At 28.4% G+C, this 576716-nt stretch overlaps 10 protein-coding genes and 1 long non-coding RNA gene across 26 annotated transcripts; 3 read left to right on the top strand and 8 right to left on the bottom strand.

Annotated features, from left to right (window-relative positions):
• The first annotated feature begins 31591 nt into the window (after positions 1-31591).
• Positions 31592-93751, top strand: LOC107454814 (uncharacterized). The gene is made up of 7 exons (XM_043042538.3): positions 31592-31971; positions 70832-71075; positions 80598-80668; positions 84030-84223; positions 88733-88837; positions 91376-91535; positions 92625-93751. The coding sequence occupies exons 1-7, from the start codon at positions 31686-31688 to the stop codon at positions 92825-92827; spliced, it is 1263 nt and encodes a 420-aa protein (XP_042898472.2). The 5' UTR covers positions 31592-31685; the 3' UTR covers positions 92828-93751.
• LOC107454816 (polyadenylate-binding protein 1A) lies at positions 45255-46390 on the top strand. Its single transcript, XM_043042539.3, has one exon. The coding sequence runs from the start codon at positions 45393-45395 to the stop codon at positions 46218-46220; it is 828 nt and encodes a 275-aa protein (XP_042898473.1). The 5' UTR covers positions 45255-45392; the 3' UTR covers positions 46221-46390.
• On the top strand, positions 57622-59687 carry LOC147815803 (THAP domain-containing protein 1 A-like). Its single transcript, XM_087157417.1, has 2 exons — positions 57622-57935; positions 58990-59687. The coding sequence occupies exons 1-2, from the start codon at positions 57865-57867 to the stop codon at positions 59183-59185; spliced, it is 267 nt and encodes an 88-aa protein (XP_087013543.1). The 5' UTR covers positions 57622-57864; the 3' UTR covers positions 59186-59687.
• A 1436-nt stretch (positions 93752-95187) lies between the features above and the next one.
• Positions 95188-203987, bottom strand: LOC107454807 (ATP-dependent translocase ABCB1). Of its 11 annotated transcripts, XM_071177585.2 has the most exons (29): positions 203836-203987; positions 195664-195815; positions 131726-131918; positions 130317-130508; positions 127642-127699; positions 126148-126323; positions 125378-125605; positions 123651-123822; positions 122497-122621; positions 122108-122297; positions 121052-121165; positions 120028-120138; positions 119816-119941; positions 117559-117762; positions 117183-117353; positions 115764-115925; positions 114494-114790; positions 113238-113396; positions 112029-112130; positions 111743-111820; positions 110413-110496; positions 109435-109638; positions 107450-107550; positions 106611-106751; positions 105734-105890; positions 102929-103126; positions 100627-100833; positions 98355-98501; positions 95188-97388 (listed from the first exon to the last, which is right to left on the bottom strand). In XM_071177585.2, the coding sequence occupies exons 2-29, from the start codon at positions 195686-195688 to the stop codon at positions 97188-97190; spliced, it is 4323 nt and encodes a 1440-aa protein (XP_071033686.2). In that variant the 5' UTR covers positions 195689-195815; positions 203836-203987; the 3' UTR covers positions 95188-97187. The 11 variants fall into 11 exon arrangements, with proteins under 11 accessions (XP_071033686.2, XP_071033687.2, XP_042898481.2 ...); XM_071177586.2 differs by lacking the exon at positions 195664-195815 and having other exon boundaries at positions 203836-203985; XM_043042547.3 differs by lacking the exons at positions 195664-195815; positions 203836-203987 and adding an exon at positions 153392-153584 and having other exon boundaries at positions 114494-114685.
• Positions 171945-175019, bottom strand: LOC122272023 (uncharacterized). The gene is made up of 2 exons (XR_006226736.3): positions 174762-175019; positions 171945-172580 (listed from the first exon to the last, which is right to left on the bottom strand). It is a non-coding gene; the product is annotated as an uncharacterized LOC122272023 (long non-coding RNA).
• A 44143-nt stretch (positions 203988-248130) lies between the features above and the next one.
• Positions 248131-304966, bottom strand: LOC107442799 (ATP-dependent translocase ABCB1). Its single transcript, XM_087157411.1, has 26 exons — positions 304664-304966; positions 300227-300278; positions 297218-297381; positions 295759-295983; positions 287987-288158; positions 286260-286384; positions 284476-284665; positions 283871-283984; positions 281861-281971; positions 281650-281775; positions 280415-280618; positions 280160-280330; positions 278049-278210; positions 277751-277963; positions 276226-276390; positions 273472-273573; positions 268192-268269; positions 267994-268077; positions 266455-266658; positions 263233-263333; positions 259743-259883; positions 257252-257408; positions 256044-256241; positions 253096-253302; positions 252262-252408; positions 248131-249883 (listed from the first exon to the last, which is right to left on the bottom strand). The coding sequence occupies exons 1-26, from the start codon at positions 304798-304800 to the stop codon at positions 249683-249685; spliced, it is 3951 nt and encodes a 1316-aa protein (XP_087013537.1). The 5' UTR covers positions 304801-304966; the 3' UTR covers positions 248131-249682.
• A 4098-nt stretch (positions 304967-309064) lies between these two features.
• Positions 309065-319862, bottom strand: LOC107448251 (ATP-dependent translocase ABCB1-like). The gene is given in 6 exon segments (XM_087157413.1): positions 309065-309374; positions 311190-311336; positions 311997-312203; positions 315522-315719; positions 317695-317851; positions 319680-319862. Coding segments are annotated over 6 exon segments (1038 nt in total). The 5' UTR covers positions 319808-319862; the 3' UTR covers positions 309065-309173.
• Positions 319863-327268: 7406 nt separating this feature from the next.
• LOC139425003 (ATP-dependent translocase ABCB1) lies at positions 327269-431198 on the bottom strand. Its single transcript, XM_087157414.1, has 40 exons — positions 430696-431198; positions 428434-428497; positions 424948-425111; positions 422083-422307; positions 418367-418538; positions 416432-416556; positions 413846-414035; positions 413617-413730; positions 411428-411538; positions 411221-411346; positions 410616-410819; positions 410351-410521; positions 407798-407959; positions 407475-407717; positions 405994-406161; positions 404562-404663; positions 402800-402877; positions 402639-402722; positions 401983-402186; positions 398786-398886; positions 396938-397078; positions 394937-395071; positions 355366-355456; positions 355155-355280; positions 353899-354102; positions 353582-353752; positions 352712-352873; positions 352414-352626; positions 350874-351038; positions 348241-348342; positions 346256-346333; positions 346096-346179; positions 344902-345105; positions 341996-342096; positions 340343-340483; positions 338086-338242; positions 336978-337175; positions 331830-332036; positions 331079-331225; positions 327269-327585 (listed from the first exon to the last, which is right to left on the bottom strand). Exons 1-40 carry the CDS (start codon positions 430827-430829, stop codon positions 327385-327387), a joined length of 5970 nt encoding a protein of 1989 aa, XP_087013540.1. The 5' UTR covers positions 430830-431198; the 3' UTR covers positions 327269-327384.
• LOC147815802 (ATP-dependent translocase ABCB1-like) lies at positions 357863-382049 on the bottom strand. Its single transcript, XM_087157412.1, has 7 exons — positions 381781-382049; positions 376307-376358; positions 373773-373936; positions 371345-371569; positions 364381-364552; positions 361160-361284; positions 357863-358187 (listed from the first exon to the last, which is right to left on the bottom strand). Exons 1-7 carry the CDS (start codon positions 381915-381917, stop codon positions 357983-357985), a joined length of 1080 nt encoding a protein of 359 aa, XP_087013538.1. The 5' UTR covers positions 381918-382049; the 3' UTR covers positions 357863-357982.
• Positions 431199-437976: 6778 nt separating the features above from the next.
• On the bottom strand, positions 437977-488697 carry LOC107453349 (ATP-dependent translocase ABCB1). Of its 2 annotated transcripts, none has more exons than XM_087157409.1 (26): positions 488114-488697; positions 484035-484098; positions 479881-480044; positions 478025-478249; positions 476714-476885; positions 475810-475934; positions 473481-473670; positions 473241-473354; positions 471666-471776; positions 471451-471576; positions 468148-468351; positions 467894-468064; positions 465083-465244; positions 464804-464998; positions 463808-463972; positions 461555-461656; positions 460769-460846; positions 460604-460687; positions 459548-459751; positions 455307-455407; positions 453998-454138; positions 452494-452650; positions 449922-450119; positions 443002-443208; positions 441923-442069; positions 437977-440626 (listed from the first exon to the last, which is right to left on the bottom strand). In XM_087157409.1, exons 1-26 carry the CDS (start codon positions 488248-488250, stop codon positions 440426-440428), a joined length of 3945 nt encoding a protein of 1314 aa, XP_087013535.1. In that variant the 5' UTR covers positions 488251-488697; the 3' UTR covers positions 437977-440425. The 2 variants fall into 2 exon arrangements, with proteins under 2 accessions (XP_087013535.1, XP_087013536.1); XM_087157410.1 differs by lacking the exon at positions 488114-488697 and adding an exon at positions 484649-484726.
• A 5666-nt stretch (positions 488698-494363) lies between these two features.
• Positions 494364-566091, bottom strand: LOC107453350 (ATP-dependent translocase ABCB1). 5 transcript variants are annotated; one of them, XM_071177577.2, is made up of 26 exons: positions 565778-566091; positions 534921-534984; positions 530765-530928; positions 528332-528556; positions 526763-526934; positions 525741-525865; positions 525057-525246; positions 524826-524939; positions 523215-523325; positions 523000-523125; positions 519634-519837; positions 519380-519550; positions 514788-514949; positions 514468-514704; positions 513030-513194; positions 511570-511671; positions 510806-510883; positions 510641-510724; positions 509902-510105; positions 508075-508175; positions 505505-505645; positions 504779-504935; positions 502270-502467; positions 499232-499438; positions 498156-498302; positions 494364-496936 (listed from the first exon to the last, which is right to left on the bottom strand). In XM_071177577.2, exons 1-26 carry the CDS (start codon positions 565933-565935, stop codon positions 496736-496738), a joined length of 4008 nt encoding a protein of 1335 aa, XP_071033678.2. In that variant the 5' UTR covers positions 565936-566091; the 3' UTR covers positions 494364-496735. The 5 variants fall into 5 exon arrangements, 4 of the variants coding, with proteins under 4 accessions (XP_071033678.2, XP_071033680.2, XP_071033681.2 ...); XM_071177579.2 differs by lacking the exon at positions 565778-566091 and adding an exon at positions 553166-553522; XM_071177580.2 differs by lacking the exon at positions 565778-566091 and adding an exon at positions 544568-544680.
• Positions 566092-576716: the final 10625 nt, after the last annotated feature.

Genomic DNA, 576716 nt, shown 5'->3' with positions numbered 1-576716 from the left:
TTAATATAAAGACTAAGTTTTTAACATTTTATTCTTTGAACAATAATTTATTTATTTTACAAATTCAGATGAAATATTACGAAAGAAGAATTTGTTTGTTGACAAAATATCAAGTTAATATACAATATTTATCTCCCCATTATAAATCTCCACACAAATTCACAATTGATGCATTTACTTACTTAAAATGAAATTTTCAATATAATGACGCCAACAGAATTACTTTCCTGATGCAGAAACTGGAATTCTAAGTTACGAACAATTAATTCGGAGCACCCTGCTGCCCCCGCATCTTCTCTTACGCATATAAAATTCTGAAAGAATTTTCATTTTGCGCCGTGAAAAGCTTCAAGAGCCTGCGCGCAATCTTCTTTTAGGGAGCTTTTCAGAAATGCAAATGAGCCATGATGGAATTAAATGTTCCAAAGCTTTTGACTACAGAACGTTAATGTCCATGTACATTTTATGATGAAGAATATTTTCATTGAGTTTAAAGAGTGAGCTATAAATGCATTTGTTACTAGTTCAGAAAGAAAAGTTTCACGGAAAAATATCAGGCTTTAAATTAAAACGATTGTTGATAATTATTTGTTATGTTAAAAATATTATTGCAGACTTAATTTTTGATTTCAAAGTAAATGATTGAGGCAATTTTTTTGTTTCTTTGCAATTGGTTCTCTAACAAATAAACAAACAAAACGAATTTTAAATTTCTTTTCATTCTTCAAGAATTATAAATTGATGAAGCAATAATTAATCTTTAACATACTCCCCATAAAATTGATTTATATATATATATATATATGTAATACAGAAATTAAATACTTTTGTATAATAAAGGAATTAGAACTCTTTCGTTTTCATAAAATGTCTTTGTTAAAGAATAAGCGTAGAGAGATTCTATTTTGGGAATTCAAGGCTGAAAACACACCATTGAAATATAAATAGATTTATATTTCAAAGGAAGAGTTATTTTTAGAATCGTTCCCTTTTTCAATTCCATATAAGGAAGCAGAAATGATTTTCCTTAACGCGTAAGGTTACAAGGAATGTACGAAATGTGCCTTTTTACCTCAAATCTATGTTGGTATAAAACGTAAGAACGCATAGTTTTGCGTGTCCTTTTCTTCATGATTTGATCCTGATAAGCTGTTCCGGAATTGTCAGAAGTCTTGTCCATTCCCCTCCCGTAGGGAGTGTGGACGTGAACTGTCAGCAATACCAGCCTACCTTTAAATAAACCTGTTTAGAACGTATGATGGCTTAAGACTGCAATTATTTCAAGCTAAATACAACACTGATAACAGGGTTGTAGCCCTGTTATTATATATATATATATATATATATATATATATATATATATATATATATATATATATATATATATATATATATATATATATATATATATATATATATATATATATATATATATATATATATATATATATATCATTTACTTTATCGCTTTTTTAAAATTATTTATTTTTTATTCATCACTTTACAAAAGATAATTCGTTTAACCATATGCTGTAAAAGATTCCTTCTCAGGGGGAAGCAATATGCATAGCATAGATCGATAGCAATATGCATAGCATATGCGAGAACTAAACTAAAACATATAAAATAAAACATTTACTAATCACGTGACTTTGTGCGGCCATCTATGTTTATTTCGAGAACTATTTCAGACAGAAACTTATACCATGCAATTTTTTTTTAAAATCCACTGCCCTTTGTAAAGTTTAATTGAAAAAACAAGATTCCCTTTTTTTTTTAAATTGAATGTTCAGGAAATATAATTCTCTAAATGTTCAAAAATAATACTCAGAAATTATTTATTCCATTTCATTTAAATTTTGATTTTTAAAAATTACCTATTTGTAAGGAAGAACCGCGCCGAAGCCTATCAATTAAAACGTATTAGCGTTTTATATAATATAGATTAGTCATATGATGCTCACTACATGTTCTTGCGCGCCGAAACCTATCAATTAAAAATGAAAACTGTTGCCAACGCGAGAAAAGAAATATCATCGGTTTTATTGATACATACATATTAGCGTTTTATATAATAAAGATAGATAATAAAAATGAGAAATTGTTTCTGAAACTTTTTACTACTGAAATTTCTTAAATTATTATCTGCAAAATAAGTATTAATATTGCTCACAAAATTGTTTTGATTCTCGTACATACTTTCAGAGACACTGTGTTATGTGTATAAAGAAAGTTCATTAAAGTCCTTTCACAGTACTGACCATACACCATAAAATCTGGAAAAATATGGTTCTAGTCGAATTTTCCAGATTTCAAAATCTGTTCCTAAAGTCAAGTTAACGTTGAGATAAAGATATTAAAACAGTCGACGCTCTATATAATAACCTTCGTCGTCTGGGAGAAACGGGCGTTATAAGAGATCGCTATATGGTGAGTGAAAAAAGAAGAAAAAAAATAGCGCAAATATAAACTCATAACTAAAATAATACTTCACCAAATTTAACAAATCAACGCTTTACACTGATAAGAATTTGTTAACTAATAGAAAAATTGGTAATAATGTAACTACTTTTTACACCAGAATCAACTTTCATGAACAAAAGCCGTTCTACCCCCTTGATAATTTTTTTCTTTAGTTTTTTTTTTCTTCTTTGAAATCGATAAAAAAATCTTTTTTTGCAATCAAACATCGAATAATTATATTTTTTTGAAAGCACATTTTATTAACATGTCTACCGTAACGAAATGAAAGGATAACTGGATTTGGAAAATAATGAACTGTGCTTGAAAATTAAATTTAAACTTAGGAACACAGTATGTGTGATACAATAAGAAGTGATAAACAGTTTTTTATCTATCTTCAGTTTATCTTTTAGTTATTCTTTTTTTTTCTTCAAAATTTCCATATAAATGTTAGAGCCGTGATGGCTCAGGTGACAGAGCATTTACTTTCCAATGAGGTAAACGGGTTCAAATCCTTACGTTGACTGGACGATACAAATTCCGCATTCGGCTTGCACCGATCACAGTGCTGACGTAAAATATCTTCAGTGGTAGACCGATCATGGGTTAAGTCCCCTTGCCGTCAGGCTAACCGCGGGAGATTTCGCTGTTTCCTCTCCATGTAACCGAAATGCGGATTAGTTCCATCAAAAAAGTCCTCCACGAAGGCATATTTCTCCCAATACTCCAAGGTATGTGAAAGAATTAATTTCTTCAAAATTAATTTTTATTTTATTATTAGATTTTGCATTTATTCTCATGGTTTTTGTTTTATTCTAATTAATTTGCAGACCGATTTGATTTCCATATTAATTAAATTTTTTAGTTTTTTTTCTCCAAGATGCGAAACATACCATGTGCTTTTACTCCAACATAATCAATCTCTTAGAACACTTCCCAAAAATAGTGAATAATTTTTTAACAGGAAAACTATTGTTGATGAATTTATTTAACCCTTTGAAAAGAAATATTTAAAAAGGTTGTGATTGTACAGGAAAAACTCCAATTTCTAAATGAAGGTTCAATATACACTTCAAAATAATGGTAAATAATAGAAATTTTTTTTGATTATAGATTACGCCTCATAAGTAAAGTGATTCTTTCACTATTTCTTCATGCCGAGGATATCCAAGATATTTAATGCTTATTTAGCGTCAATATCAAAAGAAGTGGCGATTTAAATAATTTACTCGAGATTTTGTAACCGATTAACTCGTTGTCAATGGAAAAATGTCAGTTTTCAAAGCGCAAAAATGTCTATACTCTGTTGCAAGACAATCTCTATGGAGAGAGCCTGTTTGCATCTATAAGTGCATCTATAAGTATCTTTTATAAGTGCACGGTAAATGGATGGATGCCAACCTCCAAGCGTGTTCGATATCGCCATTTTGGATGCTATCTTATTACGAACAATAATCAATTAACAAGTATTTTCTTACAGGCGATTTTCTTCTACAGCGAAGCAAAAGCAAAATTGTTTAGTTTATCTCGCATTTGATTTGTTAAGAGAATACCAGAAGCGCCATTTTCAGTGGTCCAATCAAATACAATGCCCTTGCAACGTCATATTGTCGTTTCTTTTTTAAAAACGAATATTCTCCTTGTTTTCTTATAAATTGAAATATGTCGAAAAATCTATGATTCCAGTAAGACTTCAAAATTATAATCTTTTTTTTAAGTAATTCTGTGATCTATATCGTAAAACATAGCACGAATTAAATTTCTGTTAGACTTGTTTAACTTTTAAGAGCTTTTTTATTGTTTTGAAAGCATATTTGTATAAATTGATAACGAAATAAAACAGAACTATAATTTAACTACATACGGTAGCGGATGATCATTTAAATTAAATCCTGTACCGCAATGGTCTTTTCATGACATTCGACGGATTATAACACCTATTTTCGGAGTGATTTTCTGGAATTAAATATTTGAAACAAAATTTCTGGAGCTCTATGAACAAATATCTGATTGTGATGAGGACAAAATTTGGGTTGCTATGGAATGAACGGTCCAGTTCGGACGTTCTAACTGGCACTAAAGTAATATAGCGTTTATTGAGCAACAAACGAGTCTTCATGCAGCTGTCGTTATAAATGGAAGGAAAGGTTGTACAAAAAACGCTGACTGTATTTATAAGTTTTTATATAGAATAAAAATATCTACTACTTTTTCACTGAAATTCTAGTCTTTCTACATTTTCCATGGACTTAAAAATCGCACGCATCGGGTCTTAAGAACGGGTGATTTGACTTTTTCGATAAAAAAAAGGTGTGCATCTATCAGTTTTCAAATGCAAAACTAAAGAATGAAAATTTTGATTTAATTTTACTGTTTCTAGCTCAGACATCTTAACTCCCCTGTCTAATTCCACTTTTCCCTAATATTATTAAACAAAAAACTATTTTCATATAATTTTATATTTCTTAACAATCCATATTTTGTTAGCTATAATGATGACAATAATAATACTAAAGCAGTAAACGAGAAAAGTAGAAGCGTATACGTAAATTAAAATTGTCTGGGCGTGGTTTTCTGAATTAAACGGATGCGTAATAAATAAATAAAAATAAATCGAACGAAATGTTTAGTGACCCAAGCAAAAGCCAAGGTCAAACAAATCCTAGTTTATATTATTCCGAAATTCTCTTTCACTTAGCATTCACTTTATTTTACTGATTGGAAATGTTTTTATTTGTTCGTCTTTTTCACTGAATAAAAGAGTTCTCTGCCACTGACCCTCTTATTTGAAACATTGCCAAACGATTTCTCCGTTTTTAGGAACAGCTTTAAACTAATCGGAACCAACGGTTTTGTCGGTTTATTCTCTCCTTAGAGTGTTTATCATTTTAAAGGTTTTCCTATATTTACAGAACATACTGAGTTTATATTGCATTTAGTTAAAATTATACAACTCTGGCATTTATGAAAATTTATTTACGGTGAAACCGTGATAGTATCTGCAATAACGCTTTAACCGCAATCGTAAAGGAACTAAGTTTGCAATAAATAAAATCTTGGTGTATCAATTCAGTGGGTTTTGATGTTCAGAGCATACACTTCGTTTAAATACTTTTTGGAGGATGGAAAATATATAAAATAAGGAAAAACATTGGTACGATATTTGTTTATTGCGATTTAAGTCCAAGATTCAGTTTTATGTAAATCTTCAAAGGAATACGGAATTAGACGGGAATGTAAAAACTTATCACTTCCTGCAAAATATTCACTTATTTTCTTAAATGATAAAGATAATTAAATTTTTTTTAAAAATTAAAAAATTGATTTTTAATAAAACAAGTATTTTTCCTAAAACATTTCGAGAAAGCAAAGTATTTAAATAATGAAAAAAAAATTCTAATAAAACTAATCCAAATAATCCAGCATCTTCGGAGTTCTTAGGCCTAATGCTGTTGTCTCTTTCCACTCTCTCTGCAAGCCATTGAGTTATTTTAAAATAAATAATTATAAATTCACGTCGACTTCTTTCTCTTGAACTGATTTTCACAAAACAACACCTTTTATTCAGAAATGAAAACTTTGAAAATATGTTAATTATGATGGTAGGAAAGAAATTTGATCCAAATGAAAGAAAAAAGAATTACCAAATTCTCATTCGGTGAATAGAGAGTAAGAACCTACTTATGTCACTTAATGACGAAACATTTCAACTACGAAACTGATCGTTAACACCTGCTGTTCTTGACATTCTAACTGAAAATAACTTCGTTTAACAGAAGAAATAAAAGTGATTTATTATGGATTTGTAGTTTCTTTATTGGCTTTCACATTTCTTTATTGCGTTATTTGAATAAATATAACTTCATAATTTTCACAGACAGCCGAAAAAGGCTTTACATTTAAAGATTTTTTTCAGGAAGAAATTCATTATACAGTCTACAATGTAAGAAATTTTGAAGCTTATAATATCCTCCATATCTGAAGTTACATTCCTGCAGCCTGTAGAATGGTTGGTATGGTGCTTTTTTCCTGCAAGTTTAACAGTTAATAATTCACCAACAAATTATTGAACATTATATTTATACCATTGTTCTCCTTGTACATTTTTCTACACACCTTTGTATTTTTAAGTAGAAAAGTTTTTGAGCAACCAAACAAATGAAACGCTAAGTTGAACATACGAAACAGCGTCAGCGGTCCTTACGATTTTTCAATATAGAGAAAAAGTTTTTACATTCCACCTTCTCCATTTATCTTTTTTTTAATAGAATGTATAAAATGGAAACGGGATTTTAAATAGCTTATTGCTAACCAACTTTTAAATCACAATTTAATTAACCCTTTCATGCCGACTGTCACAAATACGTGCCAGCATAAAACCGTATCAATCAGGGTAAAAAGATAAAACTGGTAACCAGAGTAGTTCTTTAGCAGTTTATTTGTGGGCGGGGTTATAATTGTTTGATTTATTTAATTCACCATTACTTTAGTTCAAAATAAAATTATTTAGTTATACTTTGAACTAACATTGATTATATGTACTTGTATGATTAATCTAATAATAATTAAAGCAAAAGCAAAGTAAGTCTGTCAAATTAGCAACGCCTACATTTAAGCTACCGTTTTTTTATTTATTTACATCCTGATTCTGATTTTGTAAGAATGCTTTTACGAATCATCCGTCCCCAAGGGTTTAATAAGTAGGTAACGCAATTTTTTTTCTAAAAAAAAAAAGATTTTTTTTAGAAAATCGACAAATTTTCCTTTATATCCTACATTTTTTTTATAACCGTCGTTGAACAACCGACCCAGTTTCTTGGGTTTACGACTACTAATTTTTAACTCCACAGTCTTGAAATTTTGAACCCAATCCAGAAAGCAAAGGAATTCCTGGATCAAGTATCAGGAGAAATTTGTCTTCATGGAGGACTTTTTGAGGAAACTAACCCGCATTTGCGTTACATGGAGAGGAAAACCACTAAATCTCCCACGGTTAGCCTGACGGTAAGGGGACTTAACCCATCATGATCGGTATACTACTGATGATATTTTAACCCAGCACTGTGATCGGTGCAAGCCGGATGAGGAATTCGTATTGACCAGCCGTAGCTGGGATCCGAACCCAGTTCACCTCATTGGAAGGCGAACGCTCTATCCCCTGAGCCATTACATCCTACCCTGCTTTTTTTTCCTGTCGCTGTTGTGACCCCAACTTATACAAAAAGTAGGACTTTTTTCAGAAAAGGAGATATTTTTTCAGGAATCCCTCTATTTTCTTTACATCCTAGTCCGGCTCTTTTCTCAGTGGCCCTGCCCTTCTAGCATGTACAAAAGTAACACTTAATTAAAAAAGGGATATTTCCTTTTTTCAGAAAATCGAGACATTTTCTTTACATCCAATCTGGTTCTGTTCTCGACTGAGCATCTAACACATGCAGAAAAAGCCGAAAATTAATAAGTACAGTGTAGTCAGTAAGTATATTTCGCGAAATATTTTCTTAGTTTTTACAAAAATATTTTTACTGTTAAACAATTTCATTTTGAAATGGTTTTAGTGATAGAATTTAAACCACTAGTTTTATCCGTGAATTCGATCAGTGTTTTCTCAACTTTTTCCTGCTGTGCCAAACCTACGTCGTTTTAATAATCTGATCCACGAAGCCGTAACTTATACTTAATTATACTTTACAGATAAAAGCTGAAATGAAAGTTTAATTATTCTCTAAATGGAGCCAAAATGATAACTTGTTCACAGCACAAAACAAGCTAACTTTGACATATTTAACAGTCAAATTACCCTTTTGCGGTGTATGAGACTGACGTTAGTAAATACTTGTCAAGACAGTTAAGAGATATATTTATTTACAACTAAGTATAATAAATGCAGTAGTGATAAAATAACTAAAATCAATTTTAACACAGCATGATATACTTTCCATTCGCTTTAAAGACTTTTAGATCCAGCGAAATTAGTGAAAAGTGAAATTAATTTTACTGGGCTCCTGACTAAGCTTTTATTTGAACCATATTTTAACACATAATGATATACTTTCCATTCGCTTAAAAGTTTTTTAGATGAAGCTAAATTAGTGAAATTAAATTTACTGGGCTCCTGACTAAGCTTTTATTTTAACCATATTTTAACACATAATGATATACTTTCCATTCGCTTAAAAGTTTTTTAGATGAAGCTAAATTAGTGAAATTAAATTTACTGGGCTCCTGACTAAGCTTTTATTTGAACCATATTTTAACACAAAATGATATACTTTCCATTCTCTTAAAAGTTTTTTAGATGAAGCTAAATTAGTGAAATTAAATTTACTGGGCTCCTGACTAAGCTTTTATTTGAACCATATTTTAACACATAATGATATACTTTCCATTCGCTTAAAAGTTTCTTAGATGAAGCTAAATTAGTGAAATTAAATTTACTGGGCTCCTGACTAAGCTTTTATTTTAACCATATTTTAACACATAATGATATACTTTCCATTCGCTTAAAAGTTTTTTAGATGAAGCTAAATTAGTGAAATTAAATTTACTGGGCTCCTGACTAAGCTATTATTTTAACCATATTTTAACACATAATGATATACTTTCCATTCGCTTAAAAGTGTTTTAGATAAAGCGAAATTAGTGAAATTAAATTTACTGGGCTCCTGACTAAGCTTTTATTTTAACCATATTTTAACACATAATGATATACTTTCCATTCGCTTAAAAGTTTCTTAGATAAAGCGAAATTAGTGAAATTAAATTTACTGGGCTCCTGACTAAGCTTTTATTTTAACCATATTTTAACACATAATGATATACTTTCCATTCGCTTAAAAGTTTTTTAGATAAAGTGAAATTAGTGAAAAGTGAAATTAAATTTACTGGGCTCCTGACTAAGCTTTTATTTTGACCATATTTTCCAAATTTCGATCTTTTCTGCTAATGAAATTGAAAATTAGTATGCCTTGATGTGTCGTTGCGGCGGCCTCAATACAAAACTTCTTATTATCCCTGAATTGGGGTGCACTACAACTATGGTGGCTAGAGCATCCGAATTACGAACCCGGAGGTCCTTGGTCCGAATCATGGCAGTAGCCAATAAACATCTCTCTCATACATTTCTCCCTCCACATGCATGTTTCTCAAAATGGGTAATGGGTAAATGTTTTATTTTTGAATGCATGGGGTTTTAAAAAATTCGACAAATTATTTCTTTCGAAACTGTTTTAACTGAGACATTTTTAACATTTTTGAGAAACTTTTTTTACAGTGCAGTGTTATACCCATTACTTTTAAGTGGTTAGTTTTATCATTGATACATTTTATTAAAATCACTACTAATCTATAACGTAATAGATACAATTTCTAAAAATATATCCGTACGTCAAAATATCTCAAGTAAGTTACGGGGCATATATTTATTATCTAATTTATTGAAATGAGAATAATCTCATTTCCAATTCATGAAGAAGTCTGAAAAACAGACAAATGATGTTGTAACTGACAGTTTCGTGACAAAAATAATTTGTAGAATGTATATAGGAAGCTCATTCTTTTCCCTTTTATCATCAACCTTGAAAGTTTCTGTCTTAAGACACCCTGCCAAGATATAACTCCATTAGAAACTTTTAGACTAATAGAATATGTAGGGAAATTTCTTAGTTTTGGCGAAAACTCGCCAATAGTTTTCGTTGAAAAAATAACAATAAATTTCTGGAAAGTTTACTGCAGAAAAAGAGATAAACTATAACAAATATTTATTATTACGTTTAAGGGGGAAACCACCATGAGATAGTAAAATATTAACGTTTTTCTTGAATTTTTTTTAAGTAATAGAGACAATGCAGAGACTCCTTGTTTTTTTATGTTATTTAGCTACAATTTAAGTCTATTTTAAAAAAAATTTCTTTTACAAATTAATAAAAAATAAGTTGGTGGAAGCTCCGTGTGTGGCTGGTCATCAGAAAGTAGCACCTCACTGGCCTCATGGATTTAGAAGTCTTGAAACATAGGAAAACGATTTTGTTTAGATTTTCTGAAACATAAAGACATTATCTAAAAAGTAGCATAACGATTTTTTGATATTCGCAAAATTACCAAAATGGCGACAACTAAAAAAAATAGTTAAGTTTTTCATTAAAAAAATATTCATTAAAATACTAATATGAAATCGAAGTATAAAAATATCAAAAAAATCCTAAGCTACTTTCTAAAGAATATATTTCTACGTAATTTAAAATAAAGAACAGCTTATTTCATTGTATGGATCATGAGAAAAACGTTAGGCCAGGTCAAAAAACAGCGTTTTGAGAAAAACGCGTTTAAAGTTTTGACTTATGTTCAGTCTAGTAAATTATTAAATTAGTAATGACTAACCTTTATTATGCAATTCCAGGTCCATATATCTTCTCCGTCAACAGAATGGTTGAGCCACAAAAAGAATGTCGCCCCTCCTAATCCGGCCGAAGGGGCCTTTCTACCTGCTTAGCGACGACTCTCTATTTTCCGATATTACTTCCAAACGAAGTTAGGTACCGAGAAATCGTTTTAGACAGACATTAGAAAGGGTACAAAAATTCGAAAAAAGCATAATTTTTTTTTCGAATTTTTGAAATATTCAGGGTGTGGTCCCCCCTTAAAAAGGATTGCATGGTTCCCTGGAACCCAATACTACTCGAATCATAAATATTCTATTTTATTTTATTTCTTTTTTTTTTTTTAAATAGCTTTCTTCCCCTAAAAATAAAATTGAAAACAAAATATTCATTTAAATTTAGAAAACAAAATGCATAAAGCTATTAATGGCTATAATTACTATTTATAATTTATTAGGAAAATTAATAGCAATTAGAATTCATATTGCAAAATTATAGAAGAACTATTTAGTGATTGTACATTTAAGAGTTGGTAAAAGATAGCGTTTGCAATATGGTGATGTGCAACAGACGCATTAAATCGATTTGTCCTTGAAAATATTGGTGTTGATGTGAATAAGATTAAATTAATTAAAAGTAAATTAATGTTTTAATATTTCATTACTTTGTCTCCAAGAGGTAATTAATAATTGTGGTAATAAATACTAATTGAAACAAAAAAAGTTATACGAAAAAGCAAAGTTAACGGAGACATGGTACTAATTTGTTTGTAGAAACGTAAAAAATCGTCATAGTATAATTGACGCCAAAGATACTTAAGTATTTTTGGCAACAGTCAGCACTGGTATAGTAATTGGTCCAACTTTAATAGACTATTGTACGTACAAAGTATTACATTACTATATTTGGTACCTACTAAAAATGCACTAATATTGTGCCGTTTTAATATAAATACTATGTAAAGAGGTTTCTTACAATCCCTCCGAGATGGAAAAGAACAGAAGAAAATAGTTTGTTTGGGTAAATTTTGACTATCATAAGTTGGCCTTGGCAAGAGCATCATGTCAAATGATACTGAATACAGTTAATCTTTATTTTGATGATATACACTTCTATAAAAGTGTTTTCTTAGTCTAATAACGTAAAGTCCCAAGGAAGGTCAACTAATAATAAATAAATAAATAAAACTTAATTATAAGCTCTATTTATTGCACGGCATACATCTTTCAGTTCTTAGCATCATTTTGTATTGTTGTTCAGCAATGATTTATTGATTATTTACTTTTTGATTTAACCCCTTATTATGAACAGGTATTCAGCTAGTGAATAAATAAATAAAAACGATAACAAATCTGCTACTCATTATGCACTTGTATAGTATGTTTGATTCATTATTTTCTCCTAATTATAGAGACTTTTAGAACAACTAGCTTTTGGTTAGTTTTAGAACTTTCAACAAATGTTGAGCTCTCTAATTTAATCAATCAAATCAATTCCTAACAGTCGCATTCGACATGACTATCGAATAGTCTTCAGTGAAATCTGAAACAAGCTATTGCAATGCAAACAGATTTATTTACGAGTCTTATATTTTTGTGTACTCATAGCGTTCAATTTTATAAATTAAATATAAAAATTTTGTTTATATATTAATTGTAACGAAATAAACGGTTTCCTGATTTGGAAAATAATTAACTGCACTTAAAAGAAACATAGGGAATACAAATTTTGCGAGCCAGAACGAAGAAATAAATGAAATGTAATTTTACCCGTTTGCGAAACTTACATTATTATGATTCTTAAAATAAAAAACGGATATATACAATGTATATTAAATTTCAATATAACTATTAAGAATTATATCTTGCAACAACTAATTTCTCTCTCCCTCACTTATTTTGTTAACTTTGGCAACAACTTAAGCGCGAATTTATAAAATTAAAGCTGGGAAATAAATTAGTAAATTTTCCAATAACAATGGATAGATCGACATCATTTAAAGCAACAAAAAAAAGCATTTAATAATGAATTAACTTTCGAACTAATTGGAATTTTTAAAATGCTTGTTTTAAGTTCAGAAACAAAAATGGCGCTTTCAATGCGTCAAATTTCAACTCTGTACAGTTGCATTTCACTGGGCTGTAGAGTTGCCTGCATGGTATTTTTCACAACAACAGAAACAGTAAATAATTATCGAATATTAAATTTTTATTATTTCTTCTTACTCGCTGTACATTTTTCTGTGATTTCTCACATTCCTATTTTAAAGTTTCCAAGTCTTATAATTTTTGTATTAAGTCAAAAACTAACATTAACACGTTAAGCTGAACACCTAGAGCAGTGCAGTGGCTCTTACAGTTTTTATTATAGAGAGAAAATGAGATTTAGTATATGAAAAATATTTAATAATTCATAGAAGATAATTAAGATACAAATCATACATTTTTCTCAATAGGTTAATTGACAACAGTTCAACATATTTCCACGTGTCAGCAAAAATTTGAATTGAGCAATTTTTAATAAATTGTGATTTAAATTAATTTTTTTGTTTAAAAAGTGAAAAAAATTGTATTGCTATAAAATAATAAAATTTGTCAATTATAAGGAAAGAAACTTCTTCTGTTTTAATGACAGTTATAAAAATGAAAAAGATATTAGTGATATTGGAGAAAATATATTTTGTGACATCTTACAAAAATACTTTTATCTTGGTTTCCTATTTTCTTTCGTTTTTTTTACAAAAAAAAATGTATGAAAAGTGTTTTACTCATCAATGCAAATGTAGAACAACTTCATTTTCTTGAAAGCATTTCTTTAAAGTATGTCTTCAACGTCTATTTTTTCTTGTAACTTATTCTACTTTTAGTTGATTCTATTATTCTTGAAAGAATAAATAAAAAAAAAAAAAGATGAATGACGTTAAATAAAGAAAAGAAATTTTCTTAATATTTTATGAAATAAATAATTGTTGACTTAATGTTACAGTAGTTTGCTATCAGCTAACCTAAGCTACTGGCCATCACTAAAGTGCTGTTTTTTAGCATTATTATCCAGTTTTCCGATTTTGAAAAGTATAATTTAGTACAAAAGTGCAATCGTTATTACATTATGTTCAAAATGGTAAAATACGGAAAATATGATTAATACGATAAAAAGTGGATATTACGAGCTCACTTAATCTTATACTATTAATAATGCAAAACTATGCAATTGAAAATATGACACAGCTCAAATATCTTTCAACTATCATCACTACCAACAATCATTTGACATTAGAAATAAATATTACTAGAATCTCTATGACAAACAATGGAGTAGCCTGAAAATCAGCTTAGTTTTTTGGCTTAAGCACACATATTTTCAAAACCATTTTGCTATATTGCTGTGTTTACCAGGATATTGCCAAATCATATGACCAAAGCCTATTACCAATGACCAGTCCAAGTAAATAGTAGTTAAAGATAAATGTTTAACTTTTAATTGTGAAGATACAGACTACTGAATACCATGATGGATATAAAATGTTATCTTTCACAATATTAAGCTATTATGGTTTGGTAATTTGAATTGACAACACAAACCTTGTAAAAAATATCACATTTATTAATACTATATAGGAGTTAGAAAACATGGAAGACTGCAAAGTAGGTGGCTCGTTTCTGGTGAATAATACTTAAAACTTATCTACAAGGGAAACTTCAGGAACCTTGTTGTGAATGAAAACAGATGGCAGTAACTATAGTCTGTCTATGGAAAGAGCTCACCTCGCCATTCATCTGTAGCAGTATCTGGGAATATGGTTACTAGGTTTTACTATTTCGTGCAGGGTCGTTAGGTCAATATTTAAGACAAATTTTGACTCGAGACGTCGAGAAAAAGAAAACCAGAGGAGAGAGAAGCTCCCCTTTTTGAAATGCGTTACTTTTTGTTTCCATAGCAGCAGACGGCCTTAGAGTTTTTTTATTTTTTATTTTATAACCGTCGTTGAACAGCCGACCCAATTTTTGGGTTTACGCCTACTAATGTTCAATTCCGTAGCCTTGTAATTTTGAACCCAATCCAGAAGGCAAGGGAACTCCTGGATCAAGTATTAGGAGAAATTTGCCTTCGTAGAGGACTTTTTTGATGGAACTAACCCGCATTTGCGTTACATGCAGAGGAAGACCACGGGAACCTCCCACAGTTAGTCTGACGGTAAGGGGACTCCAATGATCCGTCAACCACTGAGGATATTTCACGTCAGCACTGTGGTCGGTGCAAGCCGGATGCGGAATTCGTATCGACCAGCCATCGCCAGAATCGAACCCTGGTTCACCTCATTGGAAAACGAACGCTCTATGCCCTGAGCAATAGCGGCCTTAGAGTTTGTAGCACGGGAGTTTTTTCTGTAGACCAACTATGCTTGGAAGAAGGTCATCTCAAGTAGTTTCCTTAATCTTTTTACTTTGTCTTGCTTTATAGGCTGTAGTGCCTTTAAAGGGGAAGGAGATAAAAAAGAATAATAATTTAATGAATTTATTTAAAACTCACTATAGAACCCACAAGAGAATTAAACTATTTGGTTAAAATGCAATAATTTTTGGAAAAAAATTATCATTTTGATGTTGCTGTGGCACACACTTAGACTTATTAGTTTCTGAAAAATTTAAATTTTTAAGGAAAGGGTTTGAAAAAAATTCTAAAATTGGTGAACAAAACAAGAGAATTGAAGTTGATATTTAAAAAATAATTGTGTAGTTAACCTCATAGCATAAGTTATATACGATTAAGTTATTTCTTTTAATAAAATAATTATGTTTTTAATATTAAAAAATAAAACTACTAATAATTAAATAATTACTTACAGTATTATAGTAGTGTGATATTAGACTTTCTGATTTTATATTACTTTTCAGGAAATTCAGTTTTCAATTCTTTAAATCTTTGCATATTTTATAATATGATATAAAAGATAATATTCATATTATAAAAGAAAAGATAATATCATACGTATACTTTCACTAGGCTATTATGCTTAAATATAAAGGATATAAATACGTCCTTGTACGGTAACCCTTTTAATGATAGACATTTCTATTGTCAGCTGTTCGCAAACAGATAATGGAAGAGAATATTTTATTACTATTATATTCTACCTTTTACCGATCATCCCTTACATCCTTTTTCTGCAAACTATAATGGATATAGCATGATGGGTAATTTTTCCAAACTATTTAAATTTTTTTTATTTCAGTTGTGTATAGAATTTTTCATACATACCAAATACAAAATTCACAATGCTCTGTGAATAAATTTATGCAATATTAATCACAAAAGTATTTGTAATCTATTTCAAATAACATTTTATTCGAATTTGAAACTATCCCTTTTTATCTATTTGATAAATCTTTTTTTCGATTATAGAGAGAAATTTTTGTTAAAGAGTTATATGTGTATCAAATTTTTTGAAACATAATAAATGAGATCATGAAAAAAGAAGAAAATGAACAGCTATTAAGGGAATGAAAAAGTTTTTTTTAATGTCCTGTAATATATGATATAATGCATAATATTCAACCACTATATACTTGAATATTTACTGAGAATTTATGTCAAAATATAAAGGGATATATAAACGGATAATAATGATAATGATAGACATTATCATTAGACCTCCTATGATAGACCTATCAATGATAGACATTTTTATTGGCAGCTGTTCGCAGATAGATACTGGAAGAGAAAAAATCGAAGAAAGAATATGTCGTCACTATTATATTCCATCTTTTACCAATCATCACACCAATCATCATCCTTTTTAGCGAACATTAATAAATTTAGCATTGCGGGAAACTTAACTTTTTTGCTCAATCTGCAGAATTTCGTATATATGGCGAGTACAAAATTCACTACGTTCTATGAATAAATTAAAAATTTTCTAAAGTATTGAAAATTTATTTTAAATACCGTTTTATACAATATTGAAACTATGCTACTTCATTTTTATTTTTATTTTAATCGTAAGGGCTGTGCCGACTCCCACGCCACTGTTTCGGGTGTTCAACTTAACGTTGCCTTTCTTTTTTTTGCTGAGCAACAAATTTAAGACTTAAAAACTTGTAGCCACTAAGGCATATAGAAAAGTGTTCAGGGATTAAGATGAAATAAAAAATAAACATTCGATAATTAGTTCGAGAATTATTAACTCTTAAACTTTTTGGAAAAAATACAATTTGGCTGTTCTACAGGCAGCAGCGATGCAAGTATAAAGTAAAATTTTTGCAAGCGGAAGGAGCCATTTTGGTTTATGAATTAAAGCAAAATTTTTTCGAAATTCGAATTTGATCGAAAATTCCTTCAATTTTAAGTGCTCTTTTGCGATTTTTTATCAATTAATTTTGCTCTACGATGGTTTGTAGAAATATTTACAAGGATTTCGATGGTATAAAAGACGTACGATTTGGTCATTAGTTCAAGAATGACCAAATCGTATTTTTAATTCTGTTCAACTTCTATTTTTAAAAAAAACATGTGAGTCGATATACTTTCTGCTGAGATTAAACTACTGAGTTGAAATTTAACACACTGATAGTTATTAGTTATTGAAATAGATATTAGTTATTAGAGTAGATATTGTTGCTTAAAGCCAAAAATGAATTTAAAAAATTTTAATAATCAATGCGTTCAATTTAAGGTGTTGTATGAATAGATGCCAAAAGCTTAAATAATACAATCAATATTATCTCTCTTTATATGCGAACAAGCTATAAGTAAGAAATTGCATTTTTATAATAGTTGCTTAGCAAAACAAGACATAATTTTTGGATCCCAGACAATTTATAAACATGTTTTCACATAATTTATAATAAACATTGTATAGCGTTTGATTTTTTAAAGTTAGAAACATTTCAAATAGTTTGTTACAGTTGTTTTCAATTTCACAGAAGTTAAACATTTATATATTTTATTTTCAGACCCAGAAATGCTTGGATTAAATAAAAAATAAATACAGAGCTCTTTTCTTGTTTGTTTCTAAATGCTCTTACTCTACAATACTTTAACGCTTTTTTTTCATTAAATGTTGATTTCTAGAACAACAAAAAGATGAACTGGAGATAGACTTTCTTTGTAATCTTTGATTAAATGACCTTATTGCAAAAGGAACAAAATTTAATTCTGGAATCCTTTTTATAGCAGACACAGCTATTAGATAAATCGAAACAAAGTTATTTCCTTTCTTTTAGCATTGAAGATGGAGAACGTCTATTTTCTATTAGCCTGTGCCTCAAAGTAAATAAAATGTTTCAAGAATAAAATGGTTGAAAAAAGTTTTGATAACTTAATAAGTTTTAATTGAAATTTTGTAACTAGAAAATTTTGTTCAATTGTATAAATATAAAATCTATTCAAAAAATACTTTTGAACCTTTATGTGGTAGTAAAAACTGAAAATTTTTATTCAAATATTCGTGAAATTTTGATATTGCGCACATTATTTAAACCGCAATGAAAGTGCTCATATTACTTTAGTGCCTGGTATTAGAAAAACTGCAACAAAATAGCGGGAGCTGTAGCATCCAAATATTATTTTTCATTTAAATTTCCTTTCTATTTTTAACAAATGGAATTACTGACAAGCAAATGGAGGAAAGTTACTGAGACGCCATTTTAAAACACCTCTAAACTTGTTTCTAATAAAAATTAAAAAGCTGAATTTAGAAAACATATCAAAGAACAAAAAGTAAGGAATTTTTTTTCCTGTTATTTGATTAAGGACTTATCTGTAGGGGGATTTATTTATTTATTTTTAGTATCATTGAATGAAATAAAAATAAAAAAAATGTAAATAAAGTTTCTTTAGTGCCTTATATTTGCAAATTTTGCGACATGTGTGATAGATTAAGCTGAATTTTTATAATAATAATTTTTTACTGCATCGTAGACAAATGAAACCCACGAACAAATATAACTCCCCAAATCGTGAGCATTAAAGCGTTCACAATTACAAAAAAAGTAATAAAATAAAATGAAATAAATAAATAAAAAAGATAATAAAATAAATTTCTTTCTGCAAAACAATTAAAATTATTTCGCTAATCACTTTAAGATTCCTTTTCTAAAAATTGTAAATGCGTTATACTTAGTATATAAAATTTTTAAAAACTGGAAAGAATAGTACTTTTTTTGCTTGTTTTCAAATGAAGATCTCTTTAAAATTGTATGCCAAATTAAATAAAATAGCAGGACTGTTTAAAAATTTTATTTTTTGAAATCATTCTTGAAAGTTCAGTTAGTTATATTAAATTATTTAAATTAATAATCAATTGATATAATTAAGTATTTAATTACATTGACTTCGTTACATAAATAAATATTTCTAAAGCAAATACTGGAATAAATATCTTTTTATTTTGTTGTATAATAAGCTAATCTAAATCTCCTACATAAATGATCTTCAATTGGATAGATGTATTAATTAAATCATACTCAACTTGCGAATACAACAATCTCTTTGAGTGCAGGAAACATCTAATCCTGGTCATTGGTAATACGTTTGATTAAATAGAAATATATTAAATTAAAATTAAATATTTCCAGAGTGAATGCTCGCTTAAATATCGTTCGCTTCTGATATCCAATAGCCTAATATAAATCTTTTACGGAAATGATCATCGATTGAGCTATCACGGGGTAGTTATATTAATTAAATCATACTCAACTTGCAAATACAACAATCGTTTTGGAAAACAAGAAACGTCTAATCTTTGTCATCGGTAATACCTTCAATTAAATCGAAAGCTCCGTCAGACTTATTGAAGCTTGACGCCTATCGCCGAAATTGAAACAGTCCGCTTGTTCTTTCTAAGCTTGCGCCATTTTAGTTTTTGTTGCTTTCTCTCATTAATAACATATACGGCGCTTTGATAAATATATTATTCATTCTGATCGAAATTCGGTCCCTTACGGCTACCACACCTGCGACAATTTAGTGATTTATAGGTACTCGATTGTGTTTTGGATTAGTAACTTCTAAAAGGCTTGAATCACGAATCTATTTTTAGAAAGTCCACCTTTTTCCAAGAAAACATATTTAAGGATACGTTTCATTGGTTCGCAGACATATAACTTTGGCCATTTATTTTTCTTAGGTAACAATTTGGGACTTTTTTTAATCTTTATTTTTCAAAAATTTTCTTTCAATTCTGGTTGATTGGGAAAAATAGTAACGCCCTACATTTTCCAGATATTTCATTAAATGGAATATTTTAAGCTTTGCAATCGACTAATTGTTTGATTTAATGATGTCTGTACCTCTAAAATAGAATGCGTTAAAAACAATATCTGTTTTATGAAGATCTCTCATTTTTTTTTTATTTCTCTAAGAAATAATAATTTCTCTACGAAATAATAAGAGTTTAGCTTGACGTAAGCATATAATCAAATCCAAATTTATTTTCTGGAAGTTTAAAAATAATCAAATTGGACCTTGGTCATTTTTTTATGCCATAATGATCGACATAATAGAATCTTAATGCTTTATGAGTTGGCTGTCAGCAGGTCTTTTAAGATGGTGCATGTAAATTTGTTAAAATTGAAAGAAGTATAAGATAATTCAAATATATAATTTAATAAAAATTACTTATAAAAAATTATTGATATACAAGCAAGAAATTATTGTAGTTAATGGCATTTCTTAGCTTTACATTTTGCATTTACAAGTGATAAAAAGAAAAAAAAATTTTTATTACAAATATTTTTTTATAAAATATTTATTTTTAACCTAAACTGAAATAAGTAAAATTTACTATTTAAAACAAGCTAGTTAAATAGATATCTTTGGTCACAAACCAATAGCTGCATAAAAAAATATATGTAACAAACAAATGGGATACAAAATTATTTTTATTTTTGTAGTTCCGTTGTCATCAAAAACTACAAATGGTAATTATATTTAAAAGGTAAGAGTTACCCACGGATAAAATACTAATTCTGATAATTCAAGTATCTCTATAATAATTTCAGAGTTTTAAGCTGAGATGGGGAAAAAGAAGTTGGCTAGTCACTTCGCCACAAAATATAATTAAATTTTAATGATAATAATAAGAAACATTTTTACAGTTTGTGAATAATTAAAAACAGTTGCAGTTTGGGATTGTTTAACATGAATTGTTTCATAATTCTATTCGTAAAAATATTTATTTTAAATTAATTACCAAAAATGAAAGAAATCTCGTCTATTTATATAAATAAAAATTAATGTCTGTGTGTGTGTCCTTTATTTACTCCTAAACCATCCAACCGAAATCGATGAAACTTGGCATACAGATAGTTTGAAGCACGTGGAAGGTCATTGTCGATATTAGAACATTCTACGACGAACCGTTCGAACGGGATGATCAAAAAACATTATGGAATTTTCTGATTGATTAAACGTTAACCATTGTTTTAAATTTAACTATAGACGATTCAATTTCTCACATATTTTAAGAATAACACCTGTGATAATTTCTAGCTTATAGCTCTAAAAAAATAGTTTATTGTACGCATTTGAATATGGAATTATTTCATATTCGCTATGTCAGAAAAATTCAATGAACAACATTACGTGGTAGCAAGCGTGGTCTACGTCTACCTCACCAAATTTATAGTTTGAAAATTGTTTGATAGCAAGCACTTTTTTTATTTATATTTCTTTAAAAACGCTTTCTGAAAAAACTAGTTATTTAAAATCAAATGCAATTGAATAGAAAAAATATTTATGCATTTAAAGGCAAAATTAATGAGAATGTTGTATTTACTTGTTTAAGTGAAACGTAAAAGATCGCCATATTACTATTGACGCCAGTGATACTTAGTTAATTTAGATAATGTATGCATATTAAAATAAGAGAAATAAGCTGTGAACTAGAAAGAAAAAGTAATGGACTTAAGATATTTACTCGTCTTATCGTCATACTATCAATGACGACAATGATGCTTTATTTATGTTGGTAGTATGTTAATTGATAAAAAAAAACTAATGTACTGAAAAGCAAAAATAATGGAGAAAAGATACTTATTCATTTTGGGGAGCCGTAAAAAATTGTTACTGATACTATTGCTTTATTAACATTGATAATATGTATTAATTGAAATAAAATTAAATAAGCTATGTGCTTAAAAAGCAAAGTTATAGGAGAAAACGTTAATAAAAAAATTCTTTTAGGTAAATCGTAGGAAATCGCCATTTACAGATGACGCTTAATTATTGTGTACTACTGGTAATATGGTAATTGGTGCAGTTTTGATAAGAATTCTACAACGGGTTTTCCGTAGTTTCCGAAAATAATTTTTCCAGTGGTAGCAATGATAGTTTATCAATATTTTAATGATTAAGAATTAAAAAAACTTTGTTCCTCCACTTATAAATATTTTAACAGCAAATTAAGGGTTGAATAGAGAAATGATTATGCTCCAAAATCCTTATCAAGTTCTAATAAGAATTATTTTTTTTTAAAAATTTCTTCCTTAGTTGGCTGTCACTAACAAATACATTTTCCCCAACACTTAAATGTTGAAGGGTTATGTAATAAGTACCAAATATACTAATATATGTTATAAAATATTATAATGATATATTTGGTGATAATTAAAACGGAACAAATAGTAAGCATTTTAATTCCGATACTTTAGAAAGACGTGTTTTACGGCTCGTCAAAAGGGATATGTACCGGAGAAATTATTTGATAGTGGTAAACTTAGACTATTACGGATTGGCCGCGAGTAATAGCATCATGCCAAGTGATGCTAAATAATTTTATTTTATTCTAATGGGATGAACTACACAAAATAAGTTTTACTTACTTCAATAACGTAAAGTCACCTAAAAGGACAAAAAATAATATTAAACAAAAAAAAATTAAATTATTTTAGCTGTATTAATTGAAAGCTTAGTGGAAGAAGCAGGTAAGTGACATTTTCAGAATGAAACAAAAAGCTGTATCGGAACTATTTTATTATCAATTTATTGGAAGGTTGGACTAATAATTCTTTTCTTTATTTTTCCTAATTTTTAAATAAAACCTAATTACCTGAAAAATAAAACCTTATTGCTTAATTTGAAATAAAAAATCATGCTAGCGTAGTGTTTCTCAGTATTCGTAGTGTTTCTCAGTACTGATTTATTGATTCTTTACTTATTTTTCATTCACCTTTTTCAAAGAACAGGTATTAAGCTAATTGGAAATAAAACTGAGAATTAAATATGCAAAAATGAATTAATGTTTAGTTTCGTATTATTTTTTGTGACCCTTGCAATGATAAAATATTTTAAATGATATGCGTCCATATTAATGCGCAGCTTAATAATCTTAGTAATAGAACTAACAATTTTCAACAAACAGATTATTACTCAAATTTAAAAAAAAGTTTAATATCTGTAGCGACGATTGACTTTCTAAAATAAATAGGAATAAGAAGGTCACTTCTGATTTACTTTTATAAAGTTTGAGTGGCGTGAATGGATTTAAGTTGAGTAAAGGCGTGAATGGATTTAAAGATTTTTCAATAAGAGAGATTATTATCTTAAATTTTATTCAAAACATTTGACGGCATCGTGTATATTTCCATTTTTTCAATCATATTAAATCGAGATACCTAGGTCAAGCCTAATCTTTAAGCATTGCATATTATATGATATGGAATGTTCTGCATCTTTTTAGCATAAATATTGTTTATAAGATTGATGAGAGAGCATACAAAAAACAAATCCTGATTCTATCGACAAGTTTTTTTTTTATTTTTTTTTTTTATTTTTATAATCAGTATTGAACAGCCGACCCATTTTTTCATTTTAAGATCATCAGTGTTCAACTCTTTAGTTTTGTAATTTTGACCCGACTTAGAGTTCAAGGTAGCTGTGGGGTCAAGCATTGGGACAAACTAATTTTTGTGAAGGACTTTTTAAATGGAGTGATCCCGCATTTGTCTTACATGGAGAGGAAAATCACGAAAACCTTCCACGGTAGTCCTAGGGTAAGGAGACTCTAACCCATGGGTCGCCAAACTTTTTTGATCATCGACCCCTATATAATTTTTCGAAATCTCCATCGACCCCATAAAAGTAATTTTAATAATAACTCTATTTTATGATTTTAAACATTTATTAAAGTAATAGTTCATAGTGTAACAATAGTTTTATGAATAATATATTAATGTTGAAATTTAAATACCTTAATATTTATTAAATAATAAGTAATTATAAATAAGTAGTAACTACAAATTTATTGCTTCTTAATCAATGAGATGGGTGTGCCTGGTGTTCTTTTCAAAGTTCGTTATATTGGGTTCAAAATTGATCAATTTTAATTTTAAATCCCCTCGAAACTCCGCATTTAATTTATTTCTGTACTTAGTTAAGATTGAATTTACGAGACTGAATCCGGTTTCAACCACATAGGAACTTGGAAATGATAGCATAAATGGCTGAGCTATTTCATAAAGTTTTACATATTTTTGCATTATATTTGTGTTTGTCCAAAATTTGCTTATTGTTAAATTTTTAAAAAGCGTCTTTGCTTCATGATCCGATAATAATTCAGCAAGCTCATCTTGCAGTTGTGTCGCGGGCTATTCTAATCCATATTAATAATGCTTACTTTCTTTTTTTACATGTATTGATAATTAAAATTGATATCTAAACTAAACGAATGGTTTTATCGAAACAATAACTAATTATCCAAAACTATAAAAGTTTTAATAATGACACTGCAAGTATTCAACACTGTTCACAGTTTGCAAAGATAGCTGAAACTGCGTATGACATTTGCGTTTGTGACGTCAATGCTCGTCACACGTGACGTTTGGACAATTGCACATACGTATATGACTTATAAACCAGAAGTGCGGAGTTCGTGCCACTGCGCGCTGGTACGTAACTTGTATCACCTGAATAAGTATATGTTTATTAATTTATGTTCTATAAAGAAACTGATATCAATTATAAAATTGAAGTTCATTATAAAAAAATTCATGAATTTTACATACTTAATTAGGCATGTGTGATTTCGGTATTAAGAACTGCTTTTTCTTCGACTCCCAATCGACACTTCCGATTCAGATCGACCCCCATTCGACCCCCTGGCTCAGATCGACCCCCGCTTTTGTTAAATAGACCCCTGGGTGTCTATATAGACCACTTTGGCGACCTCTGCTCTAACCCATGATCCATTTACCACTGTAGATTCTTTTATGTCAGCACTGTGATCGGTGCGAGCTGGGAGAAGAATTCCTATGAACCAGCCATTGCTGTGATTCGAACAGGCCACCTCAATAGGAAGCAAGCGTTCGATTGATAAGAATTGTAGTAGTTTTGAAAACTAAGGATAAAAAAAACAAGCAAATCGTTTAGCTTTTCCTTTATGAGAAATAATACTTTAAAAATGTGCTCTTTTGTAAAGAAAAAGAAAAACCAGCTTGACTCACTAACGCCTTCTGTGCGTTCCATACATTTTTTGCGTCTTTTATTTATCCAGTTCACATTTCTTTCTCTTTTATCTATCTGAAACACATTAAAAATATTTAATATGCATTTAATATACATTTAAAAACAACATTAAATTTCATCACAGTTTAATATTTCTTTCTCATAACTAATCGATGGTTAATTTTATGAATTTAACTATAAAATTTTATATATTAGAATATAAAAATTTGAACTTTTTCAATTACAATTGGCTCGTAGCGGACGATAAATTATTGTTTTATGCATTGCATATGTTGTTGTTTTAGAGTGATTGAATATAAGTTACTAAGGGAAATTTTATTATTCATTCTTTTAAAAGTTCACCATTTGCTATTTTTGGCCTATTTCAGTTTTAGTAATTTTCACATATAAGAACTACCCAATCATATACTCGTTTCAAAAATGGATGAATTCTTATACTCTTTTTTTAATAATGGATAATAATCATTCAGTTAGTACTTTTAAGCTACTAAGTACTACTTGTAAGCCTTAGCTACTTGTAAATATACTCCTCAGCTATCTGAAAAACACATCAAAAATGCTGGGTGAAACCTCTCAGGAGCGACCGCTCTCTGTTGCACAGTAAGGTGGTCGTTAATGGAGGTTGGTCGTTGTTAAAGGTTACCATCACTGATTTCAAAATGTTATCGAAATTGAATGATTTTTTGGGAACGATTTTAATTTTAGTCAATTTAATTATTATTTTTTTTGGCGTGGAAATTCTATTTGGCGTCAGAAAAAGCGCATCAATAAAAATGATCGCTACCGATATAATTAAGTACAAAAACAAATTTACCAATCATGAATTAAGTTTGCATTTAATTTTATAACATAAAACTTAGCTTAAACATTGAGAAAAGGTTTGCTTGTTTCAGATGTTTATTTTTTTCTAAAATATTATTTTTTTCTAAAATAACTTTTTTTTTCTAATTTAACTTTCAACTCTAAAAATAAATCATTGATAGCATCGTCTATAATGCACTCTGTCTGCAACATGAAGTTGTGGATCTCTTTAAGAGATCGTCAAGAAGAGCGCTCTAAATAAGAACCTCACAAAAATATTTTGAACTCATTTTAATGTACATATTTGTTTTGCTAATATTTTTGTTCTGATATTCTTTTGTGTTTTCTTATTTGAAATTCTTCCCATATGGTGCAAGGGTTTCCCGGTTACTGGGAGAGGTTGTGTTGGTTTCTCCTAAAGATTTTCTTCAACAATTCCGCGCCTCCAAAAACTGGTCGTATAAAGAGGAGGTCGCTATATAGAGGTGGCCTTTCTGGAGGTCTGGAGAATCGAAACAAATGCAAGTGCTGAATATTTTTAGTGGTGATTTCTATAGTAATTGTGTTATATTTCAATTACTTAATATATACTGCATACGATATAGTTAATTTTTTTTTTTAAACAGCCGACCCAATTTTTGAGTTTATGACTATAAATGTCCGACTTCGTAAACCATGTAATTTTGAACCCAACCCAGAAGGCAAACTCCTGGAATTAAGTATTAGGTGAAATTAATCTTCGTGGAGCAACTAACTCGAATTTGAGTTACATGAAAGGAAAACCACGAAAACCTCCCACGGTTATTCTATAAGGGGACTTTAACCCATGATCTGCCTACCACTGAGGATATTTTACGTAAGCACTGAGGTCGGTGCGAGCAGGGTGCGGAACTCGTATTGACCAGCCATCGCTCTGACTCGAACCCGAGTCGCCTCATTGGGAGGCGAGTGCTCCATCCCCTGAGCCACCACGACTCAATATATATAATTAAAAAATTCGTCAAATTCCGTGTTTTTTTTTGTTGAAAGCGTTTTTTGGTGTAACCAAATAACGCTTTGTAAGTTTGTAATAACTTAGAGTTACGCTTAAACTCTGTCATGACTTCGGTAATGCTTAAAGCTCAGCTTAGCTGCAGATATAAATTAATTGAAACAAATACAATTTAATGTTAGGAAAACCATCCAATCTGCTTAAGAGTTTATATAATATTCATGATATTACTATATAATATTCATAATATTACTATATGATATTATTTTAGACATAGAATTTTATCTTAGATGACGGATTGGAACTGCATTACTTATGTTCGGTTTGGCGTGAAATATTCTTGTAATCAAGTCATTTATAATTTTCTATCGTAGAGATAAACTTATTATGTGTGAGAGATATTTTCACTTGTTTCAAGATTATTAAAGTGAGTTTTCTAAATGCTTATTTTTGAATGAATAGACTGGCAAAGTGAAATAAAAGATTTTTTCCCTTGGTTAATTAAATAAAAAAATTTAAAAGAATTTTCCGTTCTGATTAAAATTTCAACTTTATTTAAATTCCAACTCTATCTAAATTTTAAAACTAATAATTTTACTCGGCTACATTTGCAACTTCATAAACAATTTTTTTTTTAAAAATTCATATTTAATTTTTGATGACTATAGGAACCCTTGAAGTAAAAACGTGATTTTTTTAAACATACGTTGAAGTGATTTTTTACGCTAAAGTGAGTTTTCAACAATAGTACGAAAAGTAACTTTGAATAATTCTTCTAAATTCAAACTAGATGTTTTGTGTTCATTATTTTAATTGAAAAAGTTTGCTCAAACACAGTTTTATGTGAAGGTTATTACAAAAGTAAATCTAATTTATTAAAAGTAAATGTATCATTTATCCTTTAATAACTATAAGAATATAATTAAATTTTTATCATAAAATGTGGTATAAAAGTATAAAAGTACCCGTGTAATATTAAAAAGAGATGATCAATAAATCTTATTGGTAAATACCGTTAAATTGGGGTAAACTAACTAATAACAGTTAAGTAATGTTATGTAGTTTATTGATTTCAGGCTGTACATTCAAAGTTGTTAGAATCTTTGTTACCTTGTGATTTTTGTCTTGTTTTTCTCTAAACAGTAGGACAGCAATTTTTTTTAGACATACACTCTATAACAAAAAATTCGACGCACCAAGAACGCACTAAGACGCGCAAAATCGACGCTCGATCAGGCTGGAATGATGCCGACTGGGGACGTATAGTCTTTAGCAACGAATCCCGCTTCAAACTGTGTCCTGCGATCATCGAAGACGTGTTTGGAGACGCACAGGGCAGAGGGGGGATCCAGCCTTCACTATTGCACGCCACACCGGCCCTCAACAAGGCATTATGGTCTGGGGTGCCATTTCCTTTGACAGCCGGACCCCTTTGGTCGTCATTAGAGGTACACTTAACTGCACAGCGGTACTTCGACGACATCATATGACCTGTTTTGCTACCGTTCTTTTTGCAGCTCCCTGGGCTGGTTTTTCAGAAGGACAATGCCGAACCACATACGGCACGTGTTGCTATGAACTGTCTGAAAGCTTGTCAAATTCTTCCTTGGCCTGCCAGATCACTAGATCTCTCTCCCATCGAGCATATCTGGGATATGATGGGAAGCATCTGGCACGGAATGTTGATGACCTTGTTCGATAATTGGATCGAATTTGGCAGGAAATACCGTAAGAGATCACCCGGGAGCCTTATCGGCCTATGCCACGCCGTGTGGCAGCTTGTATCCAGGCTAGAGGCGGGTCAACACCTTATTGAACTTGTTACTGTAACTCTGCAATAAGTTATTCAATTGTTCTGAAATTTTAATAATTTACTATTCTGTACATTGTGTTCCTATCCACCAATTTTCGTTTCAATCGGACAACTCCTTCTTGGTGCGTCGATTTTTTTGTTATAGAGTGTATTTAAAAGCATTTTAAAAGAAATCGACTCAATTATTTAGTGTGCAACAGACAAGGTATTAATGGTAAAGATGTATAGATGTTATCTTGCCAGTCCGTTTGAAAAAAAAACACTGTGTTCAAAAAAAAAAATTTTTTTTTTATCTGGTTATCATATAATTTCAAAGTACGATAAATGTAATTATTGGTATAAAAAATTTTTTATTGCGCATATATGTATGAGAGAAATGTATTGAAAAGAATGATATAAAATTTCGTACAAACATTATTAATTATTATTTTTTTTTTTAAATGTCTGCAGGTGTAAGAGGAGTTAGTCCTTTTGTTTTCTTTTTCGCTTCTCCAAAATCAAAAAAACTCATAAATTTTTAAAAAAGTTATTGTAACTCTCAAATAACAAATATAGATTTCACAATTTTTCTTTTAAAACAGTTTAAAATTGTTGATACGTATGTAAATGAAAAAATGAGTTTATATCTTTCGTGTCAACAATTAACAAAAAACTAGCCTTAAAATTATCTGTTGACCTTTCCAGGTCAACAGATAATTTTAAGTAGGTAATCATTACTAATTCATCGGAAAGTGAAATCGAATATTATTTTTGAGTAGATACAGTGTTCCAAAAAAAAAAAAAAAGAAAAAAAAAATTGCGCTACCCTGAATAACTTTTAATCTAATGATCAGATCTTCATATTTCAGGACTCATTCTTAATGGTTCAAGAAAGTAATCTCAAGTATGCTAATTTTAGTATATAGTCCCCATAGTTTGGTCAGGAGTGCGATCCAAAATTCTGACCCCTTAATATCCATTTTACTTTTGGTGCATTTCGCCATATCTCGATAACTTTTTAAGCAAATTGAAAAGTTTTGGACACAATTAAAAAATTCGTTTATCTAAAGATAATTCTATTCAGAAAATAAGTTTCAGTAAAATTTTTTTTAAAATTATTTTATTTAATAATAACCGAAAAAATTTTGAATTGTAAGGTATACAATATTTTACTTCATTTTAAAGTATGTAATTTCATGAGGCAAAATGCGAAATGTGAGCGAAGTCAGTTGAATAGTTCCTGAGAAATCTAATTTTAAATAAGTTGTATATTTAAAATTCTATTCCTCAGGAACTATTCAACCGATTTCGCTCAAATTTTGCATTTTGCCAGGTAAAATTACATAGTTTAAAATGATGCAAAAAATTTCTTACCTTACAAATCAAAATTTTTTCGACTATTATTAAATAAAATAATCAATATTTACAATTTTTTTTTTTTTTTTGCATGGAATTATCTTTGGATTAACGGATTTTATGATTGTGCACAATTGTTTTTAAAATTTGGTTAAAAAGTTCCCGAGATAGGGTGAAATACGCAAAAAATAAAGTTATGGGTCCAAACTTTGGATCGTTCTCCTGACCAAACTATGGAGACTATATTTCCCGAATTGCGGATACCCCTTATAATTTGGGGTACAGAAACCCGAATCCATTGAAAAAAATGTATGTTTATTCAGAGAAAGTAGTTTTTGTGTCTAATTTTGAGACTTAAAATATCGTCTCTATAATTAATTTGCATATTTTAGGTCATCCCCTCGAACCTTTAGAAATGAGTCCTAAAACGGAAAGATCCGATCATTAAATCAAAAGTTATGAAGAGAGGTCCGTTTTTTTCTTCTTCTTTTTTGGTCCACTGTATCCATTAAAAATTAATATCTGATTTCATTTTCGGATGCGTTAGCAATGATTACTTACTTAAAATGATCTGTTTATATGAAAAGTTATTTAAGCTAGTTTTTAGTTAATTGTTGACTCGAAAGATCTGAACGCATTTTTTTCATTTAAATAAGTGTCAACAATTTTAAACTATTTTGAAAACAAAATTGTGAAAGCTATATTTGTTCGTTGAGAGATACAACTTTTTTGAAAATTAATGAGCTTTTTAATTTTAGAGAAGTGAGAAATAAAACTATAGGACTAACTTCCCTAACATCAGCAGACATAAGAAAAACATTTTAATGAATTATGTTTGCACAAAATTTTATTTGATTTATACAAATTATTAGAAAGTTAATTAGTTATTTAAGTTAATTAAGTACAGTTATTTAATTATTATAAAAGCAATAACTTTGTTTTTGACAATAATTCTGCGTCAAAGGGTTAAACTTTAAGAAATAAATAGCCGAAATATGTTCTCCTATTAGTTTTGTGTTGCACTTTATTTTAAACTTATTTTATTAATGATTTTAAAATCTTAACAGGTGCTATTTGTTAAAAATTTCTTTGCAAAATTTAATATCCTAATCTTTTTTTTATTTCAAAATTTTTCAACATTTACTCACTTAGCTTATTTATGAAGAACATAAATTCAGACAACATTCAGCTATAGCGTCTTTTTGTAACAGTGTTCCACCAATGTTAAAAATATTTCACTTTTATTCATGAAACAACAAAAACCATGCCCGTTACCGCCCTCAAACACAACAAAGCAGTCACGTGTGGGAAAATACTCCCGGTGCTGCCAAACGGAGCGAGACAAAAATTTCCCTCGCTCTTTCACTTTCGAAACAGATTTTCCCCGGTGCGGACGTTTTAAAAAAAATAGTCCCATTAATTTCCTCTCTACTCCACTAAGACCATGAATTCCTTTATAATTGTTCTAAACATATTTGCATTAGTATTCCTAAAAAATTCTCTGGCTTTTATTAATGGTTTTCCCAAAGAACGATGTGACGACATGGATCCTACTAAAATAAAACTCGATCAAAATAAAGCAGCAGGTGCAGACGATAATTCGGAAAATTCCACTGACTATGTTTCTGAAGATAAACCACCCCCCACATCTATCCGAGCATCTGAAAGCCTAAACTTGTATAGAATTGTGACATCTGATCCAAAATATAGACGTGGACGTGATTTAAATAGTGAGTATAAAAGCATTAATAATTGAATTTTAATTAAGTTAGCTATTTATATTTCAGATTTTAATTTAGTCCTTGAGAGCTTTTGAAAGTTTATAGCGAACAAAGAAATTAAATGCATAAAGCAACATTCAAAACTACTAAATTTTTATGAAAAATGATTTTAACTTAATTTTGGGTTGATAATAATGGATATTTCATTTCTTATTTGTTTATTTTTTAAGTTCGTTCAAATATTTTATTTTAAGTTCTTTTTGACAAAATATTTGAAAAAAAAAGTATTTTCTTTTTTTATGAATTATGAAATGAACTGTCATCTTTACATAGTTTTGACGTAATATTTCATTTTATTACCGTCGTTGAACAGTTGACGCAATTTTTTAGGTTTACGATTGCGAATATTGAAGTCCGTAGCCTTGTAATTTTGAACCCAATCCAGAAGACAACGCAACTTCTGGATCAAGTATTGGGAGAAATTTGCCTTAGTGGAGGATCCGCATTTCGCAACATAGTGAGGAAAACCGCGAGAACCTCCCACGCTTAGCCAAACGGACTCTAACTCACAATACGTCTACCACTGGGGATATTTTACGTCAGCACTGTGGTCGGTGCTAGCCGGTGCGAAATTCGTATCGATCAGCCATCGCTGGGATTTGAACTCGGGTCACCTCATTGGAAGGCAAACGCTTTATCCCCTGAGCCACCACGGCTATATTGACGTATTATTTATTTGGGTGGTATCTCCTAGGGTTCATGGGTTTAAAGGCCCAGCCATTGTGAAAGACAGGGTTCTATCCTGAGGGATGATTTGAAGCCTACCCAGATTCAGACTGTAGGGTACTACCAGTTTATCTGGGAAGTAAAGGCGGCTTGTGTGCAATGTTGACCACCTTACCACAATTATGCCGTTTTTCACGAAGCAGTGGGTCCTTATTCTCCATGATATAGCCGTTTCAGGAATGCTTTACTTTTTCTTATTATTTTCATTGAAATAGAACTTTTTTTTAAAAAAAAGGCTTAAAACTTGGAAGTTTTAAGCTTTTAACCTTGCTTTTAAACCTTGAGCTTTTAAACCTTGATTCCAAAGCTAAAATTAATCGTTTTCAGTCTTAAATTTTTATCATTAGCTGTGTTATGGTTTACTTCTAATAAAAGTTCGTTAATTAGTTTCACCCATGAAGGGTTTAGAAATATAAACTTTTTTTCCCTTTAAATTTGCTTGCCAATAGAGTTGTGCTAAAAAATTAAGCATTATGGAAGTGGATGTCTAATCTGTGAAAATTCACTTCATAAATGAACTGCTTTTTTCAGTGATAAAAAAGGGGAAAAATCTTTGATTATAAAATAATCAGTTGACATGTCAATAATTATAAATAATTATTGATTAGATTATTTAACTAAAATTTAATTTAAATTTTTAAACGTGGTAGTAATAAAAGCTCTCCTTTAATATAAATAGGTTACTGGAGGATTGGAATTTTTACCAAGATATTATTTCAGTTTGTGTCATCATTCAAAAAGTGGTGATTTAAAGAAACGAAACAAACTGTCGGGAAATTGTTTTGGTCTCACTGCTCTCAATCCCCTGAGCCATTACGACTCACCAGATAATGTTGGGATACTGGAGATTATCTCTGCTCTTTAAGACATTTAAAGCTTACCTGGCACCTCCGATCTCAATCGGAAATAATTTTCTTATCGTTGTAGACTATGAAATGACATCAGCAGGTGTCACTCTAAACACGTTACTTTAGTTGTCACTTTAAACACGTTACGTTAGGTGTCACTTTAGACACGTTTACGTTATAATTAATCAAATATATATATTCTTTATAATAAGCAACTTTGCAGTATCTTTTTTAGCTGTTTTTCAGTGTGACGGTGATTTTTTTCTTCTTGAGCTGTACTTGGTTCCTATACAAGGTTTTGTTTCTTTTAAAATTTGTTGCCTGAGCTCAAAAAATGTCAAGAATCAAGTTTTTATTTTATTTAATAAAAAATTATTAACAGAGGAGCGGATCGTTATACGCCGTTAGATTGGAGAATCGAATACCGTCATGGATTTTTTTTTGCGATTTTAACTATCTCAACGTGGTTTTTTAACTCTTTAATCAATGGTAATTTTCCATCCTCTTAGTGCCTTTTTATTCCTCTTAGTGCATTTCTCTGAGTTTGTCAGTCGAATTTTTAAATACCTTGCTCACAGAATTTCAACTAAATGCATTAAGCATATTTGTTTAGTTTAAAACAAACGAATAAATGAGGAATCGCATACTTTTTTCGTTTATTTCTTTAATTATTTTACTACTTTCTCACCCGTGAAAGAGCTTTCCTTTTCATGTACATTTACTCCAATATTATTACGGTAAATTTAATGAAATTAAACAGTAGTTTTTGTTATTTATGTTCTAAAGAATAAAAAATCAAGGACCGTTTCATCTGTAATCCTAAAAACATATTTTCTGTTAAGTGGCATATTTTGTCTGCACTTGTTAACCGATTTACATCAATGAGCTAGAACGAAACAAGAAATATTTCAGTTGCTCCTGTAGGTACAACATAAAAAGGATTAGTAAAATTTTAAATGTTAAAAAAATGTTCAAAAGCATGTATTCGGGATAAAAATGATTATTAATGTCACTTCTAAATGGCATTACAATTTCTGAGAGTTCGCGTCATTAGACCTCTTTATGGAAGAAAATTAAGGTTCTGATTTTTGGGTTAAATCTAAGGAAGTAATATTATCATTTTATTAGCAGTCTATGAGTAAGTCAATTTCAGCTTGACGAAAAAAATGTGACATTGTTAATAATAATGTCACCTAAAAGTGATTTACACAAGGAGTAAAACAATTAGGTAAAATAACCGTCGTATAATATGGTGATGACATTTCTGAGGAAAAACAAACCATTATTCTCGTAATAAAACTATAATATACGATATTTAAATGATTAATTTGGTAATTTTTTTTCTTTCATACAGTAACGGTTTACCCGAATCCTGGATTTAATCAAATAATTAATAGTTATCCTCTTCTCTAAAGTATGACAAAATTACTAAATTTGCCACTCTTATCAAATTTCGTGACAAAAAGCCCATAATTCTGTTATGAAAAACCTAAATATTCGGTATTTAAACAGTTCATTTGGTAAATTTTCCATCAAATTTCGTGACAAAAAGCCCCATAATTCTGTTATAAAAAACCTAAATATACGGTATTTAAACAGTTCATTTGGTAATTTTTCCATTCATATGATAACAGTATGCAAAAAATTCTGGTTTTCAAAATTATAGTTCTTATTACCACACATTTAAAAAAAATTCAAAACAGAAAAGTGAATTTAATCGAATAAATTTTTTTTGTACCATGCTCTAAAGCAGGGGTTTGCAACTTACATAAGGCCGGGGGTCGAAATTAAAAACACCAGTCAAATGGCGGGCCGCAGCTGTATCAAAATTTCATACTCTTTTATGTTTGAAGGAACATTAAATATTACTGTGAGACTCTTATCAAGTTGTACAAAACAAAAGTATTGAATTACAAATTAAAATTAGAAGTAGATTTTTACCTGAGAAATTATTTTTTGTACCGTTGGTAAGTAAAATTTCACAAAAACAAAGAAATTAGTTTTTTTTTTTTTTTCTTTTTACGAATGAAAAGTATTTTAAACCCATATAGAGTTTTTACGAAAATTGTCTGCAGAAAATTGCAACTAATATATTTTAGTTCGCGGGCCCCAAAAAAAGGCTTCGCGAGCCACCAGTTGGTAACCACTGCTCTGAAGTATCAAGATATAATAACCAAATTTAGCATATATATCAAATTTTATCACACATTATAAAAATATTTTTTACTGTTAATTTTAACAAAATCCTTACCAAAGTCTTTCGGTATAAATTACCGAGCTTTTTGGTGTTTCCTTAGAATCGGGAGTACGGTAAATTTTATCACATTCTAGTAGTTTTGACCACACTATTTCTCAGTGCAGTTTACATGGAATGAATGGAAATACCTCCCAAATTTTAAAAATGGATTTAATGTCGTTTGTTTGAAGCGATTAATTGACGAACGCAAAATAAATTAATAAACCTTTTACATACGCGTCTCATTATCAAGTTAAGAGGCATATTATAATCCCATCAATTCCCCTTATATATTTTTCATATTATTTTAAGTCTTAATATTTCAAAACAGTATCTGAGTACATTATATTGTTAATAGAATGTCTTGTTCGTTTATAGTTATTGCAGAGATTACTATCATCAAAGCTGAATGAATCATTGCTAATCATAGTTGAGATTAAGTGCCTAAAGAGGCCGGTAAAATATAATGAACGGCCATTGAACGATAACTATTTTTCACCACTGAGATATAGTTAAAGATGGATTATAGCCAGAATTATTCCTTTGATTATTTGAGAAACAAAAGTATTATCATGGATCCCAATGTTGTGAAAAGATGTTTAACTTAGAAACTATTTATTTGAATAATTGTTGTTTGATTAAGGATTAATATTTATTTAAGAAATACGATAGGCGCATTTATTTTTCGTTTCAGAGATGATGTATTTCAATACTTTCTATTAGCATATTTCTACGTGAAAATGCGTATATTGTAAATAGCTTGATTTTATTTGATTGTAAATATATTTATAAAAGGTTTACTGCAATAATAAAAGGATAATTCAGTTTTAGAAATTCTGCGCCTATTTATTGAGGATTATTATAGCTAGCCAATACGCGATTTGGCTGATTGTAAAGTCTAAAATAATCAGGCAGAACTGATTAAAAGTGTTTCATTTTATGTGCTATTTTTGCTTAACTGTTAAAAAATTATCTTGGTTATAATGTTATTGCTTACATGTAGATGTTAGTAAAACTACATAATTACATGTGGTTGTGTTACGTTATGGCTGCGGCAATAGTATCAATAATTGCCGCGAGTTAAGCAATAAAACCTGAAAAACAAGAAATGTAGGATATATACTTCATTCAAGAAGATTTGTCTGAAAATTTCATTTCTCTCACATGTAATATGTTTTTAATCAAACAATTAGTTACAAATGTATTTTTACAATTAAATTAAAATATGTATTTTTATTTGCTTTTCATCCAAGCTTTAAAACTAAAGTAATTACGGAGAAAAAACTATTTATTTTTAAATTATGTTTTATGATTTATTTTTCTTTTTAATTAAAACAAAGAAAACATTTTTTTCCCTTTGGTTCAACTTACAGAACCAAAGTGAATAGCTAGATAAATTGCTTTTATTACTTTTTGAGAAATTTTGTAGTGTTCAGTTTGATAGCTCAGCTTTAAATGACATATTTAATTATTGGAGGAAGCACCTTGCCATGAGCTATTAGTGTAACTCTTTTTCTAACGGGAAAGACTGAATAAAAATAACTCATAATTCTTTAAACTTTACTTTCTTCTTTTTAAAGTTTACATTCATAAAAAAATACAAGCTTTTGACTGCACTTCTAATTATGAGATTAAATAAATGTAGTCAAACTACATAGACATTTTTCTTCATATTTATTACAATTATCTTCTTTGATATTATAAAAAAACAAAAAGTATATCCGTTTATCTCGTAGAAAAGATTTGACTTATTTAAATATTAAAATTTCATAACGGTTTTCCTTTCACTATTTTTTAAGTTTTTAATGTTTTTATGCAGTTTCTATTTTTAAGACGTTACTTGCGCATTTTTAATGTATAAATTACACTGCATCGCATATATTATTAATATGGCGTGTTTATCTAGTAGAAAAAAAAATTTAACTTATAAAAATAAAGAAATTTTATAACGATTTTCTTTTTGGCAATTTCTTGAAATTATAATGAAATTTGTATATTTAAGACGTTATTTATGTTTTTACTTGCATTTAATCACATCGAATGAATGAAATCTATTGAATATTATTGGTAAAGTTATAAAAAACAAAATTATTTTTTTCCTTTGAAGTATTGTTATTTCCAATTGCCACCATCTAGATTATTTAAAGAAAATAAACATATACTTATACGGTAACATCACACTGTAATTCTTAGACTCAAGGAAAATTTCTTGTTTAAATTTTAGCTCAATCCATTTTTTAAAAATTAATGAAAAAAGCTCATCTACATATAAAAGTTTTATTTAGACAAAATCTTACTCAAACAATACACATTTTTACATTATTCTCAGAATTTATGAACGGATATTTTTCTAACCTTGTTTTAGAATGACATTAAATTAACTGACTTATTTTAGCCTGATTTGAAATCTTTCATTTTTCTACTTAAGTATTATGGGATTTTTAAAGACGATTTTTTAAAAAGCTAAACACGATATTTTTAAAACCCTTTCGCCATAATTCAAAATATCTATCTATCTATCTATCTATCTATCTATCTATCTATCTATATATATATATATATATATATATATATATATATATATATATATATATATATTAATTATTCAACTTTTTCATGTAAAATGCGCAAAATAAAAAATACCCAAATAACTTTCAACATAATAAATGTTTTTTTATACAGTGAAATGCTATATTGTTAGTTTTCGTTGAGTACCTTGGATATGATAATTTATTGGTAAAGACGATAATTTAAGTTACGAAAAAAATCATAGGTCTTTTACAAATTGAATTGATTAAATATTTTTGAATGCTTTAATAAATTGCATTATAATATAGATAATAAGATTATAATGTCATTGGGTGCTTCTATAGTCGTTAAGAAAAACCAATCATAAAAAGAATTCTTATAAATAAAAAAACAAAAACATATTTTATTCCTACAATAACGACCATATCCTTTCACTTTTTTCTTTAAAAAATAAAAGTTTTTGTTTTCTTTAATGGAAACTTACATATTCAAATAGATACGTTTTATTCCAGACACGTGTTATACTTCTTCAACATATTTTTGGGAATACATTTTTTCGCAATAGAGGAATGCGCTTTCAACCTGATGCATTTACTATTTTTTTCAACGATGTAGATTTTTTATGTATAGTGCGCAGAAAAAAAAGAAGGAAAAAAAAGGTATATACTGAATAACTTTGAATTTAATGATCGGATTTGGACTCATACTTCATGGCTCACGGGGATGACCTTGAATATGCTATTTAATTAGTGCAGACGACATTTTAAGTTATGAAATTAGATACAAAAACGTACTTTTTCTGAATAAACATGCCTGCATACATTTTACTGATTTGAATTTCTCACCATCAAAATATTGAGGGCAACCTCAATCTGGATATATAGTTATGATAGTTTGGCCAAGAGAACGGTCGAAGGCTTGGGCCTCTTAACATTAATTTTACTTTTTTCGCATTTCACTGTATCTCCGAGAACTTTTTAAGCAAATTGAAAATTTCTTGTGCGCAATTATAAAGTAGTTATAATAATTATTTATTACAAATTTTTTAAATAACTATTTATTATTTTTCATTATTTTACTTTAATTGTCTAAAAAAATTTGAGTGCTAAGATATACGAATTTTCACATTATTGTAAAGAATGTAATTTTTATTACGAAATACAAAAAAAGAAATAGATCGAATACTTCACCAGAAATCGAATTTTTAAAAAGTCGTATACTTAAATAGAATACTTAAAAATACTTTTTAAGTTTATGCTTAGCTCTATGGCTAATTAAGTAAAAAAAAAAGAAAAAATAGCAATCATGTAAGATTTAATTAGTGATTTGGTTAAAAAAGATTTACAACTTATATTTGTGCTTTTTATGGAAGCCAGTAAAAAGTTTGCTTTATATTTTATTCTATTTATAGATAACCAAATAGTAATTTTTAATATATATAAAAATATAATCAGGAATTCATTTTTTCCGGATCCTTTTAAAGTCACTTCTCCACGATTCTAAAAGGAACAGATAATCATTAAAGTCAGTGTAAACTATAACCATAATTTCTGTTTCTAATCACGTACATCTAGCTTATGTACTTTTTTGAAAGCTTTATACAAGCAATTCGAGAATATATGGATAAAAAGTTTTATCTTTACCCCTTAGGAACCATAAATGAACTATAAAATGTTTTCTCCCAACGATAAAAACGAATATATAAAAAAGTCAAGTTAAGTCTTTACTTAATGCTTTAGGCAAGTAAATAATCTATGTGAAAAACATTTTTTGTTTGGAAAATAAAATACTTTTATTAATAGTCAGTAAAACCATAATTTTCCAGCGCAGGATATAATGTCTTACTATTCCCACCGAAAAACATTATTTAACATATTTAAGTTTAAATCATAACTAATTGTATAGACACTGTTTCTTTTATGATCTTTGGGGTTTTGATATGCGAATATATATAAAAAATATGAAATTGGGCGTATGTTTTAAACATAAATAAATATATTTATTTTTAAAACAATCTGAATTCTATACAATTGTGCTACGATACAAGTATAGCTTTCATAGGCTTATTGATTGATTCACTTTTTGCAACCATTCGCCATTATTATAGAATATCAGTATATCAGGAAAAGTCTCCGGTATTTTTTAATCAACCTGACACTTTTAAAGTTTTTTGAAGTGAGTCCAACTACCTTTATAGAAAATGAAAGCCTGATTTATTTAAACAGTTTCTAATAAGCCTAGACTAGTGAATGCTTGTTGTATATACTCTTATTCAAGTTTCATAGCAAACGGCTTAAGGAAATTTAGTCTTGTTAAGTAGTTTTATGCATGCTTTCTATTTACCATATTGTCTGATTTTAATAAACCTAACAATACGCAACAATTTAAATAGCAAAAAAGACTTATCCGATTAATCTGTTGAGATACAAGTATAGATATACGATACAAGTATAGATATACGATACAAGTATAGCTTTCGTAGGCTTATTGATTGATTCACTTTTTGCAGCCATTCGCCATTATTACAGAATTCAGGATAACAGGAAAAGTCTAAGGTATTTTTTAATCAACCTGACACTTTTGAAGGGAGTTAAACAACCTTTATACAAATTAATAGCCTGATTTATTTAAGCAGTTTCCAATAAGCCTAGACTAGTGAGTGCTTATTGCATTAAAGTTTCATTGCTATAAGCTTAAGGAAATTTAGTCTTGTTAAGTAGTCTTATGCGTGCTTCCTAATTAGCATATTGACTGATTGTAATAAGCCTAAGGATATGCGACAATTTAAATAACTCCAAAGACTTATCCAATTAATCTGTCGAGATTTGCAAAGAGTTGGATGTTCCAATTATCCTACGATATGCATAAGTCTTCGATCCGAAAGTAGAGGTAGCTCTTTTATCAACACTAAATTCTTGTATGGCTAATTAATATGATTGTAAGAAAAAAAATTCTAAATTTTAATTACTTTTTATTCATTTGTTTAGATATTTAGTAACTCTTAATTTTACAGAGTAAAATCTATAAAATATTTATATTTTTTAAAATTCAACGAATGAAACAGTTTTACTACGTGTCTCTACGCAAATTTTTATTCATAATATAACAACGATAAAACGTCTATGATATTATAAAATGATATAAAACTGTCTTAAATGTCACCTGACCCCGTTTTTCTTCTTTTTGAGATTTCCTCACACTAAATTTCGTTGATTGATTGCAAGGCGCAGATAACTCTTTTGGGAAAAAATGTGTCGCAGGGAGATGATAAAATCAGAGATTTGATCAAATTTCTTACGTAGATGCTTAAATCACGAAAGATGTTAAAATAACAACTCTGTGGGTGTTTTATCAGTTGTTTGTTTACCTTGGGTGCAAGCTACCGCACTTTGCATGCGTTGTTCAATTGTTGTGCGAATACTTTGCGTTGGAAGGTTTTTATTCCTTTTACGCTATTAATTTTTTTAAAGTTCTTAACCATACCAAGAAGTAGACACACCAGCATTGGGTTTTAAGCGAATGCGTACCAAGAAGTAGCATTTAACGTTAAAAAACATCATTGTAGGGTAAATCGAGAAATTGTGTTTCGGGGACTGGAATTTTAACTTAGAAACATCAGTTTAGGGTTAACCGGACAATGGCAATCACTTCCTTTGATTAAAACTAACAAACAACGATTGTTATGCATAGCCGCTTTCCATACACTCATATTTTCATTAATCCTTCGATAGATTTTATTCACTTTAACCAACTTGATTGGTTGTCATTAATAATAACCGGTGATTAATATAAACCAATTCATTGCATTGACCATAACACCTAAACAATATTATTTAATCTTTTCAACGAAACAGTTAAAAATTTTGAAAAAATCCATTACTTACTTCAGGGAAATCTCCCCACAGAGATGTCATTTTATTATCTTCGGTGAAAATTCATCTTCTAGTTTAAAGATAAAATAAAACTCCATTTTCATTATTTACCTTGAAACAGATACAAACTGAATTGAAAACCAAAGTTCCGGTAAATCGTTACCATATGAACAGAAAAATTACTGACTGAATGGAATTAAATATCCTTAAATACTCCTGGTTTTATTAACCTGAATTATGCTTTTTTTTTTAAATCAGAAATGTCATTAAAATATTGTACTTCAATTTTACCAGATTTTTTTTTCTCCGTGTGCTATAATATTACATTATGGTACACTGCTAAAAATTTCGCAGTAACGACATTCAATTCCCAAAACACATTTAATGTAACCACATTCAATTCCACAACCGCATTTAATGTGACCACGTTCAATCGTAAAATTCAAAATCACCGTAAAAATGATGGTATTCATATCTTGATTATGAGAAAACTTCTTTATTGACTGTTTTCACCTAATACGATTAAGCAACCAGATTTTTTAATATGAAGTTTTTAATCAAGCATATTCTCTAGTAGTAGCTAGTGAAAACACCAAAATATGGTAAAATTAAGCTCCATTTTATGTAGCTAGCCAATGAATACCAATTTTCGGTGCAACGTTAATCGGAATTTTTAACACTTTAGTTTGAAGATGAATGATGCATATTTGTTTAAATTTCTAATTAGTTTTGAAGTAATTCAATTTTTTTTTCTAATGGCGGACAATGAACTTTTACGTTCTTCGCCTAGAAAGATGCCAGAAGTATTACTCCTTAAACGCTACCCAGTGGGCACTTGCGAACTTAAGTCACGGAGGCGAGCAACGCCACACTGCCACAGATACCCATCGCACAATAGAGACTAACACACACAGAGAAACATCCATGACATGAGCGGGATTCGAATCCGCAACCATTGGCTTCGTAGTCAGGCACGCTAACTGCTCGACCATGTGGGTGGCGAATAATACAATTGTGAACTTGTATGTTTTTAAGGATAAATTTTTTTCGACTCTAATACGCTGATTTTTTGCCATGTGAGAAAGGTGCTCAATTGTAGGATCAAACTAGTGAAGTAAGCGAAAGATTCAATCGAAAAGACACGAGGATTGTCGAACGAAAGCGAGGAGGGGCTAAAAGCCACCTAGTAAATAAATAAAAAAATTAGAATTTTCTGTAAAATTTTTTAAAGCTATGCAATATGAAATAAATTAAATGTGTGCTCTGAAATAAGAGTGTGATAAACACGTCATGTGATTTAACACCATTTTTCAAAAAAGATCTGATAACGTCAATGATTAACATCAATATATTCATTTATTCTCTAGACTGCGGAGTCTAAACTGTTAAAATAAATCGCTTACTCTAGAAAAATTTAACATGAAACTTTTGACAACTTCATTTGATTATCATATTCATTTTTCCTTTCTTGGTATTAAACATGGTGAACATGTTTGCTAGAACTCTTTCTCGCTCTCGTAAGCATTCTTTTCGCTCTCGTAATCATATTCAATATTCATTTGAATAAAAAATATTGATTATAGACAAGATTGCGTGAATTTACGTTAATGTTTTAAAAAATTTTCATATTGTGCATTCATGTAGAAAAAGGAAATTTTTTAAGTAATTCCAAAACTTTTATCTTAAATTTTCGTTAAATTATTCGTGAAAAATATAATTTTTTTCTTTACGCCTGTTTACTTCATTATGTCATTTGATAATCCCTACTATAAACATAGAAAAGAAAAATTTACATCAATAAAACTTTTTCACAATTTTCTAATGAGTTTGAAATGATTAATTGTGCATATCATCCGTATAAATATTTATTTTGTTTGCATTTTATTAATCATTGAATTTAATTAAACAAGAAAAATGATGAAAAATATTTAAATTCAGTTGTAGTTTTTTAAATGTACTTTTATCTTTATTAGCACACGATATTGTTAAAGAATTAACATTTAAGCATTTCATAGAACTAAAACTAAGGAAATAACCAAATGATTCATAAATTCAGCAATAAATAATGAAATAAAGCAATTAACTCATAAAAAACAATTAACTAGTAGTTAGGTTTTTTTTTTTATTTCGCATCAATCCGATGGAATCTTTTTGGGAGTGTTGAAATAAAAACGTGATTCTTCTTTATCTGCTCCAACATAAGAATGGAAACCACAGAGGAATATATAGTTTTTACTCTAATGTGCCGCAAAATGGTAACACAATCCCAAACGGTTTTAGCGCCACTCAATGGTAAAATGTTGAACTAATAATCATATTGATGAGTTAATCGTTAGATTAATGAGTTACTGATTTTCCTTTAATTGAATTTGTAATATTAGTAATCGTTTGGTAATTTGTTTTGTCTTAGTTCTATTGAATGGTTAGAATTAATTCTTTAAGGATAATTCTTAAGGATTAATTCTTTTTCTCTAAGTATTAACCCCTTAACTTGTGCGCTCGAGTTAATTCGTGCGCACTAAACAGGCCAAACTGGTGCACACTAGAGATAATTCGAGCGGCATTGTATTTTATGATGCTATAATTTTTCACACTCGAATATAATCGAGAGTTAAAAATAACAATGTGAAAGCTAAGAAAAAAAAATCTTTTATTGATATTTATCATTTACATAGGATAGTAAGCTATAACACTTATTTATTCGAGAATAAAATATAGCCTTTTTCCATGGAACAAAAGCGCAGTATATCAAAATTGTCCACCGAAGGAAAAGTTGAACCAGGAGTTTTTTAGGTTTTTTTACATTAAAAAAAAATTTTTTTTTCTGTTTTTTTCTCCAAAAAATCTGTGTGTTAAGGGGTTAATGGTTCAGAGTTGAGTTCGTTTACTTCAAAAAGTCTTTGCTGTGTCAGTTTAATTTGCGTTACATTCGTTACAAGTGGCAGTTAACTAATTTTGGTTACATTTGTGAATAAATAAATTGTGTAAATTAATTCGGAACATATTTATATTAACTTCAACCGAGTATCTCTCATGAGCATCTCGTGAAACTTTCAAATATTTTGCAATGTTTATTATTGAAATTTGCGATTAAAACGAGTTCAAACTCTTTATTTCTGCTGAAAACTTCATAAAAATCTTTATATTGGAGAAAGAAGAATGTCGTTATTTGTTAGTAACCTTCATCCTGACTGCACAGAATCTACATTATATAAAAAATTTCGATCAGCTGGCAAAATACTTAACATTCACATTGCCAGAAATAAAGAATCAAAACGGTCCTTGGGCTTTGGCTACATAAATTTTGCTGATAAAAATGATGCTGAATATGTCCTGAATTCCATGAATTATGAACCTGTTGGAGGGCAACCTATACGTATTATGTGGGTAAGACCCGATATTAAAACATTCAATCCGTCTGCCAACATATTTGTAAGAAATCTTCATTCATCTATAGATGAACCAGCTTTACGTGACATATTTTCCTCGTACGGCACTATCTTATCTCTGAAAGTAGACTGCTGCAAAAACGGAATGTCTAAAGGCCTGGGTTATGTGCAGTTTGAAAATGAAGATTCAGCTGATGCTGCCATAGAAGGAGTGAACAACCATCTAATAAAAGGACTGAAAGTGGGTGTTTGCAAGTTTGAATCGATTCACAAAAGACATGACTCGTTTACAAATATTTATCTGAAACCTCTACAACCTGAAATTGACGACATACATCTCATCGAGCTGTGCAGCAAGTATGGAAACATTTTAAGCGCCAGAGTTATGAAAAATGACGACGGGAAATCTAAAGGTTTTGGATTTGTTAGTTTTGAGAAAACGGAAGAAGCTAAAACAGCAGTGGAACAACTTAATGGTACTCAACTTTATGGTAAAGTGTTGTACGTTGGTAGGGCGATGAAAAAGAGTGAAAGACAAGCTTTTATGTGGAACAAATTCAAGGAAAAATTAAAAAATAGTGAAATTGTAAATTTCTAAATTGCAAAGAATATTATGAAAACTATTAGTATCTAAGAAAAATTATTGAAAGTATTGTATAATTATGTTATTGTATAGTAGAATTGTAATTAGATGTAGAAATTTTAACCTGATTTTAAGTAACCAGAAATATTATAAAAAGATTATTATAATCCTTGTACTTGGTACGAGATCTTGGCTCATCTAATTGTGAAAAAGTCACTAACACCACAATGGCGCATTATCATTATATAATAACTTCAAAATTAAAAGTTTTTATTTTTCTTCATAGAAAATAAGGTTTAATTAAGAAACTATTATGCTCTCATAATCACATTAAAGACATATTGGATTATTGGAACCAATGTATTTCGCAAAATACCGTGTATGCCTTTATACCAGATTTACATCAAAATGTTAAAAATACCAAATTGGCTAGCGGAGGGCTGAGGTACTTTATTTATAACATAAAAGTTATAAGTTATAAAATCAAACTGTAATTTTGAATGGCAACAAAATATCTTTTTTTATTAGTTTAGACATTTCTAAGCTTTGAAATTGCATTAATTTAAAATGATATATCTTCGAAATATTTTTGGATTGCATGATATAATAGTATAATAGCATGATATATAAGTTTCGCCAAATTCTAAATCGAATGAATTTTGATACATTGGTAATACGAAATTAGAAGTGTCAACTTGATCATATCTTAGAAAATAATTTTAAGGTAAATAAAATTAAAGTTTTTTTAAGCGATTTTAAACGAAGAATGAACCAGCACTTAAACTACCATTAGAAAAATGTTTTAGGAGACTCCATGTTTGACTGTGCTTTATGAAGTTAAAGATGGTTGTAGTAATTCATTACAAACGAAATTGCTGATATATATTTGATATAGTATACCAATGAAGATTTGTAAAAATTTCAAAGAATACCTCAAAACTTTTTTTTGCAAAAGCAAATGAAATAACGAAAATAAAGTTGGATTAAAATACTAACTAAGATTCTACGCTTTGCAAAACTGAATGTTACGTTAAAGTAACTGCAATGTTATTTTAAAATGTTTGTGACAATATTTTCTGTATAACATTTCTAAATTCGGTCAATGTAATTATTTCAATTATCATGCACTGTCGAGAAGGAAACTTAATCCACACAAAACATCTATAACTACAAGTGCATGATCTGCTAAAAGGTGATTTTAACTAAACGGATTTGATAACCAAAGTGGTTTGCATCAGATGACTAAATTTTGATTATTTTGTTTTGTGCCAAATTTTTTTCTGTTTTAGTTATGTTTTGTGTCATTTATACTACTTTACGTTATATCTATGATTTTATTGCTAAAATCACTTTATAATTCTAAAGCAAGCGAAAAAATTAAATCGTTTATAAACGTGATATTCAATGGTTAAATTTTTTTTGCGTAAAATTCGCTGCCTTGTCGTATTACCTTGGCGAATAACCACGATATAAAATTACCGCCAAACAAAGTTTATCGATGAAGCTCCATGAACTTATCGTCCCGCAGTGGACTGATCGTTAAGACACGGTTCCCAGCAGATCACCGAAGTCAAGCATCACTGACTGCGGCCTGTGTGCGGGTGGGTGACCACTTGGATTAGTCTGCGTAGGGACCGAGGGTGTGCGGTATTGGTCCTCGTTAAACTATTCTACCGTGAAGTGCTCGACTTCGCGTATATGTTGTCGGGCTTCCGAAGCAGGGGTGCCATCCCCTCTGCAGAGGATCAAAATTGTGATGGCATGTCTTCGGATCATCCTCAGGGATGTTTCCCAGACTGTCGCCAATAGCCCATTGTGCAGCTCTAGTGCGACGTAAATTAACTACAACAACTACAACCATGAACTTATCATGTTTCCATTTTTCTAGGTTTGACTCTTGTATAGGGATAAATGTACGGTGTTATCGTTGAGTATTTATTATGAATTTTCTAACTACTCTGATAATGGAGCAAAAATGGAATTATTACGACAGCGATGGATTCGGACTTCTAAAACATAAGTTCTTTTTTTTTGTCAAAATACGAAAAACAAATTAATTACATAACTCTTGTAATGATTCCAAAAATTGTTTGTCTGATATCAGTAAAGTTATTTTTCGTACTTCAGTTATTTTGCATGAAATTTAAAATGCTATCGCTGCCAAAAAAGGTACAAAATTACTCTCAGGGACGCTCCTTAAGTAAGTTGCTGGAAGGCTCTGGGGGCCCGTAGGGACCGAAAAAATTACAAGAAAAGCTTTGTAATGACATCAGGTTGGATCGTCTTTAAGTATTTTCGCTCATGATTAAATGGAAATTCTTATTTCCTAGCAATTAAAATTGCAAAACTCTCCTCTTTCACTTGCTATCGATTACAAATAATAAATTGTCTCTTTAAAAGCAATATTTTAAAAAATAAGTTTTCTTAAAACGTGTTTACAAAGTTGAAAATTTCATTTAAAGTTAAAATATTTTATAATCATTATATGAAATCAAATGCTAATTCTTTCCCTTTAGCAGTTTCATATGCTTAACTCTCACCTTTTAATTACTTATCGATTCAAAGTAAATGTTGTGCTCTCATCCTGCTAGAAATGTGATTTTACTTACGTTTTTCGATTGCATCGCCAGGGAGTGAATTCAATTTATCTTCTTTGCTATTCAGATTACAGATTCCTGTTCGCAATTTGTTTCGAAGCAGCGACTAATTTGTTACGGAAGGCAACTTATTCTCCATGGTCTTTTTTATACAGATGCTCGTCACGTTTTTCTAAAATTATATTTCGAACAATCAATGGCAAATCGCCCTGTTAAATTCGTACTGGAGTAAATTGGCCAGTTAATGATTAGTTTCATTTTAAATAATTATATGAAAAACGAATGAATATATATGAATGAATTATATGAATTTTAGTTATATATTTGATACACAAAATTATTATATGAATTTTAGTTTTAAAATTTGATACACAAAATCTGTAATTTGCTATCTAAAAGCTGTGCAATAAAGTTTTTTTGCTGCCCTTCTAAAATATTTTAAGCTACTCCAGGTTAGTAAAACATATGTTAACAAAATTTGAATAAGTCTTTCTGACTTATTATTTCAAATTTGAGTTTATTACTTCATTTCAATAAAAATTATTGAAATAAGATTGATTTATTTGGATTTAAGTTAGTGCTTTGAAACTTTTTCACACTGTGCCTTTACGTAAAAACATAAATTTGTAATTTTAGATTTTAGTTTTATTCTAAGCGAAGAGTGTTTCGTTCATATTTTTATTTGCTTCAGTCTATTTCTCTTCTGTCATATAAAAAATTCTACTATAAACAGAGAAAGAAAAAAAATACATTAGCAACGTTTCTCCGTATTTATTCTTTCATTACTTTAAAAGAATTAATGGTGCACTTTATGTTAATACGCATTAAATACAACATTGAAATAAATTTAAGAAGAAGAAAATGATGATAAATTAAAATATTTAAAATAAATCGTAATTCACAAAATGTATTTTTGTCTTCAACAACGCAAAACATTTCTAAAAAATACGTTTCTATGTATTTCATGTAACTGAAATAATTTAAATAATCAAACGATTACAATGAAAAAATATAAAAAAAAGAAAATGATTATCTCGTCTAATTTGTAGTTAAGCCTTTTGTCGAGCTTGGCATAAAAAACATTATGGACAGAGCGTTGCCATTTCGGCGTGCATTATGCTACAATAAAGAAAGGGAAAAAAGAAGAAAAAGCGTCGCTTTTTTATGCGCTCTAACATTCGACTAGGAAATCGTTATATACTTCTCTGTGCATTTGATCTCACTTAATGATTATAAAACTTTTTAACTTTAAATATAGTTTGCAATTTTGTAAATATCGTTTGCTTCAGTGTTTTAAGAAAACTTGTTTTTTGAATAGTTTCTTTTAGATAGTCAAATCGTTAGTACTTAATCGAATTCACAAAGTTATTCTCAAATAAAATACTTTATTTGTCGGCCAAACGATTGGAGTATCATGGTAGGAGATGCTCGTTTAACTTCAAACGACATTGGGAACAGCTGTTTTTCTAAAGAATTCCTATTGATTTTTTGGCCCGTCATCCGAAATTATGATTAAATTTGAGTTCTAAATCGTAATCGTTTTCAATAACAAAGAGCACCGTCGTATCGGCAAACTTTAGTCATAAATGTGTCCTGCGTGAAACAATAAAACGTAGGAATTTATTAACTTTAGTGAACTTTTCTTTTCTCAGAAGTGAAGACTTTCTAGAACTTTACGAGATTTTAAGTTTAAAAAGAAATTATGTGTCGTTTATTAGTTTCATTCTCGTGCAGAGAGGTAAGGAACGTTTAAAATCTATTGCTCTTATTTTTATTTATTATTTTTATTATAAAATGATACTTTTTAGCCTATAACTATTAGACTGAAGAAAAATATTATATGAAGAATAAGCTATGATTTCCAAACAAGTTTAATGAAAATTAATGTAATTAAAATTATAAGTCAAGAGTTATTAAGCATTTAAGAAAAAAAAATACACTTATTCGCTGTTTTAAAACATTTTTGAAAATTATTTAGCAAAAATTAAAATTAATGCTCATTGGGGTTGGAAACTAATATTTAACCTAGGAAAAAACAAAAATGCTGTCGAAATTTGATCAATTACGGTAGAGAATAACAGATGAAAAAAATCCACCAAAATAGGTTTAATTGGAGGTTTAAACTTGAAGGTGTTTCGAATAATAATCTTTTTTTAACTCCTCGCTATTTCCTCTCGCAATCGAACCTGTCTTGTTACCCCTGCCCTTGTGAACCGTAATTTGTCAGATTTGAAAAACATTATTGTTTTTTTTTTCGGAGGCCTCCAATTTGCATATTTTTCTGCTTTCATTTTTGATAAGGATTCTAAAGATGCATATTTAGGGTAGTCTTTATATTACACTCTGTATATTGTCTGTTTCTTATATTATTTTCAAAGTTATAAAACTAGAAAAAGTTATAAAACTAGAAAAAGTTATACAACTTAAAAAAGAATTATGATATTTATTTCATAGCACTAAAAACTTTTAAACAGAATGCGGTTTATTGTAATTAATCAGCATTATATCTTCTAATTAATGTGGAATGTAAACGTATTTGTAGGGCATTTGCTTACAATTTCATGAACATGATGAATTTGTCAACTAGGTTTTTCTTGATGTAACCAGGCAAATTAATGCGTATTATTATAAAATTTCTTTGATAATACGCCCTTCTATTTGAAGAAAGATACAATGTATTTTGTACAAAAGCTAATTAGATTTTCAACCATTATTTGTCCGTTGCATTCTTGGGATTCAAAGGAAGTGCCCTATCTTTCTACCCAAGAAACGAAAATTACTATAACTCGATATTAGTCGGCAGCTTCTACTTTACCGACTGGTGTTAAGTAAGAAAAAATATATTTTATTTCTTGCTATTAGTAAGTAATAACACCTACCACCCTTTCGTGTCCTGGTTTTCACAAATGAGCTTTGCTATTCGTAAATGCGTAACCACCTTCCATTTGTGGAAATGGATCCGAGACTTTTTTCCTGTTTGATACTGATGGTTGGTTATCGCTATGGAGATCCATGAATGCTTTATACGATCGTAGGGGGTCCGGTTCAACAAGCACTGGTCACTATGGACGTTATGCTTGTGTTCTTGATCACCAGTGTAGTTCCGCCTTTCGCATTTCCTCTGCTTATTAGCTTAATTGAACGTCCGATTTTGAAAGCAAGAAAAAAAACGACAGACGATTAATGTTGGCTTAATAGAAACTAAACCTTATGTGTGTGTTTTATCAACAAAATGGCCCAAGATGCTTTTACCTTTCACCATTACTTAAAAAAGAAAAGTTTGGGAAATTACTTTTTCTAGGAAATAGGTTGTCAACACAATTTATTATAGTTAGATACATAAGTAACAGTACAGAAGAAAGCTAGCAGTATCAAACACTTAGAAAAAATGTAGTTGTCGGTTTTTTTTTATTTTGAAAATGGTTCTTTGTTTCTTTGGTTAATTTATTTTGGCACGTATTAAAATTAAATTTAATTACCCTAAATATGCAGAAAACTTATGATTAACATTATACATTATAAATAGTTATTTAAAATTATTTAATTAAATTTAAGATTTACAGCATAAAATAACAGTTTTTTAAAAATAAAAATGAGGAATGAAGAAAAAGAGAGGATGATAATTTGTCTGAAAACCAGTTTTTACGGAATAATAATAAAAAGTACAATTAAGACACTGAAAAAAACATTTCTTTTAAAATTTAAAAAATATCATTTGTGTTCATCTCTGATTCTATCTGTTTATACCGTACCCTCATTCTTAAAAACTTTAATTGAAACTTAAAACTAATCAAATGCGAAAATTCCTTCAAACTGTAATAAATCAAATTCAAGTTCTTGTAACAAATAAAAGAATTTTTGAATTAATTTATTTTCAAAAGTTTCTATTTTAAATTTTTTAGTAAAAATACCTTGTTTTAGTGATAGTATTCAGTTAATTAGAAGAAATAAAAATACTAGTGTTACAACGTCCGTTTAGTTTAGTTAATATATTTTCAAGACTGTTCAGATAGCCGTAATAAAATACTAGAATTTCAATAAAAAGCAAATAAGGTCATTGAAGCTTCAGATTAAAAGCAGATAACGTTTATTTCATGGAAAGTATTGTTGCGTGTAAATCTAATTTTTAAGTATTAGTTAGTACTTGTTTAAAAATTACTTCTGTTTATATTTCATATTAGAAAAAGTTTTCTCAATAAGATATGCTGTCCATAAAAATGATAATATAAATAAATTTAAAAAATAAATTTGAAGAATACTGTGTTTTCAATTAATAACACATGTTTTTTAATACTTTTTTTAAGTGCTTTTTAAAAATATTCACACTAGACTTAAGCGTAGCAATATATATATATATATTATCAATGATCCTAACAACAATACTTCATTTTCGTATAATGCAATTTTGACCAAATAGATGCAGGTTTTAGAAAGAGTCTATCCTGATTCAATTAGATCAACAATTTTAGTTCCTATCTACTTGCTAAAATAGTAACAAAACTCGACGGTTTGCAAAAAATAGAAAATACCATAGTTGTTGAGAAATGAAGTAATCAAGCATTTTTTCTCTCCAAACAACTGCACCGTAATTTGATCTAATAATTGCCATGCAATATTTATGAGTTTTCCTGTTTCTTGTAATTTTCTATCATGAATTATTGATTTTACGCCAATGTCTGACCTCAAAACATCTTTATAAAATTCTTATCCTGTTTCAGGGCGAATCTCTAAGATTGTTTATGTCATAATTATATTGTTCTTTCGTATTATTGATAGTGGTTAATTTATCGTTTATATACATACAATATTCCTCTTAGCATTTATATTAAAATTTCAAAACTTAACTCAAGAGAAAACCCGTTTCTAATTTAAACTGTTATAATGATGTAAGTTTATGGTCATGTATTTTTTACGAGTAAATTTCTCATTTATTCCTTCGTATTGCGTCATACATTCTGTACTTTAAAGTTGAATTTGTTTTCGAATGCAATTGAATATTTTCAAATACAGGTAATTGTCCATTTCGTTTCTATGAACTAGAGTTAACATAATGAGCATGCTAACACGAGATCATTAAACTGTAATAATTATATATTTTATTAACAAATTATCTCTTTTTTGAAGAAAGGGGAGAGAATATCGATATTTAAGTAGCTACAATGATGAATGAGAAGCAATCACGGGAGTGCAGTGATCAGAGAGTGAAGCGTTCTATTTAGATACAAATGTTCTACGTTTTTAGTCGAATCAAATTAATTCTGACAGCATTTAAAAATCGACTCTTAATTTTGGCAAGATTTACAAGCAGTTTTAAATTGAAGTGATGGGAATATTGTCTGGAACATTTTCTTATTAAAAAAAAAAAAAGAAGAATGAAATCTAAGTGACGGCGTCGCCACTGTGTTGAGTGTCCTGCTTAACGTTGTATTTCGTTTGCAGAGCTGATATTACAAAGGACAGATAATGTATAGAGAATACAATGTAGTAAAAAAGTTAGAATCATTGTAAAAAGAAGCACGTGGGCTGTTTTATAGCTCGCTCTAAGAAAACTGAGTTCAAATTAGATGTGCTGAAATGACCATTTTTATTTGTAACCTTGACGTAAGGTTTTTTCGAAATTTTAATATATTCAAAATTTTTGCAACTTTAATTGCTATTTTTGAGGTTTTTTTTCCTTTTTCAATGTTTTAAATAATGATAATTTATTCATTTTTTGGAGAAATCTTCTCGAAAACTTAACTACGCTTTCATTTGATTTGATGTGAAAAACAACATAAAAAGCAGCCAAGAACAGAGAGCAATTAGGTTTTGTTCGATACGAATCTTAACATAGAAACTGAAAATATTATACTATATATAAACTTTATTTAAAAGAGACAAAAACTGTATCCCTGTTAAACTATTATAATGATCGCTAACGAGTGAAATTGCTTCACATTTATTTTTCTTATTTTATCGAACAATCTGTGTTTTTTTTCCAACTCAGCCATAATCATACGTTTCGTTACAATTATTATCTTAACAAATTATTGACAAAAAATCCATAAAATTATGATAATTATATAGTTTTTTTTTAACAAAATCGTATTTGTGTTTTTTTGCAAAATATCAACTGTTTTTTTTTTTTTTTTTTTTTTTTTTTTTTTTTTTTAAAAAAAAGAACAAACTACGATGAAGGAAAAGCAATCAAGAGGTGGCTGCTCACAGCTTTATTATTAAAACTAAGCTTGAATGAAATGATGAAGAGCAACGTAAAGAAATAAAATCATTATTATCCGGAGGTTTATTGCTAAAATTCTTTACCAAAGATATATTGGCAGTTATTTGTTTTGAGTTGTTAAAAATTAATTATTATTTTTTTGTTTGTAAATATTAAGACATTTTAAAGTCACTATATAAAAAATATAGTCAAATTATGTTTTAATATTTGAACTGTTTTCGATTTTTGATTCATTGTTTTATGTTTTATTCTCTTCAAATTTAAGATTTTTAAGTTACAATATAGCAGAGTTTCAAATATTATTTGTGTTTTAAAAATAATTGTATGTCTTATTAAAAATAGAATAAGCTGTTCCTTTTAAGGAAAGGTGAAAATTTAGTTTTGTTATGTTTTCACTGACCCCTGAAATTAGTTTCTGAATTATTACAATTGATGATTTAGTTTTTAAAACATTTTACGACGTTCCAAAAAGCTAATTTTACTCAACTTTTTTGAACTTTTATTTCTCAAACCGAAGTTTATATAATGTCAAAAATAAGAAGAATTTGTTGTAATTTTTTGTTTAAAAATGCATCACTTTTTATCAGCCTAAACCGTTTAAAAAGTCAATGAATTTTTAAAAAAAATTTTATCTGAAAATTTTTAAATATTTTTAAAAATCCAAATTTTTTATTTTTTTTTTAAATTTCTGAAAATATTCCGTATACACCGAATTGCATACGGTGGAAATATATCGAGGTATACTTGGATTTGCATAATTTATCATGAGTATGCGAAAGTAATAATTACACAGTTTTAAAAATGATTTTTAATAGCTATTTCGAGCCATTAATTAATAATTAATTATATTGGATTACTTAATTTCATTATATAGAGCTATGGTGGCTCAAGAAATAGAGCACTCACCTCCCAATGAGTTGACCCGGACTCGAATCCCGGCGATACGAATACTGCACCCGGTTTGAACAGACCACAGTGCTAACAAAAAATATCCTCATTGGTAGACGGATCATGTGTTAAGAGTCCCCTTGGCGTCTGGCTAACCGTAGGATGTTTTCGTGGTTTTCCTTCCCATGTAACGCAAACGTGAGTTTGTTTCATCAATAGGTCCTCCACGAAGGCAAAATTCTCCAATTACTTGATCCAGGAGTTCAATTGTCTTCTGGATTGAGTTTAAAATTACGAGGCTACTGAGTTGAACATTGGTAGTCGTGAACTCAAAAAATTGGGTCGACTTTTCACTGACTGTGATAAAATGAAATTTAATTGTATAATTTTTTCTTTATTTGTTGATTTAAAGCCTTATATCATGAAATTTTATTTTAGAGTTAATAATTGCAATGCTTATATAAAGTAATTTTTTAGCTAAAAAGAATTTAAAAAAAAAAGTGGATAGAAAAAACGTCATCATTTTACCGACATCATTTTTACCAACATTTACCATCACAGCAGTGACCGGCCACGTACCTTCCCTGAAACCTCGTCGGTTCTTTTTTTTGGGGGGGGGGGAGGTTAGACTGATGCCCGTGAAAAACTAAGCATCTCGCATGCTCTCATAAAATTGCCCTGCTTATTTTATGAGAATCAAAGAATATTTAAATAAACAAAATCTTTTATTTTCATGATATGAATGTATCGACCGATTGCCTATTAATAGGATAGTGGCCGATTAATGGGTAATCGGACGGTCAAGATTTAATTTTAAAATCCATGTAAAAGAAAAATCTACATTAGATGAATCGAAAAGGCATCAGATACGACGCGTGTCCTAACAGAAACTGTAGGAACTTGGGCGCTAAAAGTAAAATACGTTCATATTAAACTGACCTTATGAAGCCTGATTTTCTGCTCGAAAAAATAACTTAAATAACTAATTTTTGACTTAATTACAGATAATAAAGTCCAAAATTTGGACGAAATCGATCGAATAATTTTTTAGTAATTAAAACTTGGAAAAATTTATTCTATTTCCATTTTTTAATCCTTACGAACTCATCAGTTAATTTTATGAAAATTGCGGATTTTGTCATATAAATTTATGTATGAATATTGAAACATCTAACATTTCAAAAATTGTAAATGATAATAATAACAAAATAATAATAATAAAAAAATAATAATAAATACTAATAAGAAGAAAATATTAATAAGAAGAAAATAATTATAAGGAGAAATAAAGAATATAAAACTTTTTGTCTTACTAGGTAATGTATTTAGATTAACGAGTTTGAATCTTGTTTGCAATTTTTATTATTTAATTTTATTAGATTGGTTGTTTTTGGTTAAATATTTTTAATAAGAAATTTATATAGAGAAATCTATTTGCTCTGAGAATGAATTCCTATTTTAATGCTGGTCTTGTTCGGTTGTTATCAGTTGTATGCGTTTTTGATAGATTTGGTCCAGATAGCCGAAATGTACTCACACATTCTTCCTCAATTACTTTTCTAACTGCAACAGACGAAATTGATTTCGGGCGTTAAACTCATAAGAAGTCCAGATTCACTTCGAAACCATATTTTATATTCATTTTACAAGAATAATCTTTCAAATTGCTTGAAATAAAATAATAGAATTTAGAAGTATTCACGTAAAGAAATAGATCTAAAGGAAACATAGAGTAAAGAGTATAGGTAGAGTTGACATGAGAAAGTAACAGTGAAGCCATCACTGTAACCGGTCGGCCATATTGGTTTATGCAAAACATTCGAATGCTGCTGTCTTCAGCACATTGAACTTGCTGATATCAATGTTATTTTTATCGTTTTTTTTTTATTTCTCTTTAACGATTTTCTTTATTTTACCTTTTAAACATTGAATTATTTATATTTTGCTTGTAAAAATGGCAAGCTGTGTTGCATACTGTTGTACGAATCGATGGACAAAGAAAATGCCTGGAATTACATTTCAGAGGTAAGTGTAAATTCATTTCTCTTAATCATATTCTAATTTAGTATTTTTAAATTCTGTTTTTACAATAATGTCAGAAGACTAAAGATTTTTTTTCTTCTTAACTATTAGCTATTCATTTCAAACCCAACCTTGATTCTTATCAATTTTTATTGGAATGAATCAAAATAGAATTTCTAAGTGGCTTATAGAATATCAAAACTGTAAAACTAATTATAGATGAAATGTGGTTTCGTTTACTTTTATACTGCTTAATTGACAATTAATATGGCATAATTATAGTATCATTAAGCAGAATGTGTTATTCGAATTAGTGGGAATGGTTAAAAGTATTTATTTTATTTGCTACAATATTTTTTGCTTTTATGAAATTTAATCTATCATGAAGAGTTTCAAAAATCATTTTGTGTGTTTTTCTGTTATTTACTGTTATTGATCATTATTTCGTAATCTAAACATTAAAAATCAGCACTGTTGCTTTTTCAATTGTAATTCGTAATGTCTAGTTTGTCAACAATTTGATTTTTATTCAACTGCTATTTTATTTATGATCACTCTTGCCCTGATGAACGACATGAAATTTTTTGAGAGCTTTTAACACACAAACATAATTTAAAAAATCAGCCCAAATTGTTACTTTTTTTCACTTTTAAAACCGTGGTGGAAACCTTTCCATAAATTTTATAATAGAAAATCCAGTGAACTATAGAAACTGGCAAAAATCCGCCATACTCTCATTTTGCGAACTACTTCAGTTCGTACATTTTATTGATAATTAATATGCATTTAGGTTAATGAAATAAATTAAAAGTTTCAGTTGTGGGTAATCTATATTGGAGTTGTGGGTTTTAGTGGAGCATAATAGACTGAAAACAGACTATTTGTGCTACTGCATTTATATATTTGAAATTATCGACTGGATTAACTGTAGTTATCAAAATTTTGATAAAGTTGTTTCTTATTGCTAATTATAAATCTTTTGAGTCGGTTCTTTAAAAGACTTAAATAATTAACGAGTTTTTATGTTCATGCTTTTAAGTTGGAATTTTATTTGCAGTTTTCCTAAAGATGAAAAACGTAAACAGTTATGGATCAAAGCTGTGAGACGAGTTAATTGGAAACCTTCTTCGTGTAGTAAATTGTGTAATGAGCATTTCTCAGAAGATATGATTGATAGAACAATAAATCTGCTTGATGGTCTTACAGATTCATTGTTTAAAAAAAATTTAGTGAACAAAAACTCTTATTGTTAAATAATTTAAATATTAATTTACTCTAATAATTATTAAACTATTTATCATTTTCAATATTATTGCAAAAACCATTTACAAGATGGTGAGTATTAATTCAAATTTTTTAACAAATGTATGAAATGGCTTTTATAACTCTTATTAAAATTCAATTTTTTTCAAAAAATAACAATGCTTCATTTGAGGGATATAATTTATGAAGGGAAAGTTTTTCTTCTAAAATTAATAAATGAATGAAAAAATTGTTAACAATAAAGTTACGTTTTTTTAAATTTTTGTTTTTTGTGTACTTTAAAATGTGTGTATAAATAAGTGTATATTTTTAAATTCTTATCATTTGTAATACATTTGATGCAATATTTTACTGTCGAATAACCAACATATATTATTCATATTTTTGAGTGAAGAATTCTTGACTAATAAACTCTGATAGTACTTACTTTAAAAAAATATGGAAATTGATGGTATATAATGTAAAAATAAATAAAATGATTTATTTTTCTTTTATGTCTGTGTATTTTTTAAGAATAAAATAAGAAATTCATTTTCATGAACTGAGAAAAAAGAATTTAAAGTTCAGTGCTATTCGATTGAATGAAAGAAATATATAAAATAAATATAATAATATATAAAGCTTTTAATTCAAATTTTTTAATAAATATCAAATGTTTTTTTACAACTTTTATTAAAGTATTAAAATTCTATTATTTTCTATGATGATTCAATCAACAAGAAATGACTGCTTTAATTGAGGGATATAATTTATGAAAGGAAAAGTTTGTCTTCTAAAATTAATAAATGCATGAAAAAATAACTAACAAAAAACTTAAGATTTTTTTAATTTCTCTTTTTTAAGCATTAAATAAAAAAATAATAGTTTAAAATAAAAAGCCTTTTAATTTAAACTATTTTTTTTTCATTTATGTGTCAAAAATATAAATCTACATACATAAAATATTAGATTATTTGGCATAAAAATGATTAAATTTAATCTTTAGTTATGTTATTTTTATAAATATTAAATTGTAATAAATGAGACGCTTTTTTTTTTCGTGTAACTAAACGCAATAAAAAAATTAAGCTTTGTTTGACACTTAAAAACTACCATTTATTAGCCATGCAACCATAGGTTACAATGAAGGCTTTGCATAATCCAAGATGGCCGACAGTTACTTCAGTTTCTACTCATAGGAGGGTGGGAAATGCCATCTCTACTTATACTCTTAACTCTATGAAAGGAAACAATATCGTACGTCAGGAAATTTCAGGACCAGGAAATATTTTATGAACTCATTATAAAAAATAGTAATCATTAAACAGTAATTAATGGTGGAATTAATGCTTCTGCACTGTTAGAATTTTCATTCTGAAATTACTGTAAAGTAACCGGCATTCGATTAACCATAAAGTTTATGGTTAGGAACATTTCTTTATCTTTACGGTTTTCAACAGATACGGTAAAAATTTTTTTATAACCATTTGCAACTAGTTTTGTTTTTAAACCCTAAAAATAAAACTTAAGCGGGCATTGAACCTCTGTGGGTTCTGCACCATTATGCGGGAATGATAGAATCATTCTGGCAATATATTCAAGACTATTACTGGAATATTCAAGACAATAGAAACTCCTCATATATTGATGGAATGGAAGAAATAGTGTGGTATCAATGCTGGGACTCGAAACCTGTACATACAGATGGTCATGAGATTGGTAAATTAGCCCTCTCAGCTACAGTATGTACGCAGCTACATGGAACAAAATGGCCTCATAAGCTGGGCCTAGATGGAACAGATAGAATTTTGGTTGTTGAATCCGAATAGGTAAAAACAATCAATAAATGTTTTTCTCATACTTAACAGTTTGAAAATCTTTTTTATTATTATTTAACTGTTAACTAAGGAAAAAAAACAATTAAATGAATTACTTTTTAGCCATTTTAACCTCGAAACTTCTAACAATGTGTTTTTATAAACCATTATTCTTGTAAGTAATTATTTGAATTTTAATGGTTTCGAAAAACTGCACTTCATTAGTATAAAAATTAATTATTTTTCTTAGCTTATAAACTGTCTTGAAAATGTAGCTTTTCCGCTTGTACAGCATTTATTTAGAGGTAATTGAGTCTTAATTATCATCTTGGATATAATCCAAACATAATGTCTAAATCTTTTTAATCAATGAAAGAACTTTTTGCTTGGCAAACTATGAAAGTAAGTTAAGAGAACTAATTATAATTATTGTAATAACTAACGTTAAAAGAAACAATTCAACAGCTCTCTTTATAAGTTAGTTTGTTTTTTATTCCCCTGCTTTTATAGTTTTAGGACTTCGAAATATATCAAGATGTCTCTTCCTGGTAAAATTACCGTATTCTATGGTAATGATATTTCTGGTAAAAACAACAACAAAATTCTGGTAATAAAAACCGAAATAGATGTTATTTAAACCATTTATTTGGTAGTTTTTCCGTTCATAGGGTAACGATTTTCCGGATTTCAGAATTATGGTTCTTATTACCACTCAATTGGTAATAAATGCAAAACTTGAAAGTAATTTTAACCGAATAAATGGTTTTTGTTCTATGCTCTAAAGTATCATGATATAATTGCCAAAATTTACTAAATTTTATGACATATTAAAAAAGCATATTTTATTAAAAGGAAATAAACAACTCGAGCAGTATAAAAACTGCAATTTATTGACAAGTGATTATCGTCCAATATTCTAAAACGTAGAAGTAGCATCAAAGGTTTTAAAAAAACATCCATACATTGCTGATCAGTTTTTGGAAAATAACAGATTTAAGAATTAATTCGCAAGTTCGTGTTCATGAAGTTTACAATAAACGAAAATAATACTTAAATGTATCCTCAATTGTTTTATAACTTGAATAAAATGAAAGCTACTTTATTCAAATGCAGAAATGTTTTGTGTTCTTTTGAGCCATTCTTTAAAAAAAATTTTAGTATAATGACAATTTTTTTAAAATAGTATATATATTTATTGGGTATTTGCAACAAAATGGAATTTTAAAGTCAAGCTACGTCTTTCTACATAAGTTCAAATGTTAATTAGCATGAAGTTAATTAAATACAACGGCATATCGCACATTGAATTTCTTAAAATGTTATTATTTCTCATACACGTATTTTACTTAACTTAGATTTATTATTCTATTATGTATTTTACTGTAACTGTAATATATTTTGTTTTGGTGTACCTGGCAACTTCGATGCGTAATTAGTTTGTTTATGTTCTACATTGCTTCATATTTGTATTTGTGTTAAATAAAAAATATTTTGTGAAAAAAAATGAAAACTTTGTGCAACAATATAGAATGCTTCACTTAAGAGAACTGATTCTTGGCCGGCTTGGCTTACTCAAAATGGAATGGAAGAAACAGTTGATAACGTAAACTAATGCCACGTTTCATTGACTAATCAGGATCGAGTTTACCCACGCTGCGTCACTTTCAGGGATCCTATTTTTTAATTAATTTACCTAGAAGTTAAAGCAAAAATGTGAAATGAAATTTGCGCAAATAATACTTAAAATTTATAGTTGCTGCCACCCAATTTTAAGCATTTCACAAGATTACTTTAAATTCCATGCAATAATTATTTGAGATAGACATTTTTTGTCCTAAAGATCAAGTTTCCAAAATATATTTTGTTTAAAAAATATTAAACAATATTTTAATAAACAATTTTAGATTTAGTATGAAATGTTAGTTTCAATTACTAATTCATACTTTTTTTCTTTAAAAAAAATGCAGCTCAGATTGAATCAAAATAACATTGATTCTTCTTCAATTTTTCAACTCTTTTTGTTGCTTAAAAGATAGAGAGATAAAAAGAAAAAAAGCTTAATAGTTAAAGTAATTATGGTTAAATTTTACTGATTATTCATCCTTATCTTGTTGATGATTCTCATATTTAATGTTAGTTTTACTTTTGTCAATACCAAAATGCTAATAGCTGTTTCTAGCACAAATAATTTGAATAACTTTATATGGTGGCACGTAAATAAATCGAATATAAAATCAATAAATATCGTCTTAACTATATGTCTAAATACGAAATGATCAATAACTAATTTAAGTATGTGGATAATCAATCATTTATTCTGTAATGAGAAGAAAAAAAGCAATAAAAACTATGCATAAATTTCTGAATCATAGATAGAAATGGCTTGCAAATAGGTAACTACAGGCGTTGGACAAAATAATGAAAACACTTCTGTAACATATTTTTTGAAATTTCTCAAAAAATATTTAGACAATTATTTTATAACTTTAGATATGTTTAGTTCTCGCGATTTCTCATACATAATATATATCTCATTTAAATCTTTCAAAGGTTTGAGGGCCCGGCAAAAATTACGATCGAAAAATAGTCTTTTTGAACACCCTATGCCAAAAAGTATAGCCATAAGCGTGCAACTTGCATAAATTACTTTGGTTATCTATATACATAATAATAAACGCGGTTGTGTGTGTGTCTGTAATCACAATATATCGCCCCAGAAGCCTCGCCCAGGCACGAAACTCGGCACATAATTGTGTTTTGACATAATGAAGAAGGATTTTTTTTCTTTTTCAAAAATTTGGATTAGTTTTTTAGCTATCAGTCATTTTGTAAGAAAATCTATGCTTTTTCGTCTTCAAAGAGCCATATTCAAAAAACTATTAAAAAATGCATATAATTTTCTCCACTCTTATAAACGTATGCTAATGCGAACCTTCAATTGAAATATTAATTTTCGACAACTTAAACCAATAATATACGAAGGAATTAATAATTTAATTGTAAGGTTCGCATTAGTTTACATTTATCAAAGTGGAGAAAAGTTTAACTTTGGTATTAAGAATGTGGCAACATATTCGATACGTAAATAGAAGGCTTCGCTTTGATATATTTATCGCTGTTCATAATTGTTATAATAAGTTTTTCTTCTTCTTTCCACGCTCCATTTTTTTCTCTTCAGCGAAGACGATAATTTTTGTAGCGATATAGAAATAGAAGTTGATACCATAAAAAATTATATAGAAATAGAAATTGATATCATAAAAAGTTAATTCGTTTTCGTGTTCTTTTCATGTATTTAGCATTTTAGTTTTTTTTTCTTAAGCGTTGTAGCTATATAATATATAAAATAGGAATTTAATTGTTTTTTAAGGAACGATCACACTTACCTTGGATCTCTTTGGTTTTTCTATTCTTTACTTTAACAGTTTTTATTAAATGTAATTAGTTATTCTCAGAAAGTTTCAGTTTGCAGGTAAGCACTTAGATTTTAATATTGAAGTTTCATGATTTGCTTTCATAGTAATTGTTGTTCTAAAGTATTTGTTGACTTCTTAAAAACCCGATTACTGACATGGCAGAACCGCCTTCCAAAAAACTTTGTATTTTGTCAAAGAAAAAGATATTAAGAGATTCTCAAAGAAGAAGAAGGGCCCAAGAAACGTCTGTGGAACGTCAAAGAAGGATGGAACATGACCGAATTTCGACAAGCAATTCTAGAGCCCAAGAAGTATCAGAGAAACGTCAAAGAAGATTAGAAGAGGATCGTGTCTCAACTGGCAGTGCTAGAGCCCGAGAAACACCTGAGGAACGTCAAAGAAGATTGGAAGAGGATCGTGTCGCAACTAGCAGTGCTAGTTCCTGAGAAACACCTGAGGAACGTCAAAGAAGATTGGAAGAGGATCGTGTCTCAACTAGCAGTGTTAGGGCCCGAGAAACACCTGAGGAACGTCAAAGAAGATTAGAAGAGGTTCGTGTCTCAATTAGCAGTGCTAGGGTCCAAGAAACACCTGAGAAACGTCAAAAAAGATTGACAGAGGATCGTGTCTCTACTATTAGTGCGAGGGCCTAAGAAACATAGCGTATCGGACAGCTGGCCGCTTTAGGCGGCTAGTTACGCAATTAAGGCATTAAATTTTGTAAGCCTAGCTTAAATATTCATAGAAATATGGGCAGTTTTATAAGAAACTGATTTTTTTTTTTGCCTTAAGTTTTCTTACTATAACTTCGAAAATATTTAATAAAATTAAGCAAAAGAGTAATTTTTAATTAATAACAAATATATCATTTGAAAATTTGAGAAAAGATATAGTTAAAAATTTCGCAAGAAATGAACATTTTAAGTATTTTTCTTATACTGCGCATGAGTGGAAAAAAATTCTTTTTCTCAATAATTTTGTTCTGAATATTATTTGAAACAAAAATACGATTTGAATATCTTGAAAATGCAAAAAACGTTCTAGCTATTTCCTAAGTAGCTTTTGTACTTAAGTTAAGAAAGCTCTAAATGATGAGGGATTTCTGCCAACTTCATATCGTACTTTTAGATAAGTTTTATTAAAAATGACATCAACATTATATACAAGCACCTTCTATTAAATTATGTTTCATTTGACATGTTTCTTTCCTAATGCCATCCCATATGGTTGTCGGGACTATCTTTTTAGGGCATTATAATTTGTTATTAAATTTTGTTATATCATACAAAACATAATTTATGGAAAATCCTTATCATTTAGAGCTTTCAATAAAGAAGTAATAAAGCTGCTAAGAAAATTTCTCGAAACATTTTACATTTAAGAGATATTTAAATCGGACTTTTTCCGTCTATGTACCAAATGTTTTGAATCATATTTGCACCAAATATGATTCAAAACAAAATTAAGAAAAAAAATTAAAATATTTTTCACGCATTCGCAGAATGGCAGAATTGTTTTATATGCTCAATTTTAAATGATTTTTTCTTAAATTTTAAAATTATATTTTTGTTATCAATCAAAAAATACTCAAAAAATTTGTTTAATTTTATTGAATATTTCTGAAGTATTAGTGAAAAACGTAAGGCAAAAAAATTTAGTTTTTTTTTATAAAAAAAAATGTCTATTACTCCATGAATATTTAAGTTAGGCTTACGAAATTTTATGCACTAATTGCATATAACTAAAGCAATCGATGCAAGTTACAAGCTTATTTCGATATTTTTTGGAATAGGGTGTTCAAAAGTAGGTAATTTATTACTGGTCCCTCAAACCTTTGAAAGCTTTAATTTAAACTTTATTGACATGTATGAAAAATCGCATGAACTAAACATATCTATAATTAAAAAATAATTGTCTAAGTAATTTTGGAGAAAGATAAAAAAAAAAATGAGCTGTTATAGAAGTGTTTACATTATTTTGTCCAACCCCAGTATTTGTTTATTTTAAATATACAGCTTATAGGATAACTTCTTTTTATTTTCTTAATGACAAATTCAAATGAAGGGGTGTTATTTTTTTTTCTTTTGTTATTCACTCCATTTTTTTAAACTATTAACTTAACTTGGTACTAATTTTAATATTTTTTTTTATCTAAAATTATACAGTTTTTGTCGATTATTAATAATTTATAAAAAAAACGGTACACAAATTCATTTATAACATATAAGCAAATTTTTATTATAAACAAACCATTTTTTTCGAAATTTTCTTAACTTGATACAAATTTAAATTTTTTGTCTAAAATTATAATTATTTTTTTTATCTGTAATTAATAATTCATATTGCAAAAAAATGCACAAGTTCATTAATTAAAATTAAAAATATTTTTACTCTTTTTTTTAATTTAAGTAATTAAAAATAATGAATAATTGTTAAAAATAATTTTTGTGTTGAATTTCTGTGTGCACGAGTTTTATAAATAGGTGAAGATATTATAAGTTTTATTTCAGTGACGTGGTGAATTCGAAATGTAATAATTATATTAATTTTTGTAGCTAAGCGATAAATCGCTTAACTCATTTCGGGCACTTCGGGATTGTTTCCCGCCATTTCATGTTATTCAGCGGAAACTAAGATTGACAAGTAAAGTAAATCTCCCGTCATTGTTAAGAGTTCAGGAACTTATCAGGGACATTGTTAAGAGTTCAGGGACTTACCAGGGACATTGTTAAGAGTTTAGGGACATTGTTAAGAGTACAGGGATACTTCCGACCAATTTTTACTATTGGAACTTTATATTTTCCAGATTATATCTTGAACTTGGAGTCTCCGCTTATTATAAGTTAAATATTTTAACTAAAACAAAATAAAACTGTTAGCTGAACTATTCGGAGGCACCAATAATTGTCAGTCAAACCCATTTGTTCCAGACATAAGCCGAACAAAACTTCTATTGGCGCCAATGCATATACTTTTAACTTCAAACATTACCCATTTTTTTTTCTTCAACATTGCTTAATCAATACTTTTAACATAAATGCCATTAGAACCATCATAAGGAACAACTCATAATTAAAATTTCAAGGATCATAATTTATAGGGTTCAGTAACCATAATCTGCCTGGGGATGCCAGAAAGCCCCTTTACGGTAATCTTCTTTACTCCCCGACCGTTGTAAGCTGCATTAATCAAGGATTAAAATAGCTCCACCAAAAGCAATTAACCACAATAAAGCTGAACCGATATAAGAAGTCAATTCTAATGATACTAGAATGAAGAGAACAGCAAATCGATGAATCTGCCTAACCCAAAATTAAAAAAAAGTTCTTTATGGAAAAGTGATACATGTCCATCTCAGCTTTTCTACGGATTAATAAATAATCCTACTTTAGGGTCCCTGTAGACTGGTTATAAATAAGAAACTAATTTTTCAATTGTTTCTGTTTGCGGAGTCCATTCGTATGCTAATTATCCTCTTTCTGTCTAAAATTACGTGTCTGGAAATGGTAAAACTTTCGCTGTGCATGAATAAATGTTTATTACCCTAGAGACAACAAGATTAGAAGTGTCTGGAGCGAGCTGTCATTCTTAAAAATTAAAAGTGATTTTCCGCTTGTTGCTATGGTTATTTATTCTTCTGATTCCGCATTTTGGAAAAGAAGAATATTAAATTATATTCTATCTAGGGTAAACTAACCAGTGAGGGAACACTTAAGCTTCGCTTGCCTTTTAAAAAATCATATTAATATCAAAATTCGTAATTTTAGTTAAATGACAATGTCAATATATTTGTTAATAATTGCAAATTATGTAAAAAAATTGTAGAGATCTTACATAATATTGTTTTAAAGTTTTGGAGGTTCAAATAACAAGTAGTAAGAAGACTAAGTGAAGGAACAGCTCTTACCAGTGAATGAACAACCAGTAAAGGAACACTTAATTTTGGTTATTTTTTAATGCTCTTTATAAATTTATAAGCCATACAAATATTTAAAAACAAGCCTATTCTTGAAATTATAACATATAAATAATTGGAAAATGTTAACTTTTTTTTGTAATCATGAATTGAAAATTAAAGTGTCAACATATTAACACATACTGTTCATTCACTGGGAAATCTATGCCCAGTAAAGGAACATGCCTGTTCCCTCACTGGTTAGAAGTTGTTTTTCGTATTTTCAACATACTTTTGATGCGGATCATCACTAAAGGTACAAAAAAAAAATTAAAGTTTATCTTTTATTTTCATTAACTTAGTATCCTTCACTGGTTTTTCATCGTTTGGTGGTCCAATGAATAAACACCCCTTTATCTCAGTACTTTATTATGTTATGATGCTTAAGAAAAATAAAACGTAACTTCAATAACAATATTTTGAATTCTCTTTTTCACAGTGAGAAAAATAAAACTATTACATACAATTAATTCCACTTCAAACATATAAATACAAACACTCACCTTATAATTTTTTCAAAGAAACAAGGTGTTGCAGAGATAATAAACAAATTCAAAAAATTTTCCAGAGAAGTATATTTGACCAGGTAGTCCAAAACATTGCTAGATGACTTCCTATTGTTTGGCAGTAAGCTATTGTTACCAATCAATCTAAAGAAAAAATTTCAAATTCTTATTTTTAATCAATATATATCAAATGTTCCTTCACTGGTTGGTTTACCCTACCCATATTGAAAATTTAGGCTTTATATTTTTAAATTTAATTTTAAAAAATCCTTATAGTTTAATACAGATTAAAATTAGTTTTATATTTTTAATGACTTATTAGTTTAAAAGATTTCATCAACTTTTACCTAACCTCTTCAATCTCGCTCCCGTCAAAATCACGTGGTGAGCTTTCGTCTCCCATTTTACGTGTCCGTGTTATTTCCGAGCTAGAGCGTTAAGAAATATAATGCATCTATTAGGTTTATCTATCTCTTGTGCCCTGATTTTTTTTACTTCTTATTTTACACACTAGATTGCTATACCAGACAATTTTTAATGTAACTAGAGATTATTTTAAACTAGAAGTGAGCACTACCCAAACATATGCATTTGCGATATGTATTTCGGACTTTAAGCTAAGCAACTTACGTTCTTTGTATGTAAAATATTTTTTGATATTGCGTACATTATGGAATCAGAGTTACATGGACATATTAGGGTACAAATGGAGTTTCAAATTTCAGGCTAAAAAAAAACTTCCAAAAATCAAAAATGAATACATATTTTGTACACACACATTTTTTTTTATATAATTTTCTTGAAGAAAAAAAAGTAGGCACTTTTATGACCGTTTTCTTGTAAATAATAAGATCGTTAAGGGGTTAAGCTTTTAGTACACTGCGAAAAAATCCGGATCACTTAATTAAGTAATACCGCCACCTTGGGTGAAAATCCATCATACGGAACAAAAACTCTGTATCGTAATTTCGACAGTAATAATAACCGTAAAATCACTGTAATCAAACAAACATCACTGTGAAATTGACGGTATAATATTTAACGGTAAAAAGGGATTTTATGGTAAAATAGATTTTATGGATCATACAACCAATGTGCAAGTGCCTAATAACTTTAACAATTTGATCTGGCATTTTTTACAGTGTATCATATATTAGTATTATATAGTTCTAAAATAAAATAAATCGTGTTTGGAAAATGGGATTTTTTAAAATGAGGTATTTTAATATTTTTTTAAAAATAAAGCTATTAAGTCACTATGAAAATTATATAAAAAAATGGTGATAAATAGTGGGCGCATCCAGTTACTAATGATAATGCTCTAAAATTTGAAAAACGTTTAACAAGTAGATCTAATTAGATTTCTTTTAATTAGCTTGGATGGTTAATATTTGTTTTAGGATATTGGAAAATTTGTAAAATTAAATTAGCAGAGATTAACAATACTTCTTCTTCTTCTTTGTCAGCGCAACAGCCCCTTGCAGGCCTTGACTCCCTCAACAGCAGACAAACGCCAGCGCCTCCTATCCATGGCAACTCCCTTTCAATTTCTTATCTTTAGGGTTTTTAGCAATACTTACAGAGATTAAAAACTTAGATGCAAATAAGAAAAATGAAATCGTTAAATTTAATCTACATGCAATAACCAAAATTAGCACTCTAAATAAGTAAAATTTAAATAAAACACAACAGTTATAGCTTCGTTTGCAATTAAATAAGTCAATAAATGTATGACATAGAGTATTGAGAAAATTCCTTTATTTTACTAAATACAACCAAAAAAGAAAAACTGCTTTTTTTTGCAAAATTGAAAATATAGAACTAAAAACTTTATTTTTCTTTTTTAAACGGACTTTTTCATATTTGAAAATAATTTTTTTTTTCCAGTGTAAATTTTCATTAAAATTCAGTTACTAAAAATTAACTTTCAGTTTTTTTTTAACAAATCATTTCTTTATTCCAGTAACGATTCGGGGAGAATTCAGTGCTTTTATGCTCCAAGTTCGAAAGATTGGCGCTGATGAGCGAAGAGGAGTTGACAAACCAGCACGAGTAGGAGAATTCGTCAGCTATCCTCCATATATTCAACCTGTTATGTGTGATAAAGATGAGAAAACAGCCATAACAAATAAGAATTTTTCGCCAAAATCCCATGTCAGCGTCACATGGAGAGCTCCTAAGGAGGATGTTGGAGATATACATATCGTGTAAGTATCATATTGCAATTTTTATAAGTAATTGCCTTTGGCGACCAGCTTGGTTACTTTTTAAAATACGAAACTGTATTTAAATATTTTATTTCTTCAATATCTCCTCAAATCCTAACACCATAATTACTTTTAAACAATATACACCGAATAGCTATTACATTATGACCACCCTGCTAATAACATGTAGGACCACCCTTAGCCTTCAAAACTTCAAACACCCGCAGTGGCATTGATTCCACAAGGTGCTGATAGGTAGTCTGAGGTATCTGGTACCAAGTGCTCACCAATTGGTCCTGCAATTCCCTCACATTGCGAGGGGGTAGCGTGGCAGCACGAATTTGGTTTTCCAAGTAGAACTACGAATGCTCTATTGGATTAAGGTCAGGTGAATTTGGGGGCCAAGACATGACTTGAAAGTCACTGGAATGTTCCTCGAACCAATCCATGACGATTCGACACTTATGACATGGTGCATTATCCTGTTGGTAAATACCATCCCCCGCAGGAAAAACTGTTGCCATGAATGGCTGAACCTGGTCTGCAACTATGTTCAAGTAGCTTACAGACTTCAGGGATTGTTCTATGAGGATTATGGGTCCTAATGTGCCCCATGAATACATTGTTCCTCGGCGAGAAACCATGAAAACCTGGGCGAGCCCATTGTTATAGATGGAGGGTGGTCATAATGTAATGGCTCTTCGGTGTATTATCCAATTTTTTTCACAGTCCAGCTGTTGTTAGAGCAGAAGTACTTTGATTTTAATTTTCACTTTGTTTTTAATTTTCAGTATAATTTAAGTTCTTTACGTATTGAAATTTAGTAATAATTTAAAATCTCTTCAGCCATAAATCACATAAACCACCGTAAGTACGAGTTCAGGATGTTTCAATATATTCAATAATTGGTATGACAGTATGCGGCACTATAGCGCCGTTTATTTCTGCAGCCATTTTAGAAAAGGGTTAAAAAATAAATCTAAATAATTGCTTCGAAACTAAGTTTTTATTTCTGTAAAAATACAAAATTATTCAAAATAAATACTTTACCTACAATTAACTATCCTATGCTGCTTAGATTATTACTTACTATAACCTAACAAAAGGAATAATAACTAATAGTGCCGCCAATATTTAGAGAAATACTCGTTTATTGTGCCAATATATAGAGAAACAGTGAGAAACAGCCAATATATAGAAAAACAGGTTGTGAGTTCGATCCCAGCCGGCCGAAGACTTCCCGTGTAGTAAATGGTGACTAATGCTCTTTAAATCTATTGGGTCACAAAGTCCTCCATGTTGACATAACCTCTTGGTGTATATAATTATAGATTGTTCGTTCTTTGGTCCAGGTCAAAAATACGATCTGCGGATGAATGAATGAATGGATGTACGAATGAATCCGCCCTATAAACGAGCTGTGTGTGTGTGGCTGAAGTCGTATTCTTGACCAATTAGACGGCGCCTGAAAAACAAGAAACGCACCTTCTGCCTTAATTTTGCTTGGCTTTCACCAAGCAGGCTTGCTGGCATTGGCAAGGGGCATTAGAAACAACAACAATAAACAACTAAAATTTTATCCGTGTCAATCAGAGCCTTTTCATGAAATCACTTAGTCCTTGCAGCTGGGTACACAATATAGCTGAAAGGGATAATCTCTTAATCTTATGACCGACTGAACGGGGTTTGATAACCTATGTTGACACCATAATATTTCTTCCATTCCTTCAGCACACAAATAGTTTCCAGTGTCCTGAAATCTCCAATTGATGATCCTGGACTATTAGAATATGATACTGATAAATTTCTGCAGCTTATTTAAGCGCAATTTTATAATAAAAATTCCAACAGTGCAGTGGCTTTTTCTCCTTTATTATGTTTTACATTTATAAATAATTTTTTTAATAGTTGCTGTTAAAAGGTTTGAGTAATTAAAGACCTTAGTCAAAACTATTTTTGCACGTCGATCTATTCTTTTCAAATATTCTTGACACATTTTGTAACAATTTTATAAGAAACTGAAATAAAAAGAAAGTAAGAAAAAATTTAGTAAACTATATAAATTGCTTATGAAAATGTATTGTGTTGGTAGAAACTTCATGAAATTTATGACACGTCTGTTAAAAAATGATTGACTGATAACTTTGAATTTATAACTTTATATTTGGTGTAATATTGCTCTTGCAAGTCTATGGAAATATGAGAATTTTTTTTTCTAAAAAATAATATCAGTTAAATTTTTTCGACTAATAAATTCATAACATAAAATAATAAACGACTTTATAGAATAGTTTAATTTTCATGAATAAACGATCGATGACTTTACACATTTTTTTAAAAATATATTTAATGATAGTTGCATTTATAGCTTGAAATCTATAAACAATATTATAAATTTATCAACAAACACTGAATAGTCATAGTCATGTATTCTTATAAGTGGTGTCATGAGTTTGACAAAGAACTGACTTTTTAAATAATTTGAAACATCCATTGTTTTAATTACGAATTATAAAAGTTCTATTAACAATATTGTAATAAACTTATCAACAAACACTGAATAGTCATAGTCATGTATTCTTATAAGTGGTGTCATGAGTTTGACAAAGAACTGACTTTTTAAATAATTTGAAACATCCATTGTTTTAATTACGAATTATAAAAGTTCTATTAACAATATTGTAATAAACTTATCAACAAACACTGAATAGTCATAGTCATGTATTCTTATAAGTGGTGTCATGAGTTTGACAAAGGACTGACTTTTTAAATAATTTGAAACATCCATTGTTTTAATTACGAATTATAAAAGTTTTTGAAATTTCGATTTTGTTGTTTGGTTGAATAACACAGAGGCCAATGCCGGCAAATAAAGTATTTATTAAAACATAATATGCGGAAGCAATATTTTGCACACACAGTGCTATACATCTGAATCAACCAACAACCAGTCAGCTTCTTCAACAAATATATATATTGATATCCCCTATCGGGAAGTCGTATTACATTACGCAACTCGCGCAACTTAACTGAGAGGGAGAGGAAAAATGAGATTTTATTTGCATACTAACAACAACAGATTTGTTTCGGAAGATTATATTAGAAATGTATATACTTTGACAAAATGGCAGTTATTTGATGAAAAAATAAAAAATAAGTTTCATTTTATAGTATAAAATTTCTACTTTTAATAGCATTAGATTTAAAATTAATAATTAAAAAGGTTTCAAAAATCATCTAAAAGTATAAGTTTAACTTATACTTTTAAAGTGATTGCTTTATTAGCATTTACGATATGCATCGGGAAAAAAAGAAATAGTATCAAGAAGCATTCAAGCTTTGAAACTTGGATAACTTAACAAGTCTGAGCGACTAAATGCTATTTTTGCGAAAAAAGATAAAATAAGGAAGATTAGACATTCTCAAGAAATGAACATTCAATTTTAACTGTAAGTAAAATGCTTTCCCCTCATATTTTAAATTATTTTTTAAATACGTTAAAATAAAATTAATGAAATAAAATGTAAGTTCCACAAATGTGATTTTAAGTAAATAACGTGTTTTTAACTCTATGATGATTACTTTTTATTGAGAGGGCACTGCTAAATATCATCAAGACAAACTATTTATGATTGATTTTTCTGTAATAGTTCTACTTACATTAAGCCTACTTAAATTCCATTATTTATTGATGTACCCTTTTAATGTATAGCATCTGATGACAAATGATCAAAAACCATTAGATTCTTGAATTTCTAAGCAAGTTTTAATGACAAAATGTCGAGTGAATCCATCGAAAGTGATATAAGAGAGCTACAAATGTCTAAAAAATGGAAGTATGATTTAGAAACCAGAACCATATTGGAAAAATCAAGTAATAGTCAAGTACAGTATTTTAATACAAAATAGAGCGCATATTGGTTTTAGTTTTTCAAAAAATTCAAAACACCCACAATGTTAAAAATTGTTAATCAAAATTGAGCAAAAATGTATCAAAACTGTTCTGAAACAAATAATAGTTGAATTTGAATAGTTGTATTCGAAATTGAAGAAGCATATATTCATTTTGCTTATATATTGAAGCATCTTGTATTCAACTCAATGCATAGTCACAAAAATATGCGGAGAAATGTTGGTTGCAAGCAAGAATCGAAAAAGGATCTCCGGGTTCGTAGTAGGATGCTTCTTACCACCATAGTTGTATAGCAGTTAAAACTGTTCCGAAACAAATAATAGTTGAATTTGAATAGTTGTATTCGAAATTGAAGAAGCATATATTCATTTTGCTTATATATTGAAGCATCTTGTATTCAACTCAATGCATAGTCACAAAAATATGCGGAGAAATGTTGGTTGCAAGCAAGAATCGAAAAAGGATCTCCGGGTTCGTAGTAGGATGCTTCTTACCACCATAGTTGTATAGCAGTTAAAACTGTTCCGAAACAAATAATAGTTGAATTTGAATAGTTGTATTCGAAATTGAAGAAGCATATATTCATTTTGCTTATATATTGAAGCATCTTGTATTCAACTCAATGCATAGTCATAAAAATATGCGGAGAAATGTTGGTTGCAAGCAAGAATCGAAAAAGGATCTCCGGTTTCATAGTAGGATGCTTCTTACCACCATAGTTGTATAGCAGTTAAAACTGTTCTGAAACAAATAATAGTTGAATTTGAATAGTTGTATTCGAAATTGAAGAAGCATATATTCATTTTGCTTATATATTGAAGCATCTTGTATTCAACTCAATGCATAGTCACAAAAATATGCGGAGAAATGTTGGTTGCAAGCAAGAATCGAAAAAGGATCTCCGGGTTCGTAGTAGGATGCTTCTTACCACCATAGTTGTATAGCAGTTAAAACTGTTCCGAAACAAATAATAGTTGAATTTGAATAGTTGTATTCGAAATTGAAGAAGCATATATTCATTTTGCTTATATATTGAAGCATCTTGTATTCAACTCAATGCATAGTCACAAAAATATGCGGAGAAATGTTGGTTGCAAGCAAGAATCGAAAAAGGATCTCCGGTTTCATAGTAGGATGCTTCTTACCACCATAGTTGTATAGCAGTTAAAACTGTTCTGAAACAAATAATAGTTGAATTTGAATAGTTGTATTCGAAATTGAAGAAGCATATATTCATTTTGCTTATATATTGAAGCATCTTGTATTCAACTCAATGCATAGTCACAAAAATATGCGGAGAAATGTTGGTTGCAAGCAAGAATCGAAAAAGGATCTCCGGGTTCGTAGTAGGATGCTTCTTACCACCATAGTTGTATAGCAGTTAAAACTGTTCCGAAACAAATAATAGTTGAATTTGAATAGTTGTATTCGAAATTGAAGAAGCATATATTCATTTTGCTTATATATTGAAGCATCTTGTATTCAACTCAATGCATAGTCACAAAAATATGCGGAGAAATGTTGGTTGCAAGCAAGAATCGAAAAAGGATCTCCGGGTTCGTAGTAGGATGCTTCTTACCACCATAGTTGTATAGCAGTTAAAACTGTTCCGAAACAAATAATAGTTGAATTTGAATAGTTGTATTCGAAATTGAAGAAGCATATATTCATTTTGCTTATATATTGAAGCATCTTGTATTCAACTCAATGCATAGTCATAAAAATATGCGGAGAAATGTTGGTTGCAAGCAAGAATCGAAAAAGGATCTCCGGGTTCATAGTAGGATGCTTCTTACCACCATAGTTGTATAGCAGTTAAAACTGTTCTGAAACAAATAATAGTTGAATTTGAATAGTTGTATTCGAAATTGAAGAAGCATATATTCATTTTGCTTATATATTGAAGCATCTTGTATTCAACTCAATGCATAGTCACAAAAATATGCGGAGAAATGTTGGTTGCAAGCAAGAATCGAAAAAGGATCTCCGGGTTCGTAGTAGGATGCTTCTTACCACCATAGTTGTATAGCAGTTAAAACTGTTCCGAAACAAATAATAGTTGAATTTGAATAGTTGTATTCGAAATTGAAGAAGCATATATTCATTTTGCTTATATATTGAAGCATCTTGTATTCAACTCAATGCATAGTCATAAAAATATGCGGAGAAATGTTGGTTGCAAGCAAGAATCGAAAAAGGATCTCCGGGTTCATAGTAGGATGCTTCTTACCACCATAGTTGTATAGCAGTTAAAACTGTTCTGAAACAAATAATAGTTGAATTTGAATAGTTGTATTCGAAATTGAAGAAGCATATATTCATTTTGCTTATATATTGAAGCATCTTGTATTCAACTCAATGCATAGTCACAAAAATATGCGGAGAAATGTTGGTTGCAAGCAAGAATCGAAAAAGGATCTCCGGGTTCGTAGTAGGATGCTTCTTACCACCATAGTTGTATAGCAGTTAAAACTGTTCCGAAACAAATAATAGTTGAATTTGAAAACCGCATATATTTGAAATTGAAGAAGCATATATTCATTTTGCTTATATATTCAAGCATCTTATATTCAACTCAATGCATAGTCACAAAAATATGTGGAGAGATGTTGGTTGTAAGCAGGAATCGAAAAAGGATCTCCGGGTTCGTAGTATGATGCTTCTTACCACCATAGCTGTGTAGCAGTTAAGACTGTTCTAAAACAAATAATAGTTAAATTTGAAAACCGTATATATTCGAAATTGAAGAAGCATATATTCATTTTGCTTATATATTGAAGCATCTTATATTCAACTCAATGCATAGTCACAAAAATATGTGGAGACATGTTGGTTGTAAGCAGGAATCGAAAAAGGATCTTCGGGTTCGTAGAAGGATGCTTCTTACCACCATAGTTGTATAGCAGTTAAAACTGTTCTAAAATAAATAATAGTTGAATTTGAAAACCCCATGTATTCGAAATTGAAGAAGCATATTCATTTTGCTTATACATTGAAGCATCGTATATTCAACTCAATGTATAGTCACAAAAATATGTGGAGAGATGTTGGTTGTAAGCAGGAATCGAAAAAGGATCTCCGGGTTCGTAGTATGATGCTTCTTACCACCATAGTTGTGTAGCAGTTAAGACTGTTCTAAAACAAATAATAGTTGAATTTGAAAACCGCATATATTCGAAATTGAAGAAGCATATATTCATTTTGAAGCTTCTTATATTCAACTCAATGCATAGTCACAAAAATATGTGGAGAGGTGTTGGTTGTAAGCAGGAATCGAAAAAGAATCTTCGGGTTCGTAATAGGATGCTTCTTACCACCATAGTTGTATAGCAGTTAAAACTGTTCTAAAACAAATAATAGTTGAATTTGAAAACCCCATGTATTCGAAATTGAAGAGGCATATTCATTTTGCTTATACATTGAAGCATCGTATATTCAACTCAATGCATAGTCACAAAAATATGTGGAGAGATGTTGGTTGTAAGCAGGAATCGAAAAAGGATCTTCGGGTTCGTAGTAGGATGCTTCTTACCACCATAGTTGTATAGCTCAATCCAGGGACGGTTAGGAAGCTTTATATAGTGACCGTCTCTATGACACATCATGGTACACTAATTTCAAATTGCAACAGTAGAAAAGGTTTCAATTTGAAAAATATGGTCCCAGTAGATTAGTAGTTTTCATTTCACTTTTTGCTTATTTCGATGCATCTTACAATTCTTTAAGGGAATGGAATGGAAGTGGGTGTAGAGTGCGTAAAACAAAAAATGGACCACCCTGAAAAATGTTTGATCTAATGATCGGATCTTCACGTTTTAGGACTCGATCTTAATGGTTTGAAGAGGTGACCTCAAATATGCTAATTAAGGGCAGGCTACATTTTAAGTTATGAAATCAGACACAAAAACGTACTTTCCCTGAATAAACATTATTTTTTGTCTACGTATTCGGATTTCTGAACTCCAAAATATAAGAGGTAGCCGCAATCTGAGAAATATAGTCCCCATAGTTTGGTCAGGAGAGCGATCCAAAGTTTGGACCCCTTATAATATTAATTTATTTTTTGCGTATTTTGCCATATCCAGAGAACTTCTTAAGCGAATCGAAAAACCTTTGAAGACAATTATAAAATTCGTTTATCGAAAGATAATTCCACACACAAAAAAAATTTTTTTAGTGAATATTTATTATTTTTAGAATAAGTCCTAGAAAATGAAGATCCGATCATTGGATCAAAATTATTCAGGATGGTCCGTTCCTAGTTGTGCAGCATCCTAAAGTTATTCAGTATCCTACTACGAATCTGGAAGTCCTCGGTTCGAAATCTACCGGCAGCCAATAAACATGTCTCTCACTCATTTATCCCTACACATCACTTTTGAGATTTGCTCTATGATTCTTCTTTAAAATTACATTTTTTAAAAAAATTTATAGCTGAAATTCCTTCTATATATCTCACTTTTTCCACCATGAAGACCAATAGCTAAACCCATAAAAACTTTGCTAACTAGAGCTTCATCAATATATTCAGAATCTAAATATTGGCAATCGTTTATAAGTTGACGCCTTTAATCTAAATTTTCCAGCTGTGTAGATTTTGACAAATTTTCATTATTTCTTTCTCAAAAATGTCCAGCAATGTCCATTACCTAACGAAAAGCCTAACATAACTCCAATTTTCAGTTAAATTTCATTTTTAAGTTTTAAACCATGCTAGTTGTAAATGGTTATAAAACCTTATAGTTTGGTAATCACGATTTCTTAACCATACCAGTTATAAATGGTTTCAAACCCGTAAAGATAAAGGAATGTTCTTAACACGTAAACTTTAAGGTTAATTGGATGAACAGACTGTTGCAGGTTATTTTACCGTAATTTTAGAATGAAACTTCTAACAGTGAATTCATATAATTAATTGAGGACTTCGTTGGTTCTCCATTCGTATGGAGTATTAAATTATTGATTTCACTTGTCTTGACGTTTTTACTTGCTATGGTGTTTTAAAAGATAATTTTGGTATTTATTATTAGATGTTTGAGCATTTTCTTTCTGAAATTTCTGCGCTGACCATTCTGATATTTAAAAGTTAAGCAATAGTAAAAATTAGTTACGTCTTTTTAAACAGTTAACATTTTTATCAAGATTTTTTTTTTAAATTGTCCCTAATTCTGTGGATTTTCAAAAAATGTTGAACTGTTACAAAATATTATCATAATAAAAAAAAAAAAAAAGCAATGATCGTAGTTAGAATTTTTTTTAAAAATTTTCGTGGAATAATAACAAAATATTAGTTAAATTTTGCAATCTGTTTAAAAGAATAACATAAGTATAAGCATCCTTTATTGATATAAATATAAAATATTTCTTCTTCTCTAAACAAAGTTGTATTTAGTTTCGTTGATGCATCAAAAGATTTCTCTTAAAACGCTTTGCCATTTTTTTTTTAAAGTTTTGTCAGTCAAAATTCCTGCGTCTTGCAGTTCTGACAAGAAATACATTTCCTTATCGACGTCATTTTTAAGACTTATTTATCCGAAATAAATTTAATGTCTTGTGAATTCACTTCACATTATTTTTTTTAACTCTAACATTATTATATTTGTTTTCAGAGCTCGGTTTATTTCTGAAGAAGAATATTGGCAAATAACAGAAAGTCGAGAAATTCCGATGAATGAATTCCGTAAGTGAAATTGTTCTCTGATTATAAAATTCTTTCAAGTTAATTGAATTTTAATGGAATATTTGAGTGAAATATTTTTAAAGATTATTCTTCTACGTATTTTAACTTTATGCACTTTCAAAAGCGTTTGACTAGAATTAATTTATGATTTGCATATGAATAGAATAGCGATTTAAAGTTTAAGTGGAGTTTTTTGATAACCGGCACAACATTGCAGGCTAGATAATTACTTAATTTTTCAAACAAATGGATAGAACGATTTATGATTTTATTATGTACATATATGTTTATTATTTAAATATTATAAGTCTACTAAGTTTTTATTTAATAAAATGCTTGCCGTACTTTTAAAATTTAAAGTTCCATTCAAAAATTACTTCGATCACGAATTAGTGTAAAATTATATTTTTAAAAAAAATGTTAGAAAAGTCTTTTATTGAAGTAATCTTAAATGAGTCGCAAATCTTTTTTTAATTTTTAATTTTATTTTCTACATTTGATACACAGAGAAAAAAAGTATGATCAACACTACCAGAATATGGTTCTATGGAAACACCAAAGAGCTCGGTATACTTTACAGAAACACTTTGGTAACGAGTTTTGTAAAATTAACAATAAAATATGGTTTTATAACGTATGATGAAATTCGGTAAATGTGGTAAAATTTGTTAATTTTGCAATGATACCTTAGAGCATGGCATAAAAACCATTAAGTTAAATTTACATTTCAGTTTTGTATTTTTTTCTAAATGTGTGGTACTAAGAACTATAGTTTTGAAAACCAGAATTTTCAGTAAACTGTTATCATATGAATGGAAAAAATACCAAATGAATTGTTTAAATACCGTATATTTAGGTTTTTCTACACCGTGGAATTTAATAATAAATTGAAATATTGTTATTAGTGTCTTTAAATAAATTAAAATATATTATTTCAGATTTGGAAAAAAACTTTGATCGAAAATATAAGTTTTCAAACTGATTAACAATTTAACATAATTTCTCAATTTTTTAGTTTCACATTTCAGTTTTATTCCGTCTTTAACGCGTTTTAAATCAATCTAAAACAGCCTTATTATCACCATAACGTGTTTTCCTAGAAAATATAATTAATGAAAATTTCGTTACAAGGTGTAACACACAAGGAAGTGTTGGAAATAAGTATTCAAATAAAATATTCTGCTGGTAAAGCTTTAACTTGCAGTATAATTTGTAACAATCTCACGAAATTTGTTTGAATTTCATATTTTTCTTTCACCCTCTTTTAACAACGTATCCATCATAATATGTAAAATATTAGATTAGCATATATTACGTTAGAATAATATAAACGTCTATTAATCAAAGTCTATTTAAAAATTCAGTTAGCAATTGTTATTCTTTATGCATTGCCTTACTCTTAATGCGATTTAAAATTTAGGGTGCTAGTGGTAATCACTTATTTAAATGCAATGTTAATTCTTTTGTCGGTTCGGGAATTCTTCCCATCGTTTCTATAAAAATATTGGAATAGTTAATTATTAGATATGAATTTAAAGAGTAACTGTTTTATTTATTTTTGTAAATATCTCGAAATCACACAACAATAAACAAACATAAAGTTATTAATAATGATTTATAAATAATTGAACCAATTGAACTATTATGTATTGCGTATGATTAAGATAAAAATCTGACAACAACTCTATGCTACACTGTGTAATATGTATGAACATTCAATAATAATTAAATTATGTCATATATTCGAAAACTGTATAAAATTTTCGAATTTTTTGAATCCTAGAAATTAATTATTGGTGAAAAAATGTAAACTATTGGATTGTGAATTACCCCCATGTATTTAATTCATAAGCTAATTCATAAGTACAATCGTTTCTACGTGAAATTAAAACGTGAGTACCTTGAATCATAAAATGGCGCAAGTTTGCAGAGTTTTTTTTTTGTTCGAAGTTAATCATAGTATCGTTTGTTATATGTGCTCCAAAATTTCGTACTATGCATTTAAATGCATGAAATTTTAATCATGCAAGAGGAATAACATTTGGTTAGAGAATTACAAAGTCTTATTACATAGTCTTAATAATCCTATCAGACCCGAGGAAATATTTCAATTTAAGGGGAGGAGGCTCTCTGTATTATCGATGCACACAGCCATAAATGTTATTAAAAAAAGTTAGTTTAAGTTAAAGTTAGAAAGAACAGATAAACCCGTGAACTAAAAATTAAAAAATGAGTTTGAAAAGTAAAGAAGAATGTGCGGAACATTTATTAAGTAACGATATTGGGGTAAAAAGTATTAAGTTAGAAAAAACAGGTAAACCTGTGAACTAAAAAATTAAAGAATCAGTTTGAAAAGTAAAGAAGAATGTGCAGAACATTTATTAAGTAACGATATTGGGGTAAAAAGTATAAAGTTAGAAAAAACAGATAAACCGGTGAACTAAAAAATTAAAGAAGGAGTTTGAAAAATAAAGAAGAATGTGCAGAACATTTATTAAGGTACGACGTTGGGGTAAAAAGTATTAAGTTAGAAAAAAAAAAGTAAATCTGTGAACTGAAAAAAAATTAAAGAATGAAAAAAATTAAAGAATGATTTTGAAAAGTAAAGAAGAATGTGCAGAACATTTATTAAGTAACGATATTGCGGTAAAAAGTATTAAGATTAATACTATATAGTAATTTATATAAAGTTTTAAAGCTTTTAATTAGCGGCATCACTTCACTTATAAATCAACTTGTAAAAGTATGTTCAGATTATCTTGGGATAAGGAAATGTTGGTAACAGATGGTTTCAATCAAAAGGATTATACACTGCTACAATAAAACTATTAATATAAATATGAAAAGCAATAAGCATTAATGCAAATATGAAACATACAAACTTCAGTTTAGTTGAAGAAGTAGAATATTATCAAATTAAATTTTGATTAAAATTCTTCTAGAAGGGAAAAGTTCGTCGTTTGGTGAGGTTTTGTCTTAAATGTTCCTGGTATCCCTTAGTTACGGACTTTAATTACATTCTTAGCTGTTTCGTAAAAAAAAAAAATAATAATAATAATAGTAATAATAAACAAATAAATATGAATAAAAAATAAAAGAAAAAGGGAAAATCCTCAATAAACCGTTAAAAAAATCTCTAAAAAGCTATATTATTAGCTCTGCATTAATTAACTCTACTTAAATTTTTAAATACTTTATGGATATAAAGTTTTTCGTTTAATTTGGTTAATTTTATTTTGGAGTAATTTTTTAATGTTTTTTTTTTTAAATTTTATTTCAGTACTAGTAATATTCTTTGTCATGTATTTTTAAGTGCACAAGAATTTATGAAATAAAAATGTGTTTCGTTTGTTTGAAATAGCTGTCAACCTAAAGAATTGTGGGAAAGCGAAATCTTGCATATTGTATTCTGAGAAAAGTGCTTCTTGCCATGAAGACAACTGCGATTACATTTTAACTTACAGCGTAATAAATAGCACCAGCGTTGAATTTGTTCTTGGTGGATCAGCCAAAGATCAAAACTACTTAGCTGTTGGGTTTTCTACAACTCCAGAAGTAAATATTCTTTTATTTATTTATCAATTTACACTAAATTTTAAGAAGCGAAAACAAATCTTTATCATTGGAATTTTAAATTTTTTTTCCTGGTTGATGATAAATAGTATATAGCGCACTATGAAAGTCTTCAAGGTAACCATTTTCTAGAAAAATTTCACTTCCTTACTATCAATAACTAAAATACTTGTAACAATGTAAAGATAAGCCACATTTTCAAATAACTAAGTAAAATAAATAAAACTTATGGAAATTTCAGTGAGAAATTTTTCAACAATTTCAGAGCGATGAAAAGATGCTTTTATTGCCATCTAGTGAAAATTACTAAGCTTTGTAAAACATTGATCTGTAAACAATACTAAGCAACAGTTTGGTTTAAAAAAATATCAAGACAAGAGCACGAGTACAACTTAGTATTCACAAGTAGGACGAGTCTCTGTGCAGAGGCTGCAACACAGTACTGGTTACTTTTCATTAGAAGCAACACTACTCTGCCCTATCCTTGACACTAAAAAATGTTTATCTGTAAACCACAAAAATGTGGGTGCAGATCAGGAATCATATATTTAAGTTAGAATATTTTTCAAACTCGAACCTAATCACTAATGTCGAGTTCAATAAAAGTGAAGGAAGTATTAAAATTATTTAAATCCAGTTTATTTGAGAATGGAAGTTGAAAGTGGTATCTATCAAGAGGTAAATGTGTTTCATCCTCACTGGACAAATGGACGGCCTGTTTATTATTTTTATCAGCTTTTTTCTCTTTCCTCAAAGCGAAAGCAACATTTAAGGTGTGGTATCAAGTCAAGTTGCCGACAACACTCCTATCGATCAGGCTACTTTTTTTTTATAGCCGTCGTTGAATGCCGACCCAATTTTTTAGGGCTTACGGCTACTAACTTTGAACTCCGTAGTCTTGTAATGTTGAACCCAATCCAGAAGACAATTGAACTCCTGGATCAAGTATTGGGAGAAATTTGCCTTCGTGGAGGACTTTTTGATGGAACTAACCAGCATTTTGCTTTACATGGAGAGCAGAACAACGGAAATCTCAAATGGTTAGTCTGACGTCAAGGGCCTCTAATACATGGTCTGTCTATCACTGAGGATATTTTACGTCGGCACTGTGGTCGGTGCAAGCCGGATACGGAATTCGTATTGACCAGCCATTGCTGGGATTCGAACCCAGTTGGCCTCATATGAATGCGAACTCTCTATCCCCTGTGCCATCATGGTTCCGGTCAGACTACCTTGGTCGAATTGGCTGAAGCAACAAACGTGGCTGGCAATTGGAGGTAGGAGCCGTGCCAACACGGTAGGCGTGGTTGGATCGGTATCGGGCCAAAATACGATCACGAATTTCTATCGAGCGATACTATTGTTCACATGCCTAAATAATATCGGTGTTTCCTAGTTTCACTGCCCATATACATTTCCCCCATAGCTACTCGTTACAAAAATGATGCCTGTTTATATTGCGCCTTTTATTGTCCCTATTATATAGTCTTTTTCCGTTTTACATACACCGCCTCGTTTCAAATATCATGCCTGTTCATATTGATCCAAAGATATATGTTTATGACCGACCGAACTGTTTAGTGGTCAGGGAATTGACATCGCATCAAAAAGGTCTTAGGTTCGAATCCCGGACAAGGCATAGATGCTCTTTTGCATTCTCTTTGTTATATATCCTTCCTTACCGTGGGAGCAACGTGTTGGTCCATAATATGTATATTTCAAAATAATCTTTTTTAAATTGTGTTAAAGCGTAATAGCGTTTTTCCTTTTCAAACAATAATTATAGTTTTCAATGCAATCCTAAAAAATTATGTTCGTTCTACACAAACTAATTCCGATCAGTATGACAACTGTAGCGTATCTACCACTACAAAATTACAACTACAATTCACTAGTATATAAGACATGTTAATTTGACTCTATGTTGGGGTACCTTTTCATAGATGACGGTTGACATGGTCTGTAACTACTCTCCCCACATTGGTGACCTTCGGACGTAATGTGAACACACCTACCTCGGCAGTAACGCCCACTTCGATATGAACACGCCTACCTAGACAATAACGCCTACTTCGATGGATGATCCACATTGAACAGTTGACTTGCTACTTGTTACTGCGCCATTATCCACCTCCTCGCACTGTTGATACTCAGTCTCGTCTCGATCACGCACAACGTCGGCCTGCATACTTATGATTACTCGACTGCTAACGGCAACAGAGGAGCGACTACGAGCGTGAAGTTAATACACCTCTCACATTCAGCACTCAAAAAATAGGGGGATCTTAATACAGCTCTCCCGGCTTCTCACAAAACAGCACTGACTCAACTAGTGGTATTCGTTCATCGAATTCTATCACAGATATAATTCTGGTGGGGGAGTACTGTAGCATATCTACCACTACAAAATTACAACCACAATTTACTACTATATAAGACATGTTAACTCGACTCTATGTTGGGGTACCTTTTCATAGATGACGGTTGACATCAGGGCTAAAGAGAATACAAGGGCTAGTTCACTCCGCTCTTAGAGCTGAAGCCACGATTTCCCTCCTCATGACGTCACTGTGTCTACAGATCTCGGAGATCGCAAGCAAAGATATGATAACTTTGCATCTTTCTCTTGTAAAAATAAGTTAGACTTTTTCTGGTTATTAGCCTTCAAACTTTACGTAATTAACACATTATTTCCGTTCATAAACATAGTTCAAAAAATCTTTCTTGGTTATTATATTAAAAAAATACCATTTTAAACTTATAAAAAATGTTTTGCTAGTTGGTGAAAATGACACGATAAATACTTTATTTTAAAAAGTTCAGTTTTAACTTTAACTATTAAGAAAAATGAAGGCATATATCGACACTTTTTTTATCTACATATTCTTTTATAAAGATAAGTTAAGTTAAATTTAGAATCCCTGATTTTAAAATATGTCGTTAATAGCAATTTGTTCATACTTAATCATTAGGAAACATCAACCTTAAACGCTAATTACTGAAACAAAATAATAATTTAGGTTCATAATGACATTAGAAATTTTACAATTGTTTTTAGACATTTAAATTTACGATGATATAATATATAGATATAATATAATATAAATTGAAGAGAATATAATTCTTAAAAAAAATCATAAATATTTAGAATAACTACATTAAAAAATATGTTATGAAATTAGGAGAATTTCAACTATATACTATATATTTTATTTATACTTTTTACATACATTTTAATTTTCTTTGACTTTATCTATTTTTTAATTCTTTTCACCTGCCTTTCTTTATGAAGTAGCGAGGCGGTTTCTATTTAGATAATGAATTTTTATAAAAGTTCTTTACGACAGAATAAACGTATTGCGGTTTTATATTAACTGTGTCATTTCGGAATCCATTCTTTACATAGTTGTTCATTTACTTTAGGGAACACGCGAAAAATTATACTTTTTCCTTTTGTTTTTATATCAGAATTTTTGCAAGTTGCAATCGCGCAAACTGGCATTTCGATAATAGTTTTAAATTCTTGTAAATTCACTGCGAAAACTGAGGAAAGTCATTATAGAAAATAACAAATGTCTTAGAATATCTCGCAAAAAGAAATGATCCAATATTAGTTAGAGCTAGTAAGGCCAAACGCTCCGTTCTTGAAGTAGAAGTGCGAGCTTTGCGCCAAAGTGACGTCACTAGTGTGACGTCGGAGGATCGGCGCGGCAAGAGATACTACAAAGGAGTGAACCAGCCCTTCTATTCTCTTTAGCCCTGGTTGACATGGTCTGTAACTACTCTCCCCACACAACTATGTATAAAATCAGTAATTCTCAAATCGTTATTACCTTTTTATAATGGGGAGCGAAGTTGGGTTCATATAATTTCGTACTCTTATCTACAATAATGATCAAATAACAATTATAACTAAAAATAGGTTTAAGAGATTTATGATTTTTTTTGTTACAAGTTCGAATTGAATCGATGAGTCCGAAAACCAGTCCTCTGCACTGCTTTTCAAAATTGAGATTCTTTCATTTTTAAGTTAAACTGACGCCGATACACATAGGTAGGATATAAAAAATTCATGTCCACCTACTTGGTATAGTATATTTTATGCAGTAAATTAAACTTTATAAATATCAAGATTAATTAGTAAAATTAGTTTTGTTTGACCGGTTTTCGAACTCATTGATTCAATTATAGATTTCATTACTATCCAACAAAATATGTTCGTTCAACAAAAATTAATTCCGATCAGTATGACAACTATGCATAACCTCAATACGATCACAAATTGTAAATAAGAGACCTATTCATCATCATAACTTGGAGTGAAGTTGGGTTGATTTAATTTTACACTTTTATTTCTAATAATGATCAAATAACAATTAGAACTAAAAATAGGTTTAAAAGATTTATGATTCCTTGCATTTTAAGTTTTTTTTTTGTTGTTTTTTTTGAAATTGAAAAGAAATTATTAATCCTAACCATTTTTTATTCCAGGGAGAAAATCTAAAAATGATATCTTGCATAAAAGCGAAAAGTTCGGCAGAAATCAAATACTTTGTACTAAATACGATCGAAGAAGGACCAACAGAAGCTCAAATGGTAATAAAAATTCTTATCGTGAAATATTTTATTTAATGTGTTCCTACTCCACGTTATTATCTAATTAGTTTGAATTTTTACTTTAGCGCACAAATGACTCGTATGCCATGAAAATTTATTTGGCTGCTTTCCAGATATCACCAATTTATTATTTTGACAGATGGAAATACTTTTAAAATGATAAATAGTCTTTCTAATTTGTTTGATTTGGAATTAAATGACAGTAAAAAACACGTTGACAGATATGCTAAACGTTTTTTCAGGATAATTAAGTTACGTAGTCTACGTATAGTTTATTGCTTCCGTATATTTAATCCTCTAATAAATAATAAAGTAAATTGACATGTAAACTTACCGGTTTTACTAGATAATTAAACTATATATTGCATTATGCTTTTTTACTTTGCTCTCTATGTTAAATAATAATAAAAACAGAAATTAAAATACATACGTAATGTTTTTACTAGATAATTATGATACATATTTTACAACAAGCACTTTGATTACAAGGTTATCGTAGCATTTTCAATCTATTAGTGCTGTCCAAATGAAAATAGATATTTTGTGATCACGTCAAAAATACAGGAGCAAAATTAGCGCCGTTATGCAAGGTTAGAAATAAAAGTAACAAAAAGTACATTGCAGACTGTGTATAACTATATAACTAGTTCGCAGAATAGATTTATTGTGAGTATTAAATTTAGCCAAAAATGATGCACCAAGAAAAGAACGCAAAATACAGTCAAACCCCGCTATAGTGAACCTTCAAGGGACCGAAATTTCTGTTCACTATAACCGGGAGTTCACTATATCCGTTCCGCAAACAATTTTTGGTTCCAAACTTCTTCCTTTATTATACATTATTTAAATAAATGACCAACAAAATGAAATACAAAAATGACTGAAAAATAATGCATAGTAACAAAAAATGTGTTAACTTGCTTTTATTTTTATTACTCTTCGTTTTGCGTACAAAAAAAGTTAGTGATATTTAGCTGATGCAGGTAAAAATTTGTCCATACATCTATCTGCCTGGGTTGGCCTTTGTTTAGGTATGGAAAAGTGAGATAAAAGAAGCAAACAAGAAAAAATGTGTATCGCTACATTCCACTCTTATGGATGGTCTTAAAAATCAGTATAAGTATTTATTTTGAAGAAGACATTTCAAAATTATTTTTAAAAAAATGAAGAAAAAATTCAGTCGAAGACAGAAAAAAGTTCATTATATCCAACTTTCTCAGTTCACTATATCCACAAAATAGCAAGGCACGGGACCGAACATTTCGTTCACTATATCCGGGAGTTCACTATAGTTTGACTGTAGTACGATTTTTAGGGGTGGAAAGTGACTGCACTATTCGTTTGCTCAAGTGCGACTAAATGTCGGAGACATGTGCACAGACGATTTCCTTTAACCGTTTCTTTAATGGCAACAATAGATTCCGAAGGAAAACAAAGCGTTAGCTTGACCTGGGTTTTGCTTTTGGCAGATCCAATAATACTGTCACTCTTTATGAAAACTTTAGCCCTATGTTCACAGCCGTTTTACCTAGACAGCATTTGCTGCTATAACAGTGAACGTTCGGCAAAAATGAGCAATAATCACATTATACATTTACCGTCAACAGCTAGAAATCATATTACAGCGCGTTGTTCTGTTCCGAACGTTTCCATCATAGCAGAACTTTACATTAACTTTAAATGCTCTCACGTGAACTGATTATTTATTATACTGGAACAATTATAAGTTATACGCACTCCTCTTGTGTTCATTTATAACAGTGAGGGATGACAGTGCTATCTCTAATGTATTTCTGACGTGTGTCATTCGGGCAACTCTAATAAAACTCTAACGTAATCTCTCTAATAAAATCTAACGTAAAATTGCCTTAATATTCGGCTGTCGCGTCTGGTAATCGGAAGCTAAATTAATAAAATTCGTAGTTTGGTAATGTAATAGTAGTTTTCAGTTGTAGTTATATTTCGTACTATTGGGTAAGTTAATTTGCAGTCGTGTAATGTAAGTAAATGTAAAATATAAGGATTCCAGAATTATGTATCTTATTTTGAGTTAGCTTACCAATTTTTTAATTTTTTTTATTATTATCTGTAAGAAACTTTCGTGATTATAAATATGTTAATCTATTTAGTAATCGTATTTCAAAAGCTTTTTAATTATTAGACTTATGAATGCTTAAGTTTCTAAATGAAATAAAAATAAATTTCAAAATGAATCTGCCTACTAAAAAATAACTTATTGAGCTTGTCACAGTTTGTTTTAATTTTTTGAACGTATAAAAGCTTTAATGGAACTTTTAGGTAAGATTATTTTCATAAAAAGCATTTGAAGACACTAACTGTTATGCTTACATTTATTAATTCAGAAGCACTCAGATTAGAAAGAAATATTTTTTGATCAAAAAATTTTTTAAAGAAATTTGCAGATGCATATAATTTATTAAATAAATTTAATACTTATTTTTTCAAACATCAAACTAATTTTATAAACATATATTTTCAAATTTATCCCGATTACAGCAATTGGAAAATAAGAAAATGGATTTAGATGGTGATGACAGAATGTGGTGCAGCTTTGTGGCTCCTATGGTGACGCATTCCGAAGAAGGAAACAGTTTGGATCTTAGTGTTCCTTTGTACCAAGTATACTTAAGAGGAAATACCAACTACACCAGAGGAGGTAATTTTTATAACAAAATAACTTAAAAATTAATTAATTAATAATATAAGAGACATTTTAAATTTTTTAAAAAGTATTTACGCTATTTTAACCCTTTTCTAGCCTATTGATTACTTCTGTAAAACAAAACTTTTATCAATCCTCCTAAATGTTTTCCATTTTTGGTTCTAACTACCCAACACTACTTTTTTGTTTAACCTTCGCCTAAAAAATCTTACAAATTGAAATCACATTTAAATGTAAAAATGTTTATGACTATATTTTCGGCCCAACCCTTAAAAAAAATATCTGCTCTGTAAAAAATTCCGGTTAAAACAGTAAAAAAATCGGCACTCAGGTTGCCGGTGCTTTTTACCGCAAAATCCATTTTTACCGGAACATGATACGAAACAGAAATTCTGATATACCGCGATTGCTACAGCAATAATCACTGTACAGGCTGCGTAGCCAGATTTTTCAACGCACCTTTTAAGCACTCCAAACATAATTTTAATCACTTTCCAAAAAAAAAAAAAAATCATTAATAGGATCTGTGCAGTAATAAAAACATTTTTTTCCCTATCGTTTAAAGTTCTTAATTTACAAACATAAATTAAATTCAAAAACATTTTCAAAGACATAATCTTTCATAATCTTCTTTAATAATTTCTTTACATAATTATGATAAAATAACTAGTTTCTCATAAATATTGCAGAGTAAATTGTGAAAATCATGCATTTCTTGTAATTTAAAACGACGATCGATACGGCAAAGATAAAATTTCTTTTTAAATTAAGCTCTTTTTACAAACCTCGAATATAAAAGCACCTTTAAGGGCTTTTAAAAAACGTAAATCAAAAATAAGTACTTTTTAAAAACGCTACCACCCTGCTGTAGAATAACTCTAATTAATAAATATTACTGTAAATATATTTTAAGGTAAAAACGGATTTTACGTAAGATGTACCGTAAGTACCATTTTAGAATATTTTTTCACAGTGTAGGCACGCTTATGGACTTTACTAATGCTAACTTACATTGTTGCTTATTTTTAGTAACAATTTATATTTAACTGTTACTACTTTAATATATAAATTTCTTTTTTTTAGCCCACTACCCTGTTTTACCAGCAAAACTTATAGCGTCCAAAAAGGAAGTACAAATAGAAAAAATTAAGCTTCAGTACCATACCATGGAGAAGCCAAAGAGTCAGAACTCAGCAGCAGACATTCCTCGCACTATGGCCCTCCTTATTGTTATTCCTCTAATCTTATTAGTTAATCACAAACAGCTAACAGCAAGGTTCTTGTAACATATCAACCATTGAAAAGTCTGTAATTTATTGGCTTACAGAGGCCACCCAACGACGCACTATATCATTGCATCTGTTGATTAGTATCAGAGTTAGGATGTTGATCTGATAAATTCGTATAAAATGTCCTTAAAATACGCTTATAGAAACCATAAAAAAATTAACTTAAAATAAAAAGTACCCTTAAAATTTTTTAAACAAGTTTGTTATTTTAACAAAAATATATAAATTGTAACCTGTATTCAGACATTAAATAAAATATAAGGTAATAAATGAAATAGATCAAACAACTTATGAATAAAATGTTAATAAATCCCTGATAATTTAGAATTCACTATTTACTATCTTGTAGAACATCAGAATTTTATAGGATTATTAAACGTTTTCTGATATTCTTGAAATTAAAAAATTGTCTTTATCCTAAAGCAAATTCTTATATCTTGAAAACTTTATTCAACATCAACACTCGTAATTACAGGATGTTTAAAATAACAAAATTCAATTAAAAATGTGCCTTAATTTATAGAGAAAAATTCTCTTAAAATGAAAAATAACATTCAAAATTCATAAAAAATTATTATAAAGAAAAAAAACCCGAATAGGTACCCTAAAAAAACCCATGAATAATGCTTTATAGAAGAAAAAATAACGAAACAAGCAATCATCATCAACATTTTAGCTCTGGTTATTACGTTTTGAATACCTTTTATTTGTTGAGATTTGAAAGGCACACATCTTTTGCTCTTTTATCTTGCACATTTATAGAACTGATGAGAATTAAAATTTGGATAGATTTTATGTAGTTTAATGGCAAGAACTGATGAATTTAAAATATGTGACCTATGTATTTATTTTTATTTTCCCCATTTTCTCACCTGTATAAATGACCCACTTAGATATGAAATAAATTATCAAAACCTTCTATTCATTATTTTTAATTTTTTAAAAGTCGTATACCATTGCGTGTACACTGTTGTGCTAATCACAGTATATGGATAAATTTAAAACAAATAACTGAAGTTGATACTAAAATGAATTTTCTTGTCCTACAGATAAGAACATTAAATCTTAGCCAATGCTAAAGCAAACTAAGTCTAATAAAGGCAATATAGGGCTCACGAAGTTGTAGGCAAAGACAAAAAAGGGTATCGAAAAAATTATAAGTTTGAAAAAATTGAAGTTTGACAAGTAATTATGTGAACCATAATGTTATGAAAGCTTTACAATTTATACCACGTGTTTGAGCTTATCGAATTTTGAAATTCATAGAGCTTTGTAACTTATAACACATAAAATAAATTAAATCTTATTCTACAAAAATATTTTTATATTTTGTTTCAAAGTTTAAAAATACTAAGTTTGAGTTATTTTTTATTAAAGTTTTTTTACTCTGGGCTGTTTCCATTTGTTTTTATATTTTCTTTTTTAAAATATAACACCCAATAATTATATTTGTGACAGCAGAGTAGAGTTTAAAATAAACAAGTAAAAAAATTGATTTATACGTTTTAAAAAGGTAACTCAACCTCAAAGGTTAAATAATAATAATAAAAAAATTGTGGTGCGGACATGGATGGTCCAATAGAAAGTGTACCAGTGTGGTACCTAAATTTTATATAAATGTTATAGGCTATTTTATTTACATAAATGTTTAAATTTCATTAATTTTTACAGACAGTCACATCTTGTAGACTGAAATTTCTCATAAATGCTTATACTTTTAAAAATACAGAAAAAAAAGCTAAAACATTTTATTTTGTGCAGCTGAAATTAACAAGCTTTTATAATGCATAATGATGATTATGGATTTCATTGTGATGAGTAGAAAAAAGAGAATTGTCCGATTATATTAGATTTTAATCTTGTAACGATAATTATCAAGAAAATTATAAGGTAACTTTAAACATAGACTGGATAGAAAAATTCTAAATCACATTTTTAAGAAAAATTGATATTTCCCAGAGAAAGATCTTATTTTAGTCTTATTAAAAGTGTTAGTAAATTTCAGAGATTTTAGTGGATTACAGTACTAAGTAGTAGCTTTTGAAGTGCAAGAAAGTGCTAAAAGCATTTGACAATAACATTCGGCAAGTAACCATAGAAGCCTCTTTTGGTAATGAATTGATGAACTAAAAATGAGTGATATAACATGAACAGTTTAAATGTTTCTTAACGATTTGTATATTTCTACCAATTTGAAGCTTGTGAAATAAAGGCATATTTCCAATTGTCAATATCTAATTTTTAAAGTTATTTTACTTAAATTAATGAAACTATTTTTGAAACAATTGTCGTCAGAATAAAAGTTAGTAAATATATTTTTGAAATTTGCCATTAAATCAAAGGACACATACAAAGAATAACTTGGTCATAATTTATTTATGAATGAAAAATGCAAATAAAAACACTATTAAGATCTATGAACAATAAGTGCAAAATTTAAAAATCACAGGACGGATAAACACACTCGAACAAGCGAACACGATTATCACAATCAGATCTTTTAAGGCAATGCATGGATTTTTACAGATTAATATTTTTACAGAAAAAGTTTAATTACAAATTAAAAAAAAATATTTAAAGTTACCAAGTGTATATGGCACAGACATTTTTTTTTTTTAAAACAAAGAAATTAAGTAAATATACTGTCAGAATAAATTTAATTTTACATCAAATTAACACATTGATATCTTTATAAAAGAATATCAACATAATATGTGAAAATATTTCAATGTAGCGGAGTTGTATTTTCTTTATAAATATATTTAAAAACACAGGGTAACTATACTGTAAATTTTACTGTTTATACTAATTGCTGAAAAAAGCTAAATTAGACTTTAATGACTAAATTTTAAATTCTAATCTATAAAAAAAGGTGATTGTTTTCATTAAAGTAAAAAAATAATTGAATTTTGATTTATTGCGCATAATTATTTATTTTAATCATTATTGCATAATTTTATTTAGAAAATATTTAAAATCTAATAGAATAAAAACAAATATGAAAGCATTTAAGATAAATAACACAAACAATGTATTAAAAAGGAAAGCGTCATTGACTAAAATCTAACAAGGCAATAAAGAAAATTGTTTATCCTATGAAAACAGTGCAACGACAAACATATGTTAGCTTAAAAAACAATTATTAATTTAAAAAAAAAAAAAAAAAATTGTGGAAATTGTAAGGAAAAACGCCATTTTAAAAAGCGTACAATTTCTCCCGAATCTGTAGCTAAATCTAAAATTTTTTATATTAAAAAAAGGACAAAATTAAGGAGATATAAAATACAAAAACTTTTATATACGGAAAAACTATTTATGTTGCTACTATATTAAACAGCGACACAACTTTGGAAACAGATTTTCCTACATAATTCAATGTACATTTTTCTAATGAAATATTTACATTATAGAATATGTTATGTATAAACCTTAAAAAATGCATATTTAGAGCTTAATATTAATTTCAGAAGCAATATTAAATATTGTGTGTAAAATTCTAAAAAGAGACATTTTGAGTTTTTACTACTTAAGTTAGATTTGGTTAGATTTACACAAATTTGGGACCACACACATAACTATGCTAGTTATAATATAGATGGCAGCTTCAAGGATCTATAAAAATAACAAAACTATTCAATACAATCTCCATAGTTATCAATTAGGCAGCAAGGTGATGAACACATGAAACTTTAGATTAATGATTAAAAGCGACGAAATATACATTAAGTATCACATTAATGATCAGTCCAAATTTATACACTTATTAAAATATATTATGATTCATAAATGATGCGAGTGCTTTCATTATTATAATGAATGCACAGTAATTTTAAATGATCATAATCACAAACACATATAGATATTAAGTACAATATAAGCATATCACACAGAATTGATAACAAGGAACATAGAAAAATATTTTTTTGTTTGTAACTATTCCATTGATTGGAATACTTTAAATGCAACACAATAACAACATATTCAATCATAATAACATTAACCATATTTAACAAATTTCAAAGCATCAATATGAAAATTGAAACTGTTACTTATAAATTAAAAAATATTAAAAATAGGACAAAATAAAAGCAATCGAGAGCACAGGTATGCTAATCAATCTAATCAAAATACGAACTTTGTATTCCTTTTGTAATGTTTGGTATACATTTTTTTTCCTATCAGCTGATCATCACAATTAGAAAGACCAGCTTTTACACACAATTATTTTAATAAGCTGCACTCTTGATTTGTCATTTGTTATAAATAATGTATTTACAATAAAACATGACAAGAAGGGGGGTGACTTCAAATTTGGTATGATAATTCTGTACAGTATGAAACAAGAATATGAATAATATTATCGTGTTCCCATCTGGGTAGTATACAGAGAATAATAACGACCCTTGCGATTTAAAAGTTCTTGATGGGTTCCTTTCTCTACAACTTGTCCTTTATGAATGACCATAATCACATCAGCATTTTGAATGGTTGTCAGTCGATGGGCAATTACCAAGCATGTACGACCACTACTTGCTTTATCTAAAGCTTCTTGAACAACCTTGAAGATAATAAATATTATTAAAATTTCAATTGCATGAAATTACAATTTGTTTCCAGAGAATTGTAGAAACATTAAAGATAAAAGGAAAATGAAATGGATGTAAATTAAAAATATGTTAGTTAACTCAAAAAATTAGCTTTAATATTACTTATTTAAAAAAAAGCATTGATAAAATAAGCAATAAAAGCATTGATAAAAAAAGGAGTTACTATTCAAAGTGCAATAAATTCATAACATACCTACAGTTATCATTCAAAGAATTAACTTTACAATTTTCCTTTGTCTATGCTGACTATTATTTGATTATACTTAATTATAAAATATATTAACACCTAAAAATTGCCTCATTGCAAAAATAAAATAATATGTAAGAGTAGAGTATCGTAATAATATAATATGTAAGAGTGGAGTATCGTGACTGTTTCTAAAGTTCTAAAAACTTAGCTCTTAACCTATAAATAACCACTTGCATTGAACTTAACAGTTTTGAAATTTAGCAAATTTATATATAAATATCTTTTGATCCATTACTTCCTTATTGTGTAATAAAGGAGAAAATGTTTTCTTTTTGGTTGGGTGAAAGATTGCTTTTAAGGTAATGATTGTGTTATTCCTTGTTGAATAAATTCACTACTGCAGTCCCATAAATGTTTTATGTTGGTATTAATTCCTTATGTAAATATTAATTCCTTAATTATTAATCCTGATTAAAATTTTTGGATCTACAGTAAAAACAAATGGAAAGTTCAAATGATAGAGAGTTAGCAAATGTTCAAGTAGTTTCGTCTTAGCAATATAATTATTAAAATTTAAAAAATGACATTAGTAAAATAATATAAGCAAGTATATGGCATGCAATAATTTTTTTAAAAGCAAGACAAACTTCAGTCAGTATTGAAAAAAAACCCTTTGTGAACTGAAAAATATTAAAATAGATATTGTACTTAAGAACAATTAGAATACCTTTTCACTTTCAGCATCCAGTGCGGAAGTAGCTTCATCCAACAGTAAAATCTTTGGATTTCTTAATAAAGCACGAGCTATGGCAATCCTTTGTTTTTGGCCCCCGCTCAATTGAGCTCCTTTGTCTCCAACAGGAGTGTCATAACCCTAAAATTGGTATATAGGATTATGTGATGAATCATTATATACTAAGATATATTTCATTGCCATATTTGTAATAATAACTATCATTAATAAAGTGAATTTTTATTCAGTATGGATGTAAAAAAGAAGAAATTTTTTTTTGTAACTTTTAATCTAAAAATCTGATTTTCATATGATAGGATTCAATCTTAATGGTTAGAAGGGGTGACCTCAAATATTCTAATTAGTGTAGGCGATATTTTAAGTTACGAAAACATAGTTTCCTGAATAAATATTTTTTTCATTGATTATGATTTCTAACTTTCAAAACATAGGGGGTAGCCACAATCTGAGAAATGTGATCCAATAGTTTGGTTAGGAGAGTGGTCGAAAGTTTTGACCTATTAATATTAATTTTGCTCATTGCGTACTAACTGTCATAACTTGTGAACTTTTTAAGTGAATTGAAATTTTTTTCACACAATTATAACATTTGTTTATCGTTATTATAAAATTTCTCGTAAGATAATGCCACGTAAAAAATAATTTTTAATAATCATTTATTTAATTTAATAATAGTGAAAAAAATTTCGAATTGTAAGGTATGCAATTTTTATTAATTTAAAAAAATTAATTTTCCATTGCATAATATGAAATTTGAACAAAATCTGTCAAATAGTTCTCAGAAATAGACTTTTAAGAAAATCAGATTTTCAAAATCAATTTCTTAGGAATATTTGACTGGTTTTGATATGTAAAATAAATTTTATTTTAAATGATGTAAATTTTTTTTATATTTTACATTGTAACTTTTTTTTTGATTATTATTAAATAAAATAATAAAACAAAATAAATATTTACTAAAAGTTATATTTTGCATGAAATTATCTTCGGATAAACAAACTTTTTAATTGTGAGCAAAAATTTTCAATTTGCTTAAAAGCTCTTAAGATATGGAGATATACACAAAAAATAAAATTAATATTAAGAGATCCAAGCTTTGGACAGCCCACCTGACAAAACTATTGGCACCATATTTCTCAAATTGCAGCTACTTCCTATAGTTTGGGGATCAGAAATCAAATCCATAAAAAATAAGCTATGTTTATTTAGAGAAAGTATGTTTTTATGTCTGATTCATAACTTAATATATTGTCTGCACATATTAATTAGTATATTTGATGTATTAGTATATTTGTATATTTGATGATTAGTATATCGATGAACCATTAAGTTTGAGTCTTAAAACGTGAGTTTGAATCATTATATAAGGGGAAAAAGTAATGTCCTTAAAAAGAAAAAAGAAAGCTTATTAACCTCTTCCCATGTGAGTAGAAAACTGTCTTTTTTTGAACACTCAGTTTCTTTGTGATTATTAAATATTAATTCTTTAAAAAATACTATTTTCCAAACTTTTATTTTCACAAACTAAAATGTCATCATTATAAATTTTTATCAATGAAAAAATATCGTAAAAAGATTTTAATGTATGCTTCAATCAACTGATCTATTCAGACTGAACTATTTCATAAAATAATATTCACATAAAAAAACTTTTTTTTACAGAAAATGAAAAGTAAAAATTGCAGAATTAAAATAAAAATATTACATAATAAATTATTCTTATAATTTTTGAAAACGTGATAAAGAAGTTTTTATATAAATAAGATTTTAATTTTTATTTAGGATTTAATTCTGTATTAATAACAGAGTAAGTAGTAAAAAAGAAAATGAGCTTTTTAATTAGAAGAAATGAAAAAAAAAAAAAAAAAACGTGTTGCACAATTTTTTCCCTTGTTATTTGGATTTCTTTTTTAAAAGGCAGCGGTTACATTTGTGCAAAAAATCAGAACAAATTCATAGCATAGCTTAATACATAATTTTTAATGAAAATTTTATATTAAAGGAAATAAGAAAACTTCTACTAATAAACAAAATAATTAAGGCAAATTCTAATAAAAAAACAAGACAAATTCTTTCAAAAATAATAAACCTAATAATATTTTTATTAAATATATCTAATAAATAGGAAATCTGATCAAACAATTTACTTAAATTGTATTCCCATATTAATTTATACTGGAAAAAAAATTGAATAAAAAGTTACGAGATAAACCAGGTAAAAGATTTCAAAAATTCAATTACTTACCAAAGGTAATGAAGCTATAAAACTGTGTATGTTGGCTTGTTTTGCAGCTTCAATAATTTCATCCATAGTAACAGTTCTAGAATTATCTCCATATGCAATATTTTCTGCCAGGCTGTAGCTAAATAACACCGGTTCTTGTGAAACAAGACCAATATGGGATCTTAGATTCGATACATTCATGTCCTTTACACAAGTATCATCTAACATCTGGAAATACAGTGGAATGTAAGAAATGCTTGTGTATGACACATTACTATTATTGAAATTGCAAACTATAAAAATAATGGGAAAATTAAATTTGGTAAAAAGTTTAAAGGCATTTTTAATTGCATTAAAATTAAAAAAGAAAAGACTACTAAGCATAGACTGGTTGCAATTGACTTATTTTTGTTGACATGATGGAGTCTAAATTCACAAAATAATATACTTATGTAACGTTTGAATGACTCCTTAAATTGAATTAAGAGTTTAGAGGCACCATTAAAGAGTAAATGTTGACAAGAAAACTCTCAGTATACTATTCAAAATTTAACTAATAAAAATTACTGCTTAAGGAAAAAAAATTAGATTACAGGTCTTTTAGGAAACTTAAAACAATCTAATACCTAATCTAAAAATTTATTGGAGATAATACAAAATTAATAAAATAAGGTATTTTAAAAATATTCTTTTAGAAAATAAGTTAAGCACTTTTTAGATCTGAAGCTATTTTTATACAAATTTCTTTTTAATTTTGTACCTTGTTTCAGTTTAGTTTCTTAAAGTGAATCTATAAGCATTAAAATTTATCTATATGAATTTTTTTTAAAGTCAAATGGCTTAATAATCATACCTAGATAAATTTAGATTTGACAGCACATTTTCTGAAGAAATTTCTTTCATATGTTTTTCATACTTCACACCATAAAATAGACGGATACTAAAATTTTTATTTTTAAATACCGGCAGATATTTTTAACTCTAAAAGTGTTTTTTTTTTCTCTGTAGAAAGGAAACAAGGCTTTAAAAGTAATTTATTAAAATTATTAACTTGAAATCGTTAAATACAAAAACATATTTAAAGTTAAGAATTTTAAAAAAAAGAGAAAAATTATCTGTTTAAAAATTGCACTCATAAACAATGTTTTTTTTTTATAAAAGCATGCCTGCATAACAATAAGTGATAAAAATAAAACTTAAAATAACCATAAAACAATGTAATTTTCTCTCACACAAGAAAGAAATTGCAGAAAATATTTCGTGTTCTTTTAAAAAAGTGAAGCTAAAGTATAGTTCAAGGAAGTAAAAATTAAAGGAAAAGTTATTTAAATAAAACAAAAACATATAATTTACAGTGGCAGTAATGTTTATTTCATTTTCAAATAATAATTGAATTGAATAATTGAAGTTGAAAAATCAAGTTGTAACAAGTATAAGGTGTTCTATAATAATAATTATATCATGGCCATTTAATAATTTAATTAAAATGCAGTAGAACATTTTCTAGCTTATTGTTTTACAATAAATTATAATTAATTATTTTACAATCAATATCAATTCTTGATAAATTATTTTACCCCCTTAATGATTGGTTAATTTTCAAGAAAACGGTCATAAAAGTGCCTATTTTTCTTACTACACGTATTTGATTAAACTGACATCTAGTTTAAAATAAACTATCTACAATTACCTTAAAAATATTCTGGTACTGCCATCTGGTGTGTAAAATGAGAAATAAAATGTTTTCCGAGCAAAAGAAATGAATTAGTTTTATTCGTATTGGTGCGTTACTACTGAACACTCACGGGAGCGAGATGAAGGGGTTAAGAATACTTTTCAGTTAAATGGTGCCTTCTATTTACAAAACAAAGTAAAAACTGTTATATTTTATTTTATAACTGGAGTTGAACAACTGACCAGATTCTGAGTTTACGACCATCAATGCTCAACTCCGCAGCCTTGTAATTTTGAACCAAATCAAGAAGACAAGGAAACTCCTAAATCAAGCATTGGAATAAACTAGCCTTCATGGAGGACTTTTTGATGGAATTATCTTGCATTTGTATTACATAGAGAGGAAAACCACAAAACCTTCCAGGATTAGCCTGATGGAAAGGAGATTCTAACCCGTAATTTGTCTACTACTAAGGATATTTTAGGTTAGTGCAAGTTGGGAGCAGATTTTTTATAGACTTGCCACCACTGGGATTTGAACCTGAGTCACCTCAATGGGAGGTGAATGCCTTATCCCTTGAGACACTGCGACTTGTGAAAACTGTTAAACAAAAAACTTAATACAAATAAAAATGTAAAAATGTCTTACCACATGGCCACGATGAGCATCATAAAATCGTTCAATCAGCTGAATACAAGTACTTTTACCACAACCACTACTTCCAACTAAAGCAACTGTCTGTCCAGGTTGTACTTCCAAATTGAGACCTCTTAAAATCTTTACTCTATGACGACTGGGATAGTTGAAACGTACATTTCTGAAGCGAATATATCCCTTGACATCCTCCTGTAATATACAACAAAAAATTAACATCCTTTTTCAATTATATACAGTGAAACCTCGATTTTACGTCCCCCGAATTTACGTTTTTCCCGCATTTTACGTTTTTTTCATCAGGGCCCAGTTTTTCCGTATACCTCCAATGTTAATTTTACCCGGATTGTAAGTTTTTAATTTACGGAATTTCCCGCATTTTACGTTTTTTGTAGAAATAAAAAAAATAAAAAAACGTTTTAATAAGCAATATTTAAGGTTTTTTACAGAAAGCAACTTGTCCGGAAAGCTGTAGCTGAACTAGAGAACGGAAACCTAAATGACGCCTGCAAACTAAAGTTAAGTGTTCTGGAGGCTATGCATTTTTATTTCTGCTGCTTGGAGAAGCGTTACACAAAAGTGCATTTCCCACTGTTTTGAAGAAAGCGGAATCGTAGCTTCTAATGAACCGTTAACAGATGCAGGATTAGATAGACTAGACCCGGAGAATGACAATGAAACAGTTAGCTATGACTTCGACGAGTACATCCGAGAAAACTTAGCAACATGCGAAGCTGAGAGAACCACTGCTCCATCCGTGAACGATGTTATGGACTTTTCATCCGCCGATGAAGATGAACAAGAAGGAACAGAAGCACAGCCCGTTCCTTCTTTCAACACAGCATTGAGAAGTTTGCTAATAGTGAAAGACTATTTTCTATCATACAAAGACCAGGAAAAAAATTTGCAAAAGATTTCAGTCCTGGAAGATGAGGCATTTACTTTGAACTCAATGTCTAAAAAACAATCTACTATTACGCACTATTTTGCACCTAAATTACATGATTCTTAACAAAAATTGTAAAAATGATCTTGAACTGGTATGTTTTTTTCTTTTAATACTAATACTCTTTTCGTAAAATATAGATTTTAATAGTACCTTTTGAAAGAGTCATCTTTACTACCTTTCGTTTGTTTTATTTTCCCATTATTATTATATGATTTTTTGCTATCTAAGTATTTCCCGTATTTTACGTTTTCCCGGATTTTACGTTTTTTTTACCCAGTCCCCTGAGAAACGTAAAATCGGGGTTTCACTGTAATTATAATTTAAAATCAGTAACACCTATTCAGAGCAGAATTGTTTAAGTTAACAAAATTCCAAAAAGCTGTTCACTTTTAAACAAGCCATAGTTATTTGAATTAGTTCTAAAATATTAAAAAAATCCTGCCATACAAATGTCTTTATTTTATTTTTTTTGGATGTTTTATCAACAGTCAAATAATCTGACTCATTCAAATCTACGTTTTAATTGATATGGTTAAAAGACAAGGAAATGAATGGGCCAATGAATCACAGACAAGGAAGTTCATAACTTTAATATCACCACAAAAAAAAATCTTTGAAACTTTTATGAAGTACCCAAAATTTATTAGTAAACTTGTTTGTAGTATCACATTAAAAATCAAATACAGTCAGACCTCAATATAAGGTTATCCGCATGTAAGGTCACCCCACATATAAGGTCACTTTTCCAAAGTCCCCGCTCACTGAATAGGAATTCTTTGCTACAGATTATCGGATATATGGTCAAGTTTTAAAAATCGCTATCGCTTATAAGGTCATTTTTATCCAAGGCGAGGGGAGCTCTTTTCCAACGAAAGTCTATTTAACTTCTTTACAAGGTAATTACCCCTCTCAAGTTCTATGAAAATGTTGCAACCAACGAACAAGCTGCAATTTCTGAAATTGTTTCACAGTGAGGAAATGACAGTGATCCTGAGACTGTAGCTGTAATCTAAGCGTAAGCCTTCAATGCAATAAATGTCATACGAAATTTTTTAACAAACCATGAGGGAGCTGAGAAACATTTTGAGAAGTTACAAAATATAGAAAACATTAGAAAAATGAAACCAAATACGAGACAGATCTGCATAAATGATTTATTTTTAATAAAATAAGATGTAATGTATGTATGTACACTTTGAGGAAATTTGTAAACAGCTTTATTTTAAATTAAAATTTTTTTAAAAATCTAACTTTCTTTAATTCTTTACTAATTCTGTTAAAATTTATTGACTTAAATATTTAATTTATGGCCGATCGTTTTTGTTTGCATTACCATTTTTAAAAAATCATAATGTGTACTATTTACGTGCTTAGTTACGAACTGCTAATGAATTGGTTAAAAGGTCACCCCGCTTATAAGGTTACTTTCGCAATGTCCCTTAGAGTGACCTTACATCGAGGTCTGACTGTGCATAATTTAATAACCTGACATTGAAAAAAATCTAAACAGAACAATACAAATCCCACACTAATATATAATGTAATTATTTATTAACTTCTTTACAGTTACTAAAATGGAAGAATCAAAACTAAAAAAGACATTAAAATAAAAGCTAATAATTCCTCTTAAAAAGATATTGATAAATAAATAAATAAATCTATAAAAATACGAACAGAAGATCATTTTAAAGTGTATCAAGACTACACTATGACAAATTTTTTATTACTTTTCATTCAGTCAACTATTATTCCTTTTTTCAAATATAAGTAAAAAAAAAAAAAAAGCAAACACTGGTTTTAATATTGGATTGCCGAACAAGGCGTGGCACCATAAAAAAAGAAATACAAACCAGGAAACGGCCAGCAGTAGAAAATACATCAACAGTTGGTTTCAGATCTAAAAGTTTGAAAATTCGAACTGCAGCAAGTTTTGCCTTCTGATAATCAGGAGCAAAAGCAACTGCCTGACCAACCATTGATGTTCCTAAAATAACAGCTTCAATAACCCTAGATAGAAAAAAAAAGAGAAACATTTCAATAATCACATTAGTGTTTTGAATTCATTAGAAGAGATTTTCAGTCAATTATTGAAAACATTGGTCATTAATTGCAACTAGTAGATTAGTCAACAAGAGTAGAAAAAATTGTTTTTTAAATTTTCCAATTTTTCAGAAGTCGTTTAAGTTAACAAGCTATATTTTGATGTGCATTCGAAGTTAATTATTTATGAATATTTAGTTACAAACATAAAATATGATGCTTTTAAATATGTCATAAAAATTTATTTAAAAACTAAAATATTTCTCATTCTTTCAGGCAATGAAAAAACACATGAAATAAAATATAAATATATTTTGAAACTACAAAATTTGAAATTTCATTTGTTCGTCTAAAACTGGTTTAGGGATGTCGTTATAAAAGCATAAAAATAAAACCAACTAATATGGGAAAAAATCAATATTATATGAGTTGAGTAATAAAAAAGTTAAAAAAGAATCCATAAAACTGTATAAATTAGTAAAATAGAAATAAACAGGAGACAAAATTCTACTAATTAAAGCAGCCTTGTTAAAACACTAAACAAAAGATTATTATATTCAGTTAAAAACAAAAATGAACAAAACAAAATGATTACGAATTTAATATACTATTTACAATATAAACATCAAATACTACAAAATATAATATAAAACTTTACTAGCTAAAAAATAAAGGAATAAAATTTACTTAAAAAGGTCTGGATATGTAAGGGTTCCTTCTGCTATTAGTATACTTCCATAATACATAGATGTTGCATATGCAAAAGAAGGTATACTTTGAGCAAACCCAAATGTCACACCTCTAACTTGAGAGTTCTTTCTTGATTTCCTAAAAAAGAAAATAGTGGCCATCAAGTACCTTTGACACAATTCATAGCATATAGAAAGATATCCTAGTGTGTTATATACAGCAAAACAAACTGTTCAAATTGCGAACATTTAAATCATTTTAAGGATGAAACAACTGCAGCCATGTTACTAAGTAGTGAATATATTGAAATAGAAAGAAATAATGAATAAATTTAAAAGCAGCATAAAACAATGTAGAAAATGCAAATATTTTTTAGCAATTAAATTAATATCATGCTAGAAAATTTCCATTTCTTTCCAAAACAATTTCAAAAACAAGATGCTCAATAATCCAGGTTATCGATGCCTATAGTAAATTTAATGCAATTCAGATAAATTGCAGTTCTATGACAAAATTAAATTTGAAATTATCGAATGGAACTTAATTATGATCAAAATTATTGAATGGAACTTAATTACCATCAAATAAATTAATTATATTTTTAAAGTCATTAAGACATAAAAACTCATTCAGTAATATTTAAGACTGATGTTTAAAGATTCTATTGAGCAATTGAACTTAAATATTATAAAATTAAAAGAAAAATAATAAATCTTTTAGAAAAATTGGTGCTTACAAAAAACAGTAATAAAAAAAAATACAGCATTTTTCATTATTATATATTATCAAATTTATGGTTTATGTCTGGAAATAAAATGTAATAGAAATGAACTTACTTGTGAGGCTCATATAATGCATTTCTAAATTTCATATAAAATGAGTCTTCTTGATGAAGTGAAGCAACAGTTCTAATACTTTCGATTGCTTCAATAGCAACCTATAAATGCAAGTGTCATCAGTTATTTGAAGGGGGAAAAAAACACACACACACACACACTTTTAAACTAAATCTGATTTAAACAATATCTAACTCATGACATGAAGTATTCATCTCATCTAACAGGGTGCATAGCCAGATCTTTCAACAAAAAATAAGCACCTTTTAAGCACTAAAAAATATTTTTAAGCACTATATACACTAACAAAATGCAAAATAATTTTCAAAGACTTTAGATGATCATGAGAAAATAACTAGTTTCTGACAAAGAACTCTTTTCTTGATCATACTAGCCATTATAAAATGATCGAGAGATTTTTCGTTTCTATATCAAAGGGTGGAAAATGAAGTCTGAAATTGAGAATATCTTGCAAAATGCTGGTAGACGCACATACGGACTCACAAGTATTTAATCAAATGTGAAAAATGATATGTGCTTTCATACGCTATGGACCGATGGTAAGCCGAAATGAATTGTGAAAACGTTGAATAGAATAATGTGAAAAGCACGCTTTTGCATAACATGTGGCAACACACGCTTTTGCATGTCTCATTTTTGAAAAGGGAACATTAAGCACTTTTTAAAAACACCCAATGAAAAAAGCACCTTTAAAGGCTTTTAAATAAAGAAAATCGAAAATAAGCACCTTTAAGCACTTTTTAAAAACGCTACGCACCATGTCTAAGGACATGCTGGTACCTGTCTTTTTTACATTTTAATTATATCCATTGCAATAAGTTAAAAAAAAAAATCAGCACAATGGTCTATTTTTAGTAATACTATTAAAAGCCAACACTTAAAGGCGATGATGGTATCACACAAATAAATTTCTCTGATTGCTGCTATTACCAATTTTGTAAAATAGAAATTTAGCACATCATTACATCAAATATTTATAGATATATACATATTTATATGAGCTTTTGCATGTACATAACCATATACAGTCAAACAACGCTATAGATAACCTTCAAGGGACCGAAATTTCGGTTCACTATAATCGGGAGTTCACCATATCCATTCCGCAAACAATTTTAACTAATGGTTCCGAACTCCTTTTTATTACACATTATTTAAATAAATGACAATAAAAAGAAATACAAAAATGACTGAAAAATAATACGTAGTAACAAAAAATGTGTTAACTTGCTTTTGTTATTCTTCGTCTTGTGTACAAAAAAAGAAGGAAAAAAAAATTAGTAATCTTTAGCTGATGCAAGGAAAATTTTGTCCATACATCTGCCTGGGTAGGCCTTTGGGTATGGAAAAGTGTGATAAAAGAACCAAACAAGAAAAAATGCTTATTGCTACTTTCCACTGTATTGATGGTTTTAAAAAAGTATTTATTTTGAAATAAGTATTTACTTTGTATAAGTATTTATTTTGGAGTAGATATTTCAAAATTATTTTTTAAAAAAATCCGTCGAAGACAGAAAAAAGTTCATAATATCCAACTTCCTCACTTTTTTAGTTCACTATATCCACAAAAAATTACATTATACGTGTATAGAAAGGCACGGGAGCGAACTTTTCGTTCACTATATCCGGGAGTTCACTATAGCGGGGTTTAACTGTATTAACCAAGAGAGCATCTTGCATTTCGTATTTTCAAAAGAATGATATGGATTCTCCAAAATAGGCCCCAAAATATTAGTTATGTGTAAATGTGTGTTAACAATATTTTTGTACATTCACAACATAGTGATTTCCCATTATAACAATAATTTTTGTTTAGATCTTACGAATCTTTAGATTGAGTATCAACTCAAGATATAGACTTTTCAAATTTTTTGATTGCAATTTATTATGGACGACTACTTTTTTATACCATTCTATCAAAAGATATTGTTTTCAAATCTAAAAAAAAATAAATAAAGCATTACCTTAGATGCAAACTCGGTTCCTGATTTTTCATTTAACATTTGTCCACTTATCACCCGACTTTCAAAGTATGTAGCAACCAACACTAATGGAATGAAGCATAGAACCACAATTCCAATTTTATAGTTATACCAAAGACCGATTACAATAGCTGCTATCAGAGTTGACAATGCTTGAAGAGCGGTAGAAATACGAGATCCTGTTGCCTATTTGAAATAAAAACAAAACTTAAATCTTTTAAAATTAACATAAATTCACCATTTTTTATAAAAAAAAAAAATCATTTATTTAAGTTATTAGAAAAGCTTTTATGTCTGAAAGACAATCACATATGAAAGGTTTGGCAATTTGAAGTTTAAAGGAAACTTTGGCGTTATTGATAATATTTTAAAAGATAAGAAAAAATAACTAAGCATTTAGTTTTTAACACACAAAACAGGGCTTCACTAGATAGAATTTTACACCTTTTGAAGAGAATGAAGTTAGTTAGGCTTATTAAAGCTTAGAGAAATCTAGACTGAATGAAAAAAAAAAAAAACAATAGCAGGAATAAAAAGATGGAGAAATAAAAACAAGTAATTATTTTAAAACTTTTATTTAATTAATAAGAGAAAAGTTTTTAGGGTATTTTTATTTTTAAACATAATTAACATAATTTCAAACATAGCATAAAAGTTGCATAATATAAAAAGATATTTAAATCAGATTAAGACTTCTGATATTTACAACCTTTTTTTACTAAAGTTGTAATAATTTTTAAATACATAAATATAAAACACTGTTTTTTCAATTGTAAGACATTTATTTACTTTATTAATTTTATATATTAAAACAGAGTAACTCTAAGACGTGCTCTCCTAATAACATGTAATGAATATCACCAGTAATTTGAAAAATTAGAGTTATTAACAAATTATAAAAAATAAAAAAAATATTTTCACATTGCACAGAATATTTAAATAAATGTAGTTAAAACTTACTCCCTGAACACTAGAAGCATCTGATGTTAGTCTTGTACAAAGTGATCCGACTGAGTTAGCAGGTTGATCAAACCAGGACATATCCTATATTAACAACAACAATAAAAGTTGAAATAACATAGATGCTGAGTACTTACAAAACTGTCAAAGTACTTGGGGTTTGCAAAGATTAATAATCAAAACTAGTAAGAATTGTCCAATTTATGCTGTCACATAATTAATGCCACAAATAATTAATTATATAAAATGGTATCATTGATATACTTCATACTTAACAACTGAATAGTGCAGAAAAAGTAAAAAAAAGTGCTTTACAACAAAGCATATGTAACAGCAGAACTATATTTACATACACATAAAAAATGACAACCATATAAATGGATTCATAATTATGTAAAGGATAAAGAACATTTTAAATAAAATTACTAAATGTTGCAAAAAATTATCCTATTTATTTATAAATGTATATTTTTCCATTTTTAATGAATTAAACAGACATCCTACTAGTACAGGGATGGCGAACCAATGGCACACGTGCCATTTATGGCACGTGACCCAATATTCTGGACATGCCAGCGATCACAAAGTTCACTATAAAGCATATTAACAATTAAATTGAAATTCACAAAAAACAAACAAAAAGAAAACAATTATTAGCAAAAAAATTTACAATTAATTCCAAAAAACAATTAATAACCATAAAAATCAAGCTAACAATAAATAACCAGCAAAAAAATTAACAATCCTGCTTAAACTAACAATCTAATATAAGTTATTTGTCATCTAATCTGCAACAACAGAAGTCACACTGATGTTACTCTAAGTTGAATTACACGTATAACTGAGACATTGCAAAATGTATTTTTTTTCATAGTAAATAAAGAGTTTTGAGTTGATAGTATTTAGTATTATTATTTTCCCAATAATTACGAAGTCAAAATTATTTGATGGCACGTCTATGACCTCATTAAACAATTTTTTTGAAAAAATGGCACGTTGGTGCATAAAGGTTCGCCACCCATGTACTAGTACCTCTAAATGTGGGCAGATTTGTGAAAAAGTTATGAAATATCGTACTGGTGCCTTTAAGAGTGGGAAGATAGGAGAGAAAGTTTCTTGTGATATTTTTATGATAAGGAATGATATAGAGTTTTCTTATCTAACTGCATAAGAAAAATTGATTTCTCTATGCAGAAAAGTAAACACATCTATAAGCAATTTTATACAGGACAGGTTGAGCAATTAAGTGTGGAAAAAATTTTATTATATTAAATAGTTATAATAAATTCATGTAAATATTAAAAAAATTAATGTGCAGAGATTAACGTACTTGGCTAATAATAGTTGTAAACACCATGACTCTTAATCTCCCAGTCAATTTTTCACCAGCAATTGAAAACATGAAAGTCTAGGAAAAATAAATGCAAAAAATTTAATACTTATAAACTAAATCTGAAGACTTAGTGAAGAATTCACACTAGTTCTTTTTAGAAGTTGAAAGATACAAGTTAAATATTATTAAGTTTCAGCAATAAACATATTTAAAATGCTTTCCTTTTTCCTTATACAATACTATTTAAGATTTATTAGATTTATTTATATTTTTCAATTCTCACCTGAAGAAAACTAGCAATGCCAGAACAAATGGCCATGGCAACAAACAGCAAAGAATAATACGAAATGTCGGTTAAGATTTGATCATTTTGCTCAGCTAAAACCTATGTAAAAAAAAACAACAAATTAACATCTTAAAAAATAATATCATCACTTGCAATCATCTTCAGATTTAGTTTTGTAACTATACAATTCTCCAAAGCAAATTAATTCTATTTATTAAGTAAATTTAAGTTAAATAAATACTTTTTTTAGATGAAGTAGAAAAAAAAATTGAAGTGCTGTTAATCAAAACAGAATTTGAATTATGGAGGCAAACATTAGCATAAAGTTGATAAAAATTATTTCCACACAAAACATTTCTGCATAAACTGATGTGTGAGTTTTCCAACTTAGCTATCAGTTAACAGAAGTAGGATAACATAGAAGTATAATAGAAATTAGAGTTATCACAATTTAAATTAGCATAATTTTAAGATGTATATATACAACTTAATTCTATATGGATATAAAATATTAACAAAATTATGCTTGGATTTCACTGTTAAATAAAAAATATTGGCACCAAATTATAAATTTTTGAAATTTATACTTTATTAATTTTTTATTTATACTTTTTGAAATTTATACTAGTTTTTGGTTAAATTTTCATTTTAAAAATAATCAAAACTTGGTGGAAGAGGGAAAGATAAAATAAAGTTCTTTTCTCTTGTAACTTTTTGTTTCTTGTTTCTATCAAATCATTTTTATTTTTTAATAATTGCTTTTAGAGTGATTAAGGGAGAAAAAATCATTGCATGAACCATTGAAAAATTTAAGAACTCTTAGTAGTTAAGGGGGAAAACGTATTTAAAACAGACTATAACGAAAAGTTTCAAAAACTTTACGATCATAGGGTTGAGTAATAAAAGTTAATCTTGACTAAGAAATCATAATATTTACAGATAAAGCATAATTGTTGGTACATTTGCAAAATAAATCATTATTAGAGTTCATTTTTAGAAAGAGAAAATTTATTTATTGTTATTTGATGATGATAACATTTAGAAAAGAAAAAGGAAAAATTTCATAAAAGAAAGAGTTTATCATATAGAGGTGGGAGAGGGCCTACAGTTGAACAAAAGGCAATGACGAAATACACAAATAGGCATAGTTTACAAGTACAATATGACATATTAAATTTATTCTTATTTTGCGACTTTAACACTTACTCCAAGAATATCTCCAAACAAAATGCCATAGATAGGAGTAAATAGACCCATAATTAGAGCAGCAATAGCACCAACTAGAATATATGGCCATTCAGGAGAGCACATTTTCAATAAACGAGTTTTAGAAGGCTCAAGTTCTTCATTTTCTTTATTCTCTGGCTAAAATTAAATGCACAAAAAATTATTTTTTCAAAACCTTTCAGTCTAGGGTAATTAAAAAAAAAACTTATCATTAATTATTAATATAGTAACACAGATTATGTTGAAGTTATTTGAAATTATTTCCAACAGAAATACACATAACAGCATATATATTTCAACTTTAATTTCTAAATATCTTACTCCATCTCAATTTTTTATTCTGCACAACCGAAAATCTGTATTTAAAGAAAAACTATGCAAAAGTATTAAGTAATTAAGCCAGAAATGGTGATCATGACAAATTTGAAACACTAAATAGTTTCCTAATAGCTAGAAAAAGATAGAATTATTAAAATTTGGGCAATGAGAGTGGGAAAAAAAATTTAATGTCTGAAAGAGCCTATCAATTCAAATCATGAAAAATTTATTAAAAAAAATGTGAAATTATTTAGTTCAGAAAAAAAAATTTATTTTCATACTTATTTAAAGGTTTTATTTTTAATACAAGGTATACATTGACTGTCCTGTATACTATCAAGCTTTATAAACAAACCATTATTAAAGAGAATATAATAACGATAAAGTAAAACAAAATATTGGACAAATATTAAGAAAAAACAGCCATATAATACAGCATCTTTTTTTTCTCTCTCAAAGTTTAGAACGTTTGAAATTCCACCAAAAGTTGAAAGGATCTCTTGCCTAATAAATTTTATAGAAAAAAAACTATGATGGCATTAAGATAACATTGTTTGGAAATCAATTTTTTGATATTAGCTCAGATGTAATTCTTAAAGAACATGTTTAATTCACAAACATGTTGAATTTACAAACATATATTTTTAAGAGGATGCAGTTGTTTATGCTTGCCTAGAAAGATGCATCTGAAGAGATCAAATCATAAAAATCAAATTAGTTCTTAAAGATTTTAAACAAATTCACTGCAGATTTCCAACTGGTAACATCGTGCTCTGGCATGAGATCGGCAGAGAATGTATTGCAATTATTTCCTTTCATAAACGTTTTGTGATTTAAAGACAGTAAAAACATGTGTTGAGACATCTGCAAGGGCAGATTTTATATAATGAATAATGATTAAATAGATAACTACATACTTTAAAAGCAAAGCTGCTCATTCGGCTGATTCGACTGGCAGCAGAAAAGGTACGTTTGATAGGGCTATGCATATCTTCAGATTCATAAGAACCAGAACTAAGAATACTGGCTTGACGTTCTAGTGATGGAGGCATTTCGTCTAGAAAATCATCATCTGATTCTTCATCATCATCCTCATCAGCTTCTTTAGTCTGCAAATTACTCATATTTACTGGAGAATTAAATAAGAAAAGGTTTAACAATCTTTCTCTAATATTATCAACTAGTGTAGTATAAATGTACTTACACATTGACAGCTGAAAAATGTAAACAATTACGAGTTCAGTATGGTTTGCATGACTTAAATTTAAAACAAAATTTATACAAAGTAGTTTAACACAATTTTTTCAGACATAGCATGTTTTAAAATGAATTTTAATTTAATATTAATCAAATGGAGGTTTTACGAATATGAGAATTATTACACTTATTAATCGTTCACTGTGCAAAACAGACTCATCATTTAAGTATTATTTCATGAAAATAATATTGCCAAGATTATGTTACATTCTACTGTTCAAAATTACACATAAACTAGAAAATATATAAGATGTTCATACAATCTAGTTGTTTTATAAATAACTCCTACAACTATCTACTTTATAGTTCAATATAGTTATAGTTAGAGAAGTGAACTAATACAAAAAGCTATTGTATACCTGTTTGATTTGACATTATTAGTGCTTTTTCACATTGTTCTTAAACTATGGATATACAGCTGAAAGTTAACCCAACCCACCTTGATTGAAGATATTTAAAATGGGTATAAAATGACAAGAAATTTTTTTTACTAAAATTAACCAGATGGGTATTTATATACTTAGTGACAAAGAAGAAAAATAAAATTAAAAAGCTAGTGGTCACATCTTTATTACTCCTATTGATATTTGATTATATTTATTTTACAATTTTAGTTTACTTTTGAATCTGATTATATTATTTTATAATGTATATTTTTTCCCTATTGATTACAGATTGTATTTAATTATATTTTCCTACTAACACAAACTTTTATTTTTCTTATTGATAGTGATATATTTTTACAAATTATTAGAAATTTTAGCACTGTATTTTTTATCTTAAAAAAAATTTAATGTCAGAAACAAATTGAGTCAAATTAAAAGCTAATTACTAAACTAAAAGTTGTACAACATGATAATAATAATACCCTTTATTGTATCATACACTTATTTTGATTTGCTGTATTAATATTTTGAAACAATTATTTACCTGGGCTGTTACTAATTGATAATATATTCCTTTCTTTGCCATTAATTCATCATGCGTTCCCATTTCATTAACTATTCCATTAGATAATGCAACTATCTTATCAGCAGTTCGAATAGTGGAAAGTCTGTGAGCAACAATTATAGTTGTCCGTCCTTGACTAGCCTGTTAAAATATCAAACATAAGCATATAGCATTAACATGAAAACATATAGACGAATGCAACAAATATTCGGACATAATAAAAGGAAGACCTCAAACGTAAAAGTAAGACAAACTAGTACGCTAATATTGGTTTTATTAAAACCCTTTAAATGCTACTAATACAAATATGTAAGCAAGAAATACAGAAGAACTGAATAAAAGAAAAATAACAATGACTAAATTATTTTAAAATCAGGAATTATAATTATTTACATTTAGTTATATGTTTCCAAAATCCAAAAACTAAATTTGGAAAACCTATTGCTTCTAAGTAACAAAATAAATGGAAAAATGAAATTTAAAACTTGGAGACCTTAAAGATTGATACATTAGAATTTTCATTCCTCCTTAAAAGGAAGCAACAATAAATATTAAAAAGAAACACTACAGATTTGTTGAAGGTTTACATTCTGGTTAAATAAAAATTTCAATCTAAGTAGATCTTTTAACTTAGAGATATATTTGGTAAACCTAAACATTAGAAAAAATACTCTTATGTTTGCTAAAATTGCAATACTACAAAGAAATTGTCAGAAATTAATTAAATTTATTCCACATATTGCTGATAATGGTAAAAATAAGCATGTGCTATAGTGGTACACACACTCGTAATTCTAATCATTTGCATGTTTGATCTAACTTTGCATTTCATGTAAGTTTGTTCAATTAGAATTTTTTCATGGTGCTGCAATTTAAGAAAAAAATATGACTAATTTTAAAATAATTAGTAAATTCAAGAACAGAGTGGATAAATTTTTAATGTTTTAAAGAATTTGAGTAATTTAGCTTTACAATTAAGATGCTGCTCGCTTTTGTTACTTCAAACAAACTCTGAAATCTAGTATATTTGAGAATGTATATTACTCAAAATTTTGAACAGTAAATGAATTTGACTATAACTCTTGTAACAAAGTAATATTTTAAAGATTCTTGTGTATTTGTATCTATTAATTGAGAATTTTTAATATTCTTAAATAGATTTTTTTCAATTAAATTTAAATAAAGACACATTCATTCAGGGTTATATTCTCAAAAAAAAAAAATAAATAAATAAATAAATTGGTTTTAACCAGCCAACCCTGAATATTACATAAGTAATTCCAAATTTAATAAAAGGTTAATATAAACACGTTGAATATATGATAAATCAAAACACAATAAATATACGATAAATTAAAACATGGTAATAAAAGGGTGAAAAACATGTGTAATAAATACTTTATCTAGAGCAGCTTGCACAACAGCTTCACTTTCAGTATCTAAAGCAGAAGTGGCTTCATCTAACAACAATATTCTAGGATTTTTTATGAGAGCTCTTGCAATAGCAATTCTCTGTTTTTGTCCACCACTCAACTGTGTTCCACGCTCACCAACAAGAGTTTCATATTTCTAAAATAAAATAGCAATATTATTTGACAGGATAGTAAAATATTACCAAATAATAAACTGGAGCCTTAATATAAAATAAACTGCTGAAAAAGGTTTAATAATAAAATAAAAACCAAGCAAAACATTATAGTTTATGAAAGTGCTAAACAAATTTTAAACAAAACTGCAGTCTTGGGACAAATAGAAACTTTTTTTGTTTACTCACTAAGGGCAAAGCATCTATGAAATTGTGGACATTAGCAAGCTTAGCTGCATTTTCAATTTCTTCTTGAGAAGCACCAGGTTTTCCAAGTCGTATATTCTCGGCAATGGAAGTTGAAAATAAAACAGGTTCTTGACCAACAAGACCAATATGATCTCTAAGCCAGCCAACATTCAGTTCTTGTACATCATTTTCATCAATAAATACCTAAAAAATATTCATATTTTATAATTAAAATTTGTTTTAGGTAAGTACAATTTTATAAGAAAAAAAATGATAAAAGATAAATAAAATAAAAAAACTTAGCAAATATATTTTCCTCCAAGAAAAGAAGGCTATACTTTTGGTATAAATATTTAAAAACCTTCATTGTTTCAATTTTTGCTCACTAGGTAAGATCAAGACACTGTCTATATTTTTATTGCATTTTATTTAAATTTGATTATATGAATAATATTGATGAATTTTATAAATTAATTTAGTGATCTTTCAGAAAATGTTTTCATCTTGCTTTTGATTTTTAAAAATGACTTCCTTGAAGAAGTAAACTACTTTTGCATAATTCATACACATAGATAAAATTGGGAATATTAACTGGGATATTACATATTTTTATCAAATATTACTGATATATATATTATAATGTTATTAGTGTATAATATTTTAGCACTGTATGTATTTAAAAGAAATTGGAATATTTTTAAAGCACTGCAGTGATTACAGTGAGTGAAGAAATAACAAATTTTCTGATAATATTTTTTTTGATAACTACTAGATTTTTTTTAAATATAATTACAAATACTAAAGTTTTGAATTATTTTACCCTTACTAAAACATTCTTTTCTTCAATTTTTAATCTTAAAATCTAATCCCCCCTCGCTTAATTACAAAAAATTTTAAAGACTGAGAAATTTGACACATTAAACACAAAGCTTCTTGGAAAAAACCTAATTTATCTTTTTCTTATTTGACAAGTATAATATAAATTTTTTGTATGTTAGGCAGAATACCTCAACAAATAGCGCTGCAAGCTAGGGTTGTATGATTTAAATTACTTGACTTTTTCAAAAAAAAAATCATTGCATTAAATTAAAATATTTTTCATTAAGAATAATTAACAAATACATTCTCTAAGTTGGGATTTCTCTTAAAGTCTGATCTCACAGATAGTGAAGGTTTTATCTAGAAAAATTAAAAGAAAGTAATGCATGTGAATTATGTTTAATGTTTAAAATAAACTAATAAAAAAATTAATAAAAATAACACTAAATTTGAATTTCAAGTGATGCGTATATAATAATAAGATTAATATATATAAAGAGATGAAACTATAATTTTCCATTAGCTGTACATAGAATAATTTGTTATTTAATAAACGCTTTTCAATAATACCAATTTAGTTTTATGTTTATTTAAATACAAATACTTTGATAACTTATTATTAAAGAGTTTGCTCAAACGAATAATGAAGACTTGTTCCTCCAAGAGTAATTTAGAATAATTTATTTTTATGACCTCTGATAAAATTTAATTTATTCTTTATTTAATATCTGAGTGATAAATTGGGTTTTTGTCTTTAATTTATGAAAGTTTTAAGCTTCAAAGAGCATCAATGTCGATTGTGATTACATTTTTTTTATGATAAGTTTGTAATAATTACTTTAATCATTGTAGTAAGAAATATTAAGTACTTTAATTATATTGTTTTAAAAGAATATTAAGCATTTATATACTTAATATTCCTTTCTATAATCAGAGCTGTAGTTGCTATTTGTCAAAAAAATAAAAATCTGATATTTAATTTTTTATTTGAATTATAATTTATGCACTCCCTGCTGCTGAAGCTCAAGATAAAATTGAACTAAAATGTCTTACTTAACACAACATAGAGAAAACAATGTTTTAGGAAGGAAAACCATTAGCTTAAAAATGTAGAAAGCAGGACTAAGGCTCAAATATACAATATATATTAAAAAAAAAAAAAAAAAACGCTTTTCCCTATTCTACCTTAAGTATTTATTTTGAGTACTCAAGATAAATTATTAACCTAAGTAATCATAAATTATTACACTATTATAGTAAGAAGTTGAATTATATACTATTAAGACATATTTTTATGTGAGGGACTTGATGGATAATGTTTGTATCATACATTACAGATTTAGGTGGTAGAAATTCATGGAAAACTTTAATATTTCTAACAAGTGAAATAATCAATAAAACTAGGAGAATGTAAATTTAAATAAAAAATATGCTTAACTGTTCCTCTATCAGCATCATAAAACCGCTGAACTAATTGCACGATGGTACTCTTTCCACATCCACTTGGTCCAACCAGAGCTACTGTTTCTCCAGATTTTATTTTCAGACTAAGACCTTTCAAAATCTAAAAAATCGAATACAAATTCTAATTCGATGTACGATTTAAAATACGTTGTGCATATTTTTAGAAGATATTTATAGCATTCTTACTGTGACATCTGGACGAGCAGGATAATTGAAATGAACATCTTTTAGAGTAATATTGCCTACAAGAGACTGAGGAAATTTTCCACTCTTCGAGCTGCTATCAATAGGTGGTTTCTATAAAAAATTAAAATTCAATATTGTTACAGTGAAATATGGCTCAGAAATTTTATTAGAAGATAGAAATACTACTAGTTCTAAAGTGAAAAAAAAATCTTTGCATAAGGAACTAAGGTCAAATTTTCCCACTCTAGTTCAAAGGCCCACCTCAACATGGTGAAAGGGTACTTCTAAGTGGAATAGGTGATGTAAGTCTGCAGATTCTTCTCCTGGTAAAGTCACCTAAGGTGGAAAGACTATTCTATTATGCCCAGCTAAGGTTCAAAGACAATAGGAACTGAGTCAGCCTTCTACTTCGTAGTGCTCTGGTCTTTGCTGATAACAGAAGCTGTACTTTCTTCTTCATCTATGATTTCATAATCTTTATAAGCCCACATTGATGGTTATTGACTTTCTAAGTATGTTCGACATTATGAACTTAGTCTAGCTCAGCTAAACATGGAGTTTAGCAACAATAGGCCAAGTTTTATTCATGTTTAAAATGCTCAGTTTATAAAAGTTTAGTTCTGTAGTTGCTTATATAAACATGACAAAAATTACTTCTGGAGATGTTTAAAATTAACAACATATTTATAAGTCTCTCTAGAAATTCCTGGCATAAGAGTATTTCTAATTTAAAATGCTTAAATTATTTTTATTTAGAAAGTTCAGAATAGCTTGAAGTTTTTTACTAAACACATTAAAGTAGATTTTCTGATTGACACTAAATTACGGTGTAATACATATTCAACAAATCTCTACAACTGCAGGATACATTTAACAAGGAATATCTTTGAGTAATAATTATAACAGAAAACAAAATTTAAACAGATCATAAAGATCTTTTGTACAGCTTTGAAAGTTACTCAAAGAATAAACATTTAAAATTAAACACTCAACGGATAAATCTTTAAAAACAAAATATACTAACTCTTTCAATGATAGAAAAGACCTTTCCTGCAGCACCCTTAGCAATGGCAAATGCTTCAAAATATGGTGCAGTTTGGCCAACTCCCATTGCTCCCAATATCACATTAAAGAAAACCTAAATGGATCAAAATATATAAGATCTAAACTTTGATACAAAAAAAAAATTAAATAAATAAAAAATCACTATTACACTTACAATAAAAATTTTAAAAGCATAAGCTTTCTGAGAAATATAATTTTCTTAAAGCATAAGCTGTCTATTTTACAATGAAGAACAGAACCAATGGAATAAAAGGTAATGATAAAAAAATTTAAAGAGCTAAAATTTATACACTAAGTTTTTGAATAATTTTCAAATGTTAGATACGATTTTAATAGAAACAGTTAAGATTCCTATGTAATTGATTAAAGCTATTAATGATTATAAAATACTCTTGTTAATCTATTTTACATATCATAAGAATATAAAATTTTTAATTCTAAATGCTGAACATAAAACTTATTTGTAAGGTAAAATTAGATAAATAAATTAGATAAATTAAAACATTTAACAGTAGTACACACAGACCGTTTCAATTTTGTATGTGTTATGTTGAATGTTAAGCTTTCCAAACTTCATAGACAAATAAAGAAAAAAAAAATCACTCATCCTTTTTCATAAATGTAAATATAACTAAGAACATAGGATTAAAAAATCAGACTAATCTGAAAGAAACTTGCTTGATTTGTGCTTAAGTTCTCAAACATAGAAAAGTACAAACTATTAGTTATAGTAAAATGTTACAGATATTAGTTTCTCAGTTATTAGTTCCACATTTCGCAAAATTTGTTAAGAATACAATATAATTTATTTTACATTAATTAAATCACAAAGCATACAGTTTTTTTCTTCAGAGAGCTAACAAGCTTAAAGTAAAATAATCTTATCTTCAAAAATTTAAGAATTTATTTAACAAGTTTCGAATAATTTAATAACATGATATAAAATAGGTTTTGCTAAAGTATTAAATGAAATTATGTTTTACTGTGAGCATAAGACTACAAAACAAATACTTACAATAATTAAAGTACTTGGTTTGTATTCAGGATTTGGTTGACCTCTGCCTTCAAAAATCAATTTTACACCATACCAAAATGCTAAAGCATATCCCAAATATATGCAAACCCAGATAAGAGAAGCACCAATACTAGTCAAAAGTCCTCTTTTGATGCCTTTTTGGTTGGCAGGTATTAGGCATTTGTTATACCTAATTAAAACACAAAAATATTCATTCAAAGAGTATGAATCTTAATAACATAAACAAATAGTTCAAAGAGTATGAATTTTAATAAAAGGTAAACCAATTCCTTAACATACTGTTTCAGAAAATGGGGAAAATCCCTGATATAGTGTATTCAATAATTACTTTGTATTACTATTATAGAATATTATTGGTGCTATCCTACCTATCTATTTCCTTCTTTTCACCACCAAATGACACCACAGTTCGAATGGATGACAATACTTCTTCTGCAACTGCTCCTGCTGCACCATATGCTTCTAGCTCTTCTCCCGAAACAGCAGCTTGGATCTGTTTAGAGGGAAAAAATTTTTAGAGTCATAGTTTTGTAGATTTTAAATATATTGTATTTAAATAAAAATTAAGAAAAAAAAATTAATTAAATAAACACTGCAGTCACTCCATAAAAATTCAAAGTTTATTTAGTATTATTTCAATGCTTAAATTAGTTCTTCATCAGAAGTAAAATTTCTTAGGAAGATCATTAAAAAATGATCATTGAAGTTTAGAGCTCCACAATTTGAGACCCATTGCATCACTAAATCAATGTACACAAGCTGGCTTTACTTACAGATAAACTGTCACCTATAAATCTGAAGCTGGGTGCGTTTCAAGCCACCACTCACAGAGAATTGCACGCCAGCGATTTACAACGATGGCCTAGTGTCATTAGCCATCACAACCCCTCCATTTTATTTAACTTAACAACCGGCATTAAACTGACCCAATTATGAGTAAAAAATTACCAATATTTAACTCAGTAGCCTTGTAATTTTGAACCCAAAAGACAAGGTAATTCCTTGATCAAGTATTGGGAGAAATTTGCCTTCTTGGTTGATTTTTTGATGGAACTAATCTGCATTTGCGTTACATTAAGATGAAAACTACAAAAACCAGGGCAAGGAGGTTCTAACCCATGATCGGCTTACCACTGAAGATATTTTACATCAATAAGGAGCAGAATTCATATCAACCAGCCACCGGTGGAAGTCGAACTTAGGTCGCCTCACTCAGAAGCGAGTGTGCAATCCCTTGAGCCACTGTGGCTCTACAACATCTCTATTAGAAATAATTATGGCAAAACAGGCATATATAGAACAAAGCCGCAGTATAGCAATAAAATCTAAGAAAAAACCACGGTGACAAAATATACATTTCAGATTATAATTTTCTTTTTCATTTGCTATGCAAAACATTGACAAACCACACTTAATTCTAGTAAGCTGTGACTGCTTGAAGTTTTTGTTAATCAAATATTTATATATAAATAAGTATAATGTTGAACTGTTAGTGTGCTTAATCACATTTAAAATAAATTACCTTCGATATAATACCCATTGCAATGGTTAAAATAGGCATGATACACAGGCACACTAGGGTTAATTTCCAGCCAAAGTATAAAGCAGTACAGATGCATAAAATACATGTAGATACAAAACTAATGCACATTCCAACTTTTTCCCCAATGCCATCTTGAATTCGATTTAGATCTCTATGGGGTGAAAAATAATTATATTTTAAAAGAAAAATTAAATAAACAAGGTAAAGAGTATATGCAAGAACTAAAATTTCATGACAAAAAATAAATAGTAAATAACATTGCTAATTTTCTTAAAGTTGTAAATCATATAAATCTTTTACAAGCTTAGTTTGCTCAGCATTAACTCAAGAATAAAAATATTTTAATAGTATTTAATTGATAAGATAAAAAGCCAAAATATTTTAATTTAACTAAAAGATTTCATAACACTCTAATATCAAAGCTAAAATTTTTGTTAATCATAAAATATAAAATTTTCTTTGGTGTATTGATAAAATTAAATTAACATATTTTTTAATTAAATAAATTTAATTTAATTTTAAAATGAGATAAAAATTAAACTATAAGTAAAAGAATTTCCTTATATGACAAGCTAAAATGATTTTGAATTAGATACTTTTAAGATGGCTAATGTATTTATACGAAATAAATATTGTATCAGTAAATACATCAAAATTCTAAGAAGGGAAGGTGGAATAAAAAACATCATAACCAGTTTGAACGCCTGATAAAACATGGATATGTTCCTAATAATCCCGATTCATCTCCTCCCTAGTTCTTTCAGCAATTAAACAGATTTTGATGTTTTCAGTTGTTAGAGTTTGATAAAATTAGTTTATTCTAGCTCAAATATTAACTTGCAACCTCTCAAGTACATACATCATTATTGACAAGGATTCTAAAAACATACATTAAAGACAGTCATCAAAGAACACAGTGTCAGTGGTGATTGTGACACAATGTGAAAAACCCTGAAAATTTTATGTGCAAAAAATCAAAATATCAATTAATATATCAAACATGTTTCACATTTAGCATAATTTTTTAAAAAAATAATAATAACAATTAAATTATTTACCAATGAAGAATATCACACCTTTACAGTAACAAATTTAAGAAAAATCTTACTTCTTACAAGAATCGCAATAAAGGATTTTAAAATCGTGTGAATATAAATCACGATATTGGATTTTTAAATCACTTGAATATGAATCACGATGTAAGATTTTTAAACCACGCAAATGCGAAAATCGATGTTTGATATTGAAACCGCGATATTAGTGGATTCCGGTGCAGATCCAAATATTCACATTGAGGAAAACTTCGTAAACGAAAAGAATCAAGTGGTGGAAGAATCACGTGTATGTAAGCGCCTCGTTAGCCAAGTGACGGTTTCAGAATTAGAATTTTAGATTGAGGAATTCCATGGAAATTTTGTAAGATAAGTTTTCGATCAGCGAAAGTCAGAGAAAAAATGGTCTAGAGCAACATGGAATTTTGCGATATTCACAGACAACCATATGCTTACTCTTTATTTTTAGACCCAGAAGAATAATACGAAAAACTTGGAATTCCAGGGCATCCACAGAATACAATTACCATTGCAGTGTATATTAAAAAATTAATAGCTATAAGTAAACAAATTCAAAACGATGTTTTTATAATGAAAGGTTTAAAATAAAATGTAACCCATTGATATAAATTCAAATTAAAAAAAATTTCTTACCCTGTAAGTCGACTAGCAAAATCACCAGTTTGATGAGTATCAAACCAACTAATATCTTGTCTAAGAACAGATCTCATAAACATACATCTGATTTTAAATGCCTGATTAGCAGCAGCCATACTGAAGAAGCTGACAAAAATATAATTGAAGCAAAATACTATTGCCCCAATAATACATATATACATGCACAGATCTGCAACATCGTGCAGAAATGTTTCTGTTGTAATACTGAAATAAAAAGAAACATTTTATGATACTTTGAAAGTATAAAATAGAAAATTTATTTTTAAATATTTTGAATTAATGTTTAGCTTTTATATATGAGCTAAAATAAGTTTCTTTGCTACTAGTTAGTAAAAGAGAACTAAAGCACAGACCAAATTAATAAAAACAGCAATAAAAATAAAATTTTCTGAAAAATTAAAAACGTTAACACTTTTTAGCACAACAATTATTAAAGTAGCTTTTGTTATCTATGTAGACTTGCATATTAAACACCAGACAATAAAAATATTTATCTTCATTAAATATATTAATTTTATTTCACTAAAATATGTATTTATCTTTAAGCATACTTTAAAAATAGAAATGAAATTTTTTTATTGAGTTGTTTTTCTATACATAAAAGCAAAGTTAATGAACTGACATTTTGTCATAAGATATCAACAGAGAAAATTTTACCTCAAATTATTGAGAAAAATATTTTCATAAGTTAAATGAAAGTTAAAAAGACAAGATTTAAAATAAAAGACAAAAAAAAAAAAACTTACTTTGTACCATTTCCAGATAAAGCTGTAAGATTGTTGTGGAGTCTATGATGATCAACGAAACTGTCAAGAATATTTCCAAAAAGAACCATGATTGTTGGCATAGCCGCACCAGTCACAACAGCAATAATTATTGCTGTAATCATTAATAACTTATCTAGGTTGCTAGAATACCTAAACTGAAAGAGGAAGAAACTTTTATCACTTTTAAAAATCCTATAAAAATATATGTGCATAAAAATTATATTCCAAATACGATGTGTAAAAAATCTGTGGAGGGTGTTTTTAAATATTAAAACAGCACTTAATGGAGGTTACAGTGTGCTTAATTTCACTTGACAATTAGGGAATAGTATCAATGCTAATAAAAAAACTAAATTTCTTTCTTCAGATAAAAATCCATTGTGAACTGTAAACTAAATTTTGCGGGAAATAGAACTTGCATTAAAAAACACAGAGGTGTTACAATTTACGTATTTTAGCAGACGACATACACAAACCATATGATACCAAAATATAATAATGAAAATCAGTTCATAAGTCTCTGGTTTTCATACAAATCCACAAATCATTACTGAAGCTTTAGATTTAGTACATATGTGTTCAAAAGCACAGTAGTTAGCATTTAGCTACTTTAAATCTATTGGTTACTTAGACTACTTACTCACATGCTACAACCCAAAGGGAATCTCATAGAAATATCATGAATCAGATAAATTTAAAGCGCTTTTGTTTCTTAGTTGCACGGTAGTAGAGAAGAATAGTACTTTCACAATCACCATAAGGCAAAAAATTAATATTCATAGTTCATTCAAATATATCATGTTATATTCAAATGATTTAAATTTATTATAATTCACACATGGAAAAAAAATCAGAATGCATCTAAGAACTTTAATTTATTCATCGTATGTATAAAAAATACCTATAGAGCAGTATTTATTAAAATTTATAAAATTGTTTTAATGCATTCTAATATGTGAGAAATTGTTCAGAGTGAATGAAAATTATATGACCGACATAACAATAACAGAATGAGAAGTATTTATTGGTATCTAACAATGACATGCTTTAAGGTTAAAAGTTTTCCAAATGATAAGGATGATTTGGTTAAAATTTGAATAGAATTGTAAATGCTAATTTAGAAATTCTTCTATAATTTTGTTGACCGAAAATTTCTTTTTATAACACTTTACAGCTGTTTTAAAGCTCATACAACTGGTTGATGAAAATGCTACATTAGAATATCAAAACAAAGATAGATCTAAATATCTTGAAGATTTAATGTAATTAAAGAACATAAAAATTATAGTAGTATAGATATATTGCTTATAAAATTTGATTTCTTTTACACTAATAAGTAAATCATTTATTTTTTTATGTAGATAAAACTCTAAAATGGAAATTAGCACATTTTAAAACTAAAAGAAGCAACAATAATAATTTTTTATCAAAAAAAAAAAAAGCGTTAGTCATAAATGAAACAAACATACTAACCAGAGAGAGAAAACTAACTGACGGTGTTTGTTCTTTGGAATCTTCTTCACTTTCTTTTCTATAAAAATAAATAAAATTCATGACTTAACTAGGAAGGTAACACTGCTAAATAATCATTGGAATTAGAAATTCTGTCATTCAGCATTTAAAAATTAAAATTCTAATAATTTCCTTGTAATTCTTACATTCAAATATGTTACACAATTATACTTAAAAACAAAAAGTTTGCGAATTAACAAATTAAAAACAATATTATAATAAAAATTCTTTGTAAATAAAAATAATGTGATAAAAGTTATTCAATTTTAACTATCAAACCTTAAGATGTACTACCTTAAATGCTTTTAAAAAATGACAATATTTTTAGAAAGTTGTAAACATGTTTACTTTTCACTTGACGTGTTATAACAAATCCAGCTACATTGAAGCAACAGTTTTTTTCTCTTATAAAAACGCATTTATTTGACACATCAACAAAGCAAAATTAAATGGAAATACCAATAACAGGATAGAAATAACCTTCCAAAATAAATGGAAAAACATGTAACGGGTTAGTATGAACCTTAAATTCAAAACAAAAACTATCAAAGGCAACATCTCTCTAATGTTTAATGATCTGATTTTAAATTTCACATACTTTTTTTTTTAATCCATGCTTTTGTCAGCCAATTTTTTTTTAGATATCTTTAGACTTTATAGTGTGCAGTTCAGGGTTGGCAAGTTTTTGACACATGACAGTTTTTACCGGTTTATACCATGGTTTTTGCCGTCATGTCAAAAACCCCTCTGTCAAAAACGTCGAAAACTGTCAAAAACCCATAGTTTTGCTAAAACTGTATTTTTGAGTTAACTGTTTATAATTTAAAATGAATTTATTTTTGGGCAATAAAATTAGAAAAAAAGTTGTTAAAAGATATTTAAGAACAGATTTTTGCATTTTCCCAACATGATTATATCAAAACATACTATTTGAAGTAAAATATTAGGATACTAAACAAAATTTTCAACATTTCCAAGCATCATTTTGTTTGGCATATTACATTACTGAAGAATGTCAAGTCATTCTTGACTTAGAGTTTGTTCGTGGTTGCAAGTTTTGAAAGTTTTGTTTAGCTTATTTCTAATATTTAAGAAATGCCAAATTTTAAATTCTTCTTTTTAGTTCTTGAATTTATTAATAGTTCCAAGCTTTTTTGTTTGTTTGTTTATTTCTAACAATTAAGAAGTGCAAAATTTTGAATCCTTTGCAAATCAAGCTATAATGATAAAGTAAGTGTCACTATTTTCAGAAAGTATATTACAATATTTCTGTATGAATGTATATCCTTCTATAAGAATACGTGTATATAGTTACAAAATCAATAGCAATCATTTACAACATTCATTTATAAAGGCAATTATGTGAAAATAATATTTGTTTGCTACATACTATAAATTAAAGAAAACAGTAGGTTTTTGACAGTTTTTACCGGTAAAAACATGGTTTTTACCACTGTCATGTCAAAAACCAGTTTTTGACGGCAAAAACCCAACCCTGGTGCAGTTCCAAAAGAGCATTTGAAAGTTTTGACTTGTTTCTTAATATTTATCAAATTTTCAACTTAGCTATTTTGTATTTTAAGTCCCATGTGAAGGTTCAAGAATTAAAAAATGTAAAAAATCTCTAAAATCCAAAAATTAAGAAAAAGGCATAACATAAAATTTTTTGATACAAACAATGGATAAAAAAACATCCAATAGAGAAAATATAAAATAATATCAAAAGCTGTAACATCAGTAGCTGCAGTGGTGTGAGATTATAGATAAAATCATAATTGAATTTTATTTTTAAGTCAATAAATATAAAAAGTTATATTGTACAGCAACAGAGACACATAATAATTTTTTAGAAAGGGAGCCACAAAAACTAATACCAGGTTGGCATCTAAGATTAACATAATTGTAAAATGCAAAAATTGTTAAAATATGCAAGCAAAACTGTAATTCTAAAAATACAAGTCACATTTAAATGAAGATTATAAATGACTTACATGTTTATAACTATTTTTTTATTATTTTCTTTTTATTCAAGAAAGAATATACAGAAAATAACGGTTAAAAAAATTTAACGTAAATAAATTTAAAACATAGTTAGATGATTAAAAAGTATATTATTAATATAAATTTACAGGGAAAAACTTAATTTACCCCAAGTTATCTTTTTCTATTAGTATTCAAAAAACAAAATTTTTTACTAATACGGTATCTGATTTTTGTATTGGTTATTGGCTATTATTTGAATTTTGAAATTATGCACTTTTTTCATTAACTTTTTAGATTTAAATGTGTTTTTTAGATTTACTTTTTATTCAAATTTATATGTAAAAAATTACATTTTTAAAAGCAAAGCTCGCAATACAAAACTGTTTAAATTCCATATTTTGAGAAAGGCTGAACTGGATCAGTAACACGTTATTACAGCTGAAAGAAAAGGCTTATTCTATTTCTCTTTGTAATTTATATTTTTACTAGCATTTAAAACAGTTTAGGAACCAAGTTTAAAGGCTTAGTGAGCTACTTTCGGTACACAGGATACATGATATAACTGATGAACTACATGTTTAAATACTGTAACTTTTAAACAAAGTTTCAATCGAAGACAAAATTTAGCATTTTTTGTATCTTAAAGCACTTACTTTTTCTCATGACCATCAGGAGGAGCTCCATCTGGAGGTTTGCTAGCACCATTTGCTAATTTCATAGAATTATGAAATTTGTTGTCATTAAAGTGAAAACCATTTTCTTTAACAGACATTTCGAAATACGGAGAGGTAGGTGGCTGTAGATAACTTTCTATATAATGTCCGTTTTCAGATTGGTCACTTACCCTATAAATGAAACATAACTGAGTAAAAATTTTTTATAATTTTAATGCACATAATAAACAATAAATTAAATAATCATATCGTATAAGTACAGTGCATAAGGGAAAAAAATATAATTATTGAATGACTAGTGCTCTTTAGATATATTTTTCAAACAGCTTCTCATTACTTAAAAAATATCTCTCAAGTTGAGAAATGCTAAAATGCAAAGTAAAAATTTTTTCTATAAAAATAATACAGCACAAGATACTAAATCTGGAATGTGTAGGTCCACCAAGATTCCGGATCTTGGGTGTGAACTTCAACCACTTAATTTTCAACAAACTAGGTGCCCTTTAATAAAAAAACTTAAATAAAGGTAAAATTTACAACTAAAACAAAATTTTTCACAAAAACAGATTATTTTGAAATTATCTGTCAGTTTTATTTGTAAAAAATGATTTTTTTTCCTTCTAAAAATTCCTGCAATTTACATTGAAGAGAAAAAGTCAGAAAAACATGCATAATAAAAAAAATATAATGACTTTTAAAAAACAAGATTATTTTGTGCGCAACAATTTTATTAGCTATTGGCATTTTGTTATACATGGAATAAATAATTATTAATATCTAATACTATATAATAATAACAATTCATAATGAGCTTCAAAAATTCTCAAATTATATTTGGATAATTGGTAACAAAGTTTTAATCAAATAAAATCATACTATTACATAAGAATATATAACTATTATAAATATTGAAGACTTACTAAAATAACTCATAGAAACCATAATTAATTGAAAAACTTGTAAATTCAAAAATTAATGAGAGAATAAATGTCTAATAATTTAAAAATTGCCAGCACCTGACCTCAATATTTATCTGTTTATCTATTGATATGAAGCTTTATTTGATAAGTTTTGTATAGTTAGAATTGTCAGAGGTTTTTTCAGACTTTTGTGAAAAGCCCTGTTTTGGTGACATTGAGATTAATTATAGTTTTGTAAAAATAAAAAAAAAAGTCTTTGTCAACAACTTCAAAAGTAAATTGCATGACTAACAATTAAATAAACTATCTTTAAAACTTAAAATTAAATGTTACACTACCTTGTAGATAAGGCTTAAACTACCAATTAATATTCTTGAATGCATTTAAATTGCTTTCAACTAAGTAATAATATGATATGAACATAAAATTATTTAAAAATAAAATGTAGCATCAAAGAAACATTCTTACTTGATATTTGGTACTGTTAAATTTTTGTAATTTGATGACCCATTTACTTTAGGAACTTCTGTGTCTTCAAATGCTTCGTTGACATGGTCTTTTTTGTAAGATTTTAATTGACCATTATTTTCATCTAAAGATTTGTAATGAAGTAGACTAGATACTGGACTAAGATGTACATTTTCATCAGCCATCTTTCGATCTAAAAAGAAAAATTTTGACTTAAAAATAATATACAAAACGTTCATAACATATAAAGTAGTCTAAATTTGGTTAATTGAAATTTCTATCCTTAATATAATTTTCAAATTTAATATTAATATAATATTTTCTTAGCTTAACAAAATCTAAAAAAAAAAAAAAAAAAAAAAAAAAAACTCAAATATTTTTTAAGGAATAAATAAAATAAATATACATTTATTGAATATTTGTATATTAAGCATTTCTCTTTTGAAATTTGTACTCGTGGGCTTGAAAGAAAAGTTTATTTTTACTTTTCCTACATATATTATTATGTATTACAGCATTCAAGTTTTAAATCTAAAAATTGATGATGTACATTTAATGAACCTACTTTTAGTAAACATTTTATTGCAAATATATATTTTTCATAAAATTACTATTTAAAATATAAAAAGACTTAAAAAAAATTAGAATTCTTTAGACAATATTTTTTAAACTTATTAACAAACAAGCAGTTTAAAAATAATCAAATATCCTATTTAGGTAATAATAGTTCTATGATTAAAACTCACAAGTTAAGTACTATGTTGCAGTTTGTAGCATAAAAAGCAATATCTATATTTATAAAAATAGTTATAATCCATTAGTAACAAAATACTGTGCAGCAATTTGTAGCAGAATAAGCAATATCTCTAATTATAACAATAACATTAGATATCATTTTACAAAGCGCCTTTAAAAAAAAAAAAAATTAATCACTGACTGTATGGAATATATGATTCCATACAGTTTGACAAATAACCTGTTCAGTCAACACGGAATACCACAATTCTGACGTATATAGACAGTTGAGTAATATTTTTTTAAAACCAACATTTAATATCAATCTGTTCAATATACACGCAAAGTAAGTGCAATTTCAATTTTAAGCTCAGTTAGAACGTATATACTCATAGGTACATAGGTCAAGGTTTCAGGAAATATTGGGGATATTTAAGCCACAACAAAGAACAAAAAATTATAAGCAACAAAATAAAACAAAATGTCAATACAAACAAAACTTTATTTTTGAGCGTCGCCATTTTGCAGTCAGTTCACAACTTAATTAAATTATAATAAAAATTATTGTTCAATTTAAAGCTTTAATTGCTAAAGGATAAGAAATTGGGAAATGAAATAATAATTGTGGTTTAAATTTCCCGGCCACGCTGTTACAAAGCGAAACAAGTGAGCAAGGGCAGACGGTAGATAGATAATAAGTAATTGACTGTTTATTTCTGTTCAGTAAAAAGACTAGTAACACAACCCAATAAAATTAAATCTCATTCAAGCGAAATAATATGCGCCCGAATTTTACATGAATGTGAAAAGAAGAGTTTTTTTTAAGATTTCAAAATGTGCTATTCATTTTTTGGGGTTAATTGGAGGGCACATGAGAAAGTTATCATTCCTCATTTCTTTTCAGTGTGAACATTTATTGAGAACGAAGTTCAATCGGTTATAATACGTGTGTAGTTCAGCTAGTACTTGAAGAGAATCGCAGTCCGAATCCGTTGAATTCGCCTTCTTTTGATGTTGAACGAGAAAGAAGCAATGTTTCCAATCAGTTTACATAGTATAACTTTTTAAAAATAAATAAATAAATCAAATATAATGCATTGTCTATTACAATACCCATCAATAGTCTATATGTTTTAGTACCTGGACTCGTACTATTGTCCTGGACATGTACTATCGACTCTACCATTTTAAGAATAATAGCAGACAAAACTATTTATAAAAACAATCTCAGTTTTTGAAACCCACCAGTTTCTAATAGTTAAGGTTGAAATTACTAAATAAGACATGATGGATTTTACTATGCAGAGCAAAATTTAATATTGAATAATTAATCAATAAAAATATATTAGAACACATTACAATCAAAATAAATCATATTCCCGATAGTGATTTATTGAGAGTACAAAAACATAATTTATTTTCAGTTGTTAGATTTTACTTTAAAGATTTACAGAAAATTAATTAATATTAGTTCTAACAACTTAGTGCATGAAAAAAATAGTGTTAAATTGTATTGGATTTTTTAAAAAAAAATTAAATTTATTTAAATTAAGGAAAATAAAAAAAGGCTTTTCTCAGATACTAAAGTTGAATTGTCAGAACGCAGTCTAAATTTGGTAGTTTAGTCTGCTTTTTTTTTCTTTCTATTTTAATTTGTTTATTTTTAAAAAAATACAGATAAACGGTTCTGAAATCACGTTTTTTGCAGTTCGATCACCTAAAGAAATATTTCAAAACCTTGGATAAATAAATCAAAAAAATCTATTAAGAGAACACACACTCATAAAGCTGTAAAAATCCTTTTTTTACGTTTAAATAACTCAAAAATTAACTCATTTAAGAATATTCTATTATATTTTTGATTTACACTTACACTTAACCAAAGCACATATGAATAAAATTACTCTTCAATTAACTAAAATTTTCGCCAGAAAGCACGTTTCTTATTCGTTGTCTCAATAAATTCTATAGCCAAACGGTCGAGTTAGAGTTCTCTTACCGTCAAGCTAACAATGAATGATTTCGTGGTTTCTTTCTCCATGCAATGCATTTGGATGCTTTCACTAATGATGTTCCCATTGCACTCAAATTACATTTAGAATTGTTTAATTGTTAAAAAATAAAACCTAACAGTTAGAACATTTTCCTTTCAATATATCGCCATTTTATTAAAAAAAATTCAAAATATCCAACCCTCAACACCAGCAATATTAATAAATATTAAAAATTTAAGAAAAATTATTGCAAAAGGAATTAATTATAAATCAACCAATATTTTTTATAGCTAAGTTTTACGTCAACCATGATATATCTGACTAGTTTAACAGAATTTCCTTCATAAAATTTTTTAAATACAGTTTAAAACACGAAGAAAAATTTGAAAATAATGTTTTTAATTATAGTTGCCCATAACAAATTTACTTAGAACTATATCTTGTGAGATATTTGTTTGATAGAAAATTGTATGATTTTGGTATTGTTTTACATAATTACTACAATACCTGGCCAGGTATTAAATCCATTGTTGCTGAGTATCCAAAGCAGGCCGAGTAAAAAATTTAGTTTTCGCTGAGTACCATGTACTTGGTCAAATTTGAGAATAAAAATTTAGGAACCGATACATCTGTAGCTTACGTACTTTCCTTCTTATGGGAGTACAAAAGTTTCCATACTTACTCTTTTAGTTTCTTCGTTTTGCGTAAGACATAGTTTAAAGTGCGTTTTAATTTTGTTACCGTTAGCTAAGAAGTATTTAGAGGAGTGTGATGCGACTACTTCTCTCAGAGGCATACATAAAAATAAAGATGTGTTTTTTTTAAACATGTAAAAATATCCTTTCACGTTTTTTTCCCTAAAATCCTTATACCCAAATCGAATTTAATAAAATTTTTTGGAGCTTTGTTTCGGCTACATCTTTTCTAATTTTTAGGTTTGTTATTAGGTTGTTATTAATGTTGTTGTTAGGTTTGCATTATTTATAATGTAACACTACAAAAAATGACGAAGAGAAATCCGATGTGTGCAGAAAAATGAATTGAACATGAAAAGTCAAAGTCCATGGAAAAAAATATATTTTCTATAATTTTGAAAGAATATATGGAATAGAATTTTTAGAATAATAATTAACACTACTATAATATTGTTATCACTTGAAAGACTTTCAACTGCAAAGCAAAAAATGAAAATAACCGAATTTCTCAAAGAAGCTTGTGAAAGCACACAAACTTATGCTTAGAATGGCTGATATCTTTCCTTTTTCTTACGGCATTGAATATTAATTGGAAATTCTTTTATATAAAGAGCGAAAGTTCCAAGAAAGAAGTTTTTGTCAAAATTCTCATAGCATGAAAAGGTCAAAACAAGAATAAAAAAGTACCGCATCATCTTAATTAGGGACTCAAATTGTTCAAAAACAATAGAAAAAGAACTAGAAAAGGATATGTTACGAAAAAAATAATGATTTACAAAATTTAATTATTCCTCTTCTCACTCTGATAAAAATTAATGCAAGAGAGGCAAATTCGGCTGAAAAGTTAAAAATAATTATAATGTTATCATTGAACATATTCATTGTCATCTTTTAAAAAACACAAAGGAATTATTCATGTGTGTGAAATTCTCTGAAGAAAAAACTGAAAAATAATTCTTTCAGAAGAAACAATCAAAGATAATTCTATAAATGAGTAACTAAAATTTCCGGATGTTAGAAATGAAATAAATGAATAAAATACACGACGATCACTGTAGTGTGACAACCATAAGTGATGCTACAACAAGGACAGTGACAGAACAGCCGTTGGAAGAGATCTCGAACAATTAACAGTTCAAACCGTTAGAGAAAAAAGAAAGAAAGAAAAACTCAAACAATTAACGAATTTTTCAAACGCTGTAATTTAGAAACTAAGCATGTAAAAAACTAATTTTAAAACGCACCATTAATTAGAATATTATTAAAACTTGAAAGAAGAATTTATGCAATAATGATATAATGTTACAGTATTTAGTGTATGCAATTGAATTTATAATACGATTTTTTTAGAATTAAAATATTTTAATTTCATAACAAATTAAAATAAAATTGGAAACTCAGCTTTATTTCGTCCTTTTTTACTCTTCATTTAAGTTATAATTTTTTTTTATGAAATTCAAGTTTAAGGTTACTTAATATTCAAATTGGTAATTTCGATTAGCATTAAAATGTTTGAATGCTTTGTATATTTTGTTGATAAGCTTTTAAAAGTATGGCAACATTTATTTACTATTGTAGGTGGCAACACAAGTGAAAACTTCTAAGTGTAAACATTTTCGGGATAAAGTCTTAACCTTTAGCGGTAGTATTGAGTTTGTACAATGTACATAGTACGCACAAACTGGTACGTACATACAGGTCGGAACAAACTTTTGTTGGACGAACATAACATGCAAGATAATGAAGAAAGAAAAAATTTTATCGAGGAAAAATAGTTATACATTTAAACACAGTTTGTAAAATATAGTTTTGAATTTTATGTATCTCCAATGTCCATTAACATAAGATCAATTAACAAGGTCTTCTCATACTTAAAATGTTTCGGGATCCAAATCTTGACTCAGATTAATTTTTTGTTTTATCAGTTTAAAATATCATAAGCAACAGTTCTGTGGCTTATGATATGTTCTTTTGATACACTGTCTCAAATTATTTTTATAAACTCATGATTATGAAACTAATGCAGTATGGAATTTTGGAAGTATTTTTGAAAAAGTAACTTCATCATTTTTTCCCTTTAAGAATATCATTACGATTTTTCATCATAAAATTCAGTTTATGAATTTTTTTAAAAAAAAATACCAAATCTGAATTGATCTTGGAGATAATTTTACTTACTTATTTACTTAGTAACAAAAAGAATTTTTTTTCGAAATGTATCATTTTAATGGAATTAATTAATTTTGTTAAATCGATGTCGAAAATATGACGAGCAACAATTACGTACAACGATTTTTAAATATATTTTATAAACATTTTTATAAGCTAATGTCTACAACAGCACGCAATAATGCAACATTTTAGGAACAGTAATTTTATTTTTAATTTAATAATTCCTTATAAAAAAATTCTTCTGATGAATTTTACAAAAAAATAATAAAAATCTTTTATCTTTAAGACATTTTTAGTTACAACTTACTTACAGAAAATGAATATAAAAAGTATTTTGCCAACAATTTCTTTGTTACCTATTCCTAATTGAAAATTCATGAATTATAGTTTTCATAAGGATTATAGAACATCAAATATAATTTGAAACTTACTAACTTCACTGTATACCATGCAATGTCTTTTGCGTTGCATATTTTACCTTTCGAAAGCAAAGGGAAATTTTACATTATAACAAATATATCCTTATGTGTTTTATAGCAATTTAGTTTTACAACTTAGTTACTATTATGCTAGCTGTCGAATCAGGTGTTGATCAAGCAAGAAAATAAATAAATAATAATAAAAAGACAAGGCACAATATTAAGTAATCTTTGTGAACAGTTCTCCAAAACAAATACTTGTGTCATAAGTATTTTATAATCATTTTTAGAGAATGAAGCGATGTGGAGTGACAGTTAACCAATGTTAGTCATTCGACAAATTATTTTTTATCTTCAGTCGTCATTTAGAAATAACGTCTCTTCTTCCTATCATTTATTCTTCCTTCTTTCTTTTATTGTTTTTTTTAATATTATTATGTGCAATTTTCGTAGCTTATACACATTAGTTAAGTTTTTAAAGGCATGGTTTAAATGGGAATCAACAGTAAAGGTTTGAACAACTGTTTTTTATCACTGACGCAAATTATCCTATTGAACTTATACTCAGCACGTAAATTCTTTTTTTTTTTTCATTGTTTTTACCTTTCCCCGTGACTTTACATTACTAGTTTAATGATTTTCCGAAGTTTTTTTTTTAGCCTTACTACAAATTATTCCCCTTAATTGACACTTAGTACGTACTTTCATTTTTTTTCTTAGAAAAAAAGGTTGTCTTTCCCGTTTCCTTCAGATTATTAAATTTTATAAGGACATAAGACTTTGACATTTCATAAGACTTTATTAGACATTTATCCATAATTGTCATTTTCTTTTACAAGATGTCGCCTCTCCTTATGAGTTTACATTATTAAATTTAGTCATTTCTTTTCAGCCCTGCTATTTAAATGACACTTAATACAAATTTTAACTTTTTTCTTTAACATATCACTTTTTTTTGCTCATTTAAAATCTATATGAATCACCAATTAGTAAGAAATTTTTATTATTTTTATTGTTTGCTTTCCTTCCAGGGGACTTTCCCGGAAAAGTTTTAAAGGGAAATTATCATGAAAAATATTTTTGAATTGTGGATCTGGATTGAGAAACAGACATACATACGGTTTTATATCAATATATTATTGGCAATTTATGAAATAACGACTTAGAATTAATTAACTTGGCAAAGTATGAAATATGAGAATTATTATATACTTTATCTTATGTCAAAAGCCCTTGAAGCAAAGTAGGATAGTACAATTTGTAAATATAAATCATGAAAAAAAGTACATTATATTTTTTATTCAATAAATCAATTTCTTCTTGAAACATAAATTTATTTTAAATGACTTGCTTGGTTATTGTTTAGTTATATCCCATTAGGGAAAACATTAATGCAGGGAATATCTAGCAATAACTCACACCTCCTTGCCGAATTATTTTCCCAGTTATTATTAATACTACATGACGATTACTAAAAATTTACGAACTTAACTTCTTATTTAAGAAAGCGAAACAAAATATGAGTTTACTTATTCCGGAAAATAGCTTTCAATTATAATAGATACTAATAAAATATAACTATAGCATGACACTATACTAACATAACTATACTAACTACAGCATAACTATAACTAACTAAAAGCATGAAATAATGATATTTCATACTTTGCTGATTTTTTATTTGGCATTGTACAGTGCGAAAAATAAAAAAACGGACAACACTGAATAACTTTTGATCTTAATGGGATCTTCAAGTTCTAGGACTCCATCTTTATGGTTTGATGGGGTAACCTCAAATATGCTAATTAATTGGTTCAGACGATATTTTAAGTTATTAAATCAAACACAAAAACGTACTTTCTCTTAATAAACATGCCTTTTTTTGTTGTTGACAGAATCGGATTTTTGACACTCAAAATATTGGGAGTAGCCGCAATCTGGGAAATAGAGTCCCCATAGTTAAGTCAGGAAATCCATCCAAAGTTTGGATTCTTTAATGTCACTTTTATTCTTACGTACTTCGCCAAATCTCGGAAACTTATTAAGGGAATTGAAAAATTTCTGCACACAATTATAAAATTCGTTTATCCAAAAAATAATTCCATGCAAAATAAAATTTTTAATAAATATTTATTATTATTATTATTTTTTTTAATGATAGTCGAAATTTTTATAAATTGTGAGATATTAAAGCATGTAACTTTACATGGCTAAACACAAAATTTGAGCAAAATCGGTTGAATAGTTTCTGAGAAATTGAATTTTAAATAAATGACTTTTTAAAATTCGACATTTATATTTCATAGGCAACGTGTGAAAGGTTATACTTTGCTGGTCAATTTTAAGCATTGTACACAAAGCCGGATTTTAAATTTTTCTGGTTATATACGCACATAAAGGATTATTTGTTTGAATAATAATTACATATTTAGATAAAGCTTACTATATTTGCCATATTATTACGAAAATAAAATTATTTAAACAGACTTGGAGTTAGAAAAAATATTTAGTTTCTAAAAATTCAAAATTTATGAAATACTAATTAATTCATAATTTTTTCGTCAGTCTGAAAATTTGCTGAATTAGTATTAACATTTAAGATTAACACGGCCTTGTGATGTAAAACACGAATTATTTTTATTTATAAACGTTTCATTTCTCATTCGTTCATATTGTGTTTTTCGGTTAAGAAATAATTCTTTTAAATTCGTCCATATCAAATACGCAATCTGAATAATTGCATATAAAAGTTTTTATTGGATGTTCTGTGCATAAACTTTAAACTCAATGTAACCTTCAAATAGATCATTTTAAACGGTTCGTTATTGCTTATTTTTGCATTAAGCGTGCGTCTAAGCAAATAATTTTAATACGTCACTAAAATAGCACTGCAAAATATTAGGGTTAGTTATCTATCGGAAGACATGACTTTTTTTTCAGGATAGTGAAAGGATTATTAAAAATCTACAAGAAAAGGGAGGGGAGAGGTTGATATATATTAAAAAAAACTGCTCAAAACCTTAATTGGTCAAAATAAATCAATGTTTATGAATATTATCTAAATGAAGTTTAAAAACAGGCTTTATTTATCTAAGTAATAATTGTTAAGTTCATTAACTTAATTAAAATTTTAAACAAAATATAAATTGCTAACATATTCATCTTGGTAAAAAGATGCAATTGAAATAAAATAATTATAGTCCGTTTTTTTTTTTTTATGAATTATTTTTCTTCCATGCTTTTTTTAATCATATTTTGTATTTTTCTAATCTAATCTAATATTTTTAAGAATTATTTCATTTATTTTCATGGAATTTTCAAATTTCATATTTGATATAAGAGGTATTGTTGAATCAGTATTTTTATTTTCATAGATTTTCAACAATGGGAAAACATAAAAATTTTTTTAAAAGAAAATTTAAAAGTATAATAAACCTTTAATAGACGCCCGGTGGCTGAGCGGTAGCGCTTCGCGCTGTCGTGCCACAGGTCCCTGGTTCGATCCTCGGGCCGGGCAAGGTTCACTCAGCCTTTCATCCCTTCAGTGGGTCGATAAATGAGTACCAAGCATGCTTGGGAACTAAACACTGGGGGTTCCGCGTTCGGCTGACTACCTGACCGGAACATCTGCTCCTGCACCCCAGAGCCCAAGGTCAAGAAAACTGAGATGGGCACAGTAGGCCTTGGCCCTCTATGGGCTGTCGCGCCACTGAGTTTAGTTTAAACCTTTAATAATGCGCAGGGATTAAAAATAACAAATTATTGGTCACCGTTTAATATAATTTTACTGAATAAATCTATTGGCTTATTTAGCATTTATTTTTGAAAATATTCACCTTTCCGAAATTTACTATGATAAATAGTTCCAAAATTAGAATCCAAAATTAGAAATCCAAAATTAGAATTATCTTTTGAAGTCCTATTTTTATCCTTTTATCCGCAGTTTGTCCTGATTAACTTTCAATCGACGACAACAGGCAGCCATATGCAACAGATCTGGTTAAACAACTGTAAAAAACATGAAAATGCGTTTCCGGTGTATTTGCCATTCAGATCTCCAGATATCACTCTTATAGCGCATGCCTGGGAAGATCTGAGAAGGGAAATTGAAATTCGTATTCTTTTCCCGACTACCAGCGGTGATGGATCAGGGGATAGAGCGCTCGCCTCCCAATGAGGCGACGCGAGTTCGAACCCCATCCATTCGGAGCTTTCGGCTACCATTGATAAAAATGCGAATGTAAAATATCCCCAATATTAATCAGTTCATGGATAGGAGTCCCCTTGTCGTCGGGCTAATAGTGGGAAGTTTTCTGATCTGAATTTTGCTTGATATCTATGATACTGAGACTTTGACCAACGGAAGCAACTTTGCAAGATCTTCGGTAATGTGTAAGTGTTTGTTTGTCTAATTTGTTTTTTTAGCCAAAGAATAATTTAAGTTTAATGATTATTGATGCAATGGTTCAGTGATTAAGCTACTGAATTATCATTGTGAAGTACTGGGATTCGATTTCCGGTGGGGGCTAGAAACCCAACCAAATGACGGGAAATGTTCAACTCAATGAGTATGTCTGGGAAGTAGAGTCGGTTGGGGTCACAGTGCTGACTATTGCCACCATCTGTTGCAAGGATGCTTAACTTCAATATTATTACTTTCTATTTGGTGGTTTTGGTGGTTTAGAGGCCTATTTATTGGTTTGTGTTCCGTTCCTCAACAGTTCGAAACGGGACAAATATATCGACGTGTTTATTGAGGATGAATAGAATCGGACTAAAAGCCATGAAGCTATAACTAAACAACAAGCAACTATAGGACCCAGTCCTAACTATTAAATATTTAATAATTGCTTGATGCTTAAAAGAAACCATGTCTGCAGTATATATTTATGATATGCTTAATAAATGGAAAAAGTAATCATGAAAGTATAAGGCAAAAACTTATAACAATCTAAAAAACGCTAAAATAAATCAGTAAATAAATAAATAAATAAATAAATAAATAAATAAATAAATAAATAAAAATAAAATAAAAATAGATGGATAAAATAAAAATATTAAGGATGAAAAAGAAAGAAAAAAAAACAAAGAAATATGTCACATACTAATAAGAAATGAATAATAAAAGCAAAATAAAGACTAGTGTACAAAAAAAAGTACAAAGCAAAGTGACAAAAAAAGAAAAAAAAACTATTCAAAAATGCAGCAAATAATTAAAGCAAGGACTACAAAAGTCAAATATAATTGTTTTTAGAAATAATTTCTTAACGTACTGACACAAATATAAGTATTAAAATAGAATTACACATCGTTCTTTAATTAAAATCCTAAACAAGCTGACAATAAATAAAAACCATCGAGAACAGATGAGAGCATAGAGTACAAACTAATGATAATCAATATTCCGCAGACAAATGTTTAAGAGACTTCAAAGAATACTTTCAGTTACAGGGAAACTATAACTAAAAATATTCCTAAGAAACAACTATAACTAGCAAGACGAACAATGACTAAAAAGAAACAACTACGTGGCTAGCTCGAACTAACAACTATTTAATAATTGATAACAGGCATAACTAGTAGCTATGATGCTTGATAAAAATTATGTCTACAGCGTATACTTATGAAGAGCTTAATAAATGGAAGAAAATAAACATGAAAACTTAAGTCAAAAACGCGTAACAATCTAAAGAAACTAAAAATAAAAAATAAAAAAAATAATGAAAATAATTAATAAAATAAAACAAAAACAAAAATAAATAAAATAAAAATATTAAAGGTGAAAAAAGATCAAAGTAAAGAAAGATGTCACAGAACACTACTAATTAAAAATAAAACTAAAATAACAAAACCAAAATAGAGACTGGAGTACAAAAAAAAAAAGAACAAAGCAAAGAGAAGTGACAAAATAAACAAGAAAAAGCATTAAAAAAATGCAGCAAAAATCAGCAATTAATTAAAGCAAGGACTACAAGAGTCAAATATAATTGTATTTAGAAATAATTTCATAACGAAATAATACAAACATAAGAATCATAATAACATCGTACCTTGTTCTGTAATTAAAATCTCAAGCCAACTGAGGATAAATAAAATCCACCGAGAAAAGATGAGACCATAGAGTACTAACTAAATGATAATCTATATTCCGCAGACAAATGACAAAGAGACTTCAGCAGAGAGTACTACCGGTTAGAGAAAGTGAACATCATACAGCTTGAAAGGTTACAAGATAATCTGTTCAACTTCAGTAAAACTGCGTTAACTGTTATGCCGTGGCGGGAAGACCCAACTCAATCAGGTAAAAATGATTCTGAGAAGTTGATCGGAAGGAAAGAACGTCTCTTGTGACGTATAAACTCGTCAAGGTCTTCTGACAAGGGTTGATGTTTCATAAAAGGGAAACATTGGATAAGGGAAATGTGTATGAATAAATAAATTGCGTATAATTAAATAAAGAAGCACGTGGTATTATTATTGCTATTTGAACTTTGTTTTTCTATAAGGAACATTCATTACCAATCTAAGTGTACTTTTTAAAGATTTTTTACTAAACTCATGCTTAAATATTAGAATAGCAGAGGAATGGAATATCATAATTTTGATGATATTTGATAAAGTTTGATGTCCATGTTAGTGCGCTTGATGAACCAAGGCCCACCCCAATGAATCCCGTAAAGAAAATCAATAATTAGAACGTTTTTTTCTTTTTCTTGCGAGGCTTAAAGCCACACTATTAGTTGAGAACTTGGGATATTTTTATTGAAATGAATTTCTATAAATGAAGTGTACATTCTTATTTTATTTCATTTCATTCCGCTGAAATTTGTGCAAGTGAATAAAATACGTTAGTATTTCTTGACTTGAAATGAAACTGCCAACAGCAAAACTAGAATTTTGTAAAAAACTGATGAATAATGTAAATCGATAAGAAGGACAAAAAGAGTAGCAAAAAACCTGAAAAAAAGATAGGGCCACAATTGCCACCTTCAAAGAAAAAAAATAAATAAAAAATAAGTAAATAAAAAAAATCAAATACATAAATAATAAATAAATAAACTTAAAACAATTACATTATTAAAAAATTTATTTGTTTTCCAAATTTAGTGCCATTTCAGAAATATCCTATATGCAACAAATCGAAATTTTAAAAATCGAAATTAATCAACACTGTTGGTACAATTTTACATAAATTTTGCAGAAATATAATATTTTCGTATTAAGTAAAGTGAAAGAAGTTGTTTTTGTTTGTACCACTAGTTTCGTGTACTAACTCTCAAGTATTTAAATGAAATGCATCGTACTGTGCATATAATTAATTAATTTCTTATCATTGGTTAATTTTTTTCTCTGTCAATAATATTCTTGTTGTGTCTGGTGTAAACTACTTCTTTAGTTCATCAATTGGTTGTACACTGCGCAAAAAAAGAAGGAAAAAAAAAAAGGATTACCCTGAATAACTTTTGATCTAATGATTGGATTTGCACATTCTTGGACTCAATCTTAATGGCTTAAAGAAATGACCTTAAATATGCTAATTAATAAGTGCAGCCGATATTTTAAGTCACGAGATCAGACTCAAAAACGTGCTTTCTTTGAATAAACATATCTTTTTTCCCGATGGATTCCGATTTATGACCCCCACTATGCATGGGGGGTTGTCGCAATCTGGGAAATTTGGTCCCAATAGTTTGGTCAGGTAAACGCTCCAAAATTTGGAGCCCTTAATGTTAACTTTAATTTTAACGGATTTCGCAACATCTCTAGAACTTTTTAAACGAATTGAAAATTTTTTACACTCAATTATAAAATTCGTTTATCCAAGGATAAATTCCATGCAAAAAGTAACTTTTAGTAAATATTTATTATTTTTTTTATCATTTTATTTAACAATAGTCGAAAAAATTTAAATTATAAGGTAAAAATTTTTTTGCATTATTTTAAAGAACATAATTTTACATGACATAATACAAAATGTGAGCAAAATCGGTTGAATAATTTCTGAGAAATTGAATTTCCAAAAAGTCAGGTATTTAAATTTTTATTTGAATTTAAGTTACATTAGTATATTTGAGGTCACCCCCTCGAGCAATTAAGATGGAGTCCTAGAACGTAAAGATCTGATCATTCGAACAAAATATCAAAAGTTATTCAGGGTTGTCCATTTTTTTTTGCGCTCTGTTTATTATACAACCAAACATGGTTAAATTCTTTATACTGCTACTGAAGATCGAATACAAGCCCATTTCAAAGACAACCCAATGGACCATTGGGGCACAAAGTAATAAATGTCTAGTGGACTGCAAAAATTTTCGAATTAAATTACGGTACCTGCAATTTGGGTGCATCATCCGTAAAAGACTTTTTTACAGTGAAATATCATACCGTAGTTTTTACAGTAATATTTATTTTGTAAGAGATATTCAACGATTTTAGGGTAATTATTACTGTAAAAATTACGATATGTCAGATTTTTTGTTCCGTAACATGTTCCGGTAAAATGGATTACTATGCGATAAAGGTCCTTAGTGTTTGTAGTTTAAACCGTAATTTGATACAGAATTTTTTACAGTGTAGTACATTTATGAAGTAAAATACTTACATAAAGATGATGCTATTTTTGAGTTTTACGACATCAAATTTTTATGGTCATTAATGCGCTAGTTAGAACTTCAAGTCAGCTATATTTATTTTCGTAATTGATACTTTTTCTAAAATAAAGTGATTGCACATATAGTGTGTTAAACTATGGAAGATCTTTTTATTTAATTAAACATTTCGCAAGCAACTCATTATATAAATAGTTTCCAAAAGATACATTTTAAAATCAATATTATAATATTATAATTATGTAAGTTACCTTAACTCAAGACAATTCGGAAACGATTTCGCTTACGTAATTTGTTTTTATATCGATTCCGCTCTTTCAGAAAATGCTTCAGAATTAAAGTTGTAAATAAATTTTACGCGCAACTTTCAGCTGTCTTCAGCCTCACTTAACATTATTGGTCAGAATAATAGAAGAAAAGCATTGCGGTTTTTTTTTTTACGCTTGATAGGCGGTTCGATCGAAGGTCAACCTGTTTCTTTATAGAACTCCGAAGAATGTTTTTATTTTCAAGGTTTTTCCTCCCCTTTGGGCTAATGATATTAATAACTCTTGTATATTGTTAATTGCTGAGGGTATTATATAAAGAGCGGCTGAGAGATAGTGAAAAAAAAAAAAAGAGTTCGATGTGCTTTATAAAAAGAGAATGTAGGCGAGAAAATTTTGAATTAGTTATATAAATATCCTATTTCTTAGAATTTAACTTGCACTTCTGGTTTTAAGAAGTTTTATTATGATTCATCAATATCGTAATGAACATAAGAAACAATTTTGTTATGATTCATCAATGATAAAATGAATAAACAAGTAGTTCAAAATTCGTTTTGTGACAATTGAAATAAAAAATGAAGTCGTTTTAAGGTTGTTAAAACATTAATCACCTCGTCTGCGACAAATACAACAAAAAGAAGTATTATTATGATTCATCAATATCGTAATGAACATATAAAATAATTTTGTTATGATTCATCATTGTTAAAATGAGTAAACAAGTAGTTTAAAATTCGCTTTGTGATAATTGGAATGAAAAATGAAGTGGTTTTGAAATGAATTTTCAATATCAAAAGGAGCACATAAAAGATTTCCAGTAATTTATTTATCTTGCAGGGAAAAATGAAATAGTTATAGCACGGGTAATTAACACTGAAATGAATTACGATATGATGATCTTAGTATTATTCATCAACATTAAAATAAGTAATAAAATAGTTCTATAGTAATTCATTGAAGTCAAAAGAATCAGTGAAGTAGCTTAACTGTGTTGTTATTAGGTTTTACTTATTACTTGTTTAAAATGAAATTAATATTTAGAAGCTGTGAATTGCAAGTTTCTGATTGATGACTGAAATTTCTTCAATACAAATTAATTCCTGAAGCGGAAGTTTCAGTTTTAACGATTCGACTATATCATACATAGACTTTATTTCTAAACAAAAATCTAACATAATTTCTTTCCATTTCTTACGAGGTGTAAAATTATACGAAAATTGCATTTTATGAAAAATACTGCAGTCATTAAACTTTTTTATTTTAAGGTATCCAACTGGGTTTGACACAATATTTTTTAAATATCCTTAATCAAAATTCTAATTTTATTTTTGGTAAGCAGAGGTCCTAAAGTTATAAATCGTAAGATAATTTTAAAAATTTATAAAGTAGTTTTTCACAATAAGGGCAAATTTGAGCATAAAACTACAAATTTATGTCTCGCTTACAGATCAACAACAAATGGTAAAGCATAGATATCAAAATATTTTTTTTCAAGTCAATAATATGATTATCTGTGTTTTGTACTAAATTGTTTAAAAAATTTCAAATATATAATGAAATAGATCGATAAATCCTTTAATATTGATGATCTAAATATTCTCACTTAAAGAATGGTAAAAACAACAAATTCTCCCTTCGACCATAGTTTTCACTTTAAAACATTGCTAACTTTATACAAAATCTGAACATAAAGTTTAACAGAATTCTATTTAAAAGTTTTTTATAACGTGTGTTAGCGTGAAGAGAGTTGCTCAAAATCAACGTTTATCTTAAATATGCAATTACAAAAAAAAAAAAAAAAAAAAAAAAGATCTTTCAGTATGCGAAAAAAACAAACAAACGATAACTTCATTTCTGAAAATTCTAACAGCAAACATTTAGAAAAAGCAAAAATTCAAATAATAATAATAATAATAATAAAAAATTCGTCAAAATCGCTTATTTTTTCCCAGATGGTAATCCTAAGTAAATAATTAAGATTACCAACTGAATCCATTATTACCCCGGTTAGATAATCTTAAACAAATAATTAAGATTTTCTTTATTTAACAAAAATTTCAATTATATATTATTTCTTTAAAGAGACACTCCTTTTTTGGAATAAAAAATATTTGTTTATAAATTTGACGTAATCTTATATTTTTAGAAACACACTTTTTGAATGATGAATATTTGGAGAAAAAATAAGTAAAAATGAAGTTTACAAATTTAATTTTCTTTATCTGCATTAATTGATGGAAATAAAAATAAATAAATGCATTTTATTGATGTGGACATACTTTGTCTTTCCCTGCGTTAAAGCTTATAGACATTTGGATTAGATTAACTTTTCAGTGTTATGGTTATTTTAAGTGTTTGCAAATCTAATAATCGTGTCTTCCCAACTCTATTTTTTACGGTTATTAGTTTTTTTAGCCATAAGCTCTTATTTTTTTCTCAGAAAATAGTTTTAGTTGGCCATTAATAGTAGTTATAACATATTTATTTACCAAATGTATTATGATCATTTTTAATCATTAAAATCTGATATCTAAGAGGGTATCAGTGTTAAAAATGTGGCACCTGGTATACTATTAAATTTTTAAAAAAAATCTTTTTTAGGTAAGTTAAACAGAGTAATTTTTTCAAAAATTTATTTTCTGATGCTATTTTAATAAAATGTTTCGTGGATAATTATGTATTTCAAATAATATCAACATTGGAGCGTTCTCACTAACCTTTATATAATGATAAATGTGTTAAAATTTGGTATTTTATCGTGATGCGTTAGAACATGACATTAAAACCCTTTATTCGGTTAAATTTACCTTTCTTGAATTGTATTTTTTACTAAATGTGCGATAATCAGAACAATATTTTGAAATTTAGAATTTCCGGTAAACCGTTATCATATGAACGAAAAAAATATCAAATGAATGTTTACAATACCGTATATTTTGGTTTTATTATCAAAATTAAGGGTCTTTTTTTTTTTACCAGATGTGTCTTTACCATGCTGTGCGGTAATTTTACCAGACTTTTTTTCACGCGCAATTAAAAATCAATTGTCTGAAACACTGTTTCCAGGACCGAGGCTTTCATCTCCCCCAGGAGGTAATAAGAATGACAATAAGAACTATGATTTGCGGATTAACTATTTACGATTAAAATTTATTATTATTATTATATACTTCTTTTAAGGGGGTAAAATAGTTTATTTATTATAAATTTTTCAATACCGTAAATAACTAAGTATCTAAAATATTATTAACAGTGATAGTGCGTTCTGAATAACTTTTAAATAATCACACAACTATGACGAGGGCGATAAGACCGCCCAATTAAAAATCAATGGTTTAAAACAGAGATGTTTCGGGTCCCAAAATTTTGCAGTGTTCCATATTGCCAAGACTTCCCGGAATTGAAATTCTGAATGAAGTAAGATATGTCGTGCCTAAAAAATTATTCCAGCTTGATTACACAGTAAAAAACTAGGGATCAAATTACGGTACAAAGACCCGGCACATTGAGTTCATCATCCGTAAAATCCCTTTTTACGTGGAAATATTATACCGAAAGTTTTGTTGAAAAATTTATTTAATTAAGATTGATTCAGTGATTATACAGTAATTATTAATGCAAAAATTAACAGGTTACGGTAAAAACGGATTTCACGATAAAAAATATCGACATCCTGACTGATGATACTTTTTACCGTAATTTGATCTGAAATTTTTTACTATGTACTAAGATATTGATAGAATACGGAGACTTGCAAAATTACATTATGAATAGTTTTAAATTTAATTCTGAAAATGGTTATGCCAGAAATAAATGAGTGTACGGCACTTGATAACCGGCACTGAAAACCGGGTACCCGGTCCGGGGAGTAAAATTCCTTTGCCGGGTCCGTGTAATAACCGAGTAATGTATATCTGACCGGATAGGTCAAGTTTAGGGTAATTACCAGGTACCTGGGATCATCTTTAGTTTAAAATACAGTTTTCGGGATTTTTGCTTTTGTTTTTTACCTGAAAAAACAAAAAAGGACAAGATTAACTATTTACGGTTTTAGACATAAAAATCACCAACGAAAGAAAATCAGAGGGCCTGTGAGGTCATGTAGCAGCAACAGTGATGAATTAACAGTTATTTTAATATTGAATTTCACAATTTAAAACATAAGTTTTTTTTAAACGCTTCACTTTAATTTTTGTTTATATCTTGTTCGTTTCCTTTAAATTTTTCGTCCTTCAGCTGATGCTTACTGAATAAGGAAGTTACATAGAAACGGCAAGCAAAAGTAAATTGTCTCTTAGAGTAGAGGTCAGTGAATATCATTTAATTAATCCTAGGAATTATGTATCATAGAATAATTATTATAAGAATATTTATAAAGGAAATTTTTTTATAAAAGCAATCACTTTATAAAGGTTATTGTATATTTGTTATAATAATTCAGTTGTCGAATGTTTGTTGTGTAAAAAAAGATATTCTATGAATAAATGTTTTGTTACGAATGAAGTGTTTCGTTGAGAGTGAATGTTGAACTTTATATGAAGTTTCAAATTTTATATTAAATATTGAATTTAGTGTCAATAGATTTTAGCTGCAAATTCTGTGTTCTTAATAATGATAACTTCTTTGACCACTTATATTGTTCAATAAAAATATTTTAAAATAATAATAGTTTTATTTAAATTTATATGAAAAGAAAGGACAAAGACTTATACTTATTGGTTAAAAATTATGTATTACTGTCTATATTACATATGTATTTCGAGTACTTCTTTTGATGGAGATTATTTGCTTTATGGTATAAATTGCTCCGTACTATACCGAAATTATAGTCTATTATTTATTTAAATTAAGAAAAAATTTATATTAATTCAGAAAATTAGTACATATGAACTTTAATTTACAAAAATAATCTATTTATTAACTTCATGAAATATTTTCAATAGTTAAAGATTAAACTATTGTAATTTTCATTTTTTTTTTCTTTTAGTATTCTAGTATCTTACTACCAAGGAATATATAATATATAATATACACATACACTCATTTTCTTTTGACAAAAACTAATATTTATTTCAAAATTGGATCGAGCACATCGATGTAAGTTTCCATACAAAACCAATTCATCTAACCTTACTCTGATGCTAAATTATACTATATATGGTATTGTAATTGTACTATATTATCGTATGTTGATGACTATCTGGAGAATAAAATAACAATTAGAAGAACTGTAAGTTTTCATACGTAATTCATAATCTTTTATAATTACTACTCATAACTTTAGACAGGCTTTTTACAACTTTCTCCAGAAATTACTTTAAGCTCTTTTCACTTAAGCAAAGTGTATCTTTCTTTTACTAAAAGATTGTTTGTAAACAAAAATAAAAATATGCACAAATAAATAAACCTTCTTTCATCCTCCTCATGGCAATGACCAAAACAACGAAAATGACACAACTTAAAGTAATTTTTGATTAATCAACCAATAATTACAGGAAATATATTGGTGGTGTTTACAAGTGTTTCATGCAGAATATTAGTTCTCCTTGAGAAGCAAATTCGTATGAAGACGTCAATAGCAGCCGGTGTTGAAACCAATCCAACCTTGCGTCTCAAGCGTTACGGATGTCAAGGTTTAATGAGGTGCAAGACGGACCATACTCTCTCATGGGTGGATAGATCCCCTATTATAATTGTATTTACAGAACTGGAACAACCTTTTAAGAAAGTGATAGGTATTTCGAGCGCCAAGTAACCCACTTCCAAATTCAATTTTGTTTTCATCTCTATTTTCTTTGCTTGTTATTTTTCTTTTTTTGTTTCGTTTCGATGTTGTTGATGCGAAATGAAGTTTTGACGGAACGATGACACATTGAAAAAGCAGCATAAAAGAAATGATAGAGAGAAAACAAACAAATGCTTTTAATATGGGTCCATTAAAACATAATGAGTCCTTATGAGTGTTTGTCCGTGAATTTAATGTCTTTGTTTTGAATATGTATGGATTGTGAAATTGCATGTATGTCTTGTTAAACACTTTTTTAAGGTCTTCAAATGCCATTTGAGAGAATAAAAATATTTATAATATATTCAAACGGATTAATAGTTATTAATATTTTTCCCATGGTAATTTATTTTTGCTCTTTTAAATTTAACATATATAATGCAATCAGAAAAAATAAGTAAGAGATTTTCTTAAAATAGTATAGTTATATTATAAAAATATAACTATACAATAAAATATTATTAAAATATTATTAGAGTATTAGTTAAGTATTAAATAAAGCATTACGTTTTTTTAAATATTTTTAGATATTTTTCTTAATCGAAAACTAATAAAGGTATAGTTCTGCCCTCCAACCTAAGAGTTTAGTATTTCCGATGCAATGGTAATTTTTGGAAAATTTGAAACTGTGCAGACATAAACTATTATGGCTACCCAGTGTAACTGCCCCATTATAGTAATAAAGCTAAAAAAGGTAATTTTTCTTTAAACTTCACCACATTACCATAAAATTTAATCTACTTTTCCGACTTGATCCTTTAAAAAAAACCTATTTTTAATTAAGGACTGGGTCGATTTTAATAAATTACTTGGATTCTATTATTTAAATGATCAAGACAATCAATAGTGATATCAATTTTGAATTTGCGTCATTTGAGAAGCAAAACTAATTCTTATTTTGAAATTATTCTAAAGCTTACATTCAATGAACACAGAGTATTAAAAAGAAAAGGTTATTAGCTTCAAAATCTATTTAAAAAGTACTTACCAAAAAGTCTGTAATAAAGTAGTTTCAGTTTACGCATAGTGGTTTAATTTTAAATTGTTAAAAACAGCAAAACCGTTGCAAAATACGAAGTACAGTTGTACGTTAGTAGAAATAAAGATAGACTGGTGATCCACTGAAAGAAATATAAAAACTGGATTTTGAAGACTACACAATATTGTTTGCTTGAAATTTTTTAAATTTAGTTTTTTGTAGTCAGGGACGCATTATATAAGCCAAATTCGTGTTTCTTTTCTAAACGAGACATCACCATTTGCGCAATCAGGTTTGACGACTAGCTAATTCTAATAGGAAAAAAAAAGGGCAAAGGCAACACCATTAATATATCTATAAAGAATGCCTTAAAATATATTTCAGCTGCCACTAAGGTAATAAAAATTAGTTGGTTTTTTTTTATAATTCACAGTTATATTGATAAGGATGAGCAATTCTTTAAATAGAATAAGAGGGTGTTATGTAACTTTTAAAGCTAGGCTCGTCTTAAAAGGTGGGAGCAATTACATTTACAGCAGAATTCTGTTGATATTTATGTTACTGATATGCATTCACAACTTAGGTAATATTTTATTTTATTTAAAAAAAATTAATACCATAATAACTTTTTTTTATTGAATTTTGACTTAAAAATTATAAATTTACAAAATTAATCCGGATTGAGTACGCTAAATATTTTGAATTGTTCCTTAGAAATCAAATTTTAAAAATACGACTTTTTTAAAATTTGATTTCTCAGGTACTATTTGACCGATTTTGCTCAGATTTTGTATTTTGCCATGTAAAATTACAGTCTTTAAAATGATATAAAAAATTGCACAATATAAAAAAATTGAATACCTTTCAGTTTAAAATTTTTTCTACTATTGTTAAATAAAATAATAAAAAAAAATATTAAATATTTACAAAAAGCTGTTTATAGCAAAGATTTATCTTCAGAAAAACTAATTTTATAGTTGTGTGAGTAAATTTTTAAAGCAGCTAAAAAGTTTCCTGACATGAAAAGAAAAATTAACATTTAAGGGTCCAAAGTTTGTATCGTGCTCCTGGCTAAATGGCGACCATATTTCCTATATTGCGACTACGCCCTATATTTTGGGGGACAGAAATCCAAATTCGTCAAAAAAAAGGTATGTTTATTTTGAAAAAGTACGTTTTTGTGTCTGATTTCATAACTTAAAATATCGTCTGTACTAATTAGTATAATTAACAAGCCTCAGGTCACCCTCTCATACCATTAAAATTGAGTCTTTTATTGTGAAGATCCGAACATTAGATCAAAAATTATTCAAAATAGTCCTTTTTTCGTGCAGAGTACCTTTATAAATTTTATAATTTGTATTTCACGTTTTTGGGTATGCATTAAAACTAAACTGCTTTTCCTAAAACACCTTCACACATTAATACTACTTATATAATTCTGCCATTATTTAAGGATATTGTCAAATAACCGTCCTTTCTAAACTTTATTTACAACTACTGTATATTCAAATGAAGATTTTACATTATCCAGAAAGATTAATTGACTGAAATATCATTAATATTCTTTCCTTGATCTTTCTTCTTTACGCATACTGAGCATTAATTATTCAAATAAATTATTAAACCTGCGTAATAAAAGCAGATGGAAATTGTAATGAAATTAAATTAAACTTCTAGAGATTCGCTTACACTGTAAGAAGTTCCGGATCAAATTATAGTATAAAATACCGGCATCATCTGTAAAATCCATTTTTACCGTAATAATTCTACCGTAAAATATTATACATAAATTTTTACAGTAATATTTATTTAATTGCAGTGATTTTACGGTAATTATTTAAGTAAAAAATACAGTACTTCAGGTTTTTTGTAACATGCTCCGGTAAAAAGGGATTTTACAATAAAAAGTAACCGGCAGCCTGAGTACCGGTACTTTTCACTATAGTTTCATCCTGAATTGTTTATACTGTAAACTTTACAGTGTATAATGCCACTGCTCAAGGTTACGGGAATTTCTTAGATACGCCATTGCAAAATACCAGTGATAAAATATTTTTATTAAATTATGGTTAACGATTACAAATAATGAAAAGAATTTTTTTTATTTAAAATTGGAAGGAAGTAGAGCTACAGTAAGGTCCACGCACTTAATTAAATTATTTTGAAATAAAATATTTGTTATCACCGAAATTAAAATATTAAAGAGTAAAAAGTAACATTAAAAATTTAATTGTAAATTAGATAGCAAGGAAGAAATTAGTTTCCTAGTACATTTGATGCATAATTATAATCAGAGTATTCAAGGTGTTTCAAATTTATGAATTTTGAGCAATACTAGGCAATATTGATCTAAATAAACTTTTCAGATGAGTATCGAAAGTAGATCAAAAGAGTACAACGTATAGGAAAGTACTGGTTTTCGTAGAGGTATCAAGATTAAATATTCAAAATAAAATTTGAAATTTATCTTTTAAAAATTTTTTCTAGTTCCCGCATTTTTTTCTACCTCAGTGTTCTAAGTTAACTGTGAATTTATAAATTTTAATTTTATTGATATAAAATTTTAATTTTTTTTAAAATTTAACATTGCCCCAAACAAACACAGAAAATTTATTAAAATTCAGTGAATAAGACTTTGCGTATCGAATATTAAATATTACAAAAACGAAAAAAAAAAGAAAAAGTATGAAAGAAGTAGCTGATTTTTTAAACAGTTTTTCTTAAAAAATTAATTTCAGAAGAAAAAAAAATCAGAAAAAATAGATGTTTTAAAAAGCTACAATATTGGTTTCGAGATAAAGCCTGCTAGTATTAAGCAACGCATGATTGATTAACAGTTACTGACCTTAAATAAAATGTCATAAAACAATGAGAGTTGAGGCTTTTCAGGGGAGTCTTATTGTTGTAATAACAATTTTGTTGGCTCCCTTGGTGAGAGAAGGAGAATGAACTCGGTTTATAAATTTTAAAGTGAGAAATGACCGCACTGTAGATTTTTTCCTTTGCTAATGTCAACTAAGGTAATTTTTTTTATAAATATATCAAAGATCTAAAAAATTTTGTTTTTTTTTTTTTAGATATGGGTGATTGAAGTTAAAATTATTGTTAAATATTATTTTGGCAAAGACATTTTTCTGGTATCCCCTGTTTTTAGCTATTTCGTCTTTTGCAAGAAGAATTTTTTCAGCATTTTTATCAAAGCATTTTGGTAATGTTTTTGACAATATTAACAATATAATATGGTTTTATAATGTGTGATAAAATTAGGTAAGTGTGGAAAAATTTGGTAATTTTATTACGACACCTTTGAACATGGTATGAAAACCATTTATTCGGTTAAATTTAATTTTCAATTTTGTATTTTTCACTAAATGCGTGGCAATAAGAAATACTAATGGTATAAATACATATTGTATAAAAAACACTAATGGTATGAAAACCATTTATTCTGTTAATATTAATTTTCAGTTCTGTATTTTTCCCTAAATGCTCGGCAATAATAATTTTGAAAACCCGAATTTCCGGTTAACCGTTACCATATGAACGGAAAATTTAACTAAATAAATAGTTCTGAAAACCATATATTTTGGTTTTAATAACCATAATTATCGACGCTTTCACCAGAAATTCCATTACCATACCGTACGGTAATATTACCAGAATTGTTTTCTCTGAGCAAATTTCGATTCTGATTAAGATTTATATAAATTTAACTTATACACGTAACATTTAAATAATTTTTTATTAAATAATGTTGGTTTCGCGCTATCCTCTTTAGTTATTTTTTTAAAAACTTAATATAATTGCCTTAAAATATTGCTATTAATTTTTTCTGTTAGATTAAACATTAATTATTGAACACTGATTACAAATTAAATGTTTCTTAAGAATTTAACGCAGTGACTTGATCATGAAGTATAACAAATTAATAAATATCATTTACAAATTTAGATTGTGATTAAGATTTATACGTATCCATCAACTATATTTAAACAATGTATCATTTGATAATATAAGTCATTTGATGACAAAAATGACAAAGTAACTTCCTTTTTTAGTAATGCATTTCATTTCCGTAAAAATTGTTTTTTTCAGATTATGATACATCACATTCTCTAACTCTCTTTCCGGTAATTATTATTAGGATTAATTAGAGAAGCAATGATGAGAAAATTAGAAAGAAAAGCATGTAAAGTGACGATTCTTCAGAGAAATAAAAATTCAGGTGAAATTATCGTAGTCTATGGTAATGACATTTTTGGTTAAGAAAAAAAAACATAGGTTGATAAAACCAAAATATACGGTACTTAAACCATTCATTTGTTAATTCTCCTGCTTCTAAAGGTTTACATGTAAAGGTTTACTTGAAACTCGAAATTATAATTCTCACGACCACTCATTTGGTACATACAAAACTGAAAAGTAACGGTTATTTATGTCTTGTTCTAAGGTATCATGTTGAAATTGCCAAATTTTACCACATTTATTAAATTATAATGCATTTCGCAAAAACATGTTTTATTATTAATTTTACCAAAGTCATTAAAGTACTTTGATAAAGATTTCCGAGCTTTTTGATACTCCCGTAGAGCCAGAATAAATAAAGATTTTTACCTTGTTCTTTTTAAAGCGTTTTACCTAAAGCTTTTAGCTTGTACTTAGGACAATACTATTTTTCTCTGTGTGATTTGTTCATAATTCAGCAATATAAGAAATTTATTCTTTTTTATTCCTTTAATTCTCTATATAATTCTCTATTTATTTAATTCCTTATGTATAATTCAATTTATTTTCCACTTTTTTCAAACAATATAAAAATTTTGGTACAAAACTGATAACTTAACTTAATGAAAATTGACGTTTAGTTAAGGAAAAAAGGGTTACTTCATAAAAGAAAAAAATTAATGTTAAAGAAATCGCTTTCAAAATATGACTAATTATTTTTACGCCTCTTCTACTTTACACCTTATTCTTAAACCACAAGTGTTATTCATAATCTATGTTTCGCAAGTGTTCAGCTCCTTTATTGAAAAAGTTTTGTGAATAAATAATTTATATGATGTTTTCACTACACTACTTTTAGATTTTTGAAATGTAAAATAAATGTTATATATCATGAGAAAGCCAGCCACACGATCCTCCTTTTTTGTGTAAAGAGCGACATCTGTTTTTGAAATATGCAACTACAGTTCATCCTGGAACATTAAATGTTCTTATACATTTTAGGATTCTAAGATATAAGGATATTTATAATTATTTTTTTAAAAGAAAAAAATAGCTAAATACAATACATCGAAGACAAATTAATTTTTTATTTAAATTTTTTTTAGCTGAAGAATTTGTTTGGTACTCAAATACAATTAATAAATAATAATCTTGTTTTAGATTGAAATTTTTTCCAGAAAATGTAAGATATTATGTTAAATATAAGGACTAAATTTTATATATTTTTAAATGATTAACATAAGTATTTTATGTTAAAGATTTAGAAATAGTATTTTTTAAAACAGAATTGTATGACAACAAAAACACTTTAATTTTCCTTCTTTTTAAGACATTGTTTAAATTTCCTGAAATTTTAATTATAAATTAAAATTTGCAATCTATAAATTTATTTAACGGCGATAATTTAAAGGTGGTAATCCTATAAATACATTTACAGGTCAACCTATAAATGTATTTACAGGTTGAATACATTAAATGTAATTATTAATCTTTTTTTTAATACTATGACAAGATTTTGGACGATAACGGTAATATTTTGTAACAAATGTTAATAAGAAATTTAATATTGAGCAGGACATTTTCAACAAGATAGTTAAAATGAAAAAACTTCGCACTTGATTGATAGGATAGAAAAAAATTGTAAAAAAAAGTCTTTCGATCATGTTAACATTTTGTCGAAAAAAAAGTATTGGAATTATTTGAAAAGCTTTGTTAGCTTATTCAGAGAGAGTTTATCTACATTCAAAAGCACATTTATGAAAAGTAAGAAAATGTTGCTCTTCCTATCATGCGACAATAAATATATAAATATCTTAGATATGAAAATCTAAACTAACTAGCAGTTGTCTGAAGTTATTGATTTTAAAATTCGTACTATTCTCTCATATTTAGTTAACACACACTGTGTAATAAAATAAAGTTAATTATCACATAAAATCTTCTGAGTAAATTTTTCATAGTTATGAAATTTCTTACATTCTTATATTTCAAATAAATTCAAAATTCGTATGTTTTAAATAAAATAAATTCATTATTATAAATCGTATATTTCGAAAAGGACAAAATTTTGGAGCTAAAAGTGTGCAGGTGGTTATTGTTTTCATCTATAAAATTTCTGATTTAACATTGATTGTTTGAGCACTTAGTTTGTCCGTTGCCCTCGTTTTGGTGAATGGGATATCAATCAAATCTTTTCTTTTTAATTTTGAAAGTCACAAGATTGATTAAAATTGGCCTGATTTCCCAATCTTTTAAAATTTATTTTGTGTATGACTATGAGTAAACAGTATGTGGTGTAGTAATTACCGAGCTACTTAACAAAATACATCTTAAACTGTTGAAAAACAATAGCTATATTTAACTTGTAGTAATGGATCAACACAGATTTTGACCGTAAATTGGAAAATTACAAAATGCAGCAGTTAAGAAAGCATACTAATGTCAACGACGGTAATATGTTTAACATACGTTATAAAAAAGTTTTATAATTTGATATCAAACATAAAATATTAGTTTATGATATACTAAACTAAATAAATATAATTGTGGATTATTTAAATACTATAGTACGAGTATACTGTGTGCATAATGATGTAATAAAATACTTTTATTTGTTCAGTTAGAAATTTATAATTCTACGATTCCACAGAAATTTTCCGAGCAAGAATTGTGCACATAGTTGTATGGTACAATCATGCAATTAAAAATGGACTTCGTAATTGATTTTTTCTCAAAGACTATACACCCTAAATATCTATCATTCTCCTGAAATTTTACCAAAAAAATTAGTTATATCTGGATTGATGAAAATGCAATAATCAGGTTTCAGAAAGCTAAACTGAATCTTTTCTGATACAGTCAATGGATGTAAGATGATACGTTAAACTATTAAACAAAACATTTTATTAAACGGCTGAATTTGAATGTATGTTTGATATACTTCAAAAAAAAAAAACTTTGGCTAAAAAAAGGAAAAAAAAAACTTAAGCAACTTAAATTAAAAAAACTAAACTTAAAAAAAAATGGACTTCGTTATTGATTTGTTTTCAATGACTATACACCTTAAATATCTATCATTCGCCTGAAATTTTACCAAAAACATTAGTTATATCTGGATTGATAAAAATGCAACAACCAGGTTTCGGAAACCTATACCGAATCTTTTCAGATACAGTCAATGGATGTAAGATGATACGTTAAACTATTAAATAAAACATTTTATTAAATGGCTGAATTTAAATGTATGTTTGATATACCCCAAAAAAAAACAAATTTAGGCTTAAAAAAAAACTTAAACAACTTAATTTAAAAAACTCAACTTAAAAAAAAAACAAAAAAAAAAAAACGTTAACCATAAATATGCTGAATAATTAGTACTACTAAGTTAGAGAAACATATACAAAATCGTATTTTCTATGAACATAAAAAATACTTTTTCAACAGATGTGTGTTTATTGATCATCAAAATAAGGGGAAGGGGTAACAGCAATCCAGAAAATATGGTTTTTAATAATTTTGGCTGGAGAGTTGTCGAAAGTTTAGGGTTAATTTCACGTTCTGCGTATATATCCATATCTCAAAAAGTGCTAGAGCGAATCGATAAAGCGATTATAATATTCGTTTATCCAACAATAATTCTTCATAAAAAATAATTTTTAATAATTATCTACTCCTGATTATATGGTTCAATGAGGGTAGGAAAAATATTGAATAGCTAAGGTGTACAAACATTTACATCATTTTAAAGTATGAAATTTTAAATATTGAAATACAAATTTAAGCGAAATAGATTTAATTGTTTCAAAATTATAATTTTTTTTCTCTTTAAAGAAAAGTATATTTTTTTAAATTACATTTCTCATGAACTACACGATCGATTTTTTTCAGCTTTTGTATTTTACCCTTTAAATTTTGTTACGAAGTTTTGTTTTGTTTTGTTTTGTTAAGTTACAAAGTTTTAAATTTTGTTAATCTTACAATTCAAATCTTTAGTGGCCCTAATTAAAAATGTTAAGGCAATAAACTAATAAAAAATAACGTTAATACCTTTGGATAAATTAACTTTATAACTATGTGCAAACTTTTTCGATTTGCTTAAAAAATTCCCTACATATTGTAAAATACGTAAAAAGCGAAATTAATTTGTGGAGCTCGAATTTTTGATAGCTTTCTTATTTAAACACTTGGAACCATTTTATTAAGAATGCGCTTACACCTGATGTTTTAATAGTCAAAATTCGAAGTCGAAATCAGTAAAAGAAAATATGTTTAAGAAAAAGAAAATATGTTTAAGAAGCAGCTAAAGCGTCAGAGGCTTTATAACTTTATGTATTTTTTTTTAATTTGCCAACTGTTTAATAATCTTGATATCTGATATTAATTTATAGAGAAGCTAGATGGGTCTTTTTATTTTTAAAAACTCATAGTTGTAAAATATTATGAAATCAAATCCTATTACCCCATTTTATTTGATAAAGTAAAATACAGTACTTTACGTTACCGAAATACAGTAAATTAACCTTAAGGTCTGATTAACTTAAACTTTAAGATAGAAACGTCTATTTTTTAATTTGCCTGCTGCTTAATAACTTGGATTGCTGGAATTATTTGACAGAGAAACTAGATTTTTTTATGTCATTAGTGTCAAATGTTATAAAATCAGTTCCTTACAAGTTTAATTTACTATGCCTATGTATAAATAATAAAAACAAAACACAGCATCCACAGTTTCCTTGAGAGTGACCTACGAACAATGGATAACCGAAGTCCCAGAGTTAAATTCATCATAATATTTGATTTTGTATTCATCTACATTCATGTAGCCTTTTAGCAAAAGGCAATTTCTTCCGGTATAAAACACCCCTAAACTTTAAAAAAATGGTTTGTTATTACCAGAAAGAGTAATGCGATATTTGTTCCTAGCAATATGACGCATTGTTTACTTTGTCATTTATTTCATGGCTACCATTACGTAAAGAAATGTCCCTTTTTTTATTGTAGGATGAGAATTCTTTTTATGAAACTCTGAATTACTTTGGTGGGAGAATATCTAAGCTTTTCTGTGGCATTATTTTAGAGCATATTTTGTTTTCATATCCACAACCTTTCAGTTCCATTGCCCCCAAAAAAGTAGATAACATTTTGTGTTTACAATACGATATCAAAATAAAATTGTTGATCTAGACCAGTGTTTCCCAAACTTATTACTTTTGTGTACCCTTTCTAAATTTTTTGTTACGCTCTGTACCACTAATACGAAAATTAATGTATTTTTTACTATGAAAAAATTGCACAAAAGTTAAAACTCACAACTGGCTGTTGACACCATTAATTATGAACTGTTAACTCTGCAAAAAATAGCCAGTAGAAAAATACGTAATCGTAAATTGTCATGGCTAGCTTTGTTTTTAAATAAAAGTTTTTGAAATTTTCGTATGTTGCGAGATATTTCGCATAAGAAAGCATACCCCAACTAAACTGTTCCCGTGCCACTGGTACCACACTTTGGGAAACACTGATCTAGACAGAAGCAAAATAGATTAACTTCCGGACTGAGCACCTGTCAAAAAATACACGAAATAAAAAAGATGACCTCAAATAAAGACTTCGAATCAAATAATCAAGAAACCTCTAATTTTATCAATATAAGATTCGGAATCATCTATTTCTTTATCAATTTCTTTTTCATCTCGAACTTCCGAAAACAATTCAGCTCTTACATTTTCTTCACATACAAGTAATTGCTTACCTTTTTCTGATATGATTCATAATTTCAACAATTTCTCTTCATCGTTCATATTAGTCTCAATTTTTGCAAAATCATTGCATGACTGAGTAAACAATCTACGATGCTGTGTTCTCACTTGCTTCATTACTTCCATTTTCACTCAGATTCAGTAATAGTCGCTTTCTAAAATTTCAACAGAAATTCAAAGTCCTGTCGCGGACGCCATATGTCAAAAAATACAAAATACTTACTGACCTCAAATAAAACTCAAAGGACTTCGAATCAAATAATTAAAACTCTACTATTACGTTTAATATAAAAGGAAGATTTATTAACTATGCAATAAAATTATAGCATCGCAGTTCCAAAAATTCAAAAGACAAATCTTAAACTCTCTCAAAAACTATTATTTACATTCTAAACTTACCATGGCAACCACCAAAACTCTTCTCGTTGCCATCTTTAAATAGGAACAAAAATAGGCTGCGCATAAGCACATAATATTTCACAGCTCCTGTTTCGTAATGCTTGTAATCATATTAAAATTTTTAGCATATCTTAACACCAAAAAGTTGGTAACTATTAAACACCAAAGTGATGTAGAACCACTGACACTGTACATTCGCGCACCTCGCTTACATTGTAAAAAACTCGGTAAATCTCTAACAAATATTTGGTGAGAAGTTTCTTATTGTATAAAAGTTTGTATCAGATACGTTGCACCAAAAATTGGTAGTAGGATCAAGCAATGCCTCCATGGTGCTACTGATTGCATCAAAATTTGGTGAAAAACACGAAATTCTGACGGTAAACGTTAAGTGAATGATATTTGCTTCCTGCGCCATGTTTTTTTCTTTACAGCTCGGTTTCGTTGTATCTAGATTTTAACACAAGTTGTTTAGAGTATCAACTTATTTAGATAGGTAAATATTTTATTTACATTACTTCATTTCTTCAATGAAGTAATGTAAATATTTTATTTACATTACTTAAAGTTCATTTCTTTTATGTCGCCTTTGAAAATTTGGTTGTTGGTATAATACGTTTGGCGGTATGTCAGGAAATAACCTACTTACAGTAAATATTTTTCTTATCTTTTGGTGATAATTAAATACCAATTTATGGTGCAACCTTACCTTGCATTTGGGTGCTTTAAAATATATCTAATAATGGTGCAAATTTCCTCTTTTAGGTGCCACATGATGTTTGGACCTAGCGAAAACACCAAATCATAGCAAAATTGAACTCCATTTTATGTAGCTAGCAAATGAAAACCAATTTTCAGTACTACGTAGCTCAGAATTCGTAACAGTGTAGTGAAATATATAGAATTTCCTTTACATTATTTATTATTATGTGGCATTATTTTGGAGTGAATTTAGTTTTCATTTACACAACGTTTAGTTTCATTTTCATCATTTCTGATTCATTTTTAATCATATCATAATTATTCGTTTTTCCTCCTATTTCACCGTCAGTTTCGTAGACATGAGTTTGCTTTGAAATTGCAGGTAATTTCAATTTTACTTCAACACTTCATAAAGGGAATCCGAATTAGTAAAAAATAATTACATTGTTAAGTGATTCTACTCATCTATTTAAGATGAGATAATAAGAATCGAGAAAACATTTAACTCATCATTATTACCATGTCAATTTATTAACCTATATTGAATTATTATTATTTAATTGAGTGTCATGCCATCTAAGAGAAATTATTTATTCTATAACTTGTCAATTTAAGCATTGTATAATATCCACAAATAAAACATGGAACGTTTTTTCAATGCAGCTTATAAAATAAAGAATTAAGTTTGATTTGTGCGTAATTGATGCATAATTGCAAATTCGAGTACACACCAGTTATTGTTTGACAGAAAAATATTCAATCAGGTAATATAATTTATAATAATATCGTACGTTAGGCCGGGATAGCCTGGTCAGTGGGGTGCCGGGCCCATGTCCAAGAGTTCGTGGGTTCGGTCCCCACCGGTCGAAGACTCCCCGTGTAGTAAATGGTGACTGATGCACGTTAAATCCGTTGAGTCTCAAAATCCTCCATGTTCCCATAACAAATCAATACCTCTGGGGGTACCGATCCAGGAGTTTCCTTGTCTTCTGGATTGGTTCAAAATTACAAGGCTACGGCGTTGAACATTAGTAGTCGTAAACCCAAAAAACTGGGTCGACTGTTCAACGGCGGTGATAAAATAAAATAAAATATCTTACGTTATAAATAATTTTTGAACTAATATTTATTTTTAAAATGTCAGAAGTTACATATGACGGTTCATTTTTGAAAACTTGTTTTTTCGACAACTCTAAAGAAAATAAAAGTATACTCTGAGAGAATCAGAGTGAACTGCATGAAATTGTTCAAACTTTTTTAATCTGTAATAAAAATCATGTTTAAAAAAAGAAAAAAGTTATTTAACAATAAGATTTGAAAGGTGCTTGAAAAGTATTGATTTCTGTAATGTTTACAGACAGTGTAATTCTTAGATATAAAGCATGTCAGTTTATGTAAGTTACTTATGACCAACAATGAGTCATAAATTTATAACACAAATCAATAGTGATTCACTACATATTTATAAGTTATAGATAAAGTTTTATTCTGGCTTTAAATTTTTGTTTGTGTTGCATTGAAGCGTGCCTTTAAATATGAGGCAGAGGTTTGATTTTAGAAAAACAATTTTTATGGTGTATCATTGTGTCTTGATTTGAATTGATTTACATGGTCAAATTCATGTTTTATTTGTAAACAGTTACAGTTAAAAATTAAAATAATTGTTTAAGCACACAATTGAAATGGCACAGTTAAAATAATTATTTAAAAGGCATTTATCACATAATATTCATAACAAATAAGTTACTAAAAAAAATTTTAATAAACATTTTATAAAAATATTGCTTATTTTTTAAAATTTTAACTAATATTTTTGATTTTTTAAAGATTTTAATTAATGTTTAAAGTTTTAATTTATGACGCATAATTTTGAAGACTTTGAAAAGTGTTTTTAGCTTATTGGGGATGTAGATTAAGGTCAATAAGCTTATAAAGCCTCTTCAAATCCTGCTTGGAATTACAAGAAACATCGAAAAAGTTTTATTTTCAACCAAACTAAATATTTTGACGTATGTGTTTACATAAAACTTTAGTAAGAAAGATAAATATATCAAGTGATTTCAAAAATATTAATGTAATAAAGCATAGTTGTACATGCTAAAAAATGCTATCAATTTAATTTATACGAAAAAGTGATGTGTTAAAAAATGTGAGAGTAAAATTTGCATTGTAGAAAAAACACCATAGAGTTGATATCACTGATAATATCAGAATATAAAACAGGCCATATTCAGCAAAATTAAAAGTATATATTATAAATATTCTGAGATTATTTATGCAAATGGAATTCCTTTGAAAAAATAAAGTGATCTAACGCAATGCGATTATAATCATAAATATTTGACCTTATTTTAAAAAAAATACAAGTATGTTAGTTTTAACGAAATTGAATGATTAGAAGAATAAACTTAGAAAATTAGAAATAGAAGAATATTATAAAATTAGAAGAATATTTTAAATGATTTGGTTTTGTGTCGTAAATTATTTGCAAACAAAATTAGTGTACGAAAAAAATTGTTCAAGAACGTATTAAAAACTGAATTAAAACAAAACAAAAAAGAGCGTAAATAAAATGCAATTATAAAATATGAATAAAATATTAAGTGAAATTAAAAGTACATATAAATTTGATGCGTGATATGCTTTGTAAAAAAAGGTTGTTAAATAAAAAGGAAACACAAATGTATTAAATACTCTGTGTAACATAATAAAAGGATTCAAAAGTTACTTTTAACATAGAAAAATATCTGAAGCATTTGAAACTGATAAAAATTATGCAAACTGATTTTTATGATTAATAAATTTAATGAGGCAACATAAATAAAATTTAAATGCAATTTCATTTAGTCAAGTCAAAAGAATATAATATAAATTTGATTCATGATTTGCTACGTTAAAAATAATTGCGTTGTTAGAATAAGACACAAGTTTAACATTCTTTGGAACATGATTCTATTTTAACACGGAAATAAATATTTATGGTTTTAAAGCTATTTCAAAGATATGTATTATAATTTTATGATTACTATATCAAATGCTGCAACAACAATAAAATTTGACCAAAGTTATATTCAAGTTCAAAGTGAATAATATAAATTTGATGCTAGATATTTCATATAAAATATTATTGCTATGCAAGACTGCGACATGCATTTAACAATCTCTAGAACATGATTCAAGTTACTTTGTACACGGAAATAAATATTTTTGTAAAATATTTTGTAAAAGCTAAGTTTTTGGTTTAATAATCAGTTTATTAAATGCAGCAATGAAAATAAAATTTGGACAAAATATTTGGCCAAGTTCCAAGTATATAAATTTGATGCATGATATCTTATGTTAAAAAAATATTTGCGATGAAAGACTATTACACACATTTAACATTCTCTTGAACCTTATTAAAATTACTACTTTTAACCCGTGACATTTGAAAATGTAGTAAAAGGTTGGTGTGTACAATTTTATGATTTATATATTAAATGCAGCTCGCGGCTGAGAAATAATTAAACAAGTTATTTAGGCAAATTCCAACTGATGTAACCTGAAAATATATCCTAAATTAATTAAACAGTTTAAAGCGACTTAATGAGGGCAGAACTTCAACAATACATCCAAAAAATTCTAAATTTATATTGAAATTCTTATAAAATTTATTTTATAATGCCCTATTTTCGAAACAAATGTTTCAGTTTAATATATTGCGAACAATTGCTACAGTTAAAATAAATTTACATTATTTCAAATCGATGTAGAAAAAGAACATCTTAATTTAAAGTGGTATGTGTCATGGCCACAGAAAAATACGAAAAACACCGCTCTCATTTCTTAAAAATGGTTAATTCTAAAATTATGCTTTAATAGAGGTAAAACAATTTTGTTCAGTAACAGGGTACTCACTTTCAAATTGATGAAAACCTTGTAATACATTAAAGTTTGTCCTCAGTGTTATAAAACTAAATGTGTACTGTTATTAAACAACGTTGATTTTTATTTTTATTTTCTATTAACCTTGACTTCATTTTTTTCAATTTTGCTTTTTTGACTTCCCGCTCTAAGTTGGCCTTATCCTCCATTTTAGATTTTTCCGCATTGTTTCCGTGGATCTAAAAGGCAACTCTTAAAAATCAACGGGTAATCAACGGACTTTATTCAATTTGCTTTTATTTTGCTTAGTGAATTCATTATTTCTTATTCTGGGAATATCTTCATGGATCTTATGTATGGATATACTTAAAGTGAAAGTTCGAAGCTGTTGATACAATGAGATCGAAAATATGGTGGGTGACTGAAACGTTGTTGAAATATCATTATTTCGTTTATATCAGGGAAAGTTGAGAATCAATATCAGTTGATTTTGACTGTTGAGACAAATTTCATTTTATTTTTTATTTTTTACTTAAACTGGTAAATGTTGACACGCTATATTAAGAAGTTCTTTTTACCATAAATATTATTTCTTACAAACATTATTACTTACTCACATTAGAAAATGAGGAAATTTTAGCATGCAAGAAATGATGATAACAAAACATTTTAGGTAACAGCCACAATCGCTGCATGCTTAATCTTAGCACTTTCCGATTTCACAACTACAAAACATTATTAAAAAAATAATTTTAGGGTGCATAAAAGCGACTATGCCGCATTCATTCGACAATGTCGACATTGATTATATTTTTAACTTTCGCGGTAACAAATATATCATTAGACTGCGATAATTTTTACCTAAAAGTAGGAGAAAGTTATTTTATTTTTCCCAGAACCAAATCAAAGTACTAATGATGAAAAATATTAAGTATAGAATGGAAATTCAGATGTTAAATAATAAAAAGAGTCGTATCTAAAGGAAATTTTATGCTTTAAGAAATCAATATAATGCTGTAGCTACTGCTTAGTAAACAGTACTGAATAATACAAGTCATTTTAATTTGTAAAATTTTAGCTTTGCAACCTGAATAACAAAATAAAAAATTAAGACAGAGTGGAAAAAGTATTAATAAATATATAATACTAAGATCATAATTATAATTTATTTTCTCATGATTTTATTATATAAGTCATAATAATTTTTTAAGACTGATAAATAATATTTAAAAAAAAATTATTTCTAAAATTCAAATGATTTTTATGACTGTATCACTTGTCAAAGTAAAATGGCACTAATATATAGAAGTAAAATTAAATTTACCAAAGATTCAGTTTGTATCGATTCATTTTTGCTGCAATTATAGCTAAGTTTTGCATTCATTTTATTAAAATAACCTCACCTGAGATGGTGCATTGTCCCAATGTATAAAGCATATTCATGTTCTTTTAAAACAATCTTCCTTTTAATGACAGTAAAAAATTTCAAATTAATACATTATTCATTCAGTAAAAACCCCCTTTTGTGACAAATGCTAATCTGAAAAGCGAATGGTTTTTCTTTTAATAGTCTGAATTCCATAAAAGCTGCGAAAAAAGGGCCTAAGTAGCGTCGGCTTATGGTATGTATGTAGGTCCATGCATTTTTTCAGAGTTGAAAATATACCAATATAAGAGTATCTAACAGAAAATCATATTGAATTATAAGCCTAATTACTATTTAAAAAACGTTGAGGACGCTATGACATCAGAAAAATATGTCTGATTATGTATTTAGATAGTCAAATGGAAATTTAAGTCAAGACAAAAAGTATAAGATTTTCATAGTTGTATCTCCTTCAACTAAATAAAAGTAAGTTTAATTAAAAATGAAATAAGTACGGTTTCAAAATAAATTTTAGAATTAATTTTATTAATATTAATTTTATTAATATTAATTTTATTAATATTAATTTTATTAATATTAATTTTATTAATATTAATTTTATCAATATTAATTAATTTTTAAAATTTCTTCTATTATTGTTTTTTACAAATAAAATGTGTTTTTTAAGCAACTCATTCATAATAACTTATAAATAAAATATTTAAGATATTACAAATAGTACTACAAGTTTTTTAATAAAATGATTCATGCAATATATTCTAAATAATGTATATTGTATATTTTGAAATTGTGCATACGTTAAATTAGATTAAAAAATTAATACATAAATGTGAATTTTGTTTAATTTAATATATATTTTTTGTTAAAAAAGTTAATTAATTTTTAATTATTTACGAAAAATTGGCAAATAATTATTAACACTAAGAATGTAAACAAAATTATATTAAATGAGTATTTTTGAAATCATTCTACAACAAATTTAATACTTTAATAATTTATATCAAATTTAAGGATACGAATCGGTTTACTGTAAAGGAATTTTAAAAAAAATATTCTGTAATATTTAAAGATGGCATTATATTTATTTTGTCTCAAAAAAGGGAACAACATAAATATTTTATACTGTTTGATTTGTAATCGTATAAAATAAAATTCTATCTATCTTCTGTCATGAATAAAACCCAATAGTTTTTAAAATAAAATTCAACGCTTTCTGACTTCGTTGTTATAAAGAACCATATGATATTAAATATAGAACGAAATAGTATTTAATAAAAATATAAATTAAGAAAATGCTTACTTTGTACTCAAACTAAGAGAGAATGGTGTACACGTACATCAAATCATTACATTTTTATTGAACTATTTGAAACGTTACTCATAAAACGACAATAAAGCTCTTCAGTTCGACATAAAAATCGACCATATCCATTTGATAAATGATATGAAACAAATGCCACGTGTAAATATAATAAAGTATCTTTTAAAATAAGAAAATGTTTAAGAAACTGTCTAACCTCGTCTTGTGGTCATATTAACAATCAACAATGCAAAGGTCATTCTTATAAAGAGCAGACGATGATTAAATCGATTTTAGCGTAATTAATCGAGCTCATTTAGAGGTTAACAACAACAGTCGGCTTACATTTTTAGTTACTGATATTATTTCCTTTTACTTTCAAATGTGCCCTTGATAGCTCAGAAAATATTCATGACAGTTGAAAAAAGGGGTACGAATTTACTAGACCTCTGTTCTATATATTGAAGGACAACTTTGTCGACACTTTGATTACATGGGTTAATATACATTCAGAGTCATGCATTGGTCTGTAATATTTCAGAATTTACATATTATTTGCTTGCATAAAAATGTATTTATGCTTACAAGCAAACAAGCTATTAACGCAACACAGGATAATGCAATCTCAATAATATTTTCTAATGACTAAATCGGCTTTTTAAGATGCTTATCACCTGCCGAAGATCACGATTATTCAAGCTGGAAAAAATATTTATTTCTAAAGGTATGAAAAACAAATCTAAATTAATATTTATCAGTGAAACCATAGACTTAGCGAAAGATAACGTTAATTCACTATTTAGGAAACTTTCTTTGACCATTTTATTTTTAAATTTAGCTATCAAATATTTGATGCTACAGCAACTGTTATGACCATGTTAAGTCACGTGAAATATTTAAGTTGTCTCTTAATAAATATTTAACCAATTTATTTATAATTTCTTTTTAATGGTGATTTTATTTTATTTTTCTTGTAGATACAGAGTAAGTCAAAGTAGCTGGACCAATTTCATGCGCAAAATGTCATAAATGCATTCATTAAAAATGTATATACATGCAAATGCAGGATCTAATATATACATAAGGAAGTTTTGAATGTACTCCTCACAAACGTTCAATAAGCGCTTCTTTTGTTATACTGGGTAAATGAAGTCTAAATTGCAATTAGAGCCAAACTTTGTGCAGCAAGTTTGTATCGATGGTGACGATAACATGTGCGTTAAGGGCTTTTACATCAGTAATGGTCATTGGACCAGGAGGCTTATACTGGCTAACTTTTATGAGCCCCAACATATAAAAATTGCAGGGATTGAGATCTGGAGATAAAGGTGGCAAAGGCAAGAATGCATTGTCAAGGGTGGATATGCGACCAATAAACTGTCGTGGGTTGGTGTCGACTGTCATTGGGGTGGCACTGCACTTCTGAACTTTTGTTTTCGCAGAAACGTCGATGATGATTTGACTTCTAGCTCCATCTTTTGGTGACTATATAAAGCTTGCTTATATTACCTCCACATGAATGTACATTTTTAATAAATCTATCTTTCACATGATGAATAACACCTAAGAAATTGAAACATTCATTTTGATTATCAAGAATGCCTGCAGAAGATGTTAATAACGTTTATCATGTTTATGCGCATCAATAGAACAATAGATCCTTGATCCATGTTTAAAACATGTTCATTTATTTAAGTTGTAGCTTGCATTTCTTTTAATTTTAAACAATTTTGGCTTAAATTTAAAAAATAAAACAGCATTTTACATCACTTATTTTGCTATTCATGATGTTCAAATGTGAATTCAAAGCAGAAATTTCCATTTAAAATAACTTAATCACAGCACAAAATCGGCAATAATTTGTCATAAAAACAAAAACTCATAGTAACTGAAAGATGCCAGAAGAAATAAAATATAAGCCATATCGATAGCTGAAACAAAAATAAAATAATTACATACAACTCGTCAAAGTTACGCTATTAATGTCGAGTACAATTGTAAAAAAAAATTTCATAATTCAAGGAGAATTTTGAATTTCTTTAAAAAGGCTTTGAAAACTTATAAAATAAAATCATCGATGAATAACAAAACTGAGTCATACGAAATACATAAGGCGGGAACTATTATCATATTTATTAACGAACGTGGTAAAATGGTAAAGTTAAATTTTTAGAGGATTTTTTTTTCACTTGTCATATTGGATATAATTCAGTTAGCTCACTCGAAGAATATCTATTAAAATAAAAACACTTGACATTTTCATGATATGACTTCAACATACCAATGGAAGTTGGCATAAAAACTTTACGATAAGCAGCTTTTACTGGTGGTTTTTTTCACTTGAGATAGAATTCAAATTATAAAACAGAAATTATAATATTTATACTTGAAATTCTTGAGATTGTAATTTTATTATTCTGTCCTACATTATTGTTAAATTAAAAGTAACAAGTAGTTGGTGGGGAACTTTATTTTCTATCTCTGCTTCAGGGACAAATCAAAATAAAAACTTGTTTTTCTGCATAAGACCTTTATAAATGTCTATTTTACTCTATATGTGACAAAAAAAGATTGTTTTCCCATTGTAGGCTCGAGATGGTTTTGACAGATGCGTCTATTTCAAAGTCACAGAAGACCGTGGGTGTTAAGTTCGTAATAATAATATTGATTCTAGATTTATTTTTAAATGACTAATAATTGCTGTAAACTTCTGCTTTAAAACAGCAATCCTTGAGCAGTATTTCGTTAATTTTGGGAATCATTTTGTCAAGATTTGTGACGAAAAGCAAACTCTATAATGTATATGACGAAAATATTTCCTCCATTCGAAACCTCATCATATTGAATGTGGGAAATTGTTAATCAAAATGACGAGACTAGAATAAAGACTAGACAATCAAAGATAAAGTGACGAAGCTGATCGGTCTCTACGGTGGTCAAGAAGTTGGCCGCGTACTAGGAAGATCCGTAGTTCGAATCCCGCTTGGTATGGGTGTAATTTATCTCTTTGTTCTATCTGCCCTTGTTTGTGCTGTGCTCACGATTAAAGTGATGATTAGAAAAGTTAGATACATTAGTAACATTATTATTATTTTTTTTAGAAAAAAATAGAATGACGAAATATTTCTTCAATTTGGATGAACTTTGTTTCCCCGAAGACGTGACGATAGTTATTTTGTCATTTTGACGAAATTTTTGATTGGAGCATATACTAGGAAACAATTTCGTCAAAAATGAAGAAAGTTTCTGATATTTGAGTATCCATTTTTTACAGTGTGAATGAAAGTGTATCTAACGAAGCAAGATTTACGAATTAAGTGCATGGAATAAAACAGATTTAATAGATGATTCGATAGTTAAAGGAAATCATTGATGCCAATTCGGAACCCCCAGTGTTTAGTTCCCAAGTACGCTTGGAGCTAATTTTATCGATCCACTGAAGGGATGAAAGACAAAGTCAACCTTACCCGGCATCAAGATCGAACCAAGGACCTGTGGCACGAAAGCGCGAACTTAATCTAAATAAATAAATAATAGTAAAGAGCAAAAAGAAACTTAATCTAAAAATATCACTGTATGATATGTAGAAAATAGTTTATAAAAGTAAACAAAAATCTGCAAAACATATGAAAAGTAAGCATTCTTCACTTTATCTTTAACCTGAAAATAGGTTATTAATTCTATAAGGATATTATAAAATTTTGTTGTGTTACAAGCAAAAGAGGCTTAAAAATACATACTTACTTACATTCTGTGTTCGAAAATTTTAGATTTGTTTGTGTAGAGTATATTTCAAAAGGAAACTAAATATTTTCAAATTTAAACAATTCATAAGAGTTGTATTGTAACATATAACAGCTGGTGAAGACAAATATTTACGAAACTATTACACCGCGTCTACAACGAAGCAGAAATATTTTAGCATTTATTAAAATTTGCGTAAAAGAAGATGATATTATTAATATATGCAAAATAAAATACTTTTAATGAAATAAAATATTAACAATAATAAAAAAATATCAAATAGATTAATGTGTTAAAATTTTCAAAATTGCTTTTTTTTAAAGAATGCTTAATAAATTATGAAATTCACTTAAATCCATAAAAGTTAATGACTTATGTACATAATGGTTAAGCGTATAGATATTGAAAAGCCTAAAAAGCTTTTCGAAAGAGTATTCATTATGAGCTTTTGAAGTTTAAAATACACTAAATGTTATTCAGATAGAAGTAATAAATAAAGATATTCAGTTATTAGTAACTCACGAATCAGCTCTTAAAAAAATATTAAAAAAACATGGCAAGGAATTTTATATTCCCTTAGTAAGATTACTTTTAAGAAATACAAAATAAAATAAAGGGTAATAAATGTACCTAATTTAAAAAATTTTCTGCATATCATGCTAATTAGGTAATTGGACTAAGTTAAAAAGAAGTATTATTTAAAATTTGAAATCATGAAAACTATTAAGCCGATTTCGTTCAAATTGAGTATTCGGTGATTTAAAAAAACATACTTTAAAACGATGTAGAAATTTATTTACTTTACAATTCGAATCAAAATTTTCGACAGCTATTAATTAAAATAATAGAAAATAATAAACAATTATTAAGTAATATTTCTTACACGAAACTGTCTTTCAATAAACAAATTTTATAAATCTGCGCAAAACATTTTCCATTCCCTTAAAAGTTCCCGAAATATGGTAAAATACGCATAAAGTGACTTTATTAATAAGGAATTCTAAATTTTGGCCAATCTCCTGCTCCTAAGCTATTAGAATAAATTTTTTTTTGCTCCCCATATTTTGAAAGCAATAAATTTAAATCCATGTAAAAAAAGGTATGCTTATTCATAGAAAGAACGTTCTTTTGTCTAATTCGTAACTTAAAACATAATTTGCACTAATTAATTGACATATTTATGTTCAGGCCCTTGAGCCCTTAAGGTTGAGCCCTAGTACGTAAAAATCCGATCATTAGAACAAAAGTTGCTCAGGATGTTTTCTATTTTGTTTTAAGAGCTATAAGTTGTATATCTCATAAGAAAATTAAGATTACATTAACATTGATGATTCGCTTCATCACATTGGATAAAACAGATTGTATTCAGGGGTACCTGAAAAAAGTACCCCAAGTACTATGCAAATTGAGATTAAGAATTAGCTTTGTTTATTTAGAAGCGCATTAATTATCACTGGGATAACGTATATTAATCTCCCAAGATCATAACAGCTACAGTTGGGGAAAAATTGCAATGATAATATAAATCAACTAAGGAACGTTCTTATTTGTTCAATCCAGGAAAAGTTTAGATGGAAAACAATGTCGAAGTTTTTCCAAACAGTGACAAGACTTTCTCATGTAAAATATTCTTCTACTATTGCTATGAGATATATTTATAATGCCGCTCATTAGATTTGCAAGTGTTATCAGATTTAATAACATTATTCTGAGGCCTAAGAGGAAGATGCAACACAATTGTACAGCGGATAGCATTCCCATGTCAGCTCGAAATTGTCGTAGTTTTTAGAAAAAATACTGTCTTTTCAATGCCAGTTTCTGATTATTATTAGTAAGAGCGCTAAATTGTTGAATGTTTGTAATATATCATTATTTTTAATTTTTACATGCAGTATATTTCAAATATAGTTATAATACATTTGATTTATTAAAAAAAAATCATTTCGCAAAATTCAAAACTGTTCACATGTCTAGTGATTTGGTGAAATTAAAAAGAAACCTTTTTCAATTTCTATTGTAAGATAGGTTAAGCTTGTGACTACAATAAATTATAAATAATTCAAGCTGCATGAAATTTAATTATCAACTGCTATCTTTTTTTTCTTCAAAAAATGATATTCCCCGATGACTTATAATAAGATAAACAAATCAAGTTAGTGGTACCTGGTATTTCAATGTCCTTAAATTTTTACTTATTAACATTAGTTGATTTAGGGTGTGGTATCATTTATCGATGATATTAAAAATGCTATAAAAGTCTTAATAGTTAAAACATAGGATCTTTCAAAATATTGTGATTTCGAAACAAGCCATGACGGTGACAGTGGTATGCAGATTACATGTTATGACGCAGTTTATAGTTGTAGCAAAATAGACGACAGTTTTTTTTTTAAATTTAAAATTAGATTTGTACATTGATTCAATGCTTTACAATTATGGATACAAATTTGTTGGATTTCAATGTCACTAAAATATTATTATCAACTGCAGAATTAAAAAAAAAGCAATCACTATTATGTAAATTTCCAAGCATTGCAATATTCTTTTATGCTTACGTTACAAACGCACCTACGTCATTACAAATCAATTTCCAATTATTTCCAAACTAGTTTCGTCAAATTCTTTGTAGGGAAAATTTCCCTTCGTAGTCATATCTTTAAAATATGCTAAATTTATTATTTATAAAAGTTTAAGTATCTATTAGTAAATAGTAATTGTAAATAGTATTACAAAACTAGTACAAATCAAGATTTAAGGCTTAAAAATATTGAAATGGTTTTAACACCTCAAAGCTATTAAACGAAAATTATATCTCACTATACCTCAATATTTTCAAGAATTTAAGTTCATGGGAATGACACACAAATACATGAAAAAGTAACAAGAAAGTATGAAAATGCATAATACAAAATGCATGCATTTCGCATAATACATTTATATATTAAGTAGAATACCTAAGGAAATATGTAGAATACCTAAGAAATGTATATACTGTCTGGCGTTTAAAGCTTCAATCTATTAATACCTGAACTAATACATAAATTTTGACAATATGAAAATTGTCTAGACAAATTTTCAAAGATTAATTATTGCTTACATTACCATACAATTTTATGCAGTCTATAAATCGACTAGGTAGTCTTTGGAATTATTTACATTTCGAGTAATAAAAGCAAGAATGCGATGAATTTACACAATAAAATCTTCAATGAATTATTATTACAAGAACTCCTTTTTACAGACACACTATAATACAGAAGTATAACTGTAAAGTTTAAGATGATTAACATTAAAATTCACCTTATGCTGACATATTTAACTAATAATTTATATTTTTTTCAATTAAATCTCACAATTTCCCTATACATTTATGAATAAAAGTTATATATTTAAAGCATTACAGTATATATTTTTTATAAATGAATTTATAATAAAACGTAAACTATTTAAATTGTGAAAATAGTGTATTTAGGGATAGAAAAAAAGTAAATTTTTAAGATGAATAAAACTTTGTAGTATTTCTGAAACAAGTGTCAACATTGTGATGGAATAGATTACATATCCTTTTGCTTCATAAAACAATATTTCTTTATATTTAAATTTTTTGCAAAAATGAAATAGAAACAAATTAATTTATTTGTTAATATATAAATAAATTAATTTTCCAGAATAGGGAAATTTCCTGTTCTAATTAAGGAAAAAAAGTTTGAGCGTAATTGCACTTATTCTTGATAAAATATTTTTATGACCTCTATTTACACATCAAATGATGAAACTCGAAGTGATAAAAACTTCAACTATTATCATTATCTTTATGCATGTGGATATAAGAACATTAATTGACAACTCATGTATGACAGATAATTTAGATTTTTTTCATACTAAAAGTAGCTTTTCATGAATCATTTTTAGAAGCAGTGTTTTTTTAAGGATGAATGAAATCAAATTGAATGTTAACACATTGAGCTTTTCGAAATCAACATAGGTAAACAAGTTTATTTGAGGTTGACGTTATGTATGTTATGTATACGTTATTCATGCAACGTTATGTAGGGGAGAGTGGGGTCAATTGTAAAATTTTTTACATAACTATTTTTAACTAACAAAAAATCCACTGAATTATTAGTATTAATTGACAGACCAGTAAAGTAGACTATCCTCTACTAGAAAAAAAAATAAATACCTTATTTTAAATGTTATTATATTAGTTATTAACAATTTTTGACAGTCGTGCACAATTGTAACACTTCATAAATTCAACTAAAACATAGTTAATTATACATATTATCATAGTTGTGATATATTTTTTTGTGGATCAAAATAGTAGTGATATTTTAGGAGTAAAAATAATAATGAGCAGAGACCTAAAGGGTTAAACTTTTAACTGTAAGGGTTTAAAAATTTTAATTTATGCTGTGAAAGGTGACAAATAAAATAATGCATATCCAATATAATAAAATTGATATAGGAAACTATTGGTGGTTCTTAAAGAGTTAAGTAATGGTTTGTAAGCATAAGATTATTTATTTTCAGCTGTTACAATCGTCCCTAAGACGCCATTTCAGCTTCATTTGTTAAAAACATTGCCAGTTAATTAACAAAACTAATTTTTTTTATTGAAATGTTAATTAAGGTGTCCACTTACATATTCGGTTAATAATTTTTATTTGCTTAAACAAAATTACTTTGTTACAATATAATATTCTAATACCAAAAAAGGAACTTACGTAGCGTGAAAATATCTTTTGTGATGTAACTCTTTCAAAAGTACATGAAAATGGTTGCTAGCAGGGGTGCACATGTAGATTTATTAAATACACCTTGTGCGCCACCTAGGAACCAAATCTAGAACCCGACACTCGAAATTTTTGCTCTGTTTACAATCGTACCCTGTTACAATTGACCCCACTCTCCCCTATAGACATAAAGTTCTCAGAACTTTTTATTTTCTCAAACAAGAAATATATTCAATCATGATATCCAACTTTTATTTAATTGAAAAATATTCATAACCGCAATTCAGCTTAAAGTATTTCTTATTAAATTAGCACTTCAATAGTTTTTTTTTATATTTTTGAAAAATAAATTGGCAGTTTCTTAATAAGCATACATAATTCCTAATACTACTTAAATAATGAGAATCCCTTCATTATTTTTATTATTTTCCATATTTTTACGAATATAGATAAAAAAATAAAAAATTAATAATCTGTACTCACGATTATCACTTGAAATATAATATTGATTAGTTCGTCCACTAAGCATCTTTAAGAAGAATACATAGATCTTTTTACTAAAGAAAAGGTTTCAGACGAAACTGATGTTACCGGAAAACATAAAGAAAACCAAAAAAATTAAAACCGGTCTATGCTGTTCTTACCGGAAAAACCTAATGCAATTGGTTTTAACTTTTACCACAAAACATTCTTGTGATTGCAAACCATTATAATGAAATCGGATTTTCTTACGAAATATTAACATAAGTAGAAGAAAACAAAATAAAATTATTATTCAACAGGTTACTACGTCGAAAATATAAGCACATAAAATTTGATTTCAATGATAAATATGATTTTTTTATCTCATGTTGGCATTTATACATTTTTGACCGAATAAATTTTTATTTGAGCTGGGAAACATATTTGAAGGATGAAACAGTACTTTTTTGTGAACCGGGTGCAGGAAAATTCAGCAACTTTTTATTTCTTTAATTTAATAAAATTTTTTTAAACGCGTCCATTTTGTTCAGTTTTTAAAAAATAAATAAGATGAAAAGTAATAACAATATTAAAAAAATAAAATAAAAAAACCTTGGAGGAGGTTTGCACTTTTTTGGTGAGTTCTCGCTTCCGCCGAGCTAAACGAAAAGTACCGCTGAAGCAATGAGCAAATCGTCGAGGATTATAAAGTATGAGATCCAAAAGAAAGGAGATCTTTTTTCTTTCAGATCGCGCATACTGTAAATCAGCATATATTAACCCTACTAATTAGGGGTAATATATTATCATATATTCTATCATGTATTCTTTATATTAACCCTACTTTTGATAAATCGTTGGTAGGACAAAATTTATCCGTTTTTTTAATTTTTATTTTCAATAAAAATTTACAAAAAACCTTTTATAATTAAGTTTAGTTTTTCCATTCTTTTTAAAATTATTTACTAAGAAGAATTTTCAAAACTTAAAAAAAAATAGAAATAAAAATGTCATGTTTAAAATATTGTTTTGTTCTCAATAGTTAAAATACTTATTTTTAAAATTTTAAGCCTTATACTTATGCTCTATTTTATCTATCTATTATAACTTATCTATATAGTATCTAGTATTTATATTTATGTACTTTATTTTTTAAATGATTTATTTTTTTAATATTATTTTTACCTTGTAACACCTTTTCGTGCAATAATTTTAGATTTTAGTTTTTATATTATCTTGTACTTTGAATTACAAGGTTCATTAAAATACATTAAAAAAGAGTGTTTCCAAAACGAAAAGTCCATTTACAACTCATTACGTGTAGAAAAAATTACTATAATAACAAAGCATTAAAATCAATTTCAGTTTTTAACATTGAATTTTAATCTCTTTTAGTATTTTAGGAATGGAAGCGCGTTAGTTCTTTTCCTATTAATTATACATTCAAATACTATTTTTATACAAAAAATAGGATCTCTGCATAAATGTTAACAGACTCTTATACTATTCATTTATTCATTACGAAAAAAAAATGCAATATTTAATTTTTCACTTCCAAAGCCCCTTCTCCGAAATCTATGTCTGCTGCTCTGTAATAAAGTCCAATACTAGGTCGCGGGAACAGACAAGAGAAGAACCTAATATAATTAACCTAGATTTTGCCTTCACTCACCCTTTACCGCCGCACCCCGTATTATCCCATTTTTACCCCTAAAATATATCAAAAAACACTTTTCTCAGAAGTTGCGTGTTTCAATGAATTTCCAGCAACTTTCTCCCTGACCCCCTGCAACCCAGTTTTTATCCCTCTCAAGGATAGACTTTCCCTTTTCGTTGGAAAAAATATCTGATAAATATCTCTGCATCAGGTAATAACTTCCGACAGCAAATCTTCCACATTCGAAATCGATAAACTAAATTACTCTGGCTATCTACCGAGAAGTTTGGAATTTCGAAGGGATATTTTCTTTCGAATGCCGACTTTGAAGGTTGTAGCATTGCACAATGGGGTGTGGACATGAACATTCGAATCACGTCCGCTGTATCGAGCGCTAGATCCTTGAGAAGTTCTTTTTTTTTTCTTAATCAGGTATATTCATTTGGTCAGAATTTTACGCCGCAGCGCATTGAATTGGTTTTATTATTATTGAATCATTTAATTTAATTTAGATTTAAATAATAATAAAAAAAGGATTATTTTTCTGACGTTAAAAAAACTAGTTGGTTTAGTTTCTGAGGAAACTATTTGTTTATAAACATTTTAATTAATTTTTTTTTTATCGAAGAGTGATTTTGGTTGAGGAAATTAAGTTGTAAGAAGGAAAAAAATCTGGTAAAATTACCGTGCTCTGGTAAATACAAAACTTGTACGGTATTTAATGCAGTCATTCCGTCATTTTTTTCCATTCAAGTGGTAACGGTATCAAGTGGTAATTAATTTTTTTTTTATTCAAGTGGTAATTATTCTTTTTTTTATCGAAGAGTGATTTTGGTTGAGGAAATTAAGTTGTAAGAAGGAAAAAAATCTGGTAAAATTACCGTGTTCTGGTAAATACAAAACTTGTACGGTATTTAATGCAGTCATTTCGTCATTTTTTTCCATTCAAGTGGTAACGGTTTAATGGAAATTCTGGTTTTCATAATTATAGTTCTTATTACTGTACGTTTAGTAAAAAATACAAAACTGAATAGCAGATTTAACCGAATAAATGATTTTTATGCCATGCTCTAAGATATCGAAGATAAAATAACCAAATTTTGTCACACATTATAAAATCATATTTCATTATTAATTTTACTAATATTATTACCAAAGCTCTGCGGTAAAAAATTCTGATCTATTTGGGGTTCCCGTAAAGCCAGACACTCGGTAAATTTTACGATGTTCAGGTAGCTTTGACCATACGTTTTTTCTCAGTGTACATGTTTGGTATGCATGTTTTCTGTATAATTTCAGTTCCTAAAAAATAATTCCGAATTCAAAGGAGATGAACACACATATTTTTTAAGTATTAATATTACATAAAATAGAATGGATGACAAATTCATTGAAAAAATTTTTTACTTACCTTACTTCAGAAATCTAGTTTAGTATGAGTGGGAACTTCACTTCAAACAATTTTGGATAAAAGAATGGTAAGAAATAAATAGAATTTTTGACTGTCAAATTATTTTCAAATGTTACAAAAGTTGTTTTGTTAAATGAAGTGCTTGGATTTGTGCTATTTAAAATTAAATAAATATATATATGGGTCATTCTCACAAAAACAGTCATTTTCATGTCCCCAGTATATTTTATGTTTGTTTTACAGCTTACGAAAAAAAAAAAAAAATTCAGGGGAAGTGTCCTTCAGAATGCAAGCTAACGAAAGAATACAAATAAAATTATCAATTTTTATTTTTTATTTATTTTAGGTAATTAAAATATACCAATATGTCATTCCCTCACTTGTCCCCACTGCTGATTTAAAAAAAGAAAAAAATTGTTTCTGAAATAAATTTTTTTTTTTACAAATTCGTGTTTTTTATTTCAGAATACTGAAATATAGAATTCAGAAAATCAATTTTAAATTTAATTTCTGATAGAAATATTAACTCAGCATTATTTTAAACTTTGTCCCCAGTGTTTCGCGTCATTCCCTCACAACAATGTTCTTATCACCTGCAATCTTCTTAGAATAAAAATATTTTAATAAAAACTTCAGAAGTTAACAACTGGCATCATAGAACAAAATTGCAGTATGTTTCCATCTTCAACTTAAAGAAGCTTTGCTGTGGAATAAATTTGAATGAATCAAACCAGGTAAAATTTTTTACATTTGTTATTCCCTCATGTCATTTTTTAGAGTAAAATAAAATACAACTTCATCGAGAAAGTGGATAATTATATGTTGCTTTCTTGTATGAATATAATTGTATGTGATTGACTTCAGAAATTAATAAGGCCTAACTGTTATTTTTAAATTTTATTGAATTCGTCATTCCCTCACTAGTGTATAAAGTGAGGGAATGACGCTGAAGTGAGGGAATGATTCAAGATATCAAATTTATATTATCAAATTTCTTTTTTGTTCAATCGTGCCAGCCAATTTTATTTCCCAAACCTGTAAAAACTATTAAATATATAAGACTAAATTATACTAAATATTGGATATACTTAATATGTTATCATTTTCAAACTTTAGGTAGATGTAACTTAGATAAAAACATGTACTAAAATAAAATATCATTCCCTCACTATTAGTGTCATTCCCTCACTTTTCAAATAGTGAAAATAATTAATTTACTTATTAATTAGTTTGAAAAATAAATTAAAAAATTTATAAATTAATTTATTAAATTAGTTAATTTATGTATTAAATTAATTAATTAATTATTAATTATTATAAATTAATTATTTAAAAAATTAATTAATTTAAATATTAAGTATAATTTATAGGATATATACTTCCTTTATAACGCCATTACATATTTCTATTAATATAAAAAGTTTCAGAGCTTTTTATTCACTTTACTTTTTTGGGATTTTATGAACTGAAAAATTACAGTTTTCGTGAGAATGACCCATATATAAATGCTAGAAAAATAGACAAGATCACGAATTTTAATATTAGAAGCATTTAAAAAACAAATCCTGTTGGATGAATGAATTTTAATTTTTTCACTATATTGACTGCTACAAAAGTTAGTTTTTTATTAAATATTCAATTATTAATGGTATGTAAAGATTTTATTTATTAAATTAAAGTTAAGAAAACTACTTTTCATATTATTTATCATGAATTTGTTACGAATTATTTGTCAGTCACGTGACATACACGTCACGCGAATTATGAGAATCCAACCAGCATTCATCCTATTTTAAAAATGACTGCTTGTACACCGAGAAAACATTTTTTATTCTTTTTAAAAATCAAATAGCAGCCAATAGAAGAAAATAATAAAAAAAACACTTTTTCAATAGAAGCTTTTTTGCGTCAGAGTATATAAAAAATTCAGGTGTAAATGGGCTTTAATACAAAGATTACTTTTAAATACTATAATCTAAATATACGTTTGAAATAATGAAATTTAAATTACATTTTCATGTAATAATATTAAAACATCAGTTACAGAAATCAGAATGTAAATGATTTTTTCTTCTTTTTGAGCTAATATAAAGCGTATTAGTTTCAAAGAAATGCCATGCTATGCATGTAGAATAATAATGATTTGTGAATAATACGTAAAAAAAGCTAAAAAAGAAAAAACTAAGCTATTTTATATTTTCTACACATTTAGAAAGCTCGAAAATTATTTATGTTTTGATCTTTATTAGATAAGTAAAGAAACGGCAATGAAGTGGAACATTTTTTATGACAGCTGAAAAGAAATGTAGTATTGCAATTCTTCAATTTCTTGCCTTATATCTAATTATTATTTGTTGTTTCGAAAATTTAGATGTATACATTACAGTTATAATTCTATTTATAAGATTTTTTTTTGACCGTGTTCTCTGAAAAAACCGACAATATAAGGTGAGGCAAAGTGTTTGTTGTTGGTAAATAAAATATTAATGTTTATAATAAATGATGAAAAAAATATTATTTTTATATTATTTTAAAAGAAATTTCTACTTCAAATTGAAAACTGTAGCTGTTAAAATACATTTAAAAGTGAAACTAGCTCCTAATTTAATGTTTTTAAGTCTGTTTAAAAAAAAAGATTCAAAAAGTTTAGGAACCGGTACGTTTTAATGATTTTTAAAAGGGCTGACGGTAATAAGAATACTAAAATATAAAAGATATTTATTTATTTAGGAGTTAAAGCAGTGAATTCTTTTAAATATTTATAAGATTTATGTTTTTGAAGCTTGAATTTCCACAATTAAATTTTTACTTGCATAATTTTCAATGCATTTTTAAATATTTCATTTTTTAGAGCCGGTACGTGCGTACTAATAATGTTCCGTCTGAATTCTATCATTCGTGCTTAAAAGCTAATGTTATATTTTTCAAGAATATACTTATGGTTATATTTTAATAACGATATACAGCTTTTTATTCTAGCACATACAGTTATATATAATAAAACGTTATTAAATTTTTCTTCTTATTTTCTGGTATTAGACTCCTTGTGTATTGAACTTTATGTTTATCCTGTCTTGAACACGATAGCTACGTCTTTTATCAAGAATTTGATAAATCAGCTATTACCGCTCATTGTTGGAACATTGGGCAGCTATTTAATTTTGTTAACGATGAAGTTTTGTTCACCCTAGCCACATCAGCTTATCTTAATGCTCTGGAGTCTTGTTTAATATAAATGTTGATTCCCTTGTTAATGATATGAGTTCCTCACTAACCCTTTATAGTGCTTGGAAATGCATTTTACCCTGATTAGTACCTCTTGGTTACCATAGTTTTTCTACTTTTGTTTTATTTTCCTCTTTATTTTCTTTTAAATTTTGCAATTGGCAACCTCGCGATTTCTTTTCTGTACTCTTTTCCTCTGGTGATTTTTAAGAATGGGTACCTATTTTTTAATTCTTGATAGATGTAGATGTGGAGAAAAAAAAGATTTTTTCTTTGTAAAGTATTTGTAAATACTGTTCATTTTAACCGTGAAAGATAGAAAAAGAAACTGTACGATCAGTACTTAGCACTCTAAGAAAAGTACATTAGTCGTCTACAGCATTGTTCAATGGCGTCAACTTCGTAAATTTCATAGAAAGGTGGGAGCCGTGTACTTAAAGAATACATAATTATAAAATACATAATTATAAAATATATAATACATAATTTTTTAATGTGTTATAATATTAAACTCCTTATTAAACTGCTACAGAAATTACAAATACAATATGACAACATTGTTAATTGCGTATTAAAAGAGTCAAAATTTTCGGAAGACTGTAAATTTGTTAAGAATAAAGTAATCTTTGTTCAGAAAATGTGTAAATTGTTCTGAAATATTATTTGTATATATATATATTTATACATATATATTTTACACGACAACGAAGAAAGTTTTCATTTATCTTTTGCTTTGGCAATGGAGAATTGAAATATCAAGGGTGTGACCTGTCATAAGTATAAGGTATCCGACTACCTTAAAAAAGAGGATTTTCACAAAAAATCACTTTTTTATTTTATTGCTTTATAATAATGCCCAATTTTTCTAGTTTTAAAAACTGTTTTGTTTTTGAATGCACGTCAAGCAGAACTTTAGTTATAGCTATTTTAGTAACAGATGACAGCTGTCCAACTTACCGGAAATTACAAAAATGAAGCCGGTAGTAGGTAATAGTTTCGGATCCATTTCTATTTGTGTCTTTGTTTTTCTTAGATATTTAATTTTTAAAAGCTCTTAAACTCACGGCTAATAATCTGAATTATATTTTAATTAGATTTTACGTTTCGTGGTTACTGTTTGTGGGTAATATGAAAAGTTAGCATATTTTCTAATAATTTGTTTACATTTGAAGCGTACTTTCTATATCTTGATTTTGATTTGTTTTGAAGAAATTTATTGATTTCTTTCAAAAAAATTTGTTATTTATTTTGATGAATTTATTGAAATGGGTAAAGGACGTACTTCTCGATCTAAGAAACGTAAATATTACGGTAAACAACATGACACCAAAAGCGATGATTTGAGTAAAGTTGATTATACCATTTATTCAAAATTGTGTAAAGCAGATGAATCTATTACTTCAAGCTCTTCAAAATCATCGATTTCTATGGATGTCAATAAAGAACTGATGCCTTTGGATAAAAACAATCTGTGTGGCAATCGAATAATTGATATTGAGATCCTAATGGTGATATTAGCTTCATTATGTTGTCCGGTTTGCTATGATAACAAATTGCATTTAGAAGAAAATTCTAGATTTGAGCTATTATAAATATTATAAAAAATATTTTTTACTTCTAATTATTAATAAAAACTATATTTAGACATATATATTAAAGTGTGAAAATACAGTAAGATGGTTGTTTAATAAAAAATTGTTCCTGTGTTAAATGCTTTATAAGTAGTAGACTTTTGATGTTATTCACTAAATACTTTAAAATATCGCTAAATAATACGTTAAAATATCGCTACGTTAAATAAAACTAAGAAAATGTGTGAAGGAATGTGCCCCCTATAAAATATAATAACTTCCTACTGACAAACATTCATAGTTTTTAGAAAAAATGTAATTATAAACTTTAATTGTGTTTTTCTCAAAATGACAATTTTGCTGTTTTTTGTCTACGGAAAACAAGATAACTCAACTAATTATAATAAATTTGTCTTCAAACTTTCAGAGATTGTTTCTTGTATTGTTGGTTATGAAACAGACCTCCAGAATTCAGATAACTGTATTATTTTTTGTTTTATGAGATATTTTGCAGTAGATAATGTGAAGAAAATGTGAAAAAAAATGGAAAAATATGCTTAACACTCCATAAATTTTTTTAATTTCATGCTATCATTTAAGTTGAGGTTCATAACACTTCAGAGGGTTATACGAAACGGCTCAAAAAGTTTGATAGCTGCATGTACAATAGTTTTTTGTGTAGAGTGTTTTCCGTTAATGAGTTATTTTCATTAAAATTATCTAAAAAATACTCTTTAAACAAAAAATTTCCTGTATATTAAAATTTTCTCTATTAAATATGTTTATTTAAATTAATATACAATATAAATTGCAATAATGTTGTGAAAAATATTTATTTTTCAAAAATTTTGTCCCGAAGGTAGTCGGATACCTTAAAGCGGAAATATACATATTTACGAATTTCTGAACGAAAATTCTTTTCTCGCGTGGAAAACGAAAAACTGAAACAAACTGAGCTATAAGTTGGAAAGGATATAAAGATTAAAACCGAATAGTTCATATCAAATTGTCCTATATTATGCTTTAATTATAATAATGCAAATTCAATAATATTGTTTTTATTCATTGTTATTGTTATTTATTGAAAAATAACTATTATGCTGTTTTATTTTTTTAAATGTATTAAAAAAACGTGTTCGTAGGGTAGCAGAAAGCCTTAATGAGAGTTCAGAAGACTTCGCATTGAAAAAATGCGTGAGAGATTTGCCGTCGTACATGTTGTTTTTCAAAAGTGTGATCATTGTTTTATATCTGAAATTTATTTTATCGCATGACATTTATTTCTATTTAAATTTCTTTATTTCAATGAATTATTATTGACCAGAAATTTTAAATTTTAAAGAAGAAATGGTTTTAAACATTTTAATAATTAATTGAAATTCTTAAGAACTGAGAACTGCGTAAAAGCAAGAACACATTTCAAATGAATGTAATTATGTTGCGAGTGAAGGGAGTATAGCAAAACATATGAAATTGCTTAGCAATCTTGGGGGGTTCAGGAGTGTCAGTGAGCAGGGGACGAAGACAATTAACAATTAAATGAAGAGTTTGTCTGATTGTCTTTCTTGAAACTCCAGAACCGTTTATGCAAGCTATCTGAAATTTAAACAATGCATGAAAGGGACAATTTTAACCCACGATCCAAAAAAATGTAAACTTTTTTTTAATTAGATCGCTTACGAGAGATGTTGTAAAAAGGGAATTTTCTCATTGTATAAAAAATGTAAATAAAACTGCAGACTAATTTAAAGGTGAGGTTTGTTAGCTTATTTTTATTTAATTATTTTTATTTATTTATTTTTATTTAATTATTTTTATTTAATTATTTTTATTTAATTATTTTTATTTAATTATTTTTATTTAATTATTTTTATTTAATTATTTTTATTTAATTACTTTTTATTCGTTATGCCGGAAAAACTTAACGATCAAGGTGAACATGTAAGCATAGGCGGACTACGCCTCTTCTTAAATTAACTGAAACCACGTGTTTATTTTGTTTATAGTTATGCCTCGAAAAAGTTTTTAACTAAAAATAAAACTTTAAAATCAACTGATTTGAATTGAAAAGAAAGTTATTTACTGAAAAGTAGAATTAATGAAGAAATAGAACTAATTCGTTAAGGAAAAACGTATAAAATCGCCACATTATTTTTAACGTCAATGATGCTCGATTAATTCAGGCACCAGGTACAAATAGAAATAAAACAAAATAAGCTCTGTACTAAAAAACAAAAAAATATAGAGAAATGGTACCAAGTCATTTAGGAGAGGCGTAAAAATTCGTCAAGCTATTATTGTCATCAATGATGCTTAATTTTTTAAAAGATTCTATTTGAAAAACAAACATGTACTAAAACTCAACCTTAATTTTGATAATGTACTTAACAAACTTAATTCTTTTAGGGGAACTATTAAAAGTCACTGTACTATTACTGACGCTAATGAAGGTTAATTAATTTCAGTAATAAATACCAATTTATGTAAAAAAATAAGCTATATAATAAAAAATATGCTACTAATTCGTTAAAGAGAAGCATAAACAATCGCCAAAGTATTTCTGAAGATTCTTAATTAATATTGGTAGTAGGTGCTAATTTAAACAAAAGCTATGTAAAGCAAAATAAATGAAGAAATGATGGAACCACTTTGTTTAGTAAAAACGCAAAATATCAGCATGATGCTTAATTTTGACGCCAATGATGCAAGTTTTGTTGATAAATTCCAAATGAAAAAAACAAACAAACTTTGTACTAAAAAGCAAACTTAATGAAGATAATGTCTTTATTCTTATAAGGGAACCGTAAAATGTCGCCAACTTTTATTGACGCCAATGATGGTGAATGAATTTTGGTAATAGATACTAATTGAAGTAAAAAAATTAGCTATGTACTAAAAGGTAAAGTAAGGAAGAAATGTTACTAATTAGTTAAAGAGGAGCGTAAAAAATTGCCAAACTATTAATGAAGCTAAAGATACTTAATTAAATTTGATAATAGGTGGTAATTTAAACAAAAATAAACTATACTAAAAAGCAAAATTAATGAAGAAATGGTACTAACTTTTTTAATAGAAACGTAAAATGTCAATATGCTGTTATTGAGGCCAATGTTGCTTAAATAATTTTGGTAATAGGCACTTTTGGTAATATGGTAATTGGGGCAGTCTTACTAGTTACAAAATATACTGACAAAGACGCAATCAGTATATTTGACACCTACTAAAACTTCATCAACACTGCGCAGTTTTAATATAAATACTGAGGAAAGAGATTTTTTTTATGGGTCCTCAAATGGAATAAGTACCAGAGATAATCACTTGATTATGCTAAATTTTGACTATCATGAGTTGGTATCAAGCAACAACATCATATTCTGATCACAGTTAATCTTTAATATGACGGGATGAACTTCTAAAAACGTATTTGGGTTAGTCTAATTACGTAAAGCCACGGGGAAGAGGACAAAAATAATAATAAAACAAATTAAGTATTTTAATTTTATTATTAGCGTCGGTATATGTCTTTCTTATTTGTGCTCGATTTCATAGTGTTGTTTAGCAATTATTTTTTGATTGTTAACTTTTTGCACAACGTGCGAACAACGGGTATTAAACTAGTTATTCATAAAATATAATAATTATGTCTTAATTAAATACTTAAAGTCATTCATTTAACTGAAAAATTACTATTTCTTTATTTTAATTTTCATTTGGCGCAAAAATCAGTTCTTAAAAATAATTTGTTCTTATTAATAATATGTAAATAATAAAGACTGGAAGCCTTTTAACATTACGAAGCTAAGAATCATATTTATTATAACACCACGTTTATTATTTCTAAATACGCAATTCAATGGTCATAAAAATATTTATTTTGTCTTAATTACATACTTATATTCAAAGGTGTTATCAAAAGAGTAATGTTTCTTTGTTCTTATTTTCATTTGGCTTAAAAACTCGTTCTTAAGAATAACAAAAAAAGAGAGTAAAAAGTACTCAGAACTTGTTAGGACCCACCCGAGGCGCCTTTGGTGACATACCCTGACCACTTGATGCTCTGAGAAAAAAGAGCTTCAACAAAAATGACCCATTTTTGTGAGAAAGATCCAGTTAACGTGATTGAAATATTAGCTGACTTCCACAAACGGTCGATAACTTCCTTCATTTGAAACATTTCTTGAAATGCGATACTTTTGTACAAATAAATTTTAATAATTTATGTAGCAATTATTTTTTAGCGCTTTCAACTTGAGGGCTTATTCATTGATAAAATAAGTTTATGAGACAGGCAAGAATTTATTGAAATTTGTAGTTTAGTTTCTTAACAATTATGTCGTATTCCTCGAATAGCGAAGCTTTGTTTACACATTTTTATTTGGACAGTTAATAAATATTAATTTTCTTTATATTTTAAACAATTATATTAATGAAGTGATTATAAATGCAAAACACAGTGTGATATAATGTAATGTTAAAATATTTCGGGGGAAATAAAAGTACAATAAATACGAATGTAGAGATTCATGTTTCTAAGATAATTATTTAGATTTTCGATTAAATTAATTTGATAATTATTCCGATTTTAAGGAGTTGGGCTTATGTGGATTAACCGACCAATTGTTCTGATGAAATTTAGTTTTGTTCTGATTTCTCTTCGAAAACGTTTGTCATTACAGAACTAAAAGTAGTAAAATTTAAGAAATAGTTGAAAGCTCAAAATAACTTTTCTTTCGAAATTTTTGCTTTTTTTTTATTGTGCAGAATATTTAGCGTGTATTATACAAACAGACTTATGATACTATTTTACATAAAATAAGAACATATAATAGATTTTATTCCTTTGGCAATAACATTGACATTTTAAAAATTAATTAATTAGAAATAAAAATAACAATTTTGCATTGAATACTCCATAAAATAGCGTTAGCGGTGTACAATTATATCCATATCATTAAATCCATATCAAATAATATTGACTTATTGATGATCCTGGCCGCGATAGCTCAGTGATTAAAGTCACTGAGTTGCAATTGTTAAAATCATATTTTATCAAACCATATGAACCTATTAAACCATATTTTGACATTATTTTAAGCCATGACATTACTTTAAACCATATATATCATATTACAACATTATTTTAAACCGTATATATTATATTACAACATTATTTTGAATCATATAAATTATATAACAACATAATTTTAAATCATATATATTATATTACAACATTATTTTAAACCATCCTTCGTTACAAATTAGAGAGATTTTTTGGTGTTTTCATAGAGTCAGAATTATGGTAAATTTTACCACAATCTGCTAGTTTTAACCATATATTTTTTCTCAGTAATGACTCTTAGACTTTTATTGGGGGAAAAATGAAGTTTATAAGAGAAAAATTTAAAAAAAAATCATATTTCGATTTTTAAAAAGAAAAAATATTTTTATAAGTTAACTTAATGTCTTATCTTTCTTTATGCATATAATTTGAAGCAAGTCTTATCTAAATATTCTCCCTCAAAGGAAATAAAAAATAAAATTGAACTAAAGATTTTATGAAATTTCGTGTAGAAATTTAAATAATGTGGTAAGAGGAGCTTGTTTAACTGTTTCACGTAAAAAAGTTATTTATAAAATAAATACTGAAAAAATCACTTATGATATCTAAAAAAAAAAATATTGACTTATAAGTAAGTTTCAAATCTTGCCTTTTTTTTGCGATACAATTTAAAACAAATCTAATTTAAACATTTTAATTCATACTCAGAAAGGCTGGAAAAATGAAGTTTATAAGAGAAAAATTTAAAAAAAATCATATTTCGATTTTCAGAAAGAAAAACTATTTTTAGAAGTTAACTTAATGTCTTATAATTTTTTATGCATATAATTTGAAGCAAGTCTTATCTAAATATTCTCCCTCAAAAGAAATAAAAAATTAAATTGAACTAAAGATTTTATGAAATTTCGCGTAGAAATTGTAATAATGTGGTAAGAGGAGCTTGTTTAACTGTTTCACGTAAAAAAGTTATTTATAAAATAAATACTGAAAAAATCACTTATGATATCTAAAAAAAAAAAATATTGACTTATAAGTAAGTTTCAAATCTTGCCTTTTTTTTGCGATACAATTTAAAACAAATCTAATTTAAACATTTTAATTCATACTCAGAAAGGCTGGAAAAAAACCTTGAACTTCACTATCGACAATTTTTTATCTGATGAGATGAAACAAAGACGTAAAAACGCAGAAGAGAGAAAGAAAATCGAGATCATAACGAAACTTGATGAGAAAGTAGACTAAGAAAAAAAGCCGGAAGACATCTTCCTTATGATTATTTTTTAATTTTGTTATTGAGCCCGATTCCATCTTTTCAGACATGTTTTTCTCTGACACATTTCAAGATTTAGATGCTTTATTAAAGTTACAATTGTTACTTAGGCGCAGTCACTTTCTTCAATTATTTTCGATAAGAGTGTTTTTTGTGTAAAAATTGAGAGAACATTGTTTTACGTTAATTATCCGCCATGTAGAAAACTATTATTTTATGTAAATTCTTTTCATTGAAACTTGTCATTTTCATTTTGTCAGTGAACTCGATTACATTTTTCTAGACATGTTTTTATCTGACACATTTCAAGATTTAAATGTTTTAAAGTTACGTTCGTTTTTAGGCGCTATTATTTTCTGTAATTGTGTAGGTTATTTTCGATTAAAATGTTTTTATCTAACAAAAAATGTAAGAAATTTTTTTACGTTAATTATTCGTTATACAGAAAACTCTTATTTTAAATAAATTATTGTTGTCATTAGTAATTTTGTTATTGATCCCGATTACACCTTTTTATTGATACTTTTCTCTGACACATTTTACTATTTAGATGCTTTAAAGTTGCAGTCGTTACTTAACGCAAAAAATTGCAACTGTTTATTTAAATTTTTAGATCACTTCATAAGAAAAAAACTGGTCAACTCCGACCACTTATTTTGAAATACATTTCGACTTTTTTTTTCTCAAAATTTTTATTCGAATCTAAATTTTGTAATTGCTTAAAAATGAAAAAGCATTAAGTTTTCTCTAGTGATTAATTGTGATCATAATATTAATTCAACCTAGTTCCAACATCAGTCATGAACGTTTTATAGAAAGCTATTAAATAAATATTATACGTAGTTTTGAATAAAAATTGGTAATACTTTACACATGCATATGATGACTTCATTATTGTTTAAACTGCGCAGAAAATTTACGTAGTTAAAATGATAAAAAAAAGTAAAAAAATATCAGTTTCTTTTCTCATTATGAAAAAAATTACAGTAAAAACATTTTTTGCATATAAAAACTGAAAAATTAACCCATAATATTTGAGATAAAAAATGCGTAGAAAATAATGCAAATCTATAACCCATTCGCATTTTTATTAATTTATTAAATTGACAAAAACATAATATTTTACTTTGTTGCACCACCAAAATTGAAATCTAATATGAACCTCACATAACTTTCGCCACATACAAAATTTTGTAACTTCTTAATTTAATATATTTCAAAAGTTTTTCATACTTTTGTGCAAATTTCCTGCTTTGCATTTTTAATATTTTGAATTTCTTTAAATGTATTCTTAAAATAAATGTATTCAATATTGTATTTTTAAATATTTTTATTGTTTTAGAATTTCTTGGATGCCCTTGAGAGGCGGGTTGAAATAAATCTTCATTAGTATACACCACTTTTAAGATATCAATGTGCTCCAAAACCAGACGAATTGTTAGGCTGCCATCACCAATATCAGCACCATCACCATAAAAAATTTCCATACACCATACAGCCTAAAGACTTACCTTTCACTTTATAGAAACCCTTCATTTTGTTTTGCAGATACTCTTGAAAGATTATTTGAGGATTTAATGGTTGAAATTGCTACTTTCAATTCTAAGTATACAAAGGTGGCTTGTATCTTTTTAAAACTCTTTCTTTTATAACATTATAAACTCTGAAAAAAAATTATGGTATTTAAAATATTCAATATTATTTAGGATTGATAAACCTCCACCATAAATAAAAACTTAAAATAATGCTGAAATAAATTGGAATAATATATCAACACTTTGAAATCGCCAGTTTTATCCTAACATATTAAATTAGCTGTTCTATGCTAACAAATATGGTTCATGAAGACACATATCATACCTATAATTTGTAAAAAAATGTATATTAGTAAAAATGTTTTTAAAATCATTTGTACGTGAGTGTGCATAAGGTCAACACAGTATGCATTCGAAAAATTCTGTGAATGGTTTCGTAATTGAATTATCTAGGTAGGATGCTCAACTCTATCAGAGGCAGTAAGATGTTGGGCACCTGGTGCCTATTTGAGTCCAAATCAAGAAAATTTAGCCCTTCAGTATCGTGATTACGTATATGTAATCATGTGATTCTCCCTTCATGGAACACAATTTCATATATGATACGAGTCTTTTCGCCGCTAGTGTTCCAAAACCACACGGAGGTCATTTCAATTCTGCACTCTCTTATTACATTCTGAATATGCATATAATCGATTTTAAATATAACAAACATATGTGATAAAACGCAAGCTTGCCAAAATTCCGCTTTGGAATTTTAATTGATAATTTCGAAAACTAAACCTATAACAGTTTTGCGGAATTTATTTTCCATAAATATAAAGAATTTCTATAATGAATGAATAAAAAGTTTGCATTCGACGGACTGTCCTAAATTGGATAATTTAAAACGTTCTTATTTCTCTCTAAATTATTCGTTTTTATTTCCTCAAACTAATGATGATCTGCGCGAAGTTCTTTGTCTTTGTTTATTATTATTTTTGGAAACATTCTAATGGTATTTATTTGTTCTTTTTTATTTAATGAAGCTTTCAATATTTCTTTTAAGCTAAGTTCTTATTTCGATATAGGGACATTCTACGTATTAATATAAATGCTATCGTATATATGTATGAAATGCGGAATAGTCATTAAATAATATGCCTAATATCGAATGACAAAGCGCGAAAAAATAAATATTCCCCACATTGTCTAAATATTCTATAGAGCAAATAAAGCAATCCGGCAAAGTATGAAACGATAAAATTAATATAATTTACTAAGCACTCTATAAAATAAACTATAAAAAACAAACAAATATACATACAATGAGTAAGCAAACTATATAACTTTCATATCGCATAGTTTGTCCAAAAAAAATTAGTCATTCTATAAAATACGTAAAAGCAAAGTGTGTAACAATTCACACATTTCCTATTTAACCTGATATTCCAGGTATTTAATACAATGACTAGATCAGCTTTTCATAGATTGACAACAACATGCATATTCGAAAATGCTTAAAATTTGAATTTTACTTTGTCAGATATTAATATTTTTCCTGCCTAAATAAGTATTCAAATAAACGAACAGGGTGTTTTGAAACTCATGGGCAGAAATATAAGGTAATAAAAAACAGCTAAATGAGCAACTTTCACCATACTAGGGTTGAGGTCAAAGGTTGAATCACTAAGAGGTATTCGTCACTATGACTTGAAGTAACCAAATACGAAACTGCTCAAGGTGTTCATGAAATGGTTTGCTGCTCATGGTGCCAATAAAATGAAATTAGCACTTGCTCTATCTATTTGGTGTTTCGAACTTTCAGGTGACAGTGACGAGTATCTCTTAGTGGTTATCACGGCTTGCTCTTCCCCCATGTCTTGTAAGGAATAAAGTGCTTGTTTAGATGCTTTCTATCAATTCTTAAATTTCTGCACATGAGTTTCAATACAGCTCTGTCTTTAATATCTATTAAATACTCTGACGTTAATATATATTAAACGTATTAAACAGTTTGGTGCAAAATGAAATATTTGCATGTAGTTGGTGCGAAATGAAATATTTGCATGTAGTTAACAAGTAAATGACAACAATTGATACAACTAAAATACTGAAATACACTTGATAAAATATTCCATAACATCTATTCAACACTTTATACGTTTATGCCTAATTTATCTCTCATCTCGTAACAGTTTAATTTAAGAAAAGAAAAAATTTTGATAAAAATATTTTAAGATGTTTTAAAATCAAAGATTTATGAATATATCTTGTTTCCTTCTATCTTAAATCATGTATTATAGAACTAATTCCTTAAAAACTTTCTGCAGACTTGAAATCGTTTGTTTAAATATAACACAATTTTGATTTTAAAACAGTTACAGAGCATCTTAGTAAAATAATTTTCAATTTAAAATACTGCAGTGTTTTTTAACGCAAAAAATATTCACATTTTGAGATTTTTTCACTTGCAGATAAATAAAGAAAAAATATAAAAAATAAAAAAAGCATTAAAAAACGTGAAAAAAACATAAAAAATAAAAAAGAACATTGATGGGGATTCTACAATTACATTTTATACATTAAAAAATACTAAAATTGCCAAAAAATACTAAATGAGAAATTTACGAAATATTGTTGTGCAAAAACTTGTTGCAAAAGTGAATAAAACATCACGAATTATTTCTCTCTAAAACGTAAGATTAAGTTCCAAAAAAGGCACAATTTTTAAAATCACTTGATTGAAATTTAGTTATCGTTTCGTTTGCGCTTCAAAATATTACATTTTACAATTTTTATTATTTTTGAGTAAAATTATTAAAATGCTTATCAGTGAAAATTGTTTACGGCTTCATTTAAATCTTTGCAAAATGTAAAATTTAAAATTGCAAAATTTTAGGATTAGCACAGGCACCCAAACCAAACTGACACGATTTAAAGACATTTCAATACATTTTATTCCAGCAGTAAATTAATCACATACATTTACAAATTTATTTGAATAATAAATAAATAATTCAAAAACTACAACTAAGAATATCTGGTCAGTATAGTTAAAGGTAAGTAAGTTTTTAGTTTTTTTAGTTTGATGCTTGGTTACAAAATTTTAATTCCTCATAAAAAATATTTTTCAACACATGGTTTTGAAAATTAAAGAAGCATTTATTAATATTGTTTAGGAAACTGATAATACTTTTACTTGTACTCATAGTTCGTATTCTTCAAACTCGCATATTTTTGTGTAATACTTAACTGTGCTTAAGCTTTACATTTAATGCATATACTCATATTTTAATACATTTCAAATTGTTATTTGAAACAATTTTATTCGAACTCTTTATAACTAGAACATGAAGAAGTAACGAGTTGAGCAGTCATCTAAATTTGCATGAATTAGTGCAAAAAAGAAGTTCGAATTTAGTATTTTAACATTATTCGAGATTCATCAAAGCTCACAGGTTAGTATTATTCATAAATTTGTCAATGATTTGTTAATTGTTTTTGCTAAATCATGAAGCAACAGTACTTATCAACCATATTTGTATTATTTGTTATTTTGATTTAAATTTGGCAATATAGTTCTAATTAACAAGTTACATTGTTTATAAGGCTGAGTCATTTTTAAAATTTGAAAACCTTTGGAAATGGTTTGTATTTTATTTATAGTTGTACAATTTTACAGAAACGCAGAAGGATGTTTTTTAACATGATAAAATAATTATGGCACCTTATTAAGCTAATTACATAACCGGTAATAGAAAGCTATCGGCATAAACACCAGCTATATATGGTTAAATTCTTAGAGAATTTTCAAAAAAAAAAATAGTGGTAATAAATTAGAACAAGAAAGTTTTTAAAATATAAATTCTCATACATTCGTTATACATTTTTCATAATAAGTAAAAGTAAACAATTTTTATTTAATATTATAAATAATAAAATTTTTCCTTAATCCATCTTAAATAACTTAGAACATTAGTAATTAACAATAATACAAGAACATTATTTAAATAGTAATACATTTTTAGCAAGAAGTGTAATTATATACAATATAATAAAATTTCGTTATCATAATTTAAATGCTTCAGAAGTATTTAAATGTTTGGAAAAAAACGTCACAAAGTCAGACTTTTCTTCAAGAAACAATAATTAAATGAAATCAGCGGCTTATTTTAAAGTTTTTTTTCTAGTTTCAAGTGACATTGACACTAGTTTTACGCAATTAAAATGCAAATCTCAAGTCAAGTAATTCATGACGGAATTTACAACATTACAGTTATAGACATAGTAAAAGAAACACTTAATAGCTGAGATTTAGTTTGATGAGTTAGACAAGCAGCCGTGCTTAAAAGAACATTGGCCTTGGCATATATCGCACGTATTTGGCGCTATTTAAAAGTGTGTTTTCTTGTCCACTAGTCACGCTTAATGATTTTAAATTATATTTAGTTAAGGGTAGTAAGTTCAGTTATTGGGTGAAATTAATTTCTTTTTAGGTGTTTTATATTGTTAGTTATTTATAGAAGAAAAATTCATATTATTTCTAATTCAATCACTTTAAGATATTTTTCATGTTTTCCTGTAATTATAGTAGTATTTCCTGCAATTATAGTTTATATTAAATAAAAATGTATTTCGATTAACTACTATGGTGTATGCATTTTTTTTATTCAAAATGGCGTATATGAACAGAACATATTAAACTAAAACAAAAAAAAGCATTTTTTACTATCTATTACTGTAACAATACTTAAAACTGAAATTAAAAATTAAGAAAAATATTTTTCAGTAAGCGATTTTTAAAATAACTCTCATTTGGATTCAATTTCTCAGTATCAATTTCATTTCAAGCGTAAGTTATGAAATGATTTTTCATATCAATTTCATTTCAAGCGTAAGTTATAAAATGATTTTTCACATCAATTTCATTTCAAGAGTAAGTTATGAAATGATTTTTCATATCAATTTCATTTTAAGCGTAAGTTATTAAATGATTTTTCATATCAATTTCATTTCAAGCGTAAGTTATTAAATGATTTTTCATATCAATTTCATTTCAAGCGTAAATTATTAAATGATTTTTCATATCAATTTCATTTCAAGCGTAAGTTATTAAATGATTTTTCATATCAATTTCATTTCAAGCGTAAGTTATTAAATGATTTTTCATATAAATTTCATTTCAAGCGTAAGTCATTAAATGATTTTTCATATCAATTTCATTTCAAGCGTAAGTCATTTAATGATTTTTCATATCAATTTCATTTCAACCGTAAGTCATTAAATGATTTTTCATATCAATTTCATTTCAAGAGTAAGTTATGAAATGATTTTTCATAACTTACGATAGTAAATATTAAAACCTTCATTAAAATGTGATATATACACAAAAATATAGCGCATCATAATTTTTTTTCCCATTAATTATTAAGATATGGAGAAATATTTTAAAACGTAAAAACCAATTCTCTTTTTTAAGATTTATAAATTTTTCAAACTAACAAGGCTGGAAAACGACATATCACTCAACAATAATGCTGATTTTTTTAAAATTTAGTTTAGAAAGTAACGTATAAAATTAATTTTGTTTATTTCAAAGTCATCATAATAAAATGCCTTGATAAGTCGCCAAGTTCTATTCGTCCCGAAGTTGACTCTTAAGGGTTGCTTTACTTTAAATCTTTTTCATCTTATCAGAATCTTAAATCTTTGCGTTAAAATATTGAAACTTATAGATTAAATTTAATAACAAGATTAATAAAAGTTCTATCTTTTGAGAAATGAACTTGAATAGCAATTGCAAAACTCTGGCTTTTGCAAGTAGTTTCAAGAGAGCATTTTAATAGTTGAATTAGTAGAAATCACTTGGAATTCATATTTGAACGTACATTTTATGATTGCATTTTTAAGTATCTAAAAGGAATTGTTTCAACTTTTATTCGTTATTGCTCATTAAGCAATTTTTTCTGCGATTCCTTTCAATTTGCTCCCAACCTTATATTTTCATAAATTTATAATTCCCCAACCAAAGTAAGATAGACAAAACATTTATATATATTATTTCTAACATTTATATATATTATATCGTAATTCGGGTACATTTCTTGAAAGTGATTGTTTGTTTCATATTTAAAAAAGGTAACTGACAAATTAGCATTTTAAAATTTAGGGTACAAGAAACATCAAAAAATTGCTATCATTGTTTATAGTATTTTTATAAATCATACAATTACATCATGTTTAAAGATTAAAATTTATTTCTTAAAATCTTATTGTTAGAAGAAAGAAATATTACTAACACTTCTGTTGAAGTGACTTTAATTCACTAGAATGATTTACTAAAAAATTTTATAAATAGATTCCCTAACACATTTTTTCTGTTGAAAATGATATATTATTGGGGGTTTACAAACACGACGTGTTAACATTTCTGATTTTTTTTTCTCATTTTAATAACTTTTAATGATGTGTGGAGGATATTGAAATTATTGAATTCTTATGACTATTTAATTTTAAATTATTATAATAATTATCATTATTTTTGCAATTAATATTTTTAAACTTTTTCCGCATCTTTTTACTTTTTTGGTCACCTCATGGTAACTTTTTTTAATAACTGTCGTTGAACAGCCGACCCAAGTTTTGGGTTTACAACTACTAATGCACAACTCCATAGCCTTGTAATTTTGAACCCAATACAGAAGACAAGGGAACTCCTGGATCAAGGATTCGGAGAAATTTGCCTTCGTGGAAGATGTTTTGATGGAACTAAACGAATTTGAGTTTCATGGAGAGGAAGACCACGAAAACCTCCCACGGTTAGTCTGACGGCAAGGGGACTCTAGCCCATGATCCGTCTACCATTGAGGATATTTCACGTCGAGCCAAATAAGGAATTAGTGTCGACCAGCCATCGCTGGGATTCGAATCCGGTTCAATATATTGGAAGGCGAACGCTCTATCCGTGAGCTATCACGGCTCCTCATAGTACATTTGTTAGCATTTTAATAATTTCTCATATTTTTCGAGAAAAATGTGGGAAGCCAAAATTTTGCTCTTGAACTGAATTTTCATTTTAATTTATTAATATATATATTTTCAAGAGCAATTACCGTTAATATTTAATAATGTTCTGATAGTTTTACTTATTTTAATTTTTTTATCATGTTGATGTTATTTAAATACCTTTATTTATGAAATATTTAGCCATTTAAAAGTTCTAGAGTTGTAAGATGTTTTAATAGAGCATTAATAAAATATGATTTTAAATTCATAAATTCTTTAAAATATATCAAAATTTTGAAATTATGAACTTAAATAAAGTTTAAATTATTCGTTTAGCAAAAATAAAAAACTTCTTAAGAGAATGTTGTTCTAGTAGTTTCATCCTATCTGATATACATTTAATTTTTGATTTACACAAATATATGAAAAAAATTATTAAAAAAAAACCAAATGCAAAGAATTTAATTTTATGCAAAGAATTTAAGAGTAAAAAATGAAAAAAAAATAATATTAAAAAAATTAAAGCAGGTAGTATTTATAAATAAGACAGTATATACCCTTAACATTTCTAATCATATTTCTTCATATTTCTAATAAAATAATAATATTTTTCATGAAACAAATTTTCAGCGTTTTTTACCCTTAAAACATTTATACTTTGTTCATTTTAGAACATTCTTTGCAAACTCATTCATAGTTCAAAATTAATTAAGAAAATCTTTGCTATGTTTCTAGCTTATATTGTATTTATAGCTGATTGCATATTTGTAAAACAAGGAGAAAAAAACTGTACCATGTAAAAATTCGCGAAAAAAAAATATTTTCTCCCAAACATATACATGTAATATTAAGAGAAACATACAAATCATACTAATTTGTTTTGGATCAAACATATTTTTCAAGCGCTTACATGAGATAAATAGATGATAAAATTAATGCAAGAAAAAAAGAAATGATAAAATTAAAGCAAGATAAAAAATGTACGATAAAATTAAAAAGTAATATGCAGAATGCATATTGAATAAAAGAAAATTCTACAAAAAAAAATTATTTTTTTAACAAAGAACAATATTTCTTAAGAATGTCGAAAGCCGGCATTTACTCAAAATATTTTCTTAAAAGATTTTATTTTTATTGCAAAGTAAAACAAACGATACTCACTATAATTGACGAATGAACCAGACTGTTTTTCTTTTAAATATAAATAAAATAATAATAAAAAGAATCACAGTTACTCCTGAAATTTTAAAATCACCCGCCGAATATCACCTTTCCCTTCTCACATATCAACCACGAGAAAACACAAGAGAAAATGATTCTTTTCCTTTTGGTTTTGCTTTCACAATCAACTAGTCTTTCTCTCAACACATCTCGGACAAGGTTATGTGTCCGCCATCTAGCGGCCTTACCTGAAGTATCCTGTTAGTCGCTTCCGCTCGAATAAGTCCTCTAGGTAAACAAATAATGTTTACATGCTAAAGGGAGGGTAAGTAAAATACAAGGAAGAACTGCATCGTTTAGTTTTGAGAAGATTAATTGATCGAGTCGATCAAAATGAAATGAATATGGAAAAAGATAAGTTGTTTATTATTCTTCGATACAATTCGAGAAGTTGATTACAAGTCAGGATTTAATTATTCTTTAAGTTATGATATTATCGGCGGGTTAAGTATCCTTGATATTTTTTTCTTTAGAAAATGATACAAAACACCTTGTTTTACTTCCGCTAATAGAAAATTGAAACTGCTTACACTTTTTTAATCGTAAAAAAATTAATTTATTAGTTTTTTACTTCGGGAAAAAACGAATCTAATTTTTATTGGAATTCAATACTTTAATACACTTTAGTGTACTAATACAATAAGTTAAGCCTCAATATTACACCATCCTTCACTTTTATTGTTTATACAGTATAGTTATATAAAATACTTGCTGAATACTCGTTCTAGGAACGACGTGAATAAAAAAAAATTTAATCGATACTGAACACCACGAAATCATGCAAAAAACTGAAAGGCATGAGTCGGCACAATTGAAGAGTTTTGTGGAAGAACTAGGTAAGTGACATTTTTAGGGGTATTTATGAATTAGTGAATATAACATAAAGTGGTTGCATCTATAGGGTATGTTTTATGTAGCAAAATTCTTTTTACTTTCATTTTAATCTTAACACAACTAACCACATTAGTTTTTAGTATGCTTGCATGATTTTCACTTTCAAATAAAATATGACAAGTAAAATATGACAAGTAAAATATGAAAAAAAATATAACAAATAATTATTAGGTAAATAAAATATGACAAGTAATTATTAAGAAAGTGAAATATGACACATAATTATTAGACCCGCCTTCTGATAAATTGGTAATAAAACAATACATTGACCACTTTCTTTCTTACCCTGATTATATCCTCTCTGAAAATGTCATTTACTTCGTTTTCCATTAAGCTCTTCAATTAATAAAGCTAAAATAAGTAAATTTTTTTACTTATTATTATGTGTTGTCTTTCCCTATGAATATGTTATTATATTCAGCAAAACATAGCGTTTGTAGTTCATCCCATCAGAATAGAAATAAACTGCAATTAGCATCACTTGGCTTGATGATATTGCTCGCGGCCAACTCATGATAGTCGAAATTTATCTCTAACAAGTAATTTATTCGGTACATATCCCTTTCAAAAGAAAAATAAGACACTTATTTTAACGGTACTGGTATTAATACCGTTTAATATTGCTGCAGTTTTAATAATTACCAAATATATTAATATAATACTTTATATCTATATTAGTATATTTGGGGCTACTTACATAAACCTGCAGCATTTGAGTTTTGTGAGAAGTACATTTATTAGTGGCAACAAGCTAAAACCGAAATTTTAAAAACAAATAGAATTCTTTGAAGACCTTGATAAGTTTTTTGGGCATGTCCATTTCCTAATCTTACCTATATTTACTATTTAAAATGCTTATAAGTAGGGGTGGAAAAGTTCTTTTAATTCTAATTCATCAAAATATCAATTCTACTATCTTTGCAACCACTGGAAAAATATTTTCTGAAAATACGGAAAACCCGTTATAGATTTTTTATTAAAACAGCACCAATTACCATATTACCAGTAGTACATATTACCAACGATTTTCTGCTGTTCCCCTAAACAATTTTACTATTAACCTTTTCCCTATTATAGCTGCTTTTTAGCGCGTACTTCATTTTTTAAAAATTTCAATTAATACATATTACCAATATTGATTAAGCATTGGTATCAATAATAATATGACAAATAATAATATCCCGAAAACGAATAAGTATCGTTTCACCCTTTTAAGTAGATAGTTTATTATATTTCTTTCAATCAATAAATATTATTAACATTAATCAAGAATCATTATTGTCAATAATAGAATGGTAATGCTTAAGGTTCATCTTAATTGAATAAGCCTCTTTAAATTGCATAATGGATTTTGCCTTTTAGTGCATACATTGTTTCTTTTATTTCAATTTATCACCTAAATTAATTAAGAATTTACCACTTTTCAATTTATTTTGCCTCTGAATACGTAACTAATTTTATTGTTACAATTACCGTTGATTTTAAATTTACTTTTTCAGAAGCACATTTTAAAAGAAATACTATAAACAAAATAAACTCATGGTAAAAATATTAAGTTGGGGACGTAATCCACGATTGTTACCACGTTAATACTGTTCATTGAATTTATCTAACATAGCTAATAAGAAATAATTAAACAGTAAAGTTCGTTCAATAAACTTTTTTTGATCAAATAGAGCTCTAAGCAAACAAATATCACTGATGATATCTTTAAAATATTTGAATAATTGAATGGGATAAGGCTGCTGTACTATGATTCAGGGGCTCTAGAACGGGATACTTGCAAATGACGTAGTGGGGGTATATCGATCGTGATTGGATGTAGAAACGTGGCATTTATGTTATTGTAACTGCTCTTTTCAATCTATTTCAAGTAAGCAAAGCCGGTCAATTATCGATTCTCCTAAGTGACACATTCTATATTCTTACACAAAGATTCTTTCATGAAGATTTTGATTCTTTCATTATATATATCCTACTTAACACAAAAACAGGCATGAAGCTATGTATTATGACATACTAATATATAATATTAGTATGTATAATAATGTATAATATCACTAATATATAATATATAATCTAAAATATAATTAATACATAATATATAACATTTATTATGAACAAACAAATTATGCATCGAATTTGCCAGTTGCACAAAACAAATATGTATCACAGTTTCAATAAAATACGTAAACAAATAATAAATCTAAGTTAAGTAAAAGACGTAAACGAGAAAGAATTATATTTCAACAAATTCGATGAGCGATGCTCGCTATATTTAATTCTAAATAGCATTCTGACTTATGTGGGGAAATAAGCGAATAAGCGAATAATAGGCAATCAGCTGGAAATGACGTCATAGGTCACATGTGTGGTATCGTGAACTTTTTCTTCTTAAATTGCAACTACCCAATAGTCTATAGTTAAATTCAAAACAACGGCGAACGCTTAACCAATCAGAAAATTCCAGTTCCGTTTTCATTTATCCCTCTCGAACGGTTTGTCGTAGAATATTCTAATGTAATTTTAAAATATTTAGTACAAAAATTAATCAATTTAAGATTGTGGAGAAATCATAAAAAATATCATTTATAAAAGCAACTTCGTCCCTGAACTTGAAAATCACTTGGATAAGGTTTACATTTATGGTGTGTTTTTTAAGTGAGATAATTTTGCAGGCCGATCAAAATGTTATGGGGGAGTGAAACTTTTCAGGAAATTAGTCACTAGTGATAGTCATTAGTGATATAGTAATTTGAAAAAATAAAGACATACTCATTAAAAACAGCATACTCATCATAAAGATGGTGACTAATAAGTAACACTTGATCATCCAGAATTTCGAAATAAATATGCTGGGTCCTGTTAGGAGTTACGAGCTCTAATCCTTAATGAGAAAAATATTCTCGGAACATCATAGGTCTATTTTCATTAAGTGATCAGAATTTGTCCAGGAGTGTACGGTAAGTTTATAAGGGAAACAATTATTGTAGTATTTAGAAATAGTAAGCATTTTCCTTTTAATCTCACAAAATGCGTTACTTGGTAATTTTTATGGAAGCGATTTAGTAATGAATTTGATAAAATTAACAATAACAACATGGTTTTATAATATGTCATAAAAGGTTGTAAGACGCCCGGTGCCTGAATGGTAGCGATTCGTACTTCCGTGCCACAGGGCCTGGGTTTGATCCTCGGGCCGGGCAAGGTTGACTCACCCTTTCATCCCTTCAGTGGGTCGATAAATGAGTACCAAGCATGCTTGGGAACTAAACACTGGGGGTTCCGCGTTCGGCTGACCACCTGACCGGAACATTTGCTCCTGCACCACAGAGCCCAAGGTCAGGAAACCTGAGATTGGCACAGTAGGCCTTGGCCCGCTATGGGCTGTCTCGCCACTAAATTTAGTTTAGTTTAAAATTTTGTAAATGTTGTAAAATTTGGTAATTTTACTATGCTTTCTTAACGCCTGGAACAAAAAGCATTTATTTTTTAAATTTAATTCTGTTTTATATTTTTCACTAATTGTGTGGTAATGAGGATTATAATCTTGAAAAACGGAATTTTGTCAGAAATCGTAACCGTAGGAACGGAAAAATTATTAACGGACTTCATAATGTATGGTCATATGCATGGTTTAAATACCGTTTATTTTGGATTCATTAGCCAGAATTATGGTTTTTATTTTACCAGAAATGTGATTACCTTACAGTACAGTAATTTTTCCAGGATTTTTTTTCTCCTTGTACTATTACATCAAATTTAAGAACATAAATACTATATTATAAAACTCAATAATATTATATAAAAAATATTATTTTAGCCAATCAAGATTAATTTTTAGGCTTTGATAAATTATGCAATTTACTCGGGGAAAAACTACAAGAAAATAAAACAAAATGAAAGTCTTTTAGACGTCACGACAATATAATTTTTTTTAATTTCTTAAATGAAGTTATGAGGAATATTTAAAAAAGAACTTGAACAAACTGTTTTGAAAATTAAGGGATGGAATAAAGAACAAAAGCTTTATTGAGATTTTAGAGAACTAATAAAAAACTAAGTATAGGGGAGTTTAAGGATGTTATACACATTGTTGGAAAATGAGATTATCACGTTTTCTTTGTTGGTATCATTGCACACGAATGTGCGGGTCATGAAAAGTGCTTTTTCAAATTATGTTACGTATATATGGTATCGTGAGATTTGGAGTTTCCTTTTCAAAATTTTGCTCATACAAATCAGGTCATCGTATGAGCAAGCCTTTTATAAACTTTAGTATTATTTGACTGAAAAATATTACGATTAAAAAATACTAAATTGTTTGAAATTTTGAACTGCTGCATCATACTGTGGCTGAAATCTGCTGCAAATTTAATCCTGCATTAAAACAATATTTTAATTAAAATAACTCCTTCTTAAAATCGATTACGTGATAGCATGATTTAACCTGACTGGTAAAGTTTATCACCTCACTGAAGTTGCATCAAGTTTGCGTGATTAAATCAAAGCATCATTATAATGGCTCTGCGTTCAATCTAAATTAAATGACACTGGGGAACAAATTTTTGGTTGCATTTATGCAAATATTTGATATTTCCTGATACGGAAATGGGGATTTCAAATCTAAAATTAGCTTTACTCAAAAAGCTACATTTTTTGCATTATTAACCTTTAGCTTACGACTGGTGCAACACGTGGACCACATGTGATGGTACAACATGGAACACCGTAAGCAAAGGGCTAATGTATTTTTTGTCGAAATGTGCAAGTTTAAAAAAACTATATATAAAGAGGGGTCGCGTAAATGTTGCGACATACTTCTAGGAGTGTTAGGGCACATTATCAGATTAAAAATATCATAGGAGCAAATGCCCGGAAATCTCGCTGTCCGGGGCTAGGGGTGTTTCCTTATTATGACCTATTCAAAAGCACACGAAGAAACAGTTGATAATAGGGATGGATTCCTAGCGGTGTCTTTCATCATATTTATGGGAGTTTGATGACAGTTTTAATCCTAAAGATGTGCCGTGAATTCTCTCGAAGTTTGTCGCATTATTTATGCGACTCTCTGTTATATATAACGCTTTTATGTTCCACATTTCGACCAAAAAATAGACTAAAATGTCGTTTAAAAAAGTTGAGCTTGGAGAGAGAAACTGGTTGCAGATTGAAATCAACTATACAAAAGCAGCTAAGATCTGTTAAAAATTTCATGCAGCAGAAAACACAAAATTGCCCCCTCCCCAATGTAATCACAAATACAAGTAAGCGTCAAAAAGATACCACATTATATGGGTACATTTTGTTTTGATATGCTTTCGGTTCACTTTAATATTGAAATATTGGAAACTTGCCTTTGATGCTTTTTCTGTTTTAAACTAAGTCATCTTTTAAAATAAATTATTTATTTTATACTTATTTTTTAAAAAAAGTTACTTGTTTTAAGGGAGATAATATTACCGCTTTTAAAATAAGTTATACACTAAAATGTACTGATATATCTTATTTTATTAAACAAAAAAGTTTAAAGTTAAATTATTAAAAGGATTATGAAATTTCGGAATATATAAGCTATTCATCTGTGATCTATTGACCAATCAACGTAGTCCATTAATTAATATTATTCTAAATCTTTCATTTCAGTTTCTTAAGCAATTAAAATACCTCGACATCGACAAATATCAAACATTTTTCATCTTGGCATTTATTTATTATAACTCTCTACTCAATAAAGAGAAAACTAATCAAGGACTTAAAAGGTAAACATTTGTAAACCTAAGTGTTTGTTTTTATACCTAATAACACACTGGATATTTCAGTTCCTTGTTATGACCATGATAAAAAATTTCGTAAAATTTTTAACCCACCTACATGCACATTATTATTTAATATAACAATAAGATAGATATGTAGGAAAATGCTTTTAATAAATACTGTTTAACGAGCAACAAAATGAAAAAAAAATTATTAACGAAATGGTTATTATAAATGTTAAGTTCTTATCAACAATTATCAACATTCGTTAAAGTAATTTTGTTAAAAAAATGATTCATAAATATGTAGTATTGCATATTTAGAGGATCCGTTATCCGGACGATCATATTTAAATTCCCATTCGATTGTAAACGTTATGCTATCATTTCTAGAAAAATGATTACAAATTTCATCAATGTGTTTTGCAATAACATATTTTATTGAGTTTCCTGCAAAAGAAGTAATACATTTCGATCAATGTCATTTTCATAAATAACTAACCAATAGAATATAATGAGTCGCACCTTTCATATGACAGAAAGCCATAGTTAACTAAGTGTCTATTCATTTTCAGAACAATTGTCACCGATTTGGCTATGACATTTATTTATCATTATTACTAAACTGTTTCGAATTTTTTTGCTCAATTAATTTCATGTTTAGTGTTTAATAATTCAACTTTTATTGTTGGTTAATTGAAGTTCATCAAACGCTTAGTTGAGAAAACTTATGAAAACTTTTTATCAATATACAAAATTGTAGCACATCGTTGATTAAAATGCCTGCAGAGAAGAGAAATACATAAATTTAAATATAATTTCTGCTTTTTTCTACATTGCAAACATTTATATTTATATTAAGCAAAATTATAAAAAAAGTGTTATTTTTTACATTAAGTTTCTATTTCTTAGAGCAACGTCAAATTATTGGAACATTTTAACAATATTAATGGCTTTTATATGATTAACACATTTTAAAAAATTTCTCATATTTTTAAATACTTACAAAAAATTTTTTTCAAGTGATAATTATCATACATAAACTAGTATAAAACACTGCAGTATATAAATTTTAAATGCTTAAGTTAAAGTATTTATGTATAAGTAATATAAGTGCTAAGCATAAGTAAAGTATAAGTATTTAAATTTTTTTTAAATTTAAATACCTGTACTGAGAAAAGAATTATCAAAACACCGTGTAAGATTTTCTATAAAAATTCTTCGCTTTAGATGCAATAAATTACTTCAAATAAAGTACATTGTATTTACAATTTGTGAACAGAAGCTTAATTATTTTTCGCCTGTAACGAAAATTTCGTGAACAAATGCTATTTAAAACGCATTATGAATGACAAAAATGAAAAAAATATTAAAATTATACAAATATAGTTCAGAATGAAAAAATATAAAATACCTCACGACGACTGAATAGATTATGGTTTTAAATTATCATTTCCTGTAATATGTTATCTGTGCCTAACCTGCATAAAAAATACACGTTTTCTGTGTTGCAGTAGCTTTGTCACGATTTCGATATTTAGTTCCTTTAGGGCTCCTGAATGTGGTTCAGTTTACTTCATTAAACATCAGTAATGACGTTTAAAATAACTGTATTTTAATTATATATGTAAACTCTGATATAATTAGTGATGAATATAAAAAACATCGACACTTGATTTTAAAGCAGATCGCAATCGAAAAGCAGAAAGTAAAATATATATCTCCATAAATCTACCCAATGTCATAAAAACATTTTTTTACTTCATACAAGGAGTATTATAAAGAAATAACCAGCTATTAAATCATGAAAATTATTGTTTAAATTTTGTTGGATCTTAATACAGTGACTCTCAAAAGTGTTAGTACACTTATGATTTTCAATGAAATATTACTCTTTTATTAAAATGAATATTTCAAAATGGATACAAACTTTTCCTTTGCTTTTTCAAAAGTCCATGTAGTTTTGCTAATAATCTATAAAGTTTTCCTTATGAAATAACAATTTTGAAATAATAATTTAAATTAAGGAATAGAGCCTCATTTCATTGAGAGTTATAAGTGTAAGGACACTTTTGGGAGCCACTGTATGTGTCTTACATTATTCACAAACTGACATTTTTCAAAACTGATAGTATTCAAAAATCTATATTTATACATTAATATATATTTATACATTGCTATATATTTAATATATATTAAATTAATATATATTTCCACTTTAAATTTTCCATTTGATCCAATTTCTACATGAAAAAAACCGTACTGTATGATAATGTAAAAAGCCATAATTCTGGTATTAAAATTGAAATTTGCGGTATTTAAACTAATCATTTGGTAATTTTTCGGTTCATATGGTGACAATTACTGGAAATTCTTGTTTTCAAAACTATAGTATATTCAAAATTATTATATCATAAAAAAATTAAAAACGGTTATAAGAAATAATGACCATGTTCACATTTTGAAATTATTTTTATTATCAAATTGTGCACGGAGAAAAGTAATTCTGGTAAAATTACAATACTTAATGATAAGGACATTTTTGGTTAAAATACAAACAAACTATAATTTTGGTAATGTAAACTAAAATATGCTGTATTTAAACCACACATTTGGTAATTTTTCCTTGACGATTTATTGGAAATTCTGGTTTTCAAAATTACAGTTCCTATTGCAACACATTTAGTAAAAAATACAAAATTCAAAAGTAAATTAACCATATAAATGGTTTTTTATGGCATGCTGTAAGGTATCATCAAAAAACTACCAAGTTTTCCCACATTCTCTAAATTTTAAAATTGTATTTTATGGTTATTTTTTCTAAAATCATTATCAAAGTGTATCGGTAAAAATTACGGAGCTTTTTGGTGTTTCCATAGAGATAGAAGCAGGGTAAAATTTTCCTTATTCTGGTAGTTTTTACTACATTTTTTTCTCCTTTTTATATAAATCAAATTTTAAACAAGTAAACATTCATTTTTTTTAAGTTTTCAAGAAGAAAACTTATAATTAGTGCTCCTAATAAATAGGAATTTATTTATTAAAAAAATTTAGAAAATGTTTAGATTATTTTATAAATTTTTTTTATTAAACCAAAACATTATTGGAAACAATCAAATTTCCGTTTATCTTTTATCTCAATTTTAAGCATTTTTTTATTTGCACTGTGTTATAAATTGTTTTTTGCGTTTCATAAAAAATAGAATCATTTATTAAGAATTATTTGATTTTTTTTTGTATGCCTACCATCTGTGTTGGGATTAATAAGTATTAGTTTATAACACAATCTCCTTATAGCTTTTATAAAATTTTAAATCCGTTCGTCTTCTATTGATCAAAATTCAACCAAATATCTAATACAAATATAAATTTTGTAGATATATTATCTTTAAATAAATATTTTTGCTACTAAGCTCAAAAGTGTAATACTTCTGATTGCGCTAATTTCAAGTTTTTTTTCTTTAAAATCTATTTATTTTACGTCCTAATTCTGATGAAAATCTTAAAATCAAGCTCATTAATGTATTTTTCATTTAAACTGTAATCAGTTGCAGTTAACGTTTTTTAATGTTTGTATTGCGAAATAAATGTATTTAAATCGCATCAAAGTGTTAAATCGTCTGTCAAAGTTCTTAATTCGAATCAGCGATGCGACGAAGCGTTTATGTTACATCCCATCTAGTAATAGACACAATAGAACAAATGGGTGAAAACATTCGATTTCTTCAGAAAAAGAAAAAAAAACTGGACATACATCACTGGTATTTCCAAGCATCTGTTTCGACTTATTTGGAAGGTTGAAGTAATGAAAAAATAAAAAAATGGTAAACTAGATTTTGGAGAGGTTTTTACTCGGAAGAAGTTGGGGTGGGGGGACAGTTAACTTCCAGAACAAGCAATTAGATTCGAATTTTTGGATTTAAGTCCGGATGTGGAAAATATTTTCAATGAAACCAGAGTGTAACACCCAAGATGTTAACCTTGAAAAAAATGATTAACAAAAAAAGAAGCAGGCTCAGTATTGATGTATATTAAGGGTGTTTCTACTAATGATAATTATTAAATTTTAGGTCTCTATATTTTAAATAAATCAGATTTTTATGCTTAAGCTTAGCTTGTGTATGAACAAATAAAATTGAATATCTGATTAAATGTACGTACTCTTTGAACTCGAACATGTACTGAGAAAAAAATAATCAAAACTACCAGAATATGGTTAAATTTACAGTGATTCTTGCTCTATGGAAGCAGAAAAAAACTGATAATTTTTACCGAAGCCCATTGTTAATGATTTTGACAACAATAAAATATGGCTTTATAATATGAGATGAAATTTGGTAATTTTATCACAGTAGCTTAGTGCATGGAATAAAAACTATTTATTCAGTTAAATTAACTTTTCAGTTTCGTATTTTTTCTAAATGTGTATTATAATAAGAGTTATAATTTTCAAAGCTAGAATTTTCAGGAAACCGTTACCACGTGCACTGTAAAATTTAAATGAATGGCTTAAATACCTCAGATTTTGGTTTTATTAAGCTTTTTTTACCAGAAATCTGATTGCCTTACAGTATGGTAATTTTAAGAAAATTTCTGCTGTCGTGGGTAAAATAATTTTGATTGGGTCTTCTTTCTGCAATTTTCATGGGATAGTTGTAGAGCTATTGCCGCCTTCTTGCGAGGCGTTGTTTGTATCCGATAATAAAACACAAAATTTCATTTTTACAACTCATGAAAAACTTATTGTTACAGTTAAAACTTACATAGCTTTTATAATATGATTTCAATTGACGTCATGTTTTTCCTACAAATTATTTATATTTTTTCCGACGGTTTTGCATTTTTCTCATCACTCTACGTTAAATTGTTGCCTACAATGATGAAACAACGTGTTATTTTATTATTTCAGGGTCCGCCTTTATAAAAATGGCATTATTACTGAATGCTTATCATTTTAGTTTCAAAATAAACAGAAAGAAACAAAATCACTTAAATCTTTACCAAGGTCTTATAATTTATTTTCACTTTTCTATGTATCTAATAAGCTATTACGGTCTTTTCGATTACAGTTCTTAATGGACAGTCGAATTGTTTGATATATAAATAAGAAATCCCGGAAAATTTTAATAATTAATTTACAAAATAATTTTACGATTTATTTCATGTTTTATCGATTAAGATATTTCGTATAAATCGATATTAATTTCAAAATTGATTACAAAATTGTTATTTAGGTAGATAAACTTATTCTTAGTAGTAGTCTAAATTAAGTAAGTAACTCATTAAGTAAATCAGTAATTAAGTACTCGAAACTAATCCATGCATAAAATAATATAAATAAGAAATCCCGGAAAATTTTAATAATTAATTTACAAAATAATTTGACGATTTATTTCATGTTTTATCGATTAAGATATGTCGTATAAATCGATATTAATTTCAAAATTGATTACAAAATTGTTATTTAGGTAGATAAACTTATTCTTAGTAGTAGTCTAAATTAAGTAAGTAACTCATTAAGTAAATCAGTAATTAAGTACTCGAAACTAATCCATGCATAAAATAATATAAATAAGAAATCCCGGAAAATTTTAATAATTAATTTACAAAATAATTTGACGATTTATTTCATGTTTTATCGATTAAGATATTTCGTATAAATCGATATTAATTTCAAAATTGATTACAAAATTGTTATTTAGGTAGATAAACTTATTCTTAGTAGTAGTCTAAATTAAGTAAGTAACTCATTAAGTAAATCAGTAATTAAGTACTCGAAACTAATCCATGCATAAAATAATATAAATAAGAAATCCCGGAAAATTTTAATAATTAATTTACAAAATAATTTGACGATTTATTTCATGTTTTATCGATTAAGATATGTCGTATAAATCGATATTAATTTCAAAATTGATTACAAAATTGTTATTTAGGTAGATAAACTTATTCTTAGTAGTAGTCTAAATTAAGTAAGTAACTCATTAAGTAAATCAGTAATTAAGTACTCGAAACTAATCCATGCATAAAATAATATAAATAAGAAATCCCGGAAAATTTTAATAATTAATTTACAAAATAATTTGACGATTTATTTCATGTTTTATCGATTAAGATATTTCGTATAAATCGATATTAATTTCAAAATTGATTACAAAATTGTTATTTAGGTAGATAAACTTATTCTTAGTAGTAGTCTAAATTAAGTAAGTAACTCATTAAGTAAATCAGTAATTAAGTACTCGAAACTAATCCATGCATAAAATAATATAAATAAGAAATCCCGGAAAATTTTAATAATTAATTTACAAAATAATTTGACGATTTATTTCATGTTTTATCGATTAAGATATTTCGTATAAATCGATATTAATTTCAAAATTGATTACAAAATTGTTATTTAGGTAGATAAACTTATTCTTAGTAGTAGTCTAAATTAAGTAAGTAACTCATTAAGTAAATCAGTAATTAAGTACTCGAAACTAATCCATGCATAAAATAATATAAATAAGAAATCCCGGAAAATTTTAATAATTAATTTACAAAATAATTTGACGATTTATTTCATGTTTTATCGATTAAGATATTTCGTATAAATCGATATTAATTTCAAAATTGATTACAAAATTGTTATTTAGGTAGATAAACTTATTCTTAGTAGTAGTCTAAATTAAGTAAGTAACTCATTAAGTAAATCAGTAATTAAGTACTCGAAACTAATCCATGCATAAAATAATATAAATAAGAAATCCCGGAAAATTTTAATAATTAATTTACAAAATAATTTGACGATTTATTTCATGTTTTATCGATTAAGATATTTCGTATAAATCGATATTAATTTCCAAATTGATTACAAAATTGATATTTAGGTAGATAAACTTATTCTTAGTAGTAGTCTAAATTAAATAAGTAACTCATTAAGTAAATCAGTAATTAAGTACTCGAAACTAATCCATGCATAAAATGCCAGCTTTGCAATTGTCATTATAATCTTTAGAACATCTAGTTTAAAAACTGATTTTTCTGTGATTAATCGAGAGAATAAGTAAATTCATTACTAAGTAAATAAGGAAACTTTGTTCTGCTTTTTTTTGGAGTTTTTACTGCAATCCGTGGTATTTTTTTAATATTTCAAAAGTTTATTTTTAAAGTAAAATTTAAATCTTGTTCTAAGCATGAAATTTGTATAATCATAATTTTTAAATTATTATATTAAATTGTGGTTTTGTTGAAATGGAAATAATGAAGGTTGTAAAAACTATGAATAATAAAGTAATGTTCGGTAAAAGTTTTTTAAAACAATTTAAGAACAAGGTATTTTTTAATACAATTCGTTATAAAAAGCATTTTTTATGTTTTGTTATACTCTAAAAAAGAGTGTTAATACTTTCGAAGTAAATAATTTTAGACTTTGAATAAAAAATATATTTTAGAAGTAAAATATTTGTCGATGGCGAAAAAGATATAAATTGACTCTATAGCTGATATCAAAAATTTACTCTACATAAATGTGAGAAATAAGGAAAAAAAATAGGATTAAAATAATTTGATATTTCAAAAATATACTTTGAATTTGCTGTAAAATAATTTTATTTACAATTTATTTTGCATTTCAATTACATAATTTTTCTAATAAAGTCAAAACAACTTTTTAAATACAAATGCAGGCTTTTTTAAGTAAAAAAAAAATATTTTTACAGTTAAACGCTCATAGAGATAGATTCATGATTTTTTATGTAAGAAAAAACAACTCTAACTGTTGCAGGAGTATTTGCATGACACTGTAAGATGTACTGACCAACAAACTAAGCAAAATAAGACATTTTTTAAACCAATTTCGACTTAAATATCCTTTTTCTAGTTTTTATATAAGATAAAGCTATGAACTTTTCTATTTCTAAAAAGTTTTGAATTTCGCTTCTATGTCAAATAGAACAGAAATTATGATAGTTAAAAAAACGAATTAATTATTGATAAATTTATAATTGTTAATGAATTAATAATTGTGTCTTTTTTATTCTTTTCCTTAAAACTAATTTCTATTTTTTGTGATTTCCTTTCATTCTAATTGCAGAAACTCCAAATATTTCAGCTTAAATTACTTGAAATTTTGAATGAACGTTTTCAATACATATGTTTAGGGAATGGATAACAGAGTTGTTGATTAAAACAAAAAAAAAGTATGGTCAAAACTACCGGAGTATAGTAAAAGTTAGCTCTATGGAAATACCAAAAAGCTCGCAAATTTGCTATTTTTTATAAATAAAACTCCTTTGGTAATGATTTGGCAAAATTAACAATAAACTACAGTCTTAGGATATGTGATAAAATTCGGTAATTTTTAATTTTCGTGTACCTTAATGCATAGCATAAAAACCACTGATTCGGTGAAATTCACTTTTAGGTTTTGTATTTGTGGTGGTAGAAAGAACTATATTATGTGGTAAATCAGTGATAATGTGTGGTAATAAGAACTATAGTTTTGCAAACCAAAAGTTTTAGTAAACCACCACCATGTGAATGAAAAAATTACTAAATGAATGGTTTAAATACCGTATATTTGACTTTTTTTCACCAAAATTATTGTTTTTTTTACCACGAATGTCATACGCATACAAAACAAAAATTATTTTGCTTGCAACGAATGTCATAAGCATACGAAACGAAAATTATTGTTTTTTTTAACACGAATGTCATAAACAGATAAAACAAAAATATTTTTTTTTACCACGAATGTCATAGGCATGCAAAACAAAAATTATTTTTTTTACAACGAATGTCATAAGCATACGAAACGAAAATTATTGTTTTTTTTAACACGAATGTCATAAGCAGATAAAACAAAAATATTTTTTTTTTACCACGAATGTCATAAGCATACAAAACGAAAATTATTGTTCTTTTTAACCAGAATGTCATAAGCATACAAAACGCTAATTTTATAAGAATTTGTTTCTCCGTGTAAGACTAATGCTTAACAAATGTATGTGATTTTGATAGAAGGTTGATTTTTGTTCAGTTTGCTTCCCTATGTTTTTTTTAAAAATTATCTTTTTTTTCATATTTCTATCCTGTTTTAGTGTACAATGCATGCATAAATCCAAGTAATATCTAAATTAATTTATTTCTGAAGTATCAACATTTTTTCTCCTGAGATATTCGTGTACCTCAGAAATTAATTAAACTAATTTCTAAATTATGCTAAAATTTATATCGAAATTATAATAAAATAGCTAAAAGTGCATCATTTCAAAATAAAATTCGGAATGCATTTTTAAGCTTGCGAATGTTTTTCGAATCTTAAAAAATATTTTGCCCCATAGTCATTGAGAAACGTCTGAACAAAGGAACACAAAAAAATACCCTTTACAAATTTAAGGGTTCACTGACTGCAAAACTTGTTTTGCTTGAAGAAAACAAGTATTTTAATAGCTGAAAAGCACTTATACATCTGTTACTTAGCAAATATAATAACAGCTTTTTAGCTCAGAAAATATTTTAGATAAAACTGTTTGAAATAACCTTGAAAAATATCTGGTAATGGTATTTTAACCGGTCATAAAAATAGTTATTTAATTTATTTTTTATACATGATCAAGTAGAAAATAAATTCAAATCTATTGTAAAAAACAACAAACATGTTCGTATTTTGAAAGCATTTTTAATTTTTGTCGCCAAGTTTCGCACAAAGAAAAAAGTTCTGATAAAATTAAGTTCAAAATATAGAGAAAACATGGAAAAAATTACTGAATAATCAAAAGAGAAGAAGAAAATTATTAAAATAAAATAAAACAAAAAAGCACAATAATAATAAAGAAAATTCAAAAAATCTCAATAAAAATTTGGATGAAAAATATAAGATCTTCATCAACTCACACGATTATATCCGCAAAAAAGAGTGCTTTCTAATACTGCATCAATATAGCCAAAGCAAAATATATCAATATTATAGTGTGAGGAGCACTCAAAGAAATGTTTTTGAAACAAAATGGAACAAATTAAGTAATAAATATCACGTAAAAAGTAGAAAAAATAATGTAAAGAAAAAATATAGCAAAACATAAAACGAAATCTATATAGCGAGTAGCGAATTCAAATGAAGTTACATGCACAGGTAAATTTTCAAGACTGATTTAAAATATTTTCGTAATAAGATTGACAGACAACAAAAGATGAAAAGAGAAGCGCAAATTGAGATAAAAGCGTAAATAGAGGGATTTTGTTTTATAGCATGTTCTTACAGCAGTACTGAAGCACGTTTGATTGGTTAGTTACCAAGGATTGGCCCGAAAATGGATGGGCGCAGGGTAATATTTTAGAAATTTTTTTTTGTTGAGTGCTCCTCACACTATTGTATTGATATATTTGGCTTTGACTATATTGATACAGTGTTAGAAAGCACTCCCTTTTGCGGATATAATCGTGCGAGATGAAGAAGAGATAATTTTTTTTTTCAGGATTATTATTGAGATTTTCTTAACTTTTATTTTATTTTATTATTATTGCGTTTTTTTGTTTTATTTTACTTTAATAATTTTCTTCTTCTCTTTTCATTATTCTGTAATTTTTTCCATATTTTGAACTTATTTTATGAGTTCAATATATTTGCAGCTTATACGCAGTAAATAAAACTTATTAATTATCTTAACTTTCTTCATTTTTCTATTTTTTTTTTTTTGTATATTTCTATATATATATTCTGGTAATATATATAATCCTGGTAATAAAAACCAAATATACGGTATTTAAGTGATTCATTTGGTCATTTTTCCGTTCATATGATAATGGTTTTCCAAACTATCTTTCTTATTAGCTCACATTCAATAAAAAATAAAAAAAACTGAAAAGTAAATTTTAAGGAATAAATCGCTTTATGCCATCATCGATCTAAAGAATCATAATAAAAATAACAAATTTCAACATATTTACAAAATTTTGTCGCAGAATATTAAACTATATTTTATTTTTAATAATCTTTGATAAATTTTAATTTAAAAATTATTTTTAATGAACTGTGATTAATTTAAATTTACCAGATCTTTACAAGATCTTTACCAAGCATTACGGTAATAAATAAACGATAAACTTAAACATTTTCTGGTAGTTTTGACCATATTTTTGCTCGGTTCGCTACTCTTTTTTTGATTGATTTGTTCATTTATCAAAAGAATACATGATGTATATTCCAGTTTAAAAATTAGTGACTTATGAATTTTGTAATATATAACAGTGTATACTGTTGATTAAATTACATTAATTTATATTGTAGCATCTAGGGGTTAAGACTGTAGACGGCACATATGATATTAGTAACTTTCATTATTTATCCTTTTTACAACATTTTTCAACGATTAAAAGTGTTTATTTAACATTCCAGAAATTATATTATCGAGTCCATAAAGCTATTTTTTTGCATCTCTTTCAAAACTTCTCTCTTTATTTCTAAATCTTCAAAAATGTATCTAAAGCAACTTAAATTTAATTTCAATAACTATTAAAGTGGTTCAAAATTCTGTTGCGTGTAAAAGAATGCAGTGCTTTCTAGTCATTAAATAGATAACTAATATAAGAAATAACCAAGATAAGAAAAAGGAAAGAAAAATTTGATGCCACTGAACAAATCCATTTTATAATTTGCTGATAGGGCTTGGTTTCAACTAGCATAAACTGTACTGACTTAATATTTATTAAAAAGCCACATTTCGTGGGTTATTGTGATGTTATTGCTATCAAAAACACATTTTAGATAGATTTTCATTTCACAAAACCACGGGAAAGGAGCGGTTATTTTGTGAATAAAAGCTTATTCAGAGAAATACGTGTTTTTCCACAGTATAATCTTTCTTCACTGTGCAATAACTCTCGAGTAGAACCAACAAAATATTTTTAAACATAGTAATCCTTAAAAATACAACAGATGTCAATCCTACAGTCATTTTGCTTTTGTGAAAAATGGACACAAACCGTTCTTCCCCTTGATTTTCAATTTATATTTGTATGAATCTTTGCAAACCACCGAATTAAATTAGTAATAATTCTAAAACAACAACGAAGAAAGAATTATCAATGAGAGAAAATTAAATCATATTTGTATTACTTCCGATCAATAATTAGAATAACAACGTGAACTGATTTTTTCAAACTCCAGTTAAGTTAAATAAGATTGCAACTAATATGAGATATGGCCTGCTTGGGTTACAAAGGCGAGGCAACATCTGCTCCTCAATGTGAAATCCTTGAATCAATTTTATTTTACTTACACACACACTTAAGTCTACTTAATTTTCTATTTATTTCAGCACATAACCGCTGATTCTAATGTTAAAATAAACGTTACTTTTTGATAGCGTAACTTTGCAGTGCTCAAAGAGGCGTGATATAAATCAGCATCCTCTATCTATTGCTGATTTAACACTGAGTATAGAATTTTACACATGTCATTAACTCCAATTACACGGCTACAAGTAAAGGCCATACGCAGCTTTAAAATACCGTCACACATAATTAGCAAAATGATTGCTTTTTCTTCTGATGCAATAGTATCCGATTGTGGCAGTAAACAAGCTCTTTATCGTCTTGAACTATCGCTTGACCGCATTGTTGAGGTGAAAAACTATATTCAGTTATAGAGCATTGCTTATGCTTCTAACTTCAATTAAATGTAATCGTAATTATCGGATTATTTTTATATATTTTTTTAATACTTTCAAGTAGATGTGTTTTGTCTTAAAAGTAAGCTAAATTAAGTGCGGAGTTTAAATTAGTTGTATGCCAAATACAAAAGGTTAATCACTTAAATAATCAATTTGATTAAAGGCATTATAAGTCTATTATGCTCGATATTTTTTGTAGATTAATTATTCATTGCTTATGGTTCTAATTTCATTAAATTTAATCGTAATTATCGGATTATTTTTATATATTTTATAATACTTTCAAGCAGATATGTTTTGTCTTAAAAGTAAGCTAAGTTAAGTGCGGAGTTTAAATTAGTTGTATGTGAAATACAAAAGGTTAATCATTTAAATAATGAATTTGATTAAAGGTATTATAAATCCATTATGCTTAATATTTTTTATAACTTAATTATTCAGGTAATGCTTTTTTAATTTGGAATTATTAAATGAATTCAAATGTTAGTTAGAGAAAATATTGAAAGTCTGTTAATTACTTAGAGACAGGTTTAGTATTTAAAAAGTTAGTAGTTTTAAGTATAGGCTTAGATTGACCTAGCCATTAATGACGTTGGCAAAAACAAAAGAAAAAAAATAAGTTCACAAAATAGGGTATAGTTAAAAAATATAGGTTGGGTTAGTCTTAAAATATATTAAGAGAAGAGTATGCCCTTAAAAGTTTTGACGCTGTTCAATGAGTTTTAATTTTCGTTTTGTATCACAAATTAAAACGATTTTCACATTATGTGGCTTTACATCTTGCTGCATATTTAATTTGAATTTATCCTATTCATTCAATTAATAAATTTTTTTCTATTGAAATTCAACAAAAAAATTTAGTTTAAATATGTATACGTATTTTGGCAAAAAATACAAACAAAAGTGTCAGTTAAGTACACTGTGAAGCATTCCAGATCAAATTACAGTAGAAAGAACAGGCAATCAGGGCGCCGGTACTTTTACCGTAAAAACCGTTTTTACCAGAACATGTTAAGGAATAAAATATCTGATATACCGTAATTTTTACAGTAATAATTACTGTAAAACCACTGAATCATTCTAATTATGTAAATATTACAGTAAAAATTACAATATAATATTTTAAGGGGAAAATGGATTTTATGGTATAATGGATTTTACTTATAAGTAATGTTGAACTCCGACCCACCCCAGGGGGGTATACGGAGATAAAAGTAAAATTATTACAATAAAATTTCTCTAAAAACTAAAGTTACAGTAAAATTTCGCCAAATGACAGTGGTGGTGATCAGTTAAAAGTGGATTAACAATAAAGTTTGACAATTAAAAACATGTGTTAAAGGCAATGAAACCCAATAGCGCCGGTGTAAATGTCGAGAATTAAATGATTATAATAATAAGGAAACAAGAGATAAAAAATCTCAAAACTAAAATCAATGAAAGCTAAAAGTCCAAATAGTAAATGTCTAAAAGTAAAAGTCTGACTAGAAGTCTATGAAGTCTAAAATCAAAAGTAGATAAAAATTCAAAATGTAAGGCTAAAAGTTGATTAGTAAAAATTAACGATGACATGCTCTATTGTTGGCTCATGACTGGGGCCAGTTGATCTGGGGCTAGAATGTCCTCGAGGGTTTGTTTAATTATTTGAGTCACAATTTTCCTGCAGGTCAATATAGCGAAGAATTGATGTTCCTCTTCGCAATTATTCATGTGGGTTCCACGAAGTGCCCGGAATCTTGGACAGTAGTAGTGGAAAATTGGGGCTCAAGTCGCAGTCATTGACCCCGAGTCGATGTGGCAGTATACTCATGGGGCTCATGTCGCAGTCATTGACCCCGAGTCGATGTGGCTGTATACTCATGGGGCTCCTGTCGCACTTGGACATTTTTCTGAAATAGAGTGAGATTACGAGATCCCCTCTTTAGATAAAGTTTTATCAAAAGGAAGATTTTTATTATCTCTTCTTTGGAAAGTGGAAGAATTATTTTTATTTTCGGGACTTAGAAATTTTTCGCAAACTAGTATATTTTATTTTGCTTTCAATATTTAAATTAATTTGTGAATTATTATTTTCTTAATTAAGCATTATAATTTCAATGATTTAATTTTAAAAATGAGCCTTCAAAGATTACATTTTTATTAATTTTATACAATATAACTAAAAATTCTAAACTAATTAAATAGTTTCATAATCAGAATGTTTATATTTAATTCGTTTTCTTCAGTGAGTTGATCGCTAATGTGATGAGGAGCGTTTTTTTTTTTTCTTTTCCAGGGACTTAGAAATTTTTCACAAGCTAGTATATTTTTCTTATGTTTCTATTATTTAAATTTATATGTGAATTATTATTTTCCCATTAAAGCATTATAAAAACATTAATTTAATTTCTAAATGAACCCTACTTTAGAGATTAAATTTTTACCAATCTTAAATGATATGTCCAATAATTCTAAACTGATGAAATAGTTTATTAGTCAGAATGTTTGTATTTAATTAGCTGAGATAGTATATATATAATAATCATTCTAAGAGATAACTATACATATTCAGTTGAATAAAAAGGTTTATGTTTTCATTACTTAAATTAATGTTCGAATTATTATTTTCCCCATAAAGCATTATAATAACATTGGTTTAATTTCTAAATGAACCCTTCGTTAGAGATTACATTTTTACCAATTTAAAATTATATGTCTAATAATTCTAAACTGATGAAATAGTTTATTAGTCGGAATGTTTGTATTTAATTAATCGAGATATAATAAATATGTAATAATCATTCTAGATAATATGTAATAGTAAATATGTAATAATCATCGAGATAACTATATATAATCAGTAGAAGAAAATGGTTTATGAGTTCGAAAAAACTTGATGAATTTGTCTACTCATTATCAGTTATATAGTGTAATTATTATTAATTAATATTTTAATGAAAACTCGTTAATTAAGTCACTAAAACTCGTAATTCATATTTTAATGAAAATCCGTTAAAACTCGTTTGATTAAGGCAGTTCTTGGAAATATCGATGAAATACTAGTTTCTTTATCATTAACCTAAGAAAGTTAAGTAAACTCATATCGTCACTCTGTAACTGAAGTTTCCGATAACTATGTCTCGTTTTTAATCATCTGCGTTCCAAAACACTTCAGATTGGTTGTTAATTTGAAGTTAAAAAAATATTCAAAATGTTTGTACTTTGAAAATTTTCAATGTTATTGGTACTTAGAAAATTTCTGAAGTTCATTGTACTTTGCATAACTTTCAAATTGTTTTGAGTTAGAAAAATTTACAATTTTTTATACTTAGAAATACCCCGAAGCTGTGTGAACATATAAAATTATTTTAGTTGATTAATACGGTACCCTGATAGTTATAAATTTTTTTTAAGCTTGATTGGAATTTGAAAAACTTTAAATTCGGATGTATTGTTGGTAGAAAATTTCCGAAGTTGGTTGAACTTTTAATTATTTTTAAATTGTTTCAGCTTTAAAATATTTTCGAAATTTTTGTCCTTAGAAATATTTTGAAATTTTATAAACATGTAAATTTTTGAAGTTGGCAAAAATGTATTTAAGAAGCAGCAGAAGTTTATATTTTAAGTAATTTTTCACTTGCTCCAGCTCAGAAAAATTTTACAATTATATGTAATTGGAAAAATCCTGAAGTTCTTTGAACATAGAAAAGTATTTTAGTAGAAAAGAAACGCGTTTATATAAAATCACAGAAATTTAGTCACGGAAAAAATTCGAAACTGTTTCGGATTTGTAAAATCTTCTAATAATCTGTAGTTTGAAAAACTCAGAATAGGTTTGTTTGTTTTCGAAAAATTCTGATAATGCTTAGAATTAGGAATATTCTGAAGTTGTTGGCCTTTTGAAAAAATCCGAAGTTCTTAAAAACGGGTGAATAAAGAATCGCAGAAGTTTGAAGTGAGAAAGATTTAAGAACTATTACGGTTTTGAAAAATTTTCAAATTATTTGTACTTTGAAAGAGTTCCGAATCAGTTTGTTTTCAAAAATTCTGAAAAAACATAAAATTAGGAAAATTCTGAAGTTTTTAAAAACGGGCACGTAAAGAATCGCAGAAGTTCGAAAAATTTTAAAACTGTTTGTACTTAGAAAATTTCTGATGTTATTGGTACTTAGAAAATTTCTTAATTTGTATGTACTTTGAGCAGCTTTCAAATCGTTCTGACTTTGAAAAATTTTCCAAATTTTTCTGTTTAGAAATATTTTAAAGTTTTGCAGTTGGGAAAAAATAAATCATTCGCAGTTGGGAAAAAATAAAATTATTTAAGAAAGTTGTAAAAGTTTGGTGTTAGAAAAATGTTAGATTTGTTTCGACTTAAAATATTTTTCAAATAATTTGCACTTCGAAAAAATTCCGAAGTTGTTTAAACATAGAAAATTATTTTAGTTGGAAAAAACAAGTATACAAGAGGTAACAGAATATGTTTTTTTTTTTTTTTTTTTTTTTTTTTTTTTTTTCAAATTGTTTTGACTTTGAAATTTTTTAAAATTATTTATACTTTGAAAAAATTTTGAATCTGTTTGTGTTAGAAATATTCTGGAGTTGCATGTACATAAAATTGTTTTTAGTTTGTAAAAAATGACTATATATCTAGCAGCAGGTGTTTGGTCGTGGAAAAGTTTTTGCAATTTGGAAAATTTTTAATTTCTTGGTTTTAAAAAAGTTCTGAAGTTGTTGGTATTTCTAAATTTCTGAAGTTTTTTAAAAACAGGTATATTAAGAATCGCAGATGTTGTAAGTAATACTGTTGTACTGTTTGTAAAAACTGTTTGTACTTTGAAGAATTCTGATGTTGTTGGAACTTAGAAAATTTCTCAAGTTGTTTGCTCTTTAAAAAATTTTAAAATTGTCTTGACTTTGAAAAATTTTAAAATTTTTCGTACTTTGAAAAATTTTTACATTTTCGTACTTTGATAAGTTTCGATGGAAAATTCTGATTTCTTGAAAATTCTGAATTCTTCTTGTTTTGCACTTAGAATTGTTTCTGAATTCTTTGAACATAGAAAACTATTTTAGTTGGGAAAAATGGGTCTATAAGAAGTTGCAGAAGTTTATTTCAAATTGTTTAGACTTCGACAAATTTTCAAATTATTTATACTCTGAAAAATTCTTAATCTGCTGGTTTTAGAAATATTCTGAAATTGTTTGAACCTAGAAAACATTCTTTAGTTTAAAAAAAAAAAAAAACGGATAAATAAAGAGTCGCAAAAGTTTGAAGTCTGAAAAATTTTCAACTTGCTTAGACTTTGAAAAAATATTCAAATAGTTTATACTAAGGAAGATTTCTAAAGCTGAGTGAAGTCTATAAAACGCTTCAAATTTTTGCACTTAAAAATATTCGTGAGTTGTTTAAATGTAGAGTTTTCTTTTCCTTTAAGTTGGAAAAAAACGGATTTATAAGGAGTAGCAGGTGTTTGGACGAGGAAAAATTTTTGAACTGTTTCGACTTTTGAAAGTTGTCAAATTTTTCGTGCTTTGAGAAATTCTGAAGCTTTTGATTTTAGAAAAACTCTGAAGATGTTTAGAATCAGGAAAATTCTGAAGTTCTGAAAAAACGAATAAATAAGGAGTCGCAGAAGTTTGAAGTTAGAAAAAGTTTCAAACTCTGACTACTTTGAAAATTCTGATGTTTTAGGTATTTAGAAAATTCTAAAGTTGTTTTAACCATGAAAAACTTTTTTTTTTTTTTTTTTTTTTTTTGTACTTAGAAATATTCTGAAGATATGTGAATTTGAAAATTTCTGAAGTTGGCAAAAAGAAAATATATATAAGGAGTTGCAGAATTTTAAAGTTAAAAACTTTTTTTAACGTGTATCAACTTTGATAAATTTTCTAATTCTTTGTAATTTGGACAATTCTTAAACTGTTGGTTTTAGAAAAGTTCTGATGTTGTTGGAATACAGAAAATTTTTTGAATGTGAAAAAAAACGGCTATATAACGTATAACAGAAGTTTGCTCTTTGAAAATTTTTCTAATGTTTTGTAATGAGAAGAACTCGGATATGCTCATTACTTAGAGAAATTCAGAAAATGTTTTACCTTTGAATAATTTTCAAATTCTTTCGGCTTTGAAAAATTTTCAAGTCGCTTGTACTTTGTTTAAACATAGAAATTTATCTATGTCGGAAAAAGCAGCTTTATTATGCCTAGCAGAAGTTTGGTCTCGGAAAAGTTTCAATATGTTTCAGCTTAGAATATTTTTCAAATTATTTACACTTGTTGGTACTAAAGCTGTCGGTACTTGAAAAATTTTTTTAAATTGTTTTAAGTTAAAACATTTAAAAAATTTCTTTACCTAAAATTATAATGAAGTTGTTTGCACTTTGAATAATTTCAAATTGCTTTGACTTCGAAAAACTTTAAAATATTTTTTTCTCAGAAATATTCCAAAAATGTTTGAATGTAACACAATTTTTGAAATTGGAAAAAATGGGTATATAACGTGTCATAGATGTTTAATCTAGGAAAATTTTTCAAATTGTTTCGATTTTTGAAATTTTTTTTGAATTGTATGTACTTTGAGAAATTATGAAACTGATGGTATTTTGAAAAAATCTAAAGTTATTTGTACCTAGAAATTTTTTTTATTTGTTTTGATTTAATTTTTTGTTGATACTTTTAATGTTTTTGGTACTCTTAAAAATTCTGAAGCAGTTTGTACTTTGCATAATTTTCAAATTGCTTTAAGATTTACAGAATTTTCAGACTGTCACTACTTAGAATCAAATCTTAAGTTGTGTGAACTTAGAAAAATATTTCGAACCATTTGGACTTCAAAATATTCTGACATTCTTTGAACGAAGAAAACATTTTAAGTTGGAAAAAATGGCTATATACTGAGAGTAATCAGTAATACCTAACCAGTGGGGTTGAATTCTGATCCCTACTAGGGAAGCGGATTGTAGCTTTTGAGTCATTTTCAAATTGTTTTGACTTTAAAAACGTTTTCGAACCATTTGTATTTAGAAATATTTTGCAAATCTTTATACACAGAAATTTATTGAAGTCGGAAAAAAACAGTTCTATAACGAGTAGCAGAAGTTTGGTCTTGAAATGACATTGAATAATTTTCAAATTAGTATATAAGAAGTCGCAGAAATATTTTCAAATTGTTTTGTCATCAAAAAAATTTTCAAAGTGTTTGTACTTGAAAAAAAAAATTTCTGATGTTATCGGAAATTAGAAAATTTCTATAGTTGTTTGTACTTTGAATAATTTCAAATTGTTTAGACTTTCATAAACTTTCAATACTTTTGTTCTTAGAAATAATCTGAAATTGTTTGACCATACACAATTTTTGAAGTTGGAAAAATTAGCAGATAACGACTCATACTTGTTTAGTCTAGGAAAATTTTTCAAATTGCTTCGATTTTTAAACAATTTTCGTAACTTATGTACTTTGAAAAAGTATGAAGCTGATGGTATTTTGAAAAATTTTGAAACTTTTTTGCAAACAGCTTCAGAATTTTTCAAAATACCATCAGCTTCATACTTTTTCAAAGTACATAAGTTACGAAAATTGTTTAAAAATCGAAGCAATTTGAAAAATTTTCCTAGACTAAACAAGTATGAGTCGTTATCTGCTAATTTTTCCAACTTCAAAAATTGTGTATGGTCAAACAATTTCAGATTATTTCTAAGAACAAAAGTATTGAAAGTTTATGAAAGTCTAAACAATTTGAAATTATTCAAAGTACAAACAACTATAGAAATTTTCTAAGTTCCGATAACATCAGAAAATTTTTTTTTCAAGTACAAACACTTTGAAAATTTTTTTGATGACAAAACAATTTGAAAATATTTCTGCGACTTCTTATATACTAATTTGAAAATTATTCAATGTCATTTCAAGACCAAACTTCTGCTACTCGTTATAGAACTGTTTTTTTCCGACTTCAATAAATTTCTGTGTATAAAGATTTGCAAAATATTTCTAAATACAAATGGTTCGAAAACGTTTTTAAAGTCAAAACAATTTGAAAATGACTCAAAAGCTACAATCCGCTTCCCTAGTAGGGATCAGAATTCAACCCCACTGGTTAGGTATTACTGATTACTCTCAGTATATAGCCATTTTTTCCAACTTAAAATGTTTTCTTCGTTCAAAGAATGTCAGAATATTTTGAAGTCCAAATGGTTCGAAATATTTTTCTAAGTTCACACAACTTAAGATTTGATTCTAAGTAGTGACAGTCTGAAAATTCTGTAAATCTTAAAGCAATTTGAAAATTATGCAAAGTACAAACTGCTTCAGAATTTTTAAGAGTACCAAAAACATTAAAAGTATCAACAAAAAATTAAATCAAAACAAATAAAAAAAATTTCTAGGTACAAATAACTTTAGATTTTTTCAAAATACCATCAGTTTCATAATTTCTCAAAGTACATACAATTCAAAAAAAATTTCAAAAATCGAAACAATTTGAAAAATTTTCCTAGATTAAACATCTATGACACGTTATATACCCATTTTTTCCAATTTCAAAAATTGTGTTACATTCAAACATTTTTGGAATATTTCTGAGAAAAAAATATTTTAAAGTTTTTCGAAGTCAAAGCAATTTGAAATTATTCAAAGTGCAAACAACTTCATTATAATTTTAGGTAAAGAAATTTTTTAAATGTTTTAACTTAAAACAATTTAAAAAAATTTTTCAAGTACCGACAGCTTTAGTACCAACAAGTGTAAATAATTTGAAAAATATTCTAAGCTGAAACATATTGAAACTTTTCCGAGGCCAAACTTCTGCTAGGCATAATAAAGCTGCTTTTTCCGACATAGATAAATTTCTATGTTTAAACAAAGTACAAGCGACTTGAAAATTTTTCAAAGCCGAAAGAATTTGAAAATTATTCAAAGGTAAAACATTTTCTGAATTTCTCTAAGTAATGAGCATATCCGAGTTCTTCTCATTACAAAACATTAGAAAAATTTTCAAAGAGCAAACTTCTGTTATACGTTATATAGCCGTTTTTTTTCACATTCAAAAAATTTTCTGTATTCCAACAACATCAGAACTTTTCTAAAACCAACAGTTTAAGAATTGTCCAAATTACAAAGAATTAGAAAATTTATCAAAGTTGATACACGTTAAAAAAAGTTTTTAACTTTAAAATTCTGCAACTCCTTATATATATTTTCTTTTTGCCAACTTCAGAAATTTTCAAATTCACATATCTTCAGAATATTTCTAAGTACAAAAAAAAAAAAAAAAAAAAAAAAGTTTTTCATGGTTAAAACAACTTTAGAATTTTCTAAATACCTAAAACATCAGAATTTTCAAAGTAGTAAGAGTTTGAAACTTTTTCTAACTTCAAACTTCTGCGACTCCTTATTTATTCGTTTTTTCAGAACTTCAGAATTTTCCTGATTCTAAACATCTTCAGAGTTTTTCTAAAATCAAAAGCTTCAGAATTTCTCAAAGCACGAAAAATTTGACAACTTTCAAAAGTCGAAACAGTTCAAAAATTTTTCCTCGTCCAAACACCTGCTACTCCTTATAAATCCGTTTTTTTCCAACTTAAAGGAAAAGAAAACTCTACATTTAAACAACTCACGAATATTTTTAAGTGCAAAAATTTGAAGCGTTTTATAGACTTCACTCAGCTTTAGAAATCTTCCTTAGTATAAACTATTTGAATATTTTTTCAAAGTCTAAGCAAGTTGAAAATTTTTCAGACTTCAAACTTTTGCGACTCTTTATTTATCCGTTTTTTTTTTTTTTTTTAAACTAAAGAATGTTTTCTAGGTTCAAACAATTTCAGAATATTTCTAAAACCAGCAGATTAAGAATTTTTCAGAGTATAAATAATTTGAAAATTTGTCGAAGTCTAAACAATTTGAAATAAACTTCTGCAACTTCTTATAGACCCATTTTTCCCAACTAAAATAGTTTTCTATGTTCAAAGAATTCAGAAACAATTCTAAGTGCAAAACAAGAAGAATTCAGAATTTTCAAGAAATCAGAATTTTCCATCGAAACTTATCAAAGTACGAAAATGTAAAAATTTTTCAAAGTACGAAAAATTTTAAAATTTTTCAAAGTCAAGACAATTTTAAAATTTTTTAAAGAGCAAACAACTTGAGAAATTTTCTAAGTTCCAACAACATCAGAATTCTTCAAAGTACAAACAGTTTTTACAAACAGTACAACAGTATTACTTACAACATCTGCGATTCTTAATATACCTGTTTTTAAAAAACTTCAGAAATTTAGAAATACCAACAACTTCAGAACTTTTTTAAAACCAAGAAATTAAAAATTTTCCAAATTACAAAAACTTTTCCACGACCAAACACCTGCTGCTAGATATATAGTCATTTTTTACAAACTAAAAACAATTTTATGTACATGCAACTCCAGAATATTTCTAACACAAACAGATTCAAAATTTTTTCAAAGTATAAATAATTTTAAAAAATTTCAAAGTCAAAACAATTTGAAAAAAAAAAAAAAAAAAAAAAAAAAAAAAAAAAAAAAAACATATTCTGTTACCTCTTGTATACTTGTTTTTTCCAACTAAAATAATTTTCTATGTTTAAACAACTTCGGAATTTTTTCGAAGTGCAAATTATTTGAAAAATATTTTAAGTCGAAACAAATCTAACATTTTTCTAACACCAAACTTTTACAACTTTCTTAAATAATTTTATTTTTTCCCAACTGCGAATGATTTATTTTTTCCCAACTGCAAAACTTTAAAATATTTCTAAACAGAAAAATTTGGAAAATTTTTCAAAGTCAGAACGATTTGAAAGCTGCTCAAAGTACATACAAATTAAGAAATTTTCTAAGTACCAATAACATCAGAAATTTTCTAAGTACAAACAGTTTTAAAATTTTTCGAACTTCTGCGATTCTTTACGTGCCCGTTTTTAAAAACTTCAGAATTTTCCTAATTTTATGTTTTTTCAGAATTTTTGAAAACAAACTGATTCGGAACTCTTTCAAAGTACAAATAATTTGAAAATTTTTCAAAACCGTAATAGTTCTTAAATCTTTCTCACTTCAAACTTCTGCGATTCTTTATTCACCCGTTTTTAAGAACTTCGGATTTTTTCAAAAGGCCAACAACTTCAGAATATTCCTAATTCTAAGCATTATCAGAATTTTTCGAAAACAAACAAACCTATTCTGAGTTTTTCAAACTACAGATTATTAGAAGATTTTACAAATCCGAAACAGTTTCGAATTTTTTCCGTGACTAAATTTCTGTGATTTTATATAAACGCGTTTCTTTTCTACTAAAATACTTTTCTATGTTCAAAGAACTTCAGGATTTTTCCAATTACATATAATTGTAAAATTTTTCTGAGCTGGAGCAAGTGAAAAATTACTTAAAATATAAACTTCTGCTGCTTCTTAAATACATTTTTGCCAACTTCAAAAATTTACATGTTTATAAAATTTCAAAATATTTCTAAGGACAAAAATTTCGAAAATATTTTAAAGCTGAAACAATTTAAAAATAATTAAAAGTTCAACCAACTTCGGAAATTTTCTACCAACAATACATCCGAATTTAAAGTTTTTCAAATTCCAATCAAGCTTAAAAAAAATTTATAACTATCAGGGTACCGTATTAATCAACTAAAATAATTTTATATGTTCACACAGCTTCGGGGTATTTCTAAGTATAAAAAATTGTAAATTTTTCTAACTCAAAACAATTTGAAAGTTATGCAAAGTACAATGAACTTCAGAAATTTTCTAAGTACCAATAACATTGAAAATTTTCAAAGTACAAACATTTTGAATATTTTTTTAACTTCAAATTAACAACCAATCTGAAGTGTTTTGGAACGCAGATGATTAAAAACGAGACATAGTTATCGGAAACTTCAGTTACAGAGTGACGATATGAGTTTACTTAACTTTCTTAGGTTAATGATAAAGAAACTAGTATTTCATCGATATTTCCAAGAACTGCCTTAATCAAACGAGTTTTAACGGATTTTCATTAAAATATGAATTACGAGTTTTAGTGACTTAATTAACGAGTTTTCATTAAAATATTAATTAATAATAATTACACTATATAACTGATAATGAGTAGACAAATTCATCAAGTTTTTTCGAACTCATAAACCATTTTCTTCTACTGATTATATATAGTTATCTCGATGATTATTACATATTTACTATTACATATTATCTAGAATGATTATTACATATTTATTATATCTCGATTAATTAAATACAAACATTCCGACTAATAAACTATTTCATCAGTTTAGAATTATTAGACATATAATTTTAAATTGGTAAAAATGTAATCTCTAACGAAGGGTTCATTTAGAAATTAAACCAATGTTATTATAATGCTTTATGGGGAAAATAATAATTCGAACATTAATTTAAGTAATGAAAACATAAACCTTTTTATTCAACTGAATATGTATAGTTATCTCTTAGAATGATTATTATATATATACTATCTCAGCTAATTAAATACAAACATTCTGACTAATAAACTATTTCATCAGTTTAGAATTATTGGACATATCATTTAAGATTGGTAAAAATTTAATCTCTAAAGTAGGGTTCATTTAGAAATTAAATTAATGTTTTTATAATGCTTTAATGGGAAAATAATAATTCACATATAAATTTAAATAATAGAAACATAAGAAAAATATACTAGCTTGTGAAAAATTTCTAAGTCCCTGGAAAAGAAAAAAAAAAAACGCTCCTCATCACATTAGCGATCAACTCACTGAAGAAAACGAATTAAATATAAACATTCTGATTATGAAACTATTTAATTAGTTTAGAATTTTTAGTTATATTGTATAAAATTAATAAAAATGTAATCTTTGAAGGCTCATTTTTAAAATTAAATCATTGAAATTATAATGCTTAATTAAGAAAATAATAATTCACAAATTAATTTAAATATTGAAAGCAAAATAAAATATACTAGTTTGCGAAAAATTTCTAAGTCCCGAAAATAAAAATAATTCTTCCACTTTCCAAAGAAGAGATAATAAAAATCTTCCTTTTGATAAAACTTTATCTAAAGAGGGGATCTCGTAATCTCACTCTATTTCAGAAAAATGTCCAAGTGCGACAGGAGCCCCATGAGTATACAGCCACATCGACTCGGGGTCAATGACTGCGACATGAGCCCCATGAGTATACTGCCACATCGACTCGGGGTCAATGACTGCGACTTGAGCCCCAATTTTCCACTACTGACAGTGCTTAAGTAGATGATCGATGTCCTGTCTCACTCCACAGTAAATGCATGAAGCTGATTACTGAATTACTGGCTGAATTACTGAATTACTAGCTGATTACTGAAGCTGATTTTACTTATAATGCACGGTAAGTGTCGATGCATTATACCCTAATTTTCTCCGAAATTTTTTAGTGTACAAAGTAAAACAATAAAATAATGGAATTCGTAATTCAGATATATTAAAATTTATATCTAGCGAAAGATGATGTTCCTTAAGGAGTGGCCAACAAATATGCCCTCATACGCCTGAATTGACGAAATGCCAACCATAAGGTCGCTTGAAAATTTTTTTCTTCATTGAAATAATGATTTTTTTCTTCCAAAAAATAAATTAGTGGTAATTTTTTTAAATTTACACTTTATAATTCATAATTAACCTATTTTATTTGGTTAAAAAATAAAAGCTTTAAAAATTTTAAGTTTCAGTGTAAAATTCTTACCTTATTCTAAGTGGAATAAATGAAGGATATTTATATTAAAAAATGTTTCATCAATAGAAATCGGCAAGATGTTGAGAAAATGTAATCAAGTGTTTTGAAAATAGAAAAGTTAACTTAGTTAACTTAGTCAGATATTGAAGCACTAACGCATGTTTCGTAGTTGAATAATGGTAAAAACACAAACTAAAGGCAAGCATTTTAAATAAGTTGTATATTAATTAACTTATTTAATTAGTCAGATATTAAAATACTAACATATGTTTTCGTAGTTGAATAATGGTAAAAACGCAAACTAAAAGTAAATTTTTAAATAAGTTGTATATTAGTTAACTTAGTCAGATATTGAAGCATTAACAAACGTTTCGTAGTTGAATAATGGTAAAAACGCAAACTAAAAGTAAATTTTTAAATAAGTTGTATATTAGTTAACTTAGTCAGATATTGAAGCATTAACAAACGTTTCGTAGTTGAATAATGGTAAAAACGCAAACTAAAAGTAAATTTTTAAATAAGTTGTATATTAGTTAACTTAGTCAGATATTGAAGCATTAACAAACGTTTCGTAGTTGAATAATGGTAAAAACGCAAACTAAAAGCAAACATTTTAAATTTGTATATTAGTTAACTTATTTTATTAGTCAGATATTGAAATACTAGAACATGTTTTCGTAGTTAAACGTAAAAACACAACTAAAAGTAAACTTTTTAAATAAATGGTGTATTAGTTAACTTATTTAATTAGTCAGATATTAAAACAGTAGCATATGTTTTCGCAGTTGAATAATGGTAAAAATACAAATGAACAGAATTCCTTTAATATGAATTCCTTTATAATACGACACTTTTTCCACATTTAAGCATAAGTAATTACTAAAATAAAAATTCTATTAAATGAATAAAGAATGAGTCATAAAAATATAATAAAATATAATAAAATATAATACATTTGTCTCATAAAAATACAATGCCTTTCGAAGCAATTCATTTCGTGAGATCGTGACATACAAAACATGAAAAAACAGTTGATTAATATCGTTAAGTTAAAAGTAATGAACTGGTGCATGTTAAATAAATTAATTTTCTTATTGAAATTAGATCATACGATTTTTTTTAATAACGTGAAAACTAAAATTTAAAGACTTTATCAGACAACCATAAATTAAGATACAAATTTACAAACTGCAACTTCGCAGAAAATTAAAAACTTAACTTTTTTGTCGTTTTATTTAGTTTTCGACTGAAGTCATCAGCATTTTAAAATTTGATTGAATTGATTTTTTTAAGTTAATTGAAAAATGCATGTAATTGCAAATTTCATTCATCAAAGATAATTCCAAGCAAAAAAAATAATTTTCAATAATTTATTGTTTTTTATTATTTTATTAACTAATAGTCGAAAAATTTTGAATTGTGAAGTATACAGTTTCTTTTTACATCTTTTTAAATAATGTAATTTTTACATGGCAAAATATATAATCTGAGCAAAATCGGTCGAATAGTTACTGAGAAATCAAATTTTAAAAATATGACTTTTTTAAATTTATACTATTCTTCTAGAACTATTCTACCAATATATCACACAAATGTTTTACTTCATTACGTAAAATTATAGTCTTTACAATGATGTAAAAATTTGTATATCTTGCAATTTAAACTTTTTTCGATTATTTTTAAATAAAATATAATAAATATTTACTAAAAGTTATTTTTTGCATAGAATTATCTCGAGATAAACGAATTTTATAATTGTGTTCAAGAATTTTTCGATTCTCTTAAAAAGTTTTCGAGATATGGCAAAATACGAAAAGTTAAAATTAACGTTAAGGGGTCCTAACTTTAGATCGCATTTAGACAAACTATTGGGACGATATTTTCCAGATTACTGTTATCCCCTATATTTTTGGGATCAGAAATCTGAATTCGACAAAAGAAGGTATGTTTATTCAGACAAAATACATTTTTGTATCTGATTTTGTAACTTAAAATATTATCTGTACAAATTAATTGGTATGCTTGTAAAACTATCATCATTTTATGTGCAACTTGCTAAATATTTCTTGTCAGTTTTTTTAAATCCAATTATAGTATATCCAACAACATATTTTATAGTATTACAGGCTATTTTACAGTATTTTATAGCATATTTGAGATAATTAGTAGATAAATAGTTAAAGATAGATAATTGAAGTTTCATAGTTCATTCTTCCAATCCCATTTGTCTGAAAGTTATATTTTTCCTGATTATTATAGGATTACAAAGTTGTTTTTGATTTTTTTTATTATGACAAATGCATGGAAATTTTACTAGTTAAGAAACATACAAATCATTCCTCTTCTTAACTTACATTTTTTAAAGCTTTTTTTAAAGAGAACAATAGTTAATGAATAAAAATTTTATGAGATCAAAATCCCTCATTTAATGTTCAACTATTGTACTTCACGCATAAACTTTCTTGATTGCGTGTATATAACTGTCGAAAAGCGTAGTGTTGAAAGTTAGTAATTGCTATAGAAATAGTAAATGCAGATTTAATGCTAGATTCTTAAAAGAAAAAAAAACAATTTGCATTGTGTTTAACCAGTTTTATAATTATATTTTATAATTATCTCCGGCCATAAAATTGCATTGCTATATTTTTTTCTACACAACGTATGAGCGTGTAAGGAAATTAGACGACAACAAAGTCACTTTAAGTCTTATCTACATTTTATTAAAGTTAAGTTTAAATGGTTTATAATTTTAATCTAAATGATATTTAAAAAAAATCAGTTTTAGATTTTTTAATCAAAAAGCAGTGAAAACAAACTAATAAAAGTTTTTGCCAATTGGGCATTATAATCAGGACTATTTTACACTTCGTCTTTAAGTTTTTACAAGAGGACTTCAAGTCCTGATGATTAAATTAAAATAGGGTTATAGTAGAAAAATGTATTTGAAATTTATCGTGAATCATATCCCATTTCTGTTTCGTAAAGAAATTAAGCTAGATTAAAAATATATCACAATTTCTATGAGCTTTTAAAATGCTTTTGCAACGCAGCATCGTAAAATTATCTTCGTCTGATAAAATTACCATAGATTATGATAATTTTACCAGAATTTTGTTTTCCGTGTATGGATACAAATATCTCTAAGACAGTTGACCATTACAAACATTTCGTAGTATTATACACTCTCATGCAATTCGATTCAACATTGAACCATGACATCGATATTTTAAACCATAATTTTATGCAAATTCAAATTAATAAGAAGTAGAATGAACCATATTTCTGTTTGATACATAGTATTCCATAATTAAATTCAAAACGAAGTTATTTCCGCCGTAAGATGTTTAAATTTGGAGTAATGTTTATGTTACGACAAAGTTGAATTATATTATTAGATTCATTATATTATTAGTGCTACGAAACTTTTAAATATGTAACTACCACTACACTTATTATTAAAGATGATGTAATTGAATTGACATTTACAAGAACACAATGTTATAGCCGCTCATTTCACCTCCGACGCCTCATACCACAACTATCAGCACCAATAATAGTCTTCAATTCCAGCATCTATAGTCTACATCAATAATCCAAAGTACCAATAGTTCACAGCATCAAACACTTTACCAATACTGAAATCCTGACCTATGATACTTCACGTTGACAATCAAACTACAGCCATCCACAGATTACAGAAAGTTGCTCTTATTATTTTCATTTTCTTTCAGTTATACAAGCAAGGTGCTTGTCTCCCTGTGAAACAGATTAACTTTAAGGCCAACAGATGGCGCTCAGACTGAACACATATAATGAATATTAATGTTTTTATTTTGTTTTTAGTTTGATTTCCATAGCTTCGTTAAAGAAGATCGTTTTGTGTAATGTCCGTCCTGTCATTAAATTTGTTATATTGTTAGAATTCGTTTTCTTTTAAAAACAAGCGAAGAAGATTTGCAGTAGCGAAGTCTGGTAAATAGATAAGATCCAGGTAGGAAAGAATAATTGAACTTTTTTCTATTCTATTTCTTTACCCTGTAACAGCCACCTCATAGACTGCTGAACTCAAACTGTCTTTTATTGTAACTTTTTATACTATTTAATGATGTATGGGATATGGGCCTTCTGCGCGGCCCAGGTGACCAATTTTTTATCAATAAATAAAGAAAGAAAGAACACCATGTTTTAAAAACTGAATTTTTTAAATACTATTTTTGTGTATTAGAGCGTTTTATTAGCTCATAGTATTTAAATTACACATTAGAGATTTTGAAGCCCTCTGAACTGTCATCAATCCTACTATTGAGTTAGTTAGTTTGAATCATACTATCGAAACTTTTAAAACATGATTCAATTCAATATTTTGTAAGGTAGGAGAAAGTTTATGCCGAGTTATTTTGTTATCAAGAAAAAAAAAGTTTTTTTAACAGTATATAATTGTTATTTATATCAGTTGATTCTCAAGAAAAACTTAAGACATGAACGCCAATCTGACTTGATTAAAAAAACATCGACACTGTTATGAATTTCTCGGAAAAAATTATTATTAAAAAAAAATATTTAATTTTCATTTTATTATATTAAAAAAAAAACAGGAAAACAGCCGCCAATAAAATGGTTTTCAAACTGCAAAATTTGAGAAAAATCATTTATTATCCGATTTCACCTGATACGGTAAGCAATCTTTTATCGTCTGACTAGGCCCACCTAAAGAAGCCACCTAGTTTTTTGCAGCTGGATACATACCACAGCCGAAAGGACTAACCTTTCACTCTCATAACCGTCAAAACGGAAGATTTGAATCCCAGCATTGACTCCGCAGTATCTCACCCATTCCCTTCAACACTTAAAGAGTTTCCAGTGTCCTGTACTCCGCAATTTGAGACCCGGGACTGTTAGAATACGATACTATCATTCATAGATGGTATAACCATAAAACTGCTTAACCCCAAAAAAATCTAGTATTTCCCATTTGTTACGATAGATTAAACAACCAGATAAACTAATTAAACCATATTCCACGGATTATTTGATAAAACACTACTCAACCACAGCCTAACTCCAATGCTCATTACCTAACGAAAGGCTTAGCTCCAATGTCCATTTAAATTTCCTTTTTTTTACAGTTTTGAAACCATGCCAGTTGTAAATGGTTTCAAAATCGTAAAGTAAAAAATGCTCTTTACCGTAAACTTTACGGTTAATTGGATGGGCAGACTGCTACTGGTTATTTTTCCGTAATTTCGGAATGAAAAAGAACGAATGTATACAACAATAGTTTAATATCTTATGCATAACAACAATAAAATATTAAAACGTAAATTGAATTTCTAAATTTTTGTTAAGAAAGATAGAATTGTTGAAGATTTTAGGATGTTTTACTACAGATTTGAAATCTTGTAAGATATTTTCAAGTTTTTCATATTCTTGTTTTTAAATTTTTCCTTTAAAATAGGTATTTAAATTTTTTATTGTTTTATTGTCAGTTCAATTTAAAACTCATAATACTTATGTTTCTAAAAAAATGTGATAGATGATGTTCTCTTATACTGAGAAAATATTTTAACAGTTTTATTGAAAGAATTAGAAAAAAAAGAAAGCTGCTTTTTAAAATTTTTAATTATGTAAAAAAAAATAAAAAATAGTTAAAATATTCTTGAAAGATTATAAGGGTAATAGTAGATAAATAAAATTTCTTCATTTTACAATCTTTTATTTTTCTGGGTGCGTTTTTTTTATTTTCTATGTTTTTAAGAAAGCTTCAGTAAAAAATACATAACTTCTAATAATATCTTAAGCTTGCAAATAAGAAACCCCAAAAATGCTTGTATCAAAAGGGTATAAATTTTTATTGTATAGAAACTGGATTTAATTGCGAAATAAATCCAGTTTGAAATGCAAAATAATTGTAAAACAAATATTTGAGCAGCCGTTAACTGAATATTTTTTGAAGAAGACAGGAATCTGTAGACTCAAATCTTTCTCTGATTGAACTACCTTGTTATTAATGCAAAACGAAACTTCAGAAATCTAAACATAATTTCGAACGAAATATTGTATTTCTTTCATAAATACGGAAATTTAAACAAAAATAAAACACGTCAAAGAAGCTTATTAGATGGTAGATTAGAATAAGGCATCGCGTTCTTTTTTAAAGGAAAAAAAAAGAAATTACATTAAAAAAATTTTTCTGTGCATGATTTTGTCTTTTATAATATATAATGCGTGTTAAAAATGCACTCACTTAATGACCTCGGTCATTTTCCTTTTACCGCATTAAGAAACAAAAGGGTAAAAAATGGACTATCGTTATCAGAGTCAATGCTCTTCTTCGTGGAATGAAATAGGCGGAAAAACAACTCAAGAAAACTTCATACTGGACAAAACATGAGTTTTTTTTATTATAATGGATAAGGCTCTTAATTGTTTACCAGAAGTAATTTCTAGCATCCAAAAAGAGTAAAAAAAAAATTCTATGTCAGCTGTTCTGGCTGCAATGCTGGAAATGTTGAAGCATATTAAAATACAATAACACTTAAATTTTCTACAACTTCACCGAGTAAAATATATGGTTAAAACCACCAGAATATGGGAAAATTTCTAACTGGTGTTTCTAACTCCATGAGAATCTCGGTAATATTTTCCGAAGATTTTTGGTAAAATTAACATTAAAATACAGTTTTATAGTACGTGATAAAATGAGTTTAAATAGGGTTGGTTGGTTCTAATGCCACTTGCCACACGGGCAAGCCTGCTTGGTGAAACCCAGCAAGTTTAAGGCAGAGTGTGCGATTCTTGTTTTACAGGGGTGCCATCTATGGCCGAGAATTCGACTTCTACCACATCATACGTCGCACCTGTTTATAAGGCGGACCCACTAATTCCTCCACAGATCGTAATTTTGATCTGAATCAGAGAATGATCGAGACGCCCGGTGGCTGAGCGGTAGCGGTTCGCGCTGTCGTGCCACAGGTCCCTGGTTTGATCCTCGGGCCGGGCAAGGTTGACTCAGCCCTTCATCCCTTCAGCGGGTCGATAAATGAGTACCAAGCATGCTTGGAACCTAAACACTGGGGGTTCCGTGTTCGGCTGACCATCTGACCGGAACATCTGGTCCTGCACCCCAGAGTCCAAGAAAACTGAGATGGGCACAGTAGATCTTGGCCCTCTATGGGCAGTCGTGCTGCTGAGTTTTTAGTTTTAGAGAATGATCGATCTCCAGTCCAGTACCCCCAGAGGTATTGATTTGTTATGGGAACATGGAGGACTTTGCGACTAGACAGAATTTTAACGTGCATCAGTCACCAACTACACGGGGAGTCTTCGGCCGGCGGGGTTCGAACCCACGAACTCTCGGACATGGACCCAGCGCCCTACCGACCAGGCTATCCTGGTAAAATTTGGTAATGCAGCAGCTTTAATAGGGTGCGAACTTGAGAGAATTATTATTGTTCTTCCTAAATTTGATTATGTAATACGTATTATTCATTTTTAACGAAAACATCATTTTAACTTCACTTTAAACAGTATCATGATTCAAGGTATCGATATTATGGCTTATTGTTGAATTTTGAATGCATTTTTCGGAGAGTGAATATAACTTTAAAATCATGTAAAGTTTAGAAACTTATTATCGTTCTACGTAAACTTGTTTAAATAATTCCTATTATTCCTTTATAGAGAAAGATGATTTAATTTAACACTTTATGACGTCTCATAACTCAAGGTATCAATTTTATAGTTTAATGTTCAATCATTTTTCTGAGAGTGAGCATCAACTTTAATGTAGTGCAAAAGTGAGAGGCATTGTTATTGCTCTTCTTAAACTTCATTATATAATATTTATTATTCTTTTAGAACGAAAATATGATGTAACTTCACTCTTATGGTATTCCGCATTATGGTACTAGGTATCAATAGTATAACCTCAACGTGGTGTAAAATTTAGACATATTCTCCTTTAACTTGATTACATAATACTTAATATTCTTTTTGAACGAAAACATGATTTAATTAAACAAATTTTTATTTATAGCATTATGGTTCAACTTTCTATGATTTTCTTCTGAGAATGTAGTTACTAATAAGAGTTTATAGGAGTAACGTTATTTTGTTTTATATAATATGATAAATGATAAAAAAATGAAGTCCAGGCTTAATAAATAGCAAAAAATAAGTTAATTTCAAAAAAATCTCGATAATAATCTATAATGTAATGTTTAAAAATAAAAATCGCCTATCTATTAAGTATCACATGACACGGAAATGTATGACTTTTATTAAAAGATTTCACTAAATAACTAATAATAAGAAAACTGACAAATTTGTATACGTTTTATTAAAAGGAAATAAAACAAAACTATACAAAAGAAATTTCTCTTACAAAGAATATAAATTTCCCTAACAGAAGAAATACGAAAAAAATGTGACTCAAAAAACTTTTTGTAAATTGTATGACCCTGAGAAACACATTGACAAACGAGTAATTTTACATAATACAAACATCACATCACATACAAATATCACATCAAACAAACATCACTGAGGAGTTAATAAATTTTGTTGTTACGATTTATTCAATGAATTCATTGTACTTATTCTTTATATTTCTATGATTGTACCGTAATTATAGTGTTTAAAATTTACCTTGAAGTGCATTATTTCTTGTGATTTTGTTCCTCGACTGCAACTTTGAACAAAGCAATACTGTATAATGACATAAAGAAGAAAAAAAATTAACACTAATTCAACACTTTTAAATGCTGAATTCATGTGAAATCTGTGCCTTATACAAACTATTATGCCCTGGGTTCAAATGGACAACTTGTTTATCTTTATAATAACAGACTACACTGCAAAAATTCACTGTTAAATTACGTTAAAATGTACCGGCCTTCACCGTAAAATCCATCGCAGTAAAAATTACCGTAAAATCCATTTTCACCGTAAATTTAACAGAACATAAATTCTAATATATTGTTATTTTTAAAGTAATGTTTGCTGTGAAGTCAGCACCTGTAATTCAAATCATATTACTATAAATATTACTTTGAAAGATACGATATAAAATTTTGTGATGACAACGGATTTTATGGTAAAATGTATTTAATGGATGTTGCACACAGGTTGTTAACACTATTAACCGTAATTTAATCCGGAACTTTTTACAGTGTTTCTCCTGTAAAATGGTTGAGAAACATATAATGTCATATTTTTTATAAAAAGCAAAATAATATTGTCCTCAATTTAAAAAAATTATATGTTTTTTTCTTGTCATGTTTCAAAATTGTAACATGGATGCTAAATTTAAAAAGAAAATTAACTGAATTATACTTGCAATTAAGAATGCAGCTGTAAAACATGCAATTAAGAATTAAGTATGAAAAACTTTGTTTTTTAACAAATACGTAGTTACATATATTTTGCACATTATAGTTAACAAAGATGGCACACATTACGAACATTATTTACTTCAATTTTCATAAATTCATAAATTTCATAATTCATTCAAATATTCAAACATTTCATAATTTCATAAATCATTCATAAATTTCATAAATTAAAAAATTTCATAATTAAAAAACTTTATAATTAAAAAATTTCCATTGAAAAAACAAAGAAAAAAACTCAATTGAGAGAGCAGTTCTGTATTGTTTTTTTCTACCTTGAGAAAATTCTCTAATAATTGTGAAAAAGTTACGCATGAAATTTATTAGTTAAAACTTATGATATTGAAAAAATAACCTATGAAAACTTATAATTAACCTATTAAAACTAAAATAAAAGCGGTTAGTATGGTATTGAATGTGTACTTGACAATGAAAAGCAATGTATAACGTAAAAAGTGAAGCAAAAACGTTACAGAACATTGACCAAAAAAATTTAAAGCTTTAAAATGTCACAATTATGTATCGCAATTGAATTTTTTTTCTTTTGCTAAAACAATTAGGTATGGTGAATAATTTTTAAACTAATCGTTAAGAATCGCCTTTTTTTTCTTCCTATTTTACATTTTACGCCTGATTGTAAGCTTTCGGATATTCTTAAAGTAAAAATATATCTATAGTTTTTAACTAAATAAATAAATAAACAAAATAAATAGTTAATAAACAACATAAATAAATGAACAAAATAAATAGTTAATAAACAAAATAAATAAATAATATTAATATAGTAGTTGCAAAATTGCTGTAGAATTTTTAAAATTATGTGATTGCATATTTAAAACTCCTCAAAGAGTTAAGCAACTTTTATTAACAATGTTAGTTTGTAAATATTATCAGTTGAAACATTGTAACACCAAAATAAATACATAAGCCTTTCTCTTCAAATATTGCCACGTGGTGAAACGGCCTTAACCATCTTTAGAAAGTATACATGTCTTCTGCCCCAGTCTTCTTTACCGATTGGTCAAGGTGCTGATGAACTTGTAGCCAGAAAATAAACAGGTCATTTCATCTTTCGTAGACTAGGTCTAGGTTGGTCATAGGTTAATGATGATATTTTATCTAATCTATTGCACTATCATAAGTTCAAAATGAAGAACTGAAGTGTGAATATTGCATTTATTATATTTGTTAAAAAAAATAAATAAATATTATATTTTTGGATTTATTTTATGGGTTAAATGTTCAATCGTGCATATATGTGTTTCAGATTCAGAATAATTTTTGGTGCATCTTGTACAAAGCAATGGTGTAGCTGAAAAGTGCCAGTTTGATGTTTCGATTCTTTAATCTTATTTTTTCCTGTATTAAATAATTTCTTTCTTTTAAAGCTAAATTTCTTCATAGAGACATCAAGTTCTTGTGTTTAAAGTCGCATATATTTCTGTTGCAATGTTTCGAAAAATTGTCTTTCTTTAAGATTTTCAATTATAATATAAATAAAATTTGTAAAACTTTGAGAATTTGCGTTATACTTAAACAACTTAGCGTGAGCGTGCTAAACTTTGTGAAAACTTTAGAAAGGCGCTAATTTTCAATTTTCTTTTCTTCTTTTTGTTCAATTAAAATCTTAAAAATGCTCGCTTTTAAAAGAATTTTTTTACCTTTTATGTTAATTTGAAAATATATATGACTTTAATATTTAGTACTTAAACCTATTTCTGTGCATTGAAATCTTTTATTGCTACATATATTTAAAGAGGGGAAATGAATTTAAACTAAAAGTAAGATGACGGCAGATTGTCTTAAAAACAGTATTTTATTTATTTATTTATAAATAAATAAATAAAAAATTTCTTGATTTTTTTTCATTTATTAACAGTTATATGTCTGTGCACGACTGGAATAAAAAAAATTATTACGAAAATCTGTTAAATATTTTGTATTAATTATTGTTTTGATGCTTAATTTTTTAAAAACTGTGCTTTAAAATGCTTTTGAGAATCGCTGGTTTTAATACATATATAGAATTAAATACCTTTTTATTTGTGAGTTTTCTTGAGGAATGTTAAATATAAATTCATTACATAAGATTTAATTTAATACAATTAAAGCTATATTTTTAAATTCTTTTTTGACATTTCTACGGTTTTAAATACTGATTTACTTGCTACTATTTCAAATTATATTTTTCAATCAGTTATTTTGATTAGCAGATAGAGAAACAGATAGAGAAACAAAGAGGAAAGAAGACTTATACTTAGAAGGCGAAGACTTATACTTAGAAAGAAGACGTATACAACATCTTATTTAACATAATACTTAGCATTGCAATAAGAGTTAAAATATTTAAATCGCAGTTTCATAAAAATTTAAAATCAAATTATAAATATTAATTGTTTTTTTAAAAATTTGATTTTCTAAGCTTGTTCATAAGTTTATTAATCCAATCATATTATTCATTTAATATTTTAGCTGAGCGATTAATATTTTTATGTATATGAAACTTTTAAATTTTTGTATTCCTAATTGGTATTGAGCATTATTAAAATTAAGGCACGCTTCGTTTCTGAAAATTATGTTTCTTTCTCTTTTTATAACTAAAATTCAACTAATAACAAATTTCAAAAGCAGACATTTCATAAAAGCGGATCATATATTATATTTTAATCTTACTTGAGCTAAATTGATTGTTAGATTTGTTTCATAGCTTCTTCCTACTATTACAGCTTATTTGTGATTCTTTTCTAAATAAATTTCGTGATAGATATATTGGCGCCATCTACTAATAGTGAGCAAAACTTAACATGTTTTGGTGAAAGCAATTTATTAAAATTATTAGCAATAAAAATACTTAAAAAAAAACACTGATATTTTTGAACTGAAATTCAATTAATAACACATTTCAAAGGCTCACATTTCATAAAAGTGGATTACATATTATATTTTAGTTTTACTTGAGCTAAATTGATTATTAGATTTGTTTCTTCCTTCAGTTTATTTGTGATTCTCTTCCAAAAACTTTTTGTCAAATTTAGTGGCGCCATCTATTAATAAGAAGAAAAACTTAAAATGATTAGTATAAGCAATTTATTAGAATTATTAGGTACTAATACTTAAGGGATTAAGGGAATAAAAATAAATAAATAAATAAATAAATAAAAAAGCACTGAATTTTTTATCTACTGAGACCCGTAAAAAAGTTTAAAGTTAAAGACTAAAATTAGATCTTTCCCCGAAAAATATTATAATAAATAAATAATAAATAAATAAGAAAGCAGCACTAATTACTTATAAAAGAAACTACAAATGTTAAAAATTCGACATCGATGAAATAAAGGACCTGAGTTTAAATCACAATGTGAGGAGTATTTTGTTAACTCCAGCTATGTCATATTAGTCTGAACATTATAAAGATTGTAATAATGTCCTTTTAAATTTAGAAGTTCTTGGTGGGTACCTCTCTCTACAATTTTCCCTTTGTAAATTACAGCTATTGTGTCTGCATTTTGAATTGTAGAGAGTCTATGAGCTATAATAAGGCATGTGCGTCCACTACTTGCTTTGTCTAATGCTTCTTGCACAACCTATAATATAATAGAAATATATCTAAGCATTCTAAAATTTTATATAAGTCACTTTTTGTGTAGTTTTCACCTTACTTACACAGTTTGTTATTAACAAATTAGTAACTAATTTTGTTTGATAATCTTATTTAATTTTTCTTGTGGACAATTATATTATAATATACTTTTTACACGATCTTTGATAATTAATCAGTGTAAATATTTTAAAAAAATAACAAGTAACTTTTTGTGTTATGTGATTTGTTCCAATCCAGATGACAAGGAAACACTTGGATGAAGTATTGGGAGAAATTTGCTCTTGTAGAAAACTTTCTGAGGGACCTAATGCGCATTGTGTTACAACCTAAAACGGTTAGCCTGCTGGTAAAGGAACTCTAACCCATGATCCGTCCACTGATTTTAAGTCAGCATTGTGGTCGGTGCGAGCCGGGTGCGGAATTCGCAGCTACCAGCCATCGCTGGGATTCAACACCGGGTTACCTCGCGGCGAGTGGAGCGTTCTATCCGCTGAGCCATCACGGTTCATAGTTTCAAAATTGATAAAATTATTAGAACTGGAAGGCATTTAATAAAAAATTTGGAGCAAGTCAATGCACTAGCTCTTGAAAACAAAGGGCTATCAGAAGGCCAAGAAGCCTTATTAACTACGGTAAGTGAGTCATGAAACACAGAAAGATCCTCTAGATATGACTCGCTTGATTTTAGATAGTTTTCTAAATTTAAACTTTAAATGCTATCTTGATGTAATTATACTATTTACTAATTTAGATGGTAAAAATTTCGAATTTTGATGCGATACTGAAAGTAATTTCGATTTTAGATTTGGTTCTACTTTTGTAATACTTTTTGACTGTAAATGTGTAAAGAAAGATGGTTCGGCCGTCTTTCAGTCCGAAATCGGTAGAATAGATTGGATGCGTCAGCAAGCTCTGCTTTCTGTGTTTCCTGGTCTTGACCAGGTAGACTTCTTAAATTGTCCTGTGGGCTTGAACCGAGTTGCTCGCAGGTATCTTTTCTATATCCAGATAAATTGTGTTGATCACATGCTTGACTCGGGACCGTGAGCTGACGAGTCTGCAATTACTTGGTCTCCTTGTTCTGCTGTCGTGATGGTGAGACTTCTAAACTTCGCATAAGGTCCTTTCGACCTGGGTCTCTTATTAGAATTCTTACAGGTAGATTATGAAATAACAAATAGTATTTGGTGCATTTTTAGTCAAAAACTACGCGATAGATCAAGTACATAATTTATAACAGAGATTAACCTTATAGCACGCGAAACAAATTTTTAAAGTTGTTAGGTATTTTATACATTTAAATTTTAAAAAAGTATCTGAAAGAACAATATTTTTGCCTAAAACTAAAAGGGCTGCCGAAAATTTAGAATTAATTCCTTGAAAAAGTTTCAAAATCGTTTCTAAAACCCCCACCAATAATATTTTTTGCCCATTCTTTTTGTTGAAATTGATTTTTTTTTAAAAAAAAGTTTACTCTTTGTTATTTTTTTTTCCACAGAAAATTCCTAATGATTACCAATAAACGTTTTTTAGAATATTCAGAATGTTTTGTTATTTTCGTTCACAAATTTTCGTCACATTTGAGAGAGTAGGCTTTTTCGGTCTTATAGCTTAAAATAAACTAGTTTTTTATGCTTATTCTCAATTTTTTTCAAGTAGAATTATATTTTTGTTTAAATTTCATAGCTTAAACTCATTAAACTGAATCGGGAATTGCACTCATCACACATGCGTCGTTTTGCAATTCTATTTTGTTTTTATACTCAAAATATGTATGATGTTTTGCATGATATGCATACTTAGGCATTTCAGCTGCTTTAGTCATAATTTCATAAAAAAATATAATGCATAACTACACAGTTTTAAAGGAGCCGGGATAGCCTGGTTGGTAGGGAGCTAGACTCACGTTCGGGAGAAGGGGAGTTCGAACCCAGCCGACCAAAGACTCCCCGTGTAGTAAATGGTGGTTGGTGCGGGTTAAATCTGTCGGGTCATGAAGTCTTCCATGTTCCCATAACAAATTATATCTATGGGGGTACTGTATTATCGTTCTCTGGTTCAGGTCAAAATTACGTATGAATTATGTACGAATGGGTCCGCCCTATAAACGAGTGTAACGTATGGATGTGACAGAAATCAAGTTCTTAATCATAGATAGCGCCACTGGAAAACAAGAACAATCTCTCCCCCAGTGCCTTAATGGTCGACGACAACATCAACTACACAGTTTTAACCATCTTCTCTAAAATGTTTCTAAAATTAAACTTTAAATACTAAAATCCTGGTGCTTAAAATCAAGTTAAAGTGTTTCATATAGCATATTAACTATATTAGAATTTTTCAATGAGAGTTTTGACATACCTTTTCACTTTCTGCATCGAGGGCAGAGGTTGCTTCGTCAAGAAGTAATATTTTGGGATTTCTTAACAGGGCTCGAGCAATAGCCACTCTCTGCTTTTGGCCGCCACTTAATTGCGTGCCTTTGTCACCAACTGGAGTGTCGTATCCCTTCATAGAAAAAAAAATTAACTGTAAATTAATTCTAAATAAATTTATTGTAAGACTATTCGTCAATCTCGTAAACAGCATGAGATTTTGTGTGAATTCCATTGCCATCGAGGTTCAAATATCTTAGATTAAATCCTCTACAAGTTCAATTTTTGTACATAATTTCTAGTGTGATGTTCATAAATTCGTGATCTTCAGTTCATGCCAATATTTTTTTTCATAATTTGTTGTCCTCTTATTAAACTTGATTAACTCATTAAACTAGATTACCTCATTAAACTTGATTAACTCATAAATTCATTAAACTTGATTTTTATTCCTTACGTTATCCAGGAAAATAAGCTCGTATCTTATCTTTAGGACATGAGTATAACAATAGTGGGAAGTGATGTAGAAGTGGGAATATGCTAATGGAATGAGCAATATGCCTCTTATTTCTTTTTTTCTCCAAAACGGAGTCTTTTTTTATTAATGCGTATATTCTAAAGCTTATTTTTATAGAAACCGCTAATTTCTATTCAAATTTCAGTGCTTTTTCTGACGAAGAAAAACTTAAGAGATGTTATTTAAAGTGAAATTAAATATTTTGAAACGAAAAGACATAACTTGTAGACATAACTGAAGACGAAAAAAAAAAATGATGAGAACTAAAAATAAAGCAAAATATATTTTTATTTTTATTTTTACCTGAGGTAATGAAGAAATAAAGGCATGTATATTGGCTTGGCGTGCTGCTTCTATAATTTCTTGCATTTCAACTGTTCTAGAATTGTCCCCGTATGCTATGTTTTCAGCTATACTATAACTGAATAAGACAGGTTCTTGTGATACAAGACCGATGTGAGATCGGAGGTTAGCCACTTGCAAATCTGAAACGTTTTCTTGGTCAAATACCTAATTTGAACGAAGAAATAAATTATTTTGTCTACTATATGAATGACAACCATAATTTAATCAATCACGCATATATCATCTGTAATTAATAATTTGTAATTAATGCAATTAAATCTGTTTTTATAACTTATTATATAAAACGAAGAAAAGACTAGTAAAATCTTTTTGTTCCAAATTATATGCTTTTCATTGTGAAATTCCATGTAATGTATTGTGATATTATGTACTATAATTTCATTGAAATTGGTGCACTTAAAAAATCCAACTAGATTTAAATTTTTTTTAATAAACCTCTTTTATGTACGTCATTTATAAAATAGGTATAAAATATAATTTTAAAATTCTCTTGTGCAACTACCTCAGATAACAATATTTATAAGTTCTTTTTCTTCTTTTTTTTTGAATTAGCTATTTGTTTACAGTAAAAAAAATAATGTATCTTAACACCAGGAATGGTGGCAACAACTTTACTCAAAATTAACATCAAGAACGGTGGCAACAACTTTACTCCAAATTAACACGAAGAATGGGGGCAACAACTTTACTCCATATTAGTGTCCCACGAATGAAGGATTTTTCCAGGTGCAGTGAAACGCTAAGTATGTTCGCTAGACTACTCGGTGTAAAGAAACAGCCAAAACTTTTGATATCCAGTAAGATTAAATATTTTTAATTACAGCTTGATAAGATACACATAAAGTCAGTTATTTTTGCGAAACAATATTAGCTGAGAAAAATTAATTGTAGATGCATACATACACTAATTCTTAAATTAAAATTAGTTGTTAAATTAAACATACGCAAAGCAAAGGAGAATATTAAGAGTAATACGAACTAGCCTTAACATAAGAAAAGTGGATAGAAATTTTAGGTTCTTAGTTTTAGCTTGTTTTGTACATTTCAGAGAGTTTTAAAAATTAAAATACTGTTTTGTTATTACTAATGCCATATGCCAGAATAAGCAAGCCTGCTTGAAATCAAGCGAATTTTAAGGCAAAGGATGCGTTTCTAGTTTTTTTTTCAGGGGCGTCATCCATGACCAAAAACACGGCTTCAGCCATGCACACGTCATAGCCTGTTTAACAAGGAGGACCTAACCAAACTCCATTCATTCACAGATCGAAATTTTGACTAGAGAACGATCTTCAATTCAGTACCCCAAGAGGTATTAAATTGTTTTGGGAAATTGGAGGACTTTGTGCCCTGGACATATTTAACGAGCACCTGTCGCCATTACTACACGGAAATTCCTTGGCCGGCTGCATTACTCAACTCCCGTTCTCACAAACGCGAGTCCAAAGTCCTACCAATCCCATCTTGGGAAATTGAAATCTAAATAATCTTACTGCACTACTAAAATCATAGATACATATTTTAACGGCACATATTTGTTTATTTAAATGTATCGTTGCGTAGAAAGCAACAGTGATTACTAAGTATTTGACTAACGATATCCTGAGTGAATATGATATGAGTGCGTATGTGCTTGGTGTAAGCATTTTACATTATTGCTATACAAATATTACTACACCTTCTGAAATATTTATGACCAATTGGCTTGGTTTTAACTTAAAATAAAGTATTCCGTCACACAACTTTTTAGGTAGTTGGAGGTTTTGAAACGTTAACTCATTTTCGTATTTATTTCAGTGATTTAGATTTCTTTCATAAGCCTAACCTAATTTTTTTTCACTCCCATTTAAAACAAAACATCTTCTTTTAGCAGAATTGAAAGCTTTGGTGATCAAACTATACTTAAAATAATAGAAAAGATTGAATGAATGAAGTTCGTAACTTTGCGATTTGTTTAGTAAAATCAAAGCAACTAGAGAACCAACTTCACAGACTGGCAAAACGTTTATCTATTACTTAATTAAAATAGTCACTTCTCTAGCGTTATGCAGTTCAGAAAGATTTAGCATTTTGAAAACATTTCGTGTAAAATTATAACGGCATATTTTAGAAATTATTAAAAAAAGAATCAATTTCACTTCAGAATCAATTTCCCTTTAGGATCAATTTCATTTAAGAATCAATTTCCCTTTAGGATCAGTTTCACTTCAGAGTCAATTTACCTTTAGGATCAATTTCACTTCAGAATCAATTTCCCTTTAGGATCAATTTCACTTCAGAATCAATTTCAATTCAGAGGTGCTTAAAAAAAAGTTGTTTGCGTAACACTGGGAAACACACTTTTTTGCTGCATTTATACAAACACGTTAACTTGCCTAATTCAGGAGTTAGATTCCAAATCTGAAATTAGTTTTTAATAAAAAAATAGACGAACAAATAAAGAAAAAAAAATATAATTTAAAACAAAAAAGGTTGTAACTTGGATAGAGAAACCTATTGCAGATTAGAAATCTGTGATACGAAAGTATCTAAGATGTTTTAACAAATCTCATGCCACAAAAAAGATGTTCCTCAGCGTTATCAGTTATACTGTATAAGTTATGGTATCTGTACTCAGACATTCTTAATTCAAATATTCATGAATTAAAACACTAGGAGGAACTGTTTTTTCTTATTTTCTCATTTATGTATTTCTTGATAATTAATAAAGGTTGGACAACAATCCGAAAGAAATATTTCGAAAAAACAACATTAAAACCATTTTAAGCTGCACATATAAATCATTATATCATTAGATAAATCATTATATGATTATATAAATCAATATATTATATAAATCATTATATCTATATATGAATCATTATATCATTATATAAATCGTTTCTTACCACATTCCCCTGTAAAGGGTCGTAAAAACGTTCGATCAATTGTACACAAGTACTTTTACCGCATCCACTACTGCCCACAAGAGCCACTGTCTTCCCAGCTTCAATACTCAAATCAAGTCCTCTCAATATTCTTGTATTAGGTCGACTTGGATAATTAAAGTGCACTTTTCGAAAATCAACATATCCCTTAACGTCATTCTAAATGAAGAGAACAATTTATGAAATTAAAATACTCAAAATGAGAAAGATGATAAAATTATCCCAGTTCTATGCATGTTTAAAATTTAGACAGATTTAAACAGATTTTGATTTTTTCCTGCCAATATGATCTGTACGTTAAAAATTAGTCTAGTTTTTTCTAAACATATGCTTCGTAGTTTGGGGTATCATTTTCTTACATCTTGTAATATTTGCAGTTCTTGACAATGCAATTTATATATACTAAAACTAAATAAGGTATTAACACATTTTTAGACAAATGTGTGTAAATACACCATTTCAATAAATATTTTGTATTTCCACTGTGATGCACACTGTATTTTTCTGCTATTTTTAAAGGTACTGAAGACATTTATTAAAATATGTTAGTCACTTATTTGGAATAAACAATTTCTGTTGAGAACATTTTAAAGTATGATGGCTTTTTTAAACTTGAAATGGTTATTTATAAATTCAACTTTTTGGAAATATAATTACTCCTCTTGATATTGATCATATGTTTTTATTACGGATTAAAAGTTCTACCGTTTTTATTCAAACCACAATCTATGCACCTTTACCATGATGAATTTTATCACCATTTAAGGACCTTTTCATTTCTTAAAAGTATTATTTCCCTTGAATGAAGCTTTTTTCTGCTTTAATGAATGTAATTTAAGCATATTTCAGTGAAAGTAATATCACATTTTTATGACACAATAAAAATAAATTTGAGGATCGGTCCTGTACTTTAAACATGTATCAACATGAATGCCTAGTCTCATAATTAGTAGAGATGAAACTTTTATTTTGATTAAATCAAAACACATAATAAAATTTTATTCCCATATTATTATATATTGCATGCATATTATCTAAATGTTTAGTTACATATTATCTAATGTTGTGCAAATGTTACAGGTTATGAACATGTTATCTAAATGTCGATAAATAAAATAGCATTATTTCAAGAATTGCTGCAAATATTTGAAACATGTTAAATAACATACCAGAATTTTTCCATGTACCGATAGAGAATCTATTCTAGGTTCTACATCAAGAAGTTTAAATATTCTAACAGCGGCTAGCTTAGCTCTATTGTAATCTGGAGCAAATGACATAGCTTGTCCAACAAACATCATCCCTATTAAAACTCCTTCGAGCACTCTAGTTTAATTAGAACAATAAAACGAAAAATTAACTCAAATATAAAATTGAGATCAAAAGTTAAATCTTGAATGGAAAGTTTAAAAATGTAAAGATAAAACGTTTAAAATAAAATACTGTTAAAATGCAACTATTTTTTCTTTTGTTACAATATAAAAATTTCTATATAATTTGAAAATATAGCGGAAATCTTCACGCCAACAACAATCACCATGGGCTAAATGAGAATAAAAGAGGTCGATCAGGTTTGCTCGATGATGATGGCTACGAGTTGAAATAAGCATACAAGTAGAATACGCATACGCCCTGCAAGCTAGTCCCTTTCTGTGATTTTTTTTTTAAAAATCTTGCGGCGAACTGTCCGGAAATTGTCAAGATTTGGTGATTACTTCGTACGGATCACGATATGGAAATCTTCACAATATAACTACACACTTTACTTCTTTCAATATTTTTCACACTGTTATCAATTTATGTATCAAACATAGCATTTTCAAACGTAAAACATTGGTTAAGGAAATAACTATCTTTGTAAAATTGTATGTTTTTGAAGTAAGCTGAATACCCGGTGTCCTTACTGAGGAAAAAATCTTAAATTTACATTTTTTTTTAAATAAAACTTTGTATTTAAGTGATGACGACAAGAAAGAAGACGAAAGTAAGAACGGTTGGGAAAAGACATTTCTATTCTCTTCGCTTAGTTCGAGATGAAATTTAATTTATTTGCTTACATTTGAAAATCCCACTAAATACTGTACTTTTCTTTCCGCCTGTGATTTAAATAACAATGAAAGAATCTCTCCATATTTTGTTCATGTTTATATCTATAATAGGTTCTTGGATCTCGTAATTTAAACGAAAAACCCGTTTTAACACAATATAATTTAAAAAAAAAAAAGAAGAAAAAAAGTTTGAACTGTTTTTAGGATCGAGTGAAAATATTGAATCCCACACACTGCACTAAATTTATGGAATCTAGCACAAACATTGGTTTATATAATATAATAATAAGATAAAGAGATATATAGAGAGTAACATATTGGCAAGATACATATATAGACACATATACACTCATTTTTACGGGATATACAATATCGTTCAATACAATCTGATAATATCGTTAGAAAACAAACTGAAAAATTTAATTGGCTTTCATCTTAAGAGAAGAATAGAGATATAAACTCTTATGACAAAATCATTCGAAAACGAGCTGAAAAGTTTAATTAGTTTTCATCTTAGCTGAAGAATAGAGATATCTCTTCCCTGTTTTTTTATTGTAAATAAATTATTCGAAAGCTTTGAAAACCAACTATTTATTTTAATACAAAAATTTTTATAAAGCTGCACCAGTATTTCATTCATCGATTTTCAAATTAAAAATTCATATAAAATATGTATTTAGAAATTGAGAATTTAATTGGGGCATTTTAAGTGCAATAATTAAACCGCAATCAATAAACTGTAAAAAATTCTAGACTCCAGAAAAAGCTGACTCCAGAACATCATCCGTAAAATACAATTTTACTGTAGAATTTTACAGTATTATTTATTTAATTAGAGTGATGAAATGATTTTACTGTAATTATTACTGTAAAAATTAATGTTTATCACATTCTTTTCGTAATCCTCTCTGCAGAGGATCAAAATTGTGATGGCATGTCTTTGGATCATCCTCAGGGATGCTTCCCAGACCATCGCCAATAACCCATTGTGCAGCTCTAGTGCGATCTAAATGAACAACAACACATTTTTTGTACCTTAACATGTTTTAGTAAATCTGAATTTTAAGATGAAAACTACCAGCACCCTGAGTACCGGTACTTTTTACCGTAATTTAATACGGAATTTTTCACGTGTGTAGGAATGTTCTCCAAGTTTGTAAAAATCATGAATTGTATTTTATTATCATTTATGATTTTAACAACTTTACTGTTGTTTAATTCTTCCATAGAATTTTATTTAAAAATACTGATTAAAGAATTGTTATTAAATTAAGTCTAATGATGTCATGTAAAAACTATAAATTGAATCCATTAAAAAATCAACCGTTAACCGTTTAACGAAAGACTTTTCAAAATAGGAAGAGATTTTGAGCGGACTTCAAAAGCTCCTGATGCGGAACTAATCCATTATTATATAAAAGCCATATTTTTTTTATTATTTATAATTGGATTTCTACTTTTTAAAATTATTTTGGGTACTCTGAAAATTGAAATTTGTGTCTTTCAATAATGCATTTGTTTTACAAAATTCTATTGCATTGCATTTCGTTTTTTAGAATTATATTAAATTGCATTTTGTTTTTTCCAATCTTCAATACTAACAAATACTTACTTCATCAAAGTATCGTATTTCAGCTCTTTATCAGCAACCAGTATAGCCCCATAATACAAAACAGCAGAGTAAGAAAGAGGATTTAGAGCTTGGGCAAAACCATAAATGAATCCTCTTAAGTGGGCCATATTCCGAGAGTTTCTAAGAAATGAGCAGTAGTTAGATGATCATCCATCTTATTGAAAAATAAGCTATTAAAACTCCTTATTGTTTCTTAACTAAAAATGGATAAATTAAAATTTTATTTCTGTATAACTAACTTATAGTTTTGCATCAAACTAAAAAAGGCTATTTAAGCCAATATTTCGTTATGATACTCTGTAGCAAGTTAAGAATGAATGCCAAGTGTATGCTACGTTGCCACCGGGAAAGTATATCTTCATCGCCAACTCTTGAAACGACGTTGCATACTCTATCTTTTTGCTTGTTTTCTTAAATCGTGTGAAATGAAGAGAATAAAACTTACTGAATAAGAATTATTGTTTTGTTAATAAGAACTAATAAATAAAAATGATATCTAAAATTTGAGACAAATATACGTCTTTCTTTTTGCATTTAAAGAAACTAATGGAAGAATAATACATATTGTTTCTAGCAGACGATCTTCTTCTACAGCAAATCATTTCTTTATCTCGCATTTGATTTATGAAGAGTATGCCAGCATAAAACTAACCGTTTTTAGTGGTTTAATCGAATCCAATACTTTTGCAACGTTATATAATTGTTTCTTTTTCAAGAAGGAATGTTCTCCTTATTTATTGAAATATATCGCCAAGTCTAGAATTTCTGTAAGATTAGAAACTATAAACCTTTTTAAATAATTTTATGATATCTATCGTAAAAGATAGCACGAATTATTCTGTCCGACGAGTTTAACTTTAAAAAGCTTTTATATTGTTTTGAAAGCATATTTATATAATTTAATAACTAAATTAAACGACACTAAATGCAGTCGCGGATGAGTATTTAAATCAGGGTTGGCAAACTCGCGGTCCGCGGGCCGCATGCAGCCCGAGATGAACATTTTTGTGTCCCAGTCAATATATCCGACGCAAAGTAAAAATAAATTAGAAATGTGAATTAGAAAGGAAACTAGCATATGAAATTATAATATACTTTATTTATAAACTATACGGATCATTTTAAATTGTACGAGGGAAAATGTAAAATTCTAATTGGCTTGCGGCACCTGCCATTCCAGGGATACTGCATCGTATCAAAAATTTCAAATCTCAGAACGGAATTTGAAACAAAGTTTAAAGATTTAAATTCCTCGGAAAACAAATTTTGTTTGTTTTCGTCAATTTTCTCAATAAATATAGTCTCAGTAGTACGCAAATGGAAGTGATTGAGATTCAGTGCGACTCAAATTTGAAGGCTGAATTTTACAAATATTTACCGGCAAGGTTTGAAAATACTCGAAAATTCGCATATGAAATTATTTCCATGTTTGAAAGTACTTATCAGTGCAAGCAATTATTTTCTGTTATGAATGGAAATAAATCGCCCATGTTGGGTCAATTTTGAAAGTAGTCTCGGCCAAAAAAATGTCTCCCGAAATAGGAAAGATAGTAGCAGAGAAGAGATGTCAAGTATCAAACAATAATTTAACTTTATATATGTTTATTACAATGTGCTTCAAAATAAAAATATTTGTTTCTATGAACATTGATTTTTTTTTTTGCAGTCCACCTAAAGTTAAGCATTGTTTATTTGGCCCAAGTTAGCTTTTGAGTTTGACACCCCTGATTTAAATCTTATTCCTGTCTTTTCTAAACTTGCAATAGTTAAGCTCCTTATTAGATTGTTAAGAAGTTCCGCAAGGACAATGCAGCATCCCTTGCTGAAAGATCTCGTTTATAGCAATAACGAATCAAAATCCGTTTGGAGCTCATTGAGGAAAGTTTAGACTAAGAACACTAAAAAACAGCAGCACAAAACTCATAAAAGTTGAAATTTTCTCAAGTGTTGCAGAACTTTTTTTAACAACCTGATAATTTCAGCCAAGTAAATAATTTTTTTCCAGTTTGCTTTAATTGTTTTTTTTTTTACTTACTTAAACTGATATATTTTCTTTTTGCGTATAATTTATTTTTTAAAATTATTTAAACAATAATGGCTATATCATAAATTGCGCAAATGAGTTGCTTTGATAATGTTTTTGGAAAAAAATGAAACAAATTATGAAGATATTAACGTGAATATTAAAAGGATTTATACACTTCTAAATTTAAGACATTCGAACATTTTAAAAAAATGTTCAAAGCAAGGAAAAAAATACATTTTCAAATTACAAATTCAAAAAATAATGTTAATTTTTTTAAATAATTTATCACCAAAATATACAGTAGAATCAAATAAAATAAAATCATTAAATTCGTTCTTGATATATTTGATGAATTTTAATTTTTAATATGTAGAAATAAATTTAATCTTTTCAAATGAAATGTAATCCATTAATTCAGTTTTATTTCGAATTTGAATTAACCTTGGCTTAAAGCAGGGGTCTGTCCAGACATTTTGTGAAAGGTCCGTTTTTGTAAAATTGTGAAAAAATTACTCGTAATTTGTGAATATAAAATAAACGTTAAGTCACATTCTTTAAACCTGGGTCCGCCTTTGTGAATTTGTGCAAATAGGGTCCGTTATTGCAAAAAAAAAAAAAAAAAAAAAAAAAAAAATTTCAAGGAGTTTTCAAATTGTAAAGACATACAAGATTATGCTCAACACTGTAAAATTATAATTAAAAAAAATAAATTTTAAAAAATAAACAGCAATTGCAGCTACTAAATTAGCGATGCAACATACAAATATTTGGCACTTAGTCTATACTGCTGAACGCAGAATATTCATTTCGGACGAATAAAAGAAGAAGCGTCTGCCGAAGACAAAACTTAGTCCGTTTACATCTCTTTCTCCCTCCCCCCCTTACTGGGAAGGGTTTATTTGATTAACAAAACATTAATGAAGATAAACAAATTTGTGAAGGGTCTGATTAAAAGATAAATTATTTTGTGAAGGGTCCGTTTTTAAGTTAAAATATTTTGTGAACGGACCCAAATTTCTTCTAAACAGACCCCTGCTTAAAGGTACTCTTTAGGAATTTTATTATTATTTTATTATTATAAATAGGAATTTATTATTATTACTAGGCAGTTATTATAGTCATTATTAATGAATGATCAAGAAAATTTTTATTAACATAAGTGAATTATAAATACTATTAAATTTAATAATTTCATTAATTATTATGAATAGTTTAAAATTTAACAAGGTAATGAAATATTATAATGTTAAGAAATGAATTTTTTAAGACATACCTTGGAAGTAAAATATAATTCCCTTATTCAAAGTGGTCTTGGGTTTTAAATAGGACTTACGGTTTTAACTAGGTCTTGGGTTTTAAAGGTACTATTTCAAACACTTATTATAATATACTTAGGATCTCAGTATAATACACTCATTATAATATATTATAATGTAAACTAACTTGAGAGGTTTCAATAAAGCATTGTAGAACTGCAGGTAGAAGTTTTTTTCTTGATGCAGAGATGCTACAGTACGTATGCTTTCTATTGCTTCTATTGCTACCTGCATGAAAAGACAATTATTAAATATTGAAGTGATGCCTCTAAAAACATTTGGAACAATAGATGCGTCTTTATACTTGCTTTGTTTTAAAGGTATTACCAGGTAGTTATTTTTTTCGCATAAGGGGCCTTCCACAAATCATGCTGCGCTTGTAGGGGAGTTAGAGGAGATTCATGAAATAGAAATAAGTAGGAGCGAGCGAGTGTGACACTACAAATTTTGGTTCAGAATAAAAAAAATTTAGTGTCGACAGATCAAATACTTTTGTATTACTTATTTTGATAGTTTTTTAAAATAAAAAAAGTCGTCAAATTATTATTTATATGCTTACAAATGCCATTAAAACATATAGTTAATGTTTCAAAATAAAATTTTAATCATAATTTGTACCATAGTGCTTTGTTTCCTGCAATGTCAGCATGTGTCTATGCAATATATTTTATTTTATAACCGGCGTTGAACAGCTGACCCAGTTTTCGGGTTTACGACTACTAATGTTTAAGTCAATAGCCTTGTAATTTTGAACGTAATTCAGAAGACAAGGGAACTCCCGGATCAAGTATTGGCTGAAATTTGCCTTCGTGAAGGACTTTTTGATGGAACTAATCCGCAATTGCATTACTTGGAGAAAAAAGCCACGAAAGCCTCCCACGGTTAACCTGACTGCAAGGAGCCATGATCTGTCTACCACAGAGGATATGTTACGTAGACACTGTGGTCGATACGAGTCGGGTGTGAAAATTGAATCGACCAGCCATGGCTGGGACTCAAACCCGATTCACCTAATTGGAAGGCGAACGCTCTATCCTTCGAGCCACTACGGTTCGAATCTTGGAAGGGGCTTGTAGAAACGAGTTCTGCTCCACGCTCGCATCGATCTCAGCGCCTTCATAAGAGATCCCCAGTCGTAGACGGATTATGAGTTAGAATCCCAATGCCGTAGGCCTAAGCTTTGGATGTTTTCGTGGTTCTCCTCTCCATCTAACGCAAATACGGGTTAGTTCAACCAAGAAGACCTCCATAAATGCTAGTTTGTACTAAAGTTCGATACGGGATCCCCATGTCTTCTGAATAGGGCTCAAAATTACAGGGCTACGGAGTTGTATATTGTTATGGTCGTAAACTCAGAATTGGGTCGACTATTCAAAGTCAGCTATATATATATATATATATATATATATATATATATATATATATATATATATATATATATATATATATATATATATATATATATATATATATATATATATATATATATATATATATATAAAATTATTTTGTGTAAGAAGTTAGCATTTTACTCTAAATTTATTTTGTTTTTAGTTAATGTTTAGAAGATATATTCTTACGAGCTATATCAGGGGATTCCAACTGGCGGCCCGGGGGCCGCATCCGGCCCGCGAAGAATTTTTTTGTGTCCCGCGAACTAAAATATATTAGTTGTAATTTTTTTGCGGACAATTTTCGTAAAAATTCGATATGGGTTTAAAATACTTTTCCCGTTAATTAAAAGCCTAATTTCTTCGTTTCTGTGAAATTTAACATACCAATGGTGCAAAGAAATTTATTTTTCATGTTTTGCATCCAGGAAAATATTTATTCAAATACAAAAATAATCGTGTATGTTGCTCTTTTTTATTTCGTTTTTTTTTTTTTTTTTTTTTTTTTTTTTTTTTTTTTTTTTTTTTTGTGAATATAATTTAGCATGTGCATATCAAAAATTTTCTCGAAGAAATTCTCCGATTTAACTTTTTGAAACCACTCATTTTGGACGAAAATATTTGCACACACATTTGTAAATTTTAAATGTAAATATCGATTCTCTGGTGGTTGCAGCAGACAAACCTCAGTTTTCTCATTGAATATTTTGCGTGCTTTTATGTAAGTTTTAATACCTTCACAATTAGATATCTGTTGCACATTAATTGTTTAATACATAGGTGCACATTAAAGTTATTGTAGCCCGAATTTTTATTATTTATTTATGTATTTAAAATTATTATTGATAACAATTAAATATCTATATATATATTTCTCTTACACGGCGATAAAAAAAAGCCTCATTACAACTCCCCGAATGGCAACGCTAGAAAATAGACCAATGATTGCCGCTAAAAATGTCACATGCTAAATCTATATAAGATGGCTCAACATATAGCGCTTTTAAAAACGGAAACTGAAGTAACCAGGGAGAGCGTAAGCTAGGCAGAAGTCTTTGTCGATAGATCTCTATTTTAGTTTTTTGTCGAAAGCATTTTTTTTGCACGAATTTATGTATTACGAATTTATTTGACAATTTTTGATTTATATCACGAATTTATTTGTTTTACTCGAATTTATTTGTTTATGCAGGTTTTTCCATTGCAATTCACTTATTTCAATTTTTAATAGACTTAATTATAGCCGAAATTTTAACCTTTTTAAAGAGATATCAGTTTTAGAAATTTTATCTTCAGATTTTATACTATAGCACATTTCTAATAGATTTAACGAATTACATGTCATTTATTTGAATTCAAATTTATTTTAAGGACTCAGTATTTACTAAAAAGATGTAATTTTTTTTAGAAAAAAAAGTTGTTATATGGATTTGAATGATTGTTTTGAATTCTTAGAACTTTGTGCATTTGCAATGTACCTAAGTTAGTAGCGAGCGAAGCGAGCTTGGTTTGCGAAGCAAACCATATAACATTGCGTAGCAATTTTCGGGGGTTGGAGAGCGTAAGCGAGCAAGGGGCGCAGCCCACTAGTTTTTAAAAATCTACTTCTTATTTTAATTTGTAATTCAATACTTTTGTTTTGCACAACTTGGTAAAACTCTGACAGTAATATTTAATGTTTCTTCAAACAAAAAAAGAGTCCTACAAAAAATTTTGATAAAGTTGCGGCCCGCCATTTGATTTGTGCTTTTAATTGAGGGCCCCGGCCTCATGTAAGTTGGAAACCCCTGAGCTATATCAACAAGTGTTAGCACAGATTTGAATGGGAACAGCTTTAAGAGCAGCAGTTACTTGAATTGATGTATGTTGCGTGCTTTTGATGAAATATTAAAAAGCACAAAGACTTTACATCATGTAAGTACAACATTTAAAAAAACACACACACACAGTTTATTTACCTTCGATGCATCTTCCGCTCCAGTGTTTTCACTTGTCAGTTGACCAGACAATACTAATGAATCAAAATAAGCTCCCAAAAAGACGAAGGGCATGAAAGCCAATGTTACACCACCAAGTCTCAGATCATACCACAATGCGAGAACTACTCCAAATACAAAGGTTGAAAGAGCTTGAAATAAAGTGGACATTCTTGAACCGGTGGCCTAAATTGTTCCCATTAAAAAATAAAAGAAAATAAATATTTTTAAAAATAACATAGAAACAGGTAATAACAGAATAAGCGTTCTAAACGTCTTAGACATCCTTCTGCTCCTTAATTTCTCTATTTGTAAAATAAACGCAAATTTTGGGGAAAAAATGTTTTATGTAAAGCGCCCAACACGTAAATTTTATGTAATAATGACGAAACGAATTTATCATTAAGATAATTGGTTAAAAAAATCCTTCACATATCTTGCGTAATGTAATCGAAATGGATATTACTAACAACTTTTCGGTAGGATGCGGTATATTTTACGTATTATAGACTAAGTAAATTTACCATTTAAATTGGGTAAGTATTCTTCTGTAAATTTTACCTATCATTAACGAAAAATAAGTTTACCATTTTAATTTCGGGGAGAAAACTTTCGTATATTTTACGCATTGGTGTATATTTTTGAAAAAAGACTATATCATTCATAAAAAATGGTATGGAAGTTCACAATTCAATTTCGGTAAGGGTGCTTTATATTTTACCAATTTTAACTAGAGAAAATTCACCCTACGATTCTAATAACAGTAATAAAGCTATTTACATGTATTTTACTTAAAATTATTACTCAACACTATTGCATAAATGTATTGCGTAACATAATTATGTTGTTAAAAGAAATTTCTTTATAAAATATTTCGACTGAGAAGCGCACCATCAGTACGAAAGGAAAGAAGAAAAAAATCTTGATATTTAATAACTTGATTTAACAATTTAATACGGATGTCAATAATTTTTATTGTGTGGTACTTTTCCAACTGGCTTTGTTCAGGAAAAAAGCTTTAAACGCGATTTTAGTGAAAAACATTGCAATTTCAAAGTAGGCAAAACTAATTTTTCTTTGTATTGTGTTGTTATCTATAAGAAATCCCCGGAAATTCTTAATTATTCATTAGGAAATAAAACTGAAGAACAATTATAAGTAGACAAATCACTGTTTTGAAAAATCTGCGTCACCATATTTTTCCTATAACTATTATAAGAAGCATTATTATAAAAAAGTGTTTAATAAACTATAAGAAAAAATATTTTCTGTATTTAAATTTATATAAATTTATTAGAAAGAAATGTATATAAATTTATTAGTAACAAAATTTATTAGTAGCAAAATTATCAATTGTCATTATATAATTAGTGATTTGTAACTAATTGTCATTGTTGAACATCAAAAAATATAGAAAATGATTAAAAGAAACTTATCTTCCTAGGAGAAGAAAAGCGAAATAGAGATAGATAAAATAATAAAGCAATAAACAATTTATTTAATAACTTAAAATATTTTTACCCCTTGAACTTGTGAAGCATCGGATGTCAGGCGAGAGCAAAGAGCACCAACACTGTTCTTAGAGTCGTCGAAAAAACTCATATCCTATTAAAAACAACTTCTTAAAAAAATACTATATTTAAATTGAAATCATAATGTAATATATTATATAATATAATATATCATAATATAATATAATATATAATAATAACTACGAACTTGTGTAATTAAGTTGGCAAACACCATTTTTCTCAGCCTTGAAGTTAATTTTTCTCCAGCTACAGAAAACATAAATGCCTAAAAATAAGTAATGCGGAAGGATTTAGTACATAAAAAAGCTAAAACAAACGCTAGCTATTTAAAAAAAACTAATAGAGTAATCAAACAATCGAGTTATTATTCCTTGCTATACACCAGGGGTGGCGAACCTTTATACACCAACGTGCCATTTTTTTCTAAAAAATTGTTTAATGAAATCACAGACGTGCCGTCAAATAATTTTGACCTCATGATTATTGGGAAAATTGTAATACTAAATACTATCAACTTAAAACTCTTTATTTACATTGAAAAGAAAATACATTTTGCAATGTCTCAGTTATACGCGTAATTCAACTTAAAGTAGCATCAGTTGGGCTTCTGTTATTGCAGATTAAATGACAAATAACTTATATTAGGTTGTAAGATATTAGTTTAAACAGGACTGTTGATTATTTTCCTAGTTATTTATTGTTAGCTTGTTTTTTATGGTTATTAATTGTTCTTTTAGCATTAATTGTTAATTTTTCTACTAATTGTTTATTATTTTGTTTGTTTTTGTGAATTGTAATTTAATTGTTACATATGCTTCATAGTGTGTGACATTTGTGTAATAACAATTCATAGTGCAATAACAATTGTGATCGGTGGCGCGCCCGAAATATTGTGTCACGTGCATTAAATGGCACGCGTGCCATCGGTTCGCCATCCCTGCTATACACGAATAACACTAAAGATGTTTTGAATAATAATTTTTTGTCTTTTTATAACCGCTGTAGAACAACTGACCCAATTTTGAGTTTACGACTACCAATGTTCAACTCTGTAGCCGTGTAGTTTTGAACCTAACCAATTGGGAGAAATTTGCTTTTGTGGAGGACTTTTTGATGGAACTAACCCACATTTGTGTTACTTGGAGAGGAAAACCGCGAAAACCTTCCATGGTTAGCCTGACGACAAAGGGATTCTAACTCATGATCCGTCTACCACTGAGGATATCTTGCGTCAGCACTGTAGTCGATGCGAGTGGAATTCATGCCGACCAGTCATCGCTAATATTCAAATCCGGTTCAGCCCATTGGGAGGCTTGTGCTCTAACTTAACAGATTAGCTCTAACCTTGTGCTCTAGCTAACAAAACCATTCCCGACAGCATGCGTCCTCTGACAAAACTTGTTGTAACTAAAGCCTTGGATACGCAGATTAAGTAGCGACTCGATTTTGGTGACTGCAACTATCTTAAGACCGCAACGTTCAATGTATAAATACGGAGTTTCTATTCTTAAACGGCACACGTTATTGATTGATATTTTCACATTCTTGAGGAAACCTAAATCTTTACTATTTATTCTTTCAATTCTTTTTTTCCTTCTGAAATATGTTTTATTTTTATTCCATTCAGTGAAAAAAAATACCTTATCTACAGATTAAAATTTAATCTTTTTTTTTTATAATCTGCTATAACATTGTTTCTCAATGGTGGCGATACCACCCCCCTGGGGGCATTAGGAGTATGCTGAGGGGCAGTGAACTTGTTTTGGGGGATAGGGGGGCGTTGGGTATGTTTTGGGCTGCAGGGGGGTGATGAGCATGTTTTGTCCTTCAAATTTAATTTTAAAACTTACAAATAAACTTATTAAATTAAATTTATTTAATAAATAAAATTAATCTAAAATTAATATTAAATAAAAATAAAGATTAAATTAATATAATAAATTAAGATTATCCGATACACCTTTTGTGCCACTAATGAAACGAACTTATACGTCACCTTTTCTCCGATCCGAACCAACACAGCGAAGTGCATGAGTCAGTAGTTTTTGCCTCTGATTCATTCACGCTATTTCGCGAATGGCTCTGACTCATTCAAGCCATTTGGCGGAAATCGAAGTGCATGAGTTTTCGGTATGAATGTCTGATTTGACCCGTGTTTCTTATGATGATTTTCGTTGCCTTCCTTACTGTTTTTCTCCAATTTCGATTCGATCTCATTGTTTATTTGGCCAGGTATATGCGCGAATCAGTTCTTCACCATAAATTATTTATTAATTTGGAGAAATAGTTGATTTTCCTTCATCGTTTGTATTTTACTGCCACCAACAATGTCGCTTAACAAAAAGAAGTATCATCAATACTGTGCCACGTACTTGAAATTTGGATTTGCTCAATCGCTGTTGAACTCTCAACAGCCCATGTGTTTACTTTGTAACAAAGTTTTATCTAATGAGGCAATGAAATCTTTCCGTTAGCAGGAGCATTTGCAAAAAACTCATCCCGACAAACAAAATAAAGATTTGTCATTTTTTACGAACATCAAAGACAAGTTTCTGAAGGCACCTTGAGTCTTAGGGTTGCTAGCAACCTCATTACAAAATTGCGACGATGGTTTGATACCTTCTTATAATATATCAAAATTTATTGCTAATTCAGGGAAAGCTCATACCATCGACGCAGAGTTGATACTGCCGGTTGTCAAGGAAGTTTTAGAAACAGTTTTACACCATCCAGCCACATCCAATGTAATAAAAAAATATCCCATTAAGCAACGATACAGTGCTGGTTACGAAATGGTGAGATGACTTAAAACGTTGAAGTTTCTTTAAGCAAAATTTTGATATCTAACAAATTTTTCCCTTCAAGATTGTAAATCAACCTTGCTATGTAATGTAGGCTTTACTGTAGGCGTAGGTCCAGTTTGCAAAGGTAGGAAAAAGTAGTCAAGAGATACTTTTTGCAAGAAGCTGGATTGTAGATACCAAAGGTAAATCTATTTTTAATACTGTCCGAGATTATTTTACAGAGAAAAACATTCCTCTTGCGAATATTATATCGATCGCGCCACTGATGGAGCTCCTGCACGGGTGGGTCGACATCGTGGGCTTATCGCCCTTTTGTAAAGAGAAATACCAGATATTTTAGCTGTTCACTGCGTGATTCACAGACAGCATTTAGTTGCTTTAGTTGAAACCGCTTGCATCAGTTATTGCAATATGTCATTTGCTGTGAACAAAATTCACAGTAATGCTCTGAACGATTGATTATTCAGACAGCTGTGTATGATGAAGAATTCAATCGCTTGCTGCTGCACACCGGGATTCTCTGACTTTCCAAAGGCGCCTGTCTTAATAGGTTTTTTAATCTTTTCGACTCTGTGCTTGAGTTCCTCTAAAACAGAGATGTAGCTCTGAGAGACAGATTGCTAGAAGAAAAATTTTGGCTGATTCATTTGTAAAACTTAACGGCATTAATTTAAAACTTCAAGTTGACGAGCTCAATTTGATCCCTACAAAATCAGGCATTTCTGCCTTTCTGAAAAAAAAACTCATTTTGTGGAAGCAGAATTTTGGTTGGAATGAGTTCAGCCAAGCAGGTGAAATTCGCTCTGATGATGCACAAGAATATTGTCAACACCTAGATTCTTTACTCGTGGACTTTTCTGACCGTTTTAAAGATGTTTTGTTCTCTGGAAGTCCCTCAATGGGTTATTGGGTTATAAACCCTTTTGTGAATATTGAAACAGCAGAGGTTCAGATTTATGAGGAATTGGGTGAACTTTCAACTAAGGAAACTCTGAAGTGGTGATCGTCTCACAGAATTTTAGCTTCAAGGCAACATCAGTCGCTTCTACCCTGGACTGCGGACTATCGTTAAAAAAATTTAAATGTCTTCCCCTCCACCTGCCTTGTCGAACGTGGATTCAGTGCTGTTACGGATATCGTCACAAAAAAGGAGAAATCAACTCAAAATTGTGCAAAGAGGGGACTTGCGTGTTCACCTCACTAAAAGTACTGAACCTAACGTTAAGAAACTAATGTCTCGTTGATACTACTTTTTAGTGTAAAAAAATTATTTTGAGTGTTTTTTTTTAATTATCTAATTAAGAAAAAATGATTGATTTAAGCATAGGTTTTTTTTGTTGTATTTTTTTCATTACCGTATTTATTTTAATTATAACAAATAGACTGCGATTACCTGCCGTGAGAAAAGTATCGAGTTTATGTACACATGATTTTTTTAAAAACCAAACAAATTTAACTTTTAATAAATTGCTTAATGCTGCCTCTTAAAATTCAGCACACCTCGCTCCGTCACCATGTTCTAAATAACTGGATTTTTACAAAGGGGGGCGTTGAAATGTTTTTTGCTCCTTAAGGGGGCGGTGACGCTAAAAAGGTTGAGAATCTATGTGCTATAACTTTCTCTTGCGAACGGTTCGAAATTTTTTGCAGTCGATTTTTTTAATACTAAATACGATTTACTACAAAATTATAAAAAAAAGTTTTTTAATTTTTTTCCGCGCACGTGCAGAATGAAAAAAAAAACTACGTTAATCACTTATAAATTGCACAGTTTTCGACAAATGTTTTACAAATTTTAAAGCTAATATTTTGTAATTAATTTTAAACTGTTCTAAAAATTATGATTAATTTTATTGAATATTTTTAAAGTTATAACAAAAAAACGTAAGACGAAAAAAAATTGTTTTTTATTGAATGTCCACATCTCCATAAATATTTAAGCTAGGCTTACGAAATTTTGTGCAATTATTGCATTTAATAACCAAAGTAATTATGTCAAGTTACAAACTTATTGTTACATTTTTGACATAGGGTGTTTCAAAACACTATTTTCCGTTTCTATTCTATTGTTGGTCCCTCAAACCTTTAAACTTCTTCGTTAAGTATGAAAAATCGCATGAAGCTATCTAATGCTTCTTTAAGTATTTCTCCAGAAATATGAAAAATGTATTAGTATATAGAAGTGTTTCCATTATTTTGTTCACGCCTGTACGTAGCCTCAGCCATTTCTCGTGTCGTGCAAGTGCCATCAGACAGTAAGTATTTGACAAAACACTTAATCAGAGACACTGTATTGTAACGCTTAATTGGAGATAATGTTGAGATTGTAAACATATTATATTCATAATCAGTGAAAATTTAATAAAATTCCTTTCAAGTATGAGCCTTCTATTATGCATGCATATAGCATTCTATGAATCAATGCTCGTATGTATGAAATAAATTTGTACTAAATTGGTGTACTAAATAGGGTTGAACCAAAAATATGTAAAAATATTTCTTAGCTATACAATCAGCACAGATAAATTCAATGTATTTTTTTCATAAAATAATATATTTAAGATATAATAACGTAAATGATAATAATATTGCTGTAAAATATTGCAGTGAAATATAAAGATTATGCTTTAACATATTAAAAAATGCAAATCTGATATATTTACCTGAAGGAACGAGAACACGAAAGATGTAAACCCCAGCAATAAAAAGATGAGACACCAAAAGTTAGCTTCATCAGTAATTTGATCAAGCGGTTTTGATAAAACCTATTCAAAAATTAAAAGCATAGTAATAATTGTATTTCGTGGAAGTTATAATTTCGATAAATTAAAAAATCGTAAGATCCGCTTCCTCTTCAGCAGCCGCTGTTTTGAGTATTTAAATTGATAATACATTTTTGCTTGCTGCGCAAAAACAATGAAAAAATAACGAAAGTGCATAAAAAAAATGAAGGAAATCAGTTAAAAATCAATCAACTCTGAAGAAAAAAAGAAGACAAAAATGAATGTGAAGCAACCTCGGAGCTCAGTGAATGGAGCGAAGATGTGTTCACTCCTCCTAGTCTTACTATTAACTTCATGTATTACACTACTAATTTAAAAGCTAAGAGAGTTGCGAGCAAACAAATCCATATTACCTTAAAATATCTTTTAAGATTATTCAAAACATAAATAAAAATTTATATTTTTTTATATTCCGGATAAAGTGTGTCCCTCTTAAAGACATCTTGATTTTGTACTATAACAGGACACAAAAGAAGCCAGTGAGAGCCGAAATCTCATTGGTTTTAAAAAGTCTATATCAAAAGACATAGTTACAAGGTGTAGCTCACTTCCTGATTCTTTTGCAAAAAAGGATCAAACAATATGCCCCGTTGAAATAAGGCCACTTCTGACGATAACCAAAATATCCACCACATTTTTATATGGTTCGAAATATGTGATGTTGCATACCATTTACTATTTCAAGGAGGACAATTACATCAGTATTATGTCAAGTTTTAATGATGACAGTGTTCGATTCTGCCACAGTTTGACACTGATGTTTTTTTGTATATACAACCTCACATACCCCTTACGTTTTCTTGGAGATTAAAGTCGTGAGATAGGGTAGGCTACTCACAACATTCACCCTATTATCTAAAAACAAACAATTTGAAGATGATGTAAAGTAAAAGAAAGCATTCTTTGGAAATTTCGACTTGGGTATGCAGTTCTCTTTGGGTATGCAGTTAGTAAATGAGCTTCCAACATTTTGGGGTTTTCGGTAGTCTTTATACAGCCTGAGGGAAATGTTAGGTTAAGTTTCTCACCATATCTAAAGCCTTCTCGCGCAATTATTGAGCCTCTACATTGCTGTATAATAGAAAAGAAATATTTTTCCCTTTTTCAAACCACGGTGATAGCACATAAAACTGTCTGGGTCATTTTAATTCTTTTGGTTTCTATTTTCTTTTGCTGTGAATAGCTTTTAACAGGGGAAACTGCCAATTTTTTACACATTTCAAATTTCTTGTAGCATACATAAAACGTAACTATCGAGGAGAAAAAAAGAGGAATCTTCTGCGAAGGGAAAACAATGTAAAGGCTCGTACATACCATGAGAACGCTTCAGCTTCAGTGGTAAACTTAACAGGATCGTTCCCTCAAACCGCGTGGGAGCTACCGATAGCTAAAAAAGGGCTAGAAGTTCATTTACTAGTATTTGAAGGGAGATTTCTGGATCCAAGTCATATTTCCCAGAAATCAACGTCTTCATTTTCACTTCAAAATCTTCAAAGTACTGGTTTTTATAAAATATTGTGCATCAAGTCATTAATGGCTTGCCCTTTATTTATTACCCCTCGGTAGAAAAATCCTCGGTAAGGATTTAGATTGTTATCCTCGGTAAGGAAACAAAAACAAAACGATTTTGGCAGAATTAAAACATGTCATGATTGAAACTAATTTAAATCATAATCAGAAGTGGCTTTACTTCAATCGGATTCCCTTTTTTCACTTATTCAATGTTTTTTTTTCTGTACAGGTGGGTATGGAAGTGATTTATTCCTTGTGAATATGTATTTAGACTATTTTAGTATATATGTTTGGTTCTCATTGGTTTTCTCTGCGGTCAATTATAGTATTTAACCAAGGTGGATTTTCTTAGATGGGATGCATTGTAGGAATAAAAATGCTTTGAAATAAAGGAAGAATGAAATCAAGTTTCGTGTTTTAGTAATGTGTGAACTGTGAAGCCTGCATTTAGAGATCTCCTAAAATTAAAATATTTATATTAAAGGCAAACGTTAAAGAGAAACACTAAGAGATTTGTGATTTGCTTATTTTTGATGACAAAGAGAGGGATTTTTCAATCGCCAAAATTATGCTTACGTAATGTTTGTTGTTGTTGACATAAGCCTGTTTAGGCAGAGGGGGTGTGATTGTTCTTGTTTTCCAGTGGCGCCATCTATGGCCAAGAATTCGTCTCCTGCCACACCATACGTCACACCCGTTTACAAGGCGGACCCATTCATGCATCCATTCCTTCCTCCACAGATCGTAATTTTGACCTGAATCAGAGAACGATCGATCTCCAATCCAGTACCTACAGAGGTATTGATTTGTTATGAGAAATGGGAGGACTTTTGCGACTCGATAGATTTAACGCGTATCAGTCACTTTACTACACGGGGAGTTTTCGACCGGCGGGGTTCGAACCCACGAACTCACGGACATGGGCCCAGTACGTAATGTTTAAATGGCCGTTAATAAAGAATTTTAATTTTTGCTATGAAGACTGCAAAGATAATTATTTTTTTAGTAATCTTCTACAAAAGAGCAATCAGAATATTTTTTCTCTCCAAAATCAGTGTATTTCAGGGCATTTTTTTTATATCATTCAAAGAAGTTATAAAGATAATAATAATTCATACTTACTCCTAAAATAGATCCTAAAATGATACCGCCTGCGATCATATGTAAACCCATGAATAGTGCGGCAATGCCTCCAATTAATGCATAAGGCCATTCAGGTGCAGAAATTTTAAGCAGTCGAGATTTAGATGGTGACACATTCTCATCTTCCTCTTCATCCAGTTTATTCTGAAATTATATAATTTATCAAAATAATTAATTTTGCAAAGCGATACCAAAATGATTAAAATGCAATGTTCAAGATGTTTAACTTTACATTTGAAAGTTACTTTTTTTAAAGATCATTTGCCACTTTGTGAACAAGCACCGCTATGCATATTGCTCACAATATTTTAAACGGTAACTACACATTATTTAAAATCTTGTAGTTCACATTTAAAGGTTCTTGTTCATCCTGTTCTTTGCGAAACTTATAATTCATTCAAAATAAATAACTCCGAAAAACAATACAAAAAACTTAACAATAAACTAACATGTTATACTTGTACTGCAATCTATAATAATTCTATACTTTAAATGACCTATAACCTATTATATATTGCCATGAAGTTCATTATTTAGATAATTTATATTTAAATTTATTATTTGAAATTTAAAAACTCATTCAAATAAGTTACCATATAAAGCAAAATCCTTTGTTTGCACTGCAAATATTACGTACTATATTTCAATTAAGTAACTATGTCCTACATTTCTAATAATCTACCTTTCACCAGAATATCTTATATTACACAGCAAAATCATATATTTCGCTGTTATAATTTTTATATCTCACTGCAATTAATACATTATTTAGAGAACAATCTTCTAGTTCATTTAAAGGCTTCCTGTTCATCTCGTTCTTTTGGAAATTTAATAATTCATTCCAAATGAATAATGATATAAAACAATATAAGAAAAAATTATAAAAACTTTACATTTGCATTGCAATATACCATAACCCTATATTTCATTGCAATTCACAATTATACAAAAATCACATATCTCACTGTAGTGCATTATTCAGATAACAAATTTGTAGTTCATATTTAAAGGTACTTGTTCTTCACGTTCTTTCTGAAATTTAATAATGGGAAAAGAATAACAATATAAAAAATACAAAAATAATAAACTACAAAAATCTTTTTCTGAAAAAATTAGCTTCTTTTTTAAAATATCTTTTTTTTATTTCGTTAATAAGCACTATATTACTTTTTTCTAACATCTTAAACACTGTAGCACATTTTGAAAATGAAATAAGTTCAATATTTTTCTGCAAACAATTTGTTATTGTTATGAATTAAAACAATTCCGTCAGCATTTTATAAAATCCCGTATTTACTCAATAGATTCGAAACATTATCTCCAAAATAATATTTCGTACTTGTTTATCAAATGGTCTTTTACAATGACCCTTTTTCTTTTAAGTATTCATATATTTTCCATTTACCACGTGTACTTATAGATACCAAAAAAAAAAAAAAATACTTTCTCCCACTTTAGTTTTAAAAAGTGCATTAAAAGCTGAATTTTAATACCTCAAGCTTACCATTTCAACGCTGTAATCAGATATTTGATGACTATAAGTTCGGACTACAGATAATTGGCGATCAATACCACTTGATGGTTGAGGTTTTGTGACGTTGGCAGAAGACAGGCATCTTTCCAAGCTGTTGTCTAATGCAATACCTAAGTTATTGACTTTGTCGTCGAGAAGCGATATTTCATCATTCGTTTCCTCCGTTTTCTCTTCTGTATTAATCTTGAAAAAGATATTTTAAATAGGAATTAAACATTAAAATATAGCACGCATTAACTGAATCATATAATTTTTTAATTCATTTTACCTGTGTAACAACCAACCGATAATAAAGACCTTTTCTTTTCATCAATTCTTCATGTGTTCCAGTTTCTTTTATGTATCCATCATCCAGAACAGCAATTTTATCTGCAGTTCTTATGGTAGAAAGTCTGTGAGCAATAACAATAGTTGTACGACCCTTACGAGCCTAAAATTAACATGTTTTAGTATTAAAATTCTTAAAATAATTGTTATAAGTTGATTGAAAATGTATGATTATGGATGTCTATAACTTGCATGGGATAACTAAATATCACAATCAAAAAGTTTAAAATTGTATATTTTACTAGTGGGCTGCGCCCCCTGCTCGCTAACGCTCGCCAACCCCCGAAAATTGCTACGCAATCTTATATGGTTTGCTTCGCGTACCAAGATCGCTTCGCTCGCTACTAACTTAGGTACATTGCAAATGCACACAATTCTAAGAATTCAAAACAATCATTCAAATCTATATAAAAAAATTACATCTTTTTAGTAAATACTAAGTCATTAAAATAAATTTGAATTCAAATAAATGACATGTAATTCGTTAAACCTATTAGAAATGTGCTATAGTATAATTCCTGATATAAATCAAAAATCGTCAAATAAATTCGTAATGTATAAATTCGTGAAAAAAAAGCGCTTTCGACAAAATACTAAAATAGAGATCTATCGACAAAGACTACTCACTTCTGCCTAGCTTAATAGTATGAGATTGCCGCAGTTGATGCTCTCTGGTTATTTCAGTTTCCGTTTTTAAAAGCGCTATATGTTGAGTCACCTCAGATAGATTTGGCATGTGACATTTTTAGCGGCAATCATGGGTCGATTCCCGTGTAACAGAAATAGTAGCGTAAGCAAAACAAAGCAAACGTTGCCACCGGCGGAAAAAAAATACAGCCAAAATTTGGGAGCCACGTAAGAGAATTATATATATTAGATATTTAGATCTATTGGTAAACAGAAGTGATTTTTCTAAGTAATCATTTTTTTAAATAACATTTATGTTGTTATAACGTTATATTGTTGAAACAAATTTGATGAGTTCACATCCTTAATTTGATATTTTCGCTTACCAAACGGTAGGATATATTAAATACTTTTTTTTTTTTTGCCTGCATCTCATTGTGCATGAAGCTGATCCTTAAGTTCTAAATCATTTAACAGATCTCTTCAACTGTAATTTATAACAGTATATTAATGTTATTTGCTCAAAAATAATAATTGTTAGACCACCTTTCTAAATAACTTTATCTTAAAATGTAAGGCAGATTTACATCATAATACTAATAAAAAAACAGCAATTCTCTTAGTTTTAAACTCTTGAATTAAAAGCGTAATAATAGCAGTACAGGAAAATAACTTTAAGTTAGGGATTCAAAAATATTTATAGAAAAGCATGACTTTTATTAATTTTATGCTGACTACAACCAAAACAATAAGGAGACGAATGAGGAAAAACTGGATCACACCACGTGATTTTCTGGCCACTAAAAATGCACCGACAACAATGGAAAACTGCGACACCATCATTAGAATTTTATATATAGTAAGAAACAAAAATAATGAAATTATGCATAATTATTTGTTCTTCTTTTTTTTTATAAATTATCTCAAGCTCCAAAATCTTTTATGTTGCCGTTAAGTATACTATGTAAAGTGCAATGAAAAATGTGTGATGTGAAGGAAAAATGAAAATTAGCTTAGAACTTAAAAATAGTTAGTTCTTATTATAAAAACTTATTATTTTCCTTAGGTTTTAATGGAAACATAATACTTAGATCATGATAAAGAGTTTTCGCCAAAATGAATAAATAAAAATGAAACTTTTGTGCTCATAAATTATAATATGTTAAAAATAAAAGCAGTAAATCATATATCCCTTATTTTTAATGTACCTTGCCGCAGTAAAACTTTATTACTCTTATGAGGTCAATTCGGTGGAAACAGATAACTAGATTTAAATATTTTAAATTTTTTTTCACCAAAAACTAGAAAAAAAGCTATTTATAGAGCTAAACTTAATTTCTTTTTACTAAAGATTTTTTTAACGATTCTTTTAACGATTTTCTAAAAATTTTCCACTTTTAGAAGATATAATAATCTTTTCGTTACCTGATCTAGAGCAGCTTGAACTATAGCTTCACTCTCAGTATCCAATGCTGAAGTGGCTTCATCCAGTAATAGTATTTTAGGATTTTTGATCATGGCACGAGCTATAGCAATTCTTTGTTTCTGACCGCCACTCAGCTGAGTTCCACGTTCTCCCACAAGAGTATTGTATTTCTATTTAAAAATAATTACTTATAAAAACATATATAGATTAAACGAAAAGCTGAATTGAGACAAGTAACTAATGGTAGGACTTACTAATGGTAAGGCATCAATGAAGTTATGCGCATTAGCAATTTTGGCAGCAGTCTCAATTTCTTCTTGCGTTGCATCTAGTTTACCATATTTAATATTTTCTGAAATTGTTGTCGAAAACAGGACAGGTTCTTGCCCAACGAGGCCTATATGATTTCTTAGCCAACCAACGTTCAGATCCTTAACATCAATACCATCTAGATGAACCTATGAAAGCGAATCTTATTATAGCTAAATCAATTAAGCTACATTAATAAACATAAATTATGATAATTTTTTGGGAAGCTAATAACCTACTTATACTCTTTTATTGAACAAAAAAGAGAAACACCAATAATAATAGCAATTAAATATTGAATCTAATTCTGTAGGTGTAAATCTCACCTTCTGAATGGCTACAATCACGCGTGACGCTGTGAAAAATTCTTAATCAAATTAAGGTAAAATTTTAAGGGACATAAAATTTTATATACCATGCGTGTGCAGCAAAATTTTCTGTAAAATCAATGAATCGCTCTAATTAAATATATATTACTATAAAAATTTCGGAATAAAATGTTACGACAAAAATGGATTTTACGGTAAAATGGATTTTATGGATGAGTCAATCAGAGTGCCAGTAGTTTTTACCGTTACTTGATCTTGAACATTTTAAAGTATGTACAGAGTTACGTTTCTCTGTATCTCTGAATACCATTTCTTCCTGTCTCAATGATTCAACTCAGTCAGATCTCATTTGGTTTCTGAAAGAAAATTCTAAGGAAAAGTATAATAATTCGGAAGCTTCATTGAAGTTTTTTTACTCGTGATAGATAATTTTTGAAAAATATTTTCCTTGCTCACTCGCAAAAAAAATTTAATTTGCTTAACTTTTCGAAAGCAAGCGCTCATTATAGAGTTCAATATACATTTATTCGAGATATTGCTTTCATATTTTGGAAAATATTCGAAAACTCTGAATAAGAGTAAAACTAATTGGAACTCAACTAGTTTTTAAAGTTTCTTCTTTTAGTATAATAATAAATGCAAAAATTGTCACAAGAAATTAGTTTATAATTTATTAGAGCTAAAAAAATTTTATTTTTCATTTAACTGTAAAATTTTAAGAAATATTTAACAATAAATTCATGAACGATACGTGAACATTTATATCATATTATTTAAGTAGAAACATTAATTTAAAAAATATTTATTTCAATATCCTAAGCAGGAAGGGTATTTTATTTCGATAAACTTACAATTCCAGAATCAGTATCATAAAATCTCAATATGAGTTGGATAATTGTACTCTTTCCGCAACCACTGCATCCCACTAACGCTACAGTCTCTCCAGAAGCAACCTCCAGAGTCATGTCCTTTAAAACCTTAAAATGTTTAAAAAATTTAGTTAGAAAAGACAAAAGAATATTTTATTCATTTTAAGAAATTTTATTAAATTTCTGAACATACTGTGACATCTTTTCTTGCAGGATAGCTAAATGTCACATTGTTAAGACTAATAACACCATTCATGTAATCTGGTTTTAGACCTTCCTCAGAACTGCTATCAATAATTGGTTTCTGAAAAAAAATTCATGATTTATTTCATATATTTATTTAAAGAGAAAGTAGTATTCGGAAAATTCAGAAACAATGAAAAATAGGTTGGCTATTAAATTTATCTCAAAAGAAAGAGAAGGATAATTTAGTATATAGAACATATTACAAATTGAAAGTTAACACGTAATTTTACTTCTGATTCCCCGTTATTTTATGTTGTTCCTTAACTACATGAAAAGACGATCTAGACGTACTTTTTAAGAAAGTCTTAAACAATTTTTAATCACTGTTGATTCACTAATTCATAAGTGAATGATCTTTTAAACAGTGAATCACTTCTTCTCATAAAAAATTATGTTTTTATTTATATACTCAATACTTTCTTTTCAATTCTCGGACTAAAATCCATTATTTTAATCTATTATTTTAAACAGTGTAAGAAAAAATAATTAGACACTTAAAATCTTTTGATCTGGAGACTGAATTTTCAGGTGCTAAGATATAAACTTAAAGCTTCAGGCTTACCTTCAAACATGCTTAGTAGATAGGGCTTACAATATTTTATCTAAAGAAACCTTTCCCCAAAATTGCGTTTTCTTTAAATAAACATGCATTTCTATTGGATTGACAAAAAATTTCAATTTTTAAGCTGTGGAACTATGGGTAGCAACTAGCAATCATTATCTAATATGTTCGTAAGTTTGTAGTAAATAATTATTTTTAATATGGCCAAATAATGCTGATTTAACATAGTTTTAACTATTATTAATAACATTAAAAACACTATTACCGTCTTACTCATCAAAATGTCCGTAAAGTATTGTCAGTTAAAAATTAGAAGAAACGTTCAAAATTCGTTCGGTTTATATACAAGAAATTGGTGTGAACGTGAATAAATACACGGCGAGATGGTGTTTTTTTAAACATTATAATCTACGCTAAAGTGTGAACAGTGACTACAAACGGAGGTGGTTCAACGAAGAAAGGAGCGCAACGATAAGAATCTTTAATCATTTAATGTACTTAATTTCAAAACATTTCCCGATTTCTCTTCCTAACGGGTATCCCAAAACTCTCGCAAGATTTTCCTTTTGCGCCAGTTTTGCAATAGGATGTTACCAACAGAAAAAAAGTGGAACAGCAAATCAATACTGTAACATAGTTTTCTGCTTAATTTTTTTATTTTTAAATTTCCTACATTTATTCTAACAAACTTGCAATGATCCATGCCTTGAAAGAAGAAATTGGACGTTGTGTCAATGCTCACTTTACTCACTCTTTTCAATGATCAGTCACAGTAAATCTCGTCAAAAGCGTACGTAAATGCCAAAATCATAGCAGGTATTCCCCCGATTTTCTATTCAATACATAATTCTATACTGCATACTTTATGATTCATTAAACAATTAATTTTTTAAAATTTTTTTTATTTTATTTCCAATGAACTGCACAATCAGTCTTGCCGATGAGCAGGCCTAGTGCTTTCTCCACAGGTGGTATCCACTCTTTCAGGACCACCACAATGGGTGAGATACCGTTGGTCATGTTAATTTGGACGTCTAGTTTCTGCTACACTAGATGGCAGCACCGAGACTCTATTTGGATGCTAAAGTGCACTAGGAATTTAATTTTGCCGGAAATGCCAAGAAGGCACTCCAAGGATCTTTTACATGCCGCATAATCCTACAACATGCCCACTGAGGATTTTCTGCATCCCGAAAATCCAGTGTCTGGGCCGGGGATCGAACCCGCAGACTTGGACTCAAAAGGTCGACGACAAACCAACTGCGCCACCCAGCCACACAATTAAAATCAAAATACTTATTAAGTGAATTTTAAGAGAGACTTTAAAGACGATATCTTATTGAATACTGAACACAAAATTTTTAGCTTGTCTGAAGTAGTTATATAGAATCATACCCTTTCAATAATGTTGAATATTTTAGCTGCAGCTCCTCTAGCTAGAGCAAAGGCTTCAAAATATGGCGCTGTCTGTCCAAAGAACATAGATGCTGTCAGGACACTAAAAAATATCTGTAAGAAATTGTTTCAATGAATAGATTTTCACTTCATATTAAAAGAAAGTAAGAGCCGCTGCCGTTCTGCGGAACTGTAATTTGAAGCGTTGCAAAAACCTGTTTTATTTGTGAATTCAACATGAGCAGCCTTTTCCAAAATGTCATTTTTTTTTCAAAATTAATTGAAATTTCAGGTGCTTTTTTTTCTCTCTATTTTTTTAAAAACATTTTTGCTTTGCATTACTTTAAGTTACATTTTGTTTTGTTGCATAAAAAATAGACTTGAAATTACATAAAAGTGTAAAAAATGTTCTAAAACGTCCATGAAAAATAAAATGAAATGTAATAATTATGACCACAGTAATTACAACTCCTCCATCGTATTCTGGGTTTTCTTCACCGTAACCTTCAATAATTAGTTGAAGACCATACCTAACACCATAACTTAACAATACTTACATGTACGTAATAACTTTTCAAAATTAGAGAGGATTAACAATACTTAACAGTAATTACAACTCCTCCATCGTATTCTGGGTTTTCTTCACCGTAACCTTCAATAATTAGTTGAACACCATACCAAAAGGCAAGAGCGTATCCTCCAAATATGGAAAACCAATTCATGCTTGATCCAATTGCAGTCCACAGCCCCCTTTTGATTCCTTTTTGCATTGCAGGAATTAAGTGATTTTCATACCTGGATTAAACAAATAAATTGTAAGGCTATAGCAACATTATGCGTCATTATACATTGTTTGAGCTAATCAGTATTCAGATAGAAAATGTTGCCTAATTCCATCAAATGGTTAATGCGAAAGGGTACACACATCATTGCATGGAAAAAATCATTGGGAATAATAAATGCGATAAATATCTTAAATTAATAAAAAAAAATTATGTGCTTTATGTTTGTGTTTGTTAAAAAAATGACCTCATTGTTAAACTAATACAGTACATCAAATAGTTTGAGGATATTTAGGTGTATAAAATTGAGTATGCTTATGATAAGTAAAAATAATACACATTTTTTCGTCATTAAAAAAATGAACAAATGATTGTAATAAAGTAAAAGTTGAAAAATGTATATTAATGGTTTTGCCTAAATTATAGTAACTTCATTATTTTTAAGCCCATTAAGACATAATATATTGCGATGGTAGTTACAAACTATGTCAACCGTCATCTATGAAAAGGTACCTCAACATAGAGTCGAGTTAACATGTCTTATATACTAGTGAATTGTAGTTGTGATTTTGCAGTGGTAGATACGCTACAGTACTCCCCCACCAGAATTTTATCCGTGATAGAATTCAATACATGGATACCACTAGTTGATTCATCGCTGTTTTATGAGAAGCCGGGAGAGCTGTATTAAGATCACCGTACTTTTGAGTGCTGAATGTGAGAGGTGTATTATTTTCACGGTCGTGGTCACTCCTGTGTTTCCGTTAGCAGTCGAGTGAATGCAAGCCGACGTTGTGCGTGATCGAGACGAGACTGAGTAGCAACAGTGCGAGGAGGTGGATAATGTCGCAGTCACAAGTAGCAAGTCAGCTGTTCAATGTGGACCAACCATCGAAGTAGGCGTTTCCAGATCGAAAAGGGCGTTACTGCCAAGGTAGGCGTATTCATATCAAGTCCGAAGGTGACCAATGCGGGGAGTGCAGTTATCGACAATGTCAACCTTCATCTATGAAAAGATACCCCTACATAGAGTCGAGTTAACATGTCTTATATTCTAGTGAATTGTAGTTGTAATTTTGCAGTGGTAGATATACGCTACAGAGTTGACTTTTAGAGAAAAATGATAGCAAATGTATGCTTAAACCGAGTTAGCATTTCTTATTATTTGCTACTACCCTGAGATCAAAAAGGTACTTGAGCTTTGACTGTATATATTTTATTATACATTTTATAATTCATTTATTATGCAATTTATTACATATTTTTATTATAGATATTTTATTACTGATGAGTTATAGCAAACCGAACTATATTTCTTTTTCAATATAAAAGCTAAAAATTAAATATTTGAATTTATTTACTTATTTTTAAAAAAAATTGCAATTTAAAAAAAAAATGGTTAGGCAGAAATGTATCAAGCAGGGTTTTTTTAAATTTTTTTATAAAAGCTGGATGTTGTTAATTTTGAATAGTATTAAGTATTTGTTTCAGAGTTTTAACTTTAACATAAAGTAAGAAAAAAAAATTGCAAAAATTTTGTCGAACCAAAATTTTGAAAGTAATATTTGAATCACTAAATGTATAAATTTACGATTAATAAAAATAACCTTTGAATTTCTTTGATTTCCCCTCCAAAAGCGGAGACAGTGCGGATAGACGAGAATGCTTCTTCTGCTACCGCACCTGCTGATCCATAAGCTTTCATTTCTTCTTGAGATGCGCTTGATTGTATCTAAAATGAATAAGAGGTGATAACAATTTTAAAATCTCTTCAAATTAAATAATCATAAACAATGCCTCACAGTGGTCGCAATCGAAGAAAAACCGGCCAAACATCTAAGCGTTTGGATGACTATATATTATGTAATTCTAAGAGTTTTGGATGGTAGCACTAATTACGTAGATGAAGTTAGAATTAAAAAATTCATAGCATTAAATACAATATTTTGGTGAAAAGAGATTATGTTGGCGATATTTTACAAACTATTATCATAACATTATGATAAATGAGTATTTCACTAGATAAGAGTATTCTATTTTTTTTATATATTTTTTGTTTTCTTCTTAATTGCATAAAAATGTTTTAACAAGACCTATATAATTTTGAAACTACCACCATTTTTGAATTCCACAATGTTTCGAACGAAAATCAGAAACTGAAATTAATGTGTTGAAAAATGTCTATAAACGAAAGTAAAAAGCAATTTTAAATCTTATTCTTACTTATTTGAATTTTTTAAACATAGTATTTTAATAACGTAAAAAATTAGTCAAAAATTAGAATTGTTGTCAAAATATCTAAAACTGTTAACGTCTCCTTTGCCGTTTCCTTTCGTTCGTGATGGCAAATAAGTATAAGTTAGACAAGTTATTTATGCAGGTAAAAAATCAACACAGAGTATTTTATTTGTGATTACATTGTTTTATGGACATCAATAAGAAGTTATTACTAAGAATTTTTTTTTAAATTTTAGGCAGCTCTTTTTTGAATTATTCATGCAGCTGCCGCTGTTTTGGATGCTTTACATTACAGTATATTTAATGTTGCTGTACAAGATTCATAAGATTTACACAATTAAGAAATACCCGTTACTTCTTTAGTTCCTTTTCCTATTTAAAACAACTTGAAACCGTTCTTTTAAACGTGGTTTGAAACTGTCATCTCTTGACCTTTGAATTGACTGTTCCCCCACCCGATGATCATAGTGAGAAATAAATTACATATAAGAATCAATGATAATGCTTAGAGGAAAAAATCTAATACAATGCGTATATCTTAACTACAGTTAATGTTTTTATTAGCTCCTAATACTCCTGATATTCTCTGTATCTTGTTGTCAGGAGCTCTTAGGTCCTGATATTCTCCGCCCCATCCAGACGTTTGAACACCTACTGCAATCAGCGGAAATACGGCAGAAGAAGCTGAAAAAGCATTTTCTTCTTTCTTTCATTTTTAATAACTGTGGTGTAATTTCATTGATATAGAGATAAATTTTTTTTCTAGTTGTGTGGGATAGACAGGTAATTGGGCTTGTCTCAATAAATTCTAGGCTTTTTTTTTAAAAGAACCTTTCGGTGTTTAAGTGAGTTATCTGAAGATTCCCAAAACAGAAAATTGTTATGCCATGGAATTACTCATCAAGGATCAAAATAATACACAGCAATAAAAACTCGATTTCTTTTCGAGTAACGTTCCCTTTTTACCAACCTAAGCTGTCAGCATTTTCCATTGTCTAAATCTTTCCGTAGGAAACATCTTATTGTACTAATGGCAAAAAATGTAAATCTTGTATGAATTTTGGGTAGTCTCTTTAAGAGATAGAGCAGTTCTTACCTTAGCCACAATTGCCATAGCAATCGCATTTGCTGGTGTTATTGCAAGAACCGCTAAAGCAAGCTTCCATCCGTAATACAATCCAACACCCAAGCATAGAAAGGTAAGAGACAAAAAGCTGAGGCATATTCCAGCTTTTTCTCCTATGCCATCTTGAATTCTTGTCAAATCTCTACAAACACATTCATGTGATTTATGTAATCTACCAAACTGCAATTTATGAAAGGTTTATAAAATGCAAACAAAAGCAGCAATCTAAAACCAAAACGGAGTTTTGAAAAACTTCAGGTGTATTCATCCCTTTAAGTTATGTTTATGAGATGATATGTGAGCAGACTTGATATTTTAGAAATTTTTAGTATTGAGATTGTATTTAAATTTACACGTTATTTTACTATTCATAAAAATTTTCTTCCTTTTATAATTTCTAAAAAAAGACGTCAACCGTAAATTATTTTAAGGAAATTAATTCACGACATAAATAAAGTTTGCCCTGTCTTAATTATGTTTGCCCTGCCATCCGCATTTTTGATGTCTTTACCTAAAAGTAAATGAATTTAAAAACTGAATGGTAAAAAGAACAAACTGTATTGTAAATAGTAATAGTACAATGAAAAATATTTAATTATTTAAAATTCGACGCAAAAATAAAACGTAAACGGTAACCCGGAAGTCTTACTAGCAAATTTAACTGCTCCCGCCATCTATTCTTAACTTCACATGGATAACCATTCATTCTTACAATCAAATACTACTTTACGTTTTAGGTCTAAAATAAATGAAGTATATAAAATAAATGAGAAAAAAATGGAAAACAAATATATGGTTGGTAAGTACTTTATTTTCGTCGCACTAGAGCTGCACAATGGGTTATTGGCGGCGGTCTGGGAAAAATCGATGAGGATGATCCTAAGACATGCCATCGCAATTTTGATCCTCTACAGAGGGGATGGCTCCTCCCCTTTGGTAGCCTAATGACCTGCGCGTGAAGTCGCGAACAATTTATGGTAGAACGAGGACTGATGCCGCGCACCCTCGGTTCCTACGCAATCTTATCCAAGTGGACATCCACTCGCTTACTGACCATAGTCAGTGACGCTTAATTTCGGTGTTCTGCTGGAAATCGTGTCTGTATGATCAGTGTACTGTGGGACAAATGTATATGGAAAAATACAGATAAATATATAAGAAAGAAAGCGTTAAGTAGGCCAAATGTTTTTCTGTATATATATATATATATATATATATATATATATATATATATATATATATATATATATATATATATATATATATATATATATATACTGTAGGGCTCCGCCCCCTGCTCGCTACCGCTCACCAACCCCCGATAATTGCTACGCAATTACATTTTTGCTTGCTTCGCGAACAAAATTGAAGTTGTTTTCCTGGAGATAAGCTGGCAATTTTTCTGCACCAACATCACATGGAGAGAATATGATAGGATTGTAAAAAGTTAGAGTCCTTAATACCAGCATTATAAACTCATATAAAGCTATTTTAATGCAAACAATATTATAAACTTACATAAAGCGAGGACGCAATATTATTTAACACATTACTATAGGGCATTAGCCGGAGATTAACCTCCGTATCCGAACAATACCTCCTAGAAGTAGAAAGGCCTCAGCACGGATCAATTTAGTAGTCCGATGTGACGAAGTTCACTGCGCAGTAGACGAAAAATAAGAAAGATGTCATTACGTTAGGGGTACTAAGCTGCGCAGTGGTTGAAAATACAAAATATGTCATTACGTTTGGACTACTAAGGGATATTTATGGTAACCCGTGCTGAGGCCTGTTCTTTCTAGGAGGTGTTGATCCGAAGCACGCGTTGCAGAGCCTAACTCTGGTAGACTATATTTGAGGGTGCCCCTTGATTCTCGCCAAGTTGTGATTGCGGTTGATCGCCAAACTGAGCGGGCGTTATTTTTAAATGTTCAACGGTACATGTAATTTCAGATGTCTGTTAGTTCTACGTTGGATACCGGCTGGTAGGGTTATTTTTGCCTCTGGTCAATAAGATCGAAGGTATGTGGGAAGTCATGAAAAGAGACTTTAGAAAAAAATGTCATCGCCAGTGAGGTACCACAGACGCCATTTTCGATTCGTATTTCGCCGAATTTATGCGGCGATGGAGGTACACAGATTCCATTCTTGATAAATTTAGACAGTATGTTTTAACTGCTATTAGAGAATTCGGTGCACCTAAATCTGAGGATATTCAAGCTGAAAGAAGAAGTGAGTTATTTTTTTCCTTTTCTTTCTGTGCTTACTCATTAATTTCTGTTTCGATTCAAAATGCATTTTATTGGGTTTATTACTTTTGCTCATATCGGGTTCATTGCAATTTTATAAAGTTTTGGCCGATGTTTTGTTAAAATTTTCCAATGTTTTATTGAAATATCATTATATTTTGGCAGCCATTCATGTTACCACGGTGCTCCGCGCAAACAGAAATGGCGCCAAACATAAGTCGCCAATTTCGCCAAGGGGCACCCTCAAGTATATTTTTACCCCTAACTCGAATCATTGTTGATCTTATAGGATGCCGAACGCTCCCTATATAGTGCTTACATCTCCCCCCCCCCCAGTAATTTAAATTTCAAACTGAAAACGAATAAAATCTAATGGAAAAAAACTTTAAAGTATGGCAAACAAATTAAAACGGGTAATATTAATAAGTTAAAGCTGAGTAACATTTCAAAAGCAAAAACCATTGCAAGTAATTGCCCAATTAACTTCAATACTGTCAACCGACAAAATATTTTAGTTTCAATCAGACAAAAAGCAAATTATATAATAAAAACACATGTAACTAAAATTCGACAAATGAAATTAAGCAATTTAATTTTTTGTCATATTGAATACCAATAAAAAAGCAAATGTAAAATGAAATAATTATTATGTTATGAATGATCAATAAACATTTTTGTCTGAATTGTTATAAAAAAATACGGCGAAAACAATAGAATTAAAAATTATTCGCAATAGATCTCTGAATATTCACAAAACCCAGCTATGTACATTTTTCATTGATTTTTCTTTTCACGTCATTTTGTGTACCAATGATTTTCACTTTTATGCATTATTTAAGAAATATCTCAAACAAATAGGAACTGTTAATTGATATTTCTGGCTGAACGATTTTTTGAAAGTAAGTAAAAAACAATTAAAAGTAAGGAAAAACAATGATGAAATTAAAAATTATTTACAAAACCTCCTTATATACAGCATTTTTTATCAATTTCTTTTCCATATTATTCGTTTTCATTTAAACGTCTTGACTCTTTAACGTTTCTCCGCCGCGTACTTCGCTGTCGCGTATTGATAGCACTACGATTATTTTCCCGGTAATTTTGTGCTACTAAATTATGTTCACCCGTATGTCGCTGTTGATATCGCCTAAGTTATTCACGGCGATCCATTTTTTATAAAAGATATAAGTATTTTAAAGTAAACTCTGTTCAATATATTTCACACATTCAATACAAAATAAAAATCGCAGCAAGATTTAGCTGGTAAGTTTAGTTGTAACATTTCTGCAGACAGCATTATTAAAAATTATTACCTTATTCACACACAAGCGTTCTCAATGTTGATTGGCTGTTTTGTGCGTTACTAACCAGAAGTCCTCTGTGATTGGCCATGTGTTATCATTCCACTCTCTTCTTTTATATATATATATATATATATATATATATATATATATATATATATATATATATATATATATATATATATATATATATATATATATATATATATATATATATACAGTGGTGGCCAAAAGTGTGGACACTTTTTGAAAGTTTCATGTTTTTTAACTTTGCGTGCTTGTTGTATTAATTTTCACTTAAATATGAACGTTTATATATCAAATTGAAGGTAATTTAATTTAGAATTTAATAATAAATATAGTATTACAATATCTGTATTACAAAAAAAATGCAACTATAAGTAAGATTTATCTTAGATTTGCATTTTTTTAAAGTAATACTTACACAATCAATACTTAGTAGGATAACCCTTATTTTTTAAGACAGCTTCACAGTGTCTTTTCATCGAGTGAACGAGTGTTTGGAGTTCATCTTCCGTAATCACATGGTGCCAAGAATCAATTATAGCTTCACTTCGTTGTCTTTTATTGGATGGACGTTTTTTTCGTACAAGAATTTTCAAACGTCACCACAAATTTTCAATTGGATTGAGATCAGGGTTGTTTCCTGGCCATGGTAATATATCTATGCCTTTATTTTGACAGCATGCTTTGCATACTTTTGCTGTGTGGCATGGAGCTGAATCCTGCTGAAAAATAATTGGTGCGTTGTTGGGGAAGAGATCTCTGATGGAAGGTATCAATTTTGGCTTCAGGACAGTTTCGATGTATTTTTTGGCTCTCAGGATGCCAAATCAGGCCGAAAAAAATGCACAAGTGCTACTACCGATAGAAAAATTAAATGGCTATGCCTTCAAGATAGAAAAATGTCATCAGATGCCATTAGATGTGAAATGAATGCAGCTGGTATTGCAGTAAGTTCAGGAACAATAAGAAGAAGGTTATCAGGATTTGGACTACAAGCTAGAATTCCAAGGAAAAAACCATATTTAAATCAAAAGCAACGCAAAAAACGAGTTAAGTTGGCAAAAGAAATTAAATGGTCATAAAATCAACGGAAGCAAGTAATCTAGAGTGATGAGAGTAAAATATCGCTCTTTTGAAGAAATGGTAGAAAATACGTGAGACGTAGAGTAGGTGAAGCGCTTCATCCTGATTGCATTGAAGCAACTTCAAAAAATCCAACAAATGTCATGATTTGGGCATGTATGTCTGCAGATGGTGTGGGCCGAATTCAAGTGATTGATGGCATCCTGAATGCCAAAAAAAACATCGAAACTTGAAACCAAAATTGATACCTTCAATCAGGGATCTCTTCTCCAACAACGCACCATTTATTCTTCAGCGGGATTCAGCTCCATGCCACACAGCAAAAGTCAAAGCATGGTTTCAAAATAAAGGCATAGATATATTACCATGGCCAGGAAACAGCCCTGATCTCAATCCAATTGAAAATTTGTGGCGACGTTTGAAAATTCTTGTACGAAAAAAACGTCCATCCAATAAAATACAACTTATTGTAGCTATAATTGATTTTTGGCACCATGTGATTACGAAAGATGAACTCCAAACATTCGTTCAGTTGATGAAAAGACACTGTGAAGCTGTCTTAAAAAATAAGGGTTATCCTACTAAGTATTGATTGTGTAAGTATGACTTTAAAAAAATTCAGATCTAAAATAGATCTGACTATTTGTTGCATAACCTTTTTTGTGATGCAGATATTGTAATACTGTATTTATTATTAAATTCTACATTAAATTACCTTCAATTTGATATATAAACGTTTGTATTTAAGTGAAAATTTATATATTCTGCAAGCAAAGTTGAAAAACATAAAAACTTTCAAAGAGTGTCCACACTTTTGGCCACCACTGTATATATATATATATATATATATATATATATATATATATATATATATATATATATATATATATATATATATATATATATATATATATATATATATATATATATATATATATATATATATATATATATTTATATATATATATATATATATATATATATATATATATATATATATATATATTTATATATATATATATATATATATATATATATATATATATATATATATATATATATATATATATATATATATATATATATATATATATATATATATATATATATATATTTATATATATATATATATATATATATATATATATATATATTTATATATATATATATATATATATATATATATATATATATATATATATATATATATATATATATATATATATATATATATATATATATATATATATATATATATATATATATATATATATGTATGTATGTATGTATATATGTATGTATATATATATGTATGTATATATATATACATACAATAACAGGGCTACATCTCTGTTATCAGTGTCGTATTCAGCTTGAATAATGCAGTCGTAAGCCATCATACTTTATCAAAAGGTTTATTTAAAGGTAGGCTGGTATTTGCAACAGTTCATATCCACACGCCACAAGGGAGGGGGGTAGACGAGATTCTGACAATTCCGGAACAGCTTATCAGGATCACAACATGATGAAAAGATCACAACATGATCGCAACACACAGAAACTAGTGTTCCAGCGTTATATACTTACACAGATTGAGGTAAAAGGGCACAGTCTTGTAACCTTACGCATCACCGAAATCATTTAATGCTTCCTAATATGGAAGTGAATGAGGGAAAGATTCTAAAAATAACTCCTCCTTTGAAATATAAATCTAATTATAATTCAATGGTCTGTTTTCTTCAGTCCTGAATTCCCAAAATAGAATATCTCTACGCTTACTCTTTAACAAAGACATTTTATGAAAACGAAAGAGTTTTAATTCTTTTATTAATACAAAAGTACTTATAATTTTTATATTACATATATATATATATATATATATATATATATATATATATATATATATATATATATATATATATATATATATATATATATATATATATATATATATATATATATATATATATATATATATATATATATATATATATATATATATATATATACATATATATATATATATATATATATATATATATATATATATATATATATATATATATATATATATATATATATATATATATATATATATATATATATATATATATATATATATATATATATATATATATATATTGGTGAATTATATGGCATATATAAGTTATCCGTGTACAATAATTTTTATTTTTTTATTATCGCATGAGATATGTTGTTTTTATTTTGTTCCGTAAAATGACGTTTTCATTAAAATGCGATTGAAGCTAAATAGAACGAGCTTGTTGCATTTAATGATCATCAATATTTTATTTAAAAAGATAAAATTTTGATTTATTTAAAAGCCTTTAAATTATGGACGACAATCAATGAAGATACCTCGCGTCCGATGCTCCAAAAAAATTAACCGGAGATGGCATTTTGGAACGGCTGTTAATAGGCAGTATTGCTAATGAAGAAAAAGAATTATTATCGTATTTTTTTTTTGAAAAGTTTCTCTTTCTTTAAGATCTTTAGTACAATTTTTTTTTAACTTGAAAATTGATGTTTTAATCACATTCTTAAATGACAAGGAAAATAGTTATTCATTTTACACAATTTTCAAATAGTAGCTATAAATACTCAACCATCGACTTAAATTGGTGATTTTTATTTTTTTTCAAAATATTATATTAAAAAGTATCCTAATTTTAAACTGTCACAATAGATACATTTTTATTGCGCTATTCTCTTTAGCCCTAACTAGAACAGTTGCAGTTGAGATGAATTCACTTTTAAAATATAGCAACTTTTAAACCATAGCCGGAACTGCTGGCAAGGAAATTTTTTTTTGTGGGGGGTGGTGATTATTTTGTATAAGTAAGTCTATTTGCGTAAAAATCATGTAGTGAAATCTGGTTTGACCGGAGAAAAAGTTTCTATCGCACTTTTTTCCGTTGCCTATCATCTAAGTGAGAAAATTTCCCTGCTAATTTAGGTAAATTCTCCTTAAAAGAGTAGATTATTTGACAAAATTTCCGTTACACACCATGAAATATTCTCTTATATTTAATTAAGAAGAACAATATTTTATCTATCTTACCCAGTTATACGACTTGCAAAATCACCAGTTTCATGAGTGTCGTACCACTCAATGTCTTGTTTCAGAATCGAGGACATAAATAAGCAACGGATTCTAAATGCTTGATTAGTTGCTGCTGTGTTAAAAGAACAAACAAATATGTAACTGCAAATTAACATTACACCACCAATGGCTGCAAAATAGATGCACAGCATTGTAGCACTTTCTAAAAAATCCTCTCTTGTTCTGAAAAATTAAAATTTATTTCAATAGTTATATTTCCGACTAATTAAGCAAAACTTTTTTAAGAAATTACCCAAATGCACTTATAAGAAAATTGTGTTTGGAATAAGATATTATATTACATTTGGCATCATTTCCTTGTCAATCGAAGAACGTGCCAAGAATTTTGAAAATGTAATCAAACTCAAAGTATTACGTATAGATGCAAAAAGTTTTCTAGCTAGTTTTTAAACAAAGCATTTTTTAATGGAGAAGTATGCCACAGCTATACTTTCTATAATTAAGGTTCTTAAATTCACTAAATTATTCCTTAGCACTTTCTTCAACTAAACTATTCGAATTTGCCTTCTAAAATTATGGTAAAATAACCGGCAGCAGTTTGTCCATTCATGTAACCGTAACATTTTTGGTAAAGAGCATTTTTTACCATTATGGTTTTGGAACTGTTTACAACTGGTATGGTAAAGAAACCACGAGCATGAAACTATACATTTCTTTTAATCATTTACAACAAGTCTGATAACGAAACCATAAATATAAAGTTTATCTGAACATTGGAGTTAGATTGCGGTTGAGTTGCCAAATGAGAGGTGGAATGTGGCTTATTTATTGTGTGTATCTGGTGGTGCCATCTAACATGAGCAATGGGAAATACTAGACGTTTTGTGTTTAATTGTTTTATGGTGCTGCCATCTATATGTGAATAAGAATATAATATTCTAATAATCCAGAGTCCCAAATTAAAGAGTGCCGGACACTCGAAACTCTTAATATGCTGAAGTGAATGGAGGAAAAATTGTGGTGCCAACTCTGGGATTCGAATTTTCGTTCTATCGGTCAAAAGATTGAAAGATTAGCCCTCTGGACTATAAGATATTCTCAGGTGCAAGGAACTAAGCTACTTTATTAGGTGGGCCTGGTATGCACGATAAAATTCTGATTACTTAACCGTATTCGGTAAAAACAGTTAATAAACGATTTTCCTCACAGATAACACTTTGAATACCGTTTTATTTACGGTTATTTGACAGTTTTGTTTGAATACGGTAAAATAGCAATTGAATAAAATTTTATTTAAGCATTATTTCCGAGACAGTATAATTTCTTTACTTGTTTTTAAATTTTTTTTATTTCTATAAGAGCCGGAAGGAAACCTTTATAAGAATATGCATTTGCAACTTTATGTAAAATTGTGATGGAATCATATATATATATTTACTAAACAGCTTATACTTACACATTTTTATTTGAAATGTTATTAATAGACTTATCGTAATCAATCATTTCTTGGATAACACTTCCCAAAACTATTGTCATTCCTGGCATTGTACAACCAGAAATGATGGCTGCAATAGCGCCAATAAATAACAACAGTTTATCACAGGCAGAGGAATACCTAAACTGGAAATAATAGTTGCTTTAGTGCAGACAATCTGGCATATACAGACACTTTTAAATGATTATATGGGACTAAAAAGCAAAAAAAAAAAAAAAAATTAATTTAATTTAAAAAATATTTTCGTGGTAAAATAAGCTAAGAATAGTTTTTTTTATCAAATTTCTGAGCAGTCAGTTACTCCCATGAGCGATTTCCCATGAACTATTCGACACAATTTTTTGTGTACCTTAAAATTCAAAATTTTTTTCGACGATTTTTAGTTAAATTATTAAAAAATAATGAATATTTACTAAAGTTTTTTTTCCATAGAATTACCTTTGGATAAACGAATTTTATAATTGTGAGAAAATTCTTTTTAAATCGCCTAAAATGTTTTCGAGATATAGCGAAATACGCAAAAAGTAAAATCAACATTAAGGGGTTCAAATTTTGGAGAGCCCTCCGGACAAAACTTTCGGGACCAAATCTCCTAGATCAAGGGTGGCGAACCTTTATACACCAACGTGCCATTTTTTCTAAAAAATTGTTTAATGAGGTCATAGACGTGCCGTCAAATAATTTTGACTTCGTGATTATTGGGAAAATAATAGTACTAAATACTGTCGACTCAAAACTCTTTATTTACATTTTTAAAAAAATACATTTTGCTATGTCTCAATTATACGCGTAATTCAACTCAAAGTAACATCAGTGCGACTTCTGTTGTTGCAGATTAGATACCAGGTAGTAAGATGTTAGTTTAAGCAGGACTATTAATATTTTTTTGCTGGTTATTTATAGTTAGATTGTTTTTTATGGTTATTAATTGTGTTTTAGCATTAATTGTTAATTTTTTTATTAATAATTGTTTATTATTTTGTTTGTTTTTGTGAATTTTATGTTAATTGCTACATATGCTTCATAGTGTAATAACAATTGTGATCGTGCCAATCGGTGGCGTGCCCAAAATATTATGTCGCGTGCCATAAATAGCACGAGTGCCATTGGTTCGCCATCCCTGTCCTAGATTGTAGCTACCGCTTATATTTTGTGGAACCGTAGAGAAAAAAGGTGTGTTTATTTAGAGAAAGTGCGTTTCTGTGTCCGATTTAGTAATTTAAAATATCGCTTACACTCACTAATTAGCATGTTTGAGATAACCCCCTCAAGCTATTAAAATTGAGTCCGATAATTAAATCAAAAGTTATTCAGGGTGATCCTTTTTTTAAAATTTCTTTTATATATTTTTTATTGTTTACCGTACATCAATCCGTCAATGCAGAAAGAAACTGTGGAAAACACCAAGTTTATTAAAATGTCCAATGTCTCAATTCAAAATCCTATCTATTAATGTATCTATTAGTCCTTTAGAATCCATGAATTTCCCCATCGTTGGATTTAATACATTAACCTCTCTCTTTAAAGTGTGTGCAAACGTTTAATTTGGAGTAAACTTAAAATAAAGTATTCCTTTACACAATTTTAGATAGTTCAATTCTGAATTCGAAGAGCTATTACACCACAGTTTTTATAATGTACACGTTCTTTAATATTTAGTTAATTTTTATTCGTTACTTCGGCTAAGCTCAATAGTTAACGTGAGCGTGGTACTTTAAGGGAACTACATCTCCAAATTAGCATTCCTGAGTCACAAGTTTATTTATTTTTTAATCACGAGTTTATAGAACTAAATAATTTAAAATAAACGGTATTTGAAATAAAAAATAAGCTATGTACTGAAGACAAATGATGGAGAAACAGAACTAACTCATTTAGGTAAAAATACTATAGCCATATTATCTAAATGATTCGACTCATGCTAATAATCTAATTGATAATTGTTTTTGCTGAGCTATTTAAGCTTAGAAATTCTATATATTGTGTAAATATTTACCTTCAAAATAAATGGTATTTAAAATCTTATCCACCGAATTTGCTTCTGATCTTGACCTCTGCAGTTATTAAGAAAAAGCGTAAATTCGCCGTTCTATCATTAATGCCAATAATGCTTAATTTATTTTAATAACAGGTTCTAATTGAATTTAAAAATAAGATATGTACTAAAAAGCGATATCAATGAAGAAATGATACTAATTCATTTAACAGAAACCTTGAAATATCACCTTAATATTGTAGACGTCAGTTTTTCTTCTTTTATTTTGGTAATAGACATTTTTGTATTATGGTAATTGGTGCAGCATAAGGGTAATTAATACAAAAAATATAGAAATGTAGGTATAGTTAGTATATCTAACTATTGAAACCGTATATCTGGTTATTAAACCACTAAAACTACATTATAGTTTTTACACAGATGGAGTGAAAAGTGGTTTTTTATGGGCCCTCGAAAGGAATATGTTTCTGACAAAATTACTTGATTGTGATTACCTTGAGAAACAGCATCATGCCTACATCATGAATACAGTTAATCTAAATTTTGATAGGATGATGTACTAAAAACGTATTTTGCTTAATTTAATAACCTAAAAACACAAAATAATAAAATATATCGATTAAGAATGATATTATTTTTAATTATTATATGTCTTTATGCATATGTCTTTCTGTTTTTTGTTTGATTCCGTAGTGATGTTTACTGATAGTTTATGTTTTTTTTAAAAACCAAATCGGAGAACGAGCATTCAGCTAGTAATAAATAAATCATAAGTATTAAAAACAGGGGGAACAGAATTAATTTATTTTAATTCTTTCCTAATTTTAATTTCAATTATTAATTTTAATCCTAAACATAATGACATAAAAATTATTCAGATTCAAAAATGACTCTTCGTTTGTTTTCTTTTTTAATTGTAAAAAATTTTAAAAATCTAACGACTAGTGACTTTTTATTGCTTGCAAAATACTTACTAATGAAAGAAAAGACACAGACGGTAATTCATCTTCTAGCTCCTCCTTCTTACTAAAAATAAATCAAGAATATCGCATTGTTACAATTTAAGTAATTTAGAATTAAAAAAATGAATCATTAAAATTTTAATTAAAGGGAGTAATAAACATCATAGGAGGAAGCACTTACATGAAAGGAACTATCGCAGCATATAATATAAGTTAATGAACCATGGATGTGATAGTATATACTTAAAAAACAGTGTTCAAATGGGTTACCTCATCCTTCCTTCCAGAAGGATCTCCAGGTTCAGGAACTGGTCAAATGCTGTGTGTAGGAAAGGAATAATTGAAGAGAGTTCTTTTCAGGAACATAAAAAACTTTTATTTACTTCTCATCTTAATGGGTTCAGGGTTGAAGGTGGCTCCTTTGATTGTTGATGTTTAAATTTTGCACCATGAAAAGGTTCCGGATCATGATTTGGGAGAATTAAAATAGTTCCTTTCCAGCCTGAAAATCTGAGGCTCACTTAAAGACTTCGGAATATTTTCATATGCTTACAGTTTTACCTCTTCATCTTTCTGGCAAAGCGCCAACTATTGGTGATGGCGCACATATGTTCACCTCTATCACGTAGCATTTCTATCTGACAACTTTAAGTTTCAAATAAAGTTAAGATTCATCGTTGAGTAAATGTTATTCATGTTGTAGTTCCCTTTTTTTTTTTATAAAAAAGGAAGATGAAAACGAGAGCAACGTTACTCTCACACAGTAGTTTCCTCAACTGACGCCAAGAAGGCACGCGGAAAGGGAGCAAAGCCCTCCTCGGTTACAGTTAAAGTGGAAAGAATCGATATAAAAAATCAATTGATCAACTTTAAGATTAGAAGGCTATTGTGGCTAAACGAACAAAAACAATTGAGGAGTAGAATATTGACTCAGGTATGATGTAGCAATATCACAAAGAACAATATAACCAAATTTAAAAATTAAATTTAATTCTCACGAAACACAGCTTGTTTGTATCATTGATTATAAATATCGCAAAAATGAACCTGGAACTTTTAAATGGAAACTATATAAGCCTGGACTCCAATAAGAGAGCTCTGAAGAGATCTAATTTTTTAGTACACTAAGGGGCCCCATCCCTGCTTGCTTCGCTATCACTAACTCCTGTAATTTCTGTTCCTTCAGCACTTTTTTTCCTTAAGCGTCAAAATTTTTCACAAAAATACTGAACATTTTGTTTCATAAATCTGCAATTATTCTAGTTTTATGCAAGTGTAAAAATATTTTGTTAATATGCTAAGCGTTATGGAATAGGCAATTACTTAGATTTAAGTTCCGCGATGGACCAATACCTCCTAGAAGTAGAAAGGCCTCAGCACGGATCAATTTAGTAGTCCGATGTGACGAAGTTCACTGCGCAGTAGACGAAAAATAAGAAAGATGTCATTACGTTAGGGGTACTAAGCTGCGCAGTGGTTGAAAATACAAAATATGTCATTACGTTTGGACTACTAAGGGATATTTATGGTAACCCGTGCTGAGGCCTGTTCTTTCTAGGAGGTGTTGGATGGACTGATCGTTAAGACACGATTCCCAGTTGAACACCGAAGTCAAACATCACTGGCTGCGGTCAGTGTGCGGGTGGGTGATCACTTTGATCAACCAGCAGAGGATCCGAGGGTGTACGGTATCGGTCCTCTCTTAACTGTTTCACCGTGAAGTGCTCGACTTCGCTCGCAGGTCGTCGGGCTACCGAAGTAAGGGAGCCATCTTTTCTGCAAAAGATCAAAATTGTGATGGCATGTCTCCGGATTATCTTCAGAGACGTTTCCCAGACCGTCGCCAATGGCCCATTGGGCAGCTCTAGTGCAATGTAAATGGAATACCTTCCTACTTAGATTTAAAATAGTGACCATCTGCACTTAAAAAAAAATTAACCTAAGGAGTACAGATTATGTGATTCAATAGGAACAAATGAACGGGAAATAATTTTACTCGTTGATGCGACAATATAAATAGGGAATGATTTTTATAGCTATTTATTAAGTTCTTTTTTATTTTTAAGAAGGTCAATATAAATATTAAGATTTTTATCTGACAATATGTGATCATTTCCTCTCTTTTTTTGCTATTTTTGATTCTTATCTACTAGAGCACGAGTTAAAAAATAAAGAAATAGAGATCTTGTTAGGGAAAAACAAGTTTTCCACAACAATGGATAAATTAGACAATATTTAAAACAAAACGGTTGGGAAAAAACTCGAAAAAACTTAAAATTTCAATAACTTTCACACAAATTATAGTTTTGAAAAAATACGACGATTTCGTAATTTAAAATAGTTCTATCAGCATATAAAATTTCAATTTTGTACTTGTATTTCAACAGTCAGTAGGTGGACCAACATGATTCTTTTTTAGAACAATTTTCACAGTTAATAGTTCTCAAATTAATATTCAAATCATAATTCTTTTATTCCATCGAACTGTTTGTACTTTTATGTTCACATCTTTGTAATTTCTCGTAATTTAATAGTTTTGCGCAATAAATTAATATGTAACGTAAAGTAAAAATAGTTGAGAAAAAAATCGCAAATAAATAAATAAGTTGCAATAACTTTAAAAAAAAAATATTAGAATATTGGAAAATCTCTGCGTTAAGTTCATTAACATATATGGCCTTTTCGGCATGTCGAATTTCAAACTTGTGGTTACATTCATACTACCCATATGGTATTTTTCTTACAACAAGTTTAACAGTTTATAATTCTAGAACTAATTCGTGAATGTTATTTTTTATGTCATCTAATTCCTGCACATTTTTCTAGACGCCTTAGAAAGTTCAAGTTTTTGAGTCTTATAGTATTTGCGTAGCAAAGCAAAATGTAACATTAAGTTGAACACACCCAAAACAGCTTCAGCAGCTTTTACGCTTTTTTAATATAGAGATAAAATTTAAACCTTCATAACGAAAAAGAAATAAAAAAACATATTACGTTGAAATATTAACTATTTTTTAGAGCTGATCTTTTTTAGGAAAGAGTTCAGACTTTACTCCACAGATGATGTTCTGGAATCTTTAAATTTGTAGCTTTATGGTACGTTAATAAAAATAAATATTTATGTTATATTTTTTGAAACACTTTTGAATAAATTATCTTAATTTTTCTCATTAATAATTCTGAATGTAATTTAATGTATTGTTTTATTCAAAAAACAATTATATGCAAAAACATATGAGGAGATAAAATGTAAACTTAATTGTTTATAACATGTTAAAATAGTTTTTTTAAGAACTAAATTGATACAGAGTTATTCATATGTATCTCATTGTTTATAATGCATCGATATTTTACAATCAATGAATGTCGAACTTTAATACCGGTAAATAAATTCACACCAGATTTTCATAAAATTTTGTGTGTTTTTAAAGTCATCTTATACTCGGGACATACGGCATATTCTAACGTATTATAATGTAAATCAGCAATGAATATTGTACTGAATGAATAATGAATATACAAAACACTTTATCAAGTTTTTTCGTATGTAGTATTTTTGTATTTCAAACTGCTGCATATTCATTAAATTAATACTTACTGCTCATGTAAGTTGTTTCATAAGAGAAATCAAATGAAATTAATTGTCTTTTCTTTTATCTTTTTAAAAAAATAAATGAAATTATTATTTTTTCAAATGCTTCTCGACAACATTATTTATAAGCAATTTAATCATAACTTAACCCTAAACAGCATGCTACATTCTAACACTTCGATTAAAATTCGATTTTTGAAAGTCCTATTTTTTATACTGAACTATTTCAAGCTCATCCTATTTTTCCGAAATGCAAAAAAAATTTCCAAACTTCTTTCGTTATGCTTTAATGCGTGACTTCATATATACACTGAGACTTGAATTTAATGAAATTTTGATAGAAAAATGCATTGTGGCTCATTAGAACTTAGTATTAAAAATTTTAGTTTGTTTTTATTTAATTAAATTATTTTTATTTTAACTTGATTATTTTTATTTTAACTAAATTATTTTTATTTTAATTTAATAATTTTTATTTTAATTCGATTATTTTTATTTTAACTAAATTATTTTTATTTTAATTTAATAATTTTTATTTTTATTTAATTTTTATTTTATTTAATTATTTTTACTTTAATTAAATTTTATTTTATTAAAATATTAATAAATTTTTTTTTAAATTTTTTTTTCAAACTGATGCTATTTTTTTTAAGTTCGTAAAATTTTTAAATTGAAAATTATATTTTTTAAATGTTTGATACCTTTTTAACTTTAAATACCTTTAAACACCTAAAAACACCTTTTAATCTTAAATGTATTACTCTTTATTTTTAAAAAAAGGTTAACTTTACAACCACTTAACCTTTGAAAAAAAACAATATTTTAATACTAAATTTTATTATGATATAGATACATACCTGTTTGCATCGCCCTCTTCTAACTTCTCCGTGAAATTAAAAGCTTTGTTTGAGTATCCTTTTTTCAAAAGTCTTGTTTCTTTCTCAGTCCGAAATTCACTTGTATCTAAATCTTGATAGTCACTATTATTCCTCATTTTACTCGAAAATTGCTAGTACTTTGCCACAGTTAGATTTAAAAAAAACACCAGAATATAGCGAGCGTTCTATTATGTACGGCATAAAAATGTTTTTTTATTCTGATTATTGTTTAATAATTCTCTTTGTTGAAACATTGCGCAATGACTCTGGTCGTAACCTTGTGCAATAACTTTATTTACACAATATCTTTTCGACTTTTTTGGAGTAAAACTCAATATATTAACTTGCTGAAAATGATAAAATAAATTTATATTGTTTTTGAATTGATTTGAACATTGATTAAGACAGATAATTGAAGTGAAATAAGCGATTTTTTATCTTTGTTTTTTGTTATCATTGTTTGTTCCATTTAACCAAGTAGATTAAATAAGCGTTTACAATTTTAGTGATTCTATATCGGAAGTTTAAAATATTTTCTTTTTGTGAAAAAGAAATAGTAAAGGCTGAAATTACGCCATTTGAAATTGGTATGCAACATTAAAAAATACTTATTAAAAATAAAGTACTTTACTTCCATCATTAATAAAAACAAGCAACTAAACAGTTACCGGATTGTTTTTACAGGGAAGAGGGTTAGCTTTTTATATTCCAAATTTTGTTTTGCTAACTAATTACTTATTACCAATAAAATTTAAACTTTAAATCGTAACATCATGTTCTAATAATCTCAACAATAAAATAAATTTTCAAAACTTAGTAAAAATTGATCCCTAGAAAAAAGTTATTATCGTTTCATCCTTAAATATAGAAAAAAAAACATAATAATAAAAAATATAATGAGAATATAAAAAACAACAACATAATAATAAAAAATATAATGAGAAATATAATCAAAATAAATTAAATGATAACAAAGCAAGTATCAATTCAAAACTTAAACATTAATAAAACCGAGTATTTAATTAATTGTATATATTACAATTAATTAAATACCTTTTTATATATTAATAATTATATGAAAATTTTAATCTGTAAAACCTGTAAACCAGTGAAATTAGAAAGGAAAAACTAACTTGCAAAAAATATGAAAATTATTTCAAGGAAGGTGAAACAGTTAAAGATGTAAAAATAAATTAATGGAAAGTAAATTATTTTTTTAAAGAAAGTGAAAATAAATAAAGAAATTAAAAATATGTTACCAATGAAAATACGAAAATAACATACAAAAATTTTGATTTTGAAGAATTTATTAAAAACAGCACATTTTGTGAAATATTTAAAGAGAAAAAATAGTAACACAGTTTTCAAATGAATAAAGTTTTTTTACACACATTTACGGTTACAGCAATAAAGCATTTCTTTTACAGTAATAAGAACAATTTTTACATTTTATTTAATTGTATGATTTTAAAATATTATTGTATTTTTATCTTCAAAAGAATCCTCATTAATAAAAAGTAAAAAAAAAAAAATATTTAAAATGAAAGGATCAACCATAATAACTTTTGAATTATTTGTCGAACTTTCATATTCTGTTCCAACACCAATTATTGTTTAAAAAGATTTCCAAACATTAGCATATTCATATCTATTAATCAATATTTTAAACAGAAATAATCTTTAAATTGTTTCGTAATCCATAATTACTTATAATTTCTTTATAAATATATTTTGCGCAAGACATATAAAAATATGCATTATACATATATAATGTATTGCAATCAATATACATGGCGAATGTTTAAAGAAGACATTAAGGGAGACATTTTAGTAAAATATGCGCAATTTCAGTACTTTTCAACCTTTGAGTGGGAGATAAATATAATTTCTCTTTCTTCTCTCTCTCTCTCTCTTCTCTCTCTTTCTTTCTCTCTCTCTCTCTCGCCCTCTCTCTTTCTCCCGTTTATCAAAAAGTAGCAAAAAGCATCCCGTAGCAAAAAGTAGCATTTAAGTATTGCAGCAAAAGGAGTTTTTAAGACTAAAAACTAGATAGTAGATTCTAAAAATAAAAAAAATAGATAGCGTCTCGAGACCATACATACAGTTCGATGTCAAAAAGAAATTAGTAGGAAATGAATGTTTTTACAAGCCATTTGCAAATTTTATACTTGTAAATGTATGATTATGAATTGTATGTATGAAACATATGTAGAGAAAATTAGAAAGTTGAAGGAAAAAAGAAATGTTGGTTTAGACACATCACCGTAATTTCTTGTGTATAATCCGCGGGTACCTTATGGAAAAATTTTCCCCAACCCGCCCTTTTTTAGGACATATGGGTAAATGTTTATTAAAATCAAAAAACCCAAGGAACAGTTCAAACATAAAATACATATCAGACATGGCAAACAGCCCGTGAACATGGCGGGCGCAGAGCAGCAAAAATCATGTAAGGTGATAAAACATTAAAACAGCAAAATATTAAAAGTGCCAGTTAAAAGAAAAAGTTAAAAGATAAACATGTAAAATTTACAAAAGAACAACATAGTATAACATATTAAAACAGTACTTTTAAAACCAGTAAAGTAGTACAAAAGTAATTACAATAAAATTGGAGCAAGTAGAAGAGTTTACAAACAAAACTACCGTTACAAAACTACCGCTAGTACCTTTTTAAAAAATGTGACGACCTCAAACATTGCGAATTAAATAATTCCCCCCCCCCCTCTCTCTCTCTCTCTCTCTCTCTCTCTCTCTCTCTCTCAACGATTTTCGTCAGTCGTGAAAGTGTATAAGGCCATTCATGCTGGATGCAAAAAATTCACCCATGCGAATTTGAAAATGCGAACTAGAACTTTATTAATGAAATATATTTGCCCAACTCGCCAGTTAATGCCCCTTAAACATGATGGCGTGTCTGCTCAGCCGTTTCTCTGCCGAAGTTCATTGGCTCATACAGGACGTAGATTAGCTCATACATAACGTAGATTCAGCAGGTGAGAGGGGCTTTGAAATTCATGGTTAATCATAACCACATTATATCGCCGTATAATCAGAGAGTTATACGGCTATCACCGTGCAATCAGCGAATTATACGGCGATACGATTTATCTGCTGGAATTCTTCCATCAGGGCTAAAATTTAATCCTGTAGATTATATCTCATCGAGGACAATACGCAGACAATTACAATTTTTAAACGTACATGTCGAATAAATACATCTATTGTCCGATGAGATAAATTGTAAACTGATTACACATGAATGGGATTATTACATTGCATTGCAATAAAATGTTTGTTCTTAAACATCAAAAACATCAAAACTACATTAAACATCAAAACTACATGTTTGCACACTATTTAAATACTGTAATTATGTAGAAAAAAAATCATTATACACTGTAAAAATTCTGGATCAAATTACGCGAGGTAAAACCAGCACTCATCTGTTTTTACCGGAACACGTTACTGAAAAAAAATCTTATATACCGTAATCGTAATTTTTATAGTAATAATTACATTAAAATCATTGAAGCACTCTGTTTAAGTATAGCTCGTTCACCAGGAGTTGGCACTTGGCTCCGCCTTCATCACGTGGTATGCGACGATACTATTTCGCTATTTTTGGGAGAAGGTTGTGAGCAATCCTGAACAATGTTGCTATTTGGCGATCGTTTGGCAAGAATATTTATTTCGCAAACTTTATGTGCATTTTCTTAACAATAAATATTTCATAAATTATTTGATGATATTTTGCACCATTTTTTTATGATATTTCTTTCTTTTGAGTGAATAGTTTGTCCTTTATGAGCCATTTCGCTGGGAGAACAGCAGTTTTTAAATTTAAACTATATTTAATTAGTTAGTGTAACAAAATGTATAATAGCAGATGATAAAGCAAAGTAAGTGACTGAAAAAGAATTCACTTTTTGTATTTGGCGCAAATTAAGGGTTGTCTCAATTTCAACAACGGAGATGTTTCTCTTCTAACTCCCGCGCTGAAATGAACTCTGCGTCCGAGGAGGTGGAGCCAAGTCTCAACTCCTGGTGAACGAACTATATATATTACTCTAAAGAATACCGTAAAAATGTATTTTACGGATGATGCACCCATAGTTCAGGTACTTTACCCCGTCATTTGTTCCAGAATTTTTCACAGTGTAGAATGGATATCTGTGAAATATAAGCAACAAATTTTGCTCATGGATATTAATTGTAAAACATGTATCATCTGATACCTTTTTGTCTTACTAATCATCCTCATCCTGCCAAAAAGCATCAATTCAATTTACTTTGTGGAAATTTCATGCAATTATTTTCTATGAAAACAGGAATTGCAAATAACAGGTTGATTTTCAATACAATACTAACATAAAATTATTATTTAAATATTTCATAAGTAGTTTTAAGACAAAAGGCTCTATTAACAATACAAAATCAACAATGTAAGATGTAGGATGTTAAAAATCAGTGTATGACTAACATTCGGTCACTGGGCACCGCTCTGTGTATTGTGAAGATTGTAATAATGTCCTTTTAAATTTAAAAGTTCTTGGTGGGTGCCTTTCTCAACAATGTTACCTTTATGAATGACGACTATGGTGTCAGCATTTTGAATTGTAGAAAGCCTATGAGCTATGATGAGGCATGTTCTTCCATCACTTGCTTTATCTAACGCTTCTTGGACAACCTATATAAAAATATTCCGTTGAGAATAATAATTACAATATTTTTAATTGAATCAGTTTTGCATATGCCACTTTGAGTTACTACATATGTTAGTATGTATATATGTTCACTTTTCATGATTAAATACTGTTTATACGAACTAAAACTTTGAGGCACTTTTTAAGGCTTTGTTTTTCTTTATTTCTTGTATGAAGGATATTTTATGGTTTTTAAGAAACATGGCTACGTGTCTTTTTCTGTTAACTGATCTTTTTTTTCCAATTTCGTTTTTGGATTACTTTTTAATGAACAAAAATTTGAGAAATAAATTAATAAATTATAAATAAATTTGGAGTTGGTCTGCAACATTAGTAATTTTTTATACAACGATCATAATTTCAAAAAAAAACGGAATATGTCATGGTAATTTTGCAAAAACTCTTTCTCATAAACCAAGTTCTCATAGTTATTTTTTTTCTCATAATCAAGTGGGAAAAACTAGATATTTATTAGATATTAGATATCAATATAAATATATCAGATTATATCAGATATTAATATCATAATATTAGATATTAATATAACAATATAACAATTAGTACCAGATATTAATATCATAATATTGGATATTAACATAATAATATAACAATTAATATCAGATATTAATATAATAATATAACAATTAATATCAGATATTAGTATAATAATATTGAATATTAATAACAACTAATAGAATTCTATCATTATTCAGTTTATTAATAGAATCCCATTAGACGATATTAAACTCCAGTCCAGAGAATAACTTAAGTCTTGCGTGAGAATACTTGGTATGTATTTGAAATTTAGCATATATTTCGTATATATATTTCGAACATTTTTCTATTTTTATTGAAATACAATTTTTTAATCTTTGTTATAAACTTTTCTTCGAAAAAACAGTTCTAAACAAGTTAAGAAATTTTTAAATTTGCAGCAATTAAATCTTTTGTTTAGAATTTCTCAAAATTAATCTCACCACACAAAAACTACGTCACCCCTAGAGACATACACATGAAGCCGATAGTGAATCTGCTCTGTTTTGTGGGTGAATGTTTGATTATGGATAAGGTTGGCTCACTATGAGAAGCACTAAGATCACGAGTATGTTTTTAACCATTTTGGATGTTGAACAGGTCGTTCACTGTTAGAATTTTCATCCTAAAATTATGTTAAAATAGCCGACAGCAGTCTTTCCCTTTAATTAACAGTAAGGAACATTTTTCACCTTTATGGTTTTGAAATTGTTTACAACTAAAATAGTTAAAAAACCTTGAATATAAAACTATTCAGTTTTTTAACCATTTGCAATCAGGCATTTTTTCAAAACAACAAAAAATAAATTTAACTGGACATTGGAGCTAGGCTTATTGTTAGGTAATGGTCATTGGAGTTAGGTTGTAATTGGATTTATCAAGAGGATAGATTGTATTGTCAATGCTGGGACTAGAACTCTCTGAAGAATCACGTGACCTTTCTGTGTATCTTTCAGTCAACATCCTCTTGAAGAGTACAGTATTGATATTCATATATTTTAAGGTGACAACAGCAAAGTTTATCTAGCAAAAAAAAATTATTACTGGATTGGAGCAGTTGTACACCCCATTACACATAGAATGGTCAGTCAAATCCTCTGACCTGTGCCTCATGGAAAATCTGAGGGATATTTTACTACAGTGGATAGAACACTGAATCCATAAGAAAAACAAAATGAAAAAAAAACATGATGATAAAAAAAGCAAAACTGCTATTACAAAAATACAAATTACGTCATTTTGGTTTAATGATAGTTTTAACATACCTTTTCACTTTCTGCATCGAGAGCAGAGGTTGCTTCATCAAGAAGTAATATTTTGGGATTTCTTAAGAGAGCTCGAGCAATAGCCACTCTCTGCTTCTGGCCGCCACTTAATTGAGTGCCTTTGTCACCAACTGGTGTGTCGTACCCCTTTAAAAATATTTTTATGTACATTTTAATATTTGATTAGCATTTTTATTTGTTAATTTCACTTAATAAGTTAATTATATTTGTGTATGAAATCAAATTATATGTGTTTTTAAATGCACTATTATTGAACCATTGTTAGAATATACTTAGTCAAAATAATACTCTAATCAAGTTATAATAATAGCGTATTTTAAGAAACATATTTATGAATAATAAGTTTGCAACATATTTACAAAAAAAAAGTAATTTATGAAGAAAGATAATGAGAAAACGATCATTCCTTGCAATCCGCAGTTTCAGCACAATATGGAGGGAAAAAAATCATTGTTCAAAAAAACTTTCTGCAATAACTTTTGAACAAATTTGCCCAATGACATGGTGTTTTCTTCATCAATTACTGCTGCTCTTGCTTTAATTATTCAGTTGTATTTTCAGCTCTTTTACATTAAATAGCTTGTATGCAAGATTTAAAAACCTATTTTTCACTGTTTGCTGTTACAAAAGCGTTTTTAAAATATTTTATTTGAACGCTAAACACAATCTATGAATGGGTCTTTAATTGTTAAAATAAGTTTAAACATTTTTCCAATTTATTTTTGAATCCAATTGCTTCATAAGACATTAGTGATTTAAAAATGAAAAAAAAAAAACTATTTTTACCTGAGGTAATGAAGAAATGAAGGTATGTATATTGGCTTGACGTGCTGCTTCGATAATTTCTTGCATTTTAACTGTTCTAGAATTGTCTCCGTATGCAATGTTTTCAGCTAGACTGTAACTGAATAAGACAGGTTCTTGTGATACAAGACCGATGTGAGATCGGAGGTTAGCCACTTGCAAATCTGAAACGTTTTCTTCGTCAAGCATCTGAATTAAAATGTAAATTAACATTATTATCTGTTTACAGTGTTGCGAAAATATTAATTCATTTAGTCACTCTACTTTTGATGGGACGCAAGTAAAATTCAGCGGTGTTAGAATTTCGTTAATACTGATTCCGAATTGTTTATACATAGAGAAAAAATGCTGGTCAAATTACCGTACTGTATAGTAATGACATTTGTAGTAAAAAATAACATAGCAATAGTTTCTAGCAATAAAACCATAATTTATGGTATTTATGCCTATCGTTTGGTATTTTTTCCGTTCATATGATTTACCGAAAGTTCTGGTTTTCAAAATTATTGTTCTTATAATCACAAATTTGTAAAGAAATACATAACTGAAAAATAAATTTAACCCAATAAATAATTTTATGCATTGCTGGTGATTTGGTAAATATTATTGAGCTTTTTGGTGCTCCCATAGAGCCAGAAATGCGATAAATTTTTACTCTATTCTGGTCATTTTGACCTTATTTCTTCCTTATTGTAGTATTATTTTTTATAATTTTATAGAAAAACAGGTGAGATAAAAATTCTGTAAATCCTCCCAATTTTATATGTATAAATATTATAGTTTATTCAAGTATTTTAAACATCATATTATGATGAACATTTCTAAATACCAGATTGTAAACTAGAAAAATGTAATACCATGTTACAGTTAAGAAGCTTTAAATACCTTATAATAAAATATCAGCTTGACTGTCACTTTATCAAATAACAATTTGAATGTAATTTTAAATATAATTTACTATTAAAAATATATAAATGAGCATAACGTGATCAATAATGTTATAAGTATATTAATCTCAAGAGTAGGTATTATGTAACTCATTTGTGCTATAATATTTTTTTAAATTTTTGTACTTGTTTCAATTTTCGCCATATTCACCACAAAATAGTCCCAAATATTTTACCAGAAAAATTCCAAGGTAACAAACATATATGCTTTGTTAAATCATACAAGTATCTTAAGCAGTTTATATTTTCAAGGAACGTTAAGAAACTCGCGTATTAAGAACCTGAAAACTCTTCGTGTATTTAAATAATGGAAGAAATATTATAGTACCAACCATATATGGCAGTACTTTTACTTTCGTTACTTGTACCGCCGGTACAAGTAAAAAGTACGTACTTTTACTTGTACTTCGTTACTTTTTAAATTTACTACTTTTACTTGTACTTTCGTTTCTTTTTTAGGGAAAAAGTGCAAGTATTTGTAACGGAAATGTCGAAGGAAATCGTTACTTTTTTCTAAGACTCGAAAAGCTTTCTAAAAAAAAATTAATTAAAAAAAAATGCTTGTGTTTTTTTTTAATTTATAAAATTAGAGTGCAATATATATGCATTCACAGCTAACTTCGCGTAACCTTGACCTTTCAAAATTGTCATTCCTGAAAGGGAAAAGACGACGTAACAGAAAAAAACAAACAGGGGTTTTAAATTTTCTAAAGCTGAAAACATCATGCCAATCACCAGCGACAGAAGTATTTATGGCATATATGAGCTCAAATGTCGAAACGGAAAGCATATCAATTTTGAATCGATATCCAATCGTAAAAAAATTATATGTGAAATATAATACTGCAGTACCTTCTAGTGCTCCCGTGGAGAGCTTATTCAGCGTGGCTAAGCACGTTCTGAGAAATTGTTGCAGCAGACTCAATGAAAACACTTTCGAAATGCAATTATTTTGCAAAATGAATAAAAATATTAATTAGCAAGTTATTTTCATTCATTTTCGAGTTTTATGCATTTATTTAATACATTTTAAATAAAAAATGTTGGATATTTACTTTTTCAATTTTCTTTTTAAACTCACTAATAATACATTTTTGCCCTACTACATTTTTTACTAAATATATTTTTACCTAGTACATTTTGTACCAAAATTATGTTTATGCTTGACCTTGTTAAACAACGCCCAGTCAAATCTCTAAGAGCTTCAGAACTATTTGTGCTATTGAAAACTATTATTACTATTTTAACTCTTGAAAACTCGAAGGTATTAATTTAGCCGCTGATACTGAAATTCGTTTACAAATTTTAATTATTCTGTTAGGCAGAAACGTTCGGAAAATGATTTTCTGGTATGACTTCAGCATTAGCCATTGTTACAAATAAAACTGTAGACTGTTTGTCTCAACTTGAACTGCACATTCAATTATTTTTTACTAGCTCAAAGATCACAAAGCTATCTGAAACCCCGTGTTTTCTTTGTTTATGTTCGTGCTTTTAAAACGCGTATCTATAGAGGAAAACAATTTTAAATCAATGCTAATTTAAATAAATAAAAATTATAAACTAAAAATTAAAATCAATAGATAAAATTTCGAGCAAATTCCTAAAAAGTTTGATATAAAAATTACATTTGATTTTAAAATAATATTTTACGATTATATATATAAAATTATATTATACGATTATATTATAAAATTATATTATAATATTCTTCCGAATTTAAAAATAAAGTAATGTTCATAAATTTCAAAATTAAAAATAATTAAATAAATATCAACAATTTTGCAAAAACATTAAAGAACATAAGAATATTATTCAATAAAATTTTAGGTTACTTTGAATTTTCGATTTCCTAGAAATGTACTTTTAAATCGTTACTTTTTTGTTTAGTACTTGTACTTTTACTTGTACTTTTTACTCGTTACTTTTTGAAATAAGAACTTTTGACTTTTTACTCGTTACATTTTTTAAAAATACTTGTACTTTTACTCGTTACTTTTTAAAAGTAACGTTGCCATATATGGTACCAACTCTGGGATTCGAACTCCTGTTTAGACAATGATAAGAATGACCAATTAGCTCCCTTAGCTACATAGTGTATCCAGCTATCCGAACCAAAATTTTTTCATTAGGTGATCCTAGTTAGCGCGAATAGAATTCTTGTTGATGTTAAACTGTACTAGGTAAAAACAATTAATAAACAATATTTCGTAATACTTAGTAATTTAATGTTATATTTTTATGGTTATTTGGCTGTCTTAGTCGAATATAGTAAAATAACAATTAAATAAATTTCTATTTAACTTTTTAGAGAGAAATTTCTAATAGTGTAATCACAAAAATTTCTCAACAAAAGACAAAACATACCATTAAAATTTAAACGGTTTTGTGTTCCAGTACGCATAAGCCAAAACCTTAAATGTTACTCAAACATTCTTATAAGCTTTGTAAAAACATAACTGCTACTTAAACACTTTGTCAATCGTATTTTAAAATTTCATTTTCAAAACTTAACAAAACTCAAGAACAAGATTATTTTAGGAAATCAAAACCTACTTACCAAATTCCCATGTAAAGGATCGTAAAAACGTTCGATCAATTGCACGCAAGTACTTTTGCCACATCCACTACTTCCAACTAGAGCCACAGTCTTACCGGGCTATATAGCTAAATTAAGACCTCGCAAGATTTTTATATCAGGTCGGCTTGGATAATTGAAGTGCACTTTTTGGAAATCAATATAGCCATTAATTTCATTCTAAATCAGAAAAAAAAACAATTTATGAGTTTAACATGAAGAAGTAAATAAAAGACTATAAACAAAATTATATTCCCCGAAAGTTTGAATTAGATTCATTTTCATCTTATATGATATAAATGTATAGAATATTTTAGGCAATTATTCTATTGAAATTTAAATCATTGAAAATATCGTTCACTGTAATTTTCACTGAAGTTTATATGATTAGAAGTAAATAAAAGACTACAAACAAAATTATATTTCCCCAAAGTCTGAATTTTATTTATTTTCATCTTATATAATATAAATGTCTAGAATATTTTAGGCAATTATCCTATTGAAATTTAAATCAATGAAAATATCGTTCTCTGTAATTTTCACTGACGCTGCTTATACACGTCACAGACGGAAATAATGCCTAAAGTGACCGCTTCAAATAAGAAAGATGAGTTATATGAGACATTTAACTGGCGATCACTTTTTTCGCAAAAAAAGAAAAAAGAAAAAAAAATAAATCGTTGCGTTTATTTGTTCTTAAGAAAGCTATGTATATTAAATCGAGTTTTTTTCTCTCCAAAAAGATCGAATGAAATGAAACAACTGATACGATTTACCCAATTCTGAACCTGATTAAACCGATTTACTCGAAGGACCAGCAAAATATTTTAGTATTTTATCAACTATTCATTTTCAAAGATAAATAATATTTTTTATCAGAATTGCAATTTTCTCGAAATAGAAAAACGAGAGAAAATAAACACTTTCATTATGAAACATTTTATAAACAATGTATTTAAACTTAAAGAAAATGTACTTTTGTTTGATAAACTATAAAAACGTAGAAAAGAACTGTAAGACACAAGAAACATTTGAATAAGACAGATCTGTCTTTGTAGGAAAACAAGTGCTATCATTAATTTTCAGACTCGCAATTATTCATCGAAATTGATAATTGCCTTGCAACAAGAAGTTATAGAAAAAATTGGTCAATTAGAAAATTAGTCAAATAGGCAGACTAATTAAAAGATACGGAAGATCAAAAAATTATTTTTCGATTTATAAAATGTATCTAAATTATATTATGCCTAAAACAATTAAAAATTAAGTTGCATACATGTATGCAACTTCATTTTTTTTCTACCTTGTTTTTTTATGATCAAGTGTATAAATACGCTTGATCTTAAAAAAACATGACACTTTTTCTACGTAAAGAGTTCTTCTTTTCAAACGCCCTGCATTTTACTTTGAAACCGCTACTTCAACTTAATTTGTTAATTTTAATTGTAACATGCCATATAGTGTGCCAATAATGATAAAAAATAATGATTTAAGAGAAGTTATTAAAGCTAATTTCAGAAAGAAATATTTTATAACTACTTTTGATTAATTAAAATGTTATTATTTTTGTTGAATTTCAATAATCAAATGGCCTAAGTAGTGGGTCTGTTTGAATCTTTACTAAAGTAAAGGCCATATGATATGCTGATGAATTCATGGTTGATGTAGTGGGGGCCAATATTTGCCAAAAAACAATGCTACTCATAATTAATTTTTTATTATTTTCATTATTGAAACACTGGATGGCAACTTCTTTAGTTTTTCTTCTCTTATGTGAAATACAAAAATAATAGTTCTTTTTAAATATTCTTGTTAAATGTTAGTGAAAAACTTAAGCTAGAAGTTCTGTAGTCTTGTTTTAATGTATAAAAGAAATTTATGTTTTTGAACTATATGTGTTTGAAATAAAAAATAAGAATTATTGAAGTTTTAAAAATAAAAATATTTACGCCCAAAACAAAAACTATATATATTTCATAGAAAAATAGAAAGTTATGTTTACTGTAAGGGTAAGTTTTTGCAGATCTGCCATAGATGTGAAAATCTGTTTTTACCTATCATATCGACTTTAACAATTTTTTAATACAATTGATTACTGCTAAAACATAACGAATGATTTCAATAAAAATTTTAATTATCTTAATTAGTAACTTACCAATTTTTTGCCTTGTTGAGACAGGGGATCTATACTAGGAACTATATCAAGAAGATTAAAAATTCTAACCGCTGCCAGTTTAGCTTTATTGTAGTCTGGGGCGATTGCAATAGCTTGTCCAACATACATCATCGCAATTAAAACTCCTTGAAGAACCCTGTTTTTATCAGATAAAATAGTAAGGTAAAAGAAAGACTCAAAGATAAAATAAAAAATACATTGAAACAAAGTTATAAATATGTTATAAATAAAAAAAAATAATAAATTTTTTTTTAAAGAAACGAAAAACATTAATTTTAAAAATCGCAAGAGATGAATGAACTTTTTGTTATTCTATTTGGCCATTAAAATGCTAGGTGAGGATTTGGGAGCAAAAAAATAATAGTTTCTCCAAAAGATGAAACTAGTGCTCTTTAATTCGATCTATAGTGGGTTCGAGAGAATAATAAATATTCGACTCTAAACATGCGATCTTTTTTTTAAAAAAAAATTTTGATTTCTCAGAAGCTATTTGACCGATTTTGTTCAAATTTGGCATTGTAAAATTCTTTAAAAAGATGTACAAAGTTACATAACTCACTATCTAAATTTTTTTCGACTTTTATTAAAAAATGTTACAGAATATAATAAATATTCACTAAAAGTTATTTTTTTGCAAGCAGTCATCTTTGGATTAACGAATTTTATTATAGTATACAAAATTTTTTAAATTCGCTTAAAACGTTCTCGAGATATGACAAAATATGTTGAAGTAAAATTACCATAAAGGCGTACAAACTTTGGATCACTCTCCTGATCGAACTATTTGGGAACCGTATTTCCCAAATTGCGGCTACCCCCTATATGTTTGGGGTAAAAATCCAAATTCGCCACAAGAAAAAAAAAAAACACACGTATGTTTGTTTAGAGAAAGTACGTATTTGTGTCCTATTTTACAACTTAAAATATCGTCCGCAGTAATTAATTAGAATAATTGAGGTCACCCCCTAGTTCCATAGAACGTTAAGATTCATTAGATCAGAAGTTTTCCAGGGTTTCCCAGTTTTTTAATAACTTCTTATTTATTTTGTTCCCAGATTATGATCATAACTTCTGTTTATCATTTGTGTAAGTTGATTGTATGGATAGAATACAAAAGTGGCAAAAATAGCCAAATCTCGCTTTCATAAGTGCACCACTTGTAGAAATAGATCATCATGTTGATGCCCCACACTTACACAGGTCTCACTGCATTTCTAACTCCTATCCTCAGATTCATTTTGAGATTCTTTTGAATTTATTTCGCGAACTCAGACTAGCGAAATGCATTATTGTTTGATAATTTCGTTCAGCAACATTTATCTGCAATTTTTTTTAGCTTATTTTGTATACATTATTTTTAAATTCATGTTTAACGAACGTTTAGGAATGAATAAGTAGTTTAATAAGAGGCATGTACAATTCATTTATTTAGGGAAAGCTTCCTATCTATTTTTATCAGTTTTCTAATTATAAAGTTTTTAGTTACAACAGTTACAACAATTAAATTTTCTTAAAAATTATTCAATTATACGCAATATTCTGACTTTCGAAGTAAGAAATTTAATTTCATTATGCTCTCTCAAATATCAATTTAATAATTTATTTATAAGAAGCTAATATGTTTTATGCATGAAAATTTGATATACATTTTTTGTTTGCGCAGAAGTAAAAGTTTGTGATATTGGAAAATATTTCATTTTTTAATGAATAAGCATTTCAATTTCAATTTTCCTTTAATCAAAAATTCTAAGTGCTGTGTAATTCTGGTTATTATGTTAAACCTCTTTATTTTCCTATCACGATATGTCTCCAATTTTGAAAATTTTCGTCTTAATTTCTTATGCGCTTAATATTTCTAAGTCTGTCAGTCAAATCATGGGAAGAAAGTCCTTAAAGTTATAAATTTTATGTACTCAAAATTATTAATGAAAATAATTTTGGGGATCTTTTCAAAAATATCTCACTTTAATAAATTTTCATACTTGATCTCTTTATCAGCTACTAGTACTGATCCATAGTACAAAACTGCAGCATAAGAAAATATATTTGTTCCTTGGGCAAATCCATAAATAAGACCTCTAATGTGTGCCATTTTCTGAGAATTCCTAAAAAAATAAGTGTCAGCATTATATTAATAAAAGGAGGTGTTTTTCAAAGCAAAATGACTAGAACAAAAAAGAAAAACAATGCAGTTTATTTATATACTTCTTAATTATTTGCTAAGTATTTTACGAAACTTGCTGAAGGATTTACTTTTTAATTGAAGCATTAATTTAAAGGTAAGTCATTTTTTTTAGTTTTTTTTTGAATATTTGAAAGTATAGATTTAATTAAATTAGAAAACCGGGAAAGTTTTATAACTATCAAAAAATAATTAAGGAAACTGAAATTAAGCGTAATAAATTATTGTTGATATGATCATAATTTTATGTAAGCTTAAAAGGAAATCATGTCCTCAAGGAAAATATTAATGTTATTACTAACCAGCGTCTTAATATTTTGATATATCATTAGCATTTTAGCTGTGACAACAAGCAAATTTTCTGTGAGCTTATCATGGTGTAAAACTGAATCATATATTTCTCTAAATTCCATATTAAACAATATTATGCGATATTATTTGATTTAAGCGAAATCATGTTTCAATTTAATGTCTTGTTGTAGCAGTAATTTTTAAAATGTTATTATGCTTCAAAGTTCAACTGATTTTTGTAAGATTGTATACATATATTTATTAAGCAAAAAGTTCCATACTGTTGATATTTATTAAAAATTTATAAAATACTGAAAAAATCCGGTATACAGGGTAAAAAATTCAGAATCAGACTATGGTATAAAGTACCGGCACTTTAAGTGATTAATCCTTCATTTTTACAGTAAAATATTATCTCGTAATTTTTACAGTAAAATATTATCTCGTAATTTTAACAGTAAAATATTATCTCGTAATTTTTACAGTAATATTCATTTAATCAGCGTGATTCAGTGATTTCAAGGTAACTAATGCAGTAAAAATTGCAGTATATCAGATTTCTGTTCCGTAACTTTCGGTAAAATAAGATTTTACGGTAAAAAGTACATTTCCCCCTTTGAGGGCGTGTACTTTTTACCGTAATTTGAGTAATTGAGTTTTTTACAGAATAGCGACAATCATTATAGCGGATGAAATTCTCGTTACACTGAACACAAAGCAAATGAACACTGGATGCTGGGCAAAAGTTGAAAGCAAATATAACTATTTAGTTAGATTGCTAGTTTTTTAATACAAAGCAACTTGTATGATCTTTTGGATAATAGTTTAGTGTTTTGAGGTTGGTAGCTTTCTCAATTTTTTTAAAAGAATATGGGGGGGGGGAGGTATCTAAATAGTTTTTCTCAATAATCAATTCTCTATTTATTCCTGCTCGATTTGGCTTTGTATAAAATATAGATATCAGATAGAATGATAATTTCACCAAAGTCTTTAGAAGAATTAAGGTTTTAAGTCAATCCAGTTTTGTAATAACGAATAATAATGAAATAAATAAAATATTTCGCACGATAATGAAAACAAGCTGTTCTCTAGCATAAATACACTGCAGCGTTTTTATGATAGTAAAAAAAAAAGTTGCAATGCAATAAAGCATTATCGCTATAATGGAAAGGATGCAGTGAATTTTTTAGTTCAATCTCAGTTAAAATGGCGGGATAAAATTTTATTCTTTAAATTTGTTCTATGGTGCTTTGCGATTTTAGTAAGTATATAAATCATTATTTGTTTCAATGTTTATGCTTCAAAGTTTTTCTCCCATAACATGAATTAAATAAGATTAATACTGTAAATTCTAATCAGCTTTACAAACTGTTTATCTTTAAAATGTAATATTTATGAAACTAAATATCACACAATTCCCTTTTAAATATATATATATATATATATATATATATATATATATATATATATATAGCCGACCCGATTTTGAGTTTACGACTTTACGACTACCAATGTTCAACTCAGTAGCCTTGTAATTTCAAACCCAGTCCAGAAGACAAGGGAGCTTCTGGATCAAGTATTGAGGGAAATTTGCTTTCGTCTAGGTCTTTTTCATGGACCTAACCAGTGTTTGCGTTACACGGAGAGGAAAACCTCGAAACTTCCCACATTTAGCCTGGTGGCAAGAGGACTCTAACCCATGATCTGTCTACCACTAAGGATATTTTATGTCAGCACTGTGGTTGGTGTGAGCCGAGTGCGGAGCTCCTATCGACCAACTATCGCTGGGATTCGAACTCGGTTCACCTCATTGGATGGCGAATGCTCAAACCCCTGAGCCACCTCAGCTCAAATAAATAAAAATATACGACGAATTAACACTAGTCTTTACTTATAAATGATATAAAATTTTAAATCTCAAAATTGTAAGCTTAACTGTTGCTATAAAAGGCCGAAAGCGGAACAATATTCTAATCATAATTTACCCAGTTATACGGCTTGCAAAATCGCCAGTTTCATGCGTGTCGTACCATCCGATGTCTTGTTTTAGTATAGAAGTCATAAGCAAACAGCGGATTTTAAAAGCTTGATTAGCTGCAGCAGAGTTAAAAAAAACAAATGAATATGTAATTGCAGATCAACATTACAACAACAAAATGCTGTATTGTAAATACACCACGTTGTTGAATCTTTTAAAAATTCTTCTTTCGATCTGAAAGAGGAAAACTTATCATAAATGTCAATGTTTAATAAATGATATAAATTGCAATCAAAATATCAGAAATGAATTTATTTTATTAGTGAAAATTTAAAATTATTTCAAAAGTGAAAAATGACTTAAAGAAAATTTTTTTTCAGTCTTGTAATTCGAAAGATATGGTGATTAATGTTCGAAAAGTTTGTTAAAATGTATGCTTTAGGGAGTCTTCAGCCGGCGGGGTTCGAACCCACGAACTCTCGGACATGGGATAGCCTTACCGACCAGGCTATCCTGGTAAAATTTGGTAGAGCAGCAGCTTTAATAGGGTGCGAATTTGAGAGACTTGTAATTGTTCTTCCTAAATTTGATTATATAATACATATTATTCATTTTTAGCGAAAACATCATTTTAACTAAACACTTTAAACAGGGCCGGGATAGCCTGGTCGGTAGGGCGCTGGGCCCATATCCAAGAGGTCGTGGGTTCGATCCTCGCCGGCCGAAGACTTCCCGTGTAGTAAATGGTGACTGATGCACGTTAAATCTGTCGAGTCTCAAAGTCCTCAATTCTTGTTATTCCTTTAGAGCGTAAACATGATATAATTTAACACTTTATGACGTAACAAAATTCAAGGTATCAGTTTTATAGTTTAATGGTGAATCCATTTTTCTGAGAGTGAGCATCAACTTTAATGTAGTGCAAAAGTGAGAGACATTGCTATTGCTCTTCTTAAACTTCATTATATAATATTTATTATTCTTTTAGAACGAAAATATGACATAACTTAATTCTTATGGTACTAGGAATCAATAATATAACCTTAATGTGGTGTAAAATTGAGACATATTCTCCTCTAACTTGATTACATAATACTTAATATTCTTTTTGAACGAAAACATGATTCAATAAATTTTTGTTTTATAGTATTATGGTTCAACTTTATATGATTTTCTTCTGATAATGTAGTTAATAATAAGAGTTTATAGGAGTAACGTTTGTTTGCTTTTTATAGTATGATAAATGATAAAGAAAAATGATGTCCAGGCTTAATATTAGAGAAACAATAGCAAACAATAAGTTCATTTAAAAAATTCTCGATAATAATCTATAATGTTATGTTTAAAAATATAAATTGCCTATCTATTAAGTAGATACCTATGTATAGCATGACACGGAAATGTATTACTTTGATTAAAAAATTTCACTAAATAATAATAAGAAACCTAACAAATTTGTATACGTTTTATTAAAAGGAAATAAAGCAAAACTATACAAAAGAAATTTCTCTTACAGAGAATATAAATTTCACTGACAGAAAATGTGATTCAAAAAACTTTTTTTCAATTGTATGACCCTGAGAAACACAGTGACAAACAAGTAATTTTACATAATACAAACATCACATAACATACAAATATCACATCAAACAAAGATCACTGAGGGGTTAATAAATTTTGTTGTTACGATTTATTCAATGAATTCATTGTACTTATTCTTTATATTTCTATGATTGTACCTTAATTATAGTGTTTAAACTTTACCTTCAAGTGCATTATTTGATTTTGATTCAGTTACTCGACTGCAAATTTGAACAAAGCAGTACTGTATTATGACATAAAGAAAAAAAATAACACTAATTTAACACTTTTAAATGCTGAATTCAAGTGAAATCTGTGCCTTATACAAACTAATATGCCCTGGGTACAAATGGACAACTTGTTTATCTTTATAATAACAGACTACACTGTAAAAATTCACTGTTAAATTACTTTAAAATGTACCGGCCTACAGCGAAATCGATTGCAGTAAATACAGAGCATAAATTTTAATATATTTTCATTTTTTAAGTAATGTTTGCTGTGAAATCAATAACTGTAACTAAAATCATATTACTATAAATATTACTGTAAAAGATACGATATAAAATTTTGTGATGACAACGGATTTTATGGTAAAATGCATTTAATGGATGTTGCACACAGGTTGTTAACACTATTAACCGTAATTTAATTCGAAAATTTTTACAGTGTTTCTCCTGTAAAATGGTTGAGAAACATATAATGTCATATTTTTTATAAAAAGCAAAATAATATTGTCTTCAATTTAAAAAAATTATATGTTTTTTTCATGTCATGTTTCAAAATTGTAACATGGATGCTAAATTTAAAAAGAAAATTAACTGAATTATACTTGCAATTAAGAATACAGCTATAAAACTTGCAATTAAGAATTAGGTATGAAAAACTTTGTGTTATAACAAATACGTAGTTACATATATTTTGCACATTGTAGTTAACAAAGATGGCACACATTACGAACATTATTTACTTCAATTTTCATAAATTCATAGATTTCATAATTCATTCAAATATTCGAAAATTTCATAATTTCATAATTCATTCATAAATTTCTAAAATTCAAAAATTTCATAATTAAAAAACTTTACAATTGAAAAATTTCATAATTTCAAATTCATTCACAAATTTTATAAATTTCTATTGAAAAAAACAAAGAAAAAAAACTCAATTTAGAGAGCAGTTCAATATTGGTTTTTTCTACCTTGAGAAAATTCTCTAATAATTGTGAAAAAGTTACGCATGAAATTTATTAGTTAAAACTCATGATATTGAAAAAATAACCTATGAAAACCCATAATTAACGTAATAAAACTAAAATAAAAGTGTTTAGTATGGTATTGAATGTGTACTTGACAATGAAAAGCAATGCATAACGCAAAAAGTTTAGCAAAAACGTTACAGAACATTGACCAAAGAAATTTAAATCTTTAAAATGTCACAATTATTTATCGCAATTGAATTTTTTTTCTTTTGCTAAAACAATTAGGTATGGTGAGTAATTTTTAAACTAATCGTTAAGAATCGCCTTTTTTTCCTATTTTACATTTTACGCCTTATTGTAAGCATTCGGATATTCTTAAAACAAAGATACATCTATACTTTTCAAATAAATAAATAAACAAAATAAATAAATAAATAAACAAAATAAATGAATAAATAAACAAAATAAATAAATAAATAAACAAAATAAATAAATAATAATAAGACAGTAGTTGCAAAATTGTTAAGATTGTAGCACTCTTTAAAATTATGTGATTGCATATTTAAAACTCCTCAAAACAACTTTTATTAACGATGTTAGTTTGTAAATATTATCAGTTGAAGCATTGTAACACCAAAACAAATACATAAGCCTTTCTCTTCAAGTATTGCCACGTGGTGAAACGGCCTTAACCATCTTTAGAAAGTATACATGTCTTCTGCCCCAGTCTTCTTTACTGATTAGTCAAGGTGCTGATGAACTTGTAGCCAGAAAATAAACAGGTCATTTCATGTTTCGTAGACTAGGTCTAGGTTGGTCATAGGTTAATGATGATATTTTATCGAATCTATTGCACTATCATAAGTTCAAAATGAAAAACTGAAGTGTGAATATTGCATTTATTATATTTGTTAAAAAATAAATAAATATTATATTTTTGGATTTATTTTACGGGCTAAATGTTCAATCGTGCATATATGTGTTTCAGATTCAGAATAATTTTCGGAGCACTTGTTACAAAACAATGGTGTAGCTGAAAAGTGCCAGTTTGATGTTTCGATTCTTTAATCTTATTTTTTCCTGTCTTAAATAATTTCTTTCTTTTAAAGCTAAATTTCTTCATAGAGACATCAAGTTCTTGTGTTTAAAGTCGCATATATTTCTGTTGCAATGTTTCGAAAACTTTTCTTTCTTTAAGATTTTCAATTATAATATAAATGAAATTTTGTAAAACTTTGAGAATTTGCGTTATACTTAAACAACTTAGCGTGAGCGTGCTAAACTTTGTGAAAACTTTAGAAAGGCGCTAATTTTCAATTTTCTTTTCTTCCTTTTGTTTAATTAAAATCTTAAAAATGCTCGCTTTTAAAAGAACTTTTTTACCTTTTATGTTAATTTGAAAATATATAAGACTTTAATATTTAGTATTTAAACCTATCTCAGTGCATTGAAATCTTTTATAGCTACATATATTTAAAGAAGGGAAATGAATTTAAACTAAAAGTATCTCTTAAAAGACAGATTCTCTTAAAAACAGTATTTTATTTATTTATTTATAAATAAATAAAACAATTTTCTTGATTTTTTTTCTCTATTTATTAAGAGTTATATGTCTGGGCACGACTGAAATAAAAAGTAATTATTACGAAAATCTGTTAAAAATTTTGCATTAATTATTAAATTATTGTTTTGATGCTTAATCTTTTATAAACAGTGCTTTAAAATGCTTTTGAAAATCGTTGGTTTCAATACATACATAGAATTGAATGCTTTTTAGTTGTAAGTTTTTTTGAGGAATGTTAAATATAAATTTATTATATAAGATTTAATTTAATACAATTAAAGCTATATTTTAAATTCTTTTTTGGCATTTCTACGGTATTAAATACTGATTTACTTGTTACTATTTCAAACTATATTTTTCAATCAGTTATTTTGATTAGCAGATAGAGAAACAAAGAGGAAACAAGACTTATACTTAGAAGGCGACGACTTATACTTAGAAAGAAGACGTATACAACTTCTTATTTAACATAATACTTAGCATTATAATAAGAATTTAAATATTTAAATTCCAGTTTCATAAAAATTTGAAATCAAATTAAAAATATTAAATTTTTATTTTTAATATTTGATTTTCTAAGCTTATTTATAAGTTTATTTATCCAATCACATATAGATTATCAATCACAATATAGATTATCAGCTACTTAAAAAAAAAGAAAAATAAATAAATAAAACAAAAAAACATTGAATTTTTTTTATCTACAGACACCTGTAAAAAAGTTAAAAGGTTAAGATCAAAATTATATCTTTTCCCGAGAAATAACCAGCACTAATTACTTATAAAAAAACTACAAATGTTACATATTCGACATCGATGAAATAAAGGACCTGAGTTAAATCACAATATGTAGAGAATTTAGTTAACTCCAGCTATGTCATAGTAGTCTGAACATTATAAAGATTGTAATAATGTCCTTTTAAGTTTAGAAGTTCTTGGTGGGTACCACTCTCTACAATTTTCCCTTTGTAAATTACTGCTATTGTGTCTGCATTTTGAATTGTAGAGAGTCTATGAGCTATAATAAGACATGTGCGTCCACTACTTGCTTTGTCTAATGCTTCTTGCACAACCTAAAATATAATAGAAAGATATCTAAACATTTTAAAATTTTATATAAGTCACTTTTTGTGTTATGTGGTTTTCACCTTATTCACCCAATTTGTTAATAAGCTATTAGTAACTAAATTTGTTTGATAATCTTATTTAATTTTTCTTGCGGACAGTTATAATATATTTTTCACATGATCTATGATGTGATTATTCAGTGTAAATATTTTAAAAAAATAATAAAAAATAAAACGCCCCAAGTATTGGAAAATAAACAAATAATCAACACTAAATATTAATCTGTAAAAGACATGAATAATTTAAAAAGAAATAGAGACCAGTGTCGATCTCAAGAAACTTCAAATGATGGGATTTGATTCAAAACATTCGAATAATGAAATTAAATAACGGTAAATATTTTGATCATTAGTAATAGAAAATGAAAGGTGCAATCACACTAATTAAACAATCAGTAGTCATTAAAATTCCATATAATGGAACTAGGTTAAATAATAATAATGATAGAAGAAAATAAAACCTCGGAGATGAAGTTTTAATTATGTAAAATAATCAACAAATAATGAAAAGTTTTTTAGCATCTTTATTGAGGTATACTATAAAATTTAAAAAGTTAATAAATGATTATTTATTATAAATAAGACTACGTAAAAATTTAATGGCTTTTTAAGACAATATAGAGGTCATCTAACTTACAAGTGGATTAATTGCAGGGAGCCAAATAATCATCGTGAGAAGTATAAAAATATTATTTTATTTCATAACCGGCATTGATCAGTCGACCCAATTCTGAGTTTATGACCATCAAGGTTCAACTCCATAGCCTTGCAATTTTGAACCAAATCCAGAAAAAAGGGAACTCCTGTATCAGGTATATAAATACACAAGTGGGCGACCTTTGTGCTAAAATACAAACTAAGGTAAACAACGTTTAAGAGCACAAAAAGTATTTATAAATGCAGACAGCTGTTTCGGATGCTCAAAGGGCAACCTTCATCAGTGCAACAGAAAGAAATGAGAGAAAACAGGGTAAATATAGAGAAAAGTGACGTCACAAGGGGGGGGGGATTAGAGCAACGGCTAATAGGAAGGACGGGTGAATGGATGACGACGAATGGGTAGCAAGGAACAAAACAGGGGGTTAGTTAGGTTTAATCATAGATTTCCAAACAGGAGAAAGATAAGGAACGCTGGATAGGTCATTGACCAACAGTTTGGAATGTTTGAATATATTATAGGACTCATAAAAGTCTAAATCAAAAATTGAAGAACAATTTTGAATGACTTTAGAAGAAGAAAAATCAAAATTATGATTAGAGTCCCAACAATGTTGGGCAATAGATGAGCGTTTAGATTCTTGTTTTTTGACATAGGCTTCATGTTCCTTGACACGGTACTTTAAGGCACGCTTAGTTTGGCCAACATATGAAAGGCCGCATTGGCAATTAATTTGGTATATACGCCAGCTACTTTGACTGTCAATGGGCTGTTTGAGATTAGAACATTTTATCTTATTAATGAGACTGAAAATAATATTGAAATCAAACTTCTTTAGGATATTAGCAACTTGCCGACTTATTTTAGGAAAATAGGGTAAAATGACTAAATTGTTAGAAAATTCTTTGTCAGGTTTATCGGTAGGTGATTGTTTAGTTAAGTTTTTATAAATATTATCAATGATGTTAGGAGAATAACCTCTGTCATGAGCAATGGCTTTGATGTATGCATTTATAAATACTTTTTGTGCTCTTAAACGTTGTTTACCTTAGTTTGCAATCCTGTATCAGGTGTTAGGACTTTAGTATTACTTTTGGTGGCATCTGCGTTACATTCTGAGAAACCTCCACGAAAACCTCCTCCGGTTAGCCCGACGGTAAGGGGATTTTAAATTATGATCCTTCTACTACTGAACTTACATCAATGCTGTGGTCCGAACGAGACGGGAGCAGAATTCGTACCAACCAGTCAACGCTGAGATTCGTACCTGGAAGCGAACATTTTGTCCCCTGAGCCGGCTTGGTGTGTAGTGTTAAAATGTTTATAACCGTCGTTAAACAGCCGACCCAAATTTGAGTTTACGATTACCAATGTTCAACATCATAGTCTTGTAGTTTTGAACCCGATTTAGATGACAAGGAAACTCTTGGATGAAATATTGAGAGATGAAATATGAGAACTTTTTGAGGGAACTAATGCGCTTTTGTGTTACATGGATAGGAAAACCTCCCACGGTTAGCCTGATGGTAAGGGAACTCTAACCCATGATCCGTCCACCGCTGATTTTACGTCTGCATTGTGGTCGGTGCGAGCCGGGTGCAGAATTCGCATCAACCAGCCATCGCTGGGTTTCAACCCCGGGTTACCTCACGGCGAGTGGAGCGTTCAATCCTCTGAGTCATCGCGGTTCATAGTTTTAAAATTGATAAAGTATCTTTAAAAAAAACAATACTTCTTTCTAAAACTAAAAGGAAGGCAGAAAGTTTAGAATGAATTCTTTCAAAAAGCCTGAAAATCGTTTCTAAAACCCCCACCATTAATATTTTTTTGCTAATTTTTAAAAAATTCTTTTTTTTTTGAAATTAACTTATATTTTAAAAAAAAGTTAACAGTTTGATAACTTTTTTTCCACAGAAAAATCCTAATGATTACGAATAAACTTTTATAGAATATTCAGAATGTTTTGCTACTTTCGTTTACAAAATTTCGTCACATTCGGGAGAGTAGGTTTTTTCGGCAAGGTATCTTAAAATAAACTCGCTTTTTTTAATGATTATTCTCAATATTTTTCAAGTAACATTATTTTTTTTGTTTAAATTTCATAGCTAAAACTCATTACACAACTGAATCGGGAATTACATTCATCAGGCATGCGTTGTTTTGCAATTCTATTTTGTTTTTATACACAAAATATGCATGATGTTGCATGATAGGCATACTTAGGCATTTAAGCCTAAGCTGCTTTAGTCTTAATTTCATGAATAAATAAAATGCATAGCGACACAGTTTTAAAGGGGACCGGGATAGCCTCTGGTTGGTAGGGCGCTGGACTCTTCGAGAGAAGGGGAGTTTAAATCTAGCTGGCCAAAAACTCCCCGTGTAGTAAATGGTGGCTGGTGAGCGTAAAATCTGTGGGGTAATGAAGTCTTCCATGTTCCCATAACAAAGTTCATTACATAGTAAAGTACATTAGGAACATAACCATGTTCCCAATCGTTCTCCGGTTCAGGTCAAAATTGCGTATGAATTATGTACGAATGGGTCCGCCCTATAAGCGGGTGTGACGTATGGGTGTGGCAAAAATCAAGCTCTTAGCCATAAATAGCATCACTAGAAAAGAAGAACACTCGCTTCCCCAGCGCCTTAATGGCCTACAACAACATCATCAACTACGCAGTTTTAAACCATCTTCTCTAAAATGTTTCTATTTAAAATCAAGTGAAAGTGTTTAATATAGTATGCCAACTATATTAGAATTTTTTAATGAGAGTTTTGACTTACCTTTTCACTTTCTGCATCGAGGGCGGAGGTTGCTTCGTCAAGAAGTAATATTTTGGGATTTCTTAAGAGAGCTCGAGCAATAGCCACTCTCTGCTTCTGGCCGCCACTTAATTGCGTGCCTTTGTCACCAACTGGAGTGTCGTAGCCCTTCATAGAAAAAAAATATATATAACTGTAAATGAATTCTAAATAAATTTACTGTAAGATTATTCATCAATCCCATAAACAGCATGAGTTATTATTCTGTGCCTTCCATTGCTATCGAGGTGCACAAATCTTAGATTAAATCCTCTACAAATTTTCTACATCATTTCTAGTGTGATGTTCATAAATTTGTGATCTTCAGTTCATGCCAATATTTTTTTCATAATTTGTTGTTCTTTCGTTAAACTTTCTTGATTTTAATTCCTTGCGTTATTCAGGAAAATAAGCTCGTTTCTTATCTTTGGAACATGAGTATAGATCTAAGTGGGAATATGCTTATGGAATTAGCAATATGCCTCTTATTGCATTTTTCTCCAAAAAGGATTCTTTTTTGTTTAATGCGCATGTTCTAAAGCTTATTTTTGTAGAAAACGCAAATTTCTTTTCAATTTTTAGTGGTTTTCTGACGAAGAAAAACTTAAGAAATGTTATTTAAAGTGAAATTAAATGTTTTGAAACGAAAAGACATAACTTGTTGACATAACTGAAAGGAAAAAATGATGAGCACTAAAAATAAAGTAAAATATATTTTTATTTTTATTTTTACCTGAGGTAATGAAGAAATGAAGTTATGTATATTGGCTTGGCGTGCTGCTTCTATAATTTCTTGCATTTCAACTGTTCTAGAATTGTCTCCGTATGCAATGTTTTCAGCTATACTATAACTGAATAAGACAGGTTCTTGTGATACAAGGCCAATGTGAGATCGGAGGTTGGCTACTTGCAAATCTGAAACGTTTTCTCCGTCAAATACCTAATTTGAACAACAAAAAAAAATTATTTTGTCTACTATATAAACAACAACCACAACTTAATCAATCACGCATAAATCATCTTTAATTAATATAATTATATCTGTTTTTATAACTGGGCGATTCCATGAAAAAGGGGAAAAGCACCGGAAAATTCAAATAAGAATAATGTTATTATTTTGGATTTTTTCTGAATTAGAAAGGTTTGAAGTTTGATAATTTATAAATTTTTTTTGAGAATTCAGATTTTTAGTGTTGGTAGCCCATTGAACATTGCATTTACTTGTTCTGATCTGGGTGAAGAACATGGTCAGATTCTTAAAATCAGTAACTTAACATTATCTTCCTTTCAAAATGTTCCAAAGAATAAATATTGTTTATTACACTTAGTAGAAATATTGTGTAATGTTAAAATAACTTTTTGTTGCTAAATTCACTTAATTATATAAATTTCAACTAAACGTTAATGCATGTAACGTAAGTTACCAAAAACTAGGAAAAGTTTTTATGTGTAAAAAAAAACATGTGATACAAAAGTAAGAATATTATTTTTTCTTTCTTAGAGACTAGCACTAAATAAGTAGCAATAGCTTTTTTTTTCAAATATTATTTATTTACTGTTTTGTGCACTATTCAATATATGTAACGTAAGTTACTGACTTGCATGTAATGTTAGTTACCAATGTGAAATGAGTTCATTTCTTTTGAAAATTGGCATATAAACTAAATAAGATGTATCCAGTTATAATAACAAAGTTTAAATAAATAAACACTGCCTTAGGATATTAATTTTATTGAAAATCTTTGCATTAAGTCATTTTATTGGATGTTGGCATTCATATGTTTTCAAAGTTGGACGAAATCTCTCTAGAAGCTAATGGTGGCAAGAAGAAAGTACAAGCACGTTATCTTCTTCATTCAGTTCGAGAAATGTACCAAATGTTTATGGAAAAAAATCCAGAATGCAAAATTGGAAAACTAAGTCCTTTGAGCTACGTCCAAAGCATGTCTTGCTTAGTAACAAACCTCCTAGAAATGTTTGTCTTTGTAAGTATCACGAAAACTTCGGATGAGCTACTGAAGCCTTCAGAAAATTCCATAATGTTCCATCTTACGCAATACTTCAGAAAATTATTTTTATGTTCAGAAAAAAGAGATGAGTGCTGGTCTGGAGAATGTGTGCCGGTGGATATCAAAAATGTTCACATCTGGTCAGATGGGCCAAGGAGTCAGTTCAAGAATCTATATATAACTCCGGTCTTACCTGTTTTTGAGATTCATCATGGAAAAATATTGTTGTGGGATTATTTTGCCTTGTCGCACGGCAAGAGTCCTGTTGATGGGACAGGTGGATCTATTAAAGGAAGTGTAAAAAATGTCGTATAGAAAAGAAAACATATTGTCATCAATGCCTCTGAGTTTGGGGCAGCAACACAAGAGCATTGAACAAAAATAAATATGGTAGAAATCACACCAGAAGATATTAAGAAGCGTCAGAAAAAGTTAATCTGTCTAGTCTATTTTCAAAAGCTCCACAGATTAAAAATATTAAGCAGATCCATCACTTAAAATTTCAAGAAGGTATACCAGAAGGGTTTTTTAAGTGAAAGATGTTGAAAAACAAAATGATGAATCCAAAATAAAAGCTGGAGATTAGTATATGGTTAGATACGAGGAAATGTTATATCCAGGTGTGGTAATGTCTGTTGAAGAGCAAGAATTTAAAGTCAATGTAATGGCTGCTGTGGGAATCTATTGGAAATGACAAGGAAAAAGAGATGAAATATTCTACCAGAAAAAAAGCATGGTGAAAAGAATTGAGCCCCTATACTAGTTAATAACAGAGGACATTATAAGTGTGCATAGTAATGTCTGAATCAAGTATGTAAATGAAAAGTTTTTTGAGTTTACTTCATGTACACTTTTTCTCCCTTGCACTATACTGTTTAAATATGTTAATTTGCATTTGTACATTACTGGAGTAAAAGTTTGATGCAAAGGGAATTTCGTAACGTAAGTTACTGTAACGTAAGTTACCCATTTAAAAAATTATATTTAATTGAACTTTTGAAATAAAATCTTAAATCTAGGCATAATAAATATTTAAACATGTCAGTAAAATGATACATATAATCTTAATCAATTAACATTTGTATGAGAACAGAATTTTGCCTTCAAGCATATTGCAAATTTATGCCATTCCTTTTTCAGTAACGTAAGTTACCACACTAGTTTTAGGTTTTTACACTGCTTAAATGGAAAAATATTAATTATTCTAATTAGGTTGCTTTTGGTTTTGATTGTAATTTTAAGAAATCACTTTATTTTAGATTGTGTATTAGTATTATTTGTATGCTTCTAAGTTGTCAGTGCAATAAAATTTCTGTGAATGTAACGTAAGTTACCATGGAATAGCACAACTTATTATATGAAAAGAAGAAAAGACTAGTAAAATCTTTTTGTTCAAAATTATATGATTTAAACGCTGAGTATGTTCGCTATACTACTTGGTGTAAAGAAACAGGCAAAACGTTTGATAATCAGTAAGACTAAATATTTTGAATTGCAGCCAGGTAAGATACGCATGAAGTCAGTTACTTTTGCGAAACTATATTAACTGAGAATAAATAATTGTAGATGCATACATACACTTATTCTTAAATTAAAATTAGCTGTTAAATTAAACATACGCAAAAGCGAAGGAGAATATTAAGACAAATACGAACTAGGTTTAACATAAGAAAAGTGGATAGAAATTTTAGATTATTAGTTTTAGCTTGTTTTATATATTTCAGAGAGTTTTAAAAATCAAAATACGTCGTTGTTATTACCAATGTCATATGTCAAAATAAGCAAGCCTGCTAGAAATTAAGCGAATTTTTAAGGAAGAGGATCACTCATTTTTTCACTCATTTTTTTTTCAGGGACGTCATCTATGGCCAAAAACACGACTTCAGCCATACGCACGTCATAACCTGTTTTACAAGGAGGACTAAACCATACTCCATTCATTCACAGATCGAAATTTTGATTTGAACTAGAGAACGATCTTCAATTCAGTACCCCAAGAGGTATTAAACTGTTATGGGAAATTGGAGGACTTTGTGCCTCCGACAGATTTAACGTACACCAGAAACCATTTAATACAAGGATATTCCTTGGTCGGCTGTATTTGAACTCCCTTTCTAACGAACATGAGTCCAAAGTCCTACCAACCAGGCTATCCTGGCCAAAATTAAAATATAAATCTTACTGCACTACTAAAATCATAGATACATATTTTAACGGCACATATTTGTTTGTTTAAATGTATCGTTGCGTAGAAAACAACAATGAGCTATCGTGAATTTGTACTCTGAATGTAAGCATTTGACTATTGATATCCTATGTGAATATGATATGAGTGTGTATGAGATTGGTGTAAGCATTTTACATTATTGGTATACAAATATTACTACACCTTCTGAAATATTTATGACCAATTGGCTTGGTTTTAACTTCAAATAAAGTATTCCGTCACACAATTTTTTAGGTAGTTGGAGGTTTTGAAATGTTAACTCATTTTCGTATTTATTTCAGTGATTTAGATTCCCTTCATAAGCCTATGATCTAATTTTTTTTCACTCCCATTTAAAACAAAGCGTCTTCTTTTAGCAGAATTGAAAGCTTTGGTAATCAAACTATACTTAAAATAATAGAAAAGATTGAATGAATGAAAATTGTAACTTTGAAATTTCTTTAGTAAAATCAAAGCAACCAGAGAACCAACTTCACAGACTGGCAAAACGTTTATCTGTTACTTAATTAAAATAGTCACTTCTATAGCGTTATGCAGTTCAGAAAGATTTAGCATTTTGAAAACATTTCGTGTAAAATTATAACGGCATATTATTGAAATTATTAAAAAAAGAATCAATTTCACTTCAGAATCAATTTCACTTTAGGATCAATTTCACTTCAGAATCAATTTCAATTCGGATGTGCTTAAAAAAAGATGTTTGCATAACACTGGGAAACTAACTTTTTTACAAATACGTAAACTTGCCTAATTCAGGAGTTAGGTTCCAAATCTGAAATTAGTTTTGCTCCAAAAGCTAATTTTTTATTTAAAATTACATTTTGTGCTGAAATGCACAAGTTTAAAAAAGTTATGTGTAACAGGGGGTCACATAAATGATGCGACAAACTTCTTTGAGAGTACAGGTGCATCATCAGGATGAAAAAAGCACAGGAATCCATACCCAGAAATGTCATATGCTTCCTTATTACGACCTGTTCAGGAGTGAATGAATGAACAGTTTATAATTGTGGAGCATTCCTAGCGATGTATGACATTTCTGGGTATGTCCAGGTAGGTCGAGCAATTTTAATCCTGATAATGAACTCTAACTCCTCTAGGAGTTTTTCGCAACATTTACGAGGTTCTGTTATCTATAACGTTTTTAAACTGTACATTTTAATAAAAAAATAGACGAAAAAATAAAGAAAAAAATGTAATTTAAAGCAAAAAAGGTTGAAGCTTGGATAGAGAAACCTATTGCAGATTAGAAATCTGTGATACGAAAGTATCTAAGATGTTTTAGCAAATCTCATGCCACAAAAAATATGCTCCTCAGCGTTATCAGTTATGCTGTATAAGCTTCATTAAAGTTATGGTATCTGTACTCAGACATTCTTAATTCAAATATTCATGAATTAAAACACTAGGAGGAACTGTTTTTTCTTATTTTCTCATTTATGTATTTCTTGATAATTAATAAAGGTTGGACAGCAATCTTAAAGAAATATTTCGAAAAAGCAACATTAAAACCATTTTAAGCTGCGCATATAAATCATTATATCATCAGATAAATCCTTATATGATTATATAATTCAATATATGATTATATAAATCATTATATCTATATATGAATCATTATATCATTATATAAATCGTTTCTTACCACATTCCCTTGTAAAGGGTCGTAAAAACGTTCGATTAATTGTACACAAGTACTTTTACCGCATCCACTACTGCCCACAAGAGCCACCGTCTTCCCAGGTTTAATACTCAATTCAAGTCCTCTCAATATTCTTGTATTAGGTCGACTTGGATAATTAAAGTACACTTTTCGAAAATCAACATATCCCTTAACTTCATTCTAAATAAAGAGAACAATTTATGAAATTAAAAAACTCAAACTGAGAAAGAGGATAAAATTATCCCATTTCCGTGCATGTTTATAATTCCAGCATTTAAACAGACTTTGATTTTTTCCTACCAATATGATCTGTACGTTAAAAATTAATCTAGTTTTTTTTAAAGATATGTTTCGTAGTTTAGGGTATCATTTTCTTACATCTTGTAATATTTTCAGTTCTTGACAATGCAATTTATATATACTAAAACTAAATAAGGTATTAACACATTTTTAGACAAATGTGTGTAAATACACCATTTCAATAAATATTTTTTATTTCCACTGTGATGCACACTGTATTTTTCTGCTATTTTTAAAGGTACTGAATTATACATTTATTAAAATATATTAGTCACTTATTTGGAATAAACAATTTCTGTTGAGAACATTTTAAAGTATGATGGTTTTTTTGAACTTTTGGACTCAACTTTTTGGAAGTATAATTACTCCTCTTGATATTGATCATATGTTTTTATTACGGATAAAAAGTTCTACCGTTTTTATTCAAACCATAATCTATGCACCTTTACCATGATGAATTTTATCACCATTTAAGGACCATTTCATTTCTTAAAAGCATTATTTCCCTTGAATGAAGCTTTTTTCTGCTTTAATGAATGTAATTTAAGCATATTTCAGTTAAGCATATTAGTAGAGATGAAACTTTGATTTTGATTAAATCAAAACACATGATAAAATTTTATTCCCATATTATTATATATTGCATGCATATTATCTAAATGTTCAGTTACATATTATCTAATGTTGTGTAAATGTTACAGGTTATGAACATGTTATCTAAATGTCGATAAATAAAATAGCATTATTTCAAGAATTGCTGCAAATATTTTAAACATGCTAAATAACATACCAGAATTTTTCCATGTACTGATAGAGAATCTATTCTAGGTTCTACATCAAGAAGTTTAAATATTCTAACAGCGGCTAGCTTAGCTCTATTGTAATCTGGAGCAAATGACATTGCTTGTCCAACAAACATCATCCCCATTAAAACTCCTTCGAGCACTCTAGTTTAATTAGAACAATAAAACGAAAAATTAACTTAATTATAAAATTGAGATCAAAAGTTAAATCTTGAATGGAAAGTTTAAAAATGTAAAGATAAAACGTTTGAAATAAAATACTGTTAAAATTCAACTATTTTTTCATTTGTTACAATATAAAAATTTCTATAGAATCTGAAAATATAGTGGAAATCTTTCCGTATTGTGATCTGTCGCGCCAACAACAATCACCATGGGCTAAATGAGAATAAAAAAAGAAGTACAGGTTTGCTCGATGTTGCTACGAGTTGAAATAAGCATAGAATACGCATACGCCCTGCATGCAAGTCCTTTTCTGTGATTTTTTTTTTAAAAATCTTGCGACGAACTGTCTGGAAATTGTCAAGATTTGGCGATTACTTAGCACGGATCACGATATTGAAATCTTCACAATATAACTATTTTAATTCGTTCAATATTTTGCATACTGTTATCCATTTATGCATCAAACATAGCATTTTCAAACGTAAAACGTCGCTTAAAGAAATAACTATCTTCGTAAAATTGTATGCTTTTGAAGCAAGCTGAATACCCGGTGTCCTTACTGAGGAAAAAATCTTAAATTTAATATTTTTTTTTTAAATAAAAATTTGTATTTAAGTGCTGACGACACGAAAGAAGACGAAAGTAAGAACGGTCGGGAAAAAACCAATTCTATTCTTTTCGCTTAGTTCGAGATGAAATTTAATTTATTTGCTTATATTAAAAAAAAATCCGACTAAATATTGTACTTTTCTTTCCGCCTGTGTTTTAAATAACAATGAAAGAATCGCTCAATATTTTTATCTAATGTTCATGTTTATATCTATAATATGTTCTTGGGTCTCGTAATTTAAACGAAAAACCGGTTTTAACACAATATAATTTTTTTTAAAAAAAGAAAAAAAAAAGGCTTGAACGGTTTTTAGGATCGCGTGAAAATATTGAATCCCCTGCTATAAATGTAAGGAATCTAGCACAAGCATTGGTTTATATATAATATAATAATAAGATAGAGAGATATATAGGGAGTAACATATGGGCAAGATATATATAGACACACATACACTAATTTTCCGAGATATGGACTTTTGTAGCCCGCGCCAAGCTGCTCTGGCAATATCGTTCGAAAACAAACTGAAAAAATTTTATTGGTTTTCCTCTTAAGAGAAGTGTAGAGATATCTCTTTCGTGTTTTTTTTAATGGTAAATAAATGGTTTGAATAATATTTTCTAAAGCTGCACCAATATTTCATTCGTCTCTTATTCATCAAATTAAAATTTCATATAATATATGCATTTAGAAATTGAGAATTTAATTGGGGAATTTTAAGTACAATAACCAAACCGCAATCAGTAAACAGTAAAAAATTCCAGACTCCAAAAAAGAAACTTTGCGAGCATCATCCGTAAAGTATAATTTTACTGTAAAATTTTACTGTATTATTTATTTAATTAGAGAGATTAAATGATTTTACTGTAATTATTACAGTAAAATTAATGTTTATCAAATTTTTGTACCTTAACATGTTTTAGTAAATATGGAATTTAAGGTGAAAACTATGCACCATGAGTGCCGGTACTTTTAACCGTAATTTAATACGGAATTTTTTACGTGTGTAGGAATGTTCTCCAAGTATGTAAAAATCATAAATTGTATTTCATTATCATTTATGATTTTAACAATTTTATTGTACTTGTTTAACTTTTTCATAAAATTTTTTTAAAATACTGATTAGAAAATTGTTATTAAATTAAGTCTAATGATGTCATGTAAAAACTATGAATTGAATCAATTGAGAAATGAACCGTTAACCGTTAAACGAAAAACTTTTCAAAGTATAAAGAAATTTGGAGCGGACTTCAAAAGCTCATGATGTGGAACTAATCCATTATTATGTAAAAATTTTTTATTTATTTATAATTGGATTTCTACTTTTTAAAATTATTTTGGGTACTCTGAATATTGAAATTTGCATCTTTGCAGTTGTTTTTACAACATTGTATTGCATTGCATTTCGTTTTTCAGAATTCTATTAAATTGCATTTTGTTTTTCCCAATCTTGAATACTAACAAATACTTACTTCAACAAAGAATCGTATTTCAGCTCTTTATCAGCAACTAGTACAGCTCCATAATACAGAACAGCAGAGTAAGAAAGAGGATTTAGCGCTTGGGCAAAACCATAAATGAATCCTCTTAAGTGGGCCATATTCCGAGAGTTTCTAAGAAATGAGCAGTAGTTAGATGATCATCCATCTTATTGAAAAATAAGCCATTGAAAATCATTATTGTTTTTTAACTAAAGATGGACCAATTAAAAATTAATTTCTGGATAACTAACTTATAATTTAGCATCAAACAAAAAAAGGTTATTTAAGTCAATATTTTGTTATGATACTCTGTAGCAAGTTATGAAAAAACCCATTATTCTTATAGATAGAGCCTGTTTGCTTCTAAGAATGAATGCTGTGCTCGCCAAGTGGATGCCATGCTCCCAACGGGAACGTACATCCACATCGCCAACTCTTGAAACGACGTTGCCCACTTTCATCTTTTTGCTTGTTTTCTTAAATCGCGTGAAATGAAGTGAATAAAACTTACTGAACAAAAACTATTGTTATGTTAATAAGAATTAATAAATAAAAATAATATCGAAAAATTAAAACAAATATACGTCTTTCTTTTCGCATTTAAAGAAACTAATAGAATAATAATACATATTGTTTCGAGCAGACGATCTTCTTCGACAGCAAAACATTTCTTTATCTCGCATTTGATTTATAAAGAGTATGCCAGCATAAAACGCGCCATTTCTAGTGGTCTAATCGAATCCAGTGCTTTTGCAACGTTATATAATTGTTTCTTTTTCAAGAAGGAATGTTCTTCTTATTTATAGAAATATGTCGCCAAGTCTAGAACTTCTGTAAGACTACTAAACTATAAACCTACTTAAATAATTCCATGATATATATCATAAAAGAGAACACGAATTATTCTGTCCGACGAGATTAAGTTTTAAAAGCTCTCATATTGTTTTGATAGCATATTTATATAATTTGATAACTAATTTGAAAAGTATTAAATACAGTAGCTGATGATGCAGTCTAAATCCCATTCCGCAATGGTCTTTTCTTAACTTGCAATGGTGTATTAAGCTTCTCATTAGAATGTAATAAAAGTTCCGATATGACCATGCAGCATTCCCTGCTGTTCACATTTCAAATTCATTTTTCACATTTCAAATTCAAAAAATAATGTTAATATTTTTTTTCTTCATAATTTGTCAACAAAATATACAGTAGAATCAAATTAAATAAAATCATTAAATTCGTTCTTGATATATTTGATGAATTTTAATTTTTAATATATAGAAATACATTTAATCTCTTCAAATGAAAGGTAATCTATTAATTCAGTTTTATTTCGAATTTAAATAAACCTTGGATTAAGGGTACTCTTTACGCATTATTAGTCAGTTATTATAGTCATTAATAACGATTTTTATTAACATTAAAAGCGAATTATAAATACTATTAATTTTAATTATTTCATTAATTATTATTAATAGATTAAAATTTAAGAAATTAATTAAATATTATAATTTTAAGAAAGGAATTTTTTAAGACATACCTTGGAAGTAAAATATAATTCCTTTATTCAAAGTGGTCGTGAGTTTCAAATAAAACTTAGCATTTAAGGTACTATTTCAAACACTTATTATAATATAAACTAACTTGAGAGGTTTCAATAAAGCATTGTAGAACTGCAGGTAGAAGTTTTTTTCTTGATGCAAAGATGCAACAGTACGTATGCTTTCTATTGCTTCTATTGCTACCTGTATGAAAAGACAATTATTAATTATTAAAGTGGTGCCTATAAAAACATTTTAAACAATAGGTGCGTCTTTATATTTGCTTTGTTTTATAGGCATTACCAGGCAGGTTTTTTTTCTTCAAAAACCCTCTTTTATTGAGTTTTAAAATATTGTGAATCTTTTGAAGCTTTCCTCTTCTTTTATAAGAAAGAAAAAATGCTATGAATGAAGTTTTGAATATTATATACAAACTTAGTTTTATAGTATTATAGTAAAATTTATATTTTGCAATTGCACTTTCTGCTGCTCCAAATTTCTTTTGAAAAAAATTTATCAAATTTCTTTTATTAAAATCATCGTTTATTCGCTGTCTACATTTTATCCATTTTTAAAAAAAAAAAATCACTAATTCATATTTGGTTTTTTTAACATTCTGAAATGTTCACAATACATCAAAAATCAGTACAAATCTGAGAGAAATTGTTACTTTATTTTTAATTATTCACTTATGATAGTTACAGATTAGATTTAAAAACACGAAATCTTGTTACAAACAATATAGATTTTTTTAAAGAAATTATTTTTCATTTAAAAAGTTTTTAATCAGCTGATGCAAAAATTAAGTAATACAAATTACCCTAAGGTGGCTTAAGGTGATCTAGAAGATTGACTTTCCTACAACTTTCAGCAGAGTTTTATTGTTGATCAAACCAAATTGAAATACGTCTTAACACTTTGTACATGTAACGTAAAAGCTATTTTGAATTTTAAAAAAAATTTAAAATAAAATCTTATTTTAAAACAATGAAAAAACTTTACAAAATTAATCAGCTATAGGAGATTCTTAGAATGCTTCTGTACCATCCATTAATTTCAATGAGCCTACTGTTCTCTCAGCTGTACTAGAAGCAAACTATATGTTCAAAAGCTAATGTAAATAAACAGTTATAAAGATAAATAACTGCTTCTTTTTTACTTTACTACCCTGATACTACCTGTGTCTACTTGTATTACTACCTGTCTACCCTTAACTGTTTAATGAATTATTTCGTGAATCTTTCGCGAATCATTCTTTTATTTCATATCTTTTTTTCAAGTAAAAAGACATATTTTATTACATAATTTAGCACGCACAACAGAATTGTGTTTTAAATCTTTCTTTTCACCAAATAATCTCTTAAGGAAGAAGTCACATGTATTTGGTGTATTTTATTTTCAATTTTGTTCAAAATTTCAATTCCAATGTTATTTCATTGCATCGAATCACCTCCTACAGAAGATTCGTGTTTGTTATATTTATATTTTTCATGAACTTATGCAATTGGTTCGCATAAGGGGCCCTCCACAAATCATGCTGCGCTTGTAGGGGTGTTAGAGGAGATTCATGAAATAGAAATAAGGAGGAGCGAGGGGAATGCAAGAAGTGTGACAATACAAATTTTGGTTTAGAATAAAAATATTTCATGTCGAAGGATTAAATATTCTTGTATTACTAATTTTGATCGTTTCTCATTTTTTTAATAAAAAAAAGTAGTAAAATTATTATTTATATGCTCACAAATGCCATTAAAACATATAGTTAATGTTTAAAAATAAGATTTTAATCCTAAGTTGTACCATAGTGCTTTGTTTTTTGCAATGTCAGCATGTGTCTATGCAATATATTTTATTTTATAACCGGCGTTGGACAGCCGACCCAGTTTTTGGGTTTACGATTACTAATGTTCAACTCAATAGCCTTGTAATTTTTAACGTAATCCAGAATACAAGGGTACTCTTGGATCAAGTATTGGCTGAAATTCGCCTTCGTGGAGGACTTTTTGATGGAACTAACCCGCATTTGCATTACACGGAGAAGAAAACCATGAAAGCCTCCTACGGTTAACTTGACGGCAAGGGGACTTTAAGCCATGATCTGTCTACCACTAAGGATATTTTACATTAACACTGTGGTCTATAAGAGACGGGTGCAAAAATGGAATCGACCAGCCACCTCTGGGATTGAAACCCAGCTCACCTCATTGGAGGGCGAATGCTCTATTCTTCGAGTCACCAGGGTTGTTATATGATATATTGTGTCATGCGACAATGGGTGGTATGGGGTATGATGAAGTGTGACACTTTTGAAAAATATTGAAAAAAGTTGTGCCGTCATTAATGGCCGGCTTTTAGTATCATCCGCAATAGCTCATGAGATAGAGCCGCCTCCGAATGAGTTGATCCAGCTTCGAATCTCGGAAGTGGCTTGCAGATACGAGTTCTGCTCCCGGCTCGCACCGATCACATTGCTTACATAGAAGATCCCCAGTCATAGACAGAGCATAAGCTAGATTCCAAATACCATGGCCTTAAGCGTTAGATGTTTTTGCGGTTCTCCTCTTCATCTAACGCAAATACGGGTTAGTTCAACCAAGAAGATCTCCACGAGGGCTAGTTTGTATTATAGTCTGATCCGGGATCCCCATGTCTTCTGAATAGGGCTCAAAATTACAGGGCTGCGGAGTTGTATATTGTTATAGTCGTAAACTCAGAATTGGGTCGACTATTCAGCGCCGACTATAAAAATATTTAAAAAAAATATTTTGCATAAGTAGTTAACATTTTATTCTAAATTAATTCGTTTTTGGTTAATGTTCAGAAGATATATTCTTACGCGCTATATCAACAAGTGTTAGCACAGATTTGAAAGGAAACAGTTTTAAGAGCAGTAGCTACGTGAATTGATGTAGAGTATCTTGCATGTTTTTGATGAAAAATTAAAAAGCACAAAGAAGACATTACATCATGTAAATACAACATTTAAAAAAATAAATGCAGGCTATTTACCTTCGATGCGTCTTCTGCTCCAGTTTTTTCACTTGTCATTTGACCAGACATTACTAATGAATCAAAATAAGCTCCCAAAAAGACGAACGGCATGAAAGCCAATGTTACACCACCAAGTCTCAGATCATACCACAATGCGAGAACTACTCCAAATACAAAGGTTGAAAGAGCTTGAAATAAAGTGGACATTCTGGCACCGGTAGCCTAAATTGTCCCCATGAGAAAATAAAATAAAAATTTTAACAAATATTTTTAAAAATAACATAGAAACAGGTAATAACCGAATGAGCATTCGCGACGTCTTAAACATCCTTCTGCTCCTTGATTTCTCAATTTGAAAAATAAACGTAAATCTTTGGAATAATTGTTTTATGCAAAGAGCCTAACACGTAAATTTTATGTAATATTGACTTAACGAATTTATCATTAAGATAATTGGTTAATAATGCCTTCACATATCTTACGTAATATAATCGAAATGGATATTACTAACTACTCTTCGGTAAGATACCTTTCGTATTTTTTACGTATTATAGACTAAATAAATTTACCATTTAAATTTGGTAAGTATTCTTCCGTAAATTTTACATATTATTGACAAAGAATAAGTTTACCATTTCAATTTCGGTAAGAAAACTTTCGTATATTTTACGCATTGGTGTTGATATTTTTGTAAGAAGACTACTTTATATCATTCATAAGAAAAGGGTATGGAATTTTACAATTTAATTTCGGTAAGGGTGCTTTATATTTTACAAATTTTAACTAAAGAAAATTCCCCTTACGATTTTAATAACAGTAATAAAGCTATTTACATATATTTTACTTAAAATTATTACGCAAAATTATTACTCAATACTATTGCATAATTGTATTGCGTAACATAATTATGTTGTTAGAAGAAATTTCTATTAAAACTTTTCGACTGAGCAGCGCACCGTCAGTACGAAATAAGAGGAAAAAAAATCTTGATATTTAATAACTTGATTCAGAAATTCAATACTGTTGTCAATAATTTTTATTAGAAACAAAATTATTAATTAGTGATTTGTTACTAATTGTCATTGTTGAACATCAAGAAATATAGAAAATGATTAAAAGAAACTGATCGTCTTAGGAGAAGAAAAACGAAATAGAGATAGATAAAATAATAAAACAATAAGCAATTTATTTAATAACTTAAAATATTTTTACCCCTTGGACTTGTGAAGCATCGGATGTCAGGCGAGAGCAAAGAGCACCAACACTGTTTTTAGAGTCGTCGAAAAAACTCATATCCTATTAAAAACAACTTCTTAAAAAATGCTAGATTTAAATTGAAATCACAATATAATATATAACAATAACTACGAACTTGTGTAATTAAGTTGGCAAACACCATTTTTCTTAGTCTTGAAGTTAATTTTTCTCCAGCTACAGAAAACATAAATGCCTAAAAATAAGTAATGATGAAGGATTTAGTTACATAAAAAATGCTAAAACAAACGCTAACTATTAAAAAAAAAACTAATAGAGTAATCAAATAATCGAGTTATTATTTCTTGCTATACACGAATAACACTAAAGATGTTTTGAATAATAATTTTTTTTTCTTTTTATAACCGCTGTTGAACAACTGACCCAATTTTGAGTTTATCAATGTTCAACTCCGTAGCAGTGTAGTTTTGAACCCAACCAATTGGGAGAAATTTGCCTTTGTGGAGGATTTTTTGATGGAACTAACCAGCATTTGTGTTGAGAGGAAAACCACGAAAACCTTCCATGTTAGCCTGGCGGCAAAGGTATTCTAACCCATGATTCGTCTAAAACTGAGGATATCTTACGTCAGCACTGTAGTCGGTGCGAGTGGAATTCGTGCCGATCGCTGGGATTTGAATCCGGTTCCGCTCATTGGGAGGCTAGTGTTCTATCCTATGAGCCACCATCGGTTCTAATAATAACATTTGGTAAATTTCTCAGTTGTATACATTCCCGACAGCCTGCTTTCTCTGACAAAACTTATCGTAAAGCCTTGGATACGCAGATTAAGTAGCGACACGATTTTGGTGTCAGCAACTATCTTAAGACCGCAACTAACGATATATAAATATAGAGTTTCTATTCTTAAACGGCACCTGCTATTTATCAATATTTTTATATTCTTGAGGAAACTTAAATCTTAACGATTTATTTTTTTAATTATTTTTTTCCTTCTGAAGCATGTTTTATTTTTATTTCATTCAGTGAAAAATAATACTTTATCTATAGCTTAAAATTTTATATATTTTTTATAATCTGCTATAACTTTCTTTCGCGTAACGGTTCGAAATTTTTTGCAGTCGATTTTTTATGCTAAATACGATTTACCACAAAATTATGAAAAAAGGCTTTTTAATTTTTTTCCGCGCACATGCAGTATAAGAAAAACTACTTTAATCACTTATATATTGCGCAGTTTTCAACAAATGTTTTTCAAATTTTAAAGCAAATATTTTGTAATTAATTTTAAACTGCTCTAAAAATTTTGTTTAATTTTATTGAATATTTTTAAAGTTATAACAAAGAAAACGTAAGACAAAAAAATTTGTTTTTTATTAAATGTTCACATTTCCATAAATATTTAAGCTAGGCTTGCGAAATTTTATGCAATTAATGCATTTAATAACTAAAGTAATTGTTACAAGTTACAAACTTATTGCTTCGTTTTTCGACATAGGATGTTTCAAAAAACTATTTTCCGTTTCTATTTTATACTCGGTCCCTCAAATCGGTTCATTGTTTAGTATGAGAAATCGCTTAAAGTTGTTAAATGATTCTTTAAGTATTTATCTAGAAATATGAAAAAATGTATTAGTATATGGAAGTGTTTCCATTATTTTGTTCATCTCCTGTACGTTGCCATTTATCGTGTCGCAAAAGTGCCATCAGGCAGTCAGTACTTGATTGCACTGCAAAACGCTTAATCAGAGACACTGTATTGTAACGTTTAATTGGAGATAATTTAGAGATTGAAAATATATTATATTCACAATCAGTGAAAATTTAATAAAATTCCCTTCATGTATGAGCATTCTACTATGTGTGCATCTAGCATTCTATGGATCAATGCTCGTATGTATACAATAAATTTTATTGTGTTTTGTCAATTACACTTCGGGAAGTGTATTAAATAGCGTTGAAATAAAAATGTAGCAAAATATTTCTTAGCTATACAATCAACACAGATAAATTCAATGTATTTTTTTAATAAAATAATATGTTTAAGATATAATAACGTAAATGTTGTTGCAAACTATTGCAGGGAAATATAAAGATTATTATGATTTAACATATTAAAAAATACAAATCTGGTTTATTTACCTGAAGGAACGAGAACACGAAAGCTGTGATCCCCAGCAATACAAAGATGAGACACCAAAAGTTAGTTTCTTTAGTAATTTGATCAAGTGGTTTTGATAAAACCTATTCAAAAATTAAAAGCATAGTAATATTTGTATTACGTGGAAATTATAATCTCTTGCTATATTAAAAAAATGCAAGATACCCTTCCTCTTCAGCAGCCGTTGTTTTGAGTATTTAAATTAACAATGCATTTTTGCTTACTGCGCAAAAACTATGAAGAAATTACAAAGAGGAAGTGGAGCGAAGAGAGTGTTAATCCTCCTTGTCTCACATTTAGCTTCATGTAGTACACTACTATTTTAAAAGCTAAGATAATTGCCAGCAAACAAATCCATAATAAGTTAAAATATGTTTTAAGATTATTCAAAACATTAATAAAAAGGTATATTTTTTGATATTTCGGATAAAGTGTGTCCCTCTTAAATAAAGACATCTTGATTTTGCACTATAACAGGACACAAAAGAAACCAGTGAGAGTCGAAATCTCATTGGTCTAAAAAAGTCTATATCTAAACACATAGTTACATGGAGTAGGTCACTTCCTGATTCTGAAAATGCTCCCCGTTGAGAAAATGCTAATTCGGACTATAATCAAAATATTCATCCCATTGTTATTTGGTTTTTAATATGTGATGCTATTTATTATTTCTAAATATTATGTCAAGTTTTAATGATGGCAGTGTTCGATTCTGCCACAGTTTGATACTGATGTTTTTTGTATATACAACCTTACATACACCCTACGTTTTCTTGGAGATTAAAGTCATGAGACAGGGTAGTCTACTCACAACATTCACCCTATTATCTGAAAACCAACAATTTGAAGATGCTGTAAAGTAAAAGAAAGCCCTTTTTGCAAAAGTCGACTTGGGTATGCAGTTCTCCTTTCAAATGTTAGTAGATGAGCTTTCATTATTTTGGGGTTTTCGGTAGTCTTTATACAGCCTGAGGGAGATGTTAGGTTAAGTTTCTCACCATATCTGAAGTCTTCTCACTCAATTAATGAGTCTCTACATTGCTGTTTAATAGAAAAGAAATATTTTTCCCTTTTTCAAACCATGGTAATAGCACATAAAACTGTTTGGGTCATTTTAATTCTTTTATTTTCTACTTTCTTTTGCTGTGAATAGCTTTTAACAGGGGAAACTGCCAATTTTTTACACATTTCAAATTTCTTGTAGCATACATAAAACGTAACAATCGAGGAGAAAAGAAGAGGAATCTTATGCGAAGGGAAAACAATGTAAAGACTCGTACATACCATGAGAACGCTTCAGCTTTAGTGGTAAACTTAACAGGATCGTTCCCTCAAACCGCGTGGGAGTTACCGATAGCTAAAAAAGGGCTAGAAGCTCATTTACTAGTATTTGAAGTGAGATTTCTGGACCCAAGTCAAATTTCCCAGCAATCAACGGTTTCATTTACACTTCAAAATCTTCAAAGTGCTGATTTTTATAAAATATTGTGCAAGTCATTAATGGCTTGCCCTTTATTTATTACCCCTAAAAAAATTCTCGATTTTTATCCTCGGTAAGGATTTAGATTGTTATTCTCGGTAAGGAAACAAAAACAAAATGATTTCAGCAGAATTAAGCATGTCATCATTGAAATTAATTTAAATCATAATCAGAAGAGGCTTTTCCTCAATCGGATTCCCTTTTTTCTACCTTTTCTCACTTATTCAATGCTTTTTTTTCTGTACAGGTGGGAATGGAAGTGATTTATTCCTTGTGAATATGTATTTAGACTATTTCAGTATATATGTTTGGTTCTCATTGGTTTTCTTTGCGGTCAATTATAGTATTTAACGAAGGTGGATTTTCTTAGATGGGATGCATTGTAGGAATAAAAATGTTTTGAAATAAAGAAGCATGAAATCAAGTTTCGTGTTTTAGTAATGTGTGAACTATGAAGCCTGCATTTAGAGAACTCCTAAAATTAAAATATGTTCATTAAAGGCAAACGTTAAAGAGAAACACTAAGAGGTTTGTGATATGCTTATATTTGATGACAAAGAGAGGAATTTTTCTATCGCCAAAATTATGCTTACGTAATGTTTGTTGTTGTTGACGTATGCTTATTTAGGCAGAGAGAGTGTGATTGTTCTTGTTTTCCAGTGGTGCCATCTATGGTCAAGAATTCGACTTCTGCCACACCATACGTCACACCGGTTTATAGGGCGGGCCCATTCATACATCTATTCATTCATCCACAAATCGTAATTTTGACCTGAATCAGAGAACGATCGATCTTCAATCCAGTACCCCCAGAGGTTTTGATTTGTTATGGGAACATGGAGGACTTTTGCGACTCGACAGATTTAACGTGCATCAGTCACTTTACTACACGGGGAGTTTTCGGCCGGTGGGGTTCGAAACCACGAACTCATGGACACGGGCCCAGTACGAAATGTTTAAATGGCCGTTAATAAGGAATTTTAGTTTTTGCTATGAAGATTGTAAAGATAATTATTATTTTAGTTTTTATAAAAGAGCAATCAGAATATTTTTTCCCTCCAAAATCAGTGTAATCCAGGGCTTTTTTTTACATCATTCAAAGAAGTTATAATAATAATTATAATTCATACTTACTCCTAAAATAGATCCTAAAATGATACCGCCTGCGAGCATATGTAAACCCATGAATAGTGCGGATATGCCTCCAATTAATGCATAAGGCCATTCATGTGCTGAAATTTTAAGCAGTCGAGATTTAGGGGGTGACGCATTCTCATCTTCCTCTTCATCCAGTTTATTCTGAAATTATATAATTTATCAAAATAACTAATTTTGCAAAGCGATACCAAAATGATTAAAATGCAATGTTCAAGATGTTTAACTTTACATTTAAAAGTTACTTTTTGTAAACATCTTTTGCTATTTTGTGAACAAGCCCCGCAATGCATATTGCTCACAATATTTTAAACACTGCAACACATTATTTAAAAATCTTGTAGTTCACATTTAAAGGTTCTTGTTCATCCTGTTTTTTGCGAAACTTATAATTCATTCAAAATAAATAACACAGAAAAACAATACAAAAAATTTAACGATAAACTAACATGTCATACTTGTACTGTAATCTATAATAATTCTATACTTAAAATATCCTATATTGCGATGAAGTTGATTGTTTAGATAATAATTACGCAATTTATATTTAAATTTATTTTCTGAAATTTAAAAACTTATTCGAAATAAATAACCATACAAAGCAGTAAAAAAAAATTAACGTTGAAAATCCTTTGCTCGCAAAGCAAATATTATGTACTATATTTCAATAAAGTAACTATGTCCCATATTTCTAATAAGCTACTTTTCACCAGAATATCTTATATTACTCAGCAAAATCATATCTTTCACTGTTATAATTTTCATCTTTCAATGCAATTAATACATTATTTAGAGAACAATCTTCTAGTTCATTTAAAGGCTTCCTGTTCATCTCGTTCTTTTGGAAATTTAATAATTCATTCCAAATGAATAATGATATAAAACAATATAAGAAAAAATTATAAAAACTCTGCATTTGCAATGCAATATACCCTAACCCTATATTTCATTGCAATTCACAATTATACAAAAATCACATATCTCACTGTAGTGCATTATTCAGATAACAAATTTGTACTTCATATTTAAAGGTACTTGTTCTTCACGTTTTTTCTGAAATTTAATAATGTGAAAAGAATAACAATATGAAAAATACGAAATTAATAAACTACAAAAATCTTTTTTTTAAAAAAATTATCTTCTTTTTTAAAATATCTTTTTTTTTATTTCGTTAATAAGCATTATATTACTTGTTTCTGACATCTTAAACACTGTAGTACATTTTGTAAATGGAATAAGTTTAATATTTTCCAAAGAAATAATTTGTTATTATTATGAATTAAAACAATTCCGTAGGCATTTTTTAAAATCTCGTATTTGCGCAATAGGTTAGAAACATTATCACCAAAATAATATTTCTTACTTGCTTATTAAATGGTCTTTTAAAATAACTCTTTTTCTTTTAAGTATTCAAATATTTTCCAGTTACCTCGTGTGCTTATAGATACTAAAAGAAACTTTCTCCCACTTTAGTTTTAAAAAGTGTATTAAAAACTGGCTTTTAATACCTCGAGCTTACCATTTCAACACTGTGATCAGATATTTGATGACTATAAGTTCGGACTACAGATAATTGGCGATCAACACCACTTGATGGTTGAGGTTTTGTGATGTTGGCAGAAGACAGGCATCTTTCCAAGCTGTTGTCTAATGCAAAACTTAAGTTATTGACTTTGTCGTCGAGAAGCGATATTTCATCATTCGTTTCCTCAGCTTTCTCTTCTGTATTAATCTTGAAAAAGATATTTTAAATAGGAATTAAACAGTAAAATATAGCACGCATTAACTGAATCATATAATTATTTAATTCATTTTACCTGTGTAACAACCAACCGATAATAAAGACCTTTTCTCTTCATTAATTCTTCATGCGTTCCAGTTTCTTTTATGTGTCCATCAGCCAGAACAGCAATTTTATCAGCAGTTCTTATGGTAGAAAGTCTGTGAGCGACAATAATAGTTGTACGACCTTTACGAGCCTAAAATTAACATGTTTCAGTATAAAAGTTATTAAAATATTTATTATAAGTTGATTGAAAAAGTATAGTTATGCATGTCTATAACTTACATGGAGTAACTGAATATCACAATCAAAAAGTTAGAGTAACTATTTTAAAATTGTATATTTTTGAACAAAAATAATGAAATTATCTATAATTATTTGTTCTTTTGTTTTTTATAACTTCTGTTACTTTCCGCGGTTTTTTATGCTGTAGATAAGTATACTTTGTAACGTACAATGAAAAATATGTGACGTGAAATAAAAATGAAAATTAGTTTAGTACTTAAAAATAGTTAGTTCTTATTATAAAAACTTATTATTTTTCTTAGATTTTAATGGAAAAATAATACGATAATTCACGATGAAGACTTGGCTCCAAAATGAATAAATAAAAATGAAACTTTCGTGTTCATAAATTATAATATGTTAAAAAAAAACCAGTAAATCATATATCAGTTATTTTTAATGTATCATGCCTCAGTAAAACTTTATTTTTCCAATGAGGTCAATTCAGTGGAAAAAGATAACTAGATTTAAATATTTTAAATTTTTATTATCAAAAACTAGAAAAAAAACCTATTGATTGTAAACTTAATTTCTTTTGACGAAATATTTTTTTAACGATTTATCTAACGATTTTCTAAATATTTTCCATTTTTAGAAGATATAATAATCTTTTCGTTACCTGATCTAGAGCAGCTTGAACTATAGCTTCACTCTCAGTATCCAATGCTGAAGTGGCTTCATCCAGTAATAGTATTTTAGGATTTTTGATCATGGCACGTGCAATAGCAATTCTTTGTTTCTGACCTCCACTCAGCTGAGTTCCACGTTCTCCAACCAGAGTATTGTATTTCTGTTTAAATATAGAACATAAGCCATTATTTAAGTAATATAGCAAGATTTCATATATTTCAAGAAATTTTATGCCTATGTATATTCGTATTCAAATAATTAACAAATAATTATCAAATAGTTGCTGGCAAACATCATCTGACATACCAATGGTAAAGTATCAATGAAGCTGTGAGCATTGGCAATTTTGGCAGCAATTTCAATTTCTTCTTGCGTAGCGTCTAATTTACCATATTTAATATTTTCTGCTATTGTCGTCGAAAACAAGACAGGTTCTTGCCCAACGAGGCCTATATGATTTCTTAGCCAACCAACGTTCAGATCTTTAACATCAATACCATCTAGATGAACCTATAAAAACAAATCTTATTATAGCTAGATCAATTTAGCTACTTTAATAAACATGAATTACGATAATTTTTTGTGAAACTAATAACGTACTTATACTCTTTTATTGAATAAAAAAAGAGAAATACCAATAATAATAATAATTTAATATTGAATTTCATTCTGTAGATATAAATTTCATCCTCTGTATCACTACAATCACGTGTGACACTATGAAAAATTCTGAATTAAATTACGGTAAAAATTTACGGCACAAAAAAATTTGATATACTGTGTGTGTGCAGTAATATTTACTGTAAAATCAATGATTCGCTGTAAGTAAATAAATATTACTATAAAAATTTCGGGATAAAACGTTACGGAAGAAATGGATTTTAAGGTGAAATAGTTTTTATGGATGAGTCAATCAGAGTGCCAGTAGTTTTTACCGTAACTTGATCCCGAACTTTTCAAAGTGTATACAGAGTTACGTATCTCTGTGTCTCTGAACACCACGTCCTCCTATCTCAATCATTCACTACTCGGTCAGATCTCATTTGGTTTCTGAAAGAAAAATTCTGACGAAAAATATGATAATTCAGAGCTTAATTGAAGTTTTTTTTACTCGTGATAGATAATTGTCGAAAAATATTTTTTTTTGCTCTCTCACAAAAAATATATCATTTGCTTAACTTTTCGAAAGCAAGCGCCGCTCATCATAAAGTTTAATTTACATTTACTAGAGAAATTGTTTTAATATTTTGGAAAATATTCGAAAATTCGAAATTATACGAAATTAGGAATAAAACTAATTGGAACTAAACTAGTTTCTAAAGTTTCTTGTTTTAGTATAATAATAAATGTAAAAATTGTCACAGGAAATTAGTTTATAATTTATTAGAGCTAAAAAATTATTTATTTTTCATTTTACTGTAAAGTTTTAAGAAATATTTAACAATAAATTTATGAACAATACGTGGACATTTATATCATATTATTTAAGTAGAAACATTAATTTAAAAAATATTTATTTCAATATTCTAATCAGGAAGGGTATTTTCTTTTGATAAACTTACACTTCCAGAATCAGTATCATAAAATCTCAATATGAGTTGGATAATTGTACTCTTTCCGCAACCACTGCATCCTACTAACGCTACAGTCTCTCCAGAAGCTACCTCTAGAGTCATGTTTTGCAAAACCTTAAAATGTTCAAAAAATTAGCTAGCAGTGACAAAAGAATATTTTACTCATTTTAAGGAATTTTTATTAAATTTTTGAACATACTGTGACATCTTTTCTCGCAGGATAGCTAAATGTCACATTGTTAAGACTAATAACACCATTCATGTAATCTGGTTTTAGACCATCCTCAGAGCTGCTATCAATAATCGGTTTCTGGAAAAAAATTCATGTTTTATGTTATTTATTTATTTGAAGAGAAAGTAGTATTCTGAAAATTAAGAAACAATGTAAAATAGGTTGGCTATTGGATATCTCTCAAAAGAATTCAAAACAGGGATAATTTAGTATATAGAACATATTATAAATTGAAAGTTAACACGTAATTTTACTTCTGATTCCCCGTTATTTTATGTTGTTCTGTTAACTACCTGAAAAGACTATCTAGACGTACTTTTTAAGAAAGTCTTAAACAATTTTTAATCACTGTTGATTCACTAATTCATAAGTGAATGACCTTTTAAACAGTGAATCGCTTCTTTTCATAAAAAATTATGTTTTTATTAATATATCCAATACTTACTTTTCAATTCTCGGACTAAAATTCATTATTTTAATCTATTATTTTAAACAGTGTAAGAAAAAAATAATTAGACACTTAAAATCTTTTGATCTAGTGAATGAATTTTCAGGTGCTAAGATATAAACTTTATGCTTCAGGATTAACTTCAAACATGCTTAGTAGATTGTGCTTACAATATTTTATCTAAAGAAGCCTTTCCCCAAAAATGCGTTTTTTTTTTTAAATAAACATGCATTTCTATTGGATTGACAAAAAATTTCAATTTTTAAACTGTAAAACTATGAGTAGCAACTAGCAATCGGTATCTAATATGTTCGTAAGTTTGTAGTAAATAATTAATTTTAATATGGCCAAATAACGCTGATTAAACATAGTTTTAAATATTATTAACGACATTAAAAACACTATTACCGTCTCACTCATAATAATATCCATAAAGTATAGTCAGGGAAAAATTAGAAGAAATGTTCAAAATTCGTTAGTTTTATATACAAGAAATTGGTGTGAAGGCGAATAAATACACTGCCAGATGGCGTTTTTTAAACATTATTATCTACGCTAAAGTATGAAGAGCGAATACAAATTATCGGAGGTGGTCCAAATGAGAGAAGCGGTGCAACGATAACAATCTTTAATCATTTAATGTGTACTTAATTTTAAAACACTCCAAGATTTTTCCTGTTAACGTGTGTCCCAAAACTCTCGCAAGATTTAAATTTTGTGCCATTTCTGCAATAGGATGCTGCCAACAGAAAAAAAGTGGAACAGCAAATCAATACTGTAACATAGTTTTCTGCTTCATCTTTTTATTTTTAAGTTTTATAGATTTATTCTAACAAACTTGCAATGAATGACCCATGCCTTGAAAGAAGAAATTGGACATTGTGCCAATGCTCTCTTTACTCACTCTCTTCAATGATCAGTCACAGTAAATCTCGTCAAAAGTGTACGTAAATGCCAAAATCATAGCAGGTATTCCCCCGATTTTCTATTCAATACATAATTCTATACTGCATACTTTATGATTCATTAAGCAATAAATTTTTTTTTTAATTTTTTTATTTTATTTCCAATGAACTGCACAATCAGTCTTGCCGATGAGCAGACCTAGTGCTTTCTCCAGAGGTGGTATCCACTCTTTCAGGACCACCACAATGGGTGAGATACCGCTGGTCATGTTAATTTGGACGTCTAGTTTCTGCCACACTAGATGGCAGCACCGAGACTCTATTTGAATGCTAAAGTGCACTAGGAATTTAATTTTGCCGGAAATGACAAGAAGGCACTGCAGGGATCTTTTACATGCCGCATAATCATACGACATGCCCACTGAGGATTTTCTGCATCCCAAAAATCCGGTGTCTGGGCCGGGGATCGAACCCGCAGACTTGGACTCAGAAGGTCGACGACAAACCAACTGCGCCACCCAGCCACACAATTAAAATCAAAATACTTATTAAGTGAATTTTAAGAGAGACTTTAAAGACGATATCTTATACAAAATTTTTACACAAAATTTTTAGCTTATCTGAAGTAGTTATATAGAATCATACCCTTTCAATAATGTTGAATATTTTAGCTGCAGCTCCTCTAGCTAGAGCAAAGGCTTCAAAATATGGCGCTGTCTGTCCAAAGAACATAGATGCTGTCATGACACTAAAAAATATCTGTAAGAAATAGCTTCAATGAATAGATTTTCACTTCATATTAAAAGAAAGTAAGAGCCGCTGCCGTTCTGCAGAACTGTAATTTGAAGCGTTGAAAAAAAAACTGTTTTATTTGTGAATTCAGCATGAGCAGATTTTTCCAAAATGTCATTTTTTTTCTCAAAATTAATTTAAATTTTAGGTGTTTTTTTTCTCTCTATTTTTTTAAAAACATTTTTGCTTTGCATTACTTTACGTTACATTTTGTTTTGTTGCATAAAAACTAGACTTGAAATTACATAAAAGTGTAAAAATTGTTCTAAAACGTCCAGGAAAAATAAAAATAAAATGAAATATGATAATTATGACTACAATAATTACAACTCTTCCATCGTATTCAGGGTTTTTTTCACCGTAACCTTCAATAATTAGTTGAACACCATAACTTAACAATACTTATATGTACGTAATAACTTTTCAAAATTAGAGAGGATTAACAATACTTAACAGTAATTACAACTCCACCATCATATTCGGGGTTTTCTTGACCATAACCTTCAATAATTAGTTGAACACCATACCAAAAGGCAAGAGCGTATCCTCCAAATATGGAAAACCAACTTATGCTTGATCCAATTGCAGTCCACAGCCCCCTTTTGATTCCTTTTTGCATTGCAGGAATTAAGTGATTTTCATACCTGGATTAAACAAATAAATTGTAAGGCTATAGCAACTTAATGCGTCATTATACATTGTTTGAGCTAATCAGTATTCAGATAGAAAATACTGCCTTATTCCATCAAATGGTTCATTCGAAAGGATACACACATAATTGTATGGAAAAAAATCATTGGGAATAATAAATGCGATAAATATCTTAAATTAATAAAAAAAAATTATGTGCTTATGTTTGTTAAAAAAATGACCTCATTGTTAAACTAATACAGTAGATCAAATAGTTTGAGGATATTTAAGCGTGTATAATTGAATATGCTTATGATAAGTAAAAATAATACACATTTTTTCGTCATTAAAAAAATGAACAAATGATTGTAATAAAGTAAAAGTTGAAAAATGATAACAATGGTTTTGCCTAAATTATAGTTATTTCATTATTTTTTAAGCCCATTAAGACATAATATATTGCGTATAATGTATAAAATTCCATAATGATTATATATAATGAGTTGTGGGGCGATGGTACAAACTATGTCAACCGTCATCTATGAAAAGGTACCCCAACATAGAGTCGAGTTAACATGCCTTATATACTAGTAAATTGTAGTTGTAATTTTGCAGTGGTAGATACGCTACAGTACTCCCCCACCAGAATTATATCCGTGATAGAATTCGATACATGGATACCACTAGTTGATTCATTGCTGTTTAATGAGAAGCCGGGAGAGCTGTATTAAAATCACCGTACTTTTTGAGTGCTAAATGTTAGAGGTGAATAAACTTCACGGTCGTAGTCGCTCATGTGTTGCCGTTACCATACCTGCCAACTCTTCCGGATTTTCCGGAAGATTTTATTTTTATATTTGAAGTGGTATTTAATATATACCATTTTTTCTTTTATAAACTTAATTTTCAAATGATTTTGATCACCACTATTCTTACAAAAATTAGGTACATATATTAATATGCGTTACTGTCATGGTTGTCAACTTAAGGTTTCTCAAATACAACGTATTTGTTTGCTTAAAATTGAAGTTTTAATTCCATTTTAATACCACTGGGAAAAATGATAATGGAAAGGATTAAAAGTTGGCAGGTATGCGTTAGCAGTCGAGTGTATGCAAGCCGACGTTGTGCGTGATCGAGACGAGACTGAGTAGCAACAGTGCGAGGAGGTGGATAATGTCGCAGTCACTAGGCAACTGTTTAATGTAAGGCTCCTATACTATCAGAGCTGACCTATCAAGCAATATTGGAGCAAACAAGTTCGCAAGTTAACGTTATTTTAGTATTCGTTATGTTATTACAGAGATGCCAACTGCAGCGGACTCGCCAACATAATTTAAAAAAACGGTAAATAACTATAAAGTAAATTTTGCAAATAGTTGACAATATTTGCTTGCTTTTTAAAAATGTAAAGCATGTCATAAGTATTATAAAGTGGTGAATTATTTAAGCCTACGCATTGTTTAGAAATAGTGGTGGATTAAAATCTATTAAATTGAACTTATTAAACCAAGAATTACAATTAATAAACTACCACTTGAAAATATTTATTCGCTGTGCTTATGTTAGCTCTTTGCTCCAACAATAAATGATAAGTCGGCGTGTCTAATTCAGGGGCTCTAGTTCAATGTGGTTCATCCATCGAAGTAGGCGTTTCCAGATAGAAATGGGCGTTACTGTCAATGTAGGCGTATTCACATCGAAGTGGGCGTTACTGCCAAGGTAGGCGTGTTCACATCATGTCCGAAGGTCACCAATGTGGGGAGAGCAATGTCAACCTTCATCAATGATAGGTACACCTACATAGAGTCGAGTTAACATGTTTTATATACTAGTGAATTGTAGTTGTAATTTTGCAGTGGTAGATACGCTACAGAGTTGACTTTTACAGAAAATGATAGCAAATGTATAATTAAACCGAGTTAGCATTTCTTATTATTTGCTACTACTCTGAGATCAAAAAGGTACTTGAGCTTTGACTGTATATATTTTATTATACATTTTATTATTCATTTATTATGCAATTTATTATATATTTTTATTATAGATCTTTTATTACTGATGAGTTAAAGCAAACCAAACTATATTTCTTTTTCAATATAAAAGATAAAAATTAAATATTTAAATTGATTTACTTATTTTGAAAAAATTTGGCGAAATTTGAATTGTTAGCAATGACTTAAACAAAAAGTTTTATTTTAACTGACAAATACTATATTATAATTTTAACTTTTTCTATGACTATACTCATTTTCTTACTATTTTCTTTGTTTTCTATACATTTTATTTTTTTGTGATAGAATAAAAAACTTATAGTTGTTCTGCTTCTGAACATTGATGAAAACACAAAATGTTGGGCTTCATCAACAATCAAAAATATATACATTTATTTTGCAAGTTCCATATTATTAAGGTGGCGCCCTTCAGAGAATTAAAAATACAAAATTATCTTCATCAAAGCCGATGCTTTACATGCAGCGTTCAGTGGCAGACTACTATTTCATATTGTTTTACAACAAATGACTTTAGCCCTCTGGTGGAAAAGACTTTAAAACAAAACTTACAACAGTTACTTTTCTCAACAACTGAAATTTAGAATAGTGTGATTAAGAAAAATATGTGAACTGTTTGCAATTTCAAATTAATATTGAAATGTACAGGTTTAGAATTTTCTACAGTGAAAAGTTTTCGGAACTTCAGTATTCAAAAAAGTATACAAAAACTAGACGTTAAGAACGTATCCAATGAGCGAGCAAAGCGAGCATTGGATTGCGAAGCAATCCGAAATGAACTGTGAAAGCAGTTCCGGGGGTTGGTGAGCGCCAGCGAGCAGGGGGCGAAGCCTCCTAGTATTAAATATTTGCTTCAGAGTTTTAACTTTAACATGAAATAAGAAAAAAAAAATTGCAAAAATTTTTTCGAACCAAAATTTTGAAAATAACATTTGAATCACTAAATGTATAAATTTACGTTTAATAAAAATAACCTTTGAATTTCTTTGATTTCCCCTCCAAACGCAGAGACAGTGCGGATAGACGATAATGCTTCTTCTGCTACCGCACCTGCTGATCCATAAGCTTTCATTTCTTCTTGAGATGCGCTTGATTGTATCTAAAATAAATAAGAGGAGATAACAATTTTAAAATCTCGCCAAATTAAATAATCATAAGCAATGCCTCACAGTGGTCGCAATCGAAGAAAAACTGATCAAACATCTAAGCGTTTGGATGACTATATATTATGTAATTCTAAGAGTTTTGGATGGTAGCACTAATTACGTAGATGAAGTTAGATTTAAAAAATTCATAGTATTAAATGCAATATTTTAGTGAAAAGAGATTATATTGGCGATATTTCACAAACTATTATCATAACATTACGATAAATGAGTATTTCACAACATAAGTGAAAGTATTTTTGCATTTTAATTCTTAAAATGTTTTTGGTGGAAATAAGCGTATTCTATTTTTTTAAATATATTTTTTGTTTTCTTTTTAATTGCATAAAAGTGTTTTAACAAGACCTATACAATTTTAAAACTACCACCACTTTTGAATTCCACAATGTTTCGAACGAAAATCAGAAACTGAAATTAATGTTTAGAAAAATGTCTATAAACGAAAATAAAACGCAACTTTATCTATTATTCTTACTTATTTGAATTCTTTAAACATAGTATTTTAATAACGTAAAAAAATAGTCAAAAATTAGAATTGTTGTCAAAATATCTAAACCGGTTAACGTCTCTTTTGCCGTTTCCTTTCGTTCGTGATAAGTTAGACAAGTTATTTATGTAGGTAAAAAATCCACACAGAGTATTTTATTTGTGATTACATTGTTTTATGGACATCAAAAAAAAAGTTATTACTAAGCCTTTTTTTTTAAATTTCAGGCAGATCTTTTTCGAATTATTCATGCGGCTGCCGCTGTTTTGGATGCTTTTCGTTACAGTATATTTTATATTGCTGTGTAAGATCCATAAGATTTACACAATTAAGAAATACCCGTTATTTCTTTAGTTCCTTTTCCTATTTAAAACAATTTGAAACCGTTCTTTTAAATGTTGTTTGAAGCTGTCATCTCTTGATCTTTGAATTGATTGTTCCCCCACACGATGGTCATAGTGAGAAATAAGTAATTACATATAAGAATCAATGTTGTATAGAGGAAAAATCTAATACAATGCGTATATCTTAAGCACTACAGTTACTGTTTTTATTAGCTCCTAATACTCCTGATATCCTCTGTGTCTTGTTGTCGGGACCTCTTTGGTCCTGATATTCTCCGCCACATCCAGACGTTTGAACACTTACTGCAAGCAGCAGAAATACGGCAGAAGAAGCTGACAAAGCAGCAAACACTCGTAATTCCAATGCCGATAAGTCTGAATTCCAAAGTAAATCATATATTGATCCTATTTATTTAAATGGTGAGAGTTGAATAACTTATCTCGTTCTATTTTGTAATTCTGATATGATTCAGATTAGTGATTACAATACTTATAAAGTTTCTTAGTTCACATACCGCATTTTAAAAGTTCTTTCATTTTCTTTTATTCTTTCATAAACTTAAATTATTCTGCTAGTACCCACGAGCTGTCAATAGTTCATGATCAACTTTCTGGCGTTCTCCGATTTAAATTATTTCACCTACAATTAGATTTGTTCATGCCGGCCTGGTGGCCGAGCGGTTAGCGTGCCTGACTGCGAAGCCATAGGCTGCGGGTTCGAATCCCGCTCTGGGCATGGATGTTTCTCTCTCTCTTTGTGCTGTCCTCTGTTGTGTGTGTAAATGATGTGTGAATGTGGCCCACCCTATAAACGGGTTTGTGGCAGTGTGGCGTGGGCAATGTTGCTCGCCTCCGTGACTTTGGTTCACAGGTGCCCACTGGGTAACGCGAAATGAGCAACAATTCTGGCATAGTATAGGCAAAGATTTAAATTCAGTGCCTGCCATTGGGGAAAAAAAAAGTATTTGTTCAATTTAAATTATTTTCCCTTCCTCTAAAATTTTGATAAATTATTGCAAAAATGTTTAAATCAGATTGCAGTTGTGAAATTTGTGATTTCTATATTCCTTTTCAAGTTGTTCGCCGATGTGTATAGGTACTTGTGTATCAGGTTAAATTTCTTTGTGGAATAAAGGTTAAGTCTCTGTGTTTCAAATATTTGAATTTAAATCATATTTCTCGAAACCAAGACGGTACCTTCAAGCATAACGGTGAATCTTGTCAAGATTAGTATTTTATGATATTCATAATCTCATATGAAAAATTCACTTCGATGAAGATTCACTTATGGTTTACCCTTTTATTCAATGCAATATGCAATAAAGTGAAAAGTCATCTTTTTCAAGCAATTTGAGTCGCATTAAATGCTTTGAGAACTGCTAATTTAAAATTCCTGTGACACTTAAGCATAACTTGCCGAATTCCAATTCCATCGATCACCTAACTTCTTATTGCGATCGAAGCTCCCAGGCTGCCTCGGCCGGATTCTCAACTGGTCACCTAAAATGTCTAACATTCGAACGTGGCACGAAAATTTACCCGACTTGCAAGAAATGCTGTGTCCATCCAGCCTCACCGAAACATATAGTTGATTATGTCGGACTATCTAGGGCGGACTTAACTTCCGATCCGCTTCTTGTCATAGACTTTCTGCCTGTCAACAACTTTTTGGAGTTGGTCTGACTAATGTCAGATCTATGAGGATAAGCAACAACAACAACCTAACTTCTAATAAACAGTTAAATGTAATAACATATAAGGATATCTTCCACTCAATTTTAGATCCTTGCTTTACTAGTAATTTTCTTCTTTCTTTCATTTTTAATAACTGTGGAGTAATTTCATTGATATAGAGATCAATTTTTTTTCTAGTTGTGGGGTAGACAGGTTATTGGGTTTGTCTCAATAAATTCGAGACTTTTTTTTAAAGAATCTTTCGGTGTTTAAGCGAGGTATCGGAAGATTCCCAAAACCGAGAATTGCTATGCCATGGAATTACTCATAAATGATCAAAATAATACACAGCAATGAAAACTCGATTTCTTTTCGAGTAATGCTCCCTTTTTACCAACCTAAGCTGTCATCATTTTCCACTGTCTTAATCTTTCCGTAGGAAACATCTTATTGTACTATTGTCAAAAAATTTAAATCTTGTATGAATTTTGGGTAGTCTCTTTAAGAGATAGAGTAGTTCTTACCTTAGCCACAATAGCCATAGCAATCGCATTTACTGGAGTTATTGCAAGAATCGCCAAAGCAAGCTTCCATCCGTAATACAATCCAACACCCAAGCTTAGAAAGGTAATAGACAAAAAGCTGAGGCATATTCCAGCTTTTTCTCCTATGCCATCTTGAATTCTTGTCAAATCTCTGCAAACACATTCATGTGATTTATGTAATCTACCGAACAGCAAATTATGAAAGGTTAATTAAATGCAAACAAGAGCAACAATCTAAAACCAAAACGGAGTTTTGAAAAACTTCAGGTGTATTCATCCCTTTAAGTTATGTTTATGAGATGATATGTGAGCAGACTTGATATTTTAGAAATTTTTAGTATTGAGACTGTATTTAAATTTACACGTTATTTAACTATTCACAAAAATTTTCTTCCTTTTTATTTTGTAAAAAATGTCGTCAACCGTAAATTATATTAAGGAAATTAATTCACGACATAAATAAAGTTTGCCGTGTCTTAATAATCTTTGCTCTGTCATCCGCATTTTTGATGTCTTTACCTAAAAGTAAATGAATTTAAAAACTGAATGGTAAAAAGAACAAATCGTATTGTAAATAGTAATAGTACAATGCAAAATATTCAATTATTTAAAATTCGACTTAAAAATAAAGCGTAAACGGTAACCCGGAAGTCTTACTAGCAAATTTAACTGCTCCCGCCATCTATTCTTAACTTCACAGGGATAACCATTGTTGAGTACGGCAAGAAATATACCCTATTTCTTCCACTCCTATATTTTATTAAACAAAACTTCTTAAAAGAAAATACAAAATTGCAACATATTTCTAAAACATAAACTCGAGTTCCATTGTATAAGTCAAAAGTTATTGGAGACAAAATAAAACGCTTTCACCTAACTCTCCATCATATATGGCAGTACTTTTACTTTCGTTACTTGTACCGCCGGTACAAGTAAAAAGTACGTACTTTTACTTGTACTTCGTTACTTTTTAAATTTAGTACTTTTACTTGTACTTTCGTTACTTTTTTAGGGAAAAAGTACAAGTATTTGTAACGGAAATGTCGAATGAAATCGTTACTTTTTTCTAAAACTCGGTAAGCTTTCTAATAAAAATTTAATTGTAAAAAAATTATATGTGAAATATAATACTGCAGTAGCTTCTAGTGCTCCCGTGGAGTGCTTATTCAGCGTGGCAAAGCACGTTCTGAGAAATTCTCGCAGCAGAGAATGAAATGCCCACTTGAATTATGTCCGAAATTCTCATTGACACCATTTTCGAAATGCAATTATTTTGCAAAATGAATAAAAATATTAATGAGCAAGTTATTTTCATTCATTTTCGAGTTTTATGCATTTATTTTATACATGTAAAACAGGGATGGCGAACCAATGGTACGCATGCCATTTATGGCACTCGACACAATATTTTGGGCACGCCAACTATCACAATTGAAGCATATGTAACAATTAAATTAAAATTCACGAAAAAAAAATAATAATAAGCAATTATTAATAAAAAAAATTAACAATTAATGCTAAAAAAACAATTAATAACCATAAAAAACAAGCTGACAATAAATAACTAGCAAAAATAATTTAAGAGTCCTGCTTAAACTAACATCTCACAACCTAATATAAGTTATTTGTCATCTAATCTGCAACAACAGAAGTCACACTGATGTTACTTTAAGTTGAATTATGCATATAACTGAGACATTGCAAAATGTATTTTATTTCAAGTAAATAAGGAGTTTTGAGTTGATAGTGTTTATTATTATTATTTTCCCTATAATCACGAAGTCAAAATTACTTGACGGCACGTCTATGACCTCATTAAAAAATTTTTTAGAAAAATGGCATGTTGATGTATAAAGGTTCGCCACCCCTGATGTAAAAAATGTTAGATTTTGTTATTACGTTTTTCAATTTTCATTTTGAACTCACTAATAATACATTTTTGTCTTAATACAATTTTAACTAAATACATTTTTTACTAAATACATTTTTTACTAAATACATTTTTTACTAAAATTATGTTTATGCCCGAACTTGTCAAACAACGCCCAGTCAAATCTCTCAGAACTTCAGAACTATTTGTGCTATTGAAAAGTATTATAATTACTATTTTAATTCTTGAAAACTCGAAGGATTAATTTAGCCGCTGATAATAAAATTCGTTTACAAATTTTAATTATTCCGTTAGGCAGAAATGTTCAGAAAATGATTTTCTCGCATGACTTCAGCATTAGCCATTGTTACAAATAAAACTGTAAACTGTTCTGTTCCAACTTATACTGCACATTCAATTATTTTTTACTAGCTCAAAGATCATAAAGCTATCTGAAACCCCGTGTTTGCTTTGTTTATGTTTGGGCTTTTAAAACGCATTTCTATAGAGTAAAACAATTTTAAATCAATGGTAATTTAAATAAATAAAAATAATAAACATTATATAATTATACATCATCATATAATAAAAATTAAAATCAATAGATAAAATTTCTTTTTCGTGCAAATCCATAAAAAGTTTGATATTAAAATTATATTATACGATTATATTATAAAATTATATTATAAAATTATATTATAATATTCTTCCGAATTTAAAAATAAATTAATGTCCATAACTTTCAAAATTAAAAATAATTAAATAAATAACAACAATTTTGCAAAAACATTAAAGAACCTAAGAACATTATTCAATAAAATTTTAGGTTACTTTGAATTTTCGATTTCCTAGAAATATACTTTTAAATCGTTACTTTTTTTGTTTAGTACTTGTACTTTTACTTGTACTTTTTACTCGTTACTTTTTAAAATAAGAACTTTTTACTTTTTACTCGTTACTTTTTTAAAAAATACTTGTACTTTTACTCGTTACTTTTTAAAAGTAACGTTGCCATATATGCTCTCCATTATACAAAACCTATCCAATTCTTATTTCAAAACGTAACAATCCTCCCACCGTTTTGATTGGAGGTTTACTTTACTAATCAAAACTAATTATATTTCTATGAGTAAAATGAATGAAAATTATAATGTTAAAAATACTGTTCCGAAAGTCCGAGATTTTCAGCTCAAAAATTTAATTGGCACTTTAACAAGTCTTCCACTTCTCGTTCTTACTGTTTTTCCAACTACCTGCAAGTCCTTCCCTGGTTTATTCTTGCATGCTTCATTATTTATTAGATTAGGTTCAGTGGGTGAGGAAATTTCGAGTGGGAAAATCTTCTGCGCAGGCCTGACGAGTTCACAGGATGAAGTTTTAAGGCGAACCACTCGTACTTGCCCATCTTTACCAGGAAAAACATCTATTATTTTAGCCATTGGCCATAAAGTTCTTTTTTTTACCGTCTTATCACGTCCGGGTCACCACAATGTTGAGTACGGCAAGAAATATACCCTACTTCTTCCACTCCTATATTTTATTAAACAAAACTTCTTAAAAGAAAATACAAAATTGCAACATATTTCTAAAACATAAACTCGAGTTCCATTGTATAAGTCAAAAGTTATTGGAGACAAAATAAAACGCTTTCACCTAACTCTCCATTATACAAAACCTATCCAATTCTTATTTCAAAACGTAACAATCCTCCCACCGTTTTGATTGGAGGTTTACTTTACTAATCAAAACTAATTATATTTCTATGAGTAAAATAAATGAAAATTATAATGTTAAAAATACTGTTCCGAAAGTCCGAGATTTTCAGCTCAAAAATTTAATTGGCACTTTAATAAGTCTTCCACTTCTCGTTCTTACTGTTTTTCCAACTACTTGCAAGTCCTTCCCTGGTTTATTCTTGCATGCTTCATTATTTATTAGATTAGGTTCAGTGGGTGAGGAAATTTCGAGTGGGAAAATCTTCTGCGCAGGCCTGACGAGTTCACAGGATGAAGTTTTAAGGCGAACCACTCGTACTTGCCCATCTTTACCAGGAAAAACATCTATTATTTTAGCCATTGGCCATAAAGTTCTTTTTTTTACCGTCTTATCACGTCCGGGTCACCACAATGTTGAGTACGGCAAGAAATATACCCTACTTCTTCCACTCCTATATTTTATTAAACAAAACTTCTTAAAAGAAAATACAAAATTGCAACATATTTCTAAAACATAAACTCGAGTTCCATTGTATAAGTCAAAAGTTATTGGAGACAAAATAAAACGCTTTCACCTAACTCTCCATTATACAAAACCTATCCAATTCTTATTTCAAAACGTAACAATCCTCCCACCGTTTTGATTGGAGGTTTACTTTACTTATCAAAACTAATTATATTTCTATGAGTAAAATGAATGAAAATTATAATGTTAAAAATACTGTTCCGAAAGTCCGAGATTTTCAGCTCAAAAATTTAATTGGCACTTTAATAAGTCTTCCACTTCTCGTTCTTACTGTTTTTCCAACTACCTGCAAGTCCTTCCCTGGTTTATTCTTGCATGCTTCATTATTTATTAGATTAGGTTCAGTGGGTGAGGAAATTTCGAGTGGGAAAATCTTCTGCGCAGGCCTGACGACTTCACAGGATGAAGTTTTAAGGCGAACCACTCGTACTTGCCCATCTTTACCAGGAAAAACATCTATTATTTTAGCCATTGGCCATAAAGTTCTTTTTTTACCGTCTTATCACGTCCGGGTCACCACAATGTTGAGTACGGCAAGAAATATACCCTACTTCTTCCACTCCTATATTTTATTAAACAAAACTTCTTAAAAGAAAATACAAAATTGCAACATATTTCTAAAACATAAACTCGAGTTCCATTGTATAAGTCAAAAGCTATTGGAGACAAAATAAAACGCTTTCACCTAACTCTCCATTATACAAAACCTATCCAATTCTTATTTCAAAACGTAACAATCATTCATTCTTACAATCAAATACTACTTTACGTTTTAGGTCTATAAGAAATGAAGTACATAAAATAAAGGAGAAAAAAAATGGAAAATAAATATATGGTTGGTAGGTACTTTATTTACGTCGCACTAGAGCTGCACAATGGGCTATTGGCGACGGTCTGGGAAAAATCCATGAGGATGATCCTAAGACATGCCATCGCAATTTTGATCCTCTACGGAGGGGATGGCTCCTCCCCTTTGGTAGCCCGATGACCTGCGCGTTACGACGAACACTTTACGATGGAACAGTTTAACAAGGACTGATACCGCGCACCCTCGGCCCCTACGTAGTCTGATCAAAGTGGTCATCGACTCGCTTACTGACCACAGCCAATGATGCTTGACTTCTATATTCCACTGGGAATCGTGTCTTTAGGATCAGTCCACTGCAGGACAAATGGATTTATTTATTTTTCAACCTGAATATATATAGTAATAAATTATATGGCACACAAAAGTTCCCTATGTACAATAATTTTTTTTTTTATCGCATGAGACTTACTATATGTTGTTTTTATTTTGTCACGTAAAATGACGTTTGCATTGAAATGCAATTGAGGCTAAATCGAGCCTGTGGCATTTAATGCTCATCAGCATTTTATTTTAAAGGTTAAAATTTCGGTTTATTTGAAAGCTTTAAAATTATGGACGGCAATCAATGAAGATACCTTGTGCCCGATGCTCTGATAAATTTAGCTGGAGATGGCATTTTGGAACGGCTTCTACCAGGCAGTCTTGCTAATGGAGAAAAAAATAATTCTGTCATCGTATTTTTATTTTTTTCTTTAAAAGTTTCACTTTCTTTAAGATCTTTAGTACAATTTTTTTTTAAACTTGAAAATAGATGTTTTAATCACATTCTTAAATGACAAGGAAAATAGTTATTTATTTTACACTATTTTCAAATAGTAGCTATAAATATAACATATTAAAAAATATCCTAATTTTAAACTGTCACAATAGATACATTTTCATTGCGCTATTCTCTTTAGCCCAAACTAGAACAGTTGCATTTGAGATAAGTTCACTTTTAAAATATAGCAACTTTTAAACCATAGCTAGAACTGCTGGCAAGGAAAGTTTTTTTTGTGGGGGGTGGTGATTATTTTGTATAAGTAAGTCTATTTGCGTAAAAATCATGTAGTGAAATCTGGTTTGACCGGAGAAAAAGTTTTTATCGCACTTTTTCCGTTGCCTATCAACTAACAAGGGAAACTAGGGAAGTGTGACTCGCCAATTTTGAAATAAACTAGTGGGATGTATGCCCTATGAGGAATAATTTTAGGGAGCAGCGTTCGTTTCGGCCCATAGAGAAATAAAAATTAATTCAATATATAGAGAAATCGATATTTTATTACTTCAATGCAGAGTATTAGTTATTGTAATTATCTCATACTCCAATTAATTTTGTGGTACTTTCACGTACTATATAATGCATATTTATTGTCAAAATTGATTTCGAAAATTTTGTATGTCTGTAGTTTTTCAGAAAAACCTGTTAGGTTAATTTTAAAAAAAAATTGACATCAAATTTTTTAAATTTTTTTTTTTCAAAAAATTTTTCAAATTAATTTTAGTATGTAATTGTAGATCAATTAATTAATTAAAAATTACTGATTAATTAATGAATAATTACTGATTAATTAATAATAAATTAATAATTAATTAGTTGGCAAATTAATTTATTAGCCAATTAATTACAAATTAATTGGATTATGAAACAATTACAATAACTAATAGTCTGCATTGAAGTAATAAAATACCGATTTTTCTATATATTGAATTATTTTTAATGGGCCGAAAATTTTCTTTGAATTATTTTTTATGGGCCGAAACAAATGTCGCCCCCTAAAATTATTCCTCATAAGGCATACATCCCACTAGTTTATTTCAAAATTGGCGAGTCACACTTCCCTAGTTTCCCTTGTAAGTGAAAAAATTTCCCTGCTAATTTAGGTAAATTCTCCTTAAAAGAGTAGATTATTTGACAAAATTTCCCTTACACACCATGGAATATTCTCTTATATCTTATTAAGAAGAACAATATTTTATCTTACCCAGTTATACGACTTGCAAAATCACCAGTTTCATGAGTGTCGTACCACTCAATGTCTTGTTTCAGAATCGAGGACATAAATAAGCAGCGGATTCTAAATGCTTGATTAGTTGCTGCTGTGTTAAAAGAACAAACAAATATGTAACTGCAAATCAACATTACACCACCAATGGATGCATTATAAATGCATAGCAATGTGGCACTTTCTAAAAAATCTTCTCTTGTTCTGAAAAATTAAAATGTATTTCATTAGTTATAATTCAGACTAATTAAGCAAAATTTTTAAGAAATTACCCAAATGCACTTATAAAAAAATTGTGTTTGGAAGAAGATATTATATTACATCTGGCATCGTTTCCTTGTCAATCGAAGAACGTGTCAAGAATTATGAAAATGTAACCAAACTCAAAATAGTAGTACAGACGCATAAAGTTTTCTACCTAGTTTTTAAAAAAAGCATTTTTTAATGGAGAAGTATGCCACAGCTATACTTTCTATAATTAAGGTTCTTAAATTCACTAAATTATTCCTTAGCACTTTCTTCAACTAAACTATTAGAATTTGCCTTTTAAAATTATGGTAAAATAAGCGGCAGCAGTTTGTCCATTCATGTAACCGTAACATTTTCGGTAAAGAGCATTTGTTACCCTTATGGTTTTGGAACTGTTTACAACTGGTATGGTAAAGAAACCATGAGCATGAAACTATACGTTTCTTTTAATCATTTACAACAAGTCTGATAACGAAACCATAAATATAAAGTTTATTTGAACATTGGAGTTAGATTGCGGTTGAGTTGCCAAATGAGAGGTGGAATGTGGCTTATTTATTGTGTGTATCTGGTGGTGCCATCTATTATGAGTAATAGGAAATACTAGACGTTTTGTGTTTAATTGCTTTAAGGTGCTGCCATCTATATGTAAATGAGAGCATAATGTTATAATAAAACAGATTCTCAAATTAAAGAGTGCCGGGCACTCGAAACTTTTAATATGCTGAAGTGAATGGAGGAAAAATTGTGGTGCCAACTCTGGGATTCGAATTTTCGTTCTATCGGTCAAAAGATTGAGAGATTAGCCCTCTGGACTATAAGATATTCTCAGGTGCAAGGAACTAAGTTACTTTATTAGGTGGGCCTGGTATGGTGTCTTGGGATATTCATCCACTTTTAGATGCACGTGGATATTTTTTTTTAAAAATTTTTTCCGCACAAGCGCTGTATAAAGCAACTACTTTAATTACTCTTATCTGGCGCAGTTTTTACTATTATTTTTTTTAATTTTAAAGCAATAATTTCGTTATCAGTTTAAAATTGATTCAAACGCTTTGTTTAATTTTTTTTAAATATTTAAGCTATGGCAAAAGTGGCACTAGACCTAGTATATGTTTCGGACATTCATCAAAGGTCTAGTCATACTAGGTCTGGTTAAGTGCCATTGCCCGGTATACATTTGCCCGGTATATCCTACACTGATGTTTTTTAAGGTCAAGTGCCATTGCCCGGTATATCCTACACTGATGTTTTTTAAGGTTCAGTGCAACTGCCCGGTATACATTTGCCCGGTATACCCTACACTGATGTTTTTTTAAGATCAAGTACCACTGCCCGGTATACCCTACACTGATGTTTTTTTAAGGTCAAGTGCCACTGCCCGGTGTACCCTACACTGATGTTTTTTTAAGGTCAAGTGCCATTGCCTGGTATATATTTGCCCGATACTCCAAACACTGATGTTTGTTCTAATCTATCGTCAGTAAGTATTAAAATATCGAATAAATGTAATTATATCCACGAATAAATTAATATCATATCGGATGTAATATATATTTCGGACATTCACCAAAGCGACTAATTTGATTGTGAACATTCACCGGTGAAAGGCAACAACCACCGATTTCGGTCATTCGCAGTAACATGCACATCATTTACATAATAACCTCATCAGGACAATTATTTCATACTTTGCCTAAATAGCATCCGGGATTTCAAAAAATAAAAATAATTAGTTTTGTTGGCGATGATCTCGTAAGGCGATAAAGAATCATGCATAGTACAGGTAAGGAAGATATTAACCTCGAAGGAAAAGTGGATGAATAGCCTAAGGAACCGCCTGGTATGCACGATAAAATTCTGATTACTTAAGCGTATCCGGTGAAAACAGTTAATAAATGGTTTTTCTCACAGATAACACTTTGAATATCGTTTTGTTTACGGTTATTTGACAGTTTTGCTTGAATACGGTAAAATAACAATTTAATAAATTTTTATTTAAGCATTATTTCCGAGACAGTATAATTTCTTTACTTGCTTTCACATTTTTTATTTCTATAAGAGCTGGAAGGAAAACTTTATGAGAATATATATTGCAACTTTATATAAAATTGCGATGGAATCATATATATATATTTACTAAACAGCTTGTACTTACACATTTTTATTTGAAATGTTATTAATAGACTTATCATAATCAATCATTTCTTGGAAAACACTTCCCAAAACTATTGTCATTCCTGGCAATGCACAACCAGAAATGATGGCAACAATAGCGCCAATAAATAACAATAGTTTATCACAGGCAGAGGAATACCTAAACTGGAAATAATAGTTGCTTTAGTGTAGACAATATAGCATATACAGACACTTTTAAAGGATTATATGGGACTAAAAAGCAACAACAAAAAAAAACATCCTTTAATTTAAAAAATATTTTCGTGGTAAAACAAGCTAAGAATAGTTTTTTATCGAATTTCTGAACAGTCAGTTATTTGAAATTCGATTTCTCAAGAACTATTCGACCGATTTAGCTCAAAATTTGTATTTAGCCTTGTAAAATTATCTTTTTTAAAGGCATGCAAAAAATTGTGTACCTTAAAATTCAAAACTGTTTTCGACGATTTTCAGTTAAATTATTAAAAAAAAAATAAATATTTACTGAAGTTTTTTTTCTCCATAGAATTACCTTTGGATAAACGAATTTTATAATTGTGAGAAAATTCTTTTCAAATTGCTTAAAATGTTTTCGAGATATAGCGAAATACGCAAAAATTAAAATCAACATTAAGGGGTTCAAATTTTGGAGAGCCCTTCTGACAAAATTTTCGGGACCAAATTTCCTAGATTGTGGCTACCGCTTATATTTTGTGGAATTAAGATCTGATTCGGTAGAGAAAAAAGGTGTGTTTATTTAGAGAAAGTGCGTTTCTGTGTCTGATTAAGTAATTCAAAATATCGCTTGTACTCACTAATTAGCATGTTTGAGATCACCCTATCAAGCCATTAAAATTGAGTTCGATAATTAAATCAAAAGTTATTTAGGGTGATCCTTTTTTTAAAATTTCTTTTATATTTTTTTTATTGTTTACCGTACATCAATCCGTCAATGCAGAAAGAAACTGTGGAAAACAATAAGTTTATTAAAATGTCCAATGTCTCAATTCAAAATCCTATCTATTAATGCATCTATTAGTCCTTTAGAATCCATGAATTTCCCCATCGTTGGACTTAATACATTAACTTCTCTCTTTAAAGTGTGTGCAAACGTTTAATTTGGAGTAAACTTAAAATAAAGTATTCCTTTACACAATTTTAGATAGTTCAATTCTGAATTCGAAGAGCTATTACACCACAGTTTTTATAATGTACACGTTCTTTAATATTTAGTTAATTTTTATTCGTTACTTCTGCTACGCTCAATAGTTAACGTGAGCGTGGTACTGTAAGGGAACTACATCACCATATTAGCATTTCTGAGTCACAAGTTTATTTATTTTTTAAATCACGAGTTTATAAAACTAAATTTAAAATAAACGGTATTTGAAATAAAAAATAAGCTATGTACTGAAGACAAATGATGGAGAAACAGAACTAACTCATTTAGGTAAAAATACTATAGCCATATTATAAAATTGATTCGACTCATGCTAATAATCTAATTGATAATTGTTTTTGCTGAGCTATTTAAGCTTAGAAATATATACCGTGTAAATATTTACCTTCAAAATAAATGGTATTTAAAATCTTATCCACCGAATTTGCTTCTGATCTTGACCTCTGCAGTTATTAAGAAAAAGCGTAAAATTCGCCGTTCTATCATTAATGTCAATAATGCTTAATTTATTTTAATAACAGGTTCGAATTGAATTTAAAAATAAGATATGTACCAAAAAGCGATATCAATGAAGAAATGATACTAATTCATTTAACAGAAACCTTGAAATATCACCTTAATATTATAGACGTCAGTTTTTCTTCTTTTATTTTGGTAATAAACATTTTTGTATTATGGTAATTGGTTCAGCATAAGGGTAATTAATACAAAACATATACAAATGTAGGTATAGTTAGCATATCTAACTATTAAAACCGTATATTTGATTATTAAACCACTAAAACTACATTATAGTTTTTACACAGATGCAATGAAAAGGGGTTTTTTTATGGGCCCTCGAAAGGAATATGTTTCTGACAAAATTACTTGATTGTGATTACCTTGAGAAACAGCATCATGCCAACATCATGAATACAGCTAATCTAAATTTTGATAGGATGATGTACTAAAAACGTGTTTTGCTTAATTTAATAACCTAAAAACAAAAAATAATAAAATATATCGATTAAGAATGATATTATTTTTAATTATTATATGTCTTTATGCATATGTCTTTCTGTTTTCTGTTTGATTCCGTAGTGATGTTTATTGATAGTTGGTGTTTTTTTTTAAAAAACCAAATCGGAGAACGAGCATTCAGCTAGTAATAAATAAATCATAAGTATTAAAAACAGGGGGAAGAGAATTGATTTATTTTAATTCTTTAAGTAATTTCAGTTTACAATCCCAAACTATATAACAGCATACAAGTTATTCAGTTTCAAAAATGACTCTTCGTTTGTTTTCTTTTTTAATTGTAAAAAATTTTCAGAATTTAAGGACTAGTAACTTTTTATTGCTTGCAAAATACTTACTAATGAAAGAAAAGACACAGGTGGTAATTCATCTTCCAGCTCCTCCTTCTTACTGAAAATAAATCAAGAATATCGCATTGTTACAATTTAAGTAATTTAGAATAAAAAAATGAATCACTAAAATTTTAATTAAAGGGAGTAATAAACATCATAGAAGGATGTATTTATATGAAAGGAACTATTGCAGCATATAATATAAGTTAATGAACCATGAATGTGATAGTATATACTTAAAAAACAGTGTTCAAATGGGTTACCTCATCCTTCGTTCCAGAAGGATCTCCAGGTTTAGGAACTGGACAAATGCTGTGTGTAGGAAAGGAATAATTGAAGAGAGTTCTTTTCAGGAACGCAAAAAAACTTCTTATTTACTTCTCATCTTAATGGGTTCAGGGAAGAAGGTGGCTCCTTTGATTGTTGATGTTTAAATTTTACACTATGAAAAGGTTCCGGATCATGATTTTTGAGAATTAAAATAGTTCCTTTCCAGCCGGAAAAATCTGAGGCTCACTTAAAGACTTCGGAATATCTTCATATGCTTACAGTTTTACCTCTTCATCTTTCTGGCAACGCGCCAACTATTGGCGATGGCGCACACGTGTTCACCTCTATTATGTAGCATTTATATCTGACAACTTTAAGTTTCAAATAAAGTTAAGATTCATCGTTGACAAAATGTTATTTATGTTGCAGTTCCCTTTTTTTATAAAAAAGGGAGATGAAAACGAGAGCAACGTTTCTCTCACACAGTAGTTTACTCAACTGATGCCAAGAAGGCACGCGGAAAAGGAGCAAAGCGCTCCTCGGGTACAGTTAAGGTGGAAAGAATCGATATAAAAAATCAATTGATGAACTTTAAGATTAGAAGGCTATTGTGGTTAAACGAACAAATACTGAAAAAACAATTGAGGAGTAGAATATTGACTCAGGTATGATGTAGCAACATCACAAAGAACAATATAATCAAATTTAAAAATTAAATTTAATTCTCACGAAACACAGCTTGTTTGTATCATTGATTATAAATATGGCAAAAATGAACCTGGAACTTTTAAATGGAACCTATAAGCCTGGTCTCCAATAAGAGAGCTCTGAAGGGATCTAATTTTTTAGTACACTAAGGGGCTCCATCCCTGCTTGCTTCGCTATCACTAACTCCTGTAATTTCTGCTCCTTCAGCACTTTTTTTCTCCTTAACCCTTTGAGGCACACGAACATAAATTTTCATATTTTTTTAAAATTGAGAAACTAATTATGATGCTTAGGATCTAAGAATGGGAAAATGACATTTAAAAAAAATTCTGATTCATTGCACCACACAGGGGGTGGTGGTTTCGGTGGTTAACCAGTGTCCACATAGAACATTTTCATGTGAAAAAAAAATATTATCTTTTTTAACTTTTTTTACAATAAATTTTCACTTTTCAGAAATCAAACAATAAACTTAAAGTACTAAAACTATTTATATAATTTTAAAGACCAAAAAAGGCTTTAACAAATATAATATAATACAAAAATAGTATATAATAAAATATATATTAGTGAAAAATAAAACGCATGAATTTCAAACACAAAAAATATTCTAAGTAAAATATAATATATATTATGCAATATCAGGATAAAATAAATAGTACAGAAATATATAATAATAAAAATAAAATGTATAATAATAAAAATAAAATATAAAATAAAATGTATAATACTAAAATACTTAATACTACTAAAATACTTAAATTTTGAAATAGTTTTCAAAACAAAAGAACTTTTCTATTATAGAGAATTAAACTCTCATTTCTTAATTGAAAATCAACAATATAAATAAATAATAATAATAATAAAAAATTTAAATTCTTAATTTTCAAGACAAATAAAATGCAGAAAAATTTTAATAGTAGAAAATAGATATTATAGCATCAACTAAATACGACTGTTCGCTTATTCAAAAAGAACTCAAATGAGCAGAATTAACTTGTTTCAGATAAGAAATTTGAAGTAATAGACTTTATTTTCAATAGAAATAGATAAGAGACACATTGCTCCCCATTTATAAGCCCCATGAAGAAAAAACCCTAATAAATTTTTACCCACTTCACTATCTGAGTGAAGGAAGGGGGAAAAAGACTCGTGTTGGTGGATATAATGTTCTAGGGGCACAGTGGCTTCACTCTGAAACCAAAAAATATAAAGGTAAAAATTAAATACTTTTCTGAGGAATCTTTATTGGGAAAAATTTGTGTGTCAAAAGAAGCTCATAAACAACAAATCTGAGTGATATACTTCAAACTTTTTTGTATTTTATTGAGTAAAAAAAAAAAACTTGTAGTAATGAAAAAGGGCCTTGAAAACTTTTTATTTTTTTCAAAGTAAGATATAATCTAAGTGTAGTGCTGCTATCTGGTGATGTTTAGTAAAGTTAAAATAATACTTTAATATTATTGGTTTCGGAGATTGACCTTTGTGCCGCTAGGAATAATTTTTTAAAAAGTGCGGTTTCGCTGTCGTACCACTGTGCTTCAAAGGGTTAAACGTCAAAATTTTTCACAAAAATACTGAACATTTTGTTTCATAAATCTGCAATTATTCTAGTTTTATGTAAGTGTGAAAATATTTTGTTAATATGCTAAGCGTTACAGAATAGGCAATTACTTAGATTTAAGTTCTGCGATGGACTGATCGTTAAGACACGATTCCCAGTCGAACACCGAAGTCAAGCATCACTGGCTGCGGTCAGTGTGCGAGTGGGTGATCACTTTGATCAACCAGCAAAGGAACCGAGGGTGTACGGTATCGGTCCTCTCTTAACTGTTTCACAGTGAAGTGCTCGACTTCGCACGAAGGTTGTCGGGCTACCGAAGTAAAGGAGCCATCTTTTCTGCAAAGGATCAAAATTGTGATGGCATGTCTTCGGATCATCTTCAAAGATGTTTCCCAGATCGTCGCCAATAGCCCATTGGGCTGCTCTAGTGCGATGTAAATGGAATACCTACCTACTTAGATTTAAAATAGTGACCATCTGCGCTAGAAAAAAAATTAACCAAAGGAGTACAGATTATGTGATTCAATAGGAACAAATGAACGGGAAATAATTGTACTCGTTGATGAGACAATTTAAATCGGGAATGGTTTTTATAGCTATTTATGAAGTTCTTTTTTTATTTTTAGGAAGGTCAATATAAATATTAAGATTTTTATCTGACAATATGTGATCCTTTCCTCTCTTTTTTTGCTATTTTTGATTCTTATCTACTAGAGCACGAGTTATAAAAAAAAAATAGAGATCTTGTTAGGGAAAAACAAGTTTTCCACAACAATGGATAAATAGTCAATATTCAAAACAAAACGGTTGGGAAAAATCTCGAAGAAAACTTAAAATTTGAATAACTTTCACACAAATTAAAGTTTTGAAAAAATACACCGATTTCGTAATTTAAAATAGTTCTATTAGCATATAAAATTTCAATTTTGTATTTCAACAGTCAGTAGGTGGACCAACATGATTCTTTTTTAGAACAATTTTTACAGTTAATAGTTCTCAAATTAATATTCAAATCATAATTCTTATATTCCATCGAACTGTTTGTACATTTATGTTCACATCTTCGTAATCTCTCGTAATTTAATAGTTTTGCGCAATAAATTAATATGTAACGTAAAGTAAAAATAGTTGAGAAAAAAAATCGCAAATAAATAAATAAGCACTTAAAGTTGCAATAACTTAAAAAAAAAAGAATTAGAATATCGGAAAATCTCTGCATTAAGTTCATTAACATATAGATCTTTTCTGCATGTCGAATTTCAAACTTGTGGTTACATTCATACGACCCATATGATATTGTTCTTACAACAAGTTTAACAGTTTATAATTCCAGAACTAATTCGTGAATGTTATTTTTTATGTCATCTAATTCCTGCACATTTTTCTAGACACCTTAGTAATTTTTCTTGACATTTTTCTAGACAACTTAGTAAGTCTCATAGTTTTTGCGTAGAAAACCAAAATGTAACATTAAGTTGAACACACCCAAAACAGCTGCAGCAGCATTTACACTTTTTTAATATAGAGATAAAATTTAAACCTTCATAACGAAAAAGAAATAAAAAACATATTACGTTGAAATATAAAATATTTTTAGAGCTGATCTTTCTTAGGTCAGACAGAGTTTTCCTTACGACTCAGAAGATGTTTTGAAATCTTTAAATTTGTAGCTTAATGAAAAGGTACATTGTGTCAGATTTTTTGAAACACTTTTGAATAAATTATCTTAAATTTTCTTGTTCGTATTTTTTTCTGAATGTAATTTAAAATATTGTTTTTTTTAATTATATGTAAAAGCATAAGAAGAGATGAAATGCAAACTTAATTGTTTATAGCATGTTAAAATAGTTTTTTTAAAGAACTAAGTTGATACAGAGTTATTCATATGTATCTAATTGTTTATAATGCATCGATATTTTACAATCAATGAATGTCGAACTTTAATACCGGTAAATAAATCAACACCAGATTTTCATAAAATTTTGGGTGTTTCAAAAGTCAACTTATTCTCGAGATATACGGCATATTCTAACGTATTATAATGTAAATCAGCAATGAATATTTTTAAGGTTGGTAAAATACAAAACACTTTATCATAGCATTATTCGTATGTAGTATTTTTGTATTTTAAACAGCTGCATATTCATTAAATTAATGTTCACGGCTGATGTTAGTTGCTTTATAAGTGAAATCAAATGAAATTAATTTTCTTTTTTTTTATCTCCAAATGCTTCTCGGCAACTTTATTTATAAGCAATTTAATCATAACTTAACCCTAAACAGCATGCTACATTCTAACACTTCTATTAAAATTCGATTTTTAAAAGTCTTATTTTTTATACTGAACTATTTCAAACTCATCCAATTTTTCCGAAATGCAAAAGAAATTTCCAAACTTCTTTCGTTATGCTTTAATGCGAGACTTGATATAATTAACACTGAGACTTGAATTTAATGAAATTTTGATAGAAAAATGCATTGTGGCTCATTAGAACTTAGTATTAGAAATTTTTGTTTGTTTTTATTTTAATTAAATTATTTTTATTTTAATTTAATTATTTTTATTTTTATTTAATTATTTTTATTTTTATTTAATTATTTTATTTTATTTAATTATTTTTATTTTATTTAATTATTTTTATTTTATTTAATTATTTTTATTTTAATTACATTTTATTTTATAAAATATTAATAAAATTTTTTTACAAATTTTTTTTTCAAACTGATGCATTTTTTTAATATTTGTAAAATTTTAAAATTGAAAATTATATTTTTTTAAATGTTTGATACCTTTTTATCTTTAAATACCTTTAAACACCTTTTAATCTTAAATGTATTACTCTTTATTTTTAAAAAAGGTTAACTTTACAACCACTTAACCTTTGAAAAAAAACAACAATATTTTAATACTAAGTTTTATTATGATATAGATACATACCTGTTTGCAGCGCCCTCTTCTAACTCCTCCGTGAAATTAAATGCTTTGTTTGAGTATCCTTTTTTAAAAAGTCTTGTTTCTTTCTCAGTCCGAAATTCACTTGTATCTAAATCTTGATAATCACTATTATTCCTCATTTTACGCGAAAATTGCTAGTACTTTGCCGCCACAGTTAGATTTTAAAAAGAACACCAGAATATAACGAGCGTTCCATTATGTACGGCATAAAAATGTTTTTTTTATTCTGATTATTGTTTAGTAATTCTCTTTGCAGAATCATTGCGCAATGACTCTGGTCGTAACCTTGTGCAATAACTGACAGGAGACTGACGTGTGATAAGCGTAAAACTGTGTTATTAAGTTACTCCCCCCCCCCTTCTTTGTATCAGAAAAAAACGAACTCATTCTTTTCCAATGGGATATTCTTTCGACTCTTTTGGAGTAAAACGCAATATATTAACTTACTGTAAATGATAAAATAAATTTATATTGTTTTTGAATTGATTTGAACTTTGATTAAGACAGATAATATAATAAATAAGCGATTTTTTATACTTGTTTTTTGTTATCATTGTTTGTTTCATTTAACCAAATAGATTAAATAAGCGTTTACAATTTTAGTGATCCTATATCGGAAGTTTAAAATATTTTCTTTTTGCAAAAAAGAAATTAGAAAGGCTGAAATTACGCCATTTGAAATTGGTATGCAACATTAAACAATATTTATTAAAAATAAAGTACTTTACTTCCATCAATAATAAAAACCAGCAATTAAACATTTACTGGACTGTTTTTACAGGGAAGAGAGTTAGCTTTTTATATTCCAGATTTTGTTTTGCTAACTAATTACTTATTACCAATAAAATTTAAACTTTAAATTGTAACATCATGTTCTAATAATCTCAACAATAAAATGAATTTTTAAAATTTAGTAAAAATTTTTCCTTTGAAAAAAGTTGTTATCACTTCATCTTCAAATATGGAAAAAAAAACATATTAATAAAAGACATAATAAAAAATATAATCAAAATAAGTAAAATAATAACAAAGAAAGTATCAATTCAAAACTTAAACATTAACAAAACCGAGAATTTAATTAACTGTATATACTTTATTATTGATTATATGAGAAATTTTAATCTGTTAAACTTGTAAAGCAGTGAAATTTGAAAGAAAAAACTGACTTGCAAAAAATATAAAAATTATTTCAAGGAGAGTGAAACAGTTAAAGATATAAAAATAAATTAATGGAAAATAAAGGAGAAATGAAAAAAAAAGTGAAAATAAATTATGAAATTAAAAATATTTTGCCATTGAAAATACCAAAATAACATACAAAAATTTGATTTCGAAGAATTTATTAAAAACAGCACATTTTGTAAAATATTTAAAGAGAAAAAATAGTTACACAGTTTTCAAATGAATAAAGTTTTTTACATACATTTACGGTTACAGCAATAAAGTATTTCTTTTACAGTAATAAGAACAATTTTTATACATTATTTAATTGTGTGATTTTAAAATATTATTGTATTTTTATCTTCAAAAGAATCCTCATTAATAAAAAGTGAAAAAAAAAATATTCAAAAAGAAAGGATCAACCATAATAACTTTTGAATTATGTGTCGAACTTTCATATTCTGTTTCAAAACCAATTATTGTTTAAAAAGATTTCCTAACATTAGCATATAAAATATTCATACCTATTAATCAATATTTTAAACAGAAATAAACTTTAAATTGTTTCGTAATCCTTAAGTACTTATAATTTCTTTATAAATATATTTTGCGCAAGACATATAAAAATATGCATTATACATATAGAACGTATTGCAATCAATATACATGGCGAATGTTTAAAGAAGACATTAAAGGAGACATGTTAGTAAAATATGCGCAATTTTTGTACTTTTCAACCTTTGACTGGGAGATAAATATATTTTCTCTTTCTTCTCTCTCTTTCTGTCTTTCTTTCTCTCTCTCTCACTTTCTCCGTTTATCAAAAAGTAACAAAAAGCATCCCGTAGCAAAAAGCATCCCATAGCAAAAAGTAGCATTTAAGTATTGCAGCAAAAGGTGTATTTAAGACTAAAAACTAGATAGTAGATTCCAAAAAAATAGATAGCGTCTTGAGACCATACATACAATTCGATATCAAAAAGAAATTAGTAGGGAATGAATGTTTTTTACACGCCATTTGCAAATTTTATACTTGTAAATGTATGTGTATCAATTCCATGTATGAAACACATGTAGAGAAAATTCGAAAGTTGAAGGAAAAAAGAAATGTTGGTTTATACACATCAGCGTAATTTCCTGTGTATAATCCGCGGATACCTTATCAAAAAGCGTGACGTTATGGCGAATAATCAGTCGAAATTATCTTCTCGACGTCAAACATCGTGAATTCAACGATTTTCGTCAGTCGTAAAAGTGTAAAAGGCCATTCATACTGGATGTGAAAAATTCACGCTTACGAATTTGAAAATGCGAACGAGAAATATATTTGCCCAACTCGCCAGTGAATGCCCCATAAACATGATCACGTGTCTGCTCACCCGTTTCCCTGCCGAAGCTCATTGGCTCATTCAGGACGTATATTTGCTCATACATAACGTTGCTTTTGTAGGTGAGAGGGGCTTTGAAATTCATTGTTAATCATAACCACATTATATTGCCGTATAGCCAGCGAGTTATACGGCGATACGATTTATCTGCTGGAATTCTTCCACCAGGGCTAAAATTTAATCCTGCAGATTATATGTCACCGAGGATAATAAGCAGACAATTGCAATTTTTAATACATACATGTCAAATAAATACATCCATTGTCCGATGAGATAAATTATAAACTGATTACACATGAATGGAATTATTACATCGCAATAAAATACTTGTTTTAATGTAATAACTGCTTCGTTGCTTTTTCAGTAGCATTTACCAGATGTTCTGTAATCCTCGCCTCTGTTATGTACTTTTGGAATTCTCGTCAGAAATGCATTCCGAAAAGTATGCACGTTAAGAATCGCTAATTAATAAATCAGCAAGAAAAACAAAAATGCTAACGAATTAGTGGAGAAGAATGCAGGGTTAAAAACACCAAAAAGAGCTCGATTACTAAGTGAGATCTGTATTTGCAAATTATACTCCGATAATTACTTATCAGCTCTTTTTCGTTTTCAGCGGTAGACAAGCAAGTTTTATGCGGCTTTATTTCCGTCTTCAACTCTAATGATTCGTTAGTTTTTGCTAGCATTTTTTTTCTTTGCTTAAATATTAGTTTGCGGCTGGCAGTGTGTATATTTATTAAGCCCATTTTAGACACGATTTAAATTATAATATACTGAGAGGGGTCGTTAAGAAGCATGCTGCATACAATACAGAAAAGACTGCATGCAATGCAGAAATACACTGTATAAAATTAGTATTAGTGAAAGTAAATTTAGTATCAAAATAAAAATGTGAAAAATTTGTACTTTTTCCATTTTGTGAATATCAGTTATAAGACACACATGGTGCATGGTACATTTTTAATGTTATTCTTTTCGATCCAAAAACGCGATAAAAGTTCTATTTGTTTTTTTTTAAGTCAATTAAATAGGAAACATATTTTATTGAATCTTAAACCATCACCGCTGCTGTCACATAAATGCAATTCTCAGTGAAAAAGTTAATATAAATTGGACATCCATTAAATATTTAAAAAATTTGTACTTTTTTTAAATAATGAATGAGTTATGTTATGAGATGCATGTAACATAGTAATATTTCTATGCGTTTTTTTTCCTCAACTACTCTTTTCAACTTAAAAACACTATGTAATTTCTACCTGAGATTAAAGAAGGGTTTTTATTTTAAAAGAAATTAAATGTATCACATATTTTATTTACTTTAATAATGTTCATAGCTGCTTCCCCAACTATATAAATGCAGAGAAAAAAATAATGAAAGGATATTAAAATTTTGGCAAATTCCATATTTTTCAAACTATGGGTATGAATTATAAATATTTGTAACGTGATTTCTTTTTCTCTTTAAAGCACCTTATACTTTTAATTCCGAACAGGGAATATTTTTAAATTAATTAAAAAACATAAATACATATTATTTACATTAAAACTACATCTTTGCACACTATATAAATGCTGCAATCATATAGAAAAAAAATCATTATACGCTGTAAAAATTCTAGATCAAATTACGCGAGGTAAAACCAGCACTCATCTGTTTTTAGCGGAACATGTTACTGAAAAAAAAAATCTTATATACCATAATTTTTATAGTAATAATTACCTTAAAATCACTGAAACACTCTAATTAAGTAAATATTACTCTAAAGTAGTAAATATTAATAATAAAATTTATTTTACGGATGATGCATCCTTAGTTCTGGTACTTTACCCCGTCATTTGTTCCAGAATTTTTCGCAGTGTAGAATAGATATTTATGAAATACAAGCAACAAATTTTACTTATGGATATTAATTGTAAAACATATATCATCTGATGCCTTTTATACTAATCAACTTTGCTATCCTGCCAAAAAGCATATTTTTGTGGAAAACTTCATGTAATTATTATCTATAAAAACAGGAATAGCAAATAACAGGTTAATTTTCAATACTATACTAGCATGAAATTATTGTTTAAATGTTTCATAAGTGTTTTAAAAACGAAAAGGAACTATTAACAATACAAAATTGCTAACGTAAGAGGTAGGATGTTGAAAATTAAATGACTAACATTCGCTTACTGGGCACCACTCTGTGTATTGTGAAGATTGTAATAATGTCCTTTTAAATTTAAAAGTTCTTGGTGGGTGCCTTTCTCAACAATGTTACCTTTATGAATTACAACTATGGTGTCAGCATTTTGAATTGTTGAAAGTCTGTGAGCTATGATGAGGCAAGTTCTTCCATCACTTGCTTTATCTAACGCTTCTTGGACAACCTATATAAAAATATTCCGTTGAAAATAATAATTAAAACATTTATAATTGAATCAGTTTTGTATATGCCACTTTCAGTTAGTATATATGTTGACTTTGCATGATTTAATGTTGTTTATACAGACTGAAACTTTGAGACACTTGTTAAGGTTTTGTTTTTCTTTATTTCTTGTATGAAGGATGTTTTTTAGTTTTTAAGCAACTTGGCAACGTTGCTTTTCTGTTTACCACTCATTTTTCTTAATTTTGTTTTTGGATTAATTTTAAAAGAACAAAAGTTTTAGAAATAAATTAATAAATTATGAATAAATTAAAAGTTGGTCTGCAACATCAGTAGTTTTTTATACAACGATCATAATTTTAAGAAAAAGGAATAGGTATGTCAATGTAATTTGGCAAAAACTCTTTTTCATAACCAAGTTCTCATAGTTAATTTTTTTTCTCATAATCAAGTGGAAAAAACTAGATATTTATTAGATATCAATATAAATATATCAGATTATACCAGATATTAATATCATAATATTAGATATTAATATCATAATATTAGATATTAATATAATAACATAACAACTAATATCAGATGTTAATAAAATAATATTAAATATTAATAATAACAAATAGAATTCCATCATTATTCAGTTTTTAATGGAATCCCATAAGAGCATATTAAACTCCAGTCCAGAGAATAACTTAAGTCTTGCGTGAGAATACTTGGTATATATTTGAAATTCAGCACATTTTTCAGCACATATATTTCGAACATTTTTCTATTTTTATTGAAATACAATTTTTTAATCTTTGTTATAAGCTTTTCTTCGAAAAAACAGTTTTAAACAAGTTAAGAAATTTTTAAATTTGCAACAATTAAATCTTTTGTTTCGAATTTCTTAAAATTAATCTCACCACACAAAAACTACGTCAGCCCTAGAGACATACACATGAAGCCGATAGTGAATCTGCTGTGTTTTGTGGGTGAACGTTTGATTATGGATAAGGTTGGCTCACTATGAGGACCACTAACAACACGAGTATGTTATTAACCATTTTGGATGTTGAACAGGTCGTTCACTGTTGAATTTTCATCCTAAAATTATGTTAAAATAACCGGCAACAATCTGTCCCTTCAATTAACCGTAATAAACATTTTTCACCTTTATGGTTTTGAAATTGCTTACAACTACAATGGTTAAAAAAATCATGAATATAAAACTATACGGTTTTAACTATACGGTTTTTTAACCATTTAAAATCAGGCATTTTTTTCAAAACCGCAAAAATGAAGTTTAGCAGGACATTGGAGCTAGGCTTATTAAGAGGTAATGGGCATTGGAGTTAGGTTGTGGTTGGATTTATCAAGAAGAAATATTGTGTTGTCAACGCTGGGACTTGAACTTTCTGTAGGTCATGAGATTGGTAGATTAACACCTATGGCAATAATATGTATCCAGCTGTAAGAAACTAAGTGCTGTGGCCAGTTTGTCCGATAAAATTCAGGTTGTTTAACCATATATTTGTAAAGCAGTTCATGAACAGTTTTTCTCACAGTTAAAAATTTTAATACTATGGGTTTACGGTTATTTGACTACTTTGTTTGAATATGGTGAAATAACTACTAAATAAATTGTTACGAGAAACACTTTTATTACACTTTCAACGAGAAATTTCTAGCTGTGTACCGTTCAATCAAAATCCTCTTGAAGAGTATATTATTGATATTCATATATTTTAAGGTGACAACAGCAAAGTTTATCTAGGAAAAAAAGTGGCGACTGGAGCAGCTATTTACTATTACACATAGAATGGTCAGCCAAATCCTTTGACCTTTGCCTCACGGAAAATCTGTGGAACGTTTTGCAACAGTGGATAGAACACCAAAACCAGCATCCCCATGAGAAAAACCAAATGAAAAACAACATGATGAAAAAAAAGCGAAATTGCTATATACAAACATGCTAAACACGTCATTATGGTTTAATGGGAGTTTTAACTTACCTTTTCACTTTCTGCATCGAGGGCAGAGGTTGCTTCATCAAGAAGTAATATTTTGGGATTTCTTAACAGGGCTCGAGCAATAGCTACTCTCTGCTTCTGGCCGCCACTTAATTGCGTGCCTTTGTCACCAACTGGTGTGTCGTATCCCTTTAAAAATATTTTTTATGTACATTTTAATATTCAATTAGCATTTTAAGTTGTTAATTTCACTTAATAAGTTAATTAATTTGAGTATGAAATCGTATTATATGAGTTTTTAAATTCACTCTTATTGATACATTTTGTTAGAATATTTAGTTAAAAAAATATAATAATCAAGTTATAATAATAAGTATATTTTATGAAACATATTTATGAATAAATTTACAACATATTTATAGAAAAAAATAATTTATGGAGAAACATATTATGAAGAAACATAATGATAAAACGATCATATTCTTGCAATGCGCAGTTTCAGCGCTATATGGAGGGAAAAAATTCATTGTTGGTGATAAAAAAACTTTCTGCTATAACTTTTTAACAAATTTGCCCACTGACATGGTGTTTTTTTCAACAATTACTACAATTTTTGCTTTAATTATTCTGTTGTATGTATACCTCATTTGCGTTAAATTGTTTGTATGCAAGATTAAAAATCCTGTTTTTCACTGTTTCAGATATTGCTGTTATGAAAGCATTTTTAAAATATTTTATTTGAACCGCTAAACACAATCTATGAATGGGTCTTTAATTGTTAAAATATTTTTAAAAATTTTTCGAATTTATTTTCGAAACCTATTGCTTTATAAGACATTAGTGATTTAAAAATGAAGAAAATTTTTTTTTTACCTGAGGTAATGAAGAAATGAAGGTATGTATATTGGCTTGACGTGCTGCTTCTATGATTTCTTGCATTTCAACTGTTCTAGAATTGTCCCCGTATGCAATGTTTTCAGCTAGACTGTAACTGAATAAGACAGGTTCTTGTGATACAAGGCCGATGTGAGATCGGAGGTTAGCCACTTGCAAGTCTAAAACGTTTTCTTCGTCAAGTGTCTGAATTAAAATGCAAATAAATATTATTCTCTGTTTATAGTGTTGCGAAAAATTTAACTCATTTAGTCACTCTACCTTTGATGGGACGCAAGCAAAATTTAGCTCAGTTAGAATTTAGTTAATACTGATTCCAAATTTTTTATGCACAGAGAAAAATTGCTGATCAAATTATCGCACTGTATAGTAATGGTCTGTTTTACCATAAATACCAGACTATCTGGTCTGTTTGACCATATTTTTTTTAGAGTAATATTATTTTTTATAACTTTATGGAAAATCAGGTGAGATAATAATTCTAGAAATCTACCAAATTGCATATGCATAAATATCATAGTTTATTCAAGTAATTTCATATTACGATAAACATTTTTAAATACCAGATTGCAAACTAGAAAAATGTAATACCATATTACAGTTAAGAAGTTTTAAATACCTTATAATAAAATAGCAGCTTAACAGTCACTTCATCAAATAACAATTTCAACCTAATTTTAGATACAGTGGTACCTCGAGATACGAGTGTATACGAGTACTGACATACGAGTTATTTGAGATACGATCTGTCGAGCGAGCGAAGTTTTGTTTTGAGATACGAGCGACATTTGAGATACGAGGAACGGCCATGCCCTTCTCGTCCTCGACAATGCTCCTGCTCACCCACCGAGCCTTGAACATGACATCCTCGAGGAGTTCAAGTTTATAAAGGTTCTCTAATACCACCTAACACCACTCCTATCCTGCAGTCCATGGACCAGCAGGTGATTTCTAATTTTAAAAAACTGTACACTAATCACCTGTTTCGGGGCTGCTTTGAGTTGACAGAAAACACAAACCTCACCCTTCGAGAGTACTGAAAGGACCACTTTAACATCGTGATATGCCTCAGAATTATTGATCAGACCTGGCTGAGTGTTACAACGAGAACCTTGACCTCTGCATGGAAAAAGCTGTGGCCTTAGTTAGTCTGCAGCCGAAAATTGGGCTGTGGCCTGAGTCTGTAGTTTCGAAGGATTTGAACCTGAAGTGCCAGTGGAGGAGGAGATTGTGTCTCTGGGAAAATCCATGGATCTGGTGATGGGTGAGAGAGACGTGAACGAGCTCGTCGAGGAGCACTCTCAGGAACTGACGACCGAGGAATTACAAGAGTTACAGTTGCAGCAGCATTCGGGGATTCTGCAAGAAATTGTTTTCGAGGAAGAGCCAGAGGTGGATGAGGTTGTCTCTACAAGTGAGATAAAAGATTTCTTGGGAGTGTGGGAGAGAATTTCACAGTTCGTGGAAAAGAAACACCCCGAAAAAGTTGCAACTAGTCGTGCATCGGAGCTATTTAATGACACTCGCCTAACTCATTTCTTCAGCATTCTAAAAAGGAGGAAGAAACAAACCTCCTTGGACAGTTTTTTTTGAATCCGACTAAGAAAGCGAAGACCAGTAAAGAGAAAAGCAGTGACTAAAATTAAGCATGCCGTAGCATTTAAGTTGTAAGTTGCATTTAAGTGACCAAAATACAAATATGTATGTACACTTTATAAAACCAGTTTTTTTTCCTTTACATTCTCTTTTATTATGCTTTTATGCAGTATTTGTCATTTATAAATACGTAACAAAAACAATTGGTGGTAGCATTTTTGGGGCTGGAACGGATTAATTGCATTTCAATTAATTTCAATGGGGAAAATTGCTTTGAGTTACGAGCGAGGTTACGGAACGAATTAAACTCGTATCTCGAGGTATCACTGTATAATTTACTATTTAAAATTTATAAATGAGCATAACATAATCAATAATGTTATAAGTATATTAATCTCAAGAGTAGGTATTATGTAACACAATTTTCAATTTTCACCTTATTTCACCACAAAATAGTACCAAATATTTTACCAGAAAAATTCCAGGGTAACAAACATGTATGCTTTGTTAAATCATACAAGTATCTTAAGCAGTTTATATTTTCAAGGAACGTTAAGTTACACTTAAACGTTCAGTCACGATTTGTGAAAACGTTCTTTTTACTTAAACGTTTGCGAACGCTTTATTAAAGCTTACTACAGGACATGCAAAGATTTAGCACTAAGAATTTACGGAGTTGCTCTTGTTATAACATCAAAACATGACAAAGCATTGCACTTATCACATTTATATACACTTTATGTTGAAAAGTTACGTGCATTATACTATAGCTACTTCTTTTCATTTCATCACATATTCCAAGCTTTTACACCGTTAAAATTTTCCTTCTCAGATTACGGTAAAAAATTCGGCAGGAATTTCTCGATCTGATTAACTTTAAAGTTTATTGTTAGAAACATTTTTTTCCGTTATGGCTTCGAAACCGTTTACAACAGGTGCGGTAAAAAAAAACATGAATACAAAACTGTACGGTTTTGTAACCATTTATTATCAGCATAGTCTAAACCATAAAATTAAAACTTAAATTTACATTAAAGTTCTATTGTTGCTGCGCATTTATATGCCAGTGATAATTTCATATTATCTAGGGTCACCGACTGAAGAGTGTAAGGTCCTGAAAGCTCTTCGTGTATTTAAGGAATAGAAGAAATATTATGGTACTAACTCTGGGATTCGAACCCCTGTTTAGACAATGATGAGAATGACCGATTAGCTCCCTCAGCTACAGAGTGTATTCAGCTACCCGGAATAAATTGGTTTCATTAGGTGGTCCTAGTTAGCACAGATAGAATTCTTGTTGATGTTAAACTGTATTAGGTAAAAACAATCAATAAACTATTTTTCGTCATAATTAACAATTTAATGTTATATTTTTATGGTTATTTGACTGTCTTGGTCAAATATAGTAAAATAACAATTAAATAAATTCCTATTTAACTTTTTTTTTACAGAGAAATTTCTAATAGTGTAATCACAAAAAATTCTATACAAAAGAGAAAGCAAACGTTTAAAATTTAAACGGTTTTGTGTTCCAGTACGTTAAGAGTTTGCATAAGCCGAAACCTTAAATGTTACTCAAACATTCTTATAAGCTTTGTAAAAACATAACTGCTACTTAAACACTTTGTCAATCGTATTTTAAAATTTCATTTTCAAAACTTAACGAAACTCAAGGACAAAAAGATTTTAGGAAATCAAAACCTACTTACTAAATTCCCATGCAAAGGATCGTAAAAACGTTCGATCAATTGCACACAAGTACTTTTGCCACATCCACTACTTCCAACTAGAGCCACAGTCTTACCTGGCTCTATTGCTAAATTAAGACCTCTCAAGATTTTTATATCAGGTCGGCTTGGATAATTGAAGTGTACTTTTTGGAAATCAATATAGCCATTGACTTCATTCTAAAAAAGAAAAAAATAGAATTTATGAGTTTAACATGAAGAAGTAAATAAAAGACTATAAACTAAACAAAATTAGATTTCTCCAAAGTTTGAATTATATTAATTTTCATCTTATGCTATATATATGTCTGGAATATTTTAGTCAATTATTCTATTGAAATTTAAATCATTGAAAAAATCGTTCAGTTTAATTTTCACTGACCCTTTATACAATATCACAGGTGGGAAAGCTGCCAAAAGTGACCACGTCAAATAAGAAAGATGAGTCAATTTATATGAGACGTTTAACTGGCAATCAAAAAAAAAATCCCAAATAGTTTAGTTTATTTATTCTTAAGAAAGCTATGTATATTAAATCGATTTTTTTTTTTCAAAAAGGTAGAAAGAAAAAATTAAACAACTGATACGATTTACTCAATCCTGATCCCGATTAAACCGGTTTACTCGAAGGACCAGAAAAATATTTTAGTGTTTTACTAACTTACCAACGATATATATTCGTTTTCAAATATTAATAATATTTTTATCAGAATCGTAATTTTCTCGAAATGGAGAAATGAGAGAAAATAAACACTTTCATTATGAAACATTTTATTAACAATATATTAAAACTTAAAGAAAATGTACTTTTGTTTGATAAATTATAAAAACGCAGAAAACAACAGTAAAACACAAGAAACATCTGAATAAGACAGATCTGTCTTTCTAGGAAAACAAGTGCTATCATTAATTCTCAGACACGCAATTATTCATCGAAATTGATAATTGCCTTGCAACAAGAAGTTATAGAAAAAATTGATCAATTAGAAAATTAGTCTAATAGGCACGGATTAGGCACGGTTAAAAGATATGGAAGATCAAAAAAATTATTTTTCGATTTATAAAATGTATCTAAATTATATTATACTTAAAACAATTAAAAGATTAAGTTGCATATACGTTAAAACGTGTATGCAACTTAATTTTTAATTTTACCATGTTTTTTATAATCAAGTGTATAAATACACTTGATCTAAAAAAACATGGCACTTTTTCTGTGGAAAAAGTTTTTCTTCCTTCTTTTCAAACGCCCTGCATTTTACTTTAAAAACGCTACTTCAACTTAATTTGTTAATTTCAATTGTAACATGTCATATAATGTCCCAATAATGATCATAAATAATGTTTTCAAAGAAGTTATTAAAGCAAGTCTTAGAAAGAAATATTTTATAATTACTTCTGATTAATTAAAGTGTTATTACTTTTTTTAATATCAATAATCAAATGGCCTAAGTAGTGTAACTGTTTGAATTTTTATTAAAGTAAAGGCCATATGATATGCAGATGAATTCATGGTTGATGTAGCGGTGGCCAATATTTGCCAAAAAACAGCGTTACTCATAATTAATTTTTTATTATTTTATTACTGAAACACTGGATGGCAACTTCTTTAGTTTTTCTTCTCTTATGTGATGTACGAAAATTATAGTTCTTTTTAAATATGTAGTCCCGTTAAATGCTAATGAAAAACTTAAGCTAGAAGTTCTGTAGGCCTGTTTTAAAGTATAAAATAAATTTATGTTTTTGAACTATATATGTTAGAAATAAAAGATAAAATTATTAAAGTTTTAAAAAAAGAAATTTTTACACCCAAAACAAAAACTATCTATATTTTATAGAAACATATAAAGTTAGTTTTGTTAACTGTAAAGATGAATTTTTGAAGATCTGCCATAGATGTGAAAACCTATTTTTGCTTATCATATTGACTTTAACAATTGTTTAAAACAATTGATTACTGCTAAAACATAACGAATGATTTCAATAAAAACTTTAATTATCTTAATTAGTAACTTACCAATTTTTTTCCTTGTTGAGACAGGGGATCTATACTGGGAACTATATCAAGAAGATTAAAAATTCTAACAGCGGCCAGTTTAGCTTTATTGTAGTCTGGGGCGATTGCAATAGCTTGTCCAACATACATCATCGCAATTAAAACTCCTTGAAGAACCCTGTTTTTATTAGATAAAATAGTAAGGCCAAAGAAAGATTCAAAGGTAAAATAAAAAATGCATTGAAACAAAGCTATAAATTAAAAAAATAATTAAAAAAAATTAAAAGAACCGAAAAACATTAATTTTAAAATTCGCAAGAAATGAATGGACTTTTGTTAGGCTATTTGGCCATTAAAATGATAAGTGAAGATTTGGGAGCAAAAAATGATAATTTTTCCGAAAGATGAAACTAGTGCGCTTTAATTCGATGTAGAGTGAGCAAGAAAGAATGACTAATAAATATTCGACTCTAAGCATACGACCTTTGTTAAAAAATTTAATTTCTCATTAGCTATTCGGCCAATTTTGTTCAAATTTTTTATTGTAAAATTCTTTAAAATGATGTACAAAGTTACATAACTCACCATTTAATTTTTTTTTTACTTTTGTTAAATAAGGTTAAATAATGTTCACTAAAAGTTATTTTTTGCGTGCAGTTATCTTTGGATTAACGAATTTTATTATTGTATACAAAATTTTTTAAATTCGCTTAAAACGTTCTCGAGATGTAACGAAATATGCTAAAGTAAAATTAACATAAAGGCGTTCAAACTTTGGATCACTCTCCTGATCGAACTATTTGGGAACCGTATTTCCCAAATTGCAGCTACCCCCAATATGCTTGGGGTAGAAACCAAAATTTGTCACAAAAAAAAACATGTATGTTTATTTAGAGAAAGTGCGTATTTCTGTCCTATTTTGCAACTTAAAATATCGTCTGCAGTAATTAATTAGCATATTTGAGGTCACCCCCTCGGATCATAGAACGTTAAGATCCATTAGATCAAAAGTTTCTCAGGGTGGTCAGTTTTTTTATTCTTCTCATTTATTTATTTTTGAGCAAATGTACATACCAAAGTATTCTGCTGTCTGCTCACAAGGGAAACTTCTGATTATGATCATAACTTCTGTTTATCATTTGTTTAAGTTGATCGTATGGAAAGATTACCAAACTGGCAAAAATAACCAAATCTCCCTTTTATAAGGTGAGCACTTATCGAAATAGACCATCAAATTGATGCCCCACACTTACACAGGTCTCACAGCATTTCTAACTCCTGTCCCCAGATTTATTTTGAGATTCTTTTGAATTTAATTCGTGAACTCAGACTAGCGAAATGCATTATTGTTTGATAATTTCGTTCAGCAACTTTTTATCTACAACTTTTTTAGCTTGTTTTGTATATATTATTTTTTAATTCATGTTTAACGAACGTTTAAGATTGAATAAGTAGTTTAATTAAAGGCATGTACAATTCATTTATTTAGGGAAAGCTTCCTATCTATTTTAGTCAGTTTTCTAAATATAAAGTTTTTAGTTACAACAGTTATAACAATTAAATTTACTTCAAAATGATTCAACTATACGAATGAAAACTATACGACAATATTCTAACTTTCGAAGAAGTAAGAAATTTAATTTCATTATGCTCTTTCAAATATCAATTTAATAATTTATTAATAAGAAGCTAATATGTTTTAGGCATAAAAATTTGATACAAATTTTTTGTTTGCGCAGAATTAAAAGTTTGTGATACTGGAAAGTTTTTCATTTTTTAATTATTAATCATTTCAATTTAAATTTTTCCTTAGTCAAAAATTCTAAGTGCTGTGTAATTCTGGTTATTAGATTAAACCTCTTTATTTTCCTATCACGGTATGTCTCCAATTTCTAAAATTTTCGCGCTTAATATTTTTTTATGCGCTTAATATTTTTATGTCTGCCAATCAAGTCATGGAAAGAAAGTCCTTAAAGTTATAAATTTTATGTACTCAAAATTGTTAATGAAAATAATTTTGGGGATCTTTTCAAAAATATCTCACTTTAATAAATTTTCATATTTGATCTCTTTATCAGCTACTAGTACTGATCCATAGTACAAGACTGCAGCATAAGAAAATATATTTGTTCCTTGGGCAAATCCATAAATAAGACCTCTAATGTGTGCCATTTTCTGAGAATTCCTAAAAAAATAAGTGTTAGTAATATTAATAAAAGGCTGTTTTTTTCAAAGAAAAATGACTAGAACAAAAAAGAAAAACAACGCAGTTTATTTATATACTTCTTAATTATTTGCTAAATATTTTACGAAACTTGCTGAAGGATTTACTTTTTAATTGAAGCATTAATTTAAAGGTAAGTCATTTTTTTAGTTTTTTTTTGATAATTTAAGAGTATAAATTTAATTAAATTAGAAAACCGGGAAATTTTTATAATTATCAAAAAATAATTAAGGAAACTAAAATTAAACGTAATAAATTATTTCTGATATGATCATAATTTCATGTAAGCTTAAAAGGAAATCATGTCCTTAAGGAAAATATTAATGTTATTACTAACCAGCGTCCTAATATTTTGATATATCATTAGAATTTTAGCTGTGATAACAAGCAAATTTTCTGTGAGCTCAACATGGTGTAAAATTGAATCATATATTTCTTTAAATTAAATCATATGAAACAATATTATACGATATTATTTGACTTAAACAAAGTCATGTTTCAATTGGTATACACTGTGAAAAATTCCAAATCAAACTATAGCATAAAGTACCGGCACTTTAAGTGAACAATCCCTCATTTTTACAACAAAATATTATCGCGTAATTTTTACAGTAACATTCATTTAATCAGCGTGAGTCAGTGATTTCAAGGTAACTAATGCTGTAAAAATTGCTGTATATCAGATTTCTGTTCCGTAACTTTCGGTAAAATAAGATTTTACGGTAAAAAGTACATTCCCCCTTTTGAGGGCATGTACATTTTACTGTAATTTGAGTAATTGAGTTTTTTACAGAATAGCGGCAATCATTATAGCAGATGAAATTTTCGTTACACTGGACACAAAGCAAATGAACACTGAATACTAGACAAAAGTTGAAAGCAAATACAACTATTGTTAAAATAGCAATAAAATAGTTTTATAGTGAGCAATAGTTTTTTTTATGACATTTATGGCATAAAATATTGATTTCAGTTGTAAGCTGTCAAGATATGTGATCAACAATAATAGCATACTTTTGAAGCAAACACTGGATGCCTGGATCAAACCTGGAACAATCATTGCTACAAGGATTTCTATAAAAACTAAACTTTTGTTATGCAAGGACAAAGATAACTTGACTAGTAGTCACCTACAAAAACTTGTCTTATAAACTTAAAGAGCTAAGATTGTAAGAAGGAAATGAAGGAAAATTATGCTTGTTTTTCATTTTCCTAGTAGCAGTTGTAGCAATAGAGGAGTATTTGTAAGTTTAAATTCATTATAAACATATAATATTTGTTTTAACATTTTGACAGCGAAATGGAAACTCGTCGTTTTCTTATGAACCATACTTATAACTTTAAGCTGTATTTAAAAAAAACGCATCTTTTTACAAAATGAATAATTTTTTTTTTATTTCTCATAAGAACATTTTTTCTAGTCCTTAACCTATAAAATTGGATCGGCTGTTCAACGACGGTTATAAAATAAAATAAAATAAAATAAAATAGAACAGTTTAACGAGAGTCGATGCTCAATTGTTTCAAAATTTATTTTTTATTTATTTATTTTAGTAAGCAATTTATTTTTAAATTTGATTTCTTTTTCTTAAATTTACATTGCTTTTTTACTTGTTTATAACTCATAAAAATTTAAAAAAAAATTTGATTGTGTGACTAAAAACTGACTTAAAGGGCTTCAGAAGAGCTGAGTAGAACTGTTGATAGAATTTCTTTTCTTGATGTAAAGAGGCGACAGTACGTATACTTTCTATTGCTTCGATTGCTACCTGCAGGAGAAAAATTTTATGCATTAATTTTTAACTCTTAAAGTTTATGTACTTAAAAGAAATTATAATTCACAAGTCAGAGGAAATTCACAAGTCAGAGGAAATTCACAAGTCAAGGAAATTATAATAAGTCACAAGAAAATTAATTAACACTTTCATCAGAGCAATGACGCGCCTTTGCACAATTCTCTGCGCATGCAGTTCCCTTACCGCACTAAAATTGAAACAAAACTCAGATTCTTTTGAAACTTGTTTATTTCACTTCAAAAGATAATAATCAATTGCAATCAATAACCATATTCACTAACACAACAATAGAGCACAGCGAGTATTCCTGGAAGACAAGTCATCTCACCCGTTGTGATAAAAGAGTTAAAGACATTTGATATAGATCAACAAATTTTTATTTGTTTGAATTACAAAACTTATCACGGGAGTCATTGTTAAATGCATTACGATCATTTATTATTTCTTAAAATTTTAACACCAGAAATAGAAGAATAGAATTAAATTATTTTAGGCGTGGCTTAGTCTAATGCAAGAGCTGGAAAGTTTTTTATATATTATAATTTAACTTTATTGATATGTCTGTATAATTAGATAACATATTTTAAATAGATGATAAAACTAAAGTTTATAACTATGTGTTTATTTTAGCAATGGAATATTTAATGCGATAATCTGCATTTTTTGTCTTTATCATTATTTAATTTTGCAACATATCATCAAATTTACATGCTCTGGAAAATTTTTGTTGCAGATTTACAGAAGCTAAATCTAAATTCTATATTCAGCGTCTACTTTAACAATGAAGTGTTTCATATAAATTGAATTCTATACCTAATATCATATCATTTTGTCGTGCTCTTCAACAATTATTTTCAATACTAGTGAGCTGCGCCCCCTGCTCGCTAACGCTCGCCAACCCCCGAAAATTGCTACGCAATCTTATATGGTTTGCTTCGCGTACCAAGATCGCTTCACTCGCTACTAACTTAGGTACATTGCAAATGCACACAATTCTAAGAATTCAAAACAATCATTCAAATCCATATAAAAAAATTACATATTTTTAGTAAATACTAAGTCATTAGCATAAATTTGAATTCAAATAAATGACATGTAATTCGTTAAACCTATTAGAAATGTCCTATAGTATAATTCGTAACATAAATCAAAAATCGTCAAATAAATTCGTAATGTATAAATTCGTGAAAAAAAAAGCGCTTTCGACAAAATACTAAAATAAAGATCTATCGACAAAGACTACTCACTTCTGCCTAGCTTAATAGTATGAGATTGCCGCAGCTGATGCTCTCTGGTTATTTCAGTTTCCGTTTTTAAAAGCGCTATATGTTGAGTCACCTCAGATAGATTTGGCATGTGACATTTTTAGCGGCAATCATGGGTCGATTTGCCGTGTAACAGAAATAGTAACGTAAACAAAACAAAGCAAACGTTGCCACCGGCGAAAAGAAATACAGCCAAAATTTGGGAGCCACGTAAGAGAATTATATATATTAGATATTTGGATCTATTGGTAAACAGAAGTGATTGTTCTAAGTAATCATTTTTTAAAATGACATTTATATTGTTGAAACAAATTTGATGAGTTCACATCCTTAATTTAATATTTTCGCTTACCAAACAGAAGGATAGATTAACAACTTTTTTTTTGTTGCCTGCTTCTCATTGTGCATGAAGCTGATCGTTAAGTTCTAAATCATTTAACAGATCTCTTTAACTGTAATTTATAACAGCATATTAATGTTATTTGCTCAAAAATAATAATTGTTAGACCACCTTTCTAAATAACTTTATCTTAAAATGTAAGGCAGATTTACATTATAATACTAATAAAAAAACAACAATTCTCTTAGTTTTAAACTCTTGAATTAAAAGCGTAACAATAAGGAGACGAATGAGGAAAAACTGGATACACCACGTGATTTTCTGGCCAATAAAAATGCACTGACAACAATGGAAAACTGCGACACCATCATTAGAATTTTATATATAGTAAGAAATGTTCACTTGAATTGTCAAAATTTTAAGTCTTGCTTTCAAAAATTATGGCGTTAAGGAAGATACAAAACATTTGTTTTTTTGTTTTAAATTCATTCTTTTTTTTCGAGAAGTGTTAAATTATTAATACTTAATATAATAATAAATTATATTGGTATGAATTTGAACGATAGTTTAAGATACGACACTAGGTACCAAAAGGGCTTTCTTTGAGTAAATATAAAAGTTTTTTTTGTAAGCTAATCGGAATTTTGAATCCAGGACACAGTTGTCAGAATTTAGTTTTCTTGTTTTGCGAGAGCACCGGACGAAAGTCAAAACTTCTTAATATCTTTTTTATGTGTACAGCTTATCGCTACATCTCAAGAACTGAGAAACGAAGTAGTTTTCGCAACTAAAATGAATTTATTTACTTGAATACAATTTTGTAGCAAAAGCTTTATTTATGTATTTGTAAGTGAAAGTTATGGTCATTAAATGCCTTTAAAATTATTGGAAATCTTGTAAAATTTTGATATTTTTGATTTTCGAACTGTGAAATTTTGATAACTTAACCCTTTTGAAGGCCGTGGTAAGTATACTTACCACCACGTTTTACAACTTTTAATTTAGGTTTCCATTTTTCAATAACTTCAGCTTTCTTGAAGTGAGTTTGAATAAAACTGGTAACCATTTGTCACTTTTAAAAAACGTCTAAAAGTTATAAATACATAATTTCTTTTGAAGTTTGCAGCATTTAAGGAATTTATATTATAAATAAAGAAAAATAAAATCAGTAAGTTCCTAATAGGTCATGTTAAATATATTTACCACCAAAAAAATGGCATTTTTATAAACTAAATAAGTTTTTTTTTATATATCAATTACTGCTCTTAAAACAATTTCAATTCCAAAAATACTTTAATTTACCTTTACTGGAAATAAAGGCCCCGTTAAAGGGTTAAGATATTGAAAAAATCTTATGTCTTAATTTTACTTCCTTTTTTTAGAAACTATTAATCTAGAACTAAAATTCTTCATTCCAACAAAGCCTCTTTGCTGATCAATTACATATTTTCCAAGCACATTTACCTTAGATGCAGTCTCTGTTCCAGCCTTTTCACTTGTTGATTGGCCGGATACAACTATGGATTCAAAATAGGTACCTAAAAGTACGAATGGAATGAAAGCAAGAGTAAGAGCCCCAAGTCTCTGATCATACCACATTGCTAGAACTATGCCACACAAAAATGTTGAAAAAGCTTGAAATAATGTTGACATTCTTGCACCTGTGGCCTAGATAAATCATTAAAATAAAAATTAAAGAATTGAAAGTGCAGATTAAAACATTTTTTATACATTTAATATTTTTGTTGTTAACTTTGTTTAAAGTAATTGAATTGAATTTTTTATACATACACCCGACTTGAATTTGTTAAACAAATATGAAGTTTGTATCTCAAGGAGAAAAAAAAGAAAATAAATAAAGAAAGAAAGAAGGGTAGTAGGAGAAAAATCGATGTAACTGAAGTTGAAAATGTAGACTATTTTAAATTTCCATGCAAAATCTAAGAAATAATTTAATTGGCTGACTGGTAACTTGTTAACTAATGATTGAATCTTTACTTTGATATAAATATAAAATTTAAAATAATGGTTGAACGTCACGGCACTCCGAAGTTCAATTTTCGAAATACGCGAAATTTCCTCATTTATATTACTATATTAAATGAAAGAACTACACTTACCCCTTGAACTTGTGAAGCATCTGAAGTCAAACGAGAACAAAGAGCCCCAACACTGTTTTTAGTACTGTCGAAATAACTCATATCCTATGTAAAACATTTTTTTAAAGATTATAATGAGTTTTAAAACAAACTTTTTATAGTGAAATAAAATAATTATGAACCTGTGAAATTATGTTGGCGAACACCATTTTTCTTAACCTTGAAGTCAGTTTTTCTCCAGCAACAGAAAACATGAATACCTAAGGATGAGTAACAATTAAATACAACATGCGCTCACTGGACAAAAAATTAGTCATACTAGCGTGCAAACACTCTTGAATCGTTAGGTCCCGTTAGATGACACAGGTTCAAGTGACATGCTCAACTGTGATCAAAGGTAAGTAGCCAGCAGTGAGATATTTTCGTATTTAGCGGAAATTGTGCGTGAATATGGGCAAGTGTAGGTAAGTATGATAAAGTGGTGGAAATGGGCAATAGTGTTTGACCATGCCCATGGTCATATTGACTGTGTGCATGGTCAGGTTCAAGTTGGAGGTGGGTCTGTCATGTTTTGGGGGAGTTTTTCTTATAATGGATTGGGCTCCCTCATTGAGTTGTGCAGTAACATGAACCAACATGTTAATTCGAGCATTCTGGATAATCAGGCATTGCCTTGCAGTCAACATCTTCATGAAGAGTATGCTGTCGATACACCTATTTTTCAAGATAACAACATCAAAGTTCATCGGACTTGAAGAATATGTGGTTGGTTTTATGAACACTCAGACAGTTAATTGCATCTCGACTGGCCTACAAAATAACTTGACTTGAACCCCATTGAAAACTTGTGGGACATACTGGAACAACGGATAAAACGCCGAAATCAGCATCCTCGCAATTTGGTGGATTTAGGCGATCAAATCCTCAGCGAGTTGGTAAAACTGGATTCGACGTCTCCACAAAACCTTGTGGACTCACTTCCTAACTGAGTCCAGGCAGTGTTACACGTTATTAAACGATGTTTTTCATGATTTCTCTAAGAGTGTCTAATTTTTTGTCCTTTGTGTTTAGAAGAAAAAATGATCAATGATAAATTCATCTTATTAGTTGAGATTGTTTAAATAATTTTGAGCGTAAGAATTAGTTTTTTATCTATTATACATCGAATTTAATGTTAATTTTAATATGTATTTTTTAGAAGATAAATGTATAACATAGAAATAAATAAAATGTGTATATGTTTAAAATGTAAACATATTGTTTTACTAAAAAAAGTGGGTGCTGTTGTCGCACTGAAAAAAAGCGTGGTTAAAACTAGCAAAATAATTAAAAATTTATCATGTTTCAGGCTCAATAGGAACACCAGAAAGATCGATAATTTTTACCGAAGCGTTTTGGTAATGATTTTAGTGAAATTAACAATAGAATGCTGTTTTATCATAAGTGATAAAATTTGGTTATAATATCATGATACTTAAGAGCATAGCATAAAAACCAGTTATTCGTTAAAAATTGCTTTGCAGTTGGAGATTTTTTACTAAATGTATGGCAACATGAACTATAATTTTGAAAAACAGAATTTTCGGTAAATCGTTACCATATAAGCGAAAACAACTACCAAATGAATGGTTTAAATACCGTAGGTTTTGGTTATATTATCTAAATTTATGTTGCTTTTTCACCGGAATTTTTATTTTTATGCAGTTAGTAACTTTACCAAAAATTGTTTTGAGTAGAATTCTTCTCAATTTTTTAAATAATACATTCAGATCTAATCAGAAAATACATGAAAACAACAAAGAGATTAAAAATAAAAATATTGTTGCAAAAATAAATATTAAAATTAAAATACAACTAAATTCTATAAAATTAGAAAGAATGCTCTTTTATATTAACTGGTTTCTGTCTTTCTTGCTTAAAAAAAATTGAAAAAAAAAATATTACCTGCAGGAACGTACTGGTGAAAGATGTAAATGCCAAAAGCAAAAAGATGAGACACCAATAGTTAGTTTCTCCAGTAATTTCTTCAGGTGGTTTAGCTAATACCTGTACAACAGTTAAAAATGTAAAAAAATTTAATCACTGTAAAACCACATTTTCTATGCAGAATTTCGTCATTAAACTCTGTGAATCAGTAAGAAAATTTTGAATTGCATAGAAAAATTAGAGAGATTTTGCGAAGCATTACGTTCCTCCCCATCTCCAACGGTAAATGCCATTGCACAAAAGTTTTCGTACAAATCACAGCGATGCTAAAGACTAGAAAATCAGATAAATGCTTCGGTTAGTGTAAATTATGGCTGCTAACCCTGGAAGTCTTAGCTATCCAGAATATTTATACCTGTAATCAGAAAACAAACTGGGGTAAACTTAAATTTTTTAAATTTTGCTTTGTTAAATTAATTAAAATCTTCGCTGCATAATTAATAGGTTTTATGTATGTTTAAGTTCTTCATATGTAGTATTGGATAAAGGGATTCTAAATTAAGTTTATTAAATCAATAATAAAATTTTAAATCATGACATGTACCACTGTTCTAAACATTCAAATAAAAATGTTTAGATTAATCAGATCATGTTAGCCGGTATGATGTAAAGCAAACGCTATGCAAAAACTCTCTATTCCTTATAAAGAAAACGCAAAAGTCGCATAATAGTGTTTAAATATCAAAATTTTCGAATTATCTACCATAATGGTAATAAGAAATTACTTTTTTTTATGTTCCTGACAACGCTATTTATTAGGCTTAAAATATAAAAAATATAATTAAAACTACGAAGATAAAATGAGTTAAGTTTTAATCTTTTAGGTGAATCGCTGTGTAAGTTTGATACTATAAAAATGATTCTCTCATTAGAGAAACATTATCGCTGACAGAAAAAGTACAAAAAATGGAAATATAGTCTTAAGCAGATTTCAGACCGGTTCTATGGTGAAACAGACCATGAAACCGAAGTAAAACTTCCCATAAACAGGGAAAAATTCTTACACATTTTGACGTATTTCCCCTTACGGAATGCAATGAAGTGTTAAGATTCAGATTTCCCACATCTTCAATAAAGAAACCAAATATATTCGAATTCCAAAAAAAGTCCTCAAATTAACAGAGCTTCTCTTATTCAAATGATTTAGTGATAACTAAAGCATACAAGAAAATATAGTCTAAGCACAAACTCTAGAAAAATCTTGTGCCTTGAATGTGATAATATAGGTGTAACTGTATTAACTACAAAATAATTCCGAAAAATAAGATTTTTTGCACAAATGACGATATTTTTTTTCTAAATTATTTTAATAAGCGAACATTTTGTATTCATGTTTTTAAGCTTTTTCATAAAGCAAAATAAAAAAAAAAGATTAAACATCTATTCATACCCCTAAGATAGATCCAAATATGATACCGAAAGCAGGCATGTGTAAGCCCATGCACATGGCAGCAATTCCTCCAACTAGTATATACGGCCATTCAGGTGCCGAAACTTTTAATAATCGAAATTTTGAGGGGGAGGCCTTTTCATCTTCTTCTTCTTCATCCAGTTCCTTCTAAAATTGATCGAATTATCGAAACATTAATGATAAATTTTCAAGTTATTGTACATTGTATAACTAAAGCTATTTTGTTTTTAAAAAAATTCAATCTTCTTGTGCATTAAAATAATGAGTTCTAGAATAGTAACTATACCATTCTCTGGATTATTAAGATTATATTTGAATATAAAAGTATATATTCTAGAAATTATTTACAGTTTCGTGTAACTCTTTCATGTTCTGAAAATACAATGGAATGAAACAATTTAACATTTGACATTTATTTCGAGAATTATTAGGTGCTACCTGGTAAATATTTGAAAACTGATTTTCAAACCTGAAAAGTGCAGTTCTAGAATTGAAATTGGAAGTGCCGAAAATGATAGTTTTATTGGAGATTTTTTCATCTATTTTGAGATTGTGAACATAGTATCTTCATATTCATTATCTTCATACATACTATCATTACATACATACATCTGAAAACATACAGAAATAAACAGAAATTTTTGAACTGAGTTCCGATGTATTATTATTTACGAGTTTTCAACCATATTATTTTACAAATATGATATAAACTTCTATATGGTACTAAGTTGAATCTTATAATAATACTTTTCAATTTAAATTTGATTACACGATATTAAGGTATGATATAATTTGAACGGAAAGCAAATTTTCACTTCATTATGGTTCAAGGAACAGATATTGTAATTTAACGTTGAACTAATTTTTCGAAGAATGTTTAAAAAGTTTTTGGGGAACATAGTTTAGATCTTGATAATTTTATTCCCAGAAATATAAAAATGTTAATGATAATATTGATTTGGCTGCAAACTTACTTTTTCTGTTGGTGGTTAGAAACTTCATTGTCATGTTTCGGGTACTGAATATGGGCACTAAACTCCTCAGCCGAGTTCTGTGGTATAGACGTAGTAACAATCGAACAACGAAAACTCGATAATTAAATCTGCATATTTTTAATAGATTACTCATGAACTGAATACTTTTTTTAAATCTATCTGGATTAGAAGAGATTTAAGAGAAATTCAAAATATATCAGAAGAAATATTATACCAGTGTCCTAATTAGTAGAGTAGCATTTTAAATCTTCTATCTATATTCCTCGAATATTAAGCTCCATTTCTACCAAACTGTTTATTCATATCAAACTTTGTAGTTTTCTGCATTGGCCACCTTACCTTTTTACCTTCTATATGCCTTTATATTTTTAAAGGTTTAAATTAGTTGATAGCAGTTAGATCAGAGTTGGTAAAAAAAATTTTTTTTACAGAGTACAATATCAAATAAACTTTTCTTTTATTTACCTCTGAGACTTTGTTTACAGCACCATAAGGAGTAATTTGGTGACCATGTATACTATTTGTAGATATTCGACGATCTTTACCGCTTAATTTTCGACGATGAGGTGTTGATTTAGGGATGCTTACTGAAGATAAACACCTTTGTGAGCTAATGTCTGATGATATGCTAAGAGTACGGGTTCCGTCTTCTATAAGTGGTAATTCATCATTCCCTTCTTCTTCTTCTTCTTCTTCAGAAGTATTAGTCTTAAAAAATGAATTCAAAATATCAATTAGACACCAAAACAAATTAACATATTGGAATAAATCTTTGACACGAAATTTACCTGTGTAACAACTAAATCATAATAAAGACCCTTTCTTTCCATTAGTCCGTCATGCGTCCCACTTTCTTTTACCTTTCCTTCAGATAAAACAACTATTTTATCAGCAGTTCTAATCGTAGAAAGCCTATGTGCGACGATAATCGTTGTTCGACCTTTCCGTGCCTAAAATTTGAATGCATATATTTTTATGCTAATAAATAGGAAAATATATTATTCTCTTAAGAATTTGGGTTTGACAAAGTTCTTGCTTTGCTAATATTATCTAATATCATTGAACTTAATATAATTGATAAAATTAATAAATGCCATAAAAGTTAATGCATTTTAGTACACATAAGGCATAATTGAATGTCTGAAAATCGACAATGGCTGAGTATATCATCAAAACTAAAATCCTTTAATCACCAATGATAAAATATAATTAAATCATTTTTACTCAAAACAAATAATTTAAGTCAAATCAAGCTGAAACTTACAATGTTTAGTTATAATAATGCACTTATGTCAAATGCGATAGCAAGGAAGTATCTTGCAAATCTAATGCAATTTCAAAAAAATACGAAGGGACCAGAACATGAAAATAAATTTAGCATTGCTTACATTGCTTATTGTTCTCTCATTAGTAGGTTTTAAAAAATGCTTTGAAACTGTATTAAAACAAGCGTATTGCTGCTTACCTCCAGATAACGCTTCGTCATTGTTCCATAAATAAAGCGTACGAAGAGCAATATGCAAGAATATTGCAGGATTTGATCACACTCGAGACATCGACATGCTTGAATGTAAAATTTCGTTTACAAAAATATGCTTTTAAGCTGCCATAACAGTTACTGAAATTTAGATGATACGAAGCGTGAAAGACCAGCGCCCACAAACGGCAAATGATATCACGTTTGGAGAGGGAGAGGGTCTTGAAATTGTGACAGTTTGTGACAAGATAATAGGGGGGGGTAAGAATAAATAAGGCACCAAACATTTTAGTTCAAATTGTGACAGTTTGTGACAAATTAAATAAAATAATGATAATTTGTACTTTTGTCTATTTACACGTCTGATATTGCTATTCAGCAAAAGTCCTGCAAATAATATACTATTTCTGCTAAAAGTACTATATATCTTTTTTTGTATGCAAAATCCAAAATGGGGATACTCTTTTTAACGGCAGTTTTGTTCATCACCTCGGAAGATGCCGGAAGTGTTGCACATTTAACGTTACTCAGTGGGTCCTTGTGAACCTAAGCCACGAAGATGAGCAACATTACCCACACTATACTGTCGCAGATACTCGTTAATAGGGTGAACCACATTCACACCCAACAGATAGAGAGAAACATCCATGCCCAAAGTGGAATTTGAATCCGCAGGCATTGGCTTCGCAGTCAGGTACGCCAACCGCTCGGCCACCTGACCTGCTGGGAATAAAATTAAGTTGATAGATGTAATAGAATCGAGGTTAAAGATGGTTTTATCTATGAAAATTGTATATAATTTATACTCCTCTACACAGGAAATTATTAAAAATTTGGAATTTTTTTTAAAAAATTTTAAATTGGGAAAATGTCGGTATGTTTAGAACGCGTAAAAAAAGTCCTCATTCCCAAGACTCAGCAGACGTGAATGAAAAAAATAAAACAGATTTGAAACAGAATATATGAAATTGCCTTGCTAACAGACAAAAAATGGGGGGGGGGGGATTAAAAATTGATCCAGAAAAAATATGGTATTAGAGAGAGAGAGGAAGAGATAGGCTAGAGTGCTTTTTCCAGTGCTATGAAGGAATTAATACCAAAAACTGGGGAATCGGCATTAATATGAATGAAACTAGATTTTAAAGCATTAAGATGAACTGATATCTCCGGATGGAAAGAATTTTGGCATAATCGAAGAAAAATTAACTATCCCCAGGGTTTTAAAAGTGTGAAGCAATGTGAAGTGTGATTTAGAAAATTTTATATGAAGAACGTAGCTGCTGTGTTTTTTTTAACTCAAATTTTTAAACACGGCTGGTTCACCCGGTGTTGCCAAGGTTGCATTGATATATTTTTAATTTAGCAGTGATTTTAACCTTAAAAGAAGGATTTCTTTTATTTAGAATTTTAAAAAAATTCTTAATTCTAAAACGAGTTCTCTAAATAACTCTTCAGTTTTTAGGAACTGGAATGTGATAGCTATCAACTAATTGTCTGAAGCGAATAAGCTGTCTAAAGTTTCAATGATCCTTTTCTGATGTTACGGGTAAGAACAATAATTGGCGGGTAATTTTTCATTAACAGCTTCAAACTTGTGTATTTGGTTTGACGTTTGCGCATCAAAACTAAAACCCACGCCAAGTTTCTGAAAGAGAAAACTGTTTCTCTCCAGTATGATTAACCAGATGGGAAGAATAATTATTTAAAGCATTCATTTACTTATAATGCTAGTATATCACAATTTCATTTAAGAAGTAGTAACAAAGCAAGAGTTATTTATTTATTAAATCAGATTGTGTTTATTAAAATTCTCCAATTTTTAATTGGAAAACAATTTAAAAAATTTTCAACTGTTTTTCATTACCTGATCGAGAGCAGCTTGAACAATAGCTTCACTTTCAGTATCTAACGCTGAAGTGGCTTCATCAAGTAACAGTATTTTAGGATTTTTAATCAAGGCACGAGCTATAGCAATTCTTTGTTTCTGACCTCCACTCAGCTGAGTTCCACGTTCTCCAACCAGAGTATTGTATTTCTGATTTTTGTTTTTAAAAAACATTTATAAAAATGTGGTTGTTATTAAAACATAATAACTCGGAATAAATACAAGTAAATATTTAATACCATACCAATGGTAATGCATCAATGAAGCTATGAGCATTAGCAATCTTTGAAGCAGCTTCAACTTCTTCTTGAGTTGCATCTAATTTACCATATTTAATATTTTCTAAAATCGTGGTCGAAAACAGAACCGGTTCTTGTCCAACAAGACCTATGTGATCTCTTAACCAGCCAACGTTTAGATCTTTAACATCAATGCCGTCAAGTTGAACCTATAAAAAATTTCAACTACCACATTAAGTATAGCCTCACTACATTATATTAATTCGACTTCATGTAATTGTTCTCAGAAAACCAAAATTGAAATAAATTGTAATTAATTCAATGCAAAGTTTTGGAGAAATAATTTAATTTGAATTCAAACTTACGAGTCACCACTTAGGATCACAAATTCATCATGTTTTAACCGATTTCCTCTTAATAATTTTTCCTTAAATGAATTAAAATGTGAAAATAATAATAAAAATATTAATGCTGTTATATTAATGTTATTATTAGCATATTTAATGTATGTTCGCATTATTTAATGTATTTATTGAGTGTTTATCACCATTAATGCATTTATTAGCATTCTATTGTAAATTGCATAACTTTCTAATCGAAACTAACTTACACATCCTGACTCCGAATCATAAAATCTTAAAATGAGTTGAATTATAGTGCTCTTTCCACATCCACTGGATCCCACTAATGCCACAGTCTCTCCAGGCGCAATATTCAATGACATATCTTTCAAAATCTTAAAACAAAAAAAAAATTCAATAAATAAGCAGAAATAATTAAATATTTTTAAAAAAAATATTATATTTTCTGAACATACAGTCACATCTTTTCTTGCTGGATAATTAAAGGTCACATTTTCAAGACTAATTACGCCATTTAAAGATCCCGGTTTCAGACCTTCCTCAGAACTGCTATCGATCACTGGTTTCTGAAAAAAATTAAGTTATATTGCCGTTCCATAATTTTAAAAAGTAATTACTATAATAGTTAAGTAATTAAGTTTGCAAAGAAATATGATGTTAGTGCATCAAAAGGCCAATAGTCAAAGGACAGTAGAATGGAATTAAGTAGGTCATGGTATCATCGCATGAGAGTTTCATGAATTATTTCAATTAACGCTCGTTAACATTATGCATCTTCACTAGTCGGGAATCAACAGACTTTAAACATGGGATGACAACTGCTGCAAAGAGTATGAAGCATCTCAGAAATAGTTATATTGTCAACAGTTTTAAGAGTATGTAGAAAATTTTTAGATTGATGCATAAGTTCCCACATTGACACACTGGCTGAACATAAATGCTTACTGAATTACCCATTACGTGGGTGAAGTTGTTAGCGTCTACAGATATGCAACACTGCTTGGCAAAGCAGATACAATTAATGTGTGAGGCATGGGAGACGTGACCACCAGCTGTGGTTTTGATGGCTGTGTCATCAAAGCCACAGCCAATGGACATTTGGCATAGCCGACCAAGCTATGTCAAATGTTTTTCCTTTCATGAGATCTTTGACACTTTTTCGTAAGCTTGTTGGTTGGGTGATAGGTGACTTGAATTAAGTCACCTGTTTAGACGATTCAAAAAGCCATAGTAGGTTATGAACTGTGGCATTTTTCACAAAGATATGGAGCTTATTTCCCCACTTAACTAATACGGCTGCCACCTTATAACCTGAGCTTGGTCTCTCGCAGACGTCTAACTATCATTGAATCAATATGCTTTTTTATTTGATTTTATTTCATTTTATTTTATTATCGGCATTGAACAGCATTCTCAAATTTGGATTTGAGGCTCAAAATATTCAGCTTGTAATTTTAAACCCTAAGCAGAAGAAAAGGGAACTCCAGGATCAAGCATTGGGACACACTAGCCTTCGTTGAAGATTGTTTGATGGAACTAACCCTCATTTGAGTTAAAGAGGGAGCAAAATAACTAAAACATTACATGTTTCGCTAGACATAAATGTGATTCTAACCCATGTTCATTCTACCATTGAGTATATTTTACGACATCACTGTGGTCTGTTTCGAGTCGAGAACAGAATTCTAATCTTCCAGCCATCGATGGAATTTGAATTTGGTTTACCTCATTGAGAGACAAGTGCTCAATCTCCTGAGTTATTACAGCTGAATTAATATTCAATGATCTGTTACATTGTAGTCAAATACAATTGTTCATGGTCTTTATGCATCCTAACAATAATACAGTTTTTTTAGAATGCCATTGACTTGGCACTAGGTACATAATGTTTGCGTTTGCTTAGATTCTGGGAAATTCTAGTGAATTATTTAGTCACTTAAACTGTTTGACATGAAACCAATCGGACATGAACGTCTGTTCCCTCAAAACAAAGCATCCAGTTTTTATTTATTTTACTTTTAATTGTAGATGTCTTTTCAGTTGGCACATATGATTTGGGAAGTTTAATGCGTAATATTAGTAGCATTCCATGAATTTTGATACTTCTGTGTTTTAAAAAAATAAAATATGCATGATATTAACTTGGATTATTCAATATTTCTTATCTTTCGTTCTTTCTTATTCAATATTTTTATAAACAAAAGTATTTATCACTGTTTATTAAATAATTCTAAACATTTATTAAATGAAAATTTGAAAAATACTGGAATTGAGAAAGTAAGTTTACACCAAGCTCATAAAAATTAAATAATTTATTACTGTTAAAACAGATATATTGCTGAAAAAATATCACTTTATTTTCTTGAGCTTGAAGTTTCAATTTGAATTTCTTTCTGATACTCTCTAGTGGGTATTAATTCTTTAATCAATAACTAAAGTTTGTGTTGCGTACTTTAATCGCTGTCCAGTGCACTAAAGAAAGATATCAATATGCTAATTAATATTTATACTTTAAGATATTTTTTGATGTAAAAAATTAGATCGAATGTTTTGCCCTGTCAAACATATAACTATAGGCGAGTTAACATTAATAATACAGGTAATTACCCTTTCATTACATAAATAATACATTAATAATACTTACCCTTTCAATAATTTTAAATATTTTAGCTGCAGATCCTCTAGCTAAAGCGAATGCTTCAAAATAAGGAGCTGTCTGTCCAATGAACATAGATGCCGTAATAACATTGAAAAATACCTGAAGGAAAAAAATCAACTATAATTTTTATCACAATTTATTAACGAAATTAAAATTCTTAAACAAGAAAAACTAGATTCTTTTATTAAATTAATGACGTTTAAAATTACTCAACAATAATTAAAACTCCTCCATCGTATTCGGGGTCTTCTTTACCATAATCTTCAATAATAAGTTGAACGCCATACCAAAAGGCGAGAGCATATCCTGCATACATGGAAGACCAGGTAACACTTGTTCCTATAGCAGTCCAAAGTCCTCTTTTAATACCTTTTTGCATAGCAGGAATTAAGTGATTTTCATACCTGGTTGATATTAGAGAAAAGACAAATTGTAACAAAAGTTAGTTTAAATAGGTTACATTTGTGTTTCAAATCATTGTTTTAATGTATGCCTTTATTGATTAATATCGAATGCAAACTAATGTATTGTAAAAATAAAATTAACCATTCAAGACTGAAATAGATCAATAACTTAACTATACATTAGAAGTTACAATCAAGATCAGCCTTACTTCAGTGGCCAACAGACAAACATTTACTCAACAAGTTCCTAAGCGTTCTTAGATGCTATAGAAAGTTTCTTTAATTTGAATACCCTAAATATACACTGCGCATGCTTGAAGTAAATATTGGCTCGCGGGAGACTCCGTAGTTTTGATCAAAGACAGCAAAAGAAAAAAAAAAAATAACCAACATAGAGATGGTGCAAAAACTATCTAACACAGATGACTTTGAGCTCTTTATATACTAGAAGTCTTTCATTATTAAAACACTTTTCAATTAAGTTATCTTACATTTTAAACATTTTAAGATCAGGCAATTGCTGTTAGAATCCTCGAATGCGTAAAGTTTTAAATGACGAAATTTCATTTTAAGTCCCATTTTGAAATTTAGTTTAATAATGGTAAAAGTCATTGGGTGCTTTAATTATTTCCTTAACATAAATTTCATTGCATTATCTAAGTTTTAATTAGAATTCAAGCTGTGTCCAGAGAATTACGTAGTCCATATAAAAGGAAATTAATGCGCATCATCGCGACCTTATTCAAGAATACTAGATTATATTAAAATGGTAGTAACAGTCTAGATAATTGGGCACTTGCAACTCAAGAAAAAGTGAAGTTATTATGCCTAACCATGTGTTTTAAATCAGAAATAGTTAGATACGCATGTGTGTCGAACTTGATTGGTATCTGAATAAAAAAGGCCGCAATTTACTTACGATGAAGTCACTTGCAGGCATTCAGTTAATTGGGATTCAGGCAAAAAATGATATAGAAATAAATATTTAAAAAAAAAATGGTTCGATAAGTGCACGTTAGTTGTTATTTCTGAGAATAAATGCAAGAAAAGGACAGAATAAACAAGCACTTAAAGTTAATGCTAAACAATGGATGATTGATTGTGTAAAACTAACAACAGATGGCGCCAGGGCTTAAAATTCATCGTAAGACTTCTAAGTTACTACTTCCGATTGCTTTTTACTCCTTCTTTCATTTTAAATTAACTTCCTTCTTTCCAATTTGAAAGAAATTTGCAGTTTTTTTGGTCTGAAAGAGAGCTTAGATATTAATATCAAGTGACAGAGTGGACGTCAAGAAAATAATTACAAAACCTTCTAAATTTTTATTTTTATTTTGTTCTTGACTCTTTATGTTATTACAATTGGTGTCGCTAAAATCGTTGATTATTAAAATATGATATGAGGCAAGTTAAAAATATCCGTGTTGCTTACATTTAACAGATCCTACTTTCGATTTAGGTTACAAATACTGTGTTCATATTTTTTTTTTTTTTTAAATTTTTATAAATATTTTTTAGTATAGTGTGGGAAATAGACAATACGATGAAAGTTGGTATTGTCTATTTCACACACTATACTAAAAAATATTTATAAGAAATTAAAAATAAAAAAAAAAATTCATTCTTAACTCTCTGTGTCATTTTCATAGGTGTCGCTAATTCGTTGATTATTAAAATATGATTTGAGGCAATAGCTGCATTGAAGGGGATTATTTGTCGGACACTTTAAAGATTTTTTTTATAATTTTCTGGTCAGTGAGAGAACTTTGATGTTCATATTACGAGATAGATGGGACGTCAAAATTTCCAAAAACACATACATGTGCTGAAAAATATTTATAAAGATTCTTTATTTTTATTTTGCCCTTGACTCTCTATGCTATTATCATAGGTGTCGCTAAAATCATTCTTTATTATAATATGATATGAGGCAAGAGAAAAATATCTGTGTAGCCTGCATTTAACAAATCCTACTTTCGATTTCGGTTCCAATCATCGCTTTCATTTGTTTCATAATATTATTATCCGTATTAGAGGGGTTCATTTGGAGAACACTTTAAAACTTTTTAATAATTTTTTGGTCGGAAATGAAATTTTGATATAAATATCAAGAGACAGAGGGGTTTTCAAAATTTCCAAAACTATATACTTGTGCTAAAAGATATTTATAAGACATTTTTAAAAAAAGTTTTTATTTCGTTCTTTACTCTCTATGTCATTAGCATAGGTGTCTCTAAAATCGTTAATTAATATAATATGTTGTGAGGCAAGTTAATCATTAGTCAGTCAACCATCCATAGAAATGAAATATTATTGATTTCAAAAATCAAAATCACAAGCAATCTTATTGCGTCAAAACAAAATGGTTGAAAATAGATTATATTTTAATTTCATACCTCTGGATTTCTTTGGTTTCCCCACCAAACGCACAAACTGTACGTATGGATGACAATACTTCTTCAGCTACAGCACCAGCTGCTCCATAAGCTTGCATTTCTTCGCTAGATACACTTGCTTGTACCTACAAGCAAACAGTATGTAAAAATAACATTGAGAAAACTGCATGACTTATATCAATTTAATTTTAATTAACTACTAATTCGCTTTGTTAGCTCCCTGATTTTCGTGAATAAGGCCTTATGAAAAATATAGCAAAACTAATAATATTTTATTCCTAAGTGTGACAATTTTATATAATGATAAATTTCTTAAAAATTTTATGGCAAGCAGCAAAAATAAGTCGGTGCTATATAATTTTCTATGTATAAATGTGAAGTAGAAACTTTGGTTTATTTTGTCGAAGTTAAGAAAAAGCGGCATTTAAAACCGAAAGCATTCATTTGAATACTTTCTAAGTTATTAACTACATATATTTGTATAAAACAATTGGGTACTTGCAACTCGAGAAGATGTGATGTGATTATACCTAACAATGTGATTTAAATCAGATTTATTTTGATGCCTGTAAGCAATGTCACGCGTGTATTATGAACCTATTTAGCTTCTGAATCGACAAATGCCGCGATTTACATACAATGACGTCACATGCAGGTATCCAATTTAGAATTTATGTAGGATTTAAATTTCTGAAGCGTTTGTTATTGAACGTTTCTTATTGAAACGTTTATTTTGAAACGTTCAATTTGTTTTTTTGTTTGTTAATCGTTCACCTTTTTTAAGAGTAAGAAAGATGGATGAAAATTGTTTCCTCCGAATATATTTGATATTTTCTGCACATTAAACAGGCAAAATTTCTGTATTAATTAAAGAGACGGAAAAAAAGCTTAGGCTAAAGTAAATGCAATTCACCAACAAACGTTAAATTTTATTTTTACCATGAACTAGTCGTACGTGGTATGAATAAGCATTATGTAATTTATAATTGAGATTAATTCACAGCCTTAATTCAGCTGGAAAAAAAATTCTTGTTCAGTGTTTATTTTTGATTACGAAAAGAAAAAGTAAGAATATATAAAGATAAAATAAAACGGGCTCCGTAAAACGGGGAAATTAACTGGTTGAACAAAAAGTCTAAATTTTAATTTATTAGAAAAACAATTGCACGTTAAAAGTAACATCTGAACTAATCTAATAAATAATAATATTAATTAATAATAGTAAATAATAATAGTTAATAAATAATTAATTAAAACCATCTTAATATATATCCATTTTGAAAGCAATGTAATACAACATTTCAAACAAAAAATTCAATGTCTTATGAGCTAATGTCGAAACTAAAACACGAATAAAATGTAAATATACCTTTAATGATTAATATGAAGAAAAAAAATGTCATCGAAAGTGATAAAGATAAAACATCTAAAGATAAAGCAGCTAAAGATTAAATTATCTAATGGCATTTTTCATGCAAAATGAAATAAATTTGAAAAATATTTAAAAAAAATTATTTGCAAAATTAAGGTTTTAAGTTTTCATTCTTCACGCTATTCGATTTTACAAAATAAAGATACAGGCTTCGCATGGATGGAAAATTGGTAGTAGAATGTATATATATTGCTTAGTTTCTTTTATCAATTTTTTGGTGATTGTACTTTGAAATTAACGTATTTTTTTGTCAATCTTTCGGAAATCATAAAGAATCGTGAGTGAAAATCGTAAAGTCTGTACTACATTTCATTTCGCTCACCTACATCAGTTTAAAAAAAAAGCCTGATATCTTGTTGAATACTTAGCACTTAATAGCAAATAAAAATGAGTTATATTGCAAAAGAAGATTGTGGAAAAGATGATAGATTTGCAAAATTTAATACACAACAATATAATAATTTTTAAATATATAATAAGTAATTAATTTTAGAAATTCTTACTTTTGCCATAATGGCCATAGCAATTGCTGTTACTGGTGTGAGGGCAAGAATTACCAAAGCAAGTTTCCATCCATAATACAAACCTATGCCGACGCTTAAAAATGTAGCAGACAGAAAACTGAGACATATGCCGACTTTTTCTCCCATACCATCTTGTATTCTAGTTAAGTCACTGAAAAATCATACAAAATTAAAACAAAATCACAAAGAGTGGAAAAAAAATTTAAATACACAAATATACTAATTTTATCCCTCATGAGTATATCGTTTTTCCGTTAATAATCAGAAATCACGTTTCTGCCTGTAATCGTATTACATTTTTTTGTAAAAAGGAATGCTTTTTGAGAATTTTGAAATTAGAAATGATCAATTATTTTGGCTATCTGTTCCGGTTTTGGATTTTGTTCCAGATAGTAAAATACTAAACTCTTTTTTAATATACTATGAGTAGTAGCTGTGTCTAAGCTTTTAAAGATTGAAAGTCGTTTGTTCAATTGTGTGTTTTCCTTCTTTAAGTAACGCCCGGCACCCTTACACCTCTGTACGCCACTGGAGGCACTACTTCATATACTAATTTTGCTTCATTGTAAATTAAGTTCTAGTTTTCTAAACACATTTCAAAATTCTATTCCCATTCTAAATTCATTCTAGTTTAATGTGACTTCAATAAATACAATTCAGTTACAAATCTCTCATTAAATCAGCTCAAAGTTGCTGATTGTTTCTGGTACAAATAAGGACAACTTCGGTTAGAGGATATTTTTCTAAAAGTAACTTTTGGCAAATAGAAATGCTGACTTTCATTGACAACGTTTTTGAATTCTTAAGAAAAATTGCAGAAGTTCCAATTAGGTTCTTGACTTTCAGTTAGAAGGTTTCAGAATTTTTTAAAAAAAGTTTCCCTTGTCAGAAATTCTTTTGGCATAACTACGGAACTTTAGAAGCCTTTTAATTTTCAGGAACAATGAAATTATAAATGTTAAAAACATTCCTGAATTCCTGAATTTTGCCATTTTTCTACGTATTAATTGGAGGCAACATAATGATCGTTACTGATTTTAATTTTTTGTTGTCTCCATTTACTTTTGGTACTATTTCAGTTCTAGTTTTTCACTTCTTGAAACTTTGATACCTTGAGAACAAAATTTCGTTTCAATAGGACATAGTTCCGTACAGCTGCTTCAGGCTTGTTGTTACTAATTTTTTTATTTATTCAAACGTCAAAAGCTTATTATGTATTATTTGATTAAGTATATAAAAGATTAAAATAGCAGATGAGACGGTTGTCTCGCCGGAATCCCCAAAAGTTAGAAAATTCAGAGAGTATATATACACCGAAGAGCCATTACATTATGACCACCCTGCTAATAACAATGTAGGACCACTTTTAGCTCTCAAAACTGCTAGCACCTTCCGTGGCATTGATTCCACAAGGAGCTGATAGGTAGTCTGAGGTATCTGCTACCAAGCGCTCACTAATTGGTCCTACAATTCCCTCACATTGCGAGGGGGTAGCGTGGCAGCACGAATTTGGTTTGGTCAGGTGAATTTGGGGGCCAAGACATGACTTAAAAGTCACTGGAATGTTCCTCGAACCAATCCATGACGATTCGACCCTTATGACATGGTGCATTATCCTGTTGGTAAACACCGTCCCCCGCAGGAAAAACTGCTGCCATGAATGGGTGAACCTGGTCTGCAACTATGTTCAAGTAGCTTACAGACGTCAGGGATTGTTCTATGAGGATTATGGGTCCTAATGTGCCCCATGAAAACATTGTTCCTGGGCGAGAAACCATGAAAACCTGGGTGAGCCCATTGTTATAGATGGAGGGTGGTCATAATGTAATGGTTCTCTGCTATGGGTGAATATATATACAGTGAACTCTCACTTATGCACCGGTGTAAGGGGCCAACAGAAAAAAGCGCATAAGTGAAAATCTTCAAAATTCTAAAATGCGACATAAATTGCAATAACAATATGAATAAATATGTTTCTAAACATAAAATTTCAATATTTATACTGTTTTGGTGATTACTATAATTATACAAAGAAAAAATTTAACATACCTAAAGACAATTTATTTTCTTGCAAAATAATCTTAATACATGTTAGTATTTGCTTTTGCTGTCGTATTTCAAAAACAGCTTTTTCCAGTTCATATAAATGGGATAAGGGAGTTTCAGAAGCAAAATTAAATTATAAATAGTCAAGAATAGCGTCTAAGGCTTCTATCGTAATACTGCTATGTGATTTGGGGGAACTTTATCGTCCTCCTCAGTATCATCCCCCACCTTTTCATCAACCACAAGTATAAGTTAGACATAAATGAATAGCTTTTCATAAAAAATTTGAGTTTCATGGGAGGGGGTGAAACATCACATGATAAATTTCTAAGAAAAGTACTTGACGTCATAATATGCTGCACAATAAGTTGTTACCATTATTGTCACTCACAGACCACCTCTGTTTATTTACTCATGATGTCCATCTGACTGCAAGTAAGTGATTGCGGTCTCTTTGATATTCCAGGTGTCTTTTTTTTTTCTCTAGAAAACAGCATGGGAGTAAAACTAACCTCTGGACAAGAGGAATGGTCATTACTTAAAGATGAATGGTCTTTTATTGCTGTTGGTGTAACAGATAAAACACCCTATTCAAAATTGTAGAAAGAATATCTTTCCTGAAACCTCAAAAATGAAAAGGTCACAGGGGAAAGAAAATTCAATAGGTTGTAACAACATATTTCTTTTTATCTGTCACAAGGATTGCTTATTTGCTTCATTTTTAATTTCAAACGTTTTTTTAATAAATGAAAAAGAAAAAAATTATTTAAAGGCTGAAAAAATTAGAAGGTTAGCCTAAAATTTCGGCGTATAATTGAAAAATTTATTTTTAGAGTGACGCATAAACGAAGGATGTTTATCATTATTTTCCTACCTAATGTACTGGGACTTATAAAAATCGTCGTATAAATGAAAAAGGTGCATAAAAGAGGTGGTGCATAAGTGAGAGTTTACTGTATATATATATATATATATATATATATATATATATATATATATATATATATATATATATATATATATATATATATATATATATATATATATATATATATATATATATATATATATATATATATATATATATATATATATATATATATATATATATATATATATATATATATATATATATATATATATATATATATATATATATATATATATATATATATAAGTTCAACTCCGTAGCCTTGTAACTTCAAACCCAATCCAGAAGACAAGGGAATTTCTGGATCAAGTATTGAGAGAAATTTGCCTTCGTCTGGGACATTTTGATGGACCTAACCAGCGTTTGCGTTACATGGAGAGGAAAATCTCGAAACTTCCCACATTTAGCCTTGGGGCAAGAGGGCTCTAACCTATGATCTGTCTACCACTAAGGATATTTTATGTCAGCACTGTGGTTGGTGTGAGCAGAGTACGGAGCTCCTATCGACCAACTACCACTGGGATTCGAACTCGGTTCACCTCATTGGATGGAGAAAGCTCAAACCATTGAGCCACCTCGGCTGAAGTAAGTAAAAGTATACAACAAGTTAACACTAGTCTTTGCTTATAAAAGATATAAAATTTTAAATCTCAAAATTGTAAGCTTAACTGTTGCTGTAAAAGGCCAAAAGGGGAACAATATTATAATCATAATTTACCCAGTTATACGGCTTGCAAAATCGCCAGTTTCATGCGTGTCGTACCATCCGATGTCTTGTTTCAATATAGAAGTCATAAACAAACAACGGATTTTAAAAGCTTGATTAGCTGCAGCAGAGTTAAAAAAACAAATGAATATGTAATTGCAGATCAACATTACAACACCAAATGCTGTATTGTAAATACACCACGTTGTTGAATCTTTTAAAAATTCTTCCTTCGATCTGAAAGAGGAAAATTCATCACAAATGTCAATGTTTAATAAATGATATAAATTGCTATAAAAATATCAGAACTGAATTTATTTTATTAGTGAAAATTTTAAACTATTTAAAAAGTTAAACATAACTTAAAGAAATTTTTTTTTCAGCCATGTAATTCGAAAGATATGATGATTAATGTTCGAAAAGTTTATTCAATTGTATGTTTTATTTTAAGATCTAATTAGACTATTTAACCATTTATTATCACAAATCATGTCATTTTACATCAGTTTTAAACGCGTATTTCAACGCGTATTTAAACGCGCTGACGGCAAACATGGTAATCTTTATGTAAAAAATGGTGTTGTAAGCACTGAATCGTTTTAATCAGTTATCTTAATAAAATATTTGCAAGTAATTTAATACTTTTAAATATTATAAAATTAATTTAAAATAAAACAAAACGTTACTTTCTTTATGAAAAGATCCGGTTTTGCGTGACAAAAAGCAGATATAATAAAATAAATATAAACTTTAAGGAAACTTATGGGTTTTTTTTATATTACTTAATAGAAAAGTTAGTTTTAAAATAAATTTCAGCAAGAAAATTAATGCAACGCTTACAGAAAATTTCAAAAAAAATAATAAAAATAAATAAATAAATACATATTCTAATGAGTGATCTAGTAAAGTAAGTTAACGTAAGAAAGTAAATAGGATTTTAAATGATTTAAATTAAAACAAAACGATTAAAGTAAGAAATAAGATTCAATATTTAGTTGGCAATATATATTTTAAAATATTTAAATTAGTGAAATATTAGAAGTTTTAAAAATATTAAATAATAAACACTTTCATTTTTTTTCTAAAACTGTAAGACTATATTTCTTCAATTTTCGAGTGTCACATGTTGCAGTAATATTCCATTGAATTATCAGGATTTTAAATACTGCAGAACTGTAGAAAAAACAATCGAAAAATAACTCTGTGGTAATGGAACTTTTATCTCACATCGAAATAATGAATTACTTAAATATCACCATACTTATACATTAATAGTATCTAATGCACAGGCTTTGTTTATTTTCTGTTACTTGTTTATTTCATAGCAGGCTCATACTATTACATTTACCTTATTAAAGTTAACTCTTCAAAAGAAAAACCATACGTATAGTGTATGTTAACCTGCTATATTCTGAACTAACTACTATTTTCCCTTGCCATAATGGATAATTTCAACTATATTTTATTCGCTTTTGTTGAGTTTCTATTATTAAAGTTTATTGAGACACGCTTTAAGAGTGTAAGCGTCAGTACAAGAAACAGATGGTTTCATAAACCTTTTAAAATGCAAATTTGATGACTTCATCACCATACGTCACAAAACTATTAACGTTGTTTTTACTTGTGAAAGCCTTACATAAGAACCTAAAGTTAAATAATTTATGATTAGATTCGATAAAACAAATTTTTGATTGATAAGATCTGCAGTCTAGAAAATCACTCAGATTCAGAAATATTTATCAAATCCGATGGAAAACCCTTTCTTCGGAATTAAAGCTCAAACGATTGTTCGGAAGGAGTATTGAAGTAGGCAGTTAGATCTACCGTCTTTTTAAACGCATTTACATAAAATTTTGTCTGGATTACTCAGAATTGCGGATTTGTTTATGGTATATACAAACACACATATAAACATTCTGCTTTATTTACATAGATGAATCAGTATGCAGTTTAACATTAATATATTTGCACTTAACAATTATATTAACTGTTTCTCCTTGAAAATTAAATAATGTACAAAACCTAACGTATAAAAAGGAAATTTCAAACAAATTCAATCGAAGTCAATCTAGAGAAACAAAAGCATTATTTTAAACTTAACATTTAGTGAACTGCTTACAGCAGCTATCACATATTAACGCAATTTCATTTTTATATGGCAAATTAACTGATTTTCTTCTACATAAATTTCTAACCCATCTGTCATGGTTTTTTATGGTGACCCATTACGTTTTAACAACTTTTGAGTAGTAATATTACTTTGCAGCTAAATATATGGGGCTTTTATTGACATAATTTTTGACAAGATGAATTTGAAAAAATTGCATTTCCAGGGCTTCAGGTACATTTTTGTAATATTTTACATTGTTACTAAGCTTAAACAGGATTAAAATAACTAACTAATCGAAAACAATTTTAAGTTCAATTTTTGTTAACATTGTAGCTAAATTACATCAGCAACATTGCCTTAATGTATTTCTTTTTATATTTAGCTCTGTAACATAAAATTTTTAACTCTAAAAATCCGGCAGTTTATTTTATTATCATTATTGAATAAGTAATATCTTTCAAAATTTTATAACTAAATGGGGATACTGGATTGGAGATCGATCGTTCTCTGACTCAGGTTAAAACGACGATCTGTGGATGAATGAATGGATGTATGCATGGGTCCGCCCTATAAATGAGTGCGACGTATCGTGTGGCAGAAGTCGAATTCTTGACCATAGATGGCACCACTGAAAAACAAGAAACGCACACTCTGCTTAAATTTGCTCTGTTTCACCAAGCAGGCTTGCCCGTGTGGCAAGTAGCATTAGAAACAACAACAACACAATTACGAAAAATATAAATGCTATAAATACGCGTTAAACTTACATTCTGAAACTCGTGATATTGTTAACACTCATATCATAAATAACCATTTTCTGAATGACTTTTCCAAAAATCAAATTAAGTCCTGGAAATGAGAAACCAGCAGCAATGGCAATGACACTGGCAGTGACCATCATCAATTTATCATAGGCGGAGGAATATCGGAACTATAAAAATAAGTTAAAAAAGTTATTCTATTAGAAAAAATAGTAACCATCAATTCAACGATATGTTTAAATTAATAAGTACAGTTAGGAGATATATTTTAATTTATTCATTCGTTTTTCTTCTTCAATAAATTCATGTTAAGGATTTTTATAAAAGTTACAATTCCAGTATTATAACAAAAACATGTGTATCTTAAACATTTCAGGTATGATATATTTCATAACCGATATTGAACAACAGGCTAAATAGTGAGTTTACAGTTATCAATGTTCAACTTCCTAGCCTTGTGATTTCGAACCCAACCCAGACTACAAGGAAACACAATCAACAAGCATAGGGAGAAGCTTTGGGACAAACTACCCTCCGTTGCGAACTTTTTGGTGGAGATAACCTGCATTTGCGTTGCGTAGGGAGGAGAACCACGAAAACTTAGCATGGTTAGCTTGACGGCAAAGAGGTTCCAACTCATAATCCGTCTACCACTGGGGGTATTTTACTTTATCACTATAGCCGGGGAGAGCAGAATGCGTATCAACCAACCACCACTGGAATTCTAACCTGGGGCAGCTCATTGGGAAACGAACGCTCTATTTCTTGACTAAGAATGGCCTGGAAATTGCTTTAAACTGGGAAATTTAATTTTGTTACAAAAATATGCATGCTTAGAAGTATTTATTTTTCTAAAAATATTTTCTATCATCTTTAATGATGGGAAATCTTTAAAAATGGTTTTATTAAACTAAAGTAGATGCAAATTTAATGAACTTTTCACCAGTCAGAGGAATTGTTTGACTCTATATTTGAAGGGCTGTACATCGGACCGGAAAAGGTAAAAAAAATTAAAGATGCAACGTGTAGATTTTAGTAACAATAATTTTCTAATACTTTTTAGAAATATTTTTCGTTTTATAGAATGTGATGAAATTAAAGATAACAATTGATAGCTAATGTGATTAATTTCTCAATAAGAAAAGGGAATCTCAAGCGCAAGGCCTCTTATTTTTCAAAAATATAAAAATTCTATAATTTTTTATTTAAAATTTTAAAATTTAATGTTTATCCATTTTTAACGTACTCGCATCGATGCATTTTTGTAGACTCACAAGGGAAACTAGGGAAGTGTGACTCGCCAATTTTGAAATAAACTAGTGGGATGTATGCCTTATGAGGAATAATTATAGGGGGCAACATTCGTTTCGGCCCATAGAGGGTCCTATGAGAGATAAAAAATAATTAAGTATGTAAGTTTTTAAAAAAAAAATTGGCATCAAATTTTTTAAATTTTCTTTTTTCAAAAAATTTTCCAATATTAAAACTAGTAAACAGTAATAAATTTCATTTATATGAGAGTCGAAATATAATGCGCATTTTCCCAAACTGATGGAATTTTTTCATATTTAATGTGTATCCAAAAATGTGATTTATAAAAAAAAAAATTTTTTTTTTTCATATTGTTAGATCTTGCAAAAAAATCTGAAATAATTTATGTGATTGCATAAAATTAAATTACATTTATAAAAATGTTTTCAAATTTGTTTGGCGGGAAATTTGAACTTAAAAAAATATTTCAGTTTTCAATGATTTTCTTTTTTTCTTGAAAGGTCAACCGTACTATATAAACAAAATTTGTAAGTATTTGTCGCTTTAATAGACACATTTTTTTTCTTACTTTTTTTATTGCACAACTGGTAAAAAAATGAAAAAAATAATAAGTTTCAAAAAAATTTAAATTTTTTGCCAAAAAATTAACATATTATTAAAAAAAATTGTCCTGTGAATTGTTCAATATTTTGCCAAAACATTGCTATTTTTGAAATATTATTCATACAATTATCTCTATACCTGATATCCTAGCTAATGCCAACTTTTAAAGTTAAATATTTCAAAAATTAGCTAGGATATCAGATATAAAAATAATATTATAAAGATAGCAATGTTTTGACAAAATATTGAACAATTCACAGGACATAGATATCAACGGATTTTCCACTTAAAGTGGCATATCACTTCAAATTTTATGTATACAGTACAGTTGATCTTTTATGAAAAAAATTGAATTGAAATATTAAAAATTTTTTAAGTTCAAATTTTCCGCCAAACAAATTTGAAAACATTTTTATAAATGCAATTTAATTTTATACAATCACATAAATTATTTCAGATTTTTTTGCAAGATCTAACAATATGAAAAATTTTTTTTTTTTGTAAATCACATTTTTGGATGTTACATAAGCTATACTCACAAAAAATTCCATCAGTTTGGGAAAATGCGTATTATATTTCGACTCTCATATAAATGAAATTTATTACTGTTTACTAGTTTTAAAATTGAAACATTTTTTGAAAAAAAAAATTTTTTAAAATTTGATGCCAAATTTTTTTTTTTAAAAATGCCAATTTTTTTTCTTCTGAAAAACTACAGATATATAAAATTTTTGAAATCAATTTTGACAATAAATATGCATTATATAGTACGTGAAAGTAGCACAAAATTAATAGGAGTATGAGATAATTACAATAACTAATAGTCTGCATTGAAGTAATAAAATACCGATTTTTCTACATACTTAATTATTTTTTGTCTCTCATAGGACCCTCTATGGGCCGAAACGAATGTTGCCCCCTAAAATTATTCTTCATAAGGCATACATCCTACTAGTTTATTTCAAAATTGACGAGTCACACTTCCCTAGTTTCCCTTGTCAGACGCAATTTCCATTTGCTCATATCCAACCAACTCCCTGCTATGTCTATTAGAGAACGTTGAACATCATATTTCAACTCATCAGAGATTCTTCTTACAAATTATAAATGTTCATGCAAACTAACGAACTGGCAGTTAAATCCAGACGACTATAGAAATATATGGGGATTCTTCGTTGAAACTGTTTCTTGACAGTTGCTCTCTATGTGACGTGTATAGATGGAGATTATCTATTCCCTTACTCAACATTCTTCTTCTTTAATTCAGTTTTATCGTTTAATAAGTGTTCCACAGCATATGATAGCGTTTACTCTGGTTTCAGCAAGCATAAAGTGATTTACTCCAAATTTAAACAATTTTCCTCCAATGAAAGGTGAAAATTGCGTCGCAATCATGCCTCTTCAAGGACATGACATAGAGTTGGTACAACGTGGTCTTACAAGAAACTTTCAGAGCATTAACAAAATAAAACTGACTTTGATAATCAAATAGGAAAAAAAAATTAGTTATTAAAATGAAGTAAATTTTATAATAAATAAATAAATTTTAATATTTTTGAAAAAAAAGAGAGACTTTACTTTTGGTATAACTCTCATTTATGTCTATAAAACACTTACTAATGCGAAAAAAGATACAGGTGGTGGTTCATCTTTGGTAGTTTCTTCTTTTTCCTTCTTCTCACTGTTGATAAGATCAATTTCAATTTATATCCAAACATAGCATTAAAAATAAAACCATCCACACACTGCTTTGCAAAAATTATTAAGTGTGCTGCTGTTTAAATAAAATATAAAGTAAAAAATAATTTTATATTTTTAAGTTGCACTCCGTGGAAGGCTAAATTACATTATGAATTTTATTTATTTCGATGTTCTTATCTTCCGACGTTACACTCCGTAGAAGGTTAAATTACATTATGAATTTTTATTTATTTCGATGCTCTTATCTTCCGAAGTTACACTCCGTGAAAGTCTAAATTACATTATGAATTTTTATTTATTTCGATACTCTTATCTTTCGACGTTACACTCCGTAGAAGGTTAAATTACATTATGAATTTTTATTTATTTCGGTGTTCTTATCTTGCTACGTTACACTCCATAGAAGGTTAAATTACATTATGAATTTTTTATTTATTTCGATGTTCTCATCTTCCGACTAAGTAAAACACTCAAAAATTTTGTGGAGAATCATGCTTGAAGACTATATAGAATTCAATCGCGTCTCAACCACTTTAATCAAAACTGGATAATATCTCCAAATAGTTGAATTGCTTAAATTTTAAATGCTGTTCTGTGTTGTTAAACAACTTAAATTTCAATCAATTTTTGACCTTTAAATGCAGAATATTCAGGTTGCCATTTTATCACCAGAAGGAATTTATCATTAATTGAAATCCAATTACTCCCTAACTTACAGTGCTCAAATTTCGACTGAAGCTCTGCATCTGACGTCAATATAAGTTAGACATGTTTTATAAATACAGAGGATAAAATGTATGGTCAGTCAAAATTTAAACCATTTTCCGACTTAAAAGAAACTTACACGCAAATAAATAGAAAGTGCTAAGATATAAGAGTTAAAATTTAAATATAAATAAGAGTTAAAATTTAAACCATTTTCTAACCCGAAAGAGACTTACACGCAAGTAAATAGAAAGCGCATACAAAAATTTAAATCTGCGTTTTTCAAAAATACTAAAGTGGAGACAATAATGTAATTTTTCTCAGACCTAAAGCGAAAATGGCGTCATTTTTAAATTAATCTTCTATCATCACTGTCACAGCTACAATTACCTTCTACTTTATTCAGAAGTAATGTGCTTAACGTTTCGCATTTAAATTTAAACAAAAAAAAAATCAGGATCATTCACCTTTAAGCCACTTGTGTTCAAGGGTCATTGATTAATCTTAAACTTTCGTTTAAAATTTGAAATACTACCTGCATATTTCTACCTTTACCTACTTATGCATCTATCATTTCCTAATGTTGTTGTAGTTAATTTGCGTTGCACTAGAGCTGCACAATGGGCTATTGGCGACGGTGCATCTGGGAAACATCACTGACGATGATCCGAAGACATGCCATCGCAATTTTGATCCTCTACAAAGGGGATGGCACCTCCGCTTCGGTAGCCCGACGTCCTGCACTCGAAGTCGAGCACTTTACTGAAGAACAGTTTAACGAGTACCAATATCGCACACCCTCGGTCCCTACGCAGATTAATCAAAGTGGTCACCCACCCGCACACTGGCCGCAGCCAGTGATGCTGGACTTTGGTGATCTGCTGGGAACCGTGTCTTAACGATCAAGACCTATCATTTCCTAACCTCATTCTTTGATTTTTATGCCTTTTTCATTGAAATACTTCTTATAAGAATAACAGATTCAGAATGTGGGCCCAAACATTAAATCTGAGAATTGTTAATTATTTACTGCAATTTTTAACTTTATTTATTTTTTAAAGTATCTGGTTAAAATGTTATTCGAATAGAGTTGGGAACTAAATCTGTGGAATTAGTTCTCCTTTAACACAATAGAATCATTTAATTGAATAAATTTTAATTGTTTTTTCACAATTTATAAATATAATAGTTGAGGAAAATTCAAAGGAGTTGCAAAGCAAAGTAGAAGGCGCTACGCTAGAAATACTACGACAATATAAAACTTAAATAAAAAGGCGCATATTTCAAATTTTTTTAAAATACATTCACGTAAATATGTTTTCAGTTTTGCAAATGCTGTTTTGTTTCATGTTATGGAGTAAGATAAAATTTTTATAGCGCCATAGTTTCGAAGCGTTACAAGCATAACAAGCGTTAAAAAGCTGCCACAACTTAATAAGCCAAATTAATAGCCAAATAAGCCAAATAACAGACCTGATTCCTGTCCCATTTTGTAAATGTTCAGCATTCTCGAAAGTTTTATTTGTGAATAACTCTTCAGAAACTATTTCACCACTTACTGTCCTTAAGCCATTTTCATCCAAATTTGCATTATTTTTATTACTCATTATTTTTCCAGAAATTTTATTTCTTCATTATCTTTAATAATCTGAAAGAAACACGATTCTCCTGTCACCAGAAAATTTATGAAAATAACACTTTCATTGATCACTTACGAAGGCTAAAAACTAGTATTAGTTATTTAAAATATCTCTTTGACATTTCCATTCGACTTACTAAACTGCCTTAACTTAGTCTACTCAGTACAAATCGGTGAATTAAAGAAATTTTTTCTCTTCCCCTATTAGCTACCAATCTTCAAAAATATTATTTTAATTGCCTTTTCATCTTCTTTGGTCCGGAACCAACAGTTATAAGTAAATTTGTGTAGATTACATAATTTGTCGACATACATTTTCGGCATCCTCTTTAACCTTGAAGTCAGAAAATCGATGGAAACCAAGCAACGTTATATTGATTTTTCCTTTTATTCTTTGTGTTACATTTTAGCGGGTGATACGAAAAATAATATTATATTCTATATTATATCTATTATTCGTGCGTTCTTTTAGATAACCACAATTCGAAGAAAGCGAACAGACGGGGTCATATTCAGAGAAAAATTAATTAAAAAATTTTAAAATGAAACATACGTCTCAACACTCGTTCAAATATTCTTATTAACAAAATGACTTAAGAGAAAACAATTTTGATGAAGTTAGTTAAACTTAAAAATTTAAATTGGTTGTTAAATGTTTCATTCAAAATGGAGAAGGAAAAGGAATAGGACGTATATGGATTTCCATTTTCTACTTAAAGTAATAGCAAACTATTACTTAAAACTAATGCAAGTTTGATACAAAAAACGTTATAGCAATAGCATGTATTTGTGGGAAAGCAAAATTAAAGTTTTTTAGAGATTTCTGATAATAATTGTTAATAAATTGGTAAGAAATTTATTTTTAGGACAAAATTAATCATTGACAATTTTTATATATATATATATATATATATATATATATATATATATATATATATATATATATATATATATATATATATATATATATATGTGTGTGTGTGTGTGTGTGTGTGTTACAAAAATTAAATACTTTTGCATTAATAAAAGAATTAAAACTCTTTCGTTTTCATAAAATGTCTTTGTTAAAGAATAAGCGTAGAGAGATTCTATTTTGAGAATTCAAGGCTGAAAAGATACCATTGAAATAAAATATAAATAGATTTATATTTCAAAGGAAGAGTTATTTTTAGAATCTTTCCCTCTTTCACTTCCATATTAGGAAGCAGTAAATGATTTTCCTTAATGCGTAAGGTTACAAGGAATGTACGAAGTGTGCCTTTTTACCTCAAATCTGTGTTGGTATAAAACGTAGTAACACTAGTTTTGCGTGTCCTTTTCATCATGATGTGATCCTGATAAGCTGTTCCGGAATTGTCAGAAGTCTTGTTCATCCCCCTTCCGTAGGGAGTGTGGATGTGAACTGTTATCAATACCAGCCTACATTTAAATAAACCTGTTTAGAACGTCTGATGGCTTACGACTGCATTATTTCAAGCTAAATACACTGATAACAGGGATGTAGCCCTGTTATTACATATATATATATATATATATATATATATATATATATATATATATATATATATATATATATATATATATATATATAGATAGATAGATAGATAGATAGAAAGATATATTGCTTTGTTTCATTTATTCATTTATCGATTTTTTGGTGATTGTACTTTGAAATTAAAGTATTTTTGTGAAATCAATTATATGGAAATATTTGAGTGAAAAGCATAAAGCATGTATTACCTGCAATTTTATTTACCGACATACACTACCGGTCAAAAGTTTGCGAAAATTTTGAAATCTACCACAAAAAGGTCTAAATTCAAATGTTCATAGAACTACGAAAAATCATTCAAATTGCATGAAACTTTTATATGTTCTAAAGTGAACCCTCTACAGTTAGTTACATATGATCAAATTGCAATACCTTGTTTTTTGCGAACTGAATCCAGCTTTTCATCATGGGTTGTTTCTACGATGAAAAAAGTTGTTAATTTTGAACACTTGCCAAACTTTCAAAAAAAAAATTTGTACTTTCTGTTAATAGAAAATAGTTATTTGAAGCATTTTATGTAAGCCTTCAAAATTTCAGATCAATTTGATTTTTTTTGACGATGTTATAGAATTTTGAAAAACATGTGTACTTTTCTCGATTTTTGAGCATTCTACATATGCGGTCTTTCGGTCTATACATCTTCTACCAAAGAACTTTTTAATTTTAATGTTTTCTATATTTTCAAATAATTAATATTGATTATAAAACAAATATTCTTATTCATTATTGTAATTATTGTTACTACAAAGAATTTATTATGAATATAATTAAAACAATATCACATAGTTGTCACATTTCATCGAAAATTTGTTTGTTCTTGTAAACGATGCTCTGATATTTCGAATCGAAATCAGTTATGGGACATTTTACAACAGAAATGGAACTCTATATCACTTGAAGTGATTAATGGTCTGTTAGAACGAATGCCACGCATATGTAAGGCTATAATAAAGGCGTAAGCTGGATGGTTCGAGGAATCTAAGATTTAAATGTTAATTTATTTAATTACAAAATACGAATAAGAATATGTTAAATATTTGACCTGTTGTAAATAAAATAGTTTTGTAAGAAGGCAAATTTTTTATACTATTGTTATTATTTTTTTTAAATTATTTATGTAATTATTGTTATACTTTTTATTTTAATTTAATATAAAGTAAAAGTATCACAATAAAACTAATACATATAAGCAATAAATATAAACAATAAATATAAACAATAATGAATAAGAGTATTTGTTTTATAATAAATATTAATTACTTGAAAATATAGAAAACATTAAAATTAAAAAGTTCTTGGGTAGAAGATGTATAGACCAAAAGACTGCATAAGTGGAATGCTCAAAAATCGAGAAAAGTACACATGGTTTTCAAAATTTTATAACTTCGTCAAAAAAAATCGAATCGATCTGAAATTTTGAGGGCTTACATATAATGGCTCAAATAACTATTTTCCATTAACAGAAAGTAGAAAAAAATTTTCTTGCAAATTTGGCAAGAGTTTAAACTTAACAATTTTTTCACCATAAAAACAATCCGTGATGAAAAGCTGGATTCAATTCGCAAAAAACAAAGTATTGCAATTTGATCATATGTAACTAACAGTAGAGGTTTCACTTTAGAACATATCAAATTTTCATGCAATTTGAATGATTTTTTGCAGTTCTATGAACATTTGAATTTAGACCTTTTCTTTGTAGATTTCATCATTTTCCCAAACTTTTGACCGGTAGTGTAAGTTTAAAAATAAGCCTGATATATTGTTGAATACTTAACACTTTATAGCAAATGAAAATGAGCTATCTAACAATTTTTCAAATGATTCGAAAAATATTTTTACTAGCACAGTTAGTAACAGAGCTATAAAAGGCGAAATATTTCTTGTAAGACTACTGAACAGTATGCCAATTACATTTATGGTAAAAAAAGGCTTGGTTTTGGTCGTAAAACTAAAATATACAGCATTTAAGAAATTGATTCGATAATATTTCTTTTGATATGGTTATGGTTTTAATGGAAATTTTTCTTTTAATAAATTATATCCCCTATTACCACACATTTAGTAAAAAAAATACAAAATTGAAAAGTAAATTTCACCGTATAAATGATTCTTTGACATGTTCGAAGGTAACATAATAAAATACCAAATTTTATCACATAAACTAAAATTTTGTCACAACTTATAAAATCATATTTTGTTGTTAGTTTTGCAAAAATAATTTCGTTAAAAATTAATGAGTTTTTTGGTATTCTTGTAAAGCCTGAAACACTGTAAATTATACATTAATCTGGTAGTTTTGACCAAGCATAGTTTTTGTCAGTATGGCAAGATAACCAAAAAAAAGGTAAGGAACCCAAACCTTAAAATTAATGACCAAGAGCCCAAATTTTTCTATTAAAACAGTATTTATTTAGTGTATCGTAATACATCATGAAAAATACAGGATTAGAAAAAACTAATAATTTAAAAAAAATCAATGTGCACTGCAATAAAAAATCTCACCATCCGAATCTTCTAGAAAAAAAAACTAGAAATCGGTCAATTTATCCACTGAGATGCAAAAGATTAATTGATATTTGACGTGCTGAAAAGATTATATTTATTTCTGAACTTGACGTGGATTTTATATTCACACTTATTCGATAGTATTGAAATATTATTAAACTGTTATACAGCTTTTTCGTGCCTTTTTTTTACTTTCTTTCTACTGTAAACAATGCCTATTTATTCTCTGCTTTAGAAGCATTTAACTCTCTTGGGATTTTTATTTTATAGGCTTGCGCTTGACTTGATATCCAAAGTAAAAAAAATTGATTAAACATAATAAGAAATGGAGTGAGACATTAGATGTTGCCATATTTAAATCTCAACGTAAAAATTTTATTTTGAGGTTTAACCTCAAACATTTAAGAATATTAAAACTGAAAAGAAATAAAAATTGATTTCAATTTGAACCGATATAATGATATAAGTTCTGTTAACTAGTTCAATTAATTCTAGTTAACTTTTGTTGATTCACTTAATCTGTATTCCTATGGTTAATGTTAAGTGCACTTGATTATTTTTTTAAAATCCTGGTAAGCATTCATTTCATTATTATTAATATGTAAACGATATTAACATAAAACAATAACTGCATATATTTTATTTACAAAACGTTCCTCTCTTTTTGTTGAAACTATAAACTTTTAAGGGAATAAAATACAGTTGAATAATAAGCAATGATGGGATTTGGGGAAAGAAGCGATCATGGAGCAGACATTTTTAATTAAAAAACGATGTTAATGAAATTAAATAATGTTTTTAATAAAAAAATTAATAGTTTTTTTTGCTTAAATATTAGTATTTAAGTTATTCATTTAACCAACTCGCTGTTTATTAAATGGGCAAAATTAGAGAATGTTTCTCTCCAATGCAATATTTTCCTATCTAATAACAGAGAAAAACCGGTTTTGGTATGCGGAGAAGACTTCAGGTTGAAATATCACTTTTCTACATGCAAACCCGACAGAGGGTTAAACTATGATGTGTTTCAAAATGTGTGATTTACAAGATATTTTAATTTCAATTAACACTGATTGCATTAATTTTAGCTACAGAGGACTGATTGTGAGGCACTATCAGTAAATCAACGAAGTCAAGCATCTCTGACTGTGGTCAGTAGGCAGAAGGGTGACCACTTTGATCAGCTTATGAAGGAACTGAAGGTTCGCGTAATCGGTCTTCATTTAACTGTTCTACCGTAAAGTGGTCGATTTCGCTCTCATATCTTCCCACTATCGAAGTGGAGGATGGATTTCCGAGGCTGAGGATCAAAATTGTGATGGGATGATTTCAGATCATCCTCAGGGATGCTTTGCAGATTGTCAACCGCAGTCCATTGTGCAGCTCTAGAGCGATGTAGGTAAACTATAAATACATTAATTTCAGATTTTTTTTAATTTTGATAAATTCTCTGATTTGACTCATGTAAAGGATAAAGTTTAACCTGCGTATTCCATAAGTAAAAAAAAAGAAGAAAAAAATGGAAATATGAATTCTTACCCTGACAATTGCGAAACTTTGTTAGTCATCAATTGATCAGAATGATTTCAATTACTTCCTAAAAATATGTATTCTTTGTTTTCAGGTAATTAAAGTTTCTATAAAGATATTTAAAAAAAATGTGTTAATTTGATTCACAGTACGGTTGAGAGAAAAAGAACCATTCGCTGTAAATTACAAATTACATGCAAGAGTTAAATGTTTCTCTTTCATCAAAAATCTTCTGTTTTTTGTTTCTATGGAAACCATTTACGCCTTCTAGAAATCAATTTCTTAAGATAACCTTGACAAAGTTTTATATTGTCAATTCATCTTTTTTAAACAAATGTAACAATGAAGAGTGATTTAAGAAAACCAATATTCTTAAATACAATATTGATTTTTATATTTTAAATTTTCTTTAAAAATATTTATTTCCTATGACACCCTTTTCTTTTTACTATATTAATTTCAGCAAAATATGACACTTTTTAAAAATCAGAATTATTAATATTCATAATAAAACCCAACAGGAACTTATCAAAACTGCAAGTGACGAATTTTATAACGTAAGATAAATAAAAAAGCTACTTTTAATCGACTTTTAAAGCTGAGTTAAGCCCATTAAAGAAATTTGATTTCTAAAATAAATGACTCTATCTATCTTTCTTTCCAAGAAGTCTTTCTTCCGAAATTGTTATTCGTGTTTAAGTCAACAAATTTATCAAAATGTGCAATTTATTACATAACCAAAGCCATTGAAAAATGCTTATGGTATTAGTGCCAATAAATAAATTCGAGAAAAAAAGTACTCATGAAAAGGTTACAAATAATAAAGAAAAAATTGTATCTATGTAAGACGCATTGATGTCAATTACAGTAAAGTAGAGATTAAAATTTTTAAAACTAGATAATTGGACAAAACCAAAGTAGTTGAAGGAATCAAAATGTGATATTCAGAACGCTTTCCTTCTTACCTCGGAAAAAAACCCTTTCATTAATTTTAGACTCAGTTTCGCTAGGACTAAGATCATTAACGTTTCGTCAAATTTCAAAGACATTTTTTCTTACTTAAATATTAATTTTTATTCCCTTCCTACTTCATATTCTTACAATCGGTTTTGCTGTGAACTTTTTAAACTTAATAAACCAAAATCAACAGCTTGAATAAGTTTTAGACGCAACATTTTAAAGTAAAAATCAAACATTATTTTCCATATTTTATTTATTTGAAGGGGAGGTATTTAAATAAATGGTTAAGGCTTTATGCATTTAACCGCTATAATTATTATTGTTATTGAATGTAAGGTTTCAAAACCTGAGAGTAGTGTCTCTCACTTTTTTTGAGGTTGAGTCATGAACTGTATATCCACTTCACGAAATTCACGTTTGTCAACTGTATTAGTTTTGAAATGATTCCAAAAAATATTATAAACTTAATGTTGACTTTCATTCATGAATCCAATCGTTTCACAAAAAAGCAAAGATTAAATCTAAATTACCTTGAAGCCTAAATGGTAAAAAAGAAATTAAGAGACGCTTTAGTGAATAATTCAAACTTTATTAATTAGTAACAACATACTAAAAATGATTTTGTACATTTTATATAAAATAACACATTTTGTAAAGCATGCGACAGAAAATGAAACATTTTAAAAATTATGCGAAAATAATCACATTTTTCCATACACATTCATTTATGTTCAAAACCAAACCTCCAACATATGGTATAAATATTATAAAATTTCAGTAAAGACAAATAAGAAATAAGCTCAAGGAAAAATCAAATACAATGTAACGGAATTATCTCAATATGAATGCCTATAATAAATGTTTAATTTATAAGAATTATAAAGTCTTGATTACTTTAATATTTTTATAATTTAGATTTGAATGCTAAAAAAAACTTAAATGATCGGGCAATAAAAAAACAAACGTCTTTAAGAAATGACTTCTTTTCTTCAATCTTAATAATCATACGCTTATAGAGCTTGATATTTTTAGAATAAGCTTATTTCTTATTATCATATTTTATGACATCTGCTAAGCTTTGTTATTTATTTCCTGTGGTTAAAAAATTATATGAAATAATAATCATAAAGCTTTTATTTTATGTTTATTGCAATTTAGATTGAGCTTATGAAAAATTTGTCCATATAACAAAACATAACATTCAGATTCAATAGTTTAAAAGAAAATATGTATGAAAATTTAAAATTATATTAATTTGAAAGTAATTACAATTTTAAATTGCAAAAAAAGTTAAAATAATTATTTTCTCAAGCTAAAATATAAAACTGGAAATAACTATTTCTTAATAAATACTTACTGTTGTAGTTAGAACACATATATTTAATTTAAATCCACAAAATACAATATTGAAGTATTTTCATCTACACAGCCGCTTATAACAGTCAACAATATTTTGTCAAACATAAATATTTTACAACACAATCATTTAAAACTCAATTCCAGAAAAAAAAAATAACTGTGGACATATAAATACATTTAGTAATACTAAAAAATAACTTATATTAAGTACAATATTCCCTGAAGTACAAAATGTAGTAATAAATAATAATGTGTTTTATTTAATGCAACATTGAATTGAACATTGACATTGAACATTGAACATTGACAATAGGACACAAATGTTGTATATATAATGACACTCAAGCAACCATTCAGAGAGTTCAAATATTGCGATGATGAAAAGCTTTAGTACCTTAAGAAAATGTAAGTGAAAATGCTTTTGTGTGTTCTATGAAAAGACTTTTCATAATAATAATTTTTTAAAGAAAACTTTTTTCTCTTTTTAATTTTTTCTTTCTTTAAATACATCTATAAGACCTAAAAATGATTTTAGTTCAAATTTGCATGTAATATAATATACCTATCTTTACTTTTTTATTGCAAATATTTTACTGTTTACTTTCTTTAAAAAAGTATTTTCAAGGAAAATGCCATGAAATTCAATGCGTTCAACGCCAATTATATAATTGCACATTGTTCATTGGAAAATATTAAACAAGTAAATTAAAAATAACAATAACTATTTTTTTAAGTTTTAGGCGAACTAAAGTTAGTATCAATATCTTACGCTCCCAGAAACCAAAATATGTATAGATAGACAAATGATTTTATTGGTGTAGAACTCTTAAACTCCGTAATTTTTTTGGAGTTAAGTCTGAAATTTTATCAATTTTTAACATAGAAACTGATTGGTATCACTTTTAACCTGTTTAAATAGTTATGGTATTTGTAAATTTAATATTTGCTTACTGCCATAAATATGAGAGACAAATCACCAGAAACATTCACCACAACATAGCACCAATTGTAATTTGTATCAAGCATATAATTTGATTTTTATAATTGCAAATTGCTAATAACAGTTTAGTAATAACTATTTGCTTATGCAAAAATACAACGGCTTTATAACAAACAGGCACAAATTTGTAAATATGTTTTGCACAAAGAATTTCATAAAAAAATTGACATTTTCTTATGCTATTCCCTCAGAATACTTAAAATCTCAGAGTATATTTTGTAATCGTTATTACCATTTTATAAATAGATTAGAATAAAGAAAACTGGATAAGATGAATAATTTAGATAAATAAAAATTAGATTTTTAAATAAGATGAAAAAAGGTTAATTTGACTTCTTGAATTGAAAGAGGATTGATGTGTATGTATCCATAAAAAAGTGCTGCGTCAAGTGAATGGTTAAAGACAAAAGTGTAATTTGGAGGAAAATAAGATTCAATAAGCAATCTGTTTGCAAAGAGTGCACAAAACTTATGGATATTAATCTATGCATGAGTTACAGAATAAATATCTTTAACTTACTAATACTTCATCACCAAAAAAGAAAAAAATAGGCAGTAAATAGTTGAGTGAACATTGGTATACACAATTAATATTAGCCTTCACAAAAAAGATGAGATGACATAAATTATATTATGATGAATATTTTCCACAATTAACTTACTGTACACCACTCTGTGTATTGTGAAGATTGTAATAATGTCCTTTTAAATTTAAAAGTTCCTGGTGGGTGCCTTTCTCTACAATTTTTCCTTTATGAATTACAGCTATTGTATCTGCATTTTTAATTGTAGAGAGTCTGTGGGCTATTATAAGACATGTACGTCCACTACTTGCTTTATCTAAGGCTTCTTGAACAACCTGTATGAAAAATTGCATTTTAGTCTAATGTACACACTATTTACTAAATACATTTTTCGTTTTAAACATTTACGTAACTAATTAATTTTATTAACCTTGATGCTATCAGAATTTTAAAATACTTAAACAGTCTCCTCTTAAGTAGTTTTTATATCAATTGTCTAAAATGAATGACATTATTTGTTAGAAACACATATTATACACATATCATAAGAAGTTTAAATAGTTTTTTCTTTATTAGCATTAATAAGTTTCATAAGCTTTGTTTTGGGATAATCAGTTGAATATCAAATTCTGAAATAGAAATTAACAACGCAACGGGAACAAGATTAAAGACATATAGACTGTCTTGGTACTGTCAACTGTCTAAACCTAAGATGCAGAGTCAAAAAGCACACAGAAATATTACATGATTAATCAGATCAAAACGCTTAGTCATAGCTGTAAAAATTACCCGATAGAGATCAGGACAAACAAAACAAAAATTAGTTTATTGTTACAGGAGTAACTAAAAATATAATTCAGTCACAACGTAAATTATTTTGTTAAAAACTGCCCGATAAGGAAAATGTCAAAGCAAAAAAGTCTGCTTACAAGTGATTACAAATAAAAATATAATTCCGTCCCATTGCAAGGTGTTGTGGTAAAAATTGCCGGGTAGGGATAAAAGCACACCACAAAAGTCTATTTATACGTTGTTATAGAAGTAACAAAAAATATAATTCAGCAATAATGTTTGAAAACTGAGGTAACTAAAGAAAGTTTATTTATATGTACTTATTCGAAAACTACTGATAACATACATATATATATATATATATTTCACATCATACAAAAACAAAAAATAAGTTACTACATATTATAAAAAATAATATAAGGAAAAGGCTATAAATTTCACTAAAAAATATTGTCAGTAAATTTTGAATAAATGAATAATTAAATAAAAATATTTTTCGAAATCACTATAGTTGCACTTATTTTACGTTAAAATAAGTATTAACGATATCATATTCTCTAGATTTGCTTTGAAAAAAATTTAATTTTATCATCCAATCAGTTGATTAATGTGTAAAGTAACCTCCTGAACTCGAATATGCCCTCCATTTGACCCCCTGACACATTGGTTTCTTAGAACTAGCCCTTTACTTTTCACTTTTTGACAATTTTAATTCCATAAATTTGATTAGAAGGAAAGAAAAAAAAATTACTTAATCAATAAACTTTGCATGAAGGCTGTAATAATGAAAAGTTCTAAACCAATTATACTGTATTTATTTGATGAGAGTTTAAACATACCTTTTCACTTTCTGCGTCGAGGGCAGAAGTTGCTTCATCAAGAAGTAATATTTTTGGATCTCTTACGAGAGCTCGAGCAATAGCCACTCTCTGCTTCTGGCCACCACTTAATTGCGTGCCTTTGTCACCAACTGGAGTGTCGTAGCCCTTAATACAACAAAAATATTGAATAACATAAATTAATTATAATCAAATTGTAAGTATTTTCAGTAAATAATAAAAGTGAGTTATGAAATTTCTTGTATTTCATAATAATATTTATGTGTGCAATACACTTGTTAAAACTTTTAATAGCATGCAATATACAACAAATATTCACGTTTAGTACAGGATGAAATTAAATGAGTTAAAATAACAACAACCATTCACATATTTTGAATGCATTAATTAAGCAAAATCGCTTTCATGCATTATTAAAGGGTGAGGTCAATAAGAAAAAAAATCATAAATATTTTAGATGAATCATTAACATAAGCTTAGATTCTTTGAGGTAATATAAATAGACTCCTGCAAAATTTCCCATAAAATTATCACGTATATACTTTTTACCTAGTGCCATTTACAAATGTTCCATAAACTGGTTTATATACAATCCATTTGTGTAGCGCACGCGATAAATAAATTAAAGTAAGTTTTTCTTTTTATAGGTATTCACTGACACGCTAACAATTCATAATAGCAATGGAAATATCATAACAAGAAAATGAATGACGTTAGTTCTAATACGAAATGTTAAATTAATAATATAATGTAGAGTTGTATATATATATATATATATATATATATATATATATATATATATATATATATATATATATATATATATATATATATATATATATATATATATATATACATATATATATATATATATATATATATATATATATATATATATATATATATATATATATATATATATATATATATATATATATATATATATATATATATATATATATATATATATATATATATATATATATATATATATATATATATATATATATATATATATATATATATATATATATATAATAACCAAAACTAAATTTTCAAAAGAAATAAGGAAATTTTACCTGGGGCAATGAAGAAATGAAGGTATGAATATTGGCTTGACGTGCTGCTTCGATAATTTCTTGCATTTCAACTGATCTAGAATTGTCTCCATATGCTATGTTTTCAGCTATGCTATAACTGAATAAGACAGGTTCTTGTGATACAAGACCGATGTGAGATCGAAGATTAGCCACTTTTATATCCAAAACATTTTCTTCATCCAGCATCTAATTTAAAATATAAAGAAACATTATATTTTATCTATAGTATTACAAGAATATAATTCGCGTAGGAATATTACTTTTGCTGTCAGAATAAAATCACATAATTTTTTAAAAAACGTAAGCAAAATTTTTTAGATCCACGCTGTTCAAATAAAATAATACTTATTTTAAATCGTTGATAACTTCATTAAATGCCGTTGTTACCAAAAGCAGTTCCACGGAATATTAGAGGAGTCCCAAGAGTCATGATTTTTTTTTGCTGAATGATATAACTCAATACATTGAGGTCAGAGCTACCAAAATAAGGTAAAATTTAGAGTATTTACGTCTGTATGGGAACACTAAAAATCAGGGATGAGATTAGCCAAAACAGCTGAATTTCCACGATAGTAAATTTTACGCAAGTGCAACCCTTTAATAATAAATTCCAGACAGTTTAAGGTAATAAATAATGTGTTGATATACAATTTTGTACTAATCTATTATTATAAAAACGATTACATTTATACTTAACATTTAGTGAAAAAAATTACCAATTGAAAAAATAAAGCTGGAAATTATATTTTTTCTCAGTTCACATAAGAGACAATTACTACTTGAAAAACTACCTGGTTTAGCAAATTAAAACTACTGAGAATATATATTAATATTTCATTTCTTTTAATAAATACTTTTATGTGATTTATAGCAAATATATCAGTAATATTACTTTTTAAATTATATTGGAGAAAAAAACTTTAACAATAGACCGAATCATTATGTTCATATTATAGTCTAATCTAACTACAGCCCTCTGAAACATATCAATAACAGTTAAGTAAAAATATATAGTAACTCCTTAACATACAAAAAATGCTATTTTAGTTTGAAAAATTACATGACAATCAGCAACTCTTTAGATAATTGTTTTTTATTTGATAAGAATTTTGCATTTTATAGCATAAATAACAGCAGTTATAAAAAAAATTTTGATGATGAGTTAATTAACTTTTTTCCCCAAAAAATTTTTTTTAATTAAATCCCTTTTTAAGTGATTGCTTTTGTTTGCCATATCTTTTATGTTTGCTATATTTAGTCGTTAGTCGTTTGTTATATTTAGTCATCTTCAAACATCTTGTGACAAATCCTATTTTTTCTTTTTTGCAAGCACAGAATGTAAGTTTTGAATATATTCCCTTCCAGTTTCTCTGATGTTGTAACACTTACATATACTAATAATCGTCGTTAGAAAAACAGTCACCTTTATAGTAACTATTTAAAAAAAAATTTCTTAAAATTGCGTGAATATGAATAACAATTATGGATTTTGAAATCACATGAATATGAAACTAGATATACGATTTTGAAAATGAGAAAATACAAACTGGGATATAGAATTTTTAAAACGCGTAAATACAAATCACGATTCATAATTTTTAGATCGCGTAAATACGAATCATGATGCGTAATTTTTAGATTGCATAAATAAGAATTATGATGCATAACTTTCAGAATGAGTGAATGCGAATCCCAATGCCTTATTTTGAAATCACGTATAAATACGAAAATCAATGTTTGATATTATAAACCGCATGAGCAAATCAACACATTGAATTTTAAACTTGCGTGAATACGAATCACTACATAGGCTTTTAAAAAGACGTAAATACGAATCACAATATCGGATTTTTAAATCTCGTAAATAAGAATCGCAGCGTACAATATTCAAATCGCGTGAATAAGAATCGCAACACGCAAATATGAAAAGCTATGTTTGATATTAAAATCGTGTGAATAAGAATCGTGATATTAGCAGATTCCAGGCTTAGGACCTCTAAAAGGCTTGTCAGAAGCAGCGTCGTTTGAACTACGAAAATCGGATCTATCTGGAGGGCGGTTAAAAATTTGGAAAATCTTATCTGCTGCGTGTAAAAGGGAAGAAAATAGGTAAAATAAGTAAAAATGAGAAAGGATTGGTAGCTATGTAGTTTGAATTTTCTGTTTCTCTTTGAAAATCGGTGAATTTTCTGAAAAAGTGGAATACTTATAAAAAAAATGAAATTTTTAGAAAATCTGCTGAAATTTAAGAGATAAAGCTGAAATTTAAGAGATAAAAGTGAAAAAAGCGGATATCCGCTAAAAAGCGGAAAAATCTCATCCCTGTAAAAAGTACTGTAATTTTTACCGAAATGGTTTGGTAATGGGTTTAATAAAATTAACAATAAAGTTTTATTTTATAATATGAGTAAAATTTTGTTATTTGTGGCAAAATGTGATTATTTTATCATGATGGCTTGGAGCAACGGTTCCCAAATGGTGCTTCACAGAACCTTAGGGCTCCGTGGAAGATTTAAAGGGGTTTTGCGAGTTAGGAATTTTTATAACCAGTATATGAGTTTAAAAGCCTCTGAATATATTTCCTCTGATTATAGCTTTTAGAGAGGGATTCCGTATGCGGCCAAAGTGTAAGGCCGTGGTACCACGGTGTACCCGGAAAATAAATGAGGGTTGCCGAAAAGTGAAAACGATTTGAGGTCTATCATTAATCTCTTATGAATGATTTATTTGAAAGAAAACAGTGTCTAGGTAGAGTAGATAGAGCTTTAGATATCTATAAACATGAATATTATGTCCTGAGTGAATGATCTGCTAGGCTTTTAATTTATGACGGTGAAAAAAAAAGATTTTTAAGAGATTATCTTCTAAAGGAAAAAAAAGAAATATATATATATATACAACAAAATAAATAAATACAAAAAAACACGAAGAAAGTTAAGAAAAACAATAAGTTTCATTTATTGTGCATAAGATGCAAGTAAACAGAACTCATTAGATAGGTTCAAAATGAAGATAAAACAAAGGAAAATTACAGGCATATGAAAAAAGGGGGGGGGGAGAAAATAATAATAAAAAAAAATAGCAAACAACTGAGAAGAAGAAAAAAAAGGATAATTTTTTTTTAAAAAATCCGGAAAATAAAGGATATAATCTTTTCATCAGCCCACACGATTATATCCGCAGAAAAGAGTGCTTTCTGATATTGTATCAATTTTATTTTCAATAAATTTTGCTTTGGCTATATTGATACAATATCAGAAAGCACTCTTTTTCGCAGATATAATCGCGTGGGCTGATGAAAAGATTATATCCTTTACTTTTCGGATTTTTTTAAAAAAAATTATCCTTTTTTTTCCTTCTCAGTTGTTTGCTATTTTTTTTATTATTATTTTCTCCCCCCCCCCTTTTTTCCCCATAGGTAAAAAAGGGGGTAATTTGTAAGGTGTGTAATTTTCCTTTGTTTTATCTTCATTTTGAACCTATCTAATGAGTTCTGTTTACTTGCAGCTTATGCGCAATAAATGAAACTTATTGTTTTTCTTAACTTTCTTCGTGTTTTCTTGTATTTATTTATAATAAAAAAATTAAAAAAATGTTTCCTTCTTTTTTCTTCCTCTAGTTGTTTTTTATTATTTTTATTATTATTTTTCTTTTCCCGCCCTTTTTTCATATGTCTGTAATTTTCCTTTGTCTCAGCTTCATTTTGAATAAGATTTGAATATCAAGGATAACTCGTTGATTCTGCACCTGGTTCGCTTCGTTTCATATATATATATGGGAATAGGGAATATATAGGGGAATCTTGGGAACGAGCTCTCTAATTCCTAAGTAACCGCAGCTCAATGAGAGTATATGGTTGGAAAATAATAATGTCGCAAAATAAATGCGAATTGCTTCACCGAAATTTATTCCATCATTAGTAAAGCTAAGCAGCGAGCGATTTGCACTAAACGAATTATCAATTCTTTGAAGAATGGATGTATATTTCTTTTAATTTTTATTTTCAACTATAATATTACTAGTTGAATCTGATTGAGAAAAAATATAACCAGTAATAAATCCGTATTGAAAAACACTAGCACAAAACGAAACCATGAACAGCAAACAAAACCATGACTACGGAACCATGACCAAAACAGAAATACATCTATCAACTCAATTAATAAAGTTAAAATAATTCTTTTTTTGCTTATGACGGTGGCTTTACGTTATTAGATGAAGGAAAACACTTAAATAGTAATCCATCCCATCAAAATGAAGATTAACTGTATTTAGTATCTTTAGGGCATAATTCTATTGCTCGACACCAACCCAGGATAGTAAAAATTTATCATAATTGAATGATTTTCTCTGATATTTGTTTTCTTTCGAGTACCTAAAAAAAGCTTTTTCCACCATATGTATTAAATACGCGAGGTATATACACTGAGTGACCAAATTATTATGGCCACCTCAAAGTTTTATGCAAATGAGTTATTGCGTCACAGCGCTGCTACTAGAGGGCAAGATAACTATAACACGGGAATGCTGGACAAGTGAGTCATCAGTTATACTGTGTTGCTTGCTCAGATATGGGAAAGAAAAGTGATTTAACTGAATTTCAACGTGTTAGCAGTTGTTAATGTGTACATAGAATGGACAATCAAGCAAAAAACCGGGTCTCAACGTCAGATTTGTGGTCGTCACAGGGTACTTGAATGCTCGATCAGAAAGAGGGTAGGTCAGGGTTGTGCAGCGCAACAGGAGAGCAACAGTGCGACAAATTGCAAGTGATCTTAATCAAGGAGCAACTGTGAACGTCTCTGAACGGACTGTTCGATGCACATTGCGCCGTATAGGTTATAGAAGCAGACGACCTGTTCGTAAGCCTCTACTGTCTGCTTTAAATAAGCGCAAACGTCTCCAATTTGCAAAGGAGCACAAACATTGGACAGTAGATGACTGGAACATGGTCATGTGGTCCGATGAATCACGATTTCAAATGCATCGCGCAGATGGTAGGATGAGAATATGGAGAAAACAGCACGAAAGCATGAACTCCAACTGCATTGCCACGACACTTCAAACTGGTGGTGTCAACGATATGGTATGGGGAATGTTCTCTTGGTATTGTATGGGTCCTTTAATTCCTGTACCACAACACCTTAATGCCCAAGGGTATTTAAGCATCATCGCAGATCAAGTACATCCATTTATGTCATTGGTGTACTCTGGCGGGGATGGATACTTCCAGCAGGACAACGCTCCTTGTCATAAAGCTGGCATTGTCCTCAGAGGGTTAGAAGAGCATGACGGAGAATTTAACTTGCTTCTTTGGCCAGCACAATCCCCAGATCTCAACCCAATTGAGAATTTGTGGGCTGAAATTGAACGGGTGTTCAGACAGATGGATCCAGTACCATCGAATTTGCAGGAATTGGCAAGGGCATTTCAGCGAGCATGGTCTGGCATACCTTCTACCACCTACCAACATCTCATAGAATCCATGCCCAGACGAATTAAGGCAGTAATACGCGCAAAAGGTGGCCCAACAGCGTACTGAAGGGGTGGTCATAATAACTTGGCCACTCAGTGTATGCATTAATATATGTATATGTATTAATGCGGTTTTAGAAAGTCAAATATTCTTAATGTTCCTCACTATGTTATAAGTTTAGACACAATTATTACGTCAATCACCACACTTAACTAAGCATCATGGGCTTCAATAATAGCATGGCGAACTTTTACTTTTTTCCTAAACGAATTAGTACCATTTCTTCGTTAATTTTTCTTCTTAGTACATAGTGTATTTTGTTTATTTCAGTTAGTCCCTATCTTCAATATTAATCAAGCATCATTTGCGTCAATAATAGATAAGAAATTTTTACCTTTCTTCTTAACTATTTAGTAATATGTCTCGATTAAATTTGCTTTTCAGTATACATAACACATTAATTTTGTTTCAAATAACATTGATCAAAAATTATTTAGATTTTTAGAACTTTGTTCTAAAAGAATAATTAAGCAAAATAAACACATGGTTTCAAATTACTTAAGGAATACTTATTCGGTGATGTAGTTTACTTAGAAATTGTAGAACGATTACCTAATTAAAATTTCCTAATTAAAACCTAATTAAAATTACCTAATTAAAATTGCAGAACGATTTTTAATATCGGAGGCTAACATCCCCTTTTTAGTTACTATCTTAATTTCAGAACACTTTCAATAACAGTTCTGGAGTTACAAAGAGAGACAGGCAACCAAATTCTTCGTTTTATTATTATTATAGATACCTTATTGAAATTGTATATCACAACGAATATCTTCTTATTGATTGCAATTAAATCTCTGGAGTCGATTTTAATTTTAATTTTCATAAAATATGTTTCCATGTTCACCTCATCCATTGCTAGATACATAGTCTTAAGCGTATGAAATATACATTCTATGCATATATTAAATATTTTGCAGCATACGAGTAGTATATTTCTGGGTGCTGTGAGACAATTTTAAAACTCATCAGGGTATCGAGAGTTGGAAAATTTGGAAATACCTGCTTTAATGGATTGTTATTAGAAAAATAGCTGAAAAATGGGCTTTTGAAAACAAAGTAAAACTATTCTCGAAGCTAATTATTGAATGTTCAGGAATATTAAAAATTTAAAAAATATCTCTTTATGGAGAGAACGATGTCAACAAAACATTACTATATGACAATTTTGATAAATTAAATAATAAAATAAAAAATTAACTTAATACGTAAAGATACAAGATATAATACTGATAAAAGTTCTTAATTGCATATCAACTGTAATGTTTGTGTGAATTATAGGAAAAACTAATGAATATTTCAGGAAATTGAATAAATAGTGAGTAAAACTAAAAAAAAATTTGTTCCGACTTTTGTAACTTACCACATTGCCCTGCAAAGGATCGTAAAAACGTTCTATCAGCTGTACACAAGTACTTTTACCGCATCCACTACTTCCCACTAGAGCCACAGTCTTTCCTGGCTCTATGGCTAAATTTAAACCTCTCAAAATTTTTACATCAGGTCGACTTGGATAGTTGAAGTACACTTTTTGAAAATCTACGTAGCCTCTAACTTCATTCTAAATTAAAGGAGAAATTTAGGATATAAATTTGCAATATTAATTCATCAGTAAAATATGAATGTTAGTATCTTACCAACCGTTTGAGTTTTATTGCGCATTGTTTTTTCCTTATAAAGAATTGAAAGAATGTATCCAAATTCTCACACATCAATTATATTGAATTTTTGTGTGCAATTATTTTCTGTATAATGAAAATGATGCAGTCTCTGTATTTAGTGGCAAAAATTTGATGTTGAATTCGAATTATAAATGTATTACATGAAAATGAACACATTTCCTGTTACTTTTGTGAATTCAACGTAATATATATGTAAATACTAAACATTTTCCGTATAAGTAAATTAAACTTTGGGTATCTTTCTTTTTAGGCGTTTAAAATACATTCATGCTTTAGATAAATATAAATGTAGGTTTTTTATCTGACATTGTTCTCAAACATAACTTTTTTTAGAGTACATTTGTATGAATTAGAAGCATACTGTTTTATGAGACGTTTATTTCGCTCATAGTTTCTATGATTTTTAGATTAATGAAATTATGTTTTTTTCATTATAAAACGTTCATTTTTCAGTAAATCAAAATTATCGGTATAAAAACCTCAGAAACCATCTGACTTTAAAATATGTAATCAAAAAATGTTTGTAACGTTCATAAATCCAATAATAACACACATTTAAATATAGTTTATGAGAGATTAAAGGAAATGATTTATTTTCACAGAAGTGACAATAGGAAAGAAATTTGTTTCGACTATTAACTTGAAATTTGCAACAAAATTTTTATAATGGAGGTGATAAAAATAACTAAATTAGATATTGATTATAGAGTTGTAATTAAGTTGTTGTTGTTGTTGCACGCAATCATTGGCCAGCAGTGCTAGACCAGGTCCATAACGTTATACACCTTCAAAAAATCCAACACCGTCAATGGATCATCTGCTAAATCCTGTTTGGTGAACCCCAGGCACGTGAGGATGTGGTGAGGACAGGCCTGGTTAGAAGAACAGTTGGTACCTCTCCTATATAAAACTTGAGTTCAAACGAGTTTGAAACGGCCCCTTACTTTTTTTTAAAATTATCTTATCTTAAAATTTTTCAGTAATTACGTTCCAAAATTGCATTCAGCTGTTGTAGCATAATTTGGTAACGAATTTGTGGAGCTTGATAAGTTAGTCGCCAAATTATTAAAAATTCTTTAGAAAACTGTATTTTATTAATTTTTTATAATAATTACTGAAAAGCGTATAATTAACATAATTCAAGATGATGAAGATAATTAAAAGTACAATTTCAAATGCACATTAACATAAAAGGAGGCGCCCTGATACCTAAATGGAAATGCACGATGATGCTTTCTTGCATAAATTGCTCCCATTGTTTATGATGTAACCGAATTTACATTTTTATTGTTTTTTACAACAATAATATCTTTTATTATATACACTCTATAACAAAAAAATCGACGCATCAAGAACGCACTAAGAAGCGCAAAATCGACGCTCGATTAGGCTGGAATGATGTCGACTAGGGACGTATAGTCTTTAGCGACGAATCCCGCTTCCAACTGTGTCCAGACGATCATCGAAGACGTGTTTGGAGACGCACAGGGCAGAGGGGGGATCCTGCCTTCCCTATTGCACGCCACACCGGCCCTCAACAAGGCATTATGGTCTGGGGTGTCATTTCCTTTGGCAGCCGTACCCCTTTGGTCGTCATTAGAGGTACACTTAGTGCACAGCGGTACCTCGACGACATCCTGAGACCTGTTTTGCTACCGTTCCTTTTGCAGCGCCCTGGGCTAGTCTTTCAGCAGGACAATGCCAGACCACATGCGGTACGTGTTGCTATGAACTGTCTGCAAGCTTGTTAAACTCTTCCTTGGCCTGCCAGATCACCAGATCTCTCTCCCATCGAGCATGTCTGGGACATGATAGAAAGGCGATTGCATCTGGCACGGAATGATGACCTCGTTCGACAATTGGATCGAATTTGGCAGGGAATACCGCAAGAGACTATCCAGGAGCTTTATCGGTCTATGCCACGCCGTGTGGCAGCTTGTATCCAGACTAGAGGCGGGTCAACACCTTATTGAACTTGTTACTGTAACTCTGCAATAAATTATTGAATTGTTCTGAAATTTTAATCATTTACTATTCGGTACATTATCTTCCTATCCACCAATTTTCGTTTCAATCGAACAACTCCTTCTTGGTGCTTCGATTTTTTTTGTTATGGAATGTATTTCTGGAAAAAAATGTCCATTATAGTTTTTCCAGTTGTATGGGAAAATTATCATTTAGAGCTTTTTCCAAATAAGATGCGATTTTAAGATAAGATTGAGTTAAAAAATTTCAATTTATCAAATAACACACCAGAATTTTTCCCTGTGGAGACAGAGGATCTATACTAGGAACTCCATCAAGGATTTTAAATATTCTAACAGCGGCCAGTTTAGCGTTATTGTAGTCAGGAGCAATCGCGAAAGCTTGTCCAACCATCGTCATTCCAATTAAAGCTCCTTGAAGGACCCTGTTTTAATAAGAAAATAAATTAAAACTAGTCAAATAATACCCAAATGAAGAATAGGTGTACTTTGTGCAACGTATGAATAAATCAAAACAATGTGAATAAAGTATAAATAAGAAAAAATATAAAAAATAATACAAAAAATAAACATACTGATATATGAACAAGAATCTTCCTCAGTGTCAAAGCCAGAAACGTGTTCTCCAAACTAATAGTTCAGGTAATAAAACTCAAAAATGAAAGTTAATGCAAAAATTGGCGGGAGTTTCTTCTTTGCACACCTTTTTTTAGTGCTGAACATGAATACGCATTCTGTGATCAAGCTTTTTTTCAGGAAATATGTTGATAAATATGGAGGATAGGGCCTCCCACTATCCTCCAATATTCATACTTTTTCACAAACCTTCCCCAAATCAATCTCTAGTTTTCAAATACGTTGTTAGAAATTTTCCTTCTTGAGACGTAAAAAAAAGATAAAAAAAAGACTGGCTTTTAGAAGAAAATAATTTTTTGGAAAGCAATTTTGGTCGCAAAATGAGGATTCATGTTCAGCTCTCCAAAAAACAAAAAATTAAAACTCCAAGTGCACAAAAAAAAAGAAAACTCCCGTCAATTGTTCGTGGTGAAATCCTTTATTAACTGGACTTTTAGTCCAACGAATTTTTTTGTGCTTCGCACTGAAGAAGGTTCAAATTTTTCGAGCCGTAATTAGCATGCTGCTTTTGTGCTTTTCTTTCAGCTTCCCCCACGTTGTGTTGGTTATACCATATACTTTTTATGCATCCTATTTACGTATCCCATATATTTTCTATCTTACAGTTAAGCGTTTTAGTTATATTAATTTAAAGTGTTTTAAACCAATAAGCTAAACGTGAAACACATTGAGTCCATGTACAGAAATTAAGTAAATGTATAAATTTTATAATTAGTTTAAACAAAGTTATGCCATTGAAATTAATAATTTATCCAATGGAAAGTCTAAAATAAATGCATATTATGTCCATGCACTGATTATACTTTAGCATGTGTAAACTAGGATTTTTCATATATATTTTAATGCTACAAAAATTTAAATAAATATGGACACATGCATTGTATTTTTTCAACTCTGTTGTACAAAAATACTGGGAAGCTAGAAAGCTAATGACTTAGTTACTAAACCCCTGAGATTTGTAAATAAATAAATATTTAAATAAATAGATATTGAATGCTGAAGTAATAATTAAATGAATTAAATGAAGCATTTTAGTTCTTTAAACTCGTTAAAAAAATGCTTTACGTTAAATCATTTCTAGAGTGGTCAGAAGTATATGTATTTTCCTGAAATCAAATGTATTGAAAATATCTTACATTAAGAGGTTTTCATATTTCAGCTCTTTGTCAGCAACTAGTATCGATCCATAATACAGAACAGCAGCATACGAAAAAGGATTCAGTGCTTGGGCAAAACCATAAATAAATCCTCTAATATGCGCCATTTTCCGAGAATTTCTAAAACAAATAATGAAAATAATAAACTTAATGTATTTTTCCGTTATTATTCGAAGTGCACTGAACTGTTATTAATGATTTGACTTTAGTTCAATGTTTAGGTATTATAGGCTAAAATAAAAAAAAAATGATCTGTGCTAAATACAACAATATAAAAATAGTATATAAACTGTGGTAACGAGATAAGATTCTTTATTGTCAGGAAATTTGTTGTGAGGGACAACTTTTTTTTCTGGGATCAGAGCCAGATTATATTTCGTCAAAAACAAAATATAAAACTAAATTTGAATATTGTTTCAGTGGTATCCAACCAGTGAGCAATATTCCTAGCATACCGAGCATTAGCAACATACAGCCAGTGAGCATTAGCAACATACCGAGAATTAGTAAAGAAACATGATCTCAGGCATCCTATTTCAATAGGATGCCGGTGATTGTGACACATGTGATAAATAATACACTAGTCTCCTATATTATTACTTTTTTTCTTTCTAACAAGTGAATTATATTTAGTTATTTCATTTAAATAACTAGTCTGTTTAAGGAAACTATGAAAGCATTGATATATTAAAATTTTCTATGTATTTGCTGTCTGATTTTTAAAACGTGTTAAGAAATAATAAATATCTGATTAAATACTTGTAAAGTATCTGCATGTTTCAGGTTTTAAAAGTAGACGTGACCTTCTAGCTGTAATGAAAAGGAAGAATGGATAAAAATAAATTGGGAAGTCCTAGAATTTTTCATTTCTAATTTTTCTTAAAAAAATTAAATGTTTATAAGAAAACATCTCCGCTTTACAAAGAAAAGGAAAAAAAAGAAAAAAAATTAATAAAAAAGCACAATTTGAATAAAAAATTCGGTATTGAAAAGCATTCATTAAATTTGTTATAAAATTGCCTTAGCAGCATTTCATTTATATTATATTATTTAACAACGGTTTTACGACAATAACGTGTCCTCTTGCGTAATCTCATAAATTTTCATAATAATGTATTGGTTTTTCTTCATCTGATGAAGAAACTTTGCATTAGTTTTCGTAAAGATATCTGTTTATTTTGCATTTAAGCTAAAAATAATAATAATTGTTTTGTGTTATTAAAAACGCACTTGAAAACTTCATAGCTATAGCAGAACATAATTAAAGCAATTATTGGTATAAACTAACTTGAGAGGTATCAAAAGAGCATTGCAGAACTGGCGGTAGAAATTTTCTTCTTGATGCAGAGATGCAACAGTGCGAATGCTTTCTATTGCTTCTATTGCTACCTAAATATTAAAAAAATAAACACGCATTAAATAATGCTTCTAAATGTATGTTTAAGCAAGCATTTTAAAATATAAACTAAACTATTTTTCTAGAATTTTTTGAAGCGTGAATATCTTTCACAAAATAAATGGAGGAAGAACATATTCTAATCACAAAATTAATTATTGGATTTGATCAGTGTTTTCCAAACTTTAATTTCTCACGATAAAATCATAGCAACATTTTTTGTATAAATCGTATATTTTATTTATCTGTTTCAAATGTTCAACACATTTAATGATTTCTTTTCTTAAATGTGCTAAAAAAAACTTAGAGAACTATTTTAACTACGTACTGTCCGCAAAAAAAAAAAAGATATCACCCTGAATAACTTTCGTTCTAACGATCCGATTTTCACGAACTAAGTGTCAATCTTAATGGTTCCTGGGGGTGACCTCAAATATGCTAATTAATTAGTGCTAACTATTAATTAAGTTACGAAATCAGACACAAAAACGTACTTTCTCTGAATAAACATATATTTTTTTTACATATTTGGAATCTAGACACTTGAATTAGGGGGGGTAGACAAAATTTTAAAACAATTGGGTCGTAAATTGGGTTGCAATAAAGGTTTATATATTTGGCGATAGTCCAGAAAACCGACAAAAAAAGTCGCCTGCGCAAATAAATATTTTAAGATAACCCATTGACTGATTCAAAAGAGAAACGCTTAATTTTACTAGGTTGCTAGGCAACCAATTTCTGACTGTAAAAAAATTTAAATAATGTTTTGTGATTGCTCTGAGAGGTTTAATTAATAGTTAATAGAAAACATCTCGAAGTTTCTAGGCAATAGACAATAAGTTTATTTATGTCCAAAAAGCAACAAAAAAAAAATTATTTTAATCTCCTTTGAAAAGAAAATTTGAATCGATTTATAAGTTTTTAGAATTTAAATACATGAACTTTTTATCTGATATTATTTAGATTATGCTATTTTTGCTATGTTTATTCGAGGATTTCATACTAAAATCAAATTAACGTAACTTATAATAGCTATATACAAAATTTTAGGGATAGAGATTTTTACAGCTTTAATCGAGTCTTCTAGGCATGAAAGTTTGAAGAAAAAAAAAGTGCTTGAAAAATAAAATGTAGATTGTATAGTAATTCTAATGCACATTCACAAGGTTTTCTATAATTTACGATATTTCTTTTTTCTATAACTCAATGAATTGCTGAATGTTTAGTGGCATTTTAAAAACATTGAAATATGTTATGTTTAAGAATAAGATATTGAAATAATATGTTGCATATTGTATGATTCATTGTTTTAAAAATTGCTTCATTTTGCTAGATATTTACGTTACATGGTTTTCTTTGGATAAAGATGATTAGCAAATAGCATCCACATGTTTCGATACATTCTGAAACTTACGTTCGCAAATTCACCATAAAATGCCGCACAGCATATTCTTCAATTACGATAAGCTACATTTACCACCAAATACTGCTACTATGATTATTTTTGTTTTCTTATATATATATATATATATATATATATATATATATATATATATATATATATATATATATATATATATATATATATATATATATATATATATATATATATATATATATATATATATATATATATATATATATATATATATATATATATATATATATATATATATATACATATATATATACATATATATATATATATATATATATATATATATATATATATATATATATATATATATATATATATATATATATATATATATATATATATATATATATATATATATATATATATATATATATATATATATATATATATATATATATATATCTGATATGATACTCTCTTTTTAAACAGAGCTCGTAAGGCCCTTAAGATACTGAAATGGGGGCACGAAAACTTAAAAGAATTTTTTTTCCTAATGCCCGCCTGTGTTAACAGCCGTCAATTCAGGCATCTACAGGGCGACAGATATCTGTGTGGCCTAAGGATTCCTAACGAGCATCAAACATTCTCAAAATTAAGTGTTCATTCACTGGAAAATTTAGTGTTTATTCAATTTAAGAACTGTTCCTTCACTTGGTTATCTTACTACTTATTATTTAAACCACCAAAAGCTTAAAACAATATTATGTAAGTTATCTAAATTTTTTTTACATAATTTGCATTTAATAACAAATATGTCGACATGCATTTAATAACAAATACGTCATTTAGCTAAAATTAAAAATTTTGAAATTTTTATGAATTTTTTTAAAGACAAGCTAAGCTTAAGTATTCCTTCACTGGTTAGTTTACCCTATAAGATTTTGAGAAATTTGCGATGTTGTGAGAGATGCTTAAAAATGTTGACTACGTATTTTTATTAATATTCATAAAATATATATTGAAGAAAATGATGAATATTTTATTCCAAATTTATTCATTCGTATGTATATTATTGAAATTTTATCAGTTATTGAGAAAAAAAAACTAAAAAATAAAAAATAATCACATTAAAGAAGCACAATCTGTTGTATAATCATATTCTATCAGAAGCATGTTTTTATAAAACTCCACATTCTCTGAATAAAATGTATTTTATTCAATAAAATGTTTTATTCAAATTTCTTTACTAAATTGCAAATAGAATTTTAGACGACTAAAAAAGAAACATCGTATTTTATAGCTTAAAAAAATAAAAATTAAAAGATAAGCAAACGATTATTAGCGAAAAAAATATGAATGAAATTTTATGCTAAGCGCGCGAAGTCAAGTTCCTCGCAAGCTTATCACATTTTAATATTAATCGCCCCATTTAATCATTTCTTCAATGTCACCAAATTATTTTTTTAAAAATAATTAATTTTAATTTTTCTCAGCTTCTAATAAATAAAAACAGTTGAAACTTTAGATTTTTCAATTGAAAAATATGTAAATTAATATGGTATAAAAAAATTCATACCTTATAATTCAAAAATTTTTCATCCTTAATTTAATTAAATAATAAAAAATAATTAACAATTATTAAAAAAAAAATTTTTCGTGAAATTATCTTTGGGTAAATGAGTTTTATGACTGGGTGAAATTTTCTTCGAATTGCTTTATTAGTTTTTAAAATATGACTAAAAACGTAAAAAGTGAAATTAACATTAAGGGGTACGAACTTTGGATCGCTCTCCTGACCAAACTATGGGGACCATATTTCCCAGATTGCGGCTACCCCCTATATTTTGAAGGTTAAAAATCCAAATATGTAAGAAAAAATATATGTTTATTCAGAGAAAGTACGTTTTTGTGTCTGATTTCGTAACTTAATTAATAGTTAGCACTAATTAATTAGCATATTTGAGGTCACCCCCAGGGACCATTAAGATTAATACTTAGTTCGTGAAAATCCGATCATTAGAACGAAAGTTATTCTATATCTATTTTTTTTTTTTGCGGACTGTACATTTAATTTCGTTCTCCTCGAAAATTGAGCTCCGACGACGCACATGGCAAACTCATATGGGTGATTCTCACAAAATATGACAATTCACAGTCTCTTGCTCCAAGATCAAATACTGTACTACTAAAGGAATTTTCTAAAAAATTTTTAGCAAATAGCATTGCTGTTAGCAATTTAAAATTAATTGAATATCAAAATGTCATTTTCCTGTTATGTCACAAGCAATATTTCCAATAATAACTAGCTTCAAAACTTCCCATACATTTTTCAATATCTAATTTTTTTATCTCAACCATTGTAAGCATTTCTAGAATGTATGTAGAGGGTATTATTTCCAAAAACTTGATTGAAAATAATTTTTTCTGTCAATAATTTGTTTGTCGCATGAAAATCAGCCATTTTCCTGGCCACTTTCTTTTAGTAATTTATAACCAAAATTGATAACTCAAGAAATCAATATCTTAGGTTAAGACTGATTAACGCGGAATTTGAAAAAAAGTAGAGTTTATTCAATAAAAGTATATTACAGAATGAATAAGAAAAATTATTTAGAATTTTTTAAGTTGAAATCTTTTTTAATGTCTTTTAAGTGTTATTAAAAAAGAAATCGAGGACAATATTTAGATTTAATGAGTACACGCATGAAATGTTTTACTTAAATATTTCATGCAATTTTATTGTTAAAATTATTACCTTTGATGCAGCCTCTGTTCCAGCCTTTTCACTTGTTGAATGACCTGATACAACTCTTCCTTGAAAATAAGCACTCAAGAAAATGAATGGTATGAAAGCCAATGTTACACCACCAAGTCTCTGATCAAACCACATTGCCAGAATTAATCCAAATACAAAAGTTGAAAGAGCTCGAAATAAGGTTGACATTCTTGAACCGGTGGCCTAAAAGTATCAATATATGTAATAAATCAATTTATACTAATCAATATTTAAAAGCACACGCAATTTGAATATTAAATGTTATATAATTTTTGTTACATTTTTCCTTTGTCTATGTGAGAAATGTGTTAAGCACTACACCGTCAACCATGTTGGGTGAAAAATTGAAGCAATTGCTGTTACAATTGTAATAAACAACCAATAAACTAATACTAATATTCCTATTTAATAAATTTTTATTAAAAGTCATATTTAACAATTACAATTAACAGTATTATTCAATAAATTCTAAGCCATTAATAACTATTATTAAAATATTTGACATTTGATTTGATTTTAAATTTTTAAGCAATTAACTTATAAGTCTTGTTGTTGCTGCTGTTGGCGTATGCCTGTTAACGTAGAGGGGTGCGATTGTTCTTGCTTTCCCGAGGCGCCATCTTTGGCCAAGAATTCGACTTCTGCGACACCCATACGTCACACCCGTTTATAGGGTGTGACACATTCATACATTCATTCATTCATCTACGGATCGTAATTTTGACCTGAATCAGAGAACGATCAATCTCCGATTCAGTACCCCCAGAGGTCTTGATTTGTTAAGGAAACATGGAGGACTTTGCGACTCGACAGATTTAGCATGCATCAGTCACCATTTTACTCCAGGAGGAGTCAACTTATAATTTCTAAAAAAAAAACTTATTTAACAGTAATTTTAAAATTTTGTATTAAATGTGTACCTAATTTTTTTTAAATTTTAATACATTTTTGTATGGAATTAAATAACTGACTGACAATATTCGTTTCAATTAATAATTTTTTAATTTTTTTTTTAAAGAATTCAAATAAATTTACCCCTTGAACTTGTGAAGCATCTGACGTCAGGCGAGAACAAAGAGCACCAACACTGTTTTTAGAACTGTCGAAATAACTCATATCCTGTAAAAAAAATTGTTTTGTAATTAATGAAAAGGAATTTTAAACTAAGCTTTAAGCAGTGAATATATATTAATTACAAACCTGAGTAATTATCTTGGCAAACACCATTTTTCTTAATCTTGAAGTTAGTTTTTCACCAGCAACAGAAAGCATAAATATCTGAAAATAGATCACAACATAAGTAAAATATGAAATAAATGGTAACTTGTAACCATGCAACAATAACACATTTATTAGTTTGCATGCTTATTTTATCATTCTAATTGCAAAGACTTTAAGATATAATAAATGTTTCTCAGTTTTAATGTCATTAGTTTTTAAGTCAAAGATTTTTTTTTAAATAAGACTAATTAATTTTTAATTACGATGAAATGAAGGATGCCATTAGTATTAATAGAGTAAATAATATTCCTTAGTTGTTTGATAACTATAAGAAATTTAAAGTATTGGTTTTTGCTGCATCAGTAACAATTGTTAACAATGCATTTGATTTTAAGTAATCCATCAATATGACGAGTTTTATAGATACATTTGAAGGTGGTTAGTTTTAGTAAGCATGATTACTGACAGTTTATTACAATGGCTATAATATTAAATATGGCTGAATCAATGAGCTCATGTAAAAAATAGGAAATGAATAAAAATATTAGTTTTTGAGTTTAGTCTTAAAATATTACCCACCTTTAGATTATAATGAATCCACTCATTAATTACGAGGTCTGAGATAGTTTTTTCTATATCATAGTTGTAATGAATATTTTTATTTTTGGAATAAGGTAATTAACGTAATTAAGTATTTAGAAATGATAAAAAAGTGAAGTATAGCAGTAAACTATGTGTCATTAAGAATGAAGTTTATTTCCATACCTGTAGAAAAGTGCAGATAAAAGATGAAATTCCTAATGCCACAAAGATGAGACACCAAAAGTTAGTTTCTTCAGTAATTTGATCAGATGGTTTAGCTAAAACCTATTAAAAAATTTAAATTGTCAAAAAAATATTTTTGCAAATAATTGCAGGCATTACTTTACGAGAGCTCTTTGATAATGCTATACAACAAAGTCTGAATGCAACAAATCCACATCTGTCTCTAAAGCATTCTGGTAAAGAAATAATAATTCTAAAATAAAAAATAACTATATAAAAACTTTTCTAACTTATGATACTATATCATCCAAAACTCTGCAAAATAGGATTAGAAAATGTCGTTAAATTTTACATTGACTTTTGATATAGTTATGTTTTAAGCTACTATCTTAAGTAACAATACTTTCTCCAATAAAGGAAGCACACGCGCGATAGCGTCAGAAGTACAGAGTGGTTTATAATACCAACTTTTAGGGATATAAATTTCAGTAAGAATAATGCACGGCAGATTCCTGTATTTTTAACCAGTTCTCGTGAGAGCATTCAATGTGAATGTAAAATGTTACTAACATGCATCGAGAACACAACAATGCGTAACACTTCAATTTTTGGAGGCAGAAGGTGAGGTCAATGAGGAATTTTATCGTTGAATGTTTGCAGTTTATGGCAAAATCTCCCTAGGACAAACGGTTCGGATCAAATGTTGTGAGTGTTTTCGCGGTGAGTGTACATCAAGATTCTGCCAAACCTCATCTTCAAACGCACTTATTTATTAGGAATTGGTAACTACTAAACTCAGTGGCGCGACAACCCATAGAGGGCCAAGACCTACTGTGCCTATCTTAGTTTTCTTGATCTTGAGTTCTGCGACGCAGGAGCAGATGTTCGGTTAGGTGGTCAGCCGAATGCGAAACCCCCAGTGCTTAGTTCCCAAGCATGTTTGGCACTCATTTATAGACTCACTGAAGGGATGAAAGGCTGAGTCAACCTTGACCGGCCCGATGATCGAGCCCAGGACCTGTGGCACGCGAAGTGGAGTGTGAAGCGCTACCACTTATCCACCGGGGGTCAGAATTCGTAACTCCTGTAATAAAATAACTAAAGATGATTGAACAGTCTCACAACATTTGGTCAGACCTTTGTTCTGCATTTAAAAAATCGTAATATATTGCATTGTTCTGCTTTCGACACATCCTTCTTAACAGGATTTTACAATTGCTTTAAATGCTCTCTTGTGAACTAGGCAATCAGTTATACACAATATTCGGCTATCTCTAAAGTATTTCTAACTCTACTCCACACTTACCTTAACAGTCCAGTGAACAATGAAATTGGAAAATCGTTGTGGAAAATTACTGTTGTATTTACCTTTATTTAGTTTAAAATAGCTTTAAAGCATGAGCAAAACATACTTTTTAACTACGTAGATTTTCAAAAAATCATCCATAGAAAAGTATATAAATAATTAAAATTTAAATATTTAAAAAGCAATATTAAAAAAACTAACTAATATTTTCAATAGCGTAAAGGGTTATAGAGATTGAAATATCCTTTTCAATGTTCGATTAGCCATAAATTTGTCATTCACGAATCACATTTTGAGTGTTCTAAGTAAATATATAAAGATTGAGGAAGAAGAGCGGCTTATGTCTATTTTTCAAATAAATGTCTATTGGTTCTCCGTTTTGTTCATCTTGATGATAACTAATTGTTGACAAATCAATAACGTTGAAAATTGTTTTTCCCCGAGAGTTCTTACACAATAAATATGTGCCGTGCTGAGAGGAAACGGTTCCTGTTCACGCCCAGACAAGAAGAACAAAGAAAAATATACGATGGAAAGACTAGTGATTGAAAAGGAATTTTGTGGGGGAAAAAAACAGATTTTTTCCAATTCGATTTCCAAATTTTATTTTTTTTACAACACCAAAAACTTAAAATTTTGTTTCTAAATTTTCAAGGGACATAAATTAATACATCTGCCATTCCTATTTATCGTTATGTTCATGATTTAAACCGTATGCTCGCACCTGAAAAATTTAAAAACATGAAATTCATTTTTCTCATGTACAGTTTTCATGAACACAAACCGTTTCTGCTCCTTTAAACTTCATAAATTAACATACGGACAACAAACAGTATTATAACTCTGAGTATATAAGAAAATGAATAAACTAGTCACAAAATTATTTTAAGAGAAAATATTTTTACAAAAATAATAACAATCGCAGAATTATAAATTCGTAAGCATACCCCCAAAATAGATCCAAATATGATACCAAAAGCAGGCATATATAAGCCCATGCACATTGCAGCCAGTCCTCCAATGACAATAAAAGGCCATTCAGGTGCTGAAACTTTAAACAATCTAGATTTGGGTGGATCCTCTTTCTCCTCTTCCTCATCCTCCTGAGCTTTCTATAATTATTAAATTACAGATAATTTAATTGATATAGAAACAATTAATGGTACATCAAGTAAGTTGATGTGTAATTAATACACTATTTTTGTCCAACTCTAAGACATGTGTTACCTTCGAATCTTCAGATTGGATTTATGGAGTAGTTCCAGTGCTTCTTCGCGAACTAACGTACCTTTTGTGTGATGTGGCGTTCCCACAAATAAAAGAAAATTAAATGAACGTGTTAGTCAGATCAGTGAATCCTGAGGTGTAACTCCATACCACGTGCCAGAAGCAGGCGATACGACATCATGGATACAAGGTTCTGGAGATCTAAGTCTAAATTGGAGAAGTGGCCGCATGAATAAATGGAGCTGCTATCTATTTGTGGGCTTTTGAGCTAAGACGTACTTTCAGCCTTGCTCTGTTTTCTTGTCAAACGAAAATAGTAAGTTAGAGATAAACGTTATCAAAACTTGATAAAAACTTGAGTGAAAGACAAGTCTATATATCATATTAATTTCTCAAAGCGAAGGAGAAAAGGTGAAAATCAATAGCTAAAATTTCAGACATTGAAAAATTTGTTAGTTTTAATCCCACTTTTCCCAATATTGATTCGAAAAACTTAGATCACAGTTTCGTTTTCATCTCGCTAAGCCCCTAAATAGATATAACTTTAATACGAAACCTAACTTTTAACTAATCGTAATCAAAGTCGAGCAACTGTTTTTCACTTTGACTCCGCTAAAATTGTCATCGAATTTTGACTACACAGCTTTGGTTTTAATTACATAGTTAATAAAAATTTAAAGCTTGTAAAATTGAGCAAATGTTCGCTATCTTCTTACCACAGATCCTTCTTTTTCAGATATTTGGCGATCTATACCACTTGATATTTGGCGATGCATGCCCGGTTTTAGAATGCTGGCAGAAGAAAGACCTCTTTGAAGACTGGTATCTGATGATATACTTAAAGCACGGGTTCTGTCTTCAATGAGCGGCAAATCGTCCTCCTTTTCTTCTTCTTTTTCTTCTTTACTAGTCTTAAGGAAGAAAATTTATGTAACAATTAAGTACACCTGCATTATTCATTGGAAAAAAGTCTATAAATTTTGAAATCCTTTTACCTGTGTAACAACTAAATCATAATAAAGACCTTTTCTTTTCATTAATTCGTCATGTGTACCAGTCTCTTTTACATTTCCTTCTGATAAAACAACAATTTTATCTGCTGTTCTAATCGTTGAAAGCCTGTGTGCAACAACAATTGTCGTTCTTCCTTTGCGAGCCTAAAATTGAAAAGTATTTTATGGAAAATATATGCAAATGCAAACAATCATTCATAAGACAGACGGTTTCTTGTAATATATTTATTTTAAGGCCTCTTGATCAAAATAAAAATTAAGTGATAACTGCCTGTATTAAGAAGTTATTTACAAATATATATAATTTGAAACAAAATCTTAAGCAAAACATAAATAAAGTAGGTTTCGAAAATTTTCATTTAGTTTATTATAATTTTTATAGCTATCCATGTCTTACTAACCAATATAAATTACGAGAAAATTTTTTTGACGTCATACGACAAATAATCAGGTTTTGAGATAGTTTGTAATTTTCCTTTGGCATTTTATTTCGATTAGTATTTATTGACTTGAAATAAATTGGTAAAAGTTCATAATAATTCTGTTCTATTTACTAGCTGCGAAATCACGAACGCTAGTAGATCCTATTTCTGAGGAATTATAAATTAGAACGTTTTTTTAATTTTTTTTTACAAAATGCATTTAATGCTTTTCAGCGTGACATTTTATTCTCTAAAATAGTTTAGCTTATAATTAACATCAAAATAACTTTGTTAACGTATCTATTACGGCATTTGAGAAAATATCTGATAAATGAAAATTTATTTAGTACTTTAAACTATTCTTTTGCTAATCACACTAATATTCGAGGTTTAAACATTGGGCATATTCATACTAAGACACTGAACTATCATAGTGAAGAACTGGGGCTCGATCGCCAGCAGCGGCTTGAAGCCTATCCATCACCTTCAAATCGATGGGTACCAGCCTGTTTGAGGAGTAAAAGCGGCATATGCGCAATACAGGACACATTACTGCAATCATCTCTTGTCACGAAATTACGGAGTCCAATTGCGATTAACATCTACACTACCCTGGGCTGTTTCAGAACGATTTTACATTTGGATACATAATTAATAATCGTGATAGATATACAAATTTCTAATAAAAAAAACATATGTAAAGCATTTATTAATTCAATATAAAAACGCAACAAAATTTGAAGACAAATTGATACAACATTATGACTGTTAAAGCAAAAATATTTAATTAAGGAAAAATTCGTTTGAATAATTAATTAGATTTGCTTAAAAATACACCGATGATTGAATAGCTACAGGTTATACAATATTATATAATCTTTCAAAATTTCTAACTGTAATATGTACGTAATAACTAAATAAAAGTATTATTATTGATAATTTTAGAACTTCTATGAATTTTTCCTCAAAACTTCAAGGAAACAAAAATAATGCGACATGCTGTTTTGAATAAACAATATAAAACTTAACGTTTTTCAGTTCTTAATTTTTTTTTAAAATGATGCAAAACCGATTAAACTTTATTTAGATGTCGCTAAAACTTATTTTTATACTAATTGCATAAAAACAAAGATGCTTGCTAAAAATCTCATAACAAGCAACTGTATACTGTTTCACTACCTATCCAAAACTGATAATTGCAGAATTGTATTGTCATAATTTTGTCAGAAAAAAATAGTCTAAAATATGCTTTATATCTCAAATTGCGATTGGGTGGTGGCCCTGTATTTTACATGTACCGAAAGATAATGTCAAATAAATTAAATATCCATCATCAGTATATTTGTGAAAACAAATAGAGAGGATTAAAAGCATACTTTATCAAAACAATTGAAATTAAATTTTTGGACTCAAAAAAATTAAACGCATTATTTCTAAGTACATGAAATAATTTTTTGTCAAAATGAAAAGTTTTCAAAAATAGGTACAATTAATTACGAATTCTGCAACGAGCGCAGATAATTCCACCAAATCAAAATGGCAACAATGGGTTCAATTTGATACAAACGACTAAATTAATGATGCTTTGTTTTATAAGTTCACAATTCCCAAAAAATGACCAAAATATCGAAATTTTCTTTATTGCTTATAATAAAACTTCAAACTATTTCAAATGCACTGAAAAATAACCATCTCTCTATCTACATTTTTGAAAAAGCTATGACTGATTTTAAATTGTCCTAATACAGAAACTTGCTCCACAGGCAGACTTTGAAGTGCTTTTCTCATAGATACTCTTGTGTTTTAATCTTAATTAATTCCCTAATGAATTTTTTTTATTTAAGATACAGCTTTGAAGTAGACTTATTTTATCTTAAGTATAATATATTTATTTATACTGTGAGTGGAATAAGCATTTTATGAGGTATTACAATTTTTACAGCACGCTATATATACCTAACAGATATTTTTAACCTTTTTTTCCACTTTTTTACAAATTAATCCATAAAAATGATTCTAATTGATATGCACAACAAATGAGTGAACAAAATTGTTAAGATAAATATTGTAAGCACTAAGAAAGAAAATTTTTTTTTGAAAACATGTTAAAATAAAAAGGCTTAGAGATACAAAAATTATGAATTTTTTCACATTTATTTAATTTCATTATACGATCCTGAAGAAGCTTCACCGAATGTAATACTTTCGAATTTTCAATCATGACAAAAAGAGGACATTAATGTCTATATCTATTTTAGTTGTTTGCGCTTTCGATTAAAAGTTATTAGTATATAAACAAGAGGAATTATGTTTTGGCACAAAAAGAACCATTTTAAATTTTCTTCTCAGGAAAGAGTTCTTTGTCTATTACCTGGTCTAGAGCAGCTTGAACTATAGCTTCACTTTCAGTATCCAACGCTGAAGTTGCTTCATCCAATAATAATATTTTAGGATTTTTTATTAAGGCACGAGCTATAGCAATTCTTTGTTTCTGACCTCCACTCAGCTGAGTTCCACGTTCTCCCACAAGAGTATTGTATTTCTATTTAAAAATAATTACATATGAGAACATATATAGATTAAACGAAAGGCTGAATAGAGACAAGCAAATGATGTATGACTTACTAATGGTAAGGCATCAATGAAGTCATACGCATTAGCAATTTTGGCAGCTGTCTCAATTTCTTCTTGCGTTGCGTCTAGTTTACCGTATTTAATATTTTCTAAAATTGTTGTCGAAAATAGTACAGGCTCTTGTCCAACGAGACCTATATGGTCTCTTAACCAACCAACGTTCAAATCTTTGACATCTGTGCCATCAAGCTCAACCTAAAAAAAATTCAATCATCTTGAAATTGAATACAATCTTTAACAATAAAATGAACAGTTTGTGTGTCTCCTTTATAACTCCAGAGCAAATTGCACTAGAGTCCTCAAATTTAGACAACAGCATCAAGAGATAGTTTTGTCACTTATCATAATAGCCGTTCAAAGATTTCACTTAGATTGTTCTAAAGAGACGTACGTTTAAATTTCTTATTGGTTTAGCAAAAGCCATTGATATAATTTTAACTTCAGAAAATTATGTTCTTTTCACATAGTTTAAAGATAGCATCAGTGATGTTTACTAGATTTGTGTAGTTGAATTAAATTTGAATTTTTTTTTAAATTCTTTAACATTAAATTATTTTTTTCGTCATGTCAGGTTATGCAATTTATTGCTTTATTGCTGATATGGAGCAACCTGAACGGTGAGCGAAGCCTAATGAATTCACCCTGAAGTTAAGTTCAGCATCAAACTCAATAGAAATGATTGTGTACTCTTGAAAAAGTGATTTAAACAAGTCTAATCAATTTAAATAAAAAAAAGGTTTTTAAGAAATTATTTTATTATTTAGTTTCCTAATATTTACACCGTTTAAAATTTTTTTTAAAGAAAGATTCTTTTTAAATTTTTTTTTTGAGAAAGAAAATTTGGATGTTTTTTTTAAATTGTTAGCGCCAATAGTCTAGGGCAGGGGTGGCGAACCTTTATACACCAACGTGCCATTTTCTCTAAAAAATTGCTTAATGAGGTCATAGACGTGCCGTCAAATAATTTTAACTTCGTGAGTATTGGGAAAATAATAATACTAAATACTATCAACTCAAAACTCTTTATTTACATCGAAAAAAAAACATTTTGCAATGTCTCAGTTATACAAGTAATTCAACTTAAAGTAACATCAGTGTGACTTCCGTTGTTGCAGATTAGATGACCAATAACTTATATTAGGTTGTAAGATGTTAGTTTAAGCAGGACTGTTGATTTTTTTTGCTAGTTATTTATTGTTAGCTTGTTTTTTACTGTTAATACTTGTTTCTTAGTATTAATTTTTGATTTTTTTCATTAATAATTGTTTATTATTTTGTTTGTTTTTTGTGAATTTTAATTTAATTGTTACATATGCTTCATAGCGTAATAGCATTTGTGTAATAACAATTCATAGTGTAACAACAATTGTGATCGGTGGAGTGCCCAAAATATTGTGTCGCGTGCCATAAATGGCACGCGTGCCATTGGTTCGCCATCCCTGGTCTAGGGTGTGTAAACGAACGTTTGGAAGAGTGATAATGCTAAAATCCAGGGTAAGTACCTGAGAAAATTCTTTTATTCTGGGAAATTTTGTCCATCATAAGTGGGTCAATCGCAACACCAAAATGATACTGAATGCAGTTGATCATTATTTTGATGTGATGAAGTACTAAAAACCTGTTTTTCCTCGTATAATAGAGTCAAACCACCGGAAAACGCAACAAATATTAATAAGTAAACAAAAATAAATAAGAATCATATTAGGTTATTCAATTGTTTTGGTATATGTCTTTCAGTTTTAGACATATTGCTCAACACTTTATTGTTGCAATTTTGTTTAATACTAAATTATTGATTATTTTCTCTTTCCACGCAGTACGAAGAGCAGATATTCAGCTAATAGATAATAAAATGTAACTGTTTTTTTTAAATAGTAATTTCAATGACAAATTAACAAAGAAAGAATGTCTTATGATAAATAAATAGCGTATTTAATTTTTCATAAGATAAATTTTATCACATTTTGAAAAACTGTTATGTAATTTCGATGAGATAACAAGAACAAGCGATAAGTTAAGTAAAAAAAAATAAAAGTTTAATCGGAAATACAGCAATAAAAACAAAATAACGATTTTTTTTCAGTGACCTTTAACGAAAAGAATCCCGGATTAGAGTTTCCGTCAAAGGGTTACAGGGGTTCCGTGTGTTAGGATATTTTTTTAACAAGTTATGGTTTTTGAAATCTGTAATTAAATTTGAAATGGAATCAATAACTCATTATTAATTTAATATTTCCGTTATATTTCAAAAATTATTTAATTAAAATGCTTGTAACCAAAAAAAAAGCTGCAAATTACTTTTTTCCAATAACAATATATGTATGATGAAAATGATTTGCTTTTATAAAAAAATTGCATTAGTTTTTCGCAACGAATAAAAATAATCAAATTCAACTAAATATGCTTGAATAATCATTCTCAGCATTTATTTTCTTCTCTTTTTTTCAGTTTTATTTCATCAGAATGGTTAGAACAATAGTTTAGCTTAGTCGTTTTCAGTTTATGCATGTACTAAATTCCAATCAAGACTAGATGCTACTCTAGACATGTGAATTCAAATGAATTCAACAATGACAAATGAATTCAACCTGATATAAAACCCACCATTAATACTAACCTTACTGAATCGAAATGATGAATGATTTCATTCTCTATTAATTCACTATATATTGACGAAATAATAAATAAAATTTAGATCATTACATATTTTTAAAATAATTATTTCTCCTTCGTTAATCTGTGCAAAATCGCGAATATTCAGTAGTCTCGGGTTTTTACCCAAATAAGGTCGATCATTTAGTGTTCCACAGCCGAAAAAAATTAAGAGCCGCTGATATAAAGTAATTTGCCTACAGAAGGCGAAGAAATATACTCGACAAAATATATTTTATGAAACTTTGGAAAAATCAATTATGAATAAGAACTTTAAAGGAGTGGAAAGATTTTTTAGTCACATTTCAAAAATAAATAAATAAATAAATCGAAGAGAGCGTCGTAATTATAATAAACTTCTATTACTACCGAAAAATCTCTCCACGCCTTTCAAAAGAGACGCATTCTGCATTTTATCATTATTTTAGGTGTGATAAAAGTAGAATATTGTCTCCTTTATTCGAAAAAAGTAGTTTAGAATTTTTTTATTTTATTTCTAAAATTTGATACTGATTGGGGTTTTATAACTTTAACCGAGTATTGAATTCAAATTGGGCGGAAATCTAAAACCAAATAAAATTTCCCGTAAAGAAATAAAGAAATTTAAAATAAATACCTATTTTGAATACTAACGAAACTTACACTTCCTGAATCAGTATCGTAAAATCTTAGAACAAGTTGAATGATGGTGCTTTTTCCACATCCACTTGATCCAACTAAAGCAACAGTCTCTCCCGGCGCAACATCCAGTGACATATTTTTTAATACCTAAAAAAATTAAATACAATTTTGAGTAAAAAGAACTTTATGCGCACTTTTAAGAAATTTTGGATAAATTTTTTTCATAATTAACATACTGCCACATCTTTTCTAGCTGGATAACTAAAGTTCACATCCCTAAGAGCTATGACACCTCTCAAAGCTCTTGGTCTTAATCCTGCCTCAGAGCTGCTATCAATAACTGGTTTCTGAAAAACAATTTTTTAATATTTTATTGAAAAAGATAAATGTAACTAGAACTATACATATACTTTTATGTAATTGTAGAAAAAAATGTGCTAAATAGCGTAGTTAATTTATCGCATTTTAATGAAAGTATTTTTTTCCAATGCCCACCAGGGGAATGACCTATGTCATAATGGCATCTGAAGAGTAGATTTGGTGTCCACTTTTCCAGGGACACCATATTAGGTGGGCCGATGTTTATCCCGCAGTAATGACGAATAGTATAGAGAATGAAAGAACATCCATGTCTTGTCCGGGATTCAAGCCCAGAACCTTTCTGATGCAAGGCCAGTCGGCATTTTAACGAAAGCTACCAATTAGTTATTAGATTTTAGTCAAGTTGAGTTATAATTTTTATAAACAAGTTTTCAAAAGTTGATTGCTGTCGACAACTGACTATCATGAAATGTTATCATATGTAATGCATGAACTGCAATATGAAAGGAGTTTCTAAAAGAGATATAGACATATGCAAAAATGACTAAAATTCACAAAATTCCAGCAATTCTGTACAAAATATTCAAGATTTTAAATAGTATTCCATGTAAAAAAAATTCTTGTATCTGAACACAAAAAAAGGTGACAACCACTTAACACTAAAATGGTGTTCCATTTAGATCTCAACTAACTACATAAAGAACCAAGAACAGTTCCCGGTGTAATGAAACACGTAGAGAATTCTTTTACACTATTTGGTGTAAATTAGCCATCACCCTGGTTATTATTCAATAACACTAAATTTTATAATTATAGTAAGATAAGATACACATAAGGGTCGGTAAAATTATTTTTGCGATACAATATGAAGCAAGACTCATTATTTTCGGATACATATATACAATATTTCTTGCAGTAAAATTTGTTCATAAACATACTCGCAGTACTGAGGGAATCTTAATATAAATTCGAACACAGTTTAAGGAAACCGAAACAGAAAAAAGAAATTAAATATTATAAAATTATGTAGTACAATTGGAAGATTTTTATGTACATCTTTTTATGATAATGCAATTAATACGACTAAAAACATACATAAAACAGTTTTCTTACATGTTTCTATGAAATGCCCAGCATCGACTAGACAAAATCAAAGTTTCAACTTGTATCAAAACGATTGAAATACGAAGAAAAAGTATTTGCTTTTGGTTTAATCTTTCCTATCTGTGCGTTTAGATTGAACTACACCTTTTAAGTGTGAAGGGACGTTTGATTCACTATTAACTTAAAATAACACTCAATTTTTAGAGTTTTTCATCACCTTATTCCGATAAGTTTTACTCCTAAGTTTCATACTGTACTTTTTACGCTTTGGTGTTGGACAAAAACATCATTATCTGTAGATGAATAATGCTCTTGATTGTGAAATGATACAGAAACAGACTTGTAAAGTCAATAGTTTGAGTTCAGTTTACATGAATAATACATACCCTTTCAATAATGTGAAATATTTTAGCTGCAGCACCTTTCGCTAGAGCAAACGCTTCAAAATATGGAGATGTTTGTCCAAGAAACATTGACGCAAACATAACATTGAAAAATACCTATTACAAAAATAAACTTTTGTAATTATACTATTTCTAAAAAAAATCAATAAGTAAATGAAAAATAAATTATTTATTCATGATTTTTGTATAATTTTGAATAAATGAAAATTAAAGTTACTCAACAATAATTAAAACTCCACCATCATATTCGGGGTTTTGTTTACCATAATCTTCAGTAATAAGCTTAACACCATACCAAAAAGCAAGAGCATATCCTGCATATATGGAAAGCGAAGTTACGCTTGCTCCCATAGCAGTCCACAGTCCCCTTTTGATACCTTTTTGCATAGCAGGAAGTAAGCGGTTTTCATACCTGGGAAAAGTATAGGAAATAATATGTTAGTTATTAAGTTATAATAATTAAATTATATATGAACAAAATTAGATTAAATATTTAATTACAAATTGTATTATTTAAATCTGGTAGTTATAGTTTGAATTAGAATAAATTTGGAAGAAAAATTTCTACACAAATTTCCTGGCTACTTTTGGTGCATAACACCGCTTTTAAGCATAGCCAATAGTATAATTTGAATATAAATTATAAATACTTTTTTAATTTTTATAAACTATTTAAATTTTGATTTTCATAAATAATATTTTTACCTCATAAATTATAAATATTTTAAACATGGAAATAAAAAGATAATAAAATCAAAAAATATATGCTTTTTAAATTTTTCAAACTTTTTTTTAAATTTTTTTATTTAATTTTCATATTTAAATAGTATTTGTGAAGAATACTAATGGGTACATCAAACGAGGGAAAATAAGAGCAACCTTAAACGGAATCTACTCTATATCCGCAACTCTAAAGGCAATTCCTTCAAAAATTGCTCGAAAGTCAAAAATTGCTCGAAAGTCAAAAATTGCTCATGTGAAATATTAGCAATTTTTCTCTTCGTTCACACTTGAACCAATCAGATCGTTTGCTTTTTATGACGTTTCAATTTTATGTGATGACGTCCACAAACGTAAATAAAATGGCGGTGACGTTGATGAAGAGGATGATCGGATGAAATTTTTATAGATGAAACGGAACAGTATTTTAGTTTAATAACAACATTTCCTTTTAAATTAAAGCAATAAAAATACTTTCACACGAGGAGAGGACCATCTCAATGCATTTGATAACAGGAGCTTGCACATTATTTCAGCAGCGGTGAGTTCAGTAAACTATTCAAATATAAATTTTCTTTAATATATTTATTTGTTTTAAACTAATAAAATAAAAACTTATTATAATTTGATAGAAATAATTTTTAGAATACTTGGAATACTAATAGAATAACTTAGATAGAAATTATTTCTATTTTTATTCATGTAAATATTTATTATACTAGCGAAAACCTTCATTTTGAAATATCCGACAAGCAACTAGCCAAACTTTGTTGCATTATTATAACATAAAATATAATAATGATTGTATTTCTTTATTTTTAAATTTTAATTTTTATTTCTGTTGATTGTAAAAGCATGAGATCGATTATTTGAAAAACTTATACTTTAATTATTGTTATTATTTGTGAAATAATTATTTTATTCTTCCCTAAGAATTCTTTTAATTTTTGAAAAGCTTATTTTAAAGTAAGTTAGAAGTCATGTGTGGTAAATACTTATCGTGTCTCTTGCAAAGTTACCCCATTTTTCAGTAATTTTTGAAAAGTAATTTTTGAAAGTAAGTAATATTATATATATGAAGTAATTTTTCAAAATACAAATTCCCAATCCCATTGTCTGTTTCTACATTCATCCCCTCTTTTTTTGGTGTACGATGATTTGTGTAACATTTTGTTTATTATTATTCAAAGTTAGCTATTGATACTTTACTTTTTATTTATACTTTACAGTTATCTGTTGATACTTTTCTTTTCTACAATGGTAGTAAGCATGTGAGTTTGCCTTACTAATTTTTCAATTTACTTACATTTTTAATAGACTTCGTTCATAAATACAATAAATTTTTAAAAATTTTTTTAAATTTTTTCAGCTTAAGCATAAAAAGTTGAAATTTATTTTATTTTCTAACCTTCGTTGAACAGAAGACACAATTTTTTAGTTTACGACCGCTGATGTTTAACTCCGTAGCCTTGTAGTTTTGAACCAAATCCAAAAGACAAGGGAACTCCTGGATGAAGTATTGGGAGAAATTTGCCTTCATGGAGAACTTTTTGAGGGAACTAACCCGCATTTGCTCTACATGAAGAAGAAGACGAAGAGAACCTCCCATGGTAAGAGGGCAAGGGGACTCTAACCCATGATCCGTCTACCACTGAGGATGTTGCGCGTCAGAACTGTGATCGGTGCGAGCTGGAGGCAAAATTCGTATCGAACAGTTCAATTGAGTTTCATTGATCAATTGAGTTTCAAACCCGATTCACCTCATTAGAAGGCGAACTCTCTATCCCTTGAAACATCGCTGCTCAAGAAGTTGAATTTGAAATTTTCATACCTTTGAATTTCTTTGATCTCTCCTCCAAATGCAGAAACTGTTCGAATAGATGATAATACTTCTTCAGCTACAGAAGCTGCTGCACCATAGGCCTGACTTTCTTCTCTAGAAACGTTTGCCTGTATCTAAAAATAGTAATATATTTACTATAAGACATTATTTCATTTCCTACTTATAATTAATATTGCACTCTCATACAATAGCTTAAATAAAACGTTAATTCATTTTAGGCTTTAATCAAGGTCTTTTTCGGTGCCTTCTCTACTTTATACAGTTTTTAAAATAAAATTTGTTCTTCCTCGTTAATTTGATGTCAAATATTTTGAAGGACACTTTTTCAAACTTTTGTAAGAATAATGTAGAAAAAGGTTGTTGAGCTAATGCACTGCAAAAAATTTCGGATAGAATTACGATAGAAAATACTGGCACTCAGGGTGCCAATACTTTTTACCGTAACTTCATCCGGAATTTTTACAGCCTACAGAACAATGTTAGAAACAGATTTCATTCAATAACAATTACATAAAGAGATAGTCCCGCAGTGGACTGATCGCTAAGACACGGTTCCCAGCAGATCACCGAAGTCAAGCATCACTGGCTGCGGTTAGTGTGCGGGTGGGTGACCACTTGGATAAGTCTGCGTACGGACCGAGAGTGTGCGGTATTGGTCCTCATTAACTGTTCTACCGTAAAGTGCTCGACTTCACTTGCAGGTCGTTGGGCTACAGAAGCGGGGGTGCCATCCCCTCTACAGAGGATCAAAATTGTGATGGCATGTCTTCGGATCATCCTCATGGGTGTTTCCCAGACCGTCACAAATAGCCTATTGTGCACCTCTAGTGCGACGTAAATGAACAACAACAAAAGGAGATATTAATTAAAATAGAAAGCGGTTCTCACTTACCTTAGCCACTACAGCCGTAGCGATTGCTGGTATTGGTGATATGGCAAGAATTACCAATCCAAGTTTCCATCCGTAATATAGACCTACGCCAAGACATAAAAAGGAAGAAGATAAAAAGCTGAGGCATATGCCGACTTTCTCTCCCATGCCATCTTGTATTCTTGTTAAATCCCTGAAAATAAATTCAAAAACATTATTTCTGTTCAATTAATTTAATACAGTAAAATTTTGATCTAATAAAAGGAAAGCAGATTAGGTGAAGGGAAATTATGGGTTCAATTTCTTAAACTAACCATATGAAGTGAGGTATATAAATTTAAGATATTTAAATATAATTTTATTGCATTGAAATTTTTAATTACGTATCCAATGGGCATTTTTGTTCAGTGCATAACTGCTTAATTTTAAAATTCTGCTTAGTTTTATAGTACACTGAGAAAAAAAGTTTGGCCAAAACTACCAAAATTTACAATTTATCGTTTCTCTGGCTCTATAAAAGCACCAAAAAGCACGGTCATTTTTACCGAAGCGCTTTGGTTATAATTTTGGTAAAATTAGCAATAAAATATAGTTTTATAATTTAAGAGAAAATTTGGAAATTTTCGCAATTTTATCATATCTTCATGGTAAAAAAAAATATTTATTTGGTTAAATTTACTTTTTAGTTTAGTGCTTGTTACTAAATATGCGATAATAAGAACTACAATTTTGAAAACCAGAATTTTCGGTAAACCGTTATCATATCATGAAAAATTATCAAACGTATGGTTTAAATACCATATATTTAGGTTTTAATAACAAGAATCATGGTTTCTTTAAAAGAAATGCCTTTACCATACAGTACGATAACTTTACCAAAATTTTTTCTCCACTTAGGTTTAACATTGCACCTAAATTTTGAAATCTAGTTTTGAGGCAAAATTAAAATACCGGAAATATAGAAATTACTGTCCTTTGAAAAATTTGTACATTTAGAAAGTAAGATATGATGATAGCAGAATAATATTTAAAATTTAGTACCTACAATAATTTTAAGACTAATCTTTTTAACCAAAAAATACCGCATCATTTATAATGATGTAATAAAATTCTTTGCTAACTTTAATTACGAGACAAGTTAAAACAATTATTCTTTATTCCCAAAGGTATAAGAAAATAAAAATTAATACTCATTGGGTATGTATAGTATGTAGATTTTGGAGGTTGGATGAAATTAATAATTCCATCTGCTTTGCGATTTAAGATTTAACATAAGATTAAACATCATTAAGTAACAAAATTCATCATTTAGTATAGTTTTATATATCTTACCCAGTTATACGGCTAGCGAAATCTCCAGTTTCATGCGTATCATACCATCCGATGTCCTGTTTCAACACTGAAGACATAAATAAACAACGGATTCTAAATGCTTGATTAGCTGCTGCTGTATTAAAAAAGCTTACAAATATGTAATTGCAAATCAACATTACTCCCCCAAAAGCTGCATTATAAATACACAGCATTGTTGCACTTTCTAGAAAATCTTCTTTAGTCCTGAAAAATTAAAATTTATTTAATTAGGAACATTAAAGAAAGTAAAATGATATACTAAACTTATGTCAATAATATATTAAATTTTTCAATAGCTCCCTAAATATTAACAGTAGTCTATTTGGCTTTACTAAAGCTTAGAGAAAGATTCAATTTTTTCATAGGCAATGTGTTACTTACACAGTAATTATCTAGAGTACGCATCATCCAATAATATTGTATGCGTACTATATTAATTTTGTATGGAAAGAATAACTATGGGATATTTAAATGCGTATATTTTTACAGAACTTTTAATAAAATTCTTTTACTATCAGCGTTGTAAAAATAAGTAATAAAAGTAACTCATGCATTAGATTTAAGTAGAATGAAAACATTGATACAAAGAATAGTAAATTTTTATTTAAAATAATGTTAGCATATTTTTATTCAAGAGGCATACTATATCTCTTAAGGTATAGTGATATCTAAAATTGATTAACGATTCAAAACAAATGATTTTCATTGGGATTAATAGCATCTTTGGATTAAGTGTTGCTAGACTGGCAACACTTTAAGTAGGCAAAATTTAGCGGCATCCGAATGTCCTGTTCGATTTGGTTCCCTAAAGTTTTGATCAGTGCCCCTTTCTTGTTTTAACTTGCTTGTAATTTTGTATGCATCGCTTTGTTTTCTTTTTTCCTTCTTCGTTTCGGTAGTGTAGATGTAGAACGTCCGTGATTATACCACTGAAACGAACCTATGTCTCTCTAGATAAAAGTATCTGCACTTTATTTTCACTCAGATTTAATATTTGCTTAGCAATTGTAACTTTCAGATTTATTTTGATGATTTCGATTAATCAAAAGGAAAACAATCCCAAAATTCGAATTGGAAAATGCATGAAAAATTGTGGCATGATTGCAATCCTTAAGTACCGTGGTAATTCCTTTTTTAAAAAAAACTAACAATTTTAAACTAGCAATTTTATAAAAAAAAGATAATTGCTTTAGAGAAATATGCATAATAAAATTACAAGAAATTAAGCATTTAGAAAAAAATTGGGGTTTACAGCAATTTTTTTTTACTTTTTCAATTTCATAATTTATTTATTTAATTATTTTTTGTTTTCTTATTTACTGAAAACGCTGCAGTTCCATAAACAAGTTCTATGGGCATTAGGATCAATTTGTTACTTTATTGTAAAAACATTTTGCTTAAAAAGCAGGCACATTTTTTGAAATATACTCTGCCAACAATTATTTCTAACAATTAAAATTTTATCAAATTTAGATACATTTTTGCACGATAACCACAGTTCTGTACTTATTCACCTACCACACCAAACATTTTTACAGTGTATGAAACAGTTATCAATAGATTTTTGTCGCATAGATTTCTTTTTTAAGTGTCAGTATTATTTTGTCCTTACGTTAGAGAGAAACAAACAAAATCCAACATAAATTAATCATTTCATGTAAAAAGAAATTGCATTTCGCTTCATGTTCCTACTCAAAATTCACATTCTCTAGAATTTTTATAAATCTGGGGTAATGTTGTTTAATTATATCGATAAATTTATATATTCTCATAAACAGTTTCAAATACAATTTTTGATTTAAACTATAAAATAAATAGTTTTACTTTAAACATACATATTGGAAGTTGAAATATTGTTAACAGTCATGTCGTAGGTGATCATTTTCTGGATGACTTTTCCAAATATAGTCATAATTCCTGGCGTTGCGCAACCAGACGCTATGGCTATGATACAGGCAATGATCATCAGCAATTTATCACAGGCAGAAGAATACTTAAACTGCAATTAAAAAATGTTATGTTGTTTAAAAATAAATGAAATCAAAATAAAATAACAAATAAGTAAATAAAAAAGGGAATTTTAAGTTACACCGTGAAACAATTTTTTCTCTGTTGCATGAAATTTTTTTACAGATCTTAGATACTTTCGCATCCCTGATTTCAAATATGCAATCAGTTTTTTACTACAAGTTTTTAGAAGCTGCAGACTTTTTAAAATTACATTTTAAGTTTATTTTTCGTCAAAATATACAAGTTTAAAAACCTTATATGAAACAGGGGCCACATAATTGGTGCGAAAAACTTCTAGGGGAGTTAGGAGTCATCATCAGGATTGAAACTATATTCCCGGAAATGTCGTCATACGCCACTCGCTTCCATATTTTGAACTGTTTCTTCGTATACTTCTGAACAGGCCATAATAGGGAAGCGCCTCTGGTCAAATACGACGACATTTCCAAACATCCTCTGCAGTTTTAACCCTGATGAAGTATTCTAGCACCCCACGACGTTTGCCGCAATTTGTACGTGACCCCCTCTTATATATAATGCCTTTTGATTTGCGCAATTTGATTTAAAAATAAACTAAAAATGTCATTAAATAAAGTTCATTAAAACAAAAAATTTGTTCCCCTGTGTTATCGTTTAATGAGCTGTGGAAATTTCTCAGAAAAAAATGTTCCAGAAGAATCTTCAAGTTATTTTGTAAATAAATAAAATTTCAATTAAAAAATTAAGTTTGAATGATATTTTATTGCTTAATAACAGTTTCACCGACCGTACTCAAACTCTAGATTTAGTTTATTAAAATTACCTACTTTAAAAGACATTAAAAAAAATTCATAGAAAGTGCCGAGATAAAAATGAAAAAAAAAGAACATTAAAGACTCCAAATTGTCAATTGCATTCTTGAAAAAATCTGATTAGACTATTATCAAATTGCATAATTCAGAAAAAGTATGTTTCTTTTTCTGATTCCTTAACTTAAAACATAGCCATTAAAAAGATAGTTAGCATATATAAAAATATTTCTTCCAACCAATGAAATTGTATGTCAATATATGATAATCTGATCATCAAATCATCACAGGAGGCTACAAAAAAATTCGGGTAATTTTACTGTATCATAGAATAGAACAAATTTATTTATTGCGTTTGCTTACTTCTTACTGTCTGTTACTTTAATTATAAAATATTTTTTAATGTATCTCTTAATTTATTGTTTTTTTTTAACATTTTTACAATGACAAACGAGAGATCTGATAGTTTAGAATTTTTTAAAACAAGAAAACGACACTGTAAAATCGTACGCTTGTTCTGTATAGAATCAATAAAACAAAGATTCCCTCTTGTATTAGAACGTATATTCCCTATTGTATATCTAAGATTGTAAAGCAAAGGATTCGGCGGAATTGGATTGATTGAAGGTACATTAGATTAAAGGATTAGATAAAAGCGTTTAGATTAAAGGTACACTGTTCAAAATTCCAGTGAAAAACACTGTCACTCTGCAGCCTCCTTAAAATCCACTTTACTGTAAAATTTTAACCAGATATTTTTCAAGTAGTATATATATAATTGTGATTCAGGGAATTCACCTTAAATATTTCAGTTAAAAATTGAAATACATCAGAATTTCTTCTTTGAAAAATTTCGAGGCATAAATGTATCTTACTGTAAAAAGTACTGACCAGAGTGCCGTTTCTTACCAGCAATTTATTCTGTAATGTACAGTGAAGAAGACTTGCGCCTCATTGCTTAAAATTTCGATAAGCGTTTGAGGCCTCTGCATCGACGCAAAAGGTATCCACTTTGAAAGCAATTAGATTTATTTCTAATTAAAAGTCTACTCTTATTCTTGTTTGTAATATTTTATTACTTATATAACGTTACTTATATAACGTTACATTTAAAAAAAAATTCGTTGCTTTCTGCCACTCATCACAGTAATTAAAGTGTTTCGTTCTTTTTTTTCTATGCTTACCGTACTTTAAACTCCTAAAAAGTATTTTTATTCATATTGTTCTAATCTTGCATTTTTCAAGGATAAAACTGATAGACAGTTTCATTTTCTGTTTCATTTTTGGAAAACCAACCTCCAGTTACAACAAAAATAGACAGTAAAATGCCTGTCAGCAATTCACCAGAAGGTAAGTTTATCTGCATTATGCAAATAAATTTAAATAACTTATCTTTAATTTATCTCAAGAGACGTGAATGCTTATCAATGAAAACTTTACTCACTCAGAAAATTTTCATTTCTTCAATCAGGTGCAATTTTAAATCAAAGGAGAATTTTAAATTTATTTTTAATGAAAGAAGCTGGGTTTATTTTTTTAAACAACATTAAGATGTTTGCTGTCAATTGGTTCATATAAATCGGTAAATGGATGTGATGTATAAAACTAATTTCTTTAGTTGCTAGAAAACTCCGACTTCTGCTCTCTAACACTGAAAATTCGAAATCAAATTACGATAAAAGGAATTGGCACCCTGAATGCAGCATAGGTAAAATCCATTTTATAATGAAATTGATTTTTTAACTTAATTTTATATTATAAATTCGCATTGATATTCATTTTATTACAGTGATTCAGTGATTTTATAATAAATATTATTATTGCTAAAAATTACGGGATATCAGATTTTTTAATGCCTAAAATTATTAATTAAAAAGTACTGACATTCTAAATGCCGGTACTTTTTACCAAAATTGGTTCTGGAATTTTTTACAGTGCAGCTCATCAGCTTCTGTTATTGCCTCGTATTTATTTTTGTTTTTTATTAATAAAATAACATTATTTAATTTATATAATTTATAAAATATATAATTACTTTAATTTTACGTAAAAACATTTTTTAGTATGCAAATCATAACAAAATGAACGACAAGGATTGGAAAAATAATCAACTACACGAGAAAGAAATGTTTAAACTTAGGAATAAAAAATGCGTTATACATTAAGAAATAATGAATGAAAAGTAATTTAAATTGTTAATAATATATAACGCTGACATAATATAATTCAATTAGAAACAATTTTTATATATATGGAGTCTTTAACATTTTCACTATATCATACTGTATTATTAATTTACGAAATCTTAAGATCCATCACCACAGCGGTTATAAGTGTTCATAAGGGGGATTTTTTATTTTTGAACTAATTATTATTTATTATTCATTATAACAAATAATAAGTTCAATTTTATGAACTTTATTATTTTATTATTATTTAATTTGATTATAATTATTTATAATCAAATTAAATTATAATAAAATATGAATTTTACTATTATTTATTTTTGAACTTTACTTCGAAAAGAAATGTAATGCTAAGCAAAAATAGTAAATCTATTTATACCAATATTTTGCTCCATTTCACCTTTCAGGACAGAAATCTCTGTCCATTTAAAAGTATTTTACTTGTATTTTGAGGATTTTCTCTAAATATTTAAAACAAATTAAGTCATGCCACAAATAATAAAAATGTCATAATTATGAATTCATATGAGTGATAACATATATTAATCAAACTTTGCTCCCCGATTCGGAAATCTGTTGGTAAAATTAAGCACAAATATTTTCAATTTTAAAATATTTCTCATTTAACACGTTCACGCCGGGATGACCCACCGGTGGGTCACGCTAGATTGTCTCATCTTGGCAGCGCACCGGAGTAAAAACTGGTAACAATAAATTTCATTTTTTAGTTTTTTTCCGGGAATAATAAAAATCCATAACTGCCAATTGTCTTTAACTGATGCAATTTTTATAATGAATTGCTTCTTCGCCGTGATAAATTCTCTGACAGTGAATTGTAATTGTTGAGAATAGATTAACTCCTCCCGAATATTATCTAATATTGAAATAGTTCTACCAGTATTTTCTCTTTTCCCGTACCAGTATTTTCACTTTTCCCGGCGTGAACGTTTTAAAATATTTTTTGTTGTTCTTTTTAAATAGTTTTTAAATTTGTAAGACACTTACTAATGAAAAAAATGCCACAGGTGGAATTTCATCTTCAGGGTTTTCTTCTTTCTCCTCTTTCTCACTGAAAATAGAGTTAAAATAAATTCCATTATGTAGAAAATGCTATGTCTCAAATTTAAATGATAACATTTAATATTACTTCAAAAACGGTAGTAAACGAAGTAATTGTGATTCTCAAAAATGGTGGGAATATAAATTCATCAAAAACGCTACATGCGTGTTTTTTTACCAGGAGGTTTTTTTTAGTTGCCGACCATTACAGTCGTCTTAAGAAAGGTGATTTTACTTTGCATGAAAATATAAATTGCTATCATGCTAATATGTTAAGATAAGCAGACTTAACTTGTTTTCACCAAATAAATCCCACTAAAACATTTAGGAAACCATTTTTTCGTTTTCGAAAAAGTAAACAGTCCTTTTAAAAAGAAAAATAATAGAACAGAAAATTGATTCGGTTAGGTACGTTTTTAGGACAGCATAAATAATAAATTGAAATACATTTTTTACATATCTTAAAATAAATATGGAACAGTTTTTTAAACTTTATATTTTAAAATGAATAAAGCATAATGATCTGAAATAAAAGTTCAACAAATATAAAGAAGACTTACTTTTCAACAAATAAACTCATAATTTTTCTAAAATTATAATATTAAGTGCATTGGTTAAAAGAGTACGTACTTATTTCATAAAACATTAGGTTTGAAATATTTCAATTCATTACGATTACGTTCTATTTACTTGTCATGAAATAACCTTCAAATTTCATTGCGATTGTTCTATTTACTTGTCATAAAATAACCTTCAAACATAATAAAATTGAAATAATGTTTGGGAAACATCACATTTATTAATGTAGCCAGAAGTTCCGATTTAAATCATAATCAATAATGAATTCCTTAGTCACATTTATTACTTATCAAATATGTAAAACTTTCACTACATCTTAAATAAAGATTAAAAATGATCTCTAATAAAAAAACCAATTCTACTTAATATGTTAGTATTAGACACACAAACTTTTAGAATTGTGAAGACATAGTTTGGCAACTTTGTCGTTTCTGAAAAGTTGTTTGATTACTTGTTTCAGAACTCTTCATGGCATATTTTTTGTCTCCGTATTAAAGTAAAAACTATGACCATGTAATTTAAAGTATAAGAATATATTATTTAATATAGATAATTTTTGCTTGTGTCAGTATAGCGATGATAGTTTCTAACAGGCTGATTTAAGATTCGTCAGCCAATGCTTTTCTGATTCCATTAAATTGTAATCCTCGTCAAGCGTTTTAGAGCAGAGGTCTCAAAAAGGAAACCAAGGGTTCCATGGTACAGCCACAAGGGGTTCCGAAAATTGCAATTTCTTTTTCAATTAAGATTTTCAAAGTCTGTTATTGAATTTTTATCCAATTAATTATCCATTATTTTTTTAATATTTACATTATTTTTTTAATTATTTTAATAAAATGCTTGATGAAAAAACAAACACGGCTAAAAAATAATTTGAATGAATAATGAATACCATCATCAATCGTGGCAAGATAGCCCAGGGTGGGCAAAGACCTTAAGAACTAAACATTTCCAGTCACCCCTACTGGCAGCCAAACTCTTTTATTTCTGAAAAAATAGTTTAATCTTTTACCTCGATTAAAAATTACTAAATTCAACAATGAAGAAAAGTGCTTTTCTCTTTTTGTTCTTTTTCATTTTTCTATCAATGAAAACCACAACTCGTCATTCATATTCTTATGCATTCACTGAATTAAATCAAGAACTAGAATAAATGCGGGTCCCAAACCTGAAATTTAATTATTTGATATAAAATAGAATTCCAAGACTAAAATTGATGAAATAATACGACGATAAAAAATTTATTTTTTATGCATTTATTAGCTATTTTTAAAATAATTGATGAAATTTCAGATACAAAGTATTTTCTGGATAATTAATAGTCTTTCCTTAATTAATATGTTAATATTTGCTAACAAAATTAATTCATTAAGTCTCAGAGGTTCCGCCAAAAATCAAGCTTATCATTTAGGGTTCAATAAATGAATAAAATTACGAAACACTGTTATAAAGAATGGAGCGAAAATCTTTAAAACAGCAGTTTTTTCTTCTAATTTTAAAATAATAGAATCCTGGTATCGCTTTTTTTTCCTTCACTGTTAGAAATTTCTTGGGAAAAACTGGTTAAATAATAATTTTTTCAAGTGTTATTTTACCATATTCAAGCAAAACAGTCAAATAATCACAAATGAGGTGGTATTCAAACAGTTAACAGAAGTATAAAACGTTTACTAACAGCTTTCACCTAATGCAATTCCATTGCACCAACGAGGCCTACTTAATGAAGTAACATAGAACCAAGGCTTATATTATAGCCGAGACAGCTAATATGTCAATCTCATGACCGACAGAACGGGGGTTAGAGTCATAGCGCTGACACCACAATATTCCCTCCATGAAGTTTCCAGTATCCTGCTCTCCCCAATTTGTGACCATGGACAATGACTCCTGGACGCATTAATAGCAGCATCATAACGCTGAGTAATACAAAAAAAGTCTAGCATTTCCCATCTCCAGTATTTCGATAATTCTAAAACCATGCTAGTTGTAAACAGTTTCAAAACCGTAAAGGTAAAAATTGCTCTTATACGTAAACTTTATGGCTAACTTGATGGACAAACTGTTACCGGTTATTTTACCGTAATTTTAGAATAAAAAATTCAAACATTGTACGTTCATAACTAAGAAGCGTTCACCCATATTTAAGTGCGATCTATAAAGTGCTTAGTAAGTATATCTTACTAAGTTTAAGACATGTTGAATCAGGATATGTTTCCCCTACAATGAGGGGATTGAATTTTTAATCATCATTATTTAATAAGGAATTGTAAACTTTTAAAAGAGAAATAAGGTCAGCTGCACTCGTATTCATAAGTCTAAATATCTCTTTTCAAGAGCAATTGATTATTTTAAAAAAAATTCATGTAATCATTCAATTTGTTGCTATTATCGTATTAAAAAAATTTTTTTGGAGAAAATTATAACAATCCTACATTTAATTTACAAAATGATTTTTTTGTTTAAAAAAAAAATATTGACTTTAAAAGAAGTGAATGAGAGGCAATTAAGAGAGTTGGCGAGAGAAGATTTTAATTTTCGTCCAGCGGAGATTTGAGAAACTAGGAAACTACTTTCCATATTCGCTCTCCACACCAATCCCCGTAATCATTTCTCATTCATTACTGTTTTCTTCCTAAAAGTAAATAATTTTCACTGAAAACAAAGAATAATTTTTTAACAAAACATGCAATTGTTGTAGTTTTATATAAGAACAATTTATCACTATTTAACGAAATAAATGAGAATCCGAATTTGAAAATAAAGTAGTACTTAAATTTAACCAAAGAATGTCAATTTAATCAAAAAAAGGTGTGTCAAAAATATTGCTAATCACTTTGAGCAGGATAAGAATTGGCCGCAACCATTTTGATGAAGTGAAACTATTTTTCCTCAGGTTATATAGCAAGGTTCGTATGCACTGGTAAAAATATTAGTAACTTGTTGTATCAATTTTGTTATAAGGAAGCTGAAAATTTCGTCATATAAGCTTCTACTATCAAAATAAAATTTCATAACTGACATCTTTGAATCTATATATATATTTACTTAAAAAAATAAAATATTTTGACTGCCACAAACATAAAAATATTTATAACTGAACCTTTTTAAACTGCCACTTTTTAATTTTTTCCAAGTGCATATTAATCCTATATAGGTAATCAATTTCTAGAAGATATAAACTATCTACTGTAGGCATTCGTGAAATATGTAAAAAAAAATTAAACCTAAACATGTTTCGAAATCTTACGACTAGTGGCGTTCTAGCACACCATACCGTAAAATCTATGATTCTTTTCTTTATTATGACCCATTCAGCGAAATTAAAGAAACAAAATCAAATAAACCAACTTATTTTAAATTATTTTACACATTTTTATAAACTTTAATACTCATTTAAATTAATATAGCTTAATTATGAAAATTCCATAATAAAATAAAAAACAAACCTGCATCCTGCACCACCTATTAGGCATTCATTATCGTCAAAAGCTTCATTTATGTATGTCTCCTCAAGAACTTTATCATCTTTTCCATTCCGAAATCCATTTGTATCCGAGTTTTGATAATCACCTTTATTCGACATTTTTCTTTAAAGGTTTTAATTCATTTGCGACTTGAAAATTTTTTTAAAGGGACACTCCCTCCTTCAGGAAATATTCACACACCACTTCCGAAAGCTTACAATTGCCGGTTTAAATATTATGAATTCCTCATTACCAAAACCTTGTGCAACAGCGTCACTAAATTTACTGACTGATTGGAGTCCAAAGAGTGATAAGTTTTCACCCAAATAAGGAACTTTATTACTTGTGGTTACCCCTTCTTTTTTATCAGTACGAACGAAAAAAAAATTTTTTTTTACAATTAAATATTCTCAACAATACGGAACAAATCAGGAACTTTATTACATGTAGTTACCCCTTCTTTTTTATAAATACAAACAAAAGAATTTTTTTTGCAATTGAATTTTCTCGCTATTTATCTCCATTGATCTAAAATAAGCCCATTCCACACTCTACACCCCCGTGAGATTATTGTAGCGATTTGTTCTTACGTCAAATTAATCTTTGATTAATAAAGATAATCGATGAGAACCAAGCAACGTTTTATCGATTTTTTGTTATCATTTTTGTCAGATGGATATAACAATGTTGGGCAAGCACTACGATAAGGGGAAAATGTTACAAAGCTTAAATTCTGTATAATTTTTCTAAAGTGAAAAAAAAGACTAAATTTCTATAAAATACTTCCTTTTTTAAAAAAACGTAGTGAAAAACAGGAAAGAGCACAAATTAACAACACTAAGAAAAAATATAATGTTGGAAAAATGCCAGGCTATGGCAAAACTTACTTTCTTTTTTGCTCTGGAACACAAAAAAGCAGGATAAATATTACCGAAGCGCTTTGATAATAATTTTGGTAAAATTAGCTGTAAAATATGTGACATATGTGAAAATATCTGACAAAATATTAACTATTTATGATAATTTAAAACAAGGCATTAAACCATTTATTCGGTAATATTTACATTTTTTACTATATGCGTGATAATAAGAACTATAATTTTGAAAACCAGAACTTCAGGTAAACTTACACCATATGAACAGAAAAATTGAAAAATAAATGGCTTAAACACCGTATAATTTGGTTTTTGTCACCAGAATGACGACTATACCAACTAAACCGGGACTAAAATTCGCATCACCAACTTCCGATGGGATACGAGAGGCGAATGCTCTACCTCCTGAGCCACAGTGTCTTTATTGTCTATTTTTAAATTTAAGTTCATTAGCTTGCCAAAGATATTTCAATTTTTGCTTTCTGATTTCAAAAATGAAGTTAGAGTTGTTTTTCTATACGGTGACTGACATAACGCAGTTTATACGGTGTTGACTGGAATGCAAATAAACACCTCAAAACAAAATTATGGTGTTTTTTATTATTATTTACGAATTAAAATTTTTTATCTGATTAAATTATATTTTTAAGAGAAGTATAATTTATCTTTAAAAATTAATTTTTGAATAATTAATTTTTTTGTTGCCAGAATTTTCTTGCATATCAGAATTATCTTGCATTTTAAATGCATTTTTAGAAAGTTAATGATTTTGAGAAAATAAAAACACTCATTACTAACAAAGCTTAATATAAAATTATTCAAATTTTTCATTAGATTTTCTACAAAGTTAGCTACGATTTGAACTAAATTCTAAAGTCTAAGGGAGAATTTAATACTTTAATCAAGTCTTCAGCTAGAATATTTAGAATTTTTCTTAAAAATAATCAATATTGATCAATATATTAAGTTTTACTCGTTTGTTTATTTGGATTGCTTAAAGATTTTAGTTCAAAACACAGGAAACCCATATTTTCGATCTAGAAAAAAAATTATTTTGATATTTATGAATCACAGTTTATTGCAGAGCTCTCAGCATGACATGAAAAATATTTAGTTCCTAAGTTAAAATTTGCTTTATTTCTTGAGAAAATTATTTTATGAAACTTTAGAATTGACTTCAGGTTTATAATTTTTAGGACCCTGATTACCAATAATAAAATTAATATTTTAATTAAGACTGTTTTCAAAAAAAAATTTTGAACCCAGACGGATACTTTAAAATTAATAAAGATAAATTACCTAAGAAGGAAAGCTTTTATATTAAAAGAAACATAAATTTTTTCTCATCGCTATTGTGAAATTTTATCAGTCATGATAAGAGAAAATCTCTCTTATTGTTTCCAAGAGAATAAAAGAAGATTATCTTTCACACAAAATAAATTGAAACAGAGAATTTATCAATATTATAAAAACATTTAATTAATTTCTAGGTATTCCAGATTCTCGACATTAACCCTTGGACGCATAATTTTTATTAAACATATTTTTCGTTCGTTCTTTTCATTATTTTTTAGTTATTTAGATCAAAATAAGTGAAGAAAATTATATTCAGCATTTCAATAATTTACGATTATTGAATACAGGATGGAACAATGTTGTTTTTTTTTCCTCCTGCTTTTAAATACGCTTCGCATCCAATCAATAATTTTTCTATTTTATAGTTATTTAGATCCAAGAAAATCAGCTGCTCATCATTGAAATTTTTTTAATTTACAAAAGCAATTATTGATAAATTTTTGAATACGAATGAAAAAAAATTTCAAACTACTTCTTTTTTTTGGTTTTTTGTTTTAGAACAAATACAATTCCAATAATTTAACAAATCTTTTAGTAACTGTTTTAATAAATAAAAAAAGCCAAAATATATTTTTCTTGTAATAATAGCGTTGGAAAAAAAGAAAATATGTAAAAGCGGCATCGGCATCCCATCTGCGTCTAAGGGTTAATGAATTATAATTTCCCAATATTAATAAAATAACAAATTTTTCGAAATTTTAATATACTTCTTATTTAATTTCCAATTTCGTCTAGAGAAATAGTTTCTTACCCAATAAATTGCAAATACAGTCCACAAATTGGATGTTTTTCTTCTTTAAAATATTTTTTTTTGATTACCATGGAATCCGATGCCGCTTTCAAAAAATCTATTTTTTAATATAATTTCAACAAACCTTACGTTCTTTAATCATTATCTACACTTTTAACAAACATGCGAATAAAATAATTTAGGGTAGAAATAAAATATACAAGAATACGTTGAAATTTTAAAGTATATTTTGTATGAAAATCTCGATTTTGTGAAAATATAAAAAAAATTTCCAAAACGAATTCTTTTTCTAATTTACTGCGAATTCTATGGAGAAAATATTCAGTTGGTTATTTAAGTGTAGAATCTGTGTAGCGCGTAAAAGTGTGATTTCAAAGTTAAAAAAAAAGAAAAAAATAAGTTAAAAAGAAAAAAGAATGAAAAAATTTCTGAGGCAGTGAAAAATATATGAAAAGCATAAAATATATGAAAAGCCTGAGGAGAACTATAAATCACTGCAAATTCTGCAGTAAAAAAGTATTCATTTAGTTTGTTAAAGGCAGAATCTGTCTAACGCGTAATTTAAAAATTAAACGGGCAAAAAAAGGGAAGATTTGTTTAAGGCAGCAACGCAATTCCAAAATTTTATTTCTGAGATTTTTTTAAGCAGAATATTTTAATGAAATTATAATTTCATTAAAATATAAAAGATTGTTAAAAAGCGAAATTCTTTTGAAATTCTGTGGTGAAAATTATTCCTTAAGTTTTTTTTAAGAGCAACGCGTAATTTGAAAGCGAAAAAAGCCACACAAAAAAAGGAAACTTTTTTAAGGCAGAAACGCAGTTCCAGGATTTTTTTCTAAGATCTTTTACTTATTTAGATTTTTCACGGATAAATATTTATTTATGTAGGACCTACCACGAAGTTTGCGCTTATCAATTAAATATTATCGTTATTTCCTTACTTCATTCATGCATTCTCCGAAACATAATAAAGCAAAGGAAAATAGCCAGACAGTTAACAACGATATTTTAAACTTAGATGATAAGGGCATTGATGATATATAAATTAATCAAAGTTCTTAAAAGATGATTGGCTTGGTTTTCTTATTATTAATATTTCAAAGAGAAATATAAATATTAACACTTAAATTCGATATTCAGTATACAAAAAAAAAATATATGTAGAAAATAGAAAACAAAATGAAATGTAAAGTAAGGACTTCTTCGTTTAAACTAAATTATTATTCGCCAGTTGCAAACTGCAAAGCCAGGATTGAGACAACTATTAAATGTATTTCACATTCTATACATTTCAGTAAAACGGTTAATTTTGTTATAAAATGATTCTAAGTGTCGATTATAGTTTTTTGTTTTGTTTTGAGAGATTGTTTTGGAGTAACGGGATCTAATCTGTGAACGGTACAAACCGCTCTCGTCTTTGAGAGTGTTTAATGCTTTCTCTTTTTATATAGATACTTCATTTAGAATAAACGTCTCATTTCTACATTTTATTAACAATAACATATTAATAACAAAATTACCATACTGTATCATAACAACATTTCCGGAAATAAAAAAACCTATCAGATTTCTGGCTAATAAAACCAAACTAAACGACTTTTAGACCATTCATTTGGAAATTTTTTCATTAATAACGGCTTACCGAAAATAATAGTAAAAATACAAAACTAAAAAGTAACTTTAATCGAATAAATGGTTTCTACGCCATGCTCTTAGGTATCATGATAAATTTACCACACATACCAAATTTTATCACAGATTATAAAATCACATTTTATTGTTCATTTTGCAAAAATCATTACCAAAGCGCTTCGGTGAAAATTACTGAGCTTTCTAGAGTTCCCATAAAGACAGAAACTCGATAAAGTTTACCATACTCTTATAATTTTGACCATACTGTTTTTCATTGCGAAAAAAGGTGGAAAATCTACAATTTAAAACCAGTGAAAAAAATGACATGCATAGGATCATCTTTTTCAAACAATTCATCTTTTTTTAAATAAATGTAACAATGAAGAGTGATTTAGTGAAAACCAATATCCTTATGGAAAAAAAATTGATTTTTATATTTTAAATTTTCATAAAAAATATTTATTTCCTATATCAAAATTTTCGTTTTACTATATTAATTCTCGCAAAATAAGACAGTTGTCAAAAATAAGAATTATTATATATAAAAGCCCAACACGACTCACTTTCCATTTCTTTTGCATTTTATAATAACTTTTTTGAAAGATGAATACTAGAAATGAATATTTTTCTTGTGAAGTAAGGAAGCTAATAAGAACATGGAATTTATCAAAACTGCAACTGACGAATTTTATAACTTAAGATAAATTAAAAACTATTTTAAATCGACTTATAAAGCTGAGTCAATCTCATTAAAGAAATCTCTTTTTTAAATTAAATGACAATATGCATCCTTCTTCACAAAAAGTTCTTCTTCCAAAATTGTTATTCATGTTTAAGTCCACAAATTTATCAAAATGTGCAATTTATTGCATAAACAAAACCATTGAAAAATGCTTATAGTATTAGAGATAATAAAAAAAATTGTGGAAAAAATTTTCTTAAAAAAAGGTCACAAATATTTAAGGAAAAAATCGTGTCTGTATTAGGCGCATTGCAATCTAGTAGAGATTAAAATGTGAAATTCATAACGCTTTCGTTTTTCCCTCTGACAAAAGAAAAACACTTTTATTAACTTTAGACGTAGTTTACTAGGACTAAGATCATTAATATTTCGTCAAAAACAATAAAATTTTTTTTACTTAAATATTAATTTGCTCCTTTCCTACCTCATATTCTTACAATTGGTTTTGATGTGAACTTTTTAAACTTAATAAACCAAAATCAACAGCTTGAATAAGTTTTAGACGCAACATTTTAAATTAAGAATCAAATATTATTTTCCATATTTTAATCATTTTATGTGGAGGTTTTTAAATAAATGGTTCTTACTTTATACATTTAACCTCCATAATTATTTTTACTATTGAATGTGAGGTTTCAAAAGATGAGAGCAGTGTCCCTCTTTTTTCAGAGCTTTTGCCTAGAATTATATTTTCATTTCAACGTAACTTACGCCTGTCAATTGCATTCGTTTTCTAATGATTCTAACCCAGAAAAAAGTTTAAAAAGACAATATTGACGTTCATTCGTGAATCTAATAGTTTCACAAAAAAAGGTAAAGATTAAATCTAAATGACCTTTAAACGTAAATGGCAAAAAAGATGTTAAGACACGATTTAGCGAATAGTTCAAACTTTATTAATTAGAACAATAACAACATATTAAAAATAATTTTGTATATTTTATATAAAATAACACGTTTTGTTTAACATTCGACAGAAAATAAAACATTTGAAAAATTATACAAAAATAATCGTATCTATACATATTCATTTATATTCGAAACCAAATCTCCAATCTACACAGTTAGAATGAAATTTTAGTACAGACATATAAGAAATAAAATCAAAGAGAAATCAAATCAAATGTAACGGAATAATCTTAATTTGAATACATCTTATAAATGCTTAATTTAAAAGAATTATGAAATTTTGATTGCCGAAATAGTTTTATAATTTGACCTTGAAAGCAAAAAAAAACTTAAGTGATCGGAGAATTAAAAAAATTATGTTTTTCAGAGGTATACTTTTTCTGCAATCTTAATCATAAACTTATAGAGCTTAATATTTTTAGCAGGAGTTTTTTTTTTTTTATTTAGATATTTTTGCATCAGCTAGGTTTTGTTATTTATCTCCTACGGTTAAAAAAGTAGAGGAAATAATAATTATGTTTATTGAGTTTCAGATTAAGCTTATGAAAAATTCGTTTATATAACAAGGTAAAAAATTTAGTTTTAATAGTTTAAAAAAATAATTTATATAAAATTTCAAAATTATACTAATTTAAAAATAATTACAATTTAAATTTACAACAAAAGTTTAAATAATTATTTTTTCAAGCTAAAATATAAAACTGGAAATAACCATTTCTTAATAAATACTTAATATTGTAATTAGAACACATATATTTAATTTAAATCTACAAAATACAATACTGAAGTATTTTCAGTTACACAAAGTGACTTATAACAGTCAACAATTTTTTTTCAAACATAAATATTTTACAACACAATCAGGTAAAACTTTATTCCTAAAATAAACTATGGACATATAAATACATTTAGTAATACTAAAAAATAACTTGCATTAAGTACAATATTCAATGAAGTGCAAAATGTTGTAACAAATAAAAATGTGTTTTATTTAATACAACATTGAATAAAAATGGTATGACACTAATGTTGTATATATAATGATACTCATGCGACCATTTAGAGAATTCAAACATTGCAATGATGAAAAGCTGTAAGTACCTTAAAAAAATATAAGTAAAAAATGCTTTGGTGTGTAATAATTCTATGAAATAACTTTTCATAATAATAATTCTTAAAAGAAAACTTTTTTTCTGTTTTTTTTTTTCATTTAAATACATCTTTAAGAGCTTAAAAAGTTTTTAGTTCAAATTTGAATGATAAAATATATCTATCTTTATTTTTTAATTGCAAATATTTAAATTATTACTTTTGTTTAAAAAATATTTTCAAGAAAAATACGATAGTCTTAATACATTCAACATCAATTATATAATTGCACATTGTTTGATAGAAAATATTAAACAAGTAAATAAAAAATAGCAAAACCTTGCTCTTCAAATTTTAGTCATATAAGAGTAAGTATCAATTTATTGCGCCTAGAAACCAAAATATGTATATATGGTCAAATGATTTATTGGCGAAGAACTCTTAAATTCCGTAATTTATTTCTTCAGATACGCTTCTTCATGCAGATATTTTATCAATTTTTAACATAAAAACTGATTGGTATCACTTTTAATTTGTTTAAATAGTTCTGGTATTTGTAAATTTAATATTTGAAATGCCATAAATATGACCAACAAATCACCAAAAGCATTCACCATAACATAGCACCAATATAATTTGTATCAAGCATATAAATTGTCTTTTATTATTGCAAATTGCTAATAACATTTTAGTAATAACTATTAGCTTATACAAAAATACAACGACTATTTGTAACAAACAGGCACAAATTTGCAAATATATTTTGCTAATAGAACTTCATTAAAAAATTACATTTTGGAGCTAGTCTCTCAGAATAATTCTAATCTCAAAGTATATTTTGTAATCGTTATTATAATTTTTTATAAATAGATTGGAATAAAAAAGACTAGACAAGATAAAAAAAGACTAAGGGTAATTGGACTTCTTGAAATGAATGAGGATTGAATGTGTATGTGCCCATAACAAAGTGCAGCGTCAAGTGAATGGTTAAAGATAAAAGTGGCATTTGGAGGAAAATAAGATTTAGTAAGCAATCTGTTTGTGAAAAGAGCACAAAACTTATGGATATTAATCTATACATGAGTTACAGAATAAATATCTTTAACTTACTAATACTTCATCACTAAGAAAGAAAAAATAAGCAGTAAATAGTTGAATGAACATTGGTATACACAATTAATATTAGCCTTCACTAAAAAGATGAGATGACATAAATCACATTATGATGAATATTTTCCACAATTAACTTACTGTACACCACTCTGTGTATTGTGAAGATTGTAATAATGTCCTTTTAAATTTAAAAGTTCTTGATGGGTGCCTTTCTCTACAATTTTTCCTTTATGAATTACAACTATTGTATCTGCATTTTGAATTGTAGAAAGTCTATGGGCAATTATAAGACATGTGCGTCCACTACTTGCTTTATCTAAGGCTTCTTGAACAACCTGTTTGAAAATAAATCATTGTAGTATGATGTACACATTATTTACTAAATGTATTTTTCGTTTGAAACATTTACTTAACTAATTAATTCGCGATTATCTGAATTTTAAAATGTATAAATAATATAAATGTATAAATGCATTTTTATACACATTCGCTTTTGAGTACTTTTTACATCAATTATCTAAAATGAATTACATGAGTTGTTAGAAACACATATTATACCATATTATACCAAGTTTAAATAGTTTTTTATTTAATTATCATTAATCAGTTTCATAAGCGTTGTTTTGGGATAATCAGTTGAATATCAAATTCTGATACAGAAATCAACAACGAAACGGGCACAAGATCATTCGGATCAAAACGCCTAGGCATAGCGGTAAGGATTACCCGATAGAGATCGGGACAAACAAAAAAAGTCTGATTATTGGTACAGGAGTAACGAAACAATATAATTCAGTCACAACGTAAGTTATCTTGTTGAAAACTGTCCGATAAGGAAAATGTCAAAGCAAAAAATTCAGCTTATAAGTTATTACAAGAGTAACCAAAAAAATATAATTCAGTCCCATTGCTAGGTGTTGTGGTAAAAATTGCAGGACAGGGATAAGGACAAACCACAAAAGTCTATTTATACGTTGATATAGAAGTAATTAAAAAAATATAATTCAGCAAAAATGTTTAAAAGCTAACATCGAAGTCACTGAAAAAGTGAGTTTATTTATACGTTCTTATTAGAAAACTACTGATAACATACATATATATTTCACATCATACAGAAACAAAAACATTACTACATATTATAAAAAATAATGTAAGGAAAAAATACATTCTACTAAAAAATATTGTCAGTAAATTTTGAAAAATAAATAAATAAATAAAAATATTCTTCTAAATCACTATAATTGCACTTATTTCACGTTAACACGATATCATTTTCTCTAGATTTGCATTGAAAAAAATTTCATTTTGACACCCAATCAGTTGATTAATACGTAAAGTAACCTCTTGAACTCGAATATGCCCTCCATTTGACCCCCTCGAACACCGTTTTCTTAGAAAGATCCCTTTACATATCACTTTTCGACAATTTTAATTCCATAAATTTGATTTGAAGGAAAGAAAAAGAATTTCCTTAATCAATAAACTTGAAGACAGGAAAAATGAAAAGTTCTAAACCAATTATATTGTATTTATTTGATGAGAGTGTTAACAAACCTTTTCACTTTCCGCATCGAGGGCAGAAGTTGCTTCATCAAGAAGTAATATTTTGGGATTTCTTAAGAGAGCTCGAGCAATAGCCACTCTCTGCTTCTGGCCACCACTTAATTGCGTGCCTTTGTCACCAACTGGAGTGTCGTAGCCCTTAATGCAACAAAAATAATAAGTAACATAAATTAAATAATCAATTTATACTAGCTTGTAAGTATTTTCAGTAAATATTAAAAGCAAATTATTTAAATCTTTTGTATTTCATAATTGTACTTATGTATGCAATGCACTTGTTAAAACTTTTAATTGAAAATAACATGCAATATACAACAAATATTTGCGTTTAGTGCAGCATGAAGTCAAATGAGTTAAAATAACAACAATAATTCACTTATTTTGATTACATTAATTAAACAAAATCGTCTCCATCCATTATTAAAGGATAAAGTCACATGATTTATACATGTATGTAACTTTAACTATGTATTACTATTTAGGACATCTATAAAAAGAAACATGTTCTTAACTACAAATACATTAAAAGGAAAAAATTTTCAACATCAATATTTTAGATAAATCTTAGATTCTTTGAGATAATATAAATAGATTCCTATAAAATTTCCCATAAAATTATCACATATGTTCTTCTTAACTAGTGCCATTTAGAAATGTTCCGTAAACGGGATTGCACAATCGATTTATGTAGCGGACGTGATAAAAAAATTAAAGTAAGTTTTTCTTTTAATAGGTACTGACACGCTAACAATTCATAATAGCGATGGAAACATCATAACAAGAATTTTTAAAAATGATGTTAGTGCTAATACTTAATGTTAAATTAATAATATAATGTAGTAGTATTAAGTTGTTATATATATATATATATATATATATATATATATATATATATATATATATATATATATATATATATATATATATATATATATATATATATATATATATATATATATGTGTGTGTGTGTGTGTGTGTAATATAGTTACCAAAACTGAATATAGTGTGTGTGTGTAATATAGTTACCAAAACTGAATTTATTTAAAAAAAAAAAATTATTTTTCACCTGGGGCAATGAAGAAATGAAGGTATGAATATTGGCTTGACGTGCTGCTTCGATAATTTCTTGCATTTCAACTGATCTAGAATTGTCTCCATATGCTATGTTTTCAGCTATACTATAACTGAATAAGACAGGTTCTTGTGATACAAGGCCGATGTGAGATCGAAGATTAGCCACTTTTATATCCAAAACATTTTCTTCATCCAGCATCTAATTTAAAATATGAATAAACATTATATTTTTATCTATAGTATTACAAGAATATAATTCTGATAGGAATATTAGTTTTGGTGTAAGTAGTTCCGCGGAGTATAAGACTTCTCCGGAAAAAATTTGCAGGAGTCCCAAAATTCATGAATTTTTTTCCTTGTGGAATTATATAACTCAATACACTGAGCCGTATTTACCGTATTTACACAATTTACCGTATTTATGGCTGTATGGGAGCACTAAAAAGCATGCAGTTTTTACCGAAACGCTTTGGTAATGGTTTTGGTAAAAATAACAATAAAATGTTATATTTACAATATGAATTATAATATTTTATAATATGAGTTAAAATTTATTATTTTTGGCAAAATTTGGTTATTTTATCATGATAGGAAAGAGCAGCTACTCCCAAATGGTGCTTCGCGGAACCTTAGGGTTCCGTGGAATAGTTAAAAAGGTTTTGAAATTCTTATACCCAGTTGTTAAGTTTAGAAACCTCTGATTATATTTAGATCTAGCCCATAGTTCATTTTTTTTTTAATCTTACAGTTGCCTTCATGAAATCATTTTAAGTGCAATGCCATTAAAATAGAAATGTTTTTTTAAAGAAAATATTATATTTCTAAGAACAATGAATTTAACAAATTATAAGAAAGCAGGCATTTATAAAATATTCCATTAGTCTTATCCATCTCGCCTTTCGAAAAAAAAATAAATTCATTAATAAAGAAACATATTTCTATAATAACCATTTTCAACGTTTATAGTAGTTCTTTTAAGTTTACATATCGAAGTATACCATAATTCGGCTTTAATTTATTTTCAGCTAATATACATATATCGGAAACAAATTCATACTAAACTAGATATAGCGCAAGGATTTTAAATTTAATTGTCGAATATGAAACCTATTTTAAAAATATTGATGATAAAATGATGAAATTTTTATTCATCTAATTAAATATTTTGAATACAGTCTTTCATAGGTTATAACGTTCACAATTAACTTAAACTTTATTTATTAAGTTGATATTCCACCGAATGAAGGTTGATTATTTAGGGTTCCGTAGCCGAAAAAAATTGAGGAAATGTTGGCTTAGAACGCAAGAAAAATTTATTTGGTCAAATTTAATTTTCAGTTTTGTATTTTACAAAATGTGTTTAAATAAAAACTATAATTTAAAAAAAAAACGGAATTTCCAGTTAAACGTTACACATTGTAACTATATGAATAGTTTAAGTACCGTATATTTTGGTTTTATTACCAGACTTATGTCTTTTTTTACCAGAATTATATTTACCATACAATACGGTAATTTAAGAAGTTTTTTTATAATCCGTGTGAAATTTATCGAATTACTTGCTCTACGGGAAGGCCAAAGAGCACGGTAATTTTAACCAAATCACTTTAGTATTGATTTTGGTAAAATTGACAGTAAAATATTGCTTGATAATGTGAGTTAAAATCTGTTAAATGTGGTAAAATTTCGTAATTTTAAAGTGATACCATAGAGCATGGCATAAAAACCATTCATTTCTATTTTTCAGTTTTGTATTTGTTGTAATAAGAATTATAATTTAGAGAACCGGAATTTCCGGTAAACTGCTACCACATGAATGGAAAAATGACCAAATGAATCGTTTAAATACCGTAATGTCTTTGTCAGTTATTCTGTCTAGATTTTGTGAATCTTGTTGACAACAATGATCATTTTCTTTAAAAAAAAATTAAAATTTTTAGCGAAAACAGGTTTTTGTAACTTTGCTTTTAGAGAGGGATTCCGTATACGGCAAAAGTGTACGGCAGTAGAATCGCTGCGTACCGGGGTAATAAAAGATGGTTGCCGAAAGGTGAAACTGACTTTAAGTCTACCATTAATCTCTAATCTGTAATTTATTTATCAGCAATTAAAAATTTGGAAAGGCAGAATCTTCTGCAGTTTTGTTTATATCAATGGTTCAAACTGAATATCAATAAGAAAATTCCATTTTTTAAAAGTCTGTTCTGAAAGATGAAATTAAAATTTTAGAGCGATTTTCAATATCGGAGGCTAAAATCCCTTTTTTACCTACTGTCTAAATTTCAGAACACTAGCATAAAAGGTTATAGAGTTATAAAGAGAGACAGACATCCATATTCTTCGTTTAATTATTATTATTATAGATAACTTATTGAAATTGTATATTACAACTAATTATCTTCCTATTAATAGCAATTAAATCTCTGGCGTTGGTTTTAACTTTAATTTTCATAAAATATGTTTCCATGTTCACCAGATCATTTGCTAAATGCATTGTATTAAACGTATGAAATATATATTCTCTGCATGCATTAAATATTGTATATCATACTGGAGTAGTATATTACTGGGTATCGTGAGGCAATTTCGAACCTCATTTGGGTATCGAAAATCGGAAAATTTGGAAACACCAGCTTTAATGGGAAGTTCTTAGAATAATAGCCGAAAAAAGAGCTTTTTAAATCAAAGTAAAACTATTCTTGAAGCTGATTATTGAATGTTGAGGAATACTTAGAATTTAAAATTTTTCTCTTTGCAGAGAGATCAATTTCAGGAAAACATTAGTATTTGACAATTTTGATCAATTAAATAATAAAGTAAAAAATATACTTAATACGTAACGATACAAAATATGGTATTGTTAAAAATTCCCAATTACATATCAATTGTAATGTTTGTGCAAACTAAAGAAAAAACAAATGAATTGAATAAATAGTGATTACAAAAATTTTTTCTCCCATTTTTGTTAAAAAAAAATCAGAGAAATTATATTTTTGAAACAGTAGATTACCTGAAAATGAGATAACTTACCACATTGCCATGCCAAGGATCGTAAAAACGTTCTATCAATTGTACACAAGTACTTTTACCGCATCCACTACTTCCCACTAGAGCCACAGTCTTCCCTGGCTCTATGGCTAAATTTAAACCTCGCAAAATTCTTACATCAGATCGACTTGGATAGTTGAAGTACACTTTTTGAAAATCAACGTTGCCTCTAACTTCATTCTAAAATAAAGTAGGTATTTAGTATATAATTACGCAATATTAATACTTAAGCAAAATAAGAATTTCTGTATCGTTTAAGTCCTGCTGCACGATATTTTTTTTCCTTACACAGAATTAAGAGGAATGTATTCAAATTCTCACACATCAATCATATTGAATCTTTGTGTTCAATTCTTTTCTGTACACTGAAAATGATGCAGTCTCTGTATTTAGTGGCAAAAATACAATGTTGAATACGAATTATTTCCAATGAGCTGCACAATGGGCCTTGCCGATAAGCAGACCTAGTGCGTTCTCCAGAGGTGATATCCACTCTTTCAGGACCACCACAATGGGTGAGATACCGCTGGTCATGTCAATTTGAACGTCTAGTTTCTGCCACACTAGATGGCAGCACCGAGACTCTATTTGGATGCTAAAGTGCACTAGGAATTTAATTTTGCCGGAAATGCCAAGAGCCTATAAGGCACTATAGGGATCTTTTACATGCCGCATAATCATACGACATGGCCGCTGAGGATTTTCTGCATCCCGAAAATCCGGTGTCTGGGTCGGGGATCGAATCCGCAAACTTGGGCTCGGAAGGCCGACGACAAACCAACTGCGCCACCCAGCCACGAATACGAATAATAAATGTTTTTTATGAAAATGAACAAACTTCCTATTACTTTGGTGAATTCAACGTAATATAAGCGCAAATACTAAATAATTTCATTATAATTAAGTTAAACTTTGAGTATCTTTCCTTTTAGGCGTTTAAAATACATTCATGCTTTAGATTGATATAGATGTGATTTTTTTTATCGGACATTGTTCTAAAACATTAATTTTTTATAGAGTACATTATATGAATTAGAAGCACACTGCTTTATGAGACAATCATTTCGCGCATAGTTTCTATAATTTTTAGATTAAGGAAATTATGTTTTTTTATTATAAAACGTTAATTTTTTAGTAAACCACAATTATCGGTATAAAAACCTCAAAAATATTCTGATTTTAAAATATAATCAAAACATTTATAGTAAGATTCATAAAGATAAATCCAATAATAACACACATTTAAATCTAATAATGAGAGATAAAAAGAAATGATTTATTTTTGCAGAAGTGAAAAAAAATGCGTTTAAATAAAATTCATTTCAACTATTATTTCGAAATTTGCATTAAAACTCTTATAATGGAGATGATAAAAACAACTAAAATAGTTATTGATTTTAGAGTTGTATTGAAGTTGTTCCATCAAGCTAGAGTTGCTATATACTTAACTTCCGACATTTTAAAGGATATATACTAACAAGAAAGGTACTCCAAGTGTCACCCCCAAATTAATAAATTTTTTTTATTAATTCACTAATTTTTTAAGTAATCCGTATTTTCCCTCATCCAAAGAAGAAAAACAGATGTTAATTGAAAAATTCTGAATTTTAATGCTTGTACGCGAAAAATATTTTTTGTTCATAAAAAAATTTATAAAATGTGGCTATTAAATAACGGTATTTATTTTTAAAAAAAACTGTTTTCTTTTCTTTCTTTTTCTTGAAAAAAAGTATATAGTTTTAACGTTGCATCCTTAAACGGGATTATTCTGCACATAAGTTTAAAACTTGAAGATCTAGGGCCCCTTATAAGGTTTGAGAATAAACCAATCTATGCCTGGAAATATCAACGTACACAGCTAAGAGGACCTCCCCTGTATTAAACTTGAGTTCAGACGAGTTTGAAACGGCACTTAAATTTTTTTTAAATTTTCGCATTTTGAAATTTTTCAGTAATTATACTCCAAAATTGCATTCAGCTGCTGCTCTATCGTAATCTGATATATATGGCGACCAATTTGTTGAGCTTGATAAGTTAGTCTCCAAATTATTAAAATTACTTAAGATAAGCTATATTTTATAAATTTTTTTACAATAATTACTGAAATACGTAAAATTAACATAATTTAAGATATTGAAGATAATTAAAAGTACAATTTCAAATGCACATTTACATAAATAGAGACGCACGCCTACATAAATTGAGATGCACGATGACGCTTCAGGACATGAATTGCTCTGGAATTCTCATTTGTGATGTACCCATGATGTATGATGTATGATGACGTTATGATGTATAATGATGTTAATTATGATGTACCCGAATTTACAGTTTTATTTTTTTGCAGAACAATAATAAGTTTTGATTATATATTTATGGAAAAATGCCAGTTATAATTTTTTCAGTTATATGGGATAGTTATCATTCTGAAATTTTTCGAAATAAGATATGATTTCAAGAGTTTCAGTAAAAAAATTATTAAATGACATACCAGAATTTTTCCCTGTGGAGACAGAGGATCTATACTAGGAACTATATCAAGAAGTTTAAATATTCTGACAGCGGCCAATTTAGCTTTATTGTAGTCAGGAGCAATTGCAATAGCCTGTCCAACCATCATCATTCCAATTAAAACTCCTTCAAGAACCCTGTTTTTATAAGAAAATAAATTAAAACCAGTCAAATAATATCCAAATGAAGAATAGGTATACTTTGTGCAACGTATGAATAAATCAAAAGAATGTGAATAAAGTATAAGTAATAGCAAAAAAATAAACATACTAATATATGAACAACAATCTTCCTCAGTGTCGGAACCAGAAACTATCCAATCGAAATTCTTAAATAGATCCTTATTATATTCATGCGCTGATTATATTAGTATGTGCAAACTATATATTTCTTTATATATATAGCTAAGGCTATCATAATATTTAAATAAATAAGAACACATGCAAGGCATTGTATTCTTTTAACTCTGTTGTACAAAAATACTGGGAAGCTAGAAAACTAATGGCTTAGTGGATAAACACCTAGTATTTTCAAATAAATAAATATTTAAATAAATAAATAAATGGGCATTAAATATTGAAGTAATAATTGATTGAATACAAGTATTTTAGTTCTCTAAACTTTATTTCTAACTTTAACAAAATTTATTTCGTTAAATCACTTCAACAGTATTTTCCTGAAATCGAATGTATTGAAAATATCTTACTTTAAAAGGTCCTCATATTTCATCTCTTGATCGGCAACTAGTATTGATCCATAATACAAGACAGCAGCATACGAAAAGGGGTTCAGTCCTTGGGCAAAGCCATAAATAAGTCCTCTTATGTGAGCCATCTTTCGCGAATTTCTAAAAATAATGAAAATGATAAACTTATGTTTATTTACTTATTATTCGAAGCGTGCTGAACTGTTATTAACTTTTAGCAGGGGTCTGTCCAGACATTTTGTGAAAGGACCGTTTTTGTAAAATTGTGAAAAAATTACTAGTAATTTGTGAATATAAAATGAACGTTAAGTCACATTCTTTCAACCAGGGTCCGCTTTTGTGAATTTGGGCAAATAGGATCCGTTCTCAGGGGTCTGTTTAGAAGAAATTTGGGTCCGTTAACGGACCATTCGCAAAATATCATCTCATAAAAAAGGACCCTTCACAAAATATTTTAACTTAAAAACGGACCCTTCACAAATTAATTTTTCTTTTAAGTAGCTGCAGAATATTCATTTCGGACAAATAAAGGAAGAAGCTTCTGCTGAAGACAAAATTTAGTTCGTTTACATTTGTCTATCTCCCCCCCCCCTTCCTGGAAAGGGTTTATTCCATTAAGAAAACAATAATTAAGATAAACAAATTTGTGAAGGGTCCGATTAAAAGATAAATTATTTCGTGAAGGGTCCGTTTCTAAGTTAAAATATCTTGTGAAGGGTCCGTTTTTATGAAAAGATATTTTGTGAAGGGTCCGTTAGCGGACCCAAATTTCTTCCAAACAGACCCCTGCTTTTAGGTATTATAAGTTTAAAGAAAAGAATTCGATATGCGACAAATACAACAATCTAAAAATAATATATAAACTGTGGTAAGGACATATGATTCTTAAAAGTCATGAAAATTTGTTCTGTGCCACAACAATTTTTTTTCTTGCGTCAAAGCCAGATTACATTTCGATGAAAACAGCATAAAGTACGAAATTCGAATATTATTTCAATGGTTTCCAACCAGTGAGGATTGAGTATATTCTTCGTTCTCTGTTCTTCATTCTATGTTTAATTTCTACTGCAAAACCCTTTGTATCATCAGAAGGCAAATTTAGGCAATGCTTTCACGAAATCTCTGTGATAAAGAAATGGTGAAAAGTTCAATTTAATTAATAACCCATTTAATTTGTTATTGGGAAAAGTTCATGATGTTTTACAAGATTAATTTCTTTAATTAAAAACTGACCACTGTAAACCACTGTTCTCTAATTTGCAAATCTTTCTAAGTGCTTTCGGATCATTGTTTCCCTCTGTGTCAACTTATCTTTAAGAGTCTAAAGTCTCAATTGCATTACAAATGATGACAACTCAAAGAAGTAAATAGAAATTCGAAAGTGGCCAGCATTAGCAGCATACCGAAAATTAGTAAGGAAAAAACAAACACAGGCATCCTGTTAAACGAAATGTGACAAATACTACACTGGTCTACTATATGAATACCTTTTTTCCCTTCTAGCAATTCTATCAATATTTAGTTATTCCATTTCAAGAACTAGTCTGTTTAAGGAAACTATGAAAGGATTGGTATATTAAAATTTTTCATGCCATTGTTGTCGAATTTTTAAAACGTGTTAAGAAATAATAAAATCTGATTAAATATTTGTATAGTAGTATCTTTATGTTTTAGGTTTTGAAAGTGGACGTGACCTTTTAGCTAAAATGAAAAGAGTGAAAGGATCAAAATAAATTGGGAACCCCTAGAATTTTTTTTATTTATTAACTTTAACAGAAATTAAATGTTTGTACCGCTTTAAGGGGAGTGGATAGAGCAAATACCAATAATGCTAAAACCAATAATCTAAACAAGATATTGCTTTAGTTTTTTCAGAAAATACTTGCATATACATGTTTACACTGTGGTAACAGTTAAGACATATCTTTGGTCGAAATTTTATTAAAAAATTATTAACTAAGAACTTTTAATTTTTAAAATGTTAATAATTTTTGATCAAAAATCGTTCATAACTCAAAAAGTCTTCTGTTAAAGCTAAAACATTATAATAGTATATAACTGATATAATATCAAATATCCCCAAAAAATTTCGAGGCGATATAAGTAATTTTTTAGTAAAGGTACAACGAAAAAGATCAGTTTCAGCATTATTGATATATGCCCCACCGACTCCCCTTAAGAAATCTCCGACTTTTTTAAAAAAAAAAACTAGAAAAGAATTAATAAAAAAACTCAATTTAAAATTTAAATTAGGTATTAAAAGAGATGCATTAAATTTATTAAAAAATCTTTACCATTATGATTTTACAATAACACCGTTTCATTTGCATCATATTATTTAACAAACGTTTTACGTAATCTCTCTTACGTAATCTCATAAGTTTTCATAAAAATGTAGTATTGATTTTTCCTCATCTGATGAAAGAAATTTACATTAGCTTCAGTAAAAATATCTGTTTAATTTGTTCTTGAGTTAAAAAATTAATAATTGCTTCACGCTCCTTAAAAAGATTTAAAGCTTTCATAGCTATTACAGATTATAACTACAGCAATTAATGGTATAAACTAACTTGAGAGGCTTCAGAAGAGCAGAGTAGAATTGGTGGTAGAAGTTTTTTTCTTGATGCAGAGATGCAACAGTGCGTATGCTTTCTATTGCTTCTATTGCTACCTAAATATTAAGAAAATAAACATGTGTCAAGTAATGCTTCTAAATGTATAATTAATGTATGTATTCTAAATGTATGCATAATTTAAAATGCTTGTTAATTAAACAAGCATTTTAAGATATAAACTGAACTATTTTCCGTAAATTGTTTGAAGCGTGAATATATTTAACAAAATAAATGGAGAAAACAACATATTCTAAACACATAATTAAATTAATGGATTTGATCAGTGTTTTCCAAACTTGAATACAAAATCATGGTAAGATTTTTTTATAAATCGTATATAGTATTTATCTGTTACAAATTTGTGCATTTAATAAAGGAAACAAAACCACTATATATGTTTTATTGTCAAGAAAATTTGCATATTTTTTTTAAATATTAAGTTAAATGCATTACATTTTCTATATATTTTTCATGGGTCTTTTGGCATATTTGTAGAAGTAGCTTGTTGTAGCCACATTGCTTGTTTATTTGTATCTATATAGAATTAGTACTTATGACACCTTGATCATATTGTGCATGATCTGTACAATTCTATTTGGATTGGCAAGTATTAATAAAAAATAACACTAATTAAAAATTTTTTCAAATCAAATGATCGGGGTTTAAGGTTTTCATTTAAAATTTTATCTTAAGTAAACATTAATATATTTTTTATCAAAATAATTCAGAAGGAGTGTAGGAAAGAAATAGTATAGCGTTTAGAATAATCTCTATGAGTATGATATCCATTTTAAAGTGGAACTAATTTAGTAAATTTTTAGAGGAAACCATGTGACACTAATTTACTTTTTAGAAGACTTAAACTTTCAGTTTATAACTCAAATAAAAAAGATTTTTATTTAGAGTTTGCTTTGCCATATATTAATTGGTTTAGGAAATTTAATTCATTCATTTTTAACACTTAAGATTTCATCAACTTGTTTTTTTAGTAACGTTTTTAAGGTCTCCCTCAAGTTAAACATTCCAATTATTCATTCAAGTTTTCGACTTTCTTTCCGTTTTTTCCATTATTTATTTCTTTATATTAAAATGTATATATTCAATTATACTAATAATCAATGATTTGCTCATTTATTTTATTTGTTTATTTATTTATTTATATCGTTTAACTATTCTTGTATCATACACTTATTCTTTCAAGCATTATTTGAATTTATTCAATCGATTTAATTCAATTACTTTCCTTAATCAATTTATTAAAATGCATAGGCATCGTTGGTGGTGGGGCTTTAGTATATGTCTCCCGAAATAATTAAAAATCTATAAAAATATTCCCCAATATTTCTGACAAATAACGAAATTTTTTGCGAACTGTCGATTTAAATTGCTTAAACTTAAAAGCACGAAAGAGATAAAAAAAATAAATAATAATTTTGTTGGTAATTAGCACATTTAAGAATTTTTTTTCTTGTGTCTAAGATTTAGAGAACTATTGTAAATATGTAATTTAACTTCGTTCCCCTCAAAAACTGGATTCTATATCGACGAGCATGCTAAAAATATGCACTATTAGCAAACGTGAGATTTTAAAAAAGTAGAGTTAAATAAGTATGTTACAGAAAAAATAAGAATAATTATTTAGAATTTTTCAAGTTGAAATCTATTTCAAATATTTTCCGTAGAATCAGAAAAGATATCGTGCACAATATTTATACTTAAAGAAAACACACGTGAAAAGTTTTTCTTAAATATTTCATGCATTTTTATTGTTAAAATTATTACCTTTGATGCGGCCTCTGTTCCAGCCTTTTCACTTGTTGATTGACCAGACACAACTATTCCTTCAAAATAAGCACCCAAGAGAACGAAAGGCATGAAAGCCAATGTAAGACCACCAAGTCTTGCATCATACCACATCGCAAGAATTATTCCAAATACAAAAGTTGAAAGAGCTTGAAATAAGGTTGACATTCTTGCACCGGTAGCCTAAAAGTTTCAATATATCTAATAAATGAATTTATGCTAATCAATATTTAAAAGCACACGCAATTTGAATATTAAATGGTATATATTTTTTGTTACATTTTTCCTTTGTCTATTTGGAAGATGTGTTAAGCACTATACCGTCCACTATGTTTAGTGAAAAATGTGATTACTGTTACAATTGTAATAAACAACCAATAAATTATTATTGATATTTCTATTTTATAAATTGTTATTAATATTTCTATTTAATAAATTATAATTAACAATATTATTTAATAAATTATCAATAAATTCTAAGCCATTAACTATCATTAAAACATTTGAGATTTGATTTGATTTTATATTTTTAAGCAATTGACTTATAATTCTTAAAAAACTTATTTGACAGTAATTTTAAAATTTTGCATTGGATGTGGACCGAAATTATTTTAAATTTTAATACAGTTTTGTATGGAATTAAATAACCAACTGACAATATTCGTTTCAATTAATAATTTTTCTAAAATTTTTTGTTAATGAATTCAAATAAATTTACCCCTTGAACTTTTGAAGCATCTGAAGTCAGGCGAGAACAAAGAGCACCAACACTGTTTTTAGAATTGTCGAAGAAACTCATATCCTATTAAAAAAAAATGCTTTGTATTAAGGGAATTGAATTTTAATCTTAGCTTTAAACAGTAAATATATATTAATTACAAACCTGAGTAATTATGTTGGCAAACACCATTTTTCTTAACCTTGAAGTTAGTTTTTCGCCAGCAACAGAAAACATAAACATCTGAAAATGGGTCATACCGTAAGTAAAATATGAAATAAATGGAAACTTGTAACTATGCAACAATAACACATTTATTAGTTTGCTTGTTTATTTTATCATTCTAACTGTGAAGATTTTAAGATATAATAAATGCTTCTCAGCTTTAACATCATTAGATATTAAATCAAAGGTTATTAAATAAGAGTAATTAATTTTTTATTACGATGATAGGAAAGATGCAATTGGTATTAAAAGAGTAATTAATTTTATTTGTTTGATAACTATAAGAAAGCTAAAGTATATATTTTTTTCATTGCATCAGAAACAATTGTTAACAATCCATTAGATTTTAAGTAATCCATTAATATAACGAGTTTTATAGATACATTCGAAGGTGGTTAGTTTCAGTATATTAAATATGGTTGAATCAATGAGTTCATATAAAAGAATTATTAAACGAATAAAAATAGTAGATTTCATCCACTGTACATGAATATTAGATTTGACCACAATTTCTGAGAAAGATTCTCATATATCATTGTCTCCTATATCATTCCCCTATATCTATAATATTCACTGATATCTCCAAATCAATAAATATTTTTTTTATTGGTATTCTAAATTAGAACACCAAAGTAATTGAAAAATAAAAAAGTGAAATATAACAGTACACTATGTATCATTAAGAATGAAGTTTATTTCATTACCTGTAGAAAAGTGCAGATAAAAGATGTAATTCCTAATACTACAAAGATGAGACACCAAAAGTTAGTTTCATCAGTAATTTTATCAGGTGGTTTAGCTAAAACCTATAGAAAAATTGAAATTGTCAAAAAAATATTTTTGCGAATAATTGCAAGCACTACTTTACGAGAGCTCTTTGATAATGCTATACATCAAAGTCTGAATTTAACAAATCAACAGCTGCCTCTAACGCGGAATTAATACTAAAGAAAACTTTGTGGTATAAAAATATTAATTCTGAAATAAAAACAACTATATAAAAACTTTTCAAACGTATGATACTACATCATCCGTAACGTTGCAAAATAGGATAAGGAAATGTAACAGAATGTCATTAAATTTTACATTTGATTTTTTTTTATAGTTGTTGTTTATAGTACAGAGCGGTTAAAGGTGCCAACTTTCAGAGATATAATTAAAGTAAGAGTAGTGAATTTTTGGAGGCAGAAGGTGATTCCAATGTGGAAATTTATCGTTGAACGTTTGCTGCTTGTGGCAAAAATTCTCTAGGACAAATGGCTTGGATCAAATGATGTGAAAGTTTTCGTGGTGGGTGTGCATTAAGTATCTGCTAAACCCCGTTGCGTCAAACGCAATGATTTATTAGGAATTCGTAACTACTGTAAAAAAATAGTTAAAGGTGATTAAATAGTCTTGTGACATTTGGTCAGCACTTTGCCTGACGTGAGTAAAAGATGTCGCAATCACGTTCTGTGAATAAAAATCAACTATATTGCGTTGTTCTGCTCTGGACACATCTCTAAATTCTCTAAATGCTCTCATGTTAACTGGTTAGCCAGTTATATACAGTATTCAGCTATCACTAAAGTCTTTCAGACACTACTTCACACGAACTCTAAAAGTTCAGTGAACAATCAAAATATAAAACCGTTTTGGAAAATTATTGTAATATTAGAAAATTTAGTTTAAAATAGCTCTCCCCAGAATTTTCACACAGTGCAGATGTGCCGTGCTGGGTGTAGGGAAACGGTTCCTGTCTAAGTCCATACAGAAAAAACAAAGAAAAGCATATGATGGGAAGACAAATGATTGAGAAGGAATATTGAGGAAAGAAACAGATTTTCGATTTCCAAATTTCATTTTCTCTCAACATCAAACATTTTAAATAATTAATAATAATTAAAATTTTTAGGGAACGTAAATAAATTCATCTGAGATTCATGTGCATTTTTATGTTCACGATTTTAATCGTATGCTTACACCCGAAAAATTTAAAAACTTGAAAATCGTTTTTTCACAAACCGTCTCGACGCCCTTAAACTTCATATATTAGTATATGGACAGTAAAAACAATTTTAACTCCGAGTATGCAACAAAAAAAAATAGTCACAAAATTATTTTAAGAGAACATATTTTTTTAAAAATAATAAAAAATCGCAGAATTATAAATTCGTAATCATACCCCCAAAATAGATCCAAATATGATACCAAAAGCAGGCATATGCAAGCCCATGCACATTGCAGCCAGTCCTCCAATGACAGCAAAAGGCCATTCGGGTGCTGAAACTTGTAATAATCTAGTTTTGGGTGGATCAGCTTTCTCCTCTTCCTCCTCGTCCTGAGCTTTCTAAAATTATTAAATTATAGAACATTTCATGACTCATAATAAGTAAATATTACCAATTATTGGTACTTCAAGTACGTGATGCATAATTAATATGCTATTTCTGCATAATTCACTATTTGTTTTATTTTATTTTATGACCACCGTTGAACAGCCGACACAATTTTTAAGTTTATGACTACTAATCTTCAACGCCGCAGCTTTGTAATTTTGAAACAATCCAGAAGACAAGGAAACTCCTGGATCAGTACCCCCAGAGGTATTGATTTGTTATGGGAACATGGAGGACTTTGAGACTCGACAGATTTAACGTGCATCAGTCACCATTTACGACACCGGGAGTCTCCGAACGGTGGGGACCGAACCCACGAACTCTTGAACATGTGCCCGGCACCCCACCGACCAGGCTATTCCAGTCTAGTAGCGACAATTTATCTGAATTATTGTTGCACCGCACCTGTGGCCCTGCTACAAGGGGAGTATTAGTTGAGCTTTATTTTATTATATTTTTGTTCTCTAAAGGAGTGTTTATAGTAGAGGCCATATTTTCTTTGTATTCTGATAATAAAAAATATACGGGCCGTGGTATCTCTGTGGTTAGAGAATCGGAAACCAATCTAGAGGAACTGGGGTTCGATCCTTGACTCCATTTAGACCTATCGAGTACATGCGATACAGGTGCTCGTAAAATCTGTGGAATCAAATGTCCTGTAGTCGGTCTCTGAGCAGTAACATGTATACAATGATCTTGAAGAAATTTCCTTCCCCTTCAGATTTATGTCTAAATTGGGGAAGTGACCTCACGAATGAATAGTGCTGCCATCTCTTTGTGGAGTTCTGAGCTAAGACGTACTTTCCCCATTGCGGTGCTTTCATGTCAAACGAAAATAGCAAGTTAAAGAAAAACGTTATCGAAACTTTAAAAAAAAAACTGAAGAGAAAGACAAGGCTATGTATCATATTAATTTCGATCGATCGATAAATCGATAAATAAAACTTTATATATTTGTTATTTTTACTAACACCTTTTCCTATATTGATTCGAAAAATTTAGACCATATTAGTTTTTTTTTCATTTTGCTAAACCCCTAAATAGATATACCTTTAATACGGAACCTAACTTTTAACTAATTGTAATCAAAGTCGAGCAACTGTTCTCGACTCTGATCCCGAAAAAATTGTCATCGAATTTCGACTACACAGCTTTAGTTTCAATTACATAGATAATAAAAGTTTAAAGCATGTGAAATTGAGCAAATTTTTTCTATCTTCTTACCACTGATCCTTCTTTTTCAGCACTGTAGGCAGAAATTTGGCGACCATATCCACTTACTACTGATATTTGGCGATCAATGCCACTTGATATTTGTCGATGCATGCCTGGTCTTGGAATGCTGGCCGAAGAAAGACGTCTTTGAAGACTAGTATCTGATGATATACTTAAAGCACGGGCTCTGTCTTCAATGAGCGGTAGATCGTCATCCTCTTCTTCTTCCTCTTCTGCATTACTAGTCTTAAAAAAGAAAATTTACACAGCAATTGAGTACACCTGCATTATGTATTGGTAAAAAGTCTATTAATTTGAAATCTTTCTACCTGTGTAACAACTAAATCATAATAAAGACCTTTTCTTTTCATTAATTCGTCATGTGTACCAGTCTCTTTTACATTTCCTTCTGATAAAACAACAATTTTATCTGCTGTTCTAATCGTTGAAAGCCTGTGTGCAACAACAATTGTTGTTCTACCTTTGCGAGCCTGAAATTGAAAAGTATTTTATGAAGAATATATACAAATGCAAAGAAACGTTTATAATCTGACAGAAGGTCTCTAGTAATCTGTTTATTTTAAGAACACTTGATAAAAATAAGAATGAAGTGATAACTGCCTGTATGAAGAAGTTATTTACAAACATATGTAATTCGAAACAAAATCTTATGCTAAAGTTATATTTAAGATAAATAAAGTAGGTTTTGAAAATTTTCATTTATTTATTATAATTTTATAGCTATCCAAGTTTTACTAACCAATATAAATAACGAGAAAAGCTTTTGCACGTCATACGACAAATAATCCGGTTTTGAGATAGTTTGTAATTTCCCTTTGGCATTTTATTCCGATTAGTGACATGAAATTAATGGACATGAAATTATTATTATGGACATGAAATTAATTGGTAAAACTTCATGATTCAGTTTTACTTAATAGCTGCAAAATCACAAAAACTAGTGGATCCTATTAATGAGAAATTATAAATCAGAATGTATTTTTCCTTTTTTTTGTTGCAAAATACGTTTAATGCTTTTCAGCGTGACGTTTCATTATTACTCAAAATAATTTTGTTAATTTATTTATTACTGTATTGAGAAAATATCTAATAAATAAAAAAAAATATTTAACACATAAATTATTCCTTTGCTAATCACACTTATATCTGAGGTTTGAACATTGGGCATATTAATACTAAGACACTGAACTATCATAGTGAAGAACTGGAATCCAATCCTCAGCAGAGGCTTAAAGCCCATCCAGCTTCAAATCGATGGGCCTGTCCGAGAAGTAAATGAAGGCATATGAGCTATGCAGGCCACATTATTACAATCATCTCCTGTCATGAAAAAAAGGGGTCACGTTGTCATTAACATCCACACCCCTCTGAGCTGTTTCGGAATGCTTTTACATATTGATACATAATTTATAATAATAATGGATATACAAATTTCTAATAAATAAAAAAACATATTTATGCATTTATTAATTCAGTCTAAAAACACACCAAAATTTGATGACAAATTGGTAAAACATAACAACTGATTAATCTCGGAAATTATTTAAATAAAGAAAAAATCGTTTAAATAATTCATTAGATTGACTTACAAATACACTTATTGAATTGCTACAGGTTAATACATTGTTAAATATTCTTTCGAAATTTCTAAATATAATATGTTTGCAATAGCTAAACAGAAATAATTTAAATTTTAATAGTCTTAAAAAGTACACATACATGATTATTTTTAAAATCATAACGATTTATTAATAAATTGTTGGTGAAAAGATGCTAAACTTTAAACTTTGATTTGGTTGTCATTGCAATAATAGCGCAAAAAAACATTTAGTTTACAAAAAGTTATTTCACGACTATCGTCCATGCATTTAATGAAAAAAAATCTAAAACTTTTGCTTAATTTCTCAATATTGTTTCCATATTTTTTTCTCTAGTCAGTTTTTATGATGAATAAAAGTGGAAATACCAGGAAATGTTAAATAATGGTTTACATTATCTTAATGAAATTAATATAATGAATATAACAATATTAATGCCTTTCTAACATTATTAAAAACTTTGAGTCATAGTTTTATTGTTTTTTTGCATTATATTTTTATTGAATTTTATGTAAAAGACAATTAATTTTTAAGGAACTTAAAAATGAACTTGTGATAAAATTAAATCAGGTTGAACTATGATAATAAATAGTAAAATGTGAACCGTTATCAATTTTCCTTAATATATATCAACCAAACAAATCAATGAATTCTTTTCATCCAAATAAAATTACATTCAAAATAATCAATAATACAATAAAATATTTACACGAAAAATAAATCAAATAAATATTGAGATAAACTATCAATTCAAAAGGAACTTTCTTTGTAAATAATGCACATTTCTTGCTGTTTTCCTACAAAATATTTAATAATGCCTGAAAGTATTAAAAAGAGAAAGTTTGTAATTCATTTTAATGGAGGGAATTAAGAAAATAATGATAATAAAAGACCAAAGTCCACAAGCAGCGAAATAAAATAGATAAAAAAAATATACACTTGACAAAATACAGTGCAATAACTTTTTTATTATCTGTATATTTTTAAACAAAAATAAAGAAATTATATAAATGACAAATATGTTTATCTTCTTCATTCATTTCTGCAAGGCCATTCATATCTTAAGCACTCTTCCCTTCCGTAAAAAACATGTCAAACCATGGAAATGATAAATGTGTGGGACTGCACGCGAGAATATACAGGAAAACAATTACTCTCTTATCTATTAGAAAAAAAGGACGTTTCGTTGACAGTTATTACCGTTTTAGATAGTACATTTGATAGCAGTTTCCCTAAGAAAAAAATTAATAAACAAATAATTTGAAGTAAAAAAAAGAGTCAGAGATATTTCGATTTCCATTTATAAGACCACTTCCCTCGCCATCTTGGATTTTAAGTTAAATTTATAAATTTTTTTCGTTTCCCCGTCGTTTTGAAACTCTAATCAATTTTTTAAATATTGAGTTATCATTCGTCAGCAACGCATATTTAGAAAAAATAATAATTAATGTCGTTGTTTTAATTAGGAGAAATAGCGGTTGATAATTTTCAGAAACTTTATGGCTTTCTTTTTTTTCAAAAATGTAGAGCATTCAAAATGTAGAGCCATCAAATGTAAGCATGCGGTTAATTATTTTGATTAAGAGTCCTCCATTCTCACTGTCTTAGATTTTTAAGAATATATTATAGTTTTCTCGTTTGTTTGTTTCTCTGTTTGTGGTTCTTAATAGACTTCGTAATATAGAGTATTACTCACCTATTATATATAATTAGAAAAATTGAAAAATACTTTCATCTCTAGGATATATAGCGGTTGATAATTTTCAAATTCTATACGTTTTTTTTCTTCAAAAAAGTAGAGTATTTACCTAATGCCGATAATTATTTTGATTAAAAGGTTTCTACCCTCAGTATCCTGGATTTTAGGTAATTTAAATTATTAATGTTTGTTTCATTTATACTTTTTCGTACGTAACAAGTTTTTGAATAAATATATAGTATTATTGGACAGCATAATACCTTTTAAATAAGTAGGGAATAACGGAGTTGTTTTATTAAAATAAAAGAAGTAGAACTTGATAATTTTAGAAATTCTATGAATTTTTTCTCAAAACTTTAAAGCAATAAAATAATGCGACTTGTTGTTTTGAGTAAGTAATATAAAACTAGACTTTCTTAATTTTTTAAAATTTAATTTAATTGCAGTCTAAATTGATGAAAACCTATTAAGATGGCTCTAAGGCTTTTACACTAATTGGATAAAAACAACGATGCTAGTTAAAAAACTAAAAATAAGAAAATGGATACTATTTAACTACCTATCAAACACTATTAATTGCAGAATTGTATTGTCATAATTTTGTCAGAAAAAAAATATATAAAATACGCTTTATATCTCAAATTGTGATTGGGTGGCGCCCTTGTTCTTTATATGTACCGAAAGATAATCTCAAATAAATTAAATATCCATCATCAATATATTTGTAAAAATTAAATGAAGAGGATTAAAAGTATATTTTAGCATAAGAAATGAAGTGAAATTTTCGGACTCAAGAAAAATTATGCGCATTAACTTTAACCACTTAAAATAATTTTTTGTAAAAAAGTTGAGCGTTCAAAAATAGATACATTAAAGAGCGTCGAATTCTACAAAGTGCGCAGATAATTCTGCCATAACTAAATGGCAACAATGGGTTTAATTTGATACAAACGACTAAATTAATAGTGCTATGATTTAATTGGGTATAATATGAAAAAAGCACAACTACTTCCACTTACTAGGAATAACATTTACCTTTTAGCTTAATTAATAAACTGAGTTTTAAATATGCTTACTAAATTCATAAACTTCGGTAAAACAACAGCATAAATTATTTCCAAAGGAACTAGACTAATACAATTCCAACCTGGAGAGTAGCGACTTATAACAAGACACTTTATGCTTTTACTTGTTGCTAGAAATCAGGTTCGCAGAAAATGCTGTTTACTAGTTAAATTTAGTAGGAATAACACGATCTGTGAAGTAGGCTATAGTATACCCAAATAGATATTCGACATGATTGATAGTGCAGAGTTGAAATTTCTAATCATTAAATATTAACGTAAAGATCAACTTTATTTCCGAAATAAAACAGTTTTAAATACTTATTTAATTTCATTATACGAACCTAAAGAAGCTTTACCCAGTTTAATATTTTAGAATTTTCAATCATGACAAGGAGAGGACATTATTGTCCATACCTATATAGGTTGTTTACGCCTGCGATTAAAAGATATTAGTAAATGAACTAGAGTAATTGTGTTTTGGCACATTAAGAATTATTTAAAATTTTCTTATCAATAAATACTTCTTTGTCTATTACCTGATCTAGAGCTGCTTGAACTACAGCTTCACTTTCAGTATCCAACGCTGAAGTTGCTTCATCTAATAATAATATTTTAGGATTTTTAATTAAGGCACGTGCAATAGCAATTCTCTGTTTCTGACCGCCACTCAGCTGAGTTCCACGTTCTCCCACAAGAGTATTGTATTTCTATTTAAAAATAATTACATATGAGAACATATATAGATTAAACGAAACGCTGAATTGAGACGAGTAAATGTCTTAGGACTTACTAATGGTAAGGCATCAATGAAGTTATGCGCATTAGCAATTTTAGCAGCAGTCTCAATTTCTTCTTGTGTTGCGTCTAGTTTACCATATTTAATATTTTCTAAAATTGTTGTCGAAAATAGTACAGGCTCTTGCCCAACGAGACCTATATGGTCTCTTAACCAACCAACGTTCAAATCTTTGACATCTGTGCCATCAAGCTCAACCTAAAAAAAATCAATCATCTTAAAATTGAATATAATTTTCATTAATAAAATGAATAGTTTGTGCGTCTCCCTTATAACTCCAGAACAATTTGCACTAGCGTCCTCAAACGTTGACAGGAGCATCAAGAGATAGTTTTGGTCCCTGATCATAATATTCTTTAAATTGTTTCAGCTAGATTGTTTTAAAGTCAATATTTCAGTTAGATTGTTCTAAAGAGGCGTTTGAATTTCTCATTGATTTAGCAAAAGCCATATATTTTAAAGATAACATCAGTGTTAGATTCATATAGCTCAATTTAATTTAAAAAACTGTTTAAAATTCGTTAATATTAAATTATTTTTTTTCATTATGTCAAGTTATTCACTATGTTGCTGGATTGCTGATACGGAACAGCTTGAATGGTAAGAGAAGTCTGCAGAATTTACCCTGAGGTTAAGTTCAGCTCTTAAGTTTATCATCAAACTCAATAGAAATAACTCTGTATTTTAAAAAAAATAATTTAAACATATCTAATAGTTTTAAATTTTAGAAAAAAAAGATTTTTTAAATTATTTTATTAAATTTCCTAACATTTACACCATTTAAAGAATGTTTTTTTATTTTTTTTATTTTGAGAAATGAAATTTGAATGCTTTTTTTTAGTTGTTAACGCCAAGAATCTAGGGTGTAAACGAGCGTTTGGAAGAGTTATAATGTTAGAATTCAGGGTAAGTAACCGATAAAACTCCTTGATTCTGGTAAATTTTGTCAATCGTAGGCAGGTCAATAGCAGTACCATTAAGGAAAATGATACCAAATTCAGTTGATCTTTATTTTAATGCGATGAAGTACTAAGAACCCATTTTGCTTCGTATAATAACATGAAATCTCCGTAAAGGGCAACAAATAATAATAATAAGTACATAAAAAAAATTAGAATAGCTTATTTAATTGTTTTGGTATATGTCTTTCAGTTTTAGGCATGTTGTTTAATACTGATTGTTGTAGTATTGTTTAATACTTATTTATTGATTATTTTCTTTTTCTACACGCCGAGCGAAGCGCAGATATTCAACTAGTAAATAATAAAATGTAACCGAAATGTTTTTTTCGAAAACATTTCGGTTACATTTAGTAATTTCAATGCAAAGTTAACAAGGAAAGAATATTTTATGATAAATAAATAATGTATTTCTTTTTCAGAAGATAAATTTTATCACCTTTTGAAAAACTGTTATGTAAATTTGATGTGATAACAAAAACAAGTGATATCTATATATATATTTCTCTTACACGACACCAAAAAAAGGCCTCATTACAACTCCCCGAATGGGAACGTTAGAAAATCGACCAATGATTGCTGCTAAAAATGTTACATGGCAAATCTAGTGGGGTGACTCAACATATAGCGCTTTTAAAAACGGAAACAATAACCAGAGTGAGCATTATCAGGTTGTTCAATTCAGCTGCGGCAATCTCATACTATTAAGATAGGCAGAAGTGAGTAGTAGATCTCTATTTGAGTATTTTGTCGAAAGCGCTTTTCTGAAGTACTTTGTACAACTAAATAAGATTCTTTTCATAACACTTAAATATTTACTTTATTTTCTTCATATATAGAGATAACAGTCGGCAAAGAATTCGGTTAGGTTAAAAAACATTTCGCTAAAAAAAGAACGAATTCTAAAATAAATAAAAATAAACAACTTAAAAAATAAAAATGCTGTTGCCAGCCATAGAATTTTTTGAAAGTTAACTTAGCAACATAAATCAAAATGACTTAGATGCGTAACTAGATCAAAATTATGATACCTGAGCGCTTGACGTAACAAATCCTTCAATTCTATAAGTGTTGTATCGCCAAATGCCCAAATTAACAATTGCAATTTCAAATTAATATTGAAATGTACAGGTTTAGAATTTTCTACAGTGAAAAGTTTTCGGAACTTCAGTATTCAAAAAAGTATACAAAAGCTAGACGTTAAGAACGAATCCAATGAGCGAGCATAGCGAGCATTGGATTGCGAAGCAATCTGAAATGAACTGCGAAAGCAGTTCCGGGGGTTGGCGAGCGCCAGCGAGTAGGGGGCGAAGCTTCCTAGTATTAAGTTAAAACAAATAAAAGTTTCATCTGAAATATATAAATAAAAAAAAATAACGATATAAATTTTTTCCAGTGACCTTTAACAAAAAGAATCTAAGGATTTGCATTAATAAAAAAAAATTTATTAGTTTTTCGCAACGAATAAAAATAATAAAATTCAACTAAATATGTTCGGATAATCATTCTCAGCATAGATTTTCTTCCCTTTTTCAGTTTTATTTTCTCGGAAACCATAGTTTAGCTCAGTCGTTTTCAGTTCATGAATATAGTAAAATCTAATCTAGACTCCACTCTAGACATAGGAATTCAAATGAATTCAACTATGAATTCAACCTGACATAAAACTCAACATTAAGACTAACCTAACTAAACCGATATGATGATATTTTCATTCCGATAACCAATATAATGTTTCCATTCTCCATTAATTCACTGTATATTAATGAAATAATAAATGAACTTTAGATTATTGCATATTTTTAAAACAATTATTACTCATTCGTTAATCTGCTCGAAATCGCAGATGAAATATATTAACTTAGTCTCGGGGCTCCACCCAAATAAAGTCGATAATTTAGTGTTTCACTGCTGAAAAAACGGCTGGTGTAAGTTATCTGCCTACAGAAAAGAAACTACTGTCAAAAAAACATAATAGACAAAATATATTTTATAAAGCTTTGGCAAATTCAATTTTAAACAACGACTTTAAAGGGAAGGAAAGATTTCTTTTTTAGTCACACTTCAAAAAAAAAAAAAAAAAACGATGAGCGTGTCATAAATATAATAAACTTCTGTCACTACCGAAAAATCTCTCCGCGTCTTTCAAACGAGATGTAGTCTCCTGCATTTTATTATTATTTTAGACGTGATAAAAATAGAATATTGTCTCCTCTATTTGAAGAACGCAGTTTATAATTTTTTTTAATATTTTTTTTAAAAATTTGATACTGATTGCGGTTTTATGACTTTAACATAGTATTGAATTTAAATAAGGTGGTAATCTAAAATCAAATAAAAATTCACGTAAGGAAAAAAATAATTTGAAATAAATACCTATTTTTATACTAACGAAACTTACACTTCCTGAATCAGTATCGTAAAATCTTAGAACAAGTTGAATGATGGTGCTTTTTCCGCATCCACTTGATCCAACTAATGCTACAGTCTCTCCCGGAGCAACATCCAGTGACATATTTTTTAATACCTAAAAACAATTATATCAGATATGAGTAAAAAGAACTTTATGCTCATTTTTATAAAATTTTGGATTAATTGTTTTCATAATTAACATACTGCCACATCTTTCCTAGCTGGATAATTGAAGTTTACATCCCTAAGAGTTATGACCCCTCTCAAAGATCCTGGTCTTAATCCTTCCTCAGAGCTGCTATCAATAACTGGTTTCTGAAAAGCAATTTTTTAATATTTTATTGAAAAAGATACATTTAATTGGAATTTGCATTTTCATGTAATTGTAGAAAATAATTGATAAATAGTATAAGTTTTTTTTCCATAAGAATTTCTTTTTTAATTATGGAATGACCTATGTCATACAGACATCTGAAGGGCAGATTTGTTGGCCACTTTTCCAGGACAACATATTAGGTGGGCTAACGTTGCTCCTACATTAAGGACAAATAGTTCAGAGAATGAAATAGCACCCATGGCCTTGTCTGGGCTTCGAACCCAGAAACTTTCTGATGCAAGGCCAGTTCCCTGACTCCTACACATGCCGGTCGGCATTTTAATGAAGTTAAAGCTATCAATTTGTTATTAGATTTGAGTCAAGTTGATAAATTATTTTTATAAACAAGTTATCAAAAGTTAATTGCTGTCATCTACTGTCACGAAATGTTATCATAAGTATTGCATGAACTGTAATATGAAAGGAGTTTCTAAAAAAATATAGACATATGCAAAAATTACTGAAATTCACAAAACTCCAACAATATTTTACAAAATATTCAAGATTTTAAATAATATAAGCAGTAAAAAAATTACCTGTATCTGAAAGCAAAAAAAGTGGCAACTACTTTACTCTAAAATGCTGTTCTATTTAGGTCTCAACTAACTACACCAAGAATCAAGAATAGTTCCAGGTGTAATTAAATACGTAGAAAATTCTTTTAAACTATTTGGTGTAAAGTAGCCACTACCATGTTTATTATTCAGTAACACTAAATTTTATAATTATAGTAGGATAAGATACGCATAAGCGTCTATAAAATTATTTTTAAGTTACCATATAAAGCAAGAATCATTATTTTAGGAAACATATATGCAATATTTCTTACAATAAATTTGTTTATCAAACATACGCGCAACACTGGGCGAATATCAATAGGAATTCGAACAAAGTTTATAAAAACCGAAGCAGAAAAGAGAAATTAAATATTATAAAATTATTTAAAACAATAGGAAGATTTTTTGAGAATGCAATTAATACGACTAAAAACTTACACACATTTAAAAACAGTTTTCTTACTTGTTTCTATGAAATGTCTGCTAGACAAAGTCAAAGTTTCAATTTGTATAAAAACGATTGCAAACAAAAAATATCTATCGTCAGACGTATCATCTGACACCATAATTCAAGTACAAAGATAAAGCATTTGCTTTGGGTTTAATCATTCTTATTTAAGAGCTTAGTTTGAACTACATCCTTTAAAGTAAGCACGGACGCTTGATTCTGTATTAACTTAAAATAACAGAGTGTAATTATTGGAGTTTTTCAACATCTTTTTCCGATAAGTATTACTCCTCAGTTTTACACTGTACTTTTAATGATTTGGTGTTGGGTAAAAACATCATAATCTCTAGATGAATAATAAAAATTGTGAAATGATACACAAACAGACTTGTAAAGTCAATAGTTTGAGTTCTGTTTACATAAATAATACATACCCTTTCAATAATGTGAAATATTTTAGCTGCAGCACCTTTCGCTAGAGCAAACGCTTCAAAATATGGAGATGTTTGTCCAATAAACATCGACGCCGACATAACATTGAAAAATACCTATTAAAGAAATAAATGTTTGTAAGTAGACCATTTCTAAAACAAAATCAATAAGTAAATGTAAAATAAATTATTTACTCATGATTTTTGAATAAAGGAAAATTAAAGTTACTCAACAATAATTAAAACTCCTCCATCATATTCGGGGTCTACTTGACCATAACCTTCAATAATAAGCTGAACGCCATACCAAAAAGCAAGAGCATATCCTGCAAATATTGAAAACCAAGTTATGCTTGCTCCCAGAGCAGTCCACAGTCCTCTTTTGATACCTTTTCGCATAGCAGGAAGTAAGCGGTTTTCATACCTGGGAAAAGTATATGAAATACAAAATTATATTAGCAATTTGAAATATTACAAATTCTATTAATTAAACTTGGTAGTTACATTTTGAAGTATAATAAATTTGAAAGAAAAATTTCAGTTGACTTTTGATGCATAACACCTTTTTTAAACAAAGGCAAAAGCATAATTTAAATATAAATTATAAATATTTTTTAATTTTATAAATTATTTGAATATTAATTTCTATAAATAATTTATATTTTAATTTTTATAAATTATTGACATTTTAATTTTTATACATTATTATTAAAATTTAATTTTTTATGAATTATTTAATTTTTAATTTATATAAATCATACTTTTATCTTATAAAGTATAAGTATTTTTAACATGGAAATAAAAATATAATAAAAACAAGAAAAATATGCGTTCTTAAAAAAAATTCCATTTTTAATTTTTGATTTAATTTTCGTGTTTATTAAGTTTATAAAAAAGTTGCATTTGAAATTTTAATACCTCTGAATTTCTTTGATCTCTCCTCCAAACGCAGAAACTGTTCGAATAGATGATAATACTTCTTCTGCCACCGCACCTGCTGCACCATAGGCCTGCATTTCTTCTCTAGAAACGTTTGCTTGTATCTAAGAATAGTAATATTTTTACTATAAGACATTATTTCATTTCCTGCTTATAATTAATATTGTACTCACATACAATAGCCTAAATAAAAATTTAATTGGTGTTATGTTCTAATCTAGTTCTTCTTCACTTCCTTCTTTATTTTATACAGTTTTTCTTTTAAAAAATTTGTTCGTCACCATTAAATTAAAGTCAAATTTTTTGAAGGATACTTTTTCAAACTTTTATCCGTAACAGTGTAGAAAAAGTCATGTTGTTAAACTAATACACTGCAAAAAAATTTCGGATAGAATTATGGTAGAAAGTGCTAGCGTTCAGGGTGCCAGTACATTTTACGGTAAAATTTTACGCTACAAAAATCTGATATCCCGTAATTTTTACGGTAATATTTACTGTACAATTACTGCACTTAAATAAGTAAACTAAACTAAACTCAGCGGCGTGACAGCCCATAGAGGGCCAAGGCCTACTGTGCCCATCTCAGTTTTCTTGACCTTGGGCTCTGAGGTGCAGGAGCAGATGTTCCGGTTAGGTGGTCAGCCGAACGCGGAACCCCCAGTGTTTAGTTTCCAAGCATGCTTGGTACTCATTTATCGACCCACTGAAGGGATGAAAGGCTGAGTCAACCTTGCCCGGCCCGAGGATCGAACCAGGGACCTGTGGCACGACAGAGCGAAGCGCTATCGCTCAGCTACCGGGCGTCCACTTAAATAAGTATTACTGCAAAAAAGTTACGGTAAAACAGATTTTACGCATGCTGCACTCCGGGTTCCAGTACTTTTTACCGTAACTTCTTCTGAATTTTTTTACAGCCTATGGAACAATATTAGAAACAGATTTTATTTAATAACCAGTACAAAAAACAATATTAATCTAGGCGAAAAGCAGTTCTCACTTACCTTAGCCATGACAGCCATAGCTATTGCTGTTACAGGTGTTATGGCAAGAATTACCAATCCAAGCTTCCATCCATAATATAGACCTACGCCAACACATAAAAAGGTAGAAGATAAAAAGCTGAGGCATATGCCGACTTTTTCCCCCATGCCATCTTGTATTCTGGTTAAATCCCTGAAAATAAATTAAAAATACATTAATTCTACTCAATTAATTTAATGTAGTAAAATTTTAATTAAAAAAAACAAAAAGCACATTCCGTGAAAGGAAATTGGGAGTTATATTTCTTAAACTAAGAGTATAAAGTGAAGTATAAAGATTTGGGATATTTAAATTTAATTTTAAAGCATTAAAATTTTCAATTGCATATCCAATAGGCAATTTTATACAGTGCATAACTTCTTAATATTAAAATTCTGTTCAGTTTTATAGTTTTTTATTTCCAATGGAAGATTATAGAAAGTAACAGCACACATAAACATCTAAAAATAAGAACAAAAACAAAAGATGCTGCAACAGAGTCTATTAATCACAACATGTTTCTAGCTTCCCAATAGTGTTCAGTGATAGAATTCCTGCAAAGTGCAGAGCAGCGGAGAAGGTGCATGGAGACCATGCTCTCACCAGAACTGCAAAGAGTGCATACCGGGGAAGGAACGATACCAAATCTAGACAGATGTTTCCGCAGACAGTCATGACCGGTGCAGGGCTAACAGAATTCAGCCACTGCTCTTCATCTTGGGCCATTTCGCAAATTTAGGATGGTAGCCCTCCAAGACTTAGTAGAAGTAAGGTCGATAAGTTCTCCGTGAGCACAGGTCTTAAAGGTCCTCTTAATAAGCTGTTTGATGGAACAGAAGGGCGTTTTATAGTACACTGAGAAAAAAACTTTAGTCAAAACTACCAAAATATGGTGAAATTTATGGTTTTTGTGGCTCTATAAAAACTACAAAAAGCATGGTCATTTCTATTGATGCGCTTTAATAATGATTTTGGTAAAATTAACAATAAAATATGGTTTTCTAATTTGGGATTAAATTTAGAAAAGTTCACAATGTTATCATGATACCTTCATGGCAAAAAAAAAACATTTATTAGGTTAAATTTATTTTTTAGTTAAGTGTTTGTTACCAAATATGTGGTAATGAGAACTATAATTTCGAAAAACAGAATTTCCTGTGGTAATGAGAGAAACAGTATTCGGGTTATCATAGGACTGGAAAAAATACAAAATGAGAGGTTTAAATACCATATATTTCGGTTTTATTAACAAAAATTATGGTTTCTTTACCAGAAATGTCTTCACCATCCAGTACGTACGGTAACTTTGCCAAAATTTTTTCTACACGTAGGCAACATGTAGACAAGTCAAAACAATTATTCCCAAATGTATAATTAAAAAAAATTAGTACTCATTGTGTATGCATAGCATGTTTTTTTTTTAAATCAAAATGTTAAAAGATTTGAAAGTTGGAAAAAATTGATAATTCCATCTGCTTTGCGATTTAAGATTTAACTTAAACATCATTAAGTAAAAAATTCATCATTTAACATAGTTTTGTATATCTTACCCAGTTATACGGCTAGCGAAATCTCCAGTTTCATGCGTATCATACCATCCGATGTCCTGTTTCAACACTGAAGACATAAATAAACAGCGGATTCTGAATGCTTGACTAGCTGCTGCCGTGTTAAAGAAGCATACAAATATGTAATTGCAAATCAACATTACTCCTCCAAAAGCTGCATTATAAATACACAGCATTGTTGCACTTTCTAAAAAATCTTCTCTAGTCCTGAAAAATTAAAAATTATTTAATTAGGAACATTGAGAAAGTAAAATGAAGTTACTAACCTTATGTCAACAATATGTTAAAGTTTTCAATAGCTCCCTAAATATTAACAGTAGTCTACTTGATTTTACTAAAGCTTAGAAAAAGATTCGATTTTTTCATTGGCAATGTGTTACCTACACAGTAATTATCTAGAGTACGTATGATCCAATAATATTGTATGCATACCACATTAATTTCATACAGAAAGAATAACTATGGGATATATTCACATTCAATTTTTGTAGAATGGATAAACAGTTAGAAAGTTTTTTTACCAGCGATGTAAAAATAAGTTTAGTAACTCATGCATCGGATTTAAGTAGAATGAAAACATTGATACAAAGAATGCTAAATATTTACTCGAAATAAAGTTAGTCAGCATATTTATATTGAAAAGGCATACTATACCTCTTAAAGAATAGTGATATCTAAAATTGGTTAACGATGCTTGTAAATGAATTTACTTTTATTGGGATTAATAGCATCTTAGGATTAAGTGTTGATAGGCTGGCAGCACTTTCGGTAGGCAAAATTTAGTGGCACTCGAAAGCCCTGTTCGATTTGGTTCCCTAAAGTTTTGATCAGTGCGCCATTTTCCCTGTTTTAACTTGTTTGCAAATTTGTATGCATCTCTGCGTTTTCTTTATTCATTCTGCGTTTCGGCTGTGTAGAACGTCCATCATCATAACACTGAAACGAACCTATGTCTCTCTGTATGAAAGTATCTGTTCTTTATTTTCAATCACATTTGATGTTTGCTTAGCAATTGTAACTTTCTGATTTATTTTGATGGCTTCAATCGATAAAAGGAAAAACAATCCCAAAATTCGAATTTAAAAAATGCATAAAAAATTGTGATACGATTGCAGTCCTAAAGTAACGTGTTAATTCTTTTTTTTTTTTTTAAACTAGCAATTTTATAAAATTGCTTACAGAGATAATTGCTTTAGAAAAATATGCATATTAAAATTACAAAAAATTAAACATTTAAAAAAATTGGGGTGGGGGATTGCTCTTATATAATCTAAAAATTGTGTATTCACTGTAATTTTTTTATTACTTTTTTAATTTCACATTTGATTTATTTAATTATTTTTCGCTTGCTTATTTACTACAGGGTTTGAAAAAACCCAACCCGCCCGGGTTTTATTGAAAATACTCGGGGATCAAAATTGATTTCGAAATTTTGCAACCCAGTTCTGGCACTGGCGTACTGTCAACACAAATTCTCCATGCACAACGATTAATTTCTTTCTGCCATGAACAGCATTTTTACCTCCTCTATTGTAAAAAAGTAAAATATGACGAAAATGCTGCTTGCTGCTCTCCATATTTAAAAGGACACCAACCAAAACCTACTGCAATTGAACTTCTTCACACACAAGACTTGATATATCAGTTCCCAAAATATAGATTGAAAATGCGGCTTAAATGTGAAATTGGGTTTGAAAAAATACAATTAAATCCTCTGTCGGAAAAACGAAATTACTTTCCGAACAACCCGATACTTCTTTTTCAACCAAATTTTTAAAAAAAACACTTAGCGAAAAAAAAAACCAAGTAGGTTTTTTCAAGGTGGGCCCACCCAATAAAACCCGGGCTGGTTTTTCAAAGTGGACCCACTTGGCGAACCCTAATTTACTGAAAACGCAGTAGTTCGATGATCATTAGGATCAATTTGTGGCTTCATTGCAAAAACACTTTGCTTAAAAAGCCAGCACATTTTTTGAAATATATTATCCAAACAATTATTTCTAGTAATTAATATTTTATCAAATTTATGTATCTTTTTGCACGATAACCACAGCTCTGTACTTAAAAAGGAATTTAGTTCACCTACCACATCAAAAATTGTTGTAACTATGCACGAAATTATTTTTATTACAATGTATGAAACAACTATCAATAGATTTTTGTTACATAGATTTCTTTTTCAAGTGTCAGTATTTTTTAGTCTTTACGTTAGAGGGAAACAAGTAAAATCCAGCATAAATTAATCATTTTATAAAAATAAATTGAATTTCGCTTCATATTCACATCCTCTAAACTTTTTATAAATCTAAAGTAATATTAATTAATTATATTGATATAATTATATATTCTCACAAACAGTATGAAATGAAATTTTTAAATTAAACAATAAAATAAATAGTTTTACTTTAAACATACATATTGGAAGCTGAAACATTGTTAACAGTCATGTCGTAGGTTATCATTTTCTGGATGACTTTTCCAAATATAATCATAATTCCTGGCATTGAGCAACCAGAAGCTATGGCTATGATACAGGCAATAATCATCAGCAATTTATCACAGGCAGAAGAATACTTAAACTGCAAATAAATATTTTGTTGTTTTAAAGATTAAATGTAATGAAAATAAAATATGCAAAAAAGTTATTAAGAAAATGTTCCTAACTTACACCGTGGAATAATTTTTTCCCTGTTTGCATGAGATTTTTAAACATATCTTACTTTCGTATCCCTGATTTCAAATTTGCAATCAGTTTTTCTCTTCAAGTTTTTCAAGTTACGGGTTTTTCTTTAAATGATATTTTAAGTTTATTTTTGTCAAAAAATACAAGTTTAAAAACCTTATATATAACAGGGGGTAGCATAATTGTTGCGACAAATTTCTGGGGAAGTTAGGAACAGAAAATAATATATAAGCGCCTTTAGTCACATACGACGACACTTGAAAACATGAATTGCAGTTGCAAACATGAAAATATCTATTCAGTTTTACCCCTGATGATGTACTATAACACCCCAAGAAGTTTGCTGCAATATTTAAGTGACCCCCTGTTATATATAACGTTTTTAAACTTGTACAATTCGATAAAAAATAGACTAATAATGTCATTGAATAAAGTTCGTTAAAATAAAAAGTTTTTAAGTGTCATCGTTTAATGTATTATGGAAATTTCTTGGAATAGAAATGTACTGGACGCTATTTTGTAAATAAATGAAATTTTAATTAAAAAATTAAGTTTGAATCTATTTGCTTTTGATATTTTATTACTCAATAATAGTTTGACCGATTCAACTCAAACTTCAGATTTCGTTTATTTAAATTACCTACTTTAAAAGAATGTAAAAATACTTAATTCCTATAATTCCGTTTCCTTTCTTCTTTAAATAAGTTACATAAAGTAATAAATAATCTTAAAAAATTATATTTAACAAATTTTGTTTGGATGTTTATAATTCTGTGTTCAATAATTTTGAATGGCTTGGAAAGGGACGAAGATATAAAGGAAAATAAACGAACATTAATGGAATCAAATTATCCACTGCGTTCTTGAAAAAATAACTATTTAAACTATTTTCAAATTGCATAATTCCAGAAAAAGTATGCTTCTTTATCATAGACAAAAATATTTCTTGCAGCCAATGAAATTGCATGTCAATACACAATAATCGGATCATTAAATCATCACAGGAGGCAACAAAAGAATTCGGGCAATGTTATTATATCATAGAACAGAATTTAGCTAATTTATTTTTATTATGTTTGCTCACTTCTTCCTATCTATTACTTTAATTATAAATTTTTTTTAATGTATCTCTTAATTTATTGTTGTTGTTTTTTGTATTTTTGCAATGGCAAGCGAGATCTGATAGTTTAGAGTTGTTTAAAACAGGAAATAGACAGTGTAAAATTGTACGCTTGTTCTGTATACAATCATTAAAAACAAAAATTCCAACTCTCTAACTTTAAACGCAACTCCCACCAATTGCAGTTATTAAGATGCTTCGTTTTTCTTTTTATTATTATTTTTTATGTGTGTTTACTGTATTTTAAACTCCTAAAAATATTTTATAGATATTGTACTAATCTTGCATTTTTCAATGATAAAATTGATAGACAGTTTCATTTTGTGTTTCATTTTTGTAAAACCAACCTCCAGTTACTACAAATATAGACAGTAAAATGTGTATCAGCAATTCACCAGAAGGTAAGTTTATCTACACTATCCAGAAAATAGGCACATAACTTATCTTTAATTTATCTCAAGAGACATTAATGCTTATCAAGGTAAACTTTACTCGCTAAGGAATTTTCATTGCTTCTTACAGGCGCAATTTTAAAACGTGCGAGAGTTTTTTCATTTCTTTTTAGTGAAAGAAGCTGAGTTTATTTTTTAAACAGTATTAAGATGTTTGCTATCAATTGGTTCATATAAATTGGTAACAGGATGGATGAATAAAACTAATTTATTAAGTTGCTAGAGGGAAACTAATTTATTAAGTTAGGTTGCAAGAGGGAAAATAATTTATTAAGTTAAGAAAAACTAATTTATTAAGTTGAAGTCCGCTGTCTTACTCTGAAAATTCTGAATCATATCACGATAAAAAGTACTGGCACAATGAATGCAGCGCATCCGTAAAATCTATTTTAATTCAAAATCGAATTTTTAACTTAATTTTATACCATAAATTTGCAGTAATATTTATTTTATTACAGTGATTCAGTGATTTTACAATAAGTTTTATTGTTAAACTTACGGGATATCAGATTTTTTTAATGCCTAAAATTACACGGTAAAAACTACTGACATTCTAAATGCCTGTACTTTTTACCTAAATTATATCTGGAATTTTTTACAACGCAGCTCACCAGCTTCTGTTATTGCAACTCATTCATCCTTGTTTTTTTAATTAATAAAAAACATTATTTAATTTATAGAATATATAATTATTATAATTTTATGTAAAAACATTTTGTTTATGTTATTCATTATAAAATGAACGATTACTGGGATTTAAAAAATAATCAACTAGACCATGAATGAGCAAACTTTTTAGGTCGAGGGCCAAAAATCGAAAAAGAAGAGTTTGGTGCGCAATGTAAAAATTTCTAAAGTAACGAAACAATATACAAGTTTTAATTTAAATATTTAATAAAATGAATAAAATTGCGATTTCATTTTTTAAAGTTCCTTGTATTGAGGTTCGAAGTGAGATGTAGTTATTTTCTGGAACGAAGCTAAATGTTTGTCTCTTAGTCTGCTTCTGAAATTATTTTTTCTAAGGTTCATAGTTGAAAACACTTGTTCACATATATAAGACGAATTAAACTTAGCACTGATTTACTGGCATGAGTTATTAAATTAGGGAAACAAGCTTTTGGTAATGATTTGTAAAACTCAAACTTTCGCACATTTAGAAACAACTGCTTGAGATGATTGTTAGATTGCAACTCAATTAGTTCAAGCTGCAAATTCGACCTCACGGTTTCACAATTTACGTTGAAAGGCATGGTAAAAATATCTAATTCTGTTTGAATGGCACTGAAATATTGATACCTGAAACTGAAAAGGGAGTTTTTTCAAGCCATCCTCATAATTCTTAAGCTTTTCCTTATCTACTGAGGGTATTGAATTTAACCTCGAGAAATGAGACAAGTCGTTCTTCGCTAGCTGTCCGGCAATAAATTAAGCTTCAGTTTAAAAGCTTTGAGATGGGCCCAGATATCGTCAATGAATTGGTTTTTCCCTTGCATCTTAACATTCTAGTTGTTCATATGATAAAGAAAATCTGTGAAAAATGCCATTCTGTATCTTCAAATAAAAAATGGATGTATAATTTATATTGTTTATATTCGCAACGCATCGGCAAGTTAAAATTCTATCCGCGGGCCGGATAAAGCCTTCCGGCGGGCCACAGTTGGCCCGAGGCCCGTAGTTGGCCCATCCCGGAACTAGACTACAAAGAAATGTTTAAACTTAGGAAAACAAAATGCGTAATATAATAGGAAGTAATGAAGGAAAATTAATTTTAATAGTTATTTATATATAACGCTAACATTATATCAGACAATTTGAAACAATTTTTATATCTCTTGATTCTTCTATACTCTCTATTTATATTATATTATTAAGTTAAAAAATCTTAAGAACCACCACCACCACGGTTATGAGTGTTCAAAAGAGTGCCTTATTTTTTAAGTTTTAATTTCGGAATGAAGTGTAATATCCGGCAAAAATAGTAAATCCATTTATACCGAATTTTTGCTCCATTTCAACTTTCAGGGGAGGCATCTTTGTCAACTTAAAAGTGTTTTACTTGTATTTTGAGGATTAAAATTAAATATTTATATTATAAATATAAATGTTATAAATATAAATATTATATATAAATATTATAACTCAAATTAAGCTATGCCACGAATAATTAAAATTTTATAATTATGAAGTCATATGAAATATCAAAATATATTAATCAAACTTTGCATCCCAATTCGGAAATATATCAGTAAAATTAAGCACAAATATTTTCATTTAAAACATATTTTCTTTTTTATAAATTTGTAAGACACTTACTAATGAAAAAAATGCTACAGGTGGAAATTCATCTTTAGGTTTTTCTTCTTTCTCCTTTTTCTCACTGAAAATAGAGTTAAAATAAATTTCATTACATAGAAAATGCTATGCATCAAATTTAAATAATGCCATTTAGTGTTACTTTAAAAACCTAAAAGGAAAACTGAATGTGGTAAACGAAGTAATTGTAAATCGCAAAACTGATGGGAATATAAACCCATCAAAAACACATAAAAAATTTTATTGCATGGATGTTTTTTATCATAAGAATATTTTTTTCTGTTGCCTACCATTATAGCCACCTCAAAAAATTTTCACTTTATATGAAAATATACATTTTTATTTTGTTAATACATTAAGATAAGAAGACTTAACTTATTTCGACAAAATAAATCCCAATAAAGGACTTGAACTACCAGTTTTCTGTTTTTGTAAAAGTATAATGTCCTTTTGAAACGAAATTAGGCACAGATAGGTTAAAAGTTAGGTTAGGATAGTTTCAAAAAGAAAATCACAGCACACTTTTAGGATAGGTTTTTCTTAATAGGTTACGATAGGTTTTGTAAAGAGAAGTGAGTGTTTACTTTTCCAAACGTTACGTTAATACTACTGATGCATGATAGAGATGCATGTTTGTTTAATTTTTTTGTTTCACGCATGCTTCTTTTTAAGATTGTTTATTTTATTTTGTGAAGATCAGTACTTACTGTCAAAATAATCTAGTTCTTAAACAATAATTCACACGCAAATTCAATTAGCAAAGGAAACATATCAAGAAAATTACTACATAAGACTAAGAAGTGCAAAAACAGAAAGATTAAATCAAAAAGTGAACTTATTTTTCAAATAGAAAAGAAATTTCCTGAACTTGAAAAAAAATCAAAAAGAATTCTCTTAATTAAATGTCAGTAAAATATTTTCCAATATTTTTTTTATTTCTTATTAAATTTATTCTTCATATTCTTTGCACATTTATAAACCAGTTTCTTTTCTTTTAAAACTCCATTTAAAATTATATTTTACTGCCCCTCTTCCTAAATGTAACAAATATTTTGACAAATGACGTCTCATAGTGCAGTAATGATTTTTTTTACCAACAGTAAAAATTTACGAATAGGATCACAAACTTAACATTTAAAATACAACATCATTAATTGTTTTTAAGCTTCCGATCAATATATAATATAACTTTATAGCTTGAAAATGTTTTAAATGACATTGTAGCAAATTTCAAGTAATTTAATTTAAATTTTCTTCAAACAAAGAAATTTTGCGTGTGAAAGTGAGAAGCAAAATATTGAATGTTACTTATTAAAATCGAGCTGACCTAGTGTCACTCAAATTTCCAAATACTATATTCGTTTTGTTTAAGTTTTATCTTAAAATGTATTACAAGAATTTCCAATAAATTTTTTAAAGAAAGCCGATGAAAAATCGAATTTATTTGATGTTATTATTATAATTCGAAAACAGACAAAAATACTAAGTAAACGAAAAAGAAAATTTGAAAAATCATCTTTAAATTATGTATAGAAACATTAAGTCACTATAACCATGTTTGGTGTTATATCGCAACTATATCCCTGGAAATATTTTTTTGACAATTATTTTTTCTTAACCAAATTGGTAACTATATATATCAAAGATTCTGAATACAAAATATAACTCAATTTTTTAATATAACACTATACTCTGCGCAGCATATCTAAAAAACAGTTATTGTAATTATAAGCATTATGACTTTCCATGTTTCATCACAAGGAAAAAATTATGAATTTATTATGAATTTTCGAATTGTTCTCGAAAGTATAAATTGGCACTTTTCGGGAAGAATATTAGAAGCAGTTAAAATAATATTACAGTTAAAATCAGAAGAAAAAATTAAAACATTTAGCAAAGAACTTCAGGATATTCTTTGGTACAGTACACATATGCAAATAAATAATAAAAATAAAATAAAATCATAGCTCGTAAAAATTTGAATATAAATTTAATGATCCTAAATATATGCCAGAATCAGCTACTTTGAAGAAAAAACTTTGAAATAAAGCGCTGTGAAAATAAAAAATTTAGAAAAGGTACGCGGAGAAAATAAGATCTGGTAAAATAACCAGCATAAATAATATAATAATAACAATTTTGAGGAGTATTTCTGGTTAATACAACCAAAATATACGGTATTTAGATCCTTAATTTTGTAATTTTTGGTTCATAGGGTAACGGTGCACTGGAATTATGAATTTAAAAATTATAGTTCGTATTAACAAACGCTTAGGAAAAAAAATACAAAACTGAAAAGTAAATTCAATAAAAAAATAGTTTTTATGCATGCTCTGAGGCAGCATGATAAAATTACCAAATTTTACATGAACCAAATTTTATCACAGATGATAAAACAATATATTGTTAATTTTACAAAACTTCTTACCAAATCGTTTCTGTAAAATTAACTAGCTTTTTGGTGTTCCCATAAAGCAAGAAACACGATAAATTTTACCACATTCTAGTGGTTTACTTTATACTTATTTTCTCGGTGTAAATTTTTTTTTAATACCCTTTCCCTTAATCGCGGATAAAATTGACTGCTGTTTATTAAGTGCTTCGTAAAGAAAGCTTTTCTTAAAAATTCTTATTTACTAGGGAAAGAGTTATTTTTTTCAATTACAGCAAAAGAAATAAATTTTTGACCTTAAAAATGCTTTTTGATGTGTTCTGTACTGAAAAGAAAAGACAATCATTTTCTTTTTCAAATGGAGTTATCAAAAAAATTAAATTAAATCCTATTTTCACTAGATACCACAAATATTTTTAAAATATATTTCTTACAAAACTAACACGATCGAATAAATTTTTTTTCTTCTTATTTATTTTGCAGCTATAGTTTACGTTTAAAGATTAAATTTAAAATGAGCAAACACCGAAGTGAAAAAATATAAGTATAATTCAATCTATCTAAGTTAAATATTGTAGGAAAATGATAATAAAATATACAATTTTTAACTTCAGAAATACTTTGTTCATAGTGTTTAGTATAATTTCATTATAAGAGCACTGCACAATATCAGGTAATTTGAAATCAATTTATAGAAAATTTTAATAATGATGTTTTTCATTAAAAATTATCCAATATCAATTCCTTCACAATATCATTTAATCAAAATTTGACGTTAAGACTTCCTTAATGCGCATATGCATTCGCAGAAAATGGGATGTTCAGAACACACATTTAAATCAGGAAGATCTAGACGAAAATCAAAAAAAAGAAGGCAAATAACTACAAAATATTTTTTACCAGAAAAAGAAGGCAAGGTAGATAGATATACTATAAAATAAATACAAATATATTATTTTCTTTCCTTGTGATATTATAAGAATTGATTTTAACACGTTTTCCTGTATATCATATTTATAATAAGACAAACAAAAAATTTATTATTTGATGATTTCGGTTAAGTACGTTGTGTTTAACACCTTTTCCAATTTATCATTAGTCATTGATTTGTAAAACTACAATCAGTCTATCAAAAAATAGATTATACGATGGTTTCGCTTTGGAACTTTCTTAGAGCACAAATAATTATTTGAAATACAGATTTTAAATGTTTTAAAATGATAAATATGGAAAAGTTTCTTAAAATATATATTTCGAAAAATGTTCAGTATGATGATCTGAATATATATATATATATATATATATATATTTTACATATGTCTTAAAAGAATAAATATGGAACAGTTTTTAAAACTAAATATTTTTATCTATATTAAGTATGTGAGTTAAAAAAGAACCTATTTGATTCATAAGATATACGGTTTCAGTGTATTTTAATTCATTACAATCAACATAAAAAATCAGGTTAACTGCGGCATATTATAACTCAATCTAATAGTTCCACACTGGCTTCCGTTATAACTGTTTAGGTTTAGGTTTTTAACAGTTTAGATTTATTATTTGTTATTGAATTTAGCTTCGTGGGGATATAATTTTATAATTTTTTCAACAAAACTTCTTTTTCCCTTGTGATATTATAAGAATTCGTTTTCATGTTTTCCTATGTAACATACTTGTAATTAGTCAAACAAAGAATTTATTGTAAGATAATTTCGGTTAGGTACGTTTCTAGGACAGCATAAATAATAAATTGAAATAAATATTTTACGTATCTTAAAAAATAAATATGGAATAGTGTTTTTTAAACTATACATTTTAACATGAATTAAGTATAATGATCTGAAATAGAAGTTTTGAAGGTATAAAAAAGACTTACTTTTCAGTAAATAAACCCATAATTTTTCTTAAATTAAGATATTAAGTACATTAGTCAAAAGGGAACGTATTTAATTCATAAGATATAAGGTTTGAAATATTTCAATTCATTACGATTACGTTCTATTTACTTGTCATGAAATAACCTTCAAACATAATAAAATTAAAATATTGTCTGGGAAACATCACATTTATTAACGCAGCGAGAAGTTCCGCTTTGAATCATGATCAATAAAGAATTCATTGATCACATTTATTGCTTATTAAATATGTAACACCTTCACTACAGCTTAAAAAAAATTAAAAAAGGTCTCTAATACAAAAAAAATAATTCTGTTTAATATGTTTGTATTAGATACACAAACTTTTAGAATTATGAGACATAGTTGCGTTGCAACTTTTTTGTTTCAGATTAGTTGTTTGAATATTTGTTTCAGAACTCTTCATGGCATATTTTTTGCCTCTTTATTCAATCTAAAATATAATAAACTATGACCATGTAATTTAAAGTATAAGAATATAATATTTAATACAGATTATTTTTGCTTGTGTTAGTTTAGCGATGATAGTTTCTATAGGCTGATTTAAGATTCGTCAGCCAATAATTTCCTGAATCCATTAAATTGTAATCCTCGTCATAAGGTAGCATAAAATTCGATTTTTTTTTCGCTGCAATTTTAAAACAAACATTTTATAGGACTAAGTGTTATAGGGCAGAGGTTTCAAAAAGGGTTCCATGGAACAGCCACAAGGGGATCCGAAAATTGCAATTTTTTATCAATTAAGATTTTCAAAACCTTTTATTGAATATTATCTCGTTTATTATCTATCATTTGTATTAATATTTACGTTACTTTTTTAATTATTTTGTTAAAAGGCTTGAAAAAGACGACAAACACGGATAAAAAAGAATTTGAATGAATAATCGATACCATCATCAATCGTGGCAAGATAGCCTAGGGTGGGTAAAGTCCTTAAGAAATAGACATTTCCAGTCCTACTGACAGCTAAACTCTTTCCTTTCTGAAAAACTACTTTAGTGTTTTACCTCAATTAAAATTTACTAAATTCAACAATGAAAAACAGTGTTTTTCTGGTAAACATTTTCAACGTCTATTTTCGTTCTTTTTCGGTTTTCTATCAATGAAAACTACAATTTGCCATTCATATTCATTTTATGCATTCACTAAATTAAATCAGGAACTAGAATAGATGTGGGCCTCAAACTATAAATTCAATTATTTAATATAAAATAGAATTCCAAGACTGGAATTGATGAAATAATACGATGATAAAAAATTTATTGGATTAAATTTATTTATTAGCTATTTTTAAAATAATTAACGAAATTTCAGATACTAAGTATTTTTTGGATAATTAATAGTCTTTTTTTAATTAATATGTTAACATTTGCGAACAAAATTTATTCATTAAGTCTCAGAGGTTCCGCCAAAATCAAGTTCATCAGGTAGGGTTCAATAGATGAATAAAATTGAGAAACACTGTTATAAAAAATGCAGCGAAAATCTTTAGAACAGCTGCTTTTTCTTCTAATTTTAAAATAATAGAATCCTGGTATAGCTTTACAATGTCAGAAATTTCTCGAGAAAAAGTGGTAAAATAGTAATTTTTTAAGTGTTATTTTCCCATATTCAAACAAAACACTCAAATAATCAAAAATAAGGTGGTATTCAAACTGTTAATGGAGGGAAAAACCGTTTACTAACAGCTTTCATCTAATTCGATTAAACAACCAGAATTTCATAGCACAAACGAGGCCTACTTAATGAAGTAACATAGAACCAAGGTTTATATTATAGCCGAGAAAGCTAATCTGTCAAACTCATGACCGACAGAACGGGGGTTCGAGTTCAAACGTTGACACCACAATATACCCTGCATTTCCTTCAGCACACGAAGTTTCCAGTGTCCTGCACTCCCTAATTTGTAACCCTGGACAACTAAAATATGATACTCTCATTCACGACGCATTGATAACAGCATAAATCTGCATAATATATAACAATCTAGTATTTCCTTTCTCCAGTATATCGATATTTCTAAAACCATGCTAGTTGCAAACAGTTTCAAAACCGTGAAGGTAAAAATTGCTCTCCACCGTAAACTTTATAGCTAATTGAATGGATAAACTGCTACCGGTTATTTTACCGTAATTTTAGAATGAAAATTCTAACATTGTATGTTCATAACTAAGAAGCTTTCAACCATATATCACACGCATATCAGTCTAAATGTATGTTTGAAGAATTTCTATTTTAAGGAAGCACGGTTAATAATTAAATTAGTTGTAACGCAAACTAAAAAGTGCGATCTTTAAAGTGCTTAGTAAGTATATCTTAATAATTGTAAGCCAGGATGTATCAGGATATGTTTCCTTTAGTATGAGGGGATTGAATTTTTAATCATCATTATTTAATAAGAAATTGTAAATTTTTAAAGGAGAAAAAACGTCAGCTGTACTTGTATTTACAAATTTAAATATCTCTTTGCAAGTACAATTGACTATTTTTAAAAAAAAATCATGTAATCGTTCAGTTTGTTGCTTTTTTTGCAGTTTGTTGCATTATGCTTTTAACAAAATTTTCTTGGAAAAATTACAACAATCCTACATTTTATTTACAAAATGACATTTTCAAAAAAAGAAAATATTGACTTTAAAAGAAGTGAATGAGAGGCAATTAAGAGGGTTGGCGAGCTGAGATTTTTATTTTCTTATGGCAAAGATTCTAGAAACTATGAAATTCCTTTCCATATTCGCTCTCTACACCAACCCCGTAATTACTTCTCCTTCATCACTGTTTTCTTTTTTTTTCTTCTTAAAATTAAATATTTTTCACTGAAAACAAAGAATATTTTTTTAACAAATTATGCAATTGTTGTAATATAATATATAAGAACACTTAATCAATATTTAACGAAATGAATGAGTACCCGAATTTGAAAAGTAATTAGTACTTAAATTTAACCAAAGAAAACCAATTTAATCAACAAAAAGGCATGTCAAGATTATTGCTAATCACTTTGAGCATGATAAGTACTGGTCACAATCCTTTTGATGAAATTAAAACAATTTTTCCGCAGGTTATGTAGCAAGATTCGTACGCACTGGAGAAAAATTAATAACTTGTATCAATTTTGTAGAAGAAGCTGAAAATTTCGTAATTTAAGCTTCTACTATCAAAATAAAATTTCATAACTGACACCTTTGAATCTATATATATTTACTTTATTTTGGTTGCCACAAACACAAAAATATAGAAATATTTATTATTCCACTTCTGCAAATTGCAACTTTTTAATTCTTTCCAGGTGCATATGAATCCTGTATAGGTAGTAAATTTTTAGAAGATATAAACTATCTACTGTAGGCTTTTCGTGAAATATATAAAAAAAATTATTCTAAACATGTTTCGAACTTTTACGACAAATGGCGTTCTAACACACCATACTGTAAAATCTGTGATTTTTTTCGTTATTATGACCCATTAAGCGAAATTAAAGAAACAAAATCAAGTAAACCAACTTAATTATTTTACACGTTTTTATATACTTTAATGCAAATTTAAACAAATATCGTTTAATAATGAAAATTCCATAATAAAATAAAAAACAAACCTGCATCCTGCATCGTATTCATTATCGTCAAAAGCTTTATTTATGTATCTTTCTTCAAAAACTTTTTCATCTTTTCCATTCTGAAATCCATTTATATTCGAGTTTCGATAATCACCTTTATTCGACATTTTTCTTAAAAGGTTTTAATTCATTTGAGACTTGTAATTTTTTTTTAAAGGAACAGTCCCTCCTTCAGAAAATATGCACACACCACTTACGTATGTTTACAATTTGCCCTGTTTAAATATTTGAAATTCCTCATTACCAAAACCTTGTGCAACAGCCTCACTAAATTTACTGACTGACTGAGGTCTAAAGAGTGATAAGCTTTAAGCCAAATAAGGAACTTTATTACTTGTAGTTACCCCTTCTTTTTTATCAGTACAAACAAAAGATTTCTTTCTTTTTTTACAATTGAATTTTCTTACTATTTATCTAGAGTCCATTCCACACTCTACTCACGTGAGGTTATTGTAGCGATTTGTTTTATACGTCAAGTAAAACTTTGATTAATAAAGATAATCGATGAGAACCAGGCAACGTTTTATCGATTTTTTGTTATCATTTTCGTCAGGTAGATATAACAAAGTTACGCAAACACTAAGATAAGGGGAAAAAGTTACAATAACTTTTCTGTATAATTTGGTTGATGAAGAGAGAAAAGGCTAAATTTCTATAAAATGCTTCTTTTTTCCGAATAGTTATAAAAAGTAGAAAAGATCACAGGTTAATAACACTAAGAAAAATTACCTTGTTTATGGCTCAATAAATACCAAAAAGCACGATAATTTTAACCGAAACGCTTTGATAATGAGTTTGGTAAAATTAAGTATAAAATATGATTTCAAAATATCTGGCAAAATTTTAACGATTTACCATGATACTTTAGAACATGGCATAAAAACCATTTATTCGGTTAAATTTGCATGTCAGCTTTGTATTTTTTACAATATGTGCTGTAATAAAATCTTTAATTTTGAAAACCAGAACTTCTGGTAAACTTACAACATATGAGCAGAAAAATTATCAAATGAATGGTTTAAACACCATATAATTTGGGCTTTATCACCAGAATTATATGTTTTGTTCACCAAAAATGTGTCATTACCTTATAGTACAGTAATTTTACCGGAGTTTTATATCCGTCATATTTAAATAAAAAAAATTAGCAAAATATATTTTATTTCATCAACTATTTAAAGGAAAAATGAGTATAGCAACATTTTTATTATTAGGGACATAACTACTGCAGCGTACTCGTTATAGATCGGTATAAATAATTCAAGCGGTAGACTATAGCTCTTAAAGTAACTAAAATTATAAATTCAAACATAAGTTTTATGCAATTTAAAAACACTTTAAACCTCCCCATATAAACCCTTAATTGCAATGTAACTATTCTCTTGCTATTTCTTCATTAATAGTCATTTTCAATTAAAAAAACGTTTATTCAAATGTGATTTCACTTATTCTAATCTTTATTTTATCAGAAAGTTTCATATTCTATATAATTTGTTTGACGGTTTATACAAGCTTTATAATATTTTCCGATATTAATATAGATTTCAGAGTCTTTAAAAAGTACTAAAACGATGTTTTCCTTTTGCACACTATTTGAGTACGCTAGTTAAGAAACCTAATAAAATGTGTAATTCAAGTAAATAAAATATTAGTTTTCATAAATTTAAATTAACTGATATACTGTAACAAAATGTGTCCAATTTTTTTTAATAAAGAGACTTACATCTTCCTTTTGCGGTCACGATGGCGCCACATCTAAGTTCAATTAAAGGTAGTGTTAATCCAAAGTTAATTTGTAACATCTAAACTCTATAACTTTTAACAACTATAAATTGTTACTTAAAAATTATATTGACATAAACAATGAGAATAGGAACTCATATCCGCGCATACATATCAACAGGATGTTCTCGTAATATCCTGTAGATGGCATGTTAAACTATACAGCATTTGGCGAAATTTAAAGCATGAAAAAACAATGAGAGAGTTAAAAAAATACAATTTTGGATATGTGTAAAATATGTGTAAGGAGTCCGAATCAAAATTTCCAAAATTTCTCTTGAAATTATGTGCAATTTAAAGTATACTTAAAATTAAAAGCAAAAAGTATCTAAAATGTTTATTAATTTTTTACAATACATTTAGAAGCGTTATGCTTTAGAAACTGGTAAAAAAATATAATAAAGCACTGTTTTGTAATAATAGAAACTTATTTCAATAATAATATCATCACACTAATTTGCAGTCAGTATTTTTGCTCTTTAAATTTTCAAAATGAAATAAGAAATTACTGAAACAAAACTACAAACTTTTCTTCTTTATTTCATTTAAAAAAATGTAAAAATTCAAAATTCTTCAAAAATTTCAGTTCAAAACGCAAGAAACCCATATTTTTTATCTAGAAAAAATAATTACTTAGATATTTATTACAGAGCTCTCAGCTTGACAAGAAAAATATTTAACTCTTAAGTACAAATTCGCTTTATTTTTTTAAAAAAAATATTTTATAAATCTTTAGAATTGACTTTATGTTTATAATTTTAGGATCCCTGCTTGCCAACAATAAAATTAAAATTTTAATTAAGGTTGGTTTAGAAAAAAAAATTGCCGGATACCTAGTCGGATGCCTTAAAATTAATAAAGATAGTTTACCCATGAAGGAAGGTTTTTACATTAAAAGAAGCATAAGGTTCTTCTCTTAGCGATTGTGAAATTTTATCAGTCATGAATAGAGAGAATCTTTTTATTGCTCCCAAGTAAATAAAAGAAGGTTATCTTCCACAAAAAATAAATTGAAAGAGAGAATTCACCGATATTATAAAAACATTTAATTAACTTCTGGATATTAACAATTTGACCTTAACTCTTAGACGCAGAATTTTTATTAAACATATTTTTTACTCTTTTTTTTCATTATTTTGTATTAATTTAGGTCAAAATAAGTGAATAAAATTATATTTAGCATTTCAATAATTTATGGTTTTTAAATACAGCGTAGAACACTGGTGTTTCTTTTTCTGCGTTGAAAGCAAAATTTTCACATACGGCACACATCCAATCAATAATTTTTCTAATTTGCACTTATTTGCGATCATTTAGATCTAAGAAAATCAGTTATTGATCATTAAAATTTCCTTAACTTAGAAAATCAGCAGTTCAAAAAATTTTGAATACGAATGAGAAAAAAATTTTTAAACTTTTATGTTTTAGCACAAATATAATTCAGATAATCTAACAGATTTTTTAGTAGCTGTTATACTGCTTTTTTTATAATTTAAAGGTGCCAGAATATATTTTTCTTATAATTAGGGAGTTGGAAAAAAGGAATATATATAAAAGCGACACCTGCATACCATCTGCATCTTAGGGTTAATAAATTACAATTTCCCGATATTAGTAAATTAATTATTTTTTCGATATTTTAATATACTACTTATTTAATTCCCGATATTGTCTAAAGAAATAGTATCTTACTGAATAAATTGCAAATACAGTCCACAAATTGGATGTTTTTCTTCTTTCAAAGATTTTAATTTTCTGGTTACCATGGAAACCGATGCCATTTTCAAAACATCTCTTTTCTTGATAAAATTTCGGCAAACATTACATTCTTTAAGAATTATCTACACTTTTAACAAACATTAGAATGAAATAATTTAGGGTACAAATAAAATTTACAAGAATACATAGCTTATTTAAAATATATTTTTTATAAAAATGCCTCTGATATCTTAAAATCTCGATTTCGTGAAAATATAAAAAATTATTCCAAAGCGAATTCTTTTTTTTTTTAATTTGCTGCAAATTTTATAGTTGAACCTATTCAGTTAGTTTCTTAAGTGTAGAATCTGCGTAACACGTAAACGCGTAATTTCAAAGGGAAAAAAATAGAAAAATTTTCTAAAGCAGGGAAAAATATATAAAAAGAATAAAATATAAAAAAATGTTTGTCCAAAACAAAACTTTAAGTTACTGCAAATTCTGTAGTAAAAAAGTATAATTTAGTTTGTTAAAAGTAGAATTTGCGTAACGCGTAATTTAAAAGTTAAACGGGCAAAAAAAGGGGAAGATTTGTCTAAGGCAGAAACGCAGTTCCAAAATTTACTTCCTAAGATTTTTTTAGAAGAATATTTCAACGAAATTTAAATTTCCTTAAAATATAAAAATGTTTCCAAAGCTAATTTTTTTTAGTTACAGCAAATTCTGTAGAGAAAAAGTAATCATTTAGTTTGTTAAAGCCAGAATCAGCGAAACGCACAATTTAAAATTAAACGGCATACAAAAAAAAGAAGAAAGAAAGAAAAGTTAAAATTTGTCTAAGGCAGTAACGCAGTTCCAAAGTTTTCCTCCTAAGATTTTTTTGTAAAGAATATTTTAACCAAATTAGAATTTCCTAAAAATATAAAAATGTTTCCAAAGCTAAACCTTTTTAAGTTGCTGTCTTAGAAGCTTCTACGCAATTCCAGGGTTTTTTCCTAACATTTTCAAGTAAAATTTTTCAAGGAAATTTCAATTTCCATAAAATATAAAAAATAATTGCTAAAAAGTGTAATAAAGGAATTCTTTTGAAACTATGGAAATTCTTTTGAGAAAATTATTCCTTAAGTTTTTTTAAGGGTAACGCATAATTACACGGATGGATATCTATTTATGTGGGATATACCACGAAATTTGCTCTCATCAATGAAATGTTTTCATTATTTCCTTACTTCATTCATGCATTTTTCATAACATAGTGTTTAAGTAAAGGAAAATACCCGGACATTTAACAATGATATTTTAAACTTGAAAGAAAAGGGCATTGATGACATAAAATTTAATGAAAGTTCTTTAAAGATGAGTACCATGGTTTTTTTATTATTATTTTTTTAAAAGGAATATAAAAATTAGCACTTAAAGTAGATGTTCAGTATGCAAAAAATTTGTTGCAAATAGAGCACAAAATCAAATATTGAGTAAGGACTTCTTCGTTTAAACTAACTTATTATTCTCTGCTGAAAACTGCAAAGTCAGGATTGAGACAACTATTAAAAGTATTTCAGATTCTATTAATTTCAGTAAAACAGTTAATTTAGTTATAAAATGGTTCTAAGTATCTATTAGAGTTCTTTGTTTCGTAAGATTGTTTTGGGGTAACGATAATTTTTTTATATTTAATAAAAATATGCGTTCGCGTAAGATGGAAAATTGTTTGAAACGGAATCTGTGTACGGTACGGTACTTTCCGCTCCCATCTTTGAGAGTTTTTAATGCTTTCTCTTTTAATTTTGATACTTTATTAAGAGTAAATGTCGAATTTCTACATTTTCTCAGCAATAACACGCATCAATTTTAATATAGATTTAAAAACTTATTGCATGTTGGAAAAAAATTCCAATAAAATTATCATACTGTATGGTAATAACATTTCTGAAAATTAAAATAAATAATAAATTTAAAAAAATATCAGAATTCTGGCTAATAAAACCAAACTATACGAAGTTTGGACCAGTCAATTCGTAATTTTTTAGTTTTACCAGAAATAATAGTAAAAATAGAAAACAAGAAAGTAACTTTTATCGAATAAATGGTTTTTGCGCCATTCTCTTAGGTATCATGATGAATTTACCAAACTTTACATTGCGTACCAAATTTTATCACGTATTATAAAATCATATTTTGTTGTTCATTTTACCAAAAATCCTTACCAAAGCGCTTCGGTGAAAATTACCGAGCTTTTTGGTGTTCCCATAAAGGCAGAATTTCCCATAGATTTTACCATATACTGATAGCTTTGACCATATTTTTTCGCAGTGTGAAAAAAGGCGTAAAATTTAAAATTAAAATCAAGTGAAAAAAATTACACGTACGGAAAGATGTTTTTTTTTAATTATTAAGGCTTAAACCTTATTAGTAGCTCGCTATCAGCTTCATTCTATTAAACATTTTAAGCAAAATACATTTCTTTTGAAAATCAATAATAACTATAAATTCATTAAGTAAGGACAGATGATAAAATTAATAGTAAGAAATATTTGAGTTAGGATTAGAAACCTGAAACTTACATTGACGATTAGTAGAACAAAAGAAAAAGATTGTACAATCGACTAAAAATAGAAGCAATGAAAACGGGAAAATATGAAAGGTTGATTTATTGCAATAGCATGTTTATTCATGGGGACCTTGAAAAGTGACAATTATGCAACTTTAGGTTAGTTCATTCATAACATTGAAACCATTTTCGAAACAGTTCAACTAACATCCATCATTATAAATATAAATGTACTTTACCGGAAAATACTTGTATCAATTAAAGTATTATTTTATAAATTATAAATGAACATAAAACAATTTTAACTTTATGTCTAGGGAAAATAAAATGCTATTGTTTAAATTTGTCTAAAAAAGGAAATGTTATTACAGTATAGTACATTTTTTTAAGAAAAATGAATGTTACGTCATCAAGTTTGAAGGTTAAATTGTCTGAATGCCATTAGTGAAAATAATTTGTTTTTTTTTTTCTTTTGGACCTAAATTTTGTCATTATTTTTTCAGCTTTCTGTTAAAAAGCTATATATTTTCTTACTTCAAAGGGTCTACCTATTATAAGATTCTTTTTTTTTTGTCTGTTTTCTTTGGTTTTCAAGTCAAGTTAGTTTATTTTATAATACTATTTAATAATAATTAGACCATTTGAGAGAGGCGACGCATATGATTTCAGGATTTTGTGTCATTGGACTAAACAATTATGCCAATAACTTATATCTAATGTAATAATGTAATGATAATGTAATAATAAAATGATAATGTATTAATGTAATAATGAAGTCAGTAAGAAGCCATTCATTAAATTAAAAGCTATAGTTTTTTAATGCATGCTTCCTTTTATTCTGGGTTTGAACTAAGATGATTCCATAAATGATAATATTGTGCTCACTGAAAAGCGCGTTTTTGTTTGTCTATGCAGCAATTATATGTAGTAATATTTCGGCAAACTTTTCTTGTATATTTTGTTTATTAAGCATTTCATCCCGCTGATAATGGGAAAATCGTTTAAAAAAAGTGGCTAAAAAGTTTTCTTTAAAATGAAATGGAATGTGTTCTTAAAGAATTTACAAAAAAATTATAAGCAAAAATTTTACAAATTTTTTTGACAATATTCAGTATTTACGGCATAGCAAAATAAATAAAAGCTGTTCTTATGAACGAATTATGAGTAAAATTAAAAAACAGTGAAAAATTCTATGTAGTTACAATCTAGCAAAAAAAAACAAAATCTGCTTTTATAAACGAAGTGTATTTCAGTAATGCTACACTTAATAATTCCAATATATAAAATTGCTGCTTATGACGTTAAAAAATACTAAATTCCAACATCATACCAATAACCATTAACATAGTTGTTTTTTTTTATCACGTTTCTTAATATATCATAGCTCATAGAAGCATAGCAGCGTAGTCCATTTATCTAAGCATATTCTTTCTTTCTTTGTAAACACAATAAACTCTCAATTATTTGAAAAATTTTAAAGATTAAGAAGAAAGTTCAGCGATTTAAAAGAAACCACTTACCAAGCGTACTCATCGAACGACATATATCAAATATAACCATTAAACTTTCAAATCGATAAATACTGATTTTTTCACAGAAGAAAGTTGATAAAAACATCTTTCAGGTGAAATTTTTTTTTATTAATTAAAAAATATATTACATGATCATTTCTGTTAAAAGCGATAAACTAGATCATTTATTTGAAAACGACAATAAATTAAAAGCGATGAACCTGATCATTTATTTGAAAACAACAATAAATTAAAAGCGATGAACTTGATCATTTATTTGAAAACGACAATAAATTAAAAGCGATGAACTTGATCATTTATTTGAAAACGACAATAAATTAAAAGCGATGAACCTGATCATTTATTTGAAAACAACAATAAATTAAAAGCGATGAACTTGATCATTTATTTGAAAACGACAATAAATTAAAAGCGATGAACTTGATCATTTATTTGAAAACGACAATAAATTAAAAAGCGATGGGTGATCTAGTTACGCCACTGATGTTTTTTCTGTTTTGTTCTTTGGTATGATGTTCCTTTTTGTTAACACTGTTATAATAAAAACTGTTAAGTAAGTAGGAACTGTTTATGATTAACACTGTTAAGTTTTTTAGCGTTGGTATTGGCAGATTTTTTTAAGAATAGAGTTGTATTTTAATCAGTTCTAGTTCGTGTTTTAACGATTTCAATCCAATATAGAAGTGATATGCTCAGAGTTCATTCTAAACTTGGAAGAAAAAGAGTATAACGAGTTTTCAATTTCTTACGACAAGCAGTTGCTATAGCTACCGTGCACACACGTTAAATCACATGTACACATTTTAAATTACGTCATTCAAACGATTGCTATGGTTTTGACCGCCAGTCGTTCCGCAGTTCCAAAGCCTACTCCAAAGCATAGGCAGATTTTTTTTTCAATACATTTATTAGTTACTTACGATTTTTTTATACATATGCCTCCTTACTATTACTGTCGGGAATGGCTATACTTTATATACTTTATTTTGAGTGCTTAATGAATCAATTTTAGGCCAAGTCATAAGCCAAGTTCGCCAATTTATTAGAACTATGTAAAATTCTAGTTTACGCATATCACTGGCTAAAGAAATTCACAAATGCGTTAATATCATGATCATAAATAATGACAAAAGATATCAAGTGACGAAATATCGCGTTCGTTATCTATTTATTTACAAGTAAAATCAATATTTATAATTTCACGACTTATAATGATAATGCCATCAAATAGGTATTTTAAAAGTTATAGGAAAGCACATGTTCCTTGCATTGATACTTACGCTTTTAAAGTTTGTCTCAATAATTTTTAAAAATGGATATTTAAAAGGAACTGATAAAATAAAATTGAAAGTTTTCTTTAAGTCACAAGAAAATTGTTGTAAATTCTGAATATCACATACTGAATATCAAATTATTATTTTTTTTTTTTGGAGAATTGAACTCATATTATAGAAAGTCTAATAGAATAAAGCCGCAGCACAATATACAACAAATAACAAAAAATAAAGTTTGTGTATGTGTTGTGAATGTCATGTAGTAAAATATTTGAATCCAGTGTTACGCTGTGTAAGTTCGCAAGTTGTTTAAGGCAAGAATGCCTAATACAACTATGCATAGTGAAATAACTGCACTTCTGAAAGAAAGCACTTAAATTCAATTGGAATATTATTAGTTAGAAATTTATAACCTGTAAAAATATTTTAAAACAGTAAAATTAAAGTGCAAAATATTTCTCATTTCAGTTATCTTTAGCTCATATGGGAAAAAAATCATTGAAAATAAAATTTTGAAACATTAAGTAAACGACAGATAAATAAAATGAAGTTTGTGAAACACCCAAGTTTAAAACGATGTAAATCTTCAGAAATTACGAAATTCTAAATGAAAAAATAATAATTTTACATTTTAAACAATGTTTAAACAATGGGGGAAAGTAAGTCTCCCACTTAGAGCTATAGCAAATCTAAGTCCCACTCAATATTACTAAAGAAATAAAATAAGAAAATCGCTATAAAAAAGAAAATTCCCTGAAATTTCAAGATAATGGCATTATTGCGGTTTCTTGCATTTGAAATTTTTGCACATTCTTCTTGGAATATTGCGCGTCGTAAAAACACTGCATTAAAAAATTCGAAATAAAAAAACCGTAAGGAAATCCGTAACAATATATTTTAAGTTTGAAATATATCTTACACCCTTTTCTGCTACACTATAAAAAATTTCCGATCAAATTACGATATAAAATACCGGCATTGTGGGAGCATGTTCAGTAAAATCCATTTTACCATTAAATATTACACAGTTATTTTTAAATTACTATTTGTTTAATTCGAGTGATTCAGTGATTTTACGGTAATTGCAATTGCAAAAATTACGGTAAAAATAGATTTTCTGATAATAAATACCAGCACCTTGAGTGCCGGTTGAGTGCCGGTCTTTTAAACCTAATATTTTTTTACAGTGTACTGGGCCACTGGGCTTGGTATACAACTATGAGTAAATAGTTAAAATCATTTATACGAGAACTAATCAAGTTTAATTTAGGAAGAGAAAATTAATTACGTATCAAAATACAAACAGATCAAAATTTAATGAAGCTACTAAAGAAAGAAGTGTATTTAAAACGCGAATACACAAAAATATACTGCATTTGCATTACAATCATACTTTAGATAACTGATAATTCAATACATTTATCGTAAATATAATTGCAATGTTTTTGCCCTTCTTAACAAAATAACAAAAAACAAATTCTTACAGAATTGTAACCGGATCTTTAGCTTCCAACAAAGGAATTCCACTAGCATCATCTTCATTTTCTAACCTCAGCTGTCTTTCAGAGTCCTTATGATCATTAATCTGCTTCATCTCAGAACAAATTATTTAGTATTCGAATATCGTTCAGAATACACAGCAGCTTATAGAAGAGGCATTCAAAATTAAAAACGCTACTCATTCTGAAATAAACCAGGAATCCATAGCTAATAATAAGCTTCTTTTTGCATCTTGTGTCAATGCCGCGCAATAGCGACCTTGTAGTGAGAAACGCATCATTGCGTTCATTTTGCATCTTTGAAAAAAGAGGTCTGAAAGCGTTCGCTTACCGTTACTGTCTGACTACCGAACAGTGCCATTACAGCCACTTCAAGGCTATTGGTAAATGAAGCTACAGGAGATGACAAGTATTATTTAAGCTTTTTGAAACAGCATTATTTTATTCTTTTCTTATTGTTCATTATGAGTGAAAATCATTTACCATAGATGGTGATATTTTGTTAACAGTGAGGGGCTGTTTATTTATCACTTTATAGCTTCTTTTAGTTGTTTTGTACACTCTCTACTAGAGCAAACGGTTTTAAAAAGTCATTTTAATTGCAAATACAGTCAAACCCCGCTATAGTGAATTTTCAAGGGATCGAAATTTCGGTTCACTATAACCGGGAGTTCATCATATCCGTACTGCAAACAATTTTAACTAATTTTTCCGCCCTTTTATTACACATTATTTAAATATATGATCAATAAAAAGAAGTAGAAAAATGATTAAAAAACAATATTTAGAACAAAAATTGTGTTAACTTTTATTTTTTATTACTTTTTGTCTTGCGTACAAAAATTTTTGGGATGGCCTTTATTTAGGGATGGGAAACTCAGATAGAAGAAGCAAACAAGAAAAAATGCTTATGACTTCATTCCACTCCATAGATGGTTTTAAAAATCGGTATATGTATTTTATGTAAAAAATTTCAAAATTACCATAAAATAAAGAAAAAATTTCAGTCGAAGACAGAAAAAAAGTTCATAGTATCCAATTTTGCTCTCTTTTTTTGGTTCACTATACGTATTCACAAAAGATAATATTATATGTGTATAGTAAGGCACGGGAGCAAACATTTCGTTCACTATATCCGGGAGTTCACTATTAACCATGTTCACTGTCACATTTACACTTAATGTAATGTGACAATTTTAATTTCTAATTTTACTTAACCTTTAATTTTTCTGTAAACGTTATTCTTTTTTTCAATTTGGCAATTTTATTTTTAACTTTCTTGTTGACCTTTCTCACGGTCGTTGCGGTCATCGCACTTCCTGTGGGGAAAGTCAACCAACCCCTCTACTCACGCCTTTCTTTTTCTTCCTTTAATTTTAGGGGGGCTAACTAACCAATCTCTTTACTTTAAATTTCAAAATCTCCGCCTCTTTAAATTTAATTGGTCGTAGTTTTTCCGGTCTACCCCAGTTAAGGAATTTTTAAGTGACTTGGAGCTGATTCTCTGTTGGCTTCTTCCTTGCATGTTCTTTTTTTTCGAGATGCGGACTTCGGTCCGTATCGAGGGATTTCTTTTTACATTTTTTCTTAACTTTTATTTTTAAATTAAATCCATAGCTGTAATAAATTTCTGTAAAATTTAAAATCAACATTTTTATACTTTTAATTTTTTTTAACATATTAAAAAAAAAACCCATCTTGAATTTAAGCTTTCTTTCCATATTTATATTAACCTTTAAATTACTCGTTCTTTTATATTTTATTTTTATCTATGACGCCTTCTGTGTTTTAATTCTCCCGTCACCCATTTCAATAAAATGTCTTTCTTGTGTTGGTAGATGTGGTGAAAGATGTATGTTACTAAATAAAATGATATGCTAATAATTTAATCTTGTGCTGGAGAATTTATTTGCCTCTATTTTCATGATTTATCATATTCTCCTATGTGTGTATGGTGAGTACCCTTTTATTATTGTTTTGGGCATTGTATTCTTGATAATATTGGAAACATCAATTTACTCCATTTATCTTAAATACTTATATCTGGATATAGCATGACCTTGTTTCTTTATCTTTTTGTCTTTAATTATTTTTAGTTTCACCCTTATTCTAAATTCGGTGATACCAAATTATCCAATTTGTTCAAACCTCACACTTTGTGACCCTTTGGACCTATTGGGTTATTGTTATCCCACATTAGCATTGTATTACCACTTTCCTTAACGATCACATTCCCCCCTTAATTCAATTTAATTACCCTTTCATATATTTCGGCCTTAATTATATTTATCACGACGTTTCAATCATTTAACTAATTTTTTAATCATGACTATATCCAATTACTAGTACATATACCAAATATTCCAATCTATTAATTACAATTACACAAATAACTTTACTTTACTTTATACGCACCAATATAAATATTTTTATTTAACTCTTACAAATGGTGCCGTATATTTTTGTTGTGAGGTCCTAGGTTTTATTATGGTGTAATGAATTAAATGAAACAATACGTTTGTTCTTATTTGAATTTTTCTCTATGTGTTTTGCTATTTGATTTGGTAGTGATAAAATTGATATATATATTTATAAGAATGTCATAAAATATTCTCAAAGTGTTTATTGAACTATATCTAACTGTGTATCTAACTATTTAAATAGGCATATTAATATAATATTACAAAAGTGATTTATTTTGTATTTATGTTTAACCTAAAAAAAAAAAATAGGTATACATAAAAAAAAAAAATATATTTTAGCTCCTATCAACTGTAATGTATATTATTTAATAGTGCTAATTTTACAAAACAAGGTGCTTTGGCTATAATCTTTTTTTGCACAATCTAATAAGTTATGTATTTTGTTCTATTATTCTACATTAAATATATTTAATTTTGAACTAAATTAATCAAAGTTTCCATATTGATGGACTGAGTCCCAATTTTTATAAATTTTGTTGTATGCTGGCCATACAAAACTGAAAAGACGTCTTCAGTAAGTTTTCAAAATTGCTACTTTACCCATCATTTGGATCTTTCATTGGAATGGTTCAAAGTTTTTTTTTCAAATTGTTTTCCTATCTCAACGTAAATTTGTTTTTTTTAGATAAAAAAAAGAAATAAAATAAAATAATTATAAATAAAAATACTTACCATAATTGTATTTATACGTGGCTTTGTGTATTTTACGAATTAAAAAAAAATTTCATGTTTAGGTTATTTTGGTTCTACTATCTACTGGCTAAACTCTTCTTTTGGTCAATTTTTCTTAGTTTTTTTTTTTTTTTGCTTTTTTTTTTTTGCAATTTTTTATTATTATTTCTCAATTATCTGTGAATCAATGTTTTGATATAAGATTTGGCAGGCTTATTTGATTGGTTTTGTTTCCTTTTCCCTAATGGTGTATCTGATAATTTAGTGTTTATTTGAATTATTACAAAAAAAAAAAAAAAAAAATTATTTGGGATAGTGATTTTCCTGAATCGTGTCTGGTAATACAGATGCCTCAAAAATTTATTTGGGATTACTTTATTTATATAATTGGGATAAAATATGTCCTGATTGCTCTGGGTAATACCTGAGCTCAACGATTTTTCGGGAATGATATTTTTTTTAAGAGGTTCTTTTTGATGTTAACGTTGGTTAATAGGATAGTATAAATGAAGTACATTGCGTCATTGCAAAAGCCCAGGTTCAAACCCTGGTCCACTGTTAATTAAGGTTTTATTCATTAAGGAATTTTCTTCTTACTTTTTACTTTTTTTTGCTGGTTAATTAAGCCAGAAATTTTTTTTTTGAATTCTCCCTGGTCAAAATAGAACCAGAAGTTAATTTTTATTTTCCTGATCAAAAATGAATCAGAAGGTTATTCCTGGTCAAAGAAACCAGATGATAAATTATGATTTCCTGGTTAAAGAAACCAGATGATATAAAAAAAAAAAAAAATAATAATGATTCAAGTGAATTATTAAATAAATTGAATTGTGTTGATGCTCTATGGAAAAAATCTTCTGCGTAACCTGTTGAATAATTTAAATATACTTACAAATGTAAATGATTTTAATAATTTACCTTCATTATTTTAGAATAAATAATAATTAAGTACCTTTTGAGGTAAAACAATTATTTTTTTGCTTTGTTTAAGAACATTCCTTCATTTGTTAAGTGTATTTAAAAAATTTTTTTTAATTATATGAATATTTTCTTTCGTAAAACAATTTTGTTTGTTACCATCATATTTTTTTTAAAATTTTTATAATAGTACGTTATTTACAAAATCTTTTATAATTAACGATGCTTTAATTATTTAATGACTATTTGTATAAATGAGTAAATATACAAAAGAGGTCACATGTTGAACTATAAAAAAAAAATAAAATAAAAAATAAAATAATAATTATACAAGATTCTTTGTATACATTTTCCTACTCAATTAATATATAAATTGTGTAAACTAAATCTTTAAATGCATCATTAAATTTATATAATAATAATAATCTCAAATTTAATAAATTAATGTCACTACCAATCATTTTTTTTAACTGTGTTTATCATGAATTTTGCGAATTCTTTGTAAATGTGATTGCTATGAATAATATTTAATGTACTTGACCATACACTCTGTCTCTTAAACAATTTAGTTAATCTACTTTCAAATCAATTTCTTATCTTCAATTTTATGTTGTACAGAACTTAAGGTACTTGATATTTCATAATTTTTTTTTGTTTGTTTGATCACAATCAATATTTTTATATTTTGCATAAATTGCAATAATTTAATGAATGTATTTTTATAATTTATCACTTTATCGCAATTACTGATCTTGATACAAAGGTTCTCTTATTAAGCATTTATGTGTTAAATGGACAATTTCCTATTTTATTCCTCATCATTCCATGCTCTGAGAATTTCAAGAAGAAGAATCTCCCCTCTGATGAATAACTTTTGAACCCCCACTTTCAAGTCCCGTTTTGTTGAACTCAACACTTATCTAAGTGTTCAAGGACACTGTCCCGTACGATAAGGTCATGGGGTGAAAGAAAAATCACTGTACATTTAAATTCCCACACTGCATGAATTTCACCACTTGCTCTGGAGTGCATAGACGGATTTTTATTGCATCTTTGACAGGATGGACAGGATGTTGCAGGGATCCTAGTCGATTCCTGTTTCAACTTCTTGGGAATTCCGTTAATTGGGGAAAACACCTGCAGAAGGGAAAGCCTTCCTCACATGCCCAAGGTTGAAGGGAGAGTCCTGTGGAGAAAAGGATCGAATGACGAGATAAGATGGTACTTCTGCCACCTGCTACCGAGAGTGACCATCAGAACCCTGTGTGTCACCTTCAATAAGACAGAGTCAAGAAAATCCCCCCCTCACCCACACTTCCTTAAAAGAAAAGGAAAGATATTTCTCTTATCTTCCTTTTCAAGCTGAGACTTTTTTTGAAAAGATAGACTTATCAATCACACAATAAACTTTGAGACTTTAATGTACAATACTTGTTATTCTCAACTTGCAATTTAATTAATTGCGATCATTTTTTATCAGTAAATGAGATGCTTCTTAGATAAGATGTTCTTTATATTATATGTTAAACCTTATATTCATGAATATGAGAATAATTCTTAATTTATTTTACTCATTTTAAGCACTTAGTTTTGTGTCAGCAATTTGAATGTTATATTGCTAATTAATGAACAATTTTTCTCTTCAATCCTTTTATCACAATATCTTATTAATTTTTATTTTTATTAGAGTGTATGGTTAACATTAATTCGGTTTAGCGTATTTTTGGTTCACATATTTTATGATCAATGAATTTAATGTATGATTATCTCAAACATAGTGCGTTCTACACGACGTTTCCAATCAAAATTTCATAATTATGTTGATATTACTAATTGACAAATTGTTTATTTATTGCAAAATGCAATCGAATTTTACTTTTGATTCCAATTTAATGTTATTATTCCTTTTATGTCATTTTAATTGACATTTATTAGTAATTGTCTTTACATTTTTTTGTTTTATTTGGCCTTATTCGTTTTTTTCTTCCTCGCTTTAGTTGCGTCACAATATGTTTGAGATCCATGTATTAATTTTTTTTAAACTTTCACTGATGTTTCCAATTTGTTGCCCTTAACAATATTTGCTCACCATATAATCACCTGTTATTTACTGTTGATTTAAATTGTTTTTTTTTTTGTGCTTAAATGAACTATTACTGCTGTTTTGTGTTTTTTCGTTCCAGTGTCGTCAAAGAGTTATGTTAACATATCAGATTTTTGCCTGTAACAATTGTTGTTAGCTATGTACAGAAATTCAGTGCTGTGTACAGAAATGGGTGACTCTTTTTCCAATTTTATCTTTTTCTACTTTTACCTTTTATGCTAAGTTTTGAATTTTATTTTATGGTATCTATTTTTATTAAAAAATTTTTTTTATTTTTTCGTTATTTTGAATTTTAGGCAAATTTTTTGTTTCAAACTTTTTGGAACATTTTTTTCTTGTATTGAGGAAAATTCTTATATTTTGATTTTTACTTATTTTTTGTTTGAATTAAAATTTTCTTACGGCTTCGAAAATTTTATAAAAATTTCCGGTCTGTCCGGGTATTGTCACATTTACACTTAATGTAATGTGACAATTTTAATTTCTAATTTTACTTAACCTTTAATTTTTCTGTAAACGTTATTCTTTTTTTCAATTTGGCAATTTTATTTTTAACTTTCTTGTTGACCTTTCTCACGGTCGTTGCGGTCATCGCACTTCCTGTGGGGAAAGTCAACCAACCCCTCTACTCACGCCTTTCTTTTTCTTCCTTTAATTTTAGGGGGGCTAACTAACCAATCTCTTTACTTTAAATTTCAAAATCTCCGCCTCTTTAAATTTAATTGGTCGTAGTTTTTCCGGTCTACCCCAGTTAAGGAATTTTTAAGTGACTTGGAGCTGATTCTCTGTTGGCTTCTTCCTTGCATGTTCTTTTTTTTCGAGATGCGGACTTCGGTCCGTATCGAGGGATTTCTTTTTACATTTTTTCTTAACTTTTATTTTTAAATTAAATCCATAGCTGTAATAAATTTCTGTAAAATTTAAAATCAACATTTTTATACTTTTAATTTTTTTTAACATATTAAAAAAAAAACCCATCTTGAATTTAAGCTTTCTTTCCATATTTATATTAACCTTTAAATTACTCGTTCTTTTATATTTTATTTTTATCTATGACGCCTTCTGTGTTTTAATTCTCCCGTCACCCATTTCAATAAAATGTCTTTCTTGTGTTGGTAGATGTGGTGAAAGATGTATGTTACTAAATAAAATGATATGCTAATAATTTAATCTTGTGCTGGAGAATTTATTTGCCTCTATTTTCATGATTTATCATATTCTCCTATGTGTGTATGGTGAGTACCCTTTTATTATTGTTTTGGGCATTGTATTCTTGATAATATTGGAAACATCAATTTACTCCATTTATCTTAAATACTTATATCTGGATATAGCATGACCTTGTTTCTTTATCTTTTTGTCTTTAATTATTTTTAGTTTCACCCTTATTCTAAATTCGGTGATACCAAATTATCCAATTTGTTCAAACCTCACACTTTGTGACCCTTTGGACCTATTGGGTTATTGTTATCCCACATTAGCATTGTATTACCACTTTCCTTAACGATCACATTCCCCCCTTAATTCAATTTAATTACCCTTTCATATATTTCGGCCTTAATTATATTTATCACGACGTTTCAATCATTTAACTAATTTTTTAATCATGACTATATCCAATTACTAGTACATATACCAAATATTCCAATCTATTAATTACAATTACACAAATAACTTTACTTTACTTTATACGCACCAATATAAATATTTTTATTTAACTCTTACATTCACTATAACGGGGTTTGACTGTAGAAACGTTTATATTTATAAAAATATGAATATATATTTTAAATTCAATTTGATATGAATGTAAGTGGAATTCACTACACATTTTTTTTTATTTCCAACAAAAACTATATTATAAAATTGCATGAAAAAAAAAAAAATTTTTTATGAACATTATTGTTTCAGTATATTATGTTATTTAAAGTGGAGTTTTTCAAAAACCATAGATTAACTCTCTCTAAGCAATAACTCTCCCATACTTACTGGTATCAAATTATACCAAGTTCCCTTTTAAGGAACGCATCATTTATTATTATTATTTCAATGACAAAGTAACTGATATTTTTAAGTTCCTCAGCTTTTCAAGAAACACAGATTAACTCTCTCGAACTGTCAACTCTCCTGCACTTATCGATATCAAATAATACCAGGTTCACTTTCAAGGAATGTTTATTTTTATTACTATTATTTCAATGACGAGGAAACGGATACTTTCAAGTTTATGAGCTTTTCATAAAACAGATATATGTATAGCCCCTGAGAGATTGAGACAAAGAAAATGAAGAACGAAAGAAGAAAAAATTTAATGTGAACATAACGAATATTTTTAAACGAAGGTAAAACTTCCGAATAAGGAAATATTCTACAACGGAAATATGGTATTTGCGTGGAGAGGGATTCCCTGACTTTTTTAAAGTTCATTTCTACCATATATGACGCAGCAAACCATACCAAATATGCTCGTAAAAACAAACAGTTCCATACATGGTTTACAGTTCCATATATGGTTTACAGTTCCATATATAGTTTATATCCATATATGGAACTGTAACATAACAGTTCCATATATGGTTTGCTGGCAAAATATGATTAAAATGGTGATATTATTTTTTAAAAAATACCGAAACAATAGTCATAAGTGCTTGCTTAACTCTTTTAATGCGATGTTTTTTTTATTTATCAATATCCGCACATTTTAGTTTAGTCGCATTTAATTTTGATATCTGACATTAAAAAAATAGCATTTGTTTGTTTACAAAATAGATAAAAACATTAATAAAGAGTTATATGGTTGGTTGGTGTCGTATCCTTTATTGAATCATATTTCATGGTGTGCTTGAATAGTTTTTGTTATTTCTATGGCATTAAAAGAATACAAATCCTCTTCTGTGGGGTAGTTTAAGAGGTGAAGGCCTGCAGCGACTGCAAAAGAGTTATATTAATTCAATTTATGAATCCTAAATATAAATAACTTCTCTGAGAGCATAATGATGGAGTAAAATGTTTGGTACTCTTATTAAAACATTGACTTTTGTATTCTTCGTAAGTGTTTTTTACCTTCAAAAAATTACACAAACCTTTTTCACTTTTTAACAATGAAGGTTGCATACTTTACCCTTTATATATTTAAAGGAACTAAAGTTAATCCAGTCTAGAAGGGTGTAATATGGTCATTTGCTTTCCTTTATATGTAATTTAAGGATTTTCTAACTTTTTATATTGTTTTTTATTGTTAAAATCTGTCTTATAACTGTATTTTGTATAATTTTGAGCATATTTTAGTAAAGATAGCTCACAAATCGTCAAAACTCTGGCATACAAAAAAAAACACTCAGTGTCAAACTGCTAAGTACCCTGCTTTTAAAAATTTTTTAAAAAGTTAAATGACCTCACACATCGGAATTTTCAGGAAAGAATTAGAACAGACAAATGGTGGAGAAACTTATAACCAATGCGTATTATTTTATTTTGCGTGGTGACAAATGAGTTATTCTTTTGAATGAAACTAAATTGGAGATCGTAGACTGATAATTAAAACAATACAACAGTTAAAAGTTAAAGCCCAATATAAGCCAATATATAGTTAAAGCCCAATATACATGAAGTGCAATGTTAGACTTGTACCTATTTACACATCTTAACTTCCTTTTTTTTTTCTCCTTGATAGGACTATTGATTAAGAAATGGAGAGGGTTTGATGGAAGTTAAGAAAGTCATTTTTATTACGAACAGGTTTGCTTTAATGCAGGCGCTGCTTAGTGCGCAGTTTTCTTAATAACAGAAATAAACTTTTTACACGCCTAGTAAAAAATATTAGTGTGTTACTATACAATAAAGAAAATAACAACGAGTAAAAATATTACATTTCGAAAGCAAACGAACTATTTTTTTAGAAAGATAAAACTCTTTCTATAAATCTTATGGAAAATTTTTTACTAAAAAATCGCATGCTCCATCGCTGTTTTCGGTTCTCAATTTAACGATACATTTTGTTTTTAAAGGCAAAAACTGCACTAGGAATTTGAAATTACATAGGTGTGTAGAACAAAATTCAGAGAGTATGGTGCAATAAAAAAAATTAAAGATCAATAAATAGTTCGAGAATTACTAATTAATAAACTTGTTGTAAAAAATATCATGCGATCCGCTCTGCAGCTCACAGGAAAAAAGGAAGGATTCAAAGTTGAAATTTGACATGCTGAATCATAAATAACAAATTGATAAAATTTTCTTACATACAATAAATATAATAAGCTACAAGCAAAATTATCTTTAAAAAAAAATACTGACTTTTAAGGAAATCACACGGTTTTTGAGACAAGCGAGTGGTGGAACTTCCGAGTAATAAAAACATTCCTTGAGAATATCCTGTATTCACACTGTTTGTTTTCTTATCAACGTGTCTATAACATTTAATTTTGTACAAAATTTCTTAAAAGTAAGCAAATCTGTTATATATTTGTGAATAACAATCCTGCTGTTACTCCTCAAAAAATAACTAATTTTACTGAGAATAAACCGAGAATACAATTGACAACGTTCCGAAAAATAAGGATCAATATTCTCTTTCCTAGTATGTCTGACTCATATATATCAAAGTTTAATACTGATAATTTTTAAAACGCTTTCTGGTTATGTGATAGTTATAGGAATAGTTAAAGAAATCTATATTTGAAACTTCTCTCCAGCGTTTCAAATGTTGCGAAAAATATTTTAATTTGCTCGTATCATTAAATTCTTACTCATTATTATACTTTGCTTTATATTTTGATCAGTAAATCTGTCGTTGCAGGCAATCACTTATAAAATATAACATCTAATTATTAATGTCATTTATTTTTTAAATGCTCATTTATTTTTTAAATGAGAGTTTGCAATTTCATCTGTGCTGACTAAGTTTTAAAAAAATTGTTATATAGTATAAAAATTTTTATCACTAATTAAATTTTCATATAAAAAATATTTAGACTAAATGGACTGGAATTTAACCTAAGGAATACTTTCTAATTTGTAAGTTGACGGGATATATTTTTTTAATTTTTATAATATATTTTTCTTCAAATATTTTTTTTTATGATTGGATTTATCTAAACGTTAGCCAGGTAGGGATGAGGGAGAATAAAAACATTTAAAATAAAATAAATGATCAAGAAAAAAAGAGAACTTTTTAAAACATAAAACGTTTTTTAATTTTTCCGAAATTGTATTTCTCTCAAGCCGTAGTGGGCAAAAGGAAAATATCAGAATCAGAATTTTTTTTAAATTCCGTTTATCTAACAGATTTTATTAGTAATCATAGCTGTTTTTCATGATTAAAAAGTACCAAATTATATTTTTTCATGTAATTAAAGCGACCGAAAAAAATACAAAAATATGACATCAGCGTCCCTTTTGCTGCGTGAAAGGGTTAACTAGCGAGAAACATATCTTTGTAAAAATCATTATATTTTTCTCTCAATTTATATTTATGATATTTATCTCTCTACATAAATTTATAAATTTCAGCGAACTGCAATACGTGCCATGAGTTGATACGAAACAATGGCAAAATGTGTGTGCCTAATTCAAAAATTCCCTCTCTTTCTCGTGCGTTTAACGATAAAACTTAGACGTTAGTAATTTTAAAAAAAATAATAAGTAAATAAATAAATATTACTAGGGAAAAGTGTGCAAAAGTGTAAAAAAATATCAATTTTTTGCAAGTATAATAAATAGTTCAGCTCTCTAAGAAAATAAATCCTAATTATTATATGGGTAACCAAATATCTACAAATATATAGTGATTTATACGAAAATAAATAAATGACAAATAGATAAAACTCACACTGACTACATGCAGTAGCAGAGCTCATGTTTTACACAGATTTACATTTTTTCAACTAGTAGCTCTAATTAAATAAAAACTAATTCTGATTTACAATTTTTTTTAAAAAAATTATGTAGGGATATAAAACTGTTGTCGCTAAACAACAATTTTTTTTTCAAAACAGGGAACCTGTATTAAAATTTTTTTTTTCCTTTTTGTTTCAAACTCATCTATAGTATTTTTTTCATAAACAATACGAAAATAATTTATTTTTGGAATTTTAATGAAAAGTGAGGCTGCTTTCTCTCCCACCGATTAAGTATTTCGAGATAAATTATTGACTTCAACTGCGCTTTATAGGAGATCCGTGAGCAAATTTTTCCATAAAAAAAAAAAACAAATTATTTAAGACTTCAGAAGCTGCATTTTTGTCTTCCCGTGCAGTCATAATTTTAAGTTGAATTATTCTATCGAGGAAAAAAAGTCATTAAAAAATATTTACGTTAATCCCACCCTTGTGAATTTCACTTTAGGAATTGAGTGATTCATATTTATTTTTTCTAAACCTAAATAACTTTTTAAACTTTTTAACTTTACAAAGACCTTACTTTTGATTTATACTATCATCTGGTGAAAGCAATGGAATTACACTCGCCGCTTCTTCACTGGAAGTCACCGCTAGATGTCTCTGAGTTGAAATGTCATCCTTGTTCTTTTGCATTTCAGGAAAACACAACACTTTAGAATATTGATTATTTTCAGGCATATTGCAATTTAAACGAGAAATAAGCTTTTACGTTCATGGAAATATCAGAAACGTTTAACTGGTCAGTTTTACAGAGATGAATTACAAAATGGTTGCGTGTCCAGTCGGTTAAAGAACTCACTGCCGGCATTTCATTATTCATGTATTGCATCATCCTGAGAGTTCGTTTACCGCGCATGTGTGGTCTATGAAGGGTTTTATTTTAGGAGTTTCCCACAAGTGGAAGCTTTGGAACGAACAAAATGCGGGCGAAAAGTGCTCATATAATAAATGTCAAGAGTGAAAGCTGTAATAAAAACATTTTTAGAACAAGTTTTTTTTCATCCAGGCCAGCAAAAAAAAAAAAAATCGTATACCTTTTATTTACGGTGAAAACACATGTTGATTCCATGTTGCGCAACTAAATGTTTCTATTTTAATCTAATTTATTCTAATTACTACTATATTCTAAACAATTCCTGCTCCTAAAGCCACCGAGAAGGAAAAATAAGATTTTAGATCTTAAAAAATGGAAAAATTTTAGCTTTTGAAATTGTGCTGTACATGATTTCATTGTGCTAATCAGTACTGTTTTGTTTATTATTTTCTTTTTTACCCTAGTGCAAAAAACAATAGAAAATACTAAAAAATATACTAATGTTAAAATGTAGAAAAACACAGCTATCAAAAGATTTTTTGGTGTATGCTTTTAAATTTAAAATAACGCTAATATGCTTTTCAATAACACTCGTATTTTAAATGAATGATAGAAAAAATAAACGTAAGCGACAAAAAATTCGAAAGTGATATTTTTATTTATTAGGTATTTTTTATGATAATCTACATATAGGTCTTAATTTAAATAAGCGACATATTGATTTTTTTAAACTTTTTCTAAGCAAAAAAAATAATTTTTCGTTCATTTTCTGAAGTTTAATTTTGGCGTTGATAGCATTAGCAGTGGAAAGAAAAAAGTTGTCTAGTTGCTTTGAATTGATTGTGAAGCACTTACGCTATTTTTTCAATTGCACAGCTATGTTGTATTTTTTAACGTTGACTAGATAAAATATAGAGTATATAAGCCTCATTTAATAATTCCCACTACCACATTCAGATTAAATAGATTCCAGAATATTTATTAATTTTACTTATAGATTATTTATAGGGAATGTTGCTCTTAAAAATGTTGTATTCAAAGATATTTACAGCTATTCAAAGAAAATTACCTTATTATTTTAATGGCACATAATAAGAGAAAAATTAAATAAATAAAATCTTTTACTTTGAACGTTTGAAATCTTTTACTGTTAAATTAATTTATAATTAATTTATTGATAATTAATCAAATAAATTTCTCTAGTTAATCTCTCTTTTGTTGCGATTAGATTCTAGAAAAAATTGAGCAATTGCAAGCATTTTTCTTTTTCTACATAAAATTCACACGTTGTGTAAAACAAGGTTTACTTTTAAACTTTTTCATTCGACATAATTAATGTTTGAATTAAAATAAAATTATAATAATAATCTAAAAAACTACTAATTTTCAAGCACACACTTCCGATTCAAAATGGTAAAGAAATAGTTAAAATTAGTGTCTAAAATCCAAATTAAATCATAAGTGTCATGTAAAATTATCTTAAAGATTTCTATACTCTTTAAGTAAAAAGGTATTCGTTTCATAATTAAAAACTGAGAGCTGTTTAAATTCATTTACTATCATTACAAATTTGGCTTTGAAAAAAATAGCTTAAAGTGATGCTTTATCTATTGCGAAATGGCATTTAAAGCTTTTATATAACGCTTCTAAAGTAACTGTGATAACGAAAGTTTTAATCAATTATGTCATAAATCTGCTTACCTAAGACTACAAATACTATCAAATTAAATTGTAGCATTATGTAAGCTTAATATCATTTAGATGGGCAGCTTATATAAATAAAAATATGTAAGCTTATGCTACAAATTATTTATTAGCCATCAATAAATCTTTAAGATTTGTATCCAACATTATTAGTATTGAATTATTTCTACTTTGTTTAAAAATAATAAATTTAGGTCAAAATTTTGGGGCTTTAAAGTTTAATCCTGATTTTAAAAAAACTCATTTTTTCGTAGTATTATGTGACTAGAATTTAAAAAAATACAATTTATAAACATAAAATAAGTAAAGTATTTAAAAAATGAAAAGAGGAAAAATATTTTCAGGATAAATATATATCTAAAAAGTGGTTAAATGAAAAGTTTTTATGTAATATGTAACCAATTTTAATCTCAAATAAGTGACTATAAGACTTAATTGACTATAAAAGAAATAAGTGACTATAAAACCATACAAGGCATATTTTAGACTAAGAAAAAAATATGGTCAAATCTACCAAAATATTGCAAAGTTTATCGTATTTCTGCCTTTATGGGAACACCTAAAAAGTTCGATAATTTTAACACAAGAGCTTTGGCAATGGTTTTGATAAAATTAACATTAAAATGTGGTTAAAAATATTTAAAATAATATAGCATGTGATAAAATTTGGTAAATGTAGTAAAATTTTTATCACGATACCTTGGAGCATGACATAAAAACCATTTTTTCGGTGAAATTTACTTTTCAGTTTTGTACTTTTTACTAAATGTGTGGTAACAAGATATAGTATTCTTAAAACATAAACCGTTACCGTATGAGCGGAAAAATTTCCAAATGAATAATTTAAACACAGTATCTTTTGATTTTTATTACCTGAATTATGGACATTTTACGTCATTACGAAACAGAATTGTAAATTCTCCATGCATATTTTAAGCCATGTATATTTTACTCCATGCATTTTTTAAGCGATATTTTCTTCTTCCTTTCTTTTTATCATGTTATGCACTCATTCTATTCACATTATAATAATCCTTACACGGCCTTTACTTACACCATCTAACAATATTTTTTCTCAAGTATCATTTGAGACAAAGCCAAAAAAAAAAGTGTATAAAATCTAAGCATTCAGTGTCACGTAATTAATGCTAGGCGTAGACAGTAATAACATATAAAATACTCAAATCATGTCATCCTGATTCTGACTTAATTCAAAAAAGTAACGCACAATAAATAAAATTAAACTTGATTTTATGTTCTCATAAATCTCAAGTTATTTATTTGTTTTATTTATTTATTTATTTTTTTTGTTTTTTTTTGGAAATGTTATAACGGTTTTGCAACAAAATAAATAAGTAAAAAACAAAATTCAGTGTCAAAAACTACAGTAAGGTAATTTAAAGGTCATTTGATCAGTCCCCCGGCGAAGTATATCGCGTTAATTGATGCATCGTCATCTAAGATTATAATTCATAGATTTTTCAACAAATTCCATAGTACCGGAGAATTTCTTTTTACATATTTCTTTTAAACATATTCTAAATATTTCAGGAAAGAAGTTCTTTGCAATAAATACCTAAATACCTTTGCAATAAATTATTATTTCCTGTTTTACAATATTTACATTAACAAAAAATATTTTCAGGCTTTTCAATGATCAGATCATTTTAAATGCGGGTTACAACATGTTGGCTTACACGAAGAATTCGATACAGTTTATATACTCACATAAGTCATAGTCTACATTCAAAATTGCTGTATTAACCTTTTTAATGTTTTAATCTTTTTAATTTAGTACTTTTACTTTTCTGTAGTTTGGTAGTGTTTAGTCACGTGCAAACGGGTGAAACCCTTATCCGCAAACTCCTTCGAGGGTAGGTCGGTTACTATTGGTCTTAACCTTATTCTTCATTAAGACGCTTCCGATGTCAAAAAAAAATAAATAAATAAATAAAAATTCAGTGAGGAGATAAGTGGGGGGGGATTATATTTTACTATAAGTGAGGCACTGTTTTAATGCATTATTTACGCCGAATTATTTGACATCATAATCAAGATAATGGGATTAATGATTCAAATGTCAAAATTGTTTTTGTGAAAATGAAACATAAAAAAGTACAATTTTTCGATACACCAATTTGCGCGGCTGTAATAACTCCTATCTCGAGAATCTAAATGGATTTTTTACTCTGAATTGAATTAAACCAAATCAAAGCCGATATGACAAATAGTTCAGAAGTTATTAAAATTTTATGTATGAAGTCTGCAGATTTGTAATTATAACTATCTGCGCCTGTATACACCAAGCAAGGTATTGAAACTAGCAATAGTATTTGAAGTAAAATATTGTAGTACAGTGTTGTACAGTATTGGTAGTAAAATATTGAAAGTTTAACACAAACTGGAATGGGACCAAAACCATATCGATAGGAATAACAGCTCAGAAGTTTTGAGAGATATAAAGATTTCATGTATGAAAAGTACAATTTTTATTTTCACACTTATTTTAATATCTATTTCTTATTTTTTATATTTATTTTATATTTATGCAGTTTTTATATTATATTTATTTAATAGTACCTATTAGGTGTATTTATGCAATGGATTAGTCTGGCTCTTTAGTCAGTTCAGGCATTATTTCTCATGCATTTTTCTTGCTATGTTTGAAAAAAAATTAAATGTAAACCGTATTGAATTAATACTTAGTTTCAAGGTTTTAAATGATTTTATACGGATAAAAGTATAAGTGAAAAAGTAAAATTTTAAATACTTGAAACTCTTATAACTTCGGAAGAGTTAGTTTTATAAACTTAACTCTTTCGAATCAAAGTAAAACTCTAGATATGAACCAATACTTGTCTTGTCCATCAAGTTATATCAGACACGTAGTGAGGTGTAAGTATAAAACTGTATTTTGTAACAGTACTAAATTTTTTTTCTTTTGTATTATTAGTCCCATTGGTTTTGTTTTGGTATATTTTGATTCAACGTAGAAAAATGCACCGTAAATAAAATCTTAAATGTTTAGATATGAAATGAAATTAAAATGCATAAATAGGTAAAATACCTAAGAAATTATGTTATTATTATACAATATTATATTATGTATAATTATTATAAGAATATAATTAGATAATTATTATAAGAATATAATTAGATAATTGTTATACAATGTAAGGTGTAGGAGAATTTTAAAAATTATTTGATGTATCACAGAAAAAAATAGCAGAAATATTTCGATTTTTAGCAGCATTTAATTACAAAATGAAATCTAAGCACACTATAAATTATAATAATTGCCGATTAAGCTAAAATCAATATTTATACTTCGATATCACGAAACTTTCAATTCAATTATTGCTCTAAAAATCTGTAAATTCTATATCATGGTATGATCCATTTTTACCATAAAATATTATACCATAATTTTTACGGTGTTAACCGTAAAAATTATGAACAATTTTACGGTAAAAGTGGATTTTGCGGAAAAAAGTTCAAGTACTCAGAGGGCTTATATTTTTTACCGTATTTTGATACGAAATTTTTTACAGTGCACTCGTCATTTTAAAAATTTTGATTTCAGAAGCTGGATTTTTTTAATTAATTTTGTTATATATTTATTCGTAAGTAAGAATATTTTTGAAAATTTATTAACTTTCGATTGTGTTCTTAATTGATCCATATAAACTTCAGAATTTGTATGTCCCAAAAACACGTTCTTCTTCACTGTTGTGTTAAGAACAAGTAAGGAACTTTAAAACTAATAATTTTGGGTGGTGACATTGAGAATAACATGGAAAAAAAAGAAAGATAAGCGAAATTTAGCCTTGAAAAATGTTCTAGCCAAAATAGTACAGTTAGATATATTTATAACCGTATCGTAAAAATTTACACCGTCATGAGAGTTAATTAAATTGAATGACAAATGATTACTGAAAAAAAGCTTTTAAATTATGGCGCTTTTTGAGTATCTTTTTCAGAGATTACTTTAAGACTTTTTAATGCATCAAAGCTATAAATAAATTTCTTTTTACGTAACTGACTTTTGATTTTCAGATTCAAAGGAATTGATTACGCATCAAATGTGAAATATAACTAATGTTATATTTCACCTGGGTTCAGGGTAGCTTTTATTTATTTATTCGGAATGTACATTTATATGTTTTCTATATCAATTAGTTTAAATTATTTTTATTCGAAATAGTGCTTAGAAACAAATTTCGAATATTAATTGATAATTATTCCAAAATTTTGAGCAAAAAAGAGAAGAAAGAATTTTTAGTTTAATAAATGCTGGTGTGAATATGTGAATATTTAATGTAGAAACGAAAATATAAACTTAAATTAATTATACATAAAACAAAAATATACTATTAAATATATATATATATATATATATATATATATATATATATATATATATATATATATATATATATATATATATATATATATATATATATATATATATATATATATAGTTTTTTTTAAAGTTTTCCTAAAATCACTCCAACAGTAGATTTTAACCATTTCTGCACTTTCAAAACAAACATTTTTCATTTGACAAGGCATCAATGGATAACAAAAGTTAGAAATCATCACTTTTTTTTATGAGACTGTTCAATGAATTAGGAAAATCCTAAATTTTTCATAAAGAGTGAGAGGATACCTTTTTTTTATTCCAGGTGGTTCTAATCGTTATCTGTCATCAAAAAGATAATAAAATAAAGATTACTTTTCATTATTGATATTTAGAAGTGTATTTTGCATCCTCACATCGAATTCTGCTGTACGCATTCTCTTTTTTAAGTTTTTTTTCCTTAGGAAATGAATTCCTCATTCATATTTTGCTGATTTGAAATGTTGTGAATGTTGTAATCTATGGTGTAGCCAGCCGTTCCCACATGGTGTTCCGCGGAACAGTTACAGGGATTCCGCGAGTTAGCATTTCTTTTAACCATCCAGTGATGAGTTTTAAAAGCTCTGATAACATTTAGATACAAGCCATATTTCATAATTTATTCAATATTTCAGTTGCCTTTATAAAATTATTTCAAGTTACATTCACTGAAAAAGAAATGGCATTTCCTGAAAGAATATAAGATATTTCTATAATATAAATTATAAAAAGAACCAGCATTTATAAAATATTGCATTAGTATTTCCTATCATGCTTATCAAATCAAAATAAAATAATTAAATGCTTTAAAAAAGTAATATATTTCCTTAATAACCATTTTCAGCATTTATTTTAAATTTTCATTTCGTAGTAAGCCACAATTTGGCCAGTTTTATTAATTTTCAGCTTATGTATATACAGCAAAAACAAATTCATAACCGAACTAAATACTATAGCACACAAGGACTGCAAATTCAATTGTCAAACATAAAATCTAATATAAAACTAATTATGATTAATCTCTAATTGAATATTTTAAAAATAACCTTTCTTAGACTTTAACGTTCAGTTTTGCTTTATTATACTTTATTTAAAAAGCCGGGGTTCCGCCGAAAGAAAGTTGATCATTTAGATTTCCGTTGCCGAAAAATATTGGGAACCTCTAGTCTTGCAGGCAGTATTCTGATGTGCAATTGAAAAATCAACAGAAAATTAAAAATTGAGATTTTTATATATTTGACATCTTAATATAGTAAGCTACATAATGCAAAAATGCATTTTTCAAGAATGCATTTCGTTTTATCAGTTTTTTGAAATTCTATTTTAACGTTCATAGCATAAGCAATAGAAGAAGAAAAGTTGTCAAGTCACTTTTCCTGAAAACAACCATGAATCACTTACGTTGTTTTTTTTTTCAATTGTACGGCAGTATTGTTATCACACGTTTTGTAAATTGTAATAATAAATGTAATTTGAACATGTTTAACCTTTTGTACCAAAAATTTTCAAATGACGTTCAAAAATTTTAAATGTTGTATAATGAATAGTGAATAATAATTGTATATATTAACTTGTAGATTACTCTTAATTTTTTGCCATATACATGACTTTATCAATCTAAGTACAATATTTATCTAGTATGAAAAAAAATATTTGCACATTTTGTGCGTACTCATAATATAGCGGTATCCCGTTATAACGTTCGTTTTAGTTTGGACCACAGTAGTCGTTATATCGAACGTCAAATGTATCTATGTATATCTTCCACCACTCATTGTCTGAAGTGTTATTTCATTCATTCTTCGCCTGAATTGCCTTAAAGGTAAATACCCCATGTTGTACATGTTATGTACTTAAAAACATGTTTTTTTTTAGCTTGGAGTATACGTGTTCCCCTCTACGTTCAAAAATTACAGTAAAATCTGACACCGTTAATATTGTATTTATAGTTGAAATTTCAGGATAATATGTTTTAGAATTGACGAATTACTCTAAAGTCAATCACGAAATTTTAATGGTTTTATTAGTACGTATTGTATAAAAATCGTACATATTTCTAAAATAATTTTAATATTTATTTTTTTAAATGAAAAAAACTCAGGATAAATTATATTTTACGAGTAAGATAAATTGGAAATATATAAAACTTTGAAAAGGAATATAATATGTTCAGCAAATATTTAATGTGAGATAATAATTACTATTTGTTAAATAGAAATAATAAAAAAAACTTTTTTTTAATTTTGATGAGTGTAATGATGAATAATTATTTTTAATGAAAATTAGCAATAATTTTTTGTTCCAGAAAAGTATCTTGAAATCAATAACAATATTCAAAGGCGTAGCTTAAAAAAACTTCCTGAAAAGCACAAATTTTTTTTTTGAAGACATACATTAAAATTAAAGTTCTAACAGAAATGCGCAAAAAAATGTATGAATATTTTGAGTTTAAGAGCAATTTTCTGTACTTAGCAAATAACCAGTATATTGGCAATAATTAAAGACTTCCGAGAGACATGACAAATTCTTTAAAGTATTAGGGCATATTGTATAATCATTGCAAATCAGAAATTTGCTGTTTTATTTTCTTAAAATTTAAATTGTCATGGCAAAATTTCTCATTTATAACCATTTCATGTAAAAGGTTAAGTTTGACATGTAATCCTATTTCAAGGAATGATAATATAAAAATTCGGTTTTCGCTGTTTTAAGAGTATTTTTAAAGAAATAGTTATAAAATAACCACAATAATCACAATTATAAACTAATGTTGAAGAATTCTTTAAGTAATAAACAAAGAAAAAAATTTTTAAAAGAAGAAAACAAATACACCTTACATATAAGCGTTAAACACAGAATTATTTCATTAAATTATTGGTAAACTATCATGATGTTAAGTTTTTATAAAATAAAAAATAGTGATTAATTTTTTAAAAAAATTTTAAAGTTTTGGAAAAAAAATATTGAGAAGGTACGCCCCCTCACCCCCCGATACTATGATCATGATAAAGTTGAATTCTTTAGTCTCACCTAAATGAAAATGTATAATTCTCAACTTATCATCATCTTTCTATATTCTCTTCTTACCTATTGTATTTAATACGTACCAGCGTTTCATACTATGACAAATTCACCAACACTTAAAATAAATATAAAATTTAATTAGTCTGTGGAATGACAATAAGTTTAAGAGGAAAGTTTTAAATGCGATAAATGGTGCTGCCATCTACTAGCACAACTCTGAACTATAACAATTTAAATTTTTAATTTTAATATTTCAAAAAATAAAAGATGAAAAATGAAAGAAAAGAAAATCGCACAGCAGGAAACCAGTGAGCATCTTTGAACAACTTAGATTTTAATGAATTTGCAATTTTAAACATTGATAAAATTTTTTGTCTGAAAATTTCATTGCCACGATTTTGCAATTTTAATATTTTTGACGAAATGGAAATATTTATTGAGATGAACTGAACCTTTATTAGTTATAGAACTGTTATCAAAATTATAAATACATGGATTATTTTTAATGAAATAAAATTCAATTAACAAGACATAATTTAAAGAAATATGATAAAACAATCAACTCAAAAAGAATATGGATTTGAGCTGTGATACTATTTTGACTCAGAGTCTCGCTTTCTCACTATTTTACCAGTCATTATCCATTCAAATGTATTTCACGATATAATAAAAATGATACTTTTGACCACTTTCTCCTCTTAAGGAATATATATATTACTGAATAATTATTTTTATTTTCGTTTGTCTAACGAAATCAGTAAACAATAACAGTAGTAATGTTAAGAAGAAATAATTCCTAGAATGAAGTTATTGAATAAAAAGAGAAAAACTTTATTAACTTCGAGAATATATGCAGAAAAAAATAAAAGTTAACTTGTTTCAAGTAGTCAAAAATAGGCGCTTATTACTAAAGACTTGGCAAATGTGAATGGCATTCACGTCTGTCAAAAATCATGAGCATAAGCGTCTATATTCAAGCGCTTTTGCTCATGATTTTTGAAAGACGTGACATGTAGACGTTTATTTTCATTTGTATGTTTTTGAAGTCAATGAAGTTTTTTTTAATCAAGTAGCAGTAATGTTTATTGTGCGATAATGATAATAACATTTTTATTTACCCTATAGGTACTATAAAGTATGTAAATATAGCTTCTTAAGTATAGTACATATTTATTTTTAACACCAATACAATATTTAGAATTCTAGTTAGCAAAGAAATGCAAATCTAACTATACTGTTGCATATAGAGTTGATATAGTAACGTATGCATATTTTTATTAAAAAGAAATCATGTTAAAATAATTATTTAGAAAAACTGATTAGGAAAAATATAAAAAAAACAATTTGTTATTGACACAAAATAAGTAACGGGCCAAAAAAGCATATCAGAATATACTTTGTGAAGATATATTAGAGTTGTTTAGAATAGTAGCGATGAGAGTAATAGTAAATAGAGAATAGAGAGAGAGAATAGAGAGAATAGTAAATAGAGAGAGAGAGAGAGAGAGAGAGAGAAGT

The sequence above is a fragment of the Parasteatoda tepidariorum genome, chromosome 2 (assembly GCF_982258835.1).
Source record: "Parasteatoda tepidariorum strain Cologne lab strain chromosome 2, Ptep-v5.0, whole genome shotgun sequence".
Classification (NCBI taxonomy): domain Eukaryota; kingdom Metazoa; phylum Arthropoda; class Arachnida; order Araneae; family Theridiidae; genus Parasteatoda; species Parasteatoda tepidariorum.
Note: the sequence above shows the minus strand (reverse complement) of the source record. Positions and strands in the feature narration are given on the sequence as shown.

Coding starts and splice junctions, on each gene's coding strand:
- LOC107453349 (XM_087157409.1), bottom strand. CDS start 488,250: ATGTCGAATAAAGGTGATTATCAAAACTCGGATACAAATGGATTTCGG. Junction 478,250..479,880: donor AATATTTCAACTTCCAATAT/GTATGTTTAAAG, acceptor TTAATTTTTCAG/GACTAAAGAAGATTTTCTAG. Junction 459,752..460,603: donor ATGCTTCACAAGTTCAAGGG/GTAAATTTATTT, acceptor TGATACTTTTAG/GCCACCGGTTCAAGAATGTC.
- LOC107453350 (XM_071177577.2), bottom strand. CDS start 565,935: ATGCCTGAAAATAATCAATATTCTAAAGTGTTGTGTTTTCCTGAAATG. Junction 525,866..526,762: donor CTATGGCTGTCATGGCTAAG/GTAAGTGAGAAC, acceptor TACTATTCTTAG/ATACAAGCAAACGTTTCTAG. Junction 502,468..504,778: donor CTCCACAGGGAAAAATTCTG/GTATGTCATTTA, acceptor ACTTTATTTTAG/AATGAAGTTAGAGGCAACGT.
- LOC139425003 (XM_087157414.1), bottom strand. CDS start 430,829: ATGAGTAATAAAAATAATGCAAATTTGGATGAAAATGGCTTAAGGACA. Junction 410,820..411,220: donor ATGATTCGGAGTCAGGATGT/GTAAGTTAGTTT, acceptor AATTTTTTATAG/GTTCAACTTGACGGCATTGA. Junction 340,484..341,995: donor GCTTTATTGAAACCTCTCAA/GTTAGTTTATAT, acceptor CTCATTTCTTAG/AAACTCTCGGAATATGGCCC.
- LOC107442799 (XM_087157411.1), bottom strand. CDS start 304,800: ATGAGGAATAATAGTGACTATCAAGATTTAGATACAAGTGAATTTCGG. Junction 300,279..304,663: donor GAAGAGGGCGATGCAAACAG/GTATGTATCTAT, acceptor ATTTATTTTTAG/TAAGAAGGAGGAGCTAGAAG. Junction 249,884..252,261: donor TCGATGCAGAAAGTGAAAAG/GTATGTCAAAAC, acceptor ATTATATTATAG/GTTGTGCAAGAAGCATTAGA.
- LOC107454807 (XM_043042541.3), bottom strand. CDS start 153,428: ATGCGTAAACTGAAACTACTTTATTACAGACTTTTTG. Junction 131,919..153,391: donor ACTTTATTACAGACTTTTTG/GTAAGTACTTTT, acceptor TTTTCTTTTTAG/ATCGAAAGATGGCTGATGAA. Junction 115,926..117,182: donor TGCAAGCTGCTCTAGATAAA/GTATTTATTACA, acceptor ATATTTTAACAG/GCTAGTCAAGGACGGACAAC.
- LOC107454816 (XM_043042539.3), top strand. CDS start 45,393: ATGTCGTTATTTGTTAGTAACCTTCATCCTGACTGCACAGAATCTACA.
- LOC147815803 (XM_087157417.1), top strand. CDS start 57,865: ATGGCAAGCTGTGTTGCATACTGTTGTACGAATCGATGGACAAAGAAA. Junction 57,936..58,989: donor CCTGGAATTACATTTCAGAG/GTAAGTGTAAAT, acceptor TTTTATTTGCAG/TTTTCCTAAAGATGAAAAAC.
- LOC107454814 (XM_043042538.3), top strand. CDS start 31,686: ATGAATTCCTTTATAATTGTTCTAAACATATTTGCATTAGTATTCCTA. Junction 31,972..70,831: donor ACGTGGACGTGATTTAAATA/GTGAGTATAAAA, acceptor TCTTTATTCCAG/TAACGATTCGGGGAGAATTC. Junction 88,838..91,375: donor GACCAACAGAAGCTCAAATG/GTAATAAAAATT, acceptor TCCCGATTACAG/CAATTGGAAAATAAGAAAAT.
- LOC147815802 (XM_087157412.1), bottom strand. CDS start 381,917: ATGAGGAATAATAGTGATTATCAAGATTTAGATACAAGTGAATTTCGG. Junction 376,359..381,780: donor GAAGAGGGCGCTGCAAACAG/GTATGTATCTAT, acceptor ATTTATTTTCAG/TAAGAAGGAGGAGCTGGAAG. Junction 373,937..376,306: donor CTGTGTCTTTTCTTTCATTA/GTAAGTATTTTG, acceptor TATTATTTCCAG/TTTAGGTATTCCTCTGCCTG.